The sequence below is a fragment of the Lithobates pipiens genome, unplaced genomic scaffold (assembly GCF_037356315.1).
Source record: "Lithobates pipiens isolate NorthernLeopardFrog02 unplaced genomic scaffold, aLitPip1_a1.2 Scaffold_27, whole genome shotgun sequence".
Classification (NCBI taxonomy): domain Eukaryota; kingdom Metazoa; phylum Chordata; class Amphibia; order Anura; family Ranidae; genus Lithobates; species Lithobates pipiens.
Window position 1 is genome coordinate 58643055 of NW_027507788.1, and position 526877 is coordinate 59169931.

Consider the following 526877-nt stretch of genomic DNA (forward strand, 5'->3'; position numbering starts at 1 on the left):
TGTCCTGGTGCTCAAGGACCTTCAAAAGTGTGATAGGTAGGAATGAAATGAGATGTGTAATGTATGCTCCTAGAACACCTGAAGGTACTACTTCAATATTGGACCTCTGACTGTAGCCAGGCTGTGTAAAAGTCTCACACATGTGCTATCGCCATACTCGGGAAGAGTAGCAGAATGTATTTTGGGGTGTAATTTTTGATATACACATGCTATGTGTTAGAAATATCTTATAAATTGAAAAAAAAAGTGTAATAGGTGGTTGAGAAATAAGATGTGTCATTTATGCTAGTAGAACGCCTGAAGGTGCTACTTCAATGTTGGGCCTTTGTATGTGGCCAGGCTGTGTAAAAATCTCACACACATGGCATCACCATAACCAGGAATAGTAGTAGAATGGATTTTGGGGTGTAATTTGTTGTATGCATATGCTGTGTTTGAAAAATAACCTTTATAATATGACAATTTGTAAAAAAAAAAAAAAAATCTTAATTTTTCAAATAATTGTGGGAAAAAAATACAACTTAAAAAAAAAACTCACCATGCTACTTACCTAATACCTTGGAATGTCTAGTTTCTAAAAAGGGGTAATTTGGGGGGTATTTGTACTTTCCTGACTTAGTCAGTTAGTGTCTCAACAAATGAGATTCACCTGATGTACTAAAGGCCTGATCAGATGTGATCAATTTTCAGTGATTGGCACCATAGTTTGTAGACTCAATAACTTTCACAAAGACCAAATAATATACACTAATTTGGGTTATTGTTACCAAAGCTATGTAGCAGTATAAATTTTGGCCAAAATTTATAAAGAAAAATGACTAATTAGCCAAATTTTATGACAGAAACAAAGAAAAGGGCATTTTTTTCACAAAAGTTACGGTCTTTTTTTACTTATAGCACAAAAAAAAAACACTAGTGATTAAATACCACCAAAAGAAAGCTCTATTTGTGTAAAAAAAAGGACGCACATTCCATATGGGTACAGTGTTGCATAACAGAGTAATTGTCATTCAAAATGTGAGAGCGCTCAAAGCTGAAAATTGGTCTGGGCAGGAAGGGGGTAAGTGCCCTGTATTGAGGTGGTTAAGGACCCTCACTGAGGAGGTACACTAATGACACTAACAAAGTGATCAGATATAATACTGTACACTCACTGTACAAATGATAGTGGCTAAGAAGGGGGTTAACATCAAGGGACAATTAAAGGGTTAACTTTGTGCCTAATGAGTGTAATGTGTGCTGCTTTTACTTACAGATCTTGCTGCTTTCTCCCAAGAAACAGCCAGATCGCTGTTCTGTGTACAGAGCCCTGTGTGTGAACACAGAACTCTATATTGTGATTGGACACAGCCAATCAGCAATTTTCAACCAAAACATTAGCAGAAACCTAATGATTAGCTTGTGCTGTGTCTAAGCACAGCACGGGTTGGTAGGGAGCATGTGTGCACACCCTCAAAAAAACAGAAGACAGGTGGCAATGTACAGGCATATGCTGCAGACATGATGCTTTGCTTTGTGACTGTGGCAAGAATTCTATCCCCAGTTGCGTTTGGTGGGCACAACCCATTCAAATAAAAGGGTCCACGCTGCAACTTCTCCCCAATTGTGTGCAATGCACATGGTTGTGGTGGGGATTATGCAGCATTTAGGGTGGTCAAACAGGAGGTAAGAACGCAACATATTGCCTCCTCACCGTCTGTCAAATGCCTTTAAAAAGTAATCCATGTGTGTATTGCTTTTCAGAGGAGCACTCATTTTTTTTCAATTAGAGAGCAGAGGGAGGGACATATGCAACTGTCAAGGTGGAGGGGGGAGGTGTTTGGAAAGTGGACTCACCAAGTTTGCAGCCTCTGCTGTGTGTGTGCCCTCCAATTTTCTGCCTGCTGCACACCTTCCACCATACTTCCAGCACAGTGCCAGGTGTGTGTCTGTGTGTTCTCATCAGGGGGTGGAGTATGGGTCGGGCTGCAGGCGCAGGCACAGCAAGGATTGGCTGAATCCCAAGGAGGCATAAAAAATCACGGGCTTCATCAGAACCCTGCGCTGTTCACTATGAGTAACAGGATCAACACAGCCACAGACGTAGGGGGCGTGGCTTGACTATGGCGCTGTAAGGACGTGCCAAGAGGGAGCTCCGTGTCGAGACCGGGCCGAACACCACATACAGCCGGCGGTTTAACAGACTAGCCTATGTCCGCAGCAGACCTCGCTCCCGGGACACCGACCGCCCGCAGATATACTGACATCGTGGCGTATTTCCTCCGAAATCTGTCCGCATTGCCACAGGCCGCGGACGCCAATATGGCGCCGCCGCGTACCTACGCGACATCTGCATCTCACAGCAGGAGGATGGGGAAAGGATCCCAGCAAACGCAGGTGGGACATCGGTCGCCAGAGCTGAGGGCTGACTCCCCGATCCCCTCGCCGGACATCCCCATGGAGGGGCCGCACACGGCGACAGGATTCACCTCCCAGGGCCAGCCGCCGACGGAGGCCTGGAAAGAACTTATGGCGCTTCTCCCCACAAAACAGGACATTGCTGAGTCCACTGCTACGATCGTGAGTACCCTATCTAGAGAGATTAATGACCTTAAGCAACGTATTGACTCAGTAGACACGCGAGTGACCACTGTAGAACAGGTTACATGCACGCTTGAAGCCAGGGTGGAAGCCATAGAGAACATCCAAGTGTCCCATGCTCGCCGCCTGATCTCTCTACAGTTATCCGTAGACGATGGGGAAAACCGTAGCCGACGGAACCTGAGGTGACTATGGGTAGAGACTTGAAAACTTCAGTGACGGCCCTCTTAAACGCATTCCGTGATAAACCCCCAGCGGAGGAGCTGGATCTGGACCGGGTTCATCGTGCACAAGGCCCTAGAGGTGGAGACCCTGCTGCCCCAAGGGATGTACTAGCCAGGGTTCATTTTTACTCTATCAAAGAAGAGATCATGCGTCAGGCCTGGGCCAAAGGCCAGATGGACTTTGATGGAGCTACAGTGCAGGTGTTCCCGGACCTGTCCCGTATTACACTGAAGATGCGGGGGGGGGGGTGCTGCGTCCCTTGTTGGACTCTATTCGGGGTGTAGGGGCCACCTACAAGTGGGGGCTCCCCTTTCACCTGATTGTCATTAAGGGAAGCGACTCTTTTGCTCTGCGATGGCCAGACCAACTCCCGGATCTGTTTACGTTTTTTGGGGGTGCCTGCAACCCCTGTCCCGATCTGGATGGACTGCCTACCCCTTTCAGGCAACCCCCTGACGCTTCCACCTAGGCCTCAGAGGACTGGCAGGAGATGCCGTCGCTCCAGATCTCATCAGGCCTCCAGGGCCGACTTTACCTCCCCGGAACCTTGAACTATCCAGCTGGTGGAATACAGTTGATAAGTAGACATTTTTGTTTTGCACACTATACAAGACTGGGGTTCATGCGGAGGGAGTCTACCCAGGAGCACATGGGGGTATGCTGGGACTTCTTGTTCTTGGGGGGCGGGATACATTGGAGTTGCTTTTGCCAGTCTTATTTTGGATGTGCTTGATATGGGCCCTGCTCTGAGGTGGCGGTGAGAGGGTGCGCTCCGGCATACCCACTGGGGGAGGGGTACCCCCACCTCCCCACTGGTGCCTGCCTGAGAGACTGATTGGAGCAGTCGCGGGGTGGATGGTTGCAGGGGGAGGGGGGCGGGTCCTATTGGTTTTACTGGAGTTGATCTAGGCCTCTGTTATGCTATGTTTATTTTGTTTGTTAAGCCCGGTGGCTTGGACTGGTCCACACGTCTCCCAACTTTTAGACCGTGCCAGTCTTTCATGCTCCACCCATAGGCAGCGCTAGTGTGCACGTGATTTTTTGTGACTTAGTAGGGCACCGGTGTGGTTGCCTTGGTCACCAAACTTCTTTGGTGCCAGCTTTCCTCTCTTTCTTACAGCTTTCTTTTCTCTTCTCTGCCTTTGCCTATCTTCCTCTTCCCCCCCCCCTTTTTTTTTTCTCCCCTCCACTCCCAAGCATCTCCCCCCCTGGCCTCCCTAGGGCAATATGCCACCCAGGATGCAATCCACGGCGGGTGGCCTACTCCAGGGGGTCAAATTCATGTCCTTAAATGTGCGGGGCTTGTCTACCCCTGAAAAACGATCCAGGCTCCTTTCGGATCTGAAAAAGTCCCACACCCAGATAGCGTTTTTACAGGAGACACACTTCAGGTAGCGGGCGGTCCCCAGGCTCGGTCACAGAGGTTTTCCCACAGTGTACCATGCGCCCTCCCCCATTTCAAAATCTAAAGGGGTTAGTATCCTAATCGCGAAATCGGTGCCCTGGACTCTGCTTGAGCTGAGGGTGGACCCACAGGGTCGTTACATACTGGTGAAGGGCAAAATCAGGGATAACATTATTACTATGCTGAAAGTGTATTTTCCGAATTCGAGCCACCTAGACTTTATGAGAACCCTAACCCCTATACTCCTGGAGGCTAGTGAGGGGGTGCTCTTGATGGGTGGGGACTTCAACTATGCTCAGGAACCGCTAGTAGACATGTCCAGGGGAGTGTCGCACCTTACATATTCCTGCCTCAAAAAACTGAGGGCAGAACTGCACGGTTTGAACTTTATCGATCCCTGGAGGGTCTTAAACCCGGAGGAGAAGGATTATACTTACTTCCCATCAGTACACCGTACCTATTCCAGGATCGATTACTTTCAAATCCAGCATAAAGACCTCCCCCTGGTGACTTCCGCCCAAATTGACCATATTTCTTTTTCTGACCATGCCCCAATTCACCTGACTCTGGCCTGGGACTTAGACACTCACTCACCTCCCACATGGCGGCTCAATGAATCCCTACTACAGGACCCTGAGGCCCGGACGGAGGTAGGGGAGACACTTAAGCATTACTTTTGGGAGAATGTGGACCCAGCCTCGAGCGTGTGGGAGGCACATAAGTGTGTAGTGAGAGGGGTGCTGATTCAGATTGGCGCGCGGAAAAAACAGGAGAGAACTAAGCAAATTGAAGCACTAGTCAGGGAGGTGTGCTCTCTTGAACTCCTTTACAAGAGATCTCTGTTGGCGACCCACCTGGAGGCTCTGGTCGGGGCCAGGGGGAACCTGCGGGATCTTCTGTATCAGAGGACGGTTTCTCTGCTGGCTTGGGCGGAACGTGCATTCTTTGAATTCTCCAACAAGCCTAGTGCGATGCTGGCGAGAGCCCTTCGGGGTCCGAGACAGCGCACCTTTATCCCTTATATTACCACCAGACAGGGTTCTAGAGCTAATACATCAGAGTAAATGGCGAAGGAATTTTTTGATTATTACAAATGACCTTTACAATCTCCACCGGGGGGAGAGTACGGAGACGATAGCGTCTAAAAGGGTGGTGGCAGGTGAGTACGTCAGGGCCTCTGGTATGCCTCCCCTATCTGCGGAAGTCCGTGACTCTCTAGAGGCAGACATTACCGCAGAGGAATTTCAGGTGGCATTAGCCCAGATGGAGCCTCGGAAAGCGATGGGACCTGACGGCCTCACCTTGACGTATTACCGCACCTATACGGAACCCCTGACACAGCACTTCCTTCAGGCGTTTAATGCGGCGAAGGAGGGAGGTGGAATGCACACGGACTCGCTTAGGGTATACATATCATTAATACCAAAGGAAGGCAAGGACCTGTCTCAATGTGGGAGCTTCCGTCCAATCACACTCTTGAACGTGGATTTGAAGCTTTTCGCTAAGATCCTTGCCAACCGATTGGCGCCTCATATCCCGAGCCTAATACACCTCAATCAAGTGGGGTTTGTCCCCATGCGCGAGGCTCGGGATAATACGACCCGAGTCATCAACTTGATTCATGCGTCTCAAAATGGGGGAGGCCTTTCCTCCTGCTTTCAACAGATGCAGAGAAGGCCTTTGACAGGGTGGCCTGGCATTTTTTACAGGCCACCCTGTCACATGTGGGCCTGGGCCCCTGCATGCAAGGCTGGATATCGGCGTTGTATTGTAAACCCTCGGCGGCAGTGCGCGTAAACGATTGGCGTTCTGACTTTTTTCCAATTACGAATGGGATGCGGCAGGGGTGCCCCCTGTCCCCCCTTATTTTTATTTTGACACTAGAACCCTTCACATGAATGAATGACCCAAATATAACAGGTCTTCGGAAACCCTCGGCTCACCACAAGCTCGCGGCTTATGCGGATGACTTAATTTTCTTTGTCTCTAATCCCCACGTCTCCCTTCCGAACATTTTGGAAGCGCTGCAAGTGTACGGGACCCTGTCAAATTATAAGGTCAATTGCGCCAAGTCCACAGTTTTGAATGTCTCTGTCCCAGAAGCGGAGACCCGTGGCCTGCGCTCCGCTTTCCAATTCCACTGGGCAGTCGATTCTATTAGATACCTGGGTATCAATGTTACCCCGGACCCGGCGCAATTGTACCTGCATAACTATATCCCCCTGTCACACAGACTGAAGTTGGACCTGGAGGGATTGCACTCCCTGTTGTTAACTTGGTTTGGGCGCTGTAGCGTCTTTAAAATGACGGCACTGCCAAGTATCCTATACATCTACCAAGGCTTACCAATTTGCGTTCCTCCGAATTTTTTGCGCAACTGAAGACCCTCCTCAGGAAATTCATTTGGGCACAGAAACCACCCAGGACCAAACTCCAGACTCTTGCCAGACCTAAAGACCAGGGGGGGGTGGGTCTCCCCGACTTGCGCAGGTATTACAGGGCGACTCTACTGACCAGGGTTGTAGATTGGCATTGCCACGGACCACACAAACAGTGGCTGGAGATGGAGGATGCGTCCATCCCCCTTCTGACCTCCCCATGGCTCCTGACATCCCCACCTAAGGATCCGCGGGACCACCCGCTCATCGGGGGTGACGCTGGCAGTGACGAGGAGGCTATTCTGTACCACCGATATCTCGCCCCTACCCTCTCCTCTGACCCTGATAATTGGGAATCCAGACTTCCCTCTGGGGTTCACCAACAGGAGGTTGCAGCGGCTTGTGGATTCGGGTAGACACCGGCTGGGAGGGGTGTGGCCCGCCGGGGGTCTCCCAGGTCTGCAGGCTGTAGTGGGGCTTACAGAGCTGCCACTCGATGCTTTCAGCGTGTACCAACTCCGACATTTCCTGCTAGCGATTTAAAAAAAAACCTACGCACCTAGAGGTCTGACCTCTTTCGAGACGCTGTGCCACGAGACAGAAACTGTGAGGCACTCACTTTCCCTACTGTATAATCTACTGACTTCTCTGGATGGGGGATCACCTCCTGTGTTCATCCATCAATGGGAAAAAGACCTGGGAACCCATTTTACTCCACAGCAGATAGGGAAGATATTGCTATTGACCCACAAAGCCTCCATTGCTAGTTATCTCCAGGAGTCAGGATACAAAATAGTATCCCGTTGGTATAGGGTCCCATATCTTCTGAACAAGATGAATAACTCAATCTCGAATAAGTGTTGGAGATGCCAGTCCACGATGGGGTCTATGGTTCATATCTTCTGGTGGTGCCCTGCTTTAGGGGCATTCTGGAAAGATGTGGTGGAGACAATTAAGAAATTAACATCGGTGGACATACGGGGAGACCCGGCGGCATGCCTACTCCATCTGACGAATAGACCCGTTCGGAAATATAAACAGACTCTGACAATGCAACTCTTAAACTCGGCGCGAGTATGCATTCCTGCGATGTGGAGGCAACCCCAGCCCCCGTCCAGGGCCCTGTGGTTTGTCAAATTTAATTATATCCTCCGTATGGAGGAATTGACCGCCACTCTCCCCAATACGGAAGAAAAGTTTTACAAGAAATGGAGGCCTTGGAGGTATTTCACTGGTACCACAGACTATCTACAGGAGATGGTGTCTGCTGCCGACTTGGTGACCGACTAGATGCCCCTGCCATTGTAAGTGCACGTGTGGGGCCCTAGCCCTGTAGGAGCTGGCAATCTCTCGTGGGGCCCCCTGATACTCACTCCCCCACCCTTGCCTCCCCACCCTCCCCCCCCCCTTTTTTTTTCTCTCCTTCTTGTCTTCTCTTCACCGCACCTCCCCTGGCTTCTTACTCTAAGAACAAATGATGGTACTATCTGTCCCTGCAGGTTAACACATACAAATACCACTGCTATATGCTACTGTTCCAGAACACGATTACTTATTCCTACGGTTTGTTCACGGTAATGAAGTGTATGGCCAGATATTACATGTGATTGTATTGTTTACTATGTTTGCCTTGCACTGAAAATTGAATAAAAGAATAAAAAAAAAAACAACACAGCCACAGACAACATAGTGCATTGTTCAGACTCCAAAGACTCCTGGCTGGGAGGCAGGTGGAGACACAGCTGGCAATGAAAGAGATGACACTGACAGCTCAGCTTGGAGATGTACACCTGCTCCAAGCCTTATGCCCCATACACATGGTAGGATTTTCCGACGGAAAATGTGCAATCGGATCATGTTGTCGGAAAATTCGACTGTGTGTGGGCTCCATCAGACTTTTTCCATCTGATTTTCCGACGCACAAAGTTTGAGAGCAGGATCTAAAATTTTACGACACCAAAATCAGATCGCATAAATTCCGATGTGTGTAGACGATTCCGACAAAGTACCACGCATGCTCAGAATAAACTAAGAGACGAAAGCTATTGGCTACTGGCCCGTTTATAGTCCAGACATACGTGTTTTACGTCACCTCGTTCAGAACAATCGGATTTTCCAACAACTTTGTGCGACCGTGTGTATGCAACACAAGTTTCGGCCAAAATCCATCAGAAAAAAATCAGACGGATTTTGTGGTTGGAATGTCCGACCGTGTGTACGAGGCAATAGACTCCTGGCTGAGCCACATGCTGACAATGAGCAGAGCCGGCGACAATGACAGGTCGGAGATGGAAAGCAGCAGATGCCACCGGGCCAGTGCCCACTCATTCAGCCCCACTGCTAACTAAAATAGGATGGTAGTACTGGTGTGTAGTACAGTAATGGTTACCATGCCACCCAACCTCAGTACTGCCAGCAACATCCCCCAAGGTCAGAGCTGGCCCTGATGGGGCCCCATGCGAACAGTGCCCAGGGGTGCCCGCTGGATAAGACAGATAAACTGGTATATTTCTTCTGGTATATATACTGCCAGCAACATCCCCCAAGGTCAAAGCTGGCCCTGATGGGGCCCCATGCGAACAGTGCCCAGGGGTGTCCACTGGATAAGACAGATATTGTATATTTCTGTGCTTTCTGCATTTTTAAAGAGACAGAACAGAAAAGAAATCTGAAGAAATGTGCATGTATTGCCGACGTACTGCATTTGTTTTTTCTACCTATAACAACCTTGATCACTAAAAATAACGATTCGGATTTGGTCCTCTCTGCACAACATAAACAGGAAATATTCAAGAAGACCTGGGAAGTTTGGAACACCTTTATTTACTCTGAGGAGGGACAACGTTTACTGAGCTCATAGCATTCATCCCTCTTTCATGGGAACTCGTAAACCTCGACTGCCGCCATGTGTTCTCTTTCTGCCTTCTTTTTCTTTCCTTTCTAACCCTCCTTCCCTATCCCCCCCCTTTTATTCCAGAACCCACCCCCCAGTCAGCCCCCTCTCAAAAGTCAGATCTTCCCCTTTATATGGGAGACCGGGGGGGGGGGGGGTGGGGGATGCACAACACTGCCTTTCCCAACAGACTCGGATCCGGGTTGTATGTGACCTGAGGTTGATTTGGGCACTGCATACAGGAGTGTATATTGACACATGGACAATGAGCTATTTTGAATGTTAGCTAACCTCTGTATGATTTCTATGATTATGTTGGTGTTCACACTCATGTCTGGAATGTGTGGTTCTCTCCCTTGTTTTGGATTGAGTAAAAAGATGTATACTTGAAAAAAAAACAACGATTCGGTCCGAATTAAACAAGAAGTAAAAGAATTTAAGAAGCCGGCCTGTAAAACATAATTTTTATTAAGACTGATAGAGCTAAGGAAAACATATTTTGTTCTTTTGTCTCCTTAACAAATATCTAGGCTTTGTTAGAGATTTTGTCAAGAATTTCAAACATTTTCTTAGAATCTTCTTCACGGTATGTGAGCATACGCTGCAGTGTATCTTTATATAGTTGACGTTGTTCATCAGTTAAATCCTTATGATCACCCTTCTCTGCTGCTTTCAGTTCTTGCTGGATTTGCTCTACAAGGGGCTTAATCTTGGCATGCATTTCCTCCTTAAAAGAGTTTAGTTTGTCAGCATGACCTGAAAATAAAGTTTTCATATCTGTAAGAAATTGTAACTGAATTTTCATGATCTCTGTATTGGCTTTTGTAACATAAGGTAGAATTTCATCTTTCAAAGTAACTACATATTGTATAACGTTGTTGAGGTATTCCTGTATAAAGGGTATGGCCTTTGTCCTGTATATTGGGTAATGTTCATGAATTTCTTTATCCACTTCTTTACATGTTTCCACAATGGTGTCACCAACTACAAATAACACGTTGTATAGATCAACAAATATGGTTTCAGCTCTCTTTTGCAAATGGTCTCTGTAAGACAAAATCATATAGGGGGTATTAATATTTTCTTGTATCACACAGGGTGCATTTTTACAAGATCAACAAAGGAATTTCTTGTCAGGAAAAAACACATCTGTTTCACTAATCATTTTTTTCTCTGATTCAAAAAAGTTTTAAAACTTGCCAAAAGGCAAGGTAGGAAAAAAATCCTCTGGTCAGCCTATGTAAGGAGACAGAGGGGTACCAACTGAATGTTACTGAAAGATGTTGCCCCTATAATGGATCGGACCCAAGCCAATCTTCTATATTTGTCAGCAGTGTACATTCTGGGTCCGAGCAACATACAAGCAGTCAGAATAGACAACAAATAGTGGTCTTTCCTGCTAGAAATATCCAGGAAGCTAAATTAATAAGATGTAGAACAGGGTGTTGCAACAGTTTCAACTTGTTTGTGGCTGCGTTGGGGTTTTCAGCATCAAACTCTCAAGTACATAATGTGCTAGAGTTCCTGCAGAAAAGCCTTGATATGGGACTCAGTCTCAGTAACTTAAAAGGACCATGTGTTGGCTATCTCAGCCTTCTCAAGAACCCTATGGGCATCTGAAGAGTTGGTGGGGCAATTTCTCAAGGTGGTAATGAGACTGAGACTGCCAGGAAAACTCCTCTTTCCAGAGAGGCATCTTCTTCTGATCTAGGACTTTCTCTCCTTGAAAGAGATTTCTTTTGATGTGAGAGTGTCAGTGAAGTAAAGTCGCTGTAGATCCGAGCAGGACATGCGAGTATAATAAAAAAGAGCATTTTAGCTTGCACATGATTGGATGATAAAATCAGCAGAGCTTCCACTCATTTCAGATCTACCCCTTAGATATAGGGCAACTGCACTTCCAAGTGCACTTTCAGTGCAAAGTGGATTTGCCTTTTGTAAATAACCCCTCAGGGTCCGATCAGGTCCACCTGAAAAACTTACAGCCAGTGTGAAAGGGGCCTAAATATCCCTGATTGGGTTTTGTATTTTCTTGTTGAATCAGAGTAACATAAAAGTAGCTGAATACTGTAATACTAAAACACCAAAATATATATCTCAGTTTGCATTAGGGATATAAAAATCACCTCCTATTATATCTGGCATACGCTGATCTGTTATTTGAGATAGTTCAAATCAACGGTGCAAAAAAATTGTATAATAAAATGCAAATAAACCACACAAAGGGTGTTATTTATGAAAGGCAAATCTACTTTGCACTACAAGTGCAAACTACAATTGCAAATTGCACTTGACATTACACTGAAATGCACTTGGAAGTGCAGTCGCTCTAAATCTGAGGGGTAGATCTGAAATGAGGGGAAGCTCTGCTGATTTTATTATCCAATCATGTGCAAGCTAAAATGCTGTTTTTTATTTTCCTTGCCTGTCCCCCTCGGATCTACAGAGACTGCAAAGTGGATTTGCCTTTAGTAAATAACCCCCAATGTTTCATAAAACAAACATGCCATATAAAGTGCAAAAAAACTAATAAATCATCCTAAATGATCCAGGGTTATGTGCACAAAAACGAAATCCGGTTTGTACATGTCATATACACAAATTATTTAGTGACAATATATAAATAAATAATAAATCTGAATAGACAAAATCAATATAGTGACAGTCCAAGTTCCATCCATCTCAGTGCAATAAAGTGCTCTTGCACTATTCACTGTGCAATATCTCAATGAAACTTCACTTCACTTCCACCTTAGTGCTCGTTGAGACAGACAGACTGCTTACCAGAACATATGATCCCTCAAGGGGATCAAAAGCGCTTAGAAAGTATCCTCTCTAAGAAGAGCAACAGCTCACTCCCAAGTAGGTTCCCAGGTGTCCTGATAAGATCAACTGTCCAGCTCCAACAAAAGATGACAGCTCATTACTGTTAAACCATTTATTTCTAAAAGAATTGGCTAACACCTGATTACAACTTTCCCCTTACCATGCCATAATGACAACCGAGCCATCTAATGGCAGGCAAGTTAACTGCACTTGCCAATTCATAAAATACGAAAGCAGTGTACAGTAAACATTGCGATGTTCATGCTCCATAAGTGGGTCTTTAGGTATCCAGTAGGAACCACCTCAAACACTAAAGAAATATCAAAATGTATCACTTCAAAATTACCCAGTGCCCCAGCTTCTCCTCACTTCCTTAGAAAAAGAAACTCAATTTTTTTTCCTGATAAAACCATGGCTGTCACTTATGACTTTAATCTGATCTATAGAACAGATTTCTCTAGAGTTTTTTTCCACTGTTGCCAAATAATGGAGGGAGGAATATGAGGGGAGATAGACCTTAACAACTTCATACACACAAAAAAAAGGAATATATATTTCCTGTAAAAAAAATATATACATTTTGACCAGATTTAGAAAGTAGCTGAGTAGATTGATCTTACATCTTTTCAGTATCTGGTGAATCAAGCATTCCTACTAACTCTGCTCCGATCACATAGATGCCAGTGATCACGCGTTTCAGACTCTCTTTAGCACCAGGTCTTGCGGGTTCATCATGTTTTTCCTGAGCAATGGAGTGACCATGAGTCCCTGCAAAACAGAAAAAAAAACCTGTGAAAAATTTTGTATGCTGTATCCTGCCCCATGGTGTTTATGGATGACAGGGCTGGACTGATGGAACCCAAATTTGGATATTGGTCGATATATTTAGGAGTATATAGTAAGATTCCCTTCTGGCAGCCTAATACACAATGGAGGGGCAATGACAGTTGACTCAGTTATGGTCTTGGGCTACTACTTTTATGTTACAACAGTGGGAACCCCTCCAATTATAGTGTCCCAGGAATTTCTAGGATATTTCCCCATGTTTAACTCCAACTTGCTGTTGGAAAAACTCCCAATAAACGAGGTAAAAATGACTACACATAATTTGTGAATTAAAGTGTATCTAAAGCCAAAACTTCAAAACTTTTATTTTTTTTGCTTTTGGATAGAGTAGGGAAAGCTTAACAACACTTTCAGATTTTTATTGCTGTCTGAGTCCTCACGGAGTAGAATGACTCTCTATTTGCCTTAATGGTCATTGTCATTGAGACTGAAAGTGAGGGAAAATACAAAATGTTGGGCTGTCCCCATAACATGAATAGAGAACCAAGTCTACCAACACATGTATTGCAGGACAGGGTGTGAAGGCAAATCTCCCCAATTGGTCACAGATGGCAACAACAAAAAAATCCTCTCCTTCCTTACTCTATCCAAAATTAATATACATTAATATACACATTAATATATACAGTATCTCACAAAAGTGAGTACACCCCTCACATTTTTTGTAAATATTTTATTATATATTTTCATGTGACAACACTGAAGAAATAACACTTTGCTACAATGTAAAGTAGTCAGTGTACAGCTTGTATAACCATGTAAATTTGCTGTCCCCACAAAATAACTCAACACACCCAATTTGGACCCCATGTCCATATTTTGTGTGGCCCCATTATTTTCCAATACTGCCTTAAACCCCTTGGGCATGGAGTTCACCAAAGCTTCACAGGTTGCCACTAGAGTCCTCTTCCACTCCTCCATGACAACATCATGGAGCTGGTGTATGTTAAAAACTTTGCGATCCTCCACCTTCCGTTTGAAGATGCCCCACAGATGCTCAATAGGGTTTAGGTCTGGAGACATGATTGGCCAGTCCATGGCTTTTACCCTCAGCTTCTTTAGCAAGGCAGTGGTTGTTTTGTCGTGTGTTTGGGGTCATTATCATGTTGGAATATTGCCCTATGACCCAGTCCCCGAAGGGAGGGGTTAATGCTCTGCTTCAGTATGTCACAGTATATGTTGGCATTCATGGTTCCCTCAATGAACTATAGCTACCCAGTGCCGGTGGCACTTGTGCAGCCCCTGACCATGACACTCCCACCACCATGTTTGACTGTAGGCAAGACACACTTGTCTTTGTACTTTCTGCCACACACACTTGACACCATCTGAATCAAATAAGTTTATCTTGGTCTCATCAGAACACAGGACATGGTTCCAGTAATTCATGTCCTTAGTCTGCTTGTCTTCAACAAGGGCTTTCTTGTGCATCATCTTTAGAAGAGGCTTCCTTCTGGGATGACAGCCATGCAGACTAATTTGATGCAGTGTGCGGCGTATGGTCTGAGCACTGACAGGCTGACCCCCCCCCCACCCCTTCAACCTCTGCAGTAATGCTGGCAGCACTCATACGTCTATTTACCAAAGACAACCTCTGGATATGACACTGAGCACGTGCACTCAATCTCTTTGGTCGACCATGACGAGGCCTGTTCTGAGTGGAACCTGTCCTGTTAAACCGCTGTACGGTCTTGGCCACCGTGCTGCAGCTCAGTTTCAGGGTCTTGGCAATCTTCTTATAGTCTAGGCCATCTTTATGTAGAGCAACAATTATTTTTTTCAGATCCTCAGAGAGTTCTTTGCCATGAGGTACCCTGTTAAATTTCCAGTGACCAGTATGAGAGAGTGAGAGCGATGACACCAAATTTAGCACACCTGCTCCCCATTCACACCCGAGACCTGGTAACAGTAACGAGTCACATGACACCAGGGAGAGAAAAAATGGCTAATTGGGCCCAATTTGGATATTTTCACTTAGCAGTATACTCACAATTGTTGCCAGCGCTTTAGACATTAATGGCTGTGTGTTGAGTTATTTTGAGGGGACAGCAAATTTACATTGTACATGCAAGCTGTACTCTTATCTCTACTTTTATATTGTTAGCAAAGTGTCATTTCTTCACATGAAAAGATATAATAAAATATTTACAAAAAGGTGAGGGGTGTACTCACTTTTGTGAGATACTGTATTCATGAATATTGGACTATTCTCCTGATTTATAGAACAAGCAGTTTCTCCTCTCCTCAAGATGAATACATTGTATGAGATATCAATCCAGTGCACAGGACACTGGAAGGCCAACCAAACCTAAGCACTAGTGAAAATAAAATATATTCAGGTATTGTTCTTGGGTAGATATATTTTAAGAAAAGGGGCTTAGTTAGTAGAAGGTAATGCATGCAGAGGGGAAGAAACGACTATAATGATTTTCCAATCAATGTTGTTCACGGTACCAACACTCATTGCTAGCTCTTCCTGGCAGAGCATACCCGTGCATGGCACTATCTAATGATAAACGGCCTCACTGGTTTGAGCACTAGATGTATAGGTGCAGAAGGAGGTCTTGGCAGAAGATGATGCTGGATATGTCAATAATCTTTATGTTGGCATATTAAAGTGTAGCCCATTGTGGGAGCCCTTTTTGAGGTGATAACATGTGATGTTGCATATAAGGCATGGGAAAACATCATTATTATTATTATTTATTTATTTTTGCACATACTCTAAGCCTGTAGACAAAAAAGAGTTGCAATACTTGATCATGCACAGGTGATGCCTTTTTAAAATATACTACCACTTTGCCAATTTAACCAGAGCACCAGAGTACTTAGGATTCAAACATTTAAGGAACTACATACCAATAAGGAAGAACAACAGCAGGGATAAAACCAGGGATTTCATGCTGGAAAGGTCTTAAAGCTGTAAGAAAAAAAAAAAGAAAAGAAATGACTAGAAAGGGAAAAAAAATCCTTTTCAACATTCAGATAAAAGTAGTTCTGATAAAAACAAAATAAAGTAAACAATTGCCAAAATTGTTTTCATTTACTTCAAATATAACTGAAGGCAAAACTTTTTTTTTTTTCAGTTTTGGATAGTGATAGGGATTTGAACACTTGTCAGGCTTTATTAGGGAGATTCATCATCTCTATATGTCCTGTTTACCATTATAACCAAGGGGGAAATGAAAAGGAAAACTCATATTTTGGGTTGTCACCAGAACAAGAATAGAGGGGGAATCTTCCAATAGGGCACTCGTTCTGGTAACCGTGGCAATTAGGGTTGCCCTCCCTATGGAGGGATTTCCTTTCACTTCCCGTTTTGACTCTGAGACAGGAAGTGAAGAGAAATGTCCCCAAAGGAACACAGATGGCATAAAATACCCTCTTTTACTCTATCCAAAATAGAAAGAAATATTTTTTTTTTACTTAACAAAGAAAACCTGTGTACTGCGTAGAGGAAATAAAAAACATAAATCTGTTTTGCACATGTTTAAATATCCGCACTCAACTTTGCTAAGCTAACTGAAAATTTTCTCCTTTTTTTTTCCTGCAAGTCTTCCCCTTAAAAAATGTGAGTTTGAGTTTTTGAGTCAGGGGTGACATTTTCAGGTTTTTGTTTATTTTTTATTTGATATTAATATGGCCTTTATTAAGTTGTGCTCAATGCAGAACTGTTACTTTTTAATGACCATATGTTCTTTAAGAAAAATTCCAGGTATCGACATGTTATACATAGTTACATTGGTAACTTTTGGCATGGACCGCTGTAACTGCGCATATGACATACATGGCTTATACTGCTGGAAGTTGGAATTCGCTGAGGTAGACACCACTACTCCAGTCATCTTCAATTCCTTTAGGGTCCTGTGCTAAGCGGCCAGCCTGATGGCTTTCGAATGCAGGAGGTCCGAATGGGTGCCATTCAGAGAATGCATTGCTTTCTAAATGAACGCAAAGCATTCTCTGATTGGACAAGGTGGAGAGCGTGATGTCATCACCCCACCTCTCCATGTGCAAAGCATTCTCTGAACAGTACCCATGCTGATCAACCTGCTTTGTTTACAGAGCAGAAGAACAGCCAAGCAGAACCTGGAAGCCAGTGGAGATCATTAAAGTAGCTGTGTCTACTCCATTGATTTCCAGTTTCCAGCAGCATTGCCTAAGTATGTCATATACTGTACATAGTTACATTGGTCAAAGCTGTAAAAAAATGTAAAACATGCCAATACCTGGATCTTTTCTGTAGGTTGTATTTTGTTTGAAGCCCACAACTGCATTGTTTGAAAGAAAACAAAAGACGCATTCACAACAAAAAAAATTGTTTTGTTACATTTCTTTACATTTCCGTTGATTCGTAACGATTCACAATTTCGTAAGACGCGTGTTTCATATTTGGACTCGTTCGTATTTTCGTAACAGTTATATTTTCTTTGATACAAAATGATTCGTAATTATGTTTGTAAAAAATTTGTAATCTAATTTTCTTTGATTCAAAATTCGTAATTTTGTTAAATAAAAGTTTTCATTTATTCGGTACACTGCTCGGAATTTAGTAATTGTTATTTTTATGAGATTGACTTTTTCGTTGATTTGTACTTTCGTAGGAAATAAAGAATAATAATCCTATGCTTGCTTTTCTGTCCTGTACTTACTCCAGTCCACTCCCTCAGTCACGAGACCTGATTCAGTCTCCTCCTCAACTGAATCTAAAAAGATTCAGGAATGCAGTGTGACTCAGACACAAAAGGGGTAAGCTGATTGGCTAAAGATATTAAGATGCATCACTCACCCATTCAAAAGAACGATCGAGAACACGAAATTACGTACATACAAAATTACGAACATACATATTAAGATACATTTACACTGTACACTTAAAAGAAAAAACACAAATAAACAAAATTACGAACAGATGAAGAAACTAAATGAGGAACACATGACTGAAAATACAAAATTATGAACAGACAAAGGATTGAAAATTCGAAATGTAAATCATTCGTTATAGATGCCTGTTCGTAAGTTTGTATTTTCGCATGTTCGTTATTTTGCTTATTCGTAATTTTAGTTTTTTGGTTCTTTCAGCTATTCGGATGTTGGAATGGATCAGAATTTACGAGTACTAACAAATTTGTACGAAAATCTATTCGTTACGAACCAAATCGCACATGTCTAGAAAACAAACCGTGAGAACATTATTAACCTAAACCACATAACATTATATTACTCACAGTGACTGCAATCCCTTTCTCCATAGATACATTAAAAGTTAGACATATACTTGTAAGGCCTATTACAGAATTAGTAATGCCTTGCTGCTTGCAAATTTTATACTGCTGTGTCATCAGAGATCTCTTACTACTTAATGAGAGCCTGAAATAGACAGTTTTTGTATGAGAAAGAGCAAGGACAGCATGAACAAACTACTGGCCAATTCCTATCTACTAGTCAAAGCAGGCCTATTACTACTATTTGGTTTAAAAAAAGCTGACACCTGAATTTTTATTTTATTTTATGAAACTAATCAGATTGTGGAACTGCTGCTATAGATAAGCCAAGCTAATAGTAAAATAAAAATATGCCAAATATGCACTGCCAGTGTATGCTGTCACTGAGACTACTGTCCATGAAGATCATATTTTTCCATAACACCACGCAAAGCTTAAGGGCATCTCAAAACATGTTATTTCAATTATTTGAATATTTCTAATGTTTCCCCCTCTGTACAGTACCTTTGGTTTTTGTTCTGCACGTTTCCCATGGCGGTGTTTTTGACAGTAGCTTGCCTATTAAAAATGACCATAATTTAACAACTAGATTGACCATTATAGACTTCACTGGAATTTGCCAGGTTCGCCGATTTTTGATTCAAAACTGAACATATCTACTCATCACTAGTTTTAACCAAGTAACTAACCAAAACTTCAAAAAAAAAAAGTTTTGGCTTTAAATGCACTATAAGTCTACACTATTTTAACATTTTAGCTGGAGATTTAGCTTATTACAAGTGCCTAGGTTTTATTTAAATGTAATATCCTCAATTGCAGAGTGTAAGATGTCCAGTAAATGAGTGCAGAGCGTGAATGAATAAGTATGGTGGGTCCTCATAGAAATCAATGGATAACCCAAAAGGTGTGGCAAATAATTTGAAACCCAATTAGTCGCACTTTATAAAGGACCCCCCTAGACTTTTCACAAATGTCTTTAAAATATGAGAAAAGCACATTTATAGGAAAACATATACCTTACCAATCAACCAACGTCTGATTCTTTCAATGAGCAAGTACGCTTTGATTGCTCGATCTTTTATATGCTGAGCCTGAGAGTCCCCCTGTGAACTCCAGTCAGATAAGCAGCCAGGAACATTGACAGTACAATCAGCAAACAAGTGGGGTCACCTTAAACACAAAGCAGCAGAAAAATCTACCAGTAACTGATAAAAGTTACGTGTTCATAATATTTTGCATATAGCCTATCAACCATTAAAATATTTGGAAAACATAATCAAATTCAGCTCAAAACAATATATTCATATATATATATATGAAGTTGGCTTACAGTATGTTCCAAAAACCTTGAATTCTGCTTGCAAATCAAACATTGAGGATGTCGAAAGAGTACAAACGCAGTGTCATCCTGATATACTAAGAACAACTCTTGGCAGATCTAACTATCCATGTTAATGGGAAACTCAAACACAAGCACAAAAAAAACAAAGAAAATTATATTTTGTGTAGGCTGGTTTATTTGTGCTAGATAACTTTCTAATGGTATTCAGAGATTATTTCAGAGATGGCATTAAAATGAACCAGTCCATCATTAAAAATTATTTAAAGTAAAAGGCCTGTCTAAGGCCGCGTACACACGGGCGGACTGTTCGCCCAACTTAGTTTGTCAAACAATCCGACAAACAGTCCGCTCAAAATTTGCATGAGCGGACTTGACCACACACGATGAACGAACAGTCCGCTGAAAGCGTGCGCGATGACGTGAACGGCACGTACGACGGGACTAGAAAAACGACGTCCTATACACTGCAATGCAACCTTCGGCGTGTAAATCCTTTCTGAGCATGCGCGGAACTTAGTTTGACGAACAAGCCTACACACGAGCGGACTGTCCGCTCAAACCAAGTTTCAGCGGACTGTCTTACGGGAATTCCGAAAAACTTTGTTCGTCAGACTGTCCGCTGAAACTGTCCGCTGAAGCCCACACACGAGCGGACTGTCCGCTGAAACACTGTTCAGCGGACAAAGTTGGGCGAACAGTCCGCCCGTGTGTACGCGGCCTAAGAGTAGAGATGTAGAGATTTATCCTGTTTAGCCCAACGGGATGAATGTGCGAAATAAGTCCATTCCTCCATCCCCACTAAAGAGCATGGATGGAGGAATATGCACTGCTGATTATTGTATTCAAAGTGCTTTGTTTGGCCATCAATTTTCCACCCAACTTTGTACATTTTTAAATCAAATTTGTTGATCCGGGTGGTGCCAACGGGCCCACCCACAGCTAGAATTTCTATTGATTTAACAAGAATCAGACAAGATTCAAGTAATGTATGGCTAACATAAAAAAAAGGTTACCTTGTATTACTATTGTGAATCAGAAAACCCTCCTTTTTGTGCCTCCCTAGCCTGACTTCCTTGATTTCAGAGCCAAGCCCAACCAATTGCTGTTCTCTTATTCAAAGGGAGCTTTTCATTGTACATGGGAATAAGAACAGGTGGGACTTCACCCTGAATCAGGGAAGTCAGATCCCTAGTAACAAAGTAAAATTTGTTTTGCAGAGGCAAAAAGAGAATGTTTTTATCTCCTGCAAAGATTGCAGCTGACATCTTTTGTGTCTGCTTTAAGATAAAAAACCTTTTGCGTGTAGCAGCAACCTCAGCACACCCCCCTAATTACTTACCTGAGCCCCATCTCTCTCCAGAAATGTCCACAAGTGTCTAAGCGGTCCGGGACACTCCTCCTGATTGGCTGAGACTCAGCAGTGATGCCATTGGCTCCCGTGGCTGTCAATCAAAGTATGTCAGCCAATCAGGGGATAAAGGGGGCGGGGCAAGGCTCCATGTCTGAATATACACATAGAGCTGTGACTCGGCTTCAGTGCCCCCATAGGAAGATGCTGACTGTGGGGGCACTTGATGAGAGGGAGGGGCCAGGAGCAGCAAAGAGGCATCCGAGAAGAGGAGGATTGGGGCGGCTTTGTGCAAAACCAACTTCACAGAGGAGGTAAGTATAACACGTATGTTATTTTTATTTTTTTAATGAGACTTTTCAATCACTTTAATGCCATAATATGCTAGTATACACCTAGAACAGCCATCTGGTTTCCTATCTAACAAATCGTCAAATGGGTGCATCCTCAGTGGTCTATGTAAAGGCACAGGACCAAAAACTACAGCTTTTAGGGCAATCTCACCAGATATGGCTTAATGAACTGGGTTCTGAACAGCCCCTAAAACAAGCAGAAGGGTATCCTGGGATCATACAGCAAAACAGTAAGGTGTTAGGTACCAATGTATTAACACTTTATAGTTCCTTTCTGTAGCTAGGACATTATTATGTAGCTGTATTAATCAATAGGAATGAGCCCGATGTTTGCCCGTTTTCACCAGATTTAGAACATTATGGGGCGTTCGTGGCAAATTCGAGCTCCGAAGAATGCCTCATAATAGTTACATAGTTACATAGTTAGTCAGGTCGAAAAAAGACACAAGTCCATCCAGTTCAACCTTAAAAACAAATAATTAAAATAAAAAATAATCGTACAATTCAAATACCCAATTTTATGCCCACAATTGATACAGAGGAAGGCGAAAAAAAAAACCCAAATTGCAGTGCATCGGCGTCTTATGATTGGTCAAAGCATGCACCTGACCTGCATGCTTTGGCCAATCACAGCGCGCTCTGCTGACAGAGTCATAATTGGCCAAAGGCAATCGTGGCTCGGGGGCTAAGTTCACGCCCCACACTATATAAGGCTGCTGTTTATACGGCGGCCGTATATAGTGTAATGAATGAAGAGAGATTAGGCAGCTTAGTTAGTGGCGTACAGACAGTGTATTTGATATAGATATATATATATATATATATATATATATATATATATATATATATATACTCTGCATTTAGTGTAGATTAGATATTCAGTGTAGAATCTATATTCAGTCAGTACAGGCAGTGTATTTAAAATATATATACAGCCTAGTATATACTCTACATTTAGTGTAGGTAGATAGATATTGAGTGTAGAATCTATATTCAGGCAGTGTAGTATGTATAATATAGTGTACTAAAGTGGTTAGGGGAACCCTGAGCCAACATTTTTTTTTAAATGGTGTGAGGGTCCCCCTAAAATCCATACCAGGCCCTTCAGGTCTGGTATGGATTTAAGGGGAACCCTGCACCAAAATGTAAAAAAAAATAATCCTTCAGGGGATGGCATCCTGACGAAATCACGTGGTAAATTGACATAACACGTAGGGAGGAGGAGCCGGTGACCACACCCGGAAGTGAGCAGAGCGCCATTTTGTTGGAGGTAAATAGAGGTACACGGAGGCTGCATCCACTGAGAGGGACACATACAGGCAATTTTATATTTTATATTATTGAAAGTCTTTAACCTTACCAAAAATAAAGTTAGAAAAATAATGAACGCTATGACTATCATTCTCTTTTGGGTTCCGTATGTGAGTAGCTTAGATGACTTAGATGACTCAGAAGCGATGTGAAAAACTTAGATGACTCAGGATGGCAACGGCTTAATATCTAGGGATGAGCCAGTGGTTCAAGTCGAATGTCAGACTTCAAGTTGATGTCAAACATCGGGTATTCGTTTGTTCTAAAACGAACCAAACATATTGGGCGCCACGGAATGCCCCATAATCCACAAGGGACTCATGTATCATGTAATCAAAAACACAGACGACATAGTGCTCTCTGCTGTAAAACTTTTATTTAAAACCCAGCTAAAAGAGGACACTTACTAGATATAAAAACAAAATGTACTTGTTACATGTATTCAGAGTAACGTCACAGGCTCGGATCCTCTCTTCTGCACATGTATGGACCTCTGAATGGTCTTCCTCAGCAGATCCTCTTTTAGCGGGGTTTTAAATACAAGTTTTATAGCAGAGAGCACTATGCTGGATGTGGTTTTGATTACGTAATACATGAGTCACTTGAAGTGGAGGAACAGCTGAATAATCTCAGAGATCAACACTCGATCTGTGAAGGATACATTGGGTTAAGTGGAGATCGTGAAAGGGAGAAATTGAACAGCTGAATCCTGAGAGAAAGAAAAGACATTTGGGAAGTGAAAATAAAGAGTTAATTTGAGTCTTCCTGACTCATCCTTGAGGTGAGCAGATTAAATAGCTGGTGGTGGTATGCACACACAATAAGAAGTATTGAGAAACACGGTGATATAATAATAACACTGGAGCACTACTATCAAGATTGATTTATATATATATATATATATATATATATATATATATATATATATATATATATATTTTTTTTTTTTTTTTTTTACCACTTATATTTTGCCCGTCGCAGTTTTATGTCTCTATTTTGAAGAGAAATATCATTGTTATGGAAGCAGCTAGCTGCCATAACCCCAGTATCCTCTTCTTCAGCAGGCGGTCCGCTTCAAGATAAAAGTGGTCTCTGCGGCGGATTCGCTGCGAGATCACTTTTATCGGTGGCGGGAGAGGGCCACCCCTCCTCCTGCCATGCTCCAGTGCCCCCCGTCTCTTACCGGGGCTGTCGGTAGCGGTGGAGGCGATCGGGTCTGCTCTCCTGCTTGGTATGGAGATGAGTATGGGAAATAAAAGTGAAATTTTTTTTTTAAAAGAACAGTGTAAAAAAAATAAAAAATAAAAGGTAAAATAAAAAAGATTTTTTTTTTTTTTTATGCGCCCCGTCCCACTGAACTCGTGCACAGAAGAGAACCTATAAAGGTATATAAAATATGTCAATATTTAAAACAAAATTATACATGAAGTCACACTAGGCTCACTATACAAATAATTTATTTATAATACACCTTTTTATGCACAATACACATACTTAGCATAAAACTATTCTTTTTTCCCAGATATTTTTGTTCCACTGATTACACTATCATCACGTCTGGCTATACAGAAATTGGCTGTCCACATTGTACACATCCTCTGTTCATCTGATGTTGCACCTCCATATTATGCCGCCTCAGCTCCCGTGGTGGGGTCTATATCCGTGGCCTATCCTGCGCCGGTCACCATGCGCCGCGTGCGCTGTCTGGGTTGGTGAGTGTGTTTGGTGAGCCATCTATTGACATACAACAAGATGTATAATTTTATTTTAAATATTGACATATTTTCTATACCTTTATAGGAATCTCTGGTGCATCTGCTCCTGACGAGTGGAAAAATCCACGAAACACATCGAGATACATTTGATGACACAATTGCATTCCATATGGATTGATCCCTACCTAGTTATTATTAATATTCCATGATATTGTTTTTATACTAGCCAATAGACGTATATATACCTTGTGGGTGCACGTGCCAGTCTTGGGTCTGTCGCTGTGGCATTTTTTTGCCATAGCATTTACATCTCTTTTAAAAATTATTTTCTTCTTTTTATATATTTATTTATTTGACATTGATCATGTGTTGTTTTGACTGTATTATTCTACTTATTTTGTTTATGCTTTATGTGCATTATGTGTATATATATATGAAATAAATTATATTCTTTATGATTCTAGATGAATGTCATCAATTAAATATTTAAATATTATTCATTTACAGTTTATCTTTACTATACAATTGCTTCATTTAAAGTCCTAACCCCCCTTTAGTTTTTATTGATTATCGGGATGGAAGCACCATGCTGTGCTTCATTTAAAGTCCCAAACTCCCCCCCTTTTGCTTATCATCTATGGGGGTTTTTAAGGGTAAAAGTTTGTCGCCATTCCACGAGCGGGCGCAGTTTTGATGCATGACATGTTGGGTATCAATTTACTCGGCCGTAACATTATCTTTCACAATATAAATTTTTTTTTAGCTAACTTTACTTTTGTATTCTTATTTTTTAATTCAAAAAAGTGTATTCTTTCCCAAAAAAAGTGCGCTTGGAAGACTGCTGTGCAAATAGTGACAGAAAATATTGCAACGACCGCTATTTTATTCTCTAGGGTGTTAGAAAAAAATATCTCAGAAAGAGGCTCGCTGCTTAAGTGGTAATTTCACTTAAAGTGTATAGCGGCTGCAACTTTGCACTTGATTAATTATTAGGGTGGTGCTGATTGTTTCACACATTTGTATATATAGTTACATAGTAGGTGAGGTTGAAAAAGTCCATCAAGTCCAACCTATGTGTGTGATTGTATGTCAGTATTACATTGTATATCCCTGTATGTTGTGGTCGTTCAGGTGTTTATCTAATAGTTTTTTTTTTAACTATCAATGCCCCCCGCTGAGATCACCGCCTGTGGAAGGGAATTCCACATCCTTGCCGCTCTTACAGTAAAGTACCACAGCAACCATCATTTATATATAAATAAGCTCCTTCCCTTCGTGACCGTTTAGCACCGAGTGTTGTTGATTCACTGACACACTCGGAAAGCTGGTTCTTTTCTTTTCTTTCTGGTTTTTAATGCGTATGGTAGGTGTACCGCTTGCAAGCATTCAAAATGTAATATTAAAAAGAGAAAAAATGTTGTGTCCTCAGTTAGTTACTAATAGGGAGTATAAGATTCAGCAATTGATTACTTGTGTCATGATTGGTGTTGCTTACATGCTCGAGTGTGAATGTGGCCTACAGTATGTTGGTAGGACCTCCAGGCCCCTTCATGTTGGGCTGGGTGAGCATGTGAACAACATCAAGGATGGACTCAAGACTCACAAAATATCGAGACATTTCAAATTATTTCATAACCAGAATACTTGGGATCTGAGTTTTTGGGGGATTGAAAGAGTGACAAAACAGTGGCGAGGAGGCAATTTTATATGTCAACTCGGTCGTAGAAAATCTCACTGGATATATGAGACAAAGGTTCTAGTACCAGCATTGTTTTATCTCTGACCATTACGTTTTTTAATATGTCCCTCTTTTTTTTATCAATAATGAATTTTTTCTTAATAATAAATTTAATGTTTTGATGTTTTTCATGTTCATATTGTATACGATGATCAACAGAGGCTCAGGTTTGGTCTGTCTTCTTATTGGATATCTTTTTGGTCCATTGTATTATAGTTCCTAATATGACACAATTACTCCCCCCTGTTTAATTTTGAGGGAATTGTATGTGCCTTTTTATGTATGTATTTATATCATTTTTTTGTTTTCCTATGCCGTTTGTCTAATTCCGGATGTGGTATTACTTCCGGTGCTCGGGTTGGTTGTTTACAAGGTTGCTACGGTGACTTACCGGGTGTAATTCCTTTGTGAACCTGAGGTGTCATCTGCAGCTATTGGTAATGATTTGATGCGTTACCATGGTTTTCCTTTATGTGTAACTCCTCCCCTGAGCGGAGGTGTTATGTTAGAGCAGGTACCGTACATCATTCCCTCACCGCTGATGAAGTCCCGCCGTAACGCGTACGTAACCACTTGACTTACGTGAAGTCACCCACATCCTCTGTTGATTCTCGTGGAATGAGTTGTCAGTCTTCTTCATTACCCTAATTGTAAGTGCAATATATTTTTAATACTTTTTTTTTTTTACTTATCCAACGGAGAGCACTATATTGCACCTTTTGTTATTCTATGTATGAAAACATTGGAGCCTGTGGCTATGATACGGAGGATCTGTTGCTACCAGCACACATCTATCTCCAGCATATCAGCTATCTAGTGGATCAGTGTATTTACCCTATGAAGGGACTGCTCATGTGATCTGACTGATTTACTCAGGGGTCCACATGCTGAGGTGAGCATTTAGTATTCACTGTTGATGGAGGCTGCTACACGTTCACCTCGTCTGTTGTCCATAGGATCACCATGTTTCTGGACAAGTTTTGGTGCTTTTTGTGAACATTTTATTACGGACTTTTTTTATTTTTTATTATTATCATCTTGATTTTTATGTTGTGTCTGTTTCTATATGCGCTGCACTGCTTGTACTATAAAGAACTCTCTACGCAGTTTAAGATTCAACCTCTTTTCTTCTAATTTTAGTGAGTGGCCATGTGTCTTATTAAACTCCCTTCCGCAGAAAAGTTTAATCCCTATTGTGGGGGTCACCATTAGGGTATATATGTAGATTGAAATCATATTCCCTCTTCAGCGTCTCTTCTTCGAAGACCCTTCGAAGGGTCTCCTCCAGACCCTTTATTAGCTTTGTTGTCCTTCTTTGTACTCGCTCCATTTCCAGTACATCTTTCCTGAGGACTGGTGCCCAGAACTGGACAGCATACTCCAGGTGAGGCCAACATAAGTCTTGTAGAGTGGGAGAATTATCGCTTTATCCCTGGAGTTAATCCCCTTTTAAATGCATGCCAATATTCTGTTTTCTTTGTTAGCAGCAGCTTGGCATTACATGCTATTGCTGAGCCTATCATCTACTAAGACCCCCAGGACCTTTTTCATCCTAGATTCCCCCAGAGGTTCACCCACTAATGAGTAGACTGCATTCCTATTTTTGCCACCCAAATGCATTATTTAACATTTTTCTACATTAAACCTCATTTGCCATGTAGTTGCCCATCCCATTAATTTGTTCAGATCTTCTTGCAAGTTTTCCACATCCTGCAGAGAAGTTTTTGCCCTGCATATCTTAGTGACATCTGCAAATACAGAGATTGAGCTGTTTACCCCATTCTCTAGGTCATTTATGAACAAATTTAACAGGATTGGTCCCAGCACAGAACCCTGACCATTTTGAGTATTCCCCATTTATCACCACCCTCTGAACTCGCCCTTGTAGCCAGTTTTCAATCCATGTACTCACCCTATGGTCCATGCCAACAGACCTTACTTTGTACAGTAAACGTTTATGGGGAACTGTGCCAAATGCTTTTGCAAAATACAGATACACCATGCCTACAGGCCTTCCTTTATCTAGATGGCAGCTCACCTCCTCATAAAAGGTTAATAGACTGATTTGGCAAGAATGATTCTTCATGAATCCATGCTGATTACTGCAAATGATACTGCTTTTATTACTAAAATCTTGTATATAGTCCCTTATCATCCCCTCCAAGAGCTTGCATACTACTTATGTTAGGCTAACTGGTCTGTAATTCCCAGGGTATTTTCGCCCTTTTTTAAATATTGGTGCTAGATTGGCTTTTCTCCAATCAGCTGGTACCATTCCAGTTACTAGACTGTCAGTAAAAATTAGGGACAATGGTCTGGCAATTACATGACTGAGTTCCCTAAGTACCCTCGGGTGAAAGCCTTCTGGTCCTGGTGATTTATTAATGTTAAGTTTCCAAAGTCTATTTCTAATTCTGTCCTCTGTTAGCCATGAGGGTGCTTCCTGTGATATGTCATGAGGACAAACACTGCAGTTTTGGTTACTGAAGCCCCCCGATTCCCTTGTGAAGACTGAGGAGAAGATTCAAATCAATACCTTTACTATCTCCCCATCCTTTGTAACCAGATGTCCTTCCTCATTTTTTTATGGGGCAAATATGGTCTGCCCTCCCATACTGTTTATATACTTAAAGATTTTTGGGGGATTTTTTTTGCTCTCCTCCACTATGTGTCTTTCTTGTTCTATCTTAGCCACCCTAATTGCACCCTTACATATCTTGTTGTATTCTTTGTAAAGTCTGAATGCTGATGATGATCCACCAGCCTTGTAATTTTTGAAGGCCTTCTCCTTTGCTTTTATATGCATTTTTACATTCAAGCAAAGCCATCCAGGACTTTTGTTCGCTCTTTTAAATTTATTCCTAATTAAATGCTTTGGATAATGCCCTTATTTAATATGCTCTTAAAGCAAACCCATCTCTCCTCTGTGTTCTTTGTTTCTAAGATTTTATCCCAATTTATATCTTCTATCAAGGTTTGTAGTTTAGGGAAGTTGGCTCTTTTGATATTCAGTGTCTTTGTTTTCCCCTTCTGTTTCCTATTTGTATGATTTATACTTAAAGGGGTGTTTCAGCTGGGAATTTTTTTTTTTAAGTCAGCAGGTAAAAAAAAAAAGTAGCTGCTGAATTTTAATAATGACACTTACCTTTCCAGGGTGCCCACGATGTCGGCCACCCGAGGCCGACCCGTCCCTTGGGTCCCGGAGCCAACATCCTCACTAAGGGAAACAGGCATCACTGCCTGTTTCCTACTGCGCATGCGTGAGTCGCGTATTACTTTGTGAATGGGACACGGTGTGTTTGGAAACACACAGTTCCCAGAACACAGCACACCCCATTACCCAGAAGACAACACAAGGAGGAGAGAAGACCGAAGATCACCGCGGAGTAGGAAGAGGCAGATTAGGAAGACTGCCTAGCAATAGGGATTTCTGGTAAGGTAAGAAAATGTATTTATTTTTTTAAAGAATATTAATGCTGTTTTTTTTTTGTTTTTTTTTAGGGTGGCCCTCCACTTTAAACCAATTGACCTGTGATCGCTATTTCCTAAATTGCCTCATATTTCCACATCCATGGTCAAGTCTGTATTGTTGGTAATCAGTAGATCTAGTACCAAGGAGAGGCAGATGCCCACAGGCCACTAAAATAGGGCAAGCAGCCTCTGTGTTTACAGTCAACAGTGGTGGTCGTGGACATGGTGCATCTTCTTCAGGTGGCCATGGGGCACGCTTTTCCTTTTTTTCTGCTGCTGGCTGTGTTATTGAGAAGCCAAAAGAAAAAAGCAGTGCTCTAAGAAAACCTATATATAAGGCAATGTTCAAAAAATATAGTCATTTTTTTAGTGCTCTAAAAACAATGTTCAGTCTAAAAACATATATGCAATTGTCAATGTGACAAATATTCCTAACATGGTACACCAGTCATTGTGTAAACTGAAGCACTTCAACATGAATTGGATACGATACCGCCAGATGACCCAGGGTTAACAAAAAGGCTGAATCGTAAAGCCTGGGGTTGTCATAGCAACCATGACTAACATGTTTCACGCGCATGCGCCTTCTCAAAGTCATGGACGCTTATGGCAAACCCAGTTTTAAAGGGACCTCTATAACAGGGGGTGGTGAACAGCACAAAATTGATGTTAACTCCTTACAATTAGAATGAGCATAAGAGTGTAAATACTGTCAGCGTTGTACATCTATCCTAAACATGAAAAAACGAATAAAAATAAAAAATTATTTGAACAAACTGTAATGCCTATCCAGATTCAAGCCATAGACTAAATATGGAAAAAAAAACATATAATGGCTATAGGGAAAAAAATTATAATAGCTATAGGGAAAAAAATTATTTTGAAAAAAAAAAAAAAATTATTTTGAAATAATAATAATGAAAAATAATAATAATGATGAAATAATAATCAAAATAAATAATGGATGAAGAATACTAAACTAATCATTAGAAATATATAAAACTCAAAATAAAAATAAAAAATTTGATATAAATGGAAAAAATATATAAAATAAAAAATATAAAAAATAATGAATAATAGAAAATGAACATTATGTATTGGAAGATGCAATATTGAATCCTTTTCAAATATGGTTTGTTCGAAGACCACCTCGGGCGATTTTAACCCTTAAATAATTATTTGATGATACTAAGAACATCAATCTCTTCATTAAGGCCATCAGGCGAAAGGGAACCAAACGAATATATCCAAAAAGTCTCCCTTCGACAAAGAAGGGAGAATCTTTCGTTGTCAGTTAGGGTGCCCTTTGGGATGGCTTCAATGGCAAAAACCTCCCTATGTCTAAACTCCTTATTGTGTACTTGACGAAAGTGTCGAGGGATGCTGTGTTTTGTACAACCCTTTTTCGTCAATCGTTCAAAATATTAAAATGTTTATATGTTATTTTAGATATGGATTTATATTGGGTATTGAATGTTGAAACAAACCTTGCTGTATTGATCTTATCTGGGGATTTCTCTGTATGATCACTAATGGAGGATTTATATTGTTTGTTTTTATTCTCTAAGAAGTCCTGTGTCATTAAATCATGCGGGCAGCCTTTTTCCTCAAACTTTTTTAGCATATGGTGGCCCAGCGTGGTATAATCCTCAATTGAGGTACAGTTTTTCCATAATCTTTGAAATTCACCCCATGGCTGTTCCTTGGAGTTGGAGATAAAATTGGTCTAAAAAAATAAAATAATTATGTTGTAGGCAGAAGTCTATACCAAACAATAAAAATTCTGACTTCTGAATTAATCTCGCCACTTTTGCATAAGAAATATTGTTCAGCGGTAATGCCGACCTCATGAGGTATTGAAGTGCAGAGTGAGGTCACATCCAATGAAGCCCACACATACTCATCAGACCAAGTATAGTTCTTCAAAATATCAATAACATGACCAGAATCCTTGACATAGGAAGGCAGTTGGTCTATATAGACTGACAGACCACTCGTAAAGCTATTAGTTCTGGCCACAATTGGTCTTCCTGGGGGATTAGTTAAGGATTTGTGTAATTGATGATAAAAATATGGGGTACTACAAACCTTAGGGAGAAGAAAACATTTCTCCTTGATATTCAACACCCCACCCTTATAAGCTGCTTCGATCATAGTGGTCAGTTCTCGTTGGTATTGAGGGAGAGGATCGGAGGTGAGTTTTAGATACGTATTGTTAACAGATAGAAGATAATAGGCTTCACGGAGGTACTCAGGCCTATCCTGAACGACCAAGTTGCCCCCTTTGTCGGCCTATTTTATTATAATGTCCTTAATTACAATTAGGTCTTTGAGGGCTTGACGCTCAGCTATACTCAGATTGGCATGTTTTTCAATTTCTGGAGTATCACACAACTCTATAAACTCTTTATGTACGGCTTGATAAAACGTCTCAATATAAGGCCCCTTAGATTGAGTTGGATTACATTTCGAGGGTGGTTTCAAACAATTGTGTTCAATATTTGGCTCCACATATGGATATTGGGTCTGACTTTCTATATTACTTTCAAACCACAGATCTTCGAGGACTTGCAAAATTTCGTCCCGAGAATCTGTGGTTGTACTCTCATCTGTGGCTGTAGGCATCAAGTTACCACTGTTAACATTTGAAATATTAATTTTAGCATAATGCCTTTTTAAAGTAAGGGAACAAATACATTTATTTAGGTCTTTAAAGAGACCAAATCTATTTGGTCCTGTGGATGGGGAAAAGTTTAGGCCTTTCTTCAGTAACAATAATTCGTATGCAGTTAGAGTGTGTGATGATAAATTGTAGATTTTAATAGGACTATCACCTACCGGGTCTCTACTCGTTCCTTTTTGTTTAATCTTACATTTTCTCCCACCTCTACAACCTCTTCTAGTTTTCGTTTCTCTTTGGGTAATGGTTCTCCCTTTGGAGAGATGACTAAAAAACTCTCATCAAGAATAGATGGTATATCCTTAGAATTATTTTTTGTCGAAGCAGTGGATAAAACATTATCCCTGGCTGTATTATTGAGCCACAAACATGCAGAAGAGTTGGTGGAGTGGATAACAAAGTCTTCTTCATCCTCCTCACCCTCTGTCACCCAGGCTCAGAGTAGTTTGCCTTCCATCTCAGCTGCCAAAGTGGCCTATTTCACCGACTCTTTGTCCACAGTCCCTCCTTCCTTAGCCCCATCATCATGCACGGAGGAGTCCCCAGAATTATTCGATCAAAACAGGCAAATTTCACTACTCCAGTTGCTGAACCGTAAAAATAAATACGGTCCCAGCCATCCACATGCTCAGTATCTAAATGCTAGCTTGGCCAGGTTGCTAGCACTGCAACTGCTGCATTTTCAGCTGGTAGACTCTGTCCCCTTTTGTGAATTTGTGGAATGTGCTGTACCTCAGTGGCAGGTTCCAAAACGCCATTCCTTCTCTCTAACGGCACGTGGAAAGCAAAGTTTTGGTCTCGTCAGACAGGGCGGTCAGCAGTAAGGTTCATATTACCGCTGACTCATGGTTCAGCAGGCATGGGCAGGGATGTTACCTTTCATTCACGGTGCACTAGGTAACTCTGCTGGCAGCTGGGAAGGATGCAAGACAGGGTTCAGTGTTGTTGGAGATTGTTCCGTCACCACACCTCCAAAATTCTAGTGGCGATTCTGCCACAGCTCTCTCCCCCACTCTCTCCCCCACCCCTCCTCTTATTATTCCTCTATGGCCTCTTCTGCAGATTTGTCCTCTGAACCAGCAGCCCCCCGTAATTGTTTAAGGGGCTACGCAAGCAGTCAGGCTAAAAGATGCCATGTGGTGCTTGAGTTGGTCTGCCTCTGGGACAGGAGCCACACTAGGGCAGAGATTCTGTCAGCTCTGCAGGGGCAGGCTCAGAGCTGGTTGACTGCTGGAGGGTTTGTAAGGGATCAAAGAGTGCGCCTTTCCACAGACTCTGTTGATATGCTCACATTCATAAAAATTAATCAGTCTTGGATCAGCAGCTATCAAGCACCTGATGCTGATGTAACCGATTGGATTTGCTATGGATGTGGGATCCCTTGAAGACTGCCTATGCTGACTATCCTATTCCTCCTCAATCTTGATTATGCTAGCTTCCAACAATATTTTTGGTTTAGGGCACTGCCACCACCACCCAAGGCCCAATTTTTCTGCCCCTGTTTCACATTATATTCCCTGAATGTTTGTGTACTTCTTAAAGTGGTAGTAAACCGCAACCTATTATTTTATTTAACCTGCAAGGTAAAGGCATAATGTGTTAGTATGCATTGCATACTAGCACATTATGAGTGCTGACTTTAGAAGGAAGCCCTCCAGTGGCGAGCGGCTGCACCATGATGACATCATTCTCGCACATGCACGCGGGAGTCACAGAGCTCTGAGGGGACAGATCGCATGCGTTGGTGACATTACCAGCTGCATGCGGTATGAATATCTCCTAAACCATACAGGTTTTGGAGATATTCACTGAACCTACAGCTAAGCCTTATTATAAGCTTACCTGTAGGTATAAGTTCAAAAACAGGGTTTACTTTCACTTTAATAAGCTATATCTGTGGTAAGCCAGGAAATAAAACTGTGTTCCAAGTGTTGGAAGCCACAATGAAATCAGGCATTGTAAAAAAAATGAATATTTAGATTTGTAGAAATACAGAAGGTCACAAGGCTACAAACCCTACATATGCCATTTAAGGAAATTAATAGAACTCTCCCCAATACTAAAAATACTGGCTTTAGAAATACATTAATGCCTTAAAGTAGATTGTCATCTTTTACTATATTTTTATCTTTCATTCTAATGCGAATTTCACTGGTTAGCCAGAATGTCTTTGTGACAGCTGTCCATGAAACTTGACTGTCTGGACATTGCTAATGAAAACTTTAGAACTATCTGATACATGCCCCCTGATTCTGCTTGGATATATGCCCAGCAGTGGGTGGTAGGAGTGTATTTATATTTCAGGGAAGTCACATATCTTTTTCAGAAAAACATCTGAATTGGTACAGATTGGTGAGTAAATATTAGCAGTGTGTGGGTTTGTGTTTTTTCACCGTTAAATTAACCTTCTTAATACAAACTCAACTATGTGAATAAATCCCGGTAAAGGCGATAGAGGTGCCATATCCAGGGTCCATATAGGATATTGGAACATTTTTTATATGAATTGCTATGCTGTGTACAAAAATCCAATATTTGTAATATTATGGGTTGGGTGGGGGTTGTATTTCTAATATTTTATATTACTCTACTTAGGCTATAAATTGTTTTAATTTATAAATGATTAACATGGATAAATCTTGAATGGTGTTTTGTTCTTGTTCAGTATTATGAAATATTATTTTCTTTTTGCTAACATTTTTTTCTGACATCTATGCCATCTAAGATCATTTACTACAGGTTCTGTAGCCCAGAGCTTGAAATGTCTATTTACTTATTTAAAATTAAACTTGTACCTGGGCTGGCAAGCCTTTAATACAGAGTGCAAACAGAAAAATCAGTGCTACTACCCATACAACACATTGATGGCAGAGCTCCTGGGTGCTCGATCCATAGTCGCTGGCTGAGTGGAATGATGTAGGGAAGGATGATCCACATACTAGTTGTTGCTCTTAAAGAATCTTAATTTTATTGAAAAGCCGCAGTGTACAAACACAGATAAAATCAGTTTGGCGAGTTTCAGCCTATGAGGCCTTAGTCATTTTAATACGGAGTGTAGTGTAAATAGGAGTTCTGGTAAAATTAGGTGAAGCCTAATAAAGACTGGGCAAATTAGCATATGGTTACGTTGACAAATGACTCGCTTTACCAGCTGGTTTTTAAAGCAATATCATTCTTGTTTCAGGTCAGCGTTTTATGTTTCTTGGTAAACATGAGGATTTTGATTCTATATCCAGCTCTGCTCTTCATAACAGGTACAGTGGCACACTTTGGGATTTTTATAAAATTGTGGGTACAGTTTAGAAGGCTCTCTCTGACAATCATTTTGATATTTTTGCTGTACTCCACTGCTTGAAATTTCATATAAGATAGGGAACTACTCTCTTAGAATAATTTTCTGAAATTTTTTTTGTATTCCATCACTTTTTTTACTCTGCTAAATGGCATCCATATGTTACTATGCATGTTTGCATATGAATTGTTCATTTAAAACTGACTTTAAGGGGGAAAAAATGCAAGAAGGAAGTCTAAGTATATCAAAGTGAGGGACAACATTTCCTACTCATCTCATTCTTTGGTGATAACTCAAACGTTTGGATTTAACATCAATGCAAAGAGTATACTTTCCTAAAGGGGACACAGGCAGCAAAGATAGTCAAATCTTGACAGAGGTTCTAACTCCTCACCACTGAAAATTGTGAAAAAGACTTGGCTTTGGATACAAACTTTCAATACAAGCTGATCTGTGCTTGTGTGATCATTCTTTAGAGATACCACATGTGTGAGACTTCTTGGGAGCCTAGCTGCGTATGGGTGCTGAAAATCAATCAACGCCTTCAAGCTTTCAAAGAGCGTAAGTTGCTTATTTCACTTCCTCGATACCTATCACAGTTTCAGAGCCCCTGAAATGCCAAGATAGCACCAAATCCCCCTAAATGACCCCTTTTTGGAAAGTAGACTCCCCAAGGTATTTGCTGAGAGGCATGATGAGCCCATGGAATAATTTTTTGCCCATGGAATAATTTTTTGCTGTTTTTTTTTTTTTTTTTTTTTACACAAAGTTGTCACTTAAATGATATATTGCTCACACAGGTCAAAATACATACTGTGGTTTCTCATGAGTATGGGAAATCACATGTGTGAGACTTTTTGGGAGCCTAGCCACGCACGGGTATGAAAAACCAAGCACCCCCTTCAGGCTTTCAAAAGGCGTAAATTGCTAATTTCACTTCCTCACTACCTAAAATGCCAAGATAGCCCAACACCCCTCTAAATGTCCCTTTTTCTGACAGCAGATACCCGAAGGAATTTGATAAGAGGCATGGTGAGTGTCACAGACCCCCGTACTCAAAAAAAGTCTGTCTGCCGTATAAGCTTCCTTTGTCTGGTACCGGCGCAATCCAAGGTCCCTTAACCCACCCAGTCACTTGTCAAGACATCACTGTAGGGTGGAAAACATAAGACTGACACAGGGTGAGGTAAACTTTACCTCCTCCAGTAACATGACACAGATATATTTAACTATCCAACAGGAGACCGTCTAAAAGAGGGGCTGCTGGAGAAATCCCCCTTCCCCTCTCACAGCTAATCCACATAGACATATACATCCCATAATAGGTTGCTCCCAATGCAGACAGAAACAATATAACAATGTGATACAGCCACACCTCAAAAAGAACAAGCTCATACAACATTCCCACAGTTGGAAAGGTGGAATTAATTTATGTTCACATATTTCTTGAGGCATATTGTTCAGAAATATTATGTGAAAGTGAAAGAGCCCCTTCATTCTTTCAACACAAACCACACATATAAGACCCAGGACAACAGGGGTAAAAGGAAATGCTGAGTCTGGTGTGGTTGTATGGTGAGCCTGATTAGGGAAGATCAGACTGGGGTTCTTGGTCACCTTGTGCCCCTAATGCCGCGTACACACGTAGCCGACTATCCGGCAGACTTAGTCCGGCGGACTTCCCGCCGAACTGTCCGTCGGACTTTCCGAACGGGCTACTTGCCCACACACGGCACTTTTTCAGTGGACTAATACGGCGTACTAAGTCCGCAGTACTATCTGCCGTACTTTTGAAATGAACGGACTCGCCCACACACGCGGAGGAAAGTCCGCTCATTTTGAGCGCGTCTCCAGGTAGGCGGGGCCCGCGAAGGAGACGTCGCTGGCCCAACCACCTGGTATGGACTTAAAGGAGAACCCCAATGCCCAAAAATCGGTGTGGGGGTCACCCCCAGGTCCACATCAGACCCTTGTCCGAGCACGCTACCCGGCCGGCCAGGAAAGGGGGGACGAGTGAGCGGCCCCCCCCTCCTGAGCCATACCAGGCCGCGTGCCCTCAACATGGGGGGTGCCTTGGGGAAGGGGGGGCCACGCGCCCCCCCACCCCAAAGCACCTTGTCCGCATGTTGATGAGGACAAGGGCCTCTTCCCGACAACCCTGGCCGTTGGTTGTCGGGGTCTGCGAGCGGAGGGCTTATCGGAATTCGTGAGCCCCCTTTAATAAGGGGGCCCCTGGATACTGGCCCCCCACCCTATGTGAATGAGTATGGGGTACAATGTACCCCTACCCATTCACCTGTAAAATAAAGTACAAAAAAACACAACACACAAGGGTTAAAATAGTTTATCGCACAGCTCCGGGTGTCTTCTCGCCGAACTCCTCCGCTATCTTCTTCTAGCTCTTTTACTAGCGGAGGAGCCCGGCTTTCTTCCTCGCCGCCGTCCTCTTCTTCCGACTTCGGGGGTTTTGTCCCCCTCTTCGGTTCTTCTGCCGGGTCACTGCGTCTTCTTCTAGCTCTTTTACAGGCGGTCTTCTGTTGCCGCTGTCGTCGTCGCCTTCTGTTCTTCTCTTCTTCTCTTCAGATGTTGCCTCGTCGCATCCTCAGCTCACAATGGCACCGACGTGACACGCGGCGACTTATATAGGGACATCACCGGATGATGTCCCCACCCATTATGGTGTCACAGTCCCAGAGGATGCTGGGACTGTGACATCATAATAGGCGGGGACATCATCCGGTGATGTCCCTATATAAGTTGCCGCACGTCGCGTCCGTGCCATTGTGAGCGGAGGATGCGATGAGGCAACATCTGAAGAGAAGAACAGAAGGCGGCAGCGACGATGACAGCGGCGACAGAAGACCGGGCCACCACCTGTAAAAAAGCTAGAAGAAGGTGCGGTGGCCCGGCAGAAGAACCGAAGAGGGGGACAAGACCCCCGAAGTCGGAAAAGGAGAGCGGCGGCGAGGAAGAAAGCCGGGCTCCTCCGCTAGTAAAAGAGCTAGAAGAAGATAGCGGAGGAGTCCGGCGAGAAGACCCCCGAAGACAGAAGACCTCCGGAGTTGTGCAATAAACTATTTTAACCCTTGTGTGTTGTGTTTTTTTGTACTTTATTTTACAGGTGAATGGGTAGGGGTACATTGTACCCCATACTCATTCACATAGGGTGGGGGGCCGGTATCCGGGGGCCCCCTTATTAAAGGGGGCTCCCAGATTCCGATAAGCCCCCCGCCCACAGACCCCGACAACCAACGGCCAGGGTTGTTGAGAAGAGGCCCTTGTCCTCATCAACATGGGGACAAGGTGCTTTGGGGTGGGGGGGCGCGCGCCCACCCTTCTCCAAGGAACCCCAGGGCACGCGGCCTGGTATGGCTCAGGAGGGGGGCCGCTCGCTGGTTCCCCCCTTTCCTGGTCGGCCGGGTAGCGTGCTCGGACAAGGGTCTGATGTGGACCTGGGGGGGACCCCCACGCCGATTTTTCGGCGTTGGGGTTCCCCTTTAAGTCCATACCAGGTGGCGGGGCCAGCGACGTCTCCTTCGTGGGCCCCGCCTACCTGCAGACGTGCTCAAAATGAGCGGACTTTTCTCCGGGCGGGAAAAGTCTGTTCATTTCAAAAGTACGGCAGACTGGCATACGCACGGCTGGATTGTCCACCGAAATGCAAGTCCGGCGGGAAGATTGGAGTGCAAAACTACCGCCGTACTTTCGGGTAAAAAAAGTCCGCTGGAGGCTACACACGGGGGGATTGTCCGGCGGACTTGAGTTTGCCTGACTTTTCCACCCGATTGTTTGATCGTGTGTACGCGGCATAATAGACACAAGATTACTTACACGACGGAGGGGCCAGAGGAGCTAGACAAGGAGTTTCCAGAGCTCTCTAAGGTAAGCTGGACTCCCATCACAGTGAGTATTTCACAGATCTCATTTTTTGTCACAAAGTTATGAAAATGTGAAAAGTAAAAGTAAAAGAAATTCCAAAAAATTATGGCAACAAACAAGATCTGTAAAATACTCACCTTGTCTACTTTTTAAAAAGGGGTCATTTGGGGAGGGGGCTTGTTGGATTTCGGGGTCCTGTATGTAGTGTGGGGAGGTTAGCTCCTGGGGATCACCTTTTCTTGAAATGAAGGTCAGAGTACAGGCAGTTTTTCTAAAACCTGGCAGGTTGCCAGCTTTATTTATAGGTGGTTTGCAAAGTCATAAAATTAAACAAAACAGTAAAGCAAATCCTTTCCGTCCAGCACTAAACTAAACAGTACTCTGCTCTCTATACAGTGTGGGGCTGGTCCCCATCACCCACAAAACATGAGGTAAAGCAAAGCTTTGTTTTCAGTCCAAACCAACAGGGCTCCTCTGTCTCAGATTCCCTTCCGAGTCCCAGGCCAGAGCACTGCTGTGCTTTCTTCCTGATCATTTAAAGTCCGCCTGAGCATGGAATCAAGTGGACCAGAAGACCCGGACCGGAACCAAGCCTGCCACAGAGGCTGGAAAAATCCGGGCTGGATTACAGTTCAGTCTCAATAGAACAAATGCAAGGTGAAATATATTGATTATCGATGATCTCACCTTGCATACCGTCACAGTGGCTAGACTGCCAAAAAGTCTCTCATATGTGATATCCCCATACATAGGAGAAGCAGCAAAAGGTATTTTGGGGTATAATTTCATATACCCATAGCATGTGTAAGCAATATATCATTTAAGTGACAACTTTGTGAAAAAAAAATTAATAAAAATGTTGTAATTTTCCAGAAACTTGTGGCAAAAAATAAATTAATCCATGCGCTCAATATTCCTCTTACCAAATACCTTGGGATGTGTTCTTTCCAAAAATGTCATTTGGGGAGTGTTTGAACTGTCCCTGGGATTTTATGCCTGACATTAGAAGCTGATGCCACACATCACCCACTCTTCTAACCATTTTAAGACCAAGCATTTTCTGACACTTTTTCTTAACATAAAAAAATATTATTGTTTTGCTAGAAAATTAATTTGAACCCCAAAAATTATATATTTTTAAAGCAGAAGCCCTGCAGAATAAAATCTGTGTAGAGGTTTTTCAAATGCACATTCTTTGGAAAAAATACACAATATTGCCCAATTGTTTGTTAAAATATAAAAGATGATCTTACCCCCAGTAAATAGATACTGACATGATACGAGCAGGTTACCACTTTAGATGTACACAGAAGGTCTAGTGCTAGAATTGCCGCCCTCGATCTGATGTCCGCGGTGATACCTCACATGCATGGTGCAATTGCTATTCACATATGTCACGAGACCAATGCTTGCATTCACCTTTGTGTAAGCACAGGGGGGACAAGGGTGCTTTAATTTTTTTTTTTTTTACTTTTGCTTTTTTATTAAATTTGTACACTATCCCTTTTGTTTATTTATTTATTTTTATTTTTTTGAGCACTTTTACTGTTATCTTTTTTAATAAAAACATCCCCTGTGATAGCAATAGGCAGTGACAGGTACTCTTTTTTTGAAAAATCTGGGGTCTAGTTGACTCAAGATCTCTCCCCTGCCTTTAAAGCAGCCTCTTTCAACTGGAGTGCCATGGCACACTAGGGTGCCACCAGAGATCCTCAGGTGTGCCGTGGGATCATGGTAGAGAAGGGCTGTCAGATTATTATTAGTATTATTATACTATACTATACTATTATACTATACTAAAGTATACTTTACAATATGAGGGTAGACAGTACACTTACAATACAAATCAATACAGGAGGGACTAGAGGGCCTTGCTCATTAGAGCTTACAATCTAGAAGGGAGGGTCAAGTTGAAACAAAAGGTAATAACTGTGGGGGATGAGCTGATGGAGAAAATGAAAATACAGTTGTTAGGTGTGGGTAGGGTAGGCTTCTCTGAAGAGAAGGGTTTTCAGGGATCGTCTAAAAGCTAATAAAGTAGGAGATAGGCGGACAGATTGGGGTAGGGCATTCCATAGGATTGGAGGCAAGCATGGGAGGAGGTGATGGGGGATCTAGAGAGCAGGAGGTCTTGAGAGGAACGAAGAGAACGAGTAGTTTGGTATTTAGAGACTAAGCTAGTGATGTAGCTGGGGGCAGAGTTGTGGATGGCTTTGTACGTAGTTGTTAGTATTTTGAACTTAATTCTTTGGCTGAGCGGAAGCCAGTGGAGGGATTGACAGAGAGGAGTAGCAGACACCGAGCGATTGGTAAGGTGGATGAGTCTGGCAGCAGCATTCAGACAAGCCTGATCTCCCAATCCCCTGCCGAACTGTACATCGGCACAGTGAGGGAGCTTTGTCAGCCTCAGCAAAGTGAAATGAAAGGGAAGGGGAGTGTGCTGTGCTCTCTGCTTCCCCTGACAGTGCAGTACCCAGCTGTGTGAGGAAAGGTACTGTACTAGAACATTTTAACCACTTCAATACCCACCCATAGTCATATGGGAGATCGCACAGATGGAATCTCCCATCCTGGGCTGGGGCATCATATGATGTCCTCAGTGGTATAGGGGGCGCACACGCCAATGTGTGCCGGGCACCCGCGATCACTCGTGACAGGGTAGGAACGTGGATCTGTGTGTGTAAACATACAGATCCACATCCTGTCAGAGGAGAGGAGACAGATTGTGTGTTCCTAGTATTTAGGAACACCGATCGGTCTCCTCCTCCAGTCAGTCCCATCCCCCCACAGTTAGAATCACTCCCCAGGTAACACATTTAACCCCTTGATTGATTGTGTTAATTCCTTCCCTGCCAGTGACATTTATACAGTAATCAGTGCATATTTATAGCACTGATCGCTGTATAAATATCAATGGTCCCAAAATAGTGTCAAAAGTGTCCGATCTGTCCGCTGCAATGTCCAAGTCACAATAAAAATGCAGATCGCCGCCATTACTAGTAAACAAAAAATAATAATAAAAATGTCATAAATCTATCCCCTATTTTGTATTTTGCTATAACTTTTATGCAAACCAATCAATATACACTTATTGTGATTTTTTTTTACCATAAATATGTAGAAGAATACATATCGGCCTAAACTGAGGAAAAAATTTTTTTTTTTTTAAATTGGGATATTTATTATAGCAAAAAGTAAAAAATATTGTGTTTTTTTCAAAATTGTCACTTTTTTGTTTATAGCACAAAAAATAAAAACCGCAAAGGTGATCAAATACCACCAAAAGAAAGCTCTATTTGTGGAGAAATAAATATAAAAATTTCATCTGGGTACAGTGTTGCATGACTGCGCAATTGTCATTCAAAATGTTACAGCGCTGAAAGCTGAAAATTGGCCTGGGCAGGAAGGGGGTGAAAATGCCCAGTATTGAAGTGGTTAAAGGGCTTTATACATGTGTCTGTGTGTGTGTATGTATATGTGTGTGTATATATATATATATATATATATATATATACACACACATGTGTCTGTGTGTACATTTGTGTGCCTGTGTACATGTGTGTGTGCACGTGTTTGTGTGTGTACATATGCCTGTATGTGCGTAAGTGTGTGTGTATACATATGTGTCTGTGCGTACATGTGTCTGTGTATGTGTGCATGAATACATGTGTGTGCATTTGTCTGTATGTGTGTGTGTGTGTGTGTGTGTATGTACATGTATTTGTACGTGTACGAGTATGTGTATGTATGTTACTTTTAATCCTGACCGCCCTATTCGAGTACCATGAAAACTGATTTTTTGGGGCTTGTTTGTGATAGCAGCAAGGACTGCTGCTCCTCTGAAAAACAATCCATGCTTTTCAGAGGCATTTGACAGGCGCTAAAGAGGCAATATGTTGCCTCCTCGCCACCTGTTTTAATGCCATAAATGCAGCACCCTCACACCGCAACTCTGCAATGCACACAGTTGCAGAGTGGTTGCAGTGCATTCACCCTGGGTATACCTCCAGCTCAAGCCACATTATCTGTACAACCCCAGCTGCTGCCTCAGCAGCTAAAGGGGAGCATTTGGGGTAGTAAAACAGCTCAATCCTGTGTTTTTACCGCCCCTCCAACCTGACATGCGAACACGTCTTTGGTTCACATCTATGTGGATAAATGCTGTGTGTAGGGCAGCCCATTTATTTCAATGGGCTTATCTACCTGCAGAAATACAGGGAAAGAAGTCCCTAACCCTATTTTATTTGCGAACCAAGTCTTGGATGGGGTGCTTCAAGACTGAAAATACTTTTCAAGGGAGCCCCAACTGGAAAAAGGTTGAGAAACACTGCCTTAAAGCATCTAACCACAACAAGATCGGTGTGATAAGATGCTTTCCCAAATTAAAAATGGCGCTGTTTAGATCCAGTGAAACCATAGTGATGATAGTGATGAAATGCTGGTAGCGTCTCGTTTCTTAGGCCATAGAGATGATTGGAGCCATTCTGGTCTCTGATCAGCTCTATGGTCATCTGGTGGAACCGCCGGCTGCATTCTCAGGTTTCCTAGTGGGACAGGAGAGCCAGTGAAAACCGTGTAAGGCGGCAGGAGCCGTTGCCATTGCAAGGGCGAGCTGAGCTGTGTGTTTGAATAGATGCAAACAGCCCAGCTCGGGATCAAGCACACATTAGTTCCCCCATAGGAACTTGATTTTTATGGAGACACTCCCCATAGAGGAGGAGTCAGGAGTGCCAGCGGGGGACCCCAGAAGGCTGCTCTATGCAAAACCATTGTACAGAGCAGGTAAGAATCAAAGTTTGACAAAGGGGGCCACACCCCGAAAATGCATAACCACGCCCATCATTATCACACATGACATCATCATGACCATTTTGTGGGCCTGCCACACTTCTCTGCTGTCCACAGTGGTTCTTATCAATGTGATATACATCTTGTGCATTGTAAGCTGGACCTCCGAGTCACATTAAAAAATATATGCACATGGTGATCTATATGTGGTCATAGATTATGGAAAAATGCAAAAGTTTATCACAAATCAGTGTATAGGACATCATATATATAAATATGTGCAATCAGTAAGTTTGACAGAAATATAACAAAAAATATAAAATAATGAACATATGTTCAAGCACACAGTGCATATATCTGTAATAGCTACTAAATAAAGATATCTTTTTACATTTCTGTTGTCCATAGTTGCCAAGGTCTCCATTTAATTCAAAAACATATTCTGAAGAAACATTAAGCCCTGGTTCACATTATTGTGATTTCAAAGCCGCACATCCGTGTGTTTTGCACTGCTGATTTCATTGTGGCTTTCCACTTCACAGAAGTCTATGCAAGTTGCAATGAAATCAGTAAAAAGTAGAGAGGGAACTTTTTTCACAATCGATGTGACATGAGTCACGGCGATAGGAACGGTTCCATTGCCGGAAATGTGGTGTAGCGGTGTGAATGGAGGCTTAGAGGTTGATCTACAAAGTCTAAAAAAGAATCCTTGAGACGCCCCCAGCCCTAGGCCGGCCCATCCAGATACTTTGAATATCCTACTTTCTTTAACTTACCAGTTATGCCAGTCGGCTGGGCCTAGCTGGTTATGGGACGATCCTCCTTGGCAGATTTAAGTGAGTCTCTCACAGCATTTTCCTGGTGGCCCAACTGGCAACAGTGCACAGCTGGTGCACAGTTGGCCATGATATCTAGTCTTACCCTCATGCGTATTTTACTGAGTGCACGACCCGGGGATTGGACATATGCTATGTGATATTTGATGATGCTGTGATTACATCGAACTGTATCCATTTCCTGTCTCTGTTTTTATGTTGATTATTGTCATTTTTCTTTGGACTGTGAAACTGTTTTATTTTGAAAAAGTAAATAAAGGAATTACAAAAAAAAAGTCTAAAAAAGAAAATGGAAGCAAAAGTATTGTTGTTTCTATTAACAGTCAATCAGAAATGTGGTTTATTTACTTTTATTAAAGTTGTAGTAAACCTAAAACCGAAAATGTAATATATTGCAGCTTACCAATCATTAGATGTGGTGGCTGTATCTGTTTCCTTTTTTTCCCCCTCTGATTTCACACACCTCTTGTATTAGAGTGTCCCTACTCTGGATGAATAGACACAGGGGAGCTTTTGGACATCAGCATTGTCAATCTGGGGGAGGTGAGTGTTATATGTAGCAGATTTAGTTACACTAATGCTGCGTACACACGATCAAACTATCCGGCGGTCTGCCGGACAATCCGCCCGTGTGTGGGCTCCGGCAGACTTTTTTTTCCCAAAAGTCTGGCGGACTTAGAAAATAGTTTTGACTCAAAAATTGACAATCCGGCCGTGTGTGTGCTAGTCTTTTGAAATGAACGGACTTTCCCGCACACGGAGAAAAGTCCGTTCATTTTGAAGGTAGCCGGGACTAGAGCAGGAGGTCAATGTCACTGCCTTCGGTGGTGAGATTGACACGTCGCTGGCCCAGTCACCTGGTATGGACTTAAAGGGGAAGCCCTACGCTGAAAAAACGGCGTGGGGGTCCCCCACAAGGTCCATATAAGTCCCCTATCCAAGCATGCAGCCTGGTCGGTCAGCAAAGGGGGTGGGGACAAGCGAGCTCCCCCCTGCTGAGCCGTACCAGGCCGCGTGCCCTCAAAATGGAGGGTGCTTTGGGGAAGGGGGGGCTTATTGGAATCCGGGAGCCCTCTTTAAAATACAGATACCGGCCCCCCACCCTGTGTTAATGAGTATGGGGTACAATGTACCCCTACCCATTCACCTGTGAAAAAAATTTAAACAAAACACAACACAAGGTTTCAAAATCATTTATTGCACAGCTCCGGGGGTCTTCTTCCGTCTTGGGGGGTCTTCTCGCTGGACTCATCCGCTATCTTCTGCTCTTTTGCTAGTTCTTTTACACTTTTTTTTACTTACCTCACAGTCACACCAGTAACACCTGTTGCTGGCACCAACTCTACTGTATTTGCCAGCCTGTGTACCTGCCTCGTGTGGTGCCTCTTCTCTTCCTGTTCCAGGCTGCCTGCACGCACCTAACCCCAAGCCCAGAGAGCGGCCGTCAGGCGCCACGCTGACGCCGTCATGCTGTATCCCATGATGATGCATGCATGCTGCATCCATCCTCCATGATCCATCCTTCGTTCCAGGAGAGTGTGGGGGCGGGGCCAAGGGGTCCGTGCTATCAAATGGCATGTGTCATTTCACAGAGGACTGACAGAGAGCGGAGGGGCGGAGCGGCTGCTACTGTGCCTGGGTGTCAGACTCATAGCTAATGTCACAGACCGTTGGACTGACAGGGGGGGGGGGCGGGAGGGGGAGCGGCTGTTGCTGTGCCTGCCTGTGTGGCATAACTATTTCACAGACCATCGTACTGAAGTGGGGGGGGGGGCGGCTGCTGGTGTGTGTCATTATCATCATCATGAGGATAATGTCACAGAGCGAGTACTGAGTCTGACAGAGAGCGGAGGGGAGGAGGGGGGCTGCTTCTGCCTGAGACACTGAGAGGCGGTGCGGTGCCCTGTAGGTTACTGTCTGAACAGTGATTGGACACATGATCGGTACTGGCTCACTGCGTGAGCGAGGTGATACCAGAAGAGAGGAGGATTACTGCAAAGCCAGAGCGGGGCGAGGGGGAGGGTGGATGGCGCTGCTGCTTGACATGGCACTAACGTAGTAGTTGCAGCAAGGACAGTGTGCAGTCAGGAATAAAATAATCAGCGGCCGGGCACCCTAGGCAGCAGTGCGCCCTAGGCGGTTGCCTAGTCCGCCTAGTGGTAGCGCCGGCCCTGCTTATATAGGGACAATGAGCGGGGTCACCGGGTGATGTCCCCGCCTATTATGATGTCACAGTCTCAGAGGATGCATCATAATGGGCAGGGACATCATCCGGTTTTGTGTGGGCAGGTCCGTTCGTTTGGAAAGTCCGCCGAACCTCCGCTAAGTCCACCGGACAGTCTGATCGTGTGTAAGCGGCATTACACATTGAAGCCAAACTCCAGCTCACACTGCAGTTACAGCAAAAGCTGGTCATTGTTAAGAAGCCTTTTCAGTTGTAAATGGTTTGTCTCAACATTCCAACTGCTACAACAGACGACCAGGTGAAAATAAAGGAACGAAAACCCAAAAAAGAAAACGAATACAACCATGATATCTAAGAATTGGTAAACTGCAATTTATTAAATGTTTTTGTTTAATACCACTTCAAGGAATTAAGTTGATGGGAAGCTTTTAGAAACTACCCATTGTTAAAAAAAAATGTCAGTAGTTTTTCTTTCATTCTGATCATAGCTGTGGGAAATTATAACTGTATTACCTTGGTTCTTCAGCAGTGCAGGGACACTACATTGTGCAGCAAGATAAACCACATGAAGATGAAGAACCTGCCATCTATAAAACCCTGAGAGATGCAGCTGAAATTGCAAATGGTTTAAGGAAAAACCTGGAAAATTCCAAGATTGTAAAAGAGTAAGATTTAGTGTCTTGTATTATTCATTCGCACTTGTTGCATTCAAAGTATAACATTTCTTAGTGCTTGTTTACACTTACGTTGTCTGTGAAAAACGATCTGCAGTGAGTCGCTTTCCACAGCAAGGACTGTTGACAGGCAGTCAGTGAGTAGGTGATACTCTGAAATAAAGTGAAATACACTTTAACATATAAATTTAAAGTAAAATAATTAATAAAAACTTCTAGTTCAGGTTTGGGCATTTTTTCCTCAGGCCAGTAATTGAGATTTTATTTTTGACTACCGTATATACTCGAATATAAGCCGAGTTCTTCAGCAAGTTTTTTTGTGCTGAAAATGCCCCCCTCTGCTTATATTCGAGTCAAGCACTTTTCTGCAGCAGAGAATGACATTTTCCGAACCGACTTTGGGACCCCGTATCTCTGGGGCTACTTGGTGCTAGGAACCCCAAATGGTGTGTAAACACAGTAGAACTAGCACTAAAACATATCCAAAGCTGGGGTTCCTAGCACCAAGTGCCTCCCGAGATACGGGGCCCCAAAGTCGGTTTGGAAAATGTCATTCTCTGCTGCAAAAAAGTGCTTGACATTTTCTGAACTGTCTCTGGGGCCCCGTACTTTGGGGCCACTTGGTGTTAGGAGCTCCAGCTGGATATGTTGTAGTGCTAGTTCTACTGGGCTTGCACACCAAAGTTGGGGTTCCTAGGACCAAGTGGCCTTGAGATACGGGGCCCCAAAGTCAATCAACGGTGTCCATCTGCAGCAATGTCATTTCGGGACCCTTTGGGTCCAGAGACCCCAAATTTTGGCTGCAGATAGGGGGCATCTAGGAACCCTTAACTGCCGAGTTTCAAGTTCGGGGGACATATGGCTGCAAATAGGCACAGTGAGGCACACAAATAGGCACAGTGAGGCTGCAAATGGGCATCTTTTCCACTTAACTTACAGTAGCTGCGCATTTCTCACCCTATGCTTATACTCGAGTCAATGAGTTTTCCCAGTTTTTTGGGGTAAAATTAGGTGCCTCGGCTTACATTCGGGTTGCCTTATACTCAAGTATATACGGTACATCATCTAGCAAGTGGCAAATTGATAAAAGGGAAATGTTCAATCGAGGCGTGAAAATGCATTTCAAAGCATATCACCTTTAATTACATAAATCAGGTAACAGGAAAATAAAGCATCCTATATCTGTAGAATGCAGAAATGTAAACAAGTAAACGAGTGTGCCAGTTCTTTGAGAATCCAATGAAAAAAAAGGGCATCCCAGAGGTTCTGTGAATTTGATATGAGTTTAAACAAGGTAGTGAGAAGGCATAAAAACATTTGAAGAGCCCACTGGCTCAGGTTAGGCTGCTCACAACAGGCAAGGCTACCCTACTGTGGGTACTCTAGCAGGTTACCACAAAAAGATGGGCATATATGGAAGGAGTGCCAGACCAAAAGACACAAGAGTCCAAATTAATTTATTAACATTGTGTTAAAAACTGCCAATGTGTTTTTGGGGTCAAATGAACTCCCCTTCATCAGGGCTCCAGATAATAATGAAAAACTCAAGTGGACTCAAAATAAGGCTTTCCTGTTTAAATCTGTGCATCTGTGATTGCTGGATTAGGATTCCTGGCCAGCAGTATCTGCATCAGCAGTGAAAATTTAAAAAAATATATTGACTGTTTTTAACACAATATCAATAAATGAATTTGGACTCTTGATTTTGGTCTGTCGCTCCTTCCATATATGCATGTGTTTTAGTGGTTTGAGAATATCAGTTGGGTATCATCTTAGAAAATAATGTAAAGCAATGACTTTGTGGGGCTTTAAGCTTATAACTGAAAAATAATCAATGCAACAGGCAATCGAGAATTCTCACCAAACAAGGGGAGTGCTGTCTGTTACCATACATTTCTGCACAAGCATGTCATAGGCTGTATATATAACTAATGATTGAAAATGAAAACCTAAGAAGAGTGACATCAAAAGAGATCCAACAGGTTATTATATTTAAGGCAGTACTTATATTGCTTATTTGGACTGATGCCCTGATTAACTTGTTATGGGGAGCATGTCTATCACACAGTGAAGGTAGGATGGGGTTTCCTCTCTGTATGATTAATAGCTGATTTAAAGAGCAAGTGTAGCCAGGCTATAGACATTAAAATAGTTCAATATTATTAATATGCATTAAAAAAATTTGTTGAACTTAGCCACTTTCATTATATAATTCCAAGACAACTGTAATGTATAAAGGATGATGAGGCTATATGGAATTTATTCTGGCAACATGAGAGGTGGCCTACAGAGGATTTCAAACCCTGTGTGGGTTGGAACACTACACTGAGGTTCCATCCTTGTTTTGTGATGTAATTCATGTTTTAATATTGTGTGGGTAATAACATTTACAAAGAATGTTTTCACATATACTATATTATGCTGTGATTTCACTACAGGTACCTTTAAAATCCCAAAACCTACCAATCCAGTGGTTGCCTGTTATTCTTAATAAGCAGTAAATAGGGTTCAAAGCAAGCCCTAACTAACCTCTGTAACTGTAGGAACTGTGGAATAAGTTATCATCAGATTTTACAGCAGAGGTCCCTTCATTTTCAGCACTCCACTATTTCCCCCTCCCAGCAGAAACTCAGGAACCTTACAACCTTCTAACCTCTAATGTAAACACAGAAAAGGTGCTCTAGAAGAGGTAAGTCTGCAATTAAAGGCTTGCTTTAGAGCTGAAGTTTGGCTAAAAATTATTTTCAGCCCTGCAGCTTTATTGACCTGACTCGGAATAAAGTATGTCCCACATCATGCAGGCAGCTGGATCCTGTAGAAATTCTCACTTCAGTAATGCTCTGTCCTCTTCCTGTCTCTAAATTTTTGACACGCAGGGATTAAATCGGGTCTGCAGGTTGAAGGCAATTGAAAAAGTTCCTGACAGGGACCTGTCCTTCCCTTCCCTCTCATTCATTCAGAAAAGTTCTTAATTTTTGCTACTTGTAATACGATCTGTGAATGGGTGAGAGAATTATGTGACTCATCAGACTCTCCCCCATTCACAGATCAAGCTACAGGCATTGAAAGCAATGCAATTACTTTTCACAATGGATGAGATGGGAGGAGGGGGCAGGTCCTTGTTGGGAACTTGTTTACTGAATTCAGCCCGGAAACCAAAATCTATTAACCTCCTGCATGCTGAAAGTTAAGGAAGAGGACCAGGCATCACTGCAGTGACGATTGCTACAGGAACCAGCTGCCTTCGGAGATACTTCATTACAAGTAAGTTAAGTCAACAAAGCTTTAGGGTTAAAAATAATTATTAGCTAAACTTCAGCTTTAAATTGTGCTAATAGTCCATAGCCTCTAAACAGGTTAACGTCAAATATTTTTGAAACACAGTTTCTCCTTGTGAAATCAACATGATGGCCTTCAGCATAAAAACAATATTTACAAGTGAATGAGGATTTAAACACTGTCACATGTTGTCAGAAAATTGACCAGCAGAATATAGATCACTTTTTTGGGGAAGTCTGACTGTAATTAGAAAACAAATCCACTGAAACATATATTTTTTACTCTAGGTATAGAATTAAAGAGACGTTGCAGGCTGCAGTGGCGAATGCTCAGGAAATAGAGAGTGAGCTCGAAGACCACTTTGACAAAGTCTGGAAGAAAATTGAAAATTTTGGTCAAAAGTTCCCAATTTTCACAGAGAAGGTCCTCCCTATTTTGGAAGACTTTGCAAATAATTTAGAAGAGCAAGCACATGATAATGCACAAGAGCTATTGAGCACTGCGACTCTAAGTTTGTATGAAATGAAAAACCACCTGACAGTGTTCTTAAAAAAAGTGGAAACTATAGCAAGAGAGAACCGAGATGAGCTGCAATCCAAGATAGTTGAGTTGAAAGACAAAGCTCAGCCTTATATGGATGATATAAGAGCAGAGTATGATAGAAACATGAGGAACATGTGATAGTAAAAATAAGAAATAAATCAAAATTAAAACCCATATAATACAGCGCTATTCTCAAATTCAAATATTGACAAAAACCTAAAAAAAAAAAATGAAATTGAAAATTAGGAAAAATTTGTGAGAAAAATAGATTTAAAAAAAAAATAAACTAAATCAGACCTTCCAATTCTATTCAGGCAAGGACAATCCAATTTTAGAATCGACCATATTTGCATATGAACAAATCACTATGATGCCTATTAATGCAGTTATTGTGTGATGGGAATTTCCACCCCAATCCAACATAATCTTAGTATATAAAGATAAGGTAAGAAAGTCAAGGGCAGTCCCTAAATGAGCTAGTTATCAGCATACTAAGTCGAAACTGAGTTTTTTAAAGAGGAATTCCAGGGAGTTTGGACTCTTGTAATGGTATAATCTACCAGTTGTAATTACACGAATATGTCATCAAGGGTGGGCTGAGAACCTTTGGAGTTAAATGCAACCAACAAGCCCTGTCATGGTATATTTTTGTAGGCTAAAAAACACAGGAAATTTCTCCAGGGGTTTTTTAGCAGCAGAGAGTTGGTATGAGAATAATTGATGTAAAGAAAAATCATTTATTTAACAGACAATAGTAATTCCAAATGAACAATAATACATCATCCATATAGGTAGTGCGACAAAAACAAACATGGAACATCACTCATAGCAAAAAAACACTCTATGTACAGGCATGGTTTGCCAATTGTATTTGTAACATATGTATCCACATGAAAAACCCCGATGCATTTCGACCCTTGCGATTTCCGGTCTCTTCAGGGGGATTTATCTTCTAGGGAAATGTCAAAATATCTAATTAAAGACTTTGGACAATATCAAAATATATATAGGTATAGTATTTCAAATTAAGCAAAATTATGTCTCCATGCATATAGAGGTATAGTTACCAATGGGTGGATGAGGACATGAGAATGTGTCGCACAAACTGGCATTGCAGGTTTGTAGCTGTCCAGTGATCCCATCGCTGCCACATGTTCCCCCGCACCCTTTCATGTGGATACATATGTTACAAATACAATTGGCAAACCATGCCTGTACATAGAGTGTTTTTTTGCTATAAGTGATGTACCATGTTTGTTTTTGTCGCACTACCTATATGAATGATGTATTATTGTTCATTTGGAATTACTATTGTCTGTTAAATAAATGATTTTTCTTTACATCAATTATTCTCATACCAACTCTCTACTGCTAAAAAAACCCTGGGGTAATTTCCTGTGTATTTTTGTATACTTATGGGTTATGCAGCTTTGGGGGCTCCCTTATTGTGTTATTTTTCCTTTTTACAAATTTTTATAAGCTAAAGAAACTGTACCATGCAAAGTGTGCCAATGTGCATAATTGGGAGGCATAGTGGAAGGACATTGTTTATTGTTGCACGGCTTTTCATTTCTTCCAGCAATAGTTGCTTTGCAGCTCTCTGCATTCAGTTACATAACATCTTAGAGCTGCAAAGGGAATTTATAATCAAATGCTTTCCTTTACCAGATGCTGTAATTGCAGGTCTGAATTGGAAGCAGTTAGTTATATATGCACGGCAGCTGTTACTAATTGCACTTCCTGTAATGATTCATTTTTGAATGGTGAAGTATCTCCACTCAGGGCTACCAGCCTGACATAGCTTATAAGTACTGGCCAGGGGAACAAAGTCTACGAGCCCAATCATACATGAAGGTAATGACTCTTTTCGCTCTATTGGCTACCATTTGTTCATTACATTTTATATAATACACCATACAACATCATATTGTCTTTTGTATCCCAAATATATGCATTGGGATCACTACCCATGACATCACTGCTCGGCTCTCTCCTTCTCCCCCTGCTACCGGGCCAGTAGGAGAGAGGAGCAGAGCCTCGCACATGCGCAGAAGGATTTTTGGCGTGAATCCGTAAGGCTACACCGCTGGGTTCCCTTACCCACAATGGCGGCGGCATGCACCAGACATCAGCTGCGGTGCAGACATCGCTGGACTCCAGGACAGTTAAGTGTCCTATTATTAAAAGCCAGCAGCTGCAGTATGTGTAGCTGCTGGCTTTTAATTTTTGCAGTGGTGGGTGAAACACCACTTTAAACTGGCTTAATTTCTAGTAAATATCTCACTTTGCAGCATCCCTTGGACTAGAGAAATGAAAATGAAAGACTTGTCCGGATATACAGTAAATTAGACTGTTATTGTGTATACACTCAAGCACTGGATGACTGATGAGTGGGAAAGCATCCACAGCAGAATTATGGATTATATATTTTTATTCTTGTACCACACCTCCTACCTCCTGGCAGTGGGAAATATGCTTATAAAGTTATAAAGCACTATGGGGTTGATTCACTAAAACTGAAGAGTGCAAAATCTGTGAACAAGCCTAAATTAGAAGCTGATTGGCTACCATGCACAGCTGCACCAAATTTCGCACTCTCCATTTTTAATAATTGTTTTATGAATGATATGAACAAAACCAGCTTTTTTGTTTTCTCAGAATCTTAATAAATTCTGTTCTGGATCCTGGAGCCCGGGGGCTTTGTAGAACTTTGGGTAGGATTAAACCTCAATTTCTAGGGCCGCATCTTACCTGGTAGCCCAACCTCATTATTAGTCTCAGCTGTCCATGTATGGGAAAGGGTTCCTCTTTAACCTGATGAAGAAGGACATCCTTTGAAATGCATCAGCCAGCAAGGGACCCTGGTGAGGTCCTCCTTGAGCTAGAGGCTTTGGAAAGCTGAGAGACTGCAGCTATCTGTAGTGGCTTTATGAGCGATTTTACTACCTACACTTGTTAGTAGTTTTATTTTGTATCTATAATAAATTTGTTATTGGATAATGCACTGGGCCAGTACCCAAAATGTTGTCTATATTTATTTTTTCAGCAGCACAACACATCATATTTTATATTGTTTTAGTAATTGTTGAATGAACACACACCAGAGGTGATTGCAGCAGCTAAACACTTAGGTGACATTTGCTATAACACATTTTATTAGTATTGTGGCAGCTCATAAAGTTACCTGTTGATTTTAAGCATTACTGTTTATCTGCTCCTTGTTCTCATTCTGAAGTCAAACGCCGGTTTCAAGGTGTCAAAAATATTAGGTCCCTTCAATAGCTCTGCTCCCTGTACAGGCTATATGCACCCCAGTAATGATGTCACCACTATTTGCACAAGGTAATATCTGGATGTTCAAGACATTATTATTATTATTATTATTATTATTATTATTAAGACATTCAGTGGATTTATATGCTATGTGGTTACTGAGCAATATATATAAATGAGTTTTTATGAATTAAAAGAGAGGTATGGACAAAAAGATTTTTTTTCATTGTGGGTCACAGGAGTGCACTTGTACTCTCCTGTGACCCAGCATCAGCCAACTGTTGGCTAAAGCTTGCTGTTAGCTGACGCCCCAGTGCCGCTCTAGGCCTTGGAAAGTACCTGACAATAATGTTGGGATACACTTTGATGCCTGACCTGCACCTGGCACGGTTTCTCAGTGAGAGGCTGAGCCAGCTGTTCCCATCCCCTCTTCAGCCCTGTGCTGAAGGGGCAGAGCAGAGAGCACTGACTGACAGTCACTGTTCTCTGCTCTTGGAAGACTGAGAACTGTACAATCAGTGGTTATGTGATCTTTCTGGGCTTAGAGCTGGAGGGGAACAGCTGCAGCATCAGACCAATGCTGCAGCAGAAAGATGAGCATAGATGTTTTATTTTATTTTATTTTTCCATTCCTATACTTTCTTTAAGGTTTTAAACATTTCACTATTTATGTTTTATATAATTTTGTGATGCATTGACACATGGGAATAAGCTGGTTTCTCATTTACCTTAACATTCAGAGGAATGCATACAGTTGGCAGTAGTAGATGCCAAGCAAAAAAAGTACACTTAGTTTTTAGTCTTATTCCCTACTGGTGGAGTTTGACATGTAGTTGTATATGAATTTTTTGTTCTAATAGACAATAAGAAAGTAAACAAATCATTTAACCAATGCATTTTATTCACAGACTGATATGAAATAAAAGAGGAACATGGTCTTAGGACAGAGGTAATCACAATAATGTAGGTAAACATAGCATTACATCAGACCACCTAGACATTTTTGCCATTGGGCTTGGAGTAGCAGCATGGGTATTTGTTCCTCTTTGGTAAACCGCATGCTTAAGGTGAAAGCGCAGGAATACAGGATGATGGAAATCGACGTCTCTAGTACCATGTCTTCATACAGTCACTGGAATAGACAATTATGTTTAGGAGTAGCTTTCAGCGACCTTGGCTTGCACAACTTGCCACAGTTGGCCCAGCTTTATTTTGGCTTCCTCTAATTTGGGCCCAAGCTGCTCTTTGAGGTTCTCAATCACAGGTCCAAGCCTCTGTTTTAGGGTTTCAGCATGTTGGGCTAACTTGGCTTTATATTCTTCTGCTTTAGGACCAGCGTTGGTTTTTACCTCTTCAAACTTCTCAATCAGCTTTTTCCTGATATCCTCCTTGAATGGGCCAATTTTTGTTCTAAGGATGTCAACCTCAGAACGAAGCTTTTCGCGGAGCCCCTCAAGCTGGGGCTGGGCTTTTTTGTAAAATCCATCTAAATTCTCCTTGGTCTGCTTCTTCCACTCATCTACCACTGGTGCAATATTCTCTCTGAAAGATGTTACTTCAGCAGCCCAGTTTTTCTGAAAGGTCTCAATGAAGGGGCGGATCTTTTCTCTGAGGAGGGGGATATCCTTCTCCAGCTCTGCAGACACTTCTTCCCTTATTTTATCCACATAGGGGTGCAGCTGTTTCCTCAAAGCCAGTGCATTAGTACTGAAAGCATCAAACCTCTCAGTGATTTTCAAACTATATGGAAGAAAATATTTACAAGAGTTAAAAATGTAAAACACAGATGTGTACCCCAGACTTCTGATATCCAATATAATAAATGTATTAAAAAATCTCAGAATATTGGATAACCTTGATATTAGTTTTTGTTGGTTCACTTAATTTTTAAAAGCACATAACAGTACATCGTCTTTCAAAAGTATCTTCTGTATTAATCTTTTACAGCTCATAGATTCATCCAAATAAGGAACCAAATGTGCAGGTACGATACAAAAGTGCAATAAATAAAATACTACCTTTTGTGTCAGCTAAAACCCTTTCATACTTCTTTATCTAAAACCAGTGGTGGCTGGTGGGGTTTTTTCGGGGGGCAAACAGCCACCCCGCCCAGGGGCTGCTGGTGGAGCGGCACTACCCCTAGCCCCCCCGACACTAACACACTCCCCCACCACCACCCGCTGTCCATACCTTCGTCCTCTTCTGGAGCAGCTTTTGTGATGTCTCCTCTTTCCTCCTCCCGGCACTAGGCGTCCAATAGGATCACCAGACGTTTTGGCCAATCGGAAAACAGGGTTCATCCCTGCTTCCCGATTGGCCGGGAGGAGGTTAAGTGTTGCAACAGCAAATTTTCATTCCTTGTTGCCACACACCTTGGTGGGCTCCAGGCTCAATGCTCTTTGCGTCCCGAGTCCACCCTATTTTGAAACCTATTGGAGCCTATGGCTCTATCAGTGCTTAAAAAAAAAAAACAACCTGGCCGCTGTAATGCATATGCCTAGTGACCCGAAAGGGGCCGGACACATGAATAGGGGGCGGCCGCGGCGGCAGTGGATAGATTCATGCTATGCGAGACTCTATCCATTATACATATAGGGGGTGATGAGGATAGGGGGCCGCCCCTGTCTAAATAGATGGGCCACCCCTGTCTAAAACTAAAAAAGGTTTTGGCTTTACATACACTTTAAAGCAGAAGCTGGTGATAGACAATCTTGCATATGAATATGAGATGTATCTTTTTGCAAAAGAGCCTTTGTGCATCAGTACCCTGCATAACAGCGCTGCTCCTAGCTTGTTCCAATATTAAGTTTGGCACATGCCAAGTGAAAGGATTCTTTCCATTAACTCTAGCCAAAAGGAAAAAATCAAAGACTGACTGCAAAATGGTTTCTGGAATGCTATTAAATCTTTGTGATCCTGTTCTTGATATTTGCCATTTCAAGGCTGACGTTATTGAGAAACATGCATGAATTAGTCTTTTTGTTATTAAAAATCTGTGTTCAGCTAGCCTTGTTCTGTTGTGTAGTTACATAGTAAGGTTGAAATAGCACATGTATTTATCTACTTAAAAAAAAAGAGAAAAATGAAAACCCTTTATCCCTTACAACTGTAAATACACAACTGAATTCAGAGGAAGTAAAGAAAACCTTAAGGCTGAATTCACACTACAACAGAGACCTGACTGAGCAATTCACCACTCAAGCAGGTCTACATTTCCGGCTGCAATGCACCATTCCAGCAGGTCTACATTACCGGCTGCAATGCACCATTCCAGCAGGTCTACATTTCCGGCTGCAATTCACCATTTCAGCAGGTCTACATTGCCGGCTGCGGTAGTAGGCAGTGTGGTGCACTATTCCTCGCAACACATGGCTCCCTTTTTTATTTTGTTTTGTACAGACTTTATTTGAAGTGTATAAAACGTACACTTCATGCATAGAAATGTACTGCAGCGGGATGCGGTGAGCTGCGTTGTAACACATTGCCATGAGATTGTGCATGCTGTGCTGTGATAGATAGCAGCATGGCTACATGGTAGTGTGAATGGGACACACAGGAAATAATTGTTTCCTGTGTGTCCTTTTGGGGACAGACATTTTACCATGCAGTAAGACGTCTGTCACAGCAGTATATGCGAATTCACCCTAAATAGCATGATCCAATCTGCTTATACCAGGTTTTTCATGCAAATATTTATAGCCAGTTATATTTTGTGCATTTAGAAATACATCCAGCTTTTTTTTTTTTTTTTTTAAGAAATCTACTGGCATAGCCAGAACTAACTCCCGTGGAAGTCTACTTTACATTTTCATAGCTTGCTGTAAAGAAGCCTTTCTGTACACAGGTTAGACTCCAATTCAAGGTCAGCCTGAAACTTTCCTGGTGATATTTTGCAATTTATAATGAAGCCTCCTTACTAGGGAAAGGAAGCCTTGACTGCTGGAAGATTGGCAGCTACGTGGGCGTTAATCAAAAGCAGGGAGTTTAAGTGGGATGGGATTGGCCACTAAAGCATGAGGTGACTGGGTTGAGCCGGAACTCTTGAAAAAGGCTACGCAAGGGCACGTCCCACCACTCTGAGGAGGACAGACATCACATGAGTTGACCACCCACCCGCTCATTGTGAATTTTGTCAGTTTTATTGTCAATTTTACCTAGCCAGCGATGGAGATTGCTTTATGGGCTATGCCCTCAAGTTTAAGTCTGGTATCAGTTTAATGCCTGTCTCACACTGATGGTGGAGACTCTTAGACTATCCGTGTTTGTTATGGATGCTCACAGAATAACCGTGACTTACATTGTTTTGTGGTATGCTGAACACTGTTACAGTTGGATGTTCAATAAAGCTATGGCCTTGCCCTAATTCCAACTTAAAGAAGTCTGTGTGTCTTTTTTGGGGGGAAAGGTTTTTTGGGTTGGTAATAGCTGGTTAAAACATGCCTAAGCTTCTCAGCAGTCATGATCAGTAAACCACTTACTCAAGCTGTTTTGCAACTTCAGAAGATTCTGCCTGTGCCACAGCCTCCCTGCCAATGTCCTTTATTTTGTCTAAGTAGCCCTCAATTGCCTCCCGGACTTGCTGGATGGGTGTCTGGGGTTCCTCATTCTGCCAAGGGTAACGAGCTTGGGTTCCTAAAGATAAAAAGAGATATGTTTTTAGCCAAAGTATCTGCAAAGTTAATAGACATCCATTATGCAGAGAACGAAGTTCTTTGTGATTTGTTAGTGCTTGCATGTGCACCATATTTCTAGGGCAGTATGAAGAGTATGAATGAAGGCAGTATGTAAAGATTCTTAAGGTTTAATTAAACAAAATAGGATATTATTGCAGATTACTGGTCCTTAGATGTGGTGACTTCCTTTATCAATTTTTTTTATTTTTTTTTACCCAGTAATCTTGCCATTAACACACTTTCCCTCCTACAGTGACAAAGAAACTGAGCAGTGTTGTCACTCTAGGAAAGGAAGCGGGTTAGGACTACATAGCGCTTCCCTCTTTTCTATAAAACATGGGGTTGTGTTCTGTAGTCCTAACAGGTAGCAGAGAAAAATGTTAAGTGATAATAGGATAGAGGCAGAGAGCACAAGAAGTTATCAGCTCACAAGATTTTTGGCTGAATGAACAGCTAATCATTTTGCACAAATCAAACATATACTGTATAATAAAAGCTTTTAATTATATATTTAACACAACAAAGGATGCAATTATTGTTAGGCTGGCCAAACATTATACAATTTTCTTATTCAATTTCTTTCAGATTTACTTTGAATTATGATTGCATACAAATTAAAAATGTTTAAATGTGACCTCATATTATATGGTTTTGGTAAATCTAAGGGAAAATTGTACAAGAAAATTGCATAATGTATGGTCAGCCTTAAAATGTATATAAGATTTCAGATAGATTATACATACCAGGCTATTAAATGCCCTACTCAATATAGAACTGTTAGGAAGGCTGGACAGAAAAACATTCTATATATAATAAAAAATAATAGTGCCACACTTTTTGCAGATCTACCCACCTGTAAGGAACACTAGAGCGATGGTTAGGACCAAGCTTTTCATATTTGCAAATGGTTTACCTCAACCTGTAATAAAAAGAAATATTGAGAACTACATTACTATGTTGGGTAAACTTTGTTGTGTAGCTCTCTGCCTCAATGGCTGCACATTTGAACAAAATAATTAGCATCTGTTGCCTCTAGTTAATTGGTATCATAAAAAGAAGTAGTGAGCTCAATAGGGTCTGTATATATCACACATGATATACTAGATACCATTTGGGGTGTGCAAATTAAGTCATATCATTCTTGAGGTAAGCCTGGCAGAATTCCTAAATTGCATCATTTTTAGGAGACATTCAGATATTCAGGGGATTTCCAAAAGTATGATGACACAATTCTCTTGATTTGTTAATTCCTGATCTTGTGCCAAAACACAACTGCAGAAAAGTTTACAAACCCAAAATCGTATAAACATGCTAAAACAACCTGTATAGTTTATGAAAGGTAAATTAAATGAATAATTTCAAATTTACATGATGAACGGCAACAAATACCAGAGCGCTATTTTCTCCTATTTACTACAGAAGACCCAACATTTACAGAAGCCCTCTTTCTATCCTCTATCATATCCACATTAGAGCATAATTGTTCTTACCTGCTTTCCTCTGTTGGTTAGCTGCTTATGGAATCTGTATGAAGCAGTGTGTGAACTTATAGCCCTGCATACATTGCTTTATCAGCTAAGATAAGCTGGGTCTGCAGTTTAACATGTGGAACTTGGGGAACAAAGTTCAAGATAAAGAGTTAGGAAAATGTAAAGATCTGCTGTCTCATGCCCCACTCTGGACTTATACAGGTCATATATATTATTATTATTTATTTCAGTTACTTATATAGCGCCATCAATTTACGCAGCGCTTTACATATACATTATACATTCACATCAGTCCCTACCCTCAAGGAGCTTACAATCTAAGGTCCCTAACTCACATTCATACAAGCTAGGGACAATTTAGACAGGATCCAATTAACCTACCAGCATGTCTTTGGAGTGTGGGAGGAAACTGGAGTACCCGGAGGAAACCCACGCAGGCACAGGGAGAACATGCAAACTCCAAGCAGGTAGTGTCGTGGTTGGCATTCGAACCAGCGACCCTTCTTACTGCTAGGCGAAAGTGTTAACCACTACAACACTATATTATATATATATATATATATATATATATATATATATACATATATATATATATATAGATATAAAATCACTGGCTAGGGACAGATGTCCAATTGTAATTCTGAATATAGCCATTATCCCAAAAAAGTGCTTAGGCAGTCAGTATTGGTACCATTATTATTTGGAGAAAATAAGTACATTCTGAAAATATCATATTTTTTATACTGACACCTGCATTGGGGTTATTTTGCCTCCAGGTTGTTGGAAAATTCTTGAAATTCAGGAATCCTTACCCATCAGCTGTTTGCAGATTCCCTGCCAAGGGATTACTATTATTATTATACAAGATTTATTTTATATTGTGCCAACAGTTTGTGCATGGGCACAAGACTGGGGATACTTTGCTCCTGAAAAGGGCCAGCAGCTACTTGTGGATATACAATAGCTTTCAGGCTTCTTTCTGACATTTATGCATAAAGAAATAGTTAATAATTTATTAGTAGAAACTATTTCATTACGTGCATTATATGTTTTTTGTTTTCTTTTTTTTTTTTATGCTAGGGGATCAGATTATTCCATGATTCCGCTGCTCAAAATATATTAGAGCAAGGATGTGAAATTAGTGTTGTGTGTAAGCAGTCCTCATCCAATTCAGATTTAAAGTAAATCTCTATGCAAAACTTTTTTTTTTGGTTGAGAAATATGTGGACAAGAATTGGCCCCTCTGATAAGTTTTTAATGCTGTGTCCTCATTAAGGAGGTTTGCTATTTCTTTAATTGATGACTATTGTCACGGAGACAGACCATGAGGGGAAATCCAAAATGTTGCCCTCTGAAAAGGTAAGGATAAATATTGTAATACGGACACCTGTTTCAGGGACAACTACACGGGGCATTGCCTTCACTTGGGGAGATTTTCTTTAATACATATTGGACAGGCAGTAAGAGACATTTCTAAAATGATACACAGTTGATACAAGCTACACTTCTAAATATGTAATAAAAATATTTAAGGGCCCCTTTTCTATGATAAAATGTTGTAAATTGCAGTCATTAATATACTGATAATTAATAAAGAGCACTAATTTTTTTCTATAATCACAGTTTTACAAAATAAAATATGCCCCAGAGGGTCACTCTTCTAAAGTAAAGGCTAAACTATAGGACTCAGTAGTGGTGTGGAGGTCAGCAAGTGGAATTACTGAGCGCTGCAAGGAGATTGACGATAAAAATTCAGAATGCCCTCTATTAGATGGGATTTTGTGGGCAACAATAAGGAAAAAAAAAAATTCATAAAAAAATATTTCATTTATTGTACAGAATCTAAATCAATTCATAAAGAAATTACATGACTACTTGACGGAATTCCGATCAAGCTTTTTGCATACACACAGTCACACAAAAGTACTCTGAAATTTCGACCGTCAAGAACGCGGTGACGTATGACACTATGACGAGCCAAGAAAATTAAGTTCAATGCTGCAGAGCATGCGTCAAATTGTTTCCGAGCATGCATAGGAATTTTGCGAGTCGGAATTGCTACAGACAATCTGAACAATTGAGAACCTGCTCTCAATCTTTTGCTGGTGGGAATTCCACCAGCAAAAGTCCGATAGAGCATACACACAGTTGGAATTTCCAACCAAAAGCTCACATCAGACTTTTTCTGGCGGAATTTCCGATCGTGTGTACAGGACATCAGAGAAATATGGTGACAGGGGAGGGACATTCAGGAGATTGACTGCCTCAGCTCTGTGCCTGTGTTCTGTGTGAAGGGGGTGTGTCCCTTCCCTCCAATCAGCTCTCAGAGCTCTCCTCACTGAGCTTTGCAGAGTGTAACCAGCTCTCAGCCCCCTTTTCTCTGAACTCTCAAGACAAGCTTTATAAATTCTGCACGTTGAAGACTGTAACAATATTAAGAAGAGCTGGCAAAACTGTAATCCTTGAAGTGTCATTATTGTTTTATTGTCACTCTGATGTAAAAAATAAATGACACTTCAAGGATTGCAGTCTTGCCGCTCTTCTTACTATTGTTGCAATGGAGTGTGTTGGGATACATGAAGCCTCAGCACATGTGGATGGACCTGGTGTATGGATTGGGTTGCCCCTGCAGAGAGCGCTGTTACCTTTTTCTTTTCCATGTTGAAGACGGCAGATAGACCGATACAACTTATGTAGGAGGATTTGTTTCATCTCTTGTTTCATCTCTGTGAATGACCAGAGGATAGTCACTTCACTAGGTATATGTAAGGGTTCACTGCCACTTTAATAAACTCTTATAGGGTATGTGGCCATCATCTAAAGATCATTGTCACATGTATTCAGAGAAAGATGGGTGCAATCAGCACCCGGAACTCTCCTAGGTTGTACAATTTTTAAACATTGATAGCTGCTATTCACTATTACCCTGTGCAACTTGCTGGAGAAGTAAGGAGCAGCACAATCCTTGCCAGTCAGAATTTAAATTTCGATTTTCTATCCATGTATAGTCAGCTGTGAGCCTATATCATGCGTTCAAGAGAGCTGTCCATGCAAGTGAAACAGGCCATTGTAAGGCTTCAAAAATGAAACATGAGTGGCCAAATCAGCAGTTTAGTACATTCTGAGGAAAGAAGAACGCACTGATGAGCTCAGCAACATAAAAAGGCCTGAACATCCAAAGAAGACAACAGTGGTGGATGATTGCAGGATCCTCTCTATGGTAAAGAAAAACCCATTTACAACTTCCAGAAAAGTGAAGGACACTCTCCAGAAAGTGGGGGTATCATTGTCAAAGTCTACAATCAAGAGAGGACTTCACAAGGGTAAATACAGAGGATTCACCACAAGGTGCAAACCATTCAGCCTAAGGAATAGAAAAGCCAAATAAGACTTTGACAAAAAACATCTATTAAAAAAAAATGCCAGTTCTGGAAAAGCATTCTGTGGACAGATGAGACTAAGATTGTTGACGGGAAGAAACAAGCATGGAGAAAGCTTCTAACAGCTCATGATCCAAAGCACACAATGTCATCTGTAAGACATGATGGAGGCAGTGTGATGGCATGGGCATGCATAGCTTCCAGTGCATGGCTTTCAGTGGCAGGGCCACTGATAGGCCAGTACAACTGGCCTTGTTGTACCGGGACCGGCCAGCAGGGGGTTCGGACAATCTGCACAGAGACCGAATTGATGCAGAATTAAAAAAAATATTCCTTCAGCCAGCACCCCATGACCCATCATCAACCGACCTCACTTCTGCCCACAATCCCCGCAATCACCCACCCCCGCCCCCCCCCCCACCGACTTTTCATTTTTATTTTCCATTTTTTGCCACCTCCGTACTGATGTTCTTGTGGGTGGGAGGGAAGGAATATTTCTTCTGTTTCGGGCGATTCCTCTCTCTCCGCTCATGGTGCTCTGCTCTGTTCTCCACTCAGCCAAAGACTGTGACACTGGAGAAGAAGCAGTAAAGGGAACGGCGTCAGCGGCAGAAGAAGGAAGCAGCTGACATTTGAAATTGTTTGTGACTGACACTTCAGGCAGCAGCAGCACGATCAGTAGTACCACCGATGCCGACAATGCCATAATGTGCTGCAGACAGTCCCACCCATGCTGCCAATTCCATAATGCATGTGCTGCCTGCAGAGACAGTACCAACCATGCTACCAATGTCATTATGTCATTGGTGGCACTGTCTGCGGTACATTATGGCATTGACGGCATGGGTGGCACTGTCTGCAGCACATTATGGCATTGGCGGCATGGGTGGCACTGTCTGCAGTGAAAAATATCACTTGAAGACAAACCTGCACTTTGTTTCAAGGCAGGGTCTAGGGAGGGGCCAGGGGTGGGGCTGAAGGCGGGGGCCAGGGGCAGAACCGGGGTGGGGCTGAAGGGGGCCCCATCAGGTAGGCTGTACGGGGCCCCATGACGTCTATCAGAGGCCCTGTCCAGTGGCACTGGGTCATTGGGGTTTAGTGATGATGTGACAGAAATCAAAAGCAGTGGGATGAATTCTGCAGTGTTCAAAGATATTCAGCCAAAAGCAACAAAGTTGATTGGACAGTGCTTCACAGTACAGATGGACAATGATTCAAAACACACTGCAAAAGCAATTAACCCAGGAGCTTTTGAAGGAAAAGAAGCAAAATATTCTGCATTGGTCAGGCCAATCACCTGATCTCAACCCAATTGAGCATGTATTTAAGGGGCAATTTGCTAAAGGCAAAACTAAAGGCAGAAAGACACAAATAACAACTGAAGACAGCTGCAGTTAGAGCCTGGCAAAGCGTCAGAAAGGAGGAAACCCAGTCTTTGATAATGTCCATGGGTTACCAAATTTTCTTCAAGCCAAACCGAACACATTAGCAGCGCACAGCAATTTTTTTTTTTTCAGTAGTGCATTCAATTCATTACCTCTGTACAATGCAACGCAATTTTTATGTAGTATACATAGTTACATAGTTAGTAAGGTTGAATAAAGACACCAGTCCATCCAGTTCAACCTTACTGATTTAGCAGGAATGTCAAACTGCTGACTCATCATGGCCTTACAGTGCTTACACAGATAGTAACTAAATAGATAATGTGCCACATCATGGATGTAAAATGTATGTTACAGTATTAGTACAAAGTATTCAATCACTGAAGGTACACAAAAGTATTTCTTCATTTTGCATGACTATACATTTGAAGACCTGCTTCTGATAATTAAATATCTTGACGTGTCTCATTTACACTTGTTTCAACTTCAACACACATTAAAGCGCCTAATGCTTCAACATGCTTTTTTTATGTGTTTTTGATGCCTCGGTTGTGCTTTTATGAAGCTTGGGAGATGCCCTCTGTGTGTGTTGATATCTCATACCTGCAATACCGCAAAAACAAAGTGAAGCTAAAGCAGAATAAAAGCCTCTCAAAAGCTTCAGGCGAGCTTTGTCATAGACATCTATGGAGGCTTTGAAGCACCACTAAAGCAGCATGGGGTATTATTTTTTAAACAAAGCAAAGCAAACACAAGGTTTAAACAGGACTGTAAGCTATTTTATGTAGTGACAGGCTCTTTGAGTGGAGTTCAGAGAGCTTTTAGAAAGCGTGCCCAAAGCCATGTTTTGAAGCTAGGAATGAGCCGATTTTTCAGGAGCAGTGATTTTAATAATGAATAAAGTGAAACAATAAAAGTGAAATATTCCTTTAAATATCATGCCTGGGGGTGTCTATAGTATGCCTGTGAAGTGCCACATGTTTCTCGTGTTTAGAACAGTCCCTGCACAAAATGACATTTAACGAAAAAAAAGTCATTTAAAACTGCTTCCTTTTTAATGTAATATCTGGTTCCGGCAATATGGATGAAAATCATTGAGAAAAATGGCATGTTTTTTTTTCAAAATTGTCGCTCTATTTTTGTTTATAGCGCAAAAAATAAAAACTGCAGGAGTGATCAAATACCACCAAAAGAAAGCTCTATTTGTGGGAAAAAAAGGACGTCAATTTTGTTTGGGAGCCACGTCGCACGACCACGCAATTGTCAGTTAAAACGATGCAGTGCCAAATAGCAAAAAGTGGTCTGGTCTTTGACCAGCAAAATGTTCCGGTCTATAAGTGGTTAATGACGTTAAAGTGAAAAAAAAAGTGAAATATTCCTTTAAATATCGTGCCTGGGGAGTGTACGAACTTTAAAACCCCATTGAAGTCTATGGGACTCAAACGTTCGAAATTAAAAGTGCTAATTTTAATGGCTAATATGCAAGATACTGTCCTAAAAAGGGTTTGGGGACCTGGCTCCTGCCCCAGGGGACATGGGTCAATGCCTAAAATGTTTTTCAAAATGGCCGTTTTGGCGGGAGCACTGATTTTAATGACGATTAAAGTGAAAAAAAGTGAAATATTCCTTTAAATATCGTGCCTGGGGAGTGTCTATAGTATGCCTGTGAAGTGCCATATGTTTCCCGTGTTTAGAACAGTCCCTGCACAAAATTACATTTAACGAAAAAAAAGTCATTTAAAACTGCTTGCGTTTTTAATGTAATATCTGGTTCCAGCAATATGGATGAAAATCATTGAGAAAAATGGCATGGGTAGCCCCCCCCTGCCCATTACCAGCCCCTTTGGGTCTGTACGGATATTAAGGGGAACCCCGTATCCATATTAAAAAAAGGAAAGACGTGGGGCCCCCAGGCCCTATATACTCAGAACAGCAGTATACAGGCGGTGCAAAAAAACAGGGACTGTGTAGGTTTGTTGTGTTAAGTAGAATCTGTTTGTAATTTTGAATTGGTACATTTTTAAAGTGTAGCTCCAGTCAAAAAATCTATTTTTAAGCTTTTTGGAAAACATAAGGAAGGGTTATCACCCCTGAATAATTTGTTTTGCCGTCCATCTTTTTTCATCTCACTTCCTGTTGTCTCCTTCCATTTGCAAGTAGGAGACGTTTATAAATTGGATGTTTGAAAGTAGGGGCCTGCCCTATAAGCTCTGCAGAAATGGCGGAACAAGGTGTTGGTGTTGCCACAACATTGTAAGCCCTCAAAGTGACTCTTGGTGGGCGCTAGAGCGCCCTGCTGTGAACGATTATATCAAGAATTGTAATTACATGCCATTGTTGAACAGTGGTAGAAAAATTGGGCCTTTGGTGGTTGTGGTGCTGGTGCCACAACACTATAATTCCTCACAGTTACTCTCGGTGGGCACAGGAACGGGCCCTGCTGTGAAATATAATATCAAGAATTGTAATTACATGCCCCTGTTAAACAGGGGCTGAAAGATTTGGCCTTAGGCACTGGTGCTGGTACCACAACACTGCAACCTCTCCCATATACTCTAGTTGTAGTGCAGGAATGAGCCCTGCTGCAAAGCATTGCATCAAAAATTGTAATTAAATGCCCCTGTTAAACAGGGGCTGAAAAATTGGGCCTTAGACACTGGTGCTGGTGCCACAACACTGCAACCTCTCCCATATACTGTAGTTGTAGTGCAGGAATGAGCCCTGCAGCAAAGCATTGCATCAAAAATTTTAATTAAACGCCCCTGTTAAACAGGGGCTGAAAAATTGGGCCGTAGGCACTGGTGCTGGTGCCACGACACTGCAACCTCTCCCATATACTCTAGTTGTAGTGCAGGAATGAGCCCTGCTGCAAAGCATTGCATCAAAAATTGTAATTAAACGCCCCTGTTAAACATGGGCTGAAAAACTGGGCTGGTGGCACTGGTGCTGGTGCCACGACACTGCAACCTCTCCCATATACTCTAGTTGTAGTGCAGGAATGAGCCCTGCTGCAAAGCATTGCATCAAAAATTGTAATTAAATGCCCCTGTTAAACAGGGGCTAAAAAACTGGGCCTTAGGCACTGGTGCTGGTGCCACGACACTGCAACCTCTCCCATATACTCTAGATGTAGTGCAGGAATGAGCCCTGCTGCAAAGCATTGGATCAAAAATTCTAATTAAATGCCCCTGTTAAACAGGGACTGAAAAATTGGGCTGGTGGCACTGGTGCTGGTGCCACGACACTGCAACCTCTCCCATATACTCTAGTTGTAGTGCAGGAATGAGCCCTGCTGCAAAGCATTGCATCAAAAATTGTAATTAAATGCCCCTGTTAAACAGGGGCTGAAAAACTGGGCCTTAGGCACTGGTGCTGGTGCCACGACACTGCAACCTCTCCCATATACTCTAGATGTAGTGCAGGAATGAGCCCTGCTGCAAAGCATTGGATCAAAAATTGTAATTAAATGCCCCTGTTAAACAGGGACTGAAAAATTGGGCTGGTGGCACTGGTGCTGGTGCCACGACACTGCAACCTCTCCCATATACTCTAGTTGTAGTGCAGGAATGAGCCCTGCTGCAAAGCATTGCATCAAAAATTGTAATTAAATGCCCCTGTTAAACAAGGAATGAAAAATTGGGCCTTAGGCACTGGTGCCACGACACTGCAACCTCTCCCATATACTCTAGTTGTAGTGCAGGAATGAGCCCTGCTGCAAAGCATTGCATCAAAAATTGTAATTAAACGCCCCTGTTAAACAGGGGCTGAAAAATTGGGCTGGTGGCACTGGTGCCACGACACTGCAACCTCTCCCATATACTCTAGTTGTAGTGCAGGAATGAGCCCTGCTGCAAAGCATTGCATCAAAAATTGTAATTAAATGCCCCTGTTAAACAAGGAGTGAAAAATTGGGCCTTAGGCACTGGTGCCACGACACTGCAACCTCTCCCATATACTCTAGTTGTAGTGCAGGAATGAGCCCTGCTGCAAAGCATTGCATCAAAAATTTTAATTAAACACCCCTGTTAAACAGGGGCTGAAAAATTGGGCTGGTGGCACTGGTGCTGGTGCCGCGACACTGCAACCTCTCCCATATACTCTAGTTGTGGTGCAGGAATGAGCCCTGCTGCAAAGCATTGCATAAAAATTGTAATTAAACGCCCCTGTTAAACAGAAGAAGAAGGAAAGGTAAATGACAATGGAATGATGTCTCTCAGCTGGGGGGGTAGGAAGCAGCTCTGAGTGATGTCTGCCAGCTGGATGCATGCAGTGGTCTGAGGGTGATGCATCTGAGGGGAGTTGGGGGCTGAGAAATAGCAAAAGCTTTTGTATTCATCCACTAATATTTACAACAGTACTACTCAATGAAAACTGCCAGCTCCTAGCACTCTGTATGTCCAGATGATGTGAAGGTAATGTATGACCAGCCATATAACCCCGTGATATCCAAGCTCTGAGTCTGTACAATCAGAAGTATACACGCTCCACATAAACACAGGGTATATGAATGGTCATAAATGACTGCACACTATCTGTACTGAGGATCGGGGAGGTTTGTATAGACAGAGGTGTGAGGCTTGGAAGATATTGGTCAGACACAAACACTTCCAATTCTCCTGTCACCTTAACCCTTCACAGAAACTCCTGCAAAACAAATACTCCTGAAAGTTTTTCAGCTTTCCACCCTAGGAGACTCCTCAGACAAAAAATTTCAGCTCACCTCCTCCCTGCACGTAGTGTGAGCAGCAGCCAGCCTGACAGTATGTACCGTGATCTCCTCCTCAGCTCCGCCTCCCGGGTTTGCTCAGTACACCGCACTAGTGATCGGAGGGGGGGGGGAGTGGGTTAAGTCACTGATAAGAGAGACCCTGCAGGAGCTTGGGGGGGGGGAAAGAAATGAGCTTCAGATTCAAACACACACACCAGCACAGTGTATTTATGGAGAAGCAATGACACTGCTGCGGTCTCCACAGTGACACATATGCTAATGGAGCTCCCCCTGCCTGAATGGTTTGTCCGGGTTTCAGACAGTCTGAAAACTGGGCAGATGATTCAGAACCCGGACTGTCCGGATGAATCCCGCACAGGTGGCAACCCTAGTCTGACTATAAAAACAAAGTGCCATGTGACTGAGATTTTATGATTTTACCTTTATCTTACTGATTTAGCAGGAATGTCAAACTGCTGACTCATCATTGCCTTAAAGTGCTTACACCGATAGTAACTAAATAGATAATGTGCCACATCATGGGTGTAAAATGTATGTTACAGTATAAGTATAAAGTATTCAATCACTGAAGGTACACAAAAGTAATTCTTCAATTTGCATGACTATACATTTGAAGACCTGCTTCTGATAATTAAATATCTTGACGTGTCTCATTTACACTTGTTTCAACTTCAACACACATTAAAGCACCTAATGCTTCAACATGCTTTTTTGATGTGTTTTTGATGCTTCAGTGGTGGTTTTATGAAGCTTGGGAGATGCCCTCTGTGTGTGTTGATATCTCATACCTGCAATACCGCAAAAACAAAGTGAAGCTAAAGCAGAATAAAAGCCTCTCAAAAGCTTCAGGCGAGCTTTGTCATAGACATCTATGGAGGCTTTGAAGCACCACTAAAGCAACATGGGGTATTATTTTTTAAACAAAGCAAAGCAAACGTAAGGTTTAAACAGGACTGTAAGCTATTTTATGTAGTGACAGGCACTTTGAGTGGAGTTCAGAGAGCTTTTAGAAAGCGTGTCCAAAGCCATGTTTTGAAGCTAGGAATGAGCCGAACACCCCCCGGTTCGGTTTGCATCAGAACTTTCGAACAGACCGCAAATTCATACGAACTTTAGAACCCCATTGAAGTCTATGGGACTCGAATGTTTGAAATTAAAAGTGCTAATTTTAATGGCTAATATGCAAGATACTGTCCTAAAAAGGGTTTGGGGACCTGGCTCCTGCCCCAGGGGACATGGGTCAATGCCTAAAATGTTTTTAAAAATTGCCGCTTTGGCGGGAGCACTGATTTTAACCGGTTCCCGACCAGCGCACGCCGATGTACGTTGGCAGAATGGCATGGGCAGGCATATTGGCGTACAGGTACGTCCAATCTTCAATGCTGCCCTGCCATCGCGAGCACACCGGCGGTGCGCTAGCATGCCGGTCGGGACCCCCTCGGACTCGATCGCCGCGGGCATACCCGCAATCGTCCCACGTGTAAACAGCATTTCTCCATTCTGCCTAGCAACCAGTGACGCTGATCTCTGCTCCATGTGATTGGAGCAGAGATCAGTGTTCACTAAATGAAAGCCAAACCCCCCCACAGTTAGTAACACACCCCTAGGAACACTTAACTCCTACACTGCCACCCACTGGTTAACCCCTTCACTGCCAGTATCATTTACACAGGAATCACTGCATTTATATAGCAGTGATTACTGTATAAATGACAATGGTCCCAAAAATGTGTCAAAAATGTCCGATGTGTCCCCCACAATGTCGCAGTCACAATAAAAATCGCTGATCGCCGCCATTACTAGTAAAAAATAAAATAATAAAAAATTATTAATAAAAATGCTATAAAACTATCCCTATTTTGTAAACGCTATAACCTTTGCGCAAACCAATCAATAATCGCTTATTGCGTTTTTATTTTTACCAAAAATATGTAGAAGAATACGTATCGGCCTAAACTGAGGGAAAAAAATGTTTTTTTTATATATTTTTGGGGGATATTTATTATAACAAAAAGTAAAAAATAATGTGTTTTTTTCAAAATTGTCGCTCTATTTTTGTTTATAGCGCAAAAAATAAAAACTGCAGGAGTGATCCAATACCACCAAAAGAAAGCTCTATTTGTGGGAAAAAAAGGACGTCAATTGTGTTTAGGAGCCACGTCGCACGACCGCCCAATTGTAAGTTAAAGCGATGCAGTGCCAAATAGCAAAAAGTGGTCTGGTCTTTGACCAGCAAAATGTTCCGGTCTATAAGTGGTTAATGACGATTAAAGTGGAAAAAAAAGTGAAATATTCCTTTAAATATCGTGCCTGGGGAGTGTACGAACTTTAAAACCCCATTGAAGTCTATGGGACTCAAACGTTCGAAATTAAAAGTGCTAATTTTAATGGCTAATATGCAAGATACTGTCCTAAAAAGGGTTTGGGGACCTGGCTCCTGCCCCAGGGGACATGGGTCAATGCCTAAAATGTTTTTCAAAATGGCCGTTTTGGCAGGAGCACTGATTTTAATGACGATTAAAGTGAAAAAAAGTGAAATGTTCCTTTAAATATCGTGCCTGGGGAGTGTCTATAGTATGCCTGTGAAGTGCCATATGTTTCCCGTGTTTAGAACAGTCCCTGCACAAAATTACATTTAACGTAAAAAAAATCATTTAAAACTGCTTGCGTTTTTAATGTAATATCTGGTTCCGGCAATATGGATGAAAATCATTGAGAAAAATGGCATGGGTAGCCCCCCCTGCCCATTACCAGCCCCTTTGGGTCTGTACGGATATTAAGGGGAACCCCGTATCCATATTAAAAAAAGGAAAGACGTGGGGCCCCCAGGCCCTATATACTCAGAACAGCAGTATACAGGCGGTGCAAAAAAACAGGGACTGTGTAGGTTTGTTGTGTTAAGTAGAATCTGTTTGTAATTTTGAACTGGTACATTTTTAAAGTGTAGCTCCAGTCAAAAAATCTATTTTTAAGCTTTATCACCCCTGTATAATTTGTTATGCCGTCCGTCTTTTTTCATCTCACTTCCTGTTGTCTCCTTACGTTTGCAAGTAGGAGACGTTTGTAAGTTGGATGTTTGCAGAAATGGCGGAGCAAGGTGTTGGTGTTGCCACAACATTGTAAGCCCTCAAAGTGACTCTTGGTGGGCGCTAGAGTGCCCTGCTGTGAACGATTATATCAAGAATTGTAATTACATGCCATTGTTGAACAGTGGTAGAAAAATTGGGCCTTTGGTGGTTGTGGTGCTGGTGCCACAACACTATAAGTCCTCACAGTTACTCTCGGTGAGCACAGGAACAGGCCCTGCTGTGAAATATAATATCAAGAATTATAATTACATGCCCCTGTTAAACAGGGGCTGAAAAATTGGGCCTTAGGCACTGGTGCTGGTGCCATGACACTGCAACCTCTCCCATATACTCTACTTGTAGTGCAGGAATGAGCCCTGCTGCAAAGCATTGCATCAAAAATTGTAATTAAATGCCCCTGTTAAACAGGGGCTGAAAAATTGGGCCTTAGGCACTGGTGCCACAACACTGCAACCTCTCCCATATACTCTAGTTGCGGTGCAGGAATGAGCCCTGCTGCAAAGCATTGCATCAAAAATTGTAATTAAACGCCCCTGTTAAACAGGGGCTGAAAAATTGGGCTGGTGGCATCACCCAGAACCAAAAATGTTCTTCCAACATATCAGCGGAGGAGGAAGAGGATAGACAATCAACATAACAGGACAGTCACTCATCAGCATAGGCAGTCTTGAAGGGATGTGATATTTAAAAAAAAAATTATTCGGTTACATCAGCTTCAGGTGTTTGGTAGCTGTGGGTGATCCAAGACTGATTCATCTTTATGAAGGTCAGTCAATCAACCGAGTCGGTGGACAGGCGCACCCTGTGATCGGTAACAAAGCCACCAGCAGCACTGAAGGTGCGTTCCAAAAGAACGCTGGATGCAGGACAGGCCAGTAGCTCGAATTCATACTGTGATCCATCCTCAAAACCCAGTAAGCCAGAGGATTTTCGGTGGGAAAGGTGTCCAAGTCTGACCTTGCCCCTAGGTATTCCTGCACCATCTAAATCAGACGCTGGTGATGGTTGCTGGAACCGATCATACCTTGGGGCTGCGGACTAAAAAATTGTCTGAACGCATCGGTCAGATGGCCACCTTCTCCACCGCTCCTTCTGACTGATGCCTCAGCAACACGTTGTCCAGAACCAGGAGTTTGTAACCTCCCAGTCTCTGGGAACGTGTTGCACAGACCTTTCTGCAAGGCCTCCCGGAGATGTCTCATCCTCTGCTCCCTCTGCGATGGCAAGATAAGGTCAGCAACCTTACCCTTGTACCATGGATCAAAGAGAGTGGCCAGCCAGTAATGGTCCCTCTCCTTGATCCGAAGAATACGAGGATCCTTCTGCAGGCTTTGCAGGATCAGGGAGGCCATGCAGCGTAGGTTAGCTGAGGCATTCGGTCCGGAGTCCTCTGGGTCAATAAGGACAACATGATCCGCAGCTACCTCCTCCCAGCCGCGTACAAGTCCACGGGTTTCTTGGGACTGTAAATCATCCCTACAAGACTGCTACTGCTGCTGATGCTGAGTGCCAGCCTCCACCTCCATGCTGACACAATAATCCTCCTCCTCCTCCTCTTCCTGTGTGATGGGTGGGACAGCAGGAACACTGTCTGGATAAAGGGGGCCTTGAGAGGCAAGGAAGTCCTCCTCTTCCTGCCTCTGTTCTGCCTCAAGTGCCCTGTCCATTATTCCACGCAGCGTATGCTCCAACAGGTGAACAAGAGGTACAGTGTCACTGATGCATGCACTGTCACTGCTCACCATCCTTGTGGCCTCCTCAAACGGTGACAGGACAGTGCATGCATCCCTGATCATGCCCCACTGGCATGGTGAGAAAAAACCGAGCTCCCCTGACGCTGTCCTGTTGCCCTAGTCGCACAGGTACTCATTGATGGCCCTCTGCTGCGTGTGCAGCCGCTGCAGCATGGCCAATGTTGAGTTCCACCTGGTGGGCATGGCACATATAAGGCGGTTCTTGGGCAGGTTCAACTAATTTTGGAGCTCAGCCAGCCGAGCACAGGCATTAAATGATCGGCGGAAATGCACACAGACTTTCCTGACCTGCTTCAGGACATCCTGTAAGCCTGCCCAAAAAACGCTGCACCACCAGGTTAAGGACGTGAGCCATACAGGGCACATGGGTCAGTTGTCCCTGTCAGAGGGCGGAGAGGAGGTTGGTGCCATTGTCGCAAACCACCATTCCTGGCTTAAGCTGGCGTGGCGTTAACCACCTCTCAGCCTGCCCCTGCAGAGCTGACAAAATATCCGCCCCAGTGTGGATCCTGTCCCCCAAACAAACCAGCGCAAGCACGGCATGGCATTGTTTTGCCTGCGTACTTGCATAGCCCCTTGAACCCCTATGGAGCACCGCTGGTTCTGAGGAAAGAGCACTGGAAGAGGCCATGGAGAAAGAAGAAGAGGAGGGGGTAGAGGAGAGAGGTGTGTCACAACCAGTAGTAGCATTTTGGAGGCATGGTGGCGGAACAACCTCCAACACTACTGCACCTTGTCCTGCATCCTTCCCAGCTGCCAGAAGAGTGACCCAATGGGCCGTGAAAGACAGGTAACGTCCCTGTCCATGCCTGCTGGACCATGAGTCATCGGTAATATGCACCTTACCGCTGACCGCCCTGTCCAGCGAGGCAAGGACATTGCCTTCCACATGCCGGAATCACCTTCCCTGAGAAAAAGTGGCGTTTGGGGACCTGCCACTGAGGAACCGCACATTGTACAAACTCACGGAAGGGTGTCGAGTCTACCAACTGAAATGGCAGCAGTTAAAGTGCTAGCAATTTAGCCAAGGTAGCATTCAACCGCTGGGCATGTGGATGGCTGGGAGTGAACTTCTTTCGACAGTCCAGCAGCTGGGGCAGGGAATTTTGCCTGCTATAATCGGACGTGGGTGTACTGCTAGCAGAGTGCCCGGAAGCACTTGGCTGTGACACACCTAATTCTACACCTTCATTCCTCTCAGAGCAGGTTTCAGAGAGGACTGAAGGTCTAGTGGGGTTGGAGATCCCAGCTGATGAGGAGCAAGTAGAGGTCTGCTTTGTTTTTTGGTGTGGGTCTTTGAGGTATGCTTGCCAACGAGCTGCATGGCAGGTCAACATATGTCTGGTCAAGCATGTGGTGCCCAAGCGGCTGATGTTTTGGCCACGCGAGATACGCTTGAGACATATGTGGCAAATAGCAGCGGTGCGATCTGATGCACTTGTCTCAAAAAAGGCCCACACCAAAGAACTTTTAGAATAACGCGCAGAGGCAGCGCCCTGCACAGGCGGAGCTCTGCGGTGTGATTCAGTCGGTGTGCTGCCCCTAAGCTGGCCCCCAGAGGGCATCCTGCCTCGTTGGACATGTGCCTCCTCCTCTCTCATACCAGGCACCCACGTTGAGTCAGTGCCCTCATCATCCCCTCCCTCTTCATCGCTGGAGCAAACCTGGCAGTATGCTGCAGCTTGTGGAACATGACTGCCAGATTGCTGTCCTTCTTGAGCATCCCCTCTCTCTGCATTCACGCTACTGCCTTCCTCTAGCTGAGTGTCATCATCAGAGGCTACAAAACACTGGGCATCCTCCTGGAGCATGTACCCAACACTGTGCTCAAAGAGTTCAGGAGGACGTGGTGGGTCTAGGGAAGGAGTCACTGATGATGACATTGAGAGGAGGGAAGACGATGCGTTGGCAGCTGCTTTGCTAGTTCCCTGAGACTGGGTGAGAGAGGATGAGGAGGATGAAGAGGGCTTGGTCATCCACTCTACCAAGTCTTCGGCATGATGCAGCTCAACACGTCCAGCGTCCACGACCAGCACTGTTGTCTCTAGACACAGAGCCTGCTTGCCCTCTTTTATCGGCTCATGCCAGTCTGCCTCTCCTTGATGGCCTGAAGGGAGATGGGAAAACCAGCAATTGGGTAGTGTATATTGTGATGGGGGCACACAACACCCACTAACTCCTGCAGATGCCTTTATTATAGAACAGGAATTAAAGGGTAGATACTGGTGTATACTGTGCTGTGCTGGAGGCACACAACACCAACTAACTCCTGCAGATGGCAGATGGCTCAATTAGAGAAGAGCTATATAGGTGGATAATGGTGTATACTGCGGTCAGGGCACGCAGACAACACCCACAATCTCCTACAGCTGACTGAAAGCTCTATTACAGAAGAGCAATATAGCTAGCTATATAGGTGGATATAATGGTGTATAGTGCGGTCAGGGCACGCAGACAACACGCACAATCTCCTACAACTGACTAAGCTCTATTACAGAAGAGCAATATAGCTAGCTATATAGGTGAATATAATGGTGTATACTGCGGTAAGGGCACGCAGACAACACCCACAAACTCCTGCAGATTGATAAAAGCTCAATTACAGAAGAGCAAGAACACTAAATCGGCCGATAACAAACAGTGTATACTGTGTTGAAGGTACACAGAGAACACCCACTAACTCCTACAGACGCCAACACAGTACACAAGGCTGCCGCGCTGGCGGCCTTATATAGTGTGGGGCGTGTACTACACAGCCTGAGCTATGATTGGCCACATGCATCCTGCCTGTGGCCAATCATGGCTCTCCTCACTGCCAGCGCTGTGATTGGCCAAGCATGAGGGGTCACAGTGCAAACTTGGCCAATCTAAGCCAGCAATGCACTGCGATGGCGCAGTCCCATTGTGGGCTGTGAGCGCCACACGAATTTGGCGCGAACTCCCCATAACGTTCGGAATTCGCCAAACGTGCGAACAGCCGATGTTCGAATCAAACGTATGTTCGACTCGAACATCAAGCTCATCCCTATTTGAAGTAATTGTAAATGAGTCCAAAGTATTTTGTGTTTGAGACCAGGTTCACACTGGTACGATATCGGGAGCTCATGTTGCATGACGTGTGAAAATCAATGTTTCCCTATGCGTCCCGTCCGACTTTGAAAATGCTCTCAGCACTACTTTGGTCTGACTTTGATACTACTTCAGCCCATTGATTATCACTGAAAGTCAGATCGCTGTCTTAACTGACCCGACTTTGGCATGCGACTTGTGCTCTGGGGATCTTAAAGGGAAATTCCACAGCAAAAAAAAAGTGCCATGGTTCCGCCTCTAAGAGCATAAATGGCATTGGGGTCCCCCCAAAATCTATACCAGACCTTAATCTGAGCACAAAGCCTGGGAGGTCAGGAAAGGGGGTGGGGATGAGCAAGCCATACCAGGCCACATGGTCTCAACATGGGGGGTGGGTGCTTTGGGGCAGGGGGCCCTGCGCCCCCTACCCCAAAGCACTTTGTCCCCATGTTAATGAGCACAAGAGCCTCTTCCTAACAACCCTGGCCATTGGTTACCAGCGGGTGGGGGGCTTATCAGAGTCTGGAGGTCTCCTTTAACAAGGGGTCCCTCCCAGATCCCGGCCCCCCACCCTATGTGAATGAGTATGGGGTACATACTAAAAATGTCAAAAATAAAACACATTACACATATTTTTAAAGTAATTTATTAAGGCAGCTCTGTCGTCTCTTCTGATCTCTTCTCCACTTTCGGACTCTTCTGCCTCCTCCGCTGACATCTTCTGCCTCTGCAAAAAAAAAAAAAAATCAATCTTACCTGCCTGCTAGCAATGATTTCTTAATTAACCACTTGACTTCCGGAAGGTTTTACCCCTTTTATGACTAGGGCATTTTCTGCTATTCAGCACTACGCTACTTTAACTGGTAATTGCACGATCCTGCAACATTGTACACGAATGAAAATGTTATCATTTTCTTCACTCTTCACACAAATAAAGCTTTCTTTTAGTGGCACTTCATCACCACTGAGTTTTTATTTTTTTCATTATATAAACAAAAAAAAATAAAAAAATTTTGAAAAATGTTTTTCTACTTTGTTATAAAACATATCCAATTAAAAAAAAATCAAAGCACTTCATAAACTTAGGCCAAAATGTATTCTGCTACATGTCTCTGGTTAAAAAAAAAAAGGATTTTGGGAGAATCCGCCAAATTGTAAAAAAAAAAAAAAAAAACAGCGTGGGGTCCCTCCCAAAATCTTTTTTTTTTTTTTTTTCTTAAACAGAGACATGTAGCCGATATATATCAGACATGAAGGGCCTGTTATGAACTGGGGGGGAGACCCACACCAATTTTTTCCTTGATTTTTATTTATATTGCCATGAGGCGGCAATAAATTACAGCCACAAGCAATTTCAAATTACATTTTGTCCTTTAGAAATGTCATTTTTCTGCAGCACTGTAAAACACATCAGACAGATGAGCCACTTTACAGGCGGACTAAGGAGACCCCCGAGGCATGACATTTAAAGGAATAATTCATTTTTATTGTTTCACTTTAAGCATTATTAAAATAACTGCTCCTGTTGTTTTAAAAACTTTTTTGCACTGAAACATGTCCCCTGAGGCAGGGCCCAGGTCCCCATACACTTTTTATGGCAATAACTTGCATATAAGCCTTTAAAATGAGCACTTTTGATTTTTAATGTTCGTGTCTCATAGACTCATAGACTCAGGGCGGCACAGTGGTGTAGTGGCTAGCACTCTCACCTAGCAGTAAGAAGCGTCGCTGGTTCGTATCCCAACCATGACACTCCCTGCCTGGAGTTTGCATGTTCTCCCTGTGCCTGCGTGGGTTTCCTCCGGGTACTCCGGTTTCCTCCCACAAACCAAAGACATGCAGGTAGGTTAATTGGTTTCTGTCCAAAATTGGCCCTAGTATATGAATGGGGACCTTGGATTGTGGGTAGGGACCAATGTGAGTGTGTAAAGTACAGGGATGGGGACAATTGTAGACACTCGGGTTGAACTGGATGGACTGGTGTCTTTATTCAACCTTACTAACTATGAAACTATGAAACTATGAAACTTTATTAGGGGTCGCATGCTCTGGTGTAAACCGAACCGGAGGGGGGTATTTGGCCCATCCCTAAGAAAGAGGGGGTCAAGTATCAACATTAGCAAGAAAAGTTGTAACATAACATACAGTGCATTATATATGGACAGGACTGGTAAACTACCACTGTGATTTGTTAATATGATTACAGAGGGTTCTTAGTAAGTATGATGGCAGCTCATAACTTCACTCAAATATTCCCAGAACCTGAAACATCTTTTTGTCATTGTATTCTTTATCTCACCTGATGCATCCACTCTAGGCATGTGCCTGCAGCATCTGATGGCTAATATTGCCTGCCCACATCTTCTGTATTAAAGTACCTATGCTCTGGATGAAGGAGACAAGGAGTACCTTGGGACTGCAGAAATGTCATTCTGGGGGAGAGGGGAGTGTTAAATGTACTAGTAGATTTAGATACACTAACAAATTAAAGTCAAACTCCAGCTCTCATTTTGTAAGCAGTTGCAGCAACATATTTTTTCCTTTTGGGATAAAGGTTTTATATAAATAAAAGCTGTCAGTGTTAAATGTTTTGTCTCATCTCTCTTTCTGCTACATCTTTAAGAGAATTTACTGGCCAGATTACCAGGTGAAAATAAGGGAAAGCTGCAAAATAATAAATGTTTGCTTTTGGGTTTAATACCTTTTAAACAGAGAAAGAGATACGGACAAGGGTGCATCAGCACTTTACTTTCTCCTTTAACCACTTGCTGACCAGGCCATAGCCAAAAGATGGCTACAGCGCGCGGTCGTATTTTTCTGGACTTCATGGACTTCCTCCCAGAATCTTGCCCGCAAACATCCATGACCGCCGGATTCGGAAGACCTGGCGCATCACGGTAAACGGGAGCTGGTAGCGGCCGTTTACCACATGATCCATCAAATGACGGAGCGATCACTTGTAAACAAACCAGCATCATATCATGGTGCCGGTTCCTCCCTACTCTCTCTGTACCGATCGGTACAGTATGAGGGGAGAGGGGGGAGAGATTGCAGCAGCGCTGTGGGCTGGATGTGTAGTGCCCGCAGTGCTGCTCTGTGCCAATACTCTGCCCATACTGTGTAATACTCTGCAACACTGTGCAATACTCTGCAACACTGTGCAATACTCTGCAACACTGTGCAATACTCTGCCAATACTCTGCAACACTGTGCAATACTCTGCCAATACTCTGCAACACTGTGCAATACTCTGCCAATACTCTGCAACACTGTGCAATACTCTGCCAATTCTCTGCAACACTGTGCAATACTCTGCCAGTACTCTGCAACACTGTGCAATACTCTGCCAATACTCTGCAACACTGCAATACTCTTCAATACTCTGCAATAAATGTTAACAGAAACAAAGATTTTTATTTTATTTTGTAACCGAATTTTCTGAATTTTTTGGTTTATAGCGCAAAAAATAAAACACCCAGCAGTGATTAAATACCACCAAAAAAAAGCTCTATTTGTGCAAAAAAAAGGACAAAAATTGTATATAGGTACAGTGTTGCATGACCGAGTACTTGTCATTCAAAATGTGGGAGCACCGAAAGCTGAAAATTGGTCTGGTTAGGAAGAGGGTTTAAGTTCAAGTGGTTAAAGGAGAAAACTGTATTTTTTCCTGACTGGTATCCTTATATAAATGTCCGGTATTCCAACTTGAAAATTAGATTTTTTCACAAAATTTGCAGTTATAAATATATAATGGATTTGGCAGAAAGGATTTTTGGCAGACATCTGGGCACATGGAAGTTCTCTCTACAAATGCAACAAATGCCAACCAGGGGTTATGCCTATTAAATTGTATTTTGGAAAAATATATTTGTAATTCCCTTACATTGGCTATTCTGCCAAATTATGAAATTTCGGGTTTGTGTCCAAATTAGGAGAATTAAAGCTTGAAGGGACTAGTGATGGCCGAACGGTTCGCCCGGCGGTCGTTTCGCGGCGAATTTCCGACATTCGCGGTCCGCACGTTCGAACGCCTTTTTCCGTCGTTCGCCGCGGCGGACTTACGTGTTTAATGTATACAAGAACTTTAACCTTTGGTGACACGTTTATCATGTGATACAGGACAGCCAATTGAGACATGACAGCACATGGACACTTGTACATTCCCCCTAACCTATAAATACACCCGATCCGGTGGCCATTTTACATTCTTTCTTCTGTTACGATAGGGACAGGTTCCTGTGTGGAGTAGGGAGAGATAAACCACTAGCTATTTGGTACACAAAAGTTCTTTTCAGGACTGGTATAGGTGTTAGGTGTTGATAGGTTTGCTGTGCTGCTGATTCTTGCAGCAGCCTGAGTGTCTTTTGTTAGTTTAGAGAAAGGGAAAGGACGGTGTATGCTACAGGGACAGCCAGATTAGTCTTTCATCATCATCATCATCATCATCATCATTAGCTGTTACTATCAAGGTCCACAAAAGAGCTGTTCCAGTAACCACTAATCGTTCTCTTTTTTTGCCAATTTGTATAGGGACAGGAAGGAAGCAGTGTTGTCAGGCAGTGAGGGTAATTTTAAAGACTTGCTGTTATTATTAGTTCCACAAAGGTTCTTTTCAGGACTGGTATCAGTGGTACAGTAATAGGCTTGTACATGTATAATATTCTTTCTTCCAAATATAGAAAGGATATTATACTTGACTGCTGCCCTTCTGCTGCAGTCTGCTAAACATTCACAACTCACTTGTTCCACAAAAGTTCTTATAAGGACTGGTAACTTGGTATAGGGTGCTACGGTACATAGGCTTGAGTGCGGTACAGTCTGCTGTTCTGTAAGGACCGCTATCGGTCCACAATAGATAGGGTTGACGTGCACCACTGCTGACCGCTGCCCTATACTGCAGCAGTCCTTCAGCGGTATAGGGACTGACGTACAGTCTGCTAATCACTAACACACAACCTGCTTGTTCCACAAAAGTTCTTATAAGGACTGGTAACTTGGTATAGGGTGCTACGGTACATAGGCTTGAGTGCGGTACAGTCTGCTGTTCTGTAAGGACCGCTATCGGTCCACAATAGATAGGGTTGACGTGCACCACTGCTGACCGCTGCCCTATACTGCAGCAGTCCTTCAGCGGTATAGGGACTGACGTACAGTCTGCTAAACACTAATACACAACCTGCTTGGTCCACAAAAGTTCTTATAAGGACTGGTAACTTGGTATAGGGTGCTACGGTACATAGGCTTGAGTGCGGTACAGTCTGCTGTTCTGTAAGGACCGCTATCGGTCCACAATAGATAGGGTTGACGTGCACCACTGCTGACCGCTGCCCTATACTGCAGCAGTCCTTCAGCGGTATAGGGACTGACGTACAGTCTGCTAAACACTAATACACAACCTGCTTGGTCCACAAAAGTTCTTATAAGGACTGGTAACTTGGTATAGGGTGCTACGGTACATAGGCTTGAGTGCGGTACAGTCTGCTGTTCTGTAAGGACCGCTATAGGTCCACAATAGATAGGGTTGACGTGCACCACTGCTGACCGCTCACCTATACTGCAGCAGTCCTTCAGCGGTATAGGGACTGACGTACAGTCTGCTAATCACTAACACACAACCTGCTTGTTCCACAAAAGTTCTTATAAGGACTGGTAACTTGGTATAGGGTGCTACGGTACATAGGCTTGAGTGCGGTACAGTCTGCTGTTCTGTAAGGACCGCTATCGGTCCACAATAGATAGGGTTGACGTGCACCACTGCTGACCGCTGCCCTATACTGCAGCAGTCCTTCAGCGGTATAGGGACTGACGTACAGTCTGCTAATCACTAACACACAACCTGCTTGTTCCACAAAAGTTCTTATAAGGACTGGTAACTTGGTATAGGGTGCTACGGTACATAGGCTTGAGTGCGGTACAGTCTGCTGTTCTGTAAGGACCGCTATCGGTCCACAATAGATAGGGTTGACGTGCACCACTGCTGACCGCTGCCCTATACTGCAGCAGTCCTTCAGCGGTATAGGGACTGACGTACAGTCTGCTAAACACTAATACACAACCTGCTTGGTCCACAAAAGTTCTTATAAGGACTGGTAACTTGGTATAGGGTGCTACGGTACATAGGCTTGAGTGCGGTACAGTCTGCTGTTCTGTAAGGACCGCTATCGGTCCACAATAGATAGGGTTGACGTGCACCACTGCTGACCGCTGCCCTATACTGCAGCAGTCCTTCAGCGGTATAGGGACTGACGTACAGTCTGCTAATCACTAACACACAACCTGCTTGTTCCACAAAAGTTCTTATAAGGACTGGTAACTTGGTATAGGGTGCTACGGTACATAGGCTTGAGTGCGGTACAGTCTGCTGTTCTGTAAGGACCGCTATCGGTCCACAATAGATAGGGTTGACGTGCACCACTGCTGACCGCTGCCCTATACTGCAGCAGTCCTTCAGCGGTATAGGGACTGACGTACAGTCTGCTAATCACTAACACACAACCTGCTTGTTCCACAAAAGTTCTTATAAGGACTGGTAACTTGGTATAGGGTGCTACGGTACATAGGCTTGAGTGCGGTACAGTCTGCTGTTCTGTAAGGACCGCTATCGGTCCACAATAGATAGGGTTGACGTGCACCACTGCTGACCGCTGCCCTATACTGCAGCAGTCCTTCAGCGGTATAGGGACTGACGTACAGTCTGCTAATCACTAACACACAACCTGCTTGTTCCACAAAAGTTCTTATAAGGACTGGTAACTTGGTATAGGGTGCTACGGTACATAGGCTTGAGTGCGGTACAGTCTGCTGTTCTGTAAGGACCGCTATAGGTCCACAATAGATAGGGTTGACGTGCACCACTGCTGACCGCTCACCTATACTGCAGCAGTCCTTCAGCGGTATAGGGACTGACGTACAGTCTGCTAATCACTAACACACAACCTGCTTGTTCCACAAAAGTTCTTATAAGGACTGGTAACTTGGTATAGGGTGCTACGGTACATAGGCTTGAGTGCGGTACAGTCTGCTGTTCTGTAAGGACCGCTATCGGTCCACAATAGATAGGGTTGACGTGCACCACTGCTGACCGCTGCCCTATACTGCAGCAGTCCTTCAGCGGTATAGGGACTGACGTACAGTCTGCTAATCACTAACACACAACCTGCTTGTTCCACAAAAGTTCTTATAAGGACTGGTAACTTGGTATAGGGTGCTACGGTACATAGGCTTGAGTGCGGTACAGTCTGCTGTTCTGTAAGGACCGCTATCGGTCCACAATAGATAGGGTTGACGTGCACCACTGCTGACCGCTGCCCTATACTGCAGCAGTCCTTCAGCGGTATAGGGACTGACGTACAGTCTGCTAATCACTAACACACAACCTGCTTGTTCCACAAAAGTTCTTATAAGGACTGGTAACTTGGTATAGGGTGCTACGGTACATAGGCTTGAGTGCGGTACAGTCTGCTGTTCTGTAAGGACCGCTATAGGTCCACAATAGATAGGGTTGACGTGCACCACTGCTGACCGCTCACCTATACTGCAGCAGTCCTTCAGCGGTATAGGGACTGACGTACAGTCTGCTAATCACTAACACACAACCTGCTTGTTCCACAAAAGTTCTTATAAGGACTGGTAACTTGGTATAGGGTGCTACGGTACATAGGCTTGAGTGCGGTACAGTCTGCTGTTCTGTAAGGACCGCTATCGGTCCACAATAGATAGGGTTGACGTGCACCACTGCTGACCGCTGCCCTATACTGCAGCAGTCCTTCAGCGGTATAGGGACTGACGTACAGTCTGCTAAACACTAACACACAACCTGCTTGGTCCACAAAAGTTCTTATAAGGACTGGTAACTTGGTATAGGGTGCTACGGTACATAGGCTTGAGTGCGGTACAGTCTGCTGTTCTGTAAGGACCGCTATCGGTCCACAATAGATAGGGTTGACGTGCACCACTGCTGACCGCTCACCTATACTGCAGCAGTCCTTCAGCGGTATAGGGACTGACGTACAGTCTGCTAATCACTAACACACAACCTGCTTGTTCCACAAAAGTTCTTATAAGGACTGGTAACTTGGTATAGGGTGCTACGGTACATAGGCTTGAGTGCGGTACAGTCTGCTGTTCTGTAAGGACCGCTATAGGTCCACAATAGATAGGGTTGACGTGCACCACTGCTGACCGCTCACCTATACTGCAGCAGTCCTTCAGCGGTATAGGGACTGACGTACAGTCTGCTAATCACTAACACACAACCTGCTTGTTCCACAAAAGTTCTTATAAGGACTGGTAACTTGGTATAGGGTGCTACGGTACATAGGCTTGAGTGCGGTACAGTCTGCTGTTCTGTAAGGACCGCTATCGGTCCACAATAGATAGGGTTGACGTGCACCACTGCTGACCGCTGCCCTATACTGCAGCAGTCCTTCAGCGGTATAGGGACTGACGTACAGTCTGCTAATCACTAACACACAACCTGCTTGTTCCACAAAAGTTCTTATAAGGACTGGTAACTTGGTATAGGGTGCTACGGTACATAGACTTGAGTGCGGTACAGTCTGCTGTTCTGTAAGGACCGCTATCGGTCCACAATAGATAGGGTTGACGTGCACCACTGCTGACCGCTGCCCTATACTGCAGCAGTCCTTCAGCGGTATAGGGACTGACGTACAGTCTGCTAATCACTAACACACAACCTGCTTGTTCCACAAAAGTTCTTATAAGGACTGGTAACTTGGTATAGGGTGCTACGGTACATAGGCTTGAGTGCGGTACAGTCTGCTGTTCTGTAAGGACCGCTATAGGTCCACAATAGATAGGGTTGACGTGCACCACTGCTGACCGCTCACCTATACTGCAGCAGTCCTTCAGCGGTATAGGGACTGACGTACAGTCTGCTAATCACTAACACACAACCTGCTTGTTCCACAAAAGTTCTTATAAGGACTGGTAACTTGGTATAGGGTGCTACGGTACATAGGCTTGAGTGCGGTACAGTCTGCTGTTCTGTAAGGACCGCTATCGGTCCACAATAGATAGGGTTGACGTGCACCACTGCTGACCGCTGCCCTATACTGCAGCAGTCCTTCAGCGGTATAGGGACTGACGTACAGTCTGCTAAACACTAACACACAACCTGCTTGGTCCACAAAAGTTCTTATAAGGACTGGTAACTTGGTATAGGGTGCTACGGTACATAGGCTTGAGTGCGGTACAGTCTGCTGTTCTGTAAGGACCGCTATCGGTCCACAATAGATAGGGTTGACGTGCACCACTGCTGACCGCTCACCTATACTGCAGCAGTCCTTCAGCGGTATAGGGACTGACGTACAGTCTGCTAATCACTAACACACAACCTGCTTGTTCCACAAAAGTTCTTATAAGGACTGGTAACTTGGTATAGGGTGCTACGGTACATAGGCTTGAGTGCGGTACAGTCTGCTGTTCTGTAAGGACCGCTATCGGTCCACAATAGATAGGGTTGACGTGCACCACTGCTGACCGCTGCCCTATACTGCAGCAGTCCTTCAGCGGTATAGGGACTGACGTACAGTCTGCTAATCACTAACACACAACCTGCTTGTTCCACAAAAGTTCTTATAAGGACTGGTAACTTGGTATAGGGTGCTACGGTACATAGGCTTGAGTGCGGTACAGTCTGCTGTTCTGTAAGGACCGCTATAGGTCCACAATAGATAGGGTTGACGTGCACCACTGCTGACCGCTCACCTATACTGCAGCAGTCCTTCAGCGGTATAGGGACTAAGAGTTTTGTCACAGGGTCATTTAAAAAATGACATGCAGAGGAAGAGGCAGGCCCTTCCGCAGGGGTGGTAGGGGTAGGGCAGGAGCAACAGGCTTGAGCCAAAGTGGGAAGTTGCAGAAGGTGCGTTCAATTACTTTAAAGGATGCACCAGACTTGGTTGAGTGGCTCGCTCAGCCTTACTCTTCTGCACCCTCCTCATCCTCTCGATCTGCACCCTCTTCTTCACTCTCTGCTATGTGCACCCCCAAAGACACTACCACCAACAACACGACCACCACCACCACCACCACATACCTTCCGCTTGAGTCACTGGAATTATTTTCCGATCCATATCAAGAGGACATTTCTGATGCGCAGCCACTCTTGGTATTGGATCAGGAAGAGGAGGTAGCAACAAGCGCTACTCAGCAGTCTGACGCCAGTACCCAGATCAGCCCAAGGAGGAGGTTGGTCCCCGGTGTTGCTGCCTACTCCGAGATCTCTACTTATAGCGGTGGGGAAGGTGACGTTGATGATGACGTGTCTAGTGATGTCACGTGGGTGCCCACAAGAGAGGAAGAGGAGGGGAGTTCAGAGGGAGATATGGACCAGCAGATAGGGAGGAGAAGCAGCAATGACTTACATTGCACAGCAGGGACAAAGCAGACTGCAAATGTATCAGGAGCGAGTCATCGACCATGTACGGTCACATCTGGCGCTCCCAGGACACCGGCACATGGCTCCGCAGTGTGGGCTTTTTTTAACGTGTCCGCTGCTGACAATAGCGTTGCCATCTGCAATCTTTGCAGTCAACGCGTTAGTCGCGGTAAGCCCAATACTCACCTAGGGACGACCGCCTTAAGAAGGCACATGAGCAGCCATCACCGAGCCCAGTGGGAGCAACGGAACACACAAAGCCACACTGCAGGCTCTCACCGTCCAGCCTCGTCTTCTACTTCTCCTTCTCCTCTCTCCTCACAATTGTCCTCCACTCCACCTTCCATCACGCCAAGCTCACATTTTTCTGCAAAAAGGCAGGCTTCCGTGGGCCTAATGTTTGAGCGTAAAAAAATGATGATGCCGGATAACCCTCTTGCCCAACGGTTGGCGGCTGGCTTGTCAGAACTCATAGCCCGCCAACTACTGCCATATAAACTGGTGGACTCGGAGGCCTTTCGCAAATTTGTGGCCATTGGAACACCACAATGGAAGGTCCCAGGAAGGAAGTATTTCTCAGAGAAGGGCATCCCAGAGCTATATGGCCATGTTCAGCGGCAAGTGAATGTATCTCTGGCACACAGTGTCGGTGCCAAGATACATCTGACCACAGACACGTGGTCTAGCAAACACGGGCAGGGAAGGTATATCAGTTTTACTGCCCACTGGGTGAACCTTCTGACGGCCGTCAAGCATGTAACCCGTGGCACCCGTGTAGATTTGGTTTTACCGCCACGGATTGCATGCAGGCCTGACTCTTCTTCTCCTCCTCCTACTCCATCCTCCTCCCTCTCCTCCTCAGCTGCCTCCTCCTTTTCCGCTGCTAGCGTCTCTTCCACTGCACCGCCCAAGCTCCCCAGAACCTATTCCACATGCCAGGTGAGACGTTGCCATGCCGTGCTGCGTCTGTTGTGCCTGGAAGCAAAGAGCCACACTGGCCCGGCACTCCTTTCAGCTTTGCGTTCACAGGCAGATGAGTGGCTAACACCGCTCAATTTGACAGTTGGTAAAGTGGTGTGTGACAACGGTGCCAATCTGCTTAGCGCATTGAAACAGGGCAAAATCACGCACGTGCCGTGCATGGCACACGTCTTAAACTTGGTCGTGCAGCGATTCCTTGTCAAATACCCTGGGGTCCAGGACATCTTGCGGCAGGCAAGGAAAATCTCGGCCCATTTCAGAAGATCTTACACGGCCATGGCTCGCCTTGCTGACATTCAGCGGCGACACCATCTGCCGGTCAGACGTCTTATTTGCGATTGCCCGACGCGATGGAACTCAACCTTCTATATGCTTGATAGGCTGCTCCAGCAGAAACGTGCAGTTAACGTCTACCTGTATGAACTCTGCGAAAGAAACGGTTCTGGGGAGCTGGGTTTTTTTTCACCGCGCCAGTGGCTGCTCATGCGCGACACATGCAGACTTCTGCGGCCATTTGAGGAGATCACCAAACTGGTCAGTCGCAGCCATGGCGCCATCAGTGACATGGTACCTTATGCCTTCTTTCTGGAGCGTGCATTGCGTCGTGTCATTGATCAGGCTGTGGAGGAGCAGGAGCGGGAAGATGAGGAAGTCGCAATGCTGGATGAATTCCCAGGGGGGGCTACTCTATCTGAGACAAGTCAACAACAGGAGTCTGATGAGGAGTCAGAGGAGGATGGTGCCGGGGCGGATGAGCAGGAGCAAGAAGAGCATGCTTTAAACCTTTCTGGGATCCCTGTTGTGCGTGGATGGGGAGAGGAGAATGAAGAGGACGACATTATCCTGGATGATGAGCAGGAGCCAGGCCACCACACCGCTTCCACTTTAGTGCAAATGGGGGCCTTCATGCTCCAGTGTTTTAATAGGGACCCCCGTATAAAAAGCATGAGGGTCAAGGACCAGTACTGGGTGGCAACGTACTTAGACCCCCGGTACAAACACAAAATGGCGGAAATGTTACCGCCGTCGCAGAGGGCTGTCAGAATGCAGCACTTCCAGGCCTTGCTTCGAGAAATGCTGCATTCTGCTTTTGCGTGCGCTGGCAGAGGAGCAATTCCCACTCCCAGAGAAGGATTTGCGGGTACCAATCCAACAGCGCCTGCAAGAAGAGGCCGGTTTGAAGATGTGTTGGTGACTTCGGATATGAGGTCATTCTTTCAGCCGACCCATCGACAGGTGTCATCCGGATCCAGCATCAGGGAACGCCTAGACCGTCAGGTGTCCGACTACATTGGGTTAACGGCCGATGTGGACGCTCTGAGGAGTGATGAACCCCTAGACTACTGGGTGGGCAGGCTTGACCTCTGGCCAGAGCTTGCCCAATTTGCAATCGAACTGTTGGCTTGCCCCTCATCCAGTGTCCTGTCCGAAAGGACGTTCAGCGCAGCAGGGGGGATTGTGACCGATAAGCGTACTCGCCTAGCTCACCACAGTGTTAACTACCTCACATTTCTAAAAATGAATGAGGCATGGATCTCGGAGGAATTCAACACATGTGACCAGTAGACCATGTATATGTCTATAAACTATTTTTTTAATCAAGCACACAGACCTTCTTAATTCATTTGGCTCACTTCCTTGACCCAAAAAAGCACACCGTACTATATGCCCCTACCCTCCTCTTTGAAGAGGTTGAGCGGTGTCATATTTCTACTGGGGCTGCTTATGATATCCCTGTGCTGTGCTGACTTCCTCCTGGGGGTTCTTATTATGAAGGGATCACACTATCCCTGTGCTGTGCTGACTTCCTCCTGGGGGTTCTTATTATGAGGGGATCACACCATCCCTGTGCTGTGCTGACTTCCTCCTGGGGCTGCTTACGGTGCTGCTGTCAGTGCTGTATGTCACGGTGCTGCTGTCAGCGCTGTATGTCACGGTGCTGCTGTCAGCGCTGTATGTCACGGTGCTGCTGTCAGCGCTGTATGTCACGGTGCTGCTGTCAGCGCTGTATGTCACGGTGCTGCTGTCAGCGCTGTATGTCACGGTGCTGCTGTCAGCGCTGTATGTCACGGTGCTGCTGTCAGCGCTGTATGTCACGGTGCTGCTGTCAGCGCTGTATGTCACGGTGCTGCTGTCAGCGCTGTATGTCACGGTGCTGCTGTCAGCGCTGTATGTCACGGTGCTGCTGTCAGCGCTGTATGTCACGGTGCTGCTGTCAGTGCTCTGTATTACGGTGCTGCTGTCAGATGCCTCTATCACGGTGCATGTGTCATTCCGGTATGTCACGCTGCTGGTGATCATCTCCTGCACCCTCTTCTTTGCCTACCCTGGTCCCTGACCTTCCCTCTCCTCCATTGCCTTCATTAGCTCCATAGTCCTGAATTGTTAGAACAATTTCCCAAATAAAATAAAAATGCTTGTAGTTATCGATCCCAAATTCACCTCATACATGTATTATGTCATTGTCCAGATGGTGGGACTACGTTTTACCCCCTAATAATTACCACGTGGCCGCAAATTCGACATGAAGGTTTGCAAAGTTCGCCTCCCATTGAAGTCAATGGGGCCCGCGGCGAACGTTCTGTTTCGCGAACGTTTGGGTCCGTTCGCATTTCGCGTTCGCGAAACGTCCCGTCGGAAGTTCGTCCATCACTAGAAGGGACATCATTTTGTTGACTCCCTGCTTATACTGTGCTGATTACAATGTTAGAAGTGGGAAGTAAACTTTATTTGGCTTGGGTCAACACAGCACATTCATAGAGAAGCCACTGCTGACAGATACTTGTGCTTTTTCAAAACATCTGGATCTAGGCATAAAACCTCTATTCCAACCTTTGGCAAGCTGTTCGTAGTGAATAGATGGGATGTTTTAGAATTTTACTATTATGCTGAACTGTCCTAGTTAGTCAGGTTGAAAAAAAGACACTAGTCTTGCTCAACCAATTAAAAATAAATTACACACACACGTAGAAAACCTCCATATATAGTATCCCATACCCACAGTTGATCCAGAGGAAGGCAAAAAAACAAAAAACAAAGTGTTATCCAATTCGCTCCAGTGGGGGGGGGGATCCTTCCTGATCCCCCATGAGGCAATATTCCCTGGATCAACTAGCCCTCTCATTATTACCTCTAAATATTAATATCCAGTTATATTTTGTAAATTTAGGAATGCATCCAGACCTTTTTGAAAAACTACTACTGAGCTGGCCAGAATATTTTATTGAGGGAGTCTGTTCCTAAAAATATAAGTGGGTCTTGGTGGAAAAAGGCAGGGTATCTGCCAATATATTAACTTTGTTCATCAATAATTAAAAGCAAGTAATCAGCGGATATCATAGAAACATCCATCATCGTTCCTGGGCATGATGGGTCCATGATTTGACAAGGCTATGAGGTCCCCAGGTGAAAAGAGCCTCCCTGCCCCAAAGCACCCCCCCCCCATGCTTAAGGCATGTGGCCTAGTATGCTTCACACTTGCTCACCCCTCCCCCCCTTTTTTTGACCTGCCAGGCTGCATGCTCAGATAAGGATCTTGTATGGATTTGGGGGGGGGGGGTGTGGGGTTTCCCTCAAAATCCATACCAGCCCTTTCATTTTGGGGTCGACCCCATGCCATTTTTTTTCTCAAAGTCAGATCAAAATTGGATCCTCTTCATTAACGTCACATGGAAGTTGGATCGATGCCTGAAGTTGCAGGGCAAAGTTGGCACAAAAATCGCACGACTTTCATGTGGCACCAGTGTGAACCGAGACAGTGGTTTTGCACCCAGGAGAATGTCGGATTTACTTTTTCCAAGGCTGCTGTACTTCTTATACACTCCCCCCCCCCACCCAAGATGTTGGGGGTGGGGAGCAGGCTGCTTTTGTCTTTTTTTATATTGAACATTCCTCCCAACCTATGAGGCTGCCATCTGTGATCACTTTCATGAGCATGGTGGAAATTACTTTCCCATTTCCAACGGTAAGTTCTAAATCCATTAAGTAAGACCCGATAGACACTATTAGATTTTCTGCAGATTTTTGTCTTCAGATTTACCAAAACCATGTAGTACAAGGGCCTGCCTGATCACATACACATTGAAACTCTTAAGGTTTAACCTCGTATTATATGGTTTTGGTAAATCTGAAGACAAAAATCTGCAGAAAATCTAATAGTGTGTATGGGGCTTTAGATAATTCCTTGGTTGCCTGGATTGAAACATGATAAGATCAAGAGAGGGAGTGTGTTTGCACCAAATATTAAATCAAAATGAATAAACTATATGTTTGCGACGCTCAGAGTGTGTGCCTTTAGGGAAGGCTACTGCAGGCGCTAAAGCAACCCTGATAAATCCATATTGTTAGTGATGTTATTTCAGCCTGCTGCCTTCCTCCTAATGCTGTGAAAAAGATGATATCAAAGACTTTTATACATGATCCAAAAACTCCTGTCCTGTGATGCATGAGTCCTGACAATGACTATACTCCTATTCTCTCAGGAATATTAGATAAAAATCTAGCTGGAGAATGATAGATGATAATTTGTGATTTAGCATTCACTGCAGACACTCTCACTCTCAGATAGCAATGATGCCTCAGAGGTATAGCTTGTGTCTACACATGCAGTGATTGATTAACTTTTTCTCAGGGCGCCACTTCTACGCATTTCAGGGATAGGACATCTCCTTCTTTAGGAAAACAACGTGCTGTGATACTGTGGTCCTATAAAGCAGATTTGCCTAATCCCATTGTTACCAGTCCCTTCTTCTTTTTTTTTTTTTTTTTTTTTTATCTTGCATCAGTATATTAAAAATACTCATAATGTTTATAGGCTTCAAACCACACAGTTTTATCATGCTCACTATGTCATATTACTTTTATTAGCTTTTCTGGCAGGCTACTCCTGCATCAAAAAATCTTGTACGCTTATATAAAAACTGAATAAACATATTTTTTTAAAAAATACTCATTGTCCCTGGTGATTATTACCTTTTAAAACATTATCATATAACATTACATTTGATTTAAGGAATAAACCTAAGAGTAAAACCAATTATAATACTTGTTAAAAATAAAGATATTTTTTATGTCATAATCCATATAGGGGATTTTAATCTCTCTCTCATATACAGGTATATATATATATATATATATATATATATATATATATATATATATATACACACACATACACACACGCACACACACACACACGCAAGCACACAGTGAATATAGAAAAGTCTACACACCCATTAAAATGTCAGGTATCTGATGTAAAGAAATTAGACAAAGATAACTAATTTCAGAACTTTTTCCACCTTTAATGTGACCTATAAACTGTTCAACTCAATTGAAAAACAAACTGAAATCGTTTAGGATGGGGAAAAATAAAAAATAATTGGGTTGCATAAGTGTGCACACCCTCTTATAACTGGGGATGTAGCTGTGTTCAGAATTAAGCAATCACATTCAAATTCATGTTAAATAGGAGTCAGTACACAACTCATTTAAAGTGCCTCTGATTAGCCCCAAGTAAAGTTTAGCTGTTCTAGTAGGCCTTTCCTGACATTTTCTTAGTTGCATCCTACAGCAAAAGCCATGGTCCGCACAGAGCTTCCAAAGCATCAGAGGGATCTCATTGTTAAAAGGTATCAGTCAGGAGAAAGGTACAAAAGAATTTCCAAGGCATTAGATATACCATGGAACACAGTGAAGATGGTCATTATCAAGTGGAGAAAATATGGTATAACAGTGACTGGACGTCCCTCCAAAATTGATGAAAAGACGAGCAGAAAACTGGTCAGGGAGGCTGCTAAGAGGCCTGCAGCAATGTTATGAGCTATAGGACTATCTAGCAAGTACTGGCTGTGTGGTGCATGTGACAAAAACGTCCTGTATTCTTCATATGTCTGGGCTATGGGGTAGAGTGGCAAGGTGGAAGTCTTTTCTTATGAAGAAAAACATCCATGGTTTACAAGGGAAAAGATAGTCACGTAGAGCCGGAAACTGTCCAGACTACATACAGAGCACTGGTAAGAGTATGTGGTACTTGGTGTCACCCTTATTTGGAAAGGGGTACCACTTGTACGTAGACAATTATTACACAAGCGTGACACTTTTTAGCCAACTTTTTGAATGTGCAATTGGTGCGTGTGGCACCGAGTGATCTTATCGCCTGAGCTTCCCCCCAACTGCTTCTAGAATCCCGACTTAGACGGGGGGAGAGAGCCTGCTTGAAGTGTAATAATTTGTTAGCAGTGAAGTGGATGGATTCACTGAATGTTTTCATTCTGTCCTCCCTTCACGCAGATCCAAACTCCTGCAGGGACTGTTGTTGTGGAGAAACCCCTCTGTATCCACAAATACAACCAGTTGTTGGCGTCATACCTAATTGCCCATAAGGCCAGACGCTGATACAAAAAAGTGTCTGTATACTTATTTCAATTGGCTCTGCTGAACGCTTTTGTGCTATACAAAGCTTCAGGACGAACTGGATCCTGCCTAAAATTCCAGGAAGAGATTGTAACAGCCCTTCTGTTTCCAGACGTCCCACCTTCCCAAAGCAAATGCAGTGAGCCAGCTGCATGAGAGGCATTTTCTGTATGTCCTCCCTGGTACCCCTGCCCAAAGAGCACCCCAAAAAGATGTCATGTCTGCAGAAAATGCGGATTTAGGCGTGACACCCGCTTTTATTGTCCCTCCTGTCGCGACCAACCTGGTCTCTGCATTGGTGACTGTTTCAAACACTACCACATACTAGTGTCGTATTAGCATAGGGTACAGCACTGCACAGTTCTAAGGCACACTAACACAGGGTCTCGAAAGATGAGATGGCCATTACATTTTGAGAGGCCCTAATCTGGAACGTTCACAGTTTTCAATTTTCATAAAAGTGCAAAAAAACAAAACAAAAATATAAAATAAAAAAGCCAAAAATAGTTGTGGTTTTATTTTTCTTCTCTCTCTTATGTTCGCTCTCTACCGTATGCTCTATTGTTCGCTCACTATTGTTCTATATCTATTAAAAGAAAATAAATAAAGTGCAGCGCTTGGCCACTAAATGTGTATGTGGCCTAACAAATGTAAATATAAACCAAAAAAAACTGTGAAGTCAAATACACAAATATTATTAAAAAATCTTAATGAAAAATACTTCTGAAAACCAAGTGTCCAATGAGATCAAAATATGGGCACACACAGGGCTCCCAGCTAGGGATGAGCTTCGTGTTCGAGTCGAACATACGTTCGACTCGAACATCAGCTGTTCGCCCGTTCGGCGAATTCCGAACGTTATGGGCCGTTCGCGCCAAATTCGTGTGGCGCTCACGGCCCACAATGCACTGTGTCATCGCAGTGCATTGCTGGCTCATGATTGGCCAAGCATGCACTGTGACCCCGCATGCTTGGCCAATCACAGCGCCAGCAGCGAGGAGAGCCATGATTGGCCACAGGCAGGATGCCTGTGGCCAATCATAGCTCAGCCTGTGTAGTACACGCCCCACACTATATAAGGCCGCCAGCGCGGCGGCCTAGTGTAGTGTGTTGGCGTCTGAAGCAGTTAGTGGGTGTTCTGTGTACCTTCAACACAGTACACACCGATCGTTTTCGGCCGATTTTCGATCTTGCTGTTGTGTAGTGGTTGTTGTCTGTGTGCCCTGACCGCAGTATACACCGCTATATTCACCTCACCTATATAGCTAGTGATCTATCTTTTATAATAGAGCTTGCAGTCAGTAGTGTTAGGAGCTTGTGCGTGCTGTCTGCGTGCTCTGTACCCAGTACACACCGCTATATCCACCTACATAGCTCTTCTCTATTTGAGCCCACTTGCCATCTGCAGGAGTTATTGGAAGTTGTGTGTGCCTCCAGCACAGCACAGTATACATCTGTATATATCCCTTTATCTCTGGTGTTCTATAAAAAAGGCATCTGCAGGAGTTAGTGTGTTTTTTTGTGCCTCCAGCACAATATACACCTGTATCTACCCTTTATTGCTGTTCTCTAATAGAGCCATCTGCAGGGCTTAGTGGGTGTTGTGTGACTCAATTACAGTATACCCCTTTATCTCTGGTGTTCTATAATAAAGGCATCTCCAGGAGTTAGTGGGTGTTGTGTGACTCCAGCACAATATACACCTGTATCTACCGTTTATTGCTGTTCTCTAATAGAGCCATCTGCAGGGCTTAGTGGGTGTTGTGTGACTCCATTACACTGCTGTTTTACCCAACTCCCTTCAGGCCATTACCATGTCTGGAAGGCCAGCAAGGAGAGGCAGACAGGCGCGAGCCGATAAAAGAGGGCAAGCAGGCTCTGTGTCTAGAGACAACAGTGCTGGTCGTGGACGCGGTTCATTGTCATCAGCACGTGGCCATGGGACACGCTTGTCCTTTTCGGCAGCTGGACATGTTGAAACGCAACATGCCAACGACTTGGTAGAGTGGATGACCAAGCCCTTTTCATCCTCCTCATCCTCTCTCACTCAGTCTCAGGGTACTAGCAAAGCAGCTGCCAAGGCATCGTCTTCCCTCCTCTCAATGTCATCATCAGTGACTCCTTCCCTAGACCCACCACGTCCTCCTGAGGAGTCTCCTGAACTCTTTGAGCACAGTGTTGGGTACATGCTCCAGGAGGATGCCCAGTGTTTTGTGGGCTCTGATGATGACACTCAGCTAGAGGAAGGCAGTAGCGTGAGAGCAGAGAGAGGGGATGCTCAAGAAGGACAGCAATCTGGCAGTCATGTTCCACAAGCTGCAGCATACTGCCAGGTTTGCTACAGCGATGAAGAGGGAGGGGATGATGAGGGCACTGACTCCACGTGGGTGCCTGGAAGGAGAGAGGAGGAGGAGGAGGAGGAGGAGGAGGCACATGTCCAACGAGGCAGGATGCCCTCCGGGGGCCAGCTTAGGAGCAGCACACCGACTGAATCACACCGCAGAGCTCCGCCTGTGCAGGGCGCTGCCTCTGCGCGTTATTCTAAAAGTTCTTTGGTGTGGGCCTTTTTTGAGACGAGTGCATCAGATCGCACCGCTGCTATTTGCAACATATGTCTCAAGCGTATCTCGCGTGGCGAAAACATCAGCCGCTTGGGCACCACATGCTTGACCAGACATATGTTGACCTGCCATGTAGCTCGTTGGCAAGCGTACCTCAAAGACCCACACCAAAGAAGAAAGCGGACCTCTCCTTGCTCCTCATCAGCTGGCATCTCCAACCCCACTAGACCTTCAGTCCTCTCTGAAACCTGCTCTGAGAGGAATGAAGGTGTAGAATTAGGTGTGTCACAGCCAAGTGCTTCCGGGAACTCTGCTAGCGGTACACCCACGTCCGATTATAGCAGGCAAATGTCCCTGCCCCAGCTGCTGGACCGGCGAAAGAAGTTCACTCCCAGCCATCCACATGCCCAGCGGTTGAATGCTAGCTTGGCTAAATTGCTAGCACTTCAACTGCTGCCTTTTCAGTTGGTAGACTCGGCCCCCTTCCGTGAGTTTGTACAATGTGCGGTTCCTCAGTGGCAGGTCCCCAAACGCCACTTTTTCTCACGGAAGGCGATTCCGGCTCTCTACCAGCATGTGGAAGGCAATGTCCTTGCCTCGCTGGACAGGGCGGTCAGCGGTAAGGTGCATACAGTGGTGTGAAAAAGTGTTTGCCCCCTTCCTCATTTCCTGTTCCTTTGCATGTTTGTCACACTTAAGTGTTTCGGAACATCAAACCAATTTAAACAATAGTCAAGGACAACACAAGTAAACACAAAATGCAATTTGTAAATGAAGGTGTTTATTATTAAAGGTGAAAAAAAATCCAAACCATCATGGCCCTGTGTGAAAAAATGATTGCCCCCCTTGTTAAAACATACTATAACTGTGGTTGTCCACACCTGAGTTCAATTTCTCTAGCCACACCCAGGCCTGATTATTGCCACACCTGTTCACAATCAAGGCATCACTTAAATAGGAGCTGCTTGACACAGTAAGGTCCACCAGAAGATCCTTAAAAGCTACACATCATGCCGAGACCCAAAGAAATTCAGGAACAATTGAGAAAGAAAGTAATTGAGATCTATCAGTCTGGAAAGGGTTATAAAGCCATTTCCAAAGCTTTGGGAATCCAGCGAACCACAGTGAGAGCCATTATCCACAAATGGCGAAGACATGGAACAGTGGTGAACCTTCCCAGGAGTGGCCGGCCGCTCAAAATTACCCCAAGAGCGCATCGACGACTCATCCAAGAGGTCACAAAAGACCCCACAACAACGTCCAAGGAACTGCAGGCCTCACTTGCCTCAGTTAAGGTCAGCGTTCATGCCTCCACCATCAGGAAAAGACTGGGCAAAAATGGCCTGCATGGCAGAGTTCCAAGGAGAAAACCACTGCTGAGCAAAAAGAACATCAAAGCTCGTCTCAATTTCTCCACAACACATCTTGATGATCCCCAAGACTTTTGGGACAACATTCTGTGGACCGATGAGACAAAAGTGGAACTCTTTGGAAGGTGTGTGTCCAAGTATATCTGGCGTAGAAGGAACACTGCATTTCATAAAAAGAACATTATACCAACAGTAAAATATGGTGGTGGTAGTGTGATGGTCTGGGGCTGTTTTGCTGCTTCAGGACCTGGAAGACTTGCCGTGATAAAAGTAACTATGAATTCTGCTGTCTACCAAGAGATCCTGAAGGAGAATGTCCGACCATCTGTTTCGTGTACTCAAGCTGAAACGAACTTGGGTTCTGCAGCAGGACAATGATCCTAAACACACCAGCAAGTCCACCACCGAATGGCTGAAGAAAAACAAAATGAAGACTTTGGAGTGGCCTAGCCAAAGTCCTGACCTGAATCCTATTGAGATGTTGTGGTATGACCTTAAAAAGGCCGTTCATGCTCGAAAACCCTCTAATGTAACTGAATTAGGACAATTCTGCAAAGATGAGTGGGCCAAAATTCCTCCAGGACGCTGTAAAAGCCTCATTGCACGTTATCGCAAACGCTTGGTTGCAGTTGTTGCTGCTAAGGGTGGCCCAACCAGTTATTAGGTTTCGGGGGCAATCACTTTTTCACACAGGGCCATGATGGTTTGGATTTTTTTTCACCTTTAATAATAAACACCTTCATTTACAAATTGCATTTTGTGTTTACTTGTGTTGTCCTTGACTATTGTTTAAATTGGTTTGATGTTCCGAAACACTTAAGTGTGACAAACATGCAAAGGAACAGGAAATGAGGAAGGGGGCAAACACTTTTTCACACCACTGTATTACCGCTGACTCATGGGCCAGCAGGCATGGACAGGGACGTTACCTGTCTTTCACGGCCCATTGGGTCACTCTTCTGGCAGCTGGGAAGGATGCAGGACAAGGTGCAGTAGTGTTGGAGGTTGTTCCGCCACCACGCCTCCAAAATGCTACTATTGGTTGTGACACACCTCTCTCCTCCACCCCCTCCTCTTCTTCTTCCTCCATGGCCTCTTCCAGTGCTCTGTCCTCAGAACCAGCGGTGCTCCGTAGGCGTTCCAGGGGCTACGCAAGTAAGCAGGCAAAACGATGCCATGCCGTGCTTGCGCTGGTTTGTTTGGGGGACAGGAGCCACACTGGGGCGGATGTTTTGTCAGCTCTGCAGGGGCAGGCCGAGAGGTGGTTGACATTACGCCAGCTTAAGCCAGGAATGGTGGTTTGCGACAATGGCACCAACCTCCTCTCCACCCTCCGACAGGGAAAACTGACCCATGTGCCCTGTGTAGCTCACGTCCTTAACCTGGTGGTGCAGCGGTTCTTGGGCAGGCTTACAGGATGTCCTGAAGCAGGCCAGGAAAGTCTGTGTGCATTTCCGACGATCATTTAATGCCTGTGCTCGGCTGGCTGAGCTCCAAAAGGAGTTGAACCTGCCCAAGAACCGCCTTATATGTGACATGCCCACCAGATGGAACTCAACATTGGCCATGCTGCAGCGGCTGCACACGCAGCAGAGGGCCATCAATGAGTACCTGTGCGACTACGGCACCAGGACAGGGTCAGGGCAGCTTGTTTTTTTCTCACCACGCCAGTGGGGCATGATCAGGGATGCATGCACTGTCCTGTCACCATTTGAGGAGGCCACAAGGATGGTGAGCAGTGACAGTGCATGCATCAGTGACACTGTACCTCTTGTCCACCTCTTGGAGCATACGCTGCATGGAATAATGGACAGGGCACTTGAGGCAGAACAGAGGCAGGAAGAGGAGGACTTCCTTGCCTCTCAAGGCCCCCTTTATTCAGACAGTGTTCCTGCTGTGCCACCCATCACACAGGAAGAGGATGAGGAGGAGGAAGAAGAGGAGGAGGATGATTGTGTCAGCATGGAGGTGGAGGCTGGCACTCAGCAGCAGCAGCAGCAGTCTTGTAGGGATGATTTACAGTCCCAAGAAACACGTGGACTTGTACGTGGCTGGGAGGAGGTAGCTGCGGATCATGTTGTCCTTAGTGACCCAGAGGACTCCGGACCGAATGCCTCAGCTAACCTACGCTGCATGGCCTCCCTGATCCTGCAAAGCCTGTGGAAGGATCCTCGTATTCTTCGGATCAAGGAGAGGGACCATTACTGGCTGGCCACTCTCCTTGATCCACGGTACAAGGGTAAGGTTGCTGACCTTATCTTGCCATCGCAGAGGGAGCAGAGGATGAGACAACTCCGGGAGGCCTTGCAGAAAGGTCTGTGCAACGCGTTCCCAGAGACTGGGAGGTTACAAACTCCTGGTCCTGGACAACGTGTTGCTGAGGCATCGGTCAGAAGGAGCGGTGGAGAAGGTGGCCGTCTGACTGATGCTTTCAGACAATTTTTTAGTCCGCAGCCCCAAGGTATGATCGGTTCCAGCACCCATCGCCAGCGTCTGATTTACATGGTGCAGGAATACCTAGGGGCAAGGTCAGACTTGGACACCTTTCCCACCGAAAATCCTCTGGCTTACTGGGTCTTGAGGATGGATCACTTGCCAGAGCTTGCACAGTATGCAATTGAGCTACTGGCCTGTCCTGCATCCAGCGTTCTTTCGGAACGCACCTTCAGTGCTGCTGGTGGCTTTGTTACCGATCACAGGGTGCGCCTGTCCACCGAATCAGTTGATCGACTGACCTTCATCAAGATGAATCAGTCTTGGATCACCCACAGCTACCAAGCACCTGAAGCTGATGTAACAGAATAATTTTTTTTTAAATATCACATCCCTTCAAGACTGCCTATGCTGATGCTGAGTGACTGTCCTGTTATGTTGATTGTCTATCCTCTTCCTCCTCCGCTGATATGTTGGAAGAACATTTCTGGTTCTGGGTGATGCCTAAGGCCCAATTTTTCTGCCCCTGTTTAACAGGGGCGTTTAAGTAAAATTTTTGATGCAATGCTTTGCAGCAGGGCTAATTCCTGCAATAAAACTAGAGTATATGGAAGAGGTTGCAGTGTGGTGGCACCAGCACCTAAGGCCCAATTTTTCTGCCCCTGTTTAACAGGGGCGTTTAATTACAATTTTTGATGCAATGCTTTGCAGCAGGGCTAATTCCTGCAATAAAACTAGAGTATATGGAAGAGGTTGCAGTGTGGTGGCACCAGCACCAGTGCCTAAGGCCCAATTTGTCTGCCCCTGTTTAACAGGGCGTTTAATTACAATTTTTGATGCAATGCTTTGCAGCAGGGCTAATTCCTGCAATAAAACTAGAGCATATGGCAGAGGTTGCAGTGTGGTGGCACCAGCACCAGTGCCTAAGGCCCAATTTTTCTGCCCCTGTTTAACAGGGACATGTAATTACAATTCTTGATATAATATTTCACAGGAGGGCCCCTTCCTGTGCCCACCCAGAGTAACGGTGAGGACTTATAGTGTTGTGGCACCAGCACCACAACCACCAAAGGTCAATTTTTCTACCACTGTTCAACAATGGCATGTAATTACAATTCTTGATATAATCGTTCACAGCAGGGCGCTCCAGCGCCCACCAAGAGTCACTTTGAGGGCTTACAATGTTGTTGCAAAACCAACACCTTGTTCCGCCATTTCTGCAGAGCATATAGGGCAGGCCCCTACTTTCAAACATCCAGCTTACAAACATCTCCTACTTGCAAACGGAAGGAGACAACAGCAAGTGAGATGAAAAAAGATGAACGACAAAACAAATTATACAGGGGTGATAACCCTTCCCTATGTTTTCCAAAAAGCTTAAAAATAGTTTTTTTGACTGGAGCTACACTTTAAAAATGTACCAGTTGAAAATTACAAACAGATTCAACTTAACACAACAAACCTACACAGTCCCTGTCTTGTTTGCACCGCCTGTATACTGCTGTTCTGAGTATATAGGGCCTGGGGGCCACACGCATTTCCTTTTTTTAATATGGGTACAGGGTTCCCCTTAATATGCGTACAAGACCCAAATAGGCTGGTAATGGGCAGGGAGGGCTACCCATGCCATTTTTCTCAATGATTTTCAACCATATTGCAGGAACCAGATATAACATTAAAACCGCAAGCAGTTTTAAATGGTGTTATTTCCGTTTAATGTCATTTTGTGCAGGGACTGTTCTAAACACGGGAAACACGTGGCACTTCACAGGCATACTACAGACACCCCCAGGCACCATATTTAAAGGAATATTTCACTTTTTTTTTTTCACTTTAATCGTCATTAAAATCAGTGCTCCCGCCAAAACGGCCATTTTTAAAAACATTTTATGCATTGACCCATGTCCCCTGGGGCAGGGGCCAGGTCCCCAAACCCTTTTTAGGACAGTATCTTGCATATTAGCCGTTAAAATTAGCACTTTTAATTTTGAACGTTCGAGTCCCATAGACTTCAATGGGGTTCTAAAGTTTGTTCGAATTTGGGGTCCGTTCAAAAGTTCTGGTGAGAACCGAACCGGGGGTGTTCGGCTCATCCCTACTCCCAGCCAATGCAAACACCCGCCGATGGCGAGGTCCACTCACCAGGCATTGATCCTCTGCATATGTGTGCCATAATACCACACTGCTGATAGCTGGGGACTCAGTGCCCACTTGAGCCATCCTGGAAGACTACTGGATATCACAGGACGCTCCTAACATACACACAGCTGTCCCAAAAAAGAAACAAAAAGTGGGCCTTGCACGCATTTATCCACTTAAATAAAGTGGTCACTCATAGATCATTCACGGTGTAGGGTGCTGTTACTGTAATCAAAAGCATATAGATCACAAACTATAGCCCAGCATAGAGCACCAGGAAAGGGTTACATACGGTAACAGAAATTGGATCATACTAGAGCAATCTAAAATCGGAATTTATTATATTACAAAAATTGGCACAGTCTAAGGCCAGTAGTAGAAAAAATCAGCTTCACAGTAATTGGCTAACAACAAGTCTCCATTGGGAGGTAATCACAACACACACACAAGACACTACATATAACAATTAAAAAAGAAAATGTCCAGATGCCATGTAACAACACACAGACAGGTTGTCAGATGAAAAACTCATCATGGAAAGGATTAAATAACAGTAACTATATCAATTACAACAACTTGACTGACACAAGACCCAGTCTGTGATACTTCTAAAAGGTAGGAAAACTTCATACAAAATTGGTCCTATGAGTGGAGGAGGACAAAAAAGCAACGCGGCCTTTGTCTCAGCCTTAACATTTATGGGAGTGTGGTCCTATGGGGTAGGAGCGAGTGTGGGGTTACCCAAACATATGCTGCCATGGAGTTGGTCAGAAAATATATTTCAGTCTGCAGAGAAAAAAAAATAATTATACCGTTGCAAAAAAATGTAACAATATACAATAAACTGTGTAAAGAACCTAATTAAATGCATGCAGACTGCTCTATTTCTACATTGAATCCCCATAGTAATAAAGTATGCAAACCCTTAAAAAAAACAAAAAAAAAACACAAATATTTGTGCCAATATTGAATGGTATTGAATAATTCCCTCTACCTTGACTAAGGCCCCTGTGTTCCAGCTGAAGCAAAACAGCCCCAAAGCATGATGCTGCCACCACCATGTTTCACTGTGGGTATGGTGTTCTTTGGTGATGTGCAGTGTTTTTGTGCCAAAATATATCTTTTGGAATAATAGCCAAAAAGTTCAACCTTGGTTTCATCCAGCCATAACACGTTTTCCCACATGCTTTTGGGAGACTTCAGATGTGTTTTTGCAAAATTTAGCCAGGCTTGGATGTTTTTCTTTGTAAGAAAAGGCTTCCATCTTACTACTCTACCCCATAGCCCAGACATATGAAGAATATGGGAGATTGTTGTCACATGTACCACAAAGCCAGTACTTGTCATATATTCCTACAGCTCCTTTAATGCTGCTGTAGGCCCCTTGCCAGCCTCCCTGACCAGTTTTCTTCTCATCTTTTCATCAATTTTGGAGGGACGTCCAGTTCTTGGTAATGCCACTGTTGTGTCATATTTTCTCCACTTGATGATGACTGTTTTCACTGTCTTCCATGCTATATCTAATGTCTTGGAAAGTCTTTTGTATCTTTCTCCTGACTGATACCTTTTAACAATGAGATCCCTCTGATGCTTTGGAAGCGCTGTGCGGACCATGGCTTTTGCTGTAGAATGCGACTAAGAAAATGTCCGAAAAGACCTAGAACAGCTGAACATTATTTGGGGTTAATACTAGGCACTTTAAATTATGGAAGGTGTGTACTGACTCCTATTTAACATAAGTTTGAATGTGATTGCTTAATTCTGAACACAGCTTCATCCCCAGTTATAAGAGGTTGTGCACACTTATGCAACTATATTATTTTAGTTTTTTAATTTTTACTCTCCCCTAAAAGATTTCAGTTTGTTTTTCAATTAAGTTGTACAGTTTATAGGTCACAATAAAGGTGGAAAAAGTTCTGAAATTATCACATTTTTTTACATCATAGAAACCTGACATTTCAACAGTAGTGTGTAGACTTTATAATTATATATATATATATATATATATATATATATATATATATATATATAAAAGGCGATGGGTGAGATGCACAAACGGTCAAAGTGTGTCAGCAATCAAGAGTCCTTCCCAAAGACTTAATATAAAGAAAAAATCAAAAAGGGATTGCTGCACAAACAAGTGTAAATTTATTGATGAAAATTTACAATACATCAGGTATAATTCAGGTGACGTTTCGGGCTAAACATGATATCGCCCTTCCTCATGACCACATACCTGCTATGAAAGATATAACAAACTCCGTATATAAATGCTTATGACCAACATATGTCACTAATCAATTAATTAAATTCAGCTGGAATCGTTCTCCATAGTAAACCCTTTGCGTTTCTCATACATTATTTTTATCTATAGGTATTTAGAACAACAGCTGAAAAACGGGACAAAAGGATCCTTCCCTAGATAATAATATGCTTGATAATATAGTTCATCTATAAAAAATATACAAAAAAATAATCAATTCATGATGAAAATTAATTTATATATCTGCATACTATAGAAAAAACACTAAAAAATATACAAAAAAAGAAACCAAAATGTCCAGCACAATCTCACAATGTGGGATCGCATGGGTCGATATCCGGCCGACCGATCCACACACTGGGAGATTAGTACCGTCAAATAATCATAAAAATAAAGATCAAAATCCATGTTTAACCCCTTAGGATACAAAGAATCCAAGCGATTTATCCAGTAAACTTCTCTTTTTCTCAATTCCCTGTACATTGCACACTCACATCAGTCCCTACCCTCAAGGAGCCCACAATCCAAGGTCCCCATTCATATACTAGGGCCAATTTTGGACAGAAGCCAATTAGCCTACCTGCATGTCTTTGGAGTGTGGGAGGAAACCGGAGTACCCGGAGGAAACCCACGCAGGCACAGGGAGAACATGCAAACTCCAAGATGGAAATTCTTGGAACTCTAGTCATAACCTAGAGAAAAAAACTGCAGAAATCCATCTGTCTTGACATTGTTCCTGCCAGATCTTGAAAACTGCAGGACTTTTCCCCCCACCCGAACGAGCGAGGGTGTACCTTCATGAGAAGGTTTTAGCATTCTACTTTGTGGGCTTTCTGCCCCAAGATCTCTTCTGACCCTGGTGCTGCCCTTGGGGACTTTCCCTTGAACCTGACAGTTGAGGCCATCGAGACTGCCTGGAGGCAGATGCCCCTGGCATAGGTGAGGCAGCACGATTAAAAGGAGAAATGTTTGAACCGCTTAACTGGTAAAAGAGAGCTTTTCCCATTAGAGGTCCTTTGGATGTACTTATCCAGATCGTCTTTAAATAGCCATACACCATGAAGGGGAAAAACTGGCTAAGAGCTTTTTACACGGTGCTTCGGCTGATCAATTTTTCAGCCACAGAACTCTGCGAGAATGCACTAGTCCAAGCATAAGCCATAAGGCTTCAATTATAGAGTCTTTCATACCATCTACTGTGAGACATAGTGCGTCAGATACACCAGCCCATTGCAGGGCCTGCCGATCAGGCAGAATTTCAGGTATCGCTCCAAACTGTTCATTAATGGATTGAGATCCACCAATTGCAGCAAAAACCGGCTGCGCTACTGAACTTGTTAAAGACATATTGTCTTTAGAAAGAAGTTCCAACTTTTTATCTGTTGGATCCTTTAACATCAGTGCATTATCCACCAGACATGTGAGACTCTTGCTCACTGAGGCAATTGCAGCATCAATTGCTGGAACCCCTCATTTTCTTCATAGAAATCCTCTTTCATAAAGAGTGGAGAATTTCTTGGGAGGATAATATTGTTTATCCGGATTGAGAATACATAAGCTTTTTTAGCCATGCATGAATAAGAAAAAATATCCCCAGATGGGGGAGGTTCTAGTGAACCCAATTAGAGGTAGGTTCCTCAAGAGTCTGTCCTGCAGGCAGCAAAAAAAGGTTGAGTAAGGGAGTACACAAGCAACCCGTCTTGTGATGCTACTCCTTCCATATTAGGATCCTCAGAAGAAGATAAATAAGTATCTTCCAAATATTTGGGAAGATCTACCTGGTCCCCAACCCCCTGCACCTCAACAAGAGGGTCCTGAGGACTAGATGGGAATCTGCTATGTTTAGCCCCACTATGGAGAGATATCATAGCATTAATCTTCTTTCCAAATTACAAATGGTAGAAGAAGAAAAAACCTTTTGTATGATATATACAGGGACTGAAGCGTTTTATGCAACAAGTTTCCCCTGATGGCTCAATCTGACTAGCCACATTTCTCTCAGAGGAGGATGACATTCTTTTGGAAATAGATTCAGTTTATAGTGAAAACCACTGACCCCTTTAGAGAAGTTCCTGGTCCCATTACCATTCATAGCCTGAAGCATAAAGCACTACCAGCAAAAGAATGTACATTGCTAGGCTGTAGTTCAGCGCCATTAGCTGCTATTAATCCTAGCCTGGTAAAGTATAATGTGTCAAAAGGAAAAAAGCCTGCGTCACTAACCTGAACAAGCCATCCTCCTGCTCTGTCCCTCCACAGCCAACAGCAGCTTCACACACACAAAGCGCTCAAAACCAACTTCCTGAATGTGTGACCGGTGTCTGACGCCGTTAGCCACTCCCCCCAACGTGAATTACGCCCCCCTTTTCTTTCAAAGTAAAGTGCTTTCCCGCGCCACTGGCGTCCTGTGGAAAATGCAGGCTTGGCGGGAGAGGGGGGTAAATCCTCCACTGATTGGCCACAGTCTGTCTTTTTTTTTTTTAAAAGGATCTAGTTTGGCATCTTATCCCCCCGAAGGGGAAAAACTATTTTTGGGGGCACAGGAAGAGAAGCAGACCCCCCCTCTTACCGGAGGATCTGTTGTGGCTGGAGGAGAGGAGAAAATGACAGGCTTCTGTGCTGTTTCCAGTGTCAGGTCGGTGAGTGTTCAAAACAGCCCCCAGTGGTGACACATATGCATGACAACATTATACATAGAAGGCGAAATTCCTGAGAAAATCTCCCTTACCTCTTCCTCGCAGCAGGGTTTATCAGAGATAAAGACCCAATCGTCACCCTTCACGGTGGGCTCCAAGACCTTTTAGGAAACCTTCAGGAACCGGGGAACCTCAGGTAACCCACAATCCTGGACCTGCGACAGCACCCTGCCAGTAAAAACTTTATGGCTTTACTATCAAAAAAGTACTGGATCCCAGGGCCCAGCTCTCGAAAGAGAAGCGTTCACAAGCAAAACCTAATTTCTTCAGACATTAGGCCCGGGTACCATTCGTTTAGCCCATGAAAAGACATCAGAATGGATCCGGTCAGCATGGCTAGCCCAAGCAAGGATTGCTTCCAGTGGAGCTCAACACAGCACATCTTTACTCATGACCAAAACCTTAGACACTGGTGAAAAAACTGAGGACTCCCAGTAGTGGGAGGGGTTATATAGGGAGTACACTTCTTGCCTTAGGGTGCGCCAGTGTCCATCACCTATCAGTGGCCCTATAACCCACATAGTAACTAAAATGGCTCTGTGTCCCCTGATGTAAGAAAAGAAAATGTGTTTACACTTTTCAATCACACATGGGGCCAAGGAAATTTTTTATTTTCAAGTCAAGAACACGAAGGGCAAAACTAGAACCAAAATATCTGACAATTTCTCTTCTTCCAATGAGGTCCAGGAAGGTCAAAAGATTTGACAACCCTGGGTCATCTAGGTATCCTATGATTGGGTTCTTGACTGCCAACCTCTGCACACTGTGCCTGTTTTATGAAGTTTTTGTGATCACCTTTTTTATGTCCACATCTTGAATGATGTTTATACTTTTTATATATTATTAAATCCTACGTTGCTTGATCTACGCTTACTGAGAGTATTTTCTCAACTATTGGAGGATCGTGGCCTGAGTTATGGGTTTCCATGCATGCCTCTATGACCCACTGTCACTGGTGTGTGTGTCCATGTCCTATGGTAAGAGTACCTACCCCTTCCGCTTGGTGGTGGAGCACAGCCCTGGGTGCTTTTGAAGTATCGGAATTTTAGAATCTTTAGGTTTTGAGATCCATTTGACTTTCATGTCATGGGCTATTCAGGAGGCGTACAACATGATACTCATTATTGATGTACTTCATATTGTGCGGATATGTACCGAGATCTAATTATCTACTGACGTCACACTTTATTTTGTATATTGTTTTTTCATATACATCTCTTCACTTTTTATTTATTCGTTTATATGAAGTCACTTGATTCTTAGGTGCTATTTGTATCAAGGTTAGCATTAATGCACGTTTTGTTTTTCCAAAAACATTAGTTTAATTACTGTTGTATATGTTCACTTATTACTAAATTTTTGGGGTTTACTTGCATTTGTAGCGCTGCACTTTTTATCACATTTTTTATTTACAATTAGTCTTATTGATGCTGGCAGCTTACACACCATTCTCACTAGTAGAACGGTAATTTTCCTCCAATCCACTGATCTGAATGCCCTGAGTTCTTAGAAGGGTGAGTAGGGGTTCAAGCACCATTGTAAATACATTGGGGGCTGGCAGGTCAAATGGCATTATGCCACACTGAAAAGTTTTGTCTCCTACAGCAACTCACAGAAAGCACCAATAAGGTGGGTAAACAGTAATGTGCAGGTCTGCATATTGAATATCTACTGATGGAAAATATTCTCTTTAGAATTTCAGTAAACTATTACGGTAAGTAACGTACAAAGCCTTGTAATGCATGGAAAGCAATCAGAGGTATCTGTCGATTGCCTCCCAGACCGAATAGGTACAGCCACCTGAGGCAACTAGTTGAGTTTAGGAAAATGGTGGTTACATATGATTAAAAGATGGTTATGTCCTGACTGCATGCCTAAATACCTACTACTGTCTATGTTAAACTTTTCTGAAAATACCCAAATCTTAAAGGAAAAGCATAGTGTGCAGATGTTAGGTAATTTGGATCAAATACAGTGCCTTGCAAAAGTATTCACCCCCTTGGAATTTTTCGTGTTTTGTTGCCTCACAAGCTGGAATGAACATGTATTGTTTGAGGATTTGCATCATTTAATTTACAGAACATGCCCACAAATTTGAAGATTTATTTATTGTGAAGCAAACAACAAATAGGACAAAATAACAGAAAGGGTCAATTTGTTCACCCCCCCTAAAGTCAATACTTTGTAGAGCCACCCTTTGAGACTATCACAGCTCCAAGTCACTTTAGATAAGTCTCTATGAGCTTGCCACATCTCACCACTGGGATTTATGCCCATTCTTCCTTGCAAAACTGCTCCAACTCCTTCAAGTTGGATGGTTTGCGCTTGTGAACAGCAATCTTTAAGTCTGACCACAGATTATCTGTTGGATTGAGGTTTGGCCTTTGACTACGTTTCCCCTTAAACCACTCAAATATGTGGTTTAGCAGTGTGTTTGCAGTCATTGTCCTGCAGGAAGGTGAACCTCCGTCTTTGCTCGGTCCGTGAGTTTTGGTGGGCGACCGTCTCTTGGCAGAATTGCTGCTGTGCCATGTTCTTTTTCTTTGGTTAAGATAGATTTGATGGTGCTCCTCATCATCAATGATTTGCATATTTTTTTATAACCTAACCCTGACTTGTATTTCTCAACAACAGTGTCCCTTACTTGTTTGGAGAGTTCCTTGGTCTTCATGGCAGTGTTTGATTAGTGGTGCCTCTTGCTCAGGTGTTGCAGCCTCTGGGGCCTTTCAAAAAGGTGTGTATATGTAATGACAGATCATGTGACACTTACATTGCACAAAGGTGGACATCATTTCACTAATTATGTAACTTCCGAAGGTAATTGGTTGCACCAGAGCTTTTTATGGTCTTCATAACAAAAGGGGTGAATACATACGCACATGCCAATTATCAGTTTTTTTATTTCTAAAAAAGTTTTATGTATATATTTTTCTAATTTGACTTCATCAACTTAGACTATTGTGTTCAGATCCATTGCATATAATTCAGATAAAAAAAAAAAAAAACATTGAACTAAAGGCTGTAAGGTAACAAAATAGGTATAAAGCCAAGGGGGGGTGACAACTTTTGCAAGGCACTGTAGCTGTTAGACTGCTGTAGCAATGGTTTTTAGAATTTAGGCCACACCTACCACTGCATGTCCACTCATTAATGTTTTGCTTTCCATCAGGCTCCTCTCATCAGGAGATGATGTACAACTATTACCAATATGAACCAAAAGTCATGCTAAAACAGAATGTACTTCACCTCTGCAATAGACTGCACAGAAATGACAAATATACAGTTGTGCTCATACGTTTACATACCCTGGCAGAATTTATGATTTCTTGGCCATTTTTCAGAGAATATGAATGATAACACATTTATCACTCATGGTTAGTGTTTGGCTGAAGCCATTTATTATTATCTTTATAAATCATAATGGCAACATAAAGTACCCAAATGACCCTGATCAAAAGTTTACATACCCTGGTGATTTTGGCCTGATAACATGCACACAGGTTGACACAAAGGGGTTTGAATGGCTATTAAAGTTACCATCCTTACCTGTGATCTGTTTATGTGTGTGTGTGTGTGTGTGTGTGTGTGTGTGTGTGTGTGTGTGTGTGTGTGCGTGCGTGCGTGCGTAAAAAAATATAAAAGGTCAATGAGTTTCTGGACTCCTGACAGACCCTTGCATTGTTCATCCAGTGCTGCACTGACTATTCTGAGTCATAGGGAAAGCAAAAGAATTGTCATAGGATCTACGGGAAAAGGTAGTTGAACTGTATAAAACAGGAAAGGGATACAAAAAGATATCCAAGGTATTGAGACAGGCAATCAGCAGTGTTCAAACTCCAATCAAGTGGAAAATTAGGGGTTCTGTTGAAACCAAACCACGGTCAGGTAGGCCAACTAAAATGGTAGCCACAACTTCCAGGTAAAATACAGGACTCTGAAAATCGTGGTGTGGCTTTTTCAAGATGCACAATAAGGTAAAATACAGGACTCTGAAAAAATTGTGGTGTGGCTTTTTCAAGATGCACAATAAGGTAAAATACAGGACTCTGAAAAAATGTGGTGTGGCTTTTTCAAGATGCACAATAAGAAGACACTTGATGGGCTGCATAGTCGAGTCTCCAGAAGAAAGCCATTACTATGCCAATGCCATAAAGTATCCCACTTACAATATGCCAAACAGCACAGAGTCAAAGCTCAAACCTTCTGCACAGACATTTGGAGTGATGAGACCAAAATTGAGCTTTCTAGCCGCAACCATAAACGCTTCATTTGAAGAGGAGTCAACAAGGTCTATGATGAAAGATACACCATTCCTACTGTGAAACATGGAGGTGGAGCGTTGATGTTTTGGGGGATATGTACAAAGGCACAGGAAATTAGGTCAAAAATTGTTGGCAAGATGAATGCAGTATTATCAAAAAATATTGGATGAACATTTGCATTCATCAGCTGGGAAGCTGTGCATTGGATCTACTTTGACATTCCAACATGACAATGATCCAAACACAAGGCTAAGTCAACCTGTCGTTGGCTACAGCAGAATAAAGTGAAGATTCTGGAGCGGCCATCTCAGTCTCCTGACCTCAATATCATTGAGCCACTCTGGGGAGGTCTCAAACATGCAGTTCATGCAGGACAAAGATAAAGTGCCTCATTCACAAATACCACAGAAGACTTCAAGCTGTCATTGATGTTAAAAGGGTGCAATACACAGTATTAACTGGGGTGTGTAAACTTTTGATCAGGGTCATTTGAGTAGTTTCTGTTGCCATTATGGTTTAAAAAGAGCAAACAAAGCTGATTGATAATAAATGGCTTCAGCCAAATACTAACCATGAGTGAAAGAAAAGTTTGTGTTATTCATATTCTCTGAAAAATGGCCAGGAAATCATAAATGCTGCCAGGGTATGTAAACTTATGAGCATAACTAACATGGGAGTGTGGGAGGAAACCGGGGTAACTATCAGTCTCGCAAAACAAAACCAAAAAACTGAGAACTGTGTGTAGGTCACAAAGTTGGCAGTCTCGCAAATCTGGGATACAGTAGACTGATGCCAAAAAGCACGTATAGATCTAGTAGAATGTGCAATTGACAGGAAGGAGTGGACAACAATCCTTAAGTTCATAAACTTGCTTGATGATCTGTCTGAGCAACAGAGAAAAGGTGGAACGAGAAGCAGGTTCCCTTTCAAGGGGACCAGAAGGATTGCTAGAGAGTCTCTGAATTTCTAATAAAGACAATAACTGTGTGGGAGTCACACACAGGACAAACTGCATCCAAGCAAAGGTGGAAGAGGGGCCAACAGATGGACAGAAAAAATATGTCCTGGTTAAAGGTAAAGGACCAAAACTACCTTGGAAAGGAAGTACTGGGTCCTCAACATTACTTGTTACCTGTGTAATACCAGTATGGGTAGCCTTTCAGAAGCAATGGCTACAAGGAACACAACCTTGGTGGCAGCATCATGTTGTGGGGATGCTTTTTTTTTCTTGCAGGGACAGGAAAGCTACTCAGAGTTGATGGGAAGATGGATGGAGCTAAATACAGAGATATCTTGGAAGAAAACTTGTTCAAGTTTGCAAAAGACTTGAGACTGGGGCAGAGGTTCAGCTTCTAACAGCACAAAGACCCTAAACATACAGCCAGAGCTACAAATGGAATCGGTTACATAGTTAGTAAGGTTAAATAAAGACACCAATCCCTCCAGTTCAACCTGGGTGAGTGTGGGTGCTTGTCTACCATTGTCCCCATCTCTATACTACATTGTGTCTCATTAAGATGCTCATCTGTTTTTAAAGGTACCCATATATCGCTGTCAATTTTACACAGCACTCCACACATACATCACACATTCACATTGGTCCCTATCCTCAAGGAGCCCACAATCCAAGGTCCTCAACTCACATTCATATACTAGGGCCAATTTTTTTTTGGACAAAAGCCAATTAACCTACCAGCATGTCTTTGGCGTGTGGGAGGAAACCGGGGTACCCGGAGGAAACCCACGCAGGCACAGGGAGAACATGCCAACTCCAGGCAGGTAGTGTCGTGCTTGGGATTCAACCACTCCACACACCACTGTGCCGCTCAAACTTTTTGGCCTAAAAGCAAAAAACACTGCTCATTACCCTGAACACACCATCCCCACTGTGAAGCATGGTGGTGGTAGCGTCATGTTGTGGGGGTGCTTTTCTCCTTGCAGGGAAGCTGCTCAAAGTTGATGGGAAGATAGATGGAGCCAAATACAGGGCAATCTTAGAAGAAAACCTGTTAGAGTTTGCAAAAGACTTGAGACTGGGAAGGAGGTTCACCTTCGTGCAGCACAACAACCCTAAACATACATCCAGAGCTACAATGGAATGGTTTAGATCAAAGCATATTCATGTGTTAGAATGGCCCAGGCAAAGTCCAGACCTAATTCCAATTGAGAATCTGCGGTAAGACTTGAAAATTGCTGTTCACAGACACTCTCCATCCAATCTGAAAGAGTTTGAGCTAATTTGCAAAGAAGAATGGGGACACATTTGACTTTCTAGATGTATAAAACTGGTAGAGACATCCCCAAAAAGACTTGCAGCTGTAAATGCAGTGAAAGGCGGTTCTAAAAAGTAAATACAAATGCACACCACACTTCAGATATTTGTAAAAAAAAAATTGAAAACCATTTATCATTTTCTTTCCACTTCACAATTATGCACCATTTTGTGTTGGGCCATCACATAAAATATATTTACGTTTTTGGTTGCAACATGACAAAATGTGTAAAAAATGTACAGGGGTTTGAATCAATTAATTGTTCAAATTAAAACAGGACACAGGTGAGATTTATCTGCATATCACAAGTTTATTTTCAGGAATTCACTTCCAAAAATCATTTTTTAACGTCTAAAAAAAAAAGAAAAAAAAAGAAGAAAGAAAAAAGAAGAAGAAAGAAGAAAGAAATCACTTAAACAGCCATTTTTAATACATCTTTTATAGTTTTTTTTTTCTAGTCCAGCCTAAAGAAATAAAAATATCAACCAGAAAACAAAACAAAATTACTTTAGACATACTTCAGATAAAGAGAGCAGTTTTGTTACATTCAGCTGATTCCTGCATGTATTGGATGCAAATAAACAACGGAGCAGAAACTATCAGTATTTACAAGGTAATTCGTACGACTCTGAATCAAATGAAAATGCTATTGAGGAACCAAAAGGGACCAAGTTGCTGTAAAACTGGTATTTTAGCAAAAGCTCACCACTCATCTAACCACTTTTAAGCACAATGTTGTGGGTTGTTAAAGTTTAAAATGCGATTTTTGAAAAAACTGTAGGATACATTTCTTGGATTTCTATGAGGGACACAGAATTCATAGACGGTTGGGTTATACTGTGGCCTACAGAAGAATTGTGACACCAACAAACGAAAAAAAAAATTGTGGCCAGCTTGGTATAATGACCTCTGACTCAAAGTATACCTTAGTTTTGTAGGCAAGCAGTACAAAGAGCATGATCATAGACAAAGAAAGGTGAGACTTGTGCCCCTCAATGAAATTAAAGAAAAGGGTTTTATGGCAAGTACAAAATCCCATTTTCTTTCTGGTTTATTCAGGGACATAGGCATTCAGAGACTGTCATGACACCCAAAATCAGTCTAAGGAGTGAGAAACAGAAACAAAACCATCAGTCTCGCAAAACAAAAACAAAAAACTGAGGACTGTCTGCAGGTCACAAAGTGGGCAGTCTCACAAATCTGGGATACAGTAGCCCGATGCCAAAAAGCACGTAAAGATCTAGTAGAATGCGCAATTGACAGGAAGTAGTGGACAACAATCCTTAAGTTCATAAACTTGCTTGATGATCTGTCTGAGCCACTGGGAAAAGGTGGAACGAGAAGCAGGTTCCCTTTTAAGGGGACCAGAAGGATTGCTAGAGATTCTCTGAAATTCTAATAAAGACAATAACTGTGTGGGAGTCACACACAGGACAAACTGCATCCAAGCAAAGGTGGAAGAGGGGCCAACAGATGGACAGAAAAATGATGTCCTGGTTAAAGGTAAAGGACCAAAACTACCTTGGAAAGGAAGTACTGGGTCCTCAAGATTACTTGTTACCTGTGTAATACCAGTATGGGTAGCCTTTCAGAAGCAATGGCTACAAGAAACACAACCTTTCAAGTTAGAGTGTAAGCAGGAATATTCCTGATAGGTTGAAAATACATTTTCAAAGGGCCAACAAACAAAAACAGGCCCAGATACCACAAGGTAGCATATGTAAGCCCTATGAAAGACACTCTTGTACAAAAGTCACTTTTAAAAGAATGGAAAACTAGCCATTATTGGAACAAGATCGCAAGCACCAATATCTGACCCTTGATGATACACAAGGTCAAATCCTATGCACGCTTATTTGCAGAAAAGCCAGGATTCATCCCATAGAGCTTTTTTTTCCTGTGATGAAAGCTTCCTGCCTCACACTAAGAAAAATGTGACTTACATGTGTGATAGTAGACTTTGTAGGAAGAAGACTTCCTAGTCTTTAGCACCTTGGAAATTACAGATTCAAATGTCCCTGTCCCTCAAAACCTGGGCTTCAACAGGCATGCTGTTAAAGCCAGCAAGCGTGAACCAGGATAGTAGAATCAGCCCGGGGAAAGAAGATCCAGACAATCTTGCAGTGGCCTTATAGAGGATACCAGGAGTCTAATCAGGTTGAAGTACCACATTCATGTGGGCCAATTCAAAATGATGAGAATTAGTGGAATACCCCCCACCGTGATCCTGCAATGCAGATGAGGAAGGAGTAGCAGAGGAGGAAACGACTAGGTCAGGCTTTATTGATTCCACCAGAGACCAGAGTGTCCACTGCTTCAGCTGGATGATTCTGGAGACAAATCTGTCTAGTTAGTTGTTGAACCTGGGGGTCCACATCTGGTGTCCCCCATCTCGGACACTGGTCCTAGGACACATTTAGGGTGTAGCGATCATTCCCTTGGGTCCAGGCACTGCCCACCGAGAAAGACTGCTTGCCAATTGTTCATGTCTGGGATGTTAACCATATAAAATACTGGAACATGAAGTTCTGCCCAGGACAGGCTCTGTTCTAGGCTTCAACATTTTGCAATGTAAGGCAGGTGCAATGTAGTTCAGGGTACAAGACTGGGCTTTGAATACTCAGGAAACAGCTGCTGGTAACAGGAGGGATTCAGATGGCCTGAGGTGACAAGGTCACTGTAATTTGACAGCAGAGACCAACCAAGGACAGATGCACGTGTCCCTTGTGGTCAGGAGAAGCAGCACATAGATGATTCCTCCACCATGAAAAGAGCATGGAGTATGTGTGATACTCTATCCAATGGATGACATCAGCACAAAATCCTTCTGTGATAAACTGATGGAAAGTGAAGATTTCAAATGGAACACAGTGGCACTAGTAACAAGCTGGCTCTCAGGGCGTGGCCTGCATAGCCTACTTGCAAATTGAATTTTCAGAGAATGCACAACACCTCGGGCTGTGCCATGGCTCTGGACCCAGAAAGAGCTCGTGGCAAGCAGCATACTCAAAATCCGAAAAACATCACATTGTCAAGTCCAGCGCCCCTAGGTCACATTACTGGCTAGCCCAGCAACGGTCCAGGCCAATAGGGTTCAGGTACAGCAAAGCTATTACTGAGGAAGCTGTGCTTTGATTAGCTACGTACAGAGACCAGCTTAAGCAACTTGTAGAGGAATCTTGCAAGAAGAAAGAAAATCTTCATCTCCTAGGAGAACAAAAATGGCAAGAGTGGAAGGGGTTATATGTGGTTGCCCACATTTTTTTTTTTGCCAGTGTCCAAATCCTCCTTTGGCCAGCAAATTAACCCAACAGTCTTTGGATTCCTGGGGCCCTTAATGAGAGACAAGGAAACCAGGTTTATTGATTTGATCTTGTGGTAAATGTTTAAAAGCTCTGCATTGTAAAAGTTTGCCTGGGGCATAGTATGGATGATATCTGTAAGCAACTTCATATGATTTATTGTTAATAAAGGCAATCTTTCCTGGCCACTACAATGTCCCTCAGTGCTTTAAATACTTTGAATTAATAACCCAGAAAAAACATAAAGATAAGGCCGATTGGCTTTATTCAGACATCCCTGATCTGCTCCAGCTTAATGACATGAAGTGTAAAGGAAAGAAAACCAGCTTTTCCTTTCTATGGTCAGCAATAGCAGCATCCATATTTCTCTCAGTTAAAGTGGTTGTAAACCTAAGGACAAAAAACAAACAAAAAACCTGCAAGACAAAGGCATAACAAACTAGTATGCATAGCTTACTAGCTCATTATGAATTACTTACCTGAGATCAAAGCCCCTGCAGTTGTCCTCATACACTGCTCCGGTGGCCGACAATGCTCGCAGAGTTACTTCCAGATATCGTGGGCTCCAGCGCTGTGATTGGCCGGAGCCGCGATGACGTCACTCACGTGCATATGCGTGGGAGCTGCCGGTAGCAGCACTCACTGAAGCAATGGCGCGTACATGCTGTTGCTTCAGATTTAGGAGATATCCAGGGTAGTTACAGGTAAGCCTTATTATAGGCTTACCTGTAGCAAAAAGTGTGTTGTAAGGGTTTACAACCACTTTAAGGTTTTAATAACACTCATTGTGCAATGGGTGAATATGAAGGGTACCTATTAGATAACTAGTATAAAAACTGCACCTGCTGGCTTGTTTTTTCTGATGGATGTAAGCTCTAGGGTGACCCAACTCTTTATAAGCACTAACAATGAAAGCCCTGGAGTATACATTTACAACATCTACAAAATGTCAGCAAATGCAGCTTCTATATTTCTAACTTGATAAGCTCTTTTTAAGATACAAAAGTGCTGGACACTGCAAATCAGCAGAGTTCAACCAACCTATAAAAACTTTTAAAAGGCAGTCACGTCAGCAAAAAGAAAATCCATAATAAGATCTGACTCACGCTCACACAAAAAAAAAAAACATTCTCTGTTACTTTCACATAAGAATAAACCAGAAGCTATGGTGAGGAGAGCTCACCTCTACAGAATCAGAGCGGAAATGAATAAAACCAGCTTATGACTTGTCCAGTCAGAGTCAATGCTGATGTACATTTTGGCCAAACACAACATTAGCAGACGGCGCCCAAAGGGTGGTGCTCAAGAGCTGAAATTCTTCGTAGTACATCACTACATTCGTGTTTGCTGGCCGACAATTGTGTACCATTTTAATGCAAGACAAGTTCCTGGCACATGCCCTTCAGACAAAAGTCTGACGCTTTGTTGGCCAACAAGCCGATCGTGTGTACCAGGCTTTAGGCCCCATACACACTATTCGATTTTCTGCAGATTTTTGTCTTCAGATTTACCAAAACCATGTAGTGCAAGAGCCTGCCTGATTGCATACAAATTGAAATTTAAGGCTTGACCTCATACTATATAGTTTTAGTAGATCTGAAGAATATCTAATAGTGTGTATGGGGTGTCCCACTGGGGAGATTTTTCTTTACTTCTTGTCCCATAGCCAAAACAGGAAATCTCTCCAAGCCCTGGTTGTTACCAGAACTAGTGCCCCCTTTTGAAGATTTCACCTATATTACTGTTCTGGGGACAACCCAAAATTTTGAATTTTATTTTACTTTCACCTCACTTTCCTCAAATGGGGCACAGACAGCAGATAAAACTGGACAGGTGTTCTGATCTCTCTGCACTTCATCTAAAGCTAAGGTTTTGCCCTTAGTTTTACTTTAAGCCATAAGAGAAAAGCCAGGGATATTGCTAATCTTCTGAAAATGCTAGTTGTCTGGCCACATCTTGCTTTAACCACTTAAGGACCACCTCACGCCGATATACGTCATCAGAATGGCACGGTTGGGCACAAGCACGTACAGGTACATTGCCCTTTAAGAACCCAGCCGTGGGTCATGCACGCCGGCGGCGGTGCACTCGTGACCTGGTCCTGAGCTCCGTGACCGTGGGACCCGAACGCCGGCAGTGTCCTGCGATTGGGTATTAGAGCTGAAGAACAGGGAGCGGTAAACGTAAACAAACCTCTCCCCGTGCTTCCTAGTGAGCCTGTCACTGATTGTCTGTTCCCTGTCATAGAGAAAGACGATCAGTGACCTCACATGCCAAGCCACGCCCCCTACAGTTTAAAAAAAAAAAAAAAAAAACACATTAGGTACACTTAACCCCTAACACTGCCTTTACTGACCGCTGCTATTACTAGTAAAAAATAAATAAAAAAAATATATTAATAAAAATGCCATAAAACTAACCCCTATTTTGTAGACGCTATAAATTTTGCGCAAAATCAATAATCAATTGATAATATATTTTTTATCAAATGTATGTAGAAGAACACGTATTGGCCTAAACTGAGGGAAAAAAAAAATCACTATTTTTGGGGGATATTTATTATAGCAAAAAGTAATATTGATTTTTTTTTCAAAATTGTCGCTTTATTTTTGTTTATAGCACAAAAAATAAAAACCACAGAGGTGATCAAATACCACCAAAAGAAAGCTCTATTTGTGGGGAAAAAAGAATGCCAATTTTGTTTGGGAGCCACGTCGCACGACCGCACAATTGTCAGTTAAACAACGCAGTGCCTAATCTCAAAAAGGGGCTTGGTCCTTTAGCTGGAAAATGGTCCGGGGCTTAAGTGGTTAAAACTTTCAGAGTCATTTGCTTGCAATAAGTATGCAGATCATGAACGTTATATTAATAAATCCAGTTGGGTTTATTGCTGTCTGTGTCCTTGCTAGAGACATGCACTCTACTTCTCATGGGGATCACCGTCACTGTGACTAAAAGAAAGGGAAATTCTAAATTTGGGTTATCACTACAGCACTAGTACAAATAAAATGGAGGGGAAATTCCCTTTTGAGTTATTTCTTCTTGTTTCATGTTATGTCTACAGGAGGTCAAGTGAACAGAAACCTTTCTAATAGGACACATATGTTAAAGGAAACGACAAAACTGACAGGGGTTGTAGCTATTCCCTATTCTAAGCAAAAGGAAAAAGTGCTAGCAGATGCTTTAGTCTCAGAAATAATTTATAACATAGGGCAACGTTGGGTATTACGCTTATTCTATATTCATGGTGAAAAACACTAGTACCAAGATCAAACGTCACAAGGAGGTAAAAACCAACATCACGTGGGACAGCAAATCTTCTGACAGGGTAGTAAATTGCTGACCTAACAATTTAATGTCAGTGCAAAAGGGAAGGGAAAGGCAGATATATAAAAAAAAAAAAAAAAAAAAAAAAAAAAAAAATCAAATCCTGCGAGCCTTATAAAGCTCCCTATATAACTATATGCCACTATCAAGCTGCAAACGTTAAATACGTCTCATACATACGTCCATAATAAAATAAAAATATAAATAACATATGCTGTGCTAGATAGGTCCTATACCTAATAATCTGTGCCTTGATCTATAATTATAGGTACACAGGTGAGTAATAAAGTGCATAAATAATAAACACACAGCTGGTATAAAGTGCAGGTGCAATCTATGGCAAGCAAATAACGCGCACACAAATGTAAACACACAACTGGAAAAAAGTGCACAAAGCAAAACGATATTGCACCTTTTTTTCATGCACTTTTTAAATACTGCACTGAGGAAACTTCTGATCCAGGGAAACAGCTGAGAAACCCATAGTGGTTCATATGCGTGATTTGACTTAGTGTAAAAGCTAGTCGCATGCTCCAAGGTGAGCTCATTACCATAAGGGGTCTCTGGATTTCACCTATACATGATTCAGAATCACGGCTGGATATAGAAGCATGTTGTTAATTTGATCACTGGAGATCACGTCGTTTTGCATCGATCTCACCACCATCAGTACTTTGTTTCTCATCACAGCCTAACACAGGCTGCTACAAAAGACTGTTTAATGTTTATCATATAGGGACAATCATATGGTGTATGCACTTCTTTATAATACATATACATATATACATATACATATATATATATACATATATATATATATATATATATATATATATATACCTAACCATACGTAATGGTTAGGTTTATATATTTTAATCAAATTTGTTGAGTTTGGTTCTGGCACTATTTGCACATTTTTTCCAGTTGTGTGTTTATATTTGTGTGCACATTGTTTACTTGCCATAGATTGCACCTGCACTTTATACCAGCTGTGTGTTTATTATTTATGCACTTTATTACTCACCTGTGTACCTATAATTATAGATCAAGGCACGGATTATTAGGTATAGGACCTATCTACGCAGCATATGTTATTTTTATTGGAAAGGCAGATATTGCTGGGTCATCAAGGGACAAAAATAGTGATTAGTTTTGTGACCTAAACAATTGATCTTCCCTTAATCAAATAATTGACATGCCCCCCATATTTGACTGAACAGTGGATTGTCATCTCACATATAAGCTGCTTAAAATGGTTATAAAGGGTGACGTTTTTTTCCCCCTTAATACATACTCTGCATAAAAGTAAAAAAATAAAAACTTACATTCAGCTCCCCACTTAGAATCCCCTCCCCAAATACCTTCCTAAACCTGATCTTAATCCTGCGCTGCCCCGTCCTCACCCTTTGGTTCCTGCTCTGTCAATCAAATCCTGCGAGGAGGGAGTGGGGCCGAGCTGTGCATGTCAATAGATGGACAACAGGCCGGCTCAGGATTGAGCCTGCAAGAGCACCCTCATAGCAAGCTGCTTGCTATGGAGGGGGCACTCGGAAGGGAGAAAGAGGCAGGGGACCCCAGAAGAGGAGGTTCAGGGCCACTCTGTGCAAAGCCATTGCACAGAGCAGGTAACTATAACAGGTTTATTATATATATATATATATATTTTTTTTTTTAAGAGCCTTTACATCCACTTTAAGGTAAGCAGCTTTATTGCCCTAAGCAACCAGATTATAGGAGTTTGTTCTTAGACAGCAGCTACATTTCGATTGCTTGATAAAAGGAAGGAACTAGTTTCATTTTTCCACCTCTGATGCTCTGGGCATATTAAAGTGATTGTCATGCTCACAGGGGCCGCATACAGCCACTTACTTGTATGGCTGGCCGTACTCTTGAAAACAGCAACTCCTCCAGTGCATTGGCGTTTTTCCCACACATGCACATATAGCATCCAGCATATGTTCAGCTTCTCACTGTCCATGGGCATGAGGCCTTAACTTTACCATCAAACTACTCTGGCCTGTCCACAAAACACAAATACAAGTACAAAACGACTTTATTATTTTACTGTAATTGCAGAGAAAAACACACCAATGCTGTAGAGGAGAACCAAATATCCTACATCAGCTCAGAGCTTTCAAAGCCCCAGCTCGGCCGATACCATCAGATGCATACACAATCAAGGAAGCAGTTCATGGAGGTATGTGGCAAACGTCAGATTTTATTTATGTAAAAGCATGTAACAGCTTTTGATGCGTTTCTCACAAAAGGGTGCATAACCACAAGCCTTATTTAGTAATTCTTGGTGCAGGATGCATCAAGGCGACAACTGTGACCTGTTGTATCCTGCTTTTACATAAATACCTCTAACTTTGGCCACATAGCCCTATGGACTGCATTCCTGTTTGTGTTTCATTTTCTCCAAATCAACTTGCATTATAAATTTAATTGGCTAGGGGCAGCCAGTGAATATGTTTAGATGGCACATTGGGGGAGATTTACTAAAACTGGTGCAAACATTATCTGGTGCAGCTGTGCATTGTAATCAGCTTCAGGGATTTATTGTCAAAGCTTAAAGGGGTTGTAATGCTTTATTTTTTATTTTCTAAATAGGTTCCTTTAAGCTAGTGCATTGTTGGTTCACTTACCTTTTCCTTCAATTTCCCTTCTAAGGCCTCATGCACACGGACGTTTTTACAGCCGCTTTTTTGAGCTTTTTTTGCAGCTTAAAAAGGCCTGTCCATGTTAGTCTATAGCTTCATGCCCACCTAGGCGTTTTTGAGCTGCAAATGGCATAGGCGTTTTTAAGCTGTAAAAAAAACCCAGGACCAGTGCGTTCCGTGGCGTGGAGCTCGAGCTGTAAAAACGCGAATCGCGGGAAAACGCGCAAAAACGCGCACAAACGCGCATAAACGCACAACATATTTTCTTTGTTTTCTGAGTCCTATAGCCAAGAGATGTGTTTCTTAAAAAAAGCTACTTAACGCTAACGCTAAAAAACGCGCAAAAACGCGCAAAAACGCCAATGCAAAACGCGGTAAAAATCACGACGATTTTTCCAGGCGTCGGAGCTAGCTTTGCAGCCAGTTTTTTAAAACGTCTGTGTGCATGAGCACTTAATGTTTTTTTTCTTTGTCTGAATTTCTCACTTCCTGTTTCTCCTCAGTAAACTTCCCACCATCATCCGAGCGATGTTTAGTCAGCCAGAACAGCTTACTGAGGAGGAACAGGAAGTGAGAAATTCAGACAAAGAAAAAAAACATTTAGAAGGGAAATCGAAGGAAAGGGTAAGTGAACCAACAATGCACTAGCTTAAAGGAACCTATTTAGAAAATAAAAAATGAAGCTTTACAACCCCTTTAATTGAATAAGCTGAATATAGAAGCTGATTGGTTACTATGCACAGCTGCACCAAATTCTGAGTGCACCAGTTTTAATAAATCTCCCCCTATGGGGCTTCTCTACTTTTCAGGGCAAACAAATTAATTTTATGTTCAACATTTCTTTAGAAGTCTTGTTTACACCTTGCTCTAGAATGTGTTAATATACTGTGTTTTGTTATTCCCGTCAGGCTCAAATGAAGCTGTCGGTCAATGGTGTTTATTGCATGAATTAGAACAATTGCAGCATAAACATTTTACCCCAGAGAAAGGGACCTCAATTTTCCTATAAGTTTTAGGGCTCCTTCACAGACGTGTCCATGTATGGAGCCCGCTCTGCTCAGCGGGGGATCGATCCGTCGATCTCTGCTGGGCTGGAAGATGACAGGTCTGTCTCTGCACACTGCGCAGGGATGGACCTGTCAGAGCGCCGCTTTCCCCTATGGGGGATCGGATGAGGACGGACCGCAGAGTCCGTCGTCACTCGATCCGATGACGGATGGAAAAGTAGGATTTTCCTCCGTCGCACTTTTTGGGAACGGAACGGGTTGGATGTCAGCGGACCTTATTGGACAGTCCGTGTGAAAGAGGCCTTAGGCTGCAATTTTACCTAAGGAATAAAGTAATTATCAACTGGAGAATAACTGATGTCACTCAGATTACCCCACTTGCTGACCACTGTACGCCGATATACGTTGGCACAATGGCAACGGTGGGCAAATAGGCGCACCTGTACGTCTCCTTTAATTGGTGGGGCTAGAGTGCTCGCACGCTCGCCACGTTGACTGTGCCCATGGACTCGATGTCTGCCAGGGTCTCGTGATTGTCAGTAAACAAGGCATTTCCCTGTTCTGCCTAGCAACATGACAGAAATCTACTGCTCCCTGTCATCGGGAGCAGCGATCGCTGTCATGTCAGTGGTAGCCCACCCCCCCTTAGAATCACTCCCTAGGAAACACTTAACCCCTTGGTCACCCCATAGTGTTTAACCCCTTCCCTGCCAGTGTAATTTACACCGTAATCAGTGCATTTTTATAGCACTGATCGCTGTATAAATGACAATGGTCCCAAAATAGCGTCAAAAGTGTCTGATGTGTCCACCATAACGTCAGAGTCATGATAAAAATCGCAGATCGCCATAATTTCTAATAAAAATGGCATAAACTATCACCTATTTTGTAGACGCTATAACTTTTGCACAAACCAATCAATATACGATTATTGTGTTTTTTTTTTACCAAAAATATGTAGAAGAGCACATATTGGCCTAAACTGAGGAAAAAAAATGATTTTTTTATATATTTTTGGGGGATATTTATTATAGCAAAAAGTAAAAAATATTTTTAAAAATTATCGCTTTTTGTTTATAGCGTAAAAAATGAAAACCGCAGGAGGTGATCAAATACCACCAAAAGAAAACTATTTGTGGGAAAAAATTGAGTCAATTTTGTTTTGGTGTAATGTCGAATGACCGCACAATTGTCAGTTAAAGCAGTGCAGTCCCGAAACGCAAAAAGTGCTCTGGTCAGGAAGGGGGTAAAATCTTTCAGGGCTGAAGAGGTTAAATTCTTAAACCACTGGGAACACAAAAAGCATTGATTCAATATGCCATTTATGAAACATACAACAAAGACATTTTTAGTGATCCAAGTGTGACCAAAGCCTAAAGCTAGCCGACCATTACAGGTTGATTAGCTGTGCAAGCATGACCTAACCAATGGACAATATCTCCTATAAAATCCTTTTCCATAAACAAGCACATTTAGATGACCTGTATGTACTGTAGATGTTGAGGAGCATAGTGGAGAGAAGGGGAAGCAGAAAGGCATCTAAATGAAGAAAACTGCATTGAACAAAAAATCCAACAGGAGGTCTGCCAAATTCAACAGATGTAGTAATTGTTACTCAAAAATTGTCCGGATGGGGTAAATCTTCTTTTGACTATGGGTTAGAGATGCGGTGGTTGAAAAACAGTACAGGTTTTTTTTTGTAATTTTGTCAAAAAGAATTTACAGTCATCCATAGGTTATTTTGGAAAGTGGAGATAAAAGAAGAGCTACATTGTACAAGTAACTGGGTATAACATACTAGCCACTGCTGGTGCTGTTTCAAGATTTCTAGTGATTGTAATCTGGAAATCTGGTACGTCAATACAGGGTTGATTTACTAAAAATGGAGAGCGTACAATTTGATCCAACTTCAGCTTGTTTAATTAAGCTTTGGCAAACAATAAAAAAAACAGAAGCTGATTGGTTTCTATGCAAAGCTGCATCAGATTTTGCACTTCAGTTTTAGTAAAAAAACAAAAACAAAAAAAAAAACGACCCTATATTAGAATCTTAAATTGCCAAAACGATTATAGAAAAATTTGTAAAGCTGAAACTCCTCTCAATGCCCTTTTCTGCTTGGGAGCCACGCACACTGGGCTTTAAAAAATTGCCAGTTCTTTTGGCAGAAAACAACGCTCATATAGAGCGTGTTTGTACAGGTCTTTAGGAGGTTTAACTTTTTCTACCAGAAAACTCCTCTCCAAAAAGTTTTTTTTTCTGCCTTTAAATGTCCCAATGTGCATGGACACACAGGACAACATTGAGCTGCATCTACAAGCAAAACACAAAAAGAGAGCAGTGACTGACAGTCACCAGATTTCTGCTCAGGGAGCTTTGAGAACCAATTTCTAGTGAATCCCTTAAGAAAAGGCAAGAGCAAATCTGAAGCTCCTAAAATCTGGTTGGCTACAACTGTTCTAGAATTTCCTTAAAAAAACGTTTGATTTTGGAACATCTGATTCATTTTGTAATGGTTAGGTCCAATTGATGATCATGTTTAACTGTAGCGATAATAAAATTCAAACAAACAAGATGGGTTTTTTTTTTTTGGTTTCTTATCTGAATTAAATGAATTTTAAGTGTAAATGTGATTTCCATTAAGGAAAAAAAAAATTGTATATACAGTACACTGTAATGCTCATGTGCTAGGCACAAAAGAAATTTGTTTAATACGTCTGTAATTCCAATAACGTAGGTCTGGACAAAACATTTAAAAACAAAATTAGTCAACAGTGATGGCAAGATCAAATGCTCTGACAAACCCATTTTTCAGAATTTTAAACTAAGGTTTGAATAGTCCACAGCTTTTGTATCCCTAGTATAGGAATATCATTAAGCTGTGAGCGGATAACATTTGCCAGCCATCCTATTAACCTCTTCCTAACTAAATTATCTGTCACTAAATTTTACTTCATACACTGCCAGACTGCAAGATGTCACTAGACTTACACGCGTCTTGGACCAATTTGTGTATGGATAATATTTGACATCAAACATATAAAAAATACTTTCTTAATAATACACCAGCGGAGCCAATTTATATAGTTGCATATGGTCATCAGCTTAAAATATGAGCTCATTGTGAAAATCATCATATTTAGCAAGAATTTCAAAGCATTTCAAATGTGCCAGCTGCCACCTAAGCACACTTTAGCAAAAGCCTGGAAACATGTACTTCAGAAACATAATTTTACGATAAAAGATCTATGGTCAATTAAGTTTTTCGTGTCCTTAGGTTTATAAACTCATATAAACTTTTTCATATTTTATATGCATACCCTTTAAAATCAAATATAAACATTTAATACAATGGGCTTCCATTGCAGTCTATTTCCAGAGTTTATGGCATGCCCTTGGCCAAACACAATGCAAAGCACATGCTTTACCAGCCAATAGAGGTGGCATGCTTATTACATTATGGAATGGGTTGGTCCACAGCTCCAGCTAGGCACTAAAGTAAAATTTTGCATTCTGAATATACCAGTGTTTTTGGGCTCCCTGGAAATAAATCAAAGGTTAGCTGCATGTGCAAATAAAATAAATTCAGTGCCAGAGAAATTATCCCCTCCGACTTGACATACACCATGGACCCTACCCTCCCCATTTTCTTAGTCTAAACCAAGACAACGTTTACAGTCTGTTTGGAAGTTGTGGGCTGTAGAGGTGAATGGGAAGCTAGGTAGATGGCTCTCCCACAGCAGTACAGGAGGCAGGGCTGTGGGTTTAGTGGAAGTCCCAGACATTAATATGCAGTCTGTCAGGCTAGCCACAGGAGTGGCTGCAAAATACTAAAAATTCTTTGGTAGGTAAAAATTCACATATTTGTATTTTCAATGATGCCTTTAGATATTTTCCTGGAATTCAGCCTTATAGCAAACCAAAGAAAGAATATTTACACAGCTTTGCATAAGTACACATCCTCTTGAGTATTACAATGTGGAATTAAAATGGATTTTAGTGTAATTTTAAACTATATCAACCACAAATTGGCAATCGACAACTTGAATTATACAAAATTCAAATCCCATTTGCACTTGACCATAGGGCACATGGGAGATGAACCAATGTGAAAGCTCCTCCTCTGATGTAATATGACCAAAGTTATTCCTTTTGGTGGGAGCACAAATTATTTTGTGCCAGACAGACAACACTGCTCATTGCCTTGAAAACACTGCACAGTGAAGCATGCTGGGTCTCTCACTCATCTAGGGAAAAATTATAGGTTTTGAAATATTGAGGTTAAGCTTTAGTCTGTTTTTTTTTACATTTCTTTTTTTTTCTCTATCCATACCGCCCTCAGTCCTGAACAGCTTTTTAGTGCCTTCCAAGGGAACGCACACATGCCCATCTCATCATACATATCCTTATGTATAGCTTATAGCTTGGCACCTTGAATCATCCCCTGTTGGCAATTGGATCCTCATAGGATAGTTTTTCAAACTGCGTGAAGCATAGATTTTAATTGTATAATAGGGGAGCCACCAGCTTAATCCATGAAAGTTCCAAGTCACATACTGCTCAAATGAATAAAATTATACTTAGCTGTCCATGTAGGTCTTGGGAAATCCAAACGGTTCTCATGGATGATAGTGGTCTATATGTTTTTGTCCAGAGGAACCATGGTCTCTTCTATAGATGGAGGAGATGGGGGAGAGAGAGGCAGCTCAACAGCTGACATGGGAGAAAGGCTGGAAACCTGACCGGTTTCGCCAGTCATGCTGGCTGCTGAAGAGGTAAATGTCGGCCAATGCACGTTAGAAAGGTTTGTAAATGCGCTTTAAATGGCCGCCATTGGCACTTTCATTAACCACTTGGGATCCGCGCTATTGCAAAATGACGGCAATAGCGCGGACCCACATTTTCGGGACTACGTCTATTGACGTAGTCCCGGTTACGAGCGGCCTGCGCGCCCCCTGAGGGGCGCGCGCGGCGCGCTCTGTGATCGGCGAGTCCGTGAGACTCGCCTGATCACCGATCCGTGTAAGGGGTCGATCCCGACCCCTTATCACGTGATCAGCTGTCAGCCAATGACAGCTGATCATGTGATAAAACGGAGCCGGTAATCGGCTAGTATTCCTCCTCGCGCTGACAGCGCGAGGAGAAAAAAAAAAAGCCGATCGCCGGCGGCCGTGTTCGGGACATCAGTCCAGATCACGGCCAGCAATTTAAAAGGACACCTGCCCCCTGCCAGTGCCCACCTGCCACCCGCAGTGCCATCCTGAAATAAAGTAAGTGCCCCCCTGTCAGTGCCACCCAGCAGTGCCCATAGTGCCCACAGTGCCACCCAGCAGTGCCCACAGTGCCACCCAGCAGTGCCCACAGTGCCACCCACAGTGCCACCCAAAATCTGCCTCAGGTGCTGCACCCCAGTGCCGCCCATCAGTGCCCAGCAGTGCCGCCCATCAGTGCCCAGCAGTGCCGCCCATCAGTGCCACCTATCAGAGCCACCTATCAGTGCCACCTATCAGTGCCCATCAGTCCCATCTATCTGTGGTACCTATCAGTGCCCATCCGTGCCACCCATCCGTGCCACTTATCCGTGCCACCCATCCGTGCCATCTTATCTGTGCCCATCTTTGCCCATCAGTGCCGCCTTATCTGTGCCCATCGGTGCCGCCTTATCTGTGCCTATTAGTGCCGCCTTAACTATGCCTATCAGTGCCCACCAGTGCAGCCTATCAGTGCCCACCAATGCAGCCCATCAGTGCCCACCAATGCAGCCCATCAGTGCCCACCAATGCAGCCTATCAGTGCCGCCTAATCAGCGCACTTCAATGAAGGAGAAAAATGACCCGTTTGCAAAATTTTATAACAAACTATTAAAACATGATTTTTTTTTTTTTGCATCTTTTTTTGTTTGTTTAGCAAAAAATAAAACTCCGAGCTGTAACTAAATACCACCAAAAGAAAGCTCTATTTGTGGGAAAAAAATGATAAAAATTTCATTTGGGTACAGTGTTGTATGACCGCGTAATTGTCACTCAAAGTGCATCAGCGCTGAAAGCTGAAAATTGGTCTGGGACTGAGGGGGGTTTAAGTGCCCAGTAAGCAAGTGGTTAAGCTGGTGGCTCCCCTATTAGGCAATTACAATCTATGCTTCACACAGTTTAAAGAACTATCCTACAGTGCCTTGCGAAAGTATTCGGCCCCCTTGAACTTTTCAACCTTTTGCCACATTTCAGGCTTCAAACATAAAGATATAAAATTTTTATTTTTTGTGAAGAATCACCAACAAGTGGGATACAATTGTGAAGTGGAACGAAATCTATTGGATTTTTGAAACTTTTTTAATAAAAAAATGAAAAGTGGGGCGTGCAAAATTATTCGGCCCGTTAATACTTTGTAGAGCCACCTTTTGCTGCGATTACAGCTGCAAGTCGCTTGGGGTATGTCTCTATCAGTTTTGCACATCGAGAGGCTGAAATTCTTGCCCATTCCTCCTTGCAAAACAGCTCGAGCTCAGTGAGGTTGGATTTCCACAGATTCTCGATTGGATTCAGGTCTGGACTTTGACTTGGCCATTCTAACACCTGGATATGTTTATTTGTGAACCATTCCTTTGTAGATTTTGCTGTATGTTTGGGATCATTGTCTTGTTGGAAGATAAATCTCCATCCCAGTTTCAGGTCTTTTGCAGACTCCAACAGGTTTTCATCCAGAATGGTCCTGTATTTGGCTGCATCCATCTTCCCCTCAATTTTAACCATCTTCCCTGTCCCTGCTGAAGAAAAGCAGGCCCAAACCATGATGCTGCCACCACCATGTTTGACAGTGGGGATGGTGTGTTGAGGGTGATGAGCTGTGTTGATTTTACGCCAAACATATCGTTTTGCATTGTGGGCAAAAAGTTCGAATTTTGGTTTCATCTGACCAGAGCACCTTCTTCCACATGTTTGGTGTGTCTCCCAGGTGGCTTGTGGCAAACTTTAGACGAGACTTTTTATGGATATCTTTGAGAAATGGCTTTCTTCTTGCCACTCTTCCATAAAGGCCAGATTTGTGCAGTGTACGACTGATTGTTGTCCTATGGACAGACTCTCCCACCTCAGCTGTAGTTTTCTGCAGTTCATCCAGAGTGATCATGGGCCTCTTGGTTGCATCTCTGTCTTCTCCTTGTCTGAGCTGAAAGTTTAGAGGGACGGCCAGGTCTTGGTAGATTTGCAGTGGTCGGATACTCCTTCCATTTCAAAATGATCGCTTGCACAATGCTCCTTGGGATGTTTAAAGCTTGGGAAATCTTTTTGTATCCAAATCCGGCTTTAAACTTCTCCACAACAGTATTACGGACCTGCCTGGTGTGTTCCTTGGTCTTCATGATGCTCTCTGCGCTTTCAACAGAACCCTGAGACTATCACAGAGCAGGTGCATTTATACAGAGACTTGATTACACACAGGTGGATTCTATTTATCACCATCAGTCATTTAGGACAACATTGGATCATTCAGAGATCCTCGCTGAACTTCTGGAGTGAGTTTGCTGCACTGAAAGTAAAGGGGCCGAATAATTTTGCACGCACCACTTTTCAGTTTTTTATTTGCTAAAAAAGTTTAAAATATCCAATAGATTTCGTTCCACTTCACAATTGTGTCCCACTTGTTGGTGATTCTTCACAAAAAATTAAAATTTTATATCTTTATGTTTGAAGACTGAAATGTGGCAAAAGGTTGAAAAGTTCAAGGGGGCCGAATACTTTCGCAAGGCACTGTATGAGGATCCAATTGTCAACAGTGGAGCTTTACATAAGGATACATGTGATGACATGGGCACCTTTTCCTGGGAGTCTTCCAGTGATCCATCAGGCTGGTGGCTCCCCAATTACAGGTTATGCCGCACAGTTTGAAGAGCATTCCTATAAGGATTCAGTTGCTTACAGGGGATGACTTAAGGTGATATGCTATGAGCTACACGCAAGAAAACATGTGATGACATGGGCACCTTTCCCTGGGAGTCTTCCAGTAATCTGACATATTTGCCATAATTTGCTCTGGTTCTACACTGTCCACATGTGGGTTGGTCCTACAATATATTCAATTATAAGATTTCACCATGGACTCTGAGTGGCCTATCTTTGGATACTAATAAGGAGGAGAGGTATTTTTCATGTGATGCAGCTATATAGTTCATAGCAATTCTACAAGAAACCCTGTTTCAGTCTGCAAGAGACTTTACTGAATTTCACCTTCCAGCAGGATAATGACCCTAAACATACATCCAAATTTACAAATATGGTTTACAGTTAAGAGCGGGAATATCCTAGAAAGACCTAGTGGAAAAATCCAGACTGTTATAAATTTGAGAAACTACAGTTCACAAATTAACACCATCCAACATGGAGATGGCGCAATATTGCCAAGAATGGTTAAAGATGGCAGGATCCAGATGTGCAAACTGCTAATGAATTGCACCTCAAGACTTGCAACTGTATTTTACAGCCAAACAGGGGGAACAGTTTGGCTAAAACTTTATGTCACAGGTATATATTGTCTCTTCAAATTGTTAAACATGTAGCGAAGATAAAGTAAACGTAATTAAACCCATTTTAATTCCAGGTTATAACACTGCACGTTGTGGAAAAGTCCAATGGCCTTGTAAAGCTGCTGATGCACAAAATAGCAGGCACATGGCATCTTCCTAAGACAACCAATCTTTAGCAAACCAACTGTATGGCCTAGGAGGGGTTATTCCTAGGTTGATATTTACAGCCTGAAAGTCTGATGTTCTACAAAGCTGAGGAGAAGAACTAACCTGATGTGCCTGTTATACTGTCAGTGACCGTTCAGGGAAGTATTTATTTTTATTTAAAGTGTGTATCAAACTGCCTAACAAGAGTATCAGTTGAACAAATCCAATTTGCTTTTTGTTCATCTTGCTGCCCTCATATCCAAACCCTCTGGTTGTCCATTGTTTTGCTAAATGCAGGTCTTGTAGCAGTTTCCCTTTAAACTCAGTGCAGTGGTATTCTATTATTGTGAACCTCCTACTGAAATGCTGGAAGACTGGTTACCAAGCCAATTATTTGACTACAATGCTTCCAGAGCCACTACATTAAAGTTTACAGATCGGTAATTGCTTTCATCCTTATTCTAGGTCTGCGGCTTACAGTACTGATACCAGAGAAACCATGAGAGCTATGCAATGTGCATTTGAGTTGGACTTTATATATTATTGCCATCTGCTTGCCAGTCTCTTGAAACCAATTCTGTTTTGTATCCATGTAAAGGTATGCAAACGCAACGATATAAAAGATTTATTTTAGCATATCTTTGGGCATGTTTTTAGCAAAGCAACAAGAGAAGCATGTTTTGAAGGTACAGTAGCCAGTAGTACAGCACAAGTGTAAACAAAAAATAGCCACTTTCCACAAATGTCAGGACAAAGCCAAAATGTATCGACTTTTCCCACACATTTTGTGCTCCTTGTTCATAACAAAACAAACGGGACAGAAGATTTGGCACTGCATAAAGAACCAGTGTTCTCTGTGCTTTCCACTACCCAAATAGGAGCTATTGAAAACATTGTTTAGGATGGTGGCAACTTTCTTGATCCCTGAGGAATGTTAATATTAAAAAAGACCCTGGACCCTAGACCTTACCTTCATTTACAACCCTGCATTATGTGCTTCTAGGACCATTGTGAATTCTACTGTGGTGTTCTATGTTTGACATTGTGGGTTATAATTGGGAAATCAATGCATCTAACTCAAAGATGGACAACTAGGATTCAGGGAAAGATCGGACAGTAGCTTGGGCTATGGCTAATAAATCCACTGTAGAGAAAATCAAGTTATTATCCTAAAACAAGCTTTCTCAACCTTATAACCTTAGAGGAACCCCAAAAATATTTTTTATGTTTCAAGAAACCTGTCTTAAAACCAAATCATCAGGGCTCAATAGGAACAATGCTCCTTATATTGGTGGTTAAAAGGGAGAATGTCGCTCTTAAAGTGGTGTTCAGAATGCCACCCTTAAAGACAGCTAAAAAGATATTTGGCGTCATGCTTCTGGCTTTACTAAGTTGTGCTAAACCTTGAACTCTGTAGACATCAAATAGGTGGTTCACTAGCCACAGCTCAAGGAACCCCTAGCAACCTCTGGAGGAACCCCAGGGTTCCACGGAACCCTGGTTGAGAATGGCTGCCCTAAAACATGACATCTGCAGAGTTTTTAATACTAAGGGTTTCAAATGTGATCTCTGAGGGTTTCACCATTCTTCCTGCAATCTCCATAAGGTAAACTGAAAGGATGAAAAAAAGACAAGAGTAAATTCCTTCACTGTTATGACTGCAGTATGAAGTTGAAGATGGAAACACTGCCCCAAGGCAAATAAGCTGGTGAGTAATTTAGTTTGTATCTGAAGTCAACCAATGAAAATCTGGTCTCGCATGTTCCCTGTATCAAATGCGTTTCTTCTTAAAACAAGTATTTACACATAAGTTCCCACGTGTACAGTTAATGTCTCCCATGGAAATAGCAAAGCTTTAATTCACAGTATTTTAGTAGAGGGCTTTTTGGTTCCTTTGTCTTTCCTCATTATAACCATATAGGACAAGGGTAATTCTCTTTGTGGGAACACTTTACCAGCATCAGAATTATTTAAAATCATATTCCATTATCACGAGTGAAAACTGGATCATCCCTGTACGAAACACTGCAGAAGCCCAATTACCAGCAAGGGAGACGTGATGGAATAACGTATTATTAATTTAAGAAGCAACTCCATAGGATAATACAAATTGAGTTTAAATGGTTCTGTCACTGGAAAGGGAATTCCCCAACTGAAGTGACCATTGCCTTAAGTTAATATCTGAAAGTTAAAAGGAGCTTTGTAAAACAAAACATTGCCCTCCTTTATCTGGGTTTGAAGTGAGACTGATTGCTCAGTTAGAAATTGGAATGGCATCAGTGCTTCAAATTCAACCAGTCACCAACCAACTTCACTTAAAAATTATATTGCAAAGGAAGGTTGATACTTGAGATTGCAAAACGGTTTATGTCTCAGATCTACTAAACTCCCAAGATCGCCTATTTGAGCTTTTACATACATTTGGTGATGTTCAGCAAATGCTTGTTTGACATGTCTGCAGTGTGTTCTAAGTAAGCTAATTCTTGGGAATATTTGCCAATTTCCAGTAGAAGCAAACACAACATATCTTCCAAGAATATAAAAATAACAGAAATCTTTAAACAGAGAAAAAAAAATGATACAAAAAAATTCCAGAAAGAGAAAGGATGCATATAAAAAGCATGCAAATCAAAGATACAGACTATTGACCATTATTTCAAGAAGCTATCCAATAATTAGATCAGATGTTGCTGGAATGTGTGTGTCATGCATTCAGGACAGGTAAATGGGCCTTACATTTAAACTCCAGTTTTACTGAGGTATATAAAAAAAAAAAAAGGATTTTTACAAAGCTTTGTCTGCTTCTGTTCTGTAGATAAAGCACTTTTATTTCACATTGGTGTTAAGTGGAAGGGGCTATCAGTATGTAAAATCCCGTAGCCAGTGTTAGGACTGTAGTAACAGACACTGCTTCTTCTGATGTCACTCTAGAAGTTCAGCAGTCAATACAAGTATCTCATCAAGTTGAAACACTCTCAGTGCAGTAAACCAAAGGACATTGCAGAGGATGCCTGCCATTTGTTCTTAAGATCAGTAAACCTTTCTGGGAAAAGTAGTAAGCAAATTACTAAACCAAGGGATAAGGATTTTCAATCCTGTTTAAACTTGTACTGCTGGAATTTTACTTTAAGGTCCCCTTAGTTACGAATGTCATAACACACAAGCATAAACCCTTACAACTGCTCATGCCATCTTTTGCTGCTAGGTCTAGCAACATTGCTGAGGCCGCAAACAAAAAACGTGTGCAAATGTCAAAATGTAATCAATGGGTGCCTGAACCCCATAAGATTCCATGTTAGAAAGAAGATAAATTGTAAATATGTCATACTTTGGTAGGCACATCAGTTAAAAAAAAAAAAAAGGGAAAGGAAAATCACCACCTGCGCTTTTCATAACATTAAAAGCTTTTTTTTTGGCATTACTGTGATTACCGTATTAGATTACCCACAACTCTCATACGGAAATTCTTTCATGTCAGAAAAGTAAAAAAAAATACCCAGCTGGGCAAGCAAAAAGAAAAATGTGGGACCAGAATAAATGTCAAGTGTTAAATGAGAATGGCCAAAACTAGTAAATAGAGTTAAGAGGAGGAGGAGGTTGGCTCATAGAGTGAAGTCCTCTCTGATGATCATTCCCTGCACCTGTAAGGGCATGTACCTACTTACATGGCACACCTCACAACAAAAAACACTATAGGTGGCAGGAGAAAAGATGGCAGCACTCCTAATATCCAATATTTTAAATATATATTCTATATCCAAGAAAAAAAGCAGCACAAAAACAATCCAGTGATCCACCACCAATGTTTTTAAAAAAAAAAATACTATTCTTTGTGCCCTTGCAGGGACAGATGAAGAAAAAAGCATGTCTCTGTGAACAAGGCGTCACAGCATGGCCCTCTGAAGGTGGTGGTGGATAGTTGTAACTTCTTCCTTCAAGGATTTGGAATACAGATTATGTTCTTATATTTGGAGGGCTGGCATGTGGGACTGTCACTATTTAAACTTTAAAGACATAACATCACAAAAGGTATCTTAAAGCTAAAGCAAACAGCTAAATATACAGACAAAATACATATACTAGAGGGGGTGTTTTTCCTACCAAAGGATTTGTATTTCTGTTGATCTGATTTTGAGATGCACACCATGGTCAGCTTGCAAACCTGATTTTTTTTCTGCTACAGCTAACACTTGTCCCTTCTCCAGCCCATGAAAGAACACAGAGAAGCAGCACACATTTGAGCTTGTCTTTTATTCTCGCTCTTCACATCAGCATGTCCCTTCTCCCCACATGAACACTAAAGCACAAGTGATTAGCCCCTTGTGCTGCTTCTCTGTCTTCTAGTCTGAAGCTTTACTGTACAGTGGATTGCAAGAGGCTAATACAAAGACATATTTGCATTTAAAAAAAAATAAAAAATAACATGCATTTAAAAAATACCTTTATAGATGAATACAGAACTGCATGAATTTGTGTCTTTTGTTTTGCCTGGAGTTCAGTTTTAATCATCCTACATCCAAAATGAAATCAAAGGTTTTGGGCTGTGCTCTCATTTAAGTATTTGTCCTAAGAGAACCAGCTTCTGGGTAATCACACACTATATACATCTTTTTAAACATTTTACCTCAATCCTTCACCCATGGACAACAAGTTTATTTGGCCCCCTACAAACTAAAATTGAGCTAAGTGCAATGAGTGTAGATTTTAGAAATTGTAAAATAAAGGAAGAAAAGAAAGAGAAAACAAAGTCTAAACAATAAACATCAAATGTAAAAACAAACACAAAGATGGGTTTAAGTGAGTGAGGACCCACATGCAGACCTATATATTCTACCCTCTTAAAACACAAACTTCAGGTTTTTTCTTTCTTTTTTTATTACCAATAATAATAATTATATAACAACATTTAGGGGAACAAGAACAATGAGCTATGAAAAAAACATTTCTTATGTCAAATGAAAGATATGCAGAGGGAGCCTGCTAAGATTAGCAGGAGCAAGAATGAAATATATATATATATATATATATATATATATATATATATATTAATTACACCATTGTTTAGATATTTGTGTTTATAAGAGAAAAGAGAGGCTCTTTGGGCCACAATTGAAATGAATTGGTGAGGAGTGCAGGGACGACACACACACACTGGTGTATATAAAGACATAGTGCTCCCCACCCCCCAATCCCACCTCCCAGAATGCTCTCTGATTGCACATACTCCACATCCCATGACTGATGTCCTCATTCATGGTGTTCCTGATTAAAAACTCAAATAAGGAGGGTCTGAACGTTCCATAGCAGTAAAATGTATTTCATAGTCTCACCAACTAAACTTGATTGCTATGAAATGTTTCCTTTACTTCCTTATCTTAAAAATAAATCAAGTGTGCTTTAGAAAATATCTAAAAAATAGGCAGGTAATATTCGCAAGGCTGAAAAGATACAAATGAAAACTCACTTTTGTATTATCGATGAAAGAGGGGAGCAACAGATAACCGAACCCCAACTTCTGAGATCAAATGAACTTTTAGCAGGCACCTAATCTCTATAGCTACCTGTGAATTGCATGTTAGTTGATTGTGCTTGATTAAGCCCTTGTAATGCCTGGTGTACACGGACCGAAAAATTGGAAAAATTGGTTGGTTCTGCAAAAAAAGAGGCAAACTTTCAGTCCCTGTGTACAGCTTCCTGTCCAACAAACAGGAATGCTGGAAAACCAGCATTGTATCCGCATCTGATTAGCACTGTCAGCCAATGGCTGCAAGCGCTGGCCGGTGTGTTCTGACAGGGGCGGCCCCCCCTGTCAGATTAGCACAGCACAGTGGGGGAGATTTCTGTACGAACTTTGCTTGGGTTAGTACAGAAATCTGTAAAGTTTTTTTTTTTTTTTTCATTCAGCCCACTGAGTTAAACGAAAAAAACAACTTCTAGTGTGTACCAGGCTTTAGACATGCTTGAAACCAAACCTATCTCAGACAAAGTGTGAAAGAATGTCAAAAAAGATCATTTTACCAATGAGTAGCCCATACAGTTATTTCACAATCTGTTATTAGTCAACAATTGTGGATACCTTTTTAACAAAACACAAAATATAGGTTTAAGGTGGTTATATAAATGGCCACAGCTGAGTAAGCAGATGTAGGGTTCTGAGCAGTATAACCTGCTAGTAATCAGACAAAAGATAATTGCTGGGCTTATCAGACATGGAAGTTTGGAGATGGATAACCATGGGGCAGCAGAGGTGAGGATGAGGAACCATTGTGCGTGTGATGTATAAAATATACACTGTGGCAGGTTAGAGTGCAGGGCAAAGTCTTGTTTGCTTGAATTGCTTTTATGGCTTAAAAGCAGGAGTCACAAACATGAAACCTTACCAGCAAAAAATACAATGCACAGTCTGAACTCTTCTCCCTGGGTGAGCTGGCAACAGCTGGGTATAAAGTCCCTTACTGATTAATTAGGTGGTGATGGAGATAAATGAAAGCATAACCAAACTGGCATGATTATATAAGAGGTTTTAAAAAAAAACTGCTCACCAGTAACAATTTTCAATCTCTAGGAGCAAATGTCTTTATACAGACCGACTCATGCTCAATATATATACATCCATACACAGACATATTTACACATACATACAAATGTACACAGTCCCTACACACACTCCACGTGGAACACTAAGATCTCGCTTTAACCCACTCGCTGCCATATGGAGAAGACATTCTCCTGGCATACTGTAGGTTAATTCTGACCATGATGTATGACAGACAAAACACAAAAAAAAAAAAATAATAAAAATAATCATATGTAAAATAAGTAGCATATTGCACCAGGCCTAATCTCCCAAGGGCCTCACAGGCACTGTGTGGGATCTGTGTCTCTCAGGGTGGATAGGCAGGAGGAGTTAGACACCTTGGGCGTTTGATTATGCTAAATGTCAGCACAGCCATAATTGCAGCAACAGATACAATACTCAAAAAACTACGCAAAAATGATAAAAACTACAACAAAGAAGAGCTGACAGTTGGGCATGGCACATCTCATCATTGTCACTACAACATACATCTTCCAAAGACAGCAGCTTTATCGTGTGCAAAACGGTGCCAAGATATAGTACTTAAAAGTACGGAGTAAAATCACTAACTGCTACTAGATCAAACTAGCAAGGACCTCACTCTGACTTCAAGCACTGATATAGTGTTTTTGAGATAATATCTTCATTAGCTTGTCAGAGTCTTTATGTATTTAATCCTTCCTATACACACAAAACACAATGCATGTGTGCCAGTGCTTTTTATATTGGCAGATAGATTACTATCCCAATAGGATGCTGCTTCCAGTATCAGATATTAAAGCAGAACTTCAGCCAAACCGTGAAATGTACAAGCTGAATTAGATAAGTAAGCTGTACATGTCAATTCAGTTATCCCTTCCACACTTCCCAAAGTTCAGCATTATTAAAATCCCAGTTTTATAGCCTTAGGAAAATTTGTATGAAAATTCTCAGAACATTCGAATGTCGTTTAAAATATTTTGTTTGCTTTTAACATACAATTTTGGAATGAATGGACTTTACCAAACGAAAACCACACTGTTCGAAATTTGCTTGTTCGAGAATCATTTTCCATCCTGCTCCCTCAAATTTTCTTGTCACTGCGGTCGAAAACGAACATTGATTTGACTATAGATTAAAATTAACAAATGCCTCTTTTCTTAAGAATTTTCATTTTAAAATGCACCCATCTATGGCCAGCTTAAGTATCTAAAACATCTCTTTACCGTGATGAGGGCGATCAGGTGAATTCAATAGAAACAGATTTTGTGTTGTTATAGCAGCTTGCATTTCATGGTTTTGAATACATAACTGGACTTAAAATTAGCTTTCCTATTTCTTTGAAGTTCTGCTTTAATTTCTTTAAATCATATAACCATCTCTTTATACACATATGCTTTGACATTAAAGATACAATCCTCTGGAAATTGGCCATGAACGGGAAAATACACGCTATAAGGAATGAAATCTTACATTGCTGGAAAGGAATCTGCTTTCTACACAATAAAGCTATAAAAATAGTACATTGCAAAATAAAATGGCACATACATCCTACCCACAGTGAAGGGATAGGCCTTTTTTTTCTTTTCTTTGGCTTTTTTTCACCTTAGGAAGGATACAGAAAACTAAATGCTCTCAGCTATACGGGTTAAAATAAAATAGTGCAATTTCTGAAAAACTGAGCTTGATAAGTAAGATTCCAGACCCAGTAGATATTTGTCAACCTAAAAACATGGACAGAGAACTTAAAAAAAAAAGCTAGTGTAGATTGTGGAATACCTACTTTTATATTCTAAAAAGAACACCACCCTAGGCACTAGTCACTCCTGCCATACCACCCTTGGACACCAGTCTCTTATACTGGTTACCCACAGGCTACAGTGTGTCACATGTCCCTGCTTGGGAACCAGCTGCTTCCATAGTGAGGCTGCAGTCTCTCTTGCCACAATAGGTGCCAGACATTTATATAGAATTCTGTGCTGGTGTTTCTATGTTTCAGCAACCAAATTTTTCCCACCCAATGCTACCTTTCCCCAAAGCGCCTTTTGAATAAAACACCTCCTCCTTTTCTGCCAATGTCTGCAAGGGTGGCAAGTTCACAGATTAATCTCCATTAAACAAGTGGGTGTCCCCCCCCTCCCCACGACTAATCCCTGCTTTTTATTTTTGAAGCCCCATCCTCCTGATTGGAGGAAAGGTTACACAAGTACATAAAATAAAACAAATTAAATGATGGGGGGCAATCCCAGAATCCGTCTGTGATGGGGTGGGGTACGGCGAGTCAGTTCAGGGAAAGAATACAAATGAAATTTGGCGCTAAAGCTGCAGATACTGTTGGTGTTCAGAAAGATGGGACCCTCCATTTTTCGACAGAAAACCTGTAAGATAAAAGGTAACTTTCTTTAGCGTGTTAAAATATCATTAAATTCACATCATAGATTACATGCTGTTCATACTCAGTCACTACGGAATTCGTTTTTTGTATTCTGCAAAAAAATGGATTGATCCTGCTGTTCTCTTCACCTCTCTCAACTCCATGTCACCACTGTAGTTGGGGATTCTGCAGACCAGCCATTCGCAGCTAGTGCACATGCTTAGTTTGCAGTGAGTTTCTATGCAGAGCATTTCCTCTATGATCACATCTGTCCAGCCCATGTGACTATAGAGTCACACATGTGGGTGTATACACAGTGGTAACAATTACAGCCCACTCCCTCTCCCCTCCTCTATGCCCACAACAACTAAACACAAGTTTGGGGGGAGGGGGGGTTACATCTTGATTGATGGAGGCTTCACCTCCCTGTTAGTCTAAGTGCACACACACACACACACAGGCTGGAGGGGCATGACACAGCCTGTAATTGACAGAAATCCACTCATACCATGCTATTGAAAAAAAATAAGACTTGCTTTAAAAATATATATTTCTATGACAATTTCTATGACAATTTAAAACAGTTTATTATTAATTATTTTGGCTCTGCATTCCAAAGGCTTTTTTTTTAACAAGTGACTGGCAGCAGAAGGCTAGAAGCTTCTCCTGCCACCGTTTCCCTGTAGACAGGATGGGAAAGAGCTGGGTCACATGACAGCTGTATTTCCTATAATTAGGAAAAATGCACTTAGATTTCTCTTTTTTTTTTAAATAAGATAATTACAGTGCCATCATCCACACACAGAGAAATTGGATACTGTAAATGAAACACTGTGTGTAGTAGCAATTTAACCCCCTTTAATACAGGGCACTTTTAACCCCTTCCTGCCCAGGCCAATGTTCAGCTTTCAGAGCTGTGGCACTTTGAATGACAATTGCACAGTCATACAACACTTTACCCAAATTACATTTTGATTATTATTCTTTTTCAGCCAGGTACAGCTTTCTTCTGATGGTATTTCATTGCGTATGGGTTTTTTTTATTTTTTGCTAAACAAATGAAAAAAGAACAAAACTTAAAAAAAAAAAATTCTTAGTTTCCGTTATATAATTTTGCAAATAAGCAATTTTTCTTCTTCACTGATGGGCCCTGGTGTGGGTGCACTGATGATCAGTGCCCTGCTTGAAGTTGCCTGAGATTTGTGTGTATGGCCAGTACTACAGCAGTAGTTCAGGTATAACAAATGCATTTCCTGAAAATAATACCTCACACGCCGGCTTGCTCCATACTGAAGTTCATATCGGTGTGCTTGTACCCCAGCAGCATGGTTGTGGGGTAGCAAGAAGTGGAGAGATGTTGCCCATTGTCTCCAATAATGGATAAATCTGTATCCTCTGGAGTTCTCTCACAGTCTGTAAAGAGGCAACAGGAATAGAGATTAAAAAAAAAATTACTAAAAAAAAAAATGATCATTGTAATTATTACATGTACACATAAGCATTTCATTTTGTGTACCTGTGTTCAGTCAATGGTAAGTTCCTTTCAATTGAAACTGAACTCAACTGTGTTGTTAGTCTTCATGGGAATGATAAGTAAAGAACAGAAGGGCAGCAGTGCTTACATTTTCAGCATAATAGGCTGCCTAAGACTCCCACTGTAGTGCTGGCTACATTTCCGAAAGACTAGGCACAATCATTTAATCTCCACTGAAGGTGAGGAATAAAGGATAGGTTTACTCTGATCAACTAGTTAGACATACATATATACACACACAAACACATATAATATATATATATATATATATATATATATATATATATATATATATATATATATATATATATATATATATATATATATATATATATATATATATATATATATATGTGTATGTATGTATGTATAACATGTTGGTAATCTCCAGTCCCCTCACCCTGTGACAGCGGGCAGGGATTCTTCTCCCCATAGCTGCTGTCACATTACATTTAAAATTGGAGCGGCTGTGTGGGGCTCATTTATTCACAGATCTGTTAATGAATAAATTACAAGATTGTAGTTCTCAATGGACTATGAGTGAGAAGATCAGCACCCTTGTAGTCCATTGACACTTCCGGAAGCTCACTAATTGTCTGCACAAACAGAAGTACGAGAAGAGAGCTGTTAGTAGCATCTGCAGGAGCTGAACTTCGCACACACGATCCAAGCTCCTGCGTAAAATAAATAAATGTATAAACAATAAACATCGTTTTCTCCTAAAAAAATCATGTGTATATATTTTTTTTTCTAAAGGTGAACTTATCCCTTAACCACTTTAAGACCGGACCATTTTGCTGGTAAATGACCAGAGGTCTTTTTACACTTTGGCACTGCGCTGCTTTAACTGGTAATTGCGCGGTCATGCAATGTTGTACCCAAACAAAATTTGCGTCCTTTTCTTCCCACAAATAGAGCTTTCTTTTGATGGTATTTGATTGCCTCTGCGATTTTTATTTTTTGCGATATAAACGTAAAAAGACCGCAAATTTTGAAAAAAAATGATATTTTCTACTTTTTGTTATTAGAAAAATCCAATAAACTCAATTTTAGTCATACATTTAGGCCAAAATGTATTCAGCCACATGTCTTTGGTAAAAAAAAAGTCAATAATTGTATATTTATTGGTTTGCGCAAAAGTTGTCACATCTACAAACTAAGGTACGTTTTCTGGAATTTACGCAGCTTTTAGTTTACGACTGCCTATCTCATTTCTTGAGGTGCTAAAATGGCAGGGCAGTACAAAACCCCCCCAAATGACCCCATTTTGGAAAGTAGACCCCCTAAGGAAATTGATAAGAGGCATGTTGAGCCCATTGAATATTTTATTTTTTTGCCTCAAGCGATTGAATAATGACAAAAAAAAAATTTTTTTTTTTTTTTACACAAAGTTGTCACTAAATGATATATTGCTCACACATGCTATGGGCGTATGTGAAATGACACCCCAAAATAAATTCTGCTGCTTCTCCTGAGTACGGGGATACCACATATGTGGGACTTTTTGGGAGCCTAGCCGCGTACGGGGCCCCGAAAACCAAGCACCGCCTTCAGGCTTTCTAAGGGCGTAAATTTTTGAGTTCACTTCTCACTACCTATTACAGTTTTGAAGGCCATAAAATGCCAAGATGGCACAAAACCCCCACAAATGACCCCATTTTAGAAAGTAGACACCCCAAGCTATTTGCTGAGAGGCATGTTGAGTTCATGGAATATTTTATATTTTGCCACAAGTTGCGGGAAAATTACAAACTTTTTTTTTTTTTTTTTTTTTTTTCACAAAGTTGTCACTAAATGATATATTGCTCACACATGCCATGGGCATATGTGAAATGACACCCCAAAATAAATTCTGCTGCTTCTCCTGAGTACGGGGATACCACATATGTGGGACTTTTTGGGAGCCTAGCCGCGTACGGGGCCCCGAAAACCAAGCACCGCCTTCAGGCTTTCTAAGGGCGTAAATATTTGACTTCACTCCTCACTACCTATTACAGTTTTGAAGGCCATAAAATGCCAAGATGGCACAAAACCCCCACAAATGACCCCATTTTAGAAAGTAGACACCCCAAGCTATTTGCTGAGAGGCATGTTGAGTCCATGGAATATTTTATATTTTGCCACAAGTTGCGGGAAAATTACAAACTTTTTTTTTTTTTTTTTTTTCACAAAGTTGTCACTAAATGATATATTGCTCACGCATGCCATGGGCATATGTGAAATGACACCCCAAAATAAATTCTGCTGCTTCTCCTGAGTACGGGGATACCACATATGTGGGACTTTTTGGGAGCCTAGCCGCGTACGGGGCCCCGAAAACCAAGCACCGCCTTCAGGCTTTCTAAGGGCGTTACAGTTTTGAAGGCCATAAAATGCCAAGATGGCACAAACCCCCCCCAAATGACCCCATTTTGGAAAGTAGACACCCCTAAATTTAGGGGTACACTAGTGAGACTAGGTAATAAATGGCGGGTGCCCTGAAACTATAAAAAAATAACTAACCAACCAGCGTCACCTGTAACAGTTATATGGTGATCACTGGTGAAAGGGTTAACTAGGGGGCAATCAGGGGGCTTTATGCGGTAGTATATGGGGGTCCCTGGCGCTATAAAAAGCTGCGGCGAACCTAAATACCTACTTGCCTAACTAGCGTCACCTGTGACACTAATACAGCGATCAGAAAAACGATCGCTTATTAGGCTGGGTTCACACTGGAGCGATGCGGGAACGCCACGAATGCGCGGCGGGTTCCCGCATCGCATGCCTCCCGGCGGCAGTTCACACTGCCCTATGCGAACTGCTGGGAGTGTCAGTGAAATGTTACTGACACCCCCAGATCAGTTCGCATATCGCAGTGCGATCTGAAAACTCGGATCGCATGGTGTGAACACCCATGCGATCCGATTCTGCTGCGGGCCAAAAAAAGGGTCCCGTGCGAATTTGCGGCGGGTGCGGCGGGTGTGGCGAATGGCTGAACTCGAATCGCACAGAGATCGGATGTGATTTGCACTGCAGTGCGGTGCGAATCACATCCGTTCTCAAACCGCTGCAATCTGAACCCAGCCTTAGTGACACTGGCGACGGGGGGTGATCACGGGGTTAAACCTTTATTGGGGGGGTTAGGGGGGTACCTTAGAACTAAAGGGGGCTAACCCTAACTGCCCTAACAGTTATTAGTCACAAATGACACCCGCCGGGTGATCAGGGGGTTAAACCTTTATTAGGTAATAAATGGCGGGTGCCCTGAAACTATAAAAAAATAACTAACCAACCAGCGTCACCTGTAACAGTTATATGGTGATCACTGGTGAAAGGGTTAACTAGGGGGCAATCAGGGGGCTTTATGCGGTAGTATATGGGGGTCCCTGGCGCTATAAAAAGCTGCGGCGAACCTAAATACCTACCTGCCTAACTAGCGTCACCTGTGACACTAATACGGCGATCAGAAAAATGATCGCTTATTAGGCTGGGTTCACACTGGAGCGATGCGGAAACGCCGCGAATCCGCGGCGGGTTCCCGCATCGCATGCCTCCCGGCGGCAGTTCACACTGCCCTATGCGAACTGCTGGGAGTGTCAGTGAAATGTTACTGACACCCCCAGATCAGTTCGCATATCGCAGTGCGATCTGCAAACTCGGATCGCATGGTGTGAACACCCATGCGATCCGATTCTGCTGCGGGCCAAAAAAAGGGTCCCGTGCGAATTTGCGGCGGGTGCGGCGGGTGTGGCGGGTGCGGCGAATGGCTGAACTCGAATCGCACAGAGATCGGATGTGATTTGCACTGCAGTGCGGTGCGAATCACATTCGTTCTCATAAACCGCTGCAATGTGAACCCAGCCTTAGTGACACTGGCGACGGGGGGTGATCACGGGGTTAAACCTTTATTGGGGGGGTTAGGGGGGTACATTAGAACTAAAGGGGGCTAACTCTAACTGCCCTAACAGTTATTACAGTCACAAATGACACCAATGCAAAAAAAAAAAAAAAAAAAAAAAAAAAAATGACATTGGTGTCACTGTGACTGGGGGGCAGGGGTAATTGGGGGGGTGATCGGGGGGTAAAGGGGGGGTGTGAGTGTGCCTGGCATGTTCTACTGTGTGTGTAGAGTGTTGGTGCAACTCACCGATCCGCTCTCCTCCGTGTCGGAACGGAAAATACCGACACGGAGGAGAGAATACATCACTTCCTCTCCTGTGTTTACATTACAGGAGAGGAAGTGATGTCACGGGGGATTTCCATTCGTCGAGAGCGATCGCGAGGGGGTGGCCATGAATGAATGGCCGTCCCCTCATCCCTGATCTCTCCCGAACGAATGCCGACCGCCGCAGGCACCGGGGGGGGGCCCGATCGGGCCCCCCACCCGCGGGCAGGCATGGACTTATATATACGCCAATATGCCTGCCCGTGCCATTCTGCCGACGTATATCGTCGTGCGGCGGTCGGCAAGTGGTTAAGCAATTCAAGCTTAATTTATTTTCAATTATATAAATTATTTGTACTTGTCTTTTTAATACTCTCTAAAATCAAAGTGACTGTTAAAGTGGTTGTGTGTGTATGTATGTATGTATGTGTAATATTATATATATATATATATATATATATATATATCTAATTTCATTCATTTTTATTTATTTTTTTACGTACAGGTAAGCCTATAATGAGGCTTAGCTGTAGGTAAAATTAATATCTCCTAAACCTGTACGGTTTTGGAGATATTCACTTTGCATGCAGCCACTGTCAGCAGCGCATGCGCTGTGAAGACCCGGCTGGCACTGCCAGATCTTGCTGGGAAGAAGACTCCCATGCCCAATGCACGGGAGTGATGTAATCGTGGCTCCGGGCCACTCACAGCATCGGAGCCACGAACCCGGAAGAAACACAGAGGGCAAAATGTCAGTGGAGTGGACTGGGATCAGATGCCAACGCTTCGTTTTAAGGTATTTCATAATGAGCTAGTATGTGCTGCATACTAGCTCATTATGCCTTTGCCTTACAGGATTAAAAAAAAAAAAATAATAATAATTCTGTGCGGATATACAAACATTTTAAAGTTTAATGTTAAACACAGGTATAGCTATGTGTTACCCACATAGGGCACAAGTAATCTGGCACGGCTCTTATAGTAAACTGAATCCAGTGGTAAGTAAACCTTTCAGTGTAGAGGAGTGTTTAAAGGTAACGCTAAAGCAGAAGGACAAATCATATTCGCTACTGCCATGCTCATGTACATTTAACGTGCAGCTACAGGCAAAACGTGTGTATGTGCATGTATGTGTGTATATAATATATACACTCACTGACCACTTTATTATTAGGTTCATTTGTGAACACAAATTGCTAATCAGCCAATCACTTGACAACAACTTAATGCATCTAAGCCTCTAGACGTGATGAAGACGACTTGCTAAAGTTGAAACTGAGCATCAGAATGCAGAAGAAATGGGATTCAAGTGACATTGAACATGGTGTGGTTGTTGGTGCCAGATGGACTGGTCTGAGTATTTCAAAAACTGCTGATCTACTGGGATTTTCACGCAAATGATCTCTAGGGTTTACAGAGAGTGGTCCAAAAAAGAGAAAATATCAAGAGAGTGGCATATATATATACACAGATAGATATCTGGGAAGGGTTGTCAGGTATTTATGGGAGATTAATCCCTAACCTTGTTGTGGCAACTGATCTAAAGAGTGGAATTACTATCACTTAGCTGGATTTCATATGTTCTGGCTTAGAGTCACTAATTTTTGCCCAATAATGGTGGCATAATTATCCTATTAAAGGTTCTAACCCATCCCCACTCTACTAAAATTAATGACTTTAGCTTTAAAAATGAACTCTTTAGTAGGATTAAGTAAGGCACCCCAGCAAAATTCTATTCAAACATAATGAAAATAAAAATGGACAAGGCATAACTGTTTACATAAACCAGGATTCGATTTAAATCAAGTAGATTTAAATCACTAGTAAAAAGGCTTGATTTAAATCAACTCAATTTAAATCATAATTTTTAAAGAGCATCTGTCATCTCTGACCCGCTGTTGAAAGTGCCATTCACTTTAATGACACAACAAAGTGAGGGATGTGGTGGCAGCAACTGAGTGGATACCACTAACAGGCACTGGCATGATGGATCTGAAATGACAGGTGCTCTTTAAATGTAAAGGCTCATGCACACAGGACGTTTTTAAAGCTGCCGTTAGGCATTTTTTTTTCTAACTGCTTCTAAACGCCCTTCCATGTTAGCCTATGTGTCCATGCACACACAAACTGTCAGAGGCAGAAGCAGTTCGGGGCAGTAGACAAAAAAAAAAAAAAAAAAAGACAGCCTGTGCTGTAGCAGTAAAACGAGCCGTAAAAACGAAAAACGCCCCTAAACACTTTAACAGGCTGTTAGCTGCGTTTAGTGTCTTTACATTAAAAAACGCCCAGAAACATTATTATAACACGTATTGCTGGCGTTTTTTAAAAGTCCTATGTGTATGAGCCCTAAGGACTCATTCTTGCTGGTAGTTAGAATCTTTAATATTTGCAAACAAAATGAAGGTCTCCTATTCCGAATAATAGGCTGTCAGATTAGTAAAACAGAGATGTCAGAACCAGTTCAATCATACAGTTTTTAGTGTACATAGATTTGAAAAACAATGGGATAAAGGAATATTCCTGAACTTTGTTTTATCTCATGGTTACTGTGAAATTGTGTGAATGCATCAATGCAGTCCATGTTATCTCAGCTTAAAGAGCTTGGATTCATTGAATGAGTTTACCAAAAATTTAAACATTTCAGAATATACAGCCTCATGCTACATAATTAAGCTCCATTTTATGCTGATTAAACTAAATTATTAATGTATGTTAAATAGAAAACTATCTTTAGATTTTTACTCTAAAAGGATTTTATTAAAATAAATTTGATTAAAAAAAAAAATCTGATTTAAATTCATTTTTATTTTTAAATCATTGATTTCTATCCACCCTGACAAACTCTCATTAACCTCTTCCTGCCCACCCCAGTTCTCCTTTAAAACGTCAGGAGGCAGGTTGGATCAGTGATTGGTTGTCACAGTGTTTACATGATTGGAAGCCTGTCCAGCTGACTACCGAATGCTAGTTGGGAGTGAGCGTTGTCTTTGAAACATCGGCTGCCCAGTGACACATGTGCGGTAGCCATAGGTGTGCGCAGATTATTGCATCTGGCTATGCACCCCAAGCTCAAACATATATACATACATACACACACACACACACACACATACACTCAAATACATTTTAAAATGTATTACAACATGGACGGTGTCAGTAGGGTAGTGGACAGTGTCAGTAGTTAAGTTTGTGTCAGTCAGTAGGGAAGAGGATAGTGTCAGTAGTTTATTTTATTTAATTTTTATATTATAATTTAACAAACGAATATTATTTTTTTACAATTTTTTTAAAAATGTTGTTTTACATTTTGTTTAGAAGCACCATTGGGGGGCTTTGGTGAATATCAAAGGTCTAAACTTTTGAGACAGGGTAAGGGTCTGAGGGCAGAGATTCCCCAGCCCCTTTCTCTGCACTGGACAGTGAATGAAGTTGCTTTGTGCTGAGAAACTTCCCGTTCATGAACAAACTCAAGCATAACATGAATATACAGGCAGTCCTCGGGTTACAAACAAGACGGGTCTGTAGGTTTGTTCTTAGTTCATTCTGTTTATAAGTCGGAACAGGTGCATTTTTTTAAGTGTAGCTTCAGACAAAAAAAATAAATTTTTAGGCTTTTTTTGATAGCCTATGGAGGGGTTATCACCCCTGTAACATTTGTTTTGCTGTCTGTTCTCCTGTTCAGAAGATTGCACCTCACTTTCTGTCCCAAGGACAATTGGATTTTGAAAATGTTGGGTTGTTGTGGAAACCAGCCTTGGTGATAAAACATCAGTGGAGACACCGTTTCCCATAATAACTCCTACAGGAGTGAATTCCCCCATCTAGAGGTAGATTTCCTCTCCCTTCCTGTTGTCTCCCATCATTTGTAAGTAGGGGACCGCCTGTATATAAATGTGTTCACTGTGCTTCAGTTATGAATTAACACAGTGAATGATCGATACAGATCAGAAAAGAAAGGGGCCTATAAATGACAATTATCGGCCCTTTCCCCAGCTCTCCATTCTGAAATATGTCCTGCAGTAGCCAGAAAAAGAGGAGCGGAGGGAGGTCTGCAGTGCTGCGGGGTAAGATGGGGGGTCCAGGCACACCTTATGCACATGCCTATGGCGGTAGCAAAAGGGTGGACTTTTTGCCCCCACACATCAAGGTAACACAACACAATGATGCAGGTGAATGCAAGAAGCACCACACACAGTGGAACATGCTGGGAAACAGGGGCTATAAAAACAATAAATAAGCAGAGGCACCTATTGTCTGCTCACCTTCACTCTCCTCGCCATCCTGGAGCTGCTGACTTCCCATAAGTGAAGACTGGCTCAAAACTGCATCTGCCATGCGTGCAGAGCTTAGAGCCTTACCCGCCATTAAACTCATACCAGCCAAATTGTCCAACTGCACCTGGAACAACAGATGGTGAAGAAAGTAAATCATAATGCATCTAAAAGATGGCGCCGCAATAGACAAGCCATTCCTTAACCACATGTCTATCGGGGCAAGCAATTGTAAACAAGTGTTTTATAATGGAATAAAATTGCCAATAAATGAAATTAATGATACAATACACACTTTGCGATCAACTAAACAAATATACCTAACAAATTCCTAACCAACACAAGTCTATATAATATATTATAAATTATCCTTTAACTGATCTGTACAATGAAAGTCAATCAACTTGGCAAAATCGATCAAGAGCTCATCAAAATTAATTTGATGGGGCAAGTTGCGATAAAGGATTGACTGAATGTGTGATGATGAATGACAGTGTGTGGATGCATGTGTGGTCACCATTACAGTATACTTCTAATGTAAGAAGGTAGGAAAGATAGCACACAAGACCACTAAACAATGATACAAAAACGTTAATATTCACAAATTGCCTCACATTAGACAATCCCTTTGTTTCCAAACTGTTCCTTCAGGAAAATATCTGTATACAGCCCCTATATGTAATACTAGTTACATAGTAGGTGAGGTTGAAAAAAGACAGAAGTCCAACCTATGTGTGTGATTATATGTCAGTATTACATTGTATACCCATGTATGTTGCGGTCGTTCAGGTGCTTATCTAGTTTTTTTGAAACCATCGATGCCCCCCGCTGAAAATACTAGTGAAATACATACATAGGCATCATCACTAGTTTGGATGGTGTGGTGCCGCTGCAACATCCTGGAACGGGCATGCTCACTAACTGATGACCTGGGAGAGTAAGGGACACCATTATGGTCTGGAACGTCCATGGCATTAGGAGTAGAAACTTTGTCCATGCAGTTCGCCGTAGCTCCTGGTTCTTTAAAAAAAAAAAAAAAAAAGAAGCAGATTAGTACATGTACTTGCTGGACTGTAGCCATGAAACCTTAAATACATATAATTTGGTATAAATGATTGCAGAAGTGCCGGATTCCACTATAAGGGCTTGCCTTTTTTTCTCTTAATAGTAGGAAAATCCAGTGTATTGCAGCGAGGGCGTATTGTGCCAAAAATTGAGGTTTCCGAGGAAGCAACCCCTTCGCTTTCTCTTCCAGTTATAACCACTGTAACCAAAATATGTGTGGAGGTAAGTCGATTTCCATCAGTTGGTGCAGAGCATTCAAATACTTTAATTTGCACCAAAAATATTTAAATCTGGAATTTGAGCAGAAAAATTTCAACCCTAACAGAAAGTGCTGGAGCTTGTATGTGAACTACTTGGAACAGTTTTTTTTGCAATAATTTGCCATAAAATGTGATCTGATCCACAGCTAAGTCACAACAACACACACAATGTGCTTAAGCTGATAAAGAAACAAGAAATTAGAAATGTTTGTGTGTTATTAAACACACCCATTAAAGTGCTGATAAACGCTGAATATCAAGTTTAGGAGATATTCACAGTACCCACAGGTAAGTCTTTTTATAGGCTTACTTGTAGGTACAAGTGGTAGTACAGAGTGCATGACATCGGCAGCGCATGTGCTCTGAAAGTCCGGCTTACATCGCCAAATACATTCAGAGCGCGTGCTGAAAACAGTGGCTCCCACGCTCATGCGCAGTAGTGACATTATTGTGGCTCTGGCCAATCACATAGCTGGAGCTTGCAAACCCAGAAGTCAGACAGGGGAACACGTCAGCCCTCTCAGCAGTGACCTTGCAGCACTGGAGGGCTTCACTCCAAGGTGAGCATTTCATTTTTTTTATTTGAACATGGCGGTTTACAACTGCTTCAAACTGTCACAGTGCTGGAGAAAAAAGTAAGTGAACCTATAGACCAGGCATCTCAAACTGGCGGCCCTCCAGCTGTTGCAAAACTACAAGTCCCATGAGGCATTGCAAGGCTGACAGTTACAAGCATGACTCCCACAGGCAAAAGCATGATGGGACTTGTAGTTTTTCAACAGCTGGAGTGCCGCACGTTTGAGACCCCTGCTATAGACAAATTACTTCAACAAAAGCTACTTGGAGTTTGCACACCTGGAGTCCAATTATTGAAATGAGTTTGGAGATGTGGTAGAGCCACTTTGATTGAGAAGACACTCAAACATTTTTTGAGCTGATGTGAAGCACGCATTTTAAAAAGGAGCTCTCTGAAAACACGTGATTAAGAGTAGTTGATCTGCATAAGGCTGGAGAGGGATACAAAGCAATCTCAAAGTGTTTAGACATCCATCAATCTACAGTTAGACAAATTGTCTATAAACGGAGCCAGTTTAGTACTGTGGCTACTCTTACTAGAAGTGGGCACACACCCACAAAGACTCCCAAGACACAATGCAGAATCCTCAATGAGGCAAAGAACTCGAGAGTAACAGCTAAAGGCTTGAAGACAGCACTGGAACGTAAAGCTAAATTTCAACTTTCTTTTCACAAGAACCAAATGGAACAATCAAACTCAACAAAGATCATACCTCTGTACCATGATGCTCTGTTGTCTGCAATTTTCTGATATTCTGGGTTTAGTTGTTGCTTTGTATCATGTGACACTCTGTATATCCTGCTGATAGACTCTGTCCCTTCCACAGCCACTTCCTGCAACATCTAGAGTCTATAACACCCCCCCGCCCCCTCTGCAAATGATGCGACTTCCTTCCCAGCTCCAATGGTGAACAGGATTGAAATACATCCTAATTAGCAATCAGTCCTGCACAGTCACACCTATAAGAAGAGTCAAAACCTCCCAAACCCCGCCTCACAGAGCACAGCATATTTCAAGAAGGGGACACCGTCATACACAACCTGTTCCGATAGCTAGCTGTGCTGCTGCTGGGCAGGATTAGACAGATCACAATTAGAATTCAGTTCTGCCCAGTTAAATATGCCGACCAGTGTGAACAGGGAGAGTCCCACCTCTCAGGTCCCTGCGATTCATATTAAGAAAAACCTTCATAATACCCTCCCATAGCCCTTTCTCTGTAGTCTTGCAGTAAGCTATTTTTGTTTGGAATGCTGCAAGACAGAAAAGGCTACACATTTACACCTTTCACCAACCACATGAAAACCCAGAAACAACCACAGTAGCCCTAGGACCCATGCACATCAACTCCCAGAACTGGTGCAAATGACTCCCATAGCCCGCCCTGAAACTATTGAGGCTCAAAGTATCGTGGGGCATGTAGTAAGAGGACTGAAAAAAGGAAGGAAACAGGAAGTCAGAGAACTCTAAAATTCAGCCAGGAGAAGGATTGACATCACAGACACCCGCTGTATACAGCTGAAGGAGGTAAGTTGCACAAAAACTGAAAGTGGGGCTGTGATCCATTTACATGCACAATGCATCTGTTGGTTTGGGGAGGAAAAGTTGGAGTTCTTCAATCCCTTCAATTCTTAACATCCCTTTTTATGAGTCCACCATACAAACGTCATTGAACAAGTAATGCATTCATGGTAGAACACCATGGAGGAAGCCGCTGCTCTCAAAAAAAAAAAAAAAAAAGGCAGGGCTGTGGAAATGAAAGATACATTTTTTGATCAATCAAAATTCTTTTGATCGGTACTCACCTCTCCGCCAGCTTCCGAGTCTTCAGGGAGTTGTCGGAAATCCGGTGACGTCACGGACATCGACGTCACTGGACTCCTCCCCCTTCCCCAAGTGCCTCCATCTGCTAAAGAAGGGAAGGGGGGAGGAGTCCGGTGACGTTGAAGTTCTGATTGAACGTAATAAGTACGGGGGAGGAGCTACACATGACATCACCTGCTGCTGTCCTACGGAACTAACACGATTGTCGGCTTTACAGGCTGTGTTTTTATCATCTTTATGTGAGTAGTTTGTGTTTGAACACAAAAATTTTATCTTATACTTAAGCGGTGAGCACATAGATCTTTTCTTTCTACCCATGACCTGGTGTCCTTGCTGAGATCTAAGGAGACGTGAGAGAATTTATGATCCGTGTTAACCCTTTTGATACCCGCTTGCATGACCACCTGTTTGCACAGGGGTCCATGCCATAAGGTGAGAGTGATTAGTTAGACCGGAGGTAGAGGGATTGTCACGCTACTGTGGAAAAAAAAATTACTTATATCAGTGCTACAGTTTGAATTTAAAATGTATTATTTGTGTGCACTGTGAAGTTAAGTCATGGATTGTGGAAACTAACTAGTGTCGGGTGATTGCATATAGTGTACACCACATTTACCACTGACTAATGCAGAGTTGCAATGCAAGGAGATCAGCTAAAAGTAGTTGGATCTGTATATGCGTTATAATTAATCAAAATTAGTCGATCAAAAAAAAAAACGATGAATCGAACGCGAAAATTTTAATCAGTAACAGTAAAGCTTGGCATCTGAAGTTTGCCAAGGAGCACTCTGGCTGTAAGAAAAAAGAAAGTGCATGGAAATAAATAACGAGCTGGCTGCACACCCCTCAATATTCTAGAGAGAATGAAAGGATAGGTTCCCCTTGGGGTTTTCAGGCAGCGACAAGAAGCAGAAATAAATTTATTTCTGCTTCTTGTCGCTGCCTGAAAACCCCAAGGGGAACCTATCCTTTCACTCTGGCAAACTAAAACCCTACTGGGAAAATGTTTTGTGGCCTAATGAAAACAAAAATGTAATTATATGGGAAGAATACTCAGTACTATGTATGGTGCAATAAGGGCACAGCTTACCAACTTCAAAACATCCCAACGGTGAAGTATGGTGGTGGGAACAGTATGATTTGGGCTTGCTTCGCTGATCCACAGCCTGTACACTTGCCATCATAGAGGTGAAATATAATTCCCAAGTTTACCAAAATATCCCACAGGATAATGTCAGGGTGTCTGTCTGCCTGCTGAAGCTTAGTAGAAGTTGGGTGATGCAGCAGGGAAATTACCCTAAGCATCAAAGTAAATCCACCGTAGACTGGCTTCAGGAAAAGAAAATGCACTTTTTTGATAGGTCCAGCCAAAGCCCAGACCCTAAACCCATAGACATGTTGTTTAATGACCTTTAAGAGAGCCGTTCACAGCAGACATCCTACAAATGTGTCTTAGCTAAAGCAGTCTTGTATATAGGAATGGACAAATATTCCTCCTGAACACTGTGCATGTATGATTCAGAGCTACTGAAAAGCTCTTGCTTGAAGTCACTGCTGCTAAAGGAAGGTCGACCAGCTGTAAACTCATATATGCAGCAGCAAAAGTGGGTGGCTCTTAGGCTAGGTTCACATCTATCCACGTCCCCTTTTGTCTGTTGCTTTTTGTAATAGTGCATTTTTTCATGTCTGTTGTAGCACAATTACATGCCTTTTCAATTTTTATTAAGCATTATAGTGCATGAAAATGCATAGAAAAACAGACATGCCTCATTTTTCAAACCGCATCACACAGCATACCCACACTGTCACATGCTCTCAATCTTTTGCTGGCCGAAATTCCACCAGCAAAAGTCCAATGGAGCCTAAACACAGTCGCATTTTCCAATGAAAAGCTCTCATTCTTTTGCTGGCCGAATTTCTGATCATATGTGCACAGCATAAGAACGCAGCACTTCCCTTCCCCTCTGCTACATTACTCGCACAAGATGCAAAGCACAACAGGCTTGGACAAAGGGCGGGACTTCGAGTTAAGAAGCGGGTGATTGGTTACTAGGCAGTGGGGCATCCCAGCAATCAATCACCTGTCTTTCACCTGAAAAGTCCTGCCCTTTGTCCAGACCTGTCATGCTTTGTGTCATGTGCGAGATACACAGCAGAGGGAAGAGGAATTGCTTCGCTCTTATGGAAGGAGCAGTGTATTATCGCTGGAGGGCTTTGTGATGGGGAACTCTGTGATATAGGGGGCTCTGTGATGGAGGGGGGGATCTGTGATGGAGAGGAAGCTGTGATGGAGGGATCTGCGAATGGAGAGGAGTATGTGATTGGGGGGGGGCAACTTTGATGTGGGGGGGGGGGGAATCTGTGATGGAGAGGAATCTGATGGGGGAAACTGTAAGATGTGTGCATAAGAATTTGTTCATATTTTTTTCAAACTATAGTCCGGCCTCCCAATAGTCTACTGGCCCCCTGTTTAAAAAGTTTTAGGACCCCTGGGTTAAAGGATAAGAACATGTAGCATGTAAAACGGTATTATATTATAATTGCATTATTACATTTTACATTGGGAAATGACATTTTACAGCAGACATTTTATCTTACAGTCCTGTAGAAACAACCATAAAATCTGCAAGCACCCAAAAAGTAAAAAAAAAAAAAAAAAAAAAAAAAAAGACCATTTTCTCTGGCCTGAAGAATGATGCAACCAGTGTTATAAGGATCATAAAGCTCTGATATAGACTCAACAATCTAAACTTCTAAAAGCAATCTCCTGCCCATAGTACACATCCTGTTCTACCCTGTACCTTAGGATTCTATAACAAAGTAGAGGTCAAGGCTTTAAAAAAAAAAAAAAAAGAAAGATAGGTACATGCACATTGCAACCTACATGCTCAGACCATTCCTGGCATCTGTGGGATGTCAAAAGTGGCACAGAGTGCCAGGGTAATATAATTTCAGAATGCACATGCAGGAGTTACATCATCATCATCAGTGGCCTCCCAACAACCAAAGTAAGAAGATACGGGTCTGAAGTGCCCAAGAAAATGGTAGGGACAGTGATGGAGCATTAAGCTGTCAATCCTAGAGAGAAACAGACTAGAGACAGGTCTTGTGTAACTTGCAAATATTGTATGCATGATAGCATGAGTAAAGTTTGCCTGGAGGCAACTGGAATACAGTGCATAAGAATAGGCAAGTCTGGTTTAAATTAGAACCCCAATAGGAGAAAATTGATGGCCCGGATTGCAAATCTTTCTGAAAATGCTAATTGGCTGTCTTTATCTGTCTTCAGGATTTCAATGTGAAAGACCTAAAGTAACACAAGTTTAAAGAAGTTGTAAAGGTCTAATTAAAAAAACAAAACAAAAAAAACATGTCATACTTACCTCCACTGTGCAGTTTTGCACAGAGTGGCCCCGATTCTAGTCTTCTGGGGGCGGCTGTCTCGGGTCCTCCCCACAAGAGCTAACCCCCCCTCTCCCATGTGATACACTTGACCATGCCCCCCGCTGCAACGCGTCATTGATTTGATTGACAGCAGTGGGAGCCAATGGCCATGCTGCTATCAATCATCCAATGAAGAGCCCACAAAAGCTGTGGGGGGGGTTGCATCCATGGAGATTGGGGGGTTATGCAAGTAAATCTGGGTCTTGGGGGGGGGCAAGAGAGTGCAAGGTGTTTTTTTACCTTGATGCATAGGATGCATTAAGGTGAAAAAACACAAAGCTTTACCCCTTTAAGCCAGAAAGAAACCCCTAAACTTGCTTTAGGTCTGTCTCACTCACTCAACTGTATTATTGCCAAAACATCAATACAACAGCCAGGCATTTCAGAAAGATAAGCAATAGTAGCAGCCTGCACACATCTCTCATGAAAGGTTTCCTAAAGTTTACATAAACTCTAATAGTCCCAACTTCTCTTATTCCATTGAAAGCACCTTGAAATATCCTCTTCGATAGATGCAAAATACCTGTTTATCCACCTAGAAATCTAGTGAGCTTGTAATTTCCTGTGAACTGTGCAACATTACCTCAAACAATACCAGCAAACCAGGTCAACTCTGAATTACAGAACATCTCCCTCATATGTTATGGAGATGAGGAGAGTGTGAGCTGTTCTATACACACTGGTCTAGACCATTGTCAATGCTGCGCTTACACAGACGCATCCCAATGGTAAATACAAGTGACCACACAATGCATGATCCTCTTTTATCCCCGTCAGGAATTCCACCCTGAAAATGCCATGCAATTATCAGTGATGTTAAGAGATGAAGAGGCTAAAGGAAATCTACAGCACTGAAACAGATGAAAGGGTGAAAAGTATTTTCTTTAAAAAAAAAAAAGCCAATGGTTTATTTTTCAGGCTATTCTCACACAGGGTGTACTATAACGAACGCATTTGCACAGACCGAGTTTACCTGCACCGCTGTCCTGTGCATCCCTGTGCAGGCAGTCCCACTGATGTCAACTGGGATGCATTGGCTCAAATCCGTGAAGGTCAGTTTAGGGACAATCACTAATGTCAAATTGCGAGCAGCGGCTGTGTCTGAGGAAGCCGCTGTAATCCAACTGACATCAATGAGACTGCCTGCACGGGTATGCAAGGAAAACCTGTGCATCCTCTTGTGGGTAATCATGGGCATATGCTATAATATGCCCTGTTTGAAAACAAGGCCCAATAACTGTGGTGAGCTAATCATCATCCAGTTAGAATTTACATTGACTTTAAATATCCAGGAAACAGACAGCGAGTACTATTTATCCCTTTCTAATTACCTCTGCTGGTCATCTTGGTCCCACTGTACGAATTCTGTGGCTGATACTGTTGTGTCCCCAGCTCATGCTCTCGGAGCGCCAGTGTCCCTAGAAGAGTTTCTGAATCCCCATGCCCAGTCTCTTGATGGGGTTTGCTTATTCCTCTGACAGTCTCCCCTTCACCCATTCTATGTCCTTCTCCAGTACAGTCCTCCTCCATGCTCTCTGAATGTAGTATAGAAGGGTGGAATCTGGGCGGTGGAGGAGTAGGCGTTGCTTGATGCATACATTCTTGTGCTCGGATCTGAAGAAGATTGTGATAAGTTTCAGGGGGACTCTGGAAGGAAAGGTTGCCTGTGTCTCCTTGACTCAGGTGCTGGTTGAACAGTTCATTCAACTCCTGTTGCTGTTGCTGGTGCTGTTTAATAAGCTGCATAAAATCAGCAGGAGGCAGGCGTGCATCTGCATGGCCGGTCAGAGAGTGTCGTGGGGACAACAGACCCTGAAGCATGTGCGGAAGTTGCTGGTGGTGCCTCGTATATGTGCTAGGTGTGGGCGAGAGCAAGGCCTGCTGCAGAGCAGATGCAGTGTAGTTCTGTTGGGGGGTTTGTGGAAATGAAGGATACTGTTCTAGCTGAGGAACTTTCAAGGCCTGATGATAACCAGTGCTACCAGATGGGGTGTACCCCGTGCTTCCTTGTGTAGTGTAGCTTGTAGGGGGAGCCCGTTGCTGATCAGAAAACACATGGGGGTGCAAGTGAGTCTGGTCATAGTTTGTTGAAGGAGAGAAACGACCCACATTCAGACTAAAAGTAGAAAAAGAAAAAAAAACGTATGACTATACCAGTTCTGCATAAAATCATTAATTATATTAACTATTTTTCCTCTTCTCCCTTTGGTGTTCTTGTTGCTCTTAACAGATGTTAATGCATGCAAAAGTGAAGTCAAATTCTACTATACTTCAAAGAATATAAATTGTAATAACATTTGCCTTGGTTAAGATAACATATTGCATTTACTGAATGAAGGAACACTTTAGACATTCTGTCCTTTTATTAGTTAAAAAAGCAATCTGAGTGGCTGCCATTTTTGCTTAGCTGGATTTGAACACACAGGGGTGTCTTCAACTGCCTTGAGTAAGTTTGGACTTGGGTGGTGCTGGACCTTTAGGGACAATAGTTCTACCTCCAAGGCATACCTGGTCTAAAAAAAAAAAAAAAAAAAAAATGTGTGTATATTATATATATATATATATATATATATATATATATATATATATATATATATATATATATATACATACACACACACACACACATATTTTCTATTTTACTCTTAGGTTGGGAGCTCAGATAATTTAGAGTTACAGCTCCTCACACTTTGCATACATGCATTAGAGTGGTTTACATGCATTTGAAAAGGTATACCAACACAAATTAGGATTTTTGTTTTTTACCTGTAAAATCCTTTCCTTGAAGTACAGAGGACACAGTTGAGGTAAAGTTTAAAAAAGGTAAAAATAACAAACATGTTATACGTACCTGCTCTGTACATTGGTTTGTTGCACAGAGAAGCCCCAATCCTCATCATCATGGGTCCCCCATTGGCGCTCTATGCTCACAACATTTGACTGTCAGCAGTGGGGGTTTGGGGGGAGATGCCCATTTTGCTACTGTAACATTTTTTACCTTAATGTAGGGAAAACATTAGGGAATAAATATTACGACTTTAGAACCACTTTAAGCAACTAAGCATTTTGTGCTGACTAACCAGAGAACTGGGGAAAGTTTGAATTATAATCACTACCATCATTAACAAACAAAGTCATGAATGTGCACTTTCACCTCTTTATCACATTATTTCCCTAAATGATAGGTAGACAGCCTCACTTCGATCAATATGGATATTGCTCTTTGCTCTGCACATGGAAGTGCTCAGTACTGGGGATAAAGCATAATGGACTGTAGTGACAGGTAAGCATACATACAGTACACACGTAGATACAAATAAGTATGAATGTGTGTAAAGACCGCCAAAAAAAATACATTAAACTACGTCATACTATCAAAAAATTCAATACGTATCAAGTATATGATGCCAAGGCAAACTTAAAGAGGAAGTTTAGTCTAAACTTAACCTTAAACCTACTCTCTGCCACATTCTAAGCCTAATCTATCTAGCCCTGTGATGCCTGGGAAGTGACATCACCCATAGACTTACTAAGGAGATTATATTGTCGCTGCCTGGCCTACACACTGAAGCCTGGGACTGGACCAGAGTGGCTGCAGAATAGGCAAGTATAGCGATTTTGTCTTTACAGGGCTATATAGATTAGGCTTAGAATGTGGTAGAGAGTAGGTTTAGAGTTAGTTAGGTGCTACAAAACTGTTCCTTAGATTCCTTTTCTTTGGTGTCCATAAGCTCAGGGCAAGGAGGTGAATATATATTGAAAACCTGATGTTGGAGATGTGGAAGAATTTAGTTACTGTTGACATTCCGCTCTATCGTATGACATATGAGGCACATGGTTCCCCTAAGAAGTTTTGGAAGGTGTGGTTCCACTGGGTGGACTCTAATGATACCCTGGAAGGAGAGGTAGATAATTAAAATAAATGTATAAGGGGGGAACCTATTGATATTTTTGGATAGGCTCTTCCTGGGGGTATGGTATAACACATTGCTGGGATTGGGGGGCTTGGGTTTTATTCCCTCTGTGTACGTTTTGTCCAAAGATTGTGTCCAGTTTCTTTTTACATGCTGATGATGTGGCCTGTTGCCTTTTTGTTATATCACGGGGCTGGGATAAAAATTAAAAAAGGGGGGGGGGGGGGAGAGAGATGTATACATCAGACTTTGAGAGTTAAAGTGTCTAGTATGGTGCTGGTGATGGAGAGTTACATGTAAGGTTTTTCTCCTGTATATATGATATTGGCCTTACGGCCGGTCTTCTGTATATTTACTGTCATCATGTCTTATGTGAAATGCTCTTTGACAAAGTTTGTCATTTTTGTCCAATTAAAAAAAAAAAAAACAGTTAGGTTTTAACTAAACTTCCACATTTTCTCTTTTTGCAAACATCCGAGTTCCAACTTAATCGGCCAGAGAACCAAGCAAAAAAAATTCAAATACTACAGGCACAAGTTTTTTCTGAGACCGTAAATCCACCCTCCTCTGTCCATTGTTACCTGTGCACCTCAGCACTGTCAGCACTCAGCTGCTTAGATAATGGTCTGTGGGTGTAGCTGCCCAAAGAAGCCATAATCGATGCTCGCTGCATCTGTATGTGGTTGGCACAAGGATTCACTGGGATTGCCCGCGAAGCTCCAGTCATGTCTGATGGCTCTTGCACCTGGATGGTGACTTGTTGTGCAGATTGCTGCTGGTTCTGTTGCTGCTGAATGCTCATGCGAGGCAGTGTAATGCTAGGTGGAGGGGAGCCACTGCTTGAGGGCTGGTAAACAGCACTGTGAGAAGGCACCCCCTGATACTGAGTGGAAGGTTGGGCTCCTGGAGGGGAAGGGGAAAAAACAAAAAACAAACATTAATGACTTAAAACCAACCATTGAGTAACCATGAGTATCATGTCATGCTGATTACATAGGGAAAGATACCATGTGTCTGGAGCATGGCACTGGAAGATGGCGGAGGACTATTGTCTGGCTGTCTGTAGAGGTGGTTGCTGGCTGGGTTTGGAGGAGGACTAGAAGGCTGAATTCGCAGTCTGAAAAAAAAGGTAGTAACATGAGTAATACAACACAAAAAGCCTCTCCAAAGTATTAGCAGAAGAAACAGGGTAAAAGCTGTATATAACTGTGTTCCAGTGAAGATTCAATTTAAGGTGTGTACAATCAATCCAGCTTGTGCAACATTCGGGAATTAGTCCCTACTGGGTATATACCAAACAATGTATACGGTCATTAAAAGATGCAGTAATAAAATATTGCTATCTGATTCTGAGACTTTCCACCCATTTCCAGTGGTGGGTGTTTTCTCATAACATTAAAGAGAACCTACAAGGTTTTAAAACTGAATTCCAGGTAGGGCAATTTTTACATAGTTGGGTGCCAAAATGCTGCCGTAACTTAGGTTATATGTCCCAATGCGATCATGTACATGAGTCCTTAAAGAAGTTGTACATTAATACATTATGTTCATTGCTCTAAATGCAGCCCAGGTGAGCTGCACTCGGAGGCCTGAGAGGGATTTAATACATATGATTGTGTAATTGTGATAGAAATTTCAAAAGGAATTTCAATCAGCATTTAGTTGTAAAAGTGATCAACACATACTATCATCATACCTGACATGGAGATATAAATATTTAATAGGTTAGTGGTTGGTTGTTTGATCATATTTGCACTTGTTTGAAAGTCAGACAGGAAACCGATGTGTGTGCGACTAGTTTAAGTCAGAGAAGAATGCCACAACAAGAGGATTGTTGTATGAATATGTTCTTAACATGCTTTCCCTCGGCCATCAGTCAGATTTACTTTTGCCCTCAAGACTGAATACAAGTCTCATCTGCCACCATGGTAGAATGAATATGCAGTGTATGTGACCCTTTTCCCTTCCCTGTTATTTGAGCTGCACTTCTAATTTTAGAGGCGCTTTACCGCTGTAATATCAGCATTTTTCGGCCGCTAGTGGGCAAACAAAGGGTTTATAGCGCCGCTGCCGAAGCGGTTTGGCAGCAGTGCCCATTGATTCCAATGGCAGGGGCAGTGGAGGAGTGGTGTATTCACCGCTACCGCACCACCCGAAAGATGCTACTTGCAGGACTTTCGCTCCACTGTAAAAGCACTCAGGCTCTCGCACTGCGGCGCCAGGTGCCATTTTTAGCCCTTTAGTGTCTGAACAACGCCTCAGTGTGAAGGTAACCTTAATGTGTACATTTTATAGTGCTTTTTTTTAATGGCAGGCTAAAACTTATTTGGTGAAAAAAAATAATACTTTATAAATATAAATCACACAGTTAGGGGACCACAAACTCTTCTAGTTCTCAGTTCTTCTAGGTGGAAAAAGACCTTACCGCTGAAGCTGGTGGGTAAGCAGGGCTGGCTGATTCTCTCCGGCTGTTACTATGGTTGCTGACTGAAGAGGTGGTGATGGCTGTGCAGAACGAATACAGTCCTGAAATACAAGAAAGGTTCTATTATTTCTGACCTTATCGCAGGATTGTACTATTAAGATAGGCGATTATGAAAGTGCAAAGCTTGCCATGCACAGGCAGATTCAGCTGCCCAGAATTTAAAGCAGAGTTACACCCAGAAGTGGAAGTTCCTCTTTAAGCACTCCTCACCCCCTGAAAAACATGCCACATTTTGCATGCTATTTTTTGGGGGGCAGGTACCTGCTCCCACTTCCAATTGTGTTGCCTAGGTGACTCGAGCGGAATTTCTCCTCTCCCCCTCCTTGCAAACTTCTGGGACACCTCACAGAAGATTGTCCGGCCATTGAGGAGGCACGACTGTCACAGCCGGATGACCACACTTGCAATGCCGGCGCCATGAAAAGACAGGGGAGAGAGCAAAGGGTTTGGGCGGCTGGATCGTGTAACAGGTGACAGTGTGTTTATTGAAAGTCAGCAGCTACCCCTTTTGTAGCTGCTGACTTTTAATAAGTACAAAAACGACTGGAGCTCCACTTTAAAGTGAGACAGTGATAAGTGAAATATCGGGCAAGCCATTCCAAGGTTCCTTCTGAAAACGCTAGATTCCTAACTGACTGCAGTATGTTTCAGTCACAGTGCTGGAATGAGCGTACAGTAAAATAAGTGTCAGAGCTGCACTTGTCCTAGGGAAGCAACTCATACATTAGAAGTCAGAGCATAAGAATGACAGATAATATTCTCAAAGGAGGGCAGCCTTTATTAACCTCTCATGTCAGTGTCCTTTCGTTCGGAGTGCATCAAAGGACACAGAGGTGTTCATATTTATGCTAACTTGAAAAAAGAAGCAAAAATAAAAAAGCAGGGGGGTGGAGGGGTTACAGGTAAACATTCTAAATTCTTGGTACATCTCAGGATACAGGCAGATCCATGACTATTTGGGGTGTTCCAAAGCACTGAACACGAGACTTTGGCGGCAACATAACAAGGCCAAAACATTTAAATACAGAAGAGGTGGAACACCACAATTAAGGTGCATGCAAGTCCTTCTGCCAAAAACTGACGTCCTGCAGAGGCATAAATGCTTACCTGGTAAAACTCAGTAAATGTGTGAAAATAAGACCAGGTTGCATCCTTGCAACTGAACAACAGAAGCTTGATAATGAATAGCTTAGGATACACCGACACTCCTGGTGGAATGGCCCATGACTGGGAAAGGAGAAAGGAACCTTGCCCTTGATGCCACAGACCTGAGAAAAGAGCCGTTGAATTTACAGAGAAATAGCAGATCGAGAAGTAGCCTGACCCTTTTGAGAAATTGGAAGGAAGAACAGACTATCGAAACAAAGCTGTAGACTTCAGATAAACACAAAACATCCAAAAGAGGGAAACATATCTGGTTAGCATTAGGACAAAAGGACGACAACACTATGTCCTTATTCAGGTGGACAAAGAAACCACCTTAGGAAAGATAGAGGACTGAGACCTCAACACCACTATGTGCTGGTGAAGAACCATGCAGGGGCAGCCAACTTCAAGATCCTGCAAACAGAGGTAATGCCAACCAAAAAGACAACATTGTGCTTAAGGATTCATAAGGAAATCTTTCAGCTAGGCTCAAAAGAAGAAGTCAGCAAAAACAGACAAGACCAAGTTAGGGCCTGCACAGGTGGAACACTCCATGTAACACCCTGCACAAAGACTTCAACTGAAGAATGAAATGCAATAGGTCTCCGAAAAAGTATAGCCCATACGGGAATCTGTCCCTTGATGGCACTTAAAGCCAGAGGATATCTACTAGAGAAAAGTCAGAAAATATGCCATTACATCCTGTTGGAAAGCCAAATCTGGTAAACTTGCTAACACTTTATTTGGAGAGGTTTTGAATGGATAAATGGATTAGTGAAATGGCAAATTCCTAGTTAAGCTATATTTGCTTACTTGCATTTCTTTGTGGTGTCCCTAGGTCCCCCTTTCCCCCTGTCTCCACAGCTCCCGGGACAGACTTTCAACAGTGGTCACCATCTGGAATCTATGCAGTTTTTAATGAATGGTTTCTACCAAGCTGATTTTCACCCTGTCAGTAGCATCATCTCCTGAGAAAGTGAATTACTGAAATGCGTTTGTGAATCAACCTATCTCTTTAATTGGCAAATCTATTGATGGATATTTGTTGAAGAAATCTTATCTGATCATGTGATAAGACTGATTTACAATTTTAAACATAAGAAAAAAAACAAAAAAAACACTTTCTATATTTATGTTTCATCCCTCAAATGCCCCGCCGAGTGTGAAAAGTCACACTTGAATGAATGGGAGGCGGTTTTCAGGCGCTTAGCAGTGGCTATTTCCAGCACTATAGTTCCTAAAAACCGCCTCTGTATGAAAGGGGTTTAAGCAGGATGGAAGACTGGACCCTGCAACAATAAAACTGGCTGATCTGGAAGAGCCCATGGTTCATCTGCTAAGAGATGCACAATGTCTGCATACCATGTCCTGCTTGGCCAAGCAGGAACAGTCAGTCACCAGACTGCCTCCAACTTTATGCTTGTACAATAGGCAAGGAGGAAGCTGCAGAGCAGAAAAGGCATAGATTACAGAAAACGGATCCAGTGAATAACTAGGGAATCTAAAAACCCACATCTGGCATTCCCCCCACCCCAGGCAAATCTCTGCAAACTCCTATGGGTGAAGAGCCAATTCTCATGCATTCAGCTGAGAAAGTTCTCCTGCTAATTTTCCATGTCAAGAATGCACACTGCAGAGAAAGCCGGATTGTGAATTTCTGTCCAAGACCAGATCAGAGCCACTTCTCCCTGAGCAATATGACTTCTCGCCCCTCCTTGATGTTTGATGTATGCCATGGCCATGGAATTGTCTGACTACACCCTCATGAGGAGACCCTGAAGGTACGCCGATGATTGTAAGAGAGCCAGCCAAAATCGCCCCAACATTCTAGGATGTTGATTGGAAACTTCCGCTCCTCTGATGACAACGATCTCTGAACCAAGATGTTCTCCTGAACACCTCCCCCAGTCTAACAGAATGGCGTCCATCGTCAAGACCTTCCAATTAATTGTAATGAAGGAATTGCTGGTATCTAGCATCTGTGTGGATAACCGCCATTCCAAAGCTGACCTGGTTTTGTGAGTCAAATGTACTAGCATATCCAATGACTCTCAAAGTTTGTCCCAGAGGTCTGGAATTGGGCATCAAAGGCAGCATCATCTTCCCCAACACCTTTATGCAGCCCTAAATTAAAGGACTTTCTAATGAACTGTCACAAGGACTCCATCTGGGCTCAAAGCGCCAGGGATACTAAACCCAAGTTCTTCAGAAACTGTTGGAACCAAGGCAGAATTTATGGGAACCAAAGACAATGAAGAAGACCTTCAGTGAGACACAGGGCTACACATTTAACAACTAAGGGCGCTAGCTAAAAAAAAATGAGACTTAGCTGAACTAAGAGGGGTTATGAGGGATTCTAATTATTTTTTGTAAAGTGTCCATCCACCTGAATGTGGCAGCATAGCCCAAGTAGCCATAAATATGAACTCCTCTGTGCCCTATAATGTAAAATTAAACAAAACACTGTTATTGAGTAGTAAACTCCAAGTGTAGGACTCACTTTTGTATGTATAAGAAAAAAAACGTGATGCTGTAAGTGGGCAGCCTTTGTTCCCATATAATCAAGTTGAACAAAAGTGAAAGTCAAAAATGTAATGTTTTTTCTTAATTTTAATTGAGAACATGTGTATTTAGGTATTTTTTGTTATGCATTTTGTCGTATTCCATACAGAAAAAACACGCCAGCTTCTACTTGTGTTGGCTGCACTGGAATGCAATGCACTACTGTAAACAATGGCCATTGGAATCCATGTTAAACACTGTGCATGCATTTTTGATGTAGGATAAAAATGCACTGGCCTGCATCTGGTTTGAACCAGCCTCTATTGTAGAAGTGTACAAAGTAGCTGCAGAATCATTAGCATAGTCAGCACCTGGATTTGTTGCTGCAGGAAATGATGCTGATGCTCTTGCAGATACATGAAATGCTGTTGCTGAGTGTGTTCCAGAGTTCTCTCATCCATCGTTATACCATACATCTTCTGAAGTTGCTCACACTCCTATAATTGGAAAAAAAAAATCATTCAATTATCACATCACACACACGCTTTTTGATGCATATGTTAGGATTACAAACCACTCAAACACTTACTGTGAATGTTTTTCTAAGAATATGCTTTAAGAACTTATTCTATTAGGGATCCACATCCCCTTTTTTTCTGCAGCATGCTTCACCCATCAACTTTCTGATCACCTTACAGAGTGTTTTCCTAGATTGACATCTGCTACAGCTTCATCATGGTTGTCAGCAAGTACTCTAGCAATGATGGTCCTTGTTAGAGGGGCAGAGGGATTTATAACTAACTGGATAAAAGTCTCCCCTGATGGGTAACTCAATCGTCACGATTGCAGTCTGGCAGCTATAAACAAAATCTGTGTATCCTCTGTGCGGTTTACTGGACTTATCTCAACAGGGATGCCAAATAACTTTGTGATTGGCCAAAATCTATATAAAATGCAATTGTAAAAACTATAAAACAGCAAGCATGTGTGGTGCTAGGTGGTGACAGGGTGGCATTATCTGAGTGTGGGGAGAAAGGTCATTCACACATCATTATATATTGCCTAGTACAAGAGCTGTGTCTGCATGTAGTTCAGTCTCTATTCTACCTATTAGTTATACAGATACCGAATGCTCATTTATTAAAGCAGTGCACAATGGTGATTATGCACAAAACACATTTTGCCATGACTACAGTAAAGTAAGATTGGATTGTTTGCCATCAATTATTATCCCCTGCCCTGCTCATGGGATAAACCTGAGAAAGTATTTAGGTTCAATCTGTATGTGATTATGTAACATGTGCTAAGCAGTCAGTTGCCACAAACCTATGCGGGACCATTTATGATTGGGCTTACTTTGTGCTTGCCTTATTATGATGTACTATGTATTTGTTCAATATCAATAAAAGACAGGCGCTTATAGTATAAAGTTTAGAATCCATATGCATTGTTCCACATGAATATCATAAAGAAAAAAAAATATAGAACAAACAACGTTTTAAAAAATGATCAATAAAAAGTAAATATGTCCCCAGACACAATGCATAGAAAGTAAAGGGATACATTTCACACACTTGCTCTATAGTAGGAGGATATTAAAACGGAATGGGGGACATGTATCAAAATGGTCTTCTTATTGTTTGCCAATTTGTTTTTACGCTTATTTAAAATGCAGGTTATGAATATAACGGCCCATTTTAAAAGTGCCCCTGAGCACTTCCAAGGTCTGTGGCAAATCTGAGATTAAATTTCATTACTGTATTTGTGCTCATTATCACGGTACAACTGTGAGAAGAGATAGATGCTATTTCGCCACACTATCATGCAAAAAATAAAATAAAATAAAAATTGTCACACTGATCACAAAACAGACCCAAAAGGATCTTGCTAACATTTTTACATGCAACCTGCACATTCGTTGATATGTGCTTTAATAAATGTATCCGATGTGTGGTAATAACAACAGAGCTATGTTCAGGTATACACTAGACAATATACCTGCTGAAGCTGTTTGATGCTGCTGTTCTGGTGTCCTGTCTTTTCCAAGTGAGCTTTAAAGGCCTGGATTGTGGCGGCTCCATCAGAGAACCTTCGTACTGGGGAGAATCGTTCGGCAGGAAGGTGAAGTGTGTTTGAGTCTTTATACATGGAACTGAAAGCAGGAAAATTCAGTCTTTATATTATTAAATTATGATAACACTGCACCCTAATAAAAGTAAATGTATGTGAATCTCTTGAAAATTTTCAGGTACGAACAGACCCAGACCTACTACCTTCTTACCTTTCTAGTGGAAAGGCCCGAGTCCGCTTTGAAATTTCCACTTTGTCTGCTTTCCTTTTTTTTTTTTTTTTTTTCAGCGGTCATTAGACATTAGTTAATGGTAGAATGTTCGAGCAATACTCCATCATACGTCTTCCGGTATATACAGTATATGGTATGATGATTGGTTACGCTCTTAGTTGATGCCTCTCCATTGTCAGCAGATGACTTTTGTTCGGGCACACAGACTGAGAATGTTACCTATTGCTGATATAAACTAGTATCGACTTGTTTCAGGACATTCTTTTTGTATAACAATCTATTTTGTCATACTTATGTGGCATTTATTTTTTTAGTACTGTAAAACCCAATAAAGATGAATTAAAACAAAAGTAAATGTGAATGAAAAGCAGTCACTCAAAACTCCAACTCACATAAATCAAAACACTAAGAGCAGTGCTTCCAACCTCCAAAATGTGAACAAAAAAAGTCCTTAAATAAACAATGAAGGTCCAAGAGTCCATGCACACTGGGCAGCAGAAAAAAAAATCCAGAACTGCTGGCAGAAAAAAGCAGCATAAAAAAACTCATCAATGGAGCATATTGTAGATACGCAACTTTACATGCATTTATAAGGGTTTTCCACAAACCACTAGAATAATGCTTAATCAAGCGCTTTTTTTGCCCAAAAGCTTCTCTCAAAAACGCACATGTGATTTTTTTTTTTTTGGGCAGCCTGTAAACGCTTCTCTACAACTATGCCTGTAAATACCCAAACGTGTATGGACACATAGGCTAAAAGTGTGGCTTCTGCAGGCTGAATGAAAAATGACAATCATTTTCATGCCCACTATGCATGAAGCCTTAATGTGATGAAATGTAGAGATTTGTTTTTAAAACAGCAATTACCACTGTCTCATCACCTCATTGAAAACCACTCACCAAGTATGGCCTACTAGATCATAGAAAGGTCAAAAGAAGCATATATTGTTGATCAAATCTGTAAAGACTCCCATACATCATCCAATCAAGCTGATCATATACATTGCCAGTAAAGTCTCATTAATTGTTGCAGCTAGTATATAGGTTTTGCCGCAAAACTTGAAATTGTGCCCTGAGAAAAAGGAAAAACTCTCAAAAGTAGAAATATTGATATTCGGGCAAAAGGCCATTTACAGTTAGAAACCGGATTAATAGCTTGTAATTCCCATTAAACTCACGCGGGCTCCCATACACCATCTAATCTGCCCCTTAAATTCAGGGGTTTTAATGATACGTTGTTGAATGCACCCGGCAGTATTTGAAGAAGAAACTGTCTCTCCCCTACAGGAATGACAGACAGAGCAAGAGAGTCAAACCATCAAGTACCCTCAATGGTATGCAAGGCCAACAAGCAATCCAGTTCAGCTTGGAAAAGACAGCGTGCATTCACATTGAGTACTTCCTGGTATAGAATTTCCTTGCTCATCAGAAATGGCAATGGCAGACTTGCAATAGGACAGTTTCCCAGTTGTTAAAAAGTTTGAAATAATCTGAATCCGACAGGCCCCTATCTCTTTTCCAGCCTGGCCATTAAAACCAGTGACCGTGAGAAGTAGGGTGGTACCTGGCCTTTGGAACACAAGAGCTCAGAAAGGCCATATAGTCTGCCAAGTGCCAATTGTGGTCCGAATACCACATCTACCTGGGCCAGTAGGGAGTGATGAGAATCAACAGAAAGCCCTCCTCCATCTCTCAATCCTGTGTAGAAGGTGAGGAACGAGTTTCAGAGAAAAGGCATAGATCAGGCTGAACTAATCCCACAGAGTTGACTTGCAGACAAACGTATCCCTTACTTTTGAACCTGGCAGGTTCAGCATCTGCAACAGAGTTCTTGAAACACCTCAGGGTGAAAACAACATTAATCGGAGTCCAGAGGATGATTACTGAAAAAGTCAATTGGCAATTTCCCACATGAGATGTGCATGGTAGACAGGATTGGAGAACGATCCTCCACCCAAGCCAGAATTTGTTTGGCAACATTTACAGCTGCAAGAAATGTGGTTACTACCAAATAGTTGATGTAAGTCATTGCCACAGCGTGGTATCACCAGACATCGCCTGACATTCAAACAAATCAGTGTTAAAGGACAACCACACTGCTCCGAGTTACAGAATATTGAATGGAAGACAAGCCACCTTCAATAGCCAAGTCTCTTGCACAGAGAGCATGTCCAGGACTCCTCCCCAGCCAGACAGGAGAAGCTTCAAGGCCAGTGGGGAAAAAAATTTCACCAGATAGAGTGAAAAAGCCCCCTGAACAAGGCAGAGCACGTACAGGGCTAGCAGCTTACAAAGACCAGAGGTGCAGTGGACAGGTCACAGGGAAGGGCAAGAAACTGCTAGGGTTGCATGCCTACAGCAAAATAGCAATGATGTGTGAAAAGATGGAAATACTGTACGTGAATAGGCAACATTAATGTCCCCAGAGGCTTTGAAAGCCTATAGATGGAAGAACACTATGAATGACCTTGTAGATTCCACAATGTTGAAGTTCATGCCTGATGGAAGAAGCCAAGAAGCCGATTCCAGTGTGGGGCAAAAGCCCCCTCGAAAATGATGAATAGCCTGCAGCATCAGTGAGAAGAAGAAAGTGCCAAAGCCCACCAGAGAAAATAAGGGAACTATATATTTTTTTCGCTATAAAGAAAAAGAGCGCGACAATTTTGAAAAAAAAAATGCATTATTTTTTACTTTTTGTTATAATAAATATCCCCCAAACATATATAAAAAGCGTTTTTTTTTCCCTCAGTTTAGGCCGATACGTATTCTGCTACATATTTTTGATAAAAAATAAATAAATCTCAATAAGTGATTACTGATTGGATTGCGCAAAATTTATAGCGTTTACAAAATAGAGAATAGTTTTATGGCATTTTTATTAATTTTTTTTTACTAGTAATGGTGGCGATCAGTGATTTATATTGTGACTGCGACATTATGGCGGACACATCGGACATTTTTGGGACCACTGTCATTTATACAGCAATCAGTGCTATACAAATGCATTGATTCCTGTGTAAATTACACTGGCAGTGAAGGGGTTAACCAGGGGATGGCAGTGTAGGGGTTAAGTGTTCCTAGGGGTGTGTTACTAACTGTGAGGGGCTGGGCTGTGTGCTAGTGAACACTGATCTCTGCTCCAATCACATGGAGCAGAGATCAGTGTCACTTGTTGCTAGTCAGAATGGGGAGATGCTGTTTACAACGGCATCTCCCCGTTCAGCCTCCCGTGAGATGATCGCGGGTATCCCCGCAGCGATCAAGTCCGCAAGCGATGGCAGGGAGGCAAATAGAAATGGATGTACCTGTACGCGCCAATTTGCCTGCCCGTGCAATTCTGCCGATGTACATCGTCGTGCGCCAGTCTGGAAGTGGTTAACACCACTTTTAAAAAAAAATCTAATTTAGGGTGTACAGGCAGTATAAACTGAGTTCAGGCATGGTTCACCATCTTGGTCCAGTTTTTTGTGTAGTGTGATTGAGCAGAACCATGCCCAGGAATGGTTAAGTGTACCATCCCCAAGACCACATGGAAGATGTGGTTTAGCGCACGGTCCACTTTAGTGGAAGCGCAAAACTTCCTGATCACAGAACTCTCCATAGATAACTGAGCACAGAGGCAAGGGACAATCACTGTGGTCTGGATGGCAGAGGTGAATATTTATGTGTGCTCAGGAATACTTGCTCATAACCCAGCGTAGGTGCAGCCTGGTGTAGGGGAGGTACCTGCCAGTAACAGCCCCTCTCCTCTGCAATTTGACAACAGTAATTTGACAAGCCACTAGGCCAAATAAAAAGGGACTTGAGCAGCAAGCTGACCCTACTGTTCCTAATTGAGAGTCAGTGGTTTAGCATTGTAAACCTGGGTTATTTTCCAGCCAGTAGGGTTACATTCCTAAAAAATACAGTATGAGAAACAGCAGCGTCTGTTTACGGACGTTTAGGAGCAGTCGGGTGTTTTTTTCAGCTGTCCTTAAACTCTCCTCAGTGTTATCTTATGTGTAACATGTACACAGGGTCATTTATAGTCGTTTCTATGCATTGAGTTTAGAAGCATTTTTTGTAAAGCAAAAAAATGCGTTCAGGACGGATATTCAGAGGCATTTGAAACGCCAAATGTCTGTAACAGCTTGTAAATGGGGTAACTTGCATTTCGTTTACAAGCATTTTTCATTTTTGACTATTTAAAAATATATATATATATATTTTAAAGCCTTCTAAACCCAAATGCGGCTAAACGTGGCATGTAAACACAGGAAAACTGCATTTTTTAACCGTTGTTTACCATCTTGCCAGGTTAAATTGTTCAGGGGAGGTTGTAAAACGTCCTGTGTACATTAAGCCTTGATGAATCTGTCCCGGTAACCATTGTCTTTGGGACAGCGTGATGGAAAATTCAAAGTTTTGACCTGTCATTATAGCAAGAGTTGAGGGAAAAACCCTCCAGTGGACATATCTGTTCTTATAACAACTCTCTAAGATAATTCAACTTTAACCACTTCCCAACCGCACTATAGCCAAATGACGGCTACAGCGCACTTGTACAGTTCTGGGAGGGCGTTTACTGGCATCCCCCAGAACCGTGCCCGCTGTAGTGTGCACCCGGCGCACTCTGTGCTTGCTGTGTCCTTTGGACACAGCTTTTCACAGATTAGGGTAAAAAGTCAATCACAGCGGCTCTTTGCCAGGTTATCAGCTGTGTCCACTCACAGGTGATCACGATGTAAAGACACTTGCCGGTTTTCGGCATTCCTTTCCTCACACTGACACAGCGTGAAGAGAGGAGAGAGCCAGTAACAGGCAAGTGTGAAAGGGAACATCTACACTGATAATCAAGGCACTGATGATCAGTGCAGCCCCAACAGTGCTGCATCTTAGTGCAGCCTCATCAGTGAAGGAGAAAAATTACTTGTTTGCAAAATTTTATAACAAACTAGAGCTGGGCGACTTTCTCAACAAAAAAAATCAGCGATTTAAAAAAAAAAAAAAAAAAAAAAAAAAAAAAACTTGATTCACATCAAGTTTTTTTTTTGGGTGAACGCCGCGCTGGTCCTGAGGAGCTGCGGGCAGGAGTTTTTAGGAGAGGACGCGGCTTCGGCCTAGTCTGCGGCGTCCGGCCTTGCAGACTAGGACGAAGCCGTGGCCTTGCCTAAAAACCCTTGCCCGCAGCGCCGGTGTTCTGTCAAAAAGTGTCCAGCCATCGGATAGTGTCAGCCCCCGAACTGCGCAGTTATGGCCCCTTGTGGGCTCGCTTTGCTAGCCACACTTCGGGCAGGGCCTTGCTACGCTCGCCTATTTTTTATTCTAACTCTGTCTACTTGGATGGTGGGGCGCCGTTCATCTTTGGAGACTTTTGGAATCTCCTTGTCCTCCTTACTGCGCAAGCGCAGTACAGGGCGGACACTATCCGATGGGGGACACTATTCGACACATTACTGGTCCTGGTGAAAAAAAAAAAAAAAGACAGATTTGCTGAAATTTTTAATCGATTTGACCTCTCAACTTGATTCAATATTTAAATCTATTTTTTCAGAAACTAAGAAAAACAGTTTTTGTTTTCAAACTTTTTGGTCTTTGTTTGTTTAGCAAAAAAAGTAGGCAAGTGGCTAATCTTTTTTTTTCTTTTTTTTTTTTTTTATAAATTCTTAACCGCACTTCGGTTTTTAAAATATCGGTCTGGCGTTTAGCTTTAAAAACTCAAACTATTTCTCAAATTTTAATGATCTATTAAAACACAGATTAAAAAAAAAAAAAAATATATCGTAATTGAATTCTTCAAAACAGCTCCTTCAGAGATTTTGCAATTTAGGACTAGCCACATCCTCGTGTTTACTTATAGCAGAATAAATATTGTGAGAGGTTAAGGGAAAATAAGGCCGTGTGCCACTGGATTGCCAGGATTTTGTACAAGGTCACAACAGCTGACTGTGCACCACCTACTCTATTTGCTCCAGCGTGGCAATCAGTGAGTGTTGAACAAAGTTTGCACTCTTGCATATACATTCACCGTCCAAAGGTTGGAAGGAAACACATGCTTCCCAGGAGAAAACAGGGCATTTTGTTCTCCAATCAATAAAATACCATAGCAATGAACAAAACATATATTCCTAGTTAAGACAGAATGAAAGAAACAGGAACCAAAATTACAGACTGAATTATAACTGCAGAAATTCAAAAGTGTCATTCTGAACACCTCTGTTTTGTAACTAGAAGAATTTGCAGTGCCCACTATAAATAAAAGTGAATCTAAAGAAAAACTTTTTTTTTTCTTTTTTTTAACACTTAGGATACGAAGCATACAACAGAGAAGGGTTAGCAGGGAACATATTGACCTTCCCTTTTGTCCTGTGACCATCATCAGGACTGAAATGGAGAGAAAATCCTACATTTTGAGTTGGCACTAGAACAGGAATAGAGGGGAAGTTTTCCTATTGGGACATGGTGACATCTGTCTAAGAGCTTTCCCCTTCACTTTGGGGAGGTTTTTCCTTACACTTACTGTTGTGCCAATAGGATGGGAAGGAAAGAGAATTGGCAGCCACAACGGGGCAAAAAAAATAAAAAATCCACCATTCCCTAACAAATGCTTTAAAAAAAAAATATATATATATATATATATATATATATAGAGGAAGTAAACCCTGATGAGTTCCTCTTTCATTCCCTGTAAAGGCAAAGCATAATGGACTACTATGCATCGCATAGTAGTCCATTATGTGTCACTTACCTGACACAGGAGCCAGCGAAGTCACCGCTGTCCCCTGTAGTTCCGAGTGTCCATCTTCTTGGTGGGTCTCCGTGGGTCTCGCTGCTCTGGCGCTGTGATTCGCCGGAGCAGCGATGAGTCACTCCCGCGCATGCGGACGGGAGCCGAGACTCGCGGCATTGCCGTCATCGACGATGCCCGGCTCAGTGCGCCTGCGCGTCGTAGATAGCGGTGCCTGTCTTCGGGCAAATATCTCCTAAACCGTATAGGTTTGGGAGATATTTCTTGGACCTACAGGTAAGCCTTAATCTAGGCTTACCTGTAGGTCAAAGTGGTTTGTAAGGGTTTACAACCACTTTAAGGCCACTACAGCAGCTATGTAATGTGTAGTTTCAACACAGTGAGCAGTTACCTATGCTACCCAAGTATTGTGACTTTGTTTTGGCTATGTGAATCATTCCGATTCTCAGGGCTGTTAGTATGTACTCACCGGTGCTGGTCCAGAGCAAGGTGAGGGGGCCAAACTCGATTTCTAAAAGACTGCTGCCCCAGTTGACGCTGCAGGTCTGGAGGAATCTCAGCTGAAGGACAAGTCATGGCCAATGTATGTCTCTTGGTGCGATTGGCAAGATACCTAGAATACAAGTATACTGGTTAGTTACACAGGTAAAGTTCTCTGATAAATCGCAGAAGCATTAACAAGTGAAATATAAACGGACCTTTGTTGGGATCTAAAGAATGCAATGCTCCTAACACATACTAAAAATTTCAAAACAATAATAAAACTTATTTCAGAGAAAAACTTTTTCAAAGTACAAAGGAGTCTTTATGTTATTCCTGTATTTGCCTACACTTCCTCTGGATGTCATACTTTGCTACGACAACCCAAAACACATCAGTAGTTAAAGGCTGAACTATAGCTAAAGACCTAATTTAATGCAGCTCTGTGATCAATAATACATTATCAAATGTATTTCTCAAATGCAGTTAAGTACCTGGATTTGTTCTGGTATTAGCCCATATATATTCAATATATGCAGAGCAGGGCTAGAGCAGTAGAGGAAGAAGCAGCACATGGAGCTAGTCAGGGCATGTATCCACAAGAAGTAGGCAGATAGGAGAAAGCAGTGTGACAAAACAAAACTGTGCTGCTTCTCCTTTCACTATCCAGTCACAGGCTGCAGTGGGTTCAGGGTGACCTGGGCTCAGAGGAAGTGATGCTGGCCATCAAACCGAGAACATTTAGCAGTAGGAAAAAAAACTACACTGGAAGCATTTTAATGGGCTATTCATTTTCTCTAGTTAATTTTGACGGGCTTTCTGCTTTAATCAGTTCAATCGCAATTCCACTTAAAGTACGTAATCTGTATAACAGACTGAAAGCGTCCTAGAAAATTTGTGAGAATCACCAACACGCTATAGAATTCGTCAGCGCTATATGCAAAGTACAAACAGCAAAAAGAGAAAGAAAAAAAAATTCAGTTGTTTACAAATGCTATCCAAGTACATCTCCTAGTGTTAAGCTAAGCCCATGCTTACTGGTTGTAGGAGTTTAGTAGCTTTATCTATGCTTGGATTACCGATTTAAATGAGCGTTGGTCTCTGAGCTTAAAAGGCATTCAGACCCAAGGCTTATCACACAAATGTTCCAAACCTAAATTCTAAGCAAATATTTTTTCCTACAAGGAAACATCATGGTTGTGACTGAGCATTGAAATTTTAAAATTGATTATTTAAGTGTAATAAAAATTGGGCAAGGCAAAACTAAACTGTAAAAAAAATTAAAAAAAATAAAAAATAGTTAAATGCTGGCCATTTAACAGAACTCCAACATTAACGAAAAATCGTTTGTTTTTGTAATCGCAGTAAAATCCTTTTCTCTGCTGTTCATTGACAGATGCCATCTTAATCTTGACCTTAGGGTTATATCGCCACCTTTAGGAGAGGACTAGGCAGAACTCAAACACAGCACTGCCAGGGGGCGGTCCTACTGGCTATAACCCCTCATTATGCTCCCATCAGCTCAGTTTGTCAAAAAGCAGTACAAACATAAATAGGAGGGGTGGGTGCTGTGTCCGTCAATGAACATCAGAGAAAAGGATTTTACGGTGAGTACAAAAATCCTATTTTCTCTTTCATTCATTGAAGGACACAGCATCTCAAAGTGGGAATAAACTTGCTGACTGTTTTTTTTTTTAACACCTTTAAGGGAAAAGACATAATGAGCTAGTATGCACCGCATACTGGCTCATTATGAAATACTTACCTTAGAACGAGGTGCCGGCATCTCACTCAGTCCACGCCGAATGAGCTGTCATGTTCCCTCGGCGTGTCTTCTGGGTATTGCAGCTCCAGCGATGAGTGGCCAGAGCCGCGATGTTGTCACTCCCTCACATGTGCAGGAGTTTTCTTCCCGGCAGGGTCTGGCGTCTGCTGGACTTTCAGTCGAGAATCCCCGATGCGCATGTGCCACTGAAGTCAGCGGGTCATTGAGAGGGGAATATCTCCTAAACCGTACAGGTTTAGGAGATATTCTTTTTACCTACAGGTAAAGCCTTATTATAGGCTTACCTGTAGGTCAAAGTTAAAAATTTAACTATACAACCACTTTAATCTTGACCTTAGGAACGACCCCAAGCAGTGTCAAAAATGAGGGGTGCCAACTCCACCCATAACAAAAAACTCCTCCTCAGAGGAGTCACAACCTCAAACAGCCGCCTGCAAAACCTTGCGGCTGTAGCATGCAACTGAAGATGCGCCCACATCAACCTTGTAAAATTTGGTGAAAGTGTGAACGGACAACCAGGTTGCCACCTTACACACCTGGGAAACAGCCGCTTTATGTCGGAAAGCACAGGAGGCACCAAATGCCCTGGTAGAATGTGCCTTGACAGGAAAGGGAGGCGCTCGCCCCCTTATGGCATAAGCCTGAACCACAATCTGCCTGATCCACCGAGAAATAGCGGCAGACGAAACCGCCAGGCCCTTCTTCGGACAAGCCACCAATACAGTCCAACAGTCCAACCGCATTGGCAGCCTCCAAGGAACATCCGCTACCATTCATACTAAGTCGGCATACCAAGGACGTCAAGGCCAATCTGGGGCAATCAGAATCACCGGAATCCCCTCGGGCTCCACTCTGCGTAGCAGACTAGGGAAGAGTCTGAGCGGGGGGAAAAGCATAAATCAGCCGATAATGCCCCCATGGGGCCACCAACACATCTGACGCATCTGCCCAGGGATCTTTTGACCTGGCCACAAACCTCTGTACCTTCCGACTGAGCCGATAAGCTAAGAGATCCACATCCGGCATGTCCCACCTTAGGCAAATGAGCCAAAACACTTCCGGATGCAGTGACAAGTCCCCTTGGTCCAGCAACTGATGACTGAGGTAGTCCGCCTGCCAGTTTTCTACGGCCGGAATGTATATGGCTGACAGAGCTGGCACGCGCCGCTCAGCCCACTGTAGGGCGTGAGAGACATCCAGCACTGCAGCTAAGCTCCTTGTCCCTCCTCGACGATTGACATATGCCACCACCTTGGCATTGCTGGACTGGATCCTGACCGGATGGCCCTGCAGCCTCTGCGACCATGTGGAGAGGCACTGCCTAATCGCCCGAAGCTCCAGCACATTGATCGGCAGGCGGGATTCTTCCTGCGTCCAGTGACCCTGGGCAGACTGGATGCCCCAAACTCCCCCCCCCCCCCCCGCCAGTCAGGCTGGCGTCTGTCGTGATTACTGTCCAATGAAGAGGAAGGAACGACTTCTCGGATGCCAAGACCTCAGCCACCAGAGATGCAACTCCCTGACTAGCTGGCTCACCTGAATTTGACAATCCAGGGATGTCGGAGATTTGTCCCATTTGGACAGGATCTCTTTCTGCATGACTCGAGTGTGGAATTGAGCATACGGTACCGCCTCGAAAGTGGCTACCATGAGACCCAGAACTCGCATGCAAAAACACAGCGATGACCACCTGCGGTACACCAATAACTGCACCGCAGATCGAAGAGTCTGCAACTTGTTCGAAGGGAGAAAAACTCTCGCATCTGAGGAGTCTAGAATCAACCCCAAGTACTCCAGGAATGAGTCGGCACCAACACCGACTTCTGCAGGTTTAACACCCAACTAAACTCCCGGAGAGTCTGTATGGTGATCGCCACACCCTCCCTTAAATCTGAGGCGGAAGTTACTCTCAGAAGGTCGTCCAGGAAACCCACGATTGCGATCCCTCATCTCAGGAACACCAGAATTGGGGCCAGACCCTTGGCGCCGTTGCTAGGCCAAAGGGCAGAGCTACAAATTGGTAGTGCTCGTTCCCGACCACCTCTGGTGTGCTTATTGCATATGGGAACATGCAAGTACGCGTTCTTGATGTCCAAAGACGCCAAGAAATCCCCTTGATGCAGAGCAGCGACCATGGAATGAACCAATTCCATCCTGAACCTTCGCACCTTCAAGAAGCAATTGAGGGCCTTGAGATCCAAGACCAGACGGACCCCTTCCTTCTTCGGGACTAAAAAGAGATTGGAGTAGAATCCCTGAAACATTTCCAGGGTCGGTACAGGAACTATCACCCCCCGCAGAAGAAAGCCCTGTACTGCACCAAACAGGACCTCCCGACGAGCCGGAAGAAGATTAAGGACAAGAAAGAAACTATATCAAAGCCTGACAAAACTAGTTTGCATACCCACTGGTCGGAAAGGAGAGAGGTCCACCAGACTGTAAACTCCCGAAGGCGACCCCCCCACCCGAGAGTCAGGCGGGGGCGAACCTTCATGCGGCAGCTGATTTGCTCGAGAGGTTTGGTCAGCGCTGAGGATGCTTTTGTCCCTCAGTGGGCACCTTGTTGGACTGGGACCGCTTACCTGCTGACCCGGGCAAACAAAAAAGCTGCTTATGAGCGGAAAAAGAGGGCCCCTGCCTACAGTGTGGCTCCTTACCTTTTCTGGACTGTGAAAGCAAAGTACTCTTTCCCCCAGTAACATTCTTAATAATGTCATCTAGCGAGGTGCCAAACAGTCTCTCACCTTGGAAGGGCAAATCCGCCAGCACTTTCTTGGATGCCTGGTCCGCAGACCAGCATTTAAGCCAAATGAAGCGACGCAGCACCACTGCTGATACCGTGGCTCTAGAAAGCAAAGGGGCCGTATCCAAGGGCGCATCACAGACATACTTAAAGGGGCCAATACATTTTTATTTTTTTTTAAAGCCAGAAAATACAAACAATGTAGCTGCTAACTTTTAATAAGGACACTTACCTGTCCAACAATCCCGCAATGTCGGCCGCCCTGAGGCCGATCCCTCCATCGGATCGGCTGACGGCGCCTCCATCCTAATGAAGGGAAACAGGAAGTGGAGCCTTGCGGCTTCACTGCCCATTTCCTACTAAGCATGTACGAGTCGCGCTGCGCTTTGTGAATGGCCCCCATTGTTTTTTGGGGGACACACATGTCCCAGAAGGCAATGGGGCCGATCACCGAAGAGGAGGAAGCACCGTGGAATAGGAAGAGGCAGATTAGGAAGACTGCCTAGCAACAGCATTTCAGGTAAGTGAAAACATTTTTTTTTATAGGTGCAGGATATAATTCACTGAGTTCCCATGACTAAAAAAAGCCATCTCCACTTGTAACTGTGGGAGCACTCATCACTGTTCTCTCTGTAGCCCAATTCCAGAATAAGACCCTGGGTATCTGTATGAACATCAGAAGCAGGCAAAAATGTTGGCACAGGGAGTCTGCCAAACCAGGCAAGGTACTGGGAGGAGCGCCAATGTGTGGAGAACTGAGGGATCCATAAGGATGAATCCTGGGTTGTAAGTTGCAAGTTATGGATATGGCTGACACACAAAATATAAAGTGGTGAACGCTATGTCATGGCTGTGAAAAACTATTTAAAGTGTCAGAGCCCAAGTTCACTGAATGGAAATGTTGGTGCCCAAACTGAAAATGCAGGATGAACTTGGCCGAAAACTACAGTTTTAAAAAAATATTTATATATATAAAATTGTATTATATTCGACTTTTTAATTAATCATTCAGCGACCGCGCTATAGCTGAAAGAAGGCTACAGCGCCACGCCTAATTGCCGGGAGGGCGTCCCTGGACGTCTTCCCGTTTACTCGTTCCCCGCACGCCGCCGTGGGGAAAATCTGTGTTGGCTGTGCCCCTTGGACACTGCCAATCACAGATCATGCTAAATGGCCAATCACAGCAGCCATTTAGCACTTGATTGGCGTGTCCAATGGGAGATGATCCCAAGTGTAAACATCTTCTCTCATTGCTGGCTCGCCCTCCTCACACAGAGACTGTGTGTGAGGAGGGAGAGCTTCTGTGCTGCAGCTTGCGAGTTCAATAGTAAAAAAAAACAGTAAATATGGTGCCCATAGTACCTATCAGTGCCACCTGTCAGTGTCACGTGCCATTTATCAGTTCCACCTGTCATCAGTGTCACACATTAGTGCCATCTGTCATCAGTGTCACGTGTCATCATCAATGTCTACAAGATTATTTTCAGCTGAAGAGGCGTACAATATTCTTGTGGCCGACAAGAGCAATGAAGGGCTCTCCGTTTCGGATTCCTCCTCAAATTCTGATTCCGAGTCCGACGTCGACTACAAGCCTGTCCTCAGCAGTGGAACACTGACCGCCTCAGAGGACAACAACAGTCTGCCCGCCAGACGAAGGCGTTCTGGTGAGGAGGCAGTGCCACCCAACAGCACCGCAGTACCTCGGCAAGAAAAGCCATGTACCAGTGGGGTGTCACCGCAGTCCCAAAGGGTTATGTCCCATGCCAGCCTTCCCTATAATAGAACCCCATGTGGCTTCCTCCTAATTCAGGAGAAGCTAACATTCCCCCTTTCACTGCCCAGCCAGGAGTCCAGGTGGACACAGAACATTTTTTCCTGATAGATTTTTTTCCATTTAATTTTTACTGAAGACATGCTAGCATCAATTGTGGCCCACTGCAACCTGTATGCACAACAAATCATAGCAATTAACCCAACGTCCTATTATGCCCGTCCCTATGAGTGGAGAGCCCCAACAGTGGAGTAGTTTAAAAAAAATTTGAGCCTCACATTCTGTATGGGACTAACCAAAAAAAATGAATTACATTCATATTGGTCAACCTTCCCCATCTACCACATGCCCATCTTTTCCTCAGTAATGACCAGAACCAAATATCTCATGATTATGAGATTCCTACACTATAATACCCAGTGCCCTCCCCGAAATGACCCAAATTTTGATAAGCGTTATAAAATTCAGCCACTACTAAATTATTTTTCTGAAATCTTCCCCCAGTCGTTTACCCCAGACCAACACATATGCGTGGATGAGTCCCTTGTCAAATTTACTGGCAGGCTGATCTTCAAACAATTTATTCCCACCAAAAGGGCCTGCTATTGGGTGAAGCTGTATAAATTGTGCGACCAAGCTACAGGGTATACATATGCCTTCATGTTATTCAAAGGGAAGGAAACCCAGCTGCATCCCCCTAATTGCCCAGACTACATGGGATCAAGCGGGAAAGTCATTTGGGAACTCAAACCCACTCGTGGAGAAAGGCTACCATTTGTACGTAGGCAACTTTTATGCAAGTTTGCCCCTATTCCGCAACCTTCACAGAAACACTCCAGCATGTGGTACCGTAAGGACGAAACTGGCAGGGCTTTCCTCAAAGCCTCAGCAACAAGAAGTTAAGAAGATGGGAGATGGCGAGTTTACGGAATGAGGAAATTCTGGCTGTGAAGTGGAGGAACCGAAGGGATGTCTACATGCTTTCTTCGATCCACAATACGTTAGTTGAGATGGCTCAATCCAAAAGCCAACATGTATCCACGAATACAATATGTCCATGGGGGGTGCCGACTTCAACAAAATGCTCGAACCCTACCTTGCCACAAGACGAACACACCAGTAGTATAAAAAAAAGTTTAAATTTATTTGTTTATCTTATTATATGATAAAACACAGCTTATTGACCACAAAAAAAGTCATCAGATGTCATTCATCATTAGCAGCGCTCCTGTCATTCCTATAATGACCAGGTTAAAGTAATGTCCAACACCGAGGATAATATTTATATTGAAACTCAACAATTGGTACTAGAAAGCGATTTAAAATGGTGATAAATAAAAAAGAGCAGAAGGAGTCCAGACACAGGTGGTGATATTTTATCTGTCAGTTGTGCACCCTTCCACCAGATTACTCCACACGTGCATCACATTCCCCTCTGGGGTTCACGCTCACCACAATTCGGAAAATATCAGACCTCACTTTAAATATCACGAAACACTACTTCCTTGCGCCTTTAATACTTCCCAGCTTCCAAAAGGTTCATCCAAAACCACCATATGGAAAAGAAGAAAAGCTCTACATAGTCCAGTTCCATTTACAACTTTTATTAACATCCCACGATGTATCCAATACAATAAAATAAGCCAAACTTGTCCTCTTTAAAACATTGCCACAGACCTTGTCCAGATTTGGCCAAATGCCTTATTGTCATGCAGTATTTAATTGCCACTCGCTGAGAAAGCCGAAAAGTAATTGTGCAAACAGCTGTAGGTACAGTTCACCTCTCCCCATGCCGTCCTATACCACTTACGGTTATTCTCCTTGGTAATTTGGAACGCAAGGCGTCTGGGCATCACTTCCGGTCATCGATAGGTCACCTTGATGCGTTTCGTCATCGTGACTGTCAAAGGGCGTGGCCTAACGACGCAACGTCCCGGTTTATATCTAATCCCCGAGTTAACCCCCCAATACTGCCACTCAGCACTTAGAAGTGTTTAAAAATTTGGAGCTGCAGGATTTAGATAAATTAAAACCCCAAAAGAATATAAACCCCAAGAATATAAAAGAAGGGATTAAGTCTCTGGAAAAAAGGAAGGATATCGTTATCAGACCAGCTGATAAGGGGGGGGGGGGTGGTTATACTGTCTAAAGATTATTATAACAAGCAGTTGATAGAGATGTCCGATGGTGACACATATTGTAAATTAGACAGTGACCCTACTCTGCAGTATAAGAAGGAACTGGAATCTCTGACAGAGTGTGGGTACTGATCACACAAATTATCAGAAAAAGAAAAAAAAATTCCTTATACCTAGTAGTCCTCCTATACCAGCTATATATACCCTGCCCAAAATACATAAAGATCAATTAAACCATCTGCCTAGACCCATTGTGAATGGGATAGGGTCAGTGACAGCTAGGTTAGGCCAATATTTAGACACATTCCTTCAGAAAAGTGTGACAGATACCAGAGCATATCTTAAAGACACTAAAAGTCTGTTACAATTATTGCAGGAGGTTAATTTAACAGGAAGAGATTAAGTATTTTTATGTACTTCAGACGTGACCTCCCTCTACACGGTGATCCAACATGAGGATGCCCTATTAGCCCTCAATTGTGCACTGAGAAAGAGGGAGGTTTTACCACATGGGCAGAAAGTTTTTTTTATGAAATGCTCTTGATTTTTGTCTTGCACATAATTACTTTTGGTTTAATAGTTGTTTTTTCACCCAGAAGAGAGGTGTGGCTATGGGCGCTAGTTTTGCGCCAAGCAAAGCCAACCTCTTTATGGGGGAATGGGAAGACAAGGCAGTATTCCATCAGAATAGGGAAGAACTACTATTTTACAGACGCTATATAGACGATCTGCTCCTGATTTGGGCAGGATCAAAAGTATCTCTAGAATTGTTTTTTACAGGGTTTGAATAATAATAGTAATAATATCAGATTGACGAGTCAATACAGTCTGAAAGAAATCAATTTTTTAGAGGTCACTATATTAAGAGTCAATGACACCTTGTAAACAAAAGTGTTTTTTAAATCTACTGACAGAAATAGCTTCTTACCTGTACATAGCAGTCACCATCCTCAGTGGCTTGAAAATATCCCTAAAGGGCAAATAATGAGGGTGAAACGTAATTGTTCCACATCTGAGGATTTTTTGGAACAATCGTCGGTTTTAAAGGATAGGTTTGTGGAAAAGGGTTATAAACCCCAATTTTTAGACACAATACTGGAAGAAGTGGGCTCCATACCTAGATAAGACATTTTGAAAGATAAGGAGGTGATGGTGACTAATAGCAATAACCATGAATGGGGCTTTATATCCAATTTTCATTCTCAGTTTAGGGAGGTTGAATCACTGTTAAGTGTCCATTGGCATATACTATGTCTTGACAAGACCTGGCAAAAGGAATTACCGTCAAAACCTAAGTTTATATACAGGAGGGCACAGAGTGTTGGTGATGCAGTGGTAAAAAAGGTTTTAGACCCCCCTTGCCGGCCTCCCACATTTTGGGATAAAAACAGTTTTTTTCTCTTGCAGAAAGTGCAAACCATGTTGAGAAGTATCACGCCAAATAAGAGGTATTGATAAGTTTGCCTCCACATCTAACAATAAAGAATTTACTATTAGTGAATTCATTACCTGCAATACAACACACGTAGTCTACGTTTTGAAATGCCCTTGCGGGTTAATGTACGTTGGTAGAACTAAACGACTATTGCATATCAGAATAGCGGAACATATCCCCAATATATAACGATTGGGTATAAGGACCATAATGTGTCCTTACATTTCAAGTTGTTTCACGAACAGGATCCCTCAAGGTTGTTGTTTTGGGGTATAGACCACATTAAACCATCCTGGAGGGATATAAATATGGTACGAGAACTTTCAAAGCATGAAACCCAATGGATATTTCTGTTGGACACATTGGCCCCTAAGGGGTTGAATATAGAACTGCATATAAATTGTTTTATTAGCGATTATTGAGTTTTATGGCTAATATAGTTCTATATTTTATGAATGATGCGAGGGGGTCTTTTTACATATAAATAAAAGGTGTGGCTGATTGTGTTTTTTATGAATAATGCTGCCCCTCTCCCTATACACATATAGAAGCGAGGTATACATTTGACTCTCTCTCTCTGGTTCTCTGCACTGATTGTTCATGTTTGTATTTTATTTTTATTTTTTGTTTTTCATTTTTACTTTTATTTTTCTTTATATATTTTTTGTATTTTTATATTTTTCTTTATATTTTTTCCATCTTTATTTCTATTCTCATTTTTATTTTATTCTTATTTTTATTTACTCTTATTTTTCATTCCTTGTTTATTCTTATAATTTAATTATTTTCATTTATATTATTTGTAGTGTATTTATGTTTTGTATTACAGTGTATGCACTTTATAGGGATAAATGTGAAGAATAAATAGATATGATACTTCCGATATTTGACTGCTGAAGGTGAATAGATTGTTTTTTTACAATTGTAATGACTGGTAACTTGATGTCATGCCGTTGACAATCTAGCCTGTTGAGACACTTTACCCGACGTTTACCGATGCACCTATAGTGACGGTGGCGGAGTGGAGAATTATAGGGTTAATCCTGATAACTCGGGGATTAGATATAAACCGGGACGTTGCTTCGTTAGGCCATGCCCTCAGACAAAGTCGTGATGACGAAACGCATCAAGGTGACCAAGCGACGACTGGAAGTGATGCCCAGACGCCTTGCGTTCCAAATTACCAAGGAGAATAAGCAGAAGTGGTATTGGACGGCATGGGGAGAGGTGAACTGTACCTACAGCTGTTTGCACGATTACCCTTCGGCTTTCTCAGCGAGTGGGATATATAAAGTGAGGCCTGATATTTTCGGAATTGCGGTGAGTGTGAACCCCAGAGGGGAGTTTGACGCACGTGTAGAGAAATCTGGTGGAAGGGTGCACAACTGACAGATAAAATATCACCACCTGTGTCTGGACTCTCTTTCTGCTCTTTTTATCACCATTTGAAATCGCTTTCTAGTACCAATTGTTCAGTTTCAATATAAATATTATCCACGGTGTTATATTGGACATTGATTTAACCTGGTCATTATAAGAATGAGAGGAGCGCTGCTAATGATGTTAATGATTTTTTGTGGTCAATAAGCTGTGTTTATCATACAAGATATTGTATTTTTATGTATTAAGTAGCTGTTTTGCACAAAGTTAAAGGGATATTTTTATTTTGTGTATTTATATTTATTATAATATTTAAATACCATTGCGCTGAGTGAAGGAGATAGTGGCACTGGTAGCGCAAATTATTAATTTGTTTAATTTGGCCATATACAACAGCTATATTATCTATTGCAAATCCACTGAAAGCCCCAAACTCTTCCTTGGCTACCAGGAGGAAATCACCACTGCCCTTATTTTTTGGAACGGCCCACCAGAAAACATTTGATCCGATGTGATTAGCAGACTCTCCAAAACTCAATTTTCCTGATAAAATCCCTCCCAGACCAAAAATGTCAGAAAAAATGCCAGGTCTGCTCCAAAGGAAGAGTTAGAACACACACCACTTATCATTGTCCCCAATTTCTTTCCCAACCAGGCCTCTGTATAGTTGACTGTTTCCGACGTTACCATACTTCACTAAATTAACAGTGAAGTATGGTAAACCTAACCCTCACTTCTTGCCATTTACCTTCACACCCCTTATGCCTCTGCTTGCTCTGTAACTGACCCTGGCTTGTTATTCGATCAAGCTTCTGTCTACCGACACTGTACATACCACTGCTTGATCTGGAACTGGACTGTTTGACCACGGTTTTTGCCTGCCTCTTGGACTAACCTTGTACCCTGCCACTGGTCTAGGCTTCATAACACAGGGGTCTCACATATGTGAGGGGCTCCAGAATTGTTTTTCTGGATTAAGAATTTTTTTTGTTTTCTCATTCCTAGATTAGGGTTTGGAGACTGTCAGGCTTCAAAGATTTGGGTGGGAGAAGCCTCTACCCCTGTCCCCATTCTGTCCTGAATGAGGCCCTACTTCTGCCTGCTGCCTGTAGGACCTATGCCATCATGTCTGTCGCATGAACTGACCACACCACGTGGACCATGTTCCTGCCTGCTACCTGTACTGACTATGTACCGTATTCCTGCCTGTTGCCTGGACAATTGTGTTCGCTTTTCCCTGCCTGCTGCCTGGACCAGTGCTACCCTCCTGTAGACAACTGCGCTACTAAAACCACAGGTAATCTTTTGTTTACCCTTTGCTCAGCAGAATGTATTTTGGAGTGTAATTCTTGGTATGTGCATATTATGTGCTTGCTATGTGTCCCTAGAACACCTGACGGTTATAGTTGCATGTTGGGCCTCTGTATGTGGCCAGGCTGTGTAAAAGTCTCACACGTGGTTTCGCCATACTCAGGAGTAGCAGAATGTATTTTGGGGTGTAATTTTTGCTATGTACATGCTATGTGTTGGAAATATCATAGAAATGGACGACTTTGCGTTAAAAAAATGGGTTTTCATTTTTCCCCACACTTTCCAAAAACAAAAAAAATTAACCGTTCAAAAGACGCATTATGCCTCATAGATTATATGTTGGGGTGTTGGCTTTCCCAAATGGGGTCATTTTGTGGGAGTTTCTATTGTCCTGGTGCTCCAGGGCCTTCAAAAGTGTAATAGGTGGTTGAGAACTGAGATGTGTAATTTATGCTCCTAAAACCTTTGAAAGAACGGAGGGATCATGCTCCTGGCCCACCTTACGCCCACCACGCGCATTACGCTCGCTGTCTGAGTTGGTGAGTGTGTTTGGCTAAACATCTATACAAATTAAATGTTCATTCACCCATATACTTTTATATGGATAATATGGTTCATTATCTTTTTATATAAAATTCCATAGGAATTTATGGTCGCATCAGCTCCTGATGAGTGGACGACTTCGACTATGCCATGTGCACGCCTTTTCATGCATATCAAATACTTTTTATTGTCTGTATATTTTACAATTAATAATTCCATGGTGAAATTTAAAAATGGTCAAATTTACCTCCACTATCCAAGTGCTTCATTTAATGTCCCAATTCCCTTTTGTACCCAACTAAAATCCTTGAAGGTGCCATTTCGACATTAGGCCTCTGTATGTGGCCAGGCTGTGTAAAAGTCTCACACATGTGGTATCGTCATACTCAGAAGTAGCAGCAGAATGTATTTTGGGGTGTCATTTTTGCTATGTACATGCTTTGCGTTGGAAATATCTTATAAACAACTTTGTGTAAAAAAATAAATGCGTTTTCATTTTTCTCCCACATATTCCAAACACTTCTGGAAAAAAATGAACCGTTCAAAAGACTCATTGTTCCTCATAGATTATATGATGGGGTGTTAGTTTTCCAAAATGGGGTCACTTTGTGGGCATTTTCATTGTCCTGGTGCTCCAGGGCCTTCAAAAGTGTAATAGGTAGTCGACAAGTCAGATGTGTAATTTATGCTCCTAGAACGCCTGCATGTTGGGCCCTCTCTATGTGGCTAGGCTGTGAAAAAGTCCCACCCATGTGGTATCGCCATACTGAGGAGGTGTAGCAGAATGTATTTTGGGACGTCAACATGCCATGTGAGAGATATAACCTATTACAATGACAATTTTGTCGGAAAAAAATAAATAAATAAAAATCTTAATTTTGCAAAGAATTGTGGGAAAAAAAATGACAACATCAAAAACATCACCATGCATCTTACTAAATACCCTGGAATGTCTACTTTCAAAAAAGGGGTCATTTGGGGGGGGGGGGGGGTATTTGTACTTTCCTGGCTTGCTTGGGTCGGTCGCAAGAAAGAGGCCACCGGTACATCAGGTGTGATCAATTTTTTATGATTTGCACCATAGCTTGTAGACTAACTTTCACACAGACCAAATAATATCCACTAATTTGGGTTATTTTTACCAAACATATGTAGCAGTATAAATTGTGGCCAAAAGTTATGAAGAAAAATTAATAATTTGCAAAATGTTATCATAGAAACTAAGAAATTTTTTTTTCTAAATTTATAGTGCAAAAAAAAAAAAACAGGTGATCAAATACCACCAAAAGAAAGCTCCATCTGTATGAAAAAAGGACACAAATTTGGATACAGTATTACATGACTGAGTAATTGTCATTCAAAGTGTGAGAGCACTGAAAGCTGGCTGGGGGGGGTTAATAACATCAATTTAAATGAATATTAATTTATTTGTTGCCCATTATTGCCACCTTTAGGCTGGGTTTACACCCGTGCAATCACAGACATTGAATGCGAGTCGCACCGCATTGCTGTGGAGATCACATGAGAGGTCTGTGTGATGCAAATCCAGTCATATAAACTGTATAACTAAAATCACATCACATTCGCACCAATAGGGTTCAGGACCATTTGGTCGCATTGGAATCAGATGGCATGGGTGTTCACAACTATTCGATCTGATTCCTGCACCATTTGACTGTTTGCACTGCGATCTGATCTGGGGGTGTCACTACCTTCACACTGACACACCCAGCGGTTCGCAGATGTGACATATTTTAGACTTATAGAGATATAGTATATGGTTACATCATGCCAGTAACACTTTGAAAACAATGAGCCTAATGTATTTGTTTGTATTCTGAAAGAACGGTTCACAAAATAAGCTTCAGTTTCCAGTACAAGTTAGCAAATAAAATCTCGTCATTAGGGCTATTTAGATTCCCTTAGTAGTTATACATTAAAGTAGAAAAATCTAATTTGCTTTTGCAACATTGCTGCCATCTAGTGGGCCGTTAGTAGTCTCCCTACTCATTCAGGTTTTTCTAAAATGCTAATATTTTAAAGAATGCACCGTGGTACCCAATCCATTACTTTCTCTGCAATAGGTTAAGCAAATTATATTAAAGTAACTCTTAGTAAAATCAGCTAAAATAATGTAACTAAATTATAAAGAGCTTCACTTTGGAGTGACTAAATCGCAATGTAAATATACAGTGCTTTGAGAAAGTATTCATACCCCTTGAAATTTTCCAAATTTTGTCATGTTACAACCAAAAAAAATTTTTTTCGGCATACATGCCTGTAAAATCCTATTCTTTGAATACATCACGGAACACAGAGTTAGGCTAATATTCATTACCTACCGTGTTATACTCCATTCTCGGTGAATGGACACTGGTAGATAAAGTCTTAGACAGAAGTCCCCCCCCCCCCCCCCCATATAACCCCCCCTATACAGCAAGTACTTCAGATTTGTAGCAAGTATTGAATCCTCAAAAGAGGGAGAGGGACCTCTGTGTCCCGTGATTTATTCAAAGAAAATAATTTTACAGGTATGCCGAAAAAAATCTTATTTTCTTTATCATACATCATAGGACACAGAATTAGGCTAATATTCTTTACCTACTGGGGCGTCCCAGAACAATAGCCTTGAGGGGAGGGAGACACCCTGCCAAACAAAAATAGCCATTACTTTAAACAGTAGCCTGTAGTACACTATGGGCGAAAGTCAAATCTCTGGCTGCTCTAACATCTACCCGATAAAAATTTTTGAACGTATGCACTGAAGACCAGATAGCAGTCTTACAAATATGAGACACAGATACTTGACGGTGAAAAGTCCTGATAGAATGAGCTCTCACCCTGAAGGGGAAAGCCCTACGTTTCAGGCCATAGGCCTGAATGATCAACTGGCGGACCAAATTGGCAATGGAAGCCTTGGAAGCCCCTTCTTGGGTCCTTCTGGTAAAAAAAGAAAAAAAGAAAAAAAAAGTCTGATCCTTGGACCTCCGCAGATCTAGACAAACTGACTGCCTGGACGATGTCCAAGGAATGCAGCCGTCTCTCTTCTGCCAAACGAGGCGGAAAGAAAAAAGGCGGCAAAACAACGTCCTGATTTAAATGAAAGGCTGACCCACCTTAAGCAAGAAGGATAGAATAGGACTCAACCCCACATTGCCTTGGTGATGATTTAGGTACGGTTTCCTACATGAAAGGGCCACCAATAACGACACCTTTCTAGTCGAGGTTATCGTCATCAGAAAAGCTAGCGTGCATGACAGCAAGACCAATGGAATTTCCTTGATAGGCTCAAATGGTTGTTTCTGTAACACAGACAGCACCAAATTTAAGTCTAGGTGGTTTATATAGGCCACTGCAGTAGCATTGTTGGACTTAACTCTGATAGGGCAGTCTGGATGCTCCATCGTCCAGGTCTGTAGGGCCAGACGTACTGCCCGCAACTCTGTTCTGCCCTTGACCATCTCCCCTGAGCTGTGAGACCCTCTAGGGTCACTCCCCAACCCGAGAGACTGGCGTCTGTGGTCAGCACTCTGCAAGACACCATGAGGAAGGATCTTCCCTTTTGCAGGTTCTGATCCTGCAACCACCAGCGTAGGCTTAAGCATGCCCAGAAAAGAGAAAAGAACATAAGATAATCCAGGGCTTGCCCTCTCCCTGTTCCAAGCCGACAAGATATCCTGTATTATAGGCCTGGAAAGGAACTGGGCATAGGGCACAGCCTCAAAGGATGTCCCCTATCCTTCCTAGAAGACTCATACAGAGACCCTTGGCTGGACCGTATCTGGGATCAAACCTAAATACTTCAGACTTTGAGCTGGTCTCAAAGATTACTTTTCGGTATTTATGACCCAGCCCAGGCTTTCTAAATACCACACTGTGCAGGCTATGCAATGTTCTAGAGCCTGTGGTGAGTGATCTCTTTACAGAAGGTCGTCCAGGTAATCCAGGTACGTTCCTCTACTGCAAAATTGCATGAACTTGATGTAGTTGAAAGATAGGAATGTGTAAATACGTGTCCTTGATATCGATGGAGGCTAAGAAGTCTCCCATCTGGAGCATGGCTACTACTGAGAAGACAGACTCCATCCGAAATGACTAGACTAACAGATGCTGGTTCAGGGATCTTAGATTCAAAATGGGCCTTGTGTCCCTGTTTGGTTTTTGAACTGTGAACAGGTTCAAATAAAACCCTCGTCCCTTTCGGATTACAGGAACCTGTATAATCAATCCCTGATGCACTAAATGATCTTGTACCTGAAAGTATAAGTTTCTCTTTGGAGGATCTGAGGGAACGCTGGATATTAGAAACCTTTGAGGGGAACCCTCCACAATTCCAGTTTGTAACTGTGGGATACTGTCAAGGTGACCCACTCGTCCTGAACCACTGTTGTCCAAATGTCTGCAAAGTGCAGCTAAATACTGACTAAATCGTTTTTTTGCCCCACTGTATACCACATTTACCACTAACTAATGCCAAATTGCAATGCAAGGAGATAGTTTAAAATACATTTTAAATAAAATATATATATATATATATATATATATATATATATATATATATATATATATATATTCAATTGTATTATATTCAACTTTTTTATTAATATCATGAATTTAAATTTATTGTGTTAAAAATCCTGCTTGCTGCATATTTGCAAAACCACATCAAAAGTGCACCTCCCTATTGAAAGGTATTGAGGAAGTCTTTTGCAGACTTCAACAGGTTTTCTTCTAAGATTGCCCTGTATTTGCTCCATTCATCTTCCCATCAACTCTGACCAGCTTCCATGTCCCTGCTTAACCGCTTGCCAACCCAGCACACGACAATGTACGTCAGCACAATGGCGCGGCTGCACAAATGGGCGCACCTGTACGCCCCTTTAAGATGTGGCTTAGTGGGCGCGCGCACGCCTGTAGAGTACTCTGTGAGCACGCCCACGGGTCCCGTGGAATAGATGTCCGATTGTGACACGAAGTAACAGAATGGGGAGATGCTTATGTAAACAAGGCATTTCCTTGTCCTGCCTAGCAACATGACAGGGATATACTGCTCCCCGTCATTGGGAGTGTTGATCTATCATGTTGTAGTGAGCCCATCCCCCCACAGTTAGAATAACTCCCTAGGACAAACTTAACCCCTTGATCGCCCCCTAGAGTTTAACTCCTTCCCTGCTAATGTCATTTACACAGTAATCAGTGCATTTTTATAGCACCGATCGCTGTATAAACGTCACGTACGTGCTGCGACGTCACGTTCTCGCGCTTGCGTGGTGATGTCATTTGTGACACCGGACGCAGTGAGTGTTTACCATCGGCGTGTAACACGAGGGAGGAAGGCGCCTATGAGTGCTGGTCTCTCTGACATGGTCACCCTCTCTTTCTAAGCACACAACGCAATGTTGGTGGGGCTTTGTTGGCGGGCGGTCCGTCCTCTCAATTTCACATCCTCTTTGGACTCTCTGCTTGTTCTGACTGACACTTCCACTCACTTTTTTGGAGTCCATATTACACTTTTAGCCTCACGTAATTCCCATTTCATGGATTTTTCCTCTGGCCCTATGGTGGTTCCTTCTTTATCTATCTTCATTCAATTCTCAAATTTTCCTTTTTCTCACTTGGGTGTTTCTCCCTTTCCATTCCACCTTCTCTTACCTTTAGGTAAGAGTGTTAGGACCATAGTTATGGTGTTCCCTCTCTTCCTATTTTTAAATCAATTACCATTGATTATGAATTTTAATTTTATTATAGACACTCCCAATGTACAGCTGCTCCTGATGAGTGGAAATAACCCACGAAATGCGTCAAGAAAATGTATTTGTTTACTATGGGTCTAAATGTCTGAATCAATTAATTTTTATTCTCTGTTGTTTTTTCATATATTGGACACGCTGTTGGTTCATTATTTATCCTTATTTAGGGCGGCACAGTGGTGTAGTGGTTAGCACTCTCGCCTACCAGTAAGAAGGGTCGCTAAGCACGACACTACCTGTCTGGAGTTTGCATGTTCTCCCTGTGCCTGCGTGGGTTTCCTCCGGGTACTACGGTTTCCTCCCACACGCCAAAGACATGCAGGTAGGGAAATTGGCTTCTGTCCAAAATTTACCCTAGTATATGAATGGGGACCTTGGATTGAGGGCTCCCTGAGGGTAGGACTGATGTGAGTGTGCAATGTACAGGGATAGGGACAATTGTAGACACTCAGGTTGAACTGGTGTCTTTATTCAACCTTACTATGTAACTATGTGCAATAGTGATCTACTAACCATGTTTTTCATATTCTTTTATTGTATATATTGGTTTACTATTAATGTTACCTATGCACAATTATGATAATACAATTTATATTATTACTTTTGGTTGATTCATTCTACCTAAATGTGTATCATATAAAGTCCCATTCCCCTCTTTGTACTGTACAGCCATGGACTCATATAAAGTCGCAACCTATTTTGTAGACACTATAACTTTTCTGCAATCCAATCAACATACGCTTATTGTGATTTTTTTTTAACAAAAATATGTAGAAGAATACATATCGGCCTAAACTATAACACCAAAAGAAAGCTCTAATTGTGGGGGGGGGGGTAAAAAAAAAAAAAAAGACATAAATTTTGTTTGGGTGCAACGTAGCATGACCGCGCAACTGTCAGTTAATGCAGCGCAGTGCCATATCGCAAAAAGTGCTCTGGTCAGGAACAGGGTAAATTCTTCAGGGGCTGAAGTGGTTAAGAAAAGAATCCCCACATTATGATGCTGCCAACATGTTTCACAGTGGGGATGGTGTGTTCAGGGTGATGTGCAGTGTTCGTTTTCCACCACACACAGGGTTTTGCTTTTAGGCCAAAATGTTTAATTTTGGTTTCATTTGACCAGAGCACCTTCTTCCACATCTTCCCACATGGCTTCTCGCAAACGGGACATCTTATAGCTTTCTTTCAGCAATGTCTTTCTTCTTGCCACTCTTCCATAAAGGCCAAGTTTGTGGAGTACATGACTAATAGTTGTCCTGTGGACAGATTCTCACACCTGAGCTGTGGATCTCTGCAGCTCCTCCAGAGTTACCATGGGCCTCTTGGCTGCTTCTGATTTAATGATCTCCTTGCCCGGCCTGTCCATTTAGATGGACAGCCATGTCTTGGCAAGTTTGCAGTTGTGCCATACTCTTTCCATTTTCAGATGATGGATTGAACAGTGCTCTGTGAGATGTTCAAAGCTTGGGATATTATTTTAACCTAACCCTGCTTTAAACTTCTCCACAACTTTATCCTTGACCTGCCTGGTGTGTTCCTTGGCATTCATGATGCTGTTTGCTCACTAAGGTTCTCCAACAAACCTCTGAGGGCTTATCGGAACAGCTGTATTTATACTGAGATTTCATATAGAGATCCATTTACTAATTGGGTGACTTCTGAAAGCAATTGGTTCCATTAAGTTTTAGTTAGGGGTATCAGAGTAAAGGGGGCTGAATACAAATGCATGCCACTCTTTTCAGGTATTTATTTGTAAAAAAAAAAAATTGAAAACCATTTATCAACTATGTGCCACTTTGTGTTGGTCTATCACAAAATTCCAATAAAATACATTTACGTTTTTGGTGGCAACGTGATAAAATGTGGAAAAAAAAGGGATGTGAATATTTTTTCAAGACAGTGTGAATATATATATATATATATATATATATATATATATATATATATATATATATATATATATATATATATATATATATATATATATATATATATATATATATATATATATATACATATATATATATATACACATATATATATATACACATACACATATATATATATACATACACACACACACACACACACACACCCCCCCCCAAACACACGTCTTTGGCTGCATTCACACCTGAGTGTTTCAAAGTCGCATGTTTTTACCATGATTTTGCCCGCGTTTGTAGAAGGCAGAAAAACACTTGTAATCTGCCCCAAAGAAGCTCATGTTCTTTTTTGAGCTTAGGGTGTTTTTTGGGCGTTTTGCTTCAGGTGACAAAATGCTCAGATGTGAACAGGCGCCATGGAAATGAATGGGATTTTGCTTGTTGGGCATTTTTCAGCCTTTTTTTTCCAAGCGTTTAACAAGCTGAAAATGGTCAGGTGTGAATGCAGCCTTAAGTAATTTTTGTATTTCCTATTGTCTAGTTAATAGTGCCATCAAAATGCATTGGCTTTTGCTAAATAAAATATTTTATATTTGTTTCAAGCCCTACTGATACAGATACCACAACATTTCTTCAAACAAGCACACTCACTTTTTGTTAAATTAATTTGGGCACATACGAGACCTCGCCTCCCCAGACGTTACCTAAACATTATTGGTGTTTAGTTCTTCCAGATGCGAGGAAATAATTCTTGGCCGTATAGCTTGGGAGAGTCACTGACTGGAGTCGGCACTATAAGAGTAAACTTTGGGCACAACTGGAACAAGCTCAAACCGTCATCCAATTGAAAGAAGCCTTATGGTGTTTCAAATGCTAACCTTCAGTGCTGAAAACGTATTCTCTAATTGCATCACACTATGTATGTGCTTCAAGACCATCTTCCCAGCTTCCCTCTCCACTAGAGATTCATTGTTTACCATATTAGGCAACCTGGCGTTTTCCCCCTGAACTTGGAATGTCTGTGTTTAAGACACTCTCAGAGGTTAGGACCGCGCATTTAATTTTTTTGGACCATTGGCCTTCCCTCCAGTCATTGACGAGTAGTACTGGCTGTTTTCAACTTCCTTTTTGGAATGTCTTACAACTGCATCACTTCTTAAGCTTCATACACACACAGATTTTCTGCAGATTTTTTCCTTCAGATTTACCAAAACCATATAATATGAGGTCAAACCTTAAGAGTTTCAATTTGTATGCAATCAGGCAGGCCCTTGCACTACATGGTTTTGGTAAATCTGAAGACTAAAATCAGTAGAAGATCTGATAGTGTGTATGGGGCTTGACATTCCATTGTAAATCCTACCCAATGTAATCGTAACTTGACTGAAGGAACTGGAACTCTGACGTAAGCGTTATCAAAGACTTATACTTTGTTTTATCAAACCCCCCCCCCTCCCCCCCAAACAATCACAACTATCTTTATTACAGAAATAGGAGGTAGACAAACCACTCCTTTAAGGCAATCTAACAATTTGTATGAAAATACAGGAGTCCAATTCTGACTAGATGGTACTATACGCCACAGTTATTACATAAATATTACGCAAACGCCACTGATAGCTGTGAGAGATGTCAGATGGACAGGGGAACGCTCCTCCATATATTCTGGTCTTGCCCTAAATTGAAACATTTTTGGACAACTGTCCAGAATATCACCCAAAAATTCACAGACCATAGAATTCCTAACAATCCTGTTTTTTTTTTACTCCCTGTTACCACAATTCCATTGAAACAATACCAAAAATCAATTGTACGACATTTATTGAATGCTGCCAAATCCTACATTCCTCTACTTTGGAAGAAAAATGCCTCCCTCTACTGGGACTTGGTTGCACAAGGCAGAAGATATAAATAAACTGGAGGACTTGGTCCTTACAGCACAGAATAAACGTGAAAAGCACTCTAAAACATGGAGACTAGGGAACATGTTTATTCTATCTGACGAAGGGGTGTCTCTGTTCGGCTCATAGATGGTCTCTAGTGAAAGCTTAGCTTACACACAGGGCTTATGGAAGTTCCTCGCCACCCAGATTCCCCCCTCCATCTCTTTTCAAACAAACCCGCTCATCTATTCTAATTATGTTACTCTATGTCCTTCTTTTACTAGTGCCATTTCCATTTTCCTCTGTTCCTAGGAACACATAATGAAGTGCAGGGTTGGGGCAGTTCGGGCCTCATTCTGTGGCAATTCTGTTTGTCATCCAACAACATGAGACAAGGATGTTTTTTGTGGAAATTCCTTTTATTGTAATACTAAATGAACCTTTATTTCATTTCATTGTCCCATTGTTGGGAATATTGTATATTATTTATGTGGAATTGACCACAATCGCTTTATGTTGTTGTAATTGAACTTGCCTTCCCTGAGTTTTAAATCAATAAAAATTATATTTGAAAAAAAAAAAAAAAAGAAAAAAAATCTATTACATGACTATACAAGTTGGTGTGGTGCGCTCCATCCTTTAAAAACTTTAGATACTGAAAATACAGCATATGTTCCACTGGTTGATGCATAACTAATTAAGCTGCCATCAGAGGAGATTAACCCATTTAAAAAATGTTTTCGCTTTGGGGGGTAGCTTTTCTGCGAGATATATAACCCAATACAGATTGCTCCTCTTTTGCTGGAATAAAGACTTGCCTTTTTAGCACATAGTAAGTGAGGTCGAAAAAAAGACACCAGTCCATCAAGTCCAATGACAGTTTTCTGTACTGGCATTTTAAAATTGACATAAAAATTTTTTGGGGATGGAAGTCTTGGTTACCTTTGCACAGCTTCCTGGTCAGGCTCTCCATCTGAACTCTCTTCGTCCACTGGGGTAACTGCAGGTACCGCCTATGACAAAAAGCAAAAAAAAAAAATGAACTTGATGTTGAAAAAAAAAATAAAAACAGAAAAAAACCCTCATTCTTTCAAAGCTCTGCATTCAGATTTTACTAAATCCTGAGATCAGAGTTGTTTAGCCTAAAACTTTTACAATTCGTTATTTTCTGGCATTTGCAGAATTAAGCTAGACACAGTAGTTAAATATCTGTGTGCTTTAAGTTATTTATACTATCAATTAATATAAATACATATAGCTGGAAGTAATATGCTTAGTTGCTTTTATTTTATTAAAAAAAGGGCTTATAGTGGATGTCTATGAGGCTGGGTTCACATGTGCAGCCGTTGTTCACAGCATGTGGCTCGGTGTGTCCCTGTTCATTGGTACAGGTGCGAATCAGGTCTGAATTTTTGCCCTTCTGCAATCTGGACCGTGGCAGCCCCGGACCTGTGTGAACGGTCTCCATTGAGAGTGGGCCACACTTGCCTGTCATGCGAATTGGATGGGGGGGGGGGGGGGGGGGGGACCCACAACATCCAATTAGCATATATGTGAACCCAGTCCTAATGCTGCATCCAACTTTTCAGAACATTGCAGACACCAGAACTTCAGAAAACCATGTCGCCATATCTGACTCATGCACTTCAAATAAATATATGATTATGTTTATTGTATCCTCAAAAAAAGTCATAGATGTGACTGACAGAGGCACGGTAAACATGACTGTGATCAAACTCCCAGGCAATATCATAACATAAAGGTCTCATTTTGTATCTGTATGGATTTTTAGTATTCATGTACTTAACAGAGAGAAATCAATCACCAAGCACTCACAGTTGTCATTGTGACAAGTGGGGATGGTCCACGTGGCCTCTTCAGGAGTTGTTGTGCATGTAACTGGATGTTCGCCCCTCCATCAGATGCTCTACGCCCAAGAGGCCCCATGCCATTCAAAAGCTGAAGGGTTGGAGGCTGCAACAGGGACTGCTCCTGTGTGAAAAAATAAATTAAAATCAGGAACGGATCAGAAAGAAATATACATTTTCTGTAATGTCCAAATGCCAGGCCTGCTTTGACCATTTGGCTGTTTAACCACTGTGGTTTAAAAAAATATAAAAAATAAAATTGCTAACTGAAATATGAGGAAAACATTAAAAAAAGGCTAGGGCTGGGGGCTTTCCACTCACCCAACAGTTATGTGCAAGCCAACCAAAATGGACTTCTACAGCCCTTTATTTCAATAGCTTTTTAGACCACCCTACCACCTACCCACTGCTGTAACTAGTAAAATAATATATGAATGGAACAGAAAGGTTACAATTATGTAAATAAAGATGTGATACCTCACTGCTGACAGCCAGAACATCAGCAAACCTACTGTCAGGGACCTTCCTGTGCATTGCACTCTGTTGTCCACCTATTGTGTTTGCTGCTGTGTCTGCTTTCCTCCCTGGGTCATGCTGCCTGCCAGTTCAATGTCTGGTTCTCTGAACTTTAAGTCTCTTGGCTGAATTCTGGGGGTAAGTGTACCTGCCTTTTTAATCTTTTTAGGTGGGCTGGGCACATCAAAATACTTAAATAAGGGCATATCTCTTAATTGTTTGCTCTCTTTACATGGGCACTACTAACCATGCTGCAGCTGTTTGATATAGCATTCAGCTAGGGTGGATTCTGATATCTTGTATCCTTGGTCTCAGTCCTTGCTCTGGTCATCCTACCCCTGAAGTGTTTCTAGTTCCAGTATCTAAACTCCCTTCTCAAAGGTAATTTTGAGAATACAATACTATTCCTGCCTAGTCCTATAGTCCTTGTTAGCTGCCTTGCCTGTTCTCTCTGACCTGCAGGACTCCCTGGATCTGACATCAACAGAATGGCATCTGCCCCGACCTTAGCTTTGCCCTGATCAACCCTTTTGCTTAAACTTCTCTAGTTCTTTGCTCACCTTCATTATGATTACGAATTAATGGTAACCGTGTGCAACTGCAAAACGCAACACATTTTTGTTTGGTGCAGGAAAACAATCAGTTTACTGCACTTGGTGTGAAAAATCCCTAAAATGTAGTTTGTAAGACAGAGTTAAGTGGTCAGTAGGTTGTAAACCCTGCCCCACAGCTAAAAAAAACAAAAAAAAAAAAAAAACCCTTGTCTAGCACAAATCACTGCCTCCAAAATCCCCTCTCCTGACACGTCTACCCCCCTCCTCCCGGTAAAACTGAAAGCTGTGCCTGACCTGCCCAACCGATGACATCATTGATTGGTAGGATGCAGGCGGGTGGCTTAGACAGATTTCAATTTTGCCAGCAAAATTACAGATAACAGCATAGAGGAGGAGAGAGCCTTGAGGAGGAACGGGATGTGCTCTCCGCTCCTCACTGTACACAGAACATAACACAGTAACCCGTTCAGGGTCAGACTGTACAGCGCTTTGTTTCATTTAGCTGTGGAACTCCTATGGATTCTTTTCAGCACCCCGGCTGAAAAACCCTGGTTTTAGGAACCTAGCGGAAAATGGTCTGCCAAAAATCCGCTGCAATCAGATGTAGCCACTGTTAGGGTAATTTGACAGCAGTGCCTGCTGTCAAAATAAAATAAACACAGCAAGAGACATCTCCACCCCTGCTGCAGGCTGAAAATAAATAAAAAACCTACAGCATATGGCCATCTTTACGTGCCCACTATCTCACTATCCAATGAGAGAGCCCCAGCAACTAATAACAAAGATGGGCTGTAGCAGCTTGGTTATCTTCAAGTCAGAGAAGTCGGTACAGGGTACACACAGGTCAAAAACAGTCGGTTCGGCAGAAACCAGAAGACTTTTGGCCTGTCTGTTCTACAGAAGTCAGTCCTACAACTAGCTTCTGTCAAACGGGTATGCGGGAAAACTAGCAACCAACCCGCATTCGATTAGAGCTAGAAGCCATGGGGGCTATTAACTGAGATATGGGTGTTTCTATATAAGGGATGTTCAGGGCCAATGGAGATAGAGGGGATCAATGTTTACCTTTTTTTCCCCTCTTCTCTCTTACCCCCCTCGATATATTGGGTGCGGATTGACATTTTAGTAGACAAATGGGATGGCTTAGATTTAAGTCTAGATAAAATACCCTTTAATTATATTTTTTCTATATCTTTATTTTGAATTTTTATATTGAATTGATAGTTGCTATCCAAAGTGATTGTATCCCGAAAGTGCATCAATATATTTTTGGTTCAATGTGTATGATGTTTTATTGCATTTTGTTTTGTCTGTTTATTAAGAAATTAAATAATAAAAAAAAAATATATATATAAAAAAAAAAAAATAATAATAATAATAATAATAATAATAATAATAATAATAATAATAATAATAATAATAATAATAATAATAATAATAATAATAATATATATATATATATATATATATATATATATATATATATATATGTATGAGAAACCAATGGCTGACAGTGCTGATCAATATGCTCTGGCGCGGGGGTGCGATCTGTTGGGCTGAATGCGCATCCAGCACTCCAACAGTTTCTAGCTTGATAAAGATAACAGGCACTTCATGGTACCAATTTTTCAGCAGGACGTTCACTTTTAAAACCTTAAAATGGGCCCGGTTTAAAGTATATTTCCACTTTCGCAGTCAAATTTGCAAGAACTGCACTAGATGTTTAAATGTTCCATTTATACAGCATACCTAAAATATATTTTGAAAAAAATATGTCTTAACTTTTAGAGGTTTATCAATAAATAGTCTCATGGCAGGCTGCAAGCAATTTGAACTTGGAGTGAGTATATCCCAATAGAAAGGCTGAGTTTCCTCTCACTAAAGTGATACTAAATCTATTTTTTTTTAAAAAAGGATAGTTCAGGAAGACAGACCAACACATATTGTATAGTCTTCTTCCCCAAAACAAGACCTTTATTATGTGCTTGGCAACTCTCCAAAATGCTATACCCTGATCCTGTTGTGGGTGCCTCTTTGCCAAGCTGAGGGCAAAGCAAACACCTGAGCGTGTGTGCTGCCATAGACACATAGTGCCAAGCAAGCCACACCCTTGCCCCCTCCTTCCAGCTCCTGATAGACAGCTGCAGGAGCCAATCACTTGCATACCTTCAAGTCCCCTCTGCAAGCAGGAAGGTCCACTGATTGTTGATGAGCCAGGAGCTGTGAGAGGACACTAGGTAAGGGTTTTGGGGGTGGGAGAGACCAGACAGTGAACAGTGTTCAACTGTTGGCACAGCACAGACAGAATCAATTATGCCAAACACAGATCCCAAGCCCCTTTATTAATCCAAAGGGAAGATTTTTCAGTGTTGGAGTTCACAGTAAAGAGCATCTAAAAAAGTAGCTGCAATTTTGAAATATTTTATATTTACTATATGCTATGTGAATAAGAATATGTAGTAAATATAAAAAGTAGGAGTCAGCCTAGCAAAACTGGAAACAGCCTCAAAATGTTAAGTCACATAATGTAAAATGTCTTTGTCCAGATCCTCCCTGTGAACTGTTCAGGTTATATTTATGTACCTTGTATTCAAGGTGACCACTGGGAGGCATGTTCTGCATTGGATGAAGAGTATTGGTGTTCTGTGTCACTGGAAGGAATGGTGTCTGTGGAGTGACTCGTGGGAATCCAGGAATGATCTTCTGTAGCTCCTCTGCTCCCCCCTCACTGCTGGAAAATATTTCATATTCAATAAAAACACTGTATATAGGAATGTTAACAATTGGTCAGAGAAAAATGTAGCAGGTTTGCTTATTGTACGCAGCCGCTATTGTAAATGACATGCCAATAACTGAAAAACACAAAAGCAGGTATACATTTCCAACAACACTCCTCTCCTACACGTAAAATATCATAATTCTTTTTCTAGAAAATTACTCAGAACCCCCAAACATTATATATGTTTTTTTAGCAGAAAACTTCATTGCATTGCAGTAATTGCAACTTTTTATGTGGTATGGTATTTGCGCAACAATTTTTCAAACTTTTTTTGGGAAAAAAACTGCTTCATGAATGAAAAAAATAACAAAAAAGTAAAGTTAGTTAATTGTTTTGTATAATGTGAAAGATGATGTTAGGCCGAGTAAATAGATACCCAACATGTCACACTTTAAAGCGGGAGTTCCGCCGTTTTTTTTTTTTCAAAAGCCAGCAGCTACAAATACTGCAGCTGCTGACTTTTAAAATAATGACACTTACCCGCCCAGCGCGCCCCGCGATGTCAGCACCCGAAGCCGATCTCTCGATCGTCTCTCGGGTGCTGCCGCCGCCGTCATCTTGGGTATGGGAATCAGGAAGTGGAGCCTTGCGGCTTCATTTCCCGGTTCCCTACTGCGCAATAAGGATGGTCCCCGCTGTCTCTGGAATCCGTGTGTTTCCCAGCAGACAGCGGGGGACCTTCGGAAAGGGGCGTAGATTCTGCGGAAAGGGGCGTACCTTCTGCAGATATCTATGCCGGAAGTGGGTGCAGATACCTGTACTGTACAGGTATCTGCACCCCCCTGAAAGGTGCCAATTGTGGCGCCGGAGGGGGGAGGGTTCCAATGAGCGGAAGCTCCACTTTAGGGTGGACCTCCGCTTTAAAATTGCGCGCATTCATGGAATGGCACCAAACTTCAGTATGCTTTAAAAGATTCTACAGGTTACCAGTTTAGAGTTAGAGGAGGTCTAGTGCTAGAATTGTTGGTCTCGCTCTAATGCAAGATTTTACTTTATTTTTTCTATACTTTCTTTAAAAAAAAAAATTATAATTTTTATTACCATCACAAGGAATGTAAACATCCCCTGTAATAGAAAAAGTGCATGACAGGTCCTCTTTATGGAGAGATATGGGGTCTATGATCATTCATACGGTGCACAGAATCGCCGGCTTTAAAAGATGATGCCTGTAGCTGCAGGCATCATTCAAATATCCCCACTGAAAGTCAAAGACGTCATATGATGTCTGGAAGTGGTTAATTGAATGGGCTGGAAGTGGTTAATTGAAAAACAGTTCAAATTAAAATAAATAAAGAGCACTGGTGTGCAAACAAAAGCAGAGATTAAGATCAAATGTCAGTTGTAAAATTGAATGCAAATGCTAAAATACATATTAATAAGTATTGAAAAAAAACAACCCTTAGTTTGCCCACATTTGAATTCAAGTATGAATGTCACTAACTGTGTATCTGGAACGCCAACTGTGTGCCGCCTCATTGACAGATATCGAACCAATGCCTCTGGTGAAGGCTCTTCTCCTTCATCACTGTCCAGATTCATGGTGCCATTTGTCTAAAATTAAACAGACAAAATGCAGAAGGGTTAATACATCATGTTAACAAATACAGCAGAAAGTACAGAAGAGGGTTGTGCTGCATTGTGTAAGCAGACAATCAGTAATGGAAACATGTCACGAGAAAAACAAGGGTGTCATGATTTGCCTCAGTACGAAGTCATTGAGTTAGAACCTGTATGCAGATAATGGGTTCTGCTTTTTAGACTTTTTTATGATACGTGTTTTTGGCCAGTGACTAAAAAACACTGAAGTTAGGGGATCAGAAACAGCCAGGCAACTAGCATCTTTGCAAAAAAATCAGCTGAAGCCCCCAATATTTCCCCCCTCTATCTGTTCTGGTGACTTTTGTCATCGAGAAAGAAAATTACGGATACTCCAAAATTTTAGATTTGTCCTCCGCACAAGAGGCAAGGGGAAATTGTCTAATGGGGGTTATTACAAAGAGAACTTAGGAGGGGAATTGTCCTCATTTTGGGAGATTTTCTCTAATTTCGTGTTATGTCTCTGGTACAAGGAGTAAAAGGGAAATTTCCCTATTGGTAGACAGATGGCAGAAAAACAACCTGGCAGGGATTTTAACCCTTCCCTACTTAAAAAAAAAAAAAAAAAAAAAAACATTTTTGGTAAGGGGACCTTGCAGTAAAGTCTACTTAGTAGATACAGCCCCTTCTCCTTAAATCACAATAAACATTATATATAGGATACAGCTAACATTTTACCACTACTACTATAGAGCAATTTACTGTGGGGGGGGCCATTTTAAACTTCCTAGTGGTAATCCAGAGTGTGGCTCAGGGTGAATTTTCATTACCAGAAGCGGTAACCCAGAGCCACACTCTGAATTGCATTGCAGTATCCTTGTAAAGTTATTTACCTTGTCCCCAGGATCCTGCATTGTCCGCGGGCTGTGTACTCTGCTCGATTCATCACTGTGCCGAGTTCCATTCCCTGCTAGCATTGCGATGCAGGAGGAGGGTGGAGCCCGGCAGCAAATTTAAAAAAGTGAAAACTACATAACATATACAGTACACTGTAATCTGTAAGATTACATTACTGTATCAAATCATTTCACATCCCTTTTGTCCCTAGTGCTTTGTCCAGTGTCCTGCATGCACATTTATATTATATATACTGTTCTTTCTGCCTGGAAACATCAAAAGCAGTTTTAGACCAGCTAGAAAACAGCGATAGCGAATTAGAACACTTTCAGAATTGAGCGATAGTGATTTGTGGGGAAATTCATCATCAAACACAGAGTGACGACAGCAGCAATTCTGCAACTGAGAAAGTGTCAGTGTTCTTGATTTGATTACTTTATTGAATAAAATGTATTATTGTTATATTATTTAGTTATTCATTATATTATAATTTATGACTTTGTTTTTCAAACTTTATCATACCTGGGATGTCTACTAGACTCTCGTTTGGGCAGATTTAAAGCGGGAGTCCGCCGTTTTTTTTTTTTTTTTAAAGCCAGCAGCTACAAATACTGCAGCTGCTGACTTTTAAAATAATGACACTTACCCGCCCAGCGCACCCGCGATGTCGGCACCCGAAGCCGATCTCTCGATCGTCTCTCGGGTGCTGCCGTCGCCATCTTGGGTATGGGAATCAGGAAGTGGAGCCTTGCGGCTTCATTTCCCGGTTCCCTACTGCGCATGCGCGAGTCGCGCTGCGCAATAAGGATGGTCCCCGCTGTCTCTGGGATCCGTGTGTTTCCCAGCAGACAGCGGGGGGCCTTCGGAAAGGGGCGTAGATTCTGCGGAAAGGGGCGTAGATTCTGCAGATATCTATGCCGGAAGTGGGTGCAGATACCTGTACTGTACAGGTACCTGCACCCCCCTCCCCCCTGAAAGGTGTCAATTGTGGCGCCGGAGGGGGGGAGGGTTCCAATGAGTGGAAGCTCCACTTTAGGGTGGAGCTCCTTAAGTGCGTTATTACGAAGAATTACAGGCCTACAATATAAAAACAAATTTCCATGCACAACAATGTACTGCTTTGAGCTTCAAAAATCTGACAAACATACCGCCAGGGAAGTTAATAACAGCACCTTGTATTTTAATGCAAAGTCCTCTTTAAGGCAGAATTTAACATTAGGACCTATAACTGGGCTATGATGGCAACCCTGTTACCTGGATGGCTAGTCACAGTGTGTTTACGAAGTGCATTCATGTGCCAACAGTTCCTTCCTGTGAACTTTAAAGTGAAAGTCCAGCCTAACAATAAAAATGGGATTTTATTTTTGTACTCACCATAAAATCAATTTCTCGGATTTCATTAACGGACACAGTGCCTCCTTAATCTTGATCATTGGGTTATATCGCCTCCGCAAGAGTAGGACTAGCTCAGCACTCAGTACAACTGTTCTTGGTTCCAAGGGACGTTTATGACCACTAGAAGACTTTCACCCTCGGGCCTTCGCTGGCACTACAGACGTGGAAGGTGTCGGCCCAGCAGTGGCACTAGGACGACTGCGGCGTCTACCAGAGGAACTCGCGAGATTGCCCCAAGCCTCAGTTACTTCCCGTTGAACTGAACCTGAAGGGGCCAACGTCTGAGAAGAAAAAACGACTGACCTGGTCAGCATTCACTCCAGAGTTAGACCCAGGTAGCCCAATTTCCTGGACAGGGCTAGAGGCGACCTTGGGTAGTTCAGACGTCACCTGAACCTTTTTAAAATACCCACAAAAGGAGACACGGGGCTCCCCCCCCCCCCCCGAAGTGGACAAATTCTGTCCCCCTTCTTTGGTACCCCCAAAAGGTTCAACTCGTGGACCTCCTTGATGCTCACGAAGGAGGTCCATGAATATGGAAACCAGCGAAGATGTCCCCCCACCCAAGCAATGGGTGAGGGCAGACCTTCTGAGACCGCAGAGAACTCATCCTCACTATTGGACAAGTCAGGGGGCAAGATATTAAACCCCCCTGGACGGGCCCAACAACACGAATGTAGACGTCCATTTCAAATATCCCGGGACAGGAAGTGAAGCAAAGGGGAGGAAAAGGAAGAGGAGGAGCTCTGGCATCTCCACGAGGTTCCTGTCATCTCTAGCGTCTTACTAGACTAACGAAAAATGGCCGACGTGACATTGGCTACAAAAACATGGCCACTGCCCGGAGACCAGCCAGACCAAGGGAAAATGGCCACCCAAATTTCGCTGCTGGCCATTTGACATGCTAAAGCATGCTGCCAGGATCCTCTCTGTGCCTTCAACATCGCTGCACCCTCTGCAAGGGGACCCCCTACTAAAAAGGTACTGTATTCCACCAGGCAGGTTGAACATTTAGGGGACACCACTGTGCACCGATATACTCTCTGCACTGGGACCCCAAATTGCACACCACCTTACACTGCACACAAAGCAGGGAATGCACCTAGGGGTCTCTGCTGCACCCTCTGCAATGGAACCCCCCCATACCGCCAGGGCAGGACACACACCACCCAGAAGGAAATGGCGGGGGAGACCACCAGGGGTCTCTGCTGCCTGCCCTGGGACTTCCACTAATCTGTGGGGGTAGGGGGAAGCCCAGTTTAACCAAGGGACTTTATGATGGGAGGAGGGATCCTGCAGGAAGGTCCGACCATCCCTGGAGGGTACCTGCGTCCACCCCAAACCGCACAAAGGGGGAAAGGGAGGACTGTACTTAGCAATTCATGGTGCGGGTGACCCTCCATACAGAACTTCTTGCCACCGAAGTGGGGGCTGTCAGCCAAGGGATGTGGCCAACCTAGCGCATAGCTGTGGTCTGCAGCTCGCTGGCTGGACAGGGGAGACCACTGGATCTAGATTTTCCAGCCCAGTTGATTGCAGATCTTCCAGGAGAAAATGCATGGAAGAAATAGACAAAAAGTAAAATTTGCTAGGACCAAAAGATCTCAGCAAGGACCTTACTCCTGACTAGACAGGGGGTTATATACTGACTGAGGACAGCCCATGGGCATAGTCAGGTGTTTTTTGTTCTGCCTAGCCAGATTCCTGTGGAGGCGATATAACCCAATGGTCAAGCTTAAGGAGGCGCTGTGTATGTCGATGAATGAAAGAGAAATCGCTACATCTAAGAAATCTAACACTAACCTATCTGGCCCTGTAAAGAAGAAATCAATATATACATACCTTTTAAGAAGTCGCTCTGGTCCCCAATGGCAGAAGCTGTGCAGAAGACACAGCCGACAACGGCTTTGAAATTAATGGGAAGTGGCGGCGCCCATAAAGCTACTATGGGCTTCCATTATCGGCTGCCATTATCGGCTGCCTCCTCTGCACCTGCCTCGACAGCAAAGCCGCCGCTGACAGCTCAGTGTGGGATCGGGTCGGATCGGCTTCAGGAAAGGTACTATATGGATTTCTTCTTTACAGGACTAGCTAGGTTAGTGTTAGATCCTGAATGTCTCTAGATTTAGTGATTTTAGTGTTAGGTTGGACTTATCCTTTAAGTTTTTCAAGACTCTCACGTCAAAAGCTTACAAAAATATAAAGTAAAATGTGTAATAAGCACTAATTATAGGACAACAAAGTGATTTGCTTCCTTGTTGTATCAATTATCAAATCTGAGGGAAAGGTGATGTTTAGGGTTGGATTTGAACATTAGCTGCCTATCCAAAGTTTAAGGCTTTGCTGTGGTAAATGGATGAGGAGCACACCTCCAAATGTATGGCAGCACCAATACCGAAGTGTGAAAAGCTCCATAACTTACGAACGCTAGTTTAAATGTGCTCCACATAGATGTGAATAAGAACAAAGCTTCATGTCAGCGCCCAATTCACATTCCAATTACCTTTTTTTAATATTGGTAGCTCTGCAAATTACATTCATATGCTGACTTGTGATCCTATCTATAATAGACATCTTTCCAAATCTTACTGCAGCAACTACTAATCATTCTGCTTACCTCCACAATCTGGTTCTCAGGGTTGATGAGTTGGACTTGGGGCACATTCATACTGATGGCACTGCCACCTGTATCACCCTAAAAATATAAAAATATATATATCAGACAGCTACACCAGGAAGATCACTTTCCCACGCTTGTATTATGACAAGACAAGCTTTGCAGAGGACTTACCTGCAATGGAGAAGCAGGGTAGGACACAGGGCGGGGAGCAGTTGGTGGATTTGGGAGGCGAAGAGTTTTATGTCTTTTTAAACGTTCGCACAGCAAACTGTAAATAGCACTGTAGTTATCATATGCATCGGTCCTCAATGACTGATTGGAGAAGAAGAAAGGTAAGAATTTAAATTACACTCAACAGAAAAAAGGGTGTTTAAAGCTACAACTTTGTTTTTTGTTTTAGATAAAGTAGAAATGGGTTAGTCAATTTTTAGCATAATTTTGAGGTAGGAGGGGTGATCAGGGAACACTTCCAGAAATATAAACAATATGAGAGAAACTTTAAAAATTCCAAATATCACTCAGAGACTGTATATTAAGAATCATACAATTGTACTTTATTACATATACAAAAAGGCTTTTAGAAACCATTAAAAAAAAGATTTCTTGTAAAATATATCAATATTTAAACGGTCAGTGACTATATATTTTGGAAGTAAAGGTTCCAGGTTGCATTTGGCTGTATTACTATTTCTGATTTTATGCACGTGTTTATGATTGACTGTAAATAGCTTAAGATTGTCAAGTATATGAAATATTTACATGCTATAGGATGTTCAAGTTAATAATTAGAGATTCATAGCAGTTTGTGTATCTATTGGAGAGATTCACCCTCTCTAAGCTTTGGTGATTTATCACAAGGACTTAATTATTTGAATTTCAGAATTTTTCTTTTTCCTGAATTAGAGGGGGAATATTTCAAAAGCAACACTTTTTCTAGGAACAACTGGATTTTTATATAAATTTGGAGAGATTTTCAGCAGTAAAACGATTAAGGGCCCATTCACACTAGGAACTGCATATGAATCATACAGGACTGCTGTGAAATTCCTGTTCAGTTTTAGCCCCATTCATTTTAAATGGGCTGAAATTGCACCGCACCAAAAGTAGTGCATGCTCTACTTTTTGAAAGGCATGGCAACCACATTGCATGGTACTTTTCTACCATGCGATCCGGTGTGGGCAAATGCACTGCAGTTGCGACCTGCATTTGAGGTGTCATTAACTTTGAACTGACCCCCAAAGCAGATTGCAAAAGGTAGTGCAAGTGGAATGCAGTGCAGGAGCCACACAGGAAAATGACTCTCTTGCACTGCATTCTAGTGGGAACAGGCCCTAAAGGAAAGCTCACCTTTAGTACAAAAAACTAAACAAAAAAAAGTCCTACAAGTATATGACGTATAAAGTATCAGTATATGACAAAAGCTTGAGTGCTTTCGTCATATACTGCTTCCTCCCAGTCTGAATATACATATCAGGTATTCCAACCGATTACAACAACAAACAAGACAATCGTTTGGTTGCTGAACGTGGACTTTTTAGATGACAAACAAATATATAAAGCAGGCTGACAATACAAACTGTAACCAAAAACCTAATTAACATAAGCTAGTTTACTAATGATTTAGCCAAACTAGGTGACTCCGAGATATGACCTTTTAGGGCAGCTTTGACGTCTCCTAGCTCGTGACTATACCATACACATTATCATAAATATCAACGCAGAACTCCTTCACACAATAGCAGGGTTAATTAGCAAAAACAACAATGTGTTAAAGACTCTAAAGCCGCGTACACATGATTGGATTTTCCGTCGGGAAATATGTGATGACAGGCTGTTGGTGGAAAATCTGACCGTTTGAACGTTTCATCGGACAATTGTTGTCGGATTTTCCGCAGACAAATGTCTGTTGTAGCATTTTCCGAGCGTGTATACACAAGTTCATCGACAAAAGTCCAAAGTACAAACACGCATGATCAGAAGCAAGGACGAGCAAGCCAGAAGTGGCTGGTCTTGTAAACTAGCATTCGTAATGGAGGATTAACATTCGTGATGTGGGAAATTATGAAATCTCGAAATGCAGTGCACATTCTCTTCTTTAATGGGATAATAATGAAGCTGCTTTGCTGGTCATACTGATGGAGTTATTGCAAACAAATTTTCAAAGACTTTTTTTTTTTCTAGTGATAAGATTATTATGCTTTTTTTTTTTTATTGGGCAAGTTACCATAACACTATTATGCCGTCGTTTTTAAGATCAAAGATACAACTATGTTGGTGTCCCTTGTCAATTTTACATTGTATTTTTTTAAATGTAACTGCCTACTCTCAAACTGTCATTTGAAGTAAAACACACAGCCAAGTATTATTCTCCACAATTTTTTTTATTGCACGTATTTAAAAAGCACGTATTTAAAAAGCACGAATTGAAAAAGCACGAATTGAAAAAGCACGAATTGAAAAAGCACGAATTGAAAAAGCACGAATTGAAAAAGCACGAATTGAAAAAGCACGAATTGAAAAAGCACGAATTGAAAAAGCACGAATTGAAAAAGCACGAATTGAAAAAGCACGCATCAACACTCACCAAACTTCTACTGACATGAAATTGGCAGAAGGAGCCCAAAGGGTGGAGCTAAAGATCTAAAAAAAACACGTAGTATGTCACTACGTTTGTGTTTGTTGGCCGACAACTCCTTGCCGTTTGTATGGAAGACAAAATCCAGGCACACGCCTTTGGACAAAAGTCTGAGGTTTTGTCTGCGGAAAATCCGATCGTGTGTACGAGGCTTTAGAAGCCACACTAGTAGACAACAGGAGAACCAGAGCTTTTCCGATCTCATCAGCATTCCTTTCACATACATCTGCTATAAGAGTCCCACACTGGGACTGCAGGGAACAAAATGTTGCATTTATTATTATTCACACTGCAGCCTGTAAAGCAGTGCATCCACGATCAGCAGTTCACAGGTGCAATGTCAGGCTCCTGCAGACCCTCAGTAACATTGAGTGCCTGTGCCTCCTGTATGGGCAGACAATTAATGGAACTGTGGGAAGAATCAAAGAACTACAACAGTGCTCACCAGTGTCCTCGCTGTTCATTGAGAACTACAAGCCCTCTGCCACGGTGACAGACGAGACTTGTAGTTCAATTATACAGAGATCTTTGCGAATAAATGAGGTGGCTGTGTGAGCAGAGCCCCGCACAGCCACGCTGTTTTAAAATTGTGACAGTGGGTGTGGAGCGAGGATCCTCCACCTGCCATCAAAATGAGGAATTGGGGGGTGCTGCTTCATTAACACGTTTACACCCTGAATACAGGTGCAACATGGTATTAACGGTTAAGTTATCCTTTAATTTTAGCAAAAAACATTCTAACCCAAATTCCAACATTATAATATCAGGATAAAGACCTAATGGTTTATTGGTGCCTAATGTATACAGCATAGCCCATGAATCCCATCCTCTGTCACTATTCTGTGCTGTGAAAAAGAAGATCTCCTATATCCTATCTATATGACCTCTAGGAGTTCAAAATCAATGGAGGGACACACCTGATAAGGCAGCTGGGCTATACTGTTATGGTACCGCAAACAAATTGTTTTTAGAGCACATATGGCTATTGCTGAATCATACAAGACACAGTGCTTCTAAAATATAAAACAAAAAACTTTGGTCCGTAGCCACAATGATGCATTCCAAACTGGGTTCATATAAACATACTTTAAAACTTATTGAAACAGGGGAAAAAAAACTCTTTTATAAATTTTAGGTATAAACTTCTGTATTAACAGATAAATTCCAGAGGAAGATCCCATGTTCCACAACACAGAGCAGCAATGATGCAGTAACTGAGGAAAGTGAAGGGAAATTTTAAAAAACACAAGCGTCTAAACCATGGTAGTCTTTGGACCAGTATTAATTTTCAGTGAGTATGTTTTTTTAATTGCTGCTAAAATTTATTATTTTACTGCTGATACTCCTAGAAATGCTTTTTCTTAACCATATTCGTGTATACAACCTCACTGGAACTGGATGACAACAGCCTTGGAGGTTGCTATGAATTTCCCCAGGGTCACCGTTTTGCAGCCTGTAAAAGCACCTCTGTGTTAGCCTATGTGTCCATGGACACGTACGCTTTCACAAACATACTAGAAGAGGAGCTTTTTCAAGTGTTTTACATAGAAAGCCCAATTAGGAGAGGTGCTTTTGAAGCGTAAAAAAAAATGCCTGATGTGCCAATGACCAGAATAAATGAATATACTAGCCAATGGAATCCATTAATGCTCAAACTTGTGTGCATGCACGGCACATTTTTAAGCAGCTTTTCTCTTCCCAGGAGTTTTGGCCTTCAGAGGAATAAAGCAAACACCCAGCGTGCATGCAGCCTTAGATCTGATAGACAGCAATATGGAATGTTTTTAGGACATTGAGACGACAATTAAGCAGTTAAAGAATATATGTTTATTTCTGACCAATCGCAGGATCACCTGTAAAGTGCGGTCTTTGTCTAACCCCATTTCCACCATAGTAATTAGAATTTGCTCATTGATAGGCTCCCTCTGCCTCTCCATCTTCACATGCTGGCATTCTGCTATTAACTGAAAAATAATACATAAGAAAAAATTAATATACATTTCTGGAAAAAATTAGGAGTCTTAAGAACATATTAGTCTATTGGTAGTGAAGTAAATGAAGGTTTGGCCTTTGTAGAATTCACTCACCCTCTCAAACTCTAGATCCTGCTCTCCCTGACACATCCACTTATGTTTACAGATTTGCTCCATCGTCAGACGCCGACTCGGCTCCAAAACCAGCATGTGTCGGATAAGGTGTTCACATTCTGTGGGAGAGATTAATAGCGATAATCACAACGCATGCTTGTATTACCATCTTTATCCAGGGGAGACAATACTGCGTACTCTGAATGCGTGTATGTGTATTGGTGTGCTGATAATTCTGCAACACCTACAATCATTATACAGACTGCTACAAAGTAAAATAAAAATATATAACTAGAATAGTGTGTTATCTACACTTGTGTCCTTAGCATCTGCTGAAAATAAATCCCCTTAACCACCTTCAGACCGGACCATTTTGCTGGTAAATGACCAGAGGTCTTTTTACAATTTGGCACTGCGCTGCTTTAACTGGTAATTGCGCGGTCATGCAATGTTGTACCCAAACAAAATTTGCGTCCTTTTCTTCCCACAAATAGAGCTTTCTTTTGATGGTATTTGATTGCCTCTGCGATTTTTATTTTTTGCGATATAAACGTAAAAAGACCGCAAATTTTGAAAAAAAAATGATATTTTCTACTTTTTGTTATTAGAAAAATCCAATAAACTCAATTTTAGTCATACATTTAGGCCAAAATGTATTCAGCCACATGTCTTTGGTAAAAAAAAAGTAAATAATTGTATATTTATTGGTTTGCGCAAAAGTTGTCACATCTACAAACTAAGGTACGTTTTCTGGAATTTACGCAGCTTTTAGTTTACGACTGCCTATCTCATTTCTTGAGGTGCTAAAATGGCAGGGCAGTACAAAACCCCCCCAAATGACCCCATTTTGGAAAGTAGACACCCTAAGGAAATTGATAAGTGGCATGTTGAGCCCATTGAATATTTTATTTTTTTGCCTCAAGCGATTGAATAATGACAAAAAATAATTTTTTTTTTTTTTTTACACAAAGTTGTCACTAAATGATATATTGCTCACACATGCTATGGGCATATGTGAAATGACACCCCAAAATAAATTCTGCTGCTTCTCCTGAGTACGGGGATACCACATATGTGGGACTTTTTGGGAGCCTAGCCGCGTACGGGGCCCCGAAAACCAAGCACCGCCTTCAGGCTTTCCAAGGGCGTAAATTTTTGATTTCACTTCTCACTACCTATTAGGCCGCGTACACACGCGGGGACTGTTCGCCCAACTTTGTCCGCTGAACAGTGTTTCGGCGGACAGTCCGCCCGTGTGTGGGCTTTCAGCGGACAGTTTCAGCGAACAGTCTGCTGAACAAAGTTTTTCGGAAATTCCGAAAAACTGTCCGCTGAAACTTGGTTTCAGCGAACAGTCCCCTCGTGTGTAGGCTTGTTCGTCAAACTAAGTTCCGCGCATGCTCAGAAAGGATTTACACGCTGAAAGTTATAATGCAGTGTATAGGACGTCGTATTTTCCGTCCCGTCGTACGTGCCGTTCACGTCATCGCGCACGGTTTCAGCAAACTGTTCGTTCGTCGTGTGTGGGCAAGTCCGTCCATGCTAATTTTGAGCGGACTGTTCGCTGAAACTGTTTGACGGACAAAGTTGAGCGAACAGTCCCCGCGTGTGTACGCGGCCTTACAGTTTTGAAGGCCATAAAATGCCAAGATGGCACAAAACCCCCACAAATGACCCCATTTTAGAAAGTAGACACCCCAAGCTATTTGCTGAGAGGCATGTTGAGTCCATGGAATATTTTATATTTTGCCACAAGTTGCGGGAAAATTACAAACTTTTTTTTTTTTTCACAAAGTTGTCACTAAATGATATATTGCTCACGCATGCCATGGGCATATGTGAAATGACACCCCAAAATAAATTCTGCTGCTTCTCCTGAGTACGGGGATACCACATATGTGGGACTTTTTGGGAGCCTAGCCGCGTACGGGGCCCCGAAAACCAAGCACCGCCTTCAGGCTTTCTAAGGGCGTTACAGTTTTGAAGGCCATAAAATGCCAAGATGGCACAAACCCCCCCCCCCAAATTACCCCATTTTGGAAAGTAGACACCCCTAAATTTAGGGGTACACTAGTGAGACTAGGTAATAAATGGCGGGTGCCCTGAAACTATAAAAAAAATAACTAACCAACCAGCGTCACCTGTAACAGTTATATGGTGATCACTGGTGAAAGGGTTAACTAGGGGGCAATCAGGGGGCTTTATGCGGTAGTATATGGGGGTCCCTGGCGCTATAAAAAGCTGCGGCGAACCTAAAATACCTACCTGCCTAACTAGCGTCACCTGTGACACTAATACAGCGATCAGAAAAACGATCGCTTATTAGGCTGGGTTCACACTGGAGCGATGTGGGAACGCCACAAATCCGCGGCGGGTTCCCACATCGCATGCCTCCCGGCGGCAGTTCACACTGCCCTATGCGAACTGCTGGGAGTGTCAGTGAAATGTTAATGACACCCCCAGATCAGTTCGCATATCGCAGTGCGATCTGCAAACTCGGATCGCATGGTGTGAACACCCATGCGATCCGATTCTGCTGCGGACCAAAAAAAGGGTCCCGTGCGAGTTTGCGGTGGGTGCGGCGGGTGCGACACGAATTCAGCCATACTATCTGTATGGCTGAACTCGAATCGCACAGAGATCGGATGTGATTTGCACTGCAGTGCGGTGCGAATCACATCCGTTCTCATAAACCGCTGCAATGTGAACCCAGCCTTAGTGACACAGGCGACGGGGGGTGATCACGGGGTTAAACCTTTATTGGGGGGGTTACCTTAGAACTAAAGGGGGCTAACCCTAACTGCCCTAACAGTTATTACAGTCACAAATGACACCCGCCGGGTGATCAGGGGGTTAAACCTTTATTAGGTAATAAATGGCGGGTGCCCTGAAACTATAAAAAAATAACTAACCAACCAGCGTCACCTGTAACAGTTATATGGTGATCACTGGTGAAAGGGTTAACTAGGGGGCAATCAGGGGGCTTTATGCGGTAGTATATGGGGGTCCCTGGCGCTATAAAAAGCTGCGGTGAACCTAAATACCTACCTGCCTAACTAGCGTCACCTGTGACACTAATACAGCGATCAGAAAAATGATCGCTTATTAGGCTGGGTTCACACTGGAGCGATGCGGGAACGCCATAAATCCGCAGCGGGTTCCCGCATCGCATGCCTCCCGGCGGCAGTTCACACTGCCCTATGCGAACTGCTGGGAGTGTCAGTGAAATGTTAATGACACCCCCAGATCAGTTCGCATATCGCAGTGCGATCTGCAAACTCGGATCGCATGGTGTGAACACCCATGCGATCCGATTCTGCTGCGGGCCAAAAAAAGGGTCCCGTGCGAATTTGCGGCGGGTGCGACACGAATTCAGCCATACTATCTGTATGGCTGAACTCGAATCGCACAGAGATCGGATGTGATTTGCACTGCAGTGCGGTGCGAATCACATTCGTTCTCATAAACCGCTGCAATGTGAACCCAGCCTTAGTGACACTGGCGAGGGGGGGTGATCACGGGGTTAAACCTTTATTGGGGGGGTTAGGGAGGCACATTAGAACTAAAGGGGGCTAACCCTAACTGCCCTAACAGTTATTACAGTCACAAATGACACCAATGCAAAAAAAAAAAAAAAAGCAATTGGTGTCACTGTGACTGGGGGGGAAGGGGTAATTGGGGGGTGATCGGGGGGTAAAGGGGGGGTGTGAGTGTGCCTGGCATGTTCTACTGTGTAGTGTAGTGCTTGTGCAACTCACCGATCCTCTCTCCTCGGTGCCGGAACGAAAAATACCGACACGGAGGAGAGAATACATCACTTCCTCTCCTGTGTTTACATTACAGGAGAGGAAGTGATGTCACGGGACATTTTCATTCGTCGGGAGCGATCGCGAGGGGGTGGCCATGAATGAATGGCCGTCCCCTCGTCCGGGATCGCTCCCGAACGAATACAGACCGCCGCAGGCACCGGGCGGGGGCCCGATAGGGCCCCCGACCCGCGGGCAGGCAAGGACGTACATGTAAGCCCTTATGCCTGCCCGTGCCATTCTGTCGACGTACATCGTCGTACGGCGGTCGGCAAGTGGTTAAAGCGGTTGTATGCCCGCAAAATAATAATAATAATAATAATAAAAAAACAACCTTTAAGGGAAAGGCATAATGAGCTAGTTTGCACTGTATACTAGCTCATTATCAAATACTTACCTTAGAATGATGCCCCTGCATCGCCTCCCGATCACCGCTGAGGGAACTGACATGTTCCCTCAGCATTTCTTCTGCGTTCGCGCAAGTCTTTTTTCCAGCAAGGGGCTCTGATTTTCCGGCAGCGTACGCCAGACTTTCAATGAGCAGGTGCCGTTGATGTCAGTGGCTGCATGCAAGGTGAATATCTCCTAAACCGTACAGGTTTAGGAGATATTCATTTTAGCTACAGGCAAGCCTTATTATAGGTTTACCTGTAGGTAAAAATCACCTACTGGGGTACACAACCACAAAAAGTAAAAAAAAAAGTAAAGAAACAAATATAAACATAAAATGGTTTATGCAGATATGTAGTTACCTGTTTATTCTTCCAAAGCACTTCTGTTCGGCTACTGTTCAGCTCAGATTTAGTTCAGCAAGTCTTCAGACTCAAACAACTCTGTGACATTACCTTTGAAAACTCTACTACTATTTCCCTGGTTCAGCTTCACAACTGCCCGGATCATCTCCTTGTCCATTGGACAGTGGTGATAATGCAGATTTATTGTTCAAGGGAGCAGAGCTGGGGGGAAAACCTGCAACCTTTCTAACTATTAACCTCAAAAATACACTCAAACAATTGTACAAAAGGCAATATTTTCAATAGAGGTCGACCGATATGGGTTTTTCTCTGGCCGATGCCAATGCCAATATTTAGAAATCATGGCGGCCGATAGCCGATATATGATGCCGATTTTTTTGGGCCGATATGTTAGGCCAATTTTATTTTATTTATTTATTTTTTTCCTTTTTTTTTTTTTTATCCCCCTTGATCCAACACACCTTTCCCACTGGGGCGTTTTTCAGGCGCTTTTGGGCTAAAAATAGCGCCTGTAAAGTGCCTGCAAAATGGCCCCCCTGCAGTCTGTGTGAAAGACAGAGTGCTTTCACACTGAGGCGATGCGCTGGCAGGATCTTAAAAAAAAGTCCTGCAAGCAGCACGTTTGGAGTGGTGTATACCGCTCCTCCACCACTCCTGCCCATTGATATGAATGGGCACCACTGCCGAAGCGCATGCAATGCGATTTGGCAGCAGTGCTTCATGGGCGCATTTAACCTCTTCCTTGGCCGCTAGCTGGGTTAGATGTGCCCCACTAGCAGCCAAATAGCACCGCTAAAATGATGGAAAAGAGCCGCTAAAACTTGCGTTTTACCATCAACGCCTGCCCGCTCCAGTGTGAAAGCAGTCTTCATAAGTGATACAGAAAATTTCTTACATTTAAACATTTATTAAAGAAAACAAACCTCCAATCAGTTTACTTGTATGTATGATTTAGATAAAAAAAAAAAAATATATATATATTAAATAAAAACAGGTAGTCAAAACTTTTGGACGAAAAAAAAAAAAAATGGGCTAACTTTACTGTTTTTATTTTATTTTTATTTTTTAAATAGTGTATTTTTTCCCCAAAAAATGCATTTGAAAGACCTCTGTGCAAATGCCGTGTGACATAAAATATTGCAACAACTGCCATTTTATTCCCTAGGATCTCTGCTAAAAAAATATATATAATTTTTGGGGGGTCTAAGTGATTTTCTGGCAGAAAATACTGTATTTTTACTTGTAAGCAACAAGTGTCAGAAAAGATTTAGTCTTTAAATGGTTAAACTGAGAACTTCTACACACAGAGATGACTTCATTCATTGAAGTGTAAACATTGTATCTTTCTGTTCTTTTCTTGGCAGACTGCCCAGAGAGGAGGAAAGACTTTCTATCACAACTCTATCACAATTCTATTACAGAAGTCATTTCAAAGTCCCGCTGCAGTTCTAAATTGGCTTTTTATCAGCACAATCGGCCGATGCCGATTAATTAAAAAACGGCAAATATCGGCCGGCCGATATATCGGTCAACCTCTAATTTTCAATATACCACAAACATGGTCCTGTTTTGTCAACCTCATATCCCCTTAATTGAACATAGTAACTAGAAGACCATATTTTAACATTAACCTGGCCACACATGATACAGTCTGACAATACAATGTCCTGTAGATTTACCTACATTATGCAGAGAGCAGGTTGATTTGCTTGGATAAAAATTCAGTTTATTGTTTAGGTAGGCTTACAGTACCTACATGTTAACACACGTAAAAGCTTAGCATAACCGATTACACCATCCATTCAAGATGGATGTGGGAATGCTTCCTGCTGTGTCATTGTATTGTGACATCAGAACTCCTCTCTTGTCAGACTATACTGGTCAACGCTGTAGTTAATTGGTTACAGCTTTGATCAGAACAAGCCGGCTCATGAGAAGTCAATCAGATCAAATACTCATTAACGGGAACGGCCATAGATGGATCAGGATTCAACCAGTGCCTGTTGAATTGGCCATCTATGTCCAGCTTAAACAAGCCACCCCCCCAAGGCTTTTATAGTTATAAAGTCATGCTACCTCACTGCAATATTCCAACCTATCTCTAAGCTCTGGTGTCATCGCTTAAGATAGAAATGATGTCATCGAACCCCAAAATGTGACAGTGTTAAGCCTAGAAATAGGGAGCTCAAGACCGTAGCACTGTGACATGAGTGAGAGGTCACATGCTCTCTCAAACCTGAAGGCCTCACTCTATTAACTAGGGCTGTGGTGGTGCAAAAGTATGGTTTGATAAGTACAACTGCCTTTCTGAAGACACTGTCACTGTGAATGAATGAATGAAATACTTGTATAGCGCACAATGCGAACTGAATCGCCTCTAGGCACTGTGGCGAGCTTTGACTATCTGCTACAAGAAGAAGGTCTTGAGTTTTTTCCTAAAAGCCAGGTGATTTTCTTCCAGGCTGTGCCCTGGGAAATTTTTTTGGTAAGCATTTAAAAATATCAGGCAGCTTTGTTTAAAGCTTTATAAAAATAATTTTGCTCATGTCTGAGGTGCTGAATACAGATGCTTACTATGGTGCTGGCTATGGCTTTGTGCAATGCACATGCAGGAGGGAGGTAAACAGAGGTAACTGTCACAATGTGCAAGTATGCTAGCATACTTTTCATTATGAAAAGAGCTGCTGCTGCATCCTCTCAACCACGGTTCCTTTCTAAAGTAAATGATGACCAGTAAGTTGATCGAACAGAATTAAGCTGGGTATACACTAGTAAAATTTTGTACAAAAATTCTCAGAACATTTGAATGCCGTTCAAAAGTATTTCCAGATCACATTTGCTTTCAACATTAGATTTTTGAATGAATGGACTTTATCAAATGACAATTAGAAATTCTTACATTTCAGTAAAATTTTACAACCTATTCCTTTAAAAAAAAAATTCAACACACTGGACAAAAACAAATGTCGATTTTGACCCCACTAATGATCAGAAAAACAAATGAACATTCTTTCTTACAATGGAAAAATGTCAAATAAAATTCTACTAGTGTTTATCCATTTTTAAAAAAATCTTAGGCAGGTTAACAAGGTAAAAAAAAAAAAATCAAATTAAGGAATTCCAATGGAAAAAGCAAGTTTACATCATCAGTGATAGCTTGATTTTTATAAAAATAATAAACTTTAAAACTTTTGAGGAAAACCACACAAATATAAAAAAACTCATACCTGTGGACATAAAGAAGGGGATCCGAAATTTTCCACTCAAGACTCTGGCTCGTAGATTTTGTAATGTGCTTCCATCAAAAGGGAGAGCACCACAGACCAGAACATACAGGACCACTCCCAAGCTCTGAATGAAGGAGATACCAAAAAAAAAAAAAGAAGAAGAAGAGGTTAAAGAGAAGTGGAACCTCAAAAAACAATAGTGACTTGCCTATTTAAATCTAACCTGACACCCAAATCAATGGTTTGATTTTACAATTGTAAAGAAAGACATTCTCATGCAAATTGTGAACAATGTTTCCTCGCACCCTGGGGAGTACTACTAATATTTTAAGCAAAAGTCAGCATGAATTCATGAAAGACAGAAGTTATCCAACAAACCTGATTTCAACTTATGAAGAGGTAAATAAAGAGGGGTGGCTGTGGATGTGGTATACTTGGATTTTGCGAAAAACAGTTCCCCACACACGACTAACGTGTAAAATAAAGTCTACAGGCTTAGAAAGATCAATTTAGAAGTAGATAGAAAACTGGCTAAAAGACAGAATTCAGAGAGTAGTAGTTTATGATTCTTACTCTGAATGGTCTAAGGTTATCAGTGGTGTACCCCAAGGCTCCATGTTGGGACCCCTACTTTTTAATGTCTTTATAAATTATATAGGGTCCGAGATTAAAAGCACAATTTCATTGTTTGCAGATGACACCAAGTTATGCAGTGGAATAACGGCTTTACAGGATGTCTCCAACTTATAAGCTGACCTCAATGCTCCGTTTAATTGGGTATACCTTACAAAAGAGCTATACAAGCGCAGGAGGTGGTCGGCCAGCGTATACCCCAGTTGAAGTCTCTTTAGACGAAACGCATAGGGTTAATATGCTGGCTTGAGCCACCTCATACTGTGCTGATTTTACTGTTAAACTATTTTTATCTTTATGTGTAGTTTGGATTTTTTAACCCAATAAATTCCATCAACCGGATTTACGCTATATGTGTAGTCTTTTTTTCTCTTTTATGCCTTGAATACATATACCCATCTCTGGAGGAAATGCTTGGAGAGCTGTGTTTGCTACTACTCATTGTTGGCAAGTTCCATCTTTCCCTACACCTGTTGGTTCATTTGGATTTCCACCAGTCTACAGAGGGGGCAGTTGTATAGCTCATCCTGGCAGCCTCACTTCACGTTTTTGGTTCCATGTCTGATAGATCCACCACTGTATGGCGAGTTGGGTCTACTACTTCTGGTAAGGCACCATCTTGTTTTCCCCAAATTCCTGGAAGGTGAAGGCACTCCTGGGTGTATTTTCTTATTGTCTACACATTTACTTAAGAGACTGTTGGATATCCCTATCAACAGTGTTGTTTCAGTCGCCAGTATCCACTTTGATGTCTTATGGACTATCACATGTGTTTTTATTCTCATTTGAATCAGCAATTTTGGCTCACTTATCACATGTTTATGATTATACATGGGTTTGTTTTTCTTATTCATGTATGCTAATATGTTTTGGTAATTTCTTACAGTCGTCACTAGTCATTTTATGTCTCTTGGGCAATCACATTTCTGTTTCTATTCATATTCGAAACAGTCATTTTTTACTTTACTCATCACACGCCCATAGTATATGTTTTGTTTTTTCCATCCACACATGAATTATGCACCTGTTAGTGGGCCAATAACATTGCTAATTTTATGTCACTATATATTTTTCTGAATATACTGGCACACTGAGGTGTTTTATTCGCATATTTCATTACAGTGGTGCGATTTTTTTCTGCAATTCACTATTGCATGGAGTTGCCTACATCTATTCCATGCTCTTTACTATGAGAGACGGGTTATTAGATATTTACTATTATATAGCTCTTTTCTAAGGTATGCTATGTTTCTTTATTTTTGGCGCTACACTTATCTACATATCTGCTCACAATTAGTCTTATTGTGGTGTTGGCTGCTTATACTTGGGGTTGGCGCAGTATTTTATTATAACTATTCTGTTTAATTGGGTGACTGCCGCAAATGAGCTTTAATCTTGATAAATGTAAAGTTATGCACTTGAGGGCTAAGAATATGCATGCATCATACATTCTAGAGGGAGTACAACTGGGGGGAATCAATGGTACAGAAGGATCGGGGGGTTTTGATAGATCATACCCTCAATAATAACATGCAATGCCAAGATGCGGTTTCCAAAGCAAGCAAAATCCTTTCTTGCATGGACTCCAGAGAGAGAGAGAGAGAGAGAGAGAGATATAATTTTGCCCCTGTACAAATCATTAGTAAGACCTCATCTGGAATATGCCGTTCAGTTTTGGGCACCAGTTCACAAAAAGGATGTCGGGGAACTGGAGAAAGTGCAGAGAAGGGCAACCAAACAGATAAGAGGCATGGAGGAGCTCAGCTATGAGGAAAGATTAGAGGAACCAAATGTATTCCCTCTTGAGAAGAGGAGATTAAGGGGGGACATGATTAACATGTACAAATATATAAGTGGTCTATATAGTGAACATGGCGTTGAGTTATTTAGTTTAAGATAATCACAGAGGACAAGGGGGCAATCTACATCTAGAGGAAAGGAGATTTCATCTCCAAATACGGAAAGGTTTCTTCACAGTAAGAGCTGTGAAAATGTGATACAGACTCAAGAGGTGGTTCTGACCAGCTCAGTAGATTGCTTTTAACAACTTCAGCCGCGGAAGATTTGGCTGCTCAATGACCAGGCCATTTTTTGCGATACGGCATTGCGTCGCTTTAACTGACAATTGCGCGGTCGTGCGGCGATGTACCCAAATAATTGACGTCCTTTTTTTCCCCCATAAATAGAGCTTTTCTTTTGGTGGTATTTGATCACCTCTGCGGTTTTTATTTTTTGCGCTATAAACAAAAGAAGACAATTTTGAAAAAAAACACACAATGGGGGTTATTTACGAAAGGCAAATCCACTTTGCACTGCAAGTGCACTTGAAAGCGCACTTGCAGTGCATTTGGAAGTGCAGTCGCTCTAAATCTAAGGGGTAGATCAGAAATGAGTGGAAGCTCTGTTGATTTTATCATCCACTCATGTGAAAGCTAAAATGCTGTTTTTTATTTTCCTTGCATGTCCCCCTTCGATCTACAGCAACTTTACTTCCAAGTGCACTTTCAGTGCAAAGTGGATTTGACTTTCATAAATAACCAATATCTTTTACTTTTTGCTATAATAAAATATCATAAGTGAAAAAAAAAAAATGTTTTCCTAAGTTTAGGCAGATATGTATTATTCTACATATTTATTTATTTTTTTAACCAAAATCACAATAGGCGATATTGATTGGTTTGCGCAAAAGTTATAGCGTCTACAAAATAGGGGATAGATTTATGGCATTTTATTATAATTTGTTTTTTAATCATAATCTGCGATTATTATTGGGACTGTGATATTGCGGCAGACAAATTGGACACTTGACACATTTTTGAGACCACTGACAATTATACAGCGATCAGTGCTATAAAAATGCGCTGATTACTGTATGTCACTGGCAGGGAAGGGGTTAACACTAGGGGGCGATAAAGGGGTTAACTGCGTTCCCTAGGTGTGTTCTAACTGTAGGGGGGATGGGACTGACTAGGGGAGGAGAGAAATATATACTTAGTATGAACACACGATCTTTCTCCTCTCCTCCAAAAAAAAAAAAAACCAACGTGATTTGTGCGTTTCCCCAGCTGTAGCAAATTGGTTTATGCTTTGCTGCAGCTTTCCGCCTTCTAGATCAACTGTGGGTATAGGATTGTGTATATGGGATTGTATGGTTGTTTTCTTTTTTTTGTTTGTTTATTTTTTATTGGTTTTACTAGATGGACTTTTTTCAATCCACCTTTTTTCATGTAACTACGAGTCTAAATGCATAGTCAATAATGGTAAGGAAGTTTAGTAGTCAGTTTAAGCACAACAGGACAATAATATACCACATCAGGCAGAACTTCTTCCTCTCCCTGCATGTTCTCAGGTGCCTTCAGCGCTCTGCATCCTACAGGATAGGCCAATAGAATACAAATGGTGCCTGCATATCAGTCCCACCAGTTTTTTTTAGTTTTGCATATGATGAGGAAATAACTGAAAACTGCTATTTTTTTTTATCCCCGAATGTCTGTCCCCACTAGTTAAAGTGATACTAAACTCACACTGTTTAATTTACATTGTCCTGTCTATTTCTGTATATAAAATGATGGTTCTGTAATTATTTTAAATAAAAAAAATCGAAGTACCGTTTTCCTAATTGATATACAGCTGTCACATAACCAAGATCTTTCCCAGCCTGTCTGCAGGGAAACATAAGCAGGAGGAGAGTCTAGTCCTCTGCTGCTGGTCACATGTACAAAAAAAAAAAAAAGGCTTTGGAATACAGGGTAAAGATAAAGATTTAATATCAATAAACAGATTTTAATTGACATACAAATATACATTTATAATGAAATATTTATGATTTTTTGAAAACAACATGGTGTTGGCTTATTTCTGCTGTGCCACACCCGTTCATCCTGTGTCTTACAATAAGGGGGAGGTGATTGTGTTTAACTGGTTAGTGCGCATGGAGGAGGAGACAGTGAGTAGGCTATCATTTACCACTGTGTATACGCCCAACTGAGTGACTCTATAGTCACATGGGCTGCTCAGAAGTGATAGGGAGGAAATGCTCAGCATTGAAACTAATTTAAAACTGAGCATGTGCAGAATTGCCACCACAGCTGCAAAAATCCCTAGCTTAAATGGGGACATGAACAGAAGGTGGCGATAAGAGTTCAGCAGGATCAACCAGGTTTTTCTCAGGATACAGAAAACAAATCCCATAGAAATTGAGCACAAACAGCATGTAATACATCATTTATTGATAGTTTTTTATGATGTGGGTTTGGTGACACTTCACTAAGGCTCAGTTCACGCAGTACGCGGCACGACTTGCAGTGCCGCGACCTGCCGCGACTTGCAAAACGACTTCTGTATAGAAGTCAATGCAAGTCGCGCGAAGTCGCTGCAAAAGTAGTACAGGAACCTTTTTTCTAAGTCGGAGCGACTCGAGTCGCTCCTATTAGAACGGTTCCATAGTACAGAACGGGGAGCGACTTGTCAGGTGGCGAAGTCGCCTGGACAAGTCGCCCCTGTGTGAACCAAGCATAACAGGGACACAGCCAGTAATAAATGTACTTCCTTTTACACGGCCATGTTCCATACACTGATGCTAGTGAACTGAGCCAACCTTGGATAGATCTGCATACATACAGAGCTGATCCGAGCAACCCTGTACCTCTACATGATGTAAAATATGTGTATTTATATCCTACAATGGAGGTAGGGAAGGAGACAGGAATTAGGTCCGGTTCACACTGAGGCAGCACGACTTACAGCGCGACTGCCTCAGGCGATCCAGACTCGACCGCTGCGGCGACTTGCAAAACGACTTCTGTATAGAAGTCAATGCAAGTTGCCTCAAGTCGCCCCCAAAGTCATACAGGAACCTTTTTCTAAGTCGGAGCGACTTGTGTTGCTCCGATTAGAATGGTTCCATTGTACAGAATGGGATGCTACTTGTCAGGCGGCTAAGTCACCTAACAAGTCATCCTAGTGTGAACCAACCCTTAATGGATGAATGAATGACATTACCAAGCCCCCCCCCCCCTCCCCCACCTCTAGATATCTGAACGTTTCCTTATTTCCCCAAAAAGGGTGGGGGTTTTGCACTTTGCATGCTTGTAATTTCACCAGAAAGTGAGGGGAACAGGTGGTTCCACAACATTTTTAGTTCACTTTCCTTCAATGTCACTTTCCTCCAAAAATAACGAATTCCAGAGTAATTTACATAGTTTCACAGCACTGGAAACTGACAAACACGATGGTAACAAAGGGGTATTAAAGGCTGGTATTCAAGTGGTTAAACTTCATAACCTGCATGTTATCAGTGCTCAGCCCACACAAAAACAGGATTACAATCGAGTGATTCTGGCAAAGGTTAGCTTGGCAATGTGCTGCCACTCTATTAAAAATAACCCCTTGAACATAGACTTTGCTACTCACCCATATATCCACCTTGGGTCCTTCATACTCCTTTCCTTCAAACAGTTCTGGTGCTGCATACGGGGGACTTCCACACCAAGTTTTTAACAACTGTCCTGGAGTAAAACGATTACTGAACCCAAAATCTAGGGGAAAACAATCAAAAGTTACAACTATATTGCAATGTCCTATACATACCAGGAAATAACCATAAAAGTTCTGGTTGTATGGAATCTTCCCCTGCAGAAGTTCTACATAACCCTTTGAACTTATTGATAAACTCTATAACACACTTCCTAATTTATTAAATGGGAAATGACACAATGGGAGGCTCTTGTCCATCCATTGATGGATGAAAAATGGACTTCAATGCACCTCTATAGAAAAACAGTTGATCGTCCATTTACATTGAATCAAAGCCCTATCTTACTTCCATTAAAAAAAAAACCTTAACGGACAAAAATAGGATGTAAGTGGACAAACGGTTCGTTTTTGCACTGGTAGTGGATGTAAAAAACAAAAAACAAAAAACAAAAAAAAAAAAAAACTGATGAAACAAATGGAACGCTCTTAGGAAGGGACTATGGGGGTTATTTACTAAAGGCACTTTGCACTACAAGTGCACTTGGAAGTGCAGTCGCTGCAGATTTGAGGGGACATGCAAGTAAAAAAAAAAAAGCATTTTAGCTTGCACATGATTGGATGATAAAGTCAGCAGAGCTTCCGCCCATATCATAACTTCCCCTCAGATCTACAATGACTGCACTTCCAGTGCAAAGTGGATTTTCCTTTAGTAAATCAACCCCTATATGTATGGCATGAGTAAACGTAAAAAAAATGAAAAATTGTCCCCGTTAGGCCAGGCAGTATTGGAAGCAAAAGAGACTCCTGCATTAAGAATCCCTCATTCGACAATGTGCAAGCATGTAAACTAGGGCTGAAAAAACAAATCGATTAATTTCATAATTACTATTTTCATAATCGATTAATCGGCCAGTAACATAATGGGGTTTAAAAAAAAAAAATGAGCCCTTTTATAGTACAAAGAGAGTTTACAGTTCTACAGTAAAAAAATGAACCCCTTACAATAGTGATTATCTGTTTTTTTTGTACTATAAAAGGGCTAATTTTAGTTTTTTTTAACCCCATTATGTTACTAAATGTCTTAAACCTGGTTCACGCCTGTGTGTTTGGTGCTTTTTGCAGAAACGCACTACAGTTCATTTACATGGTTTCCTATGGGACACGTTCACATCTATGCTTTTTTCAGCCGCTGCGTATTTGGAAAGGGTCCGGGACTTTTATTTTTTTTTATGCAAAACAGTGCTTTTTTGGTTCGATATACTTCAATTTTGCAGCAATTTGTGTTTTTTTAATTTGCCCAACAACAAACTGGCCAAAAAAATGCAAAAACGCAAGTCGCAGAAAAAATCGCGTGCGCAAAAAGCAAAACACACAGCAAAAAGCACTGCAGAAACACATCAAAAGGAAGCTGCATAGGTGTGTACCGAGCCTTATGCTGGCCACACAGATAAATGTTTAGAAGAAAATATTCAGGCAAAAAATCTTTGTACATTCACTGAATGAAAGAAAGTTGTTTGAAATTTTCACTTGTTTTTAACATTCCGTTTTTAAAATGAATGTAATTTCTGAACGAAAACCACATACACTGTCTGAAAATTCCTTTGACCAAAAAGTTTTCTATTTCCAAATTTTCCCGTCACTGTGGTTGAAAATGAAAGTCGATTTGACCCAACTAACGATTAGAAAATCGAACAAACGTTCTTAAAATTACATTTTTTTTTTTTTTGAAGGAGAAACATTGTTTTGTTTTAAATTTAAAAAAAAAATGATCTCTGAGTCGGATGATATTTACCAGATTCACCCTTTAATAGTATCTCCAGTATATATCCTCCAATAGTATATCTCTTCTGTCTGTTATTCTCAGAGTGGATTCCATATTTTACTCCCTAACCATATAGTTGGTTATTTATCTTTACCACTGCATAGAGATATTTAAGAATAAAAACTTAATCGAAACAATCGGCCAACTAATCGATTATGAAAATAATATCGTTAGTTGCAGCCCTAATGGAAACACTCAAAGATTGTACAGGTCTTTGAGTCAGGCAATAAAAGCGGTCTTGATCCCCTTTTTGGAAACACTGATACCTGAACCTTTCACGATCCCTAAATTATACGAGTAACAGGGACATTTAACCTCCACAATCTTTTGTCCTGATCAAAAAACAAAAACTAAAAACCAACAGATTCCCCCATTACACAAGGCTGGGACTCAGATCCACCCCCCACCCATGAGAATACACAGCCGGCTGCTGTTCAACAGAAAGCAGATCTAATGGTCGGCTTCTGTTGACCAGAAAGAGATACGTACACAACGCAGAGTAACCAAAGAATGGAAGGGATGGTGGCAAAACTCTTTCAGAGTGCTAAAGTTCTGGTCCAGTCTGTGCTGGTGAGCTGGATGGGGAGTCTTTATTGGGGGATTTGAACGGAGAGGGTAGGCTGGGAGGGGGGGATGATCTGTATTGGTAAGAGAGGTTAATTTGGTTGCAGACTGTAGAGTGCCTCGTGTGTTACACACGCCTGACCCTTGCACTATAGAGACAGCGCAAAAGTAGCTGTGTATGGCAACCAATCAGCTGATATCTTTTGTTTTCAATGCTTAACTGAACAAATTCCCTTCACTGTGTCTCATTTATACTCCTGCCTACTGTACTCTAAGTACATTACAGTTCTTCTGCAAGGCACGGTGAGGGGAAAAAACTATCTGATCCCCTGCTGATTTTGTATGTTTCTCCACTGTAGGTTTATTTTAACAGTGAGAGACAGAACAACAGAAAAACGCATTACAAAGTTAGAAATTGATTTACATTCTAATAAATGAAATAAGTATTTGATCCCCAAGCAAAGCATGACTTAGTACTTGGTGGAGAAACCCTTGTTGGCTTGCAGAGGTAAGACGTTTTCTTGTAGCGAGTTACCAGGTTTGCACACATCTCAGGAGGAATTTTGGTCCACGCTTATTTACAGATCTTCTAAAAATCTAAGTTTCCCTCTATACATTTTCTATAGGATAAAGGTCTGGGGAATGGCTAGGCCACTTCATGACCTTAAAGTGCTTTTGTAGACAGCATTAGGATAAAAAACCTTCTCTGTGCAGTAGATCCCCTCAGCACCCCCAATACTTACCTGAGCCCCATCTCAATCAAACAATGTTGCACGAGTCTCAGCTGTCCGGGACCTCCTCATTGGCTAAGACAGCAGTGGGACGCCACTGGCTCCCTCTGCTGTCAAAGTTAATGAGCCAAAGAGGAGAGTGAGGGAGCAGGGCCAAGCCACAGCTTTGTGTCTGAATGGACGCACAGAGCAGTGGCTAGGCTTGGGTGCCCCCATAGCAAGCCGCTTGGAGGAGGGAGGGGCCAGGAGTGCCAGCGAGGGACAAGGGAAGAGGAGGATCTGGGCTGCTCTGTGCAAAACCACTGCACAGCGCAGGTAAGTAGACCATGTTTTTATTTTTAAATTTAAAAAAAAGAGACTTTAGCATCACTTGAATGTGGTTCTTCTTGAGCCAATCCTTTGTTGCCTTGGCGGTATGTTTTGGGTCATGGTCATGCTGAAAGAGCCATCCATGAACCATCTTAAGTGTTCGGGTTGAGGGATGAAGGTTCTCATCTAAGATTTTACAATACATTGCAGCAGCCATTAGCCCCTCAATGTGGGAAAAGTCAGCCTGCAACTTTAGCAGAGAAACCGCCCCAAAACATAATGTTTCTACCTCCGTGCTTGACTGTAGGGATGGTGTTCTTAGGGTCAAAGTCAGCATTTTTCTTCCCCCCCCCCCAAACACGGCGAGTCGAGTTAATGCCAAAGAGCTCAATTCTGGTCTCATCTGACCACAGCACTTTCTCCCAATCCTTCTCCGAATCATTTAGATGAACATTGGCAAACTTCAAACGGGTCTGTACATGTGTCTTCTTGAGGAGGGAGGCCTTGCAGGTGCTGCAGGATTTCAGTCCATGGCGGAATATTGTGTTACCAATGGTTTGTTTGGAGACTATGGTCCCAACTACCTTGAGATCATTCACAAGCTCTGAGTAGCACTTTTCTCATGATCATCCTTACTGGGGAGAACTCTTGCATGGAGTCCCAAATCGAGGGCGATTGATGGTTATTTTGTATTTCTTCCATTTGCGAATAATCACTTCAACAGTTGTCTCCTCACCAAGTTTCTTGCTGATGGACCTGTAGACCATTCCAGCCTTGTGCAGGTCTACAGTCTTGTTCCTGATGTCCTTTGACAGCACTTTGATCTTGCCCATGATGGTAAGGTTTGAATGGAAGAAATAAATATTGTGGACAGGTGTCTTATACACATAATGAGTTGTCATTCTGAGCATCTTTATAAATGAACAGAACTACTCTGTGTACCACATGAGCACATACTGTAGCCTGTCTGTGGGAGCCAGAATTATTGTTAGTTGTTACGGTATTAAATATGTATTTTTCTCACTGAACTGCAACTCAATTTATAACATTATTTGTATTGTGTTTTTTTTCTGGATTTCTGGTTGATATTCTGTGTCTATCATTTAAAATACACCTATGATAAAAAAAAAAATCATAGACCCTTAATTTCTTTGTAAGTGGGCAAACTTACAAAATCTGCAAGGGATCAAATAATTATTGTCACCACTGTATATAATTACAATCTATACATAGAAACAAAAGGTTTTTATTAACATTTGCACACACTGGCAACACCATTTACTACATGCTGGTCTTTATCACATGTAAATCTAAAAATCCTAGTAAGAGTATACACTCCCTTTAACTGATTCAAGGCAATAAGTCAAAAATAAATTTTGCAGGATTTTGGCTATTTAAAGTGGTTGTAAACCCTTACACCACACTTTGACCTACAGGTAAGCCAAGATTAAGGCTTACCTGTAGGTCCAAGAAATATCTCCTAAACCTACACGGTTTAGGAGATATTTGCCGAAAGACAGGCACCACTGTCTACGGTGCATGCGCTGTAGACAGCAGCACGCAGGCGCACTGAGCGCGGCACCGTCAACGACGAAGATGCTGCGCGTCGGCTCCTGTGCGCATGCGCGGGAGTGGCGTCATCGCGGCTTCACCGAATGACATCGGCGGAGCAGCGAGACCCCACCGAGAAGATGGATGCTCCGGACTACAGGGGACAGCGGTGACTTTGCTGGCTCCTGTGTCAGGTAAGTGACACATAATGGACTACTATGTGATGCATAGTAGTCCATTATGCTTTACCTTTACAGGGAATGAAAGAGGAAGTAAACTCATCAGGGTTTACTTCCTCTTTAAGAAACACAAATAAGTGGCTAAGTTAGTGTTGATTATTAACCCAGACTACCGAATATCTGTTGGTTAAATGATTCTGGAAGAGAATCTTCCAGCTCTACAGGAAATACTGTAGTTAACATAAAATTCAATTTACACTTACAGTGCATCCGGAAAGTATTTACAGTCCCTTCACTTTTCCACATTGTTACAGCTTTATTCCAAAATGGATTAAATTAGTAATTTTCCTCAAAATTCTACAAACAATAACCCATAATGACAACATGAAAGATGTTTCTTTGAAACCTTTGCAAATTTATATAAAAAATAAAAATGTTCACAGCCTTTGCCATTACACTCAAAATTAAAGCGGGATTCCACCCTAAAGTGGAACCTCCGCTGATCGGAAACCCCCCCCCCCCTCCGGTGTCACAATTGACACCTTTCAGGGGGGAGGGGGGTGGAGATACCTGTCAAAGACAGGTATTTTCACCCACTTCCGGGCATAGACTCCCACGGGAGTCTACGCCATTTCCTGCCCTGCCGCGCTGTCTGCTGGGACACACACGGGTCCCAGTGACAGCGCGGAGATTTCCCATTGCGCTGTGCGGCTCGCGCATGCACAGTAGGGAACCGGGAAGTGAAGCCGATTCGCTTCACTTCCTGATTTCCTCACCTAGAATGGCGGCGGCAGCAGCCGAGGCACGAGCGGTCGATCGGCCTCGGCTGCCGGCATCGCTGGAACCCGGGACAGGTGAGTGTCCATTTATTAAAAGTCAGCAGCTGTAGTATTTATAGCTGCTGGCTTTTAATATTTTTTTTTTGGGCGGAATCCCTCTTTAAGCTCAGGTGTATCCTGTTTCCACTGATCGTCCTTGAGATGTGTCTACAACTTGATTGGAGTCCACCTGTGGTAAATACAGTTGATTGGACATGATTTGGAAAGCCACACACCTGTCTATATAAGGTCCCACAGCTAACAGAGCAAGTCAGAACACAAACCAAGCCATTAAGTCTAAGGAATAAGGATGAGCTCTGGTGTGTTCACATACTCCACGTGCAGAGCCCGCCAGGTTGTCTGAGCGGCGCTGCACTAATCATAGGCAGTGAGACATTGCCACGATCTCTGCAGCTGCGCATCGGGGGAATAGATCACTGCCTGTGATTAGCTCAGCGCTGCGTCGACTTCCTGGCGGGCTCTGCATGTGGAGTATGCGAACGCGCCTGAGCTCATTCTTACTAAGGAATTGTCTGTAAACCCCCAAGACAGGATTGTATCGAGGCACAGATCTGGGGAAGGTTACCTAAACATTTCTGCAGCATTTGAGGCTGCATTCACACCTGAGCGTTTTCAGCTCATAAAACGCCTGAAAAACTCCAAACAAAATCCCATTCATTTCAATGGCACCTGTTCACATCTGAGAGTTTTGTACCTAAAAACACCTGAAGCTCAAAAAAGTACATGAGCTTCTTTTTGGGCAGATTACAGGACTTTTTCTGCTTTTTACATTGGTGACCTTTTGACCTGTACAAAATTGCGGCAAAATCACGTGCCTTTCTGCCGTAAAATGAAACGCTCAGGTGTGAACGCAGCCTGAGTGCGGTAAATGGAAGATGTTTGGAACCACCAGGACTCTTCCTAGAGTGGGCCGCCCAGCCAAACTGAGCTATCAGGGAAGAAGGGCCTTAGTCAGGGAGGTGACCAAGAACCCGATGGTCATTCTGACAGAGCTCCAGCGTTTCTCTGTGGAGAGAGGAGAACATTCCAGAACAACCATCTGTACAGCACCCCACCAATCAGGCCTTTGTGGTAGAGTGGCCAGACGGAAGCCACTCCTCAGTAAAAAAAGAAACATGACAGCCCACCTGGAGTTTGCCCAAAGGCACTTGAAGGACTCCCAGACCATGAGAAACAAAATTCTCTGGTCTGATGAAACAAAGATTTTACTTTTTGGCCTGAATGACAAGCATCATGTCTGGAGGAAACCAGACACCTCATCACCTGGCCAATACCATCCCTACAGTGAAGCATGGTGGTGGCAGCATCATGCTGTGGGGATGTTTTTCAGCGTCAGGAACTGGGAGACCAGTCACGATTGAGGGAAAGATGAATGCAGCAATATACAGAGACATCCCTGATGAAAACTTGCTCCAGAGCACTAGGGACCTCCGACTAGGGTGAAGGTTCATCTTCCAACAGGACAATGACCCTAAGCACACAGCCAAGGTAACAAAGGAGTGGCTACAGGACAACTCTGAATGTGCTTTTGTGGCCCAGCCAGGTCCCAAAGGTGCTTCTACTAAGTATTGAGCAAAGGCTGTGAATACGCATGTACATGTGATCTTTTTCATTTTTAAGAAATTTACAAAGATTTCAATAAACTTCTTTCACGTTGTCGTTATGGGATATGGTTTGTAGAATTTTGAGGAAAATAATGAATTCAATCCATTTTGGAATAAGGCTGTAACATAACAAATATTGAAAAAAGTGAAGCGCTCTGAATACTTTCCGGACACACTGTATAAAGGAATCCAACAGCCGATACAAACGCAACCGTTAAAAAATGAAATCAGAATACAGATATATTAAGCAAACACCCCAAGAACTAGGCCATATAAATGTTGGGAACCTGGTTCTGCAAGTTTATGTTTAATCAGGAAACATTTGGAGCATTAAAAAGTGACATTATCTTGTGTCACATCTGTGGCTTCCATGGAATTCGGGAAAGACAAATACGAAAACAAGCAAGATATACACCAAAATGTTCTGATAATAACTCAGCCTTTCCATCCTACTCATCAGATGACTGAAATGAGCAGCTGCCAAAGAAAACAGCAGATGGGAAGATCCAAGCAATTCCTGAGCAGCTCCTGGACTTAGGATTCCCAGGATCATTTGCCTCATCTCCCTGAAATAGCATCCTCCATAAAGAAACCTGCATGGGACATGTTAATATTTCTCAATATAAAGCAATCATAATACGAATTGCTCCTATTCTGAGACATTAGCTACAAATGATTAAAGGCCTATATTGTGCAAGACATGCCCAGAAAAGGCAAACTAAGCCAAAGGAGTAGTTGCCAGTATTGCCTGTGGGCTCCCGGCACTTGACCTTTTTCCCCATTATGGACTTTTTGGCGGTGACCAGCATGGCAAAGAAGGTTTTGACTTCTTATAAGCTGCCAAGAAGTAGGAGTGGATGCAGAAAGCCGCATCCATAGAATGGATGAGACAAATGCAGGGAGAGCCTTGAGCAGCAGCTACCCAGGTACAGATTTCTCTCCAGAAAGAACAGTAAGCAGTACAAAAGAGAAATCACTAAGTGTCACTTCAATATTCCTGAGACTAGCAGTGCCCCTAGGCTCTGTTCACATATTCGCAATAGCAGCAAACTGCGGGACACCCATGCATTTCCGGTGTGTTGCCAGTCTACCTCAAAAGCACCCCAAATCCGGCACGATTTTCCCGCCATTCATTCGTTGGACGACAATTGTGGGAAAAAACGTGCAATTAGAATCGCGGGATGCCTGTTGCCCAAAAGAAGTACATGAGCTTCTTCTGGACAATGGCCGTCATGCAATTATATTGCAATTGTCGCCCCCATACTCCTACATGTGAACAGAACCTGAATGACATCACAGCGATATGTGATTAGGAGTGCCAAGGCATGTTCCCATTGTCAGGAAGTGCACTGCTATTTTTCACAAGTAATTCCAATGAAAAGTTCGATTTTTCTGGGTATTAATTAGGCACATTTTAAAATGGTTCCTATAAGATAGCAATTTTCTCTTAATTTTAGTTCAGGTTCACTTTAGAGAAAATCTACTCCTGCTGCTGTCAGATTACAATGATCAGTGGCTGCAGCCACTAAAGAGAACATTTTCCAATGATTAATGTCCATTGATCTAACAGGAACCACAAACACAGACTAAAATTTGACAGATCCCAGCTGAACAGGCTGAATTTCTATCTATGGCAAGCTTAACTCCACCATATCACCTGCACCCCAATGCACTTCTGGATCCTCTGAATATTCTAAGGAAAGAATTGTATGAAAATCCATATTAGCAGAGGGCTAGCCAGACACCCCATCAGTACTGAAGTCTGGTGATGGGTCACTCAAGCACATAGCACTGAATTGTAGAATAAGAGAGTTTTTTTGGCCCACACCTTGAAGGTTAGACCTTCAGGGGGTTCCAGCACTGTGGGGATAGAATGTGGCAAAGTCAGCATTAGGTTGTCTGCATAGTAGTCATGAAATGCTTGTTTTCAAAACTAAAATGAAAAGTGACATTTCACTAATGTTTATTAATCTCATATTAAGCTAAAGAAATGAATTTCAGTAAACCTTATGTATAAGCCTTCAGTCTCTAGAGATTCTCAGAACTGAACATCTTGTGCCAAACGCTTCCACCACCTGCACCCTCTGACTGAGCAAGGAGGATATTAGAAAAGCTTCCATTTCTATTTGACTTGAATGGGAGAAAAAAAAAGAGCAGGCAGATAGTCCAAGTCCTCGTTCACACGGGGAGATTAGCTGTGTGCCCAGCACAGGGTAGTCATTTACCAGCACAGGGATGCACAGGTGTTATGTGCATTCCCATACCGGTAATGCCACTTGTCTATTGGGACTCGTGGCTGCTTGGACACCACTCCCCCCAAACTTACCCTGTGTGTTTGGGGACCCGCGCGCACACGGATGTCAAATTGGGACACTGTGGCTGTGTCCATGTAGCCACATGTCCTAATAGACATCTATGGGACTGCCAGCATGTGGATGCACGCAACACCTGTGCATTCCCATAGCGTTAAAATATGGCCTGCACAAGGAACACAGCTAATCGCCCCATGTGAATGAGGACTTGGGCTGCTTGCTCAGAGACAGAATTGTGGCAAGGCACAGATCTGGCCAAGGTTACAAAAAAATTTCTCCTGCACTTAAGGTTCCTAAGAGCACAGTGGCCTCCATAATCCTTAAATGGAAAACGTTTGGGATGACCAGAAACCTTCCTAGAGCTGGCTGTCCGTCCAAACTGAGCTATCGGGGGAGAAGAGCCTTGGTGAGAGAGGTAAAGAAGAACCCAAAGATCACTGTGGCTGAGCTCCAGATGCAGTCGGGAGATGGGAGAAAGTTGTAGAAAGTCAACTATTACTGCAGACCTCCACCAGTCATGGCTTTATGGCAGAGTGGCCCGACGAAAAAAAAAAAAAAAAAAAAAAAACAACAAACACCTGAAGGACTCCAAGATGGTGAGTAATAAGATTCTCTGGTCTGATGAGACCAAGATAGAACTTTTTGGCCTTAATTATAAGCGGTATGTGTGGAGAAAACCAGGCACTGCTCAACAGTGAAGCATGGTGATGGCAGCATAATGCTGTGGGGGTGTTTTTCAGCTGCAGGGACAGGGTGACTGGTTGCAATCGAGAGAAAGATGAATGCGGCCATGTACAGAGATATCCTGGACGAAAACCTGCTCCAGAGTGCTCAGGACCTCAGACTGGGCCGAAGGTTCACCTTTCAGCAAGACAATGACCCTAAGCACACAGCTAAAATAATGGAGTGGCTTCACAACAACTCCGTGACTGTTCTTGAATGGCCCAGAGCCCTGACTTAAACCCAATTGAGCATCTCTGGAGAGACCTAAAAATGGCTGTCCACCAACGTTTACCATTTAACCTGACAGAACTGGAGAGGATCTGCAAGGAGGAATGGCAGAATATCCCCAAATCCAGGTGTGAAAAACTTGTTGCCTCTTTCTCAAAGAGACTCATGGCTGTATTAGATCAAAAGGGGCTTCTACTAAATACTGAGAAAAACGGTCTGTATACTTAGGACCATGTGATATTTCAGTTTTTATTTTTTAATAAATCTGCAAAAATATAAAAAAATTCTGTGTACTTCTGTCAATATGGGGTGCTGTGTGTACATTAATGAGGGAAAAAAATTAACTTAAATGATTTCAACAAATGGCTGCAATATAACAAAGAGTGAAAAAATTAAGGGGGTCCGAATACTTTCTGTCCGAATATATATTTTCCTGCAGTTTGGCAACTGCCTGGCCTTGCAGGATGTATGGACACACAATTGACTGGGAGGCTGCAGGATCCTGGCATTGCACCCGTGATCTGCTGATTGCAGTGCAAAAAAATAATAAATGCACATTTTTACCTGCAAAATAGATGTGCGTTATTTTATACGCACTTATTTAAAAGTATACAGTGTGCATGTGGCCTTAAAGCTGGCCGCAGAATATTTTTATCTTTTTTTCTTATTCAGCCAGAATTCCTCTCTTCATCAGGACATCATATTCTGACAGTAGGAACTGTGCTTGTTAGAATACAATGATTAGTAGCTACAGCAGCTAATCGACAAATGTTTTCCAGCATGTTCCTTTGACAGAAGCTGATCAAACAAATTACTTCTATCAAGCTGGAATGGCCTTGCGCTGATTGAAATGTAGTTGGTTCCGCTAAACTGGCCAAATTTTGATCAGTCTATGGCCAACTTAAGTGCTCTAGCTTAAGCATGCACAGGACTAAGTTTCATATTTGCGGGAAAAAAAAAAAAGAGGAAATTATGAACAAGGTCACTATATACCGACAGGTGAGGAAAGGCTGATCACGAGGACATTTTAGACAAGATTACAGAAGTTGAAAGACCATCACATTGAACTAGGAGGACAGTTAGGTTAAAGGCTGAAACTCAGGCTTCCTTCCAAAGCCAGTGCCCTTTCCTGCAGGGATGTCACCTCCACCTTGTCTTCCTCAGCTCCTGGCTGTATAAAACCAACTGCACAAAAATACAGTGCATAATAGCCAAGTTCAAGAACTACACAAGACCGGAAACTCTTACTTTAAAGTGAATTTGTACTCCATTTTAAAAACTTTTATAATTAGGACCTGCCTAATAGCTGACAGGAAAATATGCCGCCATTTCCTTTCTCTGCAAGAAAAACTTCTTCTGTGCCTTTATCTCAGACAGTCACCTTGTTACTGGTGTCTGATGTTCACTGCTTTCCAGGCTAAACCCTGAACACTGCCATTTCAGTGTCCAATAAGATTGTCTCAATGGGCAGCATGGGCATTATTGGACAGGAGAATGATAGCCAGTATACAGATATATGAAAGAATTAGGTACACCCCCTCCTTGACCTTTTCAACATATTAAAAAAACTGGTAAATAGAGCTTCATGCAAACACTGCCCACATATATAGGTGATATATTTGAATAAAAACAAAAGGGATTTTTTCCTTTTCAATCAATAACTTAACAAAAAAAAAATCAATAAATGTAATAAGTACATTCTAGAAAAAGTAGACCCTTTGCCTTAGAAGCTGGTTTTGCCCTCTATACCAGATAGGTCTTCAAGAAAGCATTAGGCATAGATGCCCGCCAGACTTTGACAATGTCTTTGTAAAATTTTTGACCTTTAAGCAAAATGTTTTAAATTTCAAGAGGTTTGTGGGTTTCCCTGCTTGAACTGACACTTTTACCTACCCCTACATTTTAATGCAAATCAAATCAGGCCTTTGACTAGGCCATATGTAACCCTCTATTGCTAATTGGAGCCTTCAGATTTGAACCTTGCATGTTTATGCAAAAGACTAATTCAGAGAAAATCCTTTAATGTACGATCAGATTAATAACAAAATATAAATGATTAAAACTTGGACAAGCTGATTTTGGTTATTATCATTCCAATGTGAAGAAGTAGACATCCAATCATTTGAAATCATGGTATGGACCATCAATGATCACCCAAGTGATGGCTTAGGAGACTGTACTGCTGAAATATGGCAAAAAAAAAAAAACACACACTGAGATACACTGCAACAGCAGCCACATTACCAAACAAAAAAGCAAAAGCAGCGGACATTCGTGAGTACACAGATTGGGGTGATTTTTAAAATGTATAGGTTTTCGATTTGCCTTTTTTATCTGCTTACCAGCAATCTTAATGTTAAGATTTACATCGAGCAACAAATTCTCAGCCTTCAGATCTCGGTGCACAATGTTCCTACAGTGACAAAACTGAACCGCGGCAACAATTTGCTTAAACTTCTTGCGTGCTTCTTTCTCTGCCATGCGCCCATGGGCCACCAGGTGATCTATGAGGGGGGAAAATAAAATAAAAGTCAGTTCTGGAGCCTATAAAATCTAGCACAAGTGAAGGAGACATATTACTCGTTACCCAGACTGCCGGTTCATACATTTGATTAACACACTTGGATAACAGGTTTTTGTGTGTGAATTAGATCCACATAAAGCATGTTCTGAATACAGTTACCCAATGACCCTGCATGATATAGGTATGCCAGTAATAAATTAGTTGGTGGTCCTGCTGTCCAAAGATTGATAGCATTGTGGCAAAGTTATTCCTCATGCTTGTACAAGTTACTTATACCTGCCTCAGTGCCCACCACCAAAAACACATACTGGCACAATAGTTTGGTCCCATCTTCCATAAACCTTGACTTCATTGGTACATTTTAATGCACATTAAAACATAAAAATGCACAAAAGCCATGCTAAAGTATATCAAACCAGATCAAAAAGTACTTTAAAACACACTAGATTTAAAAATGTTATCGTTTAAAAGTAGTGTTATTTACTATTTAGGGCTGTGTTATGCCAGAAGTTTGGCCAGCAAAAGACCAATGAGAGCTTTTCATCGGAAAACACAACCATGTGTAGGCTCCATCGGAATTTAGCTGGCCCACTTCACGCCAGCAAAAATTTGAAAGCATGTTCTCAATTTTCCAGACGGAAAAACTTTCTATCGGAAATTCCGATCGTGTGTATGCAATTCCGATGCACAAAAACTCACGCATGCGCAGATTCAACTGCGAGATGGAAGATATTGGCTACTGGCTATTGAACGTCCCTTTTCTAGTCCGTTATACGTGTTATACGTCACCGCGTTCTTGACGGTCGGAATTTGGTGTGACCGTGTGTAAGCAAGACAGCTTGAGTGGAATTTAGTCGGGAAAACCATCAGACCTTTTTCCTAACGGACTTCCGATCATGAGTACACAGCATTAGAGATATGCAGAAAATCTGAGAAAATGGATGTCTCTGTATGGGAGATTCATGTATGATACATACAACACTTATCACAAGCTCACATAAAGCACTGGAGCCAAAACCATAGCATGCAGTCACAATGCATGTTAAAATGTATTCCAGTAACAAAACTTAATGTAAATGACCTACATTTCATAAAGGATACTCCAGTGCAGAAAAAAAAAAACATGATGTGCTCTCTAAGGCCTCATTCACAAAGGGGACCTAGGCCCATACAGCATGAACTCATACTGACTTCATTCAGGGCCATGCACCCACTCCTGCAAGTCTGTAAAACTTGGATGTGCGGGTGAGTCCATACTGCCTGCACGCAGCTCCAGACACAAATGTCTGATCTACTCTGTACAGGTTGGGCTTCTGTACCTGTGTGAATGAGGCCTAAATTGGTTCATATGCAAGACATTGTCTAAGTGAAAGGTTACAAATATAGTAAGCACTGCAATGTGGACCAGACGCCTTTTAGATGTTCTGTAATTTGCAGACACATGGCACATAGACCTGGCAGCTAAGCTTCATCAATCAGTTGGTCACATCTATTTATGGGTATGGTTAGTAGGAGGACATGTTAAAAGGCTGGCCATTGGCTAGCCTGTATTTGTAGGAGTTGGGGCCATATAATCCCCCTCCTTCCCTGCAAACTCATCAGCCGTTTCTGGGTTAGGATAGCAGTCGGTGTGTCATTTGCAGGTCAGGCTTAGGACGGCATCTCTGGCAGCAGCACAAACAGTCTACCATCCATTCGGCATTTCTGTGGGTCTGTATATTTCCTGGCAGTCCTTTAGCAAGGGGAGCTCAGGTCTGACGCAATGCTTTTATCCTGGTCCATACAGGTGTCAGGTTTTACCCGGGTATCGGACGGCAGGCATTTTCCAGGGAGGACGCTCCTCTCATCTCCTACTCTCCTTGGCTGGTGGCACGGCTCGGTCACTCGAGTTCCGCTACGGGTATTTCAGCAACAGTGACTGAGGTCTCGTTAAGGTAGGTTTGGGGCCAGGATGGTAGGAGTAGGGGGGAGGAGGCATGCAGGTGTTTACTATCAGAGGGTAACGAGCGATGGGTTGTCAGGATCTGCAAGGGTGGCTCTGTAAGGATCTGCTACATCATATCTTACCTGCTGCGGCTTTTAGTTCCACAGCTGGTGGCCTCACTCCAGCATCATGTCCTGCCACATCACGCATATTCAACACCATGTCAGCGCTTGGTCAGGCATGCTCAGTGTTGGCGTTTTTTATTATTTATCCAGTCACCATAGTCTGTAACATTGTATGAATCTCCTTTCATTGCTTGATTTTTTTTTTCCTTACAAATACAGTGTGGTTATGGCATGTCCTGGGGATTGCTCTGGGTTAGTTTGCCAGCCTCACCTGCACCAGGGTCCTTTGTTCACGGCTTTTCACCAGCATTGCTCAGGCAGACTGCTGAGTCTTTTAGTTCCACAACTTGGTGGCCATGCTTGCCCTCCGGGCTCCCACTATCACGTACGCTCAGCACCATGCCACAGGCAGATCAGGGATCACACAGACTGATTCATCCTGCCTCTTAAAAAAAAAAAACGAAAAAAAAAAAAAAACGATCGTTCGCGGTTTCTTTCGCTGCCCCTTTCATGTACCCTTCGTTCTCCCACCACAGAGCTCACGTTCACTCTGGTCAGGTGGTTTCGTTTTGTCGGCACGTCATTGTTGGGGTGCAATTTTCAGATTGTTTTTTCCATCACTTGATTCAGTGCATAAGTCAAGGTGTTGTTGCAGGGGGATTCTACACTTTTCATTCAGGAATGGCAAGGTGTGTTCTGTGTGTCTTTTCGTGCAGGGGTCATAACTAGGGGCATTACATACCAGGATCTGTCATGTCTACAGATCCGTGTGGGCTGAGGTTTCATTTTTAATGATTTTAATTACAATTTTCTCGCCTGCACGTCATATATATTCCTATTTCTGCCTACCACGGTCTGTAGGTACCAAGCCCTGAGTGTTCATTTTTAATTGCCTGTCTCAGGGCTCACTTCATACTCACGCAGGGGGTCACGGTCATTAGAGTTGCTCATGCGCTGTTTCATTTCTCGTCAGCACCACTCACAATTTCATAGTCGAGGGTTAGGGTTGGTGGTTGGGCCGACTATATTTAGTTGGTTTTTCTACAGATTGGAACATGTCACATGTGTCAGAGTGATGAATTTGCCTTCATCCCTCTAATGCCAATCAGGAGCTCAGAGCACAGAAGTACTCCATCCCTAAGGAACTGGACTATTGCTCAACTACTTATTGCTGAGCTCCAAAGCAGGGGCATTCCATTTCCGGTCACAGCCAGGAAAGCGGAGTTGTTCAGACTTCTCTTTTCAAACCTATCTGAGCCACAGCCATCTACCAGTGCAGAGCATGTGTCTTTGCTTACGTCACTGACTCAGATCCACGCACTGTTAAACACACTCTCCACTTCTGTTCAGCAATTACAGGACAGGATGGATTTGACGGAGGCCCGGCCAGCCAGAGTGGAAGTTCCAGTAGCTCCCGCAGTCCCTGGGCCATCTCGATCCTCCGTAGGTAACACCAGTGTACCACTACCTCTGGCTGTATCTTCTCCGTTAACTGTACTGCCATCTGTATCTCCTGCCCATTTAATTCCTGCTAATCTGAAGAAAGACATTTTGGAAAGGAAAGATGTAAATTTGGCATCCCTGCTCATAATGTCATTGGACATTGTTGAGAACACAGCTTATGCTTGCATAGAAGGCTCGGTGGTTCTCAAAACCTGTGATCCTAGGCTTAACCGCAAGCTGAGCATTGCCAAATTTGTCCTCTTTTGGTATTTACAGGGATGTTATTTGTGCAGTCAGTCCCGGTAGAAGAGAGGAGCTGGACCTTTATCTCCACAAGGTGGTAGATCTTTCCCACAAATATGGTGGTTTCATGCTCTACGATTACCACTGGTCTTTTTCGGCTAAAGTCAATGTTACTTGGGCGCAGTTTCAGTTGGTCACATGTTGGAGCAACATTGGCAAAATTCCTACAGAACAGCCGTCAGTAAAAAATCTCCAACTTGCGCAGTCAATCATCTGCCCACACCGCCAACTGGTGTCCTAACCTGGATCATCTTGTTTCCACAGGATCCAACAGGCTGGAGCCCAGTGGTTCTTACACAGGGCCTCCTGGTCGGTTTGATAAACTGGGCAGAACCATAAATTTGTTAGGCAAGACTCAGCTGTGAAACAATTTTAACTACACGGTCTGCAATTACAACCAGTGCAGACTCCGCCATATGTGTGCAAATTGTTTCAGGGCACACCCCAAGTCCGCCTGTCCCATCAAGGAATTTAGTTCCTCATGACTTTTTCACATAGTCCTACCTTTGGAGTCATTTGAGTATGACCATTTGTTATCTGCTGTCTGTAACGCCAGGTTAGTAGATTAATTTTTTTGGGCCTTTTTTGTCTTCACCATTCAGCATGTGGAGGGTTAGCCCCATTGGTGAGGATAAAAGGTACATTTTCCAATAAATTTAATTTAATCTATGATCTGTCGGATCCTAATTCATCACCCCTACCTAGTTTAAATTTGCTCTTTCCGATCAGAGGGATTTTCATTACAATATTCCTCTGCAGACTTGGGCATTCGGCATATCTTACAGCCCGGAAAGGGCACATGGTTGTCTAAAGCATATATTTCGGATGCAAAATTGCAAAATGGCAGGAGCAATATTACTTTGCCATGAAATTGATGTTTGGCTCCAAGAGCAGTCATTGGCTCTTTAATACATTTGCCTCAGCTCTCAATTGGGTCGTCTTCTCAGATAGGGTGTGGCAAGGTCACTCATTACTTGGATGATTTTTTTTATTGTTAGAAAGCCTGGCTCAGCCTCCCAGAGACCTTGTAGCACTCACTGATTTGTTCATGGATTTTAACATCCCCTTAGCTGCCCACAAGATTTATGGGCCTTTCCATGCGATTACCTTTTTTATCACCTTAGACACTGTCTGCATGATCGCCAGTCTGCCTCAGGATAAGTTGGTCAGGATTCGAGGTATCATATGCAGTCTGGTCAGGTCCTCTGTGTGCTCCAAGAAAGACCTGCTGTCACTATTAGGCATGCTCAACTTTGCCATGAAGATTATTCCTGAGGGCAGGTCATTTGTGTCTAGGCTTTTGGCTCTCCTTCCTCTCTACCAGGACGCCGACTCAGCGGTGCAATTACAGGCCAATGCTCGGGCAGATCTGCTGATGTGGGATCAATACGACTTCATCTTCCAGAGTTTTTTTGGATGCCGCTGCCTCAGTATGTTTTTTTTAGCTGTTGTTGGGTATCAGTGGTTAGCAGGCCCTTGTCCCCCGGAGGTGTCAGACATTCCCCTGTTTGCCCAGACATGCGCACTTTTTAAAATATATCCAATAGTGGCTGCAGCTGTCGCCTGGGGTCCCACTTGGTCTGGGCATACAGTGGTTTTCTTCACCGATAACGCATCAACTGCTGAGATTATCAATAAAGGTAGATCCGGGTCTATCCTGATAATGTCTTTCATGCGCAGATTGACATGGTTGGGCCGCAGGTATAATTTTCATTTCCAAGGGGAGTTCATAAGTGGAGTCTATAATGTGGCTGCCAAAGCCTTATCTAGTTCTGATTTCCGGCGTTTCTTCCAACAGCATCCCGAAGCAGATCGGGTGGGCAAGCCGGTTCCACCTTTGGCCCTGCTGACATTGGATTAGGCGCACTCATGGTGCAGGCTTCCATCCTGGTAAATGCATCACTGTCAAGAAACACTCTGGGCGTACAAGACAGTGTGGAGGCGTTTCTGTGGCTTCACGTCCCTCTATCCCTACAACTGGGTGGGGGATGTTAAGTACATGATGCCTTTCATGGCCTGTTGTCATGACAAGTTGTCTCTGTCATTTAACACCATTAAGCTATACCTTTCAGTTATTGAGCACTTCTCACTTCACCATCCTGACAGACCATCCTTTTTTGCAGCACATCCCATCAAAGCCATGCTCCAAGGTATCCAGAAAAGGCAGGGGAAACAAAGGGTGACAGGTTTGCCTATCTCTGGTCAGTTGCTCTGTGAACTAGCAGAGTTGTTGTCCCTTTCACCTTTTGCGGTAGGTCCCAGCCTGGTCCTCAAAGCGGCTGTCTTCCTCAGTTTCTTTGGTTTCCTCAGGCCTGGGGAGGTGTCCAGAGCTGGACTTAATGCACCGGTACTCCTCAAAGGCAGTCTTACCAGGTTACCTGATCGTTTTGCACTTCAACTCCCCAACAGGAACCAGCAGTCAGGGCAGGGTTTTGTTATCAATTACTACAAAACCAACGCTGTCTAGTCGAGATCTTCGATCAGCTCTCCGCCATGTTTGTAGCAGCCCCCTTTGATAGCCCATTGCTTCCCTTCCCTACACAGGCTCTTACTTACAGTCAGTTTATCTTGCATGTTAGGATTCTGATTGCTAACTTGGGGTTGATCCCAAAACAGTTTTCAGGTCATTCTTTCAGGATTGGGGCAGCATCCAAACAGGAGGTCCCATCCCATGTCATCAAATACAAGGGACGCTGGCAATTGTCTTGTTACAGTCGGTACATTCCTGATCCCCATGTGGAGGTCAAAACGTGCTTTTTGCTACTTTGTTGGATTATTTGTCATGTGCTAAATTAAATTCACATCACTGTACCTGGTTGGTGTCTCTTTTTGCCCTCTTTTAAGCATACTCTCATGGGCAAACATGGCACACCTCAGGTCGCCATGGTTGAGGTTACGTCTCTTTCAGTATCCGGATTCTGACTACAAGTTAATAATAGACATTTAGAATCCTGAAAATGTTAATAAAGTATAGATTACTGTCAAAAGCCACAAAACTGACACTATCACTATATGCTTGCCAATGTGTCCACTCTGCAGCGATTTCCACTTTTGGATTCATAAACATGTAAAAAAATCAATAAAAAAAAAATCTTGACAGGTCCACATTCAAACCAAACCAAAATTTGCAGTTCTAAGAATTTAAACAATTCCTAATTGCTGCCAGTGGCCATCTAACCCAGGAACAAATATGCAATTGTTAGACAGGAAGCTAATGACTTCCTCAAAATTTTCCACCATAGAAAAGGGTATAAAAAAAAAAATCAATTCATAAACAAAGGTGTTTTTGTTTTTTAAACTACTTCACTAATGCCGTACATTTCATGCTATGGTGTTCTGAAGGAAACGCAACATTAGACAGTGCAGATATTATACAAAATACACAGAGCGTATCAAAATAGCTCTGTGCCTTGTGATTGAGGCCATTGCAGTGATCATCAACGTAAACAGTACTACTGTTTATATTTGGGGGCCCCCCTTCTCACAACAGAAGGATGATCTTGTGAATATTTCATTATTGAAGAGTAGACAGAAAGCAGATTTCATAATTGATACAAAACAGCGGATGATATAAGACAAGGAAATGGCAGTGAACGGGAAATGTGTTACTCCCTTTTTTCTGAATTCCTACCCTTGTGGCCCCCAGCACAGGAAGTGAAGGGAATGCTCTTCAATAGGGACACAGAAAATCAAAACCTGACAAGAGATCTAAACCAGGTCAGTGTTTGCCAAATGCTTTGGCCATCAAAGCCTATCCAAAAATATAAAAGGTCCCATACAAACACTAAAGTTGTACATATACCGCGAATCTGTAAAAAGCATGCTTATTTACTCATGTTTTATTCCGTAGAGTCTGCAATTACAGAACAGCTATTGTCCCTGGCAGAAAAACACAGTGCCTTTAAAAACTAAAAAAAAAGCAAGGAATAGTGTCAGCCCTGCCCAGTGGCCTTTTGGTAAGCTACAGAATAAATTCATATTTCTTATTGCCACAACAAAGCTGGGGAGGTGTTTTGTAGTCCATAGGAAACCATGAGATAGCTGAGTAGACCTCCTTGAGATGACATGAAATTATCGGTTCACAAGATTTCTGGCAAAACCAACCAGAATTATTTTTTTACTTACCAAACAGGACATTTCAATGGCTTGTTTATTGAGATTTTACATACATAGGAGGAAAATATGTTTGTCAATTCTTTATAGCTACCCATCATTCACATTTTCAAGATTTCAAAACAGAAGGATTTGCTAATGAGTACATATTTTCAGAAAAAAAAAATCATCTGGGTTATAGTGGACAGATCTGGAAGCTGAACAGTGTTTATACTGGTATGCGTTTCCAAAAGAACTGACATCATAAATGCGTAAATGGGTATCATCAGCTCTGTGATTGCAACAAAAACCACATAGCAAGTTACTGTATGTCCACCATTCTATTACAGAAAAATGGTTCAATATAAGGCAGGCCAAGGATATCCCATGACATCCCACACTGTCCCTGTCTATAACTCCTCAAAGTAGACAGAGTCTGAGGACAGTGATAACATAAAAGCACCTTATACCCAAATTCAAACATAACCAGTCCAAACACAGGCAACAAAGTGTGAGCTAAATACAATTTCAGGATCTCACTGCAATGCATACCACATACTGCAAATCTGAGGCACTGCAATCTGCAGTCACCTGCTATGGACTGCGGTGATATACATTCATCACATGTCAATTTTTAGCCATGAAAAACAGAGGAATTAACATCTCTACATATAAACTCCAGTTGTACGGTGAGGGGAAAAAGTATTTGATCCCTGCTGTTTGCCCATTGACAAATGATCAGTCTATAATTTTAACGATAGCTTTATTTTTAACAGTAAAAGACAGAACAAAAAAAAAAAAAAAAAAAAAGTTTGTAATTGATTTGCATTTTAACCACGTGCCCATCGGGGAATATATAAATAATAAAATTATATACACAGTGCCTTGCGAAAGTATTCGGCCCCCTTGAACTTTTCAACCTTTTGCCACATTTCAGGCTTCAAACAAAGATATAAAATTTTAATTTTTTGTGAAGAATCACCAACAAGTGGGACACAATTGTGAAGTGGAACGAAATCTATTGGATAATTTAAACTTTTTTAGCAAATAAAAAAACTGAAAAGTGGTGCGTGCAAAATTATTCGGCCCCTTTACTTTCAGTGCAGCAAACTCACTCCAGAAGTTCAGCGAGGATCTCTGAATGATCCAATGTTGTCCTAAATGACTGATGGTGATAAATAGAATCCACCTGTGTGTAATCAAGTCTCTGTATAAATGCACCTGCTCTGTGATAGTCTCAGGGTTCTGTTGAAAGCGCAGAGAGCATCATGAAGACCAAGGAACACACCAGGCAGGTCCGTAATACTGTTGTGGAGAAGTTTAAAGCCGGATTTGGATACAAAAAGATTTCCCAAGCTTTAAACATCCCAAGGAGCACTGTGCAAGCGATCATTTTGAAATAAGAGTATCAGACCACTGCAAATCTACCAAGACCTAGCCGTCCCTCTAAACTTTCAGCTCAGACAAGGAGAAGACTGATCAGAGATGCAGCCAAGAGGCCCATGATCACTCTGGATGAATTGCAGAGAACTACAGCTGAGGTGGGAGAGTCTGTCCATAGGACAACAATCAGTCGTACACTGCACAAATTGGCCTTTATGGAAGAGTGGCAAGAAGAAAGCCATTTCTCAAAGATATCCATAAAAAGTCTCGTCTAAAGTTTGCCACAAGCCACCTGGGAGACACACCAAACATGTGGAAGAAGGTGCTCTGGTCAGATGAAACCAAAATCGAAATTTTTGCCCACAATGCAAAACGATATGTTTGGCGTAAAAGCAACACAGCTCATCACCCTCAACACACCATCCCCACTGTCAAACATGGTGGTGGCAGCATCATGGTTTGGGCCTGCTTTTCTTCAGCAGGGACAGGGAAGATGGTTAAAATTGAGGGGAAGATGGATGCAGCCAAATACAGGACCATTCTGGATGAAAACCTGTTGGAGTCTGCAAAAGATCTGAAACTGGGACGGAGATTTAGCTTCCAACAAGACAATGATCCCAAACATACAGCAAAATCTACAAAGGAATGGTTCATAAATAAACGTATCCAGGTGTTAGAATGGCCAAGTCAAAGTCCTGACCTGAATTCAATTGAGAATCTGTGGAAAGAGCTGAAAACTGCTGTTCACAAATGCTCTCCATCCAACCTCACTGAGCTCGAGCTGTTTTGCAAGGAAGAATGGGCAAGAATTTCAGTCTCTCGATGTGCAAAACTGATAGAGACATACCCCAAGCGACTTGCAGCTGTAATCGCAGCAAAAGGTGGCTCTACAAAGTATTAACGCAAGGGGGCCGAATAATTTTGCACACCCCACTTTTCATTTTTTTATTAGTTAAAAAAAGTTTCAAAAATCCAATAGATTTCTTTCCACTTCACAATTGTGTCCCAGTTGTTGGGGATTCTTCACAAAAAATAAAATTTTTATATCTTTATGTTTGAAGCCTGAAATGTGGCAAAAGGTTGAAAAGTTCAAGGGGGGTGAATACTTTCGCAAGGCACTGTGTGTAATGTAATATATATTTTTAGCAGAGACCCTAGGACAGGGGTGCCCAACCAGTGGCCCGTGGAGCCCTTTGATGTGGCCCGCGACCTCCTGCTCAGATTGCAGGTTGCCTATCCGCCATGCCAGAGCATCAGTGTTGTGAATCAAGCCAGTGGTAGAGAAAGCAAGCAGCTGCAGAACAGAGCTGCATAAACCAATGCTTCCTGTATAGCACCAGCTCTTGTCATAGGCAGAGTGATACCAAATGCACTCTGATGGGACAGCAAGTTTATTACTAAAATCACAGGGTATATAGGGACATATCAGATCAGAGGGCCCAGCAATTTTACAAACACAATTTTTTGGGGGGGGAAAACTTTCATGAATTAAAAAAAAAAAAAAAAAAAAAACACCACACAGTAAAGTTAGCCCAATGTTTTTATATAATGTGACAGTAAATAGATACCTCACATGCCATGCTTTAAAATTACCCACGCTTGTGGTATGGCTCCAAACTTCAGTACTTCAAAATCTCCATAGTTCTAGTTACATAGTTAGTAAGGTTGAATAAAGACACCAGTCCATCCAGGTTAAAACTGAGCGAGTGTCTACAATTGTCCCTATCCCTGTACATTATGTCTCATTAAGATGTTCATCTATTATTATTTATTTAACCACTTTCAGACCGGACCATTTTGCTGGTAAATGACCAGAGGTCTTTTTACACTTTGGCACTGCGCTGCTTTAACTGGTAATTGCGCGGTCATGCAATGTTGTACCCAAACAAAATTTGCGTCCTTTTCTTCCCACAAATAGAGCTTTCTTTTGATGGTATTTGATTGCCTCTGCGATTTTTATTTTTTGCGATATAAACGTAAAAAGACCGCAAATTTTGAAAAAAAATGATATTTTCTACTTTTTGTTATTAGAAAAATCCAATAAACTCAATTTTAGTCATACATTTAGGCCAAAATGTATTCAGCCACATGTCTTTGGTAAAAAAAAAGTCAATAATTGTATATTTATTGGTTTGCACAAAAGTTGTCACATCTACAAACTAAGGTACGTTTTCTGGAATTTACGCAGCTTTTAGTTTACGACTGCCTATCTCATTTCTTGAGGTGCTAAAATGACAGGGCAGTACAAAACCCCCCCAAATGACCCCATTTTGGAAAGTAGACCCCCTAAGGAAATTGATAAGAGGCATGTTGAGCCCATTGAATATTTTATTTTTTTGCCTCAAGCGATTGAATAATGACAAAAAAAAAATTTTTTTTTTTTTTTTACACAAAGTTGTCACTAAATGATATATTGCTCACACATGCTATGGGCGTATGTGAAATGACACCCCAAAATAAATTCTGCTGCTTCTCCTGAGTACGGGGATACCACATATGTGGGACTTTTTGGGAGCCTAGCCGCGTACGGGGCCCCGAAAACCAAGCACCGCCTTCAGGCTTTCTAAGGGCGTAATTTTTTGAGTTCACTTCTCACTACCTATTACAGTTTTGAAGGCCATAAAATGCCAAGATGGCACAAAACCCCCACAAATGACCCCATTTTAGAAAGTAGACACCCCAAGCTATTTGCTGAGAGGCATGTTGAGTCCATGGAATATTTTATATTTTGCCACAAGTTGCGGGAAAATTACAAACTTTTTTTTTTTTTCACAAAGTTGTCACTAAATGATATATTGCTCACGCATGCCATGGGCATATGTGAAATGACACCCCAAAATAAATTCTGCTGCTTCTCCTGAGTACGGGGATACCACATATGTGGGACTTTTTGGGAGCCTAGCCGCGTACGGGGCCCCAAAAACCAAGCACCGCCTTCAGGCTTTCTAAGGGCGTTACAGTTTTGAAGGCCATAAAATGCCAAGATGGCACAAACCCCCCCCCCCCAAATGACCCCATTTTAGAAAGTAGACACCCCTAAATTTAGGGGTACACTAGTGAGACTAGGTAATAAATGGCGGGTGCCCTGAAACTATAAAAAAATAACTAACCAACCAGCGTCACCTGTAACAGTTATATGGTGATCACTGGTGAAAGGGTTAACTAGGGGGCAATCAGGGGGCTTTATGCGGTAGTATATGGGGGTCCCTGGCGCTATAAAAAGCTGCGGCGAACCTAAATACCTACCTGCCTAACTAGCGTCACCTGTGACACTAATACAGCGATCAGAAAAACGATCGCTTATTAGGCTGGGTTCACACTGGAGCGATGCGGGAACGCCACGAATGCGCGGCGGGTTCCCGCATCGCATGCCTCCCGGCGGCAGTTCACACTGCCCTATGCGAACTGCTGGGAGTGTCAGTGAAATGTTAATGACACCCCCAGATCAGTTCGCATATCGCAGTGCGATCTGCAAACTTGGATCGCATGGTGTGAACACCCATGCGATCCGATTCTGCTGCGGACCAAAAAAAGGGTCCCGTGCGAGTTTGCGGCGGGTGCGGCGGGTGCGACACGAATTCAGCCATACTATCTGTATGGCTGAACTCGAATCGCACAGAGATCGGATGTGATTTGCACTGCAGTGCGGTGCGAATCACATCCGTTCTCATAAACCGCTGCAATGTGAACCCAGCCTTAGTGACACTGGCGACGGGGGGTGATCACGGGGTTAAACCTTTATTGGGGGGGTTAGGGGGGTACCTTAGAACTAAAGGGGGCTAACCCTAACTGCCCTAACAGTTATTAGTCACAAATGACACCTGCCGGGTGATCAGGGGGTTAAACCTTTATTAGGTAATAAATGGCGGGTGCCCTGAAACTATAAAAAAATAACTAACCAACCAGCGTCACCTGTAACAGTTATATGGTGATCACTGGTGAAAGGGTTAACTAGGGGGCAATCAGGGGGCTTTATGCGGTAGTATATGGGGGTCCCTAGCGCTATAAAAAGCTGCGGCGAACCTAAATACCTACCTGCCTAACTAGCGTCACCTGTGACACTAATACGGCGATCAGAAAAATGATCGCTTATTAGGCTGGGTTCACACTGGAGCGATGCGGAAACGCCGCGAATCCGCGGCGGGTTCCCGCATCGCATGCCTCCCGGCGGCAGTTCACACTGCCCTATGCGAACTGCTGGGAGTGTCAGTGAAATGTTACTGACACCCCCAGATCAGTTCGCATATCGCAGTGCGATCTGCAAACTCGGATCGCATGGTGTGAACACCCATGCGATCCGATTCTGCTGCGGGCCAAAAAAAGGGTCCCGTGCGAATTTGCGGCGGGTGCGGCGGGTGTGGCGGGTGCGGCGGGTGCGGCGAATGGCTAAACTCGAATCGCACAGAGATCGGATGTGATTTGCACTGCAGTGCGGTGCGAATCACATTCGTTCTCATAAACCGCTGCAATGTGAACCCAGCCTTAGTGACACTGGCGACGGGGGGTGATCACGGGGTTAAACCTTTATTGGGGGGGTTAGGGGGGTACATTAGAACTAAAGGGGGCTAACCCTAACTGCCCTAACAGTTATTACAGTCACAAATGACACCAATGCAAAAAAAAAAAAAAAAATGACATTGGTGTCACTGTGACTGGGGGGGCAGGGGTAATTGGGGGGGTGATCGGGGGGTAAAGGGGGGGTGTGAGTGTGCCTGGCATGTTCTACTGTGTGTGGGATGTGTTGGTGCAACTCACTGATCCGCTCTCCTCCGTGTCGGAACGAAAAATACCGACACGGAGGAGAGAATACATCACTTCCTCTCCTGTGTTTACATTACAGGAGAGGAAGTGATGTCACCGGGGATTTCCATTCGTCGGGAGCGATCGCGAGGGGGTGGCCATGAATGAATGGCCGTCCCCTCGTCCGGGATCGCTCCCGAACGAAAACCGACCGCCGCAGGCACCGGGCGGGGGCCCGATCGGGCCCCCGACCCGCGGGAGGCAAATCACGTACATGTACGTGCTTATGCCTGCCCGTGCCATTCTGCCGACGTACATCGGCGTGAGGCGGTCGGCAAGTGGTTAAAGTACCCATATAGCGCTGTCTCCACACATACATCGCACACTCACATTGGTCCCCACCCTCAAGGAATCCAAGGTCCCCAACTCACATTCATATACTAGGGCCAATTTTTTGGACAGAAGCCAATTAACCTACCAGCATGTCTCTGGAGTGTGGGAGGAAACCGGAGTACCAAAGGGAAACCCACGCAGGCACAGGGAGAACATGCAAACTCCAGACAGGTAGTGTCGTGGTTGGAATATGAAACAAGGACCCTTTTTACTGCTAGGCGAAAGTGCTACCCACTACACCACTGTGCCGCCAAAGGCGATGCTTTAAAACCTGCTTTTAACAGGTTTAGCGTTAGAGGAGGTCTAGTACTAGAATTATTGCTCTTGCTCCAATGTTCGCTGTGATACCTCACATGTATGATTTGAACGTTGTTTACATATGCGGGAATGATCAGGTCCTCTTTAAGGAGAGATGTGGGGTCAATAAGACCTCAACATCTCTCCTACCGGCAGGAAAGGCAGAGATCAAAAAAATTCACAATCCTAGCCTTTCCTGCCGAGTTCCCGGCTTTGTTGACTTTCGCCGGGCCAGAGGTCACGTCATAACGCCATGCACGTGCCTCCCAAAGTCAAAGATTGCCAAGGACCATCTGTCCCTCAGAAATCTCTATGGCTAACTTCCACTGGCAGTGGATTCCTTCTTTGGGTCCTTAATCGTACGAGCGACCTGGGAGAAGTGCCGGAGGGCAGCGGGGGGGGCCGCCCATCAGTGCCACCTATCAGTGCCACCTATCAGTGCCCATCAGTCCCATCTATCAGTGGTACCTATCAGTGCCCCTTAGTGCCACCCATCTGTGCCACCCATCCGTGCCATCTTATCTGTGCCCATCTTTGCCCACCAGTGCAGCCTATCAGTGCCCACCAGTGCAGCCTATCAGTGCCCACCAGTGCAGCCTATCAGTGCCCACCAGTGCAGCCTATCAGTGCCCACCAGTGCAGCCTATCAGTGCCCACCAGTGCAGCCTATCAGTGCCCACCAGTGCAGCCTATTAGTGCCACCTCATCAGCGCACTTCAATGGAGAAATTTTTTTTTGATTGTTTAGCAAAAAATAAAACTCCCAGCTGTAATTAAATACCACCAAAAGAAAGCTCTATTTGTGGGAAAAAATGATAAAAATTTCATTTGGGTACAGTGTTGTATGCCCGCGCAATTGTCATTCAAAGTGCATCAGCGCTGAAAGCTGAAAATTGGCCTGGGACTGAGGGGGGTTTAAGTGCCCAGTAAGCAAGTGGTTAAACCACTTTTTCGCCGTCATTTTGCTATATGCCCAGGGTGGCAAGGTGTTAACAAACCAACCAAAAAATAACAGCTAGCTACAAGCACACCGCTTTCTCAGCTGCTACTCACACTGTTCTCTCATCGAATGGCTGAAATAGTTAATAAATACTTGTTTTTAGTGCTTTCTAATCATTTGGGAGGGTCTCCTCCTGAGGTGATTTTTAGTAAACCCTTCTGAATGCAAACACGCTTATAAACGCTGCTAAACACACGTTTTTAAATGTGGATTACTAGCTGTGATGTTCCAGCGTTCAGGAGAGGTTAAAAAAAAAAATGTCCCACGTACATGAAGCCTTAACCTGCCCTGTGTAATGGTTTAGCACAGAGAAGCCCAGATCCTCCTCTTCTTGGGTCACTCTTTGGCACTCCTGGCCCCTCCCTCCTGTCAAGTGTCCCAGAGCAAGCAGCTTGCTATGGGGGCACCTGAGCCACAGCTCCATGTGTCCATTCAGAAACTGAGCTGCAGTTCGGTCCCCCTCTCCCGATTACCTAACTCACTTTGAATGACAGCAGCAGGAGCCAATGGCTCCCAGCTGCTGTCTCAGCCAATGTTGGACCTGCTGATCGGCTTAGCGAATCACAGTACCAAGCCCTGTGTTTACTAACACAGAGCTCTCTACACACAGCAGCAATGTGGGCTGTTTTTTTTTCTCAAATTATATCAACCACATCAACCCCTTGATTGCCCCTAGATGTTACCCCCTTCCCAGTCAGTTATTAGTACAGTGATAGTATTAGCACTGATCACCATGTTAGTGTCAATGGTGATGTCAGTGTCAGTTCCTACCCAGTGTCAGATTGCCCCATCACAGTTCCACTAAGTCCCTGATCACCACCATTACTAGTAGAAAAGAAAGAAAAAAAAAAAAAAGAGAGAGAAAAATTCCAGTATAAACACACACACACCATCATTTGTAGATGCTATCATTTTCACGCAAACCAATCAATATGCACTGTGTATTGACAGTTTATTATGATTTGGGTTTAATGACACTGGGGGTTGATTTACTAAAACTGTACAAAATGCTGCAACATTTTTATTTTGTCAAAGCTTAAGCTTTACTAGTTTCAGTAAATCAACCCCTTTACCCCCAGGGGTAGGTAACCTTTGAAAGATGGAGATCTACCTGAACAACATAAAAAAGATCCCTGGGAGTCGCCACTTTTTTTTTATTTTTTGCTTTTCTGAAATTAACTAGCAGACCTAACAAAATAGCAAGGAAAATCTATGAAAATATAATAAAACAAAATGTCACTGTAAAAATATAAAAACTTAAAGAGGAGCTCCAGCCTCCTTCAGAAAAAAAAAAAAATTAAAAGTCAGCAGCTACAAATACTGTAGCTGCTGACTTTTAATATTAGGGCACTTACCTGTCCAGGGAGCACATGATGTTCACACGCCAGCCGATTTTTACGTTGGCTCTCAGGTACTGCCACGACCTTTGCCTTTTGATCTTGTCGCATCGTGGTCTCCCAGAAGTGGTGACGGGTACCTGTCAAAAACAGGTACCCGCTACCCCCTCTCCCAAATGTGGCACCAGAGGGGGGGAGGCGGCAGATAATGAAAATGACCCCTTTTGGGTGGAGCTCGGCTTTAACCTACCCAAACAGTGGCCCGTGTCAGTCAGTAGGACAGTGGACGGTGTGTGGAAAGTGTCAGTAGGGCAGAGGATGGTGTGCGTCAGTACACCAGAGGTTGGTGTCAGTAGGGCAGAGGATGGTGTGCGTCAGTACACCAGAGGTTGGTGTCAGTAGGGCAGAGGATGGTGTGCGTCAGTACACCAGAGGTTGGTGTCAGTAGGGCAGTGGACGATGACTATTTTTTTTTATTTAACTTTTTTTTTTTTTGCAATATTTTTTGTCAAAACAGATCTATTACTTTTGAGACAGAGAAATGAACGAAAGAGATTCCCCAGTCCCTTTCTCTGCAGCCTCAGCTGCGCTAGACCGTGAATGAATGGAAAGTGCTCTGTGCTAAGCAGCTTCCTGCTCATTCACAAACTAAAGCATAATGAACATAGTTTACTATGCTTCAGTTGTAAATTAACAGTTAGCGATAAGTACCAATGAGCAATTACTCTGTTCATTCAGAAAAGGAAAGGCCCGATACCAGCCCCTTCCCCCACTCTTTAACTTGATACATACCCGCAGCAGCTGGCGGGAGAGGAAATGAAGGGAGCCTGCAGAACTGCAGGGGCTGGGCACTGATGGAGATGGGCTACAGGAGCACACGGGAGCTGGGCAACAGAAACAAAAAAAGAGGAACCTGGAGATGAGGGGTGGCGTTTATCGGAACCAATTGGCTGTAATTTCCTCCCTACAGCAGCTGAAAGCCGACGGGAGGGAGAGAAGGAGAAGTTGGCTTTCAGCCGCAGTGAAGTGGAAAATATAGCCGACTAAATGCTATCCCTTCTCTCTAGATTTCAGGGTCGGTAACCAAGGGATGCGATCTCCCTGTCATCTGCCCATGATCAATGAGTAGATCATGATGGGTTGCTGACCCCTCTTCAGAGAAACACTTTCACTGCAACCAATGGTAATGGTAAACCGCTGTGTGCATGATCTGCTTCTATGGTCCTACAGCAGAACGCGGTGATGTGATGGCTATAGAAAGGAATGAGAAGTAGGGCAAGCATTACAAATTCAGTCATATTAAAAACTAATCATAGCACACTTTTCATCCATTGTTTCACAATAGGGGAACCTGGCATTTTGCTAGAATTTCCATTCTCTGGTATCTGGAATATTTTATTTTTAATAAATGATATGAACTACTTGCAAGTTGGAACTTTAGGCATGCTGTCTGATATGTGCACACCCAACATATTCAACACTTCAAACTGCAGCTGATTGTTACTTGATTCTCCAACATTATGACCTAAAAGTGATCCAATTCACTGCAACTTTTATTACCCCAACATGTGGCGAGCATTCATCCTGCACTGATGTAAAAAAAAAAAAGGAAAACACTGAATGGAGGAGCACTGGCCCTATTAATAGGGGTGGTTGCTGGAGGAATGCAAGAAAAGCAAAGTTTTTCTCTGCAGTGGGAATATTTGGATAGCCAGGAGGCGGGCGCAAGAGAGGCAAAGAGATGATTTAACAAGGAGGGTTCAGAACATGATGTTCAGCCAAGTAAATGGGGGCACTGGTATCCCCTAAGACCTTCAAAATTAGGCCACTCTGGTAGTAGTTGAATGTTTCCTTCCTAATCCCTTTTTATTGTTAATCCCCTGCAATACTGTAGCTAAAACTCCATGACTGCTATTCTATGTAACTAATTGATAAGACAACTTTGATGTAACGTTACACACTGTACTGGAACAGTGAATTGGATTCATTTTCCCTTTCTTGTAGATTTCTGTTCAACTCTCCATAGCCCCCGCCAGCAGGGAATGGGTTAAATGATGTTATGACTCCCACACACCATACATCCTGTTTACAGTGTCAGGCTGCTGCATGCATGAAGGACCCGTATCTCATTACCAGTCACGAGGCTAATTTAACCATTTCTGGACTGTCAATAACGGTGTGTGTTCTACAACATGTCTAGGCAGGAGCAAGGCTCATCAGCTGCTCTAATTTGTGCGATGGCTTCCGTATAATCCTGCTGCAGTCACCCAGAGCAACTGTCATCACAGCATGTTCACATCACACCAGTTCCCATTCTGCAGCAAATATATGGATCACAAATAAAGGATTTGGAAAGCACTCCTACTAAGGAAATCACCACCAGCAATTGGAGCTTACAGACTTTTAGGGTAGTTATTAAATTAACCTAAAAACAAAGCTTAGATTTACCAGTGAAGTGCTGCGGGTATGTATCAAGATGGAAGGGCCTGGTATCGGCCCCTTTCCTTTTCTGAATGAACAGAGTCATTGATCATTGGTACTCATCACTAGCTGTGCTCATTTACAACTGAAGCATAGTAAACCACGTTTATTATGGCTGTTTGCGAATGAACAGGAAGCTGCTCAGCACAGAGCACTTCCCATTCATTCACGGTATAGTGCAGCCGATGCTGCAGAGAAAAGGTCTGGGGAATCTCTGTCCTCCAATCATACACTGGCTCTCTTTGGTTGCTTAGCATGTGTCCTATTTGTTGTAGTAACAACAAATAAGACATGCGCTAAACAACCAAAGAGAACCAGTCTTTTGCCTGTGCAGTGCTCAGCAACAAGAGAAAACCTTGCGCAAACTCCAAGTCCTGATCTGTGGCTTACATAAGGCTGAGGACTTGGACAACCCATGTAAATGTGCTATATATCTGCACAACCAATCGAGTACCAACTCATCAGGTGGGAAAATGAGGAATAAGTCACATGATCTCCAATGTCTATCTATTTTTCTACGCTCTTTAGCAGCTGAACAAGGAAGGTAGTCTGAGATGCTGGTAAGGCCACCATTAAAAACAACCCATTGCTCTGTCCTCCGTGTACAAAACAGAGGTCCTCTTTAAAAGAAGAAATGTGCATGCATTGCGGAGATGTACTGCATGTGTTTTTTTTTTGCCTTCACATGCACTTTAAATCATCATCATCATCATCATCATCTATAATTAAAACAAGTCCTTCTCTCCTCCTCCTACCTTATCCTGCATATACCATGTGTAAAAACAATCTGTGTGTGTGTACTTGCCTATTTAAATCTGTTTCAGTCCAGTCTCATGATCCTGCAGCCACAACTGCTATGTCAGCTGCTACAGGGGAGAGGAAGGTGCTCCCATAACAGGCAGCCTATGGTTACATATGGGTGAAGTCATGGCTCCAGCAATTTACAGCAGCGATCAAGTGCTTCCTGACACAGGGGAGCAGGAGCTGCAGGATCACGTGAAGAGGACTAAAAAAAGTTATGTACACAAATCATTTTTGCACAGAGTATGCAGGATAAGTGTGGTCCGTTTTTAAGAATAGTGTCAGACTTTACTACTACTTAAGTTTAATATTAATCGCATTACTTACCAAATATCTCCCCTCCGCTGGCATATTCTGTCACAAGATAGATCATCCTTTCAGTCTCCATCACCTATAAGAGATACATCAAAGAAAGACATGATACAAATACACAGAGATGGAGCAATGAAACGGTACAATCAGCAAAATCATTTGGTTCAGCTACTTAAGGGTGAACTCCAGCATTAGATATACTTTACATAGAACTCAGGGTCTCTATCTGATCAGCGCTCACCCATTCAGAGAATGCAATGCACTCTAGCAAGGAATACAAAAGCTTCCGCTGATTGGCTGTGTGAGGTAGTGACTTCAGCCTGCCTCCCTGACTCAGCCAATCAGACCAAGCTTTGTATTCATTGCTAGAAAACATTGCTTTCTCTGAATGGCCGAGCACCGATCAGATATTGCGTTCCTGGTATAAGACAGGAAGTCTCAGTTCGAACCCAGAACATAATGCAGCATGCTGTATGTAGCCTCAGCTACTTAAAGTTTATACACACATCCAGCAGTCTCACGTTAGTAAGGGACATAGATTGTTTGGGCCAAGGTGACCCAAACAAACTATGTATAGTATGTCAAAAGCTGTAGTTCAGCTTTAAAGTGGTTGCAAACCTCAGACATGAAATATAAACTCAATCCAGAGCACCAAGTGTGATTTCTGTCCACTGCTTTATTCCTCTGCTATAAGCATTAAATCACTTCTGACAAGTTTTCCTGACACCAAGAAAAAAAATGGTGACAGGGAGGGAGCTCCAGCTGATTGACAGCCTCCGCTCTGTTCCTGTGTTCTGTGTAAAGGGGGTGCATCCCTTCCCTCCAATCAGCTCTCAGAGCTCTCCTCACTGATACAGTGCTTCATACCTCCCAACTTTTTGAGATGAGAAGAAGGGACACCCATCAGCAAATGTATGTAGTCATAGGTCCCGCCTCCTTAAATGAGAAGTCGACCAAAAAAAAAGTATTCGTTAAACCCAACAAGTGCTTTTTTTTTTACTACCAATATTCCTTTATACTGGCTTTTGACATTTACAGTGGGGCAAAAATGTATTTAGTCAGCCACCAATTATGCAAGTTCCTCCACTTAAAAAGATGAGCGAAGGCCTGTAATTGTCATCATAGGTATACCGCAACTATGAGAGACAAAATGTGGAAACAAATCCAGACAATCACGTTGTCCGATTTGGAAAGAATTTGCAAATTATGGTGGAAAATAAGTATTTGGTCAATATCAAAAGTTCATCTCAATACTTTGTTATATATCCTTTGTTGGCAATGACAGAGGTCAAACGTGTCACACACTGTTCCTGGTATGTTGGCTCATTCTTCCATGCAGATCTCCTCCAGAGCAGTGATGTTTTGGGGCTGTTGCTGAGCAACTCGGACTTTCAACTCCCTCCAAAGGTTTTCTATGGGGTTGGGATCAGGAGACTGGTTAGGCCACTCCAGGACCTTGACATGCTTCTTACAAAGCCATTCCTTCGTTGCCCGGGTGGTGTGTTTGGGATTATTGTCATGCTGAAAGACCCAGCCACTTTTCATCTTCAATGCCCTTGCTGATGGGAGGTTTGCACTCAAAATCTCACGATACATGGCCCCATTTATTCTTTCATGTACATGGATCAGTCATCATGTTCCCTTTGCAGAGAAACAGCACCAAAGCATGATGTTGCCACCCCCATGCTTCACAGTAGGTATGGTGTTCTTTGGTTGCAACTCAGCATTCTCTCTCTGTTCTCCAAACACGAAGAGTTGCGTTTCTACCAAACAGTTCTACTTTGGTTTCATCTGACCATATGATATTCTCCCAATCCTCTTCTGGGTCATCCAAATGCTCTCAAGCAAACCTCAGATGGGCCCGGACATGTACTGACTTAAGCAGGGGGACACGTCTGGCACTGCAGGATCCGAGTCCCTGGCGGCATAGTGTGTTACTGATGGTAGCCTTTGTTACGTTGGTCCCAGCTCTCTGCAGGTCATTCACTAGGTCCCCCTGTGTGGTTCTGGGATTTTTGCTCACCGTTCTTGTCATCAATTTGACCCCACAGGGTGAGATCTTGCGTGGAGCCCCAGATCGAGGGAGATTATCAGTGGCCTTGTATTTCTTCCATTTTCTAATTATTACTCCCACAGTTGATGCCTTCACACCAAGCTGCTTGCCTATAGCAGATTCAGTCTTCCCAGCCTGGTGCAGGTCTACAATTTTGTTTCTGGTGTCCTTTGACAGCTCTTTGGTCTTCACCATAGTGGAGTTTGGAGTGTGACTGTTTGAGGTTGTGAACAGGTGTCTTTTAGGCCCCTTTCACACTAACGTCCCGTTCAGGCCCGCCTGTCAGTTTTTCAGGCGGACCTGAACGGGTGCTCCATAGAGGTCTATGGAGCGTCGGATGTCAGCGGTGACATGTCCGCTGACATCCGACCCGCTCCGATCCGAAAAAGTGTGACGGAGGAAAAAGCTATTTTTCCATCCGTCTGCGGATCGGATCGGATGACGACGGGCACTGCGGTCCGTCGTCATCCGATCTCCCATAGGGGAGAGCGGCGCTGTGACAGGTCCGTCCCTGCACAGTGTGCGGAGACAGAGCTGTCATCTCCCTGCTCAGCGGGGATCGGCGGAGTGATCCCCGCTGAGCAAACGGATATCCACGGGGCGGATCAGAACTGATCCGCCCCGTGTGAAAGGACCCTTATACTGATAAGTTCAAACAGGTGCCATTAATACAGGTAATGATTGGAGGGCAGAGGAGCCAAGAAGATACAGGTGAGCCAGAAATCTTGCTTGTTTGTAGGTGACCAAATACTTATTTTACACCGTAATTTGCAAATAAATTCTTTCAAAAATCAGACAACGTGATTGTCTGGAATTGTTTCCACATTTTTTCTCTCATAGTTGAGGTATACCTATGATGACAATTACAGGCCTGTCTCATCTTTTTAGTAGGAGAACTTGCACAATTGGTGGCTAACTAAATACTTTTTTGCTCCACTCTACAAAATGCAGCAATTTAGAAATTGGATGAAAGTTTAGCAAACACCTTTTGAAAGGTAAAACATGTATTTTATATAGAGCTATATAGATCAGACCAACATGAGGGACAAATGAGGAGGAAAGAGGGACCGAGAGACATTGTTCCAAATCAAGGACAATCCCTCGAAATCAGGGAAAGTTGGAAGCTATGAGAGCATGAAAGTATTCATACCCCTTGACATTTTCCACATTTTGTCACGTTACAACCAAAAACGTAAATGTATTTTTGATTGGGATTTTGTGTGATAGACCAAAACAAAGTGGCACATAATTGTGAAGTGAAAGGAAAAAGATAAATGCAGCCCTCAAACTTTCCACTCGCCTGCTCGCATTTTGCAAGTGGAAAATGAGGTCTGGCGAGGAGCTGGGCTGCCTGGGAGCAGAGGGGTGAATGGGAGCCATTCACCCAGAGAGAGTGTGTGGAGGTACAGAAAGGAGCGGCCGGATCATCATAGCATAAGACGTGTGGAGGAAGAGGACATCCGGCTTGATCACAGAGCGGGGCTTACCCGATGTCCAGTTTTACATTACAATTGAAGTCCTCGCACCGTCACACAAAGCTCCGCCCTCCTGACCCTGCACCTGTGACAGACAGAACACCAGTCCAATGCCACGGAGCGTTCTGTCTGTCACAGGTGCGGGATCAGGAGGGCGGGGATGTGTGTGATGGCGCATGGACTTCAATTGTAGCTGTTACAGCGGGTAAACCCTACTCTGTGATTAAGCCGCATCTCCTCTTCCTCCATGCTCTCTTCTGCTATAATGATCCAGCCGCCCCCCTCTGCACAGGTGGGGCTGCACGATGGACACAGGTGAGGCTGCACGATGGACACAGGTGAGGCTGCACTGCTGAGGTTGCAATGATGGACACAGGTGAGGTTGCACTGCTGAGGTTGCAATGATGGACACAGGTGAGGTTGCACTGCTGAGGCTGCAATGATGGACACAGGTGAGGTTGCACTGCTGAGGTTGCAATGATAGACACAAGTGAGGTTGCACTGCTGAGGCTGCAATGATGGACACAGGTGAGGCTGCGTTAGTGGGCACTGGTCACGCTACGTTGATGGGCACGTGTCATAAAGTTGTTAATATTTATTTGTGTAACTTAATTCTGCATAAAACATTTAAGTGTAATTTCATGAGAAAGGAGTGTGTATAGGGGCGGGATTAGTGGCGGGGCATGGTAGGGGTTGGGTGGGGCAGCAGGTGGCGAGTAACTCTAAAGGCCTGGCTAGTAGCTCAGGACTTGAAATTTTGAGCCCTGATAAATGGGTTTTAATTTATTTTTACAAATAAATATTGTAAATATCTGAAATACTTTGTAGAACCACCTTTTGCTGCAATTGCAGCTGCAAGTATTTTTGATTATGTCTTTACCAGCTTTGCACATCTAGAGAGAGTGCAATTTTTGCCCATTCTCCTTTGCAAAATAGCTCAAGCTATGTCACATTGGATGGACAGCGTCTGAACAATTTGAAAGTCTTGCCACAGATTCTCAATTGGATTTAGGTCTGAATTTTGACTGGGCCATTCTAACACATGAATATACTGACTGGGCCATTCTAACACATGAATATGCTAAACCATTCCATTGTAGCTCTGGCTGTACGTTTAGGTTTGTTGCCCTGCTGGAAAGTGAACCTCCGCCCCAGTCTCAAGTCTTTTGCAGACTCTAGCAGGTTTTCTGCTAACATTGCCCTGTATTTGACTCCATCCATCTTCCCATCAACTCTGACCAACTTCCCTGTCCCTTCTGAAGACAAGTATCCCCACAACATGATGCTGTCATCACCATGTTTCACAGTGGGGATGGTGTGTTCAGGGTGATGCAGTGTTAGTTTTCTGCCACACATTGCGTTTTGTTTTCCGGGCAAAAAGCTAAATTTTGGTCTCATCTGATCCAAGCACCTTCTTTCATGTTTGCTGTGTCCCCTACATGGCTTCTTGCAAACTGCAATGGGGCTTTTTCTTGCCACTTTTCCATAAAGGCCAGATTTTTGGCATGCATGACTAATGCCCTGTACACACGGGTAGACATTCCGACCACAAAATCTGTAGGATTTTTCAGACGGATTTTGTCCGAACCTGGTGTTGCATACACGCGGTCGGACAAAGTTGACAGAAAATCAGTTTGTTCGGAGCATGGTGACATTCGTTGCATACGACGTGACTACGTAGAGGCTAGTAGCCAATAGGTTTAGTCTCGTAATTTGATCTGAGCATGCGTGGCACTTTGTCCAGCAAACGGAAAAAGTCAGATCGGATTTTTTTGTCGGAAAATTTTAGATCCTGCTCTCAAATTTTTTCAGTCGAAGAGCCCACACACGATCGGATTTTCCGACAATATAATCCGATCGGACCTTTTCCCTTGGAATTTCCAAATTTCTTGTGTACAGGGCATAATTGTCCTGTGGGCAGATTCTTCAAACTGAGCTGTGGATCTCTGCAGCTCCTCCAGAGTTACCATGGACCGCTTGGCTGCTTCTCTGATATATGTTCTCCTTGGCTGGCATGTCAGTTTAGGTGGATGGCCATGTCTTGGTAGGTTTGCAGTTGTGCCATACTCTTTCCAATTTCAGATGATGGCTTGAACAGTGCTCTGTGAGATGTTTAAAGCTTGGGATATTCTTTTTACAACCTAACCCTGCTTTAAAACTTCTCCACAACTTTATCCCTGACCTGTCTGCTGTGTTCCTTGGCCTTCATGATGCCGTTCGCTCACTAAGGTTTTCCAACAAACCTCTGAGGGCTTAACAGAACAGCTGCATTTATACTGAGATTAAAATTACCCAGAGGTGGACTCCATTTACTAATTAGGTGACTTCTGAAGGCAATTGGTTCCACTAGATTTTAGTTGGTGGTATCAGAGTAGGGGAATGAACACAAATGCACGCCACACTTTTCAGATATTGATTTGTAAAAAAAAAAAAAAAAACATTAATAATTTTCCTTCCACTTTACAATTATGTGCCACTTCGTGTTGGTCTATCACATAAAATCCAAATAAAATACACTTATGTTTTTGGTTGTAACAGGACAAAAGGTGCAAAATTTCAAGGGGTATGAATACTTTTTCAAGGCACTGTAACTTCAGCTCTCTGCCCCCTGCTTTTCAGAACTGAAGTCCTGTGTAAATTCTGCACTTTGAATGGCTGTGAAGGAAACATGGCTGTAAATAAACTGCTACAACTTATGTAGGAGGATTTGTTTCATTTCTTTTTATCACCTGAGGCCAGTCACTTCAATGGGTATATTTAAGAGTTTACAACCACCAAGTATTCAAAGGAGTTATGTATATAATGTATATTTTTTAAGAAAAAAAAACGTTGTCCAAATCAGGCAGCTATGGGCTACCTTGTCATTATTGGAATGAGGGGTAACTTTGCAACATGTGACCCGTCTAGGATGCAGAAGAGAGGAGGGGCTTTAATTCAAACCCTAGCAGGAGCCTTTTCTGATAGGAATCCAAATGCAATGTTCCCCACGCTCAAATTCCAGAAAACCGGCTGTTCCGTGATGCTGGGGGCTGTAATCACCATAGGCTGGAAACCGTGGATAATCAAAGGGAAGAAAATGTCATCCGCACACCAAGGATTCCTCAAAAGGGTCCAAAGCTTTATTTTGTGGTCACATGAGAGATATACAGCAATGTTTCGGCTCCAAAACATTGCTGTATATCACTCATGTGAACATGGAATAAAGCTTTGGACCCCTTCGAGGAATCCTTGGTGTGCAGATGACATTTTCTTCCCTTTGATTTTCCGATAGGAAGCCTGTTTTTTTCCCCCATTTGCGTAACACCACCACAAATCAACAGCTTTACTGGTCCGGGAGCCTGGTGGGGAGGAACCTGCACATCCAGTACAAACCAGCTAATGGGCATCCAACTACCTGGCTGAGAACTCAGACACCTAAGTATATAAAAATTGGCTTTTTGACTTGCCAATAAAACCATTTTTTTGGAGTGCGGACCGTGGATCTTTACTCCTTAACCATGGGTAATATGCAGATAGCTTCAGGTGATTGGACCCCAGAAAAAAAATAAAAGGTGCAGGAACATCTATAAGACACCTTTATAACCCTTCCTGCTGCCAGCCAGCCTCTGTTTTGTAGCAAGCAAAATAAAGATGATAAAGAACAGAGGGCAAGGGACCTGTGTAATGTATGGTACTCTAGGAAATTATTTTACTGGTAAGTCAAAAATCCTAGTTTCTTAGTTGCATAGTATAGAACACAGGATTTTTAGTGTTTAACCACTTCGATACCGGACACTTATACACCTTCCTGCCCAGACCAATTTTGAGCTTTCAGCGCTGTCACACTTTGAATGACAATTGTGCGGTCATGCTACACTTTACCAAAACAAATTTTTTATCATTTTGTTCCCACAAATAGAGCTTTCTTTTGGTAGTATTTGATTTTTATTTTCTGCTAAACAAATAAAAAAAGACAGAAAATCTTGGAAAAAAAACATTTTTTTGTTTCAGTTACAAAACTTTGTAAATAAGTAAGTTTTCTCCTTCACTGATGGGCACTGACAGGCACTGATAAGGCGGCACAGGTGGCACCAGTGAAGTGGCACTGATAGGCGACACAGATAGACACTGATAGGTGACCTAAATAGGCACTGATGGGTAACACGGATTGTCATGGATAGGTGGCACGGATTGGCATGGATGGGCGGCACGGATTGGCGGCACAGATGGGCATGGATGGGCGGCACAGATGGGCATGGATGGGCGGCACAGATGGGCATGGATGGGCGGCACAGATGGGCATGGATAGGCGGCACAGATGGGCATGGATAGGCGGCACTGAGGGGCGGCATGGATGGGCACTGAGGGGCGGCATGGATGGGCACTGAGGGGCGGCATGGATGGGCACTGAGGGGCGGCATGGATGGGCACTGATGGGCGGCATTGTAATTTAAAGTTTTGTAGGGATGGATGCCAGTGCCAAACAATAATGCATGCCAATCAGTGATACCCATTGTGGGCACTGATTGGCATCCATTATGGGCACTGATTGGCATTCATTCTGGGCACTGGCTGGCATCCCTGGTGGTCTGGTGGCGTCCCTGGTGGTCCAGTGTGGGCATCCTGGGGGGGCTGTGCTGATAATCGATCAGCACAGACCCCCCGTCAGAGGAGCAGCCGATCAGCTCTCCTCTACTCACGTCTGACAGACGCGAGTGAGGAAAAGCCGATCACCGGCTCTTCCTATTTACACTGTGATCAGCAGTGATTGGACACGGCTGATCACATGGTAAAGAGTCTCCATTGGAGACTCTTTACCGAGATCGTAGCTGCAGGGTGTCAGACTGACACCCCGCAACAACGATCACTGCGATGCATGCCCCCGGGGGCACGCAGCGGCTTAATATCCTGATCACGTCATAGGACGTCTGGTCAGGATATTACAACCACTTTGCCACCGTCATTTTGCTATATGGCGAGCGACAAGTGAACCAAAAAACAGCCTTTTGGCAGCCTTGCATATAAAAAAAAAAAAAAAAAAAAAAAAAAAAACAGGTGCCTGGTGCCAAAAAGCCCATGAAGCACTAATGATTGGAGTAGAGTGCGCCTTAACAGGTAGGGGAGGAATCCTATCATTTAGACCAGCTTTTCTCAACCTTTTACACCCCAGAGGAACCCTTGAAATTATTTTCAGGTGCCAGGGAACCCTTGCTAAGGTTAGTTCATTAGGGGGCATTAGGAAAATGCCCCACTTACAGTTGTGCTCAGAACACCACCCCAAGAGTCAGCTAAATAGATCACTGAGGTCATTCTACTGGCTCTGAAAATAGGCCAAACACCTGGAATTATGAAGGCACCATCAAATGTGCGGTCATTTATTCACAGCTCAAAGTACCTCTGGAAAACCCCAGGTTGAGAATGGCTGCTTTATGGTAAATACTTGAATGAGAACTGGTCTAATCCAACTAGCAATGGTAGAGTGAGAAGCTGGGAACCTCTTGTGAGAACCTCCAGGAAGGATTTAAAAAAAATAAAAATAAAGGAAAAGTACACTCCACCCACGCATATCGAAGTCAATATAGCGAACAAAAATTTCCTTGAGATGTTTCAGAATGGGGCACAGGAAGGGGACTCTTTACAGCCTAAGAATGCTAACTCAGACTCCCTTTACAGAGGTGATAGACAAGAAAAACAACTTGGCCAACTTGCTAGTGAGGTCAGAGAAAGGATTATCCTCAATAGGTTCAATGGGTGGCCTTTGAAGAATCAAAAGAAACAGTCACAAAAGAATGTACAGGGGGAAAATGTGTGCGACATCCCACACAAAGGCCGTAAGTAGGGAATAATTGGCCAACAGTCTCTGAAATGTATCATTCAAGGCGGAGGTTTGCCCCTTGATGACACTCAAGGCCAGATGCTGATCTAGACCAGTGTTTCTCAACCTTTTGTCAACACCCTTTAAAATGATGTACAATCTCGGGGCACCCCATTCTAAAATGTAATAAATTAAACAGTTTTACGTAACATAGCAACATCCACACATGCAGGACACCCAAACATGACGTATTCTTCCAAAGCATATACACCACCTTTGCACAATGGTACTGACTAGTATTGCAATGTTTCTCTCCCTCACTCTGCTAGTGTGACCCCATTGCTGATAGAGAGGGACAGGAGAGGGGCAAACAAAGATGGCGTGCAGACACCTGGCATTGTTCTTATCAATTGATAATGTCAGCTGTTAGGACACGGAGGGCTGGAAGGTTGTAATTGTGCACAATGAAAACCTGTGACTTTGTAACTAAAAGGCAAGCTTGGCCCACCTACTGGCTTGTACACAATTTTTAGGCATTTTGCCATGGCACGCCTGAAGAAACTTGGTTGAATAAGGCTGATCTAGACCAAGGTTTCTCAACTCCAGTCCTCAAGTACCCCCACAACAGGTCGTGTTTTCGGGCCTTACATTATTTTGCACAGGTGATTTAATCAGTTTCACTGCCTTAGTAATTACCACAGCCGTTTCATCTGAGGAAAATGCTGAAAACAAGACCTGCTGGGGGTACTTGAGGACTGGAGTTGAGAAACATTGATCTAGACCACAGTGTAAGAGGATGTATCCAATGGCAAACTAGTTAAGATGAAAGTTCCTTTAGGATGCACCAAAATTTCAGCGGCTGAAACATAGCGGCAGAAAATGGTGTTATTGGCATTTTTGCTGATAATGGCACTGAAAACGCATGTGATTTTGCCATGATTTAACTGTGCTTATGGTGCGCTTTTAATAGGTCATGTGACTCAAAGACCTTATCAAAAACGTAACACAGGTGCGTTATTGATGCATTCTAGCTTCGTAATGCATTTCAACGGAGAGGTGCGTTTTTTTAACTGCCCAAATATGCAGCTAGCAGGATTTTTAACACCACAACAAAAGCCAGATACATTTTTTATGAGCTTTTTTTTACGCCAAAAGGTGCCAATAATGGCTGACAAACTAATTTCAATCCATGATATTAAAAAGTAAATATATATATATTTTTTTATTTTTTAAACTGACCTTTTGGGTTTTAGGCCAAGTGTATTCTGCATTTTCGGTTTCGGCACAAAAATTCCCATTCGTCTAATTTCCTGCCCTCGCAACGTGTAAACTATGATGGTATACTTTGTAAAAAGTTGACTTCTTTAGACTTCACATGGGTAGAAATTACCACATTTGATAGCCCCCTTGCCTCAGAACCTGGGCTTCAACAGTCATAATATTTAAGCCAGCAATGGAGACGCAGCATGATGGCTGGTCCTTAGGAAAGAAGGTCAGGACAATTTAGCAGAGCCCATAGGGTCTGAGTACCCTGTCCTCCTGGGCCAGTTTGATTCAAAGAAAATCATCAGAATGCCCTGGGGATCCTGCAAGGTAGACAAGGAAAAGCTGTAGAGGAGGAAAGGCATAGATCAGGTGAGACAGATTCCAGAGACTCCAGAGAGTCCGCTGTAAAGGACTGAGGATTCCTGGACCTGGCAACAAGCCTGTCCGGTTTGTAGTTTGATATGGATGCTCAAAGATCACATCCAGCATTCCCAACCTGCAGAACAAAAACCAGACAGTGAAGGCTGAGAAAGTCCACCTGCCAGTCTTTCACATCCAACATTAATCCTCCAAACAGGGTGGGACATTTAAATATATATCTGCCCTATGAGGAGAGAGATGATGCAGCTGCAGAAGGGCACAGTGCTGGATCTAAAAAACAAAAACACAAGTATAAAAGGGGTGAGGGGGCAATACAAATGCTGGGACATTTTTTAATTTAAATGTTTTTGCTTTAATGCATTCTACGCATTAAGGTGAAAAATCGTTTTATGTTCAGCAAGTATGTTCAGCAAGTTTGCCATGTTTGTTATTTTAAAGCAGAGCTACAACCAAAAGGGGAACCTCCGCTCCCGCCCCCTCCCCGCTGCCACATTTGGCACCCTTCGGGGATCGGGTACTTGGTTTTGACTGAGCTGGAAGTTCGGCCCTCCTCATCCTTCCCCTGCAGCCAGACCATTTACAGAACGCAGTGTACTTCGTGCATGCACAGACTTCATTTTTTTTTTTGAAGGAGCCTGGAGATCCTCTTTAATTACAAAAAAAGGAGCATTTACAATCGCTTTAAGGTAAAAAAAAAAAAAAAAAAAAAAAAAGTTACCTTTACACCCACTTTGTCCAATCCTATTCACCCTAAAGGAGAAGTATAGTCAAACCTTTTAGGCCATTCTTCTGTGTCACAAAAGAGCAGCTAGTTCTACACTTCTGTTTTTTGGAGTCAGTGGACTTTATCCCAGGGCCGGTCCAGTCTCTGAAAAGATCTTGACCATATGGTCGTGATCCACCCAGAAACTGGCACTGACAGCTGGTTTAGCTTCTCAGTGATCCACTGAGAGCTTGTGCCAGCCGTTCCCATCTCCTCCACAGCCCAGCACTCCACTGACAGTCACAAACTCTGTGCAGGCGGAGGACTGAGAGCTGAGCGATCAGCGGTGTTTGATTGCCAAGTTCTCGGTCTTAGAGGAGGAGGAGGACAGCTGCAGCTAGGATCGGTGCTGCAGCCATCTACTGAAGTACAATTTCTTTTTTTATATTCCCCAATTTCCCTTTTAACACCAGTGTCTAATAATTAACAAATGAACACTACACAATCTAGGGTCTGTAGGTAATTAATCAGTCAAAAGAGAAATGTGGAAGCAGTTAACACTGGCCTCTTTTTGTCAAAATGCTACTTTGCCTGGCTGTGCTATTTTTGCCTACATATTTTTTGTATCTCTGATCCAGAGGTAGGAGCTAAAGAATTTATGCTAATAAAACTGTCGGTGAGCAATATCATGACAGAGCAATAGATTACTAAAGAGATAGAACAAATAGCTTTCTATGAAGCAAGTTTCACATGTAGTAAGCTGCAGCCTCTTGCAGAGATGTACTGCACATAATCGGAGCATTGTACAATCATGCAAGATTGATTGCTGCTGCTTGTGTAAATGACTCCATAGAGAGCCATGCGTTCCTTTCATTTAGCAATCAATACTACTTCTAATGCCAATGTTTTCAGCTGCAGGCTTGAGCTACTATATATTTTGTGTGCTGCACCAGTCTAATAAGTGGTTAGATCTCTCAGTACCAAGAATGTAGAATCACCTATGTAGCCTCACCCTAAGGCTGCTTAAGATTTAAATGGCTGAAAATCAACTAACTTGTGTTGCTAAAACAGAAAAAAAATATTTTATACCAAATAATTCCACCCAAAGCTGATTGTTCATGTATCACTAGCAGGCTGAACTGCTTGTGATCATCACATATCTTGTTACCCAGATATTTAAAGGATAAGTTGACCTTTTCAGGCAGAATTTCACTTTTTATAATTCGAATCATTTTCAAATGCCGTTTCTGGCCTAGCTATCCCACCTGCCTTATCCACAGGAGGTTTAAAATCTTATCAGTTTATTTGAATTTTTAAAATGATTTTCAGATTCCATCACTTCCTGTAGGCTGCCTCTCAGCCTTTACCGCCTGTAGGCTGCCTCTCAGCCGTTACCGCCTGTAGGCTGCCTCTCAGCCGTTACCGCCTGTAGGCTGCCTCTCAGCCGTTACCGCCTGTAGGCTGCCTCTCAGCCGTTACCGCCTGTAGGCTGCCTCTCAGCCGTTACCGCCTGTAGGCTGCCTCTCAGCCGTTACCGCCTGTAGGCTGCCTCTCAGCCGTTACCGCCTGTAGGCTGCCTCTCAGCCGTTACCGCCTGTAGGCTGCCTCTCAGCCGTTACCGCCTGTAGGCTGCCTCTCAGCCGTTACCGCCTGTAGGCTGCCTCTCAGCCGTTACCGCCTGTAGGCTGCCTCTCAGCCGTTACCGCCTGTAGGCTGCCTCTCAGCCGTTACCGCCTGTAGGCTGCCTCTCAGCCGTTACCGCCTGTAGGCTGCCTCTCAGCCGTTACCGCCTGTAGGCTGCCTCTCAGCCGTTACCGCCTGTAGGCTGCCTCTCAGCCGTTACGTCCTGTAGGCTGCCTCTCAGCCGTTACGTCCTGTAGGCTGCCTCTCAGCCGTTACGTCCTGTAGGCTGCCTCTCAGCCGTTACGTCCTGTAGGTTGCCTCTCAGCCGTTACGTCCTGTAGGTTGCCTCTCAGCCGTTACGTCCTGTAGGTTGCCTCTCAGCCGTTACGTCCTGTAGGTTGCCTCTCAGCCGTTACGTCCTGTAGGTTGCCTCTCAGCCGTTACGTCCTGTAGGTTGCCTCTCAGCCGTTACGTCCTGTAGGTTGCCTCTCAGCCTTTACCTCCTGTAGATTGCCTCTCAACCTTTACCTCCTGTAGATTGCCTCTCAGCCTTTACCTCCTGTAGATTGCCTCTCAGCCTTTACCTCCTGTAGATTGCCTCTCAGCCTTTACCTCCTGTAGGTCATCTCCCAGAAGCCTTTACTTCCTTGTTACATCACAGAAGAGATAGGGTGTGTCCTTCATGCTGGACCACACCCCCCTCATTATAATACCACCTTACACCCACTTCCTATACAATCTGATTGTACAATCTCCTTGAGATCCTACATCAGCTATGTAGTACAGAGGCCTGTCTGATTTGATACAAATTGAATGGATTCCATAGTTCTGGTAATGGACAGAGATACTCAGTTGTAAGGCCTCGTTCACATCTCCACGTAGCTAAATCTCACATTCCCACGTGTTTTTTTTCTTCATCAGTTTAGGCCAATATGTATTCTTCTACATATTTTTGGTAACAAAAAAAAATCCTAAGCGTATATTGATTGGTTTATGCAAAAGTTAAAGAGTCTACAAATTAGAAGATAGATTTATGGCATTTTTACTATTTCTTACTAGTAATGGCAGCAATCTGCGATTTTTACTGGGACTGCGACTCTGCGGTGGACATATTGGACACTTGACACTTTTTTGGGGACCAGTGAAATTTATACAGAAATCAGAGCTAAAAATAGCCACTGATTACTGCATAAATATCACTGGCAGGGAAGGAGTTAACACTAGGGGGGGATCAAGGCATTAAGTGTTCCCTAGGGAGCTGCTCCCAACTGTGTGGGCAGTGTACTGATTAAGGGAGGAGAGAGAGAGAGAAAGAGATCACTGTTCCTGATATCTAGGAACAGCAGATCTCCCTCTACCCCCCTGTCAGAATGGGGCTCTGTCTGTTTACTTTGACAGATCACGATTCTGGCCCTCTGAGGAACAATTGTGGGTGGCCATAGTGGCATCCGGTGTTGCGCCCCTTATCGCTTTTAAAGCGCCCATCGCACGCCTACGGCAATTCGTACAGCCGAGCCAACCTGCGGCTGGCCGGCAAGCGGTAAGATGCACATCCAAGTGTCTTTTATAAAAATCAATCCTCCCTGCTGACACCAACTGTGGAAGAGTTCCACATCCTTTCCACCCTGACAGTAAAAAAAAAACCTGTGCAGCTTAAGGTTAAACAGCTTCTCTTCCAGTCTCATTATGTGGCCCCTTATCTTACACTCAGAGACTGAATAGCTTTTTTTCCTATGCTGGGATCACCATTGAGGTATTTGTAAATCGCTATCAAGTCCCCTCACAAGCGGCTCTTCTTCAATGAGTATAAATGTATCGCTTGTCGTCGCTCTTTATAATTTAGGCCTTATTAATTTTGCTGCCCTTCTTTAGACTCCCTTCAGCTCCAGCACATCCCCCTTCTAAGGATTGGTGACCAGAACTGGATGCAATGCTTCAGATGTGGCCGGACTAGAGTTTGCATTACTTTACATTTCTCCACATTAAACCTCATTTGCCATGTAGTTACCCACTCGATTATTTTGTTCAGGTCTTTCTGTAAAGTTTCTATATCCTGATGTGAAGTTATTGCCCTGATTATTTTTCTGTTGTCCGCAAAAACTGAGGTTAAGCTAAGTATCATAGTTACATAGTAGGTGAGGTCAAACCTATGTGTGTGATTATATATGTCAGTATTACATAGTATATCCATGTATGTTGTGGTCATTCAGGTGCTTATCTAATAGTTTTTTTTTAAACCATCGATGCCCCCCGCTGAGACTACCGCCTGTGGAAGGGAATTCCACATCCTTGCCTCTCTTACAGTAAAAAAAACCCTCTACGTAGTTTAAAGGTTAAACCTCTTTTCTTATTTTAATGAGTGGCCACGAGTCTTGTTAAATTCCCTTCTGCGAAAAAGTTTTATCCCTATTGTGGGGTCACCAGTATGGTATTTATAAATGGAAATCATATCCCCTCTCAAGCGTCTCTTCTCCAGAGAGAATAAGTTCAGTGTTCGCAACTAGAGGTCGACCGTTATATCGGCCGATATTTGCAGTTTTTTAATTAATCGGCATCGGCCGATTGAGCTGATAAAAAGACTGATTTAGAACAGCGGGACTTGGAAATGACTTCTGTAATAGAAGTCAGTGTAAGTTGCCTGAGTCGTCATAGAAACGACTTTCCTCCTCTCTGGGCAGTCTGCCAAGAAAAGAACAAAATGATACAATGTTTACACTTGAATGAATGAAATCATCTCAGTGTGTAGAAGTTCTCAGTTTAACCATTTAAAGACTAAGGCCTCTTTCACACGGGGCGGATCAGTAAAGATCCGCCCCGTGATGATCCGCTCGCTCAGCGGGGATTGCTCCGTTGTCCCCGCTGAGCCGGCTGCGGACAGGGCGGTCTCCGCACACTGTGCGGGGACCGCCCTGTCAGCTCTCCGCTCTCCTCTATGGGGATCGGACGAGCACGGACCGTGTGTCCGTGTTCATCCGATCCGCTCTGCAGACGGACAGAAAAATAGGATTTTCCTCCGTCTGCAGAATCGGACAATTGCGGAGGCGGACAATAGCGGGTGTCTGCGGATGCTCATCCGCAGACACCCGCTATCCCATAGGGATGAATGTATGGCCCATCCGTTTGCGGATGAAATACGGACATACCATCCGCATGTGTGAAAGGGGCCTAAATCTTTTCTGACACTTGTTGCTTACAAGTAAAAGTCCTGTATTTTCTGCCAGAAAATCACTTAGACCCCCCATAAAGTATATATATTTTTTTAGTAGAGATCCTAGGGAATAAAATAGCGGTTGTTGTAACATTTAATGTCACACGGCATTTGCGCAGAGGTCTTTCAAATGCATTTTTTGGGGGGGAAAAAAATATACACTAAATGATTTAAAAAAAGAAAAAAAAAAAAAAAAACTTAAACAGTAAAGTTGGTCCATTTTTTTTTCTTACAAAAGTTTTGAGTACTTGTTTTTACTTTATAGGCTGCTTGCACACTGGAGTGGGCAGGCGTTGATGGTAAAATGTTGCTAGTTTTAGCAGCGCTTTACCATCATTTTAGCGGTGCTATTCGGGTGCTAGAGGGGCGCATATAATCCAGCTAGCGGCCGAAGAAGAGGTTAAATGCGCCCGTAAAGCACCGCTGCCAAATCGCATTGCATGCGCTTGGGCAGTGGTGCCCATTAATATCAATGGGCAGGAGTGGTGGAGAAGCGGTGTACACCACTCCAAACGTGCTGCTTGCAGGACTTTTTTTTTAAATTTTTTTTTTTTTAACATCCTGCCAGTGCATCGCCTCAGTGTGACAGCACTCTGTCTTTCACACAGACTGCAGGGGAGCTGTTTTGCAGGCACTTTACAGGCGCTATTTTTAGCCTAAAAAAACGCCCCAGTGGGAAAGGTGTCTGTTAGGTTTTATGAGATGAAGGGGGATAAAAAAATAAAAAAATAAATAAATAAAATCGGCCTAACATATCGGCCCAAAAAAAAAAAATCGGCATCATATATCGGCCATCGGCCGCCATGATTTCTAAATATCGGCATCGGCATCGGCCAGAGAAAAACCCATATCGGTCGACCTCTATTCGCAACCTTTCCTCATAACTAATATCCTCCAGACCCTTTATTAGCTTAGTTTCCCTTCTTTGTACTCGCTCCATTTCCAGTACATCCTTCCTGGGGACCGGTGCCCAGAACTGGACAGCATACTCTAGGTGCGGCCGGACCAGAGTCTTGTGGAGCAGAAGAATTGATTTATCTCTGGAGTTGATCCCCTTTTTAATGCATGCCAATATTCTGTTTGCTTTGTTAGGCTCAGCAATGGCATGCAATGCCAAGCTGCTGCTATCATCTACTAGGAACCTGCAGGTCCTTTTCCATCCTAGATTCCCCCAGTGTATAGATTACATTCATATTTTTGCCACCCAAATGCATCATTTTACATTTTCTACATTAAACCTCATTTGTCATGTAGCTGCCCACCCTAATCATTTGTTCAGATCTTTTTGCAAGGTTTCCACATCCTGCGGAGACGTTATTGCCCTACTTAGCTTAGCATCATCTGCAAATACAGAGATTGAACCGATTACCCCATCCTCCAGGTCATTTATCAACAAAATAAATAGGATTGGTCCTAGCACAGAACCCTGCACTACCCACCCCTGACTATTCTGAGTACTCCCCATTTATCACCACCCTCTGAACTCGCCCTTGTAGCCAGTTTTCAATTCATGTACTCACCCTGTGGTCCATGTTAACGGACCTTATTTTGTACAGTGAATGTTTATGGGGAACTGTGTTAAATGCTTTTGCAAAATCTAGATACACCATGTCTACATTCTTTATATAATTTATGAATAAATTAAACAGAATTGGTCCCAAGGCTGAACCTTGTGGCACCCCACTTACCACTCCAGACTAGTCTGCGTACACGTTATTTATCACTACCCTTTGGACACGCCCCTGTAACCAGTTTTTCATCAAACAGACCTTATAGTCCATGCCTGCTGACCTCAGCTTGTAGATTAAGTATTTATGGGTAACTGTATTGAATGCTTTTACAAAATCCAGATTTACCACATCCACAGCCCCCCGCCCCCCCAGTTCTAGATGGCAGCTCACTTCCTAATAGAATGTTAATAGATTTGTCTGGCAAGGTTGACCCTTTGTAAAAGCACGCTGATTACTACGAATGATACTGTTTTATTCAGCAAGTTCTTGGATATAGTCTCTTATCCCCTCCAATATTTTGCCTACTATTGATGTTAGGCTGACTTGCCTGTAGTTTCCAGGAATATGTCTGCATTTTTTATTTTATTTTTTTAATACTGGTACCACATTAGCGTTTCTCTAATCGGCTGGTACCATTTCTGTCAGTATGCTGCCCGGAAAGATTAGGATTGGATTATTGGTATTTTTTTTAACCAAAAATATGTAGCAGAAAACATACTGGCCTAAATGTATTAAGAAATTCATTTTTTCATCATTTTTATTAGATAAACTAAAAAAATAGTTTTTTTTCCCCAGCCTCTGTTAGCCACGAGGGTACATCCTGTGATGTGCTACTAACAATAGAGCCATGGTCAGTATACCCCTCCTTTCAATGTGTAAAAACTGAGAAGAAAGCATTTAGTACATTTACCTTCTCTGGTTCATCTGTAACCATTCTCCCTTTATCGTCTTATGTGGGAAATGTGCTCTAATTTCGCTTTTTTACTGTTAATATATATATATAAAGAATTCCTTGGGAATTTTTTTTACTCTCCTCTGCTATGTATCTCTCATAGTCTTTCTAGCTGCCCTGATTTCGTGCTTACACTTCTTATTGCATTCCTTATAGTGTTGGAATGCTGACAATGACCCCTCCACTTTATATTTTTTAACCACTTGCTTACTGGGCACTTAAACCCCCCTCAGTCCCAGACCAATTTTCAGCTTTCAGCGCTGATGCACTTTGAATGACAATTGCGCGGGCATACAACACTGTACCCAAATGAAATTTTTATCATTTTTTTCCCACAAATAGAGCTTTCTTTTGGTGGTATTTAGTTACAGCTCGGAGTTTTATTTTTTGCTAAACAAACAAAAAAAAGATGCAAAAAAAAAAAAAAAAAAAAATCATGTTTTAATAGTTTGTTATAAAATTTTGCAAACGGGTCATTTTTCTCCTTCATTGAAGTGCGCTGATTAGGCGGCACTGATGGCTGCATTGGTGGGCACTGATGGGCTGCATTGGTGGGCACTGATGGGCTGCACTGGTGGGCACTGATAGGCATAGTTAAGGCGGCACTAATAGGCACAGATAAGGCGGCACTGATGGGCAAAGATGGGCACATAAGATGGCACGGATGGGTGGCACAGATGGGTGGCACGGATGGGTGGCACGGATGGGTGGCACGGATGGGCACTGATAGGTACCACAGATAGATGGGACTGATGGGCACTGATAGGTGGCACTGATAGGTGGCACTGCTGGGCACTGATGGGCGGCACTGCTGGGCACTGATGGGCGGCACTGCTGGGCACTGATGGGCGGCACTGGGGTGCAGCACCTTTGAGGCAGATTGGGTGGCACTGTGGGTGGCACTGTGGGGTGGCACTGTGGGTGGCACTGTGGGCACTATGGGCACTATGGGCACTGACAGGGGGCACTGACGGGGGGCACTTACTTTTGCGTTTTATTTTACTTCAGGATGGCACTGCGGGAGGCAGGTGGGCACTGGCAGGTGGCAGGTGGTCCCTTGTATTGATGGCCGTGATCGGGACTGATGTCCCGATCACGGCCGCCGGTGATCGGCTTTTTTTTTTTCTCCTCGCGCTGTCAGCGCGAGGAGGAATAATAGCCGTTTACCGGCTCCGTTCTATCACATGATCAGCTGTCATTGGCTGACAGCTGATCACGTGATAAGGGGTCGGGATCGACCCCTTGCACGGATCGGTGATCAGGCGAGTCTCACGGACTCGCCGATCACAAAACGCGCCGCGCGCGCCCCTCAGGGGGCGCGCAGGCCGCTCGTATCCGGGACGACGTCAATAGACGTAGTCCCGGAAATGTAGGTCCGCGCTGATGCCGTCATTTGGCAATAGCGCGGATCTGTAGTGGTTAAAGGTAATTCTTTTACTCTCTAATAAGAATTTTTACATCACGGTCTAGTCACCCAGGTTTAACCTTCGCTCTTTTATATTTATTACCTATTGGAATGCACTGTGTGACACCTCTTTTTTTAATATGTTCCTAAAGCATTCCCATTTTTCCTCAATGTTTCTAGGATTTGGTCCCAATTGATGTCTTGTAGTATTGAGCATAGTTCAGAAAAGTTTGTTCTTTTGAAACTTAGAGTCCTTGTGCTACACCTGCCTCTTCCTATGATTTTACGCTAAATGAGATCATCCTGTGAGCGTTAGATCCCAAGTTGTCCCATAATGCCACATCCGAGATCAGACTTAGATCGTTCGTATTTAATAAATCTAGCAATGCATTCTTTCTAGTTGGAGAATTCATCAATTGATACAAGATGTTTTCCTGTAAGACATTTATGGAATGGCGGGCCTTTATTGTGTGAGCGGTCACCTTTGCCCAGTCAATATCGGAATAATTGAAGTCCCCCATTATGATGACATTTCCCTGCCATTTCTAAATGTGATAGGAGGGCCAGCTCCTCCTCCTCCAGGTTGAAGGGCCTGTAATATACCCCCTGTATTAATTTCCCACTACTTCTCTTTTGAGTTCTACCCACACGATTCCACCTCCCCCTCATGCTCCCACAATGTCACTCCTCTCTACCACCCTTACATCATTTTTAATATATAGAAACACCCCTCCCCCTTTTCTACCTTCCCTGTCCTTCCAATAAAAGGAATACCCTTGGATATTTGCCAGGCACTTGTGTGAGCTGTCAAACCAAGTTTCTGTTATTCCCACAAAATCCCCCTTGTGTAATAGCAGCTCCAGTTCCTACATGTTTTTAGCTAGGCTCCTGGCATGTGTGTGCACCTCTCAGTGTTGTATGAGTGCAGAATAATTTCTCCTTAAGTTTTTTCATGCTTTGCTTTTGATTTGACCACTGATTCACCCACGGGATTAGATGTTACGGCTATATTATCACTACCGACTTCACCATTACCCCCTGTCCTTTGCTCACTGCTGGCTGTTAACAACTTTGTAACCATCTTTCTTCCCAATAGAGCTGCACCATCCCCATTAAGGTGCACCCCGGCCTTACTAAAGAGCCGCTAACCGACTGAGAAGTCAGCCCCACTTGGGGAGCTTTTAACATGTAATGACAACACAAACACAATGCACAATTTCAGCGTTTCTGAAATGTATGGCAAAGCACTCATTTTCTATGTGGTTTGCCATGCATTTGAAAGCACAAAGATGTGAATAGAGCCTCACTGTTCTTGTGTAAATTTTCATTTCAGGCTCCATTAGTCGGAACGCATGTGTTTTGGCTCGTTTTTTCAGAAACACACACATAGGGCAGCCCATTGATTTTTATGGGCTGCGCTACACATAGCAAAGTAGCTCACAGGACTTTTTGGAGTGGTGCGAGCTGCACTGCGCATTTTGTTTTGTCACCCATTTTTTCATGTGGCAAAATGTGTGTTTACTTCTGTGTTTGGTGTGTCATTAACAATTAATGACTCAAAGTACAACTAGGTAATTTTAGGTGTAGAAATGTGGCCATACACTGTACAATCTGATTGTACATTCTCCTTTAGATTTACCAAAACTTTATAATTGGAGGACACACCAGCTATCCAATCCCTCTGTATCCAAATCAGGCAGGCTCTTGCACTACATCAGGGAGCCAATGGCGCCACTGCTGCGTCTCAGCCAATCAGGAGGGAGAGTCCCGGATGGCCGAGGCACTCATGCAAGATTGCTGGATCGAGAAAGGGCTCAGGTAACTATTAGGAGGCTGCTGCACACAGAAGGCTTTTTATCTTAATGCAGTAAGATAAAAAAAAAAAAATCTGCCTTTAGAATCACTATTTTTATAATTATAACAGAAGATCAGATGGCAGCCTTCCAAATCTGAGAAACAGAAGCCCGTCCCTGAAAAGCCTAAAACAAAACTGGTCTAGTGGAGTGCGGTTTGACAAGGAAAGGTGGAATCTTGTCCTTAAATCTATATTCTAGAATGAGCAGCTTCTAAATCCCCCTAGAGATCATGGAAGGAGAAGCAAGTTGTCCCTTATGAGGCCCCTTAGGAATGACCTAAGAGAGCAAAGCTTCCTAAAAAGCTGTAGCAGTAGGACAGACTTGAACAAAGCATAACAGATCCAGACAGTGGGGAAAAATCTCATTGGGATGTCATGGAGCAGGACAAAGATAAAGGAAGAATGTTCTGGTTCAGGTGAAAGAAAGAAATAACCCTGGGAAGACACATTGTGTAGTACAAGAAAGGGTTTTTTACCATTTAAAGTGGTTGTAAATTTATTTTTTCCTAAAATAAAAACATTATACTTACCTGCTCTGTGCAATGGTATTGTACAGAGCAGCCCTGAACATCCTCTTCTATGATCCCCTACCAGTACTCTAGGCTTCTCTTCTCACCCGAGCCAGGCTGTGAGCCAGGCTGTGAACGTGGCAGGAGCCAATGTCCAAGCCTGTGAGAGAGGGCCAGAGAGAAGAGGAGACCTGCAGGTGAGCACCATCAGGCTCTGAAGAAGGTCAGTCCTTCGAAACACGCCACCCTGAGGGATCTCATCCAGGGCCCCCCATCTCCCAGGTTCAGTGATTCGATCAACTGATGAGAGATGGTTACACGTGGCCTGGCGAACAGGGTTTTTAACTTATGTTTGCGAGTAGACATCTTTATGATTTTATTCATAGCTTTTAATAAATCTGTTGCATAATGCACTAGGCCAGTGCGCCACCTCTCCGTAAATATATTATATAACCATTGAGAGAGAGAGAGAGGGGGGGTTTACCTTCTCCACCACCCTTCCCATACTAATATATCATGGACCATCTTATTTACTTTATATTCCACATAGGTCCCTATTCTTCCTTTCCCTTCCTCCTACCCTTTCCCTCTACTTCCCCCCCCCCCTTCCGGCCCTCCCATCCACTTTCCAATATAGGTGGATGGGAGGGAGGGGAGCCCCCCCCCCTCTCTAAAGTCGCCGAACCTCAGCATATTTCTTTGTTAATTTGAATTTCACCCATGCCTCCCTACCTATATCCTCATCCCTAAGTTCTTCCATCTTGCATATTTCATCTATTTTTTCCCACCGCTCTTACTTTTGGGGGTTCTAATTCCTTCTATTTCTTTGGAATTAGACTCTTTGCCACATTTATCAGATGGATTGTGAGGGAATTTTGGTACACTTTCAATGGCAAATCCATACAATGAAAGACACACCCAGGGGTCTTCAGGTATCTGGTTTTTATTTATTTTCTTAATATATTCTAATATCTCTCTCCAATATCGTTTGATCCTTGGGCAATTCCACCATATATGTCCCATATTCCCCAGTTTTCCACAGCCCCTCCAACATTCTCCAGTTTGCTCTGTTTGATATTTTGCCACTATATCTGGTGTCCTATACCACCTTAATAAACATTTATAGTTCATTTCTATTATCCTATTTGTTGAAGACCCATGCCCCAACCTCAAAATTCTAAGTTTTGCTTATCACCCCGTGATCCTATTTCATTTTCCCATTTTTGTATAAATGTCGGCACCTCCATCTCATCCTCCCATACTAATATCTTATATATCTGTGAGATCCCAACCCAAGATGTTTTCCCTTCACAAATCTGCTCAAAGGCTATCAATTTCTCTCCGCCTCTCAATGGTCTTGGGATCACCGAGACAAAATGTCTGAGTTGGAGGTACCGCCATTCGTTCAGGTCAAACAAATCTTTTTCTCTCTTTAGTGCTTCTAATGTGTTTATTTCCCCCCCTTTTAATATGTGTCTTAATTGAACATTTCCTTTTTTTATCCAATTCCCCCCCCATAGTGTTTTTACCTGGTGTTAAGAGATCATTCTCTTTTAAGTAAATTAATGGCGAGTTATATTTCCATCTATTGTGTTTGTGCACTCCATCCCAAACTCTTATAACATTCTTTGTCAATGTGAGTATTTTTCCCCCTGGCGTTCTATATTGTGGAGGTGTCCAAATATTTCTCCCTAAATTTATTTCTGCTGAACTATACTCTATTTCTACCCATCTTTTTTTACTATTTAATTTTGTCCATTCCACTACCCGTGTTAATATTACCGCTTCATAGTATTTTTTTTTAGGTCTGGTACACTTAATCCTCCTTGATCTTTTCCCCTTTGTAACATCTTTAAGGATATTCTAGGTCTCTTATTTTGCCAGATGAATTTTGAAATTAAAGTTTTAATAATTCTGAAATACCCCAGTGGAATATAGATCGGGAGCATCTGGAATTTATATAATATTTTAGGTAATATTACCATTTTAAGGGCGTTTATTCTTCCCATCCAAGAGATAGGTTTTCTTATAATTCTCCTCGTTTCTTCCTTAAATTCATCCAGAAAAGGTATATAAAATTAACCTGGTAGATCTTGCCAATTGATGTCAGTTTTACTCCTAGATATTTAATTTCCCTCTTCCATATAAAGGGAAATTCCTTCTGGATATTCTGTTCTTGTTTCGGGTCAATATTTACATTGAATACTTCTGATTTCCCCAGGTTATTTTTAAAAGTTAGATAATTCTCCATACTCTTTAATTACTTTTAACAGATTTGGCATTGAAATTCTAGGGTCGGAGAGGTAGAACAACACATCATCCGCAAATGCGGCAACCTTCTGTGACTCTTCCCCCACTTCTGCCCCCCTTATATTGGGATTTCTTCTTATCGTTTCGAAAAGGGGGTCAAGTACCAACACAAATAATAGTGGCAACAGCGGGCACCCTTGTCGGGTTCGCGCCCCCTTTTCTTTTTCTATTCTCACAGCACTGTCAGGACAACACTAGTCCTAGAGGGCAGCAAGGGATCTATGAGATTATCCAGGCACCTGTGACACTACACAGTCAGCTGGGGTGGGAGGGGGAGAAAGACACTGAAAGTTTTTTACCTTATGCATAAAATGCTTTAAGAAATAAAACCCAATGACTGAATACTCCTGCTAGGTTCAAAATGGCAGAATCGACTTGGAAACTACATAGGGAACAATGAGTGACACCATGTACAATGGCCTACAATGGCCTGCACAGGGAATGATAGAGTCCTGCGGTTTTTGAAAATAAAAAAAATAAATCACTAGGACTAAGATTTGACCCTTGGTGGGTCTCCCGTCCCAATTTTCATTCAGAATGAATTAAAGACATGGTTTGTTCTATAGATTATTCTCCTTCATGGGATCAATATTATTTACCTCGCACTCTGAGAAATATGCTTTTCAGGTGTGATGGTAGATTTCTCAGCTTTGAAGATCTATGGGGTAACTAATCAGGAAGGCCCATTTATTCTTTAACCTGTTCAAGCCAGTGACTGAGAAGTAGGGTATTAAACGGTCTTTAGGACGAATGATCCAGACGATGTAGAGTCTTCCAGGGGTCTGATGAGGTCCGAGTACCATGTCGGCCTGGGCTACTTTAGAGCAAAAAGAATTAGTTGAATGCCCTCCGTGTCAATCCTGAGAAGTGAACGAGAAAGGAGTTTGAGGAAGAAAGGCATAGATATGGTAGATAGAGAGTCACTACAGAATTCACTACAGAATTCACTACAGAATCTAGCAGATCCCTCAATGTGTAGAAAACGCATGCGCATATTTTTGTTGAACTTGGAAGCAATGAGGTCCACTTCCAGCATCTCTCACCTGCGAGAGGGGTCTTAGACAATTCTTCTGAATGCAGCCTGCCAATTCGCCTTGCATGCGCACACACTGGATAGGGCTGGAACAAAGTTCTGCCCAAGCAAGGATCTGATCAGCTTCTATTGAAGCTGCAATACTTCTGCTTCTGCCATGATGGTTTACGTAAGCCACTGCAAGACCGTTCAACTGAATCTTGGTCCGATCATCTTCTAGTCAAGAGGTCCAGTGATGAAGCGATAACCAAGTTATGTTCCAGAATATTAATTGGGAGAAGACCAGGGTAACTCCTTCCACATGTTCAGGCACATGCAATGTTAAGCAACTGACCATTCTTGTTCCATGCCACCAAAATGTTGAGCAGCAACAGTCTAAAAGTGAAACTAGAAGTAAGTGATGGCTTTAACAAATGTCCACCAATAGACCCAGGACCCGTATGCAAAATCAGAAGATTGGGTTGGATCCTGAACTGTAGCATCTGAACATGGGAGTTTGGAGATTTTCTTGCAGAAGGAAGTCCCTGGATGTACTCCAATCGATGAACCTGTTCCAGCACCAACTTCTGCAGGTTCAGGATCAAGTCCAACCTTTGATGGAGAATGAGGGACAGAGTATGTTGCTGAATGTTCCCTCAGCTGGAGGTTGTCCAGCTGTCCCACTATTGGAATGCCTCAAGAATGAAGCAAAGCAGGTACAGATGTTAAGATCTTGGTGAAAGGTCTAGACCACAAGAAAGACAAAATGATAATGTTGAGTGCCAAAAGCAAAACACAGGATGCGATGTGTCAAAAAGATGGGCACACGCAAGTGGGTAAGAAAGGGTTTGCCTGTCCCTGAGGAGAGAGGATGTCCAATATCCTATGACACCAACAATAAATGAAGCATAACAGAAGTGTGAGGGGTTATACCAGGCTGTCCCTACAGCTTTGTTTGCCAATGTCCCATCCCCTGAAGGCAGCAGCATAACCCCATACAGCAGGGAAATTATTTGATCCCCTGCAGATTTTGTACATTTGTCCACTTACAAAGAAATTAAGGGTCTATAATTTTTTATAATAGGTATATTTTAAATGAGAGACACAGAATATCAATCAAAAATCCAGAAAAAACACATGATACAAATGTTATAAATTGAGTTGCAGTTCAGTGAGTAAAAATAAGTATTTCAACCCCAATCAAAACATGAATTAGTGCTTGGTGGAGAAACCCTTGTTGGCAAGCACAAAGGTAAAACATTTCCTGTAGTTGGTCCACTCTTGTTTACAGATCCCTAAATGCTTAAGGTTTCTTTGCTGTCACTTGGCAACTTGAAGTTTCAGCTTCCTCCATAAATTTTCTATAGAATGAAGGCCTGGAGACTGGCTAGGCCACTCCATGATCTTAATGTGCTTCTTCTTGAGCCACTCCTTTGTTGCCTTGGCGGTATTATTTGGGTCACTGTCATGGTGGAAGATCCATCCAAAACCCCCAAGGTTCTCAACCGAGATTTTACAATACATGGCCCCATCCATTGGCCCCTCAATGAGGCAAAGTCGGTCTGTACCTTTAGCAGAGAAACAGTCCCAAAGCATAATGGCATTCTTAGGGTCATATTTTTTTTTTCTTCCATCAAACATGATGAGTTGAGTATTTCCAAAGAGCTCAATTTTTGGTCTCTTCTGACCACAGCACTTTCTCCCAATCTTTCTCTGAATCAAAATTGAGCTCTTTGGCATGAACTCGACTCTCCCTGTTTGGAGGAAGAAAAATGCAGACTATGAGCTTAAAAACACTATCCTTACAGTCAAGCAAGGAGGTGGAAACATTATGCTTTGGGGCTGTTTCTTTGCCGCATTGAGGGGCCAATGGACGGGGCGATGTATTGTAAAATCTTGGATGAGAACCTTCTTCCCTCAGCCAGAACACCGAAGATGGGTCATGGATGGGTCTTTCAGCATGACAATAACCCAAAACATACCACCAAGGCAACACCGATAAGTTTTTCCTGCGTTTTTAACCTTGCAAGAAAAAAAATGCAAGAAAATTCTCTCTCTTTAAATCCTTTGGGACATTTCACACCACTGCGCTGTGGGTACAGTGTATCTTGAAAAGTCCTGCATGCTGCATCTTTGATGTGGTTTTGAAAAACGCACCAAAAACGCAGCCTCCCATTAAAATGAATAGAAATCGCTGCAAAACTGCTGTAAAAATGCATCGCAATTTGCTTTTTTAGTGTGTTTTTGAGTCACATGGCCATTTTTCACAGGTGCAATCCAAATATGCACCAGAAACGCACAGGAAATGCATATGAAACACAGCAAAATCACAGCAAAAACACACATGCGTTTTTAACACAATTTTGCTACAGAGCAGTGTGAAAGGGTCCTTAAGCATGCTGGCAAAGGACAAAGTTTAGTTGGACTTGCCAGACAGCCCATCATAATCAATTAGCTTATCCCGTGTACTAATTTTTTTGTTTGTTCTGCACTAGATTTAACAAATGAAAGACCATTTACTAAAGTGTAATTTTGTGTCAATGCAGTATACACAAGCCCATACAAAAGTAGATTAAAACATTACCAGCTCGAAGAGGATAAAGTAGAACTTGACCCTTATACACGTACTCACATTAATGCACTTGTTTACATATACAAGGTCTTTACAGATCATTACTTTTTTTTTTTCCAGGTTATGTCAGCCTATCCTGCGCATAAACATCAATAGTTTATTACCTCTGTTTGCAAAAGCCATTAAAGATTAGTGTGACAACATGTCGTAAGTAATAGAAACCGAAGCAGTTACATGATGCCTGGGAAGAGACTTATGGGTTTGTAAGTGATCAAAAGTTTTCTGAATATTTGGGCTTTGTACTTTAAATGGCTTCTTATAGCACATCTGTAAGACCCCTTTCACACTGTGGTGCATTACAGTCACTACAGCGCTAAAAATAGTGCTGGAAAGAGCCGCTCGTCTCTCCAATGTAAAACCCAGAGGCCTTTCACACTGGAGCGGCGCGCTGACAGGACACTAAAAAAAAAAAGAGTCCTGCTAGCAGCATCTTTGGAGCGGTGAAGGAGCGGCGTGTATACCGCTCCTGCCCATTGAAATCAAGGGGCAGCAAAGCTATACCACCAGCATTATACAGAATTCCAAGTCAACACGTGTAATATCCCCCTAAATTATTTTCAAAAGAAATATTGCCTCTGGAAAACACCTACCTGATACAACCGAATAATGTGGGGGTGGCAAAGCATTTTCATAATCTGCACCTCACGGAATATTTTTTTCAGATTTTCCCCATCTAGCTTGGTCTTGTCAATGATTTTTATGGCAACCTGCAAGAACAAACAAAAAAAGTGATGTTGATGGACAGAGCAACAAGCGCCTTAAACTATTTATTTCACATCCTTCTAGATAAATGTCGCAGTCCTTTGCAGCACCAATGAGATAAGACACTAGCTAAAGAAAAGGCCAATGATGGTGTGCTTGAGACTAGTGCTTAGAGATAAACGGGATAGAAGACCAGGAACAAAGAAGTGAGGAAAAAACTTCTGCGCCCCAAACCACATAAATGTATTCATCCCAGAGTGTGTCATATTAGGAGTCATTGGTGAAAATTCAATACAGATGCTGCGTCACTTTTCACATTGATCCCTTTTGTCAATATATTGCGCCAAACTCCTAAAGTATTCACAACCCTTTTGGTTCTGGCAGCGCCTCATACTCCAAATTCAGTAATAAAATGCCCCACTTTTACTTGTGGTGCAATGAATTAGCCATACACAAAATACAATTCCAACCGTTTGTATCACAAAAGTGGATCTAATGGAGATCAACTCCATGTTGGCCATTTCCAGACCATTTGAAGCACTTAACACCCCCCCCCCCCCCCCCTTTTAGCATACAGAGAGAAACCGGCACAAGAAAGTGTCTGCTATGCATTCTAAAAGTGGAAAAGTGTGTGCCAAGTTCAAGTACAAGCTCTAGACACGTACATGAATTATGGTGCATGCTGCCAGACTAAAAACACGAGACACCTTCGCAAAATCTGTCTGAGCCAGTCTTTAATAATTTCAGGGATTGATTGCTTGTTACAAAAAAACACAAAAATTGTAGTAAGATAAATAAGACATTACATATACATTTTTTTTTAAACAATGTATTCTCACTTCCACCCAGCTGGAGGAGCTCTTGGCTCATTTGCACATGTTTACTTGACATCATCTTGAGTTATGCAAGCTTGTATAAAAAGCTTCAAAAATGAATATAAAATTATATATATATATATATATATATATATATATATATATATATATATATATATATATATATATATACATATATATATACATACATATATACACATATACAAACACACACATTTTTTTATTCTCCCTGATTATATTTATACACACATACAGTATACAATAAAGCCTTCAGGTGGTATTTCAAGATCTCTAAGAAAACATGCTCTATGGCATTTACATGTGGGTGATTATGATAAAGAATGAAAACACAGTGTGTAGGCAACCATCTTAACCATGATATAATAAACAAACCCCTTACCATCTGCCATGTTCTACATGTAGGAATAAAATCTGCACATGCTAACAATTCAAGTATCTTTACTTTGTCCCCAGCTCATTTTCCGCATCACCTTAAAGTGGATGTAAACCTGAAATGTATTTATTTATTTTGTTATGTCATAATGTAGAGCAGGGGTGCCCAATCTTTTGAAGAGCGAGGGCCACTTAAGTGAATTGGTAACTGGTCACGGGCCACAATGAGCGGAGCGGGATGATGACAGGTCCGTGTCCACAGACACAGCCCACTCTACTCTATGGGCCCTCTGATCCAATCCGATTCGTCCAGACGGAAGGGGCAGATCCCTTTATTTTTTATTTTAGGTAGGCGGGTGTAAACAGACACAAGTCCGTTTACATCTGCTGCTCCATAGAGGTGAATAGTAAGTCCGATTGGGTCTGACCAATCATGTGAAAGGGGCCTAAGGCTGCTTTCACACTGACGTGCTGCTATTTGCCCAAAGCGTGGGTGCAGCGCAGTGAACCTGTGGATTTTCTGCGGGTTAGCTGCACTTTGCCATAAACTTCTATTATATCCTGCAGGTGTGGCCCACTTTCTGAAGGTGCAACAAACCCGTAGGTAATAACAGATGTCTACGGCTCATTGCAGGTAACTCGTAGGTGCACTGCACCTGCGGATCAGTTTGAAAGCAGCCCAGTAACCACTGCAAAACAGATATATCCATATATACTGTGAATTTAGTAGTAAACTTACCTTAAATAACCGTCTTCCATTCTGGTATCGCTGGCTGTTTCTGTCCTAGGCGGAGTGCATTTGGTATCACTCCGCCTGCCACAGGAGTGGGCACTATACAAGAAGCATTGGCTTATGTGGCTCTGCTCCACAGCCACTTGCTTCCACTACCAGTGGCTTCATTCACAAAATTGCTGCTCTGGGATGGCTGGTCGGCAACCCGTGATCTGGGCTTGCCAACCTGCCATCTTAGAGCATGAGGTCGAGGGCCACATCAGAGGGCTCCGCGGGCCACATGTGGCCCCCGGGCCACATGTGGCCCCCGGGCCACTGGTTGGGCACCCCTGATGTAGAGTATAAGATTTCCTATCATTTGAGCCCAGTCTTGCCACAAAGAGTTAATCCATCTCTGAGCAATCCTCTTATTGTTCAGTGAGATAAATCTTGCCAAACGGAGAAAAACTTTGTCAAATCCTCCCCCTTGCTGTGAGTGACAGGTGATTTACATATCTGGTGCACTAGCCTAAGAGACATGCATTATTTTTTAATTCCCTCCCACTCCTTTCTTCTGCTGCTCTGCAAGGATTGGCTGTTCCACACCTCAGCATGATTTGGCATGCTGAAGTCATGTGGGGACTTCTGGGTTTTGACTGGATGTTAGTGATCATAGCAGAAGTTCAGTGTAAGAAATACACAGGAGAAATGCATGTTGATAAGGGGAGTGTAGAGGTGGGCAGGGAGTCTACTGACATCACGACTCCACCCACTGAGCCCTGGAAAACAGACCCACCCACAAAATCTGCAGTTTTTTGGGTCTCATAGCAGACAGAGGGGAGACATTTGACAGACAAATATACATGCAGGAGGCATGTATATCCTAGGTAACCAATATTGCATTAGTTTAGAAAGGAGAGTGGGTTTACATCCACTTTAAGTGTGCTTTCAGATCATAGTGATTTATGCTTGTGTGCATATGAACGTTGTCGTAACACACATATGACATCCCATGCATTGCAATGGACTGCTCTAAGTGTAACAAAACACAGCAAAGTAGCTTGTGTATCTTTGAGCTTCTTGTGTTTTTGCACACACAACATGAATTTTTTCGTGAGATTTTTTGCAAGTTCACAAAACACTATGGCCTGAACGCCGCCTTCCACAATGCTGCATGCTTTCAGATGTGATATGCTGAACACTTGGGCATTATGAAAACCCTCTAACTCCAAGGAGGGGACCTCAGGCAAAAATTAGATGCGTTTTCATAGTGCGAGAATTAGGGGGCAGGGGGGTGGGGCAAGAAGGTTTTTGGATCAGTTATACTTTCGTTTTTTAATAAGTATATATACGATTTTAAAGTCTTGCTACAAGCAGTGCATAAATATCACAAACATAGGAGGTGCTATGTAGGAAACAGGCAAACTATCATCCTGTCTGCCGTGGAAGGAAAGGGGATGTTTAGAGGCCGTTCCTAGCCAGAAAACCTGATCACAGATCCTTTGCCAAGAATGTTGGGCGATCACATCTCTCACTCACCTTTCCAAATATTCAAGCAAAGATTTGTCCCACTTAAAGCACCCAACTAACATAAAACATAGAATTGTACAATTCATTAATAAATCCCAAATAGTTTTTTAAGAATTGCTTGTTTGGGGGAATCAGGTAGGTTTCCTACTGCAGGTTTGAAAGGATTCCTTTTAATCATCTTTAACCAGTAAGTTTTAGTTCCACCTTCAGGAGTCGGACAACAGGCAAAAAAAACAAGTCCAGAGGCAGCCCCGACAATGACCAAATGACTTTTTAGCTCAGTTAGGCTGCTCAGTTGAATCACAAAGCAGAATACAGTATAAGAAGAACCAAAAGGCAGGTGCTGTGCCCTTCCATAAACACAGAGAAAAAAATGTAAAAAATCCTATTTTCTCTTTCGTTCATTGAAGGGCATAGCTCAGATCTTGGTACATCCCAAAGCAGTGTTTATTGAGGGATGGGAAACAAAAGTCCTCCCCCAAAACAGGCACTATACAAAATCACCCAACAGAAGAAAAATCTGCAAGGGAATGCGAGACCTTCCCCACAGGAGGAGGAGTCCTTCAAAGAGAAACTTGAATTAGGCCAGCTTAAAGAGGAAGTAAAGGCTATAAAAAAAAAAAGGCAACCTGCAAGGCAAAGGCATAATGAGCTAGTATGCATAGCATACTAGCTCATTATGAATAACTTACCTGAGAACGAAGCCCCCGAAGCGGTCCTCCGTCTTCCTCTTCGCCGCTGCCATGTATCCCGGAGCGACTTCCGGGTCTCGCGGGTCCGGCGCTGTGATTCGCCGGAGCCGCGATGACGTCACTCCCACGCATGCGCACGGGAGCCGACACTCGCGGAATATCGCCGCGATCTGCGGCCTGCCCAGTGCGCCTGCGCGCCGCTGTCTACGGTGCATGCGACATAGACAGCAGTGGCTGTCTTCGGGTAAATATCTCCATATAGGTTTAGGAGAGATTTCTTGGACCTACAGGTAAGCCTTAATCTAGGCTTACCTGTAGGTCAAAGTTGGTTGTAAAGGTTTACAACCACTTTACGTTTCACTTTTGGGTGGAACTCCACTTTAATAAAATATATGTTTATATAGAAAGCACTATGGCATCCCCAACCCTGGACTCCAGGAGGAAACCATCACACCACCAACCTTGCCATGTACACAGCACAGGGGATCCTCTACCTCCGATATTCCTCACCTGCAGGACTCCATGATGACCCTCTTAAAATCCTCCCTTTGATTCTTCCATCCTTCAGACCCCCCTTGAACTACCACCATTTTTTTATCTTTGAACTACCATCCTTCTGTTCTTATCCGTGGATTCCTACATCTCCAGACTCTTCCATCCTTATGTTCCTATCTCCAGACCCCTCTGGCCTTCCATTCTCTATCCATGGATCCATGGATTCCTCCATCCCCAGACTCTTCCATTCCTCCTTTCACATTCATGGATTCCTCTATCCTTCAGTTTCTACCCCTCCCTCATATCCTGGACTCTTTCACGTCCTTGTCCTGCTATTTGCAGGGAGTGTTTTTTTTATTTTATTTTTAAAGCAGATAAAATGATAAAAAAAGGTCTTTTAAATGCATAATTTTTTTTTTTTTACAGAAACCCTCCTCGGTAATCAAGATGCATTGCAGAATAGAATCGCTGACCAGATAAACGTAATCGAATTGCGAGACCAGTGAATTAGCACACCTCTACTAATTAGTAGCCTGAGGGCTGTGTACCAAAAACCAAGCATCCAAGATGCTTCCTGCCTTAACAGACACTGGCCTAACAGACATCTACCCCATAGTGGAAGTGCACCTCCAGTAGCGAAGGTCTAGACCACAGCTTGAGAGGCCCAGAAATATGCTGCCGTGGGCCCCTGGATAAGGACTGCTGTAGAAGAGACAGGGAACCACAAAACATCACTTTTAGCCAAAAGGACAGAAGGCGGTCCTCCTAGCTGACATGCAAGCAGCAGGGGAATACTCCCTACCAAAAACACCTCAACCAAGGAGGACACGGCCTCAGGACCATCAGGAAAAAAATACATGGACAGAACTAGTATGGAGATGTCCATCAACCTGGCATTGCAATAGGCAGTAGAGCTGTACAATTAATCATAAAAAAAAAAAAAATTGTGATCTCGATTCAACCCCTCTGACGATCTCTATTGCAGTTCGCAGATTCTTTCATATAACAAGTGGAGAAACTTATCTGCTCACTCAGCTGTCAAAAGAAAGCATGGGGCAGTCTGCCAAGTTTTTAAAATGAAACATTGTAACTAACTTCCTTCTTAGATCAAAGGGAAAGAAAATTAAAAACTTGGCAGACTGCCTGGATTTTAACAACTGTAAATGCAGGAAGTTTAACCACTTAAAGGCTAAATCTTTTTCTGACACTTGTTTAAGTTAAAATCAATATTTTTTGCTAGAAAATTACTTGAAACCCCCAAACATTATATATATAATTAGCAGAGACCCTAGGGGATAAAATGTCAATTGCTGCAATATTTTATGTCACACTGTATTAGCCCAGCGGTCTTTCAAACACTATTTTTTGGGAAAAAATACACTTCAATGAAAAAAAAAAAAAAAACGAAACAGTAAAGTTAGCCAAATTTTTTTCGTTTTAATGTGAAAGATGATGTTACGCCGCGAGAATCGTTAGAGAATTGTGATCTATCATCTAAGCAAAAAAATTGTGATTCTCATTTTAGCCAGAATCGTGCAGCTCTAATAGGCAGTGATGTCAGCAAGAGCTCCCAACTCTCCAACAGACCAAATCTTGTAAATTAAGGGTGGATCCCTACTATGAGCCAGTCCATATTCCCAACCCTAGCAACATGGTCATGGCAAGATTCGCAACAGACCCTCAAATGCACTGTAGCAATGAAATCAAAAAGTCAGTAGCAATGGGAACCATCGTTGACTCCACGCGTACAGAAGAAACTGACAAGGGGAAAGAAACCCTACAGTACAGAGCGCTCAAAAAGCCTCAGAGGCTGTTAAGGCCACGAGCAGTCAAGCCATTTTTATTTATTATACACATGCACATTGTATTTCTAGATTTTGATAAACATCTTAACTCTGCAGGGGAGGACCTCCAAGACCACAATGGTCCCCCACCAGAGCCCGCATGCAAGCGCCAACAAGAATAAGGAGCAGGTAGAGCAACTAGAAAAGGGGGACCTCACAGCAGAAATCAGGGAAGGCCTAGACTAGTGTGTGCTGGAAGCAGAGAAGTCTGAGTAACTAAGAGAAAGATCATTCCTCTAGGTCTCCCTGGAACGCAGCCCCCTAGATTCTCCAGGTCACAAATAGTGGGGAAAATGACTTTCAACAGGAAAGGTCAGAAAAAACAAGATTCTTCAGGAGCAGAATTTTTTTGTTGTCACACCTCAGTACTGTCACATTTGCGAGAATTTGTCAGTAGCAAGATGTGGGCATGCATTTGTCAATCCATCACCAGCTGGATAAGTGAGGTGTTGCTCTCTTGCTGGCGACGTACATTTTGAAGTGTCTTCAGCAGAGATATGATGGAGCAACAGTTCTCCCTGCATTATCTACTGATCCTGGTTCTGACAATTTCTTGCTCCACACAAGACTGCAAGTGTGACATTAGCAGAACTCTGCAGTAGCTAATATTAAAAAGAGTAATTCCACTTTTGTTGAGAAAAAAAAAAACATACCTCTCTGGGTGATCTATGTACATTACAAGGATTTAACTTTGTTGCAGATTCCTACCTTTTGTTATTCTGAAGAAATCCCTGTGTGTTTGTGTGTCTGTGGTAAGTGAATCCAATGGGAGTGTTTTTTTTATCAATCACCTGCTAAACCTGCAGTGCTCTAATTAGATAAATTGCAGGGTCTGCATCGCTTTAGATGCGATTTCCTATTAGGAGTATCTGACGTTTTTGTTGCAGGAGATGCCGGATATCTGTCCTGTATCTTAATGTAGACTTCTGGGAAAATCAGTTAGCCAATCACACAAGCGGGGAATGTTTCTGGAGGGGCGTATTGTACACATTTTGTGTACAGAATACCTTCAGGTAGCCATATTGTATTTTACAAAAAATGGCAGCGCTGCAGATTGAAAAGGAAAGGTCATTTTTAAAGTACATTATGACTTGAGTCACAATTGTATATGCTATATCAGGGATATGCAATTAGCGGACCTCCAGCTGTTGCAAAACGACACATCCCATCATGCCTCATCCTCTGGGTGTCATGCTTGCGGCTGTCAGAGTCTTGCTATGCCTCATGGGACTTTTAGTTCTGCAACAGCTGGAGGTCCACTAATTGCATATCCCCGTGCTATAATCTTTTTTCCGTGCTATTTTTTTGTTATCCTTTAAAGCGGAGCTCCACCCTAAAGTGGAGCTTCCGCTCATTGGAACCCTCCCCCCCTCCGGCGCCACAATTGCCACCTTTCAGGGGGGAGGGGGGTGCAGGTACCTGTACAGTACAGGTATCTGCACCCACTTCCGGCATAGATATCTGCAGAATATACGCCCCTTTTCGAAGGTCCCCCACTGTCTGCTGGGAAACACACAGATCCCAGAGACAGCGGGGACTATCCTTATTGCGCAGCGCAACTCGCGCATGCGCAGTAGGGAACCGGGAAATGAAGCCGCAAGGCTCCACTTCCTGATTCCCATACCCAAGATGGCGGCAGCAGCACACGAGAGACGATCAAGAGATCGGCTTCGGGTGCCGACATCGCGGGCGCGCTGGGCGGGTAAGTGTCATTATTTTAAAAGTCAGCAGCTGCAGTATTTGTAGCTGCTGGCTTTAAAAAAAAAAAAAAAAAACGGCGGACTCCCGCTTTAAGATTTGGATTCAACTCTCCTTGTTACAGTTGCTAATATAGCAACATTATCCTGGATTTACGTCACCTGACTCGGACAATGTCTGACTGCTTCTCACTCCCATTCCTATGACAAGCGAGTGACCCCACGATTCTGATATTTTCCACTTTGAAACACGCAATGGAAAAAATTAAACACACTTCCAATACTACAGGTTACACCCACAACCAATGTAAAAACATAGCTTTCACTGGTGAAATAGTTAAAAAGGTACGTGGATTTCTGCTGGAGAAAATAAACAAATCTTCAGCAGTTTAAAACCCACATACATACTTTTTCCAACAATGGCATTTAAAAAAAAATCCAGGTTATTTAGGTTCTTTTCCCATGTGTGCATGTAGGTCATTGTGTGCTTTTTGCAGGAGTTAAGGTGTATTGTGTAGTCTATTGACTTCGAATGAGTCCTTAAGAAGCACATCACAACACACATTGCATCCACATTTGTGCACTGTGGTGTCTCTAAAGTGCCATTAAACCCAGACTATAGAAAACTCATTACATGCTATGTATGAAGAGAGTGCATACTCACAAAGCCACTAAAGCTTTTGTGTTGTGTAGAGTGAATAATACCTGGTTGATCCCCCTTCAGCTGTTTCCCCTCCCATCTCTTCTGTGCCCCCATCGTAGCCCGATTGTGTAGACTAGCTGTTGTCATCTACTGAGCATACTGCAGTTTCAGTTCCCTTCTAAGCTCTTTACTTGAATGGGCTGCCCTAAACATGACAAACATCCCAAAGAAGTTCCAAAACTATTTTATTTCGAGTGGAGCAACGTGCGTGCAGGGCGTCGATGCGTCACAGTGAGAGTTGCAAGTCCACACCCCCACCGCGGCGCTTCTGTCATCCTGTTCCATGTCTCCCACTCTCCTCCATGCTGCCGTCCCCCTCTCTTCTCTGCCTCCGTCCCCCTCTCTTCTCCCCCTCCGTGCTGCCGCCCCCCTCTTCTCCCCTTCCGTGCTCCCGCCCCCCTCTTCTCCCCTTCCGTGCTGCCGCCCCCCTCTTCTCCCCTTCCGTGCTGCCGCCCCCCTCTTCTCCCCTTCCGTGCTGCCGCCCCCCTCTTCTCCCCTTCCGTGCTGCCGCCCCCCTCTTCTCCCCTTCCGTGCTGCCGCCCCCCTCTTCTCCCCTTCCGTGCTGCCGCCCCCCTCTTCTCCCCTTCCGTGCTGCCGCCCCCCTCTTCTCCCCCTCCGTGCTGCCGCCCCCCTCTTCTCCCCCTCCGTGCTGCCGCCCCCCTCTTCTCCCCCTCCGTGCTGCCGCCCCCCTCTTCTCCCCCTCCGTGCTGCGGCCCCCCTCTTCTCCCCATCCGTCGCCCCCCCTATTCTCCCCCTCCGTGCATCCGTCACCCTCTATTCTCCCCCTCCGTGCATCCGTCACCCTCTATTCTCCCCCTCCGTGCATCCGTCACCCTCTATTCTCCCCCTCCGTGCATCCGTCACCCTCTATTCTCCCCCTCCGTGCATCCGTCACCCTCTATTCTCCCCCTCCGTGCATCCGTCACCCTCTATTCTCCCCCTCTGTGCATCTGTCACCCTCTCTTCTCCCCCTTGGTATCTCAGGATGGAGAGCGGAGGTAGAAGCCGGTAAACCCATCTTCTTAGTTTTCAGACTGGACAGAGTCAGTAACCACTGACTCTGTCCATTCACATAACAAACATTGTAACCTCCTGTGATAAAGATGTCTCAGTTAATGAATGGAGAGAAGTCGCTGTCTCCTCTCCATTCATTATCAGTGCAGCAGAGGCTGCAGAGAAAGGGACTGGGGAATCTGTGCTCCTAGTCCCTTTCCCTGTCTCAAATGGGAGATGTCAGAGGTCTGTTAAGACCCCTGATATCTCACCATAGCCCCATTAGTCCACAGACAAACGAATCGTTAGTTACAGCTCTAGTGTGCTTGCAAAGCATTTTTTGCACAGCAGACATGTGCCTGCTACATGAGCTTGGGGAGCCATTGACATTTAACGGCAATGCAAGTGCGAGCAAATAATAGTTTGTTTTTTGTTTTGGTTTTTTAACCACTTCCCGACCGCCGCACGACGATGTACGTCGACAGAATGGCACGGGCAGGCATAAGGGCTTACATGTACGTCCTTGCCTGCCCACGGGTCGGGGGCCCGGTCGGGCCCCCGCCCGGTGCCTGCGGCGGTCGGTATTCGTTCGGGAGCGATCCCGGACGAGGGGACGGCCATTCATTCATGGCCACCCCCTCGCGATCGCTCCCGACGAATGAAAATGCTCCGTGACATCACTTCCTCTCCTGTAATGTAAACACAGGAGAGGAAGTGATGTAATCTCTCCTCCGTGTCGGTATTTTTCGTTCCGACACTGAGGAGAGAGGATCGGTGAGTTGCACCAACACGACACTACACAGTAGAACATGCCAGGCACACTCACACCCCCCCGATCACCCCCTCAATTACCCCTGCCCCCCAGTCACAGTGACACCAATGTAATTTTTTATTTTTTTTTTATTTTTTTTGCATTGGTGTCATTTGTGACTGTAATAACTGTTAGGGCAGTTAGGGTTAGCCCCCTTTAGTTCTAATGTACCCCCCTAACCCCCCCAATAAAGGTTTAACCCCGTGATCACCCCCCCGTCGCCAGTGTCACTAAGGCTGGGTTCACATTGCAGCGGTTTATGAGAACGAATGTGATTCGCACCGCACTGCAGTGCAAATCACATCCGATCTCTGTGCGATTCGAGTTTAGCCATACAGATAGTATGGCTGAATTCGCATCGCACCCGCCGCAAATTCGCACGGGACCCTTTTTTGGCCCGCAGCAGAATCGGATCGCATGGGTGTTCACACCATGCGATCCGAGTTTGCAGATCGCACTGCGATCTGCGAACTGATCTGGGGGTGTCATTAACATTTCACTGACACTCCCAGCAGTTCGCATAGGGCAGTGTGAACTGCCGCCGGGAGGCATGCGATGCGGGAACCCGCCACGGATTCGTGGCGTTCCCGCATCGCTCCAGTGTGAACCCAGCCTAATAAGCGATTTTTTCTGATCGCTGTATTAGTGTCACAGGTGACGCTAGTTAGGCAGGTAGGTATTTAGGTTCGCCGCAGCTTTTTATAGCGCCAGGGACCCCCATATACTACCGCATAAAGCCCCCTGATTGCCCCCTAGTTAACCCTTTCACCAGTGATCACCATATAACTGTTACAGGTGACGCTGGTTGGTTAGTTATTTTTTTATAGTTTCAGGGCACCCGCCATTTATTACCTAGTCTCACTAGTGTACCCCTAAATTTAGGGGTGTCTACTTTCCAAAATGGGGTCATTTGGGGGGGGTTTGTGCCATCTTGGCATTTTATGGCCTTCAAAACTGTAACGCCCTTAGAAAGCCTGAAGGCGGTGCTTGGTTTTCGGGGGCCCGTACGCGGCTAGGCTCCCAAAAAGTCCCACATATGTGGTATCCCCGTACTCAGGAGAAGCAGCAGAATTTATTTTGGGGTGTCATTTCACATATGCCCATAGCATGTGTGAGCAATATATCATTTAGTGACAACTTTGTGTAAAAAAAAAAAAAACATTTTTTTTGTCATTATTCAATCGCTTGAGGCAAAAAAACAAAATATTCAATGGGCTCAACATGCCACTTATCAATTTCCTTAGGGTGTCTACTTTCCAAAATGGGGTCATTTGGGGGGGTTTTGTACTGCCCTGCCATTTTAGCACCTCAAGAAATGAGATAGGCAGTCGTAAACTAAAAGCTGCGTAAATTCCAGAAAACGTACCTTAGTTTGTAGATGTGACAACTTTTGCGCAAACCAATAAATATACAATTATTGACTTTTTTTTTTACCAAAGACATGTGGCTGAATACATTTTGGCCTAAATGTATGACTAAAATTGAGTTTATTGGATTTTTCTAATAACAAAAAGTAGAAAATATCATTTTTTTTCAAAATTTTCGGTGTTTTTACGTTTATATCGCAAAAAATAAAAATCGCAGAGGCAATCAAATACCATCAAAAGAAAGCTCTATTTGTGGGAAGAAAAGGACGCAAATTTTGTTTGGGTACAACATTGCATGACCGCGCAATCACCAGTTAAAGCAGCGCAGTGCCAAATTGTAAAAAGACCTCTGGTCATTTACCAGCAAAATGGTCCGGTCTGAAAGTGGTTAAATGGCAACAGAAAGCAAACAAATGACCTAAAACAATTCTTCTGCCAAAAAAGCTCCTTCCCCGCTCACTACAAATGTTTTCCAGTTGTACACTGGCATCACCACACACACCTCAGTGTACAATCTTTCAAACATGGGGAAAAAGTAATTCCCGAACTTGGGAGTTGTTACATCATCTGTGGCCAGCCATTAAAGTAGAGAGAAGACTCTGGGCCAACAAAACGGCCGGGTGAAAATGGCAGCAGCGATGAAGTGCCAAGGAATAAAGCAAGACACCACATTGCTGAAGAAGCGTACATTGGGAGGCACATTACAGCAAGAGATCCTGAAGGCCCAAAAGCAGAATATTTTTGCTTTAGAAGTGAGACCGTGGCATTCTGGAACCGTGTGCTTTAGTCCAATGAAACAAAAACTCTTCAGTTGCATGTGCCACAAATACACTGAAAGCCTAAAAAAAGGAATAAAAACTGTGGCAGCCAGAGGCATGTGACATTATGTGCTGGTAGAGGGAAGAAGGAATTCTACCCAAGTATCAAACTCCATTAATGTGACTAATGTCAAGCTAAAAAACAGGTCGACTTTTCCAACACAATCATCCAAAAACATGTCAACATCAATTATGAACATTTTTAAAGAGATGAAAGATAACATTTTTGGAATGACTTTTGCAGTCTCGACTTGAATATTAATGAAAATCTGTGGGTAGATCTTAAATACGCACTGCATATAAGACAACCTAACTATATTTCTGACCCAGAACCACTTGCCAAGGAAAAGGAGAAAAAATATTCCAAAATCAAGAATAGCAAAGACTGCTAGTTAACCTCAAGAAACATTTGGAGGCTGTGTTTATGTTGCCAAAGGACTGTCAGGGTGCTCAAACATTAGCGCATTTTGGTTTTTCCCCCTTTAGCAAACAGGTACTGTTCGTAAAATCTGCAGAATTATGTTATGTTTAAATACACAGCCTGAAAAATTTGTATAAACATCTTTTTCTTGAAAAAATTACCACAATTGTAACAGGGATGCCTATATTGCATATAAAATACAATTAAGCCAAATTTCTGAAAATTCATGTCAGCTCTACATAACAGTACAAAAATACAGCCTATGTTGGTCATATAACAATACAAAATCAGAAAAGAAATCACAATATTCTGGAAAAAATTATCATTTTATGGTGCCTAATAGAGCTGCGTGATTAATCGTTAAAAAATATAGTTATAGAGATTCAAACCCACCCCCCCCCCCCCCCCCCCACGATCTTAAAGAGGAGCTGCACAAAAAAAAAAAATATTAAAAGCCAGCAGCTACTAATATTGCAGCTGCTGACTTTTAATAATATCACACTTACCTGTCCCAGGTTCCAGCGATGTCGGCGGCAGATGACGAGCGATCGCTTGTCTCGCTGCAGCCACCGCCACCATCCTCTGTCAGGGAATCGGGAAGTGAAGCAAGAGGGCTTCACTGCCCGGTTCCCTACTGCGCATGCGCGAGTCGCGCTGCGCTGGTTCCCCGCTGTGTCTCTGGGAACTGTGTTTCCCAGAACACAACGGGGGGGGGGGGGGGGGGGGCGGAGCCATGCGGCGATGGGCGGAGCCATGCGGCGGTCTGGCCGGAAGTGGGTGCAGTTACCTGGATTATCCAGGTAACTGCACCCCCCTCCCCCCTGAAAGGTGCCGATTGTGGCACCGGAGGGGGGGAGGGATAATACTAGCGGAACTTCCCCTTTAGGGTGAAGAACCGCTTTAATACAGCATTTTCCCGATTCTATGTAACAAGTGCAGAACCTCCTCTGCTCAGAGCTGTCAACAGAAAAAAAAAAATAACTCAGCCTTGGTAAAGATAAAACCTGGGGGTTATTTATGAAAGGCAAATCCACTTTGCACTGAAAGTGCACTTGGAAGTGCAGTCGTTCTAAATCTAAAGGGTGGATCTGAAATGAGGGGAAGCTCTGCTGATTTTATCATCCAATTATGTGCAAGCTAAAGTGCTGTGTTTTTTTTTTTTTTATTTACTTGCATGTCCCCCTCAGATCTACAGAGACTTTACTTCCCAGTGCACTTGCAGTGCAAAGTGGATTTTCCTTTAGTAAATGACACCCATTGCATCTCTTGGTTCTTTCAGATCAAAGGAATGAACTTTCGTCTGTAAATGAGGTCAGTTTGACCACTTAACCACTAGCCGACCAGCTCACGCAGATATACTGCGGCAGGTAGGCTCTCCTGCGCAAACCAATGTACCTGTACCTCTGTCATGTTCCAGTAAGCCCATCCCCCCTACAGTTAGAACACACTTAACTCCTTGATCGCCCCCTAGTGTTAACCCCTTCCCTGCCAGTGTAATTTTTGCATTGATCAGTGCATTTTTATAGCACAGCTCAATGTAATGTCACTGATCTCCATTGCAATTTTTTTTACCAAAATTATGTAGAAAAATACACAACAGCCTAAACTGATGAAAAAATTTGTTTTTTATATATTTTTTAGGGAATATGTATTATAGCAAATTTTAATTGTCGCTCTTTTTTTGTTTATAGCGCAAAAAACAAAAACCGCAGAGGTGATCAAATACCACCAAAAGAAAGCTCTATTAGTGGGTAAAAAAGACGTCAATTTTGTTTGGGCACAGCATCGCATGCCCGCGCAATTGCCAAAGTGACACAGTGCCGTATCGCAAAAAATGGCCTGGTCATTAAGGGGGCAAATGCTTCCGGGGTTGGAGTGGTTAAAGACTAAGAGCCCTTTCACACAACAGCGCGGGGGCATCAGCGGTAAAGCACCACTAGTTTAAGCGCCGCATTTCAGGCCATCGCCCAAATAAGAGGGTTAAGAGTACCTGCAAAGCGCAGCTGTCCATTGATTTGAATGGGCAGGCCCCTCAAAGAAGCTGCTTGCAGGACTTTTTTTTATGTTCTGCCAGCACAACGCCCCAGTGTGAAAGCCCGATTGCATTTGAGGCATTTTTCAGGAGCTTTACATGCGCTATTTTTTATCGCTAAAGCTCCTGAAAAACACCTCCCGTGTGAAAGGGGTCTAAGCCTTTCTCTGACACTTGTTGCTTACAAGTAAAAAATAAACATTTTTTTGCTAGAAAATTACTTAGAACCCCCAAACATTATATATTTTTATTTCAGCAGAGACCCTAGAGAATAAAGTGGAGATCGTTGCAATATTTTATGCCACACTGTATTTGCGCAGCGGTCTTTTAAAAGCATATATTTATTTATTTTTATTAGGAAAAATTATACTTCAATTAAATAAAAACTAAACCGTAAAGTTACACCAATTTTTTTTGTATAATGTGAAAGAGGATGTTATGCCATGAGAATCGTGATGTTTAGTGCCCGTTCACACAGGGGCGACGCGACTTGCAGCGCGACTCACAGACGCGACCTGCACACGACTTCAGCGCCGACTTGCAAAACGACTTCTGTATAGAAGTCAATGCAAGTCGCCTGAAGTCGCCCCAAAAATAGTACAGGAACCTTTTTCTAAGTCGGAGCGACTTGAGTCGCTCCTATTAGAACGGTTCCATAGTACAGAACGGAGCGCGACTTGTCAGGCGGCTAAGTCGCCTGAGAAGTCGCGGTAGTGTGAACGGGCACTTAGTCTAAGAAGAAAAAAATTGTTATTCTCATTTTATCTAGAATCGTTCAGCTCTAGTGCCTATATGCCTTAATTGCCATATTCTTTTGTTTAAATATTTTTTTTATTTTCTTGTATTTGGACATTCGCAAGTCACATGTCTTGAATCAGAAAGAAAAAGTTGAATAAAATCTTTTTTTCTGTCGATTAAATAAAAGTACGTTGTGCAAAAAATCCTTTCCATCCCTGCATCTCTCCAGTGTAAGATCTAACTTACCCTTGATCTTTGTGGACTTAAAGCCACGTCTGTTTATTTTACATGCCTGAACCAGGAGACATAGTTCAAGACATGCATCCCATCTACACGTGTCCTGGGAAGGTAAACACGCATCAGAGCTTTCACTCAGCATCATCAACATCCCTACTGCTCTCTAGAATTACAGAAATATACAAAATAAAACATACACTCATTAAATACAGATGAAAGCCATACAGTTTCTCTGTCAATTTCTAAGGACAATGGAACTATGTTGCCTATTCTGTTAAAAGTAGAACTGTAGGCAATTTTTTTATTTTTTATTTCCATTTTGGATAGAGCAAGGGAAGGTTATAACCCGTCAGATTTAGTTTTTTGGTATTTGAGTCCCATTTTGGAGATTTCTCTTCACTTCCTATCCCATAGCATAACAGGAAGTGAGAGGAAATTCCTGCAAATTAAAGGAATTCCTTGGTGACCCCAATTTGAGGATTTCCCCTTAATTACTTTTCTGGGGACAACCCAAAATGTGTGATTTTCTTTAACTTTGGATAATAATGGTAAACAGGACAAATAGAGGAGGATGAATCTCCTAATGAGGACACAGACAGTAATAAAAACGGACAACTGTTCTAATCCCTCCCATATAACAGACGGCGGCTGGTCGGCAAATGGTTAAAGGAGCTGCAGGAATATCTGGAAAGTAGTGGTTGTGTGGTACACCTGACAACAGTCTCCGGTATTATTCTTCATATGTCTGGGCTATGGGGTAGAGTAGCAAGACGGAAGCCTTTTCTTATGAAGAAAAATATCCAAGCCTGGCTAAATTTTGCAAAAACACATCTGAAGTCTCCCAAAAGTGAGACTGTGAATGTGTTATGGTCGGATGAAACCAAGGTTGAACTTTTTGGTCATAATTCCAATAGATTTTGGCACAAAAACACAACCATACCCAAAGTCAAGCATGGTGGTGGCAGCATCATGTTTTGGGGCCGTTTTTCTTTAGTTGGAACAGGGGTCTTAGATAAGGTAGAGGGAATTATGAACAAATACCACTCAATATTGGCACAAAACCTTGAGGCTTCTGCTAGAAAGCTGAACATGAAGAGGAACAACCCAAAGCATACATCCAAATCAAGAAAGGAATGGCTTCACCAGAAGAAGATTGAAGTCTTGGAATGGCCCAGCCAGAGCCCAGACCTGAATCCAATTGAAAATCTGTGGGATGATTCGAAGAGGGCTGTACACAGGAGATGACCTCACAGTCTGACAGATTTGGAAAGTGGGCAAATATTGCCAAGCCAAGATGTGCTATGTTGACAGACTCATACACAAAAAGACTGAGCGCTGTAATAAAATTACAAGGTGCTTCAACCAAGTATTAGTATAAGGGTGTGCCTACTTATGCGACCATATTTTATTTTTTTATGTTCACTTCCCTCCAACTAAAAGATTTCAGTTTGTTGTTCAACTGAGTTGTACAGTTTATAGGTCACATTAGGTATTAAAAGTTCTGAAATGATTTACCTTTGTCTCATTTTTATTTATTTTTTTCATTACAGAAACGTGACATTTGAACAGAGGTGTGTAGACTTTTTATATCCACTGTACATGGGGACAAGGTGGTTGGGGTGAGGGGCACAGACCCCCCCCCCCACCCCCATGTTGAGGGCATGTTGCCTGGTATGGTCCAGGAGGTGAGGGGCTCCCCCCCCCCCCCCCCCCCCGGGATCAGTTAAGATGACAATTCGACTTGGATGCAACTTATACTCAAATAAATGAGTTGAAATCATGCCAAAGTAGTACAGGAACCTTTTTTTTTTTTAATTGTCGAACGACTTATTGAAACGGTTAAAAGTGGAGGTTCGCCTGCTTAAAAAAAATAAATAAAAAAAAAATGGAATTACGTACCGGTAATGTCCTTTTCCAGGAGTCTTTCAGGACAGCCACCTTTGAGAGACACTGGCTCCTCCCCTCTTAGGAAACACCGCCTTCATTTTCATGATTTAAGCCTCCTCCTCCCTTCGTTCCTCAGTTCTTCCAGAGTACCTCCGGCCAACTGGGGAGACACAAGAACACGTCAAATAAACAAACCTTTAAGTCTTACCTGACGGCCTCATGTAATGAGTTCCCGATGATCTGCAAAAAACTTGGGTGGGAACCGGTGCTGTCCTGAAAGACTCCTGGAAAAGGACATTACCGGTACGTAATTCCATTTTTCCCCAATCGTCTTTCAGGACAGCCACCTTTGAGAGGATAAGCGAGTACCCTGTCTTAGGGTGGGACCTACTGCTTGCAGCACCTTGTGACCAAAGGGCTTGGTCTTTGGCTGAGAGAAGATCCAATCTATAGCGCTTCACGAACGTAGAAAACTTGAACCACGCTGCGGCTCTACAGATCTGTTCAGGAGACACACCAGCCCACATTGTCTGCGGAGTTGCCGCTGTCCTGGCTGAGTGTGCTTTAATTCTAACTGGAGGCTTTAATACCCCAACCGCGCAAGTCTGCCCAATGGCTGACCTTAATCATCTGGTTAGCGTACGTCTAAAGGCTTTGGAACCCTTCCTAGCCCCTGGAAGTAACACTAAAGGTAAATCAGACTTCCTGAACTGGCTTTGTGTAACCAAAATAATGAAGGACACGTCCAAGAAGATGTGTTCCTGTTCGCTTACTGGTTTTGAACGAAAAATAGGCAGCATAATCTCTCGGACTCTCTGAGGATTAGAGACTACCATTAGGTAAAAAAGGCCAGAATGATCTTAAAAACTGAATGGTCTGGAAAGGGAGTGCCTTAACAGAAAGGGTTTCGAGTTTACTCACTTTCCTTGTCGCAGTGATCGCCACAAAAAACACAGTTTTGAGAGTGATCAACCATAACCAGCCAGATTCCAATTGCTGAAAAAGGTTCCTTTGTGGGAACCTGTAAAACGAATGAGTGACCCCGACTGGGAAGGGGGCGACCAAAGGCTTGGTCTTTGCCTACTTAAGGCTCCAAGAACCTTACTATACCAAGGTCTGATGTTAGATGCCCTTCCAGGAATACGCTAAAAGCGAAAACCTGACTCTTCAATGTTTATGGGGCTAAACCTTTATCTGCCCCTGACTGCAGGAACTCTAGAACGGCTACGAGGCTGTGCACATTGAAGGAGTTCTCTGAGCATCAGCTGTTGAACCGTCTCCATACCTTCAAGAAAATGGTCTGAGTTTCTATTTACCTGCAATTCAGACGAGTGGCTATTAAACAGTCTGAGACCTCTTTGCCCTTCAGCAATTCCTTCTCAGTAGCCAAGCTGCAAGAATCCACCTGGGGACCGCAGACTGGACCCTGGGAGAAGGGACACTCCTAGACCGGGAAAACCCGGGGGGGGGGGGGGGGGGGTTCTACTGACAGGCCCTTCAGAATGGAGAACCACGGCCTCCTGGGCCCAAGAGGTGTGATTAGAAAATAGGTAGTAATCTCCACCTGAAAACTTCCCTGACCCTGCAGGAATCAGAACGGGAGGGGAGAAAGCATAGCACTTAGAGAAACCCTAACTCTGTGCTTTAGTGTGTCTGCTCCCGACCTCCCATCTCCCCTGTTCATGGAACAGGAGATGGCTTCCTTTGCGTTTTCCCTTGAGAAAAAGAGAGGTCTATCCAAGGAATCCCCCAACTCTGGGTGATCCATTCGAAGAACCTCCTGCTTGAGAACCTGGTTGCTCTGAGGAAATCTAATATCAGGATTTGCTCTCCTTCAAGACAGATCACTGAAAAGACAGGATTTTAATATTCGGCCCATCTGAGGATGGCCTTCGCTAGGAACCATAAGGATCCGCTCCAGGAGTCCCCGTCCTGTCGACGCAAGCCACTGCCAAGGGATTGTTTCCATGACTCTTACATGAAGTCTCCAGAGAACTCTGAGAGGTCCTGAGAACCAGATCTACTGTTCTCAACTCCCTCCAATTTGAGGATCTCTTAGATTCCTTCCTGTACCAAACAGGAGTCTAGGTGTGTACCCCAACCTAAGCCGTTCGTATCGGTTGTAACCACCCTGGATACTGGGAAACTCCATTCTAGGTCTTATAACAAACGTGCTCCCTTTCCCAAAGGGACCTCTTTACCTGAGTTGGAACCAAAGAGTCCCAAGACCCCTGACTGTGGTCCCAAAGCTTCAAGATGAATAGTTTACAGAGGACGGTAACATGACCCCGTCCACTGAACTGCTAGGAGCGTGGCTGTCAGTAAACTCAACCTGCCTAACTGAGTTTTTGACGGTTGCCCTGGAGAAACAACAGTGCTCTGTCTATCTTCTGGATCTTCTCCAAGGAGAGAAGACCTTTTGTTCTGTTGAGCCCAGCACCTACCCCAGGAAGGTGACCCCCTGGTAAGGAATTTAAGTTGGGTTTCTCTAGGTTCAGAGGCCAACCCAGGCTCACTAACAGGTCTTTTGTTACCTGTTGATCCCAAATCGACTGCGTCAGAGAAGGTACAAACCGGAGAAGATCTTCAGGACACACGATCACCGAGACTCCCCTGAGACGCAGGAATGCCAGAACTTCTACCATCACTTTGGTGAAGATAGGAGGAGGAAAGGGATAGCCCAAAAGGGAAGTGCTTTGAACTGAATGTGTAGCACCCCTACAGAAGTTATCACTGCTAGCCTAAGGAAACGCTGGTGGTTCTCTGCAATGGGAATATGCAGGTATGCATCCATACTATCCATGCCCTGAAACAGTTTTGGTGGAAGAGGTGCCCTCACCCAGTGACCAAAACCAACGAAAGCCATCTGTAGGTGACTAAGACACACAGACGTTTCAGGTTCAGGATGAACCTGAACTTTTTTCCCAAAGGCTTGTGAACCACAAAAATGTGAGAATAGGAGCCCTTTCTATATATCCTGCTGGGACCTGTATTACCACTTCCTGTTCCTCTAACTCCTGAAGAGGAAAGAAGGGCACATTTTGGCAGCTCAGTGACAAGGAGTCTCAAAAGAGGAGAGTTCTGAAAACTCCAAACGGTAACCTCTTACGATGATCCCCAACACAAACTGATTGGAGGTGATCATCTCCCACTGGGGGAGGAAGGCCTCTTTTTTACTGCTCCCCATATTTCTTCTTAAGGGGAAAGGCCTTTTTCTTATCAGCCGTGCGATCTAGCACTGCTTCAAGACCTGGCCCAAACAGCAGTAAACAGTAGCAGTAACAGCAGCCTCCTGTAAAGAGGTTTCCAGAGCTTTGCTTTGGACGCCTTGTCCCCCTGCCATGCCTTGACCCCCTGCCATGTCTTCAGCCTTGAGGCCCTCCAGGCTGAGTTGGTCAGAGCCGAAGATCTTGCATACATTCGCCTGGATTGAATCGAAGCAGCGTATGCCAACACCTTAAGCAGCATGGGAAAGGAGGATAGAAAGTCTCCTCTGCCGTCATTGCTTCATGCATTAATCTGGCTAAGCCGACACTTCATATTATGAGCCACCACTGTGGCCGCTATGGCAGGCTTAGATATTTTCTTAAGAGAAAAAGCCCATGCATCCTTCAAAAGTGAGTCCATCATTTCAAACATAGGGTCTGAAAGTATTCCCATGTCCCTGAGGACAGGTCAGTATGCCTGGACGTCTGAAGAAAGGTAGTCTCTAACCTGGGAGATTCTATTCCAGACAAGAGCTTCCTCTTCCGCCCAAGAAAAAACCTTTGCTTTAATGCACCAGAAAAGAAAGGTTTTCCTTCGGGACCCCGCCATTCCTGATGGCATCGATCAAGACATCATGAACCGGGAACACCCGCTTCCCCCAGGTCCTAGTACATCTGATCGTGGGGTGACAATGCCTTCTTCCTAAAGTGGTATGAATAGCTCTCAAGAGCTTATCCACTTCATCCAGGGGGAAGATTATATCGAGGGGTTCTTTTGGGTTCCCCACCCAAGCCCTCACCTTTATCAGATTCCCTTGGGAGTCTGAGACGGCACTGTCAACTTCTTCCTCAACTTCCTCTCTGGAACCCTCTAGACTCTCCCTTAACCTGCAGGAGGAACATCCATCGGGTTAGGTGGAACACTCTGCTGTGCTGGTGAAAGAGTGCTCTGGAGCTGAGGCCACTGGAACCTTCACAGAAGCCGCCAGATATGCACCGTGTTCTGCTGCCTGTTTCCTGATGGCGCTCAAACAGGGACCTGAACCCTCTGAGGCCACTGGAACCTTAGGTTAAAGGTCTGACTGAGCTATCCGGTGCTTCAATACACTCTTTACCAAGTGCCTTTGAACCAGGGATTCCCCAAAGAGGCTCTATATGAAGGACGCTCCCTCCTAGAACCAAGGGGAGACTTGCTCATGTCCTTCAGAGACCTAGAGATAAAAGAGCAGCATAAAATCCTAAAAAAAAAGAAACACCAGCACTACTTAAGAGGACCACCGGGAGTGCCCTCCCCTAGGATCAATCTCCATCTGGATCCCAGACGCACTGCCCTTCCCCCCGACCACCTAGGGGGAAAAAACACCAGTGGAGCTACTGGTTGTAAGGTAAGGGAACCCCTCGCCAGGGCTTTTACCTTTGAGTGGCTGGTGCCGTTACTCCTGGAGCTCCCGAAGCCACTGCTTTGGACATTCTCCTGTTGAGGAAGAGTGGTACGAACGTGCCTCCAACAGCTACCTGTGCAACTGTAGAAAGAGAGGCTGCACCAGCCGAACGCTAGGTTCCCCTCCACGTGCCGGTCCGGCCTCTGGCTCCCAGCCGACTGGATACACAGGGGGGCCTTGGACGTCCTCGTTGCAGCGCCCCACTGGACGAAACGCAGGGATGAACCTCCCCAAAAACTTCCTGCTTTCCCCAAGCGAAGATTGGAGTGCGTATATAGAAAAAGGTCAGTCAAAAGTTCAGCTTCCCCAGCCGACCGGACTGCCTGTTCCGTTAAAACACCCGCGGGTGAACGGACGGATGACCCTGTAAAACTTCCTGCTTTCCCCAAGCGAAGTTTAGGGTGTATAGACAGTACGAACGCTTCAGCTCCCCGCTGATCCGACTGTCAAGGGCCGACCGATAGACGGTCGGGTAACCAAGTGGGGCCGGGGCTCCGCTCGGATAGCTTCAGTCTCACCAACCGAATTCAGCTAAGGTTCCTTAGCGATGTCTCCCCACCGGAGGAAACACCATAACTGAGGAACGAAGGGAGGAGGAGGCTTAAATCATGAAAATGAAGGCGGTGTTTCCTAAGAGGGGAGGAGCCAGTGTCTCTCAAAGGTGGCTGTCCTGAAAGACGATTGGGGAAAAAAAATTACAAATACTACAGCTGCTGACTTTTAAAATAACACTTACCTGTCCAGGGTGCCCGCGATGTCCTCACCCGAAGCCGACCCCTCCCTCAGTTCTGGGAGGCACCAGCATCTTAAGTAAGGGAATCAAGAAGTGAAGCCTTTGGGACTTCACAGCCTGGTTCCCTACTGCGCATGCGCGAGTCACGCTGCATGTTCTGACTGGTCCCTGCTGCCTTCTGGGACCTGTGTCTCTCCCAGAAGACAGCAGGGGAACAGGGGAGGGGCAGCACATGGTGTGGATTGCTGTGGATACTGCAGCGATCTTTTGCTGGAAGTGGGAGCAAATACCTGGATTAGATGGGTATCTGTCCCCCCCCCCCCCCCCCCCCCCCCCGAAAAGGTGCCAAATGTGTTACCAGAGGGGGAGACGATCCGGATTAGCGGAAGTTCCAATTCTGAGTGATCTGTGAATTAAAGGGGTTGTAAACCCTCATGGTTTTTAACTTTAATGCAGTCTATGCATCAGGGCTCAGAGCTTTTGAGAAGAGTACTGAGGCCACTGGGAACCCGGCAGTCATTTTGAGAGAGGCAGAACTTGTAAACAAGGCAGATCACCGTTCTATTAGTAAGGAAGACAGATCTGCCATTTCTGCTAAACAGGAACACGGATCTCTGTCTTCCTACGATTAAACCACCCCTCACACAGAAAGAAAACACTCCCAGGGAGCACATTTAACCCTTTGGTCGCCTGATGCATTTTTTTTTTTTTTAAGCACTGATCACTTTATTGGTGTCACTGGTCCCCAAATAGTGTCACTTCGTGTCAGATTTGTCCCCCCGCAATGATGCAGTCCTGCTAAAAAGCAATGAATGCCACCATTACTAGTATAAACAAAAAAAACAAACTAAATAAAAATTACATAAATATATATCTCATAGTTTGTAGATGCTATAACTTTTGCGCACACCAATCAATATACGCTTATTGGGATTTTTTTTTTAACAAAAATATGTAGAATACATATTGGCCTAAATTAATGAAGAAATTAGATTTTTTTTATTTTACTGGATGCGTTTAAGGCTTCATTCCCACGAGGTTGATCCGCTGCCTCGGAGTCCGCCTCTGTCCGCCGGCTCAGCGGAAGATCTCTCCGTTGATCTTCACTGAGCCGGCAGATGACAGGTCCCTCTCTGCTCACTGAGCGGGAAGGGGCTTGTCGAGTGCCGCCGGTTTCTAGGGAGAGACTGGATGACTATTTGTGGGAAAAAAGGGACTTCAATTTTATTTGGGTACAGCGTCACACAACTGCACAAGTCAGTTAAAGCAATAAAGTGCCTTATAGCAAAAGTACGTAATTAAAACAAACGGTTTAAAAAATATATACATTATGTTGATGAGGGGGAAAGGAGGAAACAGGGAAAGCAAAACATAAGCAAATTTAAACGCCAGATTTAAAGCCAGTTGCTTTATGGAATTGTGACAACACATTAGTATTGTGGCACTGGGTACTGTGACACTTGAGAGAAAATTAAGGGTGATATGATCACTATGTATAAATATATAAGTGGTCCACATAGTGAACTTGGTGTTGTTATTCACCTTACGGTCAACACGGAGGACAAGGGGGCACTCTTTACGTCTAGAATAAAAGAGATTTCATCTCCAAATATAGAAAGGTTTCTTTACAGTAAGAGCTGTGAAAATGTGGAATAGACACTATGCAGAGGTGGTTCTGGCCAGCTCAGTGGATTGCTTTAAGAAAGGCCTGGATTATTTCCTAAATGCACACAATATAACTGGGTACTAACATTTATTGGTAAAGTTGATCCGGGGAAATCCGATTGCCTCTCGGGGGATCAGGAAGGAACTTTTGCCCCTGCTTTAGCAAATTGTATCATGCTCTGCTGGGGTTTTTCCCTTTCTCTGTGGGTATAGGATTGGGTATATGGGATTGTATGATGATTTTTATCTTTTATGGATGGACTTGTGCCTTATTTCAACCTAACTGTAACTATGTAATATATCAGTTTAAGAAATCACAGGCCGCTCAGGAGCCTGGTCCCATCACCCAAGAGCAAAGCAGCGTGGGATTGTGAAAAACTATTTCAAAGGAAAGGTTTAGAAAAAAAAAAAAGGGACATATGCAAAGAGTAGGATCATTTGTCAGGTTCAGGCAATAAGCACTCTTATTTATACTTGTATTGCAGGTTTTATAATCATCCAGCCTTCATTTTCATATTACTCACATCCACACCTAAGCTGTCAAACATTAGTTGGTCTGTAGAGAAGTGGTGAAACTTTGGCAGACAATACATCGCCATCTTCCAAGAATGGTGGTATTAACTATGTTGCCTGGAGGTGTAAGGAATCGGGTGAGTCATTGAAGTCGTTTGTATAATTCTCTTACAAACCTGCTTTCTCTGTGGAAAGAAAAGCATGCCAACACACTCCGGAATCACCCCCTGGGTATCCAAGCTTTTGGACAAATGTGTCATCCGCAAGGAAGAAAGTGGGTCAGAAACAAACAGGGACTGAAATGTTGGGTACTTGTTAAAATACAGAATGAGTATCTTTGCTGCTAGAAATGTCGGATATAAAAAAACACCAACATTATTAAACCGAACAAAGATGATGTCTGAAGTTAAAAGCAAACCTACAGCAGTAATGAAAATAAAAAATATCATGTACAGTGCAGTGTATCCACCTCCAAACGCTTAAACACGTTATCACTAGAGCCCACAAATCGTAGTCACAGCCCTTCCTGGTTCCCAACATCACCCGTCCCCTGCTACATACTGAGCAGTCTTCATTTTGACATGACATTTCCATCTAGTCATAGTCTTGACTAAAATTACATTTTAGTTTTAATCGTATTTTAGACATCTGATGTGTTTTAGTCATATTTTTGTTGACTAAAATCTCCACCCTACTCCCCTGAGGAACTCTATTCCTCTCTGTGGAGTGATCATGGGTGGCTGGCAGACATCACGGCCACACACGCTGGCTCCCCTGGCACAGCGCGCGTGTGCTCACTGTTAAAGGGACCGTCGTACAGCTACGGTGATTCGCACAAACAAGCCGACCTGTTGCCGTATGACGACGACAGCTGGTTGGCAAGTGGATAAAAAATTGTGTTACAATTTAACAAGATTTTAGATGAATAAAATGTACTGGAGATTGCTGTACTGTACTCCGCGGTGAACTGTAAGACAACAACAAGTGCTCCCATTGAAAGAACTCCTCCTTTACTCCGGTTACGGTGACAATCCAAAACGTTCCCTCACTCTCTTTCCCAGCAATAATAGTCACCAAGACAATCCTAGTGGAGATAGAAAAGGTAATAAAAACCTGACTTCTCTCTTCTACAATGTAAAAAGTTTTGGGTTTATATACTGTTTTAAAGTTATTCTAGTAACCTGATCTAAAAGTATTTCTAAACGCGACTTTCGCACATTTACAGTACATGGGCACTAATCCATAAAGTGGTTCTAAACCCTTACAAACCACTTTGACCTACAGGTAAGCCTAGATTTAGGCTTACCTGTAGGTCCAAGAAATATCATATAGGTTAAGGAGATATTTACCCGAAGACAGCCACCGCTGTCTACGGCGCATGCGACGTAGACGGCAGCGTGCAGGCGCACTGGGCAAGCCGCAGATCGCAGCGAAATGCCGCGAGTGTCAGCTCCCGCACGCATGCGTGGGAGTGACGTCATCGCTACTCCGGCGAATCACAGTGCCGGAGCAGCGAGACCCACCAAGAAGATGGACGCTCTGAACTACAGGGGACAGCGGTGACATCGCTGGCTCCTGTGTCAGGTAAGTGACACATAATGGACTACTATGTGAAGCATAGTAGTCCATTATGCTTTACCTTTGCAGGGAATCAAAGAGGAAGTAAACCCATCAGGGTTCACTTCCTCTTTAAGACTGTACTTCAAGAGAGAGTCATGGATTCCTTATACGGCGGTCTGATATACAGGCAATCAGCATCCTTGCAGAGAAATTGCACAGATAAAAGCTCAGCCACACAGAGACCTTATTGTTTTTCATCTGAACAGAGTGATAGACCTGCACTGACACAGCGAACAATGAAGCACTGTCATGTATTACTAAGCTGGAAGCACAGCCTGAATGTGTAATGAACAAGTATGGTTGTCCTTTTGTACAAAATAGAAACTATAAATTACAGTTTATAATAAAAAAACAAAAACAAAACAATGTATACTTATAATTATGTGCACTATACTAAATGTTCTTCTGACATTATTAAAGCCCAACTCCAGCTTCCACAGACAGCCTCTTTATTTTTTCTTGAGAATATGTATATATTTTGGAGCGGTTTTCCATTCATTCAGTGGCGTCCTGGGGTCCTTTTTTTCTTGCCTTTGTAGGCAATTATCGATGCGGAGAATGGTGACCTGTGCACAGTTCTCTCCAGCATTCTCCTTCGAGTCCAGGGGGTCCAAGTGTCCTTTACATCCTGGGTTCACAAGACGTGGGTTATATGACACGGGGTTTTAGTGGAGTTCTGCTTTAAGTTAAATGAAGTAATAGTGACGTCATGCTCTTCACCTCATTCAATCAGAGAATATTTGGCTATACAGGCCTATGCATGTACACAAAAGGGAGTACACTCCTCACATTTTTGTAAATATTTTATTCTATCTTTTCATGTGACAACACTGAAGAAATGACACTTTGCTACAATATAAAGTAGTGAGTGTACAGCTTGTATAACCGTGTCAATTTGCTGTCCCCTTAAAATAACTCAACACACAACCATTAATATCTAAACCGCTGGCAACAAAAGTGAGTACACCCTTAAGTGAAAATGTCCAAATTGGGCCCAATTAGCCATCCCCCCCCCCGTGTCACGTGAATAATTAGTGTTACAGGGTCTCAGGTGTGAATGGGGAGCAGGTGTGTTAAGTTTGGTGTTATCGCTCTCACTCACTCATACTGGTCACTAGAAGTTCAACATGGCCCCTTATGGCAAAGAACTCTGAGGATCTGAAAAAGAAAAAAGAATTGTTGCTCTACATACAGATGGTCTAGGCTATAAAAAAAGAATTGCCAAGAAACCTGAAACTGAGCTTCAGCACAGTGGCCAAGACCATACAGCGGTTTAACAGGACAGGTTCCACTCAGAACAGGACTTGTTATGGTCAACCAAAGAAGTTGAGTGCACGTGCTCAGTGTCATATCCAGAGGTTGCCTTTGGGAAATAGACGTATGAGTGCTGCCAGCATTGCTGCAGAGGTTGAAGGGGTGGGGTTGGGGGGGGGGGGGGGGGTCAGCCTGTCAGTGCTCAGACTATATGCCCCACATTGGATCCAATTGGTCTGCATAGCTGTCATCCCAGAAGGAAACCTCTTCTAAATATGATGCACACAAAAGCCAGCAAATAGTTTGCTGAAGACAAGCAGACTAAGGATATGGATTACTGGAACCATGTCCTGTAGTCTGATGGGACCAAGATAAACGTATTTGGTTCAGATGGTGTGAAGCGTGTGTGGCGGCAACCAGGTGAGGAGTACAAAGACAAGTGTGTCTTGCTTACAGTCAAGCATAATGGTGATGGGAGTGTCATGGTCTGGGGCTACATGAGTGCTGCCAGAACTGGGAAGCTACAGTTCATTGAGGGAACCATGAATGCCAACATGTACTGTGACATACTGAAGCAGAGCATGATTCCCTCCCTTTGGAGACTGGACCGCAGGGCAATATTCCAACATGATAATGACCCCAAACACACCTCCAAGACGATCACTGCTTTGCTAAAGAAGCTGAGGGTAAAGGTAATGGACTGGCCAAGCATGTCTTCAGACCTAAACCCCATTGATCATCTGTGGGGCATCCTCAAATGGAAGGTGGAGGAGTCCAATGTCTCTCACATCCACCAGCTCTGTGATGTTGTCATGGAGGAGTGGATGAGGACTCCAGTGGCAACCTGTGAAGCTCTGGTGAACTCCATGCCCAAGAGGGTTAAGGCAGTGCTGGAAAATAATGGTGGCCACACAAAATAATGACACTTGTGGCCCAATTTGGACATTTTCCCTTAGGGTTGTACTCACTTTTGTTGCCAGCGGTTTAGACATTAATGGCTGTGTTGAGTTATTTTGAGGGGACAGCAAATTTACACTGCTTTACAAGCTGTACACTCAATTCTTTATATTGTAGCAAAGTGTAATTTCTTCAGTGTTGTCACATAAGATAAGAAAATATTTACAAAAATGTGAGGGGTGTACTCACTTTTGTGAGATACTCCATGTACGAACGTACAGTTGTGCTCATAAGTTTACATACCCTGGCAGAATTTATGATTTCCTGGCCATATTACAAAGAATATGAATAACATAAAAAAAAAAAAAAAAACTTTTCTTTCACTCATGGTTAGTATTTGGCTGAAGCCCTTTATTATCAAGGGGTTAAGTGTTCCTAGGGGTGTGTTACTAACTGTGGGGGGGTTGGGCTTTCATTTAGTGAACACTGATCTCTGCTCCAATCACATGGAGCAGAGATCAGCGCCACTAGTTGCTAGGCAGAATGGAGAAATGCTGTTTACTCTGCATTTCCTCCATTCGGCCGCTCCGTGAGACGATCGCGGGGATGATCGCGGGGATGCCCGCGGCGATCGAGTCCACGGGTCCCGCGACCGGACTCACGGGGGTCCCGACCAGCGCGGGAGCGCACCGCCGGCAGCGCGCTCCCAATGGCAGGGCGGCATTGAATATTGGACGTACCTGTACGCCAATATGCCTGCCCGTGCCATTCTGTCGACGTACATCATCGTGCGCTGGTCGGGAAGTGGTTAAAGATCACCTCACCTGTGATCGGTTTGCCTGTAAATAGTGTGTGTGTGTATAAAAAGGTCCATGAGTTTCTGGACTCCTGACAGGCCCTTGCATTTTTCATTCGGTGCTGCACTGACGTTTCTGGATTTTGAGTCATGGGGAAAGCAAAATAATTGTCACAAATGAACACATTTTGCTACCACGGGGGCTCAGCTTACATTGGCAGGAGGACAAGCTTTTAAACCCACACTATGTTTACACTTGCCAAGAAGACTCTCAGCTTCCTATTGGAAGTGATTCAGACAAGTAGAGCGTCTCAGTGAAGAGCCAAGCCAGAAGCGATGAGAATTTTGTCACTTCTGATTTTAGCAACCTACCGTGTTTCCCCGAAAATAAGACCTACCCTGAAAATAAGACCTACCCTGATTTTCCAGGAGGGCTGTAATAAAAGCCCTCTATCAAAAATAAGCCCTTGTTTAAAGCGGTTGTAAACTGATAGAATTCTCTCTATTACAGTATTATATGTAAAAGGTGTGCGTTTCTGTAATATAATTGAGTAAAATACCTTATAGCACACGCACTCTGCTGGCCTCCCGCTGCTTGCGCCAGGGAAAACCGATCAGGCGGGTCACAGAAGCGCAGAGCGGCGCTATAAAGGTATGTGACAGATTACAAAGAAACACGCCTTTTACATTATATTCTACTGTAATAGCGAGGATTCTATTAGTTTACAAGCACTTTTATTCTGTTTACACTGGGGGTTAAATGACAAGCCCTTCCCCAAAAATAAGCCCTAGTGTGTTTTTGGTTGCCAAAATGAATATAAGACAAAGGGTTTTTCAGGCAAATATGGTATGTGATCGCAATGAAGTTATGAGTGATAAGTGTTAAAAAATACAAGTAACATAATAAAAAGAGGAAAAAAAAAAAAGACCAACACACACTTCAAATCTTCCCACCTTGACTTACACATGTACCTACACCAGGGTTCGACAAATCCCAGGTGCCAGGTCGCCATTGCAACTAGAAATTGTATCCTGGCGTCTGAGCTTTTGTCAGCCCATTCACTGTTGGCTCCAGCTCGCACACTTCACAGTGAGGGGGTCTCAGAGGTGATTCCTGTCCTAAAGGGGCTGGGCCTTCCATCTCCTGGGACATGCGCTGGGCCAAGTCGTGCAGCCGATTGTATGAGATCGGGTATGTCCCCTGTCCAGGAGGGGGCGGGCCCTATGCAGAGGTGGGTGGCTTTGTCTCAGTCAGGCAGTGCGGGGTGTAGTGGGCTGCCAGCACTTAGCTTTCAGGGTGATCCGTGATTGGGCTGGAGGAGGACAGAGCATCGCCTCCATGGGCTACAAGGTGAACACCCTGAAGACAAATCAGCTGTTCCAGACACCCAGTCCACCCCCCCAGCTAGGTTTTACGGGCTCTGCTTGCCCATATGTGGGCACAGCATAGTGGGTGCTGCCAGGTAGAGGGGAGGGAGTCCACTCTCCTGCTCTTGTTGCTGACCCAGGAGGGACATTTAGGATGTCACTTTTGGGTCCCCGTTGAGTGTTTCTCTGGTCATCAAGGCCAGGAAAGAAAGTAATGCATTAAATTCAATGGAGCACAGGGGAGACATCAACATGAACCTCTCATTAAAAGAGAATCTTACACAAAAAACACATAAGGGACTCTCTCTCATATGTGATGAAAAAAAGCAAAACATGATCTTTTTTTCATTGTAAAAAAGTTGAACTTTTCGGCCTAAAATCAAAGCGCCATGTGTGACGGAAAACTAACACACACACACACACACACACACACACACACACACACACACACACACACAAACATACCATCCCCACTGTGAAACATGGTGCTGGCAACATGTCGTGGGATTGCTTTTCTTCAGCAGGGACAGGGAAGCTGGTCAGAGTTTATGGGAAGATAGATGGCCCTAAATACAAATACTAAATACAGGGCAATCTTAGAAGAAAAAGTTAGAATCTGCAAAAGACTTGAGACTGGGGCGGAGCTGGACCGTCCAGCAGGACAACAACCCTAAACATTTAGCCAGAGCTACAATGGAATGGTTTTCAAAGCATATTCATGTGTTAGAATGGCCCAGTCAAAGTCCAGACCTAAAACCAATTGAGACTCTGTGGCGAGACTTGAAAATTGCTGTTCACAGACGCTCTCCATCCAATCTGACAGAGCTTGAGCCATTTTGCAAAGAAGAATGGACAAAAATTTCACTCTAGATGTGCAAAGCTGGTAGAGACATCCCCAAAAAACACTTGCAGCTGTAATTGCAGTGAAAGGTGGTTCTACAAAAGTATTGACTCAGGGGGTGAATACAAATGCACGCCACACTTTCCACATCTTTGTAAAAAATGTTAAAATCCATTTATCATTTTCCTTCTACTTCACAATTATGTGCCACTTTGTGTTGGTCTATCACATAAAATCCCAACAAAATACATTTACGTTTTTGGTTATAACATGACAAAAATGTGGAAAATATCAAGGGGTGTTTCAAGGTATTTCCCAAAGTTCAAGGCACTGTGGGTATTGCTATCCACTGCAATGCTACTTGAGGGGAAGGAAGGAACAACCCGCAGACTTGAGGACTTATACTGCTGCCTGCAGCACACTGCGCCCAAAGGCGGTATCTTCATACCGCCTTACATCCACCTGATAACGTTTTTGTGAATGTATGTACTGAAGACCAAGTTGAGCCTTACAGACCTGAGACATGGCGGCCTGGTGACGCACTGCCCAAGAAGCACTAACCACCCCGGTAGAGTGCGCCTTAACTTGAATCTTACCCCTTAAATCACAAGTCTGAATTATAACTTGCCGAATCCACTTAACAACAGTGGATTTCGATGCCGCTTGTCCTCTTGGGACCCTCTGGCAGAATAAATAAGACATCGGTCTTAAGAATGTGAGCAGTTGCCTTTAAATAGATTTTCACTGCTCTCACCACATCAAAAGAACGTAGTGACTTTTCTTCCCTGAAACATTTTTTTTTTTATTTTTATTTTTTTTTAAACGATGGCAGGACAGTATCTTGGTTCAGGTGAAAACCTGAGACCACTTTTGACAAAATGCCTGGATGAGCCAGAGGCTCCTTAACACGATCGGAGATGCGGTGTGTCAGAGTGACACACCGCCGATCGCCGCGCTGCGTTTACCCACAAATGTGCGCTGGCTTGTTATCCTGAAAGAGGTCATATGATGTCCAGTCAGGATAACGGAAGTGGTTAAGCAGATCAATACAGGCTTAAAGGGGTTGTATAGGCAGTGCTCACAATCACTACCAACCCTTTTGCTAGGATAGCATGTAGTATACACTGTATGCCATGATGTATATACCAGAGGGAGGGGCCGAGATTGCCGTCAAACGTCTGCCGGGCAGTCACATGAACTTCCTCTGTAGTGCAAAGATCAGGTTTTTCCCCTATGTGCATACATCAGAGGAAGACAGCGATGGGCAATCACGTGACCGCCGATCGGCGAGGAGCAATAAGGTATTTAGAAGAAGAATGTTTTTAACAGCATACACTGTATACTATATGTTAGCCTAGCAGAGGGGCTGGCAGTGATTTTGGGCAGTAATTTTGTATACTGCTCAGAATGGTGCTAGAAGGGGAGGGGGGGGGGGCTCACACTCAGAGCTGACAGACAGGGAGGGGAGAGAGGACGGCGGAGAGCTGCGGATGACTGAGGCGCGTAAACTGACCACAGTGTAAGGGCTTAGCGGGCCATGATAAACCGTGGTTATTTTACAAGGGGTTGGGGTGGGGGCAGAACCAGGCAGAATCAGCAAGGTACAGTATTTCAGATGACAGAAAAGGCTAAATTACACAGCACAAGCACTGTGCTGTTATTCATGCTTTAAAGGAACAGGATCCTCTTGTAAAAAAAACTCTAACCACGTCAATTCGCCTTACCAGTATGTAGGCTTGAGGAAGTGGATGTACTGGGGTATAGCCTGCTACTGCCATTTTTTTTTAGAACGGGCAATCGGCTATCTGATGATAATGACTGATCTGGCTCGGCAGCCACTCTTTTCGGGCCTCTCATCACACCGGGAGACACGATTCAGCGCGCCTGCCAGCTAGGCTGACACCCGAATGAAGCTGGATTTGGCTTTGATCGGGTCACTGTAGTAAAACACCAGATGCGTCATCACTTCTGGTTTACTCGGCTGCCAATGCACAGTGTTCAGAATGTTTTAATTTTTTTGAAGGGAGTGTGGGGGGGAATATTTTTTGAAGGCGCGCTCGTGCCGCAAAGAAACCGCATACGTAAGTTGCGCCCACAAATGTAAACAGTGTTCAAATCACATGTGAGGTATCGCTGCAATCACAGTGGGAACAATAATTCTAGCACAAGGCCGCCTCTGTTACGCTAACCTGCTAACTGTTTTTTATTACTCTGCGTAACATCTTCCTTCACAATAAAGAAAAAAATTGGGCAAACTACTGTTTTCTTACTTTTTTAATTCCAAAAAGTGTATTTTTACCAAAAAAAAAGCGTTTGAAAGACCGCTGAGCAAATATCATTTGACATAAAATATTGCAACAACCGCCATTTAATTCTCCAGTATTTGCAAAAAAATTATATTATATATAGTTTGGGGGTTCTAGCAAAAAATACTGATTTTTAACTTGCAAAACAACAAGTGTCATAAATGGTCAAGATAAGGGCACATAAACAACCGTTTTCTATGTGCTTGGTTCACACCATACATGTGCAGTGGCATGTACTGCGAAAGTATTCAGCATATAAGCATTTTTAGGTAGTGCAACTGACTACACCACGCTGCACTGCTCTGCAATTAATAAAAACCAAAGGAGTTAAAGCAAGTGTCCCTTTGTGACACAAAACAGTTAAAGCTGAAGTGTAGCTAAAAGAATTCCCTACAGCGTTAGTCACATCACTTCGCTGTAATGAAATACTGTATGCTATCCTGTGTAGGCAGATGGATCCTGGGAGAAAAATGGCACTTCAGGGATGCCTGTCCTGGTCTTTAAACTTCTGGCACTTTAATAGTTAACAGCTTTAAAGCTTAAAGCAGAACAGCAATACAGATAGTCCGAGGGAGCCACCCCCTGCATCAAATGCTATCATTGATTACACTGCCTGTAACAATCTGTGAATGGATTCTCTCCCCCATTCGTAACTCATGCTACAGACAGCGTAATCAATTAAAGAACTCTGAAAATGAAGTAGGCGGCTAGAGGGGGAGATTCCCTGCCGGCCATCTTTACGGCAAGCTGTCTGAAGACCTGAAGCTATTAACCATCGTAGCACCAAAAGTTCAGAGCCAGGAAGGTGACCGGCATCCTTGCAGTGAAGATTTCTCCAGGATACAGCTGCTTGCATACTGTGGGACATAGTAAGTGATGTGACTAAAAAAAAAAAAAAAAAAAAAGAATTACCAGTGTGATGCATTGTAACAACTATGACAGTGCTGTGCCCTGACATTGGGTGGAAATAGGTGGAATTGACAGGGTTCTCAAGGATGTTGATTGAGGGGATCCAGTGGGTCTGTTTTGAACAGAGAAAATTGCCCTTTCAGTTTGACAGGATTTTTAACTCCCATAACTGGGGGGCCTGTAGTGTAGAGGCTTTGAAGAGCTTTGGGACGGAGGTAGCCACAAACCGGTGTCCAGGTTTTACGTATAACCGGCAGACTGTGTGTGACTTTGTGCATAAAATCTAGGGCCTGGCCTGTGTAAGATGCAAGGGCTATCAAAATTTAGAGAGGACTGCAGATAATACTGGGGTGCCATGACATGGCTTCTGCAGCTTACACATGTATTTGCAAATGCGTGCAAACTAAACAATTCTGTGTTGCAGGCTGGCTGGTAAGATGAGCTTGGAATTTATCTTTTGTTGTTGGGTTAAGGCCATGTGCGCCTTGATGTTAAGGCCAGTTGTAGGTTGAGGCAGTTGCTGTTTGTACCGTTGGTTATTTGGGGGGGGCGCACTGGACACCTTCGCTGCCATTGTGCTAGTTGCTAGGTGTCCAATGCACCCTTGTGCCATTAAGGAGGGATGGGCTCCCTCCAGGGGTACCTGCCCTCAATACTAACCTGCGGTCCAGTCTCCGAAGGGAGGGGGGTGATGCTCCACTTCAATATGTTACAGTACATGTTGGCATTCATGGTTCTCTCAATGAACTGTAGCTCCCCCCCCCCCCAAATCCGCCCCCCGTGCTCACTCATCCTGAGCGGGTTCTGTATAATATAGGGGAGGTGTTACTGGACAGATCCCCAGGGCAAAAAAAACCTAAAAAAATAAAACTAATGTAACCACTATATGATTACTACAGTTTGTAATGCAATGTATTACATTTTTGCCTTTGGGTTTAATACTGCTTTAAAGTTATATAGGCATTGGGCAAAAAGAAAAAAGAAATAAATCAGAAACTGTCCATTTTAACTTCAAGTTATTTGTGGTGTTAGAATAGGTCTGCGCTTTTAAAACATTTTAAAATTCCTCAACTCCATTAGCCTGCTGCTTTTGCTGGGAAAATATTCAAAACATCTCTAGATTTTATGTAATGCAATTTATCTTAGAATTACTATGAAATGTCTTCTGATAATGTCTCTTAAAGGGATAAAGCAAAATGTCTGTGTGATTAGGCCCTGATGGAAGCAGACAGTCCCCAAGTGATCTTGCACACCTACTTCAAAGAAAAGAAAAAGCATGAACTTAAAGTGTTTTGCATACAAGACTAGACCAACATAAATCCAGGTCTGCTCAGCACTTGTCCTAGGACCTCTTCACACCAATGCTGGGACTTGCATTTCTCCACAATGGAAGAATGCCAGTCACCGCCGGGGCACATAGAAAACAATTGCTTTTTATGTGCCTTGTTCTTACTACAATGCAGCCTGCGGGTGTTTTGTATTATGCTGCATTTCATTGCAGTGCAGTGCACTGGATGGCCCCATGCTGCTGGGTGGTGACATGAGTAAAGTGTCACTTTGTGCACCTTAAATAATAGATGCTGTGCCACTCTAGGATTTGATGCACATGGGTCAAATGTCTAATATGCATGAGGCCTAATCCAAACAACATAGCAAAGCTCCTGTTAAATAAAAGCTCTTTTTGTAAGACAGGCTTAGCTATAGAGTGTAGAGAGGGACCAGTGTGTGCATTAAAATGTAGGGCTGCAACTAACGATTATTTTCATAATCGATTAATCGGCCGTTTTGTTTTGTTTTTTGTCGATTAATCGGATAAAAAAAAAAAAAAAAAAAAAAAAAACGTAATATGCCATTTTTCCATTTATTTAAAAGTAATAATGAAAAAACTGAGTGTTACACTCAAACTGCAGAATAAAACACCAATGATGGGGTACTATTACCCACAAAGAAAGTATGGTGAATGTCAGATTCCCTGCTTTATATATACACATACTTGCATGAATAAAGAGAATAATTGACATATAAAATACTTTTTTTCCCCCTCCTTTATTCCATAGAAAGTATACATTGAGGACAATATATATAAAAAAAAAAAAAAAAAAGAATTATAATAAATATTGTTTATGTATAATATATGTGTAAAGGTAAAAAAAAATATATATATATATATATATATATATATATATATATAACTGAAAAAGGGGAGAAATATAAAATTATATACAATGTCCCCCCCAGTATAGATGACACATTCCTTCCCTCTCACATGGTGTCACTGCCCCACCTCTTCTCAGTGCTCCCCTCCCCTGCTCCGGTGTCTCGGGTTTTCTCACCCCTTCATGGTGACAGCGGCTCCTCCTCGGTGTGGTGTGGGGCGGAGTCTCTGTCCGGACCCGCCACACGTGACTCGGCCGACTCCTCCGAATGGAGCGAAGGGCACCCCGAAGCCAGGAGAAGGATGCACGCATGTGCAGAGCACAACCTCCAATCATGGCAGCGCTGGAAAGCGGCCCGGCGAGGGCTTGCCGCGCCTGCGTTCTGCGGCGAGTCTATCGGAAGGCTGCTGGGTAGAGGGGGGAGGAGGAGCCGAAAGCAGCACAGGCGCGTTGCTGGCGGGACGTCAGCTGGGTGGAGAATGCAAGCAGGGGTAGCTGCATGGACGTGGTGCATGCGTAGGACACGGGAGGATACACAGGATTCTAACGGACCGGCAGGGGGGAAGGTGCGGACTAGGGGTGCAACGGACCAAAAAACTCACAGATCGGATCGTTCCTCGGATCAGAGTCACGGATCGGATCAATTTTCGGATCAGCAAAAAAAATAACACTATCCCCGCCCTCCCCAGCCACATTGTTTATTTAAATAAAAGGTATAACACTATCTCCCCCCCCCCCCCCCAATAAAATGCAGCTTATTACAAGCATAAAAACATAGTCAGCATATCACTGATGATTTGTGCCAAGCTCACCACCGATCAAAGTTCCTCCAAACAGACCGCTGTGATGAGTCCCGGGATGCCTATTGGCGCAAATCATCAGTGATGTGCTATGTTTTTATGCTTGTAATAAGCTGCATTTTATTGGGGGGGAGAGATCGTGTTGTACCTTTTCTTTAAATCAACAAGTGGCTGTGCCGAGCAAGTGGAAAGGCTTAGATAGTAGTTAGTTATTATCTAATCCTATCTAATAGATAGTAGTTAGTTATTAGGTTAGATTAGGTAATAAATGTAGTGGTACCTGCATAAAAGAAGTTTTGAATGAGGGCAGGCAAGGCATCCAGAGTGACTCCTCCACAATTCCTTCACTTGGGCTGACACAGGCTGAACAACACGCTGGGGGTGACGTCGGCGCGCAGCTCGCCACCGGGTGTACCAAGATGGCCGCCAGCTCCGGAGCTAGGCCGAAGCCGCGGCCTTTCCTACGGCCGCGGCTCGCTCCGCGGATCGCATGGTGCAGACCAACTAATCGATAATATTGATTAATCGTTTCAGCCCTAGTAATATGCCTACAAGCTTCTGTGGCAGTCAAGATGCATTTGACCATCAAAACCAAAGTAATAATATCCCAGTAGAGTTGTAGTTCTGCTTTAATTGTAAATCAATTTACCCTATTTATCGGCATATAACACGCACTTTTTTCCCCTTAAAAATCGGGGAAATCGTGGGTGCGTGTTATACACCAATCCTCCACGATTTTTGAGCTCTGGGCGGCTTTCAGCCGCCTTCGGCCCTTCTCGCCCGCCTTCGGCCGTTCTCGGCGGCTTTTGCCCGCCTTCGGCCGTTCTCGGCGGCTTTTGCCCGCCTTCGGCCGTTCTCGGCGGCTTTTGCCCACCTTCGGCCATTCTCAGCGGCCGAAAACCGCAAGAAAGGCCGAGAACGGACGAAGGCGGCCAAAAACCGCAAGAAGGACCGAAGGCGGCCGAGAACTACCGGGCGCCACCGAGATACACAGGGCATCTCGGCGGCGTCATTTTTAAAATCTGAAATGAACACTGACAAGGGGACAATGATGCACAAGGCTGCAATGATGGACACGCTGCATGACAAGGCTGCAATGATGGACACGCTGCATGACAAGGCTGCAATGATGGACACGCTGCATGACAAGGCTGCAATGATGGACACGCTGCATGACAAGGCTGCAATGATGGACACGCTGCATGACAAGGCTGCAATGATGGACACGCTGCATGACAAGGCTGCAATGATGGACACGCTGCATGACAAGGCTGCAATGATGGACACGCTGCATGACAAGGCTGCAATGATGGACACGCTGCATGACAAGGCTGCAATGATGGACACGCTGCATGACAAGGCTGCAATGATGGACACGCTGCATGACAAGGCTGCAATGATGGACACGCTGCATGACAAGGCTGCAATGATGGACACGCTGCATGACAAGGCTGCAATGATGGACACGCTGCATGACAAGGCTGCAACGACGGACACGCTGCATGACAAGGCTGCAACGACGGACACGCTGCATGACAAGGCTGCAACGACGGACACGCTGCATGACAAGGCTGCAACGACGGACACGCTGCATGACAAGGCTGCAACAATGGACACGCTGCATGACAAGGCTGCAACGACGGACACGCTGCATGACAAGGCTGCAACGACGGACACGCTGCATGACAAGGCTGCAACGACGGACACGCTGCATGACAAGGCTGCAACGACGGACACGCTGCATGACAAGGCTGCAACGACGGACACGCTGCATGACAAGGCTGCAATGACGGACACGCTGCATGACAAGGCTGCAATGAAGGACACGCTGCATGACAAGGCTGCAATGACGGACACGCTGCATGACAAGGCTGCAATGACGGACACGCTGCATGACAAGGCTGCAATGACGGACACGCTGCATGACAAGGCTGCAATGACGGACACGCTGCATGACAAGGCTGCAATGACGGACACGCTGCATGACAAGGCTGCAATGACGGACACGCAGCATGACAAGGCTGAAATGACGGACACGCAGCATGACAAGGCTGCAATGACACTGATAAGGCTGCATTGATGGGCATTTAAATGCAAGTTTTTTTTTCCTTAAATTTCCCTCCTAAAAGTTTTTTTCCTTAAAATTCCCTCCTAAACTTGGGGTGCGAGTTATACGCCGGCGCGTGTTATACGCTGATAAATACAGTAATTATTTTTGTATACACTATAGCCTTACATTTCCAAGCACAACTTCTCTGGATCCAACAAATCTGACAGCTTTTAGAAACTAAAGCAGAGCAGAGCACAGCGTGAAATATACACTGATCAACCATAACGTGATGACCACCAACCTATTAAAGCAGAAAAGGGGGAAGTTCCACTTTAAGGACTCGCTCCCCGCTTCTCTTTAACAATTGGCACTTTGGAGGAGTGAGGGGGGGAGCAGGTACCCAATTTGGACAGGTACCCGCGCTTCCAACTTCCATTCCAACTGCCGTGGCATTCGGGAACAGAAATTCTCCTCCCCCTGTAGTCTTCTGGGACACTGACAGTTCCCTAAAGACTGCATCCACCATACACAATGTGCAGCACCACTTGCCCATGCGCAGTGGGCACCAGGCTGTGAAGGCGCAAGCTGTCACAGCCAGGTGCCCATTGTGGAGGTGCCGGGGACCGAAGACAGTGGGATGAGTACATCGCTGGAATGTGGACAGGTGAGTGGCTGTTTTTTTTTTTGTTTTTTTGTTTGTTTGTTTTTTTAAAGTCAACAGCTACAATTTTTGTACCTGTTGACTAGAGCGGCACGATTCTGGCTAAAATTAAAATCACAATTTTTTTTCTTAGAATGAAGATCAAGATTCTCGCAGCGTAACATCATCTTTCACATTATACAAAAAAATTGGGCTAACTTTACTGTTTAGTTTAGTAAAGTGTATTTTTTCCCAAAAAACTGCAGTTCAACTGTGGTAAACTTCCCTCATTTACAGACCAAAGTTCATTCCTTTGATCAAAGAAAACATGGGTAACAATGTTTATAGTTATCTACCAGCACAGAGTTGTGAAAAACTTGACAGCCGAGGGAGCAGAGAACTCTCTACACTTGTTACGTGAATGAATCGGGAAATTCTGCATAGAGATCGTGAGGGAAGTTCAATTGTGATCACGATTTTTTTAATTTCATAGTTAGTAAGGTTGAATAAATACACCAGTCTATCCAGTTCAACCTGAGTGTCTACAGTTATCCCCATCCCTGTACATTACATACTCACATTGGTCCCTACCCTCAAAATCCAAGGTCCCCATTCATATACTAGGGCCAATTATTTTTTTTTGAACAGAAGCCAATTAACCTACCTACATGTCTTTGGTTTGTGGGAGGAAACCGGAGTACCTAGAGGAAACCAACGCAGGCACAGGGAGAACATGCAAACTCCAGGCAGGTAGTGTCGTGGTTGGGATTCAAACCAGCGACCTTTCTTACTGCTAGGTGAGAGTGCTAACCACTACACCACTGTGCTGCCCCATGATTAATGATTAATCGTGCAGCTCTGATTTTTTTCCCACAAAAAGTGGACCCCCTTGATGGGACTGTCAGACCACCAACACACCCGAGTACAAGAATAAAACTTTAAATAAAATTGTATTAATACAAAATAATAAGAGACACACAAACAGCTTGGGTCTCCAATAAAATCTAGGATATACAGCCAAAAATACACAGTAGAATATATACAAAGACCCCTTATACTCTCATGAATATCCCATAATCCAACGCGTTTCCAGTTTGTTACAAAACTTTCATCAGGGTAGAGAACAGGTAGTGTACTTGCTACACTATTAGCCAGAGGAGACAGCGGACCACATATCTCGGCTCTTCCCGGAACCCACATCCATAGGAGACCTTTGGCAGCCTTAACTTGGGGCTGTAAGCCACGGTGCTAGGGGGGCTATTTTCACCCCCCAAATATCTTCTGCAGTGGACTCTGCATCATCCATTTTGAATTACTTATGGAAGGCGGCGCTGTTATCCATTTTCTTAATTAAATATTCGTTATTGTGGCCAAGTTGCCTCAGCATTTACATGCGTTTCCACCTTGTATGAAGGAACTCTTCCGATACAAGTTACCACGATATTACTATTTTCTGCTCCCTACACTGATGAAAAGGTTTGTAACAAACTGGAAACGCGTCAGTTTTTTGGGATATTCATGAGAGTATAAGTGGTCTTTGTATATATAGTCTGTGTATTTTTGGCTGTATATCCCATATTTTATTGGAGACCCAAGCTGTTTGTGTGTCTCTTATTATTTTGTATTCATAAAATGTTATGTTTTATTCTTGTACTTGGTTGTGTTGGTGGTCTGACAAAGTCCAATCAAGGGGGTCCACTTTTTGATCTAAAGACAGGGATGGGACCACCACACTACATTCGTTGACACAGTAAAAGTCTTCCTTTTTAGTCTATTTTTTTCCACAAGTGACTGGTTTCCTTTATGCTACCAAAACCCTCCTGACCTGTCAGCATGGACCCCCTGGACCTCTGAAGGTAAGTTGTAGTATCTGACCCCAAGCCGTCACTAGCAGATCTTTTAAAGTGTTACTAAACCCACAACCATAATATCAGTCTGTATATACAGTAAAGCATGCTTCTTATACTCACAGTGGTATTGTAACCGTACTGTCTGCTCCCATGTTGTAAAGCGCTGTGCAAACTGTGGGTGCTATATAAATCCTGAATAATAATAATATAGTGGCAGTATTTTAATATGAAAAGATGATTTGTAAGCTGTGGGCACTGTGGGGGATGAACTATTTTCATATTACTGGGTTTAGTGTCACTTTAACATCTGGGCAATCAAATCACCAATTTAACCAAGCTGGGAATAAATGGCGGTTATGTACCTAGTCCTCACTTAAGCAGTTACTACTATAAAAGACCGGTCATCTCCATCTTGAATGGCTGCTCCTTCAAAACAGAAATTCATTTACTTTCTACAAAGCCTCCAGCTCTCTCCCACTTGACGCCTTCTCTGATCAATGGAAAGACGGCATACCTCCTACAGTCTATTCATTGAATCACTGGAACACAGAGAGGAGGGGCACCGCGCTTAGATTATTATTAGAGGAACGCTACCAGATATTTCACATACCCAGGCAAATAAAAAAAAAATAACACAGCATACGTCTATAAATGCAAGGTGACCCGTGTCCTGAGGCCTTTGCAGAAAAGTATATAATGAATCATGAAAATATGCTCTACAGAAAACCCAAATGACACAGAATGTGGGAAAGAATTAAAAGCTCCAAAAAAAACTGCACTATAAAATATTACCATTAGATTCCACATTGCATGGCAGGTGAATGCAGCTCACATCATTGCTGGATGGATATATTGCTTGGCTGTCAGAAAGTAACTAAATCCATTTTCTCAGGTGAAACACAAAGTCCGCCATTTAGTTACCGCAAAATTTGTTTTTTATAGATTCTCCAGCTAAACAACTGAGCCACAGAAGAAGTCATCTGTTAGAAATATCTGAAGCTGGACCGCTCATGGTGGAAAGGGGTCTACATTGACCTTTGCATTACAACTAAACGTCCGCTCCTTCATACTCGTGGTTACAAAATTACCAAAAATCAAACAAAATGAAAAAAAAAAAAAAACTAAACACACACAGGGTTAACTCTGTTCATGTAAATCCTATCTGCCTGGCACACGTAGAACAAACCTGGCAATGCCTGTAAGTGCCAAGCAACAAGTTTAAAGCTCAATGTAGCCAACTGCATGACTAACTTAACTGATCGGATAATGGAGTGATCAGCTCTGGGCATTATTATTTGTGCCATCACGGGGTCTCTGTGGGATGGCAGCACATATGGCCCTCTCGTACATATTCACATTTATTTTCTGGCTGCATGCAAACCTTCCAATAGTCCCTATTTTTTACACTAAGAAATGGGGTTTTATCAACCATATTATGCACAGAACAAACACCTTTCAAAATGTGTTGGCACATCATAGGCTCTGCTGTCACTCGGATGAAATGGCCTGTGGTACCTGTGGCATCATTATAGGCACTGGAAGTAGATAACTGCATGACATTTGTTTCCTAAACCACCGAGCATCACAAACAAACCCAATGGCCTTTTTTCAATAAATTCAGATCTCTATAACAAAAATGTTATACTTGGGTTGGCACAGAGCAGTCCTGACTTTCCTCTTTTGGGGTCCACCGCTGGCATTCCTGGCTCCTCATGCTTTCCAAGTACATGGCATCAGTCTGGTCAAGTCTCCAAAGCCTGCTAACTGGAGGAACACCATGGGAGCCAAGTTACTGGTCAGCAAGAGCTATAGCCCCAAACCTGTAGCCCCTTTAGCACTTTCTCTAAGGACCTCAGGGATCCTGGTGACGACAGTCTGTCCTTCCCTCCTGCCATTTAATACCCGGGATTTCAAGGAGTCTTATGTAATTTGTCACCAGTCTTCATCCCTTGAAACATGGCTCCAGCCTCTGACCATCTCACCATCTTATGTAGTAACCCATAGTCTGACTATTGCCTGTCTGCAGTCTGACAGGTTTCTGTAACAGAACATTCACTTAATATTACATGCAATGATTTCAGGCTCTCTAGGTCAGGAAAGCCGACCATCAATGATCTTGTTTTTTCTCTATATATTCAATGCACATACTGTTTGTCTCATTCAATAGAATACAAGCTGGGCTGCCGAGAGGAGCTCAGTAACGGGCCTTGTATATTACTAGTACCAGCTATGTACATGGGATTCCGTTAGAAACAACGTTGTACACCAAACAGTTCCACGCGATAACATCGCCTGAACGTGTAGACACTCCTTGGTGAAGAGAAAATCTGTCAGGAGGATAATCGAGGAGGTTGCCAAAGCAACAGATTGGGGCCTCCGAGTAATTCTACTAGGAGGAAAAGATGTTACTTTATTGTTGGCTTTTTAGAAATGTGCGTTATTGTTTCATTGTCAACTCTGCAACAAGCGTTTGAATTTAAAAGCAGAACTAAACCCTCCTCTCCATATCAGGCAAGGAAGCTGCCATCTTAGCCTCTGATCTGCCACTGCCATGGTGCTGTACATGTGACCAGTTATGACGCCAGCCATTCAATCGTGTGACAATCTGGTTGAGCACAAGAAAATGTGACAGTTTGTAACCCCAGCATGACCGGAAAAGTAACCATTTTTTAAAACTTAAAATGGATGAGTTTAGTTCTGCTTTAAACTGGAACTTTAGTCAGAAAATTAAGTCCTGCTAGATCACGTCAGGCTGGCCCCTTTCGGAGGTATAGCTATGTAAATCTGTAAAAAGTCTATACTGTTGAAAATCCAGTAATACGCCGCCTCACTCTCTGTTTTGAGGCCTATTTAGAAACTGCCAAGCTTGTAGAGGCGGGTCTGGTCACAATGGAATTAAACCCTCCTATCATTTACAGTCAAGGAACCTGCTTCTGTTTGACCTGCAACTGCCATGGTTCTGCATATGTAATCAATTATATCAGCCATTTGATGGTTTGGTTGAGGACACAAGCTAATGTGACAGTTAGCAATCTCAGCATTACAGGAATGTACATTTTATGACACAGTTAAATCAATGGGTTTAGTTGCACTTTATGATTCACTGTGGGAGTCTGGGCTTCAACAAAATGGCAGCCTCCAGAATGTATATTCCTTGCTAAAGAACTTTTTTATCAAGTTTTTATGGGTAAAGTTTTGCTTTAAGCCTTAGTTCTCACTGCCACATGCAGTCCAGAAGAGTAGAGCTGCATGGTTCTGGATAAAATGAGAATCATAATTTTTTTTATTTTTGCTTAGAATACAGACCACAATTCTCAGTGTAACATCATCTTTTGCATTATACAAAAAAACTGGGCTAACTTTACTGTTTATTTTATTTTTAGGTCATTGAAGTGTATTATTTCCCAAAAAATTGTGTTTAAAAGACAGCTGCACAAATACACCGACATTAAATATTGCAACAAACGCGATTTTATTCTCTTATATATATATATATAGGATCCAAGTAATTTTCTAGCAAAAAGTACCAATTTTAACTTCTAAGCAACAAGTGTCAGAGAAAGGCTTTAAGTGGTTAAACTGGCCTCATCTACAGACCGAAGTTCATCCGTTTGGGAACCAAAGGATACAATGTTTCTTTTCATCTCTCAGCATTGAGCAATGTTGTGATAAACTTTGCTGGCTTTTTTATTTTTTGAACTGCTCTACACTTTCTACATCAAATGTCAAAATGCCAGATTAAGATTGTGCGGGGGAGTTTTTAACAATTAATCGTGCAGCTCTAAAAAGGAGCAGATTTTTACAACTGGAAGTTACAGGTGTTCGCATACAGCTGCGGTCAGCAATCTGTACAAATCGATGACAAGCTAGCAGATGCCATAGCTGTGTGCATGGAATCACATATCTGATTGGTCACATGAATACAAGGATGGATGGGCCAGGCCTAGAGGCAGATATAGCGTGTTGTTTTGGCTCTATGTAGACACCTGTGACACCCGGCAATGTACAGCCCTTTGCAGCCATGTGAATGAGGCCTTTATTTTTGTGTACTTTGTGTGCATTTCCAATTCTGAATATTCCAGTTATCTTTATATCTATGGGCACATGATGTAATCACAATGATGTGATTACAATGACCAATAAAAGGTGCACCACATGCAGTACTGTAAGGCCAGTACTGTTAGCATACCACAAGGCCATTTTTTATTTCCTCTAACATTCTGGTGTTATGTACATGTTAATCAAATGACCACAGAAATAGATTTGAAGACCCGCAGTTGGTTCTGCAAAAGTCGCAGTATGTGCGCCACCATTCTGGTTCTGGCAGAAGCATGGATCAGGCTGTCAATCACTGATGTAGGACATTGTGGACATATGCCTTTTCTGTACTCAAAATTTAGACAAGTGTTGTCACCACGATATCTGAAGAGCAGGCTCCTACCACTCTTTGGCATCAGGGTGACATCACATCAAATGCTTGTCAAACAATGGGAACCTCTTGGCTTTGAAAGGAAGGCGAGATCTACACATAAAAGATTCAATAAGCAAATGAAGGAAACACATGGCTGAATAAAATTAAACACTTTCATTGCTGGGTGCTGCCCATCATTTAGCAATCGAGATGGTAATAAAATGGTATTATGGATTTTGACTGATAGCGCCACAAACGTTTATATTTTTGTTAAACATACATTGGGATCAAAATCAGAACCTGCAAACGCCATTTTAAAATTGTTCAAACCCCTAAATCTCTATTAAATGTAAAGGATTAAAGTCACTGGGCGAATACATAAGTGTCAAAGGGTTGGACCGCCACACCGCAATGGTTGGAGGATGCGTCAGTTTAATGCAATGGTCAACAAGTACATTAGGGCTGAAACAACTAATCGATTAATCGACAACTGATCCATTATGAAATTAATTGATTACTATTTTCATAATCGATTAATCGGCCAGGAACATAATGGGGTTAAAAAAATAAAAAGAGCCCTTTATAGTACAAAAATATAATCACTACTGTAAATATTACTTTCACTGTTCTACAGTAAAAAAAAAAATGAACCCCTTCCAGTAGTGATTATTTGCTTTTTTTATTATAAAGAGCTAATTTTCATTTTTGTTTTTTTAACCCCATTATGTGTGCATGCGCTGCTATATATAAAAAAGTGGACTTTTTTTTAAGTTGCAATTTTTTATGTACCGTATATACTCGAGTATAAGCCGAGATTTTCAGCCTCTTTTTTGAGGCTGAAAGTGCCCCCCTCGGCTTATACTCGAGTCATCGCTGTCTGCCTGCTCGATCAGCGTATCGAGCAGACAGACAGCGGCCATTCTAACATTCAAACGCCGCGCCTCCGCCTCCGCCTGTGATAGGCGGAACACTGAATTTCCCAGCAGCCTGTGTTCCGCCTATCACGGACATCGTCTCATCCTCGTACTACGGACGAGGATGAGACGATGTCCGTGATAGGCGGAACACAGGCTGCTGGGAAATTCAGTGTTCCGCCTATCACAGGCGAAGGCGGAGGCGCGGCTTTTGAATTTTAGAATGGCCGCCGAGGCGCCGACGAAGAGCGGCGATCCTGGCAAGGCACGGGACGGAGGCAAGGCAAGGCACGGCACGGGACGGGACGGAGGCAAGGCACGACACGGGACGGAGGCAAGGAGGCAAGGCACGGCACGGGACGGAGGCAAGGAGGCAAGGCACGGGACGGAGGCTCGGGACACAGGTAGGCTGGACACACACACACACACACACACACACACACACATGGACACACACACACAGGGATGGATGGATGGAGACACACACACACAGGGATGGATGGATGGATGGAGACACACACACACAGGGATGGATGGATGGATGGGGACGGACACACAGGGATGGACGGACACACAGGGATGGACGGACACACAGGGATGGACGGACACACACACAGGGATGGACAGGCATGTCTCACCCTCGGCTTATACACGAGTCAATAAGTTTGCCAGTTTTTTTGGGGGTAAATTGGGGGCCTCGGCTTATATTCGGGTCGGCCTATACTCGAGTATATACGGTATGTTGATATTTCTGTGTTTTTAAAAAAAGCAGCAGCTTTAAAGTGGGTATTTCACGCAAGTGGAGTACCACATAAATACCGCATTTCATATTTGCATATTTGTTTCCAAGAGCGCAGAGCGGTGTACTATTTGGGCAGGCATTTATAATTTTTTAGTACATTCTTTTCCATTATGTTACTAAACGTCGTAGGCCTGGTTCACATCTATATGTTTATTGGTGCTTTTTGCAGAAACGCACTACAGTTCATTTACATGGTTTCCTATGGGACACGTTCATATCTGCACTTTTTTCAGCCGCTGCATATTTGGAAAGGGTCAGTGACTTTTAACGCAAAATGGAGCTTTTTTGGTTCAATATACTTCAATGGAGAAGCTGCAGAAAAGAATGTAATGTGTTTTTGCAGCAATTAGTGTTTTTTTAATCTGCCCCCAAAAAAATGCAAAAAAAACGCAAATTGAAGTAAAATCACGTGCACAAAAATCAAAACGTACAGCAAAAAGCACTGCAGAAACAGATCAAAAGCAAAAACTACATGTGTGTACCGAGCCTTATGCTGGCCTCACAGATCAATTTTCAGATGAAAAATCTTTGTACATTCGCTGAATGAAAGAATGTTATTTGAAATTTTCACTTCATTTCTGAACAAAAACCACATACATGGTCTGAAAATTCCTTTGACCAAGAAGTTTTCTAATATTTCCAAATTTTCCCGTCACTGTGGTTGAAAATGAATGTCAATTTGACCCACTTTATTTTTACGTTTATTAACCGATTAATGGAAACAATAAATCGGCCAACTAATCGATTATGAAAATAATCGTTAGTCGCAGCCCTAAAGTACATAAACCTCTCATAATCCGGCACAGAGTTTGAAGGATCTGGACGCTCCGTCCTCAGTGGCCTCCCTCCGACCACCGCATCTCTCACACATCTGTTACAATCTTAAATTGCATTTTTACTGTATGCAAAACAGTCATTTGTATAAAAAGATTTACTACCCCATCATGTTGGCATTATAATACACCTAAATGGCTGGAATCCTTGTCCAACTAACTTCAGCCATGCTCCCAAACCCCGTGCCTAATGCTGCACAGCTTCTGCGGGTAACAAAATAAATTATAAGTAATGGACACAGCCGACTGACTGCAGGAGGGGGAACTCCTCTGGATGACTGGGGATGGACCTAGCCAGAGGAATGAATGGGGAGGAAGGCATGTGCAGGAGGGGATGGATACTCAAGCTGTGCATTGCTGGACAGGGACACAATGAAGATCTCGGGAACTGAATGGGAGGTTTTCAATTCTGTGTCAGCCACCCACTCATTTGTCCTATGAGCATTGTTACTGGGACTTGGTGAGGGGAAAACCCAAAAATTGTATGTTGATACCAAAACAGGAACAGAAAAGAAATCAATATGGACACTTGTTTCGGTGACAAATGTCTTTGGAAACAGCCAGTAGCTGCAGACTATGCAGCTATACCAACACACCGTTACAATAGCCACCAAGTATCAACTACCAAGTCTGCATAGACTATTTCCTATTCTGTAAGCCCTGATGATGGGGACAAAAGCTTAGCTCCTGAAACTCAATGTCTTTCTATATACCATTCGTCTACTTTTACACTCCTGGGTAGGTGTGGCACCAAAACACCAAAATCTGCTTTTTGGAATACTACATATTCTTTTAAATCGGCGCCATTGGCAGCCGAGTAAACCGATAGATCTACTAGATCGGAGACCCGCTAAAAGCCGTTTCTGGCTTCATTCGGGTCTTCGACCAGCTGGCAGACATGTCAGTTGGTCACGCAGGACTCCCAGTGGGATGGGAGGGCCCAAGAGAGCTGCGGAAGTTGGCGAGTTGTTCTTGCAAGTTTTTCTTGGTCTGAATGTCTCACTTCCTGTTTCTCCTCAGTAAACTTCACAGCATCATCCAAGCGATGTTTAGTCAACCAGAACCGCTTACTGAGGAGGAACAGGAAGTGAGAAATTCAGACAAAGAAAATAAAGAAAAAAAAACATTTAGAAGGGAAATTGAAGGAAAAAGGTAAAGTGAACCAACAATGCACTAGCTCAAAGGAAACTATTTAGAAAATAAAAAACAAACCTTTACAACCCCTTTAAAATTAGAAGAAAAGAGGTTTAAGCTTAAACTACGTAGAGGGTGTTTTACTGTAAGAGTGACAAGGATGTGGAATTCCCTTCCACAGGCGGTGGTTTCAGCAGGGGGCATCGATAGTTTCAAAAAACGATTGGATAAGCACCTGAACGACCGCAACATACAATAATAATCACACACATAGGTTGGACTTGATGGATTTGTGTCTTTTTTCAACCTCACCTACTATGTAACAGTCCCAGACATGTGCCCCAAACATTGTTTGCAAAGGTAATGTTTATTAGTCCAACATAGAATTTTTTTAATTTAAAGTAGTATTAAACATAAAAAATCTAAATATTCTATATTTTTCCTTACGGTTTCTTAGGTGTCGTAACTGCATTATCTTCCTTTACTTATGTTTTATTTTATTTTCACCTGTTGATCCCAGGCAACTTCCTTTGACAGACCAAACTTTACAGCAAAAGTGACAGAGGGTTGGGACCAACCATTTACAATGGTCACATTTTATTCATTTATGCAAATCTTTATTTCCTAAGTAACTGCTTGAAGGGGTTGTAAAGGTAAATATTTTTCCCCCCTCCAGTCCCCCCGTTTTACTTACCTTACCCCTGTAAAATCCCACAATCGCCCCCGCCGTCCTCTTTGCCGCTCAGCCTGGAGTGGATGGATTGAAAGCAGCGCAGCCAATGACGCAGTGCGCCGGGGGGGGGGGGGGGTGTGATACAGCGAGCGGCTATAGAGGCCGGCTGTATCATGGGAGCGTGCCCGCAGATGCTTCTCACCATGCGAGGGAGCTTGCATGAACGTGAGAAGTACCTGCGGGAGGAAGCAGAGACAGCCGCCGAGGGATCCCAGAAGAGCAGATTCAGGGCCACTCTGTGCAAAACGAGCTGCACAGTGGAGGGAAGTATAACGTTTGTTATTTTAAAAAAAAATTACTTTACAATCCCTTTAAGAAATGGTAGCTGGACTTTGTTAGTCAAGTCTATATAAATCTGCCATTACATCTAATACTACCCTTTCTTCACAGATTGGCAACGCTGTTGTCCAAGGGTGTCTCTGAGGCATCTCCAGTGGAGACACCTTAAGGCTGGGTTCACATACATTAGCACACAGTGGATCCCAGCAGGGGGGTCTGGTGCATCCCCATTCACCATTTCAGGTCCAATGTCAGTCAATTTTTGGCCGATTTCAGACCTGAAACGGACCAAAAGACGTACACCAGAGCAGCTGCGGAGAAATGTGAACTGGCTCCATAGAGAGCCAGTCACAATCTCCTGCTGTTTGAATTGGATGTGGGGGAAAATCCGCATCCAATTTGCACCAGTGTGAACCCAGGTGTAACCCACCCCCCCTCCAGCCCGCCACATTTGACTGATCAACACAGTACCTGAAGCCAGAGGACATAGTAGAAGATCAATGCAGGGCAAAACCACAAGAATGGTTCAGGAGCTGTCCAAGTAGTCCAATTCCATCCTGACTTTGGGAGCAATCATCTAAGGACTGACCCTGGGAGGACTTCTCCAGAACACTGGAGTGACAAGTGTTCCTTTTGGCATCCAGTTTTGAAACTGGCAGATCCCCTGAGAATGTGCATGTGCACAAAACGCAGTGGGGGGAGCCTTTATGTGCTGACGTCATGCCGCTGAGTCCACAAGCCAGATCAGAGGCTATTGGAGGAGGAACTGCCTTTGATCCTTGATCACTATACCTCGGTGGATACCCATTGATGCTAAACACTGAGAGGGACTCCTGCTAGATCGGTCTACATTGGAAACTGTGTATGCCGTTATCTCTCCTGGGTGCGTTACACCAATAGCTCCGTTACCTCATTAGGCATATGCCTAGTTGGGTTCATGTCTGGTACGCCTCTCTTTAGTTATGGTGGATTATCTACAGGCAACTAGTTCACAATTATTTATTTTGCATAGCCACTTTATGCATCAGAATTTACTTTATGGACTTTATAATATTACGCACAGGTATTTATTTTTCATGTAAATGTAATTTTTTCACATGAGGTCACTATTGCATATATGTAAATTTATATTTCGTGTAGACTATTTATCCCTTGTGACCAGTGCAGATTAGGTCAACAGGATTTTATTTATTTCATCATAACGCTGCCCTATACCACTTCCAACTTTGTTCACCTATATACAGATTTTTTGTTGTGCTGGCAGCTATTATTTATCACTTTAAGACAAAGCGCTTTTTCCTTTTCTTGTATACACTAGTGTGAACCCAGCCTTAGTCTGCATTCACACATGATCACACCCACAATTTCAAATGGCTGCAAAACGCAGGGCCCGACTGAGATGACATTACTTCTAATGGCAACCTAATTGTGCTGCAATTTTTGTGCGATTATCAGTCTGTAAATTGCATTGCAATCACTGCAAATCACAACACATGCCGCTGTCACCCAGAAGCTCATGTTCCTTTGAGCGAAAAGCATTGCAATTTGCCACAAATGCAGAACGATTTACCGCTCGACAAACGCAGCAGAATTGCAGCATGATTGAGGTGCCATCAGAAGTAATGGCATTGCAATCGCATCCCGCGTTCTGCAGCCATTTGCAATCGCAGGGCGAAATCACGGCGCTAAGACAGATAGTATTGTTACTGACCCGCTCTCTAGGTGAAAATAGAAGGAAAAAAACCTAGAAAATGGGAACAAATGTATTTGCCACATTTAAAAAGTGGTTGTAAACCCACATGAAAAAAAAAAAAGAAAAAAAAAAAAAGACCTGAAAGACAAAAGGCATAATGAGCTAGTATGCATAGCATTCTATCTCATTATGTAATACTCACCTAAGATCGAAGCCCCCACTGCAGTGCCCGTATACAGCACCGGCTGGCGACATTTCTCACGGAGTTACTTCCGGGTATCGCGGCTCCAGTACTCGATTGGCCAAGGCTGCGATGACGTCACTCCTGCACTTGTGAGCCGGTAAAGGTGCCCTCACTGAAGCAAATGCCCATTGCTTCAGTGCACATGTGTCGATGACGTTGGCACATGCAGATACAGGGGATATCTCCTGAACTGTGCAGGTTTAGGAGATATCCAGGGTAGCTACAGGTAAGCCTTATTATAGGCTTACCTGTAGTAAAAGTGAATTGTAAGGTTTTATAATCACTTTAAGAACTGGTAAGCGGCAATACAGTGGTTCTTTGAATTACGAGCAGAATTAGTTCCAGAAGAATGCTTATAATCCAAAGCATTCGTATATCAAAGCGAGTGACTTCTATTGTATGCAGTACCGCATGTGGCTAGAGGTGGGGGGCGCTGGAGACCCTTGGAAATCGATCGGAGCCGCTTGGATGCACTCAGAAACACTCCGTGGCTCCGATTGGCTCCAAGTGTCACCGGCATCCCTACACCTCTGGCTAAAAGCAGAACTGCACTCTGCAGAGGTTTGAATCCTGCTCGTTTTGTGAGGCAACGCTTGCAAACAGGATCAGGATTTATTTTATTTTTTTTAAATAATAGCTTGTATTACGAAATGCTCGTTAACTGCGTTACTTGCAATCCAAGGTATTACTGTATATGACATTTGTTTTTGGGTTTAATCCTCCTTTAGGCAATTCTGCCAGGAGAGAAACGTAGGAGCTGTAATTGCTTTGTAAAGGTGCAAGCACCACGACTGTCATCCAGACCCTTACTTGACTCTCCGGTGAGTGAACAACCTGACACAAGGACTGCTGCGATGCGAGAACCCGTGCAAATCCAATGTGGGTTCCCGCATCGCATACAACTCACAGACAGTTCACAATGCCCTATGCAAATCGCTGTGGGTGTCAATACAAAGTTAATGATATTCTCCCCCCCCCCCCAGACCAGTTCGCATATCGCAGTGCAAACTGTCAATTCGCACAGGAGACGGATTGCATAGGTGTGACCATCCATGCCATCCGATTCTAGTGCAGACAAAACAAAAAGGGTCCTCCACGACTTTGGTCTGTAGGCGATGCAAATTCAGCCATACAATCTATATGGCTGAATTCGCATTGCACAGACATCGCATGTGATTTGCACAGCAGTGTGGTGCGAATCACATGCGATGTCGCAGAGCGCACCAATGTGATCTGAGCCTTAGGCTTTGAAACTTGTGCCGTGCAAAGGACTGTTGCAAAGATGAGTAAGATGATCACAAAGAATTCACTTTCAAAAACCCATCATTTCATTCCGATCTGTTCTCTTTTGAATCAATTTCAGCATTTAAATATTTAATAGTATTGTACCCGTGGCTGCTGTTGCTATGGGCACAGTTAACAACAGGTTAAAATCAGTTGATGTTGCATTGCAATCTGCTGCCCATGCCAGAGACTTGGAAGTTAATTCAGTCTAAGAGTACACAGCAATGATAACAAATCCCACAAGGACCGTGCGAAAACAGACACTTCATTATCAGCTTGTTTAATTAAATAATTCAAAACCATAATAAATTAGACAGTCTGTAGTTCCCTCAGCTGGTAGGAAAGACATGAACATGTGTACATTAATTCAATGATCATTCTGTCATTTATCAGTATAATAAACGATAATACAATGATGTGCAGCCAAAGCCGTACACAGAACTGCAGCACAAACAATACCAGAAGACGCCTTCGTAAGATAACCGAGTTCCATTTCCAACACTATCAGGCTATCCCTGGTTCACACTAGTGCGATTTGTCATGCAAGCTCAAAATCGTATGACAAATCGCACTCTATTGCCAGCAATGGAACCGTTCAAATTGTTGACTCGAGTCGCAGCGACTTTGAAAAAGATTCCTGCGCTACTTTTTTACGGTTTTACTGGAACGTGCACCAACTTCTGCTAATGAAGTCATAAGCCACAGTGAAATCAGAGCCCCAAAATCACACGGATATGCAGCTTTGAAATCACACTGAAGTAGCGCCAATTTAAAGCCACACTGGTGTAAACCAGGGGTTAATACTATGTTTGCTGACACCTGTCATCGCACCTATACGAGTTTACTGGACATTGCATTTCAAAGCCAGGCACATCAATATGTAGGGGCTACAACATCCTCCATAGTTCTGGGAAGGCTTTCACAAGGTTTTGAGGTGTGTCTGTAGGAAAGAAGCAATTGTAATTTCAGGTACTGATGTTGGGATGACAAGACCTGGCTTGCAAATAGTGTCCTGATTCACCCCAATGGGGAACAACAGTGTCAGGCTGGGTTCACACTGCAGCGATGCGGGAACGCCGCGAATCCGCGGCGGGTTCCCACATCGCATACCTCCCGGCGGCAGTTCACACTGCCCTATGCAAACTGCTGGGAGTGTCAGTGAAACGTTAATGACACCCCCAGATCAGTTCGCATATCGCAGTGCGATCTGCAAACTCGGACAGGAATCGGATCACATGGTGTGAACACCAATGCGATCTGATTCTGCTGCGGACCAAAAAAAGGGTCCTGTGCGAGTTTGGAGCGGGTGCAATGCGAATTCAGCCATACTATCTGTATGGCTGAACTCGCATCGCACAGAGATCGGATGCGATTTGCACTGCAGTGCGGTGCGAATCACATCCGGTTCTCGTAGCCGCAGCAGTGTGAACCTAGCCTTAAGGTAAGGGCTCTGTGCAAGCTACTCGAGTTCTTCCACACAAAATTCACAAATAATATCTTTATTAGCGATGATCTCTACAGGGGGCAACGTATACAAGGGGTGTGTATACATGCAGCTGCAGGGCAGTGAATAACTCCACCGTTTGAGATTGGCTGTCAGCACTGACAGCTTCCTGGCAGGATAGTCCAGGTGGATTCAGACCCATGACTGTACATGCATGATCATGGGTTGTGCAGGAACAGAAAAGGTAATAAACATCATGCACAACAAGAGATATAGATATATGCATAATGAATGCCTCCTGAAGAGGTCAGCATGACGAAACGCGTTGGTAAGAGCCCAAAGTAACATCTTCCCACGCAGTACTCCCGGAAGCGACACCTGGAAGTAAGATCTGAAACAGAGAGATGCTCGCACAGTGGTGAATTTGGCATTCCAAAAGAGAAAGCTGTTTATACCTATGTGTTGTGTGTACTTTACAATGCGAGTGAATATTTATATGTAATTTTAATGTGCAAATTTAATAATGAGAAAATGGGTTTCACACTATAGAGGCCTTTATTGTCCTCCTATGGAACTTGTGGTATGATGTGAATTGGTGAAGGAGTGGATGCGGTCCTGAATAAGACCACTGGCTTAAGAGCGAAGGTGGCCCGGGAGGATTTAATTCCCTGGGGGGATACAAGCACCTGATGGCCTACCATGTACTAGGTCAGTGATGGCGAACCTTGGCACCCCAGATGTTTTGGAACTACATTTCCCATGATGCTCAGCTACACTGCAGAGTGCAGGAGCATCATGGGAAATGTAGTTCCAAAACATCTGGAGTGCCAAGGTTCGCCATCACTGCACTAGGTGGTCATAGAGATTTGGTGAGTTTTCTGGCATGAAATTAGAGGAAGACATGTTGTGGAATAAACAGAAGGCAATACATGGAATTACTAAAAGATTTGCACAGCACAGCCCACTAATTAAACCTTGTATGTTTGGACTTGCACAATGGATGTATTTTATGTATGAAAACTTTTTTTTATGCACAAACACATTTCAGCACTTGTGCATGAATTTGATACATTTTTAAATGATGAATATTTATTAGTTTAGAAATAAAGCACATTTAGGGCTCATGCACAGTGCAGCTCAAAGAAGCTTCTCCTACAAGCGAGATCACATTTTATTTTTTCTGCCTGGAAACTCCCATCCCTGTTAGCCAATACGTCCATGCAAACCATGGCTTTTTCAGGCTTTTACTGGCATATGCTCTTACGGGCAAAAAAAAAACCAAACTCGCATTTTTGAGAGGAACTTTCAAGCAGAAAAGACGCCCAAGTGACACAAAACACATGAAAAAGGTACCAAAGAAGCTGAAAACACAAACAAAAATTGGAAACATGAGCTGAGGGGAGGATTTGTGGAAAAAAAAAAAAAAAAAAAAAGCTTATGTTCAAAGAAGCTCAATAAAACGTGCAAGAGCTGCAGTGTGAGCCCTTAGTGCTGTATATGTGATGACTGATTCTCAACACTAAGTAAGGGTGTTATAATACAGCAGCTGGCGAGTGTGGTATCAAGCCAAGTGCTGGTGTACTGCAGTGATATTGCATGGAATAGAAAACAGCCTCTCCCAAACCATTACCACAAGCTTGGAAATGCACAATTTTCTAACATGTCTTTGTATTCTACAGAATTAACAGTACCCTCCACTAATAGTGTCCACATCATTTGAGGTACATTATAGTTGCGATGCTCAGGTGTCCACAAACTTTTGGCCACTATTTTTTTTTTTCGACTAATGACAACCAGGTAAGACAAAATGTCCCCCTTTATAATGGGACTTTAAAAGGCATAAATGAGTATACGGTATTTTTGTTAAATATTGAAATTTTATTATCCAGACAGGTTTACAAAAAGTAAAAAAATATACAGTTATGAAATATATAGTACATAGTAAAAAATAAGGTACATATCATGGTGTGGTAATTTGTACCTCATTTTTCACTATGTACTCTATATTTGATAACTGTATAATTTTCTACTTTTTTTGTATACCTGTCAAATACAGAGTACAAAGTAAAAAATGAGTTACATATTACCATTTCCTGGTTAAGTCACTAGTCAAAAAATAAATAAAATTTGGCCAATTTTGACTATATCTAGCAGATATTTGAACCTCCACTTTTTTCTAATGACCCAACCAGGCTCCAGCTGAAAGAGGCGCTATATCTATATGCTTTTACAAAGATACGCACATTTCTTTATTTTTAACAGATAATGGACAATATAACTGCTGGAGGACATCTTTCTATGGATTATCTAACCTCTGGAAGTCATCTTTCTGTGGACGATCCAACGATGGCGATTATCTTTCTGTGGACGATCCAACGATGGCGATTATCTTTCTGTGGACGATCCAACGATGGCGATTATCTTTTTGTGGATGATCTAACCTCTGGAGATCACGTTTCTGTGGACGATCTAACCTCTGGAGATCACGTTTCTGTGGACGATCTAACCTCTGGAGATCACGTTTCTGTGGACAATCTAACCTCTGGAGATCACGTTTCTGTGGACGATCTAACCTCTGGAGATCACGTTTCTGTGGACAATCTAACCTCTGGAGATCACGTTTCTGTGGACGATCTAACCTCTGGAGATCACGTTTCTGTGGACGATCTAACCTCTGGAGATCACGTTTCTGTGGACGATCTAACCTCTGGAGATCACGTTTCTGTGGACGATCTAACCTCTGGAGATCACGTTTCTGTGGACGATCTAACCTCTGGAGGTCAGCTTTTTGTGGAGGATCTAACCTCTAGAGGCCATCTTTCTGTGGACAATCAAACAATGGGGGTTCTTTTTGTGGACGATCTAACCGCTGGGGGGTTATCTTTTTGTGGATGATCTAACCATGGGGGGGGGGGGTCATCTTTCTGCGTTTCAGGGGCCAACCAATGCACATTTCACCTATGATCAGCTTTAGACAAAAAAAAATCAGCAGATAACACATGAATGTTCAATATTTAAATGGCACCAACATACTCTCCACCATTCTAGAGAAAACAGAAAAAACACCCACTGCAGTCCCTGTAGCACAGTGTACCATAGTGAACAAACATAAAACAGTATGAAGAATGTTATAAACTGCACACTGCAAACAAAGTAAACCCTTCAGATGGTGCGCCAAGAACCTTCAGAGTATAAGGAGTGTTTTTTCAATTCTGTCTGGAGTATACCTTTAACATTCACAAAGAAACAGGAGTCTAAAATGTACAGAAGATAGCTACTCCAATGATCTCCACTTGCTTCCAGGTCCCATGCTGAGCAGCTGGCCTGATGCTTTGAGAATACATGAGGTCAGCTGCTTGGTATGAACACGAGTCAAAGAAGGCTTTTCACTTTCTGAATGAATGCAAACCATTCTTTGATTTGACGAGGTGGAGCGTGTGATGTCACCACCTCTCCACCTTGTCCAGGAAGTTCCTGCACATGGATAAAGCTTCACATTGGGTTGTTGCAGAGATCTGGAATACACAAAGTAAACCAAGATTTAGGCTGCATTCACACCTGAGCGTAGCGCGTTTGAACGTTTTTACCGGCGTTTTGTCGCGCGACAACGAGCGTTTTGTCACACTACAACGCGCGACGAGCGTTTTGTCACACTACAACGCGCGACAACGAGCGTTTTGTCACACTACAAGGCGCGACAACGAGCGTTTTGTCACACTACAAGGCGCGACAACGAGCGTTTTGTCACACTACAACGCGCGACAACGAGCGTTTTTTAACTTCGGCGTTTTTTTTCAGCCAATAGGAAAAATATTTTTCATCTGCTTATTTTTTTCTTGAGCAGATACAGCGTCAAAACACCCGTAGAAATGCTGGTTGTCGCGCTAAACGCTCGAATCGAGCGTTTCCGTTCGTTTCTATGGGAATGGAAACGCCCAAATCAGCCCAATTCGTGCGGTCCGGAACTTGTTTGAGCTTCAGGCGTAGGGCTTCAGGCGACATGGAGTGGAGATGTGAACCATCTCCATTGAGAATAATGGATTTTTTCCCCTCCAGCGTTTTGTAGCTTCAGGCGTAGGGCTACAAAACGTTCAGGTGTGAACGGGCTGTTAAACAGAAATTCACACTACTCTTGTCCTTACACCATAGTTGCTTATCCCAGAATTAAGCTTTAACCCTGGTTCATAGGTGGAAGCATTCCAACACCTGTGCTGCTGCCCTATTGCCTCCACACACCCGTTAATGGCATTCTCCTCACCGACGGGTGGAACAGAGGGAGGAGAGTGGACACACGCCCCCTTTCCTTCTTGTTGGTGACTCAGGAAAGCGTTGTGTATGACGTCACTTCCTGGGTCACCCTGTCACTTTCCCCAGCTAGAAAAACTATTGCAATACATTCAGTGGAGCCCAAAGGAGACATGTGGGGTATTTTATTTTAGACCCTGCATGTCTCATTAAAGAGAATCGGTCACCAAGAAATCACATAGGGGACTTATGTAATGAAGAAAAAAAAAAGACATTGGATAATTAGTACAGCGGCTCCTCCTGAGCTCTTCAGACTATAAACTGAAGCACCTAGGAATAAATGGATGTGGACGAATCATTTGAGTTTCTATTTCTTATGGGGAAATTTGTTTCGATATACAAGTGCTTTGGATTACAAGCATGTTTCTGGAACAAATTATGCTGACAATCCCAAGGTCTTACTGTGCTGCAAATACCCCAAAACAAAAAACTGCATGATTTTCCTTCATCGGACCAAGAACATTTTCAACATGTACAGAAAATATGTCGTTCATCTTGCCAGAAATTTAGTGTGCGCGGCACTCGCTGTGAGCTGAACTGAAAGCACAAGCAATGTTATCTATCTTCTGTAAATCACTAATTGCCCCACCCTCCATGTAATGGAGATGGAGAGGAAAACCTGGCCAGCCTGGGTGACTTCCATGGTTCCCTCCACAGATACAGTGGAGTGAGTGTAGCCAAAGGACTATGTAAAAAGGAAGAAAATGTCTGAGATTATGAATCTATAATATATATATATATATATATATATATAGATAGATAGATAGATAGATAGATAGATAGATAGATAGATCTATTTCAAACCAGAACTGGTAGACTACAATACATCATCTTCTTGATTTTGGGTTTAGATATACTATTTCTGCACAAGAACTGAATACTATGGGTAAGCAGTCAGTGAATGAGGCGACAGTAAAGCAGTTGATAGGAACGGGGCTTGGCAGCAGCTGGTAGTGAAGGGACAAGCAGCAAAGAGAGAGCAATGGAGGAAAAGCAAGGCAGTTCACTGTCAGCCTCACACCAGGAATGCAGTTTCCAGGAAGAGTCAGAGCATCTGATCTACTCGTTGCCAGGAAACCAAACACACAATAAATGCAGCGAACGGCTGGCACAGAGCATCATACAGACATATTAGAGCGGGCGTACTGTATATGCACAGCACTACATGCTGCGTCTTTGCCTGTATGCAGCTGCAAGTAAACACCACAGACTAAGTACAAAGTCTATGAATCATGAAGAGATTACTCACGAACCGGGACCATACCATACGATTACGATGGGATTAGTGTGCGTCTATTATATACATACACACACTATACTATAGAGCCGTGAGGGTGAGACACATCAAACCAATTGCCATTTAGCCGTATTAATTCCCTAAATAGACAATTTGCCATGATTATTACTTTCAGCAATGACAGCCAATAAGAACTGACCATTCATATACGGTTTATTATAATAATAATTACAAATGATGTTATATAACATGATGAAGTGAGCCTTATGTTCTGCTATAAAATGGTGAATAAATTAGCACTTTCCTATATCATTTTTAAAGCATCATATGAGCATCTACTAAATTGAAAAAATCAATACTCAACGTGAAGATGAGCAATAAAAAAATAAATAAAAATAAATAAAAAAAAGCCAAGTCACGTTAAGCAGTATTAAACTCAAAGCCAACATTTTTTATATTGCAGCCTACCAATTCTTAGATGTGATGGCTGCATTTGTTTTCTTCTTTAGGCTCTTTTCCCTTATTTTTCACCTGGTGATTCAGCCACTAAGGTGGTTTCTCAAAAGAACCAAAAGGAAAACAAATGTTGCTGTAACTGCTCAATAGCACGAACTGGGGGGGGGGGGGGGGGGGGTATGGCTTCAACTCGTTAGGCTTCATGTACACAGGCCTACAATTACCACGGCGAAAACATGCCCACAGCCAGCAGTCAAAACTTTCCTACCCTCAACGCGATTCTTCTGTGTTCGGGAGAGGGAGGTTGAAGCTCACCTAAACGCAGCAGCTCATAAACTGCTAAAAGCCTGTGTGTGACACATAGGCTTTTATGGCGTTGAGTTTAGGAGCATGAGGCCTTAGCGTATCTAGATCTGCTAGTCCATGTAACACCACCCTCCCCCCAGACTGACAATACTGCTGTACAGAGATGTCCCCTGTGCTCCTTCCTCCATCTGAGGATTCAGCAGCCAGCCTCAGTGTAGAGGAGAGATTGCCGACAACAACTACAAAGAAGAGGACAGCACCCATAGGCTTATTTTGGAGCATCCCTTGTCAGCTGGCCCGCCTCTACACTGAAGCTGGCTCTGGGGCCCAATCACGTGACAGGGTTTCCCTGCAGAGGGAACTTTTCTGAACAAATGGTGCAACATTCCATTACACAATGCTCAGCCAAGGATGGAAGATCTTCTAATAATCAAGGGCGGTCTCATAGATTCCACATTGAACATATCAGTTTTATTCAGGATTTAGTCTAACCCAGGACTTGACAAATTTGCTTTGAATCTAGGAGGCAGCTAAAAAAATAAATTAAAAAAAAATAAAGTTAGGAGCCATGCAATTTTTGTAAATATTTCATTATACCTTTTCATGCGACAACACTGAAGAAATGACACTTTGCTACAATATAAAGTAGTGAGTGCACAGCTTGTATAAGGCCCCTTTCACACGGGACGGGTCCGTAATGATCCTCTTGCTCAGCGGGGATCACTCCGTTGATCCCTGCTGAGCCGGCGGATGACAGGGTGGTTCCTGCACATTGTGCAGGGACTGCCCTGTCAGATCTCCACTCTCCTCTATGGGGGATGGGATGAACACGGACCGTCTGTCCGTGTTCATCCGATCAACTCTGCAGACTGATAGAAAAATAGGATTTTCCTCCGTCTGCAGAATCGGACCATAGCGGAGATGGATGATATCGGATGAACATTCGCAGACACCGGCTATCCGCAAACGGATGAAATACGGACATACAGTCCACATGTGTGAAAGGGGTCTAACAGTGTAAATTTGCTGATTCCTCAAAAGGACACATAGCTATTAATGTCTAAGCTGCTGGAAACAAAAAAAAGTAGTACACCCCTAACTGAAAAAGTCCAAATTGGGCCCAAGTAAACATTTTCCCTCTACGGTGTCATGTGACTTGTTAGTGTTGCAAGGTTTCAGGTGTGAATGGGGAGCAGGTGTGTTAAATTTCTCATACTGGTCACTGGAAGTTCCACATGGCACCTCATGGCAAAGAAGTTAGGATCTGAGGAATTGAAAAAAAGAATTGTTGTTCTACATAAAGAAGAATTAGGCTATAAGAAGATTGGCAAAACCCTGAAACTGAACTGCAGCATGGTGGCCAAGACCATACAGCAATTTAACAGGACAGGTTCCACTCAGAACAGGCCCTGTCATGGTCGTCCAAAGAAGTTGAGTGCACGTGCTCAGTGTCATATCCAGAGGTTGCCTTTGGGAAATAGACGTATGAGTGCTGCCAGCATTGCTGCAGAGGTTAAAGGGGTGGGGTGGGGGGGGGTGGGGGTCAGCCTGTCAGTGCTCAGACTATACGCCCCACATTGGATCCAATTGGTCTGCATAGCTGTCATCCCAGAAGGAAGCCTCTTCTAAATACGATGCACACAAAAACCGGCAAATAGTTTGCTGAAGACAAGCAGACTAAGGATATGGATTACTGGAACCATGTCCTGTAGTCTGATGAGAACAAGATAAACCTATTTGGTTCAGATGTTGTCAAGAATGTGTGGCGGCAACCAGGTGAGGAGTACAAAAACAAATGTGTCTTGTCTACATTCAAGCATAATGGTGGGAGTGTCATGGTCTGGGGCTGCATGAGTGCTGCCAGAACTGGGAAGCTACAGTTCATTGAGGGAACCATGAATGCCAACATGAACTGTGACATACTGAAGCAGAGCATGATACCCTAACTTTGGAGACTGGGCCACAGGGCAGCATTTGAACATAACGAGCCCAAACACACCACCAAGATGACCACTGCCTTGCTAACAAAGCTGAGGGATAAAAGGTGATGGAGTGGCCAAGCATGTCTTCACACCTAAACTCTATTGAGCATCTATGGGGCATGCTCAAACGGCAGGTGGAGGAACACAAGGTCTCTAACATCCACCAGCTGTGTGATGTCGTCATGGAGGAATAGAGGAGCACTCCAGTGGCAACCTGTGAAGCTCTGATGAACTCCATCATGCCCAAGAGAGTTAAAGGCAGTGCTGGAAAATAATGGTACCCACACAAAATATTGATCATTTTCACTTAGAGGTGTACTCAATGGTCAGTACTCAGTGGTTTAGACATTATTGGCTGTGTGTTGAGCTATTTTGAGGGAACAGCAAATTTACACTGTTATACAAGCTGTACACTCACTACTTTACATTGTAGAAAAATGTAGTTTCTTCAGTGTTGCTGCATGAAAAGATATAATAAAATATTAACAAAATTTGAGAGGGGTGTACTTACTTTTGTGAGATACTGTAACTGTATCTAAATAAACACCACAAACTGAATACACTATCACTATAAAAAACAACCCCTACCAATCCTAGTTGTAGCCATCTTGAGTAAGGGAAGATGACTCATGTAGCATTTTCTTCCCGGAAACTGTAGATCGGGCCTCATATGAGGTACACTGCTGCTGCTAACAAACTGCTCCTGAACTCTTCTCTATGTTATCTTATCAGTACATGTACACAGGGTCATAGTTTCTAGGCAGTTGAATTTTTTGGAAAGCAAAAAAATGAGTTCAGACGCTGAGTCTAGAGGCATTTCAAGTGCCAAATGCTTCTAAACGTGGCTAAACGCGGTAACTCGCATTTAGCCGCTTTTCCATTTTGAAAATTATAAAAAAAAATAAAAAATTCCCCCAAAAGCTGCATGCAAACGTGGCAAACCAGACGTTTTAAACGTGTGTTACTATCAGTCAAGTTACAACATTCAGTAGAGGTTGTAAAAATGTCCCATGTACATCAAGTCTAAGGATTAAAATGGTAAAGTTTAGGGATGCACTGAAATTTCGGCCGCCGAAACATATCGGGCAAAAATGGCCCTCGAAAATGGGGCGGGCCTGCTGGGATTGGCCCCGCTCCCGGTGCCGCCCATCACGGGGGTGTCATTCCATCTTTACTCTCCTCCTCACCCATGCTGCAGGTGCCCATGGGGTCTCGCTGTAAAGTCCCTCTCCCCAGCGGTGGCTGCATATGGCTCCTCAACCGATGTGTAAATCGTCTGTGCAGGAGCTCGGGCACGCGGTTTACTGCGAAAGTGAAAGCAAGGGAGAGATGTCTAGCAGTGTGTGCTGTGTGTGCTGTGCTCTCTGCCCCCCCCCCCCCCCCGAGTGCAGTACCCAGCATGGAGAATAAGGTACAGAGATGCAGCTGCCAATTTTTTAAAAGACTATATATATATTTGTATGCCTTTGGTTGTGCGTGCGTGTGTGTGTGGGTGTGGAATGTGTGCATGTTTGTGTGCGTGTTTTATATGTAGTGTGTGTGTTTATATGCACTGGTGAGGCACAGGCAGGCTACATGACGGGCACTGGTAGGCTGAATATGATGTGCACTGGTGAGGCTGCATTGATCTCCTGTAGCATGCCCCCAGTCTCTGACCATCTCCTGTAGCATGCCCCCAGTCTCTGACCATCTCCTGTAGCATGCCCCCAGTCTCTGACCATCTCCTGTATAAAAATATTTTTTAAAAATAGTAAATTTCGGTATCGGTTTTCGGGATCAAGGAAGATTTATTTTTGGTATCGGTTTCGGCACCACAAAATCCATTTGGTGCATCCCTAGTAAAGTTGATAGGAAAATAAAAAGGAACTTAACTCTTCCAATTTATACTGTGCCGAAATTTAAAAAAACACTTTACAAACTACACGGAAACCATTCACATTCAGCTCCCATCATCTACAGAAGCTCACAATCTAGGGTTCCTACCTTCCCCATACACTAGGAAGATTTTTGTATGGAAGACAATCAACTGCCTGTATGTTGTTGAATGGGGGAATAAAATGTTCTTCACTTTGAGTGTCAACCGGAATTTTCAAAACCAAAGACCAGAAAAGAATATACCGTATATACTCGAGTATAAGCCGAGATTTTCAGCCTCTTTTTTGAGGCTGAAAGTGCCCCCCTCGGCTTATACTCGAGTCATCGCTGTCTGCCCGCTCGATCAGCGTGTCGAGCAGACAGACAGCGGCCATTCTATTCAAAAGCCGCGCCTCCGGCTCCGCCTTCGCCTGTGATAGGCGGAACACTGAATTTCCCAGCAGCCTGTGTTCCGCCTATCACGGACGTCGTATCATCCTCGTACTACGGACGAGGATGATACGACGTCTGTGATAGGCGGAACACAGGCTGCTGGGAAATTCAGTGTTCCGCCTATCACAGGCGAAGGCGGCGGCGCAGCTTTTGAACTTTACAATGGCCGCCGACGAAGAGGGCACGGGACGGCACGGCACGGGACGGGACGGGACGGGGGCAAGGCAAGGCACGACACGGGACGGATGCAAGGAGGCAAGGCACGGCACGGGACGGAGGCAAGGAGGCAAGGCACGGGACGGAGGCTCGGGACAAAGGTAGGCTGGACACACACACACACACACACACACACACACACACACACATGGATGGAGACACACACAGGGATGGATGGATGGATGGATGGAGACACACACACACAGGGATGGATGGATGGATGGATGGAGACACACACACACAGGGATGGATGGACGGATGGATGGAGACACACACACACAGGGATGGATGGACGGATGGATGGAGACACACACACACAGGGATGGATGGATGGATGGACACACACACACACAGGGATGGATGGACGGACACACAGGGATGGACGGACACACAGGGATGGACGGACACACACACAGGGATGGACAGGCATGTCTCACCCTCGGCTTATACACGAGTCAATAAGTTTGCCAGTTTTTTTGGGGGTAAATTGGGGGCCTCGGCTTATATTCGGGTCGGCCTATACTCGAGTATATACGGTAGTAAGCCAAATACAAAGAGTTCAAAAAGGTTTCCACACCCACCAGTCTTTACCTTCATCCATTAGCAGACCAGCTCATGCTTGGTCACGTTTAATAAGATTTATTGTACATTCTACTCCCTTACCGCCTGCACATTCCCAAAAACCTTGGTTTATTAGCTACCTCCCAAGAGTCCAATATTCCAGCATCTATTTAATTAAATAGCATGGGGAATGCTTTGTACATTAGCAAATACCCTCCAAAATCATTTACAAACCCATCATAGTATTATTTTCCAAATGCATGAAATTCAGAATGGTTTTAAGGCAGTTTTTCATAGACGGATGTGCATATGACCCTTTAAACCTTGGAAAAGTAATCAGTACCACATACACCAATAGACCATGGTAAACTATAGTAAACAGGTTTGAACAGAAACCAATCAGAATTGATCTTTTACAGTCTTTGCATGAAAGCTGGATGTGTTTGTAGTTGCTGTGACTGTAGAATTTGGATATGCACTTTGCCCTTAAATTACCAGTCTACAGAGAAGTCAGCAGCCACATTACTGAAGGCCAGTAGAAGGTTGGATAAAAAAAAAATGTATATATTATATATACGTGGTTAATAGAACCATAAAAATATTGGTTATGCAGGCTTTTGACTCGAACTTACAATGGTGGGGCACAGGGCAGGGTTACATTACACAAGTATTTTGAGCTTAAAAAATGAATACCAAATATTGCTTCACATCATGAAGACCAGTTACGTAAAGATCACATCATGTCTGGTTACCAGGAACATTATGGAGGTTTCAGATCACTATCAACTGCAGTGTCTATGGTCTTCCAACAGACACAATCAAGGGGAGAATTACTAAAACCATGTACAGTACTATATAAGAATATATATGAGGGCAAAGCTAAACACGTTCAGTTTGTATGCAATCAGGAACGCCCTTGCTCTACATAGTTGAAGGTAAATCTAAAGGAAATTGAACAAGGAAATTGTATAAATGTAGGGCCAGCTTTAGGATATTGTTTAGAGTCACTTTAGTTGACTAAAAGTGTTAATTTTGTCAACGAAAAATTTTTTGGCGACAAAATTAACACTATTAACACAATACTGGCAGGTAGGCTCGGCTGAGCAAATAGACATTACCTTACGTCGCTTTGCCTTCCGCGCATGCCAGCATCGTGACAGAGCGAGAACCGGGATCAGTGTTCATACCAAGTATGAACACCGATCTCTCTCTCAACTCCTAGACAGTCCCATCCCCCCACAGTAAGAACACACACACACATAGGGAACACAGTTAACCCCTGCCGCACCAGTGACGTTTATACAGTAATCAGTGCATTTTTATAGCTCTGATCCCTGCATAATTGTCAATGGTCCCAAAAACGTCCGCAATATCGCAGTCCCAATTAAAAGAAAAAAAAAAAAACGCAGATCGCCACCATTACTAGTAAAAAAATAAAATAAATAAAAAATTTATAAAGCTATCCCCTAATTTTTAAACGCTATAACTTTTGCGCAAACCAATCAAAATACACTTATTGCAATTTTTTTTTTACCAAAACTATGTAAAAGAATACATATTGGCCTAAACGGAGCGAAAATAACTTTTTCTGGAAAGAAAATGTGGGATATTATAGCAAAAAGTAAAAGATTGTGTTTTTTTTTTTTTTTTTCAAAATTGGGGCTCTTGTTTATAGCGCAAAAAATAAAACCCTCAGGAGGTGATCAAATACCACCAAAAGAAAGCTCTTTTGGGGGGGCATAAATTTTGTTTGGGTACAGCGTTGCATGACCGTGCCATTGTCAGTTAAAACGATGCAACGCCTTATCGCAAAAAATGCCCTGGTCATTGAGCAGCAAAATCTTCAGGCTGTGTGTCCATAGACACACAGCACAGCTTGGCCCTACACACTACCCCTCGCAGGTTGCGACTCACAGCAACAGGAGCCAATGGCTCCTGCTGAAGCCTCTGTGTCCCATGAATGCAGGAAGAGAGGAGAGAGGGGCAACCAGCAGGGAAAGCACAAAGATGGTGAAATGGCGGGGACAGTACTGAATCAAGATTTGCGACAGTTAAGTGTCTAGAGCAGTGATGGCGAACCTTGGCACCCCAGATGTTTTGGAACTACATTTCCCATGATGCTCCACTACACTGCAGAGTGCATGAGCATCATGGGAAATGTAGTTCCAAAACATCTGGAGTGCCAAGGTTCGCCATCACTGGTCTAGAGGGAGGCACAGAAATTGGAAAGGGTTTTTTTTTTTTTTTTTGTTTGTTTGTTTTTTTTACTTTAATGTAGAGGGGACACAAAATACTTTGCCTTTAGAACCATTCAAAAAAAAAAAAATAAAATAAATAAAAAACATTTTCATAGTAGCAAGTCAGTACAAAGACGAATACAAATTAGACAAAAAGCAGTGAATGAAAATGAATGGATCTTGGTCCAAAAAATTACAAAATGAGTAAATAAAAGAGGCAAAACTTGAAAGATCACAATCTATGCCATAACTCTGTTCCTATGCAAAACTTTTATTTCCCAGGAAAACGTGATACATTTATTAAAGCTCAATTAATGCCATGGTTTTGTTTTGTTTTTTTATTTATATAGCCTGGCTCAATGAAAAGCAAAAAATAAGATAGCAGTACAAAGCAAAATATTAAGGCCAGTGGGTATAACCCCACCTCTAACAGTTCCGTTTTGTGAAGCACTAAACAGTGCCAATAACACAGGGGGGCATACCTTTGTCCCTCAATGAAGGTCGGGTGAAAGATTATACATTAAGTAAAAAAAAAACAATTTTCTTTATTATCCATTGAAGGACACAGAAATTTTGGAAACAATCAAGACATCCAAAAGCCGTCCAACTGAGGGGTGGGCAACAGCCACCGAGACATCCCACGGATTCTATAAAGTATCTGAAAGCATCAACGTCTGAATCAAGGTTACACAAAGAAATGTTAAAAAAAAAAAAAAATAATAGAAATTACTACAAGGGGAGGGCACCGAGATCAACCTGGTTCTCCAGAACAGGACAAATAATCACTGCCAAGAAGAAACTGCTAACCAAAAGGAAAAATGGGCCTCAAACAGGGGAAGTAAAGAACCAACCAACCATTCACCAAAACAACAAGCGGAACAAACATTACATAAGTGGGAGAAAATCAGAACGATAACAGTCTGTCCCGCAAAACAAAAGTCCCAGAGAAAACAGATCCCTAAGAGGAAGTTTGGACAGACATATCATGGCCAACAGAAAGATCATTTGGTTCATTGCAAAAAAATGGATTAAGCCTAGCACACCTAATCCCTAGCCTCAAGGAATGGAAGTTGGATAGACATGACAAGTTCACAGAAAGTACCAGAAGGTCAATTGTAGGAGGCTTAAGCCTAACACTCCTAACCCTTGACAAAAAAAAAAAAAAAAGGAACTAAAAAGTTATCTTTTGCATTTCTTCAGTTACTTCCTTGTTTCTGGTTCAGGTCAAAAAGATTGTCGTACATCCCAAGAGTCTTTATGGGGATTTTTTCTTTCGTCTGGTGGGGGGGCTCTCAGAAAACCCTCCTGTATGTCTGCTGACTGACTAAAGGTAAAGGCAAAGCAGCCAATGCAGTCACTTTGTTAAGGAATATCTGTAATAGAAGAAGCTATATACATACTTCTCCTGCAGCACATTGGTTGATATGCTGCCTCTTTTCTCACTGGGTGTCACAAGTATTTGACTGGTTGGAGGCGTTAAAAAACAGTTTCCCCCCCCCCCCCCCCCCCATTGCAGTGACATATGAGCCAGCGGGAGAAGCCACTGCATGCCAGAGGGTAAACAGGTATTCAGTACCAGTAAAGAGGCAGCATACTGACAACAGGCCACATGGAGGGTCAATATACAATCTCTTCTATTACAGGAATACTTTAAAATTCAAAGTGATCCTGTGCTGAAGGGTCACTTCAAGAGAAACCTTGATACCTCAATCTGGAACAGTAATGTGATTAACATATTAGTGATCACAGCTAACATATTTGGCAATGATGGTGCTACCTGGTGGTAGACCGGAGACTAGTGATGGCAAACACCTTCAGTGTTGGGGCCAAGGTAGACATTTACAAAAACAGTAGAGACTGGAACTCAAAAAAAATAAAAAATAAATAAAAAACCAAACACTACAGCTTCCAGTATCTATGGATACCTTTGACATTTTTTTTTCCACTAAGGGATGACTTCTGCTTATACATTTATATATACACACATCACATAGTAATTAAGTAATTTGATGGAGTTCCAATTTTGACAAAAATACAAATCTTTTATTCTGTCAAATTTGAAAAACAAGTCTAAGGCAATGTAAATTCTATTGGAGAAGTATAATGCTCCCGATTCCTCAAAAATCCAAGCATGATGGAATGAAGGATACATTTTTATCAAACTGAGACATCCACCAACTTGCCTCCAAGGACATGAGAACTGGGGGAGAGCCAGTCAAGGCATAGGGCACTGACGTTCTGTGGGGTCTGCAATACCATGCACTTTTAACTGTCCAGTTTTGTGCCAAGGTAACCATTACAAAAAAGATATTCCTATCAGACACAATATAGTTGGACTAATGGCGCGTACACACGATCGGATTATCCGGCAGATAATCCGCCCACGTGTGGGCTCCGGCTGACTTTTTGTTCCCAAAATTCCGGCGGACTTAGAAAGAAATTTTGACTCAAAATTGTCGGCTGGACTCGGCAGTCCGCCAGACTTTTGAAATGAACGGACTTGCCCACACACAGAAAAGTCCATTCATTTTGAACGAGGCTCCGGGTAGATGGAACTAGCGAAGGAAGTCAATGTTGCTGCCTCCATCAGTCCCCCCCCCCCGAGCCGTAACAGGCAGCGTGCTCTGCGCCCCCCCACCCCAAAGCACCTTGTCCCCATGTTGGATGACAACAAGGACCTCTTCCTGACAACCCTGGCCGTTGGTTGTCAGGGTCTGCGGGTGGGGGGCTTATCAGAATCTGGGAGGCCCCAGATTCCAGGCCCCCACCCTATGTGAATGAGTATGGGGTACCCCTACCCATTCACCTGGGGGGGGGGAGGGGAGTGTACATAAAAAAAAAATAAAAAAAAACCACAACACAGGTTTAAAATACTTTATTAGACAGCTCCGGGGGTCTTCTTGCCGGACTCTTCCGATATCTTCTGCGCTTTTACTAGCGGAGGAGCCCGGCTTTCTCCTTCGTCGCCGCCCGGGGTCTTCTTCAGACTTCGGGGGTCTTGTCCCGCTCTTCTTGCCGGGACTCTGCTTTCTTCTTCCAGCTCTTTTACTAGCGTTGGCCTGGTCTTCTGTCGCTGCCTTCTGCCTTATATAGGGACTTATATAGGGACAAGAGGCGGGGTCACCGGGTGATGTCACATGGTGACCCCGCCCCTTATGGTGTCACAGTCCTTTTCAGGGGCTGTGACATCATAAGGGGCGGGGTCACCATGGGACATCACCTAGTGACCCCGCCCCTTGTCCCTATACAAGTCTCCGCACAACACGTCCCTGCCATTACGGCCAGAGAGAGCGTTGTGTCAACATCAAAAGAAGGAAGGAGGAGAAGAAGTAGAAGAAGAAGCAGAAGGCAGCGGCGGTGGCGACAGAAGACCGGGCCAACTCTAGAAAAAAAGAGCTGGAAGAAGAAAGCGGAGGCCCGGCAAGAACCAAAAGAGTGGAACAAGACCCTGAAGTCGGAAGACCCTCGGACGGCGGCGAAGGAGAAAGCCAGGCACCTCCGCTAGTATAAGAACTAGTAAAAGAGCAGAAGATAGCGGTGGAGTCCAGCGAGAAGACCCCCGGAGCTGTCTAATAAAGTATTTTAAAAACTGGTGTTGCGTTTTTTTTTTCCCTGTACAATTTTTTCCCCAGGTGAATGGGTAGGGGTAGATTGTACTCCATACTCCTTCACATAGGGTGGGGGGCCAGAATCTGGGGGCACCCTTATTAAAGAAGGCTCCTGGATTCTGATAAACCCCCCCCGCTCGCCACCCCCCGACAACCAATGGCCAGGGTTGTTGGGAAGAGGTCCTTGTCCTCATTAAAATGGGGACAAAGTGTTTTGGGGTGGGGGGGGCCGCAGGGACCCCCCTTCCCCAAAGCGCCCCCCATGTTGAGGGCGCGTGGCCTGGTACAGCTCAGGAGGGGGGCGCTGGCTTGTCCCCATCTCCTTTCCTGACTGGCAGGGCTGTGTGCTCAGATAAGGGTCTGCTATGTACTTTGGGGGGACCCTCACGCCGTTTTTTCAGCGTAGGGGTTTCCCTTTAAATCCATACCAGGTGACGGAGCTAGCGAGGTGTCGCGCTCGCCGATGGAGGCGGCGACATTGACTTCCTTCGCTAGTCCCGGCTACCTGGAGCCACCGTCAAAATGAACGAACTTTACTGCGTGGGTGGGCAAGTCCGCCGGAAAAGTCCGGTCGTGTGTGGGCAGGTCCGCTCTTTCGGAAAGTCTGGCAGACCTCTGCTGCAAAGTCCGGCGGGTTGTCTGCCGGACTAAGTCCGCCGGATAGTCTGGTCGTGTGTACGTGGCATTAGGAATGATCGCAATAGGGGGAATTTGCTAAAACTGGAGAGTGCAAAATCTGGTTCAGCTCTGCACAGAAACCAATCAGCTTTCAGGTTTTATTGTCAAAGCTTAATTGAACAAGCTGAAGTTAGAAGCCGATTGGCTACCATGTACAGCTGCACCAGATTTTGCACTCTCTTTTATAGATAACATCAAAACGACTGATCTCTGGTGAATAATCTCTTTTCATTGCCATAAACATACAGTACATGTTAGAGGGATCGGAATGTTCATGTTCAAAACTCCTTGGCATTCATATCATGCTTGAATGTCTGACCACTTACTGATATTTTGCCAATGGCAGAACATTAAGTAACCCATCAAGGAGGACAGGCCTTTACTTCATTTAGATTTTTAGTGGCAAAGAAACACCACAACCTAAAAACCATCAGAGCAGTAAAAGAAAAATGACTTATCGATGTGGTCTTCTAAAGCTGGTTTATTTAAACTGTGGCAAAAAAGGACATCATAAAAAGAATAAACATACAACATATTCCCTAGAAGATTTAATCAAGATGACTGCACAAGGTGAGCCGTTGAGAATAGAACAAATGTGACCTCACTTTTAGGAGCAGCAGGATCTTATTTACTAACTGGAGCACGAGTTAGAGATTTCACTACCTGAAGGAATGTAAAGCCAGGCATGTAAAATCCCTCAATTATTCACTACCAGTTCTCCCCTTCCAGGAGGAAGCAAGCACATGGTGTCAACCTGGCCTTGCAGCGTTATACTGACATCTGCACGAAGCCTGTATAGTCTTCCTATGTATGCATGGATTCCTTCCAGGAGCTCCGGCTTTATGAAAAACATAAAAATGTACAGGCAGATTAAAGTAAATCTGTAATAAGGGAATATGAGGCTGCCTTTAGGATTTAAAAAAAAAAAAAAGAAAAAAAAAAATAGCAGTTTTCTGGCTGTCCTGTTGAGTCGATGGCTTTAAAAATGTTCTGAAGGAAAAGCCTTGGGCTTAATTCACTAAGAAATATTGCATGCGATATCTGGATCACATAACTCATTTGATCCAAATGTCACAAAGGCTATTTAAAATCTCAATTTATTATCAGTTTATGCTGTATTTACTGCAAAAAAAAAAAAAAACACGCACAATAAATACAATAAATACTGCATAAACTGATCTAAAAGTCAATTCACAAAAAATAAAATACAGTTAAAAAAAATAAAAATGGTGTATTAGTCATGTGATATTTAACAAATGTATTAAACTAATAGCTGTATACCTTACTCAGTCAAATAGGGGGAGGGCTGGTATCTGAGGGCACCCTTATTGTTAAAGAGGGATTCCAGATTCTGATAACCACCCGCTCGCAGAACCCCCATCCACCAGGCCACGGTTGCGGGGGAAGAGGCTCTTGTTCTCATCAACATGACAAGGTGCTTTTTCAAGCGACAGCTTGCACACTGACAGTGGAAACGCAACAGTCAGAGGATCAACTGATAGTATGGCAGTATCAACCGGGTTTTTATAACAAATTAAAATATGAAAGCTCCAGCAAACAGGTAGAGGCCATATTTTTATATTATAAAGAAAAACATTTGGTTTAATGACATTATAACCCTTCCATACGTTATCCAAAAAGGTTTAGCTAAACATACAATTTAATTGTGCCCAAGCAAAGCTCTGAAAATGTCAATACCGTGCTGCTTATGCCGCGTACACACATAGACTATCCGGCGGACTTAGTCTGACGGACTTCCCGCCGGACTTTCCGAACGAGCTACTTGCCCACACATGGCACATTTTTAACGGACTAATACGGTGTACTAAGTCCGCTGGACTATCCGCCGTACTTTTGAAATGAACGGACTCGCCTACACATGTGGTGGCCTAGAGGCAATTCAGTTCGCATTGTGCGCTATACAAGTATTTCCTTCATTCATTCAATAGTCATCGAGGATGATCACAGAGAGACAGTGCAGAACAGTCACAAACCCCTTCACACAGCACACAGGAACAGAGCTGAGACTGTCAATCACAGGCTGTGTGCTGGGGCTCTTCTCCCATCACCCTTTTCTCTTTTGGTGTCAGGAAAATGGGTCAAAAGTGACTCAGATATTAGAGAAACTAGATAACAGAAAGCAATGCCACTTGTCTTTGGATTAAAGTGCTTTGGATAGAGACAAATACACACTATAGAAGGTTGTGCTGTGTTCAAACTCTAGCATAATCATAGGTGTAAGCACCCGACTACAAGCATGAAAATTATAGATAAGAAATAACAAACCCCCAACACACATTAGAAAAGGCTAGATGCTGCACTGCAGCTCAGTATATATAAGACCAATAAGAGGTTAAAGAAATAAATGCACATAGTATTCTAAGAGTGCAACAAAGGAACGCCTGTAATCACAGAGCAGTATGAGCACAAAGTCTATGTTTATAGGCCTAAAATGATCATGAAAGTTCTGTCACTCGGCTAAAACATACATTTCTTAAAATACAGAGCCGGCTTGTCTACAGGACATCGGTCTGGGAAGTAAATAACGTCAAAAAAAGCTGAGCAACTGCAAAATGAAATGGGCATCTCACACTAAACATTTTCTTCCCAGTTTATTTCAATCCTTTGGAACCTATTCATGGTATAGATACTTGTTTTTATGTCTTATATTAAGCCTATCCATTTCATTAAACATGTCAATCGGACATTTATATCTATTAAAGTGTATCTAAACCAATAGAAAATATTTATTGTATTTCAGCTTAGGAGTCGTACGTGGTTGCCCTTATAGCTTTCTTTTTTCAGATTTTTTACCATTTTTCACCTGGTAATTAGAACACTTTCCATCACTTTGCATTTACGCCGATATCGCCACTGTAGACATGAAAGGTTGTCACACAGAAATGTCCCCTTTGTCCATCTACAATACATGGTGGATTGATGAAACTATTTGTTTATGCAAGACAAATATGGTTCTTTGTGCTTTCTTTTCAGCTGACATAAAAAGTGGTAGTAAACCTCAGTCGTGAAATCTGAACAAAGCACAGATCTGTAGTGTTTATTTGTCTGTCTCCAAAGCTCTAATTGTTGTTTCTCTCTGGTGCTCCATTCCTCTGTTATCAGCATGGGGAGCTCAACACAGAGCTTGTCTATTCAGAACACAGCTCTGTATCCTTCCTTTGTGCTGTGTATGGAGGTGGCTGTGTCCCATTTCCTCCAATCAGTTCTCACATACTGTAACTGCAGCTCTCCTCCCCCCCCCCCCCCCCACTCCTGTCTGCTCCTCACAAATTAAGGGTTTTAACACAAATCTGCACTTCTGAAAGAATATAGGGAAGAGGGAACTGCAGATAAACAAGTAAAACATATGTAGGAGGATTTGTTTCATCTCTGTGCATCACCTGAAGCCCTTTTGACTTCAAATGCAAAATCACATCCCATTGACTTGCATTTAAAAGAACAATCAATAAATGCTGTAATGCTGTATAACATGCTGTTGAAAATCACTCAGTAACTAGATTCGTTTTCTATGTACTGCAAAAAAAAAAAAAAGATTGATCCTGCCGCTCTCTATCTCCACCCTTCTGTACATGTCCCCAATTCAGCTAGGGATTTTGCAGCTGTAGTAGCAACTCTGCACATGCTCAGTTTCTATGCTAAACATTTCCTATCACATCTGAGCAACCCAAGTAACTATAGAGTCAAACACATGGGCGTATACACCAGTGGTGATTAACAGCCCACTCACCAGCTAGACACAATGGGGGTGGGATATTACATGTAGGTTAATGGAGGCTTTACATCCCCATTATTCTAAAAGACAGGCTTGTAGGGGTGGACACAGCCTGGGACTGGCAGAAATCTGCTCACACCATGTTATTTCCACAAAACAATAAAGAATTCATTTCAAACATACTGTATATTTGTATGACAATTTAAAACCGTATATTGATATTATGTTTTCTATGTATATGCTATGTATTTTTTGTATTTTTTTATTTTGAACATGTGACTAGCAGCAAAGGACTCCTCCTGCTTATGTTTCTTTGCAGACAGGCTGGGAAAGATCTGGGTCATGTGACGGCTGTATATGGATTAGGAAAAGGGTAGGTTGGGGGGGTTTTATTTAATTCAAATAAATTACAGTGCCATCATCCACATACAGAAATAGAAGGGACAATGTAAATTAAACAGCGTGTGTTTAGTATCACTTTAAGGTGTTATTTCTATGAGCTGGCGCAGTAGACAAAAGGGAAAAATGCAAATAGTACTTCTGGTTTCCAGAAAAGGTCACATACGGGAAATGACTTCTTTTGAAGTATAAATGTTTGATCAAAGAACTGAAACATCCAATTTTAGTCAGCAAGAACTGTAAAACATTACATGCAATTCCAGCATACCAGCCCTTCAGACTAGTTTTGGAATCAATACAAGTTTTTCTATAAGCACGTGGTCCAATTATAGCGATATGACTTTTCTGGTGGCATGTGAAAGCAGCACAGGGAGAATGAAATGTATTGGCAATCTCTTTACATTGTAGTACTTTTTTATTTATTTATTTATTTATTTTTAATAATCAAGAGAATTTTAAAATGTTGGTGCTCCTTCTGCATTATTCCATTTAAGCCAATGGGGTACTTAAAAAAAAAAAAAAAAAAAAAAGGCAAAGAAAAGAAAAAGTACTCATGGTTGAAAATGCACAGCAATGTATGAAGTTAACGCAAGTATTTGCAGGTGCTTCTAGTAGGAATAAACCCTTGGAGCCGATGGCACAGGATATATGCACAATGACATCTAAAGTAGAGATTTCAAACTCTAGTGTAAAATCTTTGGCACTTTCCTGCGCACAGGGAGTCGCAAGTGGAGTGAGAATCCAAGTGAATGGCAGTAGTCATGTAAATGCAGATAGCGCCTAAATCACAGTTTACTCACACATGCACATATGGCATATTTCCCTTAAAGTGATTGCAATGGGAGCACCCAAGGCGAGTTAACGCTCCCTGTGTCCATTCAGACACAGAGCCCCAACCCGGCCCCACCCCCTCTCTCCTGTTTGGCTAGCTGATTTTGATTGACAGCAGTGGCAGCCAATGTCTCAGCCAATCAGGAGCGAGAATCTCGGCCGGCTGAGACACTCGTGGACATTGCTGGACAGAGAAGGACCTCAGGTAAGTATTAGAAAGGCTGCTGCACACAGAAGGCTTTTTATCTTAATGCATAGAATGCATTAAGATAAAAGAAAAAAAAAACTGCCTTTATAACTACTTTAAAGAGGAAGCAAACCCTCATGAGTTTACCGCCTCTTTCATTCCCTGCAAAGGTAAAGCATAATGGACTACTATGCATCGCATAGTAGTCCATTTTGTGTCACTTACCTGACACAGGAGCCAGCGAAGTCACCGCTGTTCCCTGTAGTCTGGCGCATCCATCTTCTCGGTGGGGTCCCGCAGCTCCGCCGCTGTCATTCGGCGAAGCCGCGATGACGTAAGCAGACACGCGCATCGTTGATGATGCCGTGCTCAGTGCGCCGCTGTCTACAGCGCATGCGCCGTAGACAGCGGTGCCCGTCTGTCTTCGGACAAATATCTCTTAAACCGTATAGGTTTAAGAGATATTTCTTGGACCTACAGGTAAGCTTTAATCTAGGCTTACCTGTAGGTCAAAGTGTGTTGTAAGGGTTTACAACCACTTTTACAGGACACTTTCATGTTTGGGGAAATATGCAACACACGTGTACCCAGGTAAATGCAGATGCACAAGAACATCAAAGTTCACCTCAATGACCAGCTGTATGCATAATACAGGCATATTAATCACAAGGAATTTAGAAGATTGTCATTTTGCTTGCACTACTATATAGGGATCGACCGATATAGTTTTTTCGGTGCCTATACAATACCGATATTTCGGCTACCTCTCAGGCAGATAGCTGATATTCTGTACACTTACAAAAAATAAAAAAATTGCACTTTTTTTTTTAAATCACTGTTATTGCCGTCACAAGGAATGTAAACATCCCATGAGACCGTAATAGGCAATGACAGGTAGTCTTTATGGAGGAGGCATCGCTTCCGGGTTACTAGATCCTAGACCCAAACAAAGCATCGGCTTTGTTCAGGTCTTCGACCAGCCGGCTGGTTGCTCATACTTCCCGGTGGGACGGGAGAGCCCGGACGAGCCCGGACGAGCGGTGGAAGGTGGCGGAGGATGTCCCCTCCCGCTGCTTGTAATAACAGCCGAGCGGCTGCTGAGCCACAACAGTTGTTATTACAAGAAAGCCGACCATCCGCTCTAAGGAACGCTACTGGGGCGATGCATACAACTGCAGGCATCACACCGGTAAAACCCCTTGAAGCAATATCGGTAATACCGGGTACGTTCGTGCCAGATTATCTTCCCAAAACGTGAATATTGGCCTCACCGATAAAATTGTTCGGTCCCTACTACTGTGCATAGAACTGGAAAATACAAGATGCTTTTTTTTGTATTTAGACTGAGCTCTCATCTAGATATTTCACAGACAAATATATATATATATATATTCACAATTTAGCAAATATGTGCTTTCTTGTTGACATTCCCAGGAAAAAAAGAAAAATGATAAATCATGAATCACTACGCAGTGCAACCTCTTTACATTGCAATGAATGACTGTCAATGTCATCATAAACCTGACAGATGAGAAGAGCTTCCCAAGTGTTCAACTCTAATCTGAAAGGAAAAATCATCTTAATCACAAAAATCTATATAAAACCAGCCTACCACAACAGGATACACAGCCCCATATCCTGCTTTTACATTTTCCTAATGCTCACAACAAACAGAAAATACATAGAAGGCTTCAGAAGACTAAACACATTACTGCTGATTACATGGCTTCAAACACAGAGACTCTTTATTAAAATCCGCTCTGATCCCAACCGAGAATGTTGATTGTTGGTTTCCCCGATTCACAAGTCTTCTGTCTATGAATATTTTAGGGGACAATATTCCTGTGTTTATGTGTGCTTTAGGGCCGGTTCACACTGCGGCGCGAGGCGAGGCGACACGGCTCGCCTCGCCTCGCTCCCGCAAGTCGTCCCCATTGAGTACAATGGAACCGTTCTGAGAGGAGCGACTCGAGTCGCTCCGACTCAGAAAAAAGGTTCCTGTACTACTTCGGGGCGACTTCGGGGGCGACTTGCATTGACTTCTATGCAGAAGTCCTCTGCAAGTCGCCGCTGACCCCCCCTGCAAGTCGCGGCGAGGAAGTCGGAGACGCCTCGCTGCGGCTCGCAGTGTGAACCGGCCCTTAATGTCAGTTTAAACTATTGTGCAAAGATTGTGCTTCATTTATATATTATTTTGTTACTTCAATAAAAATATTGAAAGATAAAATCTGCGCTTGACGGTCAGCAGAAACCTGAAAACCCGACTAGGATATGCCAACCACAACTCAAAACAAGAGCCGGAGCTGTGCCCAACAAGGGCAGGATGGCACGGAACCCCATAGACATAGATATGTCAAAGATGGGGATAAAGAGCACACCTTCCAAAAGAAACTACATATACACATCAACACAACTATTCAAAGAGGATCCCCTCTCCATCCTGCAAGAGCAAAAAACCCCGGACCATGCATTCCTGCATGCCGATGTACAAGGAGATGTATGGCCAAAGCTCTTTTGGCTGCTTCTTCTGTGGGTCATGGGAATGTACTTGATTCTGCACTCGTGACCCCAGATTAAGCCGATAGTGGGCTAAAGTCACTCAGCCGGTCCAGACGTTAGACGGATCCCCAACTTCAATGACGGGATCCAACCAAATACCTAAATGGCAGTTGGCTCAGCCTCTCAGTGCACTGCATAGAATGCATTAATGTGAAAAACCATGAGGGTTTACAACCCCTTTAAGTGCCACTTCACACAGGGCCGGCTTCAAAGTCATCCAACTCTGAAACCGCCCTGTACAGAGCAACTTCAGCACGCCTACGGTATAGGAGTCAATGCAAGCCGCTCCAAAGTCACCCCAATGTAGTACAGGAACCTTTTACTAGGTCAGAGAGACTTGAGTTGCTCCTATTACAATGGTTCCATTGCAATGCATTGACTGCGACTTGTCATAGTCTTACTTATAAAAATATTCTGTACACAGCCATGTACTGTAGAGAAGGAGGGTGTCTGGAATGGTGATAACAGAGTGCAGCACGTGTATTGGACTGCAATCATATTAGACATTATACACAATGGCTCTAACAGAAATGGGGCAAAGATATGAAAAAAGAAGTTATTAGTACATGACTCAGGTGTCAGGTCTATTTCTGTGACTTCACAGTGATTGACTCCTTGGCAATTGTTCACACCGGTGCGGCTTTCAAATCCTGCTACTTAAAAGCCTCGCATCAGTGCAATTTGCGACTTCATTTAAAAGGAGTCTATGCATGTTGCAATGAAAAGTAGTGGTGCAGCAACCGTTTTCATAATCGCTGCCACATGAGTAACTGCGATATGATTGGTTCCATTCCTGGGGGTGCGACTTGTCATGCGATTTGGAACTCACACATAGGTTGGACTTGATGGACTTGTGTCTTTTTTCAACCTCACTTACTATGTAACTATTTACTGTCAAATCGCATGACAAGCTGTACTGGTGTGAACGGGGGCTATCATGTCTTACATATGGAAATCACCAGTTTTCATAATAGTTTTAATGCTACTATCACAAAATTCAGGAATCTCTTTTCGCTTGGAAAAAGGAACAGGAGCTCCAACCAGATAGAAAAGATAACCATGTAACCCTTTCATGTGTTACCTAAAAAATAAATGTATTTTAAAAACATTGGTGGAAGTAAAATATGGAGTCTGTCATTGCTTTGGAAAATGCTATTAGACTGTTATGCCGACCCTTTCCCTTCAATAGCGAGTCAGCGAGAATATATGCACATTAGGAAAGTCCTGTCTGCGTGCTTATTCTGGATTAGTGGCTCCAAGTATTCCGACATAAGGGTCAACATAAACAAAGCAACTAACATTCAGAAACAGAAAAGTTTCCCTCAGGAAAATGTTCTTTTAATTTTAGATTCCTGCATTCCCCTACAAAGCGGTTCTCATATAGAGAGTGAAGGCAACACCAAGATATGACCAGGGAGCACTATGCCACACAACGATGGCAATCTAAACTTCACAAGGCTATTCTGCCAGATCATTTACACTTCAATGATGCCCTGCTAGATAGCTTCATGCTGCCTCTTTTACAGGCATACCTCTGTAAAACAAGAAATACAAAAAAAGTACCCATTACTGTTTAAAATCAAGTAAAACACTGGATCGCCCTACTCATGTTCAACTGCCTTCAATTTTAGCCCTAGGTCTAAAATTGGAGGCGCTAGAGGCTGAACTGCTAACAGCATACAGATTCACTGCTGCTCAGGGGATCTGAGCTTCAGCAAAATGGCAGTCTACAAGATGAAACAGGGAATAAACATAGAAAACAAATGTTCATACTGTAACACTGCCTTCAGGTAAGCTGCAGAGCTTTGTGGACCAAAGCAGACATGCAACGCACAGGAGCTCACCATGCCAAAAGTATGATTTTAGAATGCAGGCGAGTGTAGACGGGCTCCTAGTGTATTTATCATGCTATCAAACTAACACTGAGAACTTGCAGAAAGAGCAGAATGACAATGTCACCCACCTACAAACACCTTCAGTGTCAAATCTGCAAGCCAGGGATGGGTCCGTGACCAAGCTGGATCTCTTAACCAACCATAAAATAAAAAAAAAGATAAAAAAGTTATGTCACTAACCTCTACTCTATCTGAAGCATGGATCATAAGATGCCTCAAACTATAAATCCTTTGATAAAGCGAGATTAGGTATGCATTCTTAAAATGGATGGCATTTAGATATCAAGCTTAGACACCAAATCTTAAAAAAAAAAAAAAACACAAACACGTTTATTACATATTTTAGGTAATTGGACAAATCCATTTAAATCCACAATATATGCCCTGTGGCCAACTGTAAATCCACAACTGTATAGAATCAGACAGACATTTTTTCACATTGCATACAACTGGTTTAATCTTTTTGGTGCTCATCAGTGCAAGAAACAAGCACCAGGGCCAGAGCCAGGGAACCTTTTGAAGTTCTCTTTAGCTTCTTCTGTGTTAAAATGTTTCTTTAGTGCAAATTACCACAAGCAGACAAGCTATCCTATGTAAGTTATTTGGCAAGTAGCCTAGTACACATCTAGCAGGGCTTGACAAAACCCAGGCGCCAGGTCATAATGGCGACTGGAAATTGCGTCCTGGCACATACTGCAGCAGTGGTCAGGATTCCTCCCAGGTGGCCCCCCTTCCGGCGGGTGCGCGGACTACAGTCGAGCTGGCGGATAATCAAGGCCGCAGCTTTGTGGTCTGCTGGAGCAAATACACATTCCTTTTGTGCGAACCAGCGCCCTCTGGTGGGTGGTGCTGTGATGAGCACAACTGTCACTCACTGCCCGCCCACCTCCGACATCATCTTCCCAGTTTGACAGCAGGGGTTGAGATTGTGGGCTTGATCGGTCATCACTCTTTTCTTACCATTGGGAGTGCCACCTATCTGCGCCGCCAATGACTTATTTGCAAAATCGTAGAACTATAATTTTTTTATTTTTTCAGTCTGTTTTTACTTGCCACCAAGCATGAGCAATTCTTATTGCCCAACGCTGTGGACATGCAGTTCTGGGCAACAGATTTAAAAAACTGGCTCCTAACTTTCTTAGCTGGCTCCTAGATCCTAAGCAAATTTGTCAAGCCCTGACATAGTATACACCAGTGGCCCTCAAAATTTTTAAACTGGGGGCCAGTTCACTGTCCCTCAGACTATTAGGGGACTATAGTTTAAAAAAAAAAAAAAAAAAAAAAAAACTGAACAAATTCCTATGCACACTGCACATATCTTATTTTGAAGTGAAAAAACAAAATGGGAACAATTTCAATGGGAACTATGAGCCTGCTTTTGGCTAATGAGATGGTCAATGTCGCTGCCCAATCAGTGCCCGCCTCACCATCATTGCAAGCCCCCCCCTCACAGTCTTACTGTGCCAAACAATGTCTCACCAGTCAGTGTGTGTGCACATCAGGCATCTCCTGCTGCTTTGTCACGGCTCACTGTGAAAAGTTCGGGCGCACTGTGATAAAAGTCCCGCCCTCCATAGACAGAACACTGCCTCTATCACACTGAGCTGGTCTAGGAGGAGGGTGGGACTTATATCACAGCACACCCAAACTTAACAGTGAGCTCCGAGACACAGCAGTCTACTGCTGTGTTACAACCAGCCTGCCCGAGGCCTGGTCTGTCGGGAATCTGGCCCCGGGTGGGGTTGGCCAGATAAACGTCCTCGGCGGGCCGTATGTTGAGGACCCCTGATATACACCAACCAACCATAACTTTATGAGCACCCACCTTATATTGACTAGGTTACCCTTTTGCTGCCAAAACAACCCTGACCCCTTGTGGCATGGACACCACTAAAGCTCTGAAGGTATGTTGTGGTATCTGGTACCAAGACTTCAGTAGCAGATCTTTTAAGTCATGTAAGTTGTGAGGGGTGGCCACCATGGATCAAACCTTTTATCCAGCACATCCCACATATGCTGTCAGGTTCCACAAACTCTTGAACCATTTACTTTTTGCTGCGTAGCAGGGCACATTATCCTGCTGAAAGAGGCTACTGCCATCAGGGAACATCGCTTCCATGAAGGGGTGTACCCAGTCACCAACAATGTTTAGATAGTTGTATGCGTCAAGTAACATTTTATAGCAAGACCCAGGGCTTCCCAGAATATTGCCCAAAGCATCACACTGCCTCCACCATCTTGTCTTCTTCCAATGCTGCACCCTGGTGCCATCTCTTTCCCAAATAAACAACGCAAACCAACCAGGCCATCCAAATGATGTAAAAGAAAATGTGATTCATCAAACCAAAGCACCTTCTTCTACTGCTCCATGGTCCAGTTCTGTTGCTCACGTGTTCATTGTAGGCACTTTCGGCCATGGACACTGGTCAGTATGGGCACCCTGAATGGTATGCGGCTACCCAACCCCATGTACAACAAACTGCAATGCCCATTTTTTTCTGCTTTCAACAAACCAACTTCAAGGGCAACATGTATACTTGCTGCTTAATAAATCCCACCAACTTTCAGATGCCATTCTAAGAAGATAATCAACGTTATCTACTGAACCTGTCTGTGGTCAAAATTATAACAGCAGATCAGTGTATGTGCTCATAGGAGCTCTAGGATCACAGCATATACTTTAATTTATTGTAAAAACAACACAAAAAAAATAATAATAATTATATTTGACAATCTATAAGCTTACTTGATAAATCTCCTTTCATGTTGTGAGTTCTAACTGCCTGCTGGCCATCTTCCCCCTCTGCTGTTTACCTTCAATTTCTAAAGGACTACATATCCCATGGTACCTTGCTGCATGCAAGCAGTGATTCCTGTACTGACAACGCCTCCTGAAACTCTTCCTCTTTAGTTCAGAAAGGAGGCTCTGATATGTGGCACAGCATTGCCTACTCACAGATCATAGAGACTATGTGGTACAGAAATCACGGCAGTAAATGTGCAGGGAACTTCACAAAGTGAGTTTACAAATTTCAAGATCATTCAGATTAAAAAGGAGTGAAAATGAATATTTTTTTAACATTTGCAAGCCATAACTTATTTTTCCACACATCCACTATGGTCCCCAGTAAACACCGTAATTTCATTTATAGTAATGTGCATGCATCTGGTCTAACTTTTGTAAAGAGACTAAAGGAATGGCATACACCCGGATAGAGATCATCACTTTCCAAGCAGGAATGGATATTTTCAGGATGAGAGACGGGTGATGGTGAACAATGGAGAAGATACCCAGGCACACATGAGATCTCCCAAAGGAGGTCTACCCAAGCACACACACACACACACACACACTTCCCAGGCCTTTGGTCAGATGCCATCGGTATATTTGAACTGTAGAAAAAAAAACACACACCTACAGGCAGAAAATACACAAATCGTACAGCTGGATCTTGGTGGTTGGTGAACCCAGAATTCCAACACTACACGGCACCAATGATCATCACTCGGGCTCCGTTTACATTACGGTGATGACTTTTTGACTCAATTTGTAGTGCAGCTTTAGTTGTATTTTGGATGTGGTTTGCATATTTTAACGAGTCAAACTGCACTGTAAATCACACCAAAGCAGCACAGAATCCTTTCCCAAAGTCGCATCACAGCTGCGTTGCATCGCCATTGGAAACAACGTTATTTCCATTGTCATGCAATTTTAAGCGTGACCCAAGTTGCATCCAAAATCAGATCAGTGTGAACCAGTCCATGGACAACGTGCTGGCTGTTTTTCATCCTCAGATTCCGAAACACAGCAGATAGATATATTTCACAACAGTGTGTGGTCCTGTCATTTCCTATAAAAATGCGTCCAATATACAAAGTGCAACACGGAAAAACCACCTCACTTATCAGACTTCCAAACCTTTCCTACGTCTCAGAGTGGTCAATACTTTCCTTGCACAATCTGCTAAGCCACTGGCAAACATTTCACTTAGTAGATTAAAAAAAAAAAATCTTGGCCCTCAAAAATGAAGGTGGCTTGTTTGTTTCCTATTCTGTTTACTTCTCCGTTTTCTAGGAAGTCCCCAACTAAATTCTGAAGTGCTGAAAAATGCGGCCTTTGTGCAGTGCCTGGAAAACTCCAAACAGCCTCGACTTATTCTAATGAGCGTGATGTCATGTTACTATTCATTCCAGACGGGCCATATAAAAACACAAGAAAATCTTTATTATATTCAGCAGACTATGTTCAACTGTGGTTTGACAACACAAAATCAGTGCAATTGGATTCTTACAAATTTATGGCTCTTTGAATTCTAAAAATATCTTAAGCAGACGCCAGCAAATAAAAAAAATCCCCTCTGACAGCAGCTCACCAATCCAGTTTTGCAAACCAAGACTGATAAAGTTAACTTTAACACAAGTACCGCCAAAACAGCATTTTTTGTTTTGGATAGGGTGGGAAAGGGTAAAACTCATGTCAGTTGTGGTCCTGTGTGTACCACTGGGGAGATTCCCCTTTGTTTCCTTTCCCAGAGACACATCAGGAAGTGCGAGGAAATCTCCACAAAGGGGAATTCCATTCTCAGACAGCAGTCACCAGATGAGGTATTTTTTATTTAAAACTGAACTTTTCCCATAAGCGCTTGAGAATAATTCATGTTCCTTAACAAAAACATACATTCCACATTAATAATTATGCTACCAAAATTAGTATGTGCAGCATTGATTTTGTTTTGTTTTTCTTGCTGGAGGCTGCCATTTTGTTGAAGCCCAGAGAAGACACTTCCTTATTGGGAATTCTCCCCCCTCAGTCTCAAATACTATATGACACTTTCTTCAATTAAAATATGTACATTTTCAGCCTTGATTGTATGTCTTGGCTCAGTTAGAGAGGAAGGCTGACAGAAGCTTTGGGCAGCCCATAGATTATGCAATTTTCTTTCCTTCTACCATGGGTGGAAAGAAAGAAAATTGCTCACTTCCCCAATCAACAGTAAGCATTGAGTGGGAGAAATGTCTCTTGTGGGACTGTTGTGTTCGGTCAGCAGTGAGTCTTCCCTGCTGGCAGAACACAATGATCTCTTGCTGGCATGCCGCTATAGCAGCAGCGGTTGCATGAAAAAAAAATATGAGATTTATTGTACTGAAGTTGCCCTACTCAGCCTACATATAATATAGATCAAATCTCAGCCGGTCCCTGCTGAATCAACCAAGATTTGATACATCTATGGCCAGCTTCACAGTGCTGAAGTTTAAGGATGAGCCCCAGCGCGTTCGCACACCCCACATGCAGAGCCCGCCAGGAAGTCGGCACTGAGCTGCATTAATCACTGGCAGCAAGGCATTTTCCCGACGCATGACTGCAGGGAATGGGAAATGTCTCGCTGCCTGTGATTAGCGCAGCGTCGACTTCCAGGCGGGCTCTGCCCATGGGGTGTGCAAACACGCTGGAGCACATCCTTACTGAGGTTCACAGGCTGCAGATCGGGGAGATAAGGGAAAACACACTGCTTGTAAGTTTAACTCTTGTGTCTCCCTGGCAGCAGAGTTTATCCTGTCACCTCTCCTTTTCTCCCTCCCTGTGCGGAGGGAACACCGATTAGTCTGTCATTCCTGTTGCTTTCTTCCCTCTTCAGTAACAGTAAATCATAAAACAGTCAACTGATTGGCCTCTAGTAGCTCAGATTTCAGGCACAGTGACGAGATTAGAGGGCAACGGAGCACGTGCAGGGCGAGACTAGGATTTTAAATATAGGGACTTATTTTTACTGTTTTACATAGTTATACCTGCAAAAGTGCCCAGCCTGAAATGATCTATAAGGAATTAAAGTAGTTGTACACCCTGTACAACCACTTTTACCTGTAGGTGCTAGAAATATCTCCTAAACCTCCATGGTTTAGAAGATATTTACATTAAAGCCGTGCACCAATTACAGCACATGCATGCTTTAGAAAGGGCAGATCGTGCCATTTCTAAAGGGGTCATGCCGTGAGTGGTGGCACCCGCGCGCATGCGCGGGAGCGACGTCACGCGACTTCGGTCAGTCACAGAACCTGAGTTCGCAGCCCCGGATTGAAGAGGGGTGAAGATAGACGCTCGCTGCTAGCGGGGACAGCGGTGACCTTGCAGGCTTTGGTTTCAGGTAAGTGAAACATAATGGGCTACTATACGATGCATAGTAGCCCATTATGCTTTACTTTTGCACGGAAATAAAGAGGAAGTAAAACCCACCAGGGTTTACTTCCTCTTTAATCTTTTGGCCTCATGCACACTGAACATCATAAAAATGGCAGTAATGTTAGCTGTAGAAAGCTGTAGCTATAAAATTAGTTTTGCAGCCTTTTTGCAGTAGCATTTTTTAACAAAACTATACTCCCACAAAGGCTCATCAAAAACGCTGATAAATTCTAGATAGCAACATTTTTAAAAGAGGAACTGCAGTCTGCTCACATAAATTTTGAATAAAACCATCTTTACCATTCTGGAGCTTCCCTCCAACCACTTTGCATATTATTTTATATATCCTGCGATTCTGTACTTGCCAAATATGCTGCAGAAATCTCCCTCCACTGAGTCGGGCTGCATCCATTTTAGCTGTGTTTAACTGTTTTAAATAAGGTATTTACTGGCAGGAAAAAAAAGTTTTACTATCCAAAGTTAAAACAACAAGGGCAGATGATTTAATAGATGGCAAGTTGAAAAAATGACTGAAGGTCTGCTTTAAAGGCGTTGTAAAGGCAGAAAGTTTTTTTTTTTTTTATTTTTTTTATTTTTTTTTTTATCTTAATGCAATCTATGCATTAAAGCTAAAAAAAAAAAAAAAAAAAACTTGTGTGCAGCAGCCTGCCCAGCACCCCCCCAATTACCTACTTGAGCGTCTCCTCTTTCCAGCGATGTCCACGATCCCTGCAGACATCCAGAACACTCCTCCCCATTGGCTGAGACAGAGCAGTGGTGCCATTGGCTCCAGTGGCTGTCAAAGTCAGTCAGCCAAAAAGCTACTGGCTGAGGGGCACTCAAAGGAGGGAGGGGCCAGGAGCAGCAAAGAGGGACCCGAGAAGAGGAGAATCAAGGCTGCTCTGTTCAAAACCAACTGCACAGAGGAGGAAAGTATAACATTTTTTTTTTTAAATAACAAACACTTTAAGCTTTTATCAGAGTTAGAGTGCGTTTACAGCTCAAAAACTCCTCTTAAAACCGACTAGTTCGGGGGGGGGTTTCCAGCCAGAATATGCCCCTGCCAAAAAAAAAAAAAAAAACGCAGATAACTGCCCGTGTGTACATGGACACATAGGATAACATACTGGAGAGTTCACTGGCTGCAGAAAAAAAAAAAAGCATATGAAGCCAAAATCAGCAGCTGTAAAAATGTCCAGTGTGCTTTAGGCCTTTGACTCAAGTTCCACTTTAAACAAATAATAATTTTGGATCCTTTCATATTTGTCCGTTGAGTCAGAAAACCGATAAAAACTATGCATGAAAATGGATTCCTTTTACATCAGTTTGTACATTCGTCTCAATTCAGATGTTTTTCACGTGTCTATTTCTTTTAGTTGTTGAGAAATAAAGTCATAGGAGGACTTAAGTATAGACAAAAATCATGTTTGTCTAAAAATGGATGTAAACGGAATGGACAATATCCGTTTATGTCCACAAACTGGAAAAGGTCATAAATCTTCTCTTTGTAATGGACTCGGATGTAAGAGCTGCTCATAGACAGTTTGGAACGGTCTGAAAAACCAGCAGAGCGATTCCGACTAAACACTCGTGTGAAAGGGCCCTTACTCTCAACTTTCGTCATTTTGGGGACAAAAATGTAAAATTTGGGGTTTCCCATCACTTTTTGACATGACAACGATGGTCCCCTGGACAAATGTGTCCTGTAGTGACATAGGGGTCAGTTGTAGAAAGCACGGAGCACAGCGGAAAACATAGGAAAGCTACACTGCAAGGGTTCTCTTCAGATGGCATCTTATTAAGGCATCAGCATTCCGCAATGTGGTCAGCAGGAGAATTAAAGTGATCGCCCCCCACAACAAAAATCCATGTTGCATGCACGTTCCAAAACATAAAATTGGTGGGTTTAGTCCCGCTTTTAACTATTCCTCAAACAGCTACAATCAACGCATGCCATGAGCGCCAAAGAACTGGTACTAGAGCACTTACCTTAGCACCCAACCAAACTGTTAGGCCTCCTTCACAAGGCTCTTTTGATGCATCTTCTGGATTCTTACAGCTGGAATGACTGGCTACCCCTTTCATTGTTTTGATTTTAGTTCTTTCATTCATGGAGGCTCAGCAACACGTGTGCATCATCTAGGTATATGCAAATACCACCTGCCTAGAAAGCCCCCACCTCCAGAATGACAACTGCCCATCGAAGCATTTTGATATTTGCATATATCCCCTTAACCCCTTCCTGACTGCCGCATGACGATAAACGTCGGTAGAATGGCATGGGTGGGCAAAAAGGCGTACAGGTACGTCCCCTTTAAAATACGACATTGTGGGAGCACGCACCCACCACATGCCCCGTGACTCGATGTCTGCCAGGTGTACCACAATCCTGTCACAGAGTGGAAGAATGGGGAGATGCCTTTGTAAACAAGGCATTTCCCCATTCTGCCTTGTGATATGACACAGATCATTGCTCCCTGTCATCAGCAGCAGTGATCGCTGTCATGTGAGTAGTAGCCCACCCCCCCAGTTAGAATTACGCCCTAGGACACACTTAACCCCTTGATTGCCCCCTAGTGGTTAACCACCTCCCTGCCAGTGTCATTTACACAGTAATCGGTGCATTTTTATAGCACTGATCGCTGTATAAATGACAATGGTCCCGAAATAGCGTCAAGTGTCCAATGTGTCTGCCATAATGTTGCAGTCCCGATAAAAATCGCAGATCGCCGCCATTACTAATAAAGAAAATAATAATGCCATTAAAATTATCCCGTATTTTGTAGATGCTATAACTTTTGGGCAAACCAATCAATGTATGCTTATTGCTATTTTTTTACCAAAAAAAAAAAAAATGTAGAAGAATACATAATCGGCCTAAACTGAGGGAAAAAAAAAAGTTTTTTTAGATTTTTTTTTGGGGGGGGGATATTTATTGTAGCAAAAAGTAAAAAATATTGTGCTTTTTAAAAATTGTCGCACTTTTTGTTTATAGCGCAAAAAATAAAAACTGCAGAGGTGATCAAATACCACCAAAAGAAAGCTCTATTGGGGGAGAAAGAAAGGAATTTTTTTTGGGTGCAACGTCGCACGACCGCGCAATTGTCAGTTAAAGCGACAGTGCCAAATCACAAAAGTGCTCTGGTCAGGAAGGGGGTAAATCCTTCCAGGGCTGAAGTGGTTAAACATCAATCCTCTGTATGCATCAGTGCTGAGTGTTGAGGCAGTGCTGTGATGTCAGGATTCATTCCCCTCCACCAGCCACGATCAGCCTGCATTGCATTCCGCAGAGATCCAATGATAACGCCATTGAGTCTAAAATAAGAAATGCATTGAAACCAAAGTTTCATTCAAAATTGCATTAGCATGTTAATGGGGGGGAAGAAAGAGCAACCAGGGATATTAAAACATAAGCAGATTACTTAAAAGTACAATACGAAGGTTCAACTGGGCTGAGTGCTAGACAATTAGAAAATTACATTTCACTCTCAAAGTGGTTTTAAGGGGTATTTTCTTTATTTTTCCAAACAGGTTATACTTCCATGCTAGGTGCTTTTGGCGCTTCTTTGTGTGCCTCGGCCCACCCCTTTCCCATTCAACACAGAGGATATAAATAACAGCAGAAGTCTATGGCTTCCACTGCTGTGTCTGTGCCCGTGAGGAGGTAGAGAGAGCGAGAAGCTTCATTGCAGACGAGCACAGCGCTGCATCGAAAGGGATACGAGAAGGCAATACAACCAGTGCGAGATTTTTTTTACCTTAAAGCCAATAAAAAAATAAAAAAGTCAGCAGCTACAAATACTGCAGCTGCTGACTTTTAAAAAAAAAATCAGACACTCACCTGTCCCAGGGTCCAGCAATGCGGGGGAACAAAACCTCTCTTTGGCGCCAGCATTGTCACCATGGGCATTGCCCTGGGACTGTGATGTCATAAGGGGCAGGGTCACCGGGTGACATCACCCAGTGACCACGCCCCATGCCTATATAAGTCGTTGCGCAACGCATTACAGAGGGAGAGCGGCCTGTCAACATCGGAGGAAGAGAAGAGGGAAGAAGACGAAGCAGAAGACCGGGCCAATGCTAGTAGAAGAGCTGGAAGAAGATAGCGGAGGAGCCCGGCAGAAGAATCGGAGAGCGGAAGAGGAACCATAGACCGGAGAAAAGGCCGGAGGAGTCAGAAGAGACCCCCGCAGCTGCCCAATAAATTACTTTAAAAACCTGTCTGGTGTGTTTTTTTTTTTTATCAACACTTTTCCCCCCAGGTGAATGGGTAGGGGTACAATGTACCCCATACTCAGTCACATAAGGTGGGGGGCCGGGATCTTCTGGCACCCTTATTAAAAGGGGGATCCTGGATTCCGATAAGCCCCCCGCCCGCAGACCCCGACAACCAATGGCCAGGGTTGTCGGGAAGGGGCCCGCAGGGCGCCCTCCTTCCCCAAAGCACCCACCCCCCACATGTCGAGGGCGTGCGGCCTGGTAAGGTTCAGGAGGGGGGGGGGGGGGCGCTTGCTCGTCCCCACCCCCTTTCTTGACCGGCCAGGCTGCGCGCTCGGATAAGGGTCTGGTGTGGATTTTGGGGGGGACCCCTATGGTGTTTTTTTCGTCTACGCCAAAGGGCCACCATTCCCAAATCGACATCAGCGCAGATGTGTGTCCGCAAACACTGACAGTATAAGTTTGAGGACACACACCTGTACAGATGTCAAGTTGAGAGCAGCAGCTGCATCCCAAAAGACATGAAAGGAACTGTCTGCACAAGGATGCACGTAACAACTGTCCATCCTCTGAGGGCAACCACGGCCCTTTACATGGATGTAGACTTAAAAAGTAAACCCTGTACTTTTTTTAATATAATGATCCAACAATGTATTCACATATAAAAAGGTGACTAAAACAATGTTTTAAAATACCTTTTTTAGCTTTTGTAAAATGTAATTTTTTCCAGGCACTGGCTGCGCCATCTTTACTAGCGATTGCTGATTCTTTTGTGGACATCATTTCCGCCCTTACTTTGTTTTCCTGTTTAAATCTCGTGCATGCTCGATCACGCTCGACCAAGCCTCTATCTCGATCGCCTCTCTCACGTCTCTGTGCTGTTCTGGTTCAACCCCCCCCCCCCCCCCCCCCCGTGACGTTTTATACAGTCACAAGGGGATAACCAGGAAGGAGAGGAGAGTACCATATTGTGTGCCATTCTCAATGTTGTTAACTAACCCGGCATGCAGAGGATAGTGAAACGGCACATACAGCATGCCGTTAAAGAAGCTATGAACTGCGCAATCGCTGCAGACGTCATTACAGATTGCAGGATGGATTATGAGGAAACAGAAAAAGTAGGTGAAATTGCACAGGCAGCGATCAGCTGCCTGTTTTATATAGATTGCAATGAGCTAAAGTGAAAGTGGAGGATTTACAACCACTTTAAATATGCCTTTGTGAATGAGGCCTAAGGTTCCTTTCACGCGGGGAAATCTGCTCAGCGGACTCCACTAGCTCAGCGGGGGAATCGCTCCATCGATCCTCACTGAGCAGGCGGATGACAGGTCCATCTCTGCTCACTGTGCAAGGACGGACCCATCAGAGCCCCGCTGTTCTCTACGGGAAGATCGGATTAAAAGGGGCAGCCTGTCCGTTTAGATTTGATCCGATGGACGGATGTCAAACGTATTGCCATCCCAGTCTGTTTTCAGCGGATCTTGTCAGATCGGATGGCAGGCAGGTGTCAGACAAATCTCCGCTGACACCCGCCTGCCCCCAGCCAATGGGCGGCCTGCTCAAATCTGCCTGAAAAACAGGCAGGCAGATCTTTGCGGGCCGATCGTGTGAAAGGGGTCCAATACAAATTTATTTAGCACTTCTCAATAAATGGATACATAGACAGTGGTGAAAGTGACGTGTAATGTGTCTCACGTGTCATAACTTCCCCTGTTCACATATTTGATTTTCAGACGATTTATTTGGTCATATACTCAACCACAGCATCACACCTTTTTACCCGACTGCAGAAGTAGCTGTTACTCTTTTATAATACTAAAATCTAAAGCAAGAAAGGAATTAGAGAAAAAAAAAAAAAAAAAAAAGGAGGAAGACGAAAGGGGCCGCTTTGCTCTTTCCCTTCAGCATATTGTAGTAGTGTAAGGTTGGTTGCAGCCTAGCACTCAGGCAGGACAGCTCATAGCTGTAGGGCCCCATACACAACTATGGTAGATGGTGCTGTGTTCAAAACAACCTGCCCACAGGCCACACAATCATAGAAGATAACACAGATCTCTACAGTGAAACTTTGTTCACTCAAGACAGAGCAGTGTTAACCACACACAGTAAGCATTCCAAATACTAGACACACTATTTCAAGCTTGGTAAATAGTGCCAATCTGTACTGACGTGTGCAATCACCATAGAGATGAACAGTGTCTGCACAGCCTGTAATATGGTTGTAGTTATTACCTCTGAATCCATCACATCCAGGTAACACACATACACTCAAATCACATGCCTTAAGTCAGCCACACATTAGTGTGTTGAACCACAGCTTCAAGGACAGAAAAATTCTTAATTCCCCCATCTACAGAGTCAGGGTTAATGGGGGTATCCCAATGATAAGTGTTTCCAGCAGCAGTGATCAAACGAAAAATGACTGACAGGCTGGATGTACTAAAGTTGATCGATAGCAGCACAACCAGCCTGCCCATAGACAGAACCATCCGAATTTCAATCCACACGCAGCCATTTTTAAAGAACCAAGATCTAACAAATTGAAGGAGCTGAAAGAATAAAAAAAATTACAGTGCCTTGCAAAAGTATTCACCCCCCTTGGCATTTTTAGTGTTTTGTTGCCTCACAACCTGGAATTAATATGGATTGTTTGAGGATTTGCATCAATTTACAGAACATGCCCACGACTTGGAAGATTTTTTTTTTTTTATTGTGAAGCAAACAAATAAGACAAAATAACAGAAAAATTCAACGTGAATAACTATTCACACTCCTAGTCAATACTTTGTAGAGGCGCCTATTGAGGCTATTGGATAAGTCGCTTTGGATAAGTCTCTATGAGCCTGCCACATCTTACAACTGGGAATTTTGCCCATTCCTCCTGGCAAAACTGCTCCGGCTCCTTCATGTTGGATGGTTTGCGTTTGTGAACAGCAATCTTTAAGTCTGACAGATTTTCTATTGGATTGAGGTCTGGGCTTTGGACTAGGCCATTCCACCACATTTACATGTTTCCCATTAAAACACTCAAGTGTTGCTTTAGCAGTGTGTTTGGTTTCATTGTCCTGCTGGAAGGTGAACCTCCATCCTAGCCTCAAATCACACACAGATTGGTACAGGTTTTGATCAAGAATATCCCTGTATTTAGCGCCATCCATCTTTCCCTCAACTCTGACCAGTTTCCCAGTCCCGACTGCTGAAAAACATCCCCACAGCATGAAGCTGCCACCACCATGTTTCACTGTGTTCTTTGGGTGATGTGATGTGATGTGTTGGGTTTGCGGCAGACATAGCGTTTTCATTGATGGCCATAAAGCAAAATTTTAGTCTCATCAGAGCACCTTCCTCCATACATTTTGAGAGTCTCCCACGTGCCTTTTCACAAACTCAAAACGTGTCGTTTTGTTTTTGTTGCTAAAAGTAATGGCTTTGTTCTGGCCACTCTGCCATAAAGCCCAACTCTATGGAGCGGCCGGCTTATTGTCGTCCTATGTACAGATACTCCAGTCTCTGCTGTGGAACTCTGCAGCTCCTCCATGGTTACCTTAGGTCTCTTTGCTGCCTCTCTGATTAATGCCTCCTTGCCCGGTCTGCGAGTTTTGGTGTGTGGCCGTCTCTTGGCAGGTTTGCTGTTGTGCCATGTTCTTTCCATTTGGTTATGATGGATTTGATGGTACTCCTAGGGATCATCAAAGATTTTGATTTTTTTTTTTTTTTTTTTTTTAACCTAACCCTGACTTGTACTTCTCAACAACATTGTCCCTTACTTGTTTGGAGAGTTCCTTGGTCTTCATGGCAGTGTTTGGTTAGTGGTGCCTCTTGCTTAGGTGTTGCAGCCTCTGGGGCCTTTCAACAAGGTGTGTATATGTAATGACAATTGCACACAGGTGGACATCATCTCACTAATTATGTGACTTCTGCAGGTAATTGGTTGCACCAGAGCTTTTTATGGGCTTCATAACAAAAGGGGTGAATACATACGCACATGCCAATTATCAGTGAATACTTTTGCAAGACACAGTAGATGATGCTAGACATCCTCCAGCCAGAAAATGAAGAAGGCGGCTTTTTGTTTTTTATTTTCACCTGGTGATCTGACCAGGAACACATTTCCTGTCTATCTGTTTTTCATCCATCCGTCAACGGACTACAATGCATTCCTATGGGCAAACGGATAACCATCCGTTAACCTCGGTATCCAATCTTGTCCGTTTTTTTGAACATTATATGTGAACTCAACCGCAGGCAGTAGTTGGACAATAGGAAGTACATTGGAAGTACATTCCTAAGGAGAAACATGGCCAGAGATGTCTCCCAGGAGCAATAAACCTGGTGCATGAAAGGCCAGGCTTGTGGGACTCACACAAAAATTGTTGGAATCCATCGCACTACACAGATAGCACACACAAGGACAAGTCACTTACTGAAAACTGCAACGCAGCATGGGAGGAGCAATGCTTTCTGGGTAATTTCATCAAAGTCACAATAACTGCTGTAAATGGATCAAACAGATGCGTAAATGGGTAAATCAATGGATGTAAACCGCTGTTAATGGAACGGAAGACCGATGAAAAACGGAGATTAACAGAACTTACAACGGATGAAGAAACGGATAAGAACCTAAGAACATTTTTAACATGGCTAAACTGATAGTGCCCATGTGAATGAGGCCTTAGGGTGTCTGCACTCTGGAAAGGGGAGCAATGGAGCCACCCTTGGACAGCAGCATTGTCAGCTTGGGGGGAGGGTAGCATACTAGCAGGTCTAGATGGACTTGACTAATAACTTGAAGCTCAACTCCAGCTAATACTGTATAAGAAGTTACAGCAACAGTATTTTCCTTTTGGGATAAAGGATTTACATAAAAGCTGATCATTGTAAGCACCCCCATTTTAGGCCACATGCACACTGGGCATTAACGCTGCTTTTTGGCATCTAAATGCTTCTCCACGTTAGCCAATCATAGGCATTTAGAGGCAATAAGAAAAAATAAAAATCATTCAGGAAAGAACAATTTCCAATTTCTGCAGAAAAAAAAAAAAAAAAAATCACCCAAAGTGCACGCCTATAGGCAAGGTGCTTATAGAGCTGGAGTGTTCATTCATTTCTATGGCCAGAAAAAATTATTATTATTATATGGAATAAATGAACACTCAAACACACCTAAGCCCATTTGCAATTTGATGCTTTGGGCCCCTTTCACACGAGGCCGCTTTAGCACTAAAGCGCCTTTCGGCCACTAGCGGGCAATTTTAACCACAAAGAAGGGGTATAAAACTCCAATGGTGCGACGCTTCTGAATTGCTGCCATTCATTTCAATGGGCAGGGTGTTTTGCGAGTGCTAAATACAGCGCTCCCACTCCACCACAAAGGTGCTACTTGCAGGACTTTTAAGAACATCCCGCAAGCGCACCGCCCCAATGTCAAAAGTCACACTTCAATGAAAGGGAGGCGGTTTTCAGGCGCTTAGCAGAGGCCATTTCCAACACTAAAGCACCTAAAACCACCCCAGTATGAAAGAGGTCTTAGGTACTTTACACGGCTTTTCACCTGCCAGGGCAGAAGGCGAGGAGCTGGACAAACGCCCAATGTGCACGAGACCTTTAAACCCTCCAACTGCAACTTTTAATGGACAACTTGGTATGTTGAAGGAAGTTGAAAAAAAATATATAACAGACCTAATGGCTACATCACCAAGTAAAAAGAAAGGCCAAAATTCAAATGCAGCCACTATATATAAGGATTGGTGAGCTGCAATTTAAAGCCTGAGTAAACCCGCTGATTTATTTATTTATTTATTATTTATTTTTTTTACACACCTGCAAGGGAAAATAGCATAATGAGCTAGTCATTATGAAATAAATACTTACCTTAGAACGAGGCGCTGGCATCTCACTCGGTCCACGCCAAGGGAGAGGACATGTTCCCTCGCCGTGTCTTCTGGGTATCGCGGCTCCGGTGATGTGAGTGGCCGGAGCCGCAATGTTGTCACTCTGGCGCATGCGCGAGGGAGCTTTATTCCCGGCAGGATCTGGTGTCTGTCGGACTTTCAGCCGAGAATCTCCGGTGCACATGCACCGCTGAAGTCAGCAGCACATTGTGAGAAGAATTTTTTTTTATAAATCCTCAACATGTCTGAAGTCTGTATCTGGGTCTTTATCTAGGCAGAAATCCAGATCACGTTTAAATTGGTGGTGCCTATAAAAATGTTAGATTGGAGCTCACCATAGATGCAAAACCCAGCAACCAAATGAGCATTGGCACACACACGGCACAGCAGGGTGGATAAAAACTTATCAGATTTTTTGGATCAAATTTGTTTTACTAAAATGCTTTTGGAGAAAAAAAAAAAAGGAAGATCTAAAATCTAGCTTTCCATTTAGGATACATTAATAATTTAGTTTATTCAGCATGAAATGGAGCTTAGTTATGTAGCATGAGGCTGTAAATTCTGATATTGCCATTTTACTAACCAGACACAGCTTATTATTCTAAATAGGAAACTAAATATTAAAGATTCTAACTACCAGCAAGAATAAGTGCTTACGTTACATAAGTGGAATAAATTATATATATATATATATATATATATATATATATATATATATATATATATATATATATATATATATTTTTTTTTTTTTTTTTTTTTTTTTTTTTTTTTTTTTTTGAGACAGAGTATTGAATCCACATCCCCGATAAGTAGCAAATAGAAAAAGTTTAAAGGGAACAGATAAGAACAAATAAGTTCTTATCTGTTCCCTTTAAACTTTTTCTATTTGCTACATCACATAAGTGATCGATCATGGCAGCATTAGACCTGCATGACTAACTGTTAAAGAATCGAGATCGCGATTCTACTCCCCTTCTGATCTTAAAAAAAAAAGCATTTTCTCAATTCAGCGCAGAGAGTTCTCTGCTCAAGTCAACAGCTATAAAAATAAAAGATAAATTCAAAAAAATAAAAAAAACAGGCAGCCTGTCAAGTTTCTCACATCAAAAGAGAAACATTGTAACATATAGCACTTTTAGATCAAAGGGATTAACTTTGGTCTGTAAAGGAGGTCAGTTTAACCACTTAAAGTCTAAACCTTTTTTGAAAATGACTTAGAACCCCCAAACATACATTAATATATATATATATATATATATATATATATATATATATATATACACACACATACACACACACATTATATAACGTCCTGTAATGCTGCAGCCCCCCTGAGCTCCCATTTTACTTACTTTATTGTGACTGCGACATTATGGCGGAAAGATCGGACATTTTTGACACTTTTTTGGGACCAATGTCATTTATACAGCAATCACTGCTATATAAATGCAGTGATTCCTGTGTAAATGACACTGGCAGTGAAGGGGTTTACCAGTGGGTGGCAGTGTAGGGGTTAAGTGTACCTAGGGGTGTGTTACTAACTGTTGGGGGATGGGCTTTCATTTAGTGAACACTGATCTCTGCTCCAATCACATGGAGCAGAAATCAGCGTCACTAGTTGCTAGGCAGAATGGGGAGATGCTGTTTACAACGGCATCTCACCGTTCAGCCGCCCGGTGAGACGATCGCGGGTATGCTCGCGGCGATCGAGTCCGCGGGACCCGCGACTGGACTCACGGGGGTCCCGACCAGCACGCGAGCGTGCCGGCGCGCTTGCGTTGGCAGGGCGGCATTAAAGATTGGACGTACCTGTACGCCAATATGCTTGCCTGTGCCATTCTGCCGACGTACATCGATGTGCGCTGGTCAGGAACTGGTTAAAAATTATGATTTAAATTGAGTTGATTTAAATCAAGTCTTTTTACTAGCGATTTAAATCATGATTTGTAAATTTGTGATTTAAATCAAATCCACCCTGTAGCACAGGGAAGACTTTCATGTTTGTACCCACATCATGGAGAACAGAGATCCAGCTGTCTTGGGGGAAGGCAATAGATAAAAATCCATCTCAGTAAAGTGCTGCTGACCCAAGTATGCTCAGCAAAGGCCCACAAATATAAAAACATTACCCAACAAGACCTTAAACAGATGGGTCTTTCAAAAATTCTCTTTATTTCTGTAAGTGTCTAAAGCTAGCACAGTAAAACCTGGTCCACAGCTAGATGAAAGCAGGGGACTGCATTTCCCACCCATCCCTAGCATTGAGTGTTGTTTAGGAGAGTACAAAGAGGAATAATGTGCTTTAAGAAGCCTGAATATTGTTCCTTTTTCTGAAGTACAATTTCCCGAATTCAGAATGACCCATTCCTGTTACTCACAGATCTCCAATTCAGCTCTGCTCCTATTCTATGAAGCAGAAGAGACAAAGTACCTCTGTGCTATTCTAGGAAAGACCACCACATGGAACTTACACACATTATATTCACAAAATGGCCTATTTTGGTCTATTTGAAAACGCAACCCTTATCAGGTTAAGAGAGGCTGAAATACCAGCTTAAAGACAGATCAAAATGTGGTTAGGTCACCCGGAAAAAGACAAATTGTAAACCGTCTATGAGAAGGCTCATTCTACTGATCGATCAACTCCAATACGACCAGCCTTTTGGGGGGGGGTTGTGGAATGACTGCCGCCAGCTATAGCCAACAGCAGTAGTCATTATATTCTGATGGCTGGGAAACTTCCCGCTGTCAGAAAACAATACCATGGTGGGGGGTACCACCATCAACACTGAACGTGTTGATGGGGGTAATTGAGCCATTTTCTGTCTTTCAACCCACGGTACCAAACCCATATGTTACTGCCTTCATGTCATCCACTCCAACCCCTTCCTAAAGCAATGCTACCTACCAAAGTATCTGGAGAGATTATTACTGCTGAGTGAGAGAGAAACTAATGATCAAATTTTTTTTCCTGCTTACTCCTAAAAAAAGAGGCAGAAGAGGAGTTACATTTCAAGCTGCCCACCACTCAGAGGCTTTCCTAAACTATGTAAAGTCAAACCTTTTTTACTTTAGTGCCCGTCAAATGTTTATTGCTGATTGAGTCCCAGCTGGAGAGATTCCCATTTCTATTTATCTTGGTTACCCCGTCACCAAAACCCAAAGGGGAAATCCCAACATTTTAGAGCTGTCATCAGAACAAGTGGTGATGAATTTTCGAAAGAGGACACCTGTTCTGATGACATTTGTCTAAGATGGGAGTTCCTCTCATTTCTTCTTGTATCTGCAGGACAGGATGTAAAAGGAAAATCTCCCCAGAAGAGCACAGACATCAAAAAAATCACGATATGATTTAAACCTTGTCATAATCTATCCAAAATAAAATGTAATTTTGGCAATATACAACAAACGAGTCAACAAGACATTTCAGTGCTACTCGAAAAACCATACCATTGTGATGTGCTATACTTCCCATAATAACCACAGTAATCAGCATAATCCCTCCCAAAGACCACATATTTCTTTCTTTGAATAACAGTCCAACAAATATGTATAGAAAGTTCTTCCTTGTACACCTGATCAATGCTGCCAGAATATTCATTCATTCTGTGACATGGCAGACGTGACTAAGTCCTTATTAATTAAGAAGAAAAAACGTGTTCTACTTGGTACCAGTCACTATTGTTCCACTACTAGGATCAATACAACCGCCTTATGACTAACCTATGAATTTCCAGACTGTCTTGAAATAGTTTGACCTTTGCGGACAATCTTACTACCAATCTGCTATAGGGAGCTCTGGAGGCCCAGTAGAGCACCTTCCCTCTCGATGTAGACCCCCTTTACGCTGCTTTTTCACAAGATAACTCACCCCACCACCCTGCTAAGGACTCAAAAAGGAAAATCCCACAGACTACATAGGATCACTACCCCAGACTACAATACTACTCGCCCCCCCAAAACATATTACCAGTTAACTCAACCGCAACCAAGGGTAAACACAAGCTTGGGTTCCTAAATATCTCTGCAATGTAGCTCAATCCTTTATCAATATGTCCTTATTGTCACATATTTATACAAATTTTCTACCGTTACTACACTTTGGGGGGGGGGGGGGGACCTTTAAAACTTTGATTATTGAAAAAATATTTAACAAGTTGCATTTTGATGAAGGAAGTTTGCTTTTCAATTATCGAAAGGCCTTTGAAAGGGTGTCACCATACTGGAGATACAAATTTATTAAAGTGGAAGTAAACCCTTCTATCGTTTTCAGTCAAGGAAGCTGCCATCTTGGCCTCTAATGATTCTTCAACTGCCATAATGCTGCACGTGATCAGTTACGAAACCAGCCTTTGGATGGTTTGAAAGTTTGGTTGAGAGCACAACCAATGTAAAAGTTAGCATTTCCGGCATGCCCGGAATGTAAGCGTTTTTTTGAAACTGGGTTTACTACCGCTCTAACTAAGAAGAGTGAAGATCTACAACCTACCTAAAACAGGTGATCAGCACTAAACACTCCCATATATCAGTTATTGTTAAATGGTTACCTTTGGCAACTTTGGGGACCTTATTCACAAAAGGTGGGCAAAAGCAGGGTTCAGGGCCCTGCTGATCAGTTCTGATAGCCAAAGCATGGTAAGGTGAGCATTCACCAACAGCTCACAACAAGCAGTGGGCCAACAATGTCTAGCTGGCTTCAACTATCTAAGATTGGTACTGACCTTTACCAACGTGATCTCACGTTCAATTAGAAACTAAAAAGAGTAATTTCTTGTTCTTTAGGCCAAGCATACCAGGCATTTTTCTCTAGGAGGATGCTATTTTCAACTAAATCCCATCCACCACCACAGGCTGCAAATCACAAAACGTGCCATAGAACTTGCAAAACCGTATAGGAATCCACTTCAATAAAAGCAGAAGATTTGGAATTTCCTAAACGCATACACTGCTGTCATTAATACAGTTTTTCCATAAGTACAAAGCCAATATCAATTAGCCATACCTCTTAACTTCATATATTTTAACAAATATACCAGGACCAGACAAAATGGTTTGAGCAAGATCCTTAAAACACCGTAGTTTAGATTTCCCTTGTTACTTTATACTGTACTTAAAAAATACAACAAATGTATATTTAAACACGTGTACTTTAAAAAAATAAAAGGGAGGTGCACTTAAAGAAAATTTGGGTGCCAAAACTGAAAATTAAGGATGCAAGTGGCCAAAACAGAAAATGATAGTTAATATTTTCTATTTCAGCCACGTGCATCCTTAATTTTCAGTTCCGGCACCCAAATGTTCTTAAAAAGTGCAACTCCCTGTTTTTTTAATATATAAAATATTGTATTATATTCGGCTTTTTACTTAACATCATAAATATTACATTGTCGGCCATTATCAGCACAAGAAAAGCTCAATAAAAATACATCCCTTTAAAGTCTATGTATTAGTCAGTAGCAGTCTTCACACGGATCCATTGCACTTCCGTTGCGGTGTAGCTTGCTGCATCTTTGGTCAGTTTAAGAAATAAAAAAAAAAACACACACAACTGCACCAAAAATGCACCTACCCTTTGAAATGCATTAAAAAAGCAGCAAGAATGCATCAATACTGATGAATACTGATATTACGTTTTTGGGTCAGATGACCTATGAAACGATAAAATCGTGGGAAAATCAAATGCGTTTTTGGCAGCATTATCAGCACCCTTTTCTCTATCAGCAAACACTGATAAACATTTTCAGACGATAATTTTTGGCAGCCGAAATTTCAGTGCATCTCTAAAATAAATCATGAGCACCATATTAGCCCCTATATTCAAGTAGATGTATCCCCAACCCACAGACTGATCTCATGCAGCCTCTTTGTATGCATATGCAAACACTCCAACCATTTCTACGTCATTACTCAGGGCAGGCTCCCTGTTGGAGAAAAAGGAACATGCCTGCACATTGAGCATCAGTGCAACCCACTTGTAGTCTTCAACAGATGTACATGTGACAGAATGAAAACAGAAAGGAGCAAAAGTGGGATACAGGGACAAAATTGTTGTCACTCTATGTCAGGAATTGCCTAAACAAGGACAATCGTGTTAGAATAAGCAGGTATCATTTTATATTCATAATATGTTATAGATATAGGGGTTTTAGTAATTGGGTTTACGTCTACTTTAAATTGAACTTTACATTGTAAACAGCAAAAAACACTATATATATATATATATATATATATATATATATATATATATATACACACACACACACACACACACACATATAGCTCACCTTCATGGCTCAAGTTTTCTATTTATGGCAGGCTTCCTTAAGTAAGGTTCCATAGAACCCTAGGGTTCCTCCAAAGGATGCTAGGGGTTGTTCCTAGAGCAGTCGACACTGGAAGATTATTCTCCATCCTACAATGACTACTAATTTAAGCGGGAAAAAAAATTCCTGACATTCAGCGTGAGGGGGCACCTCGTCCCTGATCGCCAAACCAAAGGGGGCACCTCTCCCCCGATCGCCAACCCTAAGGGGGCATCTCTCCACTGATGGCTAAACCCAAATGGGCACCTCTCCACTGACCACCAATGTAAGGGGTCACTTCTCCACTGATCACCAACGAAGGGGCATTTTTCCATTGACCAAGATAAGAGGGTAATTTCTCATTGACAAGTGGTGTAAACAGACACTACAATCCTCACAGTTTGTTTCTTTTCTGGACATTATTATTTCATCATCATTGCCATATAAAGCAGAGGAGTGTTGTAAAATAATCTGGACTGGGTGTCAAATACTTGTATACCTTTTTTTATTCTTATTTTTAAAACATTCTGCAGCGTTCTTATCAAGCTAATGTACTCTGACCTGAAGATATAGGGGCTCCCCAAGACCTCAGATGTATTAAGGGTTTTCCCTGAGGTAAAATGGTATGCGAAATACTGACTTAAAATACATATAAACAAAAGGTAATATATTGCAGCTCAACAGCCCTTAGATGTGGTAGCTGCATTTGTTTTCTTTTTTAACATTCTCAACAAGTGTTATGTGCAGTGTGCCAACACAAGCAGGGCAAAAATGCAACCTATCCTACCTTTTTCAGTGGGCACCAAGGCAGCACACATTGGTGTGTGCTGAAACAATAGGACATGAGGTAAATTGCCCTATAATGCTTTGGGACTATGCGAACGAGGTTGAAAGGAAAAAAATAAGAGGGATTCATTAAAATTAGAGCAGCTCCGTATAGCAATCAGTTTCTAACATCATAGGGCTGCATTCACACAGACATATAACCACACTGCCAATCTAATTCCTGTAGGTGGGATTGACAGTTGTATGTAGGTAGCTACAACCAGAGCCGTACAGTGCAATGACAGCTATTCCAGACAGTTCACACAGCCAGCGATTACCTGCGATGATCATGGCTGGATGCACACAAAGTGGCCAAACTATCCGCACATGGCTGCCAACCCCAGCCACAGGAAAATAGATTCTTGCCACGGGGATGGTCAGCGAATGCCGCCTTCAAGTGGAACTAAATGTAGAAAGTCAAACATTTCAAAACAGGCAGGCTTTTGTATTGCAATGTTCCCTCTGCAAAAAGCACACTTACCTGCTTGATTGCAATCCTCCCTGGAATCTACGAGTTACCCGCATGCTGCTCAGTTTACATTCTGGAACACCGCTAGTGTGCTGGGATGACTGCACTCCAGCATATGCGCTAGAGTGATGTCATCCTGCGCCAGCCAATTGGAACAGCCCAAGACTGGCACACAGAAGGACCCGGGGAGGAGATGCCAGCGCTGTTGAGGGAGCTCACAGGCGTCAGACCTAAGGTATCTGTGCCTTTAATTAAAAACTTTCAAAATGAAAGCTAACTGGTTGCCGTGTACAGCTGCTCCAGATTTGGTCAATTCCCCTTAAAAGATGAAAACGAATAGAAAAGGATGATATTCTGCAATATATGACATTTTTGTTTTTGGGTTCAGATATGCTTTAGAACCCCACTCTAAAAATGACCCTCACAGGGGCTAAAGTGCTTCTAAACTCAAAATAGTTTTTTTACCTTAATGCATTATCCCAACTACCTAATCTACCCACCCACAATCCAGAGCTGTCCCAGCTGAAGCCCCGCTCTCCTCTTTTCCTGGCCTCACAGGAGACACCGAGAGCAACTGGAGCCATAGCCTCACTCAAACCCCTGTGAGGTGATAGCAGGGTGAGACTTATGGACACACACAGGCCGGCTCAGGAGAGTGCACTCAGGAGTGCCCCATTAGCTCCTGGCTTGCTGAGGGGGCATGCAGAGGAAGAAGTTGCAGACAGCACCAGTGGAGGTCTGAAAAAGTAGTAAGGGATCGCTTTGTTCAATACTGTTGTAAAGAGCAGGCAAGAATAACATATTTTTTTATTTAAATAAAGAATTTGTAACTTTTGCTATCACTTTAAATTAGTGTGAAGTCCAGGGGGCCTCGTTCTAAGGCAAGTATTTCATAATGAGCTAGTATGCACCGCCTTTTCCTTTGCAGGTCAAAAAACAAAACAAAAACAAAAAACTTCAGCGGGTTTACTCCCGCTTTAATGCTTTCTCTAAACTACCTAATCTACCCACCGCCATCACCAATCCAGAGCTGTCCAACTGCAGCCCCACTCGCCTCTCTTCCTGGCCTCACAGGAGACACACAAAAGTGTTGTTTTGAGGAAAGCCAGGAAGAAGATAATTACATAATAGTCTTCTACTCCCTAGACCCAATAAGTATTTACCCTTGAAGTTTGGAGGGGGCATATTTTGTCATCCTGGTGTTTACTTTTAAAAGGAATTTTTAGCAATGTCTGCACACGACTCCTATTTAAGCAGGATAAACAGGATGAGAAGGGCAAGGAGCAAAAGGATGTGGAGAGGAGGACGGCGCGGAGAAGAGGACGGCGCGGAGAAGAGGACGGCGCGGAGAAGAGGACGGCGCGGAGAAGAGGACGGCGCGGAGAAGAGGACGGCGCGGAGAAGAGGACGGCACGGAGAAGAGGACGGCGCCGAGCAGAAGAAGAAGACGAAGAAGAAGAAGAGGGCGCCGAGCAGAAGAAGAAGAGGACGAAGAAGAAGAAGAGGGCGCCGAGCAGAAGAAGAAGAGGACGAAGAAGAAGAAGAAGAGGACGCCGAGCAGAAGAAGAAGATGAAGATGATGAAGAGGACGCCGAGTAGAAGAAGAAGATGAAGATGATGAAGAGGACGCCGAGCAGAAGAAGAAGATGAAGAAGAAGAGGACGCCGAGCAGAAGAAGAAGATGATGATGATGAAGAGGACGCCGAGCAGAAGAAGAAGATGATGATGATGATGAAGAGGACGCCGAGCAGAAGAAGAAGATGATGATGATGATGAAGAGGACGCCGAGCAGAAGAAGAAGATGATGATGATGATGATGAAGAGGACGCCGAGCAGAAGAAGAAGAAGATGATGATGATGATGAAGAGGACGCCGAGCAGAAGAAGAAGATGATGATGATGAAGAGGACGCCGAGCAGAAGAAGAAGATGATGATGATGATGAAGAGGACGCCGAGCAGAAGAAGAAGATGATGATGATGATGAAGAGGACGCCGAGCAGAAGAAGAAGATGATGATGATGATGATGAAGAGGACGCCGAGCAGAAGAAGAAGATGATGATGATGATGAAGAGGACGCCGAGCAGAAGAAGAAGATGATGATGATGATGAAGAGGACGCCGAGCAGAAGAAGAAGATGAAGAAGAAGAGGACACCGAGCAGAAGAAGAAGAAGAGGACGCCGAGCAGAAGAAGAAGAAGAGGACGCCGAGCAGAAGAAGAAGAAGAGGACGCCGAGCAGAAGAAGAAGAAGAGGACGCCGAGCAGAAGAAGAAGAAGAGGACGGCGCCGAGCAGAAGAAGAAGAAGAGGACGGCGCCGAGCAGAAGAAGAAGAAGAAGAAGAAGAAGAAGAAGAGGACGGCGCGGAGAAGAGGACGGCACGGAGAAGAGGACGGCGCCGAGCAGAAGAAGAAGACGAAGAAGAAGAAGAGGGCGCCGAGCAGAAGAAGAAGAGGACGAAGAAGAAGAAGAGGGCGCCGAGCAGAAGAAGAAGATGAAGATGATGAAGAGGACGCCGAGTAGAAGAAGAAGATGAAGATGATGAAGAGGACGCCGAGCAGAAGAAGAAGATGAAGAAGAAGAGGACGCCGAGCAGAAGAAGAAGATGATGATGATGAAGAGGACGCCGAGCAGAAGAAGAAGATGATGATGATGATGAAGAGGACGCCGAGCAGAAGAAGAAGATGATGATGATGATGAAGAGGACGCCGAGCAGAAGAAGAAGATGATGATGATGATGATGAAGAGGACGCCGAGCAGAAGAAGAAGAAGATGATGATGATGATGAAGAGGACGCCGAGCAGAAGAAGAAGAAGATGATGATGATGATGAAGAGGACGCCGAGCAGAAGAAGAAGATGATGATGATGAAGAGGACGCCGAGCAGAAGAAGAAGATGATGATGATGATGAAGAGGACGCCGAGCAGAAGAAGAAGATGATGATGATGATGAAGAGGACGCCGAGCAGAAGAAGAAGATGATGATGATGATGATGAAGAGGACGCCGAGCAGAAGAAGAAGATGATGATGATGATGAAGAGGACGCCGAGCAGAAGAAGAAGATGATGATGATGATGAAGAGGACGCCGAGCAGAAGAAGAAGATGAAGAAGAAGAGGACACCGAGCAGAAGAAGAAGAAGAGGACGCCGAGCAGAAGAAGAGGACGCCGAGCAGAAGAAGAAGAAGAGGACGCCGAGCAGAAGAAGAAGAAGAGGACGCCGAGCAGAAGAAGAAGAAGAGGACGGCGCCGAGCAGAAGAGGACAACGCGGATGGCGCCGAGCAGAAGAAGAAGAAGAAGAAGAAGAAGAAGAAGAGGACGGCGCGGAGCAGATGAAGAAGAGGACGGCGCGGAGCAGAAGAAGAAGAGGACGGCGCGGAGCAGAAGAAGAAGAGGACGGCGCGGAGCAGAATTAAAAGGAGCAGACTGCAGTGTGATCCATGGAGGTGGTGATCAGTACTAAACAGTTGACACCTATCTGGGCTCCCGGTGACACGGAGGTGACAAGTGCCCCCCACACACATTGTACTGTACGGTGTCACATGACATCCTCCTTGCAGATCAGCCCGGATCCCCCGATGTCCGGGGCCTACCCTGTACATGTGACCCCCCCCCCCCCCCAGCCATCACCTGACCCGCTTCCTCCGGAGCCCCCACGATCCTCCATGAATTCCCCCCCCCCCCTTCTTCCACTCGCGCTTACCTTTGCCCGTGTAACGATGTGCGTGGCCAGTTTCACCACGGCGAAGTTGCCCTTGCCAATGGTCCTGTCTAATTCGTAATAACCAATCCGAGCCGGGGACGAACGGTGCGGCGGGAGTTGTGTCCCGGGACCCCCGGGCGCTGTGGCCGCCATCTTTTTGCTAGCAAGTCCCGGTCTGACCGGCGGACACCGCGGCCTGACGTCACGGAGGCGTGACCTGCTGACGGCAGAGGGAGAATGGGCGGAGCCGTTGTGTCAGTGGAAGGGAGGGGGCGGAGCAGTGCGGAGCGCTTGTCACCGGCTAACTCCTCCTACTCGGGAATAGCAGCGGCGCTGTGTGCAGAGCTCATCGCTCATAATAAACCTTCATTTCCTGTTATTCCGTCCTCTGCCATACACGGATCACACGGCCTGGGGCCACTGCTATCAGCGGGCTGAGCGTCCACAATGACTCTCCATAGGGAAAGCATAGTGTCAGGATGGAAGTTGTACATATGATTTGGTTACAGAGTGCTGCGAGATCCGCTCACCACACATTCATTGGGAGATGCCAAACATTCCGCTAGTTCTCATTTTTGTTAAAGTGGCACTAAACCCATCAGTTTTACAAACCAATCACATGAAGGCATCCCACGACTGACAACTGTCACCCCAGCCATCGTCCCACGACTGACAACTGTCACCCCAACCATCGTCCCACGACTGACAACTGTCACCCCAGCCATCGTCCCACGACTGACAACTGTCACCCCAACCATCGTCCCACGACTGACAACTGTCACCCCAACCATCGTCCCACGACTGACAACTGTCACCCCAACCATCGTCCCACGACTGACAACTGTCACCTCCACTGTCGTCCCACAACTGACACCCCAGCCTGTGCTCTCCACTCAACTGTCACACCATCAAATGGCTCCCTTGGCTGTGCAGGATAGGAGGGTGTAGTTCCCTCTGAGAATCTGTTACTATGGTTGCAACAGCTTTGAAAACAACTACCGCCAGTTCCCAGACAAGCATATTGGAGGTAAGGAAAAGTAAAGGGGATCTAAACCCTCTTATCCTTTACAGCCAATAACGCTGCCATCTTTAACTCTGATTTGCAGTTGCCATGGCTATCTAAGTCGCAGGCAACGCTTCCTTCTTGGCAGCTTCCCCCTGCGTCTCCTCCTCCTCCTCTTCAACTTCACGGTGGCTTCCCCTGCGTCTCCTCTTCCTCCTCCTCCTATAGGACTGCTTTTGCTCTTCACGCGCTTCCTGATTGGCCAGGAGGAGAATCAGGAAGACAATAGTGAATATTAAAATTAAAAGGATTGAGCAGGCCGCACTTATGCAATACAGGAAGCAGAAAGAATATGAAAAATAAAAATCACATAAATATATATATATATGTTGCAGCCCCCCAACCAAGAAATCCCCGCAAGGGTTTTTCAAAATAATTAGTAAAATAATAGTAATAAAATTTTTGATTTTTCATTTTATTTATTTTTCAATTTCACGTGTGGACATTAATAGACTCTCTTTGTGGCGTTTTTTTCTTTCTTTTTTCTGTTTTTGTTTTTCTTAATTTTGGCTTTATTGTTTATTCACCATTGTTTTTTAAAACAATTTTTTCATTATCTCTTTTATTTTGAACTTAAATCCATTCTCATAATTTTTATTTCTATGCACATAATTATATATATATTTTTTGTTTATGATATATAAGTAAGTTGGTTGATACATATTTCACGTACACACACCCAGCTAGGGGTCTTTTTGCAATTTTGCACAATCAGATATATGAGGTTTGGAGTTTCTGTTTACAAATTTTATAGCCATACTGTGTGGTTTTTCATGAGGTTGCACTTTAGCGTGATCATTTAATAGTTTGGAGTTTATTAATATTGATTAATACAACATACATAGGAAATTGTGTGAATTGAACGTAACTCACATTAAGTATTATATGTGGCACTTATCTTTGCACAAAAGCACTTTATATGGGTTTCTGTAGGCCTTTATTCACAATCTATTGAATTGTTTTGCGAGTACCCGATTACTCTCAAATGAATATATACAGGTTTATGTATAACTAATAACCTACTGCTTTGAGGTGACACTTGGTTTCGTGGAAATAAGGGTGGTCCTTACTCTTTAATATTAGGTAGCGCCAGACACCCCACATTTTCTTGAGATTACTAATAGCGAATATTAATTTGCTACTGTGACACAACTGGTTGGGCTTGGGGTGCAGGGCCCTGAGCCCGCCTCCAACTCTAATCATGTGCTTCTAAAAATAAATAAAACATTGGAATCCATGCGTCCAGCGCCCTGCATGTAGATTAGGAGGCAGGCGTATAGATTAGGGGGGCAGCGCTCCTTAGGAATGGGCCCTTACTGCCCACACCCCTCTAACTGATCACTAGATTTAAAAAATCCCTAAGTGCCCTCTTTTGTTTACCTAAAAGTGGAACATTAGTCAGAAAATTAAGTCCTGCGAGATGACGCCAGGCTCGTCCTTTTTGCAGGTATAGCTTTAAAAAAACACATTAAAAAACAAGTGCTTATACTATTTTAGGGCACTTTTACACTCACAGCCAGGGCCGGTGCTACCACTAGGCAGCCGCCTAGGGCACGGCCAGGGGGACTCTGGGAACCCTAATTTAAGATGTTAGGGGGGCCTTTGGGAATCCTAATGAAAGTGGGGTCTCTGTTGTAAGGAGGAACTCTGGGAGCCCTGATGTAAGGAAAGGGAACTCCGAGTACCCTGATTTAAGGAGAGGGGACTTTTAGGACCCTGATGTAAGGGGGGGGGGGCAATGTTGTGGGCCTGAATGAAAGGAGTAAACTCTGATGTAAGGTGATTTCAATGGGCAGGGGCACTTTAGGAGTGGTGTGTACACCGCTCCTAAAGCGCCTCAAAGAGGCCGCCAGCAGCACTTTTTTTGACGTCCTGCCAGCGCACTGCTCCAGTGTGAAAGCCCTCTGGCTTTCACATCGGAGTGGGAGGAGAGGTGCTTTGCAGGTGCTATTTTTAGAGCTATAGTGCCTATAAAGGGCCTTAGTGTGAAAGGGGGCTAAAGGCTAGGTTCACCTTTTTATTTCTAAAATCCAGTTTTCCCAAGTACCAATATACCCTTAATGAACTTCAGTTGCACAAAAATACAAGTTTTCTTTGATTTTGAAAACAAGGCCTTAACTCGAACAGTTATTTGGAATGATGCGGAGTGTATCTTTTGTGTCTGTTCCCTACTGCAGTAGGTATTATTAATTTGAAACCACTATTCAATTTAATCAATCAGGAGAGAGCAAGAGCAGAGCACCTTAGGACATGTAGTCTTGAAGAGAAGCTGCCCCACTCCAGTGAATGGACAGTGGACTACAGCCCCCAGCATGCCAAGGAGAAGAACTGGAGCTAAGGGAGGGGAAGGAAGGACCCAGGCAGCCTGGGGGGGGGGGAGATGAGGGGAGATGACCAGGCAAGAGAGGGATTGCTGCTAAGCCAGCTTCACCCTGGGATGCCAGACCACTGCTACAGACACCCCATTGGCTGTGTGGGCGTCCGGGAAGACATTGCGATGTCGCCCAGTGTTCGGGTCGACAGGCGGGTATCAAAGGTCAGCAGATCCTTCGGGAGCCTGTTCTGGAATGTATTTTCCCTTGGGCCTTGGTCTCGCCAGGATTTGGTGAGCAACCAGAAGCTCACCTTGTGCAAATCTTTTTAAAGAGACACTGCATAATATGTATTTTCCCAATAATAAAACACCCGCACCGGACGGCCTTCCTGGGGAATTTTATAAGGCACATACTGCTACGTTGGTCCCTAAGTTACAGGCCCTGTTTTCCTCCTGTTTAGAGGCGAATATGCTCCCCCCCATCTACGTACCAGGTTCATGTGGTCTTAATACCGAAACCCAGGGAAGGATTTACAGTCCTGCTCCTCTTACCATGATCCCATTTTATTATTGAATTATGATTTAGAAGTACTTAGTGAGGTCCTTGCTACCAGGTTGGCCAGAGTTCTTCCATCGCTTGTTGATATAGATCAAAGGGGCTTAATGTCCACTAAATCCAAGGACATACATTTGCGCAAAATTTTAACTCATCTACAGCTCCCTTCTGCCACTCAGACCACAAGATTCCCTATAGCCTTGGACATAGAAAAGGCATTTGACAATATTGACTGGCTTTATATGCCCAAGGTCTTGGAATTTTTTAATTCTGGACCCACTTTCCGGAAGTTGATTGATCTACTTTACCACTCACCTATGGTCCAAATTAAACTGAGTGGCGATCTCTCCCCAACCTTTGCCTTGGGCAGGGGAATGAGGCAGGGTTGCCCTCTGTCCCCATCCCTGTTCGCCTTAGTGATGGAACCTCTGGCTACGGCTCTGAGACAGGTGGAACAAGTAGTGGGTATTACTGTAGGATCTATAATTGTAAAAATAGCATTATACGCAAATTACCTGATACTTTTTTTGCATGAACCTGGGCCATCACTCCACAAGGCTTTACAAATTTTGGACCGCTATGCAGTTCTCTCGGGTCTCCGGGGCAACTGGAGTCAATTTTTAATACTGCCAATAGATATGGGTGATAAAAGGAGTGGCGGATCCGTCCTTACTTCTCCAGGTAGTGGGCAGTCTCCCTTCGATATCTGGGCATAAATATTTCATCTATTGTTACGGATTTCCCCAAACTGAATTTAATCCCCTGTTGGCCTCTACTAAACAAAAGTTAAGTCAATTTACCCTTGTCCCTTATAGGGAAAATTAATCCTATTAAAATTAAGTTACTCCCTGTCTTCCTTTATGTTCTAAGACATTCACCTGTCTGGTTCCCAAAAAAGTTTTTTAAACAAACCAATTCACTCCTTTTATCCTTTTTGTGGAAGTCTGGCTCCCCTTGCTTCAGTATAAAGACATTACGTAGACCCTGAATTCAAGGGGGTTTAGCCTGCCCTGACTTACAGAAATACTTCCTTGCAGCACTTCTCACAAATGCCAACAACTGGGTGATTTCTAATGACACCAACTCCTCAGTTGTCTTAGAAGCAGCATATTTAGGTTCCTATGAAACCCTATATATTCTACCATTGTATTGTACTATGTATTGTCCCTTGAGCCCCTTTCCCTCTCACCCTAGCTATGAAGGCCTGCTCAAGGCCTGGTGCTCCACTGTACCAGCAGGCACCTTGGTCATTCCTCAATGGTCACCCAATACACCACTTTGGTTTAACCCAGGTCTACCAGAATTTCAGTCTTTTCCAGATTCAATCATTTGGGCATCCAAGGGCATTAAGACACTTACAAATATTTGTACAGGCAGAGGTCTGACCACTTTTGACAATCTGAAACACCACTCTGGTCTGTCTAACTTTTTATTTTCAGATACTTACAGCTCTGCCATGTTTACCAGTCCCAATTCGGAGCAACTGTGATTGTGGTGGAGACCCCAGACCTTAAATGTATACTTAGAGATGATACCTTATCAAAGCCATTGTCTATCTTGTACAGAGCTCTACAGCCTTCTGTACATGTTAGCATGGAATGTCTCTGCTCTGCATGGCAGTTAGTTGCTCCTGCCATTGATAATGAGGATTGGGAGGATGTGTGGGATTATCCCTTTTCCCAACTGGTGGCCTGTCAGGTTAAATTGATACAATTCAAATTAGTGCATAGAATATATTTGACACAGTATAAATTGCATAGTATATACCTGTCACGTACCTGGTTAGTGAGCCTGATGTGTAGAGGAGGACCTCTCGTACCACACTGGCTTATGGGTCACTGAAGGTGAGACAGCAGCCACAGAAGCACAGTGGCAAAGGAGTGCCTGAGATCAGTACTGTAGGCTGTATGGCTGGTTGTCCGTGGACAGGATGTGCAGCAGGCAGGCTGGTGGTGGTGAGGCAGACCGGGGCCGTGGCAGGCTGGGATCGCAGCTGGAGCAGGAACCGAATGCGAATTGCAGAGCAGAGCCGTGACAGGCTGGATGAGCAGGTGCAGGGTCAGGCAAGCCAGGTCGGTAATGTCCAGGCAGATAAACAGAGCAGCAGCAGAAGAGGAGTCCAAAACAAGCCAGGGTCAGGGTATCAAGCAGACAGCGTTAGTGAGAACAAGCCAGATCAAGATCAGAGGTCAGCACAGGTAACAGGTTAGAAAACACAGAAGCTGCATACCAAACAGCAATGAGTCTATATACAGTAGAAGCTCAGTTTAAATTGCCTGCCTGGCATATGCTGATTCACGTACGCCGATGTACCAAAGCGCTATTGTGCATGCACATATGCCAAGAACATCTTAGTGCACTGCGGACCTGTCTTTCCTGACAATACCCTGGGGTCTTCTCTCAGAGTTTTAGATGTGTGGATGACCATGCAGATTTTCACAGTCTGAAGCTTACAATTTTGGAAAATCCAGGTAAATAAGGTAATATCCCTTTATAAAACAACTTATGAGTCTCGTGGGTGTTCTTGAAAGTTCAACAAGGTGTGGGTATGGCTAGATTTTCCATCTACGGCCACATAGTTTCTGATATTATAGTTATTGGGTGATTGCTTCCTCTATGATAATTTTTTTTTTTTTTTGGGAAAATAAGAGACACTGCATGCAGACACTTTTACTTTCTTTGGTGCAAATGGTCTCCGGAAAGGCTGTGATGCAAGTTACCTCCTGTTACTGAGTTTCTTTGCATAAGCAATCTCTTGGCACCATTTAAGCTAACTGAAGATACAGGACAACTCCACTATAAGGACTCCCACATATTCTTCTGCCACGCCAAAGACTCAGTGACAAACACTGATACTCATTAAGGAGGAACTCTAACTTTAAAGTATAAAAGTTTATGTTGCATATTGTAACATGCATTTGTGGTAGGGGCCTGTGACCTCAGGATTCTAGGGGAAAAGATTGATTGGCTACAAGTCATCTTTATTCCCCTTCATGCCTGAGTACATAGGTCACATATAGGCCTTTGAGTTGGTTAAAACAGGGGTCTACATACTTTGACTGTGCCTTTGCATTATGCTGCATAATATCCGTTTGCAATATTTACCTACCTAGTTAAAGTTATTACTGTTTGATGTGAAAGTCTTTAAGTAAAACACTTTTGGTTCACTACAGTTTAGTGTCCTTCTGCCATTGTGTCTACAGTAATATTTGATCACTAGGTGTGCCAGAGGGGCCAAGACTGTTCTTGGTGCTGAGAGGCAGAGCGCAGAACCAAATATACACAAGCGGCTCCTACGGGGGGGGGGGGGGGAGGCGGGGTGCTACATAAGAAGGCTCATCCATGATATCTTGCTATGCTATCAAATTTTGAAGACAGTACCCCAGAAAGCCTTCAGATGGATCCTGCTGATTCAAGCCATGCAGCCTCAGCCAGAGAAGCTACACACTGGCATCTATATCCATGATTGAGCTACAATTCATCGCTGCCTTAGGAAAGTTTGTGGCAAAATGTTGGAAAAAATAATCCAACATGCAAGGGGATTGATTAACAAAAACTGAATCTTTTTGGGGAAACAGCCAGTAACTGACGGTGAAGAGAGTTTTGAAGAATGGCTTCAGCAAGCAATACACACCATAGTGAGGTTTAGAAGAAGCAAAGAATCACCAAGAGTTTGAGGGATCCTTCCTCAGAAGCCATTCGCAATGTCAAACGACAGTAAGCAGGACGGTACTGTTTCTGATTACATAGGTATCTTACAAGACGTGTTCGGGAGCACAGAGAAGGCCTCTGACCTCATGTATCAGCTTGAACATGCCTATCAAGACAAGAGAGAAACCGATTACATGAGGCACCCATAAATCCCATTATGAGCCAGTTAAGAACTCAAAGAGATGGTGTAATTTTGAGGTACCCCGAGTTAATTCGGACAGTGTGAGAAGAATCCCTGTTAGAAAGAAAAAGGGGAAACCAGAGAACAGAACCTGTCACTGCTGAAGTCAGAGTGATGTCTGCCACTAGTGGTAACCCAGAGATAGATTTATTGAATGTCCAAGTATCGCAACTAAGGGAGATAATGACACTGCTGGCAGCCAGGATCATCCCTTCACCTAGCAAGAATGCCTCAGAGCCCAAGCAGACTTCAAACCCTAGAGACGTTCCCGCAGAGAAGTTCTTAGATCAAGTAGTCTGTCTCAACTGCAGAGGAGCGGGCCATTACCAACACGTCTGCACAAGACCACTAAAACATGCCAACCAGCTCTGAGAAGCCAGCAGAAAACCCCAGAGGGCCCCGGCAAAGGAGTCAATCGGGTGCCCATCTAAAGCAATTTACTCAAAAGGGCAGGGTTGCAAGGAAGCCTAACAACTTTCATAGAGAGCTCCCACTGCTGTTTCTGAACGGCTGGATAATCCACCCCCAGGGACTTCAACTGTCCAGTCGAGGAGAGAGGGCACATACCAACCCTCTGGAGCTCGACCAAAACACAAACAAAACCCAAAGCCCAACAAGGAGGGGGCACAAATAAATGCCACAGGCCAAGGTCGTCACTTCCTGCGAGTTCCCCGCCAAGCTAGTGGGACCTTCTCCTGTTTCCATCCAAGTAGAGGGGGATTTACACTAAAGCCCTCCTGGATACTGGGACTAAAGTGACCCTTCTCTACAGAGACTTTTATGATAGGCACCTTAAGAACCTGCCATTGCAGAAATTGGAATAGTTAGAGCTATGGGGCATTGGGACCCAAAATTTTCCCTACTACAGCTACCAGTGAAGCTGACCTTTGACCCTTCCGTGGCTGGTTAGACAGACGTTTGACACTGGAAGTGGTCTGTCCTTGCCCACCAGGGGCCAGCAAGAGTTCCCTGATTATAGGGACCAATACTGATCTTGTCAGAATGTCATTGACCCCTCTTGTCCTGGAGCCTGGCATTTCAACTAGGGGTGTAAACCTCATGCTGAGACAAGACTACCAGTGCCCGGTGCAAGAAAAGATGGCCCCAGCTGAAGGAGTGGGGAGGATATGGCACCTGGACTAGTGTTAAAGCCTGGTGAGGCGACTTGTTTGGGAGCATCTGTCAAGCTCAATTGGAAGCATGTAGGCCCTTTCATCATCCTTGAAGCGGATGGCCAGAGAGAAAAGACACACAATTGGAGATAATTCCAGAAGTGATTTCAACTAGGCGTTGCAGAGAAGTCATGAGAAGATCCCAGTTAGTGTCCGCAATATCACAGCCTCCCCTGTGAAGATGCCGGCTCGGAAGTGAATCCGGCCACTCCAGTTTCATCGTCTGTTTTAGTGGGAGGAGAGAAGGATGGAATCCCTGTCGAAGAGTTCTACCCTAAGAATACTCCTCTCTCGCCTGAATGGACCTCCAGCTGTTGCTAAACTACAAGTCCCATCATGCCTCTGCCTCTGGCTGTCATGCTTGTGGCTCTAAGAGTCTTGCTGTGCCTCATGGGAATTGTAGTTCTACAACAGCTGGAGGTCCGCTAATTGCATATCCCTGCTTTAGGGGACTTGGAAGACCTGCGTGAACAGCTGGCAGAACTGAAGAGAGTAGCTATCATCAGAGAGTCCCGGAGTCTATACGCTTCCCCGATAGTGGTGGTACAGAGGAAGAATGGGTCCCTGAAGTTGTGCATAGACTATTTGATGCTGAACCGAAGGACCATTCCCAACCAATATACCACCCTAAGGATAGAAGATGCCCTGCAGAGCTTGTCAGAGGCAAAGTGGTTCAGCGTGCTGGATTTGAAGAGTGGGTACCACCAGATCCCCATGCACCCTGAGGATCGGGAGAAGACAGCTTTCATTACCCCAGTGGGGTTCTTTGAATTTGACATGATGCCTCAAGGCCTGTCTCCAGCCACCTTCCAAAGGCTGATGGAGAAGACAGTGGGTAATATGAACCCGACTGCGGTGTTGGTGTACCTAGACAAAATCATTATTTTCAACTATAATCTGGAGGAACACAAAGAGGTTTTATCAAACCTCAGTCAACTACCTTGGCCGCATCATGTTTGCTGACGGAGTGACCGACCCCCAGAAACTGGAAGTAGTCACCTCCTGGCCAAGACCTACCAATGTAACAGAGCTTAAGTAATTTCTGGGATTCTGCTCCTATTTTAGAAGATTGGTCGAGGGATTCGCTAAAATAACTTGCCCACTCAATGAACTACTGAAAAATTAAGAGGATGATGACCCAGACCTAACTATGCCTGTCAGACCAGCTGGAAGGCCCAGGAAACCTTGAGAGTCCATTCAGGAACAGTGGACTGCCCAGTGCGAGGAGGCTTTTAGTCAGCTGAAATGGAGCCTGACAACTTCTCCAGTCCCGGCCTATGCAGATCCAACCAAGCTATACAAACTACATGTAGATGCCAGTCGAGATAGGTTGGGGGGGAAGCTATATCAAGAGCTATGTGTGTGATTATATATCAGTATTACATTGTATATCCCTGTATGTTGCAGTCGCTCAGGTGCTTATCTAATAGTTTTTTGAAACTATCGATGCCCCCTGCTGAAACCACCTCCTGTGGAAGGGCATTCCACATCCTTGCCACTCAAACATCCATCCTCACTACTGCCAAGTTGGATGCCGCTGGTCACAGGTGGTTGGCTGCCCTATTGGGGTTCACCTTCAGCCTGAAGTACCAACTGGGGGGTCAGGAGCAAAGATATGGACGCTTTGACCCCTGAAGGGGTATGAGCTTTATGTCGAGGAGCAAAACATCAAGCTGGAGACCGTTAAGGGCCAAAGACACTGGGGTCTCAGCGGCTGGTGTCCCCAGGTGTTATTGTAACATCACCCAAGTCAAGGATGAATGCCTGCCCAAGCTTTCCAAAAAATATTTGAGACAGGACCAGGTGGAAGACCCTCTTTTTAGCTTGGTATTGAAGGCTTTGGAGAGCCAACGCTCTGACTCGCTACTTGCTGCCTCCCCGAAGGAAGCCTGTCTGCTGCACAGAGTGGGATCAGTTGCAGCTGCACAACGAGGTGGTCTACCGAAGGTGCCCCTCTGACCATCCTGAAGAGAAATGGCAGTTGTTCCTACTCGGTAAGCAGAGAGACGGTGCTAACTGCCCTACATGACAACCATGGCCACCTAGGACCCACAAGAACATTCAACCTGGTGGGGGACCAGTTCTACTGGCCCTGCATGCGTAAAGGCAGAAGGTTTTTTATCTTAATGCATTCTATACATTAAAATAAAAAACCTTCTGTGTGCAGCTGTCTCCCCAGCACCCCCTAATACTTACCTGAGCCCCATCCCTCTCCAGAGATGTCCACAAGCTCCTCAGCCATCCAAGACTCTCCTCCTGAGACACAGCAGCGGTGCCATTGGCTTCTGCTGCTGTCAAAGTCAGTTACCCAATCAGGAGAGGGGGCGGGGCTGAATCAGGGCTCCATGTCTGAATGGACACAGGAAGCAGTGACTCGGTTCAGGTGCACCTATAGCAAGCTGCTTGCTGTGGGGGCACTGGACAGGACAGTGGGGCCAGGAGAGCCGAAAAGGGACCCGAGAAGAGGATCTGGGCTGCTCTGTGCAAAACCAACTGCATAGAGCAGGTAAGTATAACATGTTTATTATTTTTAGAGAAAAAATAAATAAAAAATATGAGAGACTTTACAGTCACTTGAAGTCGAGGGCTATTGCCATTCCTGCATCAGATGCTTACAGAGGAAGACTTTGCCTCACTGAGCTGTCCCAATGGGCCATTTTCAGAGGCCAAGGACCCATGGAGCTGGTTTGGATTGACTTTCTATGGTTGGGGCCTGAGTGGACAGGGAAATATTCTGGTAGTGACTTATCACCTCACTAGATATGCCCAGGCATTATCCACAAAGGACCAACAGGTATCCACCACTGGGGCAGCACAGTGGTGTAGGTAGTGGTTAGCACTCTCGCCTAGCAGTAAAAAGGGTCGCTGGTTCGAATCCCAACCACAACACGTTTGCATGTTCTCCCTGTGCCTGTGTGGGTTACCCCCGGGCATTCCGGTTTCCTCCCACTCCAAAGACATGCAGGTAGGTTAATTGGCCCTAGTATATGAATGGGGACCTTGGCTTGTGGGCTTCTTGAGGGTAGGGACTGATGTGAGTGTGCAATGTACAGAGATAGGGACAATTGTAGATACCTCACTAAGGTTGAACTGGATGGACTGGTGTCTTTATTCAACCTTACTAACTATGTAACTATGGGAGGTGTGGCTTGCAGCTGATGGAGTAAGCAGCGTGGAGTGAGAGCTCTGCCGAAACCCTGCTCATTTATCCTGATTAGGACACCCTGTACCAGATCCAACCGATACCGGAGTGACCCCTGAGCGATCCCCGACCCAGTGGTGCTATTTTCACCATAATCCGACGCATGGACATGTCAAGCAGAGGAGACAAAGACTCTTCACAGGCAGCAGAGCATGGAGGGCAAGATGGCGTCCGTTCACAGCGCTCTGCCAAAGAAGCAGCCATGAGGATGTTCAGTGGTGCTATGGGGAAAACACCCCTTCCAGACCGCCTTCTCCACTCCTGTACTCTGCAGAGAAAGACACTGACCCTGATGCACAAGACCATGTCTGGCCGGAGGAAGCTGCGAACACCTCAGCATGAGACACAGTGAGTAAACACAGTGAGCCCTGAAAGCAATGGTACAGCTATGCCTGGCCAGGAGACCCCTGCCCCTGAACCAACCCTTAGAGATATCTTCACTGTGGTTACCCCCTGTAACATGTCCATTACCACATTAAAGGGGTTAAGCTGGATTTGAACCTAGTCAAACAGGACATGCAGAAGCTGCGTGACCTCACGGCTGCCCTGGGAGATGTAACATCTCAGACCATTCTCTCCTGTATGCTAAGGTCAACACTGTCCCCAGTCCCAGGTGTAGACTATGGAAGGTAAACCCCTTTTGCTTCACAATCTTCTCAGGGTCCGACCCATCCCCTAGAGCCCTGAGGGAGTTTCTGGAGTTTAATCAAGGCTCGGCAGAATCTGCAGTGATTTGGGACGCCTTGAAGGCCCATTTAAGGGGGTTGATTATCAAACAGATCACCACCATTAAAACCAACACTAAATAATGGAAGAACTTAGTGATGCAGGAGGCTGCCAGGGCGGAGGAAAAATACATTTCTGACCCCTGCCCTGACTCGGAGCGTAAGTGGCAAGAGGCACAAGTCCTTTACCGACAGGTCTCCATTACTGCTGCAGAAAACAAACGATTCTTTCTTCAGCAAAAATATTTCAATGAAGTAGAAAATACAGGTCATTTACTTGCCGTAATAGCTAGAGCCCAGCAGGACACTACACACATTGACTCTATCCGGAACGCAGCAGGTGACACGATTACTGATCAAGGTCGTGTCCATGATGTTTTCTCTGATATTTTTAAAGGACCTATATACATCTAAAGTGCACCCCACAAGAGAGGAGCTGGACCAATTTCTGGACCAGTGCTCAATCCTGCAGCTATCACAACAAGGTCGGAAAGTGCCCTCAACACACCAATCACCATAGAAGAACTTACCTTAGCAGTAGCACAAATGGCGAACAACAAGTCGCCGGGAGCCGAGGGTCTGCCCACTGAAACATACAGGAAATGCGGCGATATCCTATTACCCACCCTTTTGGCAACCTTAAATGATGCCCTTCGAACGGGCAATTTACCCGCCTCCATGAATGAGGCCATCATAGTGGTCATCCCGAAACCTGGTAAAGATCTGTTGCAACCTGACTCCTATAGACCCATTTCACTTCTTAACGTAGATGTGAAGATACTAGCTAGGGCACTGGCCACCAGACTGTCAGGAGTTGTAGCGGACCTGGTACATACTGACCAGTCAGGTTTTATCCCCACTCGATCCACGGATTTGAATATTCGTAGATTGTTCCTCAATATCCAAATACCGACTGAGAATTCCAACAATAGAGCTGTTTTTTTCCCCTCGATGCTGCCAAAGCTTTTGACAGCGTGGAATGGAACTACTTGTGGGAGGCAATGCGTCATTTCGCACTGGGAGACACATTTATCTCCTGGGTGCATTTACTCTGTGCAGCCTCCACTGCAAAAGTGGGGATTAATGACACCCTCTGAGGCATTTCCCTTGTTCCGGGGCACACGGCAGGGGTGCCCATTGTCGCCCCTGCCGTTTTACCTGGCGTTGGAGCCTCTTGCTGCTAGAGTGAGGGCCGCCTCTAATATCGTGGGCTTCCGTTGCGGACATTGCGAGGAAAAAAATCTCACTGTACGCCGATGATACATTGCTGTACCTGGGGGACACCGGAGAGTCCCTAAGGGCAGTCATGGCACTGATAGACCAATTTGGACAGCTGCCTGGCTTTCCCTTAATTGGCATAAATCAGCTCTCATACCATTGGACCCTTTAGTAACCCCCCTATCAGTAGATCTCTCACACATACAAGTAGTTACCTCCTTTAAGTATTTGGGTATAGTGGTGACTAAAGACCCGGGAGACTATATCACACTGAATCTAAAACCAATGCTGCGTAAGTTTCAACAAAAGCAGGCTAGTTGGAGTAAACTGACACTTTCAGTAACTGGGCGCGTAAACCTCATTAAGATGATCTGGGCACCACAACTATTGTACATCTTACACAATGCCCCAGTCTGGATACCACAGTATTGGTTTCCACGTATTGACTCACAATTCAGGATCCTTATTTGGCACGTATTAAGCTTGCTACTTTACAGTATCCAGAAGATCAAGGTGGCATGGCTGTTCCGCACCCACAATTATACTATTTTGCGGCCCAATTACAGCATTTTACTGGGTGGGACCTTGAGATGAACAGGCACCCCTCAAGGAGAGTTCTTGTTGACCCGGATGAAGCTTACACTGCTTTGTCCCATATGGAAATGGGATTTCCTAAGATACCCTCTAGCTGCCCCACAACTCAAATTACTAATGAAAATATGGAATGCAGGAGCACACTTGGAGTTACAGGTTGAGCACTGTTGCGCGCCTCTCTGTTAGGGGAGCCGTGAGGCTGGCTGGTACCATACAATGATCTCTACCACACGTAGTAGGCAAAAATGGATATGCACTTTCAAAAATATATATATTATATATTGTTGGATTATAATAATTATTAATGTACATTGACTGTATACCTGTGAAATAATAACATGTGGTGCCTTAAGTTTTCATCAATAAAAACTTTTTTTTTTAATCAACAAAAAGAACTATGTATCCACCATGGCCAAGATCTTAGTGAAAAAGTTCTTCGCATAGTATGGTCTGCCCCAACGTATTCACTGCAATCAAGAGATTTTGATAGTAACCTCATCAAGAGATTCTCAGGCATCCAAAAAAAAAAAAAAAGAAAAGGAAAAAAAAAAAAAAACACAACACACAAGGGTTAAAATAGTTTATTGCACAGCTCCGGGGGTCTTCTGTCCGTCTTCGGGGGTCTTCTCCCCGGCTTTCTTCTTCGCCGCCGCCCTCTTCTTCCGACTTCGGGGGTCTTGTCCCCCTCTTCGGTTCTTCTTGCCGGGCCACCGCGCCTTCTTCTAGCTCTTTTACAAGCGGTGGCCCGGTCTTCTGTCGCCGCTGTCGCCGTCTTCTGTTCTTCTCTTCAGATGTTGCCTCATCGCTGCCTCCGCTCACAATGGCAGGGACGCGGCGCGCGGCTACTTATATAGGGACATCACCGGATGATGTCCCCGCCCATTATGATGTCACAGTCCTTCGCTGGCCCCGGCTACCTGGAGACACGCTCAAAATGAGCGGACTTTTGAAATGAGCGGACTTTTCCCGCACAGAGAAAAGTCTGCTCATTTCAAAAGTACGGCGGACTAGCACGCACACAGCCGTACTGTCCGCCGAAAAGCGAGTCCGGCGGACAGATTGGAGTGCAAAAATACTCTTAGTCTGCCGGACTTTTGGGTAAAAAAAAAAGTCCTCCGGAGGCTACACACGGGTGGATTGTCCGGCGGACGTGAGTTTGCCGGACTTTTCCACCGGATTGTTTGATTGTGTGTACGCGGCATTATCCATCTGGCGATGGTGGATTTAGATGCCTAAGTCCTTTGTGTGACCCCGCAAAATTCACAAAGATTCCGACTTCCTGAGGTCTGTGCTAATTTTTAAATAAACTAAAATGCTACACCTAACATCAACTAAACTGAATCCTCCTTCCTCATCACCTTCTGAGGAGGAGTAAAATGTTGGCAGGATAATGTCTTGAGTTCTGTGAAAAGTAGAAGAAACCTTGGGGAGGAAACTGGGATCTGTTGAAAGCACAACCCTATCCTCCAAAATCAACAAAAAAGGCTCTCTAATCGAGAGCGCCTGCAACTCACTCACTCTTCTGGCTGAGGTAATTGCAATCAAAAAAGCCGTTTTTAAAAATACCCATTTAGCATCAGATTTCTCCAGAGGTTTCGAAGGGACTTAGTGTAAGAGCACTAAGTACCAAGGCTAAATCCCAGGAGGGACAGGCTCTGATCTTCACTGGCCTGCATCTTGCTGCAGGGGGACCTGAAGAAAGATGCTTAAAGCAGCAGCCTGTACCTTCAAGGTGCTGACAGAAAGCCCTAATTCCATTCCTGCCTGTAAGACGTCCAGCACTGCTGGAATACCTTGGTCTTCCTGCCCCTGCTCTGCCAACCAGGAATTAAACCTCTTCCACACCTTGGTGTAAATGGCCCTGGTCACTGGTTTATGGCATTCTAAGTGGGTCCTGATGACCCTTTCTGAAAAACCTTGGGCCCTTAACAGCTGTTCCTCAGATACCACTCAGTGAGTCTGAGGGTTTCTATTTGAGGATGCCGGATAGGACCCTGTGTAACCAGATCCTCCCTCCTCGGAAGATGAATCGCAGGATATATTGCCAATCTCTTTAGGACTGTAAACCAGGCCCTTCTTGGCCAAAACGGGGCTATCAGAATGAGATCCGTTACTTGAGTCTGAAATTTATGAAGGACCGCTGCAACCAGCCTTACTGGGGGAAAGGCATAGCACAGGTTGCAGTGACATGCACTGACAAAGGCATCTATCCCTCTGGCTTGATCCTGCGAGTGCAGAGAGAAGAACTGAGCAACCTTCTTGTTGCTTTCTGAGGCGAACAGATCCACTTCTGGTATGCCCCAAGTTCTCCCCACTCGCTCAAACACTTCCTGGTTGAGTGACCATTCATGCTGTTTCACACACTGGCAACTGAGAAAGTCCGCCAGCGAGTTCTGAGCCCCCCGACACTAGATTCATCTCGGTCAAAGAGAAAATCTCTCCTGCTATCTTCTGCAAAGCAGGGCTCCTGGTCCCCCCCCTGCTTGTTTATATAGGCAACAACAGCTGAATTGTCTGACCTTACTTGGAGGTGTTGTCCCTTATTTTTTGCTGGAAGGCTACTATCGCCCTCTGTACTGCCAGCAACTACCTCTGATTGGAGGTCCGTCTGGTTTCCACCTGAAACCAGGATCCTTGAACCACATCCTTTTCCAGGTGTGCACCCCAGCCGAAAGAGCTGGCGTCTGTTGTCAGCACCAGAACTGTTGGTCTGAACCACAACAGACCCCTGTCCAACTTGGGACTGGTTCACCACCACCACAAAGTTCTTTTGACCCCGGTGGGTATCAGCATGGGTTGATCCAAGCCCTGCTGGCTGCCATCCCAGCAACGCAGAAGAAGAGCCTGCAGCGGGCGCTGGTGAAACCTTGCCCAAGGGACTGCTGGAAAACAGGATGTCATTAAGCCTATCATTCTCATGAGACCTCCAACCTGGGCTTCCTGATTGGTCTGAAGCCACGCTACTGCCAGACCTACCTTCTCTGATGGGTGAAAAACCTTCCCCTCTACAGAGGAGATTCTTTAACCAAAATGCAGTACTTCCTGGGTTGGGATCAACTGGGACTTGTCCAGATTGATCAACCAACCAAGAGAACGCAGGAAGTGTTGCGCCTCTTGTAGATCCTCTTCTAGCTGCTGGTAAGACTGGGTGACAAAGAGAAGATCATCCAAATAGGGGATCACTGTAATTGCCCTGACACACAGCGGAGCTAGGGCTTCTGCCAGGACCTTTGTAAAAATCATGGGAGAGGATGCTAGGCCAAACAGAAGTGCCCTGAAATGGAAGTGGAGAATTTCCGAGTTCACCATGACTGCCAACCTGAGGAATTTCTGAAATTCTGGATGTATCGGTACATGCAAATATGCGTCCCTGAGGTCAACTGTTGCCATAAAGCAATCGGGAAACAGGAGGTTCGTTATCGTAAAGATTGACTCCATCCTGAACCGCTTGTACCTAATGAACCTGTTCAGGGGTTTGAGATTAAGGATCAACCTGAATTTGCCTTATGGCTTTCGAACTACGAACACGTGGGACTATACCCCCTGTCCGTGTTCTGCATCTGGCACTCGGCTGATGACCCGTTGATCTAACAAGTCTCCCAACAGCAGACTCAGAGCTTCTGCCTTCTCCCGGTCTCTGGGTAACTTGGTTACTAGGAAGGTAGGTGGGGGAATGGCACTGAACTCCAACTTGTAACCGTTTTTTTATTATCTTTAATATAAACGGACTTGAAGTTGTGTTGGTCCATTGTGGGAGGAAATCCCCCAATCTTCCTCCCACTGGAACACAAGAGTCACTGGGATTTTGAGATGGTCTGAGGAGGATTGAATAGTATTCCTCCTCTGCCACGCCCCTTGTGACCCGACCAGTGTTTTTTAGGCCGACCCTCTCTCTCCTGCTGGGATTGTTACATAGTTACATAGATAGTAAGGTTGAATAAAGACACCAGTCCATCCAGTTCAACCTGAGTGAGAGTCTACAATTGTCCCTATCCCTGTACATTGCACACTCACATCGGTCCCTAGCCTCAAGGAGCCCACAACCCAAGGTCCCCTCTCATATACTAGGGCCAATTTTGGACAGAAGCCAATTAACCTACCTGCATGTCTTTGGAGTGTGGGAGGAAACCGGAGTACCCGGAGGAAACCCACGCAGGCACAGGGAGAACATGCAAACTCCAGGCAGGATGTGTCGTGGTTGGGATTCGAAGCAGCGACCTTTTTTACTGCTAGGCGAGAGTGCTAACCACTACACCACTGTGCCTAAGCCCTTGAAAAAGACATCTGCTCTCAGGCTTCTTTTTCTCTGGAAAGGCTTTTTGTCCTGGGTCTGTTCCAGGGCCTCCCGGAGCCCAGGGCCCAAAAGGTGGTCGCCCGAGAAAGGCAAACCACAAAGCCTGAGCTTTGATGCTGCATCTCCCGACCAGGCTTTCAGCCATACATCCCTTCTTGCCGCGTTAACCAAAGCCGCAGACCTGGCCGTTAGCTTTACCGGCTCTGCAGAAGCATCAGCTAGGAACCCAACTGCCTTAAACAATAAGGGAAAGAATTTCAACAACTGTTGTCTGGACGTGCCTGCAGAAATATGAGACTGTAACTGAGTTAACCAGCATTCTAAATTTCTAGCCACACAGGTGGCTGCAAGGGCAGGATTGAGTGCAATAGAAGAGGCATCCCAAGCTCTCCTTAACACCACATCACCCCTTTTATCCATTGGGTCCTTAACCCCTTGCTGCCAAGCGTACGCAGATGTGCGTACTCGGCTTCCGGGGGTTATACCGGGATGATCATGGTGTTCCTTGCATGTTGGGCCTCTGTATGTTGCCAAGCTGTGTAAAAGTCTCACACATTTGGTATTGCCATACTCAGGAGGAGTAGCAGAACGTATTTTGGGGTGTAATTTTTGCTATGTACATGCTATGTGTTGGAAATATCTTATAAATGGACAACTTTGCGTAAAAAAAAAAAAAAAAATGCGTTTTAATTTTTTTCCACGTTTTCCCAAAACTTCTGGAAAAAAAAATGAACCATTCAAAAGACTCATAATGCCTCATAGATTATACGTTGGGGTGTTTGCCCACAAAGTGACCCCATTTTGGAAAGCTTTTTCATTGTCCTGGTGCTCCAGGGCCTTCAAAAATGTAATAGGTGGTTGAGAAATGAGATGTGTAATTTATGCTCCTAGAACGCCTGATGGTGCCATTTCAATATTGGGCCTCTGTATGTGGCCAGGCTGTGTAAAAGACTCACACATTTGGTATCGTAATACTCAGAAGGAGTAGCAGAATGTATTTTGGGGCATCATTTGTGATATACACATGCCATGTGAAAGAAATAACCTATTACATTGAAAATTTTGTGAGAAAAAAAGAAATCTTCATTTTGCAAAGAATTGTGGGAAAAAAAATGACAACATCAAAAACCTCACCATGCATATTAGTAAATACCTTGGAATGTCTACTTTCAAAAAAGGGGTCATTTGGGGGGGATTTGTACTTTCCTGGCTTGTTCTGGTCGCAAGAAATGAGATAGGCCACCAGTACATCAGGTGTGATTTATGCAGCTTGGCAACTCTAGAAAAAAAAAAAAAAAATCATTATTACACTGTAGAAACTCTCTCACCTCCTGAACTTCACTTATGCCTTCCTCTCTTTAGTGGCTGATCACCCAGGGCTAGGAGGGCTTCCCTATCTTTCCAGGCTTTGACTAAATTCTGTCAGAAACCATGAATCAGACTGAGACAGAAGTACAGTTAAATCACACTTGTTTAATAAGAATAAAAAAAAAGGTAAACAGAGTAAACGTAGTCAAAACATAGCCAGAGTTCAGGAACCGGAACGGATAGTCAGACAAGCCAAAAGGTCAGGGAGCCAGGAGATAAGCATAGTAGAACAGCAAGCAGGATCTGGAGCCAGAAGCAATGTCAGCCAAGCACGTCTTAAACAGGAACACAGGAGAGCATCTCTAGAGATGTGACCAAGGCGAAAGATCATCTGGACTGGACGGCTTAAGTAGGCAGGACAGACGAGCAGGATATCAACAGGTTAGTCACTGTGGAGAGATAGGAGCTGGCAATTAGCCGACAGCTGAGTGGCTAGCTTTGAGAAGGAAGTGCTGAGCCCAGCCCTGACAAATTCACATGATAGATCTGCTCCTTCTTCCGCTTGTCTGGTTGGTATGTCTTATAATTTACCTCCCCAATCCTTTCCAGTATTTCATATAAGTGCCACTTAGCTAGGAACTTACTTTCCACCATGGGAACTACAACAAGTACGTGATCCTCCGGACGGAAAGTTCGAACCTTCCTCGACCCATTGTATACTAGACTCTTGACTGTGCATCCTGGGCTTGCTGGGTGTGTTTGAAAAAGTGGCGTTACCAAGGCAATTCTATTCTGCATGGCTAAGGTATGCTCCATTACACTCCGGTGGGGAGAGGTTTTATTCTCTGTTTCTTTTGCAATATCCAGCAACCCTCAGGGATGCCACCCATATTGAAGTTCAAAGGGTGAGAACCCCTTGGAAAACTGTGGGACCTCTCCAATTGCAAACAATATGGCAGAAGACAATCCCAGTCTCTCTTGTCTTAAACAACCACCATTTTGAGCATACTTTTAAGGGTTTGGTCAATCCGTTCTACCAATCCATCCGTCTGAGGGTGGTAAACTGAAGTATGCAAATGCTTAATATTGAACAATTTGCATGACTTTCATTATCTTCAACATAAAGGGAGTCCATTGGTTGGTTACAATTTCTTTTGGGATCCCAGTACGGGTTAACATGTGGAACAACTCTCTAGCGATCAGCTAGTGTTTAAGGGAATAGCCTCGGGATACCGGGGGCATAGACCATGACCGGTAGGGCTTACTGATTGCCTCTAGAAGACTTAACTATTGGCCCTATAAAGATTCATGGCAATTCAGTCATAAGGACTCTCAATCATAGGCGATAACACCAGTGGGCTACGGTAATAGTTTGACACTAAGGGTGTGACTCATACGTTTTTTACATCAGCATGTATCCCGGGCCAAAAGAAATGGTGCAAGATACATTCCTTGGTCTTTTCATATGTCAGGTGACCCTCCCCCTCCCCTGAATGTGTAAGGGCCAGGTTCAACACTGTTCTCCTATAAGGACCAGGCAGCACAAGTTGTCCCACAATCTAAACCCAAATGTTGTCAACCCAATATAATACGTCATGATTAACCGATTCCAGTCCGGCCACTGTATTTATACTGCGGCAGGTTAGCTCCCCTGGGCGAACCGCCATAACTGTACGTCAGCCCTTTAAGATGCTGTAGGAGGCGCGCGCGCCCGCAGCATGTGCCCAGAGCCGATGAGAGTGCCCAGCGGACGCGATGACCGCCGAGCATCCACGATTGCTCATGACAAAGCAAGAACCGGGATCTGTGTGTATAAACACACAAATCCCAGGTTCTCTGTGTTAATATTAAGTATGAACGCGATCTTTCTCCTCCCCTAGTCAGTCCCTCCCCCCTACAGTTAGAACACACCTAGGGAACACAGTTAACCCCTTGATCGCCCCCTAGTGTTAAACCCTGTAAGGCATGATGAGCTAGTACGCTGTGTAAATGTCACTGGCAGGGAAGAGGTTGTTTTTTTTTCCTGAGGGTATACAACTGCTTTACCTCAATGCAGTTTTTAACAACAGGTACACAGCGTAGCCAGCAAATTTGCCTTTCAGCGAGGGTCAGTAGAGGGATTGCATCCAAAAGCACCAATTGTGGGGCTCAGCTTCAAGAGGAGAGTTCTCAGAAAGGTAGTCCAAGCCGCATGTAAGGTAAAGGGCTTCCTGCCCATTTTTATTGGTCCACGTGTATAACAAAACAAAAGGATTCCTGCACAAGAGTAGAAAACAGCCCAAACAAAAAAAAAAGTCCAGTCCTGAAGACATGTTCCCTCACAGTCTGCTTGTCGCCTTTCTCAGCATCAACCCAGTTTAAACCCAGGAACACAAATTATACTCTAGGTGTAGAAGGTGCTTAACCCCTTGCATCCTGCTACAGACCTCTCACCGACACCCATTTACCTTAAAGGCTAAGTTTACCTTTTTTCTTTTTCTAAATTCCAGCTCCCCTATGCACCAATATAGCATTCATGTACTTTTTTGGGGGAAAAATATCAAAGCTTTTCATAAAATCTACAGACACTTACCTTACTGTCCTCCATTTATGATTCCAAACGTACCTATTCCAGACTTTAGATTATGACACAGAAAGAGTTGACCAGCTGACCTCATTAGCACAAATCCTGCATCATCCTCCCTCCCACTCCCAGCTGCATGTTTTTTAAATGAAATGCAATCAATCAGTGATCATCCTCACTAAATACACAATATACAATCAGATTGCATAGTGTATGGCCATCTTTATACAAGTGCATAGAAGGGAGTGGACAGAAACACTCAACTGTCAAGTCCCGTTCACAACTCTGCATAGCGGGAACTCGCATTCCCACATGCGTTTTTTTACTTTAGATTTACCAAATTTATATAATAGGGGCAAACACCTATCTAGCCAATCACTCCATATCAGGCAGGCCCTTGCACTACATAATTGATGTTAGATCTAAAGGAGAACACAGAAGCAAACACACATTTTGGCATGTGAAAAAAACTAATGGCAAATACTGCAAAACGCACAATTAAAAACAGGTAACCCACGAAATGCCAACATGTCCCATGAGCCACATATAGCACGGCCCATTTAAATCAACAGGCTGCCCTATGCGGCTCACAGGAAAAACGAGACACAAAACATTCGCTCCCACTATGCTAGATGTGAATGGTTCCTGAAAGTAAAATTTGTGCGATAACACAAGAACAACGAGGCTCCATTAACATCTATGCGTATAATTTGCTGAACAAGGAAAGGAAAACTTCATTTATACTCCTAAGGGGCATTCATACCAGAACAGAGTGCGGGAAAACCATGTTCCATGCACATTTCTCACACTGCATTTAAAACACACTGCAGTTGCGATCTGCAGCGGGTGTCAATGTTAATGACACCCCAAACACAGGTTGCAAATGCAGAAGTACAGAACTACCATGCAATTCAGTTTTAGTGTGTTTTTTTAAAGGAGTGTATGCACTACTTTTGCTGCAGTCCAGTGCGATTCAGCACATTCAAAATTAATGGTCTGAAATGACACTGCACTGAATGTGAATGGCACAGGAATTAGGAATTCCTTTGCGATTTCCGGTGTGAACCAGCTCATAATGACATTAGGATAAATTCCTAGGTTAACATTCTGCTATGTATTTTATAACTGATTAAAAAAAACATCCAACGCTCTTCTGACAGTAGGTGCTAGAAATCTCTAAATAAATCCTGGATTCTGCCCCCCCTGTTTCAAGCCCTACATCCAATTACTGTCCAAAGTCTGCTGTCTTCACCTCTGTAACATTTCCAGTATTCATCCCTTTTTTAACAAACGACACAACAAAGCTACAAATTTACTCCCTGTTATCTCTTGTATTGACTAATGCAGCTCCTTATTCATGCGCCTACTTTGACACAGGTTGTTCCTCTTCAGTACATCATGAACACAGCTGCTTGACTCTTCCACCTACCAAACGCTTGCCATCTATCACCCCTCTCTGACAATCACTCCACTGGATTCCACTAGCCCAACGTACATACAGAAACAAAAGTGAGTACACCCCTCACATTTTTGTAAATATTTTATTACATCTTTTCATGTGACAATACTATAGAAATGACACTTTGCTGCAATGTAGAGTACTGAGTGTACAACTTGTATAACATTGTAAATTTGCTGTACTCTCAAGATAACACGCAGCCATTAATGTCTAAACTGGCAACAAAAGTGAGTATACCCCTAAGTGAAAATGTCCAAATTGGGCGCAAAGTGTCAATATTTTGTGTGGCCACCATTATTTTCCAATACTACCTTAACCCTCTTGGACATGAAGTTCACCAGAGCTTCACAGGTTGCCACTGGAGTCCTCTTCCACTCCTCCATGATGACATCACAGAGCTGGTGGTGCGCTCCTCCACATTCCATTTGAGGACATGCTTGGCCAGTCCATCACCTTTACCCTCAGTTTCTTTAGCAAGGCAGTGGTCATCTTGAAGGTGTGGTTGGGGTCGTTATCATGTTGGAATATTGCCCTGCGGCCCAGTCTCTGAAGGGAGGGGATCATGATCTGCTTCAGTATGTCACAGTACATGTTGGCATGCATGGTTCCCACAATGAACTGTAGTTCCCCTGTGCCGACAGCACTCATGCAGCCCCAAACCATAACACTCCCACCACCATGTTTGACTGTAGGGAAGACACACTTGTCTTTGTATTGCTTGACATCATCTGATCCAAATAGGTTTATCTTATGCCACGTACACACATAGCAGACTATTTGGCGGACTTAGTCTGGCAGACTTCCCACCGGACTGTCCGCCGGACTTTCCGAACTAGCTACTTGCTAACACACGGCACTTTTTCAGCGGACTAACACGGCGTACTAAGTCCGCTGGACTATCCACCGTACTTTTGAAATGAACGGACTCGCCCACACACGCGGAGGAAAGTCCATTCATTTTGAGCGCGTCTCCAGGTAGCCGGGGCCAGCGAAGGAGGCGTCGCTGGCCCCTTCACCTGTTATGGACTTAAAGGGGAACCCCTACGCCGAAAAATCGGCGTGGGGGTCCCCCCTAGGTCCACATCAGACCCTTATGCGCACGCTACCCGGCCGGCCAGGAAAGGGGGGTGGGGACGAGCGAGTGCCCCCCCCCCTCCTAAGCTGTACCAGGCTGCGTGCCCTCAACATGGGGGTGCCTTCTTCTCTTCAGATGTTGCCTCGTCGCTGCCTCCGCTCACAATGACAGGGATCCTCTGGGACTGTGACATCATAATGGGCGGGGACATCATCCAGTGATGTCCCTATATAAGTCGCCGCGCGCCGGGTCCCTGCCATTGTGAGCGGAGGCAGCGACGAGGCAACATCTGAAGAGAAGAACAGAATACGGCGACAGAAGACCGGGCCACCGCCTGTAAAAGAGCTAGAAGAAGGCGCGGTGGCCCGGCAAGAAGAACCGAAGAGGGGGACAAGACCCCCGAAGAGGGGGACAAGACCCCCGAAGTCGGAAGAAGAGGGCAGCGGCGAAGAAGAAGAAAGCCGGGCTCCTCCACTAGTAAAAGAGCTAGCAGAAGATAGCGGAGGAGTCCGGCGAGAAGACCCCCGAAGACGGACAGAAGACCCCCGGAGCTGTGCAATAAACTATTTTAACCCTTGTGTGTTGTGTTTTTTTTTTTACTTTTTTTTACAGGTGAATGGGTAGGGGTTCATTGTACCCCATACTCATTCACATAGGGTGGGGGGCCGGTATCCGGGGGCCCCCTTATTAAAGGGGGTTCCCGGATTCCGATAAGCCCCCCGCCCGCAGACCCCGACAACCAATGGCCAGGGTTGTCGGAAAGAGGCCCTTGTCCTCATCAACATGGGGACAAGGTGCTTTGGGGTGGGGGGGCCACGCGGCCCCCCTTCCCCAAGGCACCCCCCATGTTGAGGGCACGCGGCCTGGTACAGCTCAGGAAGGGGGCGCTCGCTCGTCCTCACCCCCTTTCCTGGCCGGCCAGGTAGCGTGCTCACATAAGGGTCTGATGTGGACCTGGGGGGGACCCCCACGCTGTTTTTTCGGCGTAGGGGTTCCCCTTTAAGTCCATACCAGGCTACCTGGAGACGCGCTCAAAATGAGCGGACTTTTCTCCGGGCGGGAAAACTCAGTTCATTTCAAAAGTACGGCGGACTGGCACACACACGGCCGGATTGTATGCCGAAATGCGAGTCCGACGGACAGATTGGAGTGCAAAACTACTTTCTAAGTCCGCCGGACTTTTAGGTAAAAAAAGTCCGCCTGAGTCTACACACGGGGGGATTGTCCAGCGGACTTGAGTCCGCCGGACTTTTCCACCGTATGTTTGATCGTGTGTACGAGGCATTAGTCTCATCAGACAACAGGACATGGTTCCAGTAATCCATGTCCTTAGTCTGCTTGTCTTCAGCAAACTTTTTGTGAGCTTTTTTGTGCATCATCTTTAGAAGAGGCTTCCTTCTGGGACGACAGCCCTGCAGACCAATTTGAGGCAGTGTGCGGCATATGTTCTGAGCATGACAAGTTGACCCCCCACCCCTTCAGACTCTGCAGCAATGCTGACAGCACTCATACGTAGATTTCCCAAAGACAACCACTGGATATGATGCTGAGCACATGCACCCAACTTCTTTGGTCGACCATGGCAAGGCCTGTTCTGAGTGGAACCTGTCCGGTTAAAGAGCTGTATGGTCTTGGACACCATGCTGCAGCTCAGTTTCAGGGTCTTGGCAATCTTCTAGCCTAGGCCTTCTTTATGTAGAGCAATAATTTTTTTTCAGATCCTCAGATAGTTCTTTACCATGAAGTGTTATGTTGAACTTCCAGTGACCAGTATGAGAGAGTGAGAGCAATAACACCAAATTTAACACACCTGCTCCCCATTCACACCTGAGACCCTGTAACACAAATGAGTCACATGATACCAGGGAGGGAAAATGGCTAATTGGGCCCAATTTGGACATTTTCACTTAGGGGTGTACTCACTTTTGTTGCCAGCAGTTTAGACATTAATGGCTGTGTCGAGTTATTTTGAGGGAACACAAATTTACACTGTTATATAAGCTGTACACTCACTACTTTACATTGTAATTTCTTCAGTGTTGTCACATGAAAAGATATAATAAAATATTTACAAAAATGTGAGGGGTGTACTCACTTTTATGAGATACTGTAACCATGAGCGTCCGCAGGTAGGGACAAGGGGGGCAAGAGCCCCTCCTGAAATCAGGGATCGGATCTTAAATTCAGCACAGTTGCGTCGTTATCAGGGTGCAGGCAGCCCGCACCCGGGTACCAACCACCAGTGGGGTGACATCATCAAGGTGCTGTCAAGCCCCCCCATCAGTGTAATGTGACTTTGGCTCTTTTCCCTGCTCAGTCCAGCAGAGAACTCAGCGGTGCTGTGACTGGAGAAAGGCGAGCTGTCAAAGGTTTCCCCTGGTCTCTCCCACTTCTCCTGTCACGGAGAAGAGATGGCGTCTCTGACCAGGTCCCCATCCAGCTTGGCATAACTGAGGGTCAATCAAAGGAGACTAGGAGAGGAGAGCGTCATGGGACATGTAGTCCCAAAGATTGGCGGCCCCATTTTCCAAAAGGAGGAGGCTACAGCTTGAGCAAGAGAGATTGAGAGACTGCAGCCTGGAAAAAAAACTGAGGGAGAGAGTGCTACAGGACAAAGAACAAGGAGTATGCTGTGTGGAAGCCAGAGAGAGAGCCACGCTGCCCAGCACCACCAGAGAGAGCCACACTGCCCAGCACCACCAGAGAGAGCCACGCTGCCCAGCACCACCAGAGAGAGAAAGACTGAGCCACTACCAGGGTAAAGAAATGCTACACTACTGACCAGAGTCACCCCCAGGGAACCCAGAGTGAGCGATCGTCCAGTCTGGTAAAAGGGCCTGTTGGCCATTATCCATTACTTATCCTGGGGAATGTACTATGTCTGCAGTCTCTGACCATGATAATGTGATAATGACATTGTCAAAAAGGGGCGGTGCATGAATGACACTAAAATGATGCCCCTACCTGTAAAAAGTTCTGTGGACGCCCATGATTGTAACTCAAAATACTAACATCAAGATACAAAGCCATTCACAAATCTGCCCTCAGCTACATCATCATCCACATATCAAAATATAACCCAAACTGTCCACTTCGTTTCTCCCAAGAACTCCTTCTCTCTGGCTCCCTTGTCACTTCCTCCAATGCTTGCCTCCAGGACTTCTTCAGAGCCTCTCCCATCTTCTGGAACTCTCCTTCTCCAACTGTGTTCACTTTTAGGCAATTCCTGAAAACTCATCTCTTCATGGAAGTCTATCCTGCCTCCACGTACAAACTGTACTTCTGCTTACTCCTTCAGCTCATCTCTCACAATTACTACCTTTTGTATCACCTGTCCCTCTTTTTTTCATTGTAATCTCTAATGCGCAGGGCCCCCTAATCCTCTTGTATTGAATTGTATTGTAACTGTATTGTCTGTCCCTTTACTTTGTAAAGTGCTGTAAAAACTGTTGGTGCCATATGAATCCTGTATAATAATATTAAAGAACCCCTTTTACTACCTGAGATTTCATTTTTCTTCTAACTACTGATGGAGGTAATATTTCTATGCTGGTTGTGAATCAATATATATGTTTGCACACTGGGACTATTATATAGGCTCAATGGTGATATATTTCTGTTTACACAATGATTACTTTTCTTTCCCCAATACTGCAACCTGGCAGCTGGTATTTGTCAATCTTTGCTGATTAAGGTCTTTGACTAAACATTTGAATTGTTAGAGGAGGTTCTTCCTTGTACATTTTAAAGGAACAATTCAAATACTGTACAATAGACCTTTAAAGCCAAACTGCAGGAAAAATTGCATTGTGCATCAATTACCTTACCCCTCCTTGATTGCAAACACCTCTTTCTAAGCCTCTAGTGCCCGATGTGAGGCCCCAGTGCCGCATGCTGCCCATTGGTATATGACCTCTGCAGTCGGTAGTGGGAACACTGATTAGGGTAATGGCATTGATTTCTACCAGCCTCATGTAACATGTTCCCAGTTGCGAATTGTCTTCTGCAGCATATCCCCATCCAAAAATGTAGCATGTTCAAACTCTCTGGCCCTCATTTCCTCTATTAGGTCTGCAGTTTCTGACAGTCCATTTCAAGCATTGCATTTATTGAACATTAAGTGCAGCCCTTTGGTGATGTCAGGGGCAGCATTTGAGCCCCCCTTTAGCTACATGGGTTGGCAACCACTTTTATAAGTCACCCTGCAGTGTAATTGATCAAAGTCACAGTTTCTTCGATGAACCAAGCAAATATCTTATCCTGGGGACCAGACATTTTTCCCTCCTCATTTTCTTCTTGGACACTAGTCATCTCACCACCCCTGACTTCTGTTGTCTGTGGGGACTATGAGAGAGGCTCAAGTGTCGCCTCCACCAATAGGAGGTGGACACCCGAAGAAGGACCCCAGGATTCAAACAGAAGAAGAGAGAAGGATCATTACATGACTGTGGCTTCAGGTAATTTAAATAGGCATTTGGATAGTTTTATTTTATTCATACCAGCGGTTCCTTAGGCCCCTTTCACAGTGGGGCATTTTTCAGGTGCTACAGCGATAAAATTAGCCTGTATAGCGCCTGAAAAAATCTGGCCCCTTTCACTCCAGTGTGAAAGCTGGAGGGCTTTCACACTGGAGCGGTGCGCTGGCAGGACGGTGAAAAAAGTCGTGGCATATTCACTGCTCCTAAACCGCTCCTACCCATTGAAATCAATGGGGCAGCACGTGGCAAAGCTGCGCTTTGCGGGCGGTTTTAACTCTTTTTCAGCTGCTAGTGGGGGGTTAAAACCACCACGCTAGCAGCCGCATACGACCGCTAAAATGACGGTAAAACAGCACTAAAAATAGCGCCGCTTTACCGCCGACGCCACTCCCGCCCCAGTGTGAAAGGGGCCTTAGAGGGGGTGGGAGGGGTTGCTAATATCCTGGAGTTGGGCTTTAACCACTTCCCGACTGGCACACGTCGATGTACGTCGGCAGAATGGTACGGACAGGCAAATGGGTGTACAGGTACGTCCCTTTAAATTTTCCACTGTGCCATCACGTGCGCGCTGATCGGGACCTCCGTGAGTCTGATTGTGGGTCCCGCGGACTCGATCGGCGTGGGGATACCCACGATCGTCTCACGGGGAAGAAGAATGGGGAGATGCTAAAGTAAATAAGCATCTCCCTGTTCTGCCTAGCAACAGTGACACTGATCTCTGCTCCTTGTGATTGGAGCAGAGATCCGTGATGTGTAAAACACAGCCACACCCCCCACAGTTAGCAACACGCCCCTAGGACACACTTAACCCCTACACTGCCACTTAGTGGTTAACCCCTTCACTGCCAGTGTCATTTACACAAGAATCAGTGCATTTGTATAGCATTGATTGCTGTATAGATGCCAATGGTCCCAAAAATGTGTCAAAAATGTCTGATGTGTCCGCCATAATGCCGCAGTCACAATAAAAATCATTGATCGCCATCATTACTAGTAAAAAAAAAAAAAATTATAAAAATGCCATAAACTATCCCCTATTTTGTAAGCGCTATAACTTTCGCGCAAACCAATCAATACTCACTTATTGCGACTTTTTTACCAAAAATATGTAGAAGGATACGTATCAGGCTAAACTGAGGAAAAAAAATTTTTTATACATTTTTGGAGATATTTATTATAGCAAAAAGTAAAAAATAATGCGTTTTTTTCAAAATTGTCTCTTTTTTTGTTTATAGCACAAAAAAGAAAAAACACAGGGGTGATCAAATACCACAAAAAGAAAGCTCTATTTGTGGGGAAAAAGGATGTCAATTTTGTTTGGGAGCCACGTCGCACGACCGTGCAATTGTCAGTTAAAGCGATGCAGTGCCGAATCGCAAAAAGTGGTCTGGTCTTTGGCCAGCAACATGGTCCGGGGCTTAAAGCGGAGTTCCACCCAAAAATGGAATTTCAGCTTTAAGCACTCTTCGCCCCCTTACATGCTACTTTGGCATGTAATTTTTTTGGGGGGGTGGGGGCTTCGTTAGGAGGGGACTTCCTGTCCCACTTCCTCCTTACACCCAGTGACCGCCAAGGCGACTCCTCCTTTCGCCTTAGGCACAGCGCAACTCGCTCATGCGCCATGCACGCCCAGAGTGGCAATGGAGGTGCCGGCAGAGAGGAACGAAACCCTGTTCGGCCTCATCGCTGGACCATGGAACAGGTAAGTGTCTGTTTATTAAAAGTCAGCAACTACACTTTTTGTAGCTGCTGACTTTTAAGCTTGGAATTCCACTTTAAGTGGTTTAATGTTGACTGAATGCTGCGAAGATAAGCATCCTCCAACTTTTTATAATGCTCTAAAACTTATTGGTTTGCTCCTCTGCACCCAAATCCCCAGCTCCCCCTTCCACACACAAACACTGAACTCTGAATTCCAGGATATTTTTTTTGAAATATGTTAAAATCTTGGCATGCTTTGTGTATCTCTTCCAGATCTGTGCAGTAATCCAGCATTAAGCAACTTTGGCATCTCTGCAGGAGCTTCCTTTAAAAGAAATGGTCACTGCTGCCCTCTCTCCTTGTGCAGGGTGCCTGGTCTTGTACCCACCCCCTCCGGTTGGTTTCTACAGGCAGCCGGTAGCAGGAGGTCCTGCTGGGTCTCTTCTACAGCTCAGCTCTTTGCACAGTTTATGTACAGCACAGCGGTAATGCCACCACTACTTTTACCACCTGATTTGCAAAAGTATTCGATGCAAAAAAGTGGATTAACAACTTGCTTACTGGGCACTTAAACACCCTTCCTGCCCAGACCAAATTTCAGCTTTCGGTGCTCTCACACTTTGAATGACAATTACTCAGTCATGCAACACTGTACCCAAATGAATTTGTTGTCCTTTTTTTTTCCACAAATAGAGCTTTCTTTTGGTGGTATTTGATCACCTCTGGGGTTTTTGTTTTTTGCGCTATAAATGAAAAAAGACCAAAAATTTTGAAAAAAAACGCATATTTCTTTGTTTCTGTGACAAAATTATGCAAATTATTAATTTTTCTTCATAAATTTTAGCCATATTTTATACTGCTACATATCTTTGGTAAAAATAACCCAAATTAGTGGATATTATTTAGTCTTTGTGAAAGTTAGAGAGTCTACAAGCTGTGGTGCGAATCATACAAAATTGATCACGTCTGATGTACTGGTGACCTATCTCACTTCTTGTGACCCGAACAAGCCAGGAAAGTACAAATAACCCCCAAATTACCCTTTTTGGAAAGTAGACATTCCAAGGTATTTAGTAAGAGGCATGGTGAGCTTTTTGATGTTGTCATTTTTTTCCCACAATTCTTTGCAAAATTAAGATTTTTTATTTTTTTTTCCACAAAATTGTCATTGTAATAGGTTATTTCTCTCACATGGCATGTGTATACCACAAATGATACCCCCAAAACACAGCCTGGCCACATAGACAGGCCCAACATGCAGGGAGCGCCATCAGGTGTTCTAGGAGCATAAATTACACATCTAACTTGTTGACTACCTATTACACTTTTGAAGGCCCTGGAGCACCAGGACAATGACACATGGCACTGATGACAGATGGCACTGATACGTGGCAATGATGACACTTATACGTGGCACTGATGACAGATGGCACTAATATGTGGCACTGATGACAGATGGCACTGATACCTGGCAATGATGACACTTATGCGTGGCACTGATGACACGTGGCACTGATGACAGATGGCACTAATATGTGGCACTGATGACAGGTGGCACTGATACGTGGCAATGATGACACTTATGCGTGGCACTGATGACACGTGGCACTGATGACAGATGGCACTAATATGTGGCACTGATGACAGATGGCACTGATACGTGGCAATGATGACACTTATGCGTGGCACTGATGACACGTGGCACTGATGACAGATGGCACTAATATGTGGCACTGATGACAGATGGCACTGATACGTGGCAATGATGACACTTATGCGTGGCACTGATGACACGTGGCACTGATGACAGATGGCACTAATATGTGGCACTGATGACAGATGGCACTTATACGTGGCACTGATGACACGTGGCAATTATACGTGGCACTGATGACAGATGGCACTAATACGTGGCACTGATGACAGATGGCACTAATACGTGGCACTAATACGTGGCACCGATGACAGATGGCACTAATACGTGGCACTGATGACGCGTGACACTGATGACAGATGGCACTGATAAGTGGCATTATAGACACGTGACACTGACAACAGATGGCACGTGACACTGACAGGTGGCACTGATGACAAATGGCACTGATACGTGGCACTGATGACAGATGGCACTAATATGTGGCACTGATGACAGATGGCACTATGTGGCACTGATGACACATGGCACTGATGACAGATGGCACTTATACGTGGCACTGATGACAGATGGCACTGGGGACAAATGGCACTGACAACAGGTGGCACTGGGGACAGATAGCACTAACAGGTGGCACTGGGGACAGATAGCACTAACAGGTGGCACTGGGGGCAGGTAGCACTGGGGTGGATGGCACTGGGTCGGATGGCACTGGGGGAGGATGGCACTGGGGGAGCATGGCACTGGGGGAGGATGGCACTGGGACGGATGGCACTTTTTTATTTTTTATTTTTTTTTCCCACTTACAGCCGCTGCAGCCGTTCATCTCTCCCCTCTCACACGCTGTCTGTGTGAGGAGGGAGAGCGGCGCTGAGAGATGATCTCATATGTTTACATATGAGATCATCTCACATTGGACACACCGATCGCGCTGTAAACGGCCGCTGTGATTGTCCGTTTACAGCGATATGTGTTTGCCTGTCTCCGGGGGACACGGCAAACACAAAACTTCCCCTGATGCGCGCCCGCGGCGGCACGCATTGCGGAAATAAACACGAGGACGTCCTGGGACGGCCTCCCGGACAAAAGCGCCTGCTCTATAGCCTTCATTCGGCTATAGGGCGGGCGGGAAGCGGTTAATATCCTTTGTGGCTCTTGAGTAGAATAAATGTGAATGAAAGCTATTGTGCACAGAGTTCAGCTTTGAGGACCAGATCAATCTTGCAGCTTGGAACTTTAGTAGGTAAACCCCTGACTCCCCATCCAGCAGATGTACGAGTAAAAAAGTCTGTAATCTGGAGTAAACCTTCTCCCTGATTCTCATAATGTATATACATTTTTAGCTGGAATGTTGAGCCACAGTCTGACCCTTAGCACTCCTTTCTACTGGTGCCTACTGGATGTAAGAGGAGTGGGGTCAAAAGTAAAAATATTTAATGAATGAGTGGGTTAAATGGGCTATGGGGACCCTGGGAAGAAAGCTGAGGGTAGGCATGTGTCAGCATTTCATTTCTTCAACCAGTTTAGATGGGATATTATGATAATAATAAAATAAAATGAATAATTTTAATGTAGCAATGTGCTAGAGAGAAGTCTGTATTCGTATACAACATGTACCTTGGATTTAGGAGTTCCCAGGATGTACGAAAGCAATATTTACAAACCAAAGGTATGTACAGAAGCCGCACGGCATCCATTATTCCATGTCAACGCTTGTTCATTTAACTTACGTGGCTCGGTTCACTTTAACTACTTGCAATATATATACGTTGCGGTTTTCAAGTTATTTACCGGCTTGACTGGCTTTCTTGTGAAAGTGGTCCAAGGGACTAATTAGCCACTGGATCACTTTCAGAAGCAGCGGGAGGGGACTTTTCCACTGGCCTACCATTTTTACCGGCATGCATGAGAAACATTTGAAGGGTCACGTAGCTGGCCATGGAGGTTCCCAGAAACCAGATCGTCTCTCATCGCCTCTATGGTCTTGGAGGACCGGAGCAACATTATGATCTTACTTCTGGTCTAGTGAGGAAGCCAAAGATCTATTTTTTATTTTTTATCATTTGCTTTTAAAGGTAGGGGAGAGATTTGGGTCTTTTTGACCCCAGATCTTTCCATAAAGAGGACCTGTCATCCCAAATTCATTAAAGTGTATTTTTTCCAAAAAAATTGCGTTTGAAAAACCGCTGTGCAAATACTATGTGACAAGAAATATTGCAACATTTGTCATTTTATTCTCTAGAGTCTTTGATTAAAAAAAATATATAATATTTGGGGGTTTTAAGTAATTTTCTAGCAAAAATTACTGATTTAAACTTGTTAAAAAAAAGTGCCAGAAAAGGCTTGGTCGGCAAATAGTGAAATCAATTTAAACTCACCGGTTTTACCATATTAACCACTTGCCGACCGTTGTCATACAAATATACTGTAACACAATGGCTCTCCTGGGCGAAATCTCGTACGTCCTACCCGTTTTCGGCCACCAGGGGGCGCTGCACGGCGGGGGACCCAATGCGCTTGGCTGGCAGGCATGATCGCCTCAGGCCATGCGCGATTGCGTGCACAAGCGCCAGCACGGGGATTTGTGCTGTCAGAGGAGAGGAGCCATATTGTTTGTTCCTACTAAGTCACTCCCATCCCCACACAGCTAGAACATGCTGAGGGAACACACATTTAACCCCTTGATCACCCCCTAGTGTTAACCCTATCCCTGCCAGTGACATTTACACAGTAATCAGTGCATTTTTATAGCACTGATCGTTGTATAAATGCCAATGGTCCCAAAAAAGTGTCAAAAGTCTCTGATCTGTCCGTCACAATGCTGCAGTACCGCTAATAATCGCAGATCACCACCATTGCTATTAAAAAAAAAATAATAATAATGCCATAAATCTTTCCCATAGTTTGCAGACCCTATATCTTTTTCACAAACTAATCAATATAAAAATATATATTGGCCTAAACTAATGAAGAAATTCGTTTTTTTAAACACTTTTGGGGATATTTATTATATCAAAAATTAAAAAATATAGCTTTATTTTTCAAAATTGTCCCTATTTTTTTGTTTATAGCGAAAAAATAAAAGCCACAGAGGTGATCAAATACCACCAAAAGAAAGCTCTATTTGTGAGGAAAAAAGGACGCAAATTTTGTTTGGGTACAGCATAGAACGACCGCGCAATTGTCAGTTAAAATGGCGCAGTGCCAAATTGTAAAAGGTTCTCTGGTCAGGAAGGTGGTAAATTCTTCCAGGGCTGAGGCGGTTAAAGATATTTAAATGTAATTCTTTTTTTGTTACAACTTTCACTCCATTTGGTGACCTTGTTAACAACTTCTTCCAGTATAAGCCACAAAAAAATGTGAAAAAATATTGAAGCATTCTGCATAACTGGAAACTGTTGAAGGCATCTGGTAAAGGAAATCAAATGCATTTCTAAAAGAAAGGAGAGAACCAATGGGATTTTTTAAAAAATGGGCAGCCAACAAACAGTTGAGTTCAGAAACATTTTTTTAAAGCAAAAAAATGCGTTCAGGATGGATGTTCAGAAGCATTTCAAACGCCAAATGCTTGTGAACACGTCTAAACGCGGTAACTTGCATTTATAAGCGTTTTCGTTCATATCGTTTTTAATGGGAAATAATTTCTCACCATTTGTAATATTAAAAAATAGCAGAGAGAGAGGGAGGGAGAGAAAGAGACAGAGAGAGAGTTTATGCATTTTTAAAGAGCAACGGGTAAGATATGAGAGAATATTTTCCCATTGCAAATGATTACAAATAACTCCTTATTCAAAACGCTTCTAAAGGAAAACGCTCATTAACGCCCCTAAACGCAGCATGTAAAAGTGGCAAAACTGAAGTTATTTTCATTACGGTTGCTAACGCCAAGTCAGTGGTGGTCTGTCCATTAGGGGCGCCCGGACGCTGCCCCCTCTATCCACAGCCACCGGGCTCACAAATTACAGAGGCTCTAATAGGCTTCAAAATAGGGTGGGCTCAGGTGACAAAGAATTGCACTAAGAGCCCACCCCAGGTATTACTACTGCAAGTGAATATTCTTTATTGAAATACTGATCCTCAATCTGGCCAATCACAAGCGGGTTTGAGACCCATTTTCAGATTGTCCAAAAACAGATGAGTCCCGATTGGCCGCCTAGGAGGAGGGAGGAAACAGAAGCCGCCATGATTCCTGTGGAGAGCAGGGGAAGGGGAAGCTGCCACCGCCACTGAGCAGAGAAAGCCACCGATGAAGCCCGGGAGAAGTCCCCCCATGGAAGAACTGTCCCTGATACTATTTAACAAAATTGCTAAACTTCTACTTTAAATGTGTTTAAATATTTATAGTACAGTAAAGGTGGTATTAGATGCAGGGTGGTCTGCTTTAACTAACCAAACTGTCTTACCAGGATAATACTCTATCCATACCTTCCAACTATTTAAGCTGGGAATGAGGGAAAACTATTAGCAAAAGTATGCAAGCATAACATAGGCCCCCCAGGCCACGCCCCCCAGAATGGAGAATTATGCAAAAAAAATTATTAGTTAACCCACAAGTGCTTTTTGTACCGCTTCTTTTCCTTTATACTGGCTTTTGAAATTTGCAAATGCAGCCATTTAGAAATTGGATGATAGATTTAGCACTGGGAAACACTTTTTGCAAGATAAACAGTGCATTTTATATCCAATTATATAGATCAGACCAAAATGAGGGACAATTTAGGAGGAAAGAGGGAGAGATGGACTTTGTTCCAAATCAGGGACAATCCCTCGAAATCAGGGACAGTCAGGAGCTATGCTCTATCCCTTACTATGATGCACAGGGATGAAGGAGCACAGGGGCACTTTTTAACAGTGCCATTGTCAGTCTGGGGGAGAGGGGAGTGTTAGATGTACTAGCACATTTATCCACTCTAACAAATTAAAGCCAAACCTTTTTTCTTTTGGGATAAAGGTTTTACATGAATAAATAAAAGATGATCATTGTAAGCACCCCTATTAGCACTAAATGGATTGTCTCAGCACTCTGATACATTTGCAGGAGAGCTTGTTCTGCTGAAAAACAACAGACTTACTAGCTGGATCACCAGGTGAAAATAAAGGAAAATAATCATAAAAAGAAAAAAAATGCAGCCACCACATTTAGGAATTGGTAAGCTGCAATATATGAAATGTTTGCTTTTGGGTTTAATACTGCTTTAATGCATGACATCTGTCAATAGTCAGAGAACTGACACTTACTGTAAAGAAACTAAATATCCCTGGGTCTCCCAGTCTAGTGCTGGCACAATAATTGGATCTGGCACAGATACTAACAGGCTGAGCATTCACATAAAGATCCCCATGCCAGAAGAGATATGTTTTCATCACAAAAACACTCCCACATTTGTGCTGCAACATGGAGGAAATAGCGAGGCATTAAATGGAATCTACGTGATGCGGAACATAACGTTGTCTGTCCCTTTAGACTCCATTCGCCCAGGGGCAACTTTGGATCCGACTTCAAGTCACCCCAATTCGCCTACATGAAAAAATCAATGTAAGTGAATGAATCTGTCTTAATGCACACTACTGCAGTCGCTCCAACTTCAGAAATGGTTCCTGTACTACTTCAATCTGACTTCTAGGCGACTTGTGCCCATAGAATTCAATGGAAGTCGCCTCCAAGTTGGATCTCCATCTATATTGAAGCGACTTTACAGAAAAAGTTGCCTCTCTAATGATAAAAACCGGCATGGGTTCCCCAGTCTGGCCGGTCAGGAAAAGGAGTGAGGACGAGCAAGCGCCCCCCCCCCCCTGAACCATACAAGGCTGCATGCCCTCAACATGGGGGGGTGGGTGCTTTGGGAAAGGGGGACACCCTGCGGCCCCCCACCCCAAAGCACCTTGTCCCCATGTTGATGAGGACAAGGTCCTCTTCCCGACAACCATGGCCGTTGGTTGTCGGGGTCTGCGGGCGGGGGGCTTATCGGAATCTGGGAGCCCCCTTTAATAAGGCCCCCGACCCTATGTGAATGAGTATGCTGTACAACTTACCCCTACCCATTCACCTGGGGGAAAAAAAGTATCAATAAAAAAACACACTACACAGGTTTTTAAAGTAATTTATTAGGCAGCTCCAGGGGTCTCTTCCACTTCTCCGCTCTATTCGGCCTCTTCTCCCGGTGTCCGGCCTCTTCTCCCGCTCTCTGGTTCTTCTGCTGGCTCCTCTGCTATCTTCTTCCAGCTCTTTTGCTAGCGGTGGCCCGGTCTTCTGCGTCGTCTTCTTCCCTCTTCTCTTCCTCCGATGTTGACAGGACGCTCTCTCCCGTGTGAGCGGTGTGCAGCGACTTATATAGGCATGGGACGTGGTCACCGGGTGATGTCCTTGCTCGTCCCCACCCTCTTTCCTGACCGGCCGGGCTGCATGCTCGGATAAGGGGCTGGTATGGATTTTGGGTGGACCCTCATGCTGTTTTTTCGGCATAGGGGTTCCCCTTAAAATCCATACCAGACCTAAGGGCCTGGTATGCTCTTGGAGGGGAACCCATGCCGGTGTTTTATTTAAAATTTGGCGTGGAGTTCCTCCTCGAGAGCTGAATATTCTGTGATTGGCCACAGCCAAAGTCGCCTGGCCTGGGGGCAACTTGAAGTCATGTTGAAGTCGCCCCAAGTCACGCTGTAATTCATACTCAAGTTGTGTCCAAGTTGCCTCCCAAAGTCGCGCTGCAAGTCATGTTGCCCCTTTGTGAATGGACTCTTAGTGAATAGGGACATACTAGGTGAATGAATACCTGGACACATGTGAATTGATCAGCCATGATACTACAAACGACAGCGACAATATGTGAGCCAATCATTACAAGATAAGGCAAACAACAACGCAGGGAATATATATACACTAATACCAAGTTAAAACAACAAAAACATTTGAAGTATTAAATGGGGGTTATTTACTAAAGGAAAATCCACTTTGTACTGCAAGTGCACTTAGAAATAAAGTCACTGCAGATCCCCGAGGGGGACATGCAAGGAAAATAAAAAACAGCATTTTAGCTTGCACATGATTGGATGATAAAATCAGCAGAGCTTCCCCTCATTTCAGATCTACCCCATAGATTTAGAGGGACTGCACTTCCAAGTGCACATTCAGTGCAAAGTGGATTTGCCTTTCATAAATAACCCCCAATGCCTTTAAGAGACCAGCTGAAGAGTTCTTATGTGCATTCACCAAACTGTAAAATACAGTATATGCCAGCAACTTTAAAACTGGCATTGGAAGAGCACAATGGGAGTAGTAATTAGTTGCATACAGAGGAGGAATGATGCTGTCATTCTCTACTGATGATTGAAGTGCAGCCTGTGGTTGGACTGTGGCTCTCTTGTGGTCAGTAAATATGAATCCTATGAAACCACAAGTAGACTTCAATGAAGTGGAGCTGACTTTCATGTCTGTAAAGGGTGATCCCTATGTGGGTGCTGCAGACATAGTATACTGGGGACTTTCAGTACGGGCACAACACAAACGCTGGCAAAGTGAAAACGGTGCAGTTATAAAATAATGATTGTACTTGAACACCAGGTACAAAAACTTTCTAAATCTAAATCTAGGCCTCAGTTGCCATAAAGGACATGAATCTACTCTGTGAGGACCATATGCCTTTGTAAATCCAGTTATTAAATGAGCAATGTGTCTCCGTTCCTCTAAGAGCTCCCTCTAGTGTTGGCCTGGAGCACCACTGCAGGGAGACAACTGTGTGCAGTTTGCTGTGTCTCTGACAGTTAGGTAGGAGAGTAGATACCCCTTGCAACTGACTTATTTCAGCATGCTGCAGGAGCAAGTTGAAGTGGACCTAGCATCAAATATTTTTTATTTCGAGCAAATGCATGGTACGTAATGTGTAACACAATTGTCTGACCCAGTCCAGCCCCTGTTGCAAACTTTTATTTAGTTTTTTGCTGCAAAGTTTCTGTGTGATCACTGGGGGAGTGGAGACTGATCAAATATTTCCTTCTACCTGCAGAAGACTGATGACATCATCTCAAGGTAAGCAAAGTCACTGGCAAACAAGGACTTCCTTTTAATAATAATCAGAGGAACATTTCTTAATTTTATACTGTTGCTCTCTATATTATGACATGTGCATAGTTGCCAACGGTCCCGAATTTCCCGGGACATTCCCGGGATTAGGACATTTGTCCCGAATTAATTTTGTTCTGGGAAATGTCCCGGGAAATTCGGTTTGTCCCGGTAAATTCCCCATTTTTCACCGCCGGCCGCTAGAGGTCCACGGCCGGCCAGTCTGTGTATGTCGGGGGCCAGTGAGTCTGGATGTCAGGGGGGCCAGTGAGTCTGAATGTCAGGGGGGCCAGTCAGAGTCTGGATGTCAGAGGGGCCAGTCAGAGTCTGGATGTCAGAGGGGCACCGGATGTTAGGAGGACTGATGGGGACAGCAGATGTAAGGAGGAGCTCCGCTGATGGACACAGATGTGAGGAAGGTACCTCTGATGGGGCACCTGATGTAAGGAGGGACTCTGCTGGGGGCACCTGATGGCATCTGGTGGCAGGCAACGTGGCTAGTGACGTGCTCATGGCTCCCACTGATTCAGCATTATGGTGAGTTGAATGATTTCATTTCATATTACAATGTAATAATAGAAATAATGCGCTTCAATCATCCTGACACCATAGCAACCATGGTGCCGGGATGATTGAAGCGCTAACACCAGGTATTTGGAGTATCTTTATCTGCTGATTGTCAAACTCTGGAAATCACATATTGCTATTGTGGTGTAGGATCGGGGGGGGGGGGGGGGGCTGCTGTCCCTCCCTCTCTCCCCCCTCCTTCCCCCTTTCCCTCTCCATCCCACATTCATCTCAGACACTAACCACACCCCATTGAGCCACGCCCCATGTAAGCCACGACCACGATTTACGTAAACCACGCACATATTTTGCCACGGCGGGCTGTGCGCGCCGTATTTTCACCTTTCCTATGCACACCTATAACCGAATGCCCGCCCCCTAATTATAACACAACTCGGCCTACTGCCAAAAAAGTGTCCCGAAATATTTTTTTTACAATGTTGGCAACTATGCATGTGATGTCCAAACTTAATTTATGCAGAATTGTAAAGATGCTGAAATGTCCACTATAACATGGAAAAAGTAGTCATGTGTGCTTTAAAGTGATCCTTTGGCCCACATTCACAAACGCATAGCTCCCAACTGTCCCTGATTTCGAGGGACTGTTCCTGATTTGGAGCAATGTCCCTCTGTCCCTCATTCCTCCTTTGTACCTCATTTTGGTCTGATCTATATAGTTGTATAGATCAGAAATGCACTTTTTATCTTTCAAAATGTGTTTCCCAGTGCTAAACCTTTCATCTGGTTTCTAAATTGCTGCATCTGTAAATATTAAAAGCCAATATAAAGGAATATTAGTGGTAAAAAAAATTCCCTGTGGATTTAATTAACCTTTCCTGACAGACTCCATGGCAGCCTACATGTGGGTTTAGTCCCGCCTCCACTACCCTATAGGATGATACTCCCATAAATCTTTGCTCCCTGCAAGAGGCCGCATTCTTTTTTTGTCCTCCTCCGAAAGGACCTATTTTGTGGTCTTCCTACCCGAAGATTTCCAGTTATCTCCTGCAATGCGAACCGGCCGAGCGTCCTGGAGTCGCATAATTACAATAAGCTCTAGCTACTAGCAGGGTATGGAATGGGCATATGGAAGAGGCGCTGAAGATGTGTATTCCTAGTCACTGACAGGCAAAACCGCGCTCTGGTCATTTATCCTAGCTACTAGCAGGTGACTTTCGCCCTACAAGTCCAGCATGCATATTTGCTTACCTTCAGCCAGTTGTCGTTCGTGGGAGTGGTGAGTTTGTTCCTGTTGTGACCATGGCAGCTGTTTTTGTTTTTTGTGCTGGTCCCATGTCTTTCCCCTTGTTTCCCTGTGTTTCCCCACACACTGTTTGTTCAGTATGTCTGGCTGGCATGGCGGCTGGTTACTCTGCGTTCCAGATGCCGATCCACTTCCTCGTTCGTTCACACGACGGTTTTGCGCAGGCGCGAGAACGAGGCTTGGTTCGCTCGTGCTGTCGCATTAATGACGTCATTAAGGGCGGCAGTTTGAAAAGGAGAAAACAGCTTGCAAGCCTTGAAATGCTTGTTTGTTTGCGGCAGTGTTCCTGTGACTTGGTTTTTCGCTTCTAAGGTATGGGATCTCTAGAAGACAGGTATTCTTCCTGTCTTTCTGCTGCTTTATATTCTCCTAACAAGGCTGTTTTCCTTGCAGCCTGATGGACCCTCCCAGAGCCCTGGATCCGTCACCGCCTGCTAGTGGCCAGCCCTCAGCAGGTATATGGTAGGGGGGAGGTCTCCCTTGTAGTGCCTGCGGGGGGGGGGGGGGGAATTGTTGGATCATCAGTATCTGATGGCTTCCATTAACACAAATGATTCCTTTCTCTTTGTCAGCCCTTTGTCTATCCAGCAACGGAGTTCACGCAAAGGAAGTGATTCTTCAAAGTCGCATCGCCGGCGTTCCTCTTCCAGATACAGACACCATGATTCTCCCTCGAGATCCAGTCACCGTAGCCGGGAATCATCTCGACTTTCCATGGCTCACTTCAGTCATGCAACTGAAGGTCTCTGCTGGGGATATAGGGCTCATGTCCCTGTTAACAAGTCCCTCTGTGATACCTGCTGTGTGAAAGCAACTTGCGAAAGGAGTGATTCTGACCAGCAACTAAAGTCTCTGGTTGAGAAGTTGGTTAAGGACAGTTTATAGAAGCTGGAGGCTCCCCACATGTCTCCCATTGAGTCTCCTCGATCCACAGCAAGGGATACTCAGGCTCAGGACGCCTGGGATTCCTCTTTAACTAGCCATTCATCCGCTGCCCTCTCAGATAGTGAATCTAAAGAAGAGTCTGGCACCGGTTTTGATTTCGCTTTACTCTCTTCTTTGGTCAAAACCATCAATGAAACTTTAAATTGGGAAGAGCTAGTGACAGCTCCTGCAAAACAGAGGACATTTTTCAAGCAATTAAAGAAGGAACGTATCAGCTTTCCTTTTCTTTCTGAATTGGGTGAAGTTATTACGGATGAATGGGGGAAGGTGGAAAAAAGAATTCCCTCCTCTCTAAAATTCAGAGGCTTTACCCCTTCAAGGAGGATGAGGTCAAGCAGTTGGAGTCAGCTCCCCTGGTGGATGCGGCAGTAATGAGGCTGGTCAGGCACGTGACCCTTCCTTTAGAAGACATGGTTTCATTTAAAGACGCCCTGGATAGAAGGATAGATTCTGACTTAAAACGGGTCCATCTTACAGCTGGCATGGCTTGTAAACCTGCCTTGGCTCTTGCCACATTGTCTAGAGCGATGGAGATTTGGTCTGACAATGTGGATGAGACACTCAGAAATGTCTAGGAAGACTTGGCCAAGAGCTCACCCATCCAAGAGATGAGGTTGGACTCGGCCTTCTTGGGGGAGGCCTCGATTGATATAATCCACCCGGTGACTTCGAGTTATGTTGTCTTCTGTCACTGCCAAGCGGGCCCTCTGGCTTCATCCCTGGTTGGCCGATCCTGCTTCAAAACAGGTTTGGTGCCGGATCCCTTTTGATGGATCGTCTCTTTTTGGCAATAAGTTAGACAGTGCCATAACTCGAGCTACTGGGGGCAAGTCAGGGTTCCTTCCTCAAGACAGGCATCTACAAGGCCAAAGAAGATCCTTTCCAAGGAGACAGAATCAAGATCGTGCCAGAGAGGCACGTAGTTACAGGCCAGGATGTGAATTTTCCAGGTCATGGAAGTCTAGGCAGTCATCTTTCAAGAAGTTGGCAAAGATCAGTTTGACGGGGGAAAAGGAACCAAGCAAGTCCTTTTGAGATCGGGCCCGTCTCCACTTTTGGCACATCTGGGCGGCCTCGATCAAGGACTTCTGGACTGTCAGAACAGTCTCTTCATGCCACACCTGGACCTTCAGCAGCGCTCCCAAACTCAGGTGTGTTCCCACGTCTCTTCCAGCTTCAGAGGAAAAAAGGCAAATCCTATCAGCCTATGTAAGATCTTTATTGGGTGCTGCTATTCCCGTTCCAGCCGATCAACGTGGCATGGGAATGTATTCTCCTCTTTTCATGATTTAATAGAAGAATGGGGCTTGGAGACCAGTAATAGATTTGACGCATCTGAATCGTTTCATCCAAAAAAGAAAGGTTAAAGATGGAGACTCTGTCCACAATCCAACAGTCAGTTCAGCCGGGAGATTGGCTTGTCTCCATAGACCTCAAAGACGCTTACTTCCACGTCCCCGTGGCAACAGACTTCCAACAATTCCTGCGATTCTCCATAGGCCATCTTCACATACAATTTACATGCCTTCCCTTCGGTCTATCGACTTCACCACGTGTCTTCTCAAGGTACTGTTAGCGATTGTTGCCCTGTTAAGGGTCAGAGGGATACGTATCTATCATTACCTAGATGATCTGCTCCTTCTGGCTCAGGACAGAGATCGTCTCTTGGAACACAGAGATCAAGTTATCTCAACTCTCAGGGAATTCAGCTGGCTCCTGAACCTGGAGAAGAGTCAGTTAGATCCTTCTCAGTCTCTTGTGTTCCTCGGTGCTCTCTTCAACATGGTAAGAGTTACCATCTCTCTACCCGAGGAGAAGATTGTAATAGTTCAGGACAGGATTCGTCTGGCTCTCTCGTCCCCTTATCTCAATGCACTTCATTGTCTAAGGATAATAGGCAGCATGGTGTCCACAATACCAATGGTGAAGTGGGCACAATGGAGGATGCGCCCCTTTCAGAAAGGGTTTCTTCACCAGTGGTCAGGAGACAAAGCCCAACTTATTCGCATCACTCAGGTTATGAGGAGTTCCCTTTTCTGGTGGCTTCAACAGGAGAATCTTCAAAAGGTGTCATTCCATTCTGCCAACTACGTGGATAACAGTAACATCGGATGCCAGCAGCAGAGGTTGGGGGGCTCATTGTCTAACAGAAGTGGCTCAGGGCATTTGGGATTTCCCCTCTTGGGAAATAGTGTCAAACATTCTAGAGTTGTGTGCGGCCTTCCAAGCCCTGTTGGCATTTCATCATTTGATAATCGGCGCATCTTTTGTTCTCAGATTGGACAATATGACAGCCGTTGCCTATATAAGGAAACGGGGGCACCAGAAGTCGGTCCCTACTACAAGAGGTGAAACCGATCATGTCTTGGGCGCAGAAGAATCTGGCCAACCTAACAACAACTTATATTCCTGGAACTCTCCATGTATAAGCGGACTTCCTGTCGCAAGTCCATTTAGACAACAATGAGTGGTCTCTTCACGAGCATGTGTTCAAATGTATCCTAACCTTGGGGTTCTCTCCAGAAGTAGATCTTTTTGCTTCCCAGTTCAACAGGAAGCTAAAACATTACTACTCGAGGTTCCGGGGCCCTCAAGCCTACGGGATGGACGCATTGACAGAGCATTGGTGGTTCCACAGAGCATATGCCTTCCCTCCAATTCCCATCGTCTTTCAATTCCTGAGGAGACTCAGATGGGAGGAGGTGGAAATAATAGCCGTGATTCCTCATTGGCCCAACAGGCTCTAGTTTCCTCTCCTTTCTCTTCTCAGCTTCCGAGAGCCTGTTCCTCTTCCGACCAGACTGGATCTCCTCTCCGAATGCACAATTCTCCACCCGGGCCCAGCTCACCTACAGTTGAGGGCTTGGTTTTTGAGAGGGGAAGGTTGAATGCAAGAAAACGGAGTACTAACAGAGTGTATGAATGAATTTGGGCTAAATTCTCGTCTCATATGTCTTCCAGAACCAATTCATGTGGTATACCTACAGTTCAAGACATTTTGAGTTTCCTGCAATCTGGTCTGGATTTACCCTTATCTGTTAGTTTTCTTTGCGTACAGGTGTCAGCTATCTCAGCCTTTACTGGGGTGTCGTATGCTCTTATTCAACAATTCTTCAAAGGAGCAGTCAGATTAAGGCCTCAAAGGAAACCCAGGTTCCCCAAATGGGATCTGCCTCTAGTTTTGGATTTTTTCTCACATCACGATAAACCACTATCCGTCAGAGAGCTTACTATTAAAACTGCCTTTTTGGTGGCCATCACCTCGGTGAAGAGTGTCTGAAATTCAGGTTCTAGGAGCCAAAGAAGCTTTCCTTACCTTTTTCCCGGACAGGGTAGTCCTGGTCCCGATGTTAGGGTCAAACCCTAAGGTTACTTCAATTTTTCATGAGAACCAAGAAATCTCCCTCCCCACCTTTAAATCCACGGGAATCTCAGATGTTTACCCTCTTGATGTTGGTGGCTCCCTGAAGCAATATTTGGAAATAACAGCTCCTTTCCATCAGTCGGATCTCTGTTTTATGGGAAAAACAAGGGCTTTCAAGCATCCGTCAGATCAATTGCTGCGTGGATCGTTCAGGCAATCCAGTGGGCATATAAAGAGAAGGGCTTGGCTCCTCCTGAGGTGGTAACACGCACTCAACTAGAAGTCTTTCAACCTCATGGGCTGTGTCTCGCCATGTGGCTCCTGAAGTGATCTGCAGAGCGGCATCTTGGCCATCGATTCATACCTTTATGACTCATTATTGTGTTGAGCCAGCGGCTTTATCCTCAGTTGACTTTGGTGTTAAAGCACTGTCGGTTGTTAATATTAAATAAATCTTTGTTTGTTCTGCATTTTCCCCACCCGGGTGTATACAGGCAGTTATTTCTCACATGTAGGCTGCCATGGAGTCTGTCAGAAAAACGGAAAGTTCCTATCAAAATACTTACCGTAATTTTCCTTTCCTGATGGACTCCATGGCAGCAGGAGTTCCCTCCCAAATGGCTGGAGTAGGCTAGTTACTGAACGCGGCCTCTGGCAGGGACCAAAGACTAAACCCACACGTAGGCTGCCTACCCACACGTATGTCCTATGCCTACATACATTCTCTAGTAGTTGCCCCTCATTCTCATCTGAAAATGTTGGGAGGTATGAGACACGGTCTCCTCAGTACATTTTTTTTCGAGTGTACAGTACAGCACACAGTCTCCTCAGTATGGTGTGTACAGTACAGCACACGGTCTCCTCAGTACAGTGTATGGGGTGTACAGCACACGTCTCCTCAGTACAGTGTATGGAGTGTACAGCACAAGGTCTCCTCAGTACAGTGTATGGGGTGTACAGTACAGCACACGGTCTCCTCAGTACAGTGTATGGGGTGTACAGCACATGGTCTCCTCAGTACGGTGTATGGAGTGTACAGTACAGCACATGGTCTCCTCAGTACAGTGTATGGAGTGTACAGCACACAGTCTCCTCAGTACAGTGTATGGGGTGTACAGCACACGGTCTCCTCAGTACAGTGTATGGGGTGTACAGTACAGCACACAGTCTTCTCAGTATGGTGTATGGGGTGTACAGTAAAGCACATGGTCTCCTCAGTACGTAGTATGGGGTGTACAGTACAGCACACGGTCGCCTCAGTATGGTGTATGGGGTGTACAGTACAGCACATGGTCTCCTCAGTATGGTGTATAGGGTGTACAGTACAGCACACAGTCTCCTCAGTACAGTGTATGGAGTGTACAGCACACGGTCTCCTCAGTACAGTGTATGGGGTGTACAGTACAGCACAAGGTCTCCTCAGTACAGTGTATGGAGTGTACAGTACAGCACACAGTCTCCTCAGTACAGTGTATGGAGTGTACAGTACAGAATACGGTCTCCTCAGAAGTGGTGGCTGGTGAAGTTTTAGGATGGGGGGACGCCAGACCCCGCTCTTCCTTTTTGACCCCTCCCACTTGGTGAAAATGGGCGTGGTTTCAGTGAAATAGTAGGCGTGGCTCTAAGGTGGTGTGGTTAGTGTCTGAGATGAACGAGGGATGGAGGAAGAGGAAGAGAGGAATGGAGGGACAGCAGGCCCAGATACTACACAATAATAGAAATGTGTGTATTCTAGAAAGTTTAACAATCAGCAGATACATTTATTCCAAACAGCTGGTGGTAGCACTTCAATCATCCCGGAACCATAGTTGTTATGGTGTCAAGATGATTGAAGCGCATTATTTCTATTATAACATTGTAATATAAAATTATCAGTAGGAGCCCTGAGCGTGTCACTAGCCACGTGGCCTGCCACCAGATGCCATCAGGTGCCCCCAGCGGAGTCCCTCCTTACATGCAGCCTGTGTCCCACCAGATTGCAGCAGCATGTGTCACCATCAAATCGGAGCAGCATGTGTCACCACCAAATTGCAGCAGCATGTGTCGCCACCAAATTGCAGCAGCATGTGTCCCCATCAAATTACAGCAGCATGTGTCACCACCAAATTGCAACAGCATGTGTCCCACCAAATTGCAGTAGCATGTGTCACCTTTAAATTGCAGCAACATGTGTCCCACCAAATTGCAGCAGAATGTGTCACCATCAATTGCAGCAACATGTGTCACCATCAAATTGCAACAGCCTGTGTCCCACCAAATTGCAGCAGAATGTGTCACCATCAAATTGCAGCAGCATGTGTCACCATCAAATTGCAGCAGCATGTGTCACCATCAAATTGCAGCAACATGTGTCACCATCAAATTGCAGCAACATGTGTCACCATCAAATTGCAGCAGCATGTGTCACGTTAAATTGCAGCAGCATGTGTCACCATCAAATTGCAGCAGCATGTGTCACCATCAATTGCAGCAGCATGTGTCACCATCAATTGCAGCAGCATGTGTCACCATCAAATTGCAGCAGAATGTGTCCTACCAAACCACAGGGACTGATGTAAAAAGATATGATTTCACATCATTAAATAACCAGATTCTTCCTGATATTGTTTGAGGCCCATATATGTTAATTAATCGGAGTCTACTGCCATGAATTGTTACCTCCAAAATAAGACATCTTCCCATTGACACCTCAGTGAGTCTGTGCACCGTCACATCCTTAGTATTAAAAAGAATGGCAACACCCGCATAAGACTCCACAGCCAAGGACCAAAATGAGGGTGCTGTGTGCCACTCCTGCTCTGCCTCCTGCATAAGTCCAACAGATGTTAGATGTGTCTCTTGTAAAAAATAGACATCAGCGTCCAGGTACCTGACGTGTTCCAAATCTACATGCCTTGTCCTCCTGTTTTTAATGCTGCTCACATTGCTAGAGACAATGTTTAGAGAAAAACCCGCCATCACATCAAAGAGGATAAAAAAATAAGACCCCCATCATTATAAATAAGAATCAGAGTCACTCTGCAGACTACCAGTTTCCATATCCAATTCTGTGGATACAGGATCAGGGGGCAGACGCCTTTTAGTGGGCGGGTCATCATTTGAGCCAGTCGCTTACTCCTTTTCCACTCTTTTTAATTCCTGCTCCAGTTCCTGGGCCTCTAGAGAATAGGAGTCTGCATCCAAATCTCATAACGCTTCATACCTATTGGTAGAAACTGCTGTACCCACTTCTGGTGCCCCTTTCACTTTTTTAGCTGGCTTCTGCACTAATGTCCAGTCACTTTTGGTTTTACAAGTAGACTTATCTTTTTTATTCCTCCACTTCTGACCAGTGATCTTCACAGGGACAGGAACTGGAACAGAAGAAGAGTGTGCAGCCGGCTGCTCCTCAGCCTGCTGAACACTGTCCACCCATCCGGGTGTAGTCTCTTGGACCTCTGGGACCACCTCCTCCCTAGTTAATACAGCCCCATTCATTAAGGCTTCCTCCTCTAGTTGTTCTGCTGCAGCCAAAAATTCATTGTCTGCAGATTCCCCACCCATATTATGGAAGGCCTCCAGGCAATCCCTGTGGAAATCACCATAGATTGCACTTAACCGTCTCGCCGGTAGAACTGATGTGGCTAATATCACCACAAAGATTACACTTCAGGTTCATGGAAACATCGCCACATGGCCAGATTTACCACATTTAAAACATAACCTGGGCTGACCTGCATAGAAGCAAACTCCTCTCTTCCGCCCAATGAAAAAAGAGTTTGGCAGGTGATGGGTAACCTTGTTACTTTACCTCAACGTAACAAGAACCCTCCAACCACCAGTCCAGATCCCAGGGCTCAAGTCCTGCGGGAACGCATGGGAACGGAGTTCCTGTACTTTTTCCACAACAGGAACTCAGTTCCTGTTTGCAGCCGTGTCCTGCAAGACTTTGAAGTATGTGAGCTGTGTGGCAGGTGCTACACCAGCAGCCGCCGACACAGCTTGCAATAGTAAGTGCCGCACCCTGACCATTCAGGCATTGCCAGTGGGGGCCCCATGACAGCTTCCGCTTCGATCTACCTGTCAATCACAGCTAGCTGACGGGTAGATCAGGTCCCTGCTGCTAAGAGATTTTATTTAGTCAGACCTCTCGTGATGCGCTCTTCCCCACTGGCCCCTCCTGATTTTCTGTCTACTCACCCCCCCCCCCCCCCCAGTCTCCTGCATTCTTGCTCTGTGTGTCCCGCTGAATCCCCCCCTCCTCTACCTTCAGTGACATATGATGAGAGAACCCAGAGGAGGAGCACAGCTATTCTGCTCACAGGACATGCAGGGAGAGAGGTGAGCTGATGGAGGAACATCAGTTTGGGGTGGTAAGCTGAGCACAATACCTGGCAAAGTTTAATGCCAGGAGGGAAGTTTATGTGGAAATATGTGAAGGGTTGGAATAGCAGCGAGTGTGTGTTGGAGCCCTGCAGAGTTTGCAGCCCCCCAAGCTAACATACATCTCCTAAGCAGGAACACATCACTATCTCCCCAAGCATTCTGTCCAGATAATGTGCAGTTAATTTATGACCTTTCTGTTTAACCCTGTGTTATCCAAACTCTGTTCAATGAAAAGTGTAAACTCACCACATAAACATTCTAGATACAAAATTAAATTCCCCAATAAAGATCAGAACATGATGTTCACATTTGCATGGAAGCACAATTGAATGAATGCTGATTATTCAGAGAATTACTGTATTTATGTTTATTGAGGATTGTTGTTTTTTTATGTACTAACAGTTAAGCTTCATACACACAATATGAAAATTGGATGAAAAATACCACTTTTGAAGCGTTTGTGCATATGAGCGTATCTTTTTTTTTTTTTGTGGTGGGCGAGTGGATCTTGGTTGGCAGTTTCCACACTTTTTTCCCCAGGACTTGACCCCTGCCAGATCCCATCACTGACTTTAGTTTTTGTCAACTCAGAAACCATTTCACAATGTCTTCTAAGTCAAATGACAATATCCTCGGGGGGCACAGAATTATTCTAGAAAATGATGTTAACATTTGCTGTGTCAGGTTTGGAGATGGGAATAAAGATGAAATTCCTCCAACCCTAGTTGTCCCGCAACCCACTGAAGCTGACCCAGAACCTAAGTCAGACATGAGCTTAAAGCTGACATTATAACCTTGTCTGTCAGGGAGGTTGATGACTGCCAGTATGTCTGCAGGCGCAAACCCCATCTGATGACACAGCAACTCCCTTACTACAAGCCTCCTATCAGGGAGCTCCTCTCTGGAACCCCATGCTTAAATCTGACCACATTCCTCCTCTTAAAGGCCTGACCAGTATAACTGTTACTGGCGGAAAAAGAAGGGGCCCCACGGCTTCAGGCATTCCGAGGAGAGACATGACCAGATGGACTAGCATTCCCTTGTGGAGCAGGTGGTGGATCCACCAAAGGGGGGAAGCCCTGAAGGTTATTCTGAACTGACTCCTCCATAGCTACATTCTCAGAGCCCTCAGACTGCTGATGACCCCATTCAGATGTACCAGCATTGGTATCAATAACATCAGAATTGTTCACCACATCAATATTAGTGACATCATCACTGCACCTCAGATCATCATTACTAGCAGCATCATTACTAGTTACCCCAATTTTACTCCCACCATGAACACCAGTCACCCCATCATGGCTCCCACCAGGAGTACTAGTGGCAGCAGCACTGTTCTCATAATCCTTGTGCTGGGAGTCCACCATGTCACTCCTCTGAGTCTCCTGTACTGTGAAAGTCTGCTGGGTTAAACTGATGTTCCCACTATCCCCCAGAGCTGGAAGTCCATAAGGAGGATTTGCTCCAACCTCACTGTCCTCCAGAGGCTGCACAGTCTTCCCTTCAGGAGACACATGTTGTGGCAGCGTGTGTTGGACTGGTTCCCCAGAGTCTGACTCTGTAAAAGACTCAATCCTTCCACTCAATCCCACCTCAAATCGATCACGATTCCGGTACACCTTCGCCACTGGTCCCAGTTCTTCCAGAACAGCATCAATATCCTTTGACACACTGGCCAGTTCAATGCCCAGGGAGTTCAGTTTGCTGTCATATAAAATTTTCTTCCTGGGGTTGGCAGCTTTAAGTCTATAGACAGAGTCAATCTGCTTCTGGATTCTAGCCTTGGCTTTTCTCTGGGTCTCCATTCTTTTTACCAGGGAAGGAATTTTATCAGCCAGGTGCAGCAGAGGTTCAGACTTTAACCCCTTCTGCTTCGCGGCTGCAGGCTGCTTGAAATCCTGATCCACTTTCCCATTACCAGTACTGGGCTGATGGTCTCTGCTGGGTGTAGATGGTTTCACTGGGGCAGATTGTGGAAAATTATTACCACCCTCCTCTTTATTCTGCTGCAGCTTAGAGCGCGATGAACGTCCCTGGTCGCTGCCCACCATTACACACTGTTGTAAGTTTTCTTTAATGGTTTTCTGTTCTAATGAGGTTCTGGTGTATTTGCGAGGAATACTGGGAAAAACTGAAGTCTCTGCTCCACTCTGAGCTCTGTGAGTTGCACTCTGCTTGGCTTGCTATTGTTGTAATGTGGTTGTAATGGCTGACTGCCTTGGATCATGCTTCCAGAACTTGGACTGTACTGGGTAGTATTAGTATGTTGCTGTACTGAATGAGCCCCACTCTGCGGGGGTTTGCATTGACTGTAATGACTGGCTGAACTGAGTTGCACTTCCAGAGTTTGGACTGTGCTGAGCAATAATATTATGTCTCTGAACAGCCTGAGCTGCACTGTGCTGGGCTTGCTGGGCCTGCAATGGCTGGCTGGACTGAGAACTCTTTTGCTGAATAACATCACCAGACTTCCTCTTATCAGTATTATTGGTACTTTTCATACAAACATTTCCACATCTACTTACAGTGTCTGCAAGTGTTTTCCCATTCCCAGAGCTCTGTCCTCCTGCTTTACCATAGTTGCCAATTGTCCCGAATTTCCCGGGACATTCCCGGGATTAGGACATTTGTCCCAAATTAATTTTGTCCCTGGAAATTCGGTTTGTCCCGGAGACATTGTCTCCTCCGGCCGCCATTTTTAAGAAGACCAGAAGCTGGTCTTCAATAGAGAAGCTGTGGCGCCGCCCACCCCCGCTGCCAGTGTGTGTGAAGAGCAGTGGGCAGCGCCACAGTTCAAAGTCAGTGTGGCTGCCGCTTGGAGGCCAGGAGATGTAATGTCCTGTCGGGAAGTCCGTGCAGTGAGTATGTGGGGGACAGTCTGTGTATGTGGGGGCCAGTCTGTGGATGTGGGGGCCAGTCTGTGGATGCGGGGGGCCAGTCTGTGGATGCGGGGGCCAGTCTGTGGGGGCCGGTCAGTCTGGATGTCAGAGGGGCACCAGATGTAAGGAGGGGCTCTGCTGATGGACACAGATGTGAGGAAGGTACCTCTGATGGGGCACCTGATGTAAGGACGGACTCCGCTTGGGACACCTGATGGAATCTGGTGGCAGGCCACGTGGCTAGTGACGCGCTCATGGCTCCCACTGATTCTGCATTATGGTGAGTTGAATGATTTCATTTCATATTACAATGTTATAATAGAAATAATGCGCTTCAATCATCCTGACACCATAACAATCATGGTTCTGGGATGATTGAAGCGCTAACACCAGGTATTTGGAGTATCTTTATCTGCTGATTGTCAAACTCTGGCATACACATATTGCTATTGTGGCGTAGGATTGAGGGGCTGCTGTCTCTCCTTTCCCTCTCCCCCCTTTCCCTCTCCCCCCCTCCTTTCCCTCTCCCCCCCGAAGCTCAGACTCTAACCACACCCATTTGAGCCACGCCCCATGTAAGCCACGCCCACTATTTAATGTAAACCACGCCCATATTTTGCCACGGCGCAGCCGTATTTTCACCTTTTCCTATGCCACACCTATAACTGAATGTCCCGCCCCCTAATTATAATACAACCCCGCCTACTGCCAAAAAAGTGTCCCGAATTTTTTTTTTTTACAATGTTGGCAACTATGCTTTACCACCAACCACAGCTTCACCTGAAAGTCCTTGTGTAGGCCGGAAAGCCTGGGACTCTCCTGGGAGAGATCCCCGCCCAGGGGAGCAAAACCCTGAGCTTGTACCAGACAGCAGAGGAGCTCAGCGGCACCTTACCATTTTGAGGGACTGTCCCTGATTTTGAGGGACTGTCCCTGATTTCGAGCAATGTCCCTCTGTCCCTCATTCCTCATTTGTTCCTCATTTTGGTCTCATCTATATAGATGTAAATAAAATGCACGTTTTTTCTTTCAAAAAGTGTTTCCCAATGCTAAACCTTTCATCCAATTTCTAAATTGCTGCATTTTTAAATATTAAAAGCCAATATAAAGGAATAGTAGTGGTAAAAAAAAGTTCCTTATGGATTTAATTAACCTTTTTTTTTTTTTGGTAAATTCTCCTTTACCGAGCTATTTGAAATGCATTTCCAGAAGTGCTCTAACACTCGACACTTAGAAAGCCATGTCTTTCTATTCTGCCCTTTCATATACAGTGCTGTCACTCGGTCAGAAAAAGCACATGATCTTCTTTGGGACACGAACGCACAATTTTTGGCCCCAATATACTTCTTTGAGAGCAACTGAAAAATAAACTTAACATACATTTTGCTTGCAATTAAGCACCTAACAACGGTCTCCTTTTCCTAGTGACTAAAGCTGGCTATACATTGATCAAAATTCAGCTGGTTCAGCAGGGACAGGCTGAAATTCGATCCATATATGGGTAGGCTGATTGTACCCAAATCAATCCATCAATCGACCTGAGTACAACTAGAATGTCCGTTTTTTTAATACGGCTATAGCTGCTATCAGTAATCATTGTGTTTTGCCACCTGGGAAGACTTCCCACTTCCTCCCCTGCCTGCAGAACACAATAGTATTGCAGGAGGCATTCCCCCATCAACACTGACTGTGGAAAATCAAATCATCTATGGGTTGCTTAACAGACAAAACAAGATACAGGTGCACAAGTGTGAATGTAGTCTTCCCTTTCTTATAAGCACTGCAACACATGTCTTTCTGAAAGTCAAAATTTGCATAGGCGTGCAAAGTTCATGTTTTTACCCCATGCCCTGACCTAGCCAAATGCAACCTTCCTCTCAACCGATGCATACTTAGGATTGGTTCACACCTGTGCGGGTCAGAAACGCTCACAAAAACGTGCGCGTTCCCAAGCTGCACCCAAAATATGCTGCTATTTAGCAGACATTCAGGGGTGCCATTAATTCTTAATGGCACCCTCACACATCAGAAAATCAACACCTTTTTGCAGCTGTGAAACCACATGGTCCCAGCATTATGCGGCTCGGTGCGGAATGTTTTCTATAAAGGGTTGGGCACTTATTTCCCCATGATTCTTGCCGGTTTGTAAAGTGTTGTCTGAAGCTTTCACAACACCTTGTGATACTGTTCAATTTTCTTAAGGAAATTCATTAAAGTGTCACTAAATCCACATCATAAAAAACTATCAACAATGCTTTATTACATGCTGTTCATACTCACTCAGTCACTATGAGATTAGTTTTCTGTATTTGCACCAATTCAGCTAGGAATTTTGCCGCTGTGGTGGGAACTCTGCACATGCTCTGTTTTCAGTGGGTTTCTATGCCGAGCATTTCCTCCCTATGACATCTGAGCAGCCCATGCAACTATAGAGTCACACATGTGATTGGCTTCTGTCCAAAATTGGCCCTAGTATATGAATGGGGACCTTGGATTGTGGGCTCTTTGAGGGTAGGGACTGATGTGAGTGTGCAATGTACAGGGGCAATTGTAGACACTCACTCAGGTTGAACTGGATGGACTGGTGTCTTTATTCAACCTTACTAACTATGAAACTATGTGGGCATATACACTGTGGTAAATGACAGTCCATAGATCATCAGATGAAATCAGTCAGATATGATCTGTAGGTGCCGAGCCTGTGCTGTGAGACCATGGTTCCATCTGTATAACGGCTCAGTCTAGGCTTGTGTCTAAACCAATAGAGTGGAGGAATTCATAGTCTGTATAAATCCTTTATTGAAGAACAAGTATCCGTAAAATAATCACAAGGTAATCTATTTCAAAAAGCAGCTGTAAGGTGTATGGTAAGACAGACCTGGATGGATGGATCCCTCAAATGACTTTTGGCCAGGGAGGTGGATTGCAACTGGGGCTGTCAGGCTGGTGGGACACCATAGGAGGAACCAGCAAGACGCACATGTGCAGGAGTAATACCTGAAGCACCTACTGGTCCAATGCTGGGATGGAATAAACACTGGGGAGCTGATCATGCACTCACTCCAATGAGGAACCAAACCCAGAGACAAGGAGAGGTAGGATCAGCCCAATGATGTGCCAGTGGCAAGACAACAACGGGGTTGGCAGCTGCCAGAAGAGGTGGAGGCCACCCGTGACACTCGCTGCACCTATCGCTTCATCCCTTGGATTAGTTGCTCGGAGCGAACAGTGAAAGCAACGTATTCAGCTCCCCAGTGTCATTCTATCCCGGCACCAGACCAGTAGGTTCTTCAGGTATTCCTCCTGCATGTGTGCGGCTTTCTGGTTCCTCCTCGGGTGTTCCACCAGCCTGACAGCCCCAATTCCAATCTACCTCCCTGGCCAAGAGGCAGTTGAGGAATCTATCCATCCAGGCCTGTCTTACCATACACCTTACAGCGAGCGGGCTCTTTGTTCTGCTCTTTGAAACAGATTGCCTTGTGGTTATTTTATGAATACTTGTTCGTTCTTTAATAAACGTTTTACACAGACTATGGAGGTTATTTATGAAAGGCAAATCCACTTTGCACTACAAGTGCACTTGGAAGTAAAGTCGCTGTAAATCTAAGGGATAGATCTGAAATGAGGGGAAGCTCTGCTGATTTTATCATCCAATCATGTGTAAGCTAAAATGCTGTTTTTCATTTTCCTTGCATGTCCTCCTCGGATCTACAGCAACTGAACTTACAAGTGCACTTTCAGTGCAATTTCAAGTGCACTTTGTCTTTAGTAAATAACCCTCTATATGTTTCTCAACTCTATCGTTTTAGACATACCTCCCAACATTTTGAGATGGGAATGAGGGACACCTACTTCCAAATGTATGTAAGCATAGGACACGCCCCCCGTCACAGGTTATTTAAATCCACAAGGACTTTTTTTGCCACTCCTATTTCTTTATATTGGCTTTTAACATTTACAAATGCAGCCCTTTTGAATTTAGATGAAAGGTTTAGCACTGGGAAACACTTTTTGAAAGATAAAAAGTGCATTTTATATACAACTATATAGATCAGACCAACATGAGGGACAAATGAGGGGGGAAGAGGGACAGAGGGACATTGCTCCAAATCAGGGACAGTCCCTTGAAATCAGGGACAGTTGGGAGCTGTGGTTTAGACACAAGCCAAGACGGAGCCATACAGAACAATGGTCTCACAGCAGGGGCTCAGCACCTAAAGATCACATCACACTGATTTTATCTGATGATCTTTGGGCTTCCACGCAGGCTCCCAAAGGACTCCAGGGGTCATTAGGTTAAGGTTCCCACTGCGCTGTGTATATGTTTGTTTGCACTGATTACCAGTTTAGTCTCCTTGGACACTCCTGCTGCAGGATTCCTTATCTTGAGCCCCTAGGGTTGGCACCTCATCCCTTTAAGCCCGAACACTTATTGCACAGGTTCTGTGGGTGATTAAAGTAGTTGTAAACACTTTAAAACCACTTTAAACTACAGGCAAGCCTATAATTAGGTTTACCTGTAGCTGCACTGGATATCTCCCAAACCTGCACGGTTCAGGAGATATCCCTGTATTTGCATGTGCCGACGTCATTGGCACATGCACAGTTAATCCAACTGAAGCAATAGCACGTACATGCCATTGCTTCAGTTGTACTGTGCCGTTCCCAGCAGCTTCAACGCATGCGCGGGAGTGAAATCATCATGGCTCCGGCCAATGACAGCGCCAGAGCCGCGATACCCAGAAGTAACTTCCGGGATAGATGTCGCCAGGCGGAGTGGGAGACGAGGATGGCTGTGGGGGCTTCGTTCTCGGGTAAGTAATTCATAATGAGCTAGTATGCAATGCATACTAGCTCATTATGGGGGTTATTTACTAAAGGCAACTCCACTTTTCACTGCAAGTTCACTTGAAAGTGCACTGAAAGTTCACTTGGAAGTGTAGTCGTTGTAGATCTGAGGGGGACATGCAAGGAAAATAAAAAACAGCATTTTTGCTTGCATATGATTGGATGATAAAATCAGCAGAGCTTCCCCTCATTTTAGAACTTCCCCTTAGATCTACAGCGATTTACAGTGACTGCACTTACAAGTGCAGTGCAAAGTGGATTTGGAATGACCCCCTATGCCTTTATTTTGCAGGGTGTTTTTTTTCATTAGGGTTTACAACCACTTTAAGGTGGTAATTAAACTCACTTGGTGCCTTACCTGCATTAAATTAGCCTCAGAACAGATGTAATTCATATGTGTTTGGGTTTAAAGGGATGAGGTGGCAACCCTGTGAGCCCCCAGCCTGGTAGATCTGAACTTGTGGCGCTGATTTTCCCTTTTTTTGTTTTATTCAGAAAACCCTGCACCTGTATGGTGGTGCATTACTGTGCGTCATGGTGTGCTGCCAGGGTATCTAGGGGCACCATTCAGAACGATTGCACACAGCAGTGCATGTTACTATGTTAGTATGTTGCACTTGCATTCATTACAAATAACTTACCAGCATCCTACAGCAGCGCAGTTCTAGTGTACATGTATTGCAGCATTACAACACATTGATAACACATTACCGAGCCTTGCGTTGTGCTGCATCACAACTAATGCTGTATATGTTTTGACTGTTCTGGTGCACGGGCAGCCCATTCAAAATTAGGACAACATATGTAAATGTATGACTTGAAGCACCTTATTGCATGGCAAAGTTAAAGCTTTAGTCAACGTTTATTCTACACAATCCCAGCACATAAAGGGTCACATAAAAAGAAAGCTTTTATTGATGTCACTAATCAGCACTGTCTCTATCACTGGAGGACATGAGGACCATCCTCAGGAGATAAGCCCCAATCTCCCATAGGTGAAACGTCACATCCCATAAGAAAACCCTGCTAACCCAGTGCTAGCATCATCAGCCGACGCTGTTTACATCCAAAGGAACACAAGAACTGAGAGCGCTCGTCAACGTGGTGACGCCACGCTGAACAACGTCGTGTGCTGGGGAGTGACGCACGGCTGGTGCAGAGACTGTGTTCCCATGGCGACAGTGACGTTAAAGACGCTGTGGCTGCTGCAGAGTGACACCATGCTGCAAATGATGGAAGGGACAGAACGTAAACAATGAGTTCCAACTGTGAATTTCTCTTCTCATCTTTTTATTCTTCTTTATAATGCAGGTTTATGACTGCAGCAGATAAATGGAGATAACTCATTTACAGACATAAATCCTGCTGCTGGGGGCAATCTCAGGTTATCATTTCTGTAATTATTAAAAAATAAACGAGGACACATGAAAAATAGAATATTCTTGCAGGTCAGGATCACACCGGAATGCGGTGGTGAATAGCTCCCCACTGTCCCTGATTTCAAGGACTGTCCCTGATTTCGAGGGTTTGTCCCTGATTTGTGCCTCATTTTGGTCTGATCATTAGAGTTGTATATAAAATGCACTTTTAAAGCGGGAGTCCGCCGGAACTCCGCATTTTTTTTTTTAAAACAAGCAGCTACAAACACTGCAGCTGCTGACTTTTAAAATAGTGACACTTACCTGTCCAGCGCGCCCGCGATGTCGGCACCCGAAGCCGATCTCTAGATCGTCTCTCGAGTGCTGCCGCCACCATCTTGGGTATGGGAATCAGGAAATGGAGCCTTTCGGCTTCATTTCCCGGTTCCCTACTGCGCATGCGTGAGTCGCGCTGCGCAATAAGGACGGTCCCCGCTGCCTCTGGGATCTGTGTGTTTCCCAGCAGGCAGCGGGGCACTTGCGGAAAGGGGCGGGCACTTGCAGAAAGGGGCGTAATCTACGCCCCTTTCCGCAGAGAGCTATCCCGGAAGTGGGTGCAGATACCTGTACTGTACAGGTATCTGCACCCCCCTCCCCCCTGAAAGGTGGCAATTGTGGTCGTCCGGAGGGGGGGGAGGGTTCCGATGAGCGGAAGGTCCACTTTAGGGTGGACCTCCGCTTTAATCTTTCCCAGTGCTAAACTTTTCATCCAATTACTAAATTGCTGCATTTTTAAACTTCAAAAGCCAGTATAAAAGGAATAGTAGTGTTAAAAAAAAGCACTTGTGTGTTTAAAGGGGTTGTAAAGGTAAACATTTTTTCACCTTAAGGCATTCTATGCATTGAGGTGAAAAAATATCTGACAGTGCCAGCCCCCCCAGCCCCCCTGGTTTACTTATCTGACCCCTCGAAAGTCCCGCGATCGCCTCTGACATCCTCTTTGCCGCTCAGCCTGGCCGTTGATTGGCTGGAGTGGATGGATTGAAAGCAGCGCAGCCATTGGCTCGCGCTGCTGTCAATCACATCTAATGATGCGGTGCATCCTGGGCGGGGCCGAGTGAAACAGTGAGCGGCTATAGCCACCGGCTGTATCACGGGAGCACACCCTCAAGTACTTCTCACCATGCGAGGGAGCTCACATGAATGTGAGAAGTACTTGCAGGGGGAAGCAGAGACAGCCACTGAGGGACCCCAGAAGACCAGGTTCAGGGCCACTCTGTTCAAAACGAGCAGCACAGTGGAGGTAAGCATAACATGTTTGTTATTTTTTTTATTTATTTTTTATTCTCTTTACAACCACTTTAAGTAATAATTTTTTACATTTTTTTATAAATCCCTTTAAAAGAGTCATGGCTGGGGGAGTGTCCTATGCCTGCATACTATTGGGGTGTCCCTCCATCCCCTCTCAAAAAGTTCGGTGGTCGCAATATCGCAAGCGTTCCTGACTCGCAGGCAAAATACACTGCTCTCTATCAGACATACTGGGATGACAATTAATTCTTATTGGTTCCCCAACAAATCAGAAAAACACCTACATTTTTGCTCGTGCAGAACCACATAATGCCGCAGCACCATGAAATTCTTTACGGTGTGGAAATTAGATGTGCACCTTTTATGACAGCATGCCACACCAAACCACAACATGTGTTAGTGAATTGCGACATGCTGCACTTTGCAGCACACAGCTGTATGTTAGAGTGCTATTCAGAATGATTGCCACCACATTGCACCATCTTAAAGTGGAACTTCCGCTCATCTGTTTCCTCCCCTCCTCCCTTTTTTATTGATTTTCCAAGAAAAAAGACATACCAACACAAGGTACAGGCAGTACATTTGGCTGTAAAACAAGTAATTCTGATTCAAATTCAACAGATATGTTGGCCGGTGACCAAGTTCGATCTAGATAAAAACATGTTCCGACCTTCCAGAGATTGTAGAGACAACACGTTAGTTTAGTAACACAACAAATTACGCCTGTACAGAGATGCACAAATAGGTACAAGAGAAGGAAAGTGTAGAAGAGAGGGTGAAATGGAAAAGAGAAGGGGTAGAACGTAGTGGAGGGGAGAGAAAAAGAGAGAGCTGCCGCCCGCCCCTAGAGCCCCGTTTCACCCAAGAGGCATCTGCCCTAGTTACCGATGATCTTCATAAACCCAGGACCTACGTAGCGTTAGGCCACAGTGATCTCCAACTGGACCCAGGGTTCCCATATTCGATTGTGTTTATCAAGAGCGTTGTTTAATGAGGCCATCAAATACTCCATTCTTTTAACATCTCTGATCCTGAAGTGCAGCTCGACTAGCGAGGGGGGCTCCCTCCTCTTCCACCTCAGGGCCACCAGGCATCGCGCTGCAGTCAGTATGTGGGCCAAGAGCCTTTTGGAGAGTTTAGAGAAGGAGGCAGGTGGAAGGCCCAGGAGAAAGATTTTCAGATCAAGGGGCTCCCAAGTTTTAAATATGGATTGAAGCAGGGAGTTTACTGTCTGCCAGTAGGGGAGGAGTAGAGGGCAGGTCCAATAGATATGATATAGCGCCCCCCTGGCCTTACAGCATCACCAGCACAGGGAGTCAGCCGAGGGGTATATGGAGTGGAGCAGATCAGGAGTCAGATACCAGTGGAGAAGAATCTTGTATGTATTCTCTTTATAAAGTGTACAAATAGAACTCCTAGCTGCCTGTGACCATATGAGCTGCCATGCGCTCAGAGGTATATCTATACCCAGGTTCTGCTCCCACTTATTCATATAAGCATGTCATGGCCCGGTAGGTGACCTATCCATAATCAGGAGTTGGTAAGTGCTCTAGGAGAGGGACCCTCTAAGCATATTAAAGGCGTCTTGTAGGTCTTTGAAGGATCTTAGGGTTCTGGTTCTAGGGTCAACCAGTTGGCCATAGCGAAAAAGGGCCCTCTCCATCCAGAAGTGGGACATCTGTGAAGTCAAACTGTCCGGGATATTAGGAGTGAATAAAAAAGAAGTGACTAGGGAATAGGTAGTGGTAAGCGGGTGTGCCGATTTAGCATGCCGCCATAATGTGCGTAGGACGCCATTGGCCCTAGTAGCTGTAGACCACCACCCACTACTCCAGAGCTCCATAACATGCTGTTCGGGTGGACGGGAGCTAGCCATAGTTTCTCAATTTGCGTCCATCGGTTGTAAGCATGAAGAGTGCACCAAGAGGCCAAAGGGCGTAGTTGAGCAGCCAAATAGTATTTGGCTATATTGTGGAACGCTAGGCCGCCTTGATTGCGGGGGACATATATAACCGATCTAGCAATTCGATGCCTTTTGTAGTGCCAGAAAAAAATTATCAAGTCACCCTGGAGCCTCTTAAAGTGAGAGGCCAGGATGGGAATGGGTAGGGTCTCATAGAGATATAAAAGTTTAGGTAAGATTGTCATCTTCAGGGTCGCCAGGTGACCGAAAAGAGACAACCCCAAGGATTTCCACTTGTTCAGGCAGGCCCTGATGGAGGCGTAGAGCTGGGGGAAGTTGGCTTTGTAAAGAGTGTCGTATGTGGGAGTGATGTGAACCCCAAGGTATTTTAAGGAGGACGTCTTCCATGAGTAGCTGAACGCTTGCGAGAGGGCCGCTAGTGTTTGGTGGGGTATGTTGAGGGGGAGGGCTTCCGTTTTTGAGTTATTGAGAGGGCACTATATCGGTCTAATTCTGCATAGAGATTTGGGAGCGAAATGTGGGGTTGCGTGAGGGTGAGGAGGGCATCATCCGCAAACAGGGAGACCTTAAAGTCTCGAATACGGACTGGAATACCATGTATGTTTGGGTTGTTCCTGATATGGGCCGCTAGGGGTTAGTTGCATAGGGCGTATAAAAGAGGGGAAAGTGGCCAGCCTTGTTGAGTTCCATTGGAGATCTGGAAAGAGGTGAGGTGGCAAACTGGGTGCGGACCTGGCCCGAAGGGGAGAAATACAGGTGAGCAAAGGCTCGGAGAAAGGGACCCCCAATACCGACCCAGCGGAGAGTCGCAAACAGAAAGGGCCAGCTCAGCCTATCAAAGGCTTTTTACGCATCCAAGCTTATTAAAGGGGGCTCCCGGATTCCGATAAGCCCCCCGCCCACAGACCCCGACAACCAACGTCCAGGGTTGTCGGGAAGAGGCCCTTGTCCTCATCAACATGGGGACAAGGTGCTTTGGGGTGGGGGGGCCGCACGGCCCCCCTTCCCCAAGGCACCCCCCCCCATGTTGAGGGCACATGGCCTGGTACGGCTCAGGAGGGGGGGGGCGCTCGCTCGTCCCCCCCCTTTCCTGGCCGGCCAGGTAGCGTGCTCGGACAAGGGTCTGATGTGGACCTGGGGGGGACCCTCACGCCGATTTTTTTCGGCGTTGGGGTTCCCCTTTAAGTCCATACCAGGTGGCGGGGCCAGCGACGTCTCCTTCACGAGCCCCGCCTACCTGAAGACGCGCTCAAAATTACTTTCCTCCGCGTGTGTGGGCGAGTCCGTTCATTTCAAAAGTACGGCGGATAGTCCGGCGGACTTAGTACACCGTATTAGTCCGCTGAAAAAGTGCCGTGTGTGGTCAAGTAGCCCGTTCGGAAAGTGCGGCGGACAGTCCGGCGGAAGGCCGTCAGACTAAGTCCGCCAGATAGTTGGCTACGTGTGTAAGCGGCATAAGGGTGCAAATTTTCATTTCACTCCTCACTACCTATCACAGTTTTGAAGGCCATAAAATGCCAAAATAACACAACCCCCCCCCCCCCCAAATGACCCCATTTCCGAAAGTAGACACCCCAAGGAAATTGCTGAGGGGCATGTTGAGCCCATTGAATATTTTTTTTTGTCCCAAGTGATTGAATAATGACACACACAAAAAAAAAAAGTTTACAAAAAGTTGTCACTAAATGATATATTGCTCACACATGCCATAGTTATATGTGGAATTGCACCCCAAAATATATTCTGCTGCTTCTCCTGAGTACGGGGATACCACAAATGTGGGACTTTTTGGGAGCCTAGCCGCGTATGGCACCCCGAAAACCAATCACTGCCTTCAGGATTTCTATGGGTGCAAATTTTTGATTTCACTCCTCACTATCTATCACAGTTTCGAAGGCCATAAAATGCCAAAATAGCACAAAACCCCCCCAAATTTCCATTTTGGAAAGTAGACACTCCAAGCTATTTACTGAGAGGCATGTTGAGTCCATGAAATATTTTATATTTTGCCACAAGTTGCAGGAATATTAAAAAAAAATATTTTTTTTGCACAAAGTTGTCACTAAATTATATATTGCTCACACATGTTATGGGCATAAGTGAAATTACACCCCAAAATAAATTCTGCTGCTTCTCCCGAGTACGGGGATACTACATGTGGGGGACTTTTTGGGAGCCTAACCACGTTCAGGCCCCCAAAAATCAAGCACTGCCTTCAGGATTTAAATATAAAACGCTACCATCAGGCCTGACTCTACGAACGCTGCAGTTATGTGTTTAGTGTTTTTTAAGTGACAGTGATTGATCGATACTGCACTTGGGTGGGCTGGGTGGAGGGGCAAAACGCAGGTGCTAGCAGGTATCTGGGCTGATCCCGCTAACAATGCCTTTTTTTGGAACCCTAAACTGCTGGGGACGCTAGTATAGATCTGATCAGATCAGATATTGATCTGTTCAGATACTATACCACTATGGGAGGTGTATGCTTTGCGCGTGGGTGTTAGTGGTACTGGCACTAACCTAGCGCTGCCTGGGGCGACGCAGACCCTGACCCTAAAACCTAATTGATATCACCTGCCGGGTGATCAGGGGGTTAAACCTTTATTGGGTAATAAATGGTGGGTGTCCTGATGCTATAAAAAGCAAACTAACTAACCAGAGTCACCCGTAACACTTATACGGTGATCACTGGTGAAAGGGTTAACTAGGGGCAATCAGGGGGTTAAAATCTTTATTAGGTAGTATATGGGGGTCCATGACACTATATAAAAACCTAAAGGGGAACCTAAATAACTAACTGGCTAACCAGCGTCACCAGTGACACTTATATGATGATCGCTGGTGAAAGGGTTAACTCTAGGGGCAATCAGGGAGTTAAAATCTTTATTAGGTAGTATATGGGGGTACCCAACGCTATAAAAACCTGGCGGTGAACATAAAAAATAACTAGCTACCTAGCGGCACCAGTGACACTAATGCAGCAATCACAAAAACGATCGCTTAGTGACACTGGTAAAAGGGGGTGAAAGGGTTACCTGGGGGCAATCAGGGGGTTAAAACCTTTATTAGGTAGTATATGGGGGTCCCGGACACTATATAAAAACCTGACGGGGAACCTAAATAACTAACTGGCTATCCAGCATCACCAGTGACACTTATACGGTGATCGCTGGTGAAAGGATTAACTCTAGGGGCAATCAGGGGGTTAAAACCTTTATTGGGTAGTATATGGGGGTACCTAGCGCTATAAAAACCTGGCGGTGAACCTAAAAAAATAACTAGCTACCTAGCAGCACCAGTGACACTAATGCAGCGATCAGAAAAACGATCGCTTAGTGACACTGGCAAAAGGGGGTGAAAAGGTTAACTCTAGGGGCAATCAGGGGGTTAAACCTTTATTAGGGGGGTAGGGGGCTACCCTGGACCTAACACTAACTGCCCTGACACTTTTTACTGTCACAACTGACACTAAATGCAGTGATCAGCAAATAAATGATCACTGCAATCAGTGACACTGTGACTGGGAGGGGGGGGATCGGGGAGTGCCCATGCGTTAGTTTAGACTGTTTAGTGCCCATAAGCACCTATCAGTGCAGCCTAATTAGCACCCATCAGAGCAGCTTTATTAGCACCCATCAGTGCAACCTCAATAGCGCACCTCAGTGCATCCTCCTAATAGATAGTCAGGTAATTAAATGCGTAATGTATGTGCCTAGAACACCTGAAAGTGCTACTTGGATGTTGTTCCTCTGTATGTGGCCAGGCTGTGAAAAAGATTCACACATGTGATATCTTCATACTCAGGATGAGTAGCAAAATGTGTTTTTGCAGCTTCATCAGCGCCCATGAGTTCAGCCTGATCAGCGCCCATGAGTTCAGAGAACACCTGAAAGTGCTACTTGGATGTTGGGCCTCTGTATGTGGCCAGGCTGTGAAACAGATTCACACATGTGGTATCATCATACTCAGGACTAGGGATGGGCCAAACCCCCCCCCCCCCCCCCCCCCCGTTGTTCGGTTCGCACCAGAACACGTGAACAGGCAAAAAATTTGTTCGAACACTGTTAAAGTCTATGGAACATGAAAAATCATAAGTGCTAATTTTAAAAGCTTATATGCATGGTATTGTCATAAAAAGCATTTGGGGACCTGGGTCCTGTCCCAGGGGACATGTATCAATGCAAAAAAAAGTTTTAAAAACTGCAGTTTTTTCGGGAGCTGTGATTTTAATAATGCTTAAAGTGAAACAATAAAAGTGTAATATTCCTTTAAATTTCATTACCTGGGGGTTGTCTATAGTATGCCTGTAAAGTTGCGCATATTTCCCGTGTTTAGAACAGTCTGACAGCAAAATGAAATTTCTAAAGGAAAAAAAGTAATTTAAAACTACTCGTGGCTATAATGAATTGTTGGTCCGGCAATACACATAAAAGTTCATTGATAAAGACAACATGGGATTTCCCCACAGGGGAACCCTTCAGGTCTGGTATGGATTTTAAGGGGAACCCCGCACCAAAATTAAAAAAAAAATGGTGTGGGGTCCCCCCAAAAATCCATACCAGACCCTTATCCGAGCACACAACCATGAACCAGACCGAGACAGAAGTACAATTATATCACACTTGTTTATTAATAAAAAATAAAAGGTAAATAGAGTAAGCGTAGTCAAAGCATAGCCAGAGTCCAGTAACCGTATTGAGTAGTCAGCCAGTCCAGAGTTCAATAACCAGATCGGCTAATCAGCCAGACCAGAAGTAAGGGATCCAAGTGGAGCAACAGCAAGCAGGGTAAGGAGCCAGAAGGGATGTCAGCAAGCCAGTCTTTAAACATAACCACAGGAGATGGTTTCTTGTGATGTGGCCAAGGCTAAGGCAGCGATGAAGTGAGCTGGACAGCTTTAAGTAGGCAGGTCAGGAACAGCTGGGTGACTGTGGAGAGAGGTTAGAGCTGGCAATTAGCTGACAGCTGAGCAGCCAGCCCAGAGAAGGAAAGGCTAAGCCAGCCCTGACACCTGGCAGGCCGCAGGAAAAGAGGGGGGGCAAGAGGGCCCCCCTCCTGAACCATACCAAGCCACATGCCCTCAACATTGGGAGGGTGCTTTGGGGTTGATGGGGAGAAGGGCCTCATCCCCACAACCCTTGCCCGGAGGTTGTGGGAGGTCTGCAGGTGGGGAGGCTTTTTGGAATGTGGAAGCCCCCTTTAACAGGGGGACCCCCATATCCCTTCCCCCCGTGTGAATTGGTAATAGGGTACAAATGTATGCATTTCACACAAAAAAGTGTCAAAAATGTTAAAAAAGACAAGAGACTTTTTTTGACAATTCCTTTATTAATTTCTTCTTTCCCAGCTTCTTCTTTTATCTTCTTTCTTGTGGTCTTTCTTCGGTGTTCTTTTTCCTCCATCTTCTTCTTCCCCCTGCTTCTTCCTCTATCTTTCTCCGCTTCTTCTTTCTCCGGTCTTCTCATCCGGCATCTTCTTCTCCGATTTGTCCTCAGCACAATCCGCCTCAGTGGGAGTCTTCCACTATGTGATGCTTCTGTTCAGATGACAGTTCTTATATAACGGAGGGCGGGGCCACCTGGTGATCCCACCCCCTCTGACGCACAGGGATTTCCCTATGGCTTTCCGTGTGTTGTCAGAGGGGTTGGGGTCACCCTTTATGATCTGGGGGTCCCCTTTTTAAAGGGGGCTTCCAGATTCTGAAAAGCCCCCCTGCCCACAGACCCCCACAACCACCGGGTAAGGGTTGTGGGGATGAGGCCCTTCTCCCCATCAACATGGGGACAAGGTACTTTGGGGGGCTACCCCAAAGCACCCTCACAATGTTGAGGGCATGTGGTCTGGTACGGTTCAGAAGGGGGGCCACGCTTTCATCCCCCCTCTTTTCCTGCAGCCTGCCAGGTTGCTTGCTTGGATAAGGGTCTGGTATGGATTTTTAGGGGGACCCCACGCCATTTTATTTAAAGTTTGGCGCGGGGTTCCCCTTAAAAGCCATACCAAATTGAAGGGTCTGGTATGGATTTTGAGGGGGGCCACCACGCCATTTTTTTGAAATTTTGGTTGGGGGTTCCCCTGTGGGGAAATGCCGTTTTTATCAATGAACTTTTATGTGTATTGCCGGACTGACAATTCATTATAGCCGCGAGTAGTTTTAAATTACTTTTTTCCTTTAGAAATGCCATTTTGCTGTCAGACTGTTATAAACATGGGAAACATGTGCCACTTTACAGGCATACTATAGACACCCACCAGGTGCGAAATTTAAAGGAATATTACACTTTTATTGTTTCACTTTAAGCATTATTAAAATCACAGCTCCCGAAAAAACTGCAGTTTTTAAAACTTTTTTTTGCATTGATACATGTCCCCTGGGGCAGGACCCAGGTCCCCAAATACATTTAGGATAATAACTTGCATATTAACCTTTAAAATTAGCACTTTTGATTTCTCCCATAGACTTTTAAAGGGTGTTCCGCGGCTTTTGAATTTGGCGCGAACACCCCAAATTGTTCTGGGAAAATATATAATTGAAATATATAAACTCGCGCTGATGGTGTAGAAAATGGGTGGTAAAAAATGGGTGGTAAAAAATGAATGTAGCTGCTATACACAAAGTGCTAAACACTTGACCATAGTGACAAAATATATAAATACAGTGCTCACAAACAAAGACCTATGATAGGTGACAAAAAACATATAGTCCATATGAACAACAAAAATGTGTTTCACAACTAAATACAGTCCATATAAAACTAAAAAGGTGCTTCACAACGAATGTGCAAAATCGCAGGGAATGCTTCACATCTGGTGTGCAAAAAGTGCAGAGGAAAAATGTTGCAGAATTTTTTTTTTCAAGCGTACCCCAACATGTGTCCTCACTCACCAAATCACAATGACACCCAGCTTTTCAGTCTGGGAGTCAATACAGGTTTAGAACGATATTGTTAGGGACGCTCTGTCCGCTCCAGAAAATGTGCGCCTATGCGCATGTGCGAATAGCAGACTTCGCGCACAGATGCACGCACGCACGAATTGCGGACTTCGCACACAGATGTGCGCACACGCAAATTGCGGACTTCGCGCACGCGCGCATTGCAGACTTTGCGCACGCATGTGCACATGCGCGTGCATTAGACGCGCGTTGGCGCCCAACAGTCCATAAAAGATGCTATGGAGTCCCGCCCATTGCGGTTTGATCTGCTTCTGTTACCTGTGTTCCTGATTCTGTGCCAGTATCCTGCTCCTGTGTTTGACCCGGCTTCCTGACCTTGCTTCTGTCTCCAGTCCTGACCTCGGCTTGTTTGACCCTGCTTACTCTTCTGCCTGATTGCGTTTTGCCAAGATCCAGTCTGGACTCTGACTATTCTGTGCCTGCTGTTTATGCTGGTCACCCTGATGTGTATGACCCGGTAGTCTGACTCCGCTTCTGCCTGCAAGCCTGCATCTGTTTGCTGCATCCACTGCTCTGCTGACCTGCATCTGCTGCTCTGCAAGCCTGCACCTGCTGACCTGCATCCACAGCCCTGCAAACCTGAATCTGCTGACCCGCATCCACTGCTCTGCAACCCTGCATTTTACCACCACTGTCCCCACTCCAGCGGTCTCCCTCCGCACGTCAGGCTCACATCCAAGGTGCGATACAGATATCCAGAAAATGACACAGGATGGCAGGTTCACTAATGAGATGATAGACGATCTTTCAACGTAAATACTCAGCCATACAAAACGGGTACCCAGAAAGGAAGAAAAAAAGGGGGACCAATAGTGATGTATGCAAAGAAAGCAAATTTATTGCACTTAAAAGGTATACTTACAAAAGAAAGCTAAAAACAGGCATTCAAATTGTAAGAAGATACAGCAAACTCCATTAGGAGCGTTTCTACGAGAAGTGATGTCAGTGTCGGAAGTGGTCCTTTGATGACGTATTGACTTTCAGACTGAAAAGCTGGGTGTCATTGTGACATGGTGAGTGGGGACACATGTGGGGGTGTCTTGGTACGCCTGAAAAAAAAAATTCTGCAACATTTTTTCTCTGCACTTTTTGCACACCAGATGTGAAGCATTCCCTGCGATTTTGCACATTAGTTGTGAGGCACCTTTTTAGTTTTATATGGACTGTATTTAGTTGTGAAACATATTTTTTTCGTTTATATGGACTATATGTTTTTTGTCACCTGTTATGGGTCTTTGCGAGTGCTGTATTTATATATTTTGTCACCCCAAATTTGGCAATCAGCCAATGTTCGAGTTAAACTCATGTTCGACCCGAACATAAAGCCCATCCCTACTCAGGATGAGTAGCAGAATGTGTTTTTGCAGCTTCATCAACACCCATCAGTTCAGCCTGATCAGCACCCATCAGTTCAGCCTGATCAGTGCAGCCTTATCAGCACCCATCAGTGCAGCCTCATCAGTGCCTATCAGTTTAGCCTGATCAGTGCCCATCAGCGCCCATCAGTGCAGCCTAATCAACACCCATCAGTGCAGCCTAATCAACACCCATCAGTGGCGCCTCATCAGTGCACATCAGTGTAGCTTATTGGTACCTATCAGTGCTACCCCATTAGTGTAGCCTCATCAGTGCCGCCTCATAAGTGCACATCACTGTAGCTTATCAGTGCCACCTCATCAGTGCAGCTTCAGTGCAATGCATTAATGCACATCAGTGTCCATCAGCACCCAAAAGTGCATCTTCATCAGCCCCCATCAATTTAGCCTGATTAGCACCCATCATTTCAGCCTCATCAGTGCCCATCAGTTCAGCCTGATCAGTGCCCATCAGCACTCATCAGTGCAGCCTCATCAGCACCCATCAGTGCAGCCTCATAAGTTCAGCCTGATCAGAGCCCATCAGTTCAGCCTGATCAATGCCCATCAGCACCCATCAGAGCAGTCTGATCAGGGTCCATCAGCACCCATCAGCACAGCCTCATCAGTGCCCATAAGTTCAGCCTGTTCAGTGCCCATTAACACCCATCAAACTGTATGTTGTCTACTGGGCGCTCGAGTTTGGCACATCACGGATCTGGTGGACAGATTACTGGGGGGGGGGGAAGTCCCAGCTGTCATGGTGCACGTTGGCACCAATGACAAAGTCAGAAGCAGATGGAGTGTCCTAAAGAACGATTTTAGGGACTTGGGAGCTAAATTGAGGAAAAGGACCTCCAAGGTAGTAGTCTCAGGAATACTTCCGGTACATCACATAGAGCCACACCAGAAAGGGAGATTAGGGAAGTAAACAAGTGGCTGAAGAGCTTATGTAGTAACGAGGGGTTTGGGTTCCTGGAGGACAGGGGCCGACTTCTCGGTTGATCACCAGTACTATAGAAGGGACAGACTGCACCTAAGTGAGGAGGGTGCAGATCTGCTGTGAGTAAAGATGGCCAAAAAGTTAGAGGGGTTTTAAAACTAGGCGATGGGGGGGAGGGCCCAGAGGTAGAGATAGTCAGCACGAACATATTCCAGAGAATAGTATTGGGGGCATTAATGGTAGGTTGATTAAAGCACATAAACCCAAGGTAAGTATAGTAACAAGTCCTAGTTGCAATCTGGGAACACCCAATAAGAGGATAGTATGTGACCGATCTAAACTGCGTGGCATGTTCACCAATGCCAGGAGCCTGGCAGATAAGATGGGTGAACTAGAGATACTGTTATACAAGGAGGATTTGGATTTTGTGGGAATTTCAGAGACTTGGTTCAGCAGCTCTCATGATTGGCTGGCAACCATTCAAGGGTATACCCTTTATCGCAGGGATAGAGAGGGTAAAAAAGGGGGAGGGGTATGCCTATATATCAAGAATAATTTACAAGTGAATGTGAGAGATGACATCACCAAGGGAGCTAGGGAAGAGGTAGAATCCTTATGGGTAGAGCTCCAAAGGGATGAAGCTAATGAGAAATTTTTACTGGGAGTATGCTATAGGCCCCCTAACCTGAGGGAGGAGGGGGAGATGGATCTCCTATCACAAGTTGGATTTGCAGAAAGGGTGGGAAGTGTTATCATAATGGGGGATTTTAATTATCCAGACATATACTGGGCGGAGGGAATCAATTAGTCTAAAGCCGCGTACACATGGGCGGACTGTCTGTCCAACTTAGTCCGCCGAAACACATTTCAGCGGACAGTCCGCTCGTGTGTGGGCTTCAGCGGACTTTTTCAGCGGACAGTCTGGCGGACTAAGTATTTCGGAATGTTGGAAATACTGTCCGCTGGACTCGCATTTCAGCGGACAGTCCGCCCGTGTGTGTGCCAGTCCGCCGTACTTTTGAAATGAGCGGACTTTTCCTGCCCGGAGAAAAGTCCGCTCATTTCGAGCGGGTATCCAGGTAGGCGGGGCCCGCGACGGAGACGTCGCTGGCCCCGCCGCCTCGTATGGACTTAAAGGGGAACCCCAACGGCGAAAAAACTCAGCGTGGGGGTCCCCCCCAAGTCCACAACAGACCCTTGTCCGAGCACGCTACCCGGCCGGCCAGGAAAGGGGGGCGAGCGAGCGCCCCCCCTCCTGAGCCGTACCAGGCCGCGTGCCCTCAACATGGGGGGGTGCCTTGGGGAAGGGGGGGCCACGCGGCCCCCCCACCCCAAAGCACCTTGTCCCCATGTTGATGAGGACAAGGGCCTCTTCCCGACAACCCTGGCCGTTGGTTGTCGGGGTCTGCGGGCGGGGGGCTTATCGGAATCCGGGAGCCCCCTTTAATAAGGGGGCCCCCGGATACCGGCCCCCCACCCTATGTGAATGAGTATGGGGTACAATGTACCCCTACCCATTCACCTGTGAAAAAAAGTACAAAAAAAACAGGGTTAAAATATTTTATTGCACAGCTCCGGGGGTCTTCCGTCTTCGGGGGTCTTCTCGCCGGACTCCTCCGCTATCTTCTTGTAGCTCTTTTGCTAGCGGAGGAGTCCGGCTTTCTTCCGTGCCGCCGGCCTCTTCTCCCGACTTCGGGGGTCTTGTCCCCCTCTTCGGTTCTTCTGCCTTTTACAGGCGGTGGCCCGGTCTTCTGTCGCCGCCGTCGCCGCCTTCTGTTCTTCTTCTTCTTCTCCAGGAGATGTTGCCTCGACGATCTCTCCGGCCGGAATGCCAGAGCCGCGCTGCGCGGCCACTTATATAGTGACAATGGGGCGGTGTCACGTGGCTTTATGTCACATGGGTTGGTGTCACATGGTGACCACGCCCCCTTACGATGTCATAGTCCCCATGTGACATCAACCCATGTGACCAACCCATGTGACATAAAGCCATGTGACACCGCCCCATTGTCACTATATAAGTGGCCGCGCGGCGCGGCTCTGGCATTCCGGCCGAAGAGATCGTCGAGGCAACATCTCCTGGAGAAGAAGAAGAAGAAGAAGAAGAAGAACGGAAGGCGGCGACGGCGGCGACAGAAGACCGGGCCACCGCCTGTAAAAGAGCTATAAGAAGGCGCTGTGGCCCGGCAGAAGAACCGAAGAGGGGGACAAGACCCCCGAAGTCGGGAGAAGAGGCCGGCGGCGCGGAAGAAAGCCGGACTCCTCCGCTAGCAAAAGAGCTACAAGAAGATAGCGGAGGAGTCCGGCCAGAAGACCCCCGAAGACGGAAGACCCCCGGAGCTGTGCAATAAAATATTTTAACCCTGTGTTGTGTTTTTTTTGTACTTTTTTTCACAGGTGAATGGGTAGGGGTACATTGTACCCCATACTCATTCACATAGGGTGGGGAGCCGGTATCCGGGGGCCCCCTTATTAAAGGGGGCTCCCGGATTCCGATAAGCCCCCCGCCCGCAGACCCCGACAACCAACGGCCAGGGTTGTCGGGAAGAGGCCCTTGTCCTCATCAACATGGGGACAAGGTGCTTTGGGGTGGGGGGGCGCGCGGCCCCCCTTCCCCAAGGCACCCCCCCATGTTGAGGGCACGCGGCCTGGTACGGCTCAGGAGGGGGGGCGCTCGCTCGCTCCCCTTTCCTGGCCGGCCGGGTAGCGTGCTCGGACAAGGGTCTGTTGTGGACTTGGGGGGGACCCCCACGCCGATTTTTTTCGGCGTTGGGGTTCCCCTTTAAGTCCATTCCAGGCGGCGGGGTCAGCGACGTCTCCTTCGCGGGCCCCGCCTACCTGGAGACGCGCTCGAAATGAGCGGACTTTCCTCCGCGTGTGTGGGCGAGTCCGTTCATTTCAAAAGTAGGGCGGATAGTATGGCGGACTTAGTCCGCCGTATTAGTCCGCTCAAAAAGTGCCGTGTGTGGGCAAGTCCGTTCATTCGAAAGTATGACGGACTGTCTGTCGGATTGTCTGACGGACTAAGTTGGCCAGACAGTCCGCCACGTGTGTACGCAGCTTAAGGCTCGCCAGTTCTTCAATGTCTTGCAGGACAATTTCATGGTTCAGATGGTAGATGCACCAACTAGAAATAAAGCGTTACTGGATCTACTGATTACCAACAATACAGACCTGATCACGGATGTGGAAATATGGGGCAATTTAGGAAACCGCGATCACAGGTCAATTGGCTTCAGTATAAATCACACAAATAGGAGACATAAGGGGAATACAAAGACACTGAATTTCAAAACAGCCAACTTCCCTATACTACGAACCTTTTTAGAAGGCATGAATTGGGATAAAATCGTAGGAACAAAGAACACGGAGGAGAAATGGGTTTGCTTTAAGAGCATATTAAATAAGTGCATTAGCCAATGCATCCCATTGGGTAATAAATTTAAAACAGCAAACAAAAGCCCTGGATGGCTTAACTCCAATATAAAAATGTGTCAGGTCTGGCTTAGCCCTTCCTTCTCTGGGCTGGCTGCTCAGCTGTCGGCTAATTGCCAGCTCTCATCTCTCTCCACAGTTACCAGCTGTTCCTGATCATGCTCGTCTGACCTGCCTAGTTATATCTGTCCAGCTCACTTCACCTCTGCCTTCGCCTTGGTCACATCACAAGAAACCATCTCCTGTGGTTCTGTTTAAAGACTGGCTTGCTGACATCCCTTCTGGCTCCTTATCCTGCTTGCTGTTGCTCTACTTGGATCCCTGACTTCTGGCCTGGCTGATTACCCGATCTGGTTGCTGGACTCTGGCTATGCTTGACTACGCTTTTTCTATTTACCTTTTTATTTTTATTAATATACAAGTGTGATTTAATTGTACTTCTGTCTCAGTCTGATTCATGGTTTCTGACAGATAGGGACAATTGTAGACACTACTCATCCTTATTCCCAGCTGATCTGCACCCTCCTCATTTAGGTGCAGTCCGTCCCTTCTATAGTACCGGTTATCGACTGAGAAGTCAAACCAGTCCTCCAGGAACCCAACCCCCTCCTTACTACACGCGCTCTTCAGCCACTTGTTTACTTCCCTAATCTCCCTCTGCCTTTCTGGTGTGGCTCGATGTACTGGTAGTATTCTTGAGAATACTACCTTGGAGGTCCTTTTCCTCAATTCATCTCCCAAGTCCCTAAAATCGTTCTTTAGGACACTCCATCTGCCTCTGAATTTGTCATTGGTGCTAGCGTGCACCATGACAGCTGGATCTTTTCTTCTAATTTTAATGAGTGGCCACATGTCTTGTTAAACTCTCTTCCGCAAAAAAGTTTTATCCCTTATTGTGGGGTCACCCGTATGGTATTTGTAAACTGAAATCATATCCCCTTTCAAGCATCTCTTCTCCAGAGAGAATAAGTTCAGTGCTCGCAACCTTTCCTCATAACTAATATCCTCCAGACCCTTTATTAACTTTGTTGCCCTTCTTTGTACTCGCTCCATTTCCAGTACATCCTTCCTGAGGACTGGTGCCCTGAACTGGACAAACTTACTGCAGGTGAGGACAGACCAGAGTCTTGTAGAGTGGGAGAATTATCGCTTTATCTCTTGAGTTAATCCCCTTTTTAATGCATGCCAATATTCTACTGGACAGTGTCCCTTGAATATCACACAAATCAACCAATAGTATCAAATGAATTGACTGAATCGTCTCCTTTATAAGAGTGTTCAGGGTATATAGCTTAGTATAGCATCATCTATAGCAGTCCCTTTTCCTATAAGCCAAGCAAGCCTAGTCTACTGGTATGTGGCTGCACCAAGGAATGCCATGTACACTGCCGAGGAAGTACAGGAGGCTAAAGAAAGGAAGAACAAAAGAGTTCCTGTAGTTCCAAAAGTGCAGTAGTCTGCAGGGGACGGCTGGGATTGGTGTCTCAGCGGAAAGGGCAGATGGGTCAGTTTAGGTGCAGACAGAGGCATGATTAGCAAACAAGCAAAGGATCGATCCAGGCAACAGGCAGAGGTGTGGTCAAAAAACAATCCAGGGTTACTACATGTAATGGCTGCAATGCTTTGCAGTTGTAGTAAAAATTATACCTGTAACTGGTGTGGTGGTGATCAGGGACACAGTAATGCCCCTTTCACAAGTTGGTGCTACCACAGCATTCCTATGGCAAGAATCTGCAGATTCTTGCTGAAGGAATGACTGGGTTATGCAATCAAACACACAACCCCATACTCATTCACATAGGTGGGGGGCCAGGATCTGGGGAGGATGAGGGAATGCAGCCTGGTATGGTTCGGGGGGGGGGGGGGGGGCTCGCTCATCCCCTTTCCTTTCCTGACCTGCCGGGCTGCATACTTAGATAAGGGTCTGGTATGGATTAGGGGATACCCTACACTATTTATTTATTTATTTATTTTTTATGTGGGGGACCCTCCAAATCCATACTAAACCCAAAGAGCCTGATATGGATCTGGGAGGGGAACCTCACGCCATTTTTTTCACAAAATGTTTTTTTTGCAAAATGCAAAACGACCAAAAAGCACATAGGTGTGATATTTTCAATTCTCATTATAGAGTAATTTTAAAGTAGAACTTTACTCACTCAGTCAAGATTACCAAATTCTAATCCATATGTTGATAGCCTTAGTAAATAGATATAAAGATATATTATGTTTACTCATTTTAAACTTTTTTTTAATATTTCTTCAGTTGCTTTAAAATAATGTCATATATCCTAGGAATGTTCGTGGCATTTTTTTTCTTTCATCTGGAGGAGGGGAGGAGGGGCTTTCTCAGGCAAGCATGTCCCCCTGCCTGCACGCCTGACCTTGTGAAAGTGTACCGGTGAAGCATTTATAGATTACTGTGCATGCTTGAGATTTTTTAAGGCATCGTCACAGTAAGGGCAGGTGGAATCCAGAAGGAAATGCTACATGAATGATCTGCCCTTACTCAAGACAGCCATGGCTAGAAATGTTGGGCGTGTGTTTTTCAAAGTGATTACTCAACAAAATAAAGGATGGAGGGCCTTTCTATTACATGCAATATTGACCACTCCCTCAGAGAGCGATACCCCTTCTTTCCTAACCTACTGGGAGAAAGATTTGGCCAAAACTTTGTCTGTCGATCAAGGGGAATTTATTCTCTTCTTTACACATAAATCCTCCCTTTCCTCAAGACTGCAGGAATGTTACTACCAACGACTCACTAGGAGGTACAGGGATCCTGAGAGTTTACACTGTATGTTCCCCAATGTTGACCCTACATGTTGATGATGCGAAATGGCCAGGGGAATGTTTTTTTCACATATTTTATGTCTTTTCCCTTCTGGCAAGGTGTCTGTGCCCTAATTCAAGAACTCACAGGCCTATCCTTTGAACAAGATTTAGCTGCCTGTTTTCTGTACCTCAGCTCACTTTCTAAGCGTAAATATCACCACTCATTGCTAAGATCTCCTCAACGTGGCGTGTTGGCACAGGTGTATAGGCACTACAACCTTCCCACATAACATACCGGCAGAGTGGAAATTCTTCTTCCCTCCCACAGTATGTCAATGGATTTGGACTGTGAATGACATTATGCGCATGGAAGATTTTGCTATGTTTATAAAAAATAGGAAACCTGTTACTGGACCCAATTCACCTTCTCTGGGAAATATCAGGAATTATTTGAGTCTGACTTTACCAGCTGCTGTGGTCTAGAAGAGATTCCCACTATTCTCTCTCTGACTCACCTACTCCTCCATTTCATTGAAAATATAAAACTTCTGTAGAGCGTTGGGTTCCCCCCGACCCCTCCTTGCTGGCGACTAGTGTTTTCCTTATCCTGCATACTCACCTTTATCTCTTAATAACGTATGAATATGGTCACATTCCATATAACTTTACTAGACCTAATTCCAGTGCACATGGCCCCCTTAGCAATGCCATTCATTTCAATACTATTATTTGCAACTGTTAAATGCTCACTTCCTATGGTCTGGTTGATTGCTTTATGTAACATCTGTTTACTGTGTTGAAATAAAGAATTACATTTATTTTTTATTGTAGACATGGATGGATGATGAGTTTGCTTTGAATATTAACCGCCTGGCAACCGCCGCCTGTATATATACATCGGCAGAATGGCACGGCTGGGCAAAGTAACGTACCCTTACGTTACTTTGAATTTCCCGTGATCGTGTCACGGAGCTGAAGAACGGGGAGATGCCGATGTAAACACAGCATCTCCCCATTCTGCCTGGTGACAGGACACTTATCGTCTGCTATCTGTCATCGAGAGCAGTGATCAGTGTCGTGTCACTGCTAGCCCATCCCTCAGACAGTTAGAAACATGCCCCAGGACACACTTAACCCCTCCCTTGCCCCCTAGTGGTTAAACACTTCACTGCCAGTGAAATTTTTACAGTAATCAATGCAATTTTATAGCATTGATCGCTGTATTAATGCCAATGGTCCCAAAAATGTGTCAAAATTGTCCAATGTGTCCGCCATAATGTCACAGTCACAATAAAAATCGCTGATCGCTGCCTTTACTAGTAAAAAAAAAAAAAATGATTAATAAAAATGCTATAAATCTATCCCCTATTTTGTAGACTATAACTTTTGCACAAACCAATCAATAAACACTTATTGCGATTTTTTTTTTACCAAAATTATGTAGAAGAGTACGTATCGGCCTAAACTGAGGAAACAATGTTTTTTTTTATATATATTTTTTGGGGGATATTTATTATAGCAAAAATTAAAAAATAATGCGCTTTTTTTCAAAATTGTCGCTCTTTTTTTGTTTATAGCGAGGAAAAAAACACAGAGGTGATCAAATACCACCAAAAGAAAGCTCTATTTGTGGGAAAAAAAGGATGTCAATTTTGTTTGGGTAAAACATCGCATGATCAGCTACCCCTATACGGGGCTGTGGGGTGTGGGGATATCTCCGACTGGTCGGGGCCTCCTCCCACCCCCCCATTATTTCATTTCTTTCCTTTCTTTTTCTTTTACACCCTTCCCCCCCTCCTACCCCCCGCTCCTCTCTCCTGGTAACAGAGAGTCCCATCTCCCCCCCCCTCTGTTCGCTATCTCTTCCTTCTCCCTCAATCTCTTCCCTGAGACATGGTGGTGGATTCCATCAAGGTGACCTCTCTCAATGCTAGAGGCCTCAACACGCCCGAGAAGAGGCGTATGCTACTTCACGATCTTAAAAAATTTCGCTCGGATGTGGCCTTCATCCAGGAGACACACTTCAAGAGTGCCAAATTGCCATTCCTACAGAACAGATCCTTCCCCCGGGCATATCATTCCACATACCATGCGTCCAAGACTCGGGGGGGTCTCGATATTGCTCTCAGGTAGATTGTCGTGGCAGTTAACGGACAGTTTGGCCGACCCTGAGGGACGCTACCTGTTCCTCAAGGGGCAGATATGTGGGGTGCGTTTTACGCTGGCTACGTTGTACGCCCCTAACGACCGCCAAGATAGGTTTCTCAGCCAGGCGCTGAGCAAGTTGCTGGCATTTAGAGAGGGACAGGTTTTGCTGGGCGGCGATTTTAATGTCCCATTGTTACCCGCCTCAGATACTTCGTCGGGCACCTCATCCATATCTTCGGCTTGTGGGAAACGGGTGGCACATATGCTCCACGAAGCACAACTGCGCGACGTGTGGCGTCTACAGCATTCTGGTGAAAGGGATTATACCTTTTATTCGGCCCCCCACAAGTTGTACTCAAGGATAGACCTTTTTCTAATCCCCCATGACCAATTACACCTAGTGCACACCACAAATATAGGCCAGATAACCTGGTCGGACCATGCTCCAATCCACCTGACGTATACTCTCACCGACCGACCCTCACCCAGATCCTTATTCTGGCGCCTGAATGAGAGCCTCCTTCAGATGCCAGAAGTGTTGTCAGACGTGTCCAAACAACTGGACCTATATTTCAGAGAGAACGAAATCGGGGACTGTGACCCCGGGGTGCTGTGGGAGGCTCATAAGCCCGTTATACGAGGCGTTCTCATAAAACATGGGGCAAGGATTAAAAGGGATCGGAATGCAATTTTGACCACTTTACTCGACAAACTGTCTTTGGTGGAAGCTCAACATAAACATGCCCCCACGCAGGCCGTGGAGTCCGAGTTGAAGACTCTCCGGTCCCAAATAGCGGACCTGCTTCAGTTCAGGGCGAAGGCAGCCCTACAGTTTTGCCGCAGGTTGTCATACGAAATGGGGGATAAGTGTGGGAGGAGGTTGGCCCAGTCGGTTAGAGAGGTTAAGGCGGCGTCCTACATACCACAGATAACACGACCGGACGGGTCGGTGGCCACTGCTCCGACACACATCTCGGACGTATTCGCCGAATTCTATTCTGGCTTGTACAACCTACCGAGCCCCACCCCCACCCAGCTAGCTATAACTAAATACGTTGTTGACTCGCAAATGCCGACACTCTATTCGGAGACGAGCGCCTCCCTGGAGGAACCCATAACTTTGACCGAAGTACAGGAGGCGGTTGACTCCTTGAAGATTGGCAAAGCCCCGGGACCGGACGGCTTTACCGCTCAGTACTACAAGTCCCTGTTCCCTATGTTGGGCCCACGTATGGTGACACTCTTTAATGCTTTGGGTTCGGGGACTGTTTTCCAAAGGGACACTCTTAGGGCCCATATTGCGGTAATCCAGAAGGAGGGGAAGGACCCGAACCAATGTGGCAGTTATAGGCCCATCTCCCTACTGAACCTGGATTTGAAGATCTTCTCGAAGATCTTAGCCAGGAGACTGACACAACACATGCAAGACGTGATACACTTGGACCAGGTGGGGTTCATACCTTATAGGGAGGCCAGAGACAATACCATCAAGGTACTCAATCTACTTCGGGTGGCGCACACTACTAAGACACCATGTGTCTTTGTGAGTACCGATGCCGAGAAGGCATTTGATAGAGTGAGCTGGGAGTATATGTTCTCTGTCCTCCGTCATCTGGGCCTGGGTAACAAGATGCTACATTGGATAGGCAGCCTGTACTCTAACCCCTCAGCTCAAGTAAAAGCTAACGGGGTCCTCTCGGGTGCATTTTCTATCGGGAACGGAACAAGGCAGGGATGCCCGCTGTCCCCCCTTCTTTTTGCCATTTCCCTAGAACCATTTCTAAACACTGTCAGGTTGAACCCGGACGTCTCGGGCCTTGTGGTCGGGGATGTTGGCTACAAGATCTCGGCGTACGCTGACGACCTTCTCTTCTCCCTGACCAACCCCAGAATCTCTCTGCCGAAACCTGCTCCGAGAATTTAAGATATATGGCGCATTGTCCCATCTTAAAATAAACTTCTCGAAGTCAACGGCTATGTGTGTAGCAACCTCTCCCCAAACGCAACGTGATTTGCGGGACAACTTTGGTTTCCAATGGACTGACACGGCTCTACCGTATCTGGGCACACGACTACCTCCTGATCTGAACCGTACTTTTGACCTCAATTTCCCACCCCTTTTGACAAAGACCCGAGAATTGTTAGAGAAATGGCATTCGGGATTTCACTCCTGGTTTGGTAGATGCAACCTTATCAAAATGAGCATACTTCCCAAGTTCATCTACCTTTTTCAAGCATTACCCGTTCAGATTCCGCCCTCCTTCTTTAAGCAAATCCAAGCCCTTTTTACCAGGTTTGTGTGGGCCCACAAAAAACCCAGATTACGGCGATCGCAACTGACGCTCCCCAAACATTGCGGGGGTCTGGCACTGCCCGACATCCGCCGATACTACCTGGCCTCACATTTGGGGCGCATTCTGGACTGGAGACGGAATGGGTCTACCAAACTGTGGACGAAGGTTGAGCAAGCCCAATCCCAAATACCGTTGAAGGGAGCGCTGTGGTGTTATGACGACCTCCCACATGACCTGAAACTGCACCCGTTACTGGGGGTTACTTTGAGACACGGCCACCGGGTTGCTATTCAGACGTCCCTGACGTCGGGGCGTTCCCCACTGTTTCCCATCTTGGGCAATCCAAAATTTCTACCAGGTCTGCGGCCCACGGCTTACCCTACCCTCGGGGAGGGTGGACTTGACTGTGCCGGCGGGTTCGTGGAGGACGGACGGTGGCCACCCCTATCGAGACTGACCGACCCCGCGGGGCCCTTTTGTCTACCTTTCTGGAAGGCACTGCAACTGCACCATTTCCTGCATTCACTTCCCGCACCCCAGGACTTTGCCCGACAACCAACGACGTTCGAGGTCCTGTGCGCGGACGAAGGGCCTCTGACCCACGTTCTGTCTCACACCTATTCTTTGCTTAATACACCGAAAGAACAGCCTCACTTGCCGTGCCTCGCCAACTGGGAGAAGGACTTATCATGTAAATTCACACCAACGCAGACGCAGCGTATTATTTCATTTGCCCTAAAGTCTTCGCGATGCACGAAGACACAGGAAACAAATTTCAAGCTGCTTACACGCTGGTATTTAACCCCGGTCAGGCTGCAGCGGTGCTTTCCCTCGGCCTCGAATCGGTGCTGGCGCTGTGACGAGGAGGAGGGAACGCTGCTCCATGTTTTCTGGTCCTGCCCTAGGTTGAGGGAGTTTTGGGGGGAGGTCCGTCGCATCTCCCAGCAATTCACGGAATACATTATACCTGATGACGCGGCTTTCTTCCTCCTGCACCATTCCACAATCTCTGCTAACATCTACAAAAAGTCGTTATTGCGACATTTGCTCAACGCAGCTAAAGCCTGCGTCCCCTTGCGATGGAAGCAACGGGCTCCCCCAACAGTGGTACATTGGCTGCGGAAGGTGGAGGAGGTAAAGAAAATGGAGGACTTGGTCCTCACCTCACAGCATAAGCAGGAAACCCACAAACAGACTTGGGACATCTGGAATGCCTTCATCTACTCAGCAGAGGGTCAGCGACTGCTGGGGCGATGACGAGACCCCCCCCGTTAGGATCTTTCTTTGCCCATGTGCCCTCTGTCAATCTTCTTTTTTATGATTGATTTCCACCGCCGTGTCTCAGCCTCATCCCCCCCTGTCTGTTCCTTTCTCTCCTCTGGTCTGAACTTTGCTATCCTTTTCCTTCTTTGTCTTCCCCCTCCCAACCCTCCTTCTCCCCCCCACTTGTCTTCTTCCCCCTCATGGTACTTCCCAATATGTCCTCTTTGTGGGCCCACACCCACCCACCTTTGGGAGGGGGTGGAGGTGGGGGGGGTGGAGGTGGGGGGGTGGGCCCCGGAATCTCATTCTCCAAGCGGAGAGTTTTCTCTCCTTCACGCGATATGACCGCCCTGCTTGTGGGTACATGTGACACAGGAGATTGTTAATGACAGTTATGCTGTATTCTGCAAAGTACTTACCTTGCATATGTGATTTGACCTGCATTTGTTCGGTCTTGCTTTTTGTTGATAACTGTTCCACTGTCTGTATCGCGGGGTTCCCACCCCAGGTTTTGGGAGAATAATAATAATAAAGATTTATATTTGAAAAAAAAAAAACATCGCATGATCGCGCAATTGTTAGTTAAAGCGACGCATTTCCGAATCGCAAAAAGTGATCTAGTGGTTAAAAGCAGCATTTTCACTTTGTGATGCTCAGACAGTGCACTCCTGCTGACCCATGGCCCTCATCAGCTCCAATAACTAAAATATAATAAACACAGCTGTCAGAGGAGACAGGAAAATAGGGTTCAGCAGGAGGAAGGCTTTGACCTGATACCAGGCCGTGGCCCAATAGTGGAGAACCAGTGGAAGGCATTGTTTACAGGCTTCAGCTTGTATAAAAACATTGTGTTGAACACTATTTTGTGATGCTTTTGGCAAGTTTGAAGCAGCTCTATTAAAGCTTTCATAGAACCCTTTAGCTGTGTGTAGCGGATGATATTTTGGACAAAGTGTCATTCAGGTGTAAATTTAGTTTTTGCCTCAGAACAGTAGTGGGGTTCTGAGGGTTAATTATGTAGGTTAACTTTGACATCAGTTTGGCTGGGCTGTATTAGAAGTTCTGCTTGGTCATGTGTACAGAGAGGTGCACATGACAAGCCAGAACCAGGCCTGGTTGGACGTTTTGAGAATCAGCTTGCTCTGAACCAATCAGTGGGTGTGCCGGGCCCCGCTGAGGAGTCTGGGGAAGGGTACTTAAGAGGTTGAAGTCACGAGTAGGAGTTCATGAGGCCCGAGTGGTCTGTGTCTTGTTTTTCATAGACCGGGGTAGCCCCGCGAGGGGTCCCGGTCATGGGACTTTCGACACCCCGCAACATGCTTCTGTTTGTCAGCCCCAATAGACCTGTCTGGTCTGGGGTAGGGATCCGACTGTTCCCGAGTCTCGGAACCGGCTGTTCCGAAGCACAGTGACTGAGGGAGGATTCAAGGTATCCAGGTGTGCTCTCGGCTTGGAGGGACATCACAGCTCGTGAAAGTGACCGGGGGAGGACTCTTCGGAGGAGGGCCGACAAGTGGCATCCTAAGAAGTGCCTGGTTACTGAGTTGGGAAGGACATTGACGAATCCACGCTTTTTCCGGTACTGTCAAGGAGACAGAGAACGTTCCAGATACTGAGGAAAAAGGTTTCTGTTCACTTTCAGTTACAACTTGTTCAAGGTCAGAGATTTTACAAGTTCTGAATCAACGTGCTGACTGCCATAATCTCTGGCTAGAGATCTGTTCAGCCTTGAAGTGCCCAGCTGCGAGTGGCTACTCTCTGGGTGGTAATAGAGACTATGTCTGCAGTCCAAGGTGCCTCAGTTCTTCACCCTTGCTCTCTGTTCCTACATGAGACTGTGTTGTTGGATGTTACCTCTGCAAAAGAAAACCTTTCAAAAGGACTTTATTGGTGTCAGCGTCCAAAGTTGTTGGGTATCAAGCCTGGGAACCCCTAGACATGGAAGAATAAGCCAAGCGGAGGTAACCGGTAAGCCAAATAAGTTAAGACCACCCTACAAAGGGTTATGGCCGCTAAACATGGTATTAAGATTTCTTTATCATACATCAGGGGACACAGAGCACTATTCATGACTATCTGGGTTACACGCTACCTATAGGTCATTGGACACTGGCAATCAATAGCAAGAAGGTTCCACGGTGTAATCGGATCCATTCAGAGGGCACAAAAAAGCTAAAGTGGATGGTACCCGAGCCTCGGTTCAAGAACGAGGTTTTGCTCGTAACGTGTCCTTTATGGCGCGGGACCCTTGTATATTGGTATTCTGGTCGAAAACTTGCCCAAGATAACCAAAAACGGTGCCTTACAGGTCCAAGGGTGTGGACCCCAAAGATTGGGGGACCCGGTCCTTGAAGGTCCACAGAGGCACTACCCGCCGTGATGGGGGAAGATTGGGCCTGATATTTCAGGCCCTGCAGCATGGAGCGTGGTTGAGAACCAGTGGAAGGCATTGTTTACAGGCCTCAGCTTGTATAAAAACAGTGTGTTCAACACTATTTTGTGACGCTTTTGGCAAATTTGAATCAGCTCTATTAAAGCCTTCATAGAACCCTTTAGGTGTGGTATTAGGATATTTAGTACAGGTCTTAAAGGGAATTCTGACTGTCACTTTAAACAAGCAGATAGCAGGCTTTCAACTAGCTTCATGATTGCTGACAGCTTTCATAAATCTGAATTTTAGCTAGAAAAAATGTCTGTATAGATTTAGTCACATTACTTATTAGTAATGAAATGTATATCATGTAGGCAGACGAATCTTTGGGAAATCTTCAGAGCAGGGATGCCCTGTCCTCTTCCTGTCTCTGAACTTCTGATGCTGCAGGGGTTTAAGTTTCAGGCTCACCTCCCCCTCCCATCATTTATCATGTTGAAGAAAGTGCAAACAAAACTTTCCTCAATGGAGGAGGGGCCAGTCCTCAGCATAGCTTTTTCACAGCTACAAAAATCAGTAATAAACCCAAGAGCTAATATTTATTGTATTGCAGCTTACCAATTTGTACATGCGATGGCTGCATTTATTTCCTTTTTTAGGCTTTCACTCTTCTATTTTCGCCTGGTGATCCATGTGGCCTCATGTACACAGGGCAGTTGAAAACCTCTTCTGAACGCTGGAAACTGACAGCTAATAACCGACAGTGAAAAACATAATTTTACAGCTTTTACATACTGAGATTATGTGAATTTCTGATTATCAGCGCATACCCCATGTCAGGAGAGCACCCGATCAACTCTCCTCTACTCACGTCTGTGCGAATAGGGGAAAAGCAGATAAACGTCACTTCTTGGTTACCATGTGATTAGATGGGATTGGACACAGCTGATCACATGGTAAAGAGCCTAAGTCATAGGCTCTTTACCTAGATCAGAGATTTAGTGTGTGTCAGACTGACACACCACACTGCTGATCGCCGTGCTGAGCAACCCCTGTGGCTTGTCCTGCTGGACATCATATGATGTCCAGTAAGGATAATACAACCACTTTATGGCCATCATTTTTCTGGTTAAAGTGGTTGTAAACCCTTACAACATGCTTTCACCTACAGGTAAGCCTAGATTAAGGCTTACCTGTAGGTGCTGTAAATATCTCCTAAACCTACATAGTTTAAGAGATATTTACAATCCCCATACGAGGATTCCTTCTATGCATGCACCAATGTATTCGGCGCATGCACGCTTTAGAAGGGTCACGGCATGCCGTTTTCATGCACACGCGGGAGTGACGTCAGGCGACTCCGGCCAGTCACAGAGCCGGAGTCCGCGACCCCCAGGAAGGAAGATCGAAGCTTCCAGCCGGCGAGGAAATCTGGGACATCGCAGGCTCCTGTGTCAGGTAAGTGACACATAATGGGCTATTATGCGATGCATAGTAGCCCATTATGCTTTGCCTTTGCAAGGAAACAAAGAGGAAGTAAACCCATCAGGGTTTACATCCTCTTTAAAGATAACCTCAGGAGACCCTTCTAAATGCCTACAATGCATGAAAACCTAGTAGTATTAACTATTTCAGCCATTCTATAAGAGAAGAGAGGAGTGTGCTTTAACTACAGATTCTCTCTCTCTCTGTCTGTCTCTCTCTGTCTGTGGCTGTCTCTCTCCCTCTGTCTGTCTCTCTCTGTCTGACTCTCTCCCTCTGTCTCTCTGTCTGTCTCTCTCCCTCTGTCTGTGTCTGTCTCTCTCCCTCTGTCTCTCTCTCTCCCTCTGTCTGTCTCTCTCTCTCACTCTGTCAGTCTCTCTCCCTCTGTCTGTCTCTCTCTCTCCCTCTGTATGTCTCTCTTTGTCTGTGTCTGTCTCTCTCCCTGTGTCTGTCTATCTCTGTCCGTCTCTCTCTGTCTGTATCTGTCTCTCTCCCTCTGTCTGGACTCTCTCTGTCTGTCTCTCTCTGTCTGCCTCTCTCTGTCTGTGTCTGTCTCTCTCCCTCTGTCTGTCTCTCTCTGTGTCTGTCTCTCTCTGTGTCTGTCTCTCTCTCTGTCTGTCTCTCTCTCTGTCTGTCTCTCTCTGTGTCTGTCTCTCTCTGTGTCTGTCTCTCTCTCTATCTGTGTCTGTCTCTCTCCCTCTGTCTGTCTGTCTGTCTCTCTCTGCCTCTCTCTGTCTGTCTTTGTCTCTCTCTCTCGCGCTCTCTCTCTGCCCCCCCCCCCCCCCCCCCACTTTGCAGTCAACAGCATGTGCTGAAAACAGTTTTTCCCATATTTGACTTGTTAACAATGCTTTTAAACAAAAACACACATAAACAATCTCTGTCTGTGTTGGTCTCTCTTTCTCTCTCTCTGTGTCTGTTTCTCTCTGTCTCTCTCTTTATTTGTCTCTCTCTGTCTGAGGCATTATAAGGCTGGGGTGGATCCTCCTGGGCATCGTCAGCCAGGGAGCCAGATAAAGTGGTGTACTGGCTCCGCATGCAGGTTGCTTCCCACTCCTTTAGGGATTGCTACACCACACGCTTAACAAGAGACTCCATCTGTTGATTTTCTGTCTGGGCATAACATGGATCACATAGTGATTTGCCCTCTGGGACTCGTTTCCCACATCCCCAGCAGGCTCTGCAACCAGAGCAGCTGTCATGATGGTGGGTGTGGTGTCTGGAGGAGGAATGGGAACAACTCCTCTGCTGGTGGGTCCTGGACGGAGAGTCACTTCTGGACCCGAAAGAAGAATGTTGATGTTGCTGTTGCGGCCTGGCAAGGTCTCTGTCTCACCGTACAGGTTGATGATCTGACCTAGAAGGGCTGAACAAAAATATAGAGGGGTAGCGAAAGAGACAGAGGCATGTTGTTAGGATGCCTGTCCATCCACGAACCATCCTAGCATCCCCCTCACGTACCTTGCGCGTGAGGGCTGGCCACTTGAAGGCAGTGACCTATCCATGGCACCTCAGGGGAAGACCAACAGCTTGTACCATATGCCAAACAGTCCTGGGACAGAAGAAAGAAAAATGCTACTGTCCCTTTAAGAGCCACTATTGTCCCACAGAGCACAGACCAGAGCAGTGTTTACCTCCTGATAGATGCCCAGGGCTTGGGGAAGCTGCCTCACAGCCGCAACCGCCGGGTCTTCCACCGAGCCACGCATGCGCGAACCAAACTTCGGAATCACCCCAGAAGCAGAGGCACTTTAGAGGCACCATGGGAGGCCAGAACGGAGCCAGGTGTAGGAAGAAAAGGCGCCCCCTTGTGGTCCTCTTATGTAATTTCAGAGATTTGTTCCTGTCTCAGGTGGAGAGTGTAAGTACATCAACCTTCCTATGTGATTTTTTTTTTTATGAACTTCTTATGAATATTTTATGAACTACCTATGCTACACAAGCATATCTTTACATTTATCTAGTGGTTAAAGGCTTACTCCTGCAGATGGTGCATTAGCATTTGTTTGTGCCAGAATTTTAACTGCTGTTTGTGATTTTCAATTGAAAATTTCTCTTGTAGTTACAGGTATAAAACACAGTATTTAACACTGGCAGGAGTGCTTGCAATGGTCAGATTTTATTTATGTAAAGCATTTATCCCAAAAGGAAAAAAAAATGTTTGTTGTAACTTATTATGAAGTTTTACCTGGAGTTCAGCTTAATTTGTTACTGCTAGTACACCTAATGCCGCGTACACACGACCAGACCTTTTTTAACAACAAAGGTCAGACGGAACGAATCCGTCAGACAATTCGATCATGTGTGGGCTCCATCGGACCTTTGCTTGCCAAAAATTTGGCAGACTTTAGAAATAGAACATGTTTTAAATTTTCCCGCCGGAACTCTGCTGGACTGAGAAATCCGTTCGTGTGTATGCTAATCCGACAGACAAAAAACGACGCTAGGGCAGCTATTGGCTACTGGCTATGAACTTCCTTATTCTAATTCGGTTGTGCGTCATCACGTTCCAATCAGTTGGACTTTTGTGTGACTGTGTGTGTCCAAGTCCATTCATTCAGAAAGTCCGCCGGAACTCCGCCGAAAGTCCATCGGGAAGACTGTCGGACTTAGTCTGTCGAAAAGTCCGGTCGTGTGTACGCGGCATAACAGTCCCCTCACCTCAGACACCGCTGCTGTCCAAATCTGCCCACTGTGAACATTCATCCAGAGCGGTGTTGGTATGATACAGGATGTATGTTACTGGCCAGTTCACCAAAAATAAAACACAGCCATTACATCTAATGATTGGTAAGCTGTCATATATTAAATTTTTGGTTTTGGATTTAATACTGCTTTGACCCAGAGCCTGAAACGATTAATCAGTGCATCACCATGAGTTCAGAGACAGAAAGAGGACAGGGTATCCCTGCAGTGAGGATTTCTACTGGATTCTGCTGCCTGCATGATGTGGGAAATATTTCACAAGGCTTGATTCACACTAATGCGTTTTTTGATGCTTTTTGCAGAAATGCAATTGTTCATTTTCTTAACATGGGTTCCTATGGAACACTTTTTGGCTTTACATTCACTGTATATAGCTGGTTACTAAGGAGTGGGCCGGGAAGCCAGCCACCATGTCCTTAACAACCAATGAGTCATCAGCTGTCAGCGGGCTTCCCTGTTGACAGCTGAATGTAAAAAAGAAAAATTACTGGCTAAAAAAATTTATGAAAACAAAATGGCATGGGGTCTCCCCCCCCCCCCCCAAGATCATACCAGGATTTGGAGGGGACACCCTCATGCCAATATTAGAATCCCCCAAAATTCATACCAGACCCTTATCTGAGCATGCAGCCGGCAGGTCAGGAAAGGGAGAGGACAAGCGAGCGCCCCCTCCTGAATCATACCAGGCCACATTGTCTGACCCCCCCCATGTTGATGGGGACAGGGGCCTCTTCCCCACAACCCTGGCGGGGGGCTTATCATAATCCGGAAGCCCCCTTTAATAAGATTCCTGCCCCCCCATGTGAATGAGTATGAGGTACATTGTATGCCTACCCATTCACCAAAAAAGTAGTGTAATGTGACAAAAGACAATAGACAGTTTTTAACAAGTTCTTTATTAAAAATGTCTTCTTCTTCCCCGGTTCCTTCCTCCGGTCTTCTCCTTCCATGCTTCTTCCTTCTGTCCTCTTCTTCTTTCTCCGCTGTTCTTCTTCCACCGCCACTGCTCCCGCTGCTGACCCACTGAAATTAAAAATAACCAACCTACTCTAAAACGGGGATGGGGATGATGTAATTCGGAGACCCCGGCCCGTGTGATGCCATCCGATGGCTACGCCCCACAGTTATATATGAAATGTGTGACATTGAGTTAACCACTTTAGCCCTGGAAGGTTTTACCCCCTTCATGACCAGGCCATTTTTTGCAATACAGCACTGCGTTACTTTAACTGACAATTGCATGGTCGTTCTTCGTTGTACCCAAATAAAATTGATGTCCTTTTTTTTTTGCACAAATAGAGATTATTTTGGTGGTATTTGATCACCTCTGCTGTGATTATTTTTTGCACTAGAAACAAAAAAAAAAATTTTGGAAAAAAATATATTTTTTACTTTCTGCTATAAAACATACCCAATTAAAAAAAATGTAAAAAAATCAAATTTCTTCATCAATTTAGGCCAATATGTATTCTGCTACATATTTTTGGTAAAAAAATCCCAGTTAAGCCCCATACACACTATCAGTTTTTCTGCTGAGTTTTTCCTTCAGATTTACCAAAACCATATAATATGAGGTCAAACATTGGGAGTTTCAATGTGTATGCAATCAGGCAGGCCCTTCTACTACATGGTTTTGGTAAATCTGAAGGAAAAACTTAGCAGAAAAACTGATAGTGTGTATGGGGCTTAAGCGTATTTTGATTGGTTTGCGCAAAAGTTATCACGTTTACAAACTATGGAACTGTGGGTTATTTTTATGCCATTTTTACTAGTAATGGCGGCGACCAGCGATTTTTAGCAGGACTGCGACACTGTGGCAGACAAATCAGACATCTGTCACTCTTGACACATTTCTGGTGACATTATTATCTGTATTCAATCTCCTTTTTATTAATTTTATACACAATTAATACAAATATATATACATTTATCTACCTTACTTTTTAACTATAAGTAATATCCTGTGTCTCCAATAAAGGGCAATATTGCCTTATATTGGGATTCATCTTCCCTTTCTATATCCTTCCATCTTTCCTCTATTGCCTACATTGTCTCTTATTCCAATCATTACAAAAAAAAAAACAAGAAAAGAAAAAGAAAAATAAGAAAAAAACAAAACATTTCCATGGGGTGGTATCTTCCCTTTCATAAATATTGTGTCATGTTTATGGAGAACCGAAACTCTTCCCATTGTTGCCATATTTTAGGCATTTGAATCCTTACATTCCCCTCTCTCCTTATCTGTTCCTCCATATGTTGTATTTCATTCATTTCACAGACCCAACCACTATTGTAGGACTTTTTGTTTTTCGCCATTTTCAGGCTATTATTGTCCTAGGAGCTATTATCAAGAACATCTGTCTTTATAGATAGATAGTATCGAGATACTAACACTTGGTTGTATCTCAATTTGATTCGTGCAATAGAGCTGACCTGCCGCGTCATCTGCTCTTTACACAGATCGGGGTCGCGCCGCATCATGGGGAGCGATGACACTAGGGCAATGTCATATGACGTTGCCCTAAATTGAAAAGGGATCCCGCCTGCCATTAGTATACGGTGGGCGGGAGCAAATTAAACAAGCTGCACAGCTGAACCAGATTTTGCACTCTCCAGCTTTAGTAAATCTGGTAAATCTGTTGAAGATTCCAAGAGATGGATGGAACGCTGCTTCATATCTTTTGGAAAGACGTTTAAGGAACTATTCAAAAGTTTACTGATTATGAGGTTCCTGGCGAATCAGCCTTTTTTCTACTAGACATTTCCGACATCCTGGTTAAAGTATATAAAAAATCAATTGTACGTCATCTTCTGAATGCTGGCAAATCCTGTGTACCCTTCCACTGGAAGAATACATAACCACCAACTATACGTTTTGGCTTTACAAAGTGGAAGATATAAATAAAATAGAGGATTTAATCCTCACAGGTGCAACATAAACGCAAAAAATATTCCAAAACATGGAGGCTGTGGAACATGTTAATCTGTTCTGAGGAAGGGGCAGCTCTTCTTTCCTAAAACCATTTGTCAGGTGATCGATATGGGTTCTGTGTGTTTTCACATTCTTATTTTTTCATGAAGCCGTTTTCCCCACTATTCACTCCAAAATATATAAAAAATACACTCAGAATATATTCAGTCCACTTTTATCAAGTTGCTAAAACAAAGGTATTATGTTTATTGGTTCATACCTTCTTAGAACAGTTTTTATAATATAAAACTGCATGCAGGACACTGGGCAGACCACTAGGGACAAAAGGGATGTGAAATAATTACATACAGCAATGTAATCTGTTAGATTACATTATACTGTATGTAATGTGTGTGTTTAACTTTTTGAATTTGGCGCTGTTCTCCCTCGCAAGGAACGGAGCTCGGCTCCGTGAGAGATCGAGTGGAGGACGAGCCACTCGCACAGCGGGGGGACATCGCTGGATCCAGGGGATAAGATAAGTATACTCATCCTGGATTCAGCGATGCGATCCCCTGGCTCGGGGTTACCGCCAATGGTACTGAATTTTCCCCCCCGAGCCAGACTCGGGAATACCACCAGGGGGGTTAATGGGATAATAATGAAGCTGCTTTGCTGGTGATACTGATGGAGTTCTGCCAAATGTAGTTTCGAAGGGTTTTTTTTTCTAGTGATATCAAGAATAATATTATTATGCTTGTTATTTTGTTTCTGTGCAAGTTACGACAACACTATTATCCTGTAGTTTTTAAGATCAAAGATACAACTATGTTGTCCTTTGGTAATTTTAAATTTTTTTTAAATGTAACTTCCTACGCCCAAACTGTCATTTGAAGTAAAACACATAGCCAAGTATTATTCTACACAATTTTTTTTTTTATTGTGCATTAAAAAAAGCAAAAATAAATAAATTTGAGGTACTATCTGCCATCCAAATATAAAGAACTTAACCAAAAACTACATTCTATGCATACAAAAATATAACAAATCAAATCATTATTCCAAATCAAAAAAAAAAAGGAAATTAGTAATGGTGAAAGGCTGAAAATCCCCAGTCCAGCGGCCTTGTTGGGGGTCTTGTGGCTGGTATTGCCACTGTCCTCCCTGCTGCTGTGGTGGGAGGGGGAGCTTTGGTGGTGGTGGATGTGGGGCCACAAAATCACGCAGGTGTGTGTTTTCTTTCATTTGGACCCTCACCCCCTTTATTAAGGAGCAGCAGGATGAGTTCCTCACACCTGCTCCTTTGCTCACCATCCATCTGCCTTAATTTATTGGCAGTCAGCACAGCAAATCCCTCAGCCTCATCTGGGTCTGTCCTAAAGGCAGTCGTGGCCTGGCTGTCGAAGGCAGGTGTGGCCTCGTCCACATTCCTGCTCTTCCTGGCCCTTTTAGCAGGAGGGCGTAGGGGAGGGATCTGGGACTTTGTCTGGCTGCTGGCCACGGGCTCCTCCTGAGTGACACTTTCCTGTGTATGAAAATGGGACATAATTAGAATAATTTTTAGAGTTTGATCATCAGCCACACACAATTTTGATCTCTTTACTGTTGCAAATTGAATGTGGACAAATAGAAAAGACTATCATTCTGACCCCAGCATTTTTTATTCTTGTGCAAATCATTTTTTGTCACTACTGTCTATTGATATGGAAACCACGTTAAGGCATAAATATTTTAACAATAACGTCTAGTTATCATCATTGTGTTTTTGGATACAAATATGTTCAACGATGCTATACCTGGGTCAAGCTGGGCTCCTCCACATCTTTATCCTGTGCAGCAGGACCTGGGTGGACCTCTGGAGCTGTGGCCTCAGCAGATGTTGAATGGAGTGTAGACAGCGATGGCCTGGGTTCTGTCTGGTCAGACAAAAACCACAGGCTGTGGTGATACCACAGTCTGGGGACATGATACCACAGTCTGGGGACATGTATGTCATCTGCTGATGCTTCAGATCTCTGTGAGTCCATCACCTTGTTGAGCTCCCTTTTAAAAGTACTCCTCAGGTTTGATATTTTTGTCTTGACATAGTCGATGTCTGCCCTGGGGTACACTGGCTTCACCAACTCAAGCAGTTTCTCCAACGCTGCCTTCCTTGAGATTTTATTCTAGTAGACTTGACTCTTGACCTTCCAAAGACAGGGCAGCTCCCGGTAAAGGTCAAATCAGCCACAGTAACTTTATCTGTCATGATATGATGCCTGCAGGACAGAACACAAGACAAAACATCTTGACCTTCCAGAGACAAGGCAGCTCCCAGTACAGGGCAAATTAGGTGCAGTATATTTATCCGTCATGACAAAATTGATGCTAGAAACACATGGGACTAGGGATGGCTTAATGAATGGTGTATTTTTTATTTTCACAGGAAAGTGAGTGTGGTCATGTCACCCAGAATGTTGGTTTGGAGGCATGGGATCTGACTCATGGACCCAGCACAGACCTGTCCGTTGTGGACGTCAACCCCCATGAAGCAAGTCACACTGAGGGCCAATGCAACCCCGAAGTGGAAGAAAGTATTCGGGAGCCTCTTGTTTGCGCAAGTAGGTATTCTTGGAATCTGGCTTCAAATGTCTCTACATGTCGAGTGTTTAGCTGAACAAACAAAACACCCACTCCACGCATTAGCAAAGTATGTAGTGCCTTAACATTAGCATAGAGAAGGAAGAGGTGGAAGGAGCTGTGATTTTTGCTAGGTACCCGAGTTTTGGAGACCCAGGCACCAGGGCCAAGTTTACTGAGTAGTTGCAGTGTGTACATTCCTAGTAGTGTAGATGTCCAAAGGACAAGCAGGTTGCAAGCAACAATAGACTGGGTAGGTAAGTATTTCCTGAATTTGAATAGAAATTCGACCATAACTCACTATGTAGGGCTTCAGCCACTTGACCATCGTTCCCTTAATCTTTTTTTGTCTTCTTACTAGGTCATGATCTTCTAAGATGCACAATTGGCTGAATGAGTGAAGATATGTTGCATTGTTTGAAGGATCTGGAGAAAATAAAGGAGGCTGCCACTGCTTTACAGCAAAGAATCAGAGATTTTGTAGATATGCTTGCAAAATTTCCTCTTGCCTGTTCGAGGAAGTTTCTTGTTCCACTTGTTGGTTCCTGTTTGAACTTTTAATATTTACCATGTTTTTCAGACTTTTAAATGAGAAAGTTTAGTGTCCGAACTCAGTGTTTCTCCACTCCACTCCTCTAGGTGCACCACCAGGTCATGTTTTCTGTGTTTTCCTTAGTCTAAAAACCAAACATCACCTGTGCCAAATTCAATTGCATCTTGAGAAGGAGTTGGGAAACACTACCCTAAGTAATGTGAATTGTAATCTTTCTGTGAGCAAAAATTTGAAGATGCACACAAGTTGTGCCTTAACATTCTCATTTCCCTCACGATCCCATGCCTAAAATGTGTGTATTTCCATACATATAGTTTGTCAAAGGCCACAAAACACAGAGTGTGTCAACATGTGCTATCTACCATCACTGGGTATCAATGGCCATGTTTGGGGGTGCAGCCCCTTCCTCCTAACTATAGAAGCTCAGACGAAGGCGTTGCCCCCCCAAAACACATCCATTGATACCCCGTAATGGGAGCTGGCACATGTTGACACACTGTGTGTTTTGTGGGTTTAGGAAAAAAAATGTTTGTAACTACACACATTTGTGGCATAAGATCATAAGGGTGATTTAATTGTTGTGCCTCCACGTGTACATGGCTTAAATTTTTGTCTTTTAAAGGGGTGAGATCACCCAATATGAGGAAGTGTCAGAAACCATGAAACAGACTGAGACAGAAGTACAATCAAATCACACTTGTTTATTAATAAAAATAAAAAGGTAAATAGAAAAAAAGCATAGTCAAGCATAGCCAGAGTCCAGTAGCCAGATAGGGTAGTCAGCCAGTCCAAAGTTCATTAACCAGATCGGGAAATCAGCCAGGCCAGAAGTCAAGGATCCAAGGAGAGCAACTGCAAGCAGGATAAGAAGCCAGGAGGGATGTCAGCAAACCAGTCTTAAAACAAACAGCAGGAGATGGTTACTTGTGATGTGACCAACGTGAAGGCAAAGGAAAAGTGAGCAGGAAGGCTTTAAATAGGCAGGTCAGACGAGCATCATCGGGAACAGCTGGTAACTGTGGAAAGAGAAGAGAGCTGGCAATTAGCCGACAGCTGAGTGGCCAGCCCAGAGGAGGAAGGGCTAAGCCAGCCCTGACAGGAAGGCAACATACACACAGTCTTGGGATACTAATGTCTCATTTGGCCTTCATTTTACCAAAATCTAACTTTGCAAGTTCCTGAGTTTGGGATGTGTATCTAATGTTTTGGGACATGCCTGTTTAGCACCAAAAAAAAGGGGAAATAATGCAAAACATACATGTTATACACCAAGATTTTGGTTTGCTTTAATACCTTAAAATGCACATGTGAATGTGCTTGGGAGTATTTTTTTTTTTTTACTAAACAATGTGTGACTTATTATTTCAAAGCTCAATACCGGTGTATTTGTTAATTAAGTTGTTGTAGTTACAGTGACAATGTGCTCTAAAATGTGGCCAGCTCCTGCAATTTTTAGTTCTCCCAAAAATTAAGAGTTGGAAAACCATAATGTTTTTTAAACTTCATGCATTAGATCCATTAAGAACAAAAATATTGTGTGTGTGTTTGCAGACCCACAGCACACCATAATAGCTGAAGATATTGCCACCTCATGTAACAAATAAGGTACATTTGCACTATTGGAGCAAGTGGCAAAAATAAAGCACATTTGTGAACATATTAGACAGATTTTATGATCTCCAAATTATATTAGGCATAATCAGCTACAATTTGCTGCCAAGCTACTGCTCCTATATCGACAAAATAATCGAGGTATTTCTGCCATACATCTCTAGAAATTTGTGAAGGCAATCCACCAGGGCATTTTCAAGAGCTGTCAGCACGCCTACAGCGCCGAGCTGCAGCTTCTTCATCTGGCCTGCCACTTCAAGGTTCACATCACTTGGCAGTGAGGCAAGGTAGCTAGTCGCATTCCTCCTTAAAAAATTATCTAAAATACAACAGCACAGGACCACATGGTTGATCTTGTAGAGTGCCAGGTTGATTGGAGTCGAAAACAGTCTGAAACTACTCAATAGGATGCCAAAGGCATTTTTGACCACTCTTCTGGCACGAGAGAGCCTGTAATAGAAGATTCTCTGCTCTGGGGTGAAGTTCCTCATAGTAAACGGCTTTATTAGATGTTCCCCAGAGCAAAGGCCTCATCTGCAAGAAAAACAAAATTGAGGCCCTCAACATTCTCCTCAGCAGGTGGCAAGTTACCATTCTGGAGTCGCTTGTAGAACTCTGTTTGCATAATCATTCCTCCATCAGAGTTGCGGCCATTCTTTCCAACATCCAGATACAAAAACTCAAAGTTGGACATGCTTGCCATCAATAGCACCACCGCAGTTGGGAAAATCCCACTGATGGTGGAACTGGGCTGCAATGTCCTGCCATTGCTGTGAGTTGGAACAACTGTGGATTAAAAAAAGAAAAAAAATATTACTTCTGCATATAACATTGCAAGCAGATTTGACACAAAAAGGCTTAGCTTATATAAGGAGAAAACTTGAGTATTTAAAGACAAAAGGGTAAGGTAAACTTATCTGATTCATCTCCTCTTCTGGTGGCCCATTAACAAAATTTTAGGGTGGTCTCCCATATAGAGAAGTATAGCTCCCATGGTTCAGAGAAGCAGGATCTCCTAGTCTATGGATAGTGTAGGACCCACTAATCATGGGGTACTTTGTCGCAGTAAGTGGGCTTAAGCACCGTTTAGCAATATGGTGTGACCAAATCCCCATATTTTTTGATAATGTTTTTTGAAAATGTCTAGGTGTTTTTAAAAAGCCTTGCTGGAGGTAAATGTTAGTTTTGCATGTATGCGCTGTAATATTTTTGTTCTGTTGTATGGTCTTATGGCAACATCATCTTTATGCATTTTTTAGGATGTGCCCCCAAATATCTTGTTTGAAATGGGTAGATGTTTTGGACAGGTAACCCTCTCCACTTCCAGGAGAGCTGTTTGTACAAATAATCAGGGATACTTTAGCCAGCCCCTCCTTACTTACACTATTGGCAGCCCAGTGGACAGGAAAGAAGTGTCATCATCTAAAAATATGGATCCACACTGTCCAAATTGCAGCACATTTTGACATTCTGAAAATACCTATCAATATAATAGGACACAAAAAACTGTCTATGTCACAATTTGTAGGTAATCAGGCAGGCCCTTGCACACCTGGTTGGGTGAAGTTAGACAGAAATATAAACATAAACGAGCGATAGTTTGTATCCCTCATTTGACCTCTGGGTTTTATTATCCTATTTGGTCAGCAAAAAGTATAATAAAACCCATTTTTAAACCCTATTTATTATTTTGGTCAGCAGATAGAGTATTTGTATCTGTTAACTTTGCATTTTTGGGGGGGAGGAAGGGTTCCAAATGAGTTTGTGCCCCAAAAAATGGTCTCTTGCACTCTGCCAGAATTTGAGGACAACAATAACATTTCTACACATTTTAGGGGTTGTTTAGGGTAAGCCCCAAAATGTAGCTGACCAAAAACACTGAAGTTTCTAGGCTAGGTGTGTATGGGCCCAGGATAGCATGGTGGGGAGGTTAGATAAGGAAAATATGCATGTAGGCCAACAAAGGAGCAGGAAAAGCTTAAAGCATGCATGAAGACAAAGAGGATATTCACAGCATATTATACTGATAATTATGTAATCAACAATTTAAGACAATACATGAGCAAACACTAATACATAGAATGTGATCTTGAAGGTAAAAAACGAATATAGTCCTTCTGCAGTACTTGAATAATGGCAGCGCAGGTGTCTGGAATAATGAGTCCCAGAGCCTGGGGGGAGTGGTAAGTGGTAAACTAAACCCAGTGGTAAACTTGAGGTCCTGGAGAATTCTCCCCATCGCCAAGTAATGTGAGGTGGCTATGAGCTTTTGCTCTGGAGTGATGGCAAGCCTCATGCATGTGTCCTGCTTCTTAATATAGGGGGTCACCAATGCCAAAAGTTGGTAAAAGCAGGGGTCCGTCATCCGGAGATAATTCCGAAAATCATCCGGATTATTCTCCTGAAGCTCCCGCGGAAAAGGCATATAACATAATTGTTCACGATTAAACAACCAATTTTTGGTCCAAGAACTCCTCCTCCTCCAGTTCCTAGACTGTACTTGGGTCAAAGCAATAACTCCAAGCCCAATAATAGCATGTTCTCTCCTCTGATTCAACAAGGCTGGTTGGCGAACTGCCGCTCTGAAACTGAAAAGCACGAACTGAAAAGCACAAATCAACACTCACCAAACTTCTACTAATGCAAAATTAGCAGAAGGAGCCCAAAGGGTGTTGCCTGACAATTGAACTTCCTCTTTATCGGCTCGTAGTATGTCTAGTACATCACTATGTTCATGTTTGTTGGCCGACAATTGTGTACCATTTGTATGCAAGACAAGTTCAGGGCACATGCCCTTTGGACAAAAGTCTGACGCTTTGTTGACCAACAATCTGATCGTGTGTACAAGGCTTTAGAATCAGCATTCGGTGTTAAACAACAAAACCATCATCATCAACACTCTCAGAGAGTTCAGCTGCCTAACCAGTAGAAAGTACCAGTTGCATCTTTGCCTGCAGATGATCTTGTTAAAGTCAGAAGCTGTCTGCTGTATACAAATTTAAAAACTATCCAAAATATGTCCCAAACTGTGTACACAGGGAGAAACAGACTCATGCTTAAGGTGGTGTTTGAAAGTATTCTGTTTACTCTAAGAACGGCAAAGACTATTATGCAGTCAAGAGATAAGGTTAGATCATGTGTTAATTAGATGAGACGGAATACATCTTTATACTTAGTGAGGTCACAGCTGGCTGGGTGCTCGGAAGTCTAAGAAACTGTCTTTGTATACCCGTGAGAAAGCAGTTGGACCAAGACTACTTTAAGGGCCAGTTCACACCATAGAAACGCAGTCCGAATGCGCTCCAGATGCTTTTTCGCATGTGCGTTTTTGATGCAGTCCAGTGCATCCCCCCCTTTTTTTTTTCCTTAACCTTAAATAAGAACATAGGTGTTCCAGTGTGTTCCCATGAGTTTTTGGTGCTTTTTACAGCATTCCAGTACAGTCCAGTGCAGGAAAAATGCAGCACTTTTTTTATTTTACTTTTTACTTTTTTTTAGCACTTTTTTTTTCTGGAACTGGAACTCACAGGAACTAGAAGCACTGGTGTGAACTATACCATTGAAAACCATATAACCTACTTTCTATGCGTTTTTGATGAAAAAAAAACGCTCTGGACTGCATGTGGTGTGAGCTGGCCCTTAGGGGTTCTACATACTGTATATAACTGATACATCTGCATTTGTCACATATTGGCTTCCAGCATAGTGGGATAGTTCTGCTTAAGGCATTCACTGCAGCATTATGAATTAGCTCTGCACTGAAAGATTGTAACCCTTGTGGAAACAATCCTTAGCGACAAGCTGATGCATTTATCTTTTTATAAAGAGACAGCAACAGCTTCTTCTTAGCTCTGCTCTTTTCTTTTTGCAAACATACCTGGTTTGACAGTTTACAAGAGAACGAGTAAAAATTATCTGGGTGCTGAGTGTGAAGCATGAAGAATTGACGCCTTTTGTAAGAATCATGAAAGCCTGATTCATGCCCTACAGGTATATGATAACTGGGCAGAACAGAACCTGAGGGAACCTGGAACCAAAGGGGTTCTCACTATCTCAGAGCCCAAATGGTTCAGAAATGCCCTCACAGGATGGGCAAATAGAGATTGACACTGGTGCATCACTGAATGTCACCTCCAAGCCACAGGATAAGCAGGTCAGCACCTGAGCCTGTAATCAGAATAGACTCTCCTCAAATGCAGGAAGCACTACAACACATCAGACAAACGGATCCTCTGGTGTACTTGCAGTTGTACAAGCACCAGGCTGAGCAGAGGGAGGCTGATCGGCGGCGTGAACTAAAAATGTCAAGGCTCCAGCAGCAGTGACAGTCTCAGAACCTTGGATCCCTAGAGCACAGGGACACCTCTTTGCCTGTTAGCCAAGCTGCCAAATTTTCAGTAATAAAAAAGGACAGTGACATTGACGTGTATCTACTGTTGTTTGAAAAAACATTGCGTCCGTACCATCTGCCCCAAGCACAATGGGCCCAGTACCTGATGCCAGGACTGTGAGGCAAGGCCCTGGATGCTTATGTTGAATTGCCAGCAGAGCAGGATGACGATTATAAGGCCATAAGGGATGTAATCACCTGAAAATATGAGTTAACCCCCGGAAGTATACTGCAAAAGGGGCCTGGGGACTCATACACGGATGTGGTAAGTCACCTACGCACCACATTTTGACAGTGGACAAGAGTCTTGAAAGCAGATTCCTTCAAGTCTCTGGAGGATCTCATGATCCGCTCCTGCACACCTGTCCTGTAGATATCTGACAGTTTTTGTTGGAGAAGGGACCAGCATCTGCCAAAGCAGCAGCAGAACTGGCAGATATCTATATCAACACTTGGGTATTTGAAAATCGCAAGGCTCCCCCAAATGGCTGCAGCCATTCCAACAACCAGTACCTGCAGTCACATGCCAATCTCAGGTGACACCCACAGATCGTACAACTGTGGAAAACTCAGACATCTCAGAACTCAGTGCCCTGAGCAGAAGAAGAAATCACCTGGCTAGCCAGCCAGTAACTCTTCCTCTGTGCTGTTCATTAGCAGAAAATCTCAGTTAACTAACGCCAACTTGCAACTAGGGATGAGCCGAACACCCCCCGGTTCGGTTCGCACCAGAACTTGCGAACGACCCCCGCGTTCGGTACGAACGTTAGAACCCCATTGAAGTCTATGGGACTCGAACGTTCGAATTGGAAAGTGCTAATTTTAACGGCTAATATGCAAGATAGTGTCCTAAAAAGGGTTTGGCGACCTGCCTCCTGCCTCAGGGGACATGGGTCACTGCAAAAAAAAGTTTTAAAAACTACCGTTTTGGCGGGAGCACTGATTTTAATGACGATTAAAGTGAAAAAAAAAAAGTGAAATATTCCTTTAAATATGGTGCCTGGGGGTGTCTATAGTATGCCTGTGAAGTGCCACGTGTTTCCCGTGTTTAGAACAGTCCCTGCACAAAATGACATTAAACGGAAATAACACCATTTAAAACTGCTTGCGGTTTTAATGTTATATCTGGTTCCTGCAATATGGTTGAAAATCATTCAGAAAAATGGCATGGGTAGCGCTCCCTGCCAATTACCAGCCTATTTGGGTCTTGTACACATATTAAGGGGAACCCCATACCCATATTAAAAAAAGGAAATGCGTGTGGCCCCCAGGCCCTATATACTCAGAACAGCAGTATACAGGCGGTGCAAACAAGACAGGGACTGTGTAGGTTTGTTGTGTTAAGTTGAATCTGTTTGTCATTTTCAACCGGTACATTTTTAAAGTGTAGCTCCAGTCAAAAAAAATATCTTTAAGCTTTTTGGAAAACATAGGGAAAGGTTATCACCCCTGTATAATTTGTTTTGTCGTCCATCTTTTTTCATCTCACTTGCTGCTGTCTCCTTGCGTTTGCAAGTAGGAGATGTTTGTAAGTTGGATGTTTGAAAGTAGGGGCCTGCCCTATATTATAGCGGTATGTACTGGGTACAGAGCACGCAGACAGCACGCACTATCTCCTAACACTACTGACTGCAAGCTCTATTATTAACCACTTGTTAGCCCAATGTTTGCATAAAGTGAAAGATGAAGTTACGCTGAGTAAATAGATATCAAACATGTCACTCTTCAAAATTGCACATGCCCGTGGAATGGCGCCAAACGTCGCTACTTAAAAAATCCCCATAGGCGACGCTTTAAATATTTTTTTACTGGTTACATGTTTTGAGTTGCAGAGGAGGTCTAGGACTAGAATTATTGCTCTCGCTCTAACATTCTCGGCGATACCTCACATGTGTGGCACATGCGAGCACATGGGGACATGGGCGCTTTAATTTTTATTTTATTTTTTTATTGTTCATTTTACTTTATTTATTTTAGTTTGACATTTTTTTTCCCAAAAATATATTTTTGATCACTTTTATTCCTATTACAAGAAATGTAAACATCCCTTGTAATAGGAATATGGGGTGACAGGTCCTCTTTACAGTGAAATCTGGGGGGTCAATATGACCCCACATCTCACCTCTAGGCTGGGAAGCCTGAAATAAAAAATAAAAAAAAGATTCTGGCTTTGATTGTACTGGCGAGTTGGTAGAAGCACCGGAGGGCGGTGAGGGGTGGGTGGCGTCTATGGCTGGGTATTTCAGGGTATCACCGAGTATGGCTGGGTATCTCTGAGTATGGCTGGGTATGGCAATTTATGGCAGGGTATTACAGAGTATTGGCGGGGTACTACAGAGTAATAGCAGGGTACTGCAGAGTATTGGGGGTACTGCAGAGTAATGGCGGGTACTGCAGAGTAATGGGGGTTACTGCAGAGTAATGGGGGGTACTGCAGAGTAATGGCGGGGTACTGCAGAGTAATGGCAGGGTACTGCAGAGTAATGGCAGGGTACTGCACTGCAGAGTAATGGCAGGGTACTGCACTGCAGAGTAATGGCGGGGTACTGCACTGCAGAGTAATGGCGGGGTACTGCAGAGTAATGGCAGGGTACTGCACTGCAGAGTAATGGCGGGGTACTGCACTGCAGAGTAATGGCGGGGTACTGCAGAGTAATGGCGGGGTACTGCAGAGTAATGGCAGGGTACTGCAGAGTATGCACTGGTATTGCAGAGTATTGGCAGGGAATTGAGGGGTTAAATTCGGTGAGCAGCGATGTGGGCACTGCAGATGCAGCCCACATCGCTGCTGACACCGATCTCTTTCCCCTCCGCTGTACCGATCGGTACAGAAAGGGGAGGGAGGAACAGGCGTCATAACATGACGCCGGTTTGTTTCCAAGTGATCACTCCGTCATTTGACGGAGCAATCACGTGGTAAACGGCCGCTATGAGCGGCCGTTTACCGTGATGCGCCGGGTCCTATGGACCCGGCGGTCACGGATGCTCTCGAGTGCGCACACCTCGGGGCACGCGAGAGCAGAATTCTGGGAGGCCGTTAATTAACGGCCTCTCTGAGTTAAACAACCGCCCTGAAGCCGTTAATCGGCAATGGGCAGTTGTTAAGTGGTTAAAGCTAGATCACTAGCTATATAGGTGAGGTGAATATAGTGGTGTATACTGCAGTCAGGGCACAGACAACAACCACTACACAGCAGCAAGATAGGAAATCAGCCAAAAACGATTGGTGTGTACTGTGTTGAAGGTACACAGAACACCCACTGCTTCAGATGCAAAGTAACACACTACAGGAGGCCGCCTTAAAGGCGGCCTTTTATAGTGTGGGGCGTGCACTACACAGCCTGAGCTATGATTGGCCACAGGCAGGATGCCTGTGGCCAATCATGGCTCTCCTCGCTGCCGGCGCTGCGATTGGCCAAGCATGCGGGGTCACAGTGCATGCTTGGCCAATCATCGGGCAGCAATGCACTGCGCCAACGCAGTGCATTGTGGTCCGCGCGCGCGTCACTCGAATTTTGACGCGAACGGCCAAAACGTTCGGAATTCGCCGAACGCACGAACAGCCAATGTTCGAGTCGAACGTACGTTCGACTCGAACACGAAGCTCATCCCTACTTGCAACCAGTCATCATTGGCAACTGGTCCGTACGTAACTGGTTCCTGTGACACAGAAACATTGGACAGACCAGAGTTGATAGAAGAAAACGACATCATCCCCAGTACCCGTGCTAATGTGTTCATTGATCTGGGTTCTGGAAGTTGGTTCAGATAGGTGGGAGTCTCTAATGAGATCCCCACATCCGTTCTGTTGGGTGCATATTTAGGTACCCTTGTTTCCTACTTTGCACCTGCTAAGAGCACCCTGAATGCCGCACGGAACTCTCTGGACCTACCAAGGTACTGTGTACAGATGTTGGGTTAACATCTGGGTAACCTATGGATGGTCGGGGGGGGGGGTGGAGTGGAAATGCAGGGTTCTCCTTCACCCAAGGAAAAAGAGGAGACCCCTTACATGTGCAGGTATCAAACGCATGTGTGATTTATGTAATTACTGAGTTTAATGATGCCTTGTCATTGTTGGGGGTCAGTGCTGGGAGGGTGGCGGAGGTCCAGTCTCTGGCTGCAGAGCATAGCGATAGTCTGGATGGGCCCTTTCCTTGCTCTGACCAAGAGGACTTTGCCTCAGTCACGCCTCAGCAGTTGCCTTTGTGTGTCTGGTTGGTACTTGTGGTCCCACTGCTCAGCACCGAAGACGTATCAAAGTGTTGCAGCATCCAGTAGGTCAGCTGTTGGCTCCAATGCTGAGAAAAGTACACAGAAGCTTGACATAGCCAATGAGAAGCTGGGCTGGAAAGCTCTACAGGCAGGGGCCAATAAGAAGCTGGGATCGAAAGTTCTACAGGCAGGGGACATGGAGACTGAAAGGGTTAAACAGCTGTTTATTGTGTCCAGCCAACCTAGGGACATGTATTGAAGGTGTCACCTGATACTGTACTTGGAGATCCATGTGAAATCACTAGAGGCAGGGCTAATGTGCCACACCATAATTTGTGGTCTTGATTCACACACAACAGTCCAGCACAACACATTTCATGGCTAGGGGCAGTACACCTGAACTGGGAGATCTAGGTACCCTGCCAGATTGGTTAGCTGACACTCAGGGAGCGGGCCTAGTCCTCCAGCTCAAAGTCACCTTTCTTCTCCATCCAGGTACATAAGCTGCTGACAATGCTTGTGGTATATAGTGTCTGGGTTCAGAGAAACCCTGGGATGGCACACTATGCTGTTCATGATGCAGGCAGCAGGGTTTATCCTTCCCTCATGCCTTTGGCCCAACATGTTTCACAGAATGCACAAACAGACGAGGCCAAACAGAGAATGCTGCCAAATAGAGATATATCCCCCTGGCGGTCCAAGTGCAGAAGAAGCGTTTCTTTTGTGGCGATATCTGGTCTCTGTGATGGGACCAGTCTAGCTGGTAAGCGGCAGTAGTGTTGGTGGTGGAAGCCTGTCTCTGCAACTTTGAGGACACCTTTCCCTTTACTGGTGCGGTGTGTTACACAGTGGAAATTACAACCAGAAAATTCTGCAGAAGGGGATATGGACTAATATTTGAACATATACACTTTTTGGGATTATATTTTGTTTAAATATTATACTGTTTGACATATTCATTTATTTTGTTTATTTACTTTTCACAAGTACTTTTGGATCATTTTAGCGCAGCTTTTTGGAAAACAAACAGAGAATGCTGCTGACAGGGGTTCAGAGGTCCCACAGGGTCAGGGCATCACTAGTCCTGGTCTAAGGAATCAAACTTTGTGGGGACCTTGGAAAACTGAACGCTAGCCCTGCTATTGTGGCCTAACCCATGCACAGGAACCATGAGGTATTGGAGCAGCTGGCAGGTGCCTCTTATCTAACCATCAGAGATTCCCTGAATCAACTTTACCTGTAAATATTAGTATCCAATTATATGTATAATGTATTATGTACATTTAGGAAAAAAATCCAAACTTTTTTATAAGCAATCTACTGAGCTAGCCAGAACCAGCTCTTGAGGGAGTACATTCCACATTTTCACAGCTCTTACTGTGAAGAAGCCTTTCCGTATTTGGAGATTAAATGTTTTTCTCCAGACGTAAAGAATGCCCTCATGTCCTCTGTGATGACCTTTAAGTGAATAACTCTACACCAAGTTCACTTTATGGACCACTTATGTATTTGTACTTGTTGATCATATCCCCATTAATCTCCTCTTCTCAAGAGAGCATACATTCAGTTACTCTAATTTTTCCTTATAGCTGAGCTCCTCCATGCCTCTTATCAGTTTGGTTGCCCTTCTATGCACTTTCTCCAGTCCCCCAATATCCTTTTTGTGAACTGGTGCCCAAAATTTAACTGCATATTCCAGATGAGATCTTACTAATGATTTGTACAGGGGCAAAATGAGATCTATATTTCTGGAGTTTACACCTCTCTTAATACAAGAAAGGATTTTGCTCACTTGGGAAACCACAACTAGGCACTGCATGCTATTATTATCCGGTTCCCTGCTGGCTGCTGCAGTTATACTGTAGCAGGTTGGCTCCTCTGGGCGAACCACCATAACTGTACGTCAGCTTTTTAAGATGCTGTAGGAGGCTCGTGTGCTGGCAGAGTGTGCCTGGAGCCGATGCGAGTGATCGCGATGACCGTCCGACACCGGCGATCGCTTGTGACAGAGTGAGAACCGGGATCTGTGTGTGTAAACACACAAATCCTGGTTCTCTCAGGGGAAAGGAGATAGATCGTGTGCTCATACTAAGTATGAACACCGATCTCTCTAATCCCCTAGTCAGTCCCACCCCCCTACAGTTAGAACACATCTAGGGAACACAGTTAACCCCTTCCCTGCCAGTGACTTTTATACAGTAATCAGTGCATTTTTATAGCACTAATTGCTGTATAATTGTCAGTGGTCTCAAAAATGTGTCCAATTTGTCCACCGCAATATTGCAGTCCCAATAAAAATCGCAGATCCCAACCATTACTAGTAAAAAATAAAAATAATAGAAAAAATGCCATGAATCTATCCCCTATATTGTAGACGCTATGACTTTTGTGCAAACCAATATATGCTTATTGCGATTTTTTTTACCAAAAATATGTAGAATACATATCGGCCTAAACTTTTTTTTTTTTAATTGGGATATTTATTATAGCAAAAAGTAAAAGATATTGTTTTTTTTTCAAAATTGTCACTCTTCTTTTGTTTATAGCGCAAAAAATAAAAAACACAGACAATTTATCAACATTAAACCTCATTTGCCTCATGTGTAACCTTACACATTGGCCATGTGTGGGGAACTGTGTCAAATGCTTTTGCAAAATCCAAGTAGACTACTTCCACAGCCACTCCTTTGCTGTAGCCATCTTTTTGGCTATAGCACAGGCGGCAAGTAGTTATGTATAATTTTATTTACCTTTGCCAGTGAGTCACATAGGTTTTATTTTTGGCCTTTTCAACTTATTGCCCATGGGATTATATTTTGCAGCATGTTAACCCCTGCCTGCCCCATTATAATCAAATTCACCACCTTCCCTAAATCCTAGTTTAAAAACTCCTCCAGGCTTCCCATAAGCCTTTCCCCCAGCACAGCAAACCCCCTTCCATTTAGGTGTAAACCATCTGTATTAATATCACTAGCAACATCAATGTCAGTTAATAACCGTCCTAGATAGTGTCCGTTAGCTCCAGATTTTCTGCGACCCTATCACAATCCCACTATAAGGCCTCATGCACACGAGACGCAGGTGAAAACTCTGCTCAAAAAAAGCTGAAACGCGCGTTTTGCCGTGTTTGCATGCCGCGTTTGCGTTTATAAATATAACATCATGTAGACAGGAACCTCAAATTTGGATATGTTGTAGTGCTAGTTCCACAGTGTCTGCATACCAAATTTGGGGTTCCTGGCAATAAGTGGCCCCAAGATATGGGCCCCCAAAGTCAGGTCGCAAAATGTCATTCTCAGATCATGGGTTCCTTTAAAAACGCTTATAAACGCAAACGCGGGTGCCGCGTTTAGCATCTGAAACGTGGAAATTTTTGCGTCTGAACCCATTTTTTTGCTTGGGTAATAAAACACCACCTATAGAAACTATTTGTGTGAAAAAATAAAAATGATATACATTTCATTTGTGTAGTGTTGCATGACCGCACAATTGACAGTTAAAGTAGCACAGCGCTGAATAGCAAAAAATGCCAAGGACCTGAATGGGGCAAAAACTTCCGGAGGTCAAGTGGTTAAATTTGCCCGCAAAACGATAACAAACATAGGCAACCTACATTTTCCAAAGGCAACGCTCTAAAAGCCCCTACAGGTCATCAGTTTAGAGCTAACCGTTGAATAACGGGCCTAGAGTTATTTATCTCACTCATGGCATGCATGGCAATATGTAATGTGTATTACAAGTGACATTTTCATACCCAAGCACCCACAATGGGTGCATTTACATATATGCATATATAGATATTCTTTTTTAGTGGGCTTGGGTGTAACTTTTTTTTTTTTTTTTACTTTCGCTAAAGCTTTGTTTTTTCCATCTCCATTATTCTGTCTTCTCAGTTTGTCTTCAAAGATCTTCCACCATTGAAAATGTTCCTTTCCCCCATTAGCTAAAAATTGTATGTGCATCCCTCCACTTGGCAGCAACAAGCTTGATAGCCTGATAGTAACATAAGAGGGACCAGTTAAAGCCCACATCAATTTATCTCCAAAACCTGCAGGATTGTCTACTGCTCTATTTTCTTACATATTCCTTTGATAACCCCTGGGCTTGAGAGCTTTCCATGGTTAAAGAACAAATGAAACACACACTGATCCTGTACTATTCCTTTATTGTATGCAGGTGCATGCCGATATTTAAACATGAATAGATCACTGTAAATTGATATTTTATTAAGGACAGTGAGGTACACATTTTGGACAGAAAGTACAACTGGCTTGCAAGAGGCCATTAATATCAAACCAGAAAAAAACCTTTGCTAAACTGGGAGTCAGACCTTCATTACCATCGGTCTTCCACATAAAATGCCATTTAATCATCTCTACCCTGTCATTTTGACATTACCAGCACCTTTTGCAAACATTCACCATACCATGGGATTGTATGATGTAATCACAACAGGGTGGATTAACATTTTTTGCTTCCCCCCTCCCCTCTTCTGACATCTGACTTGACACTCGATGGTGAATGAATTAAAAAGTGATTGTAAACCGACCAACCAAAAACAAAATGCAAAACAAAGGCATAATGAGCTAGTATGCATAGCATACCAGCTCCTTATGAACTTCTTACCTTAGATTGAAGTCCCCACAGCAGTCCTCATACACCGCTCTGGCTGGTGACGTTGCTCCTGGAGTTACTTCCGGGTATCGCGGGCTCCAACACTGTGATTGGCCGGAGCCGTGATGACGTCACTCCCGTGCATGCGTACGTGAGCTGCCGGTAACAGCACACTTACTCAAGCAATGGCACATATGTACCATTGTTTCAGTGCGCATGTGTCGATGACATCAGCACATGCAGATACAGGGGATATCTCCTAAACCGTGCAGGTTTAGGAGATATACGGGGTAGCTATAGGTAAGCTTTATTATAGGCTTACCTGTAGTAAAAAGAGGTTGTAAAGGGTTTACAACCACTTTAAGGTGACTGTGTTATCTGTATGGATAACAATGAGGGGGTATGTTCCTGACATTTATTAGATTTGAAGCATGAGCTTGGATAAGCTGTAAAACATCTACAACATTACAGAACAAGCCCACTTAAATGTGACCAACTGCTACTAGCTTCAAGCACACATAAGCATCTTTTAAAATGCTTGTTTTAGTTTAATTATTCAAATTAGTACTGTCTTCAACTTAAAATTAAATTGCAAGACCGAGTAATTTAACTTCTTACTTGCAGTGGGGTTGATTTACTAAAACTGAAGAGTGCAAAATCTGCTGCAGCTGAGCATGGTAGCCAATCAGCTTATAACTTCAACTTGTTTAATTAAACATTGACAATAAAACCTGGAAGCTGAACTACACTGGATTTTGCACTCACCAGTTTTAGTAAATCAACTCCAGTGCCTTTCTTTTCATAAATGACTTTATATTCGCCTAAATTGTGCCTTTGCGCTTGCCAGAAAAATATGACCAGTCAAGAAAGAGTCAATTTCCTAGCACAGCCCTTCCCTCTTTGCACATCATATGCTGCGTTCACATGTGTCTTGTCGTTTCTGAATGTGATGCGAGAAGCTCCCTCAGTGGTTCGTACCACTTGGGGGGCTCTCCACATTATAAATACGAGTTGAAAACTTGTAGTTACTACCGTATTTATCCAACCCCATGTAAACATATGAGCCCTCTTAAACGCAGTCGAAACTATAAGAAAATTGGCCGAACAATTTTCCCATTTTCCTCAATTTTTCACAGCAGGTGGAACAGAGGATGGTACTAATTTTGCAAAGATTCTCGTATGACAGATGCTTTTTTTGTTGTTGCTGTTTATTGTTACTGATGATGCGCAGCCTTTCAAATCCAATTTTCCTCGTATGGTTTTACACATTAAACCAGGGCTCGACAAAACCCGGGTGCCAGGTCGCATTGGCGACTAGAAATAGCGACCTCGCGCCTGGGGCAGCACAGCTGGGGGTATCCTGTCTCTGTGGACCCCCCCAGCGTGATCGCGTCGGGCCGTTCCGCCGGCGGCCGAAAATTTAGGCCGCGGCTTTGAGGCCTTCTGCGGTCCTATGATTCCTTATGGAATCTGGCGCCCTCTTGTGGTCGCCGTTGGTATGACAAACCAGCAATGCTAATGAAGCTCCCTCTGAGTGTTTTATATTACCTGCCTTTTCTTCCCTTTATTTAGAACCCCCTAAACATTATATATATTTTTTATTCTAACACCCTAGAGAATAAAATGGTGGTTGTTGCAATTCTGTCTGTCACACCGTATTTGTGCAGCGGACTTACAAGCGCACTTTTGTTGGGAAAAATAATTTAGTTAATAAAAAAATAAGACAACAGTAAAGTTAGCCCAATTATTTTTTATATTGTGAAAGATAATGTTACGCCGAGTAAATTGATACCCAACATGTCACGCTTCAAAATTGCACCCACTCATGGAATGGCGACAAACTTTTACCCTTTAAAATCTCCATAGGCGACGTTTAAAAAAATTCTACAGGTTGCACGTTTTGAGTTACAGAGGAGGTCTGGGGCTAGAATTATTGCTCTCGCTCTACCGATCACGGCGCTACCTCCTATGTGTGGTTCGAACACCGATTTTATATGCGGGCAGGACAGGGCGCGTTTAAAAATTATTATTTTTTCTTCTTATTTTAACTTTTTTTTTTTCCACTGTTCTTTTAAAAAAAATGTTGTGCCACTTTTATTCTTATTACAAGGAATGTAAAAATCCCTTGTAATAGAAAAAGCATGACAGGTCCTCCTAAATATGAGATCTGGGGTCAGAGAGACCTTGGATCTCATATTTACACTAAAATGCAATTGAAAAAAAAATTGTCATTTGAAAAAAATAAATAAAATGTCCCTCTAAGAGCTATGGGCAATGACTTGGAGACGGGGGGGGGGGGGGCGGCGACGGCGCTGCTATCTTCCCCTCACTCGTCTCCATGTCAGGCCAGGGACAGGTCCGGATCGCCGTCACGGACCTGGCTCCTAACTTTTTAAGCTGGCTCCTAGATTCCAAGCAAATTTGTAAACCCCTGCATTAAACAATAATCGTCAGTTCTGTTTCTTATACAAGAATTTTTTTTGGAGTTTAACCCTTCAGAAATTTTTGTTTGAAAAGTCTGCATCAGATGTTGAAAGTTGTGTACACACTATACGAAAATCAAACAATCGTGTCCCATATTGAAATTCTTCTCTTTTCCAGGAATGTCTAATTACTGTGCATGCTGACCTAACTCCTCCCCTTCCCAACATAACTTTTTGTGTAGGAAGAGAGAGAAGAGGAATAGCAGGGATTTTCAAACTGCGGCCCCCCAGCTGTTGCGGAACTACACGTCCCATGAGGCATTGTAGAACTCTGACATTCACAGACATGACCAAGCAGGATGGGAATTGTAGTTTCTAAACACCTGGAGGACCATAGTTTGGAGACTCCTGCTATAGGGTATTACTTGTGCAACAGCTGAGATCTCATCCAAGAGGGTGTGGTGCCCAGCAGCAGTCTCAGGCTTTTCATGGGGTCAGTATTTCACCTTATTCCCTACAGCCAGGCTTGTAGATCTTTTGAACCCCCCTCCCCCGGGGGTTAATTTCTTTTTAAGCAGGCAAGCTCTTGAATTCAGAAGAGATATGCAAGGTCTCTCTTTAAAAAACTTGCCTAAATAATAAAATATCCACTGAGCTGGGATGACTGAACTCCTGCGCATGCATGGGATTTAGTTCATCCTGTGCCAGGTATTCAATACAGCTGAAGACTGGCACTTGTAAGAAGCCCAGGAGACAATTGGTGCTGCTGAAGCAACGGTAAGTATTACAGACTTAAATAGCGCTTTAAAAGGATACATTGACCTCTTCTAACATTTTACACCTATAATGAGAATGTAACATGTTACAGATGCTCCAGTGCTGCAACCCCCCCCCCGATACCTAGTACTGTCACAGCGAGTAGGGGACCTTTTGCCCCTGCTTGCTGCCAACTTTTATAAAAAAAAGTGGCTATGCGGTGCCCTACCTGCCCAGCCATATCATCAATTCAGTGTTCCTTGGTAGCTTTTGAGCTCATTAGTTAATTGAGCTTCCTGTCAGATTGTAACTGCCTGCACATATTGGGGATATGGGCAGACAGCTACATCAATGTTTCTCACCTCCAGTCCTCAAGTACCCCCAACAGGTCACGTTTTCAGGATTTCCCTCAGATGAAACGGCTGTGGTAAATACTAAGGCAGTGAAACTGATCAAATTACCTGTGCAAATTAATGGGCAGCCTGAAAAGATGACCTGTTGGGGTACTTGAAGACTGGAGTTGAGAAACATTAAGCTACATGATCTGCTGATCACAGATGTAATGCTTTACAGGTCCATAATAAAAGATAAATGCATGGTTTTACCTGCAAAAAATAAAAAGCAGCGCAATATTTTTTTGTAAAAGTGAACTTTAATAAAGATGCAAATAGGCCGGAATGTACATACAGAAGATATAATATGTCTCTTCAGCATTACCAGCCCTTCTGTACTGTACTATGATATGAGCAGAGCACATGCAGCTCAGGGGCTAAGTTTTGCATTTGCAAAGATAAAACTCCCACGCATACAAAAACGGCTCAAGATTGGAGCCCGTAAGAAGATCAACTGAAGAGGTCAGCAACTGGCATGGAATTCCTGGACATCGCACCTCTGGAGTGGAGGAGAGTATAGTTCCACCTTACCTTGTCTCTAATGAGCTGAAATCCCATACCAACCCACCTAGTGATTCCATCCATGTC

At 43.6% G+C, this 526877-nt stretch overlaps 4 protein-coding genes across 8 annotated transcripts; 1 reads left to right on the top strand and 3 right to left on the bottom strand.

Annotated features, from left to right (window-relative positions):
* Positions 1–9928: 9928 nt before the first annotated feature.
* On the bottom strand, positions 9929–19495 carry LOC143933878 (uncharacterized). Of its 3 annotated transcripts, XM_077456974.1 has the most exons (5): positions 19400–19419; positions 17383–17424; positions 16013–16073; positions 12928–13075; positions 9929–10527 (listed from the first exon to the last, which is right to left on the bottom strand). In XM_077456974.1, the coding sequence occupies exons 3-5, from the start codon at positions 16053–16055 to the stop codon at positions 10008–10010; spliced, it is 711 nt and encodes a 236-aa protein (XP_077313100.1). In that variant the 5' UTR covers positions 16056–16073; positions 17383–17424; positions 19400–19419; the 3' UTR covers positions 9929–10007. The 3 variants fall into 3 exon arrangements, with proteins under 3 accessions (XP_077313100.1, XP_077313099.1, XP_077313101.1); XM_077456973.1 differs by lacking the exon at positions 17383–17424 and having other exon boundaries at positions 19400–19495; XM_077456975.1 differs by lacking the exons at positions 17383–17424; positions 19400–19419 and adding an exon at positions 18883–18905.
* Positions 19496–34652: 15157 nt separating this feature from the next.
* LOC143933184 (uncharacterized) lies at positions 34653–52077 on the top strand. Its single transcript, XM_077456110.1, has 4 exons — positions 34653–34688; positions 35521–35590; positions 47843–47981; positions 51557–52077. The coding sequence occupies exons 2-4, from the start codon at positions 35548–35550 to the stop codon at positions 51948–51950; spliced, it is 576 nt and encodes a 191-aa protein (XP_077312236.1). The 5' UTR covers positions 34653–34688; positions 35521–35547; the 3' UTR covers positions 51951–52077.
* A 3891-nt stretch (positions 52078–55968) lies between these two features.
* Positions 55969–61337, bottom strand: LOC143933879 (uncharacterized). The gene is made up of 4 exons (XM_077456976.1): positions 61249–61337; positions 60612–60677; positions 59564–59717; positions 55969–56825 (listed from the first exon to the last, which is right to left on the bottom strand). The coding sequence occupies exons 2-4, from the start codon at positions 60652–60654 to the stop codon at positions 56237–56239; spliced, it is 786 nt and encodes a 261-aa protein (XP_077313102.1). The 5' UTR covers positions 60655–60677; positions 61249–61337; the 3' UTR covers positions 55969–56236.
* Positions 61338–136016: 74679 nt separating this feature from the next.
* On the bottom strand, positions 136017–410144 carry SIK3 (SIK family kinase 3). Of its 3 annotated transcripts, none has more exons than XM_077456978.1 (25): positions 409930–410144; positions 297711–297827; positions 268447–268510; positions 247620–247781; positions 234353–234477; positions 228308–228431; positions 220520–220638; positions 220286–220396; positions 215968–216108; positions 215794–215871; positions 210790–210899; positions 209153–209297; positions 205468–205623; positions 204574–204644; positions 180998–181141; positions 173498–173651; positions 171871–171996; positions 167792–167892; positions 166374–166483; positions 165948–166269; positions 162784–163568; positions 155139–155305; positions 154277–154412; positions 145603–145749; positions 136017–144340 (listed from the first exon to the last, which is right to left on the bottom strand). In XM_077456978.1, the coding sequence occupies exons 1-24, from the start codon at positions 410080–410082 to the stop codon at positions 145604–145606; spliced, it is 3867 nt and encodes a 1288-aa protein (XP_077313104.1). In that variant the 5' UTR covers positions 410083–410144; the 3' UTR covers positions 136017–144340; position 145603. The 3 variants fall into 3 exon arrangements, with proteins under 3 accessions (XP_077313104.1, XP_077313103.1, XP_077313105.1); XM_077456977.1 differs by having other exon boundaries at positions 209153–209300; XM_077456979.1 differs by lacking the exon at positions 145603–145749 and having other exon boundaries at positions 209153–209300.
* Positions 410145–526877: the final 116733 nt, after the last annotated feature.

Excerpts from the sequence above, each read along its gene's own strand:
- LOC143933878 (XM_077456973.1), bottom strand. The coding sequence starts at position 16,055 with ATGAAATCCCTGGTTTTATCCCTGCTGTTGTTCTTCCTTATTG. Across the intron at positions 13,076-16,012 it reads GCTGTTGTTCTTCCTTATTG|GGACTCATGGTCACTCCATT; the intron begins GTATGTAGTTCC and ends TCTGTTTTGCAG. Across the intron at positions 10,528-12,927 it reads TCACCAGATACTGAAAAGAT|AGACCATTTGCAAAAGAGAG; the intron begins GTAAGATCAATC and ends TTTGTCTTACAG.
- LOC143933184 (XM_077456110.1), top strand. The coding sequence starts at position 35,548 with ATGAGGATTTTGATTCTATATCCAGCTCTGCTCTTCATAACAG. Across the intron at positions 35,591-47,842 it reads AGCTCTGCTCTTCATAACAG|CAGTGCAGGGACACTACATT; the intron begins GTACAGTGGCAC and ends TTGGTTCTTCAG. Across the intron at positions 47,982-51,556 it reads AATTCCAAGATTGTAAAAGA|GTATAGAATTAAAGAGACGT; the intron begins GTAAGATTTAGT and ends TTTTTACTCTAG.
- LOC143933879 (XM_077456976.1), bottom strand. The coding sequence starts at position 60,654 with ATGAAAAGCTTGGTCCTAACCATCGCTCTAGTGTTCCTTACAG. Across the intron at positions 59,718-60,611 it reads CGCTCTAGTGTTCCTTACAG|GAACCCAAGCTCGTTACCCT; the intron begins GTGGGTAGATCT and ends TTTTATCTTTAG. Across the intron at positions 56,826-59,563 it reads GAAGTTGCAAAACAGCTTGA|TTTGAAAATCACTGAGAGGT; the intron begins GTAAGTGGTTTA and ends TCTTCCATATAG.
- SIK3 (XM_077456977.1), bottom strand. The coding sequence starts at position 410,082 with ATGGCGGCCACAGCGCCCGGGGGTCCCGGGACACAACTCCCGCCGCAC. Across the intron at positions 167,893-171,870 it reads TCCTGCAGCAACAAATCCAG|GACTGTATTCGTTCTGCACA; the intron begins GTGCTGACTATG and ends CTTGTATTTCAG. Across the intron at positions 145,750-154,276 it reads GGATGGCGAGGAGAGTGAAG|ACTGTGAGAGAACTCCAGAG; the intron begins GTGAGCAGACAA and ends GCCTCTTTACAG.